General features: G+C 36.2%; 1 protein-coding gene, 2 long non-coding RNA genes and 2 pseudogenes across 25 annotated transcripts, besides 1 other annotated feature; 2 read left to right on the forward strand and 3 right to left on the reverse strand.

The window, feature by feature from the left end:
• On the reverse strand, positions 61,559-61,854 carry RN7SL120P (RNA, 7SL, cytoplasmic 120, pseudogene; annotated as a pseudogene).
• CNTN6 (contactin 6) lies at positions 89,003-400,196 on the forward strand. 23 transcript variants are annotated; one of them, XM_047447972.1, is made up of 26 exons: positions 89,003-89,099; positions 103,586-103,692; positions 122,684-122,920; positions 124,188-124,356; positions 143,906-144,042; positions 216,666-216,792; positions 223,797-223,972; positions 274,392-274,487; positions 291,580-291,783; positions 293,868-293,970; positions 317,629-317,813; positions 321,794-321,930; positions 323,436-323,565; positions 325,764-325,914; positions 348,303-348,430; positions 368,278-368,453; positions 368,817-368,934; positions 369,583-369,741; positions 369,903-370,052; positions 372,984-373,054; positions 378,921-379,155; positions 379,272-379,387; positions 381,590-381,776; positions 397,412-397,524; positions 398,297-398,465; positions 399,297-400,196. In XM_047447972.1, exons 5-26 carry the CDS (start codon positions 143,988-143,990, stop codon positions 399,395-399,397), a joined length of 3,087 nt encoding a protein of 1,028 aa, XP_047303928.1. In that variant the 5' UTR covers positions 89,003-89,099; positions 103,586-103,692; positions 122,684-122,920; positions 124,188-124,356; positions 143,906-143,987; the 3' UTR covers positions 399,398-400,196. The 23 variants fall into 23 exon arrangements, with proteins under 23 accessions (XP_047303928.1, NP_001336280.1, NP_001336279.1 ...); NM_001349351.2 differs by lacking the exon at positions 103,586-103,692 and having other exon boundaries at positions 89,003-89,108; positions 124,246-124,356; NM_001349350.2 differs by lacking the exon at positions 103,586-103,692 and having other exon boundaries at positions 124,246-124,356.
• On the forward strand, positions 159,609-173,238 carry LOC105376924 (uncharacterized). The gene is made up of 3 exons (XR_940543.2): positions 159,609-161,764; positions 169,183-169,297; positions 172,856-173,238. It is a non-coding gene; the product is annotated as an uncharacterized LOC105376924 (long non-coding RNA).
• Positions 178,223-190,368, reverse strand: LOC105376923 (uncharacterized). The gene is made up of 3 exons (XR_940541.4): positions 190,284-190,368; positions 178,985-179,080; positions 178,223-178,335 (listed from the first exon to the last, which is right to left on the reverse strand). It is a non-coding gene; the product is annotated as an uncharacterized LOC105376923 (long non-coding RNA).
• Positions 231,480-232,679: an enhancer, noted in NCBI's record as "BRD4-independent group 4 enhancer chr3:1277185-1278384 (GRCh37/hg19 assembly coordinates)". NCBI's record gives its function as "activates an origin of replication core promoter dependent on BRD2, P300/CBP, MED14 and CDK7 cofactors, and independent of BRD4, by STARR-seq in HCT116 cells {active_cell/tissue: HCT116}" and the evidence as "EXISTENCE:reporter gene assay evidence [ECO:0000049][PMID:35650434]".
• On the reverse strand, positions 390,152-390,427 carry CRB3P1 (crumbs cell polarity complex component 3 pseudogene 1; annotated as a pseudogene).

Raw genomic sequence — 576,716 nt, forward strand, 5'->3', positions numbered from 1 at the left:
TTAGGATAAGAATGTAAATGTGAGTCATCATTTGGTTATGACTTTATTTTTAGTTAATTCTTAACTAAAATTTTAACAAGTTTCAGAAAGACATTGCAGTCTGAGTTTGACCTACAGATCAATCCGATAAAGATCAAATTTGAGCAGGACTTTTTCTTTCCCCAATTTGTCTGTCTCTAGAATGGTTATCTATGTAATACAAGAGAATTCTTAGCTGCACTCACCCAATAAAATAAAAATTCTACATTACCAGCAGATAATTAATTTCTGTTTTAAGATTTCTGGGTGAATAATTCATTATTATGTTCAGCAACCCAAATAGTGACAAGTTAAAACTTTACTCAGTAAGGACAATAAAGGAGATAGTACCCATTCTTGTCTGTCACATTGGTCTAGTTGGAAATAGAAGAGCTGACATCAGAGGCCTTTATAGTCTCAGATAGTAGGTATTATACAAAATTCTGATCACTTCCATATAAGATTGAAATGGAAATAGTTGGAAAACAGCTGTTTTATCTTGTCAGATCCTTTAATGGGACTTAAGGTTCACACTAGCAGAACCCAAGAATATTTGCAAGAAATTGCTAAGTAATGAAAATTTATCCTGCAGTTCCAACCAGAAATGAAAGTATCATGTCAGTGCAATTCCCATCAGATGGTCTTTAGATAAAGAATCTGGGCTTTTAACTTCATTTAATGAAAAAAACCTTGGTAATCAGTCTTGTAGTGTAATGGAACTTTTATCTCACTGTGTAAGTAAATTATGGATGGAGTTATACACCCAGGAGGTGACCTACATAGTATACTCAAAAGGCAAAATTAAGAATGGTATTCGACCTTGAACCAAATTTCACACCTGTACTGAAAAATTAGGGGTAAGCTTGGTAAAGTGCTGAATGCAAACATCTCCCAGACAAGCCAAAGTATTTTATTCCCCAAACATTCCTCCTGGATGTGGATCCTTACTAAATCTCAACTTTAGGAGTTCTTCTCTTGGTTGGGCACAGTGGCTCAGGCCTGTAATCCCAACACTTTGGGAGACCAAGGCAGGAGGATCGCTTGAGCCCAGGAATTCAAGATGAGCCTGCACAATGTGACGAAACCCCATCTCTACTAAAAAAAAAAAAAATACAAAAAGTTAGCTGAGCATGGTGGTGCTTACCTGTGGTCCCAGCTACACTCAGTCCCAGGCTGAGTTGGGAGGATCACCTGAGCCATAGGAGGCAGAGGCTGCAGTGAGCCAAGATGACCCTACTACTGCACTCCAGCCTGGGCATCAGAGCAAAACCCTGCCAAAAAAAAAAAAAAAAAAAAAAAAAGACAATTTTTCTCTCTTTGTTTTCTTTGTTTTTTAGAGAATAAATCTGAAACTGCTTGAAATGTGTTAATCTGCACCTTTGGTTGAGACCATGACCTTCGGCATTAGAAAGACAATAGTTCAAACATCAGCTTAGATATTACTATATTTGTGACTCTGGATGATTTACATACAACTTTTGAACCTCAATTATCTTATATGCAAAATGGGACTAGAACTTGCCTGGCAGAGTTAATTTGGTAAATCAGTAAAATAATTTAAAAGAAATGATATTACTATGCTTAACACATTTTAAATACTCAAAAGTAGCTATAATTATTATGGATGTTATGTATTTCAAATGTGTAAAGTTTTAAGCAAGGTACTAAACCTATGGCCCCCTTTTCCTATAGTTAAAGTGGGGGTTATTTAAAGGAAAAGAAATCATTATATTGAAGATACCTGCACTGGTATGTCTGTCACAGCATTATTCACAATAGCAAAGATATAGAATCAACTTAAGTGTCCATCAACATGATTGGATAAAGAAAATGTGATATATATCTATATATATAGGCAATGTATAATATAGACATATATCTCATATATATATACCTTCAAATATATACATCTACATATGCCATCAAATATATACATATATATACCATCAAATATATACATATATATATATATACCATCAAATATATACATATATATATATAGACACACACACCATGGACATAAAAATGAATGAAATCATATCTTCTGCAGCAACATGGATGGAACTGGAGGCCATTATCTTAAGTAAAATAACTTAGAAACAAAGAGTTAAATACTGCATGTTCTTACTTGTAAGTGGGAGCTAAATACTGTGTACACATGGATATAGAGAGTAGAATAATAGACACTGGAGACTCAGGAAAGTGGGAGGAGGGGAGGGAGTGAGGAATGAGACATTACCTATTTGATACAATGTACTCTATTCAGGTAACGGTTACATTAACAGCCCAGATTTCACCAGTAGGCAATGTACTCATGTAACAAAACTGTACTTGCATCCATTAAATCTATAAAAATAAATAAGTCATAAAGTGAGGATATTATAACTATATTATAAAGTTGTTGTAAAAATTAAACAAGTTATTGCATGCCACGTGAGGGAAACAGTGCTTGCCATTTTGTAAGTGTTCCATAAATGTTAGCTTTTATTTCAAGTGAGAATATCAGATAGTGTTTAAGAAGAACACCAGCTGGCTGTGGAACCTTCCTGCCAGGAATTTAATACTAGCTTTCTCAGTTACTTAACCTCTCTGTGCTTCAGTTTCCTCATCTGTAAAATTTGTGTTTCAATAATAGCATTTCCCAAACAAACTACTTGGGAGGATTAAGTGGGCTAATACATATAATAAACTCAGAATAGCACCTGGCACATGTAAATGCATGATAAATGGTTTTGTGCTTTTGTATGTGAGTATATGCTATTTTTTCCAAAAAACAAAATAGAGAAAATTATAAAGACTCATATAACAAGCATCCATATGCTCAGTACTAAAAAGTAACAAGTGCTAACATGTTGTATCATTCTAACAATATAAAAATATTTCAATAGCCTTTTTATTCTGAAGTGAAATATTGAGAGTTTTTTCCTTTTTTTCTGTAACGCTGCCACACTGAATTTTAAAATGCAAAGTACTAGATATTAGTAAAGACCATGCGTCCTCGAAATCAGATTTCTTAAGTTTGAATTAGTAAAGACCATGTGTCCTTGAAATCAGATTTCTTAAGTTTGAATTCTAGTTCCACTACTTAGTACCTATGAAATCCTAGCTGTTTCCTAAACTTCTTTTATCATGCTTTCTCACCGGTAAAGTGCTGGTGATACGTTCTTTGCAGGTTTGTTACAAATGAAAATAAAAGTAGGAAAAATTCTCAGCACAGAGCTTTGCCATGTAGTAAGTGCTCATTTCACTGGAAAATAAATTCCTGAAATATTTTCATAAAGTCATAGGAGTAAAATGGGATTTGAAAAGCCAGCTAATCTACTCCCTTTTTAATGCAATTTTTACATCTTTAAATTTATGAAGATCTCACTGGTATATTTAATCTCCTTGAATAGTGATTTTTTTTGGACTATTGGTTTTAACATTTTCATAGGATGTAAAGTTATTTTAATTAGTTGCGATCAGAATTAAAAGATACTCTATTTCAATTTAAGCTCTACAAGGGCAGGGTTTTGCTTATTTCGTTATGTATATATGTATACGCACACACACACACACACACACACACACACACACACACACACACAATCTCAAGTGCCACATGGTAGATGCTCAAATATTTTCTGAGTGTTAAATGAATAAATGAATAAGAATAGGATTGATTCAAATGGTTATTTTTAACTACATAAATTTCAAATATTTGTTTGAATAAATATATAAATGTTGTATTTCCTTCTGACCTGAACCCCATCATATAGTCTATATGATTTACGCATATAGACTATAATAGCTAACATTTATTTAGCATTTACTACATGCTAAGTACTATCCTCAGCACTTTGCCAGTATTAGCTCATTTACTCCTCATCCCAGTCCTGTGAGGAGGCCATTATTAGCCTATTTTAAAAATGGAAGCTGAGATACAAAGAACTAAGTAATTCTCTCAGGACTAAATAGCCAATAAATGTGAAAGCATTTCACAAATTCAGCTGCAAACCTTGGCAGTAAAGCATTTGCTTCTGGCTAGAGTCCATGTCAGCCCCTGTTTGTATTTAACAGACAAAGAAGAAGATACTTTAACAATGAATCATTCTTGTGAGAAAAAAAAAAAAATGGTGGTGGTAGATTCAGTTCTAAAATCTCACCAGATGACACAATCTTCTACCTCGTGAAATACTGCAGAACTTAAAAAGAGAAAAGAAAAGAAGACCTCTTTCCTCCTACAGGGTAAGAGGATTGGAAAATCACTTGCACTTTTCTCTTTATCACTTCTGTTGACTTGGAATGCAAACTTTCAAAAAGTAACATGTGTGGTGTAGTGTGATTTTTAACTAAGGTTGGATTTCAGTTTCACTAAAGAGCCAGAAATAGATAGAACAGACCAACTAAGCCCTGCTTTGTTTTCCTAAAAATCTTTCCTTAAATATAAAACTGTCCCTGGACCTGCTACCATCTTTCTATGCTACACCAGAGTTCATTTCACCTTACTCTGGGCCACCTTTTAAAATGTCTATTAACGGTCTTGTTTTATTGACACATCTCTGCTGTCTACCTCGCTGGTTCAAGAAGTTCTCAAGAATGGATTGTTTTCTCAATCAGTTTTATCCTAGTGCTTAGCACAGCCCAGAACTTCTTGAGCATTCCACAAATATTAGTTTAACCAGTGAAAGAAGGATGACAATGGTTTAAGAAAAAGGGATACTGTCTATACTCCCAACAGGCACACTGTACTGTGGGCTGACAATCAGAGGAAAATGTGTTCTTCTTTAGCTATAGGTTTAAGCTCTTAAATGAATAACAAATCAAGACCTTCACCCACACTAAAGAAGGCAATTTCATTATTATTATTAAGATGCTTAACACATTGTTGATTGTTGACACTTGATTGAGGTATTCTTTACTTGAGATGGCCATTGAAGCCTCTAAGGTTGAAAACTGCTAAACTGTGAAGGGAAACACAAAAGATAAAGGTCTGCATTTTCTTTGATCTAGTCAGGGTGTCTGATTGCAATTTACTCTCTTTAAAAATTTTATTGGATTGAACCTTAACTGAGAAAAGAGCGATAGGAGAGAGACTAATATTTTAGACATTTTCATATTAATTTAGAGAAGTAAGGCAACAATAGGGCTGCACCCACAGACCTTTATTCAGTTTTGAATCTAAATTACTTGGGGATACCAATCCTTCTTCATTGTGCAGCTACATGCACCCACACAACATATACAGAAATACATATTCCCCCCTTTCTCTCTCTTTATTCCCAATTGTATGTTCCTTTAATATGCTGTACTTAGATTTTTATTCATATGTTGTTTCTTCTTTGCCAGAAAAGAATGCAGAGCCTCCCAAGGGTAAGAAATACTTTGTTTGCGTATCTGTCATATACATTCTCAGCACTTTCACCCACTTGGGTTTCCTGTCATAAGCTTTTCTTTAGATTGAGCAACTAAAGCTCAGATAAATCAGAAGAATTGCCTCAAAGATGCACAGATCATATGTTTTATTGTTGGACCCCATACGAGGGACTATCATAGGGTTTAGTGCTGGACCCCATACAAGGGACTATCATAGGGTTTGTTATCTGTGTGAAATGAGAGTACATATCTGTGTGAATTTGATCGGGTTACATGCATAGAATCAAGTTGTGTTTACCTATATGCCTATTAAACCCATTCCAGTGTAGGTTTCAATTGAGTATTGAGTAGTGAAATCTAAAGAAGATGCATGTGTTATTTTCTGGTGGAATAATTTTATTTTCCCTTTGTAGATTGGCAAAAAAAAATGATGAGAACAGCTTAAATTTTGTTTTGGGGAAAATCTTTTAACAAAAAGTTGTTGTCATGAATTTTGTTGCTTTATGTATCTATATATCTATATCTATATCTATATCTATTACTTCTTCAAGGTCCTTTAGGGACTCAACCATTTTTCAATAACAGATTTTTAGCAGTAAAGTTGCATATATTCCCTATATCATCCCTTCCATGAAAGGAAGTGGATCCTAAACAACTTGGGTTGTAGGAATGATAAATCCCTAATGTTTATGTGACTCAGCAGGTAGGGGATAAAGGCTTAATTTTTGAAGGTATATTAAGGTAAGTAATTAGGGAACCATTATGTGCTAGAACAGTATATCTCCAAAGACAATCTACTTCTACTTAGCTTTACTGACCTGCCCAGTAAATTCCACAGAAGCTGATGGCGTAATCCAAATCCAGCCTATTCCAAGAAACACATTTAGATATAATTTTAGTTAGAGTCATTGTTGAGTTTGAAAGAGATGAACACATTTCCCTTCATCTTGAAATGTTCCCTTTTGGAAAATCTAATTCTCCCCAAGAAAATGATTGGATACCTAAATCATCTTTGAAAAGTAAAATCTTTCCCTAGATCTTATCTCATCTTTTAAAGCTCATGTGTTTGTCTCTGACAATGCTATAAATGCATTTTCAAGAGAGGAATTTGTCCTACTCTTTAAATTACTTTTATGAATAGTCAAAGTGATTTTCCTTTAGTGTTCAAACTTCCTGCAGATGATTAGTCCACACTTCCAGAAACCAAAATATATAAAGACTTCTTCCTAAATTAGTCATATAACTTTATATTGGGCAATAAGTGAATACTGTGCAATTTTGCTTTGTCAGTAATCTGACAAATACTGAAAAATACTGATGTATATCAAGATTCAACTTCTGAGTGCCCAGTGGCTTTCTAAACTGATCAGTTAAAAAGTTTTGTCAGACGCCTGTAGTCCCAGCCACTCTGGAGGCTGAGGCAGGAGAAGGGAGTGAACCCGGGAGGCGGAGCTTGCAATGAGCTGAGATGGCGCCACTGCACTCCAGCCTGGGCCACAGAGGGAGACTCCGTCTCAAAAATAAAAAAATTAAAAAAAATTTTTAAAAAAGTTTTGTCATCCAATGACAACAAGTTTAAAAATATTTTAAGAGAAGTATGAATAAGTAAATACTGTATCAGATTGATTATAAATTATAGAAAAGTTAAAATAGGTCAGATTTTTCATTCTTCGTTTTCATAGTTTGAGATTCTTAGATTATTAAAATAGAAAGGAACTGGTTTTCTAAAGGAACTGGATTCAAAGTCACTTCTATCTTATGAACCCATTGTATACATGACATCTGATGAAGAAGACCAATATGAAAAGCAGGGGAGAGTCTCTGGTTGAATCAGAAAGCTCCTGGCCACCACAAAACTTGTAACTTGCTCCTTGTCCTGGTGGCTCAAGAAGTTTGTGAGGTATAGTTTGAAAACTACTGATCTAGTCAAACAGTACTTTATAGAGGGATAAAAAAAAAATTCTGGAGATGTGGCATGAACTGAATTATTTACGATCACACATAGAAGTGAAGGCAAAATTTAAAATGGAAATCAGCACACCTTTAAAACAGCCTTCTCCATGGAAACATCCCTGAGAAATTTTCACCCTTACTGATCATTTTGTCTTCCCATCTTCTCAGCAAACACATCATTTATTGGCTATGTCCACAGTAACAATGTAATTTGTGAAATGTTTCAGGTCAGTGAAGTAATCTGGGAGAATTGAAAATGCTTTGAGGGTAGAACTACATAGCACAGCTTTTTGAGTCCCATAGAGTGCTTTTGGTCTATATAAACAAACAATGGATAAAAGGAAGATAAGACCAACAATACAGTATTATACAGTATTGCTTTGGAGGCAATATATAGCACAGAACACTTTTATACAGAACGTGACAAGTGTTTCAAAGGAAAGGATTTCATGCAAAAGTAAACTTGATAAAGTCTGCACTAAACAAAGTTAAACAGTAATGATTGCCTCCTCTGAGTTTTGAATATGCTAATGTATATTAAGAATCTGCAATAATGGGAATTTTTCGAATTTTCCATAGAGCCTTAAAAATATGATAGATATTGCATGCCTCAAGTTCATGGTCTGCAGAATATATTTAGTAAAATTTAAGAAAGGAACAAGACTAGAAGTCAGAAGTTTGATGTTTTGAACTCAAACCCTGTGCCACAAAAACTTTGGAAAGCAACTTCTCTGATCATCAGTCTCTTCATCCATAAAATAGCATTGCCTATCTGAGAGTTAAATATCAAAGAAGATTAATATAAAAGGCTTTGCAAAAAGTTAAGCTCCACTGAAACATAAAGCATGTTTATTGTGTTGTAAGTTTACAAATATAACTTTACTGATTGACTTGAATAGAGGCACAAACAGCATCCCTTCAACAACATTTTCAGAATAAAACAATGATATTTCTAGACAATAGTGTCTCAAATAAAAAACCAAAGTTTTATTCAAATAACTTGCAATTATGATAGATATTTTTCAATTTTATTTAGTAGCCAGGAATTTGAATGTTAATTACTTTATCGTGAACTTATTTCTTCCATGAAGAAGCTAATTGAAAAATTACCAAATTCTGTATTTTTGTAAACATAACAAAAAGATACATTGAGTAAATATTTTAAATCTACTCAAGTTACTTGAAGATTTTTCTTTATGAGAGGTTACAAAAATTAAACAAATTCACATTTCTAACAAAGAACAACATATTCTCTCTACAAATATATACATTGTATAATGTAATACTAAGTCTAAAAAGATTTGCAAGGCATGGTGGCTCACACCTGTAATCCCAGCACTTTGGGAGGGCAAGGTAGGAGGATTGCTTGAGGCCAGGAGTTCAAGACCAGCCTGGGAAACACAACGAGACCCTGTATCTGCCAAAAAAAAAAAAAAAATTGACCAGCCATAATGGCAATGGCCTGGGGTTCCAGCTACTCAGGAGGCTGAGGTGGGAGGATTGCTTGAACCCCAGAGTTTGAGGCTGCAGTGAGCTATGATCACGCCACTGCACTCCAGCGTGGAAAAAACAGTAAGACCCTGTCTCAAAAAAAAAAAAAAAAAAAAAAAAAAAACCCTAGGAAGATAAATTTAAGCTACTGGTTATTTTTAAAATAATTAGTCACAATATTTTTCTAAGGAAATAAAGCTCTTTTGAAACAACTAATATTCTGATTTACTCTAATTTGCCTTGCCCATGTCATCAAAACACTTTTGTTATAGAAGGACTACAAAAGGCTCTCATAACTAATAGTCTTATTAGAAATGTTTTAATGCATAGAAGTAGTCATTTAAAGGAAAATGAAGACTTTTATGCCAAAAGAATGTTGAATTGATATAAATGGAAAAAGTAGAACAAGGTTTCCCTGTATTTACATTTGGATAAAATCAAAGAAGAATATAAGTTCCATGAGGGCATGCATTCTATCTACTTAGTTTACTACTGAATCTCAGAGCCCAGAAAAATATTTGAAATATGCAAGGTGCTTTACACAAATACTTGTTCATAAGATCCAGGATTGACAGTGCCCTGGTGCCTGACGGTGGCAAACAAATATCCTTTCTGGAAAAAGATAACATTGTCCAAGTTTTCAAATTATTTCTACAAACCCTATTTCAATATTTCCTACACATAATAAAATACATCCAGGCAGATAAATAAATTGCAACACAAGCGACAGGAGACACAGAAGCACAGGTACTACAGATAACTGGAAATAAAAAAATAACAGATAAATTTGCAAATTTGTAATGAACTCTCAACTCAGAATTATATAGTCAATTAAAATATTGTTCAATAACCAGGTTAAATAAATAAAATGTAATATAGCAGGTCTAAAAAATAACCAAATAAAATCCTATAATAGATAAAATAATCTAAACCATTTAATAGATGTTATAGTGGAAAAGCTAGATTTACTGAAACAGTATTTGGTTAAAACAAGTAATATGCTGAGAGATATGTTAGAAGAAACTATCCAGAATTAAGACAGTCAAAAGGACACAATATAGAAATCTGAGTAGAAAACAATAAGAGAGGATGAGAAGGTCTAATAGAAGAGTCATGAATGGAAAGAATAAGAAGAATTAGGCAAAGCAATATTCAATAAATGTTATGATCTGAATGTGTCCCTCCAAAATTCATGTTACAACCTAAGACCCAATGTGGTAATATTAAGAGGTGGGGTCCTTTGGAAAGTGATTAAGTCATGGTGGCTCTGCTCTCGTAAACGGTATTAGTGCCCTGGTCAAAGGGCTTGAGGATACAGCGTCTGTCCCTTCCACCATGTGAGGATGGGATGCTGGGGTAAGTCACCATCTATGGAGTAGAGAGTGAGATCTTACCAGATAATGAATCTGCTGGCGCTTAGTTCTCGGTCTTCCCAGTCTCCAGAACTGTGAGAAATAAATTTCTATTATTTATAAATTACCTGGTCTAGGGTATTTTGTTACAGCAGCATGGACAGACTAAGACAATGAGGTTGATCCTTGCCCAAAAGAAGTAGAATGCATAAATCCACAGGATCAATAGGCCTAACAAATATGGAGCAGTATAAATGGAAGTTAGCACCTAGTCATATTGTAGCAAAATGTCAGAAAAACAAATAGAAACGTAAAATTATAAATGCACTAAGAAAAAAAAAAGAAAATAACAGGATGCCTTCAAAGGAGCCCCAATTAGAATGGCAATAAACTTCTTTAAAATAATAATAAAAAACAGAAAACAGGCCCGACACGATGGCTCACACCTGTAATCCCATCATTTTGGGAGGCCAAGGTGGGCAGGCCACTTGAGGTCAGGAGTTCAAGACCATCCTGGCCTATGCAGTGAAGCCCTGTCTTTACCAAACATATACAACATTAGCCAGGTGTGATGGCATACCTTTGTAATTCCAGCTACTCAGGAGGCTGAGAGAGGAGAATCACTTGAACCCTGGAGGCACTGGTTACAGTGAGCTGAGATTGTGCCACTGCATTCCAGCCTGGGTGACAAAAAAACCAAAGCAACAACAACCAAAAAAACAGAAAACACTGGAATAATATCAATGCACTGCAAAAAAACAGAATTAGATAATATTCAATGAAAATATTATTCAGTAATATTGTTTAATAATTTTATTATTTAATAATAATAATTGTTTAATAATCAACGTGAAATAAAGACATCTTTCAAAATCAAAAATTGAGAGAATTTACCAGCAAAACCCCCTGAGTCAGGTTACATTTTCCAATTATTGTTTTTTAAAAGTGTGACTGGCACTGCACCTGCTCAGAAATAGGATCTATGTTGTCTCCCCTGGAATCTGAATGGGCTCTGTGACTCCTCTTATAAATAAGTATGGAAGAGGTAATACTTTGAGACTTCTACAATAAGGTCACAAAGATTATTCTCTTCTCTCTGTCTCTGTCTCTCTTTCTTGCTTTCTTGAATTTTGCCTTTGGAACTCATGCATGCTGTGAGGAACTCCAACCCAGGCCACATGTGGGAGAGCACACAGAGAAAATAACAGGAAAAGAAACTGAAGTTCCCCATCAATAGACAGCATCAATTCCAGACAAGTAAGAAAACAAGACTTCAAAGATTCCAGTCCACAGCCTTTTAACTCTTCCAACCAAGGCTCCAAACCTGTGGAGTAAAGATTAATTATCCCCCTATACCCTATCTACATTTCCAACACACATAAACTATGAGAGACAATATAAACAACTTAGTGTTGAGACTTGTAATGTAATCACAGTACCTGAAACTAATTTTGGTACCAAGAGTGGGGTCCTATGTAACAAAGACTTTAAAAAGCCACAATGACAATGAATGGGACAGATGGAAGTTGAAAGGGCTTTGAACAGGCTGAGAGTGGAAGCCTGATGGAGACGATCAGTGAGAGATTATTTAAAAAAATAATAAAGGAGGAAAATTTGACACTTGAAGAAAGGGAATCCTTGTTAACATACTGGCAAAAAGTTTACCGACACTACACTCACAGTAAAGTAGTAAGTAGAAAATGTACTTAGTGAAATGGATAATTTATTTAAGGAGATTTCTGGGTAGAGTGTAGAAATGCTTCCTGGCTTCTTTTTGCTGCTTATAATAAAATGCTAGACAAGAGAAATAAACAGGAAGGCCTGTTAAGTAGAGAGGATCCAAGACTTGCATTCAAAAATAAAACCGTCTCTCTTTCCAACATCCAAGATTCTCAAAAAAGAAAGTATTTCAGAGCAAAGCAATATTCTTTATAAAGACTGCAAGTATATGAAATGGTGCCTATGAGAATTGTAGAGTGAAACATAAGTTCCTTTATGGATCTTAAAGACATGCTATATTTTTTAGAATTTCATTTAAAAAATAAATCTCAAATTCAAAGTTAATAAAACATAAGGGTTGACTTTTACTGTTAGAATAATATTTTTCCAATGCCCCCAAATTGGATTGACCAATAATTTTCTATTCATGCAATATAGCATTTAGCTTCTTGCAATATGCTGGGGTCTTCATTGACCACTTAATAACCAGGAAGCCAAATTAATAATCTACAGCATAAAATGAATATAATTTCTCAAATCAAGAGTACTGTATTTCATTAAATCCGGCCATTGATAGATATATCTTTTATATAAAACTAAAAAAACTGACAAATAAACTATGACACAATACTCCCTTATTTTATAAAATCTTATTACTAAAATTTGTATTTATACTCATTACATTCAATTATTTAAGGTTTTTTAGGTTTTTTTCTTATAAATAATTTCCGTGTGGTATGTAAAAAGATAAATACTTTTGAAATGGTTAAAGTACTTCTAAAACATCTTAAAATTAACTTCTAATTATCTTGATTCCCTTTATATCTCAGAGCTGTTGATGTCATTGTTTTCCCACACCATAGTTTCTTTTGTGCCATCCAAGACATTATTGGTGCAGCATTTCTAAAAGATTCCTCCACTGTTGTCTGTAGGATTTTCTTCTAAGCTCTGACATCTCATCCATTCTGCAAATTTTACTGCTTTCCTGATTTTACCAGATGATAACAATAGAAGGTTTTCAGGAAATATCTAAAACACATAGTTCTCAAGTGATTCTTAGGCGATTTAGTATTTTAAATGTCAAAAGGTCACAGGTATCCAGTGATGCCACAAATAATAATGACAAAATTTATATGTGTGCAAGCCACTACTTCATGGATGCCTTCTGGCCAAAAATAATTTTAAGATGTTCTGATTGTGAGCTATCTCTAGATTAAGATGTTAAATTATGACAAAATATGCATGCTAGAATCAATAAAGGATGATATTTTGGGTAAAACTATATGTCACTTAATAGCATGTGTTGTCCTAGGCCTAGAGTACTTTATTTTTATTTTTTTATTTTTATTTTATTTTATTTTATTACATTATATTTTATTTTTTTTTGAGACGGAGTCTCGCCCTGTCGCCCAGGCTGGAGTGCAGTGGCGCGATCTCGGCTCCCTGCGAGCTCCGCCTCCCGGGTTCACATCATTCTCCCGCCTCAGCCTCCCGAGTAGCTGGGACCACAGGCGCCCGCCACCACGCCCGGCTAATTTTTTGTATTTTTAGTAGAGACGGGGTTTCACCGTGTTAGCCAGGATGGTCTCGATCTCCTGACCTCGTGATCCGCCCGCCTCGGCCTCCCAAAGTGCTGGGATTACAGGCGTGAGCCACCGCGCCCGGCCAGTCTAGAGTACTTTAATAAGCTCACTTAGATTTTTTGTGGATCCAAGAGTGACATCCAGTAGGATATAAATGAATTAGATTTTCCCTTTCCCAAAGGCAACCTGAAAGTTATATTAGAGACCCTATAAAGTGAAGAATTGGACCCTGCCTACCTACAGTGGTTTAATTTAATCAGAATCACAAGCCCAAGCTAGTTGGTTATTTATTTCTGCTGCCTAAGCTCTAGATAATATAAATGAAATTTTATATGGTGCCAGTGCTCCTCTGATCAACATAGCTTTGAGTAGCAATCTGTTTGGTGTGAGAAAATTAGTAAAATTTTGATAAATATCAGGGCTCTGCAAGTTGAATCTGATGGTATCAAGCAAGTCTAATAATAGGATGGGGTATTACCATTCATAGGTTTTCAAGACTTTCATAAGCTCATTTGTATTTCCACAGTTCCAAATTTCCTGGAGAATAAACACAAGAGTTACAACTTGATGACAGATCCCTATGCATTCCAAATGGCCACAAACAAGTACTCTATTCATGGAAATTTTGCTAACCCTGGATATTTACACTGGTTTTAAACCAAGTTCAGTGTTCCAAATAACAAGTGCTCCAGAATTATGAGAGTCAAACATTCTGTTTAAAAAATTTGTTTAGCTAGTATTTGGGCATAAAAGTACTTTTTTTGCTAAGAGATATAGAATGTATTTGTACTGATAGCTCACTATTTATGAAATGTATCATTTATATCTGCTATCTGCTATTTAGGCCCATCTATATGTATATGATTATTTGCAATCTGCAAATAGTTATAATTAAATGTAGCCAAGCAAAAGCATGATACCTGCAAATTTCTCTCCAAACTGAGTATAATTGCTGCTGATCAACTAGTTATCAAATGTCTTTTTTCTGCTTGCTTTATATCAGTAATTTTAATATGAACGTATTGATATTTAAAGCATCATCAGAGTAGTATGTTTCTTTCTGTTAAACTTTGCTATGTGTTTTAGTGTTTGGATAGAATCAGTGAGTGAAATTTTGCAGGCGTGTGTTTAACATGAGAGGAGGCAAGATAAAGTATACTGCTTTGACCAGGTCTGCAAGTAATGTATTAATAGTATTTACATTCCTGACCTCAAAAATCAGTTCATGTAAATTTCTATCTTGTTCAACATATTGGCAAAGGCAAGACTGCCAGAAAGACAATTTAAAATGCCAATGTGGTACAAAGTAAGAGGGATGTCCAGGAGAGTTTGGAGTGAGTGAGGCTTTCAAATCTGGGCCCGTGGCGGAAAATGGGGGAAAAAAGTGCATGTTCTCTGGCTTTGTTACCAAAGTAGGAGGGTAGCATTCAGATGTTGCTCTGTCCAATAGCAGGGTACAGTGGTAAACGCTCTGAGCTTAAGATTTAGAGGACTCAGAGAGAGAGGTTAAGAGGCTGGCCCAAGGTAACTAACATAAAAGAAGCAGGATTTGCAGTTTATTCTTATGTTTTGTTTTGTTTTTTACTCTATAAAAACAACCACTATTATAGGTAATCTTGTGTATCAGAAATATATATATATATATATATATATATAATTAAATCTCCATAGATAGCTCTTCTATGGTCTTGAATTCACTTGAATGTGCATGACATCATCCATAAAACTTAGTGGTTTAAACTAATAAGCATTTGTGATTGCTTTGACATCTATGTGTCAGCTGAGTGGTTCTGCTGATCTGAGCCAGGTTTGGCCCATCTTGGCTGGGCTTCCTCATGCATCTGTGCTCAGCTGGCAGGTGAACAGGGCAGTGGGTGTCCCTTTATGGACCTCACCCATGTCTGGCACTTGGCTGGCAGTCACCTGGCACAACAGTACACAATAGGCCCTGTGTCTTTCATTGTCCAGCAGAGTATACTGAGCTCGTTTTTATGTTTATGGCAAGTATTGAGAGTGAGAGGCAATGTGCAGGCCCTTGGAACTGGCATCTTTCACGTCCATCACAATCTTTTAGACAAAGCAATTCATGCAACCAATCCCGATTCAGGGGGTAGAAAAAACATACTCTCATCATGATGGGAAGAGCTATAAAGTCACATTGCAAATGGCTTGAATACAAAAAGGACATATTTTTAATTATTCTATCAAAGCTTGAATAAGAATGCTTTAGAAATCTCAGATAAAATATTTCAAAAGAGGTCACAGTTTAGCTGAAAGTAAGAGTTAAACAAATGTTATAAATGCAACAATTAAAAAAGGTGAATGTTTTGGCTCATGTGGAGATAAAGGAGTAGAGTACTAATAGTGTAAATAATTGAAGTTTCATGAAAGCAATTTTATGTAGAAGTACTTACTTTAATTTATATGACGTGTTAATGGTTGAAAAAGTGAGATGAAGAAATTACACTTATTTAGTGAACTGATTAATTCTAAAATATTATTGTAACATAGTTTATCTTCTGCTTGCAAAATTTCTATATTTGGCTACTGAGCCTAAAGTATTCCAATGTAGATTCATGTGAAAGGTTCTACATATCAGACAAACCCAATTAAGAATGTGATAGGGATATAGCATCACAGAGCAGTTTATTACAAGGTTTTTTAAAAGAAAGTAATTGTTAATGTAACTATTTGTTTTATTTTTCTTCTAATATCCAAGTACATAAGAAAATAACAAAAAAGACTGATTGCATCAATACAAAAATAAAAACAGATGGTCATGAACTTTTACTTACAATTATTCAATAACCTTAGAAAAATATAAAGATCATTCTCCTGCTTTGAAAGAATATGAAAGGTCATCTGGTTGATCTTTCTGACTTTAGATGGAATATTCTTCTCTTAACACACAGTTCTATATTTAGCAACAACATTTTTAGACCAGTGTACACAAAACAACAAGAGATTAGTCATTTCAAAAAATGAGGTTAAAAAAACCTTGATTTTATACTGCAATTAGTATGTCCCTGCCCCCACCTTGAACTTATTCTGTACCTCCATTCTGCATCTCCATTCTTTCGAGTGCATTGTAGCCTCTGATTATGTTACCCAGGGACAAGACACTTAACCTCACTGGAATCGTTTTCTACTTTGATGAGCAGGAGACTTATATACTGTTAAAGTTGGATGCTGTATTACATGTGATTACACTAAAAACCAGAACACTGTAAATGTTAAGTGTGGATTTTGCAGACACATTGGTCTTTAAATCCTTTTTCTGTACTTTCTAGTTAAATCTCATTGGTCAATATTTGAGCTTTATTAGACTTGATGTCTACATATGAGGCAAGCAGATAATCACATTAACTCCCTTAGTTCCCATGACAAGTAACTAAGAAAATGCATTAAATGAGTCCCTTGCACATTTCCAATGTGTGGCAAGTGCTTCCATGGTAGTCATAAAATGAATAAAAAAATGGTTAGACACATCAGTTTTTCCTAACTTATTTGATATAGATGATAAGCTAACGATTATTAACAAAAGAAGATAAAAGACTGCGGTACCAAGCTCTGAGCTGAATAGAGCATCGGTCACTGGATTACTCCAATCACCTTCAGGTTGCGTAAGCTTAGGACCACAACAGATGCACATTGGACTCGATATTATTCAATCACCACAAACAGAAACACCCACAATCTCTTTGGAAGAAAATTTTTGATTAATTCATTTAGTGTTTTATTTAATATTATAATTACTTAATTGTTAATGACTTTCCTGCTCTACCTAAAAAGTTTCCATTTAAAGGTTTTCTTTCTCATTTATTAAGAATATTCTAAAATCTCTTTTTTTTCTTATCTCTCAATTTTCTCCAAACAACAAAATTGTCCAGTATATCCATTTTTCCATAGCTATCTTTAGCTATTTTAACTCTGAACACATCAGTTGAACTGTGGAATAATTTACATTTGTTCAACAATAAACAAACATATAGAAAGCTGATAGATCAATGTTTCCCTAGGCTTACAGTGCAATTATTTAATCTCTACATGGTATAAAGTCACCCATATTTATTTTTCTCCTGTTCATATATTTTTATGTCCAGGACAGTAATTTCCTTACAGGAGAGTTCCTAATGTTTTTGTTTGTTTGCTTTTATCAAAGCAAAAATAAAACATGGAGCCCTAAATTGTTTTCAGGAGTCAACAGGCTTTGTTGGGGCGAGTATGTATGCATACCAGAGGAAGTAATGAAATCATTTACTCTATTCACTTTCCTCACAAGAAACCTGCCAAGAAAACGCGAGTAAAGACACAGATCGATTTTTAAACCTGGAAAGGACCTAAGAACTTCTCTAGGTCAATCTTTTTATTACATCATTGAAGAAACTGAGGCATAGAGTAAGCCACTGTGCAAGGACGCAAAACTATGGAAAAATCTGGATAGGAATATAGGCTTTTCTTCTTCCTAATTCAGCATGCTGTTCTCTACATCATGGTAAGAGGACGGAAGGGAGATCTATAGAAAACTTTGGTCCCTATGTGGTTCTGCAACCAAGCATCTGGTGATAGACCTGGGGCTGCTATGGGCAAAAGCCATCCGTGGAAAAAATGATAGACACAGAGTGGATGAGAGTGAGAATACCTGGAGCTTGCCAGGCACCTCTGTAGTTGCTCAAGGACTCCATCTGACTATGACAACCTACAGAATGTAATGGATGTACCACTTCACTCACTCTTTCCAAATCGCATGAAAGTTCATCTTTTGACCAAATCTAACCTGTCACCGTAGAGTGAATAGGATTCTGGGAAATAGAGTAAAGTTTAGCTATTCTCTCCCAGTAAAACCACCCCAGCTGGTAACCTCTGATCCATTCTAAATGTAAAATTCTTCAGGCATCACTCTGCTAAATTTATTATTTTAGAACAGCAAAGTTCTAAGGTGAATAGAGTGAAATACAACTTTTTGAAACCTTTTTAAATTTCTACATTGTAATATTATTGTGAGCCTTGATGAACCTCAGTTTCTTTCTTCAATATCTGTCATCAACCAAACCTTTAAAAAAACATGTAATACTCCTTCCTGTCAAAATGTTCATAAAACAGCTATTTGGATCTCTCTTTCTCTCTCTCTCTGTCTCTCTCTCTCCTTGTGTGTCTCTCTCTCTTTCTCTCTTGTTCCATCTCTCCCTCTCTTCATCTCTTTCCATTACTCTCTCCATAGCTAGCTAGCTAGTTAGCTAGTTAGGATAGATAGATGATAGATAGATAGATAGATAGATAGATAGATAGATAGATAGATAGATAGATAGATAGATAGATAATTGAGAGAAAGATAGATGGAGAAATAGTTTTAAACAGCTTCATTACATAAAAGAATATTAAAGTTCTGAAACTAGATTTTTTTTTTTTTGTAAATTTCAAAAGAATGTAGACTTCTCTTTTTCTTTAGTCAAATTTTTGGTGCTTTCCTGGAAGCTAAAACAGCACTGGTGCTGAAAGGGTGGCCATTGCGATCATACTGTCTTCCCCATACATTTTCTCAAGTGTGTTGAACCTTCCCACAGATGAAATGAACTCTTAAAGGGCAAGCACTGTTTGTAGTGCTACCAAGAGGAAAGGTTCCTTCTATAAAACAGTACCATTTATCAGACCCACTCAACACTAAGATAAAGGATAGGGATATGGAAGCAATTGTCCTGGTCATCTGAGGAAATAACCAATGGATACTTTAGGCTAAAGCATGTTTGGCCTGAACTACCCAATAATGACCTCCTAGCTCCATGTGGATATGTTTGAATGTCCACTTAAGTTTATGTCTCTCTTCACTTTTTCCTCTGTTTGTCCAAATACAATATCAAGATCATCCCCAGGTGATTTTTTTATTATACTCTGCTTGGGTCTTTCAGGGAGTACACTCCTAGGTAGAACCAAGTTGCCTCTGTCCGGGCAACGGAAGCCTCTGCTTCCAATTATTTCTGCCCTGCAGGCACTTCTTATAAAGGAGCTTTCTTTGCCAAGTTCTAGTTATTATTTCCTGAGGCCTTTTTTTCCCTTTCCAAGATACCTCTTGAGAGCAAACTTCTGATAGAACTGCAACTTTGTGACACTAGATAGTACAAGAATCATTATTTTGGCTTTTTCACTTTCTGACTTTTTACACACCTATAATTACATGCTTTGCAGTCTTTCCATTCAGATAAAAGCAGTATTCTTTAAGACTTTTTTTTCCTTTCCTTTATTTCTGTGGTTATGATTGGAAAGAGAGGCTTCCAGGAACCTCCTTGAAAGTACCAACATATTTCATTCATTTTTAAAGTTCTCTTTAATTTATTTTTTTTCTTTCAACTAGTTATAATCTGAATATTATTATAACCATAATATGGTGGCAAAACTGTCACCCTCTTTGCACGTTCACAGCTGCACTTAAAGAGACACTTATGATACCATGGATAGAATCACACGTTGTTCTTACTCGTGTGTCTAAACAAAGTTAGAAATATTGCTGAAAATCGTCAAAGGGACGTAGGTTCTGGATATGCCAACATTTTGCATGATTCTGAAAATACTTTATAGTTGTGTCTTTCAGGCGAATCAATCAGAACTTTAGTCGTAATCACAACATAATCAGCGAATCCAGTATTTCCCTTTGGGTCATATAGAAGGAACATGTATCTGATCAGTATACCAATAAAAATCGGATTAGTTCTGAGATTCTCCTTATGATTGAGAATCTACTTCATCTCAAAACTGCTTTACAGGTCTGACCTGCTACAGTTCAGGTTAATAGCACACATGTGTGACTTAAAATTACTTAATTGAAGCTACAGATGTGTTTAATTTAGATTCCATAGTAACGTGTGTGTGCATGTGTTGGCATGCACACATTTGTGCAATCAAAAAGACCATCTAATTACAAAATAAAGTAAAAATTGAGGATTTTAATTATGCATAAATATATTACAGATAGTTGTACGGCTTCAAGTCAATTGAAAAGACCATTGGGACGTTAATAATTAAAGTGTGGATTTAGAAGCTTTATTCACTGCTTATGCTACTTAAATATAATTTTCTTTTAACTTTAAATAAAGGGAAAATTGATTCTGATTAAACAACAAAATGGAACCATTGATGTTAACTAATGCCATCTATTGCAAGCCAGATTTTTCTAGCGTAATCTTTTTTTTTGGAAGACAATATGAGATGGAGATCACAGGGAAAACTTGACGAAGCTTGCAAGATAATATTCCAATTAGAAATACAGAAACATCTTGTTTGAAAAAACATTAGCACACAGAAGCCTTCATATTCTTCAAACACACTTATATACCTTTACTCAATTCAGAAAAATAAAACTGTAAGCTTGAGCAATATGTATAGACATCACCCTTGTGTTACATTTTTAACCTTGCAAATTCTATTTGCGTTGGAATTCAGTTTTCCATTTGTAAATTGGAATCACTGAGTCAGTTAGCTTACTTGCTATAGATATCCAAGGATACCAAGCTACAATATACATCTGAAGACTTACTAAAACACAAGCAACCTTAGTGAGCAGGATATCAGTGGGATATAATATAGTGGGTTTTGGAACCACATTCACCAGCATTCAGAGCCTGTCTCTGTTATGATTTAGCTAAGTCACCAATTCTGAGTCTCAGTGCCCATGTCTATAAAATAAAGATAACCATATTTAAGGTTTTGTAACAATTCAGCGAGGTCACCTAGGTTACAGACTTTTTACTGAAACTGGCATATAGAAGTTAATGTTATGGTTCATACTATCATATATTTCAACCTTCTGTTACCAATGAGGTAATATGTGACTTATCTCGAACCACGCTATTCTAGCATGTTTGGGAAAGAAAACGGGTTTTCTTATTCTCTTTTCCTGCAGTGACTAAAAGAAAAAAGTATTGTAATTTTTGAGAAACATCTCTGTGAAAAATATGTGATCTAGAAGATGTCTCTGGGTACATGGATCAATGAGCCATGAAAAAAATGGGAAAATAAAATTGTCAATTTTTTGATAATTCAATCTGTTTGGGTAGGACCTTTCCTGCTAATAGCTTCCCAGTGGGTAATTCTTTATCGGCTTTTTGTCTTATAGTTAAAATGGCACAAGTGGTCCCAGTGGCTGTTGGCAGAATAATCTGACATTTTATGTTATTGGTTTCAAATTCCCACCAAAAACACCTCCCCATGACCAGAAGATTTAGTATAGTCCATAGACAGCCAATTTCCAAATTTTTGGCTCAACGTAGAAGGGTTTTGTCCCATTAAAAAATATCCCCCATCTATTCCTTGATTGATAGGATTCAACTGCTCCACTTATTTTGCCATTTGACCAGACTTAAATCTAATAGATACGGATCATAACTAACAGCCAGCCTGCCAACAAATGATTCAAGAATGCTGTATGGATAATTTTTTTCTTTAGTAAAATCAAAATCAACTAAGCCACCTGCTGAATGATATTGCTGGAAGCATTATAAACACCATGACCAAGAAATTCAACTGCAACCTCTTCTATGACAATCACTAACAATGTTCCTCATAGCTTGAAGCTGAACTGAACAGAAGCAGAATGTATAAAACAGGCATGTTTTAGTCATTGATACCTAGATGGGAGGATCTCACTTTCTTGTTCTATAAATACAGCAATGCTACTTGGCTGTAGGTAAATAATAAAGTAAACAAAATTATGTTCTTCATACCCAGAGCCTTGAGTTCAAGTGCTGGCTATGCTCCTCATTAGCCAGTTGTGGGATCTTAAGTATGGGACCACAGTATGTTGGGATTGCAAAATGAGAAAAGTCAGAATAAATTACTTTTAAGTTTCTTTTATTCTAAGTTTTAAAGATTGTCCTTTTCTACCCCCAGTGCAGGAACACAGAAGTCTCAAATTTCCACTTACAACATTATAATAAACTTACTTATTCCTTTATTTTCTTTGTTTAATTTGGTTATTCAAAAAACTTGCATTGGATATCTGTTATATGTCAGGCACAGGGCAAAATTCTGAGGATGAAACAACAGTCCACATTATTAGGAAACAAATCATAGCAATGAGTCAAGCTGTGATCCTCTGTGATATTTCTTGCTTCATTCAGGTCACTGCTTTCACTTATCTAAAGTGGCAATTATTTGGCTACGCAATTCATGCTATTGCAGGTTGCAGGTTGCCCTTGGTTCCTTATGAAATACAATTCTTGACAGTAGTTATGGCGAGGAGTTGGTTCTTTTTATTATTTCAAAAACATTTACCTTTTTTTTTTTTTTTTTGAGACAGAGTCTCTCTTTTACCCAGGCCGGAGTGCAGTGGCGTGATCTCAGCTACTGCAACCTCAACCTCCCCAGTTCAAGCCATTCTCTTACCTCAGCCTCACGAGTAGCTGAGACTACAGGCAAAACCCACCACGCCTGGCTAATTTTTGTGATTTTTGTAGAGACAGGATTTCGCCATTTGGCCAGGCTTGTCTGGAGCTCCTGACATCAAGTAATCCACCTGCCTTTGCCTCCCAAAGTGCTGAGATTACAGGTGTGAACCACTGCGCCTGTCCAGGTTTTACTTTTATTAAAGAAGCACAAACTGAATCAAAAAAGTAAAGTTTAAGGTGAAATTAAATTAATTCTCTGATGTTTCAATTATATTATAGGCTGATAAAAATTTCAGAATGTGGCCAGGTGCGGTGACTTACACCTGTAATCCCAGCACTTTGGGAGTCCAAGGTGGGCAGATCACGAGGTCAGGAGTTTGAGACCAGCCTGACCAACATGGAGAAGCCCCATCTCTACTAAAAATACAAAAATTAGCCAGGTATGGTGGTGCACACCTGTAATCCCAGCTACTCAAGAGGATGAGGGAGAATCGCTTGAACCCAGGAGGTGGAGGTTGCGGTGAACCGAGATCGCACCACTGCACTCCAGCCTGGACGACAGAGGGAGACTCCGTCTCAAATAAATAAATAAAAAAAAAAATAAATAAAAATAAAATTCAGAATGTTAGGTAAAAATGATTTTGATTTAAAAAAGGAAATATGTTAACAATTAGTTAATAAATTGTAGTTTATTTGGTAGAAGATATATTAAGACATGGGATCCAAAATGTAATTAGACTATGATTGAATAAGGTAATATTTAACCTCCCTTTAAACTTAAAATGACAAGATTCTTCATAACTTTGAGTTGCTTCTTTAGGTTTCAGAGTTTAAAATTCAAACTTCCACTTTTGGACCCATATGGGATCTCAAGTTTGATACATGATACCCAGAGCCGATTTTCTTTCTTCTCTTTCTTTCTTTTCTTTTTTCTTTCTTTCTCCTTCCTTCCTTCCTTCCTTCCTTCCTTCCTTCCTTCCTTCCTTCCTTCCTCCCTCCCTCCCTGCCTCCCTCCCTCTCTCTCTTTCTTTCTCTTTCTTTCTTTCTTTCAAATAGGCTGGATGGACAAGAGTTATGAAAATTCTGGATTTTTTAAAATAGTTTGTTTTTGAAATAAAAATGTCAAAAGACAAAAAATATACAGTCAAGACCTATAGGTATTGTATTATTGTTTGTTTGTTTTTTAGTATTCAGTTGGAAGGCAGGAATTCCTGAAGATATACTAAACTTCCTTCTGAAATATTCGGAAGAAAATAAAAAGATATAACTGTAGAAAACATAAACTCAAACATGACATTATCTGAATTCTGCACTATTATATTAATTGCAAAATGTTCCCTATACTCCATCATTTCTGTGCATTGTCCTCAATTTATATACAAGGAAACTGAGACTTAAGGACCAGAAATAATCCAAAAGAAATGAACGTCAGTGTGGCTTAGTGAAGACTCATATTTTTTAACCTTGAGAAGAATAGAAGCTAGAACAGGAAGAACTCAAAGAACAGTTGTGGTCATCACAATCAAACTCATTGTTCCCAGAAATATATTTGACAAAACTTGAGAGTAGTATTTATTCTGGTTTTATTATATCAAATTGCTTTTTTCTCAAAGACTTTATAACATGATGTGTATTGGAATTACAAGTAAGAATAGTTCTGAATATATATTTGTTTATTCACCCATTTTTGCATTCAACACCTATTTCTTGAATACATTCCTGTCTCAAGAATCTAAAAATTTAAGATACAGAGGGAAACCAGATAACATAGTTGTTTCCCTCAAAGAGTTTACAGGGTGGTGGAGAAGACAAATGTTAGACATATAAGCCCAGTGAAGTGTGATACACACTATAATCACATAATATGTAAGCATATTACATAATAGAATTAAGTGATTGTAGAAAGTTCCTAAAAGAAGTGGTATTTAAGCTAAGTTCTGAAGGACAAATATGCATTAATTAGAAACCAAAAGGTAATGATTGAGTGTGATTGATGACATTGAACTCAATGAAATATTAATGTGTTCAAGTGCCAACAGCTACATTTGCTACAGTATAAAGATATGATTAACACTTGACCTACTTTATTTACTGAACTCTTGAACTTCTTAAAGTCAATCCAAAGTGGTCCTTTAACATAATTGTTTTCAAACCTTACAGGGAATTGTTGCCATTTCCAGATGTCAGTGATTTTCAGAAAGTGCTTCATGTTGAAATGAAAATCTACTCAATTACATACTAAATCACATTTCACGAGAAAACACATTACATAACTAAATGAAAATAATTATGTACCCTTCAATGAGACTATGAATTTTCTTAACAATATTAAGTTTTTAAAAAACATTTTGATGATACAAAAATTACATTCTTAAATATAAGTAAGTAAAGGTAGTCAGAATACCATGGAAAATAGTCTTCTCTATTTAAAATTCTTGTAATATGAATTGAACACATTAGATTTTATAATGGACTCTAGTAATTAAAAAATTGATCTAACTATAAACATATCGATTTCCTAATAAAAATATAAACCTAAAGCCCCATTATATCATATAAATATGAAATAACTTCTAGTAATATGGTAGACTGAGTTGGTGTAGAATGACTTCTCCCCTGACCCACAACTACCCAATAACAGTAGATAGAAATTCTGGATAACATGTAACACAAGCAGATTAATAGTGTCATCATCCATCTGCAAAGAGGAGGGAATGGAGAAGGTAGGGGGAAAGAAACCTTCAAGATGTCAGCTACAAAAATATTTTTTCCAAGTGGCAAAATGTTACCAATGTTCTAGCTTCTCACATAGTTGGGGGTAAGGTTGAGGGTGGACGTGGTGGGGAGGAAACCATTAAAAATGAGCTTATAGCTAAAATCACAACCAAAGTTGTGATCTACTCTGAGGCATAATTAACAGGATCAAGAAGTAGGAGAATCAACATATAGAAAAATACAAACATGATACTTTTTTATATGTGTCAGAAGTTACTAAAAATCAAGAAAGTTTTATGACTAGTAATTATTTATTTTTAATTTTATTTTTATTATACTTTAAGTTCAGGGATACATGTGCAGAATGTGCAGGTTTGTTACATAGGAATACATGTGCCACGGTGGTTGGCTGCACCCACCAACCCGTCATCTAGGTTTTAAGCCTCGCATGCATTAGGCGTTTGTCCCAGTGCTGTTCCACCCCGTGCCCCACATCTCCCAACAGGCCCCTTTGTGTGATGTTCCCCTTCCTGTGTCCATGTGTTCTCATTGTTCAACTCCCACTTACGTGTCAGAACATGCGGTGTTTAGTTTTCTGTTCCTGTGTTAGTTGGCTGAGAATGATGGTTTCCAGCTTCATCCATGTCCCTGCAAAGGACATGAACTCATTCTTTTTTATGGCTGCAAAGTATTCCATGGTGTTTATGTCCCACATTTTCTTTATCCGTTCTGTCATTGATGGGCATTTGGTTTGGTTCCAGGTCTTTGCTATTGTAAATAGTGTTGCAGTAAACATACATGTGCATGTGTCTTTATAGTAGAACGATTAATAATCCTTTGGGTATACACCCAGTAATGGGATTGCTGGGTCAAACGGTATTTCTGGTTCTAGGTCCTTGAGGAATCATCACACTGTCTTCCACAATGGTTGAACTAATTTACACTCCCACCAAGAGTGTAAAAACGTTCCTATTTCTCCACATCCTCTCCAGCATGTGTTTCCTGACTTTTTAATGACCACCGTTCTAACAGGTGTGAGATGGTATCTCATTGTGGTTTTGATTTGCATTTCTCTAATGACCAGTGATGACGAACTTTTTTTCATATGTTTGTTGGCCGCATAAATGTCTTCTTTTGAGAAGTGTCTGTTCAAATCCTTGGCCCACTTTTTGATGGGGTTGTTTGTTTCTTTCTTGTAAATGTGTTTGAGTTCCTTGTAGATTCTGGATATTAGCCCTTTGTCAGATGGATAGATTGCAAAATATTTCTCCCATTCTGTAGGTTGCCTGTTCACTCTGATGACAGCTTCTTTTGCTGTGCAGAAGCTTTTTAGTTTGATTAGATCCCATTTGTCAATCTTGGCTTTTGTTGCCATTGCTTTTGGTGTTTTAGTTATGAAGTCTTTGTCCATGCCTATGTCCTGAATGATATCACCTAGGTTTTCTTCTAGGGTTTTCATGGTTTTAGGTCTTACATTTAAGCCTTCAATCCATCTTGAGTTAATTTTTGTATAAGAGGTAAGGAAGAGGTCCGGTTTCAGTTTTCTGTATATGGCTAGCCAGATTTTACAACACCATTGATTAAATAGGGAATCCTTTCCCCATTGCTTGTTTTTGTCAGGTTTGTCAAAGATCAGATGGTTGTAGATGTGTGGTGTTATTTCTGAGGCCTCTGTTCTGTTCCATTGGTCTATATATCTGTTTTGGTACCAGTGCCTTGCTGTTTTGGTTACTGTAGCCTTGTAGGATAGTTTGAAGTCAGGTAACATGATGCCTCCAGCTTTGTTCTTTTTGCTTAGGATTGTCTTGGCTATGTGGGCTCTTTTTTGATTCCATGTGAAATTTAAAGTAGTTTTTTTTTATTCTGTGAAGAAAGTTAATAGTAGCTTGATGGGGATAGCATTGAATCTATACATTACTTTGGGCAGTATGGACATTTTCACAATAGCAATTCTTTCTATCCATGAGCATAAGATGTTTTTCCATTTGTTTGTATCCTCTCTTATTTCCTTGAGCAGTGGTTTATAGTTCTCCTTGAAGAGATCCTTCACATCTCTTCTAAGTTGTATTCCTAGGTATTTGTAGCAATTATGAATGGGAGTTAATTCATGATTTGGTCTCTGTTTGTGTATTATTGGTGTATAGGAATGCTTGTGATGTTTGCACATTGATTTTGTCTCCTGAGACTTTGCTGAAGTTGCTTATCAGCTTCAGGAGTTTTGGGATTGAGGTGATGGGTTTTTCTAAATATATAGTCATGTCATCTGCAAACAGAGACAATTTGACTTCCTCTCTTCCAATTTGAATGCCCTTTATTTCTTTCTCTTGCCTGGTTGCCCTGGCAAGCACTTCCAATGCTATGTTGAATAGGAGTGGTGAGAGAGGGCATTCTTTTCTTGTGCTGGTTTTCAAAGGGAATGCTTCCAGCTTTTGCCCAATCAGTATGAAATTGGCTCTTTGTCATAAGTAGCTCTTATTATTTTGATATAAGTTCCATCAATACCTAGTTTATTGAGTTTTTAGTTGTTGAGTTTGATCAAAGGCCTTTTCTGCATGTATTGAGATAATCATGTAGTTTTTATTATTGGTTCTGTCTATGTGATGGGATATGTTTATTAATTTGCATATGTTGAACCACCCTGCATCCCAGGGATGAAGGCAGCTTGATCGTGGTGGATAAGCTTTTTGATGTGCTGCTGGATTCTGTTTGCCAGTATTTTATTAAGAATTTTCGCATGGATATTCATCAGGGATATTGGCCTGAAATTCTTTTTTTTGTTACACCTCTGTCAGGTTCTGGTATCAGCATGATGCTGGCCTCATAAAATGAGGTAGGGAGGAATCCCTTTCTTTCTACTGTTATAGTTTCAGAAGGAATGGTACCAGCACCTCCTTGTACCTGTGGTAAAATTCGGCTGTGAATCCATCTGGTCCTGGGCTTTTTTTTGGTTGGTAGGTTATTAATTACTGCCTCAATTTCAGAACTTGTTATTGGTATATTCAGGGATTCAGCTTCTTCCTTGTTTAGTCTTGAGAGGGCGTATGTGTCCAGGAATTTATCCATTTCTTCTAGATTTTCTAGTTTATTTGCATAGAGGTGTTTCTATTATTCTGTGATGGTAGTTTGTATTTCTGTAGGATCAGTGGTGATATCCCCTTTATCATTTTTTTATTGTCTATTTGATTCTTCTCTTTTTTCTTCTTTATTAGTCTGGCTAGCAGTCTATTTTGTTAATCTTTTCAAAAAACCAGCTCCTGGATTCATTTATTTTTTGAAGGATTTTTTGTGTCTCTATCTCCTTCAGCTCTGCTCTGATCTTAGTTATTTCTTGTCTACTGCTAGCTTTTGAATTTGTTTGCTCTTGCTTCTCTAGTTCTTTTAATTGTGATGTTAGGGTGTCGATTTTAGATCCTTCCCACTTTCTGATGTGGGCATTTAGTACTCTAAATTTCCCTCTAAACACTGCTTTAACTGTGCCCCAGAGATTCTGGTACCTTGTGTCTTAGTTCTCATCGATTTCAAAGAACTTATTTATTCTAAATTAATTTTGTTGTTTACCCGGTAGTCATTCAGGAGCAGGTTGTTCAGTTTTCATGTAGTTGTGAGGTTTTGAGCGAGTAGATGCAGTTTCTTCATAGTGTCATTGGTCTTTATATTTTGGTATGTCTTTGCAGTGGCTGACACCAGTTTTTCCTTTCCATATTTAGTGCTCCCTTCAGGAGCTCTTGGAAGGCAGGCCTGGTGGTGACAAAATCCCGCAGCATCTGCTTGTCTGTAAAAGATTTTATTTCTCCTTCACTTAAAAGCTTAGTTTGGCTGGATATGAAATTCTTGGTTGAAAATTATTTTCTTTAAGAATGTTGAATATTGGCCTCCTCTCTCTTGTGGCTTGTGGGGTTTCTGCAGAGATTTGCTGTTAGTCTGATGGGCTTCTTTTTATAGGTAACCTGACCTTTTTCTCTGGCTCTCCTTAACATTTTTTCCTTCATTTCAACCTTGGTGAATCTGACAATTATGTGTCTTGCTGTTGCTCTTCTCAAGGAGTATCTTAGTGGTGTTCTCTGTATTTCCTGAATTTGAATGTTGGCCTATCTTGCTAGGTTGGGGAAGTTCTCCTCAATAATATCCTGAAGTGTGTTTTCCAACTTGGTTCCATTCTCTCCGTCACTTTCAGGTGCACCAGTGAATCGTAGGTTTGGTCTTTTCACATAGTCCCACATTTCTTGAAGGTTTTGTTCATTCCTTTTCATTCTTTTTTCTCTAATCTTGTCTTCACGCTTTATTTCATTAAGTTGGTCTTCAATTTCTGATATCCTTTCTTCTGCTTGATCAGTTTGGCTATTGATCGTATGTATGCCTCATGAAATTCTTGTGCTGTGATTTTCAGCTCCATCAGGTTATTTGTATTTTTCTCTGAACTGGTTTTTCTAGTTAGCAGTTCCTGTAATCTTTTTTCAAGGTTCTTAGCTTCCTTGCATTGGGTTAGAACATGCTACTTTGGAGGAGTTTGTTATTACCCACCTTTTGAAGCCTACTTCTGTCAATTCGTCCAACTCATTCTCCATCCAGTTTTGTGCCCTTGCTGGCGAGGAGTTGTGATCCTTTGGAGGAAAAAAAGACACTCTGGCTTTTGGAACTTTCTGCATATTTGTGCTGGTTTTTCCTCATTTTCATGGATTTATCTAGCTTTGTTCTTTGATGATGATGACCTTTGGGTGGGGTTTTTGCATGGATGTCCTTTTTGTTGATGTTGATGTTATTGCTTTATGTATGTTAGTTTTCCTTCCAACAGGCCCCTCTTCTGCAGGTCAGCTGGAGTTTGCTGGAGGTCCACCCCAGACCCTATTTGCCTGGGTATCAGCAGCGGAGGCTGCAAAATAGCAAAGATTACTGCCTGCTTCTTCTGGAAGCTTCACCCCAGAGGGGCACCAGCCTGTTGGCAGCCAGAGCTCTCCTGTATGATGTTTCTGTTGACCCCTTCTGGGAGTTTTCTCCCAGTCAGGAGGCATGGGGGTCAGGGACCCATTTGAGGAGCCAGTCTGTCCCTTAGCAGAGCTCGAGTGCTCTGCTGGGAGATTTGCTGCTCTCTTCAGAGCTGGCAGGCAGGAATGCTTAAGTCTGCTAAAGCTGTGCCCATAGCCGCCCCTTCCTCCAGGTGCTCTGTCCCAGGAAGATGGGGGTTTTATCTATAAGCCCCTGACTGGGGATACTGCCTTTCTTTCAGAGATGCCCTGCTCAGAGAGGAGGAATCTAGGGAGGCTGTCAAGTTCCAGTGGCTTTGCAGCACTGTGCTGGGTTCCACCCAGTCTGAACTTCCTGGTTGCTTTGTTTACACTGTGAGGGAAAAACTGCCTACTCAAGCCTCAGTAATGGCAGATACCCCTCTCCCCACCAAGCTTGAGCATCCCAGGTGGACTTCAGACTGCTGTGCTGGCAGCGAGAATATCAAGCCAGTGGATCTTAGCTTGTGGGGCTCCATGAGTGTGGGACCCCCTGCCTGACCAAGACCGCTTGGCTCCCTAGCTTCAGCCCCCTTTCCAGGGGAGTGAACGGTTGGTTTTGTCTCGCTGGGGTTCCAGGAGCCACTCGGGTATGAAAAAAACTTTTGCAGCTAGCTTAGTGTTGCACAAACAGTGCCCAGTTTTGTGCTTGAAACCCAGGACTCTGGTAGTGTAGGCACCCTAGGGAATCTTCTGGTCTGTGGGTTGCAAAAACCGTGGGAAAAGCATAGTATCTGGGCCAGATTGCACCATTCCTTATGGCACAATCCCTCACAGCTTCCCTTGGATAGGAGAGGGAGTTCCTTGGCCCCTTGCACTTTCTGGATGAGGTGACACCCCCACCCTGCTTTTACTCACCATCCATGGGCTACACCCACTGTCTAACCAGTCCCAGTGAGATGAACCAGGTACCTCAGTTGGAAATGCAGTAATCACCTGCCTTCTGCATTGGTCTCACTGGGAGCTGCAGACTGAAGTTGTTCCTATTTGACCATCTTGCCAGATTCTCCCCCATGACTAGCAATTGTAGTATCATAAAATATTAGCTTGAAATGAGCAAGTTAATACACTTGGTATGCTGCCCTTACTTTAAGAAAATGATAAAGAAGTAAATTGACAAGGTGATTTTGTTTTTCAGTTTTGATCTTACCCAGTGCCACCTCTCAAAATATGTATACATGTACTTATTTTATTGTTTTGATTGATTGTGAAGAATCAGTTTTTAACCAAAATAATATGATTTTATTAAATGACACTTTCTCACAAAAGCCATTTGAAGCAATGCAGAATGGGATTTTTCTCTGAACATGTCAAGTTCTGGGAGAACATTTTTAGTGTAATAGGAGAAAACTATATTTTATCTATTCAATTCTGTCATGCAAATTGGAAAAGAACTTCTGAAGGAATTACATAGGACTTCAAAATATAATACTTTCAGCAAGTTAATTGCATGAATTAATAACAACATTTTCAGACAATCAAATCAGCCCACTCCACTATGATATAAGCACGAAAAGCATGGCTCCAGTTTTGTCATTTGTGTGACCAACATATAACACTGATTAAAGCTTGTCTTGGACAAATGAATTTCAGTTATTCAAATGAACAGATATAACAGCAATGTATATTAATTTGAAAATGTAATTTCACAAGAAAATATAACGAATATTTTTCAAAAAACTACAAGTGAGAGCTTTTCTATGAGAAACCCAGTTAGCTTTATTATTAGATAGTAGCTGTTGGTAATCACACTGTTTACACAGCTGAGGAAGGCCATGGATTCAGTGCTTTGCTATTAATAACATTAATAGTTGCACTAAGCCCTCGTCAAATGTCAGACCTTTCTCAGGCTTCCCTGTGATGCAAAAGTGAAGATGTGATAATAAAAATGTTAATGCTGGTGATCATTGTGAATAAGTCCATATATCTTCAGAATGATGATTTTGCGCATATATGCTTTGGTTTGAATTTCCTCTGAAGCAGATCCTGAGACAAGAAGTTAAGAGCAAATAATTTCTCTGACAGGTGCAAATGACATTGGTAAAATTATAGGAAAGTGTTACAGGGAAGAGAAGCAGCAAAAAGTGTGATAACAAGCCAGGAACCGTATGAATATCTGTAGCTCTGTTCTACAGGAAGACTCTTAACCATGATGAAAAGCACAGACCTCAGAATTACTTCACAAGCAGGCCAAGGAAGCCAGATAATTATACATACATTTCCTAGAACCATTGATTGAGACCTTCTCTCAGAGGTTATTAATACCCTGGCACTTCCATCCTACAATAAAACATGGATAAACAGCTTTCTATGGCTCTGTAAAATGCCTTAGGCTCAAATATGTATTTACTGGCAATTGGAACTTGGTGGAAACACACCAAAATAGTGAGTTCTGAGGAACATGGGTGGGGCACTGAGAACATCTGCTGCAACTGACAAATGATTTAGCTAATTAAACAATGCATTTTAATGAGTTATCTATGATTAATTCCAAATAAAAGTAGCATCGTATGAAATCAGCTCACAATTGTTTACACATTCTTTTGCTGATTAGCAACATCTTAATGATATAGTGTTGAAAAGAATGCTTTTATATATATTGAAATTCTGCATATTAGAATTGATAATAGTAAGCCATCCTGCACTTTTTAATTTATATACGACTACTCTTGGGCTCCAAGGAACCAAAACTCCAACTGAAGGAGCTTAAACCATAAGAAGATTAACTATTTTGTATAAGAAGTCCTAACACGTGATGGATACCGAAATGGTTGGCTCAGCAACTATAACAATATGAGCTAAGATTCATGAGATTCATTGCCTCTTTAGCAGGTGGACTTTGGCCCTTAGGACAGACATACCCATGATTACAAGGTAGGTTTTGGAGACCCAAAACTTACGACTGAAGCAATGCACAATAGAAGAAAGGTTTATTTCTATCTAGGTATCTCTTTAGGAATGAAGAAGTTTTGTTCAACATCACCAAGCACAACATTTGTTTATATTCATTTTACATAATTTACTTTTAATACTGATATAACTAATATATGACACAATTTGCCATTTTGAAGTGTACAATTAAAAAATTGTTGGTATATTCACAAGATTGTGCAACCACCTAATTCCAGAACATTTTCATCATCCCACAAAAAAACACAATACCCATTAGCATTTACTTCTAATCTACTCACCCGTCCTCTGTAACTACTATCTACATTATGAGTCTATGGGTTTGTTTATTTTGGGAATTTCATAGAAATGAAGTCATATAATACGTGGCCTTTTGTTTCTGTCTTCTGTCACTTAGCGTAATGTTTTCAAGGTTCATTCATGTTGTAGCATGCATCGGTGTTTCATTCCTTTTTACGACAAAGTAATATTTTATTGTAGTAGTAATAGCAGTAGGGAGAAGATGAGAAGGATGAATTATAATAGTAATAGTAGTAAGTAGTAGCAACAGCAGTAGTAATAGCATTCAAGACCACAGTTAGTTTATTCATTCATCTGTTTATGAACATTTGGGTTGTTTCCATATTTATCTATTATAAATTATGCTACTGAACATTTTTGTAAAGTTTGTATGTGAACATACGTTTTTAGTTCTCTTGCATATGCATATGCAGAATTCAAATTCTTTATTATATGGTAACTCTGTGCTTAAGTTTTGAGGAACTGCCAAGCTGTTTTCCACTGTGGCTGCACCATGGTACATTCTCACCAGCAATAAATGAGAATTATTCCATTTTCTCCATATCCTTGGCAGAATTTGTTATTGTCTGTTTTTCTTTGAATATAGCTATTCCATATGGATATGAAATGGTGTGACATTGTGGTTTTGATTTGCATTTCCCTAATTACTAGTGATGTTGAGCAACTTTTCCTATATTTATTGAACATGTACATATGAATTTTAGTGAAATTTCTATTAATTGCTTCCCCATATTTTAATTGGGTTATCTTTTTATTGTTGATTTGCAAGTGCTCTTTATATATTCTAGATACAAAACATTTATCAGATATATGATTTGCAATTATTTTCTCCCATTCAAGCATTCTATTTTAACTTTCCTAACAGTATTATTTGAAACACAAAAGCTTTAGATATTGGTAAAATCCTATTAATGTACATTTTTCTTTTGTTGTTCATGCTATAGGTGTCAAATCTAAGAAACCACTGCCAAACTCAGGGTCATGAAGATTTAACCCTGTGGTTTTTTTTTTCCCTAAGAGTTCAATACCTCCAATGCCTCCATTGTGGTCCATTTTGTGTTCATTTTTGTGTATGGTACAAGGTAGGGGTTTAATATCACTCTTGGATGTAAATATCCAGTATTCCAGCACAATTCTTTGCAAGGCTATTTTTTTCCACAATGAATGTTCTAGCCAGGGATGTCCATTTGGTTTCTGTGGGCCACTTTGGAAGAAGTATTGTCTTGGACCACACATAAAATACACTAATGCGAGTCCAGGCGCGGTGGCTCACGCCTGTTATCCCAGCACTTTGGGAGGCCGAGGCGGGCGGATCACGAGCTCAGGAGATCGAGACCATCCTGGCTAACACGGTGAAGCCCCGTCTCTACTAAAAATACAAAAAATTAGCCGGGCGTGGTGGCGGCGCCTGTAGTCCCAGCTACTCGGGAGGCTGAGGCGGGAGAATGGCGGGAACCCGGGGGGCGGAGCTTGCGGTGAGCAGAGATGGCGCCACCGCCCTCCAGCCTGGGCGACAGAGCCAGACTCCGTCTCAAAAAAATCAATCAATAAATAACAAATACACTAATGCTAACAATAGCTGATGAGCTAGAGAAAAAAAAATGCAAAAAACCCACCTCACCATGTTTTAAGAAATTATACGAATTTGTGTTGTGCGTATTCAAAGCCGCCCTGGGCCACATGAAGCCAGTGGGCCGTGGGTTGGACCAGCTTGGTCTAGACACCCAAGTTGAAAATCTATTGGCCAAAGAGGTGTAAGTTTATTTTTGGACTCTCGATTCTATTCCATTGATCCGTATGTCTACCATTTTGCCAGTGCTGAACTTTCTTGACTATTACAGGTTTGTAGTCCATTTTACATTCAGAAGGTGTAAGCCCTCCATTTTTTTTTCTTTCAAAATTGTTTTGGCTATTTGGGGAACTTGCATTATCTTATGAATTTTACAGCCATCTTGATAATTTCTGCAAAAAAAAAAAAGGCAGGTAAAATTTTAACAGGTATTGTTTTGAATCTGCAGATCTATTTGGATCTATTGGAGAGTATTGCCTTCTTAACACGTTAAATCTTCCATTAGATAACTACAAGAGGCTTTTCCACTTATTTAAGACTTCCTTAACTTTGGTCAACAATGTTTTGTACTTTCATTGTAAGACTTGGACTTCTTTTGCTAAGTTGATTTCTAACTTTTTTTATGCTACCGTAAATATAATTATTTTAAATTTCATTTTCAGATTGTTCATTGCTATGATTTAATGCAACAGAATTATGCATAGTGATCTTGTATCCATAACCTTGCTGAACTCTCATTTATTAACTCTAATAGTTTCTTTTTGGAGGATTGCTTTATCTTACCATCTGCAAATATAAGTAATTTTAACGTTTTCTTTCCAATTTGGTTGCCTTTCCTCTATTTTCCTTGCCTAATAGTCCTGTCTAGAACCTCCAGCACAATGATGTATAGAAGCAGTGAGAGTGGACTTCTTTGTGTTATTTTTGCTTTGGGGGGTTAATTATCTGGTTTTTTTTACAGTTTAGGATGATATAAGATTGTGGTTTTCTATAAATAACTTATCAGATTGAGGAAATCACCTTCCATTATAAGTTTGTTGAGTGTTTTTACCATGGAATTATTTTTTTTTTCTGCAATCATCTGCTCATTTGGCTTACTGGCTAATCTATTACCTCAGCATAGTGTATTACATTGATTGGTTTTTGTATGTTGAATGAACCTTGCATTCCAGGATAAATTTTGCTCTGTCATTGTGCAAAATCATTTACATATGCTGCTGCTGGATTCAGTTGCTGTTATTCTGCTGAGGATTTTTGTGTCCATATTTGTAAGAGATATTGGACCGTAGTGCTCTTGTAATGTTTTTGTCTGGTTTAGGTGTCAGAGTAATTACGGCCTCAGAAAATGAGTTATAAATTGTTTCTCCTCTTCTAAACTTTCAAAAGGGTAGTGAAGGACTGGTCTTAATTCTATAAAAGATTGATAGAATTATCCAGTGAATATCCCTTAGTCTTGAGCTATTCTTTGAGAAAAGTTTCGATTACTAAACCAATTTCTTACTTGTAGGTTTATAAATATTTTCTATTTTTCTGCAGTCGGTTTTATTAGTTTATGTCTTTCCAGGAATTTCTTTTTAATATCACTTGTTGGCATACAAGTTTTTATAGTATTTCCTTATAATCACTTTTTATATAAGGTCATTATTAATGTTCCCTCTTTGATTCTGATTTTAGTAATTTGAATTTTCTCTCTGTTTTCATGGTCTGTCATGGTAAAGTTTATCAGATTTGCTAATCTTTTCAAAAAATCAACTTTTGATTTTGTTGATTATCTCTATTATTTTTTCTACTGTTCATTTTATTCACCTCTGGCCTTATCTTTATTATTTCCTTCTATCCACCAGCTTTGGGTTTGGTTTTCTCTTCTTTTTCTAGTTCCTCAAGGGGTAAAGTTAAGTTATCGTTTTGTAATCTTTATTCTTTATTTTTGAAGGTGTTTACACCTTGTACTCTCTGCCTGCCTTGCTTCTCCTACATTACAGCATGTTATGTTTTCATTTTCATTAATATCCAAGTATTTTCTAATTTTCCTTATGATTTTTTCTTTGACTTATTAGTTGTTTAAGAATGTGTTGTTTAATTTACATGTAGTTTTAAAACTTCCAACTTTCCATCTGTTACTGATTTCTATCTTTATTGTAGTTGGAAAAGATACTTTGTAAGCTATCAGTTTTTAAAAATTTATTGAGGCTTGTTTGTGACCTAACAAATCTGTTCTGGAAAATGTTCTACATGCACTTCAAAAGAATGTGTATCCTGAAGTTTTTAGGTGAAGTGTGGTCTATATGTCTGTAAAGTGTGGTTGGTTTATAGTGTCATTCAAATCTATTTTTATATTGAACTTCCATTTAGATATCCTATGCATTATTAAACATTGATTATTACGTCTTCAATTACTACTATAGAACTATTTCTACCTTTCATTCTGACAATGTTTGCTTCATAGATTTTGATGCACTTTTGCTTGATGCACATATTTGTTTTTTTTTAATTTTATTATTATTATACTTTAAGTTTTAGGGTACATGCACACAATGTGCAGGTTTGTTACATATGTATACATGTGCCATGTTGGTGTGCTGCACCCATTAACTCGTCATTTAGCATTAGGTATTTCTCCCAATGCTATCCCTCCCCCCTCCCCCGACCCCACAACAGTGCCCGGAGTGTGATGTTCCCCCTCCTGTGTCCATGTGTTCTCATTTTTCAATTCCCATCTATGAGTGGCACATATTTGTTAATATTTTTATTTCTTCTTGGTGATTTGACCCTTTTATTAACAGATAATATCCTTCCTTGTCTTTTGTAACAATTTTGACTTAGAGTCTATTTTGTCTGATATTAGCATAGCCACAATAGCTCTTTTTTAGTATATATATGCACACACACACACACACACATACATATAAAATCTTTTTCTGTACTTTTACATACAACCTAGTTATCACTTTGGATCTAAAGCGAGTCTGTTGTAGACAAAATATATTTGGATTTTTTCCCATTCTGCAAATCATTATCTTTAGATTGAGGTTTTGGTCTATTTACATTTAAAAATGTTACTGATAGAGAGGAAGTTATTTTTGATGTTTTGTTATTTGTTTCTTTATGTCTTAAATAATTTTGTTTTTGTTCTTATCAGTCTTCATTTCTTTTATTATTGCATTCTTTGTGCTTAGTTTATTTTTATATCCTCCTAATTTCCTTTTATGTATATTATTGTATTGGTCAGGGTTCTCTAGAAGTACAAAACTAAGAGTACATATATTAGGTATATATATGTGTATATATACTATATATAATTATATATGTATCTAATATAATATATATTTTATATAGAGTGTATATATATAATTATATATAATGTCCTTTCATCTCAACATGAAGATTCTCTTTTAGCATTGGTTATAGGGTAAATTTTGTGGTAATGTACTTCTTCATGTTATTAAGGTGAAATGTCACAATCTCTCCCATATATATATATATATATTTCCCATATATATATATATATATATTTCCCATATATATATATATATATTTCCCATATATATATATATTTCCCATATATATATATATATTTCCCATATATATATATATATTTCCCATATATATATATATATATATATGAGTTTATATATGTATATGAGTTTATTAAGTATTAACTCACATGATCACAAGGTCCCACAATAGGCTATCTGCAAGCTGAAGAGCAAGGAGAGCCAGCCAGCCCAAGTCCCAAAACTGAAGAACTTGGAGTCTGATGTTCAGGGGCAGGAAGCATCCAGCACAGTCTAAAGATGTAGGCTGGGAGGCTAGGTCAGTCTAGTCTTTTCTGCCTGCTTTATATTCTAGCCATGCTGGCAGCTGATGAGATGGTGACCACCCAGATTAAGGGTAGGTCTGACTTTCTCAACCCACTGACTCAAATGTTAATCTCCTTTGGCAGCACCCTCACAGACACACCCAGGATAAATACTTTGCACCCTTCAATCCAATCAAGTTGACAGTATTAACCATCACAATTATTAACATATTTTTGTGTTTATCATTGAGAGTATACTTAACATTCTAAATTTATAACAATCTAGTTTAAGTTGATACTAATATAACTTTAATAGCATAAAAACTATGCTTTTATAGTTTCATTCTCTCTTCTTTATGTTGTTGTTGCCATGTTGTCACAAATTACTTATTTATACATTGTGTACCCGAAAATACAGCTGTATATTTTTAAAAGTTTATTTTATTTTATAGCTTGTAAGATAAGCTTTATTAGCAGTTGCAAACTGATAATACCATAATACTGACTTTTTAAATTGCCTATGTATTTAGTACAATCAGAGATCTTTAATTATTTATATGGCTTTTAGTTAGTCTAATATCTTTTCATTTCAACGTGAAGATTCCCTTTTAGCATTGGTTTTAAGGTAAATTTTGTGGTAATTACTTTTTCATGTTATTAAGGTGAGATATCACAATCTCTCTCTTATCTTTGAAGGATGATTTTGTGGGTATAGAATTTTTGGTTGACAGTTGTTGTTTCCTAGCACTTTTAATGTAACATCCCACTGTTTTCTTGCTTATATGGATTCTGATAAATAATTAGCTGTTAATCTTATTGAAGAATCCTTGTATGCAATGAATGTATTTTTCTTAGTGCTTTTAATATTTTCTCTTTTTCTTTGGATTTCAAAATTTCATAATATGTCTTCATATGAGTCTCTGAGTTTATCCTATATGGAGGTATTGAGGATTTTGGATTTATAGAATCATGTCTTTCATTAAATTTAGGAAGTTGTTAGCTATTTCTTCAAATATAGTTTCTGACCCTTTCTTTCTATATTCCACCTTCCACCTCCACCCACACCTGGGAAATTCTATAATAAATATATTGATTCACTTGATGGTTTTCACGGGCCCCTCCATTCTCTGACTCTTTCCTTTGTCTGCCTGAATCTATGGTTGAATGCCTCTAGTAAATTTCTCATTTTACTTATTGCACTTTTCAGCTCCAAAATTTCTGCTTTGTTTCTTTTTATAATTTCTCTTCATTGATATTCTCATTTTGTTATACACAATTTTTCTGATGTCCTTTAATTCTTTATCTATATTTTCTAATATTGTCTATGTTTTCCTTTCCTTGGCCTTGTGATTTTTCTGTTAAAACTTGGACATTGGAATATTATGATGTGGTGGTCCTGGAAATAAAATCTCCCCCTTTATCAGGGGTTTGCATTTTTCAATATTATTAAGGCTGTTATCCTCCATTTATTTAGTGACTTCTCGAAACTTTATGCAAAGACGGTTTCTTGTTGAGTGTGATCCCTACAGTCTGTGGTTTCTTGTTTGTATTTACTTAGTGTTTTAAAAGAGATTCATTTAAATTCCAGAAGCCAAGAACAAATATACAGAAGAATAAAAAAAAAACCCTCCTCCAGTCTTTGCATCTTGGGTCTATGTAGGACACTTTCTCAATATTTAGCCAGGCTTGCACTGAAGTTTTAGCTTAAGATGAAAACTTATGACCTTCTCAGATTTTTCTCTGAGCATGCATCTTATCCTAAACAAGGTTTCTAATATAGATTTTTTAAATTCCCTTCACACACAAGTCTTTTTGGATGTCCTAATTTTTTGAAGATACTCTCCCAGCTTTTGATCCTGGGTCTTACACAGTCTATTATATGTTTTGACTGTAATCATTTGGCCCAGAAATCTTGGTTGGTTAGTTTGCTTTGCAGTGTTTTTGAGCAATGCCCGTCACTTTTCCAGCCTATGTTTAGAGGTAGGTAAAACAAATAATAGTGTCCTTAATCAACCTCCCCGCTATCATTCAGGCAGGTTAGAATAGAAATACACAATAATCTGTACATAAGGTCTTTGCTCTTTCCAGAGCAAGAGATCAGGATTCCAAACTGGGAACCCAAGGTTTCCTCTTCGATTTGTGCTGTGCCAGAGAGTGGTGGCAAAAATACAAGTAAAAATGTCATAAAGCTTTCCTATCATTTTGGAGTTACATTTCTTGATTCATTGTTTGCCTAACTGCTGTAAACCTTTGACTCTCTCCCAGAGTTTTGACAAACTTGGTTCTGACACTTTCTGCTTGGTTTCCAATGTTTTAGCTGGGGTACAGTAGCTTGAAGCCATCATTTTGCTGATGCCACTGCTTTGGCTATGAGTGCATTGTCTTGGTTCAGAGAAATCAGAATGTATGTCTCAGAGCTTGGAATAAGGCCATCCACTCCAAAAGGACAATGTTTTAAAGAGAAATGTAGCTGGAACTCCCTGTGTCACCATTACTTAGTTTTATGTTCAGGAAACTTTGTCTAGAAAAAAAAAAATTAGACCACCTAGGTTAAGATGTCTCAATTGTATTTTCCAAAAAACTTTCCCTAAGAAAGCTAAAACTACATATAAATACTTTTTTTTTTTCTTCAGGGAATTCTTGAATATAAGGGTATCTTAGATAACTATTTGCTCACCTTAACAACCTGCATGCTTATCAAACAATAAATTACTTATCAAGGATTACTTAAAGACCTTTGCCTTACTATGTCCATCAAGCTTAAGTTGTTATCTTAAATGTTGTCCTACCTCAATAATTTATTTTCCCTGAAAGACCTTCCTTAACACGTGTAAATTCAGACCCCAAGTTCTGTAAATACCCAGCTTATTGCTTCTCCTTCTGAAAAACTGGCAAAACTCTGTCAGGCTGGTGTCTCCTTTATTGCATGTTTTTTAAAAAATGTTAATTTTGATTTATGAACAGATTGGTGATATTTTGAAGAATTCTATATTAAGTGAGCAACAGTGTACATTACAATGTCTAATAGTTACAGTAGAAGTTATTGAAACTTCGAAACATTAAAAAGTGTGTTTGAGTTCTGTACCTGCCTGTAGATTTTAACATCTGCTTAACTTGGAGTATTATAATAATCTAATCCTGAGGACTTCATAATTTCTAATGTAATATTACAGTTTACATATATTGATGGTTTTAAAATAATTTACAAAAGTTATGTTTTTTTGATAATAATTCTGTTCCACAAAAAAATCGTGCGTATCATTTTTCCCAACCTTTGAAAACCTTGTTGCTAGATTATATTATGAAAAACTAGCAAATAAGTAATTGCGACCACTTAGCAAGTGTTACCATCTGAGTTGCCACAAGTATCAAGTAAACTTCTTCGAGAGTATAATATAGATTGTAAAGCAGCACGTTTGTATCCACAGATAGAATTATCTGCCCACCAAAGATAGTGAAGTGATTAGTGTCACCTCTTGCATCGTGAATAGTTGGATGGATAGAGTTGGTTGAGATTGCTGAGGTGCTTATTATTAACGGCTTAACTCTTAAGTATTTTCTCTCTTTAAAATTTCCCATTAAACTACCGCACCCACTGGTTAATTTCAGTATTAGTTAGCTTTAAGTTTCAAGTTAATAGAGGAAAAAATTTTATGCGCTTTCTCCTCCTATACTGGAAGAGGAACATGAAACCGAAACGCAAATTCTGGGTTTAATGAATCTAAGATAAATCAGTATCTTCAAATGGCAATATAAAAAGATGGAGAGCTGAAGACATAATAATAGACTAAGCAGAAAACCAACAATTGTGAAATTTTCTTCCTTGGTGAAGAAAATATTAACAAAGTATACACTGACTTACTCCGGGAAGGTTAACGTTTTGAGGCACAGGTTGATAAAAATACTGTAATTTAAGTTGGTGTTGGATATGATGAAAACAGACACTGTTTAAAAGTCTGATTATAGAACAAGAAGAACTCAAGACTGCAAGTTCCATTATTCATGGGCAGGTGGATAAATCTTCCACATTTCAAGAGATAGAAGATTTAATCTTTGAAATAATTCAATTAGCTACTCCCAACTTCAGGATCCAAAGAAGTCAGACACTGCTTTCTGAATTATGAGACTTGAGTTCTCATTTTCTTCCTAACTTTTAGAAAAATGACAGAGAGACTTTTCCTTCAAGGAAGAATATAGGTGTATCCTTCTCTGGCTAAACAGGACAACTCCAGGTAAGAGACACATAGATAATTGACATTTGGGAGCAACAAATAAAGTTCAAACAAATTGCCAAAGCTGGCCAGAATTTGAGGAAACACTCCAAGGTGGGAAATGACCAAATAAACACACTTTTTAAAAAAGAAAAGCTTTACAAAAAATCTCAGGATGAACAAGGCTTTACAAAGAGTAGAACACTTCAAAACTGTATAATCTGTACCCCTTGGGAAAACCCAAAATAAGAGCAGAGGAAGCTATACAAAAGCTATAAAAATTGCAATTAGAGATCAAGATAAGAATTTTAGAAACTCGACAAATGAGTAGATAAAATTAGAAACATCTGTGAAATTTTGCAGGATATAAATCAGGAATTCTTTTGAAAATTAGGGGGATAAAAATCAAGAAAATAGTAGAGAACATATAAGAAAATTGAGTGAGTTAGGCAGAACAATATCCCTCTAGGAGATGTCTCAGAAAGAGACAACAGAGGAAATACTGGGGAAGAAATTAAGAAGGAAATAATACAAGAGAAAACAATCTCAGAACTATAAGAAATAAGTCTCCACATTAGAAGGGCTCACCAAGTGTCCAAGAAAATGAATGTAAAAGGATTCACTCTGAGGCATGTAGTCATACATTTTCTTCAAAATACTGCTTATAAAACACATATCCTGAAATCCTCCAGATACTGATAATAAAAAAGTTTCATACAAAGAATAGGAAATCAGCATGACATGAGGCTCTTTATCTGCCACACCAAATGAAAGTTAGAAGACAATGGATAAAATGCCTTCAGAATTCAGACAGAAATGATTTTCCTCTTTAAAATGTATTTACTCAAATAATATGACTGAATCTGGATTTCAGTATGAAGGTAGAGTAACAATGTTTTCAGATATTCACTGTCTCAAACATTTTCCTTCCATGCACCCTTTAAATAAAAATTGAATATAGGATACACCCCAAAAATAATGAGAAAAGAAAGAAAGGGGAAGGATAGGATTCAAAGAACAGAGGATCTGTTGCAAGAAAGAGATCAAGAGAATTCCCAAGATGAGGTCAAAGGAAATATTGTGAAAAGAGCCTGACAACAGGTTTAAATAAAAGCAACTGGTATATTTTGGAGCAGTATGAAAGTAACCCCAGAAAGGATATCTACAGAGGAAAAAATAAAATTGACAGATTTTCTGACAGGTCTGTCTATATGAACATTTTATTGGGAGGACTTTTCGGATTTTTTGGATAGTATAAAAATTTGGCAAAAGATCCAAAGACTATTAAACAATAAAAATGAATAATGTTTAACTATAAGGAAACCAACAGGGGAAGTGAAAAATATGAAAGTATAATTGTAGTAAACTATGACTCAATAGTGAACAATATCTATTATGATGTCATAATAATTAAAACACTGATTATGGCATTAAGCAAAGATTGTGATATAACTACATTTTGAAATATAAAGGTCGGGAAAGTAGACAGTAAGAAAGCTTAAATCCTCACTTGCCAAAGTAGAAAATTTAATGAATAATGTCAATGTACATCTATCCACCAACATAAGCATGTTATTTGGAACTATAGAAGCAAGATCCAAAAGTTTCTCCTTCCATGATTGGCGTGATGGGAGCAGGAACCCTGGTGTTTATTCTATGCACTTAGCACTATTGAATGCTCAAAATGTTTTCCTTGTTTTCCTTTGATAAAATATTAATTAATTAAAAATTGTTTGGCACCAGTACATGTGCTTGGCCATTGTGAGAAGTGCTAAGAAAAAACTTTGTTCTGAATTAAGAAATTGGGTTAAAAGCAAGATGCCCAAAGAGTTTGGCTTTAAATCTTGAGTTCTATTCCACATATCTGTATCTGCTTGAACATTTATTTACTCTCTTTACTTCATATGCAAATATCAGATAATTTTACTACTTACCTTGTGGACTTGTTGATTCTTCTCACTTCTTTGTTAAGGTAGCAAGATAATGATGTAAAATGCTGGGCACAGGAATAGCAACTGTTTAATGAATGAATGACTGATGATGATGAAGACTATAGGGAAAATGGTGATGAGACAATCATAAATCCAACAAAACATTCATTATTTCCCAAGCATCCTCAAAAATTCCCAAACTATACAGTAACCTACTTTATTCTCTATTCTTTTATAAAACTGTATCTGATAGTATCATCTTTATTGTCATCAAAATGGCTGATAAAGTGAGAAGCATTTTCATAAAGACATACAAATTTGGATTATCCTAATAGTAATTAATACCAAAGTTATTTGGATGTGTATTTTTTCATCATTTTTCTTAATTTTGACACCATTTTTTGTTGACATTTTTAATCCAAGTCAATATTTTTCATTCACTTTGACTATTCAACGTTTTTAATATGCATCTCTATTTAAACTTGAAGAAGTCTCCACACATGTAAGATATACACAAGTGGGAAGGTGGGGAAAAGAAAGATGCCCCCAGTGGGTGGATTGTTTGATAAGGAGTGGGTTAGAAGAAGGCAGATAAATTATCTATTACTATGATTTTTTAATAAAACATTAAAGAAGGGTGTAAAGATTGAAAGCTAATTGTTTTTTGCCTAGTGAGATTCTGTCCTTGCCATTTTGACTAATGTTTCCTCAAACATTAGTTTCAGAAATCATACCATGATTTGAGGCTATTAATTCCCAGGAAAAGAGCATATGACATTTTGCTGCTGAATCTTGTTTTTAATTACTAATTACTTAAGGAGATATGAGAAGCATATAGTGGCTTTTAATTTCTTTTCCAGTTTACAATTTAAAAAATTAGTTTAAATTATTTACAGAGAAGATAGTGTCACATTAGTACACTAAATTGAAATAGAATTGTATTCCACTGCCTTGGCTTCAAATGACTTAGTGTGCTTGAAATGATTACCTGTATATGGATGGCTAAATAGAGAAATATTAGGTGTTTAGTATGTTGTGAACTTCTTCCTGGCCTATTTATTGCCTAAGTGGCACTTAAGAAAATTAGACAAAATTTTGCACTAAGCCTGATGCATAATCAATCTATTCAATAATTCCCACTATGCCTTGACCTTCATAAGGTCACTCCACTGTTGACAAGTCTTGTCTGTAACTTAAAATTACAGACAGCTGGGTAAGCCCATCGAGTGTCATGGACACATCTATTTGGGCACTTCTTCAATACTTTGACTTTGAAAAACTTTCAATTCACCAACTGGTATCAGTGGTCTAAAGAGGGTCACTTCTTGATTATTTGACAGCTCCTGGAAATCTCTGTGTTTTTTTTTTGCTTCTCTCTAAGAATAATTATAGATATAAAGGCTTGGAATTCATTTTAAACCTGTGATAGTGTGACTACAGTTCAACATAAAGATTGATAATGTAGTGTCTGTTATGACTCATATCTTAGCCAGTTTTTGTTCCCCAATGTCAGTTTTCATGTTATACACATTTCCTTTTAGTTGAGTATGAAAAGTAGAGCTAGCAACATATATTTGGAGTTTTTGAGTTTGTAGGCATCATTACAATTGTAATAATTTTATACTCACTGAGAGGGCCACAGTTATGTTTTAGGTATATTGTAATTGCCTATGATTCCTAGCTTTGGTTGGCACTGCTATTTGGACATTAGTTGTTGATCATCAACCTATTCACAAATTGTTATTCAACATAATGGAATATTCTGAACAAGAAATTTTGCAATGATTGTGAAAAGTTCATACATTTTGGCTGTGTTGACCATGGGCTTCAGACTTGTTTCCAAGAAGCATCAAAATAATTAAAACTAAATTTCAGGCACAATAAATAGCCATGTCAACTTCCATATCTACATGATAAAGTGAGAACGGTTTGGGAGTATACAGCTGGGTGCATAAACTTACAAGGGAGTTTCTTTGAAGAAAACAATATTTTTCTCTTACAAGAATTAATTCAAATGCTGCTGGTTTGTGGTGCTAAAAAAATGTTTCTAGCTACAGTGTTTTAAATTCCCCTGAAGAAAACAAAATGTTTTATGAATATTAGGATTCAGTTTTAGACTTTCTTACATTTGGAAACAGGGCTACTTGTTGGAGGGGTTCTCATTTTACTTCACAGTGAGTGAGTGGCTCCAGCTGACTTCTTGGGTGCTTTGTTGAATTGGTGGAATAGGTAATAGTGGTGAATGACTAAACATAGCAGACATAACCATTAGTAACTCATAGTGACTTGGAAGACACCTCAAGGGAAACAGCGTTCAGCCCTTTCATCTTTTGTAGCTAGGCCTTCGGTCTTTCAGTTGCAAGAAACTTAAATTCAACTCAAACTAACTCAAAGAAAAGAGAAATTAATTGACCCATATAGTCAAGGAGGGATTTAGGAGTATTTACCGAATAGAATTTTTAAAAAACAAACAGCAGATGAATTAAATATTTAGAACCCACAGTTTAACCGTGCTGGGATTTTCTTTGACCTTCTCTTGCTTCTGTTTCTTGCTGTGTGTTGGCTCAATTTCCTTCTAGTGATCATAAGCTTTAAAACAACCACATTTTAGCAACTTCAGTGGGAAAGCACATGATATTTGTAAATACTTATGGATTAATATCAAGCAGAGAGTTGGATTTATCCATCCTTTGAGCCAACCACTATTGTCTGGGAAATAGGTTATAATATTTGCTAACTCCTATTGCTCATCGCTATGACCAGAGGGCTAGTGCAAACTACAGGTGGAAGAATATAAAAGACATTCTTTTGTAAAAACAGGAAAAAAATAACACTGCCTAGCACGTCCACTGCACCACTTCTTGTGCAAACACCTGTATAACATCCTTACAGGTACTCCTCAGCATTAACTGGGTAAAATGTAGGATATGATGAAAAGTTTATTAGACCTGGCATCTATCTCATCTCTGTTTCTAGCCAGTTTTGTGGTGATGAAAAAGACATTTTGCAGCTCTGAACTTTATTTCTTCATCCATAAATTTGTTGCTCTATCATTTTCAATCTCTGTGAATAGGAATTACTGACTGACAATCTCATTCTGTTGTTGTAGAACTCAGATCAAGCTCCATTGAGCTAAATGTTGTCTTTCTTGCATTATAATACAGAAATTAAGAGTGAACTCTTATATCAGATAACCCTTAGTTTGAATCCTAGTATGTGGTACTCAGCAATTCACTCAAACTCTCTATGTCTCAGTTTCTTCATTGAAAGGATTTAATTAGAAGATGTATATAAAGTGTTGGCAAAATGCCTAGCACATATAAACACTGGATAAATATTAGTCATTGCTCTTATTAGTATTATTGTTTTCATTATTATTTTTAACTTACAACAACTGGAGTTTGGCTTGTCAAGAGTCGTGCAGAATTAAAGAGTCTGTCTTTCATGGGGACAAATCTTTCTTTCCCTCCTGCTTCACCATAGTTTACAATTCTTTAGAGAAGAGGCGCTTTGGATACTTCCCCACATAATACAGACGATATCTTTCATTTCTAATTGCCCAGGATCAAAGACTAGTTCCACATTAACTAAACGGCCTTACCATTTTAATGTGTTTTGAATCATTTACAATCCAGAGATATGGAAACATAGCAAAATTTTAGAGTAATGGTAAAAAGCACCTGGGAACATGGTGTAGGATGGTGTAGGAGCAGGTAATTGAGCACAGACAGTTCATTTAAATGCCTAGATCATGTAAAATTATTTACTTGGAACTGGCCCAAGTAATTTGCAATAAATGACCTTATTTTTTGCATGTTGAAAACTGCTTTTTTTTTTTGCTTGAGACAAAATCTCCCTCTGTCGCCCAGGGTGGGGTGGAGTGGCACGATTTCGGCTCACTGCAACCTCCACCTCCTGAGTTCAAAGGATTCTCCTGCCTCAGCCTCCTGAGTAGCTGGAATTACAGACACCTGCCGCCATTCCCACCTTTTTTTTTTTTTGTTTTTTTGTTTTTTTGTTTTTTTTTTTGGTATTTTTACTAGAGATGAGATTTCACCATGTTGGCCAGGCTGGTCTCAAACTCCTGACCTCAAGTGATCCACCTGCCTTGGCTTCCCAAAGTGCTGGGACTACAGACGCGAGGCACCACGCCCAGCTAAAAACTGCTTTTGATCATTAATTTTTTGACATGTGCTATTATCTGGAAGAAAGTAATAACAGGTGAAAAAATAATTGTTACTTTAAATGATGTCTTAGGGACAGCCAAGACATACCATTAGCTAGGGCAAAAATTTATTCAAACTACTTCAGAATTATGTAGACAGTTTTTTTGTTTGTTTGTTTGTTTGTTTTTTAATGGGATGGGCATTTTTGATCAAATGTGCAAAATAGCTTAGCGTCATTTTTTATGATTTTTAATTTTCTGTCTTAAACTTATATACTTTTTTGAACAGTGGTATTTTAAATTAATATTAATGTGGAAAATTCAGAGCATTCTTGTTTCATCATCTTGACAACCAGGTTAGACTGGTAAGGTGGGAATTATAATGATTATCTTCATTTTACTAAAACAATTTTCCCAAGGTTACACAGCTAGTCTATGGCCAACACAGACTTGCAGACATACGTATTATAACCAAAAGAAAGTGTTCTTATTAATGGAAAATAGGGTAAGGTATTTGTTCTGTTTTTCTAATGTTGCTTTAGATTCTTTAGACAAATCATCTGTGCTAAGGTTGCTTATAAAAGCATCTGAAGATCAATGGAATTAAGTTGAGACAATTCTGAAATGAAAATTCAAGTGATGAAATTCCCCAGAGTTCAATTATTTGAGTTAAAAGTGTTTGTAATAACAGATCTTGGTACATAGTTGGCACATTTCTCCGTTGTGTTTTTCCTCTTTCTATCACCTTTCAGTTTCTATTACAACACTCTTAGGGAGTTTACTAATAAATTAATTATTGGAAAGCATATATTGCCTGAAGGTTTATGTACCAGTAGCCATTAGCCACAATATGCCTAGAATAGATATGTCATTTCCCGGTTGAAATATCGATCCAGGAGAACAAATGAACAAATTATCAATTTGGACATGCCAAGAAAAAAAAATTGAATATGTAGCCATGTTTATTTGAGACATTTTACTCCATAAAGCATGTTTAATAAAAAGAATGAGTTCATGCAAGAATTGCAAACAGCCAGTCAGAGCCATGTGATGGTACTGGAAGTTGTTTTACAAATGTATGTTCCAGTTCAGGAGCATCCTCTCTTAGTAAAAACTTCCTTTTAATAGCAGCATCTTAGGCACTTGATCCACAGAAGGAAGTAATTAAATTTAATACATGCAACACTCATTTTGAGGACACCCTCGATTTAAAGTAGCGGGGGGCATAATTAAGTCTAATAGAAATCATGGCTTGAGAATGAAGATACACTATCAAGCAAACACAGACCAAGTCTACACAGAACCAATTACCTGGTTAATTAGGGCTACAAGCTGTGTTTATTTCATGTTATTCAACCAAAGCAAAGCTTGAGGGTTGATATTGTTTGTTTATTTATTTAGTTGGAATTACATTTATAATTGGAATTAAATGAATATAAACCACAATATTAGATGAGCTTAATGCTCATATATAGCCACCCAAAAAGAAAAACAAAGAAGTGGAATCATTAACTAAGTGTTTTTAACTGAAAGAGTAGATTTGGAAGCATATATATACATAGCCTAAACCATCAGAAAAAAAAAACTATATTCCCCTTTCCACTCTTTATCATAAGTATAACTTCAATTAAAGGAAATAACTTTGATTTATAGTTAGACCACAACATAGTATCTGTTGTCCTGTCTGTTATAGATCAAGTCAGCTTGGTGTAATGGAAACAACTCTGGCTTAGGAGTTAAGAGTTCGTGGTTTTTATCATTTCAATTCATTTATACTTCTGTTTGTCAGACATACGTTGACCCTACAGTGTGGTAGTCAGCAGAGGGAAAGATGGGGAAAATAACTAAACCAACAAGATCTAATTCTTACCATTGAGGAGCTTGTAGAATACTGTTAGAAGTAAACATTTGAGAATAATTATGGTAAGATGTATTTAATAGTAGAATGGATGTTTGTAGAAAGAGTTGTAAGACATAAAGGAGGAAGAACTGAAAAATAAAACAGGAATCAGTTACTCTGTATTTTCCCGGACCTTAAAGGGTGATAACCAAAGGCCCAGGGAAGGGCAATGGAGGTAGAGTCAGCAGCACATGCAAGGACATGAACAGAGGCCCAAGACATTCCTTTGAGATTCCAGATTATATGGGGGATCTGTAGTAAAATGGGCGTGGGACTAGGAAGCTCTGATTGTTCAGAGCAGATGAAACCTGAGGTGAAAAAGGAAAAGGGAGGCCAGATGCTGGGTACATTTATGGGATATATGTAAGGTTTGACTTTACCTTTTGGAAAACAATCTTTGAAGCCAAGAAGTTCTTTATGTTTTGCCTATATTGTTACCTGAACCCTGAGACCTTATACTTCCTTTTATCCAAACAGTGTCTGGTATACTGTGTGTTGAATGAATATGAGTGAAGAAATAATTGGTAACAATTAGTATTCAATTTTATATCATAATTTTTAATTTATGATTTTAAGGATCATGCCCTTAGTAAATTAGACACACAGTGGTCTTCCTGGAATGCGTTTATGCCTAGATACAACACCAGAAGCACAATGTAAATTGACGATAATAAAGAACTGACACATGTGTCAAGAAACAGCAACGTAAGCAGTTGTGCCTCAGAGAAAGGCATAGAGAGTTTTAGCAAAAAGCTGTGCATTGGGTAAAAATCATGGAAAAAAAGCCAAAGAAAAGTTAACTCAGGCTCTCCAATAATCTGATTGTGAGGTTTCACTCACATCATTCCTCTAAGTTTTATTAATTAATTATATAAGTTTTTTGAGCACTTACTGTGCTCAAGGACATTAGGGCATGAAGCAACAATGGACACTGTTCTCGTCCTAATTTGGCTTGCATTTAATGGGCTAAAGTCAGCAAGGACTCTTTGAGAGCAAGCAACAGACACCACCGTGAGTTCTCACCAGCCAAAACGGACTTAATTAGAAGCACCCAGAGTAGCTTACAGATGGAAAGAAAGATGGAAATCCAGGCCTTGGAAAGACCAGAGATCAACAAAATAGAAAATTACGTAGTAGGAATTAATAGAATATGGAATATATATACAATGGACCATGGGGTGCAGTGGGGGAGCAATTTTGCAAAGGAGAATGGAATTATCACTAACAGAAAAGATAGGGTATATTGAATAGGCAAAATAGAACGTTTGTACAAAAAAAATCTTTTTCTTTAGATAATTTCTGAGGCGTTTTCTGGTTGTAAAAGTTCTGGAAGTTGGCAAAGGATCATGGTTTGGTGTTTCCTACTTTTTTAAATCATATTTTTCTTTCTTTAGAATGCAACCCTGCCTTTTGTGAATAGAATTTCATAAGTGAAGGAAGCTGGCTTTCATCTCAAAGTGAAACTAAAAAAAAAAAAATAGTAAAAAGTTTTCCTTTCAAAAGAAGAGGCTGTGATTGTCTTTAAAGTAGTTCTATAAATAAGCATTCTGCAGTCTGTGACACACTTTAGAGAAAGAGCAAAGTTCAGTTCTATAGCTCATTTAAAAATATCCTTCTTGAGTTGAGATGGTCCCACAGAGATTTATTTTCATGGATTTATAAGCTCTGAGAAACTGCAGTTTAAACATAGGCTGGCTGAAAAATGCTTAATTACTCAGTTTGGTCACTGAAGCAACAACATTAGCCCTCTAGTCAAAGAAAATGACAGTGTTATCAAAACTAACCTGCAAAGCTTTATTAAAACTATCTTTGGCGATAATCTCTTTTAAGAATGCATTGTTTTTAATTAGACCTTGGCTTTGAAAGCAAGAAGGGTCAATGAAAAAAAATTTAATCATGTCCAAGCTACTGTGCTACATCTTTACAAAATTCAATTATTTCTATCCAGTGTGGCACAAGAAACATTTGGCAACTGATTAAAACAATTCTTAAAGCAAATTACAGCACTGTCAGAAAACAAGAAATCAGAATGTCAAAATACAAGGACATTTCTATGCAAAATGTGTTGCAAGTGTCTTTGACAGAGTATTTCTGTCTGCTTGTTTTATTACTTTCATTAATTTGGTCCACATCAAGTAAAAAGAAAAAAAAATACTTCCATGTGTTAGCTATTTGAAATAAAAATTCTCAAATGAATAATATTCCCAAAGATAACCAAAGTAGCCATGTGGGGAAATTTTATGCTTTAATTTTATCCAAGCTTACTCAGCACTGTAAAAATCTATGTTGAGGTTTCTAGCTGTAGGGATCCCAAAATAACTGCTTTTTTTTTTTTTTTTGGCAGTAAATCCACATCTATGCAATTTCAGCTACTACTAATATGTAGATGCCATTAGACGTAGATGTTATGTATTATTTCAGGGCAGAATAAAACATAACAATATGTAATTTATAATATATTTGATGTGCATTTTAAAAAGTGAAGTTTTTTAAAGTTTAGAATGAATAACAAGTTTGTTTTTCTTAATTATGCTTTAAGTTCTGGGATACGTGTGCAGAACATGTAGGTTTGTTATATAGGTATACACGTGCCATGGTGGTTTGCTGCACCCATCAATCCGTCATCTACATTAGGTATTTCTCCTAATGCTATCCCTCCCCCTGACAGGCCCCAGTGTGTGATGTTCCCCTCCCCGTGTCCATGTGTTCTCATTGTTCAACTCCCACTTATGAGTGAGAACATGTGGTGTTTGGTTTTCTGTTCCTGTGTTAGTTTGCTGAGAATGATGGTTTCCAGCTTCATCTATGTCCCTGTAAAGGACATGAACTCATCATTTTTTATGTCTGCATAGTATTCCATGGTGTATGTGTGCCACATTTTCTTTATCCAGTCTATCATTGATGGGCATTTGGGTTGGTTCCAAGTCTTTGCTATTGTGAATAGTGCTGCAATAAACATATGTGTGCATGTGTCTTTCTAGCAGAATATTTTATAATCCTTTGGGTGTATACCCAGTAAAGAGATTGCTGGGTCAAATGGTATTTCTAGTTCTAGGTCCTTGAAGACTTGCCACACTGTCTTCCACAATGGTTGAGCTAATTTACACTCCCACCACATCCTCTCCAGGATCTGTTTTTTCCTGACTTTTTAGTAGTCGCCATTCTAACTGGTATTTCATTGTGATTTTGATTTGCATTTCTCCAATGACCAGTGATGATGAGCTTTTTTTCATATGTTTGTTGGCCACATAAATGTATTCTTTTGAGAAGTGTCTGTTTATATCCTTGGCTTGCTTTTTGATGGGATTGTTTGTTTTTTTCTTGTAAGTTTCTTGTAGATCTGGATATTAGCCCTTTGTCAGATGGATGGATAGGTTGCAAAAATTTTCTCCCATTCTGTAGGTTGCCTGTTCACTCTGATGATAGTTTCTTTTGCTGTGCAGATGCTCTTTAGTTTAATTAGATCCCATTTGCCAGTTTTGGTTTTTGTTGTCACTGCCTTTGGTGTTTTAGTCATGAAGTCTTTGCCCATGCCTATGTCCTGAATGGTATTGCCTAGGTTGTCCTCTAGGGTTTTTATGGTTTTAGGTCTCATGTTTAAGTCTTTAATCCATCTTGAGTTAATTTTTGTGTAAGGTGTAAGGAAGTGGTCCGGTTTCAGTTTTCTGCATATGGCTAGCCAGTTTTCCCAACACCATTTATTAAATTGGGAATCCTTTCCCTATTGCTTGTTTTTGTCAGATTTATCAAAGATTAGATGGTTGTCAATGTGTGGCATTATTTCTGAGACCTCTGTTCTGTTCCATTTGTCTATATATCTGTTTTGCTAACAGTACCATGCTGTTTTGGTTACTGTAGCATTGTAGCATCCTTTGAAGTCAGGTAGCGTGATGCCTCCAGCTTCGTTCTTTATGCGTAGGATTGTCTTGGCTATGCGGGCTCTTTTTTGGCTGCCTGTGAAATTTAAAGTAGTTTTTTCTAATTCTGTGAAGAAAGTCAATGGTAGCTTGATGGGGATAGCATTGAATCTATAAATTACTTTGAGTAGTATGGACATTTTCACGATATTGATTTTTCTTATGAGGATGGAATGTTTTTCCATTTGTTTGTGTCCTATTTCCTCAAGCAGTGGTTTGTAGTTCTCCTTGAAGAGGTCCTTCACATCACTTGTGAGTTGTATTCCTAGCATTTTATTCTCTCTGTAGCAATTGTGAATGGGAGTTCACTCATGATTTGTCCCTCTGTTTGTCTATTATTGTATAAGAATCACAAGTATAAGAATGCTTGTGATTTTTGCACATTGATTTTTGTCTCCTGAGACTTTGCTGAAGTTGCTTATCAGCTTCAGGAGATTTTGATCTGAGACAATGGGGTTTTCTAAATATGCAAATATGTCATCTGCAAACAGAGACAATTTGACTTCCTCTTTTCCTATTTGGATACCCTTTGTTTCTTTCTCTTGCCTGATTGCCCTGGCCAGAACTTCCAATACTGTGTTGAATAGGAGTGATGAAAGAAGGCATCCTTGTCTTGTGCCAGTTTTCAAAGGGAATGCTTCCAGCTTTTGCCCATTCAGCATAATATTGGCTGTGGGTTTGTCATAAATAACTCACATTATTTTGAGATACATTCCATCAACACTTCATTTATTGAGAGTTTTTAGCATGAAGAGGTGTTGAATTTTATCGAAGGCCTTTTCTGCATCTGTTGAGATAATCAGATGATTTTTGTCATTTTTTTTTTTACGTGATGGATTACATTTGTTGATTTGTGTATGAGAACCAGCCTTACATCCCAGAGATGAAGCAGACTTGATCATGGTGGATAAGCTTTTTGATGTGTTGCTGGATTCGGTTGCCAGTATTTTACTGAGGATTTTTGCATCGATGTTCATCAAGGATATTCGTCTGAAATTTTACTTTTTGTTGTGTCTCTGCCAGGTTTTGGTATCAGAAAGATGCTGGCTTCATAAAATGAGTTAGGGAGGAGTCCCTCTTTTTCTGTTGTTTGAAATAGTTTCAGAACGAATGGTACCAGCTCCTCCTGGTAGAATTTGGCTGTTGATCTGTCTGGTCCTGGGCTTTTTTTGATTGGTAGGCTATTGATTACTGCCTCAATTTCAGAATTTGTTATTGGTCTATTCAGGGATTTGACTTCGTCCTGGTTTAGTCTTGGGAGGGTGTATGTGTGCAGGAAGTTATCCATTTCTTCTAGATTTTCTAGTTTATTTGCATGGAGGTGTTTATAGTATTCTCTGATGGTAGTTTGTATTTCTGTGGGATCGGTGGTGATATCCCCTTTATCATTTTTTATTGTGTCTATTTTATTCTGCTCTCTTCTCTTCTTTGTTAGTCTGGCTAGTGGTCTATTTTGTTAATGTTTTCAAAAAACAGCTCCTGGATTCATTGATTTTTGAAGGGTTTTTCATGTCTCTATCTCCTTCAGTTCTGCTCTGATCTTAGTTATTTCTTGTCTTCTGTCAGTTTTCGAATTTGTTTGCTCTTCCTTCTCTAGTTCTTTTAATTGTGATGTTAGGGTGTCAATTTTAGATCTTTCCCTCTTTTTCCTGTGGGCATTTAATGCTATAAATTTCCCTCTAAACACTGTTTTAGCTGTGTCCTAGAGATTCTGGTATATTGTGTCTTTGTTCCCATTGGTTTCAGTGAACTTCTTTATTTCTGACTTAATTTTGTTATTTACCCTGTAGTCATTCAGGAGCAGGTAGTTCGGATTTGAGTGAGTTTCTGAATCCTGAGTTCTAATTTGATTGCACTGTCTGAGAAACTGTTTGTTATGATTTCCATTCTTTTGCATTTGCTGAGGAAGTTTTTACTTCCAATTATGTAGTCAATTTTAGAATAAGTGCAATGTGTGTTGAGAAGAATGTATATAATGCTGATTTGGGGTGGAGAGTTCTGTAGATATCTATTAGATCTGCTTGGCTGAGAGCTGAGTTCAAGTCCTAAATATTCTTGTTAATTTTCTGTCTCATTGATCTGTCTAATATTAAAAGTGGGGTGTTAAAGTCTCCCACTATTATTGTGTGGGAGTCAAAGTTTCTTTGTAGGTCTCTAAGAACTTGCTTTATGAATCTGGGTGCTCCTGTATTGGGTGCATATATATTTAGGACAGTTAGCTCTTCTTGCTGCATTGATCCCTTTACCATTATGTAATGCCCTTGTCTCTTTTGATCTTTGTTGGTTAAAGTCTGTTTTATCAGAGACTACAATTGCAACCCCAGCTCTTTTTCGCTTTCCATTTGCTTGGTAAATATTCCTCCATCCCTTTATTTTGAGCGTATGTGTGTCTTTGCACATGAGATGGGTCTCCTGAATACAGCACAGAGATGTGTCTTGACTCTTTATCAAGTTTACCCGTCTGTGTCTTATAATAGGGGCATTTAGCCCCTTTATATTTAAGGTTAGTATTGTTATGTGTGAATTTGACCCTGTCATTTTGATGCTAGCTGGTTATTTTGCCCTTTAGTTGATGCAGTTTCTTCATGGTGTTGACGGTCTTTACAATTTGATATGTTTTTGCAGTGGCTGGTACCAATTTTCCTTTCCATATTTAGCACTTCCTTCAGGAGCTCTTGTAAGGCAGGCCTGGTGGTGACAAAATACCTCAGCATTTGCTTGTCTGTAAAAGATTTTATTTCTTCTTTGCTTATGAAGCTTAGTTTGGATGGATATGAAATTCTGGGTTGGAAATTCTTTTCTTTAAGAATATTGAGTATTGGCACCCACTTTCTTCTGGCTTGTAGGGTTTCTCCAGAGAGATCAACTGTTAGTCTGATGGCCTTCCCTTTATGGGTAACCCAGCCTTTCTCTCTGACTACCCTTAACATTTTTTCCTTCATTTCAACCTTGGTGAATCTGACGATTATGTGTCTTGGGGTTGCTCTTCTCGAGGAGTATCTTTGTGGTGTTCTCTGTATTTCCTGAATTTGAATGTTGGCTTGTCTTGCCAGGTTGGGGAAGTTCTCCTGGACAATATTTTGAAGAGTGTTTTCCAACTTGGTTCCATTCTCCTGATCATTTTCAGGTACACCAATCAAATGTAGGTTTGCTCTTTTTACATAGTCCCATATTTCTTGGAGGCTTTGTTCATTCCTTTTCATCCTTTATTCTCTAATATTGTCTTCACACTGTATTTAATTAAGTTGATTTTCAATCTCTGATATCCATTCTTCTGCTTGATCGATTCAGCTATTGATATTTGTCTATGCTTCACAAAGTTCTCGTGCTGTGTTTTTCAGCTCCATCAGGTCATTTATGTTCTTCTCTAAACTGGTTATTCTAGTTAGCAATTCATCTAACCCTTTTTCAAGGTTCTTAGCTTTCTTGCATTGCATTAGAACATGCTCCTTTATCTTGGAGGAGTTTATTACCCACCTTCTGAAGCCTACTTCTGTCAATTCATCAAACTCATTCTCCATACAGTTTTTTTCCGTAGCTGGCGAGAAGTTGTGATCTTTTGGAGGAGAAGAGGTGTTCTGGTTTTTGGAATTTTCAGCCTTTTTGCACTAGTTTTTTCTCATCTTCATGGATTTATCTACCTTTGGTCTTTGATGTTGGTGACCTTTGGATGGGGTTTTTGTGTGGATGTCCTTTTTGTTGATGTTGATGCTATTCCTTTCTGTTTGTTAGTTTTCTTTCTAACATTCAGGCCCCTCTGCTGCAGATCTGCTGGTGGTCCTCTTCTTCAGACTTCTGTGCTGGCAGTGAGAATTTCAAGCCAGTGGATCTTACCTTTCTGGGCTCCATGGGGGTGGGATCTGCTGAGCTAGACAACTTGGCTCCCTGGTTCAGCCCCCTTTCCAGGGGAGTGAACAGTTCTGTCTCGCTGGCATTCCAGGTGCCACTGGGGTATGAAAAAAAGGAAAACTCCTGCAGCTAGCTCGGTGTCTGCCCAAATGGCAGCCCAGTTTTGTGCTTGAAACCCAGGGTCCTGTTGATGTAGGCACCCAAGGGAATTTCTTGGTCTGTGGGTTGTGAAGACCATGGGGAAAGCATAGTATCTGGGCCAGAATGCACCTTTCTTCACAGCACAGTCCCTCATGGCTTCCCTTGGCTAGGGGAGGGAGTTCTCCAACCCTTGTGTTTCCCAGGTGAGGTGGCGCCCCACCCTACTTTGGCTCACCCGTGGGCTACACCCACTGTTTAACCAGTCCCAATGAGATGAGTACCTCAGTTGGAAATGCAGAAATCACCCACCTTCTGCATTGGTCTCACTGGGAGCTGCAGACCGGAGCTGTTCCTACTCGGCCACCTTGCCAGCCACCCTGAAAAGTGAACTTTTAAGTTACATAGGTCTGAGCCATGTGTTCTAAAATATATTGTTGTTTTGACTTCAATTTAAGTGAGATTTGTGCTTTTTAATAGAAGGTTGCACATTTTTCTTCTCTTTTAAAGCTTAACAGAAATTCAAAGGCACACATTATAGAAAAGTGAAGCTCTAGGTTGATAATAAAATAAGATAAACCACAAAAAAATCTGCCTTTTATTAACATAGTTCTTGTCCCATGTCAAAATTCAAGCACTAGAGTTTTGTATTCAGCCTTATTGAGTCAGTTAGCTAACTCTATGCTTTGCTTCTATGTGGCTGCTTGTTTTAGTGAGGCAGAGCCTTGACTATAGTAGTTATCCAACACATTTGTTGAAGTATATTGAGATAAAGAGCTATAAGAACATTTGAGCCTATTTGAATTGCTTGGCAAAGAACTATATATTCAATGTTCACAAATTTTATGGAATTGGGTCTTCTTAAATAGAGAAAGAATTTGAATCATGGAGGAGTTTCTAATTATGCCTACTATATTGGCAACTATAATGTTGTATAAGTCAGATCTCTTTTAAGTAATAAAACCTCAGCTGAAACTGGTTCAAGAGATAGACAATAGATAGATAGACAGATGGACAGATAGAGTTTTTTAGCTCAGGAAATAATGTTTCATAAGTAGTTTGGATTTGATTTAGGAATTCAAATAATGTAATCTGGATTTATTCTCTTTCAGACACATATGTGCATGGGCACACCCACACAGACTTACACACACTTCTGCTTTCTTGGTTGTTGACTTCATTCTCCAGTAGCTCACTCCCTCTACGTAGTTGACTCCAAATTTCTAGGCTTACACTCTCATATCTTAGCAAGTGGTCCTGGTAGAAAAGTGATCATCCCTAATTGAATAGACATAAAAATGTCCCAGACTTGAGAATCATTCCTTAAAGTCAGCTGCTCTCTCTGTGGGCACAGAGATGAACTGGACTGGCTCTCATCATAGGTCTGTGTTTGTGTCTGGGGTATAGGCTCCAGGGACATAGATCAGTCCCGTGTCTGGGATATAAGTTCCAGGGATATAGGTTGGTCCCTCCTGAAAGTGAATGAAAATAGAGACAGATGGCTCACCACATGAAATATCATTGTGTTAATTCCAGATGAACTGTTAAAAACTATTAAAATAAGTAAATACAGTCAATGTTCACAACTGGTATGAAACATAGTAGTGAAAAAACATAAGGGAAAATTATATACTGTAACATCACACTTGGCTTATGGTCTTCATTAATATCTCTTAACTTCAACATGAACCTCACACAATGATTTAGTGTCCTCAACTCCAATGATCTCCATTCATTAGAAAACAGAAGTCAGTGTTTGTGGCTTAAACTACGGTAGGTACTGAAGACAAGTCTTGGCATACATATGGGATGGAGGTAGCTTAGTGCTGTAGGTTTGAAACCATGTGGAGCTAAACAGTCTCAAAATTCCACACCCACATTGCCAACTCTATCTGCATATACCTTAGTATGACAAATTCAATTATTCCAACAGTAAACTAATTCAGTATGTCTCAAGCTGAACTGATTCTTTCCTGCCAAATCAGTTATCTTCTAACTTTCTATTAAACTCCTCATGATTCTTCATTGGAAGCTTCCCCATAATGGGTTCTACAACATATTTTGTTTTTTAAAAATTAATTTAAATTTTGAGTATATAATTAATTCACTTTTAACAGTAAAAGGTTTTTCTCTCTTCTTTATCTGTTAGCTCCCTGTATGATAGTGTACACAAACACTACTATAAATTTCTTATAGGTTATCTTTTTAAAGATACATATGTATACACAAAAATGCATACTTAGGTTAGTCTAAAATAAGTTATGTTCCAGGATCTACCTTATTTTTAAAAATACATATTTTTTCAAGAGACAGAGACTCACTGTGTTGCCCAAATGAAATGCAGTGGCTATTCACAGGCTTGATCCCACTACTGATCAGCCTGGGTGTTTGGATCTGCTCCACTTCTGACCTAGGCTAATTCACACCCCTAGGCAAGCTGGTGGTCCCCCACTCCAAGAGGTCACTATATTGATACCAAACTTATTGTGGATAACCTAATTAGTATAGCAAACTGCAGCCCAGAGCTCTAGGGCTCAAAAAATCCTCCCGCCCCAGACTCCCAAGTAGCAGGGACTCTAAGCACCTGCCACAGTGCCTGGCTGGGCTCTACTTTTTATCCCTTTACAATATATCTTATAGCTTGTTTTTATATCAATTTAAAATAAACAATCTCATTTTAAAATGGATGCCTAATATGACCTGATATCCTTGCATATAATATATGTACCAGTCCTTTTTTGATGAGCATAAATTTCCAACTTTTTGCTGTTCCAAGCAATGCTGCAATAAGTAACACTGTACATATATTACATATATATTTTATTATTGAGTTTTAAAATCTCTTTGTATATAATGGAAATTAAGCTCTTGTCTATAAATTCTAAAGTTTTTTTATTCAAGTATGTAATAGCCATGCTCACAGAGAGGAAGAATCAACATTGTTAAAATGGCCATACTGCCCAAAGCAATTTATAGATTCAATGCTATTCCTATTAAATTACTGTTGATATTCTTCATAGAACTAGAAAACACTATTTTAAAATTCATGTGGAACAACAACAACAAAATATCCAAAAAACCAAGGCAACCCTAAACAAAAAACAAAGCTGGAGGCATCACAGTACCCGACTTCAAACTACAGTAACCAAACAGCATGGTACTGGTACAAAAACAAACACATAGACCAATGGAACAGAAGAGATAACACAGAAATAAGGCCACACACCTACAGCTATCTGATCTTCGACAAAGCTGTCAAAAACAAGCAATGGAAGAAGGATTCTCATTTCAATAAATGGTGCTGGGATAACTGCCTAGCCACATGCGGAAGATCGAAACTGACCCTTTCCTTATACCACATACAAAAATTAACTCAAGATGGATTAAATACTTAAATATAAAACCCAAAAGTATAAAAACCCTGGAATACAACCAAGGCAATACCATTCTGGACATAGGAATGGGCGAAGATTTCATGATAAAAACACCAAAAGCAATTGCAACGAAAGCAAAAATTGACAAATAGGATCTACTTAAACTAAGGAACTTCTGCACAGCAAAGGAAACTCTTGACAGAGTGAACAGATAACTTATATATTGGGAGAAAATATTTGCAAACTGTGCATCTGACTAAAGTTTAATATCCAGCATCGATAAGAAACTTAATGAAATTTACCAGAAAAAAATAAGCAACCCCATTGAAAAGTGAGCAAATGAAATGAAGATGCTTTTCAAAACAAGACATGTGTGTGGCCAAAAATCAAATGCAAAAAAGCTCAACATCACTGATCATTAGAGAAATGCAAATCGAAACCACAGTAAGATACCATTTCACACCAGTAGGAATGGCTATTAATAAAAAGTCAAAAAAGTAACAGATGCTGGTAAGGTTGCAGAGAAAAAGGAATGCTTATACACTGTTGGTGGGATTGTAAATTAGTTCAACCATTGTGGAAGACAGTGTGATGATTCCTCAAAAACCTAAAAACAGAAATACCATTCAACCTAGCAATCCCCTTACTGGATACATACCCAAAAGAATCTAACTCATTCTATTGTAAAGACACATGCACACTTATGTTCATTGCAGCACTATTCACAATAGCAAAGACATGGAATCAACTTAAATGCCCATCAAGGTACACTGGATAAAGAAAATGTGGTATATATACACCATGGAATACTATGTAGCCATAAAAAAAGGACATCATGTCCTTTGCAGAAATATGGATGGAGCTGGAGGCATTACCCTTAGCAAATTAATACAGAAAAAGAACCAAATACTGCATGTTCTCACTTATAAGTGGGAGCTAAATGATGAGAACACGTGGACACATGGAGTGGAACAACACACACTGGCACCTATTGGACATTGGAGGGTGGGAGAAGGGAGAGCATCAGGAAAAATAACTAATGGGCACTAGGCTTAATACTTGCATGATGAAATAATCTGTACAACAAACCCCCTTGACACAAGTTTACCTATATAACAAACCTAAACATGTACCCCTGAACTTAAAATAAAAATTAAATTAAAAAAATAAAAACTAAAGTGTGTGGGTTCTAAATTCAGAAAAATCATATTTCCGAGTTTTGGACCTACATATTGAAGCTGTGTGAACCAAGACTAACTTCCATGTAATGTGCAACTTATGAAAGTATCTATAGGACTCTATTTCCTCATCTATGTAATGGGGTTAGTAAGACTCAGTTGCTATGAGAAATAAATGAGGTGATGCCTTCAAGCCACTGATTATTTTCATTGACATAATATTTGAATTTGCATCATTGGGTAGACTGAACCTCTTTTATAACATTGGATATATACTCTGCTTTATAAGATAACCTCACCATGTAAGATAATTGCCATGCATAATGTTCAAAGGATCAATATAGACCACTCACATGGCTTGAGGATGAAGACATGTCAGCGTTTGAACCAATTTGTTAAGCAACAACTACTAGAAAACAGATGCCTCAAAAAAATCCCAATTGAATATTAAGAATTTTGTCAGTCTTCAAGAAAAAAAAAAGGTACTGTATACCTTCACAGTCAAAATACTGGAGATTTAAGGTGACTGGAATACTGCCAATTCTTTTGTTTGAAATTGATTTGCCCTTTGAAGTGTTTTGGCAGAATTTTGGCCTCATTCTCCCTTTTCCCAACAAATGCACCTATCCGGCTACCATAAAGAAGTTACAGAAATGTTTTGCTTTATATAATCAAGGGAACTAGCTAAACTTGAAGAATCTGCCTGAAAACCCATAATCCAGGGTGACTATCTCTATGTTTTATCAAATTGGTTTAAAAAGTGCAGGATCTTTACTTCTGGTAACTTCAGGTGATGCTCTGTGCACATGCTCACTGCCTTATCTTGAGAGAACAAGAACCAGGGAATAATGTTTCCTGATTTCCTGCTTGAAATCCCTTAGGTGAACATTATCTCCCATCTCCCTATTTACTTGTAAACAAAGCATAACAAAATAAAATCCAGAAGATTGAGAGTGTTGGTTCTTTCAGAAACTTCCCTTTTGGTGAAAATCATTAGTCAGTGAAAAATAGCTCTTCACCTAGGAGACAAATAAATTAGAAAAGGCCAATATGTTTGTGAGAATTTCAGGGAAAGTATAAATGGAAGAACCAGATTCACAAGGAAAAAATATTTCTTCAATTCAGAGAGGACACTAGAACAAAACAAAACAACTTGATTTAATACAATCAGAGGGAGAAAAACATTTAAAATGTGTTGTGTGTAGGTATGTAATGCCCTAACGGAGACAGATATTTATTACGTATCATTTATTCAAAATTTTAGTGTGCCTGTGTGTTGTTGTGTATTTGTTGTACAAGTTTCTGAGTAATACTTCCACCAGTTTCAGTTCAGCAACCTTTGGAATTTGTTGAGAAAAGCCAGGAACTGTACTGTAGGGTCAGAATGGCTGACTTCTCTCCATGCTTTCACTCGGGTAACGAGGCAAGCTGTCATAACTATGGTTTCTGGTGTACAGGGGAGGTTTTGACTCCAATGTCATAAATCTCAGCAGTAGAAATAATCAAATAGGTAAGTTCTTTTTGTAGGGCATGTCAGTACATGTCCTCTGCCCAATTTCTAAAGTATAATGTATCTCTTGGGTTTTCAAAGTCAGGCACAAAATCCTCAGTTTAGAATGTACACAGTGACCCTCACCATTACTGAATGAATTGCTTCATGCTGTACTGTCCAGAAATATCAGAGAGTAGGTCTCTGTGTTTAACAAACACAGCACTGACTCTGTTTGGTTCTTGCATTTGACTAGGTTAGCAGTTGTCAACTCGGGGTGAATTTGCCCCCGCCTCCCCAGGGGACATCTGGCAATGTCTGATCATGTGTTTAATTATCACACCTGTAACCCAGTGGGTAGAGGCCAGGGACCCTCCTCCACCACCCAAATGTCAATGGTGCCAAAGTTGAGAAACCTTGGGTTAGTTTTTGGGTTGAGCACAAATTCAGATAAAAACATAACTCAGCTCCTTAAATAAAAATTTGATAAAGGAAATGTAACAATGAATATACTGAAATTTCATTTTGAAGTCCCTGAGATTTTGTCATATAAAAACATGTGGGCACAGTTTCTTACCCCTTTAATTCTAATTCTCTTCTGATAAGTGGATTTTGCCAAGTGAAAGAAGACTGAAACTTATCTTCTCTAGGAGAAAAAAATAACTTGGTTGTTTGCATTGCAGTAGCTCAATTATGAATAATCTATAATTTTCCAACCCTTGAGAAATGGCTTTTAGCTATTTTTCTTTTTTTTCTCTAAGAAAATGTAAGATTAAAATGGTTTTTACCTATGCAGGTATACCTTGCCTTAAGCAAGTTCTATATATACGAAAACACAAATTTATAAAGAATATTAATCTGAGCCAAGTGTTTGCTTTAGAAAAAGAATTTGTTGCTTTAAAAAAGACAGTGTGGGAAGTTTCCTGCAAATTTTTAAATCATGGCACATTTACAGATAGTTTGACCCATTTTCTGCTTTGGGAAACACATAAATATTAATTGAAAAATTAAAAATATAAAATTAGCGAATCAATTAGCCATCTTAAAAATATCTGCTAATTTTCTAACAGAAATCGCTTCATTTGGCTGAGTAAATACAATAGTTGAAGTGTAGGCTTTACATAAGTATTGTATCTATTAAACAGGTTCCAATAATGTTCTTTTCTTTTCTCTACACTGCTATCATTCTTCTGTGAAGAATGGTACCTTAATCTTATATTGAGGTAATCATTCTTATGTGAAAAACTGCCAAAATTAAGACTTTTTGTTTTTCTTATCAGTCTAAGTTTTCAGGGGTGTTAACACAACTGAACAGGCTTACATCTAATGCAGTATTGCATCATGGATATGTCAAATACATATTGAAAATCACAAGAAAAAATAGAATAACAGCATTAAATATAATCCAACCCAAATCCCTAGCAACTATTTTCAAAATTTCTGCAAAATGCACACTTTATTCACTTATTCATTCATCCCTTCTAGCAACAATTATATATCTAGTACCTGTGGGATTTTAGTACCCAGGAGAGGCACTCTAGCACCTGCATCTTTGGTTATGGCTATTCAGTTTTTAAACCACATAGGCAAGGTCCTTCCCTAAGTTTACAGTATAGAGGTAAAGAGGATGAGTGAAACTCAGTCTGCTCAGTGGACAGCTGATGAAGGGCAGGGCCATGAAACTGTACAGAAGCAGCAAAACTAGCTTTGTCCAGAGAGTCAGGGACAACCTCTTAGAGAAATAACTTAGGAAGAAAATCTTTTAGGAGATCCAAGAAAAAGAGATGACAAATGAGAAGATAACCTCCTTAAGTGCCCATGGAAATTTGAAGTTCACTTCAAACCATTCATTACATTGTTATTTAATAAACTCAGATATAGTGGTGGGAGCATTTATTTGTAATAGAATCCAAAAGCTAGACTAGAATATATAGAAGATTTTTTTTAATAATCAGTACCTAAAAGTGTATCAGTGATATAATCTCCAGAGTAGATTCACCCTTTTTTTTTTTTTTTTTTTTTTTTTTTTTTTTTTTTTTTTTTTTTACTGACAGGAGTCTATCTTTGACCAGGGTATAGATTCAAAGAGTAAATCCATAATCGATGAGCTGCGTACCCGTGGAGAATTCATGAGTCTACTCTGAGTCTCAGTTTTGTCATTCTTAAAATAGGCATAATATCTACCTTTAGAATTTTGTCCTGAGAATTCAAGGTAACTCCATAATTTCTAGCTCATGGCAGGTACACATCAAGTGGTAGTTTAATTTTTCTCCTAACTAAAAGAAATTGGTCATCAAATATAAAAACATAGTTCCCAGACAAAAATTACTTTTTAAAGATAAATGATAAATCTACATATATATAATACATATATTATCTGTGAAAAGCATTATAAAATAATTTCTTAATTTCGTATAAGAGAAATAATTTAAAAAGAACATTTGATAAGATGGACTGGCAAACCTGAAAGAGATTTTTATTATTGGAATATAAAAAAATTATATAAAATTGTTAAACATGACAAAAATGGAAGATGAGTAATAAGCAAAGACTAAAGTAATATGTACACAAAACTGTATGATATGGAAGATAATCAATTCATATTTAAACTATTACATTTTATAGTAGGCTGAATTATGAGCCCCAAAAATATCTCTGTCCTGATTTTCAGAACCTGTCAATATGTCAACTTGTGCAATAAAAGGGACTTTGCAGATGTAATTAAGTAAAAGATCTTAAGATGAGGAGATTATCCTAAACTATCTGGGTGAACCCAATGTAACCAAGCGTTAGGATTTTTATAAGAAGGTGGTGGGAAGATGAGACTTAGTAATAGGAGGTGTCACTTTAGAAGCAAGAGGTTAGTGTGACGCAAGAAAGGGCCTGAGAGCCAGGGAATGGAGGAAGCTGGAAAAGGCAAGAACGTGAACTCTCCCTCTGAGCCTCCAGTGCAATGTAGCTTGGCCAACACCTAGATTTTGGACTTCTGACTGCCAGATCGGTAGGGTAATAAATTTTTATTAGTTTACCCACTACGTTTGTGGTAATTTGTTACAGCAGCAATTAAAAAAAAACTAATACAAGTCTAAACATGCCCAGGTGTTCAGAAAATCATGTGAAGGAAGACGGCTGACAATGGCTGACACAATAAATGAATTGAACAGAGAATGTCAGAAACCAAAATGTATTATAGATGTATATTTTCTGTTGCAAAAGTAAGCAAAAACATATTTATTTATTTATTTATTTATTTATTTTTGAGACGGAGTCTCGCTCTGTCGCCCAGGCTGGAGTGCGGTGGTGCGATCTCGGCTCACTGCAAGCTCTGCCTCCTGGGTTCACGCCATTCTCCTGTCTCAGCCTCCCGAGTAGCTGGAACTACAGGTGCCCGCCACCGCACCTGGCTAACTTTTTGTATTTTTTTAGTAGAGACGGGGTTTCACTGTGTTAACCAGGATGGTCTCGATCTCCTGACCTTGTGATCCACCCGCCTCGGCCTCCCAAAGTGCTGGGATTACAGGCCTGAGCCACCACGCCCAGCCACAAAAACTTTTTATATATTTAGAATTACACAGTTTCGAACCATATTAAATCCATTTTATAGCAGTATGAAATGAGACGAGGATAATGTGTATTGAAATACCCTGCGACATTTGTAGAATAATATGGAAGTAGCCTAGAGATACCTCGTTCCTCAGTGAGATGCATTGCCATTTTTGTTTATTAACAAAATCCTCCTGGTCACCATTTCAGCTCACCCAGAAGTTAAACTCCTTATTCTGTATGTTTGTTCATTTGTAATTAATGATAAGTGTTTTTTAGTGTTAGCGTCTTCGTAGTTAGCACGAAGGAGCTTTACAGAAGCCTCAACTTGTTTCTCGAATTTTAGTAAAGTTGATTTCACCATAGAGCAACTCCTCTTTGTGTATTTACATATCTCTATTACTGTAATTTTAATTTACTGAGCAAGAGTCAACATCTATATCATTATGTGTGATTAGACAAAGAAGATCTATTAACGTTTTCCTAAACTTATACTGCTTTCCCCCCATGGTTGACCCTACCATATGAAAAAGAGACTCGTGGTTGAAATGGTACGTTGGATGAAAACAATGAATGACAATAAAGTTGGAGAGAGGGGAGAAACAGCTGCTGGAAAATCTCTCTTATCCAATGTCCAGAATGCTGATTGTTTTGGGGAGGAAGTAAATTTGTATTGGCTTAGGGGAAATCAGTTTGTGGACAATACTGGTTTGGGGAAACTTTGTTACATTTCTAATTTCCTGACCTGGGTCGTTACAATCAAACAAAATTTTATTCTTTTCACTTGCACTCCAGATGGAAGAAAATGTAAACAGCTGTCCAAGCGGTGATGGAGCCTTTTCTTCCACATTCTTGCATGTCATTATGTTAGAGATTTACTTTTTCAGCAAATTGAAACCTCTAAACCAAGCAATCAAATTTTTCCCCCTCTCCCTCTCTTTGTATTCCAACTGTCATCAATTGCTTACTTTCAGAAATAGTTTTCTAAAGATGAAGCTCTGTTGAATATGCATGGTCATTATCATATTTACTCTCATCAGTACCATATAGCATTATGTTGTTTACAATAATTAGCTGCTGGAGGCAATCCTGTAAACACAGCCATGTGACAGCCCAAATGGAGAGAATCAAGTCATTGTTAAGAAAGAGAATAGGTATGCGCCGGTTGGACTCCTATGCTGTGGTTATTGGTGGTGATTGCAATGTATGGGTCCAGTCCAAAAAGAAATCTCTTACTCAATACTTCTCTAGTTGCTGGGCACATATGAAAGAAATGAAGACATGAGGGAATTCAGATGGTTAAATAAAGCTAACAAGACAGATTTTTCTTTTTAAAATTTTGTTTAAGTCTGTGGGCTAACCATATTCACTTAGGAAGCAATACATACAGTAAAAATGCAAAATTAATATATTTAACTTAAACAAATTTAGATTTATGCATAGGGTATGCCCCTATTTAGGGTACACCCCTATTACTCATATTAAGCAGACAGTTGATGCAATCACACAGAAAACAATCAATGCAAGCTATCAAAATCTATGAAAGTATGTATAAAGTTTATTTCAGGGTTTCCTGACCATTAGAAAGAATTAAAATTCACTGTTTAAGCGAGCCTCAAGTAGATAGTGATAAAATTATCACTATTCTCAGGGAAGAAATTGAAGAAAATTGAGGGCAATAAAGAAATATTACTAATATAGAATTAGAGGAGCAGATATATATGTGTGTGTGTATATATATATATATATATATATATATACACACACACACACACACAAAGCTTTATGTGTTACTTAATGGGAGTTTTATAAGCTTTTCAAGGATTATTTTAATTTTATGGAATTGCTGCTTTCCTTGAACTGCCTCGAAAAATGTTACTCCACAATCTATTAACTAATTCAACACACATTTATTGAGTACCTCCTAGATTGAAGGCACTACTCCATGGAGAAAACATGAATAATCAGACACTTTTGCTTTTAGGAGCTGACAGTCTCAATGGTACTGATACATCAAAGTAAAATGTGATGCAATTTCATAGCAGAATCAACAGTGTGCTAACCAAGCATGAAGAAGTATGGAAAGTGATGTGAGAGGAAAAACTCTTTATAATTTGTTCATTAAAATATATTGCAGTTTTAGAGTTCCATTGTGTTTACCAAATTATCAAGAGAATACAGAAAATTCCAATAAATAGAGAAGAAGTGGGTAAAATGTAGGTCTTTACTAGCTTATTTTAAGATAGAGTAAATGTATATTAGTGCATATACTTTTGTGTTTTGCTTTTTCTTTTAGTGAGAGAGGGCATAATTTTCAAAGCTGTGTTGTGGCTAGATAGGGAATACACAATTTAGATAGTGAAACAATCAAGCCCATTCTAAGTGCCAAAAGTTTAATCCCTTAATGAGAATCTAAAAAAGTTTTTTTTTTAAGTGTCTCTGAGAAATACTAATGGTAACTTTAAAAATGTATATATTTATATGCTTACTTTTATTAGCGATTCTTAGTAAGCTCCCCCATACCAATAATCTCATATTACTGAGCAATCACTCCATGTAGTTAGAGCAAAAGTCTTCTGCTGTTGTACGGAAAAATTGATCTTTAGGCTGTGTAGTGGATGTTGTTGTTGATTGGCACAGATCTTTTCTGGGTCTGCACTTGTCCATCAACTGCTGTGAGTATTATCTCAATGGTTGTCTTTTCTCGGCCAAGCCAGAGCCCCTACGGCTAGGAAGGTATGCTGCTCTCTACCTACCCTCTTCCAAAGCCCAGAGCCAAGACTGACTGTTTTTCTTGCCATAAAATGGAATCAACTTTCTGGCACTATCCATACTCTGGAGCTTCCCACTGGACAGGCTGAAGTTAGGTTATAGCTACTTAGCTTTTTCCCCCTGGCTTATCCTGCTTTTTTTACTCCCCTTATCCAGAGAGCACGTGTCCAGTACATTACTGGAAAAAAGAATTCTCATCTCAGACTCTCTTCTAGGGAGCCTGAACTAAGTTAATATCCCTACATTCCCAGTACCTAACCCAGTGCCTGACATATGTCAAATTCAGTTAGTGATAATTGAATGAATGCTGAATGACGTTTGCATTCATGGTATTAGCCATTTGGCAATACTCAGGACTCTCAGTTTATTGCAGGATGTATGTCTTGATAGACCTCTCTACACTACAACATTCAAAAGGGAAATCATTTTAGTGACCACTTACAGATTCATGAAGTACAACATTGAAAATCCACTGACATTTTTGTTCTTTGCTTTTTTTTTCTGGTTCCTCTCTACTTAAGGAAGTCAATTTTAGAGGTGATCCACTTATCTGATACTAGATTCAGCCAAGTTGCAGAAGCAACAACCAACACAACTAAGAACAAATAAAATGAAAATAAAAATAAAAAAATCTGGAGTTTAAAAACCAAGCGTGTTGTAGTCAATAAAGTGTTAAAATTTTTTAAAAGTTTTCAAAAATACATGCTGTAAATAAACTGAGGATAGACTAGCTGCACAGCCTCAATAAAAATATTGAAGACATTATGAAATGGTACACTTGCATGATGATTTATAATTTACACATGGGTATTAATTTGAAACTACCCCAAAAAATACAGCCTACTTACATAGCTTCAGAATTTAACCCTTCTCCCATTTTTCCCCCAAAAGTGTCCAATTATCTCCTGTCAGACCTGACAGTGAGTTATCTTGTTAAAGAGCTTGCAATTCCATTATAGACAAGCTCCAAATATTGATTTGTGCCTTTTATTTCCTTGGTCTTTGACATCATTGTAGGACTAAAAATGTTCAAATCTGTTGCTGCATGACAGAAAGAAAATGGTCAAGAGATCTCAGATACATCAAAAAATAGTTTACTGAATTTATACTTCACAAGACACTGTTTTTGTAGTGTAGGCCTACGTGGGTCCAAAGGAGAACCAAGTACAAAAGTGTGAGCAGGGAACAGCTTTGGAACACACTCAGTAAAGGTACCTGGAAGGGGCTTGTCAGGGAAGCCTCCATGGAGTGGCCTCAGAGAGGCACACTGACATCATGGCAGCCAACAGAGAAGGAAATATTGTCTTAAACAGAATTCACAATGCCTATTTTGTAGGCATGCAAATTATTAAATATTTAATGTGAGCTCTTGGGGTAAAGCAAACAAATATATAAACAAAAACTCTTTGTCTCTTTACCCTTTGAAATCTATGTCACCATAAATAGCTAGAAAAATGCTCATTGAACAAATAAATGAATGAGTGAATGAATGAACGATAAATTCAGAATAATTACTTTGTATTTATTTGGCACTAGATGAGGGAATAAAATATGTTCCTTGAACTCCAGTTTTCATAATCAGTTTGTTCACCTGTAATTGATGATTTTCACTTGATTTTAGGAATTTTTGGTGTGATAATAGGTGGATTTGAAAATGTCAGGTTTTATCATTAAATAAATAGTATTCTAATAGAGAAAGTAGAAATTGAATAATTATCTAATAAATTCCAACAGTGAGAACTACTAAGTTGGATAACCACCCTGAAGTAATTTGTATTTTTCTTTCAGAGTAAATTCTTTTAACATATGTTTAATTTCTTTAAATGACTCCACTCAACCTAAGATAATAAGAATAGCAGTGGCTTTTTAGAGCATTCAGATTTCAAATACATTTTCTGGTAATAATGTTTCTACCAAATAAAAGAGGATTAACTCTGTAGAGTATTTTAAAGTTGTGTTCTTACCGTATAATCACATAGACATTTATAGTTAATGCTACATTTCTTCCATTTGCAGATTTAACTAACACTTTCATGAACATTGTTCCATTTTTTTTGTTCCAGTAGTTTATCTTTACAATAAACAGGTAACTATAAGCAAAGTGCTATCCTGAGTTCTGTGAATCCTTCTAGAAAATTATGGAATCTGAGACAATGTAATGGGAACCCCCAGATTTATAGCCTGTGGGTCAGGACCCAATGGGAATTGGTTACTGACATATTAAGTGAGAGCAGTCTTGTGGGACTGAGACCTTAACCTGTGGGCCTGTGCTATCTAAAGACAGTGTCAGAATGGAATTGAATTATTGGATATTCAGGTAGTGTCAGAGAGCTGGAGAAGACACAGCATATTTGATGTCAGGAGGAAAAGATCCTTTTATCAACTGAGTCAAATTTTGAGCTACACTATAAAAGAAAAATGTCGAAATTGAAAAAATTTTAAATACAATTAAATGTGTACAGATAGACACAAAAACACTGAGTGGAATAACTTGGAGATAAATTTGAAAAAATATCCCTTAATTAAGATAAAAAACAGTCAAGGAGAGACAGAGAGTAAGAAAAGATATAACAAATTTCATTGGATCAATCCGATGAATTAAACACAAATTTATTATAATCTTTTAGAGACAAAAAGCAGACTAAGAGTGGGGGAAGGTGTCATCAAATAAAAAAAATTACCAGCACTTGAAAGACACAAATGTGTGTAGGAATACAGAGAATCTAAACTGATAAGTGAGAGGAATTTTTAAAAATAACATACCTAAACATACCATCATAAGATCTCAAAACACCAACAGAATGTGCTAAAACTTCCAGAAAAAAGAAATCTACAAAATATTGAGAATCAGGCTGGCATCACATATCACATCATTAAAACTAGTCTCTAGGAAATAATGCTTTCAAAGTTTGTCAGGAAATTATTTTGACTATAAATCCTATTTCAGTCAAATAACCAATGCCAAAATAAATATTTTTCAGACAAGAAGACTCACGGGATATTTGCAGGTATGTGCCAGAAAAACTTAGAGTGAAAACCAAGAGAAAGGAAGATTTGAGATACAAGAAACAATGACAATAACTTAGAAGTGCAATGAAAATAAGCCTCAGGATGATGCCCAAAAAGGGACCAATTTAGAAAAGGAAATTCTAAGAATCTAAGTTGAATGTCTTCAGAAAATGAAATGGAGTCAATTAGAAGTAATAATGAATAATAAATTAGAAAATGCTAATTAATATTTGAAAAATATTTTCCTTCTCTGGACAAGAAAAATATAAAATAAATGAGAAAATTACAAAAATACAAGGCATCCAAGTTTCAAATAAAAAGTAAAATAAAATGTACTATGATCCTAAGCAACTGATGAGTTCAGAAAATAAACAATTTATCTGGACGTGACTCAAGAAATAGTTTTTATTAAATGTCTTAGAAGTAGTGGACACTGAAACCACAGGAAAGAAAAGTGAATCCAAAATAGTTTAAATGTTGCTAATGGTTTTCAGTATTTCAAATCAATTGGTAGAAAACCCACAGAAGTCTTAATTATGTTTACTGGACCAAAAACAATGTTATCACAACTGACAAATGTAAAGGAAACTAGAGGCTGGTGGACAAAGTTGAAGGAAGAGTAGGAATACTATTTTTTTTTGTTTTTTTACATAGTGGAGTGTGTAGAAATAGTTTCTAAATGTGATGAAATAGTGAGATGTTTAGGTGTAGTATTTGCAGATTTAAAGGTAACCAACAGGATAAAAATAATAAAGCTCAAGATATAGGGAGAAAAGTTATCTGATAAATCCTTGTGTTAGTAGAAGCCGGAAGATGCTGTCTAAAGTTACTTAAGCAAATAGAACTACAAATAAGTATTTGTAAACTAAACATAGCATTTTGAATATAAAATTTGAAATAACTGAAACCCCATAAAGTTAAAAGTACTTGCATCTGGGAAGGATAGCTCAGCATGAGGAGGGGCAGAATGCAATCATTGGTAAAACACAAAGCAAATCTTTGCTTTTCTTCCACATTCAAAAGTGCCAAAATCACCTATTTTAAGAGTAAAACTAAATAATAAAAAATGCAACAATTTTATTTCCATTTCTTTGTTTCTCATAACATTTGTTAATAGTTCTTGAGAACCTCTTCCAACCCTTTCAGCCTCCTGTCTTGTGTCAGCTGATTCTGTGCAGTCTTTGACCAGATTCACACAACTGCCATCTGACAGCATTTGCCTCCAGTCCTGCATTGTGCCCTTTGTTTTCTGCCTCAGGGCTTCTGTGTCCTCACAGCTGTGAAATACCCATGACTACCTGTTTAACATACACATATACACACAGCAGATGGCACATGTATACATAGGAAACAAACCTGCATGTTATGCACATGTACCCTAAAACTGAAAGTATAATTTTAAAAAATAATTTAAAAATTTTTTTTTAAAAAAAAGAAGTGTGAAGGAGTTAATGACCTTCTGGGACAAATCTAACAAAAAGGGAGTCAGAAGCTGGGGGAAAGATGCTTCTGAGACTTACTTAAGTTTCAAGTGGTGCAATGGGACAGAGCAACAAGTCATCATAGCAATAGAATAGACAATGACACATCCTTGTATTGACTCTTCTTTCTTGTCTCCGCCATCCCTCACGCTTCTTGAGTTCATATTCTGGATTTAACCACCCACATGGAAGCCACTATCTCTGGTTCTGCTTTGAAGAAAACCAAGGCTAAGACCCAAAGACCATAAGCATAATTGGCAGTAAGGCCTGAGTGACAGCAAAATGCCTTTACTGTAGGAATCAGTGGCGACTAATAGATTATGATATTCCTTTGGATGTAAAACATTGCCAGTCTACTAAGGGGTTACTGGACTTGTGATATTAAAAACAAAAGTTTAAAAGAGAGCTAAGGAGCAGAAGGCTGATATCAAAGATCACAATGAAAAATCCACGGTGTTTTTGAGTTGTAAATTTCCATATGTCACTTCTAACCCAGGGCTACTTGGCTACCTGATTCGAGGTGGACCAGGAAGAGCCTGTAATGACACTACAATTGTACATAGTAAAAATGCCTCTGATTCTTCCTTAGAGAGAACTGTGGCCATTTACCACCATACTTGTACTCTGGAAGGAGGAATATCCAGAATTTGGAGAATTTTTGAGAATTGTCGGATATAAGTCTGAACTGACGCCTGTCAAGCTATGATAGTCCACTAGTTAATGTGGACTTTGGAATCCAGATTGAAAAAAAAAAAAGGCTGACCCAAGTCTGTGTGTGCACTGTATATATGGACCAATTATTTGGTTATTTCCCCAATTCCTTAATATAAAATTGGATAGATATGCCTAATTGTCAGCCAGCAAAACCTTCAAATTGGCTTCCTACCATACAGAGTAAGAGTTGCTATGATAGAAAAGCCAACTGAAAGATTCCTAAATATCCTTTCCTTTCCCTACCCCCAGGCAAAAATATGAAATCTGAAGAAATAACACATCCCCTGAGGAAATGTGCAAATTAGCACCACCAGAAAAGATTTAAAAATTGTAATGTTAGTACTCCATTGTATCTCTGTTTGATTGAGCTGCAACAACAAAAACAATAACAACACCAAGTGGGTTGGGCAGTTGGTGAACTACATATACCATTAAGGGTGTAGCCCCAAATGTATCTGCTATGCTACCTGTGTTCTCTTTGCTAGAACATGTCAACACAGCCTTTGAAACTTAGAATGTAACTATTGGTCTAATGATTGTGTTTTTTGCAACTCACATCAGAAGAAGAGAACAAAAGCAGATTGTCTCTTCATGTGAATGACAGTAGTACATTTTCAGCGTCTTGTTACAGGGCTGTTTACATTCTCCTACCTTGTTTTCATATTATAGTCCAGGGCACCTTGATTATCTTTGAATTATTCAGAATATTACTCTGTTGCACTATACTGAAGATTATCCTAATTGACCTGGTCAGCAAGAAAGACAAGTAATTTAGATGTCCTATTAAGATAAACATGCCATATGGTGGGACATAAATCCACAAAAGCCCTGGAACTGTTATATTAAAAATACCTTTGGATTTCCAAATATCTATGGCATCCTAAGACATCCCTTCTAAGATTAAGAAAAACACCTTATTTCATCTTATAATTCTTATTATTAAGGGCAAGTCCTATTACTTGGTGGGCTTTTGGATTTTTGAGCCAATATCTATTGTACCTATAAATACTGACCAACTGAAGAGGGAAGAAAATACCTCAAGCCTATGTAACAATTCACTTGGTGTGAAATGTTTCTGTGAGCCAAAAGTGGGCTGATGTCTCATTGTTTTTCATCTCAGAGGTGGTTCTAAACAAAGTGGCAAATAGAAATCTTTCTGGAAGGTGGAGCTGTGAGCTGTGCATTCGTTGTTCTCTTTTTAGGCATGGTAAAGTGACCAGAGTTACAAATACACATCAACTCTTGACCAGTGGTGAATGGTTTGTCTGGTTAGTAAAGAGTCTGGTAAGGACAAGAATGGAAGTTAAAAACAAGGAACAAATCTTGATGATGATTTGCTCATTTCTTTGTGTCTCATGTTAGTGTCCACCAGAGGGCACCCACTGCAAAGAGGCGGTCAACCACCTAGCTGTTGACCAGTAGAGAACAACCTGTTTGGTGAATGTCAGTTTTCTTTCTTTGGCCACAGGAGTGCTAGTGCAATGAGCCCATGAATTGAGTGTCCATGGCCTCAGGAATAGTAGTGAAGCATGGATTCAACAGCATGGGCTCCCTCAAAGCAGAGAAGATGACGTACTGCCACTGCTGATTGCCTAGTCCACTGGCAACAGAGACCAATCATGACTACTTAATATGACATCATTCCTCAAGGAGTCCAGCCACACTCTTGATGATTATAATAGACATTATCCACTCTAAAGGGAACAGTGATTTATTCTTATCAGTACTGAAAACTACTCAGGGTATAGATTATTTTTTTTCTCTGCCAGCAACACCATCTGAGAACAGAATGCCTAATCTATCATTATGGTGAGATATATGTGTGTGTGTGGTGTGTGTGTGTGTGTATATATGTATATATGTCATATATGTATATATGTCATGTATATGTATATATGTCATGTATACGTATATATGTCATGTATACGTATATATGTCATGTGTACGTATATATGTCATGTATACGTATATATGTCATATATGTGTATGTGTGTGTCATATATGTGTATATGTGTCATATATGTGTATATGTGTCATATATGTGTGTATATGTGTCATATATATGTATAAGTGTCATATATGTGTACATATGTCATATATGTATATATGTCATATGTGTATATGTGTCGTATATGTATATATGTCATATATATGTATATGTGTCGTATATGTATATATGTCATATGTATATGTGTCATATATGTATATATGTCATATATGTATATGTGTCGTATATGTATATGTCATATATGTGTATATATGTCATATGTGTCATATATGTATATATGTCATATGTGTCATATATGTGTGTATACGATATATATGTCATATATGTGTGTATGATATATATGTCATATATATCATATATATACATATATATAAAAAACTAAGATCAAGGGACCCATTTTGTAGCAAAGGATGAATGACGATGGATGAATGACAATGGAATTTTCAACGGTTTTATCATGTACCCTGTCACTCAGAGGCAGCCAGTCAAAAATAATGATGGAATAAACTGTTCAAGATTCAACTAAGTTGAGAGTTCCAGGAACATACCCTGCAGAGTTAATGCTCAGTCCTCTAGAATATGAAATATGCTCTAAGCCTGCATTTAATATATATGGTTCTGTGCATAGTGGGTGGAAGACATGGATCCAGGAAATGACAGGTAATGGTAACATTAGTCTTTCCATTTGCAGAATTTTGGCCTCCCATCCCCATGAGTCCTACCTCTTCTCTTTAACTATCTTATTCCAATAGACCCAAAGAAAAAGAAAAAAGTTAATATATGAGTAGATATAATTAACCCATAATGCCATAAGAAGCCTATTTGCTGCTACACAGTGGCATCTGGAAGAAGTATGTTTGCAGTGCTGGCAATTCAGTGGAGTATCTCCTAAGATTTACTGTACAGTAATAATTGTGAAAGGGCAAATACAGCAATATAGTTTCACTAGGGCAAAGTATGCAATATTATCATCTCTTCAAGGAAAAATGTCTGGATTACTCAAATAGATAAGCAACCTGGAAAAGTAAAATTAGTAGTGAAGCATGAAGAAAGTCTAGATTTGGAAGTAAAGAAATGAAATGATGGATATGAATTACGGCTTAAGACAAGTTCAGTAAGCTTGTGAATTTTTTTCTCTAAGTCTGTTACCCTTAAGTCATTGCAGGGAATTTGGCTGACACAATTCAGAATCTGACTTTGTTACTGATTGGACTTAAAGAAGGTCATGAGTAGATCTGAGTGGTTCAAAGGAGGAACTATATTCTATGCCTTGTTTTTCTGCATCATTTCAAATATTCTCATCCTGACCAAACATTCAAGCTAATGCTTCATTCAGCCTAACATAAATATTACCTGACAGTGATCCATTTCTCACAATTCTCATTTCCCATCCAGCAGTTTCTCTGATACTGAGTACTCACACAAAGCTGACTCTTACTCATATAGGTATGTACTCTAGATGTGTAGAAGAGTTAATATCCCACAGGACAAACTTTGACCAATATGTGGGGTGGCCACACAGTCTCACTGGCTCAGGATTGATTTCAGCTATACCAGTTTTTTCAGTTACTATTATTAATACTTTCTCCTTTCACTCTGGTTATTGTCCTGTTTTACATAATGGGGTATATGGTCACCTTGTTACTAAGGTATCGGAGCCAATAGATAGATGCTTCTTCCATGCTTAATTCAGGTGGAAAGCCCTGAGAGGCATTTGATACACTTTAAAGATGTCTCTATACTATTGAACACGTATTCCTATATGGTGTTGAAAAACTCAATACATCCTTTTATTGGCTTTTCCTTGCTCCATTTTTAACTCACACTGTGATTACTGTTTTCTGAGATCACGTTTTGAAATGAGTGGCTAACGTGACAAAAGGCAAAAACTCTTTGACTGAAGCTCCGCTCTTGGGAGAACCCAGACTAAGTCAGCTTGGTTTCAATAAGTGATAATATTGTATCGACTAGTTATGGTTCCATAGAAAATCATTTCAAAATTCAGTGGCTTAAGACAAGAAGAATTGATTTCTCTCCCATGTATACAAGATGGATGAGGGTAAGGTCATCTAGGCTGTGCTTAGTTGGGCAGCTCTGATGTTTACTGAGATCTTTGGATCAACAGGAATAGCTCTGTTCCAAGTACTTTTCATCCTCCATGGATTGCAGTTTAGCCAAAGTGAGTTTTTCTATGGTAATAGCAGAGGTAACAAGAAGGTAAGAAGAAACACAAACGACAATTAAAGCCTAGGCTTATAGCCAGCACGTTGTGACTTCTAGTCACATGTTATTGGTCAAAGCAAGTCACATGTTTAAGCCCCAAATCAAGGGGCAGAGAAGTATACTCCATCTATGATCAGGCAATGGCAAGAGTGTATGTGCAGGGAAAGGTGAGGAATTGAGACTAATAAATCAATCTACCATATGATTATAAAAGAAATATCAGTATATTTCCTGTGAAAGAAAAGCCTATGACGTATTTCTGGTAATGATGCTAGTAGGCCAATAGGTAAATTCTATTTAATGGGAACTAATGACTCTCATGTTTTCTATGTCTAAACATCAAAGAAACACAACACAACAATTTTTACACTTCATAAATTACAAACAAACAAAAATGGAGGAGACAGAAAAGTTATTTAAGAGACTACACTCTTGATGCATAGTAAGATTTTAGAGGGTATGGCTTCTGACCTCTTCATTATGCCTGGGAAATAAGATACAGTAATAATTATTACATGTGGAACATCTCTCAATCTTCAGAGTTGAAAAAAATTAGAGTAGAAGAGGAATAGCATTAATGAAATACATTTATTTTCACTGGGGCCCAAGCAATGTATTCTATAATTTAGAAAGATCACAATGGGCTTTATGGTAAAAAATACCTCTAAAATAATAAGCCTTGCAGAGCAATTGGCACTCATTAAAATTCAGTGTTGGAAGCAGCAGGTGGCAGGCAGTTTCATGGAACAATTTTGCAGTGTCCTTCCAGGGTTGAAGCAAAACAATTCATGTCATAAGATACCAGGTCTTACCCAGTCCCCATTTTAAGTTGCCGTAAGTAACAGTTCCTCTATTTTTATATGAATAGATTCAAGGATCTTAAATTGAATGTATTACAATAGCTTTCTAAAATATACATTTTCCTACCATGTGGTAGAAGGTGAATATATGCATTTCACTTACTATTTTCCCTTTGAAAAGGAATACGTTTCACGGCAAAATGTTGTTACTTGTTTTTCCAGAGGGAAGTGAAATTTGAATATCTGTAAAATTACACATATGTGGTATAAGTGAAAAAAATTGTTTTGGGGGCAAAAGACTAAGGAAATTGTTATCACCCTCCCTTCAATGCACTTTTTCCTGAGGGAAAGTAAACGTTGATATGTGCAGTGGATTTCTCTTCATGACACTCTAATCCCTACCACTCCCTCACCAAAAAGGAAAAGAAAAGGCAAGAGAAAAAAAAATGATTTCCATTTCCTGGGACCATTTAATATTTTCTATTCTTTACCAAAGCACCGTGGAGGTTTGAGACAAATAATTACATTCAGACCATTTTCATGAAAACAAGCAGTTCTTTGAAGAATGTCGGACTTAACTATCTAATTAATTGTTAAATCTTGGCAGTTATAGCCTAAAACGTTACATATTTAAGAGAAACTTTTTACTATACCTTCAACACTAGAAATAACCATAAAATTATAGCACTTATTTTCGCCTTCTATTTGATATACCAATGGACATAGCAGGGGACTCTTGACAAGAGGTTTAGAATACAAATGCTGGGGTTAGGTGGACTTGGATTCACATCCCCGTTTATCTTTTTACCGTTGTGTGATCTTGGCAAAAACCTCAATTGCTAGTCAAAGGTGATAGGAATATCTGCCTCATAGGGTTGTTACCAGGACTAAGTGAGATTTTGGATTTGGTGTCTAGCTCACAGGAAGCACTCAGAAGATTATAGAAGATTATTCATATTTTGGTAATATTAGAAGTGTCTGTGGTGAATAGAAGAAAAGTATGTTATAGAAAATATTTTTTTAAACAATGGTTATTTAGAAAAGTTGTACATACCAATGGGCATAACAAACAAACCAAAGCAATAAATAACACCGAGACAATATTACTCATGTTGGTATATGACAGATCTTTAAAATAATTGTGCATGTTCAATAAATTATTATGTGTTAATCTTTGCTTTTAATTTATTTGGAGAAAAAACTGTCATTACAGGTTTCTTCACAACAAGGCAATTATTTAAGAGCAATAGTCAATAATATTTTCCTGTAGGAGGCAGAAGTAGATCAGGGTTTTGTGGAGCCTGAAGTTTATAGCATTTTGAATGCCCACTTCAAGAGTTGGCAGTGAAGAGCAACCCAAGTATTTCACTGGAAAGTATCAGGAAAAGTACAGACATTGGATTTTTCCCCCTCTTTGGTAAGGAGAGAAGAGGAAATAGCAGCTATAGGAAGAGGCTCCCCTTGGGGCCTTGAGGGATTAAAAAAAAAAAAAAAAAAAAAAAGGCAGTGCTTCCTGGTTCACTGAAGTGGATTTTACTGGCAAAGAAACTTTGCCACAGCATTCCTTCAGAGAAATTCTACTTGTGAGCTTCTGCCTAATGTCGGCGTCCGCCAAGTGATGCAATTCCACTGGAATGTGTGCAACTGAACTGTTGGGATCAATGCCTTTGCAAACCTCAGAAGGAAAACATATATTCAGTACAAATGTTAGCTGCTACACTAAATACAAATGGGACAAGCTACCCTATAAAAAGACAACGCCAATTTTTTTTCAGTCAAGCTGAATGATGTTTATAAGAAAGGCATCTAAAACAGTGAGAAAAAGTGTTAATATTCTAGTATATACAGGAAAACAAAAACCAGAAAGAAAGGAGAAATGCTGAAAATAATTCATGTCAAGGAGATGTAAACATATTTAAAAGGATTCTTAAGATGTTATATAATCATAAAAACAAAATCCACTAGAGATATTTATATATGTAGTGTGTATATGTGTGTGTGTGTTTGTGTGTGTGTGTGTAGCCTTTATCGATGAAACAGTTTAGCAGCAGAATATATAGTACAAAGCTTCTTGAAAGATAATTGCTCCATTTGAAAAATATTTCTGGGAAATATTTAAGATACCGCTCACAGAACTTGACATGTCAAGTAGACAAAATGTGAGAAAGAGTATAGCGATTTGAATAATAAAACAATATTAGTCTAGATTCTTGAGTCAAGCTGCTTAGGTTTTATTCTTCCCCCACTGTCACCCAGTTGGATGTTCTTGGGCAATTTAGTTAAACTTTTTATGTTCCAATTTTCTTGTTGGTTAGATTTTGCAAATAATATCAAACCCATCAGGTTGTTATAAGGATTGAATAAATTGCTAATGCCAATGTAATGCTGAAGACACTACCTGACACATAATTTGAGTTATAGAAGTTGCCTATCAATATGTTCATCATCGTCTTCATCATTGTCCAGAAAAAATATAAATGAATAAAACTAACTCAGATCTATAAGAAACTAAAATGTCTAAACATAAATTGAGATTAGAGAGGTGATTGTTTCACTAAAATCAATAATAATAATAATGTACACAACAATATTTTGGTAGAATGATAGACTTATTGATTTTATTTTTTCAAAGCCTTTAAGAGAATCTACAGTCTGTCATCATTTAATTCATTAAAAATCAACTTTATTGAGGTATACTTTACATGAAATGACATATACCCATTTGTCTAGGTTGATAAGATTTGTCCAATACATATACCCTTGTAATCACTGCCACAATCAAAAACAGAATGTTTTTATTACCCGAAACATTCCCTGTTGCCCATTTGCAATTTATCTCTTTCTCCTTATCCCTAAACAAACATTCTGTTTTCTGTCAGTATAGAATTGCTTTTTTTTTTTTGATATCTTTCTCTTAGCATAATAGCTGTGGAATTAATCCAAGTTGTGAATATCAGTAATTTCTGGCTTTTTATTGCTAACTTGTATTACAATTATGCATTCACCACAATTTGTTTATCCATTAACCTGTTGATGGACATCAGTGTTGTTTCCAACTTTTGGCTGTTATAAAAAAAATTTGCTATAAAATTTCCTTGCAAAAATTTCTGTGGACATATGCTTTCATTTCTTTTGGGTGAATACATAAGAGCGGGGTTTCTCAGTAATATTACTTTAAGAGTGCCAGCTTGTTTTACGAAGTAATTGTAGCACTTTATATTTCTACCAGCAAGGTATGAGTTCCAATTGTCCCACATACTCAAAATCTTTTGGAATTTTCAATGTTTTTATTTTATTTTATTTTATTATTATTATCATTATTATTTTGAGATGGTGCTCACTCTGTTGTCCAGGCTGGTGCACAGTGGCACAAACACGGCTTACCACAGCCTCCATCTCCCGGGCTCAGGTGATGCTCCCACCTTAACCTCCTGACTAGCTAGGACTACAGGCACCTGTCACCACGCCTGGCTAATTTTTTGTATTTGTTGTAGAGATGGGGTTTCACCATGTTGCCCAGGTTGGTCTCAAGCTCCTGGGCTTCAGCTGTCTGCCCACCGTGTCCTCCCAAAATGCTAGCATTACAGCTGTGAGCCACCAGTCCCAGACTGAATTTTCAGTGGTTTTCATTTGAGCCTGTTTGATTAGTGTCTAGTAGCTGTGTCTTGCGGTTTTGATTGGCATTTTTAAAATAATGATGTTGAGCATCATTTTAATGGGCTTAAATGTCATTTGGATATCTTTGCTAAAAATGTTCATTTTTTTTTCATTTTCTAATGGGTTGCTTATTTTTTTGTTATTGAGGTGTAAAAATTTCTTAATGATATATTTCAAAAATCAGTCTTTTTAAATTTAATGAAGTCCAATATTTCTATTTATTCTTTATGTTCTGTGTTTTTATGTGTGTGTATGCACATGAGTTTTAAGAAATCTTTGCTTAATCCTAGGACTCATACATTTTCTTTCAGAAGTTTTTTTTTTTTTCAACTTTTATTTTAAGTTCGGGGTACATGTGCAGGATACGCAGGTTTTACGTAGGTAAACGAGTGCCATGGTGGTTTACTGCACAGATCATCACATCACCTGGGTATTAAGCCCAACATTCATTAGCTATTCTTCCTGATACTCTCCCTCCTCCCACCCGCCACGATGGGTACCAAGATGTGTGTTGTTCCCCCTCCATGTGTCCATGTGTTCTCATCATGCAGCTCCCACTTATAAGTGAGAATATGTGGTGTTTGGTTTTCTTCCAGAAAATTTAATGCTGTACCTTTAAGTGTGTGACCTATTTCACGTTAGCTTTTTGTGTGTGGTACGAGGTAAGGATTAAGGTTAACTTTTTTACAAATGAATATTCATTTGTTCAAGCACCATTTCTTGAATTATGATGCCTTTATCATTGAATTACCTGATAACTCTGTCTAAAATCCATTCACCTAAAATCGGCACATATCCATTAGCACAATATCCATTGAATTACCTGATACCTTTGTCTAAAATCCACTGTATATGTGCTGATCTGTTTTTGAACACTTAATTATGTTTTGTTGACCTATCCTGCCAACATCACACCGTCTTTATCGCTCTATTACTAGTAGTAAATTGTAAAAATCACAGGATATGTCTGCCAACTTTGTTTATCATTCGATTTTACTTTCTTGGTTAATTTTATTGCTACATAAATTTTAGCCTCATTTGATGATTGCTACAAGAAAATCTCCTGATATTTTCACTGAGATTATTTTAAAGCTAAAAACCTATTGGGAGATAATTGACTTCTTAAAAATATTGAGTGTTTTTGACCCATGAATGTGGCATATTTCTTTACTTATTTAGGTCTTAATTAATTTTCCTTAGTAATTCTGTGTAGCCTGTAGTGTACAGACCTTGTTTTAGATCCTTGATACCCACACCTCCTCCCCCAGTGTTTAAAAATTAATAAAATGAGAAGATATCAGCAAAGGGATCTGAGAAGGAGCAGGTAGTAAACGAGAAGAAAATTTAAGAAATTAAGCAAAAGCAATGCTTAAAGGAGGAGTACTTGGTAAACTGTATTACTTGTGAGTGATACATCAAGTAAAATTAGGACTAAGTTGACCATTGCATTATTCTATGCGTAATTTAATATTGACTATGACCAGAAACACTTATGTGGAACAGTGGGGACAAAAGACTAATCAAAGCAGATTCAAGATAAAATGAGAAAAGATGAATGGAGACAGTAAGTACAGAGAATTCCTTCAAGGTGTTTTACTATAAACAGAAGCAAGGAAATGCAGTAGTAGACAGAGGAAGACGGTATGTTAAAGGGGTGCTGATTTTTAAAATGGGCCAACTAGCAGCAAATCTCTTTGTTGTGATGCTACAGAAGGTAGGGAGAGTTGATGATTCCACAGAGAGAGACAAGTGGGTAGAATGGTCCCTTGAGTAGAAGACTATCTAAAGCACAGGTGGATGGCTTGGTCTAAGGAGGGAGCACGGTTCACCTCAAGTAACAAGATGAAGGGAGAGTCTGTGGTCACAGGGGCCAAGTATGTGACTAGATGTAGTGACAGGAGCTTATTGAAGTTTTCTTCTGGTTCTTATTCCTTTTTGGGTAAAATAGAAAGCAAAGCAATCAGCTGTCCTTGAATATGAGTCAGACTGTTGGAGATTTGAGTAAAGGGATATTCTTTAAGCTTGAATGAATTTCTTTCCACAAAAAAAAAATAAAGCCTACTACATAATGATTATTTTTCTTAAAACTCTGCAGAAAAAGTCATCTTGGCATTTTTACAAATAAAATATATTTTTATTCCTACAGAGCAAGAAATACTTCTATTTTTTTTAAAAAAAAAAAAAAGAGGCAATAAAAACAGATATTCTTTCTATAAAATTATTAGTCTAGTTTGCCTTCTTATGAATTGGGAGAAACAATAGGGTAGCCCATTTTGAGTTTACCTTGTGTTAGGAAGCATCATCTCCTTTCTAAAGCCTCTTATAATGTTGGTTAGACCCTGTGAAGAAATCCATAGGACATAGTCATAAAATGTAGTCATAGAAACCTTCTTGCTCATCAGATGAAAGTAAACTGAGGCCAAGAAATATCTTTTGACTTATTTCCATTTGATTTGGGGATTTCATTTTCTCAGTATCCACTTACTTTAAGATGCTAAGAGTATAATTTCTTTGTATGCCAACATGAAAATAAGTCCAAACTATCATTCTTTTCTCATGTTATAGTTATGTTTGTATGCACTAGAGTCTCAGTGTGCATGTATGTGTAATTCCTATTCCTTAGTTTTCATCCTTCAAGCAGTTAGTCCCTTCAAAACCCGATGACAAGACCCAAACATATTAAAAAGTTTAGTTGGAGGGCCCAGGGTGAAACACAAAAACAATTCTTCTTCTTACAGAGCTCTTAGGCAAACACATAGACACTTGTTCTCTGCCTCTGGAATTACAAATATGTTACTCGGAAAGCAGCAATACTCTTTTGGACTTGTTTGACTTCACTTTCTTTACCTGTCTTTAAGAAGCCTCATACACACATTTAAAAAATACAACTTATAAAGGTTTTAGTGATAGTGCATACAATCATTTGATTTTATTTCCCTTTTCTCTTCACCTTCACTAATAGGAGTTACTGGCATGCTTCAAAAAGCTTACATTTGAATACTGTCTAAATCAGTGCAGACCCTTGACCAGCTTAATCTTTGCTTGCAAATGACAATGCAGTGAAACCAGAGGAAGAAAAAAATTACTTCCTTTCCTGTTGGAAACCTAATAAGTAGTTAGTCTGACCCAGTTTTCAATAAGAGAGATTTTCTGATGACCCGACAGGAGTGACTATCTCCAGTCAAAGAAAGAGGAGGGTGAATTTAATCTTTCATGGCCCTGGAATGGCAGCTGCTCTCAGCTCTCTCTGATTCTGTGAAGGTTGATGAAGATAGAGCTGGCTTTCAATGTAGAAAGAATTTTCCTTTTGAATATTCCAAACGAGAGCTTTGCACATGTGCCTCAAGAACTGATTGTCTGGCTCCGACAGGAATGCAGCAGGAGAGGAGCGTATTTCATGCTTAAGACCAGAGAAGAGCCACGCAATACTCAGTGGATAAAAGGCTTGCAGTCCCAGCTGGGAAAAAGAGTCCCATTATCTCCCAGCTGCATAGACATTCCATACGGCTTGGTTCTGCCTGGACGCACAGCATGCCTGGCTGAGAGCTTGAAACAGAGTTCTGCAGAAAAACTGTAAAGATCCCGAGACATTTCCCTGGTAAGATCTGTAAGTACAAAATTGTGCTGTGTCTGCTGCAATGAGAATATTGCTGGGCAAGCTGCAGCTTTTCTTCCTTTCAATGTCTTTGTATTAGCATAACAGGTAAAAGCTGGGGTTGGGGGAGAAGTCACTGCTTTATTGATGCTGTGTTTCTATGATGCTGATGTTTAAAATGCATTTATTCCTTGTGTGGGAGAAATGTATTGAATCTGTATTCCGGGAGGTTAGGATCAAACCAGGGAAAGAAAGACTACAGGTATATTTCTCAGTGTTTCACTAGTCTTTGCTGCAGTAAAACTAATGGGCAAGACGGGATGACAGTGCTAATTCTGGGACTTTCAGATGGCTACACGCCCTTTCTGTAACGGCAGATGGGAAAATGTGATCGCTAAATGTTTTTTGTCTTTTTTTTTTTTTTAATCAAAGGGATGAGGGGTGGGGTTTGCAGTTCTCACCGGATGATTTAAAAGAATGGTTATAAAGTTTCCTAGGGGAGAATTTGGTAAGGGGAGCAAAGCAAGACTGGAGGTCATATGGGCTCACCAAATTTTGTCTGGCATTTTGCTTTATACCCAGCTTCTAGATAACAGCCTCTGGAGTTTCCTTTACCATTTACACCAGTTAAGTTGTCAGTATTAAGGTTCTTATAATACTTTATGAAAACTTTCAGAAGTTGATGACTTGGGAACAAAACTTTTAAGAGCTCTGAGATTAGCCACGTATAACCCATTATGTTAATGGGATACTGTAACATTGGGGTTTGGGGGGAAAATTGGAATTCATAGTTTTTGCTTCTCCAAATGAAAACTACTTATGTTTAAATAATCAGCATCCTGACTATGTCCTCTGAGAAACATTCACAGAATGACTAAATAGAAGTTATACTGAGAAAAAATAGAGTGAACAGTAGAATCACACAGAATCAATTTGGAAAATGAGGTATTCATAATTTTATCTACAGTGGCAATGTTTTCTGAAGATGTCTGTAAAAGAAGAAGCATATGCTGAATATTGAATTGCTTGTTTTGAGCAATTTTCATTTATCTGATGGGTTTATCATCTTTTTATTTTTGTTGTTGAAGGTTTCACCAATTTATGTGCATTGTATTTTATAAGGAAAGAAATGTTTAAGCAGACTCTTTTTCCCTCCTCCTTCACACACATGTGTAAACATACGCATGTTCACAAAACAAACATAAACATACAAAAATACTTACACAATTTGTGTAAAAAAAAAGAAATACAGAAGCATTTCATCTTTGATGTTTCAGTGGGGTTTCTTTTTCTTTTTTTAAGCAATAATCATGGCTGTGCAGTCCAAAGATTTCAAATATATAAATGTGGAAACTTTTATATAAAGCTTTATGTGAGGTTATATAAATGCATAACTTATCACATCTTAGCAAAAAAGTCAATCATTTATAAATGACTTCATTGCATTACTTCCTTTGAATATTTGTAGTGAAGGACCAGAATTTTTTTTTAGAATTTTTATGTAGCTTTCCTTAATGAAAACAAATTCACTTGTTTACTTAGAAAAGGATCACATATTTTCTCTGAGTTTAGAACCCCCTCTAAAAAAAATCAATTATGTTGTGAAAAGGATGTGTGGTATATTAAATTGATTGCATACTTCTGGGTTTTTTTTTTAGTAAGTAAAAATGCTCAGTAGTATAATAGTAAATTTGTACCTTTTAAATTCTTTTATGTGAGGAGAAGGAATACAAAATATTTGCTTATTTATTCACTGTTTATTTTAATAACATATTAATTGGAATGCAGAAGTATAAGTTCTACCTATTAAAAATGACTCAAACTATACATAAAAGTTCAAAAGGGAAAACCCATCACCTGTAAATAACAATCATGAAATTTGGCGACTATCATTGGAGACATACTGGTGCCTAAATTCAGATAAGATGAGAGATAAATACTTTTGTAAGAATGGTTTCTTACTATACACCTTTTAAAAAATAAATAATAAATATTTAGATAATATAGTCAATAATAGATACTCTTCTGTAAGAATGAGATCTTATCCTACACTTAAAAAAAAACAGAAATATTGGCCGCGCGCGGTGGTTCACACCTATAATCCCAGCACTTTGGGAGGCCGAGGCGGGCGGATCACGAGGTCAAGAGATTGAGACCATCCTGGCCAACATGGTGAAACCCCATTTCTACTAAAAATACAAAAATTAGCTGGGCGTTTTGGCGTGTGCCTGTAGTCACAGCTACTCAGGAAGCTGAGGCAGGAGAATCACTTGACCCCGGGAGGCGGAGCTTGCAGTGAGCAGAGATCGCGCCATTGCCCTCCAGCCTGGGTGACAGAGTGAAACTCCATCTCAAACAAACAAACAAACAAACAGAAAACAGAAAACAGAAACATTGAGTTTAATTTTTGATTTTAGATTTTAATTAAACTGAAAAAAGAGAAGTTGAAACAACATTGAAGAAATTGTTAAATTTCATGTATAGATTTCTCTCCAATGGAGATATTATGTCCAGAATAATACCCTTACAGTTAAGACCAAAAATTTTGAAAATAGAAATAGTTTGAAGATTTTTTTGGATGCACGTTTAAATAGTAAACAAACTTTTATAACCCTTGTTATGATAGTTAAATGCATTTGCAATGTGACTTGTCATCAACTCCACCCATACCACCTCAATTTAAACTACATCAGTTTTACATTACTGAGTACATACATTCTGGCTGAATTCCCATGGTCTCAGTTTAAACTTATTTCAAATTTGTAAGGAATTATCCTTTATCAACAGGCTTTTACTACCCAATTCACCATTTCTGTGTTCTTTATTTTCAATTATTTTTTGGGTTGTTAGATTTCAGTAAGTAGTACCTCTCCACCAAAGAAATAGTCATAGGTGCTATATTTTCTATGAGTTTGCATCTTGAACATGTATTTCTTTTGCCTTAGACATGCAAGATACGTTATCTTTCTTGGATCAAGCTTAATTTTTTCTTTTGGAAATGTGTAAATGTTTAAACATTTTTGGAGACCCTTCCTGTACTGAAAGTTGTTTTGCAACATTTTTAGGTCTGTCTGCAATTTCCGTCATTGAATGTGACTTGCTTTTTTTCTGATAAATGCCTACATGATTCTTTTGTTGTGTGTGTGTGTGTGAGTGTGTGTATGGGTGTTTGCTTTTACAGAATATTCCTGGATTTGTTCCATTTTCATTAACTTTTTTTGAGGTTTGCCCCATTAATTTAAGATTCTTTTATTTTAGGATTTGTTGTACTATTTCTTTTTTGTCCCTTAACTGGGCGTGGCCAAATTGTGGTTATCTTGCTTCTTTCTTTTCTTCAGGATCACCAATTTTGTACATGTTGTATCTCATTTGTCTACTTTCCACATCTTTCATATCCAAATTTCTTTTCAATTTTAATTGACAAATTGGTTATCTTCTTTATTTGAGAACCACTTGTTCTCTTGTTTGCCACTTGAATGAATAGTATAGCTTGCAATAAACCTATTAAGGCACAACCTTCTGTATTGTGATCTTGTAAATACATGTTTCCTTCTCTTAACACTCTAGCAATTTCCTCAGCTGGCAGGTTTTTGGGCAATCTGTATCCTCCTGAAAGTAAGAGAAAAAGAAAGTACTGATCGGTTTTCTCTGATGTCCCCCAAAGGTCCATGATTTTTAGTATTTGGCTACAGTGGAAATGGGCTTCAAGTCGTGTTTTGGGGTTTTGTCCACTAACATTTTCACTGAAGACGGAGGGTTTTTGCTTCGTTTTTTATCTGCACCACGACCACTGCCACCTTTTATATTTCTCTTTATTGTTTCTGTGGGACAATAGAGGACATTTAAAAATCTCTTTATTTAAGGAGTTTTAAATAGCAATCTTTCAGTTTGGAGGAATTCTTTGAATGAAAATTTTATTAGAATGTTGTTATTCTCAGTATTCATATTGAAAAGAGCTGTTCTAGTTAAGACTGAGTTCATCTGCATGATGTGTTGTAGTATTAAACATTTATTACGGTAAAGGCGTAACACAGGACATAGTAGAGGAAAAACAGAGCCATTGGGCATGCCTTCTGATAATGTCCCCTATTAGTTTATATTGATGAAGTCTGTGGCCTACTTAACTATTTTGCAATGAGTCCTAAGGTAATTTACAGAAACGTTACATCATAGTAACATGAATCAAAATCTGTAGACTCAAATCCTTTTTGAAAGTATACTGAGTAGAAAACTTATATGTATTAGGTTTACAATTAAATGAATAAATGAATGAATAAATAACTGAATTTCCCTATATTTCAAATCCTTAAAAGAGGCAATAAAAGAACATGATGTGTCGTATGAAGTATTATAAAAAACGAATGATCTTACTAAAAAGCAAATAGCAATTTCTCAGTGTCAATAAAATGATAGTGAGAGCAAGATTCAGGAGGCAAGCTCTTGAGCTGAAGTGCCGCCCATTGTAGATTTCCTTCCCTATATCTAGCACAGAATAGCTCTGTGGTCTTAGGCAAGTTTCTTAGCCTCTTTGTACTTCAGTTTCCCCATTCATAGTGGAGATAATATTAGTATTGACTTTACAGTATTTTCAAGAGAATTCAGCAGGTAAATATGTAAAAAATCTTGGAAGAAAGCCTGGCAATTAAGAAGCACTCTATGTGTTAGTTGTTTAGTTATTGTTATATTATTATTGCTATTATAACATTTATATATGAGCCTTAGGATCAATTGGGTAAAAATAATATAAAACAATGAAAAGACTAAAATTATAATTATCATCTAATCAATTGTATTGGGTATTTAATAGAGAATTAAATTTGGAGTGTAAATCATAAGTGGATATTAAAATAGAGCTCAGGAAAAATGGTGAGAAGATATAGAGATGCTGGTCTCTGGATCCAACTAGATTAAAAATAGAAATGGTATTTCTGTATACACCAAGCAATTGGACATGATCAAGAAAAAGGGTATATTTGCGGGGGGGGGAGGGATAGCATTGGGAGATATACCTAATGCTAGATGACGAGTTAGTGGGTGCAGTGCACCAGCATGTCACATGTATACATATGTAACTAACCTGCACATTGTGCACATGTACCCTAAAACTTAAAGTATAATAATACTAATAATAAAATAAAAATAAAAAAAAGAGAAAGGGTATATTTGATTTTTTGATTATAAAAGCAATGAACAGAAAAGCACGAGAACAAATAAGCCAGAATTTCTTTCTTCAAAGAAAAACATCACAAATACTTGTACATTTCTTTCCTGTTGTTTTATGTTGTTGTTGTTCTTTTTTTATGATAATGCCTTAATCAAGTAATGTATGCACCTGGAAACAACAACAATAAAATTTGAAATTATAGAGAAAACAATAAAATAAAAAATAAAGACCTTTCCATGATTTCCTGTCTTATTTCACAGAGATATTTTCTATAGTTTATTTTATTGTAATGTTTTCCTTCTGGCCACCATTATACATTTGAATAATATATTTGACTTCTATTGCAGAATCTATAAACTCAACATCATGTCTGCTGACTCCATTTTTTTAAAGATGGGCAGTTTTTCCTATTTTCACACTTTCACAAGACAATTTTAGGTGTTACATAAGTCTTTGAATTCTTTTGGCAGTAATGCACACACACACACACACACACACACACACACACATATATATATATATATATATATATATATAGTGGGAAATTTTAAGTATTCAGGTAAGGATTAAATTTAATAATGACCAATTCCCACCCCCAGAATTACCAAATGCTAAATTTTATTGGAGATTTAACATCTTCAGTATTCATAAAATGAAAATACTAATACAATATATAATAAGGGCCTACGTTGTAACTCTACCTAGTCCATTCCTCATTCTACATTACCATGAATTGTATATTTACATATAATTGTTATATATGTATGCCTATATAAAATATTATTTTAAAATATTATGGAAATAGTATATTGAAAGCAAACTTATTTAACTTGTGTAACTCATTCCATATTAGACTATTTAGACTCATTCTTATAAATAAACACATTTCGCCGGGCTCAGTGGCTCACGCCTGTAATCCCAGCACTTTGGGAGGCCGAGGCGGGCGGATCACGAGGTCAGGAGATCGAGACCATCCTGGCTAACACGGTGAAACCCCGTCTCTACCAAAAATACAAAAAATTAGCAGGGTGTGGTGGCGGGCGCCTGTAGTCCCAGCTACTGGGGAGGCTGAGGCGGGAGAATGGCGGGAACCCGGGGGGCGGAGCTTGCAGTGAGCCGAGATTGAGCCATTACACTCCAGCCTGGGTGACAGAGCCAGACTCTGTCTCAAAAAATTAATTAATTAATTTAAATAAATAAATACAGTTCTAGGATATATTTCACCTTATGTGTTTTATATTCTTATTATTCATTCCCTTATTGAGGGATATTTAATTTATTGAAAATATTCACTATTGCAGTGTTCTATTATCACATACATTGAAAACTTATACACATTAAGTGAGATTTTCATTAAGAATATCAAGTCCGTGCTGCATGTCAACAATTTCATGTTTGTTATTTCTGGTCTCAGAATTCCTATGTTTCAACAAATGTACTTAATTCATCCGCACCTACTATGATGTTGATGAAGTTGGACTTATTTCTTACTTCTTACTTCATATTCAACCAAAGTGTTTTTTAGTAAACAGTCTTTTATTGGTTTGAGGAAATATTCTTTATTCATTTTTTCAACTTTTATTAGTTAAAAATGGTATACTCCCTTTATCGTATTTTAGTAAATAACTATTTTAACATAAAATGTACTTTTATATTTTCAAATAAAGACTAAAGATAGTGTATATATCTTCTTCATAAACAGGACAATGACTTGTTTAAATTTACTCTGAGATATTTCTCCCAGTGCTCATATTTGCACTATTTATTTTTAAACTGCCCCCAATATTTTTGTCAAGGTTTTTTTAGACTTATGACGTGATTTCCTGAGTTCTTTATTTACCATATTCTTGCTATTTATGTGCATCTCCTAGATTCTCTTCTTGTGCTCTGAAGACCATTTTAAGGTCATTCAAAAATTGTTTTAAACTCCCTTAAAATTTATTTGTTGAAAATCGCTTATGTTAGTCACATTCTAAAATAATACTGTAGTTCATCAGAGCACTCTATGTGGAAGATACTTTTCTCTCAACAATTTTTGCATATTCTGTTCCATGATCTTCTGGAATATAATTTTGCTCATGAGGGGACTGTTTATGATGTAATTATCACACTTTTGAATAAATATTCGTCTTTTCACTCGGACAGATTTTAAGAATTTCTCTTTGTCATTGATTTCTTCAAGTTCACTGCAATGTATGTAGTTGTGGAGTTGTTTCAAATTTATCTCATTTAGGCCTCTGCAAGCTCCTAAATCTTTCTTCCATTCTGAAAAATTCTCAGCTATTATATATTTCAATCTTGCGTCTTTTAAATCCCTTTATTTTCTCCTTCAGGAATGCTCATTCATTATTTCTAGGCTTCTGTCTTTGATTTCTTTGCATTTCTTTCATTTTCTAGTGTTGCAGTCAGTGTAATTTCTACCAATCTGTATTTTATACTTTTATTTTTTAAAAAACAGTTTTAATTTCTATAATTTATATTGCTCTTTTAAAAATTATCCTGCTATTCTGCTTGTTCTTAATAGTTTCTCTCCCATTCTTAAGCTCTCAAAAAAATTTCAGTAAGTTTATTTTAGATTGTGATTGTTTTACTATTTTAATTTTTAGAGTCAAATTTCTTTATTACTTATGTCTGCTGGATTTCCCTCATGGTGGTTCATTCTTCCTGGTGCTCATAATTTTTTTATGACAAATTCACCTTCAACAGATGTTGTTTTCTATGGGAGACCAACCTTGTTTGAGTTGTGTATGCTTTTGCATAGCATCGCATTGCTATTGATTCTACAGTGGCTCTACAAATATCTCTGGTTCTGGACTATTTTATATGTGAATTTTTTGGCTTCAAATTATATTACCATATAGACAGAATGAATTTGGGCCCTACAACCAAGCATAGTACACATTCTGGGTTCTGATTGCCTTTTTCGGATTCTTTTTTCTACCAGATCACCAAGTTTCCATAAGGTCAGCTATGTAATGCAAAGGACCCCTTTTTGGGAGGTTATTCCAACTTTACAATCTCCTTGCCAGTCTGAGTTTCTCTCCATTTGGTGCCTCTGAGGGCTTACCTCTTTAACATTTAACCTCGGCTATGTGTACTTCTTAAAGAGTTTTATACTTACATAGCATTTACATGTGTTTGTAGTGGAAAAGAAATCCCTCTTCACGTTGCATGGTGCCGTGTACTTCCCTATACTTCCATGTTGGCTGGACTTGTTCCCATCCGCTTTCCATCATTTAGAAAGTCATCAAACTCTCACTTGCTGGTATTTTATTTTTATCAGGTACTCTTATGGTTTCATGGAGTTATTTTGTAATAGGCAATGGAACATTTGCTAATTTTTTTCTGGAAACATTGTCAAGTCTCAGGTATATAATCTAATAAGAAATGGTTAATGTCAATTGTATATGTCTTTCCATTGGCTCCACAAACATTACTGTAACAAATTAAAGTGCTTGTTTTAGTCCAATGACAGAATATGTTAGGGAGCTCTAGAATTTAGTTAGAAAAGCAAGCCAGTGGATGTTATTAGTTTATATATTCTTTGGGAGTGGCAGCTCTATTAATTCCTTAAGTTTAATGGTATGCAAATTCTTAAAATCTAGAGGCAATTATTCAAAAACTTTGTTAGCACAGCAATTCCTAGTGACACAGTACAAGCTGAATGCTAAACGGACCATATTTTTAAGATGATTTCTGCTGAATAAAAGTGAGAATATTGGATGGGTCCTTTTAAAATCCTTTTTTAAAAGTCTTCTTTTAAGGCGGGAAGGAGAGATCAAATAAGATATTTGGTGAAGTTTCTAGTAATTTATCATTCATGCATGTAAGAGGCCAACATGAATGAGCTCTCAAAAGAATGTAGACATTTTATTTTCAATGCCTTTTTTGCATATTGTTTCAAGGTTTATTTGGTTTCCCATATTTGTATGTCTAATGTGGTTGTGTAAGGAGCTCTATATGGAGACCGCTGAGCTATCTTTCTAAATAGCAGGAGTGCAATATACTTGCTGGAATAGAGCTTTTAGTGAAAGAACATGATTTTCCTCTCTGGCATCTATCAGGGTCTCCCAATCACTAAAGCACAGTAAATGAAAGAGAAACTCAGAAATCAGGTGTGCCGCTAATTTTCTATCAACAGAGTTAAGAATAAATTAAGAACAGTCCTGCCGGGCGCGGTGGCTCCCGCCTGTAATCCCAGCACTTTGGGAGGCCGAGGTGGGCGGATCACCAGGTCAGGAGATCGAGACCATCCTGGCTAACACGGTGAAACCCCGTCTCTACTAAAAATACAAAAATGAGCCGGGCGTGGTGGCGGCGCCTGTAGTCCCAGCTACTCGGGAGGCTGAGGCAGGAGAATGGCGGGAACCCGGGGGGCGGAGCTTGCAGTGAGCAGAGATGGCGCCACCGCCCTCCAGCCTGGGCGACAGGGCGAGACTCCGTCTCAAAAAATAAATAAATACATAAATAAGAAATAGACATGCATTAAAATAATAGGTAGGCTATATAATACACAGAAAACATTTATACAAAATTAATGTCCAGGCCGGGAGCTGTGGCTCACGCCTGTAATCCCAGCACTTTTGGAGGCCGAGGCGGGCGGATCACGAGATCAGGAGATCGAGACCATCCTGGCTAACACGGTGAAACCCCGTCTCTACCAAAAATACAAGAAATTAGCCGGGCGTGGTGGCGGCGCCTGTGGTCCCAGCTACTCGGGAGGCTGAGGCAGGAGAATGGCGGGAACCCGGGAGGCGGAGCTTGCAGTGAGCCAAGATGGCGCCACCGCACTCCAGCCTGGGCGACAGAGCCAGACTCCGTCTCAAAAAATAAAAATAAAAAAAAAAGAAAGTCCTTAAAGTTGTGCTGAGATGAAAAAGTTTCTGTTATTCTAGACTTGATAGAACACACTTGTTTAAAGTGGAACATGAAGGTGTTTTCTAGGCATTTAATGTCGTTAGTCAATTCCTAAACATGCTCAGTTGTGAATCTGTGTTGCTGACAGGTAGAATTTTGACAGCCCTATATATAAATTTACCACAAAAGTATATGCTGAAAATGGTTCTATTAGAATTAGCCGGTGCTTATAAAATATAATTTTTTCAGAGTTGCCGACTTTCCTTTTTTGTTGTCCCTTTGTGCAGACTGTGCCTATGCGGTTTGTAGAAAAGAGAAGGAAGTTTTCTATCTGCTTTCTTTAGGGCACTTAGGTGGCAAAAGTATTATTTTTACTGACTTCACTCTTATTCTGTCTTTTGTCATGCAGATGTACGGAGTGATTTTGCAATAAACAGAAACAACTTTCTCATAGAAAAAGAGAGACTGGAGTTTAAAGGAAAATAATCTATTCGTTATGCGTAGTTCAACATAGGAAGCCAAACAGCAGTTTTTAAGAAATTACACACACAAGACACAATGCCTGAGCCAATTGCTTTTACCATTAGGGGGCTCCTTTTACTTATGAGGCAAAAGTCATTTTTCCAAAGAAACATGGAACAAAAATTCATTTTCTGCCAGTGAAGTTTCAAGATTCACATATATCTTTAGGTATCCAAAAATAATGTTAGTCTTTGAGTATTAGCCCCCGGATGTTATTTTCTTTTATGATTTTTTTTCTACATGAAACGGTCTTCAATTCGTACAAAAATTCTAGTTAATTCTGATAAATAATTTAACGTACTAAATTACCAATATTAATAATATTTTTATTCAACAATATATATTAGTAATAATTCCACAAATATTGGCTGAATACTTACTATGTAATAGATGCTATTTCAGGCACTAGTGATGCAACTATGAACAAGACAGAGAAGAGTTCTGCTCCTGTAAAATTCACATCTGATGCGTATTCTTGAATTCAATGAAGTATACAACTCTACCAGGTGGAAAGGGGGGCTAACATTGTTAATTTTCGGTCTCACCTGACAAATGAGCATTAGAAGCCATTAAATTATTTAATTCCAAGATGATTATTTTAGTAAAGTAAACTTGCATAGTGAGATGCACCAAAAAGACTAAATAAAAAGAAACATATATTTACTAAGAATAATAATTATTCCTCTGTTTTTATAGAGAGTGAGATATTCTGGGTTTTTCAGAGGATTAACAAAAATAGGATCTCACATTATACACATGTTTATGGAATTTCCTAATCACAGACCCAACTCTTTCCCTGAAAGGTATTCATTTTCGTCAAGTGAATAGTACCAGTGGATTTACTAAGAAGGTAAAATTTGTTCAAAATTTGCAAACTACACTAAATTATTGAATAACCTTGGTAAATTAGTACGTATATAACAAGTGAAGGAAAATTAATAACCAACAGAATATCATTTAATACATTTTTCCAGTTATAAAATCATATATGTTTATTATTACAAAATTTGGAGAAGACAAAATATGCATAGATTGTTATTCTATTACTCTGCATGTGGCATCCTTTCAGTCATCTTGTATATGTGTGTACGTGTGTGCGTGTGTGTGCATTTAAAATACAAAATTGAAATTAATGCATATGTTCTGCTTTATAGCTTGTTTTTATTAATTAACATCTTATAAACATTCTCAAGTATCATTAAATATTCTCCTAATGCTGAAGGATTTTTCACCAGATGGGTGTTCCCTTTTTACTCAAACCAATAACCTATTGTTAGATATTTATCTTTTACACAATTTATTGAACAATGCTATGGTACATATCCTTGTACCTGAATCTTTTAATATGTGTCTGATTATTTCTTAAAAACAAATTCCTAGTAGTACAATTTGCATGTCAAATTGTGGGTTTTTAAAAATGTGAGTGTGTATATTACTAAATTGTCCTTTAGGAAGACAACTCCCTCTGTACTTGCAGGCAGGTGAGTGCTCTTTGTGACCATCCTTGTTAATACTAAATATTATTAATTGTAAATACTCTCCGATTGGATTACAAAACAAATACACAGATAACAGTATTTCAGTATTGCTCTATATTACATTTTTTGGAAAATGCATGCCTGAATGAATATTTCATGAGTGTTTGAACCATTCATATCTGCTCATTTTGCTGAAGTCAGCCTCTGTCCTTTGTTTATTCTTTTGATATTTTACATTTTTTCTTATGCTCAGGAAGTTCATCAGATATCGGTGAGATAACTTGTAATTTTCACTTTTCTTCAAGTTTATAAGACATTTAACTTATTACATTTTAAGTGTGAAACCTTGAAAAATGTTTTATAAATTATTTGAACCTCAGTTTTCAAATGTACACAGTGCAGCCGGTAATACCTGACCTGGCTTTCACAAACTCAGAATGGTCAGATAAAAACTGAAATAGTTAATGTTTCTAAATGTATTTTTATAGCTACAAGTGATATAAAGTTATTGTTCTAGTCTTATTAAAGATAAATCAGTGTTTGTCCCTAATTGCACATCTGGTCATAAGCAAGTCTACAACTTAAAGTTTCCTAAATATAGGTCCAGTGTTATCAACTTTTTACCTCCGGCACCTAGCATTGTCTGGCCTGTGGTGTGTGATCATTAAGTGCCTGCTTAATGAATGTAGATTCTAAGTATACTAGAGAAACATAAATTAAATACATCTGTGCTCATTCCAAGTATGCTATTACAGTGTCATCTAAATCTAATGGTGAACAAAATAGCACATATTAAGATGATATTAATGTTAAACTTCAATTTATGCCTCTGCCCTTGGTAACCATGATAATCCACTCCATGATGAAGCAGTCAGGAAATGTAAGTAGTTATTTATTTCATCACTACAAATTGTATTTGAGACCTGTGTTTTGGAGGTAATCTATATTGTGGGCTCTTCAGGAATTTGGTATGTTAGGAAAATTCAGGACTGCATAAGGGGAACAGGAATAGGTTTGAGGGTAAAAGGAAATTGTAATCATCCCTGAATTAAAAAATAATTTATATGTTACAGACAGGTAAAGTATACACAAGGTGTGTGATATTTTCTTCTTCAAAAACCCTCCCCAAATGTGAGATATATAACTTGCTTTTCCAGATAGTCAGAACAAGAAAGAACTTCTTATTTTTGTTTTAGCTTGCATTTACGTTGCCATAACACATTATGTTAATATTTGATGTTATTTGACTTTGGCAGAACATAATGAAATAAGGTGTTTGACTTTGCCAAAGAGAGTTTTTGGAACAAACCTGTGTTTGATTTAGATCTGAGGCCAGGTGTTCAAGACGAGCCTAGGCAACAAAGTGAGACCCCTGTCTGTAATACACACACACACACACACACACGCACAATCTCTCTCTCTCTCAAACTTTGGCATATTTAGTAATAAATATTAAAGCCATGAAACAAACATATTTTACTTATAGCTTAGAATAATCACCTTTATAAATTTCTTAAGTGATTTGTAGTACACTGTGGACTTGACTGTTACTTTTATATCAGGTTATAAGTAATGTTGGCTAGACGTCTATCCAATGAACTTTCCCTTTCACTTCACATATTCTCTGGGCTCATGGTTAGCCAGAACAATTTAGAAGCCAAAAACATAACCAAAATTATCACATGTATTTTTACTGCATGGTGGGATTATTTTGTTTTATTGACATATATCATTTTGGTCAATAATAATAATAACAATAAAACAGCGTTGAGTTACTCAAATATTAGTTGGGGCTCTTCAGAGAAATAGAACGAATAGTGCCACATTATCTATCTATCTATCTCTCTAAATATATGAATTTTCCCTTTCTCCATTTTCTGTTTTATTAAGGGTCTCAATGGATTACATGATACCTACATTGGAAATGGTAATCTACTTTACTGAGTCCCCTGACTCAAATGCTAGTTTTATCTGGAAACACCCTCACAGACACGTCCAAAATATTATTTAATATGGGCAAACCATAGCCTAGTCAAGTTGACACATAAATGTAATGATCACAATGATACTAGTAAGAGAAATTCAGTTGACCTTGCTGATAAATAGGTATTTTTCACACAAAAGCCAGAAAATGATCATAAAATATGTCATATGGTTTAAAATTATAATTGTTGAGTACCCATTTCAAAATATGATTGTTCATTTGAAGAATAAATTTTAAGTTGGTTCAATTCTATAGATAATTATGACATGACTGAATATTTATTCATGGCAAATCCAAGAGCATTCATTTGCAATTGCCATTCATGTAGATGTCAAAGATGCCACTTTTTATTGCACATATTGTGAGAGGGTAAAACAAATAACCTTTCCTCCTTAAAATTAGATTGCTCATTAAATGTGTCATTAATCATATTTTAGACTCCAAAAGATCAAAGTAAAATGGCTCTGAATTTTAAATTTTCCAGGGTGACAAAAGCTGAACAGTTTATTAATGTTTGACCATGCTCCAGGTGTGGTGGCTAATTTCTGAAGATGATGTTCCTCTCCTTTCAATTGCCTTTCAGCTCTCATGGTAGGTGCTAATGTGTATAATTAGCATGATTTCAGAGTTGTGACCTGAACGACAGACCAATATCTATAAGGGTTGTGGTCCAGCCAGGTTAGAATAATACCAAATTGATATGCAATTAATTGAGCTTGCAAAGAGGTTACTGAAAGGAGTTAGGTCTAAATTGCAGTTTCAAAATAAATCACCCGAAATTATTTAAGAGTATAACTGGGACTCCCCAAAAGTTACCTCCATCTGAAAGGTTTAGATTTGGAATCTCCAGTTGTGATGATAAATATAATTATAATTAAGGCTCTGGGTGTTAATGTCAGTGTTATGCAGAAAATTACCCTAGACATAGATAGCTCCCAGCATCTACATCCCGTTTTCAATTTTATTTCTAATAAAAAAATTTAATCCATTTGAGGTGACAAAATTCCTTAGAGAATAAATGTTTTTTAACCTTGGGTAGTAGAATAAAATATAGAGACAATGACATATATCAAACTCATGGTATTAGAAGTTGTGTATCCCTTATCCAAAATGCTTGAGACCAAAAATGTTTTAGAGTTTGAAATTTTCTGAATTTTGGAATATTCGCATATATATAATGAGATATCTTGGGGATTGGGACCCAAGTGTAAAAACAAAATTCATTTGTATTTTATATAAGCTTTATACATATAACCTGAATGCATTTCTATATGGTATTTTTAATAATTTTGAGCAGGAAACAAAGTTTTGACTACATTTTGACTGTGATGTGTCACATGAGGTCAGGTGTGGAATTTTTCAGTTTGGAGTCCTGTTGGTGCTCAAAAAATTGTAGATCTTGAAGCGTTTCAGATTTTGGATATTGAGCTCTTGAGTGCTCAAACTGTAATATCATTGAGCTGTTTAGAATTAAGTTTGTATTAATTAGAATAGTTTCTACATGTTTGGTGTAAAAAGTGCTTGTTATATTTAAGGCTCTAAGGAGTCTTTGCCAGATTTGATTTGTATTTGCACTTTTAATTTTGTAAATAAATAACTGATTTTAGACTTACCCGTTTAAGTTGAAAAGTACTGTATATAAAAATTAACTAACTTTTTAGAAAAAGTTTTGAAATATTTAAAAGAAGTTAAGATTTACTATTTTGTAAGGGTAAATACAAGAATTAAATTCTTAGGTTTTTCTTGTTAAGGACCTACTGTTGATTTGTCAGACTGTTTAGACACTTTAAGAGAACATAATAATTCAATTTTAGAATTACCATTTAAAATATTTAAAGCAATTGTAGTAAAGTAAGTCAAAAGTCCTGATTGTTTATGTGTGTTTAGTCTGTTCAACATGAAATAATTGAATTTTAATTGTGGCAAAAGAGAAGAAAGTTTTTCTTGTTTTAATAAGATTATAAAAAGAATAACAGACATATAAATGAGGCTAAAAATTTTAAGGGGGAAACAGCGTTTGCATTTGAAATTATAATAAATTTGATATTATGATCCCCGATGAGCACTGGGGCTCTAAGGGGATTCAAGGGACTTGCCCGAGACTACAGAGCAGGAATTCACATACAGATTTTCATATACGAATGCAGTGGCTGTGGTTTCCACATTCATTCTCAAAAACTCAATGTACCTTTTTGGAGATGCATGCAAAATTGTAGAGGAAAAGAAAGTAATATTTAGAATATAGTTTCTAATCTTTTATTGTTAATCTTCTTGTTTACAATTTACCAAGGCAAAAAAGAAACACTTTTAAAATGTCAAAATAATATAAATATTATCTACCATTGTTTTTCTATTCCCAGTTTAATAGACAAGTTTCTCTGTGTGGCAATAATTTTTAACTCTAAACAGAGCCAGTAGCTCCTCTATTACTTTGGACTTTTTAAAAGATATAGTTATTTTGAGTTTGCATTCACACATATTCTAACTTAGAACACACAAAAATTTACATTATTTATTTTCTCTTAACATATTTGCAAAGATTTAGTTATATCTGCAAAAATGATATATTTTTTATTCTTCTATTTTTACCCAAGTTGTTGATGATCTTCTGAGATCCATCTGAACAGAAAAGGAAGAGACACATACTTCTATTTATATACACACTCATATTTTGTGTGTGTATACAACCTTATTAGCTTCTTGACAAAGAAACTAAAGAGATTTAATTTTTAAATGCTTCTTCCCATACTCTATCCTTTTATTATAATTTTTAAGTCTTTAATTATTTTTACATATCTCTTCTATATACAGGTCTTTATAGCTGGGTCCCTACTGCTGACTCAGTTTTGAACTACCCATCGATCTTATCTTAAAATTGTTGTCTAGTTAGTGGAGCATTTATTTATCAGCTTTTCCATTTGCTTGAATATTTTACATGGCCAAATATATATCTGACCAATGTCCTTCTTTAGGAACAGTGCTTTATGTTTTTCACATCTGATATTTACATCAGGTGCATTCAAAAGGCAGTGAACCAAGTCCTATAAAAACAGATAGAAGAATCACTTTTAAGTATTAATGTCAGAAGAAGAGAATTGCTTTTTGATTTAGGAAATGTAAATAGTCAATCTTATTAAAAGATTGACTTTAAAACATATCCAACTCTGCTAAACAATGGAAGAATCTAATCTTTTTTTGATTGAAGAAACCACATAAAACAGGTATACCATCATGGGGAAGGTAGGTACTTTCTGTATTACTGTCAAAAGACAAAAATTGCCTCTTGACTTAGGATTCCATAAACTTTTATGGAGGTGTGCATGGCTGGAAGACATCAATACCATGCATTGTTCCTTGGATGGTGGGCTAGGCACATATTCTAACCTTTGAACATTTCTAAAATAGTATCTTTCAAAGCTGGCAAATTTGGGGAAAAAGAAATTCCTTATACAGACGAAGCTTGAAGGAAGGTGATGTATGTTGTAATGGGTTTGCTAAGATTTTCACTTAATATTCAGCAGCCCTGAGAAGTTTTCTTATCTTCTACTCTAAGTCAGTACTTTGAAAAAAAAAATATGAGGAGCAGGTTTGACAATGTTGTCAGGATTGTGATTGAGATGAAGCTAGAACGATGTGCAGTTGAAGTCCTCCCAGGTCCTGATTCAAATCTACATCTGATTTCATGACCTCTGCTGCATTCCTCTGTCATGAGAAGAGCAGGGACTCTTAGTCCGATGACAGAATCAACCTTACCCTTTGGTTAATTAGAAGGGGCAGTAGTAAAGAACTCGAATTTTAGAGCCAGGCACACCTGGATTTGAATACTTGTCAGATGAACCACTTACTACATGATTGGCCAGAGACATACACTTTGATTTCACTGGCCTCATTTTTCCTATGTGTAAAATTGAGAAATAATAGTTGTCCCACCTCATATGATTGTATGGAGGATTAAGTGAGATTATTGAATCTAAAAGTCTTAGCACAATGTCTGACATACAGCAACTAGTAGTGAATTTCAGCCAGTGTAGCATTATTGAAATTATTATGAATAAGGGACTATTGTAGATGTTATGCGGAAAGCAGTAGTCCCCTGGGGCCATATAGTGAACCCCAGTGCTATTTAGCTCATTTCTATTGTCTACGCATTATATACAGTTCAAATTAGTAACAATCACAACAAGAACAACCATCAATTGATATAGTTTCAGGCACTTTCTTTAGTACTTTAGGCTAACGTATTTAATTCTCATAAAAACCTCAAAGGATATGTGGTATCATTCCCCATCTTATAGAAAAGTAAAATGAGATTCAGAGATGTAAAGTAAATCGGTTAAATAGAAAAAACAGTTGTTAGATTGTAGAGTCAGAATTCAAAACCAGGCAGGCTTTTGCCAAAATTAACGCATTTTACCACCACATTCTTAATTCCCAAACAGAGCACCAAGCACCCTAGGATGCAACAGTGAACTCAGAGAAGGATCATAGGATGTAATTAAATATTCTGGTGAAACAGTGATGCTCAACATCTGTCAATTACTGAGTGTGAGGTAGTTTCATTTCAACACATATCTTATTATATTTCTTTCAATATCATATATTTATTAAAGCTGGGTTTCCAGCGGATGTTGTGGTAAAAAGGAAATACTGTGTGAAATCAGTGTAGAACAGGAAATGAGGCTGGGCAATCTTATTCCAAGTTTTGAAAAGTTGTGCCGTGCCCAGTGGTAGTATGCTTGTTGTAAGTAGAAGTGGGTACTTAAGAATAAAATAAGAATGCTATTTTTCCTCTAATATATACATATTATATTTTTAAAGCATCCTGTAAGTCACTTGAATATAACTTCTTTGAGCCAAAATACTTAAAAATGGAACTATTATGTAGTTATTTTGCCCTAGGGGTGCCATAAAAATGATTGATCCACTAAGGAGATCATGATACGAATAAGCTGGGGAACCTCTGAACTATATTATTCAGTTTATCAGGGAAATATGTAAAACTTAAGGATCAGTTCATCAAACCTCATTAACCACCTGTTACTTCTCAAGTACTTAGAGATTCCTTTCTAAAAGAGCTCACAGCATAGTAAGAAAGATAGACACTGTGTTAGTCAGGGTCCTCCAGAGAGACAGAATCAGTTAAGTATGTGTATAGCTATTATGACAGAAGTTTATTAGAAAAATTGAGACTCTCGATTATGCAGACTGAAAAGTCCCAGGACAGGCCTTTTGCAAGATGGAGCCCTTGGGATGCTGGTAGCCTGGCTCAGTCTAAGTTCAAATGCCCCCAAACCAGGGAAGCCCATGGTTTAACTCAGTCCAAAGCCAAAAACCTGAGAACCTGGAGTGCTTCTGTGTAACTCCAAAAGCTGGAGTTTCAATGTCGGAGGCAGGAGACTAGTGTAGCCCAGCTCTGGAGGCAGAGACCAATTCACCTTTTCTGTTTTTGTTCCATCCAGGCCCCCAGCTGATAGGATTGTGCCCACCCACTTTGAGGACAGATCTTCCCCTTAGTTCACTCAGACTCACATGCTAATTTCTTCTGGAAATGTCCTTGCAGACACGCCCAAAAATAATGCTTCACTAGTTCCCTAGGTATTATTTAATCCGATCAGATTGATCCCTAAAATTAACCATCACAGACACAACGTGCATACTGAAATATAGTGTGTGAACCAAATTTCCAAGGGGCCAGACTCCCAGGCAGGTCACATAAATATTCAAAAGGCCATAGCATTAAGAAGTGAGAGGAAGTTGTATTGGGGAGAAAAGCAAACATAAGAAATTTTCCAGAAGAGATGAATGAAAGAGGTCCAAATGCATGCTATTTATAGAATAATGAGTATGGTAATAATGGAGCCCCCACTAATTACACTATCACTTATTAAATACTTGTTACGTTCCAGGCAATGCATTAGGCACTGGGTTGTAGAGATGAAAGTCAGAGTGACTTTCCTCAGGCTCTGACGTCTCTTGAGGAGTCTGACAAGAAAAAAGTACATTCAGGCAAATGATAAGAGATGAGACTGGAAAGCATGGCTGTGGTAGAAGTAATATATTGCCTGTAACTTCTAAAGAGGCCAGGGACTTTTAGAATAATTAACACAAGGTCTAATTACTTTGGATTAACTAGTAACCAAATGCATTCACAAATATTGATGTTATTCAAATTTGCTTCATCTTACTAAAAAAGATGCTGTATTTGTGTATTCTTCTGCCAAATAAATGAGAGGCATATGTATATTTTTCCAGAATCATGACTTATTCAGTTTATGGACTAATTATTGGTTGAGAAGATAAGTAAATAACAAATTATCATATGAAAAATGTGAGACTGGGAGTAATTAATGCAATAAAATAGATTGCTCAATATGCGAACAACTTCATTGTAAATTCTAGGAAAAGGGCCTGATTTCAGAAGAAAGATAAAGTCATCAAAAGTCTTAAGGATTAAATTAAAAGATAATTTTAAACATTTACTGCTGTAGTATTTAAATTTAATGATTCTGGCAATGAGACTATTGAATATATGCTGTGTTATATGTTTAAGGGGATGGACTCAGGTAGTTAGGATGTGATTATTACTGTCCTACGCCCTCTAGTTAAATCCTGATAGAATTCTAGTTTTAACTGAAGACCTCTATTTAATCATAGGCTGCATCAAGTTGCAGACACAATTCATGAATACTCATATATAATGGCATCATGCTACTAAAACACATTAGTTAAATACTCTCACTCACTCAAATGGTAGAGGAGAATCATCTTTCTAAGATATCTCTCCATGACTACAGTATGGGCACAGAGCAAGGACAATCCTGTCTCCTACATGGTCACCATTCCTTTATTTATTCATTCAGTAGAGATTTTCGTGCACAGAGGCAGCTACTGTGATAGCACAAGTATTACAGAATTCAAAAGAGAAAGAGATGATTTCCAGCTCGGCAATCAGGGAAGTCTTTAAGAAGTAGGTGGCATTCAACTAAAGAATACACTCTTCGGTTCTGTGTGGCTTGATGAGTATACACCATTATAATCGCAGACTTTGGCAGAACGGGAGGGTTGAAATAAGATAAAAGAAAGGAGAAGAGCAGTGGCAAAGGCAGAATGACTGGTAACATTAATTGAAGAATTCTTTATTTGTATTCACCAGTGTGGGCCTCTTTCCTATTTAGCCATCACTTGAATGCACGTTGTCATTAGCTTGCTTTACTCATCCTATGAATCAAGCCTTGGAGATGTTGAGAACCCAGTTTCTGTGTGTGGCAGAAAAGTAAAGAGATGAATAGAAGTAATGACATAGAATAGCATCCTCTTGCTTTTTCCACTATTAATTCTATTCTGCCAGCAGATATTTAGCAGCTTTTTTGTGTTAAGTCCTATGTGGATACAAATTTAAGAAATGACACATTTTCTTTCTCAAGGGGATCACAGGTCAATAGGAACACAGGGATCTGTCAAAGATCATGATAAATGTAATAAATAAGAGAACATAAATGTGGACATAGTAAAATGGTAGACCAGAAAAGGCAAAAGATAATTATTGATGATGGTCAAGGAAGAATACTTCGCAAAAGTGGTATTTTTAGTCTCAAGACATTGAGCAAAGACATTTTTTTTGCTCTGGTCATCCCATAAAATGACTCTCAATAATGAATAGAACAAGAAACAAAAAACTAAATTTCATTTTCAATGAAACATAGGAGAAAAAAGTCACACTAAAGTGCTTTCAAAGGAGGACAACTGGAAGAAGCAAGTGAATTACTGTGCAGACTCCCCTAGAAGGCTCAGAAGCTGGGCATCTTAGGAGGCAGTGGTAGAAATGCTTAAACCTAAAATAGAGGGCTCATCTGAAAGTCTGTCACTTAGACCTTCTTTTTCTCTCAACCTACGGGAGGTTGGAAAATATTTGTAGGTAAATTGAGCTGCAGGAGCAGCACAATTTCAGTTTTAAGACCAAAAAAATAGCAGAAAGCTGGGAGTTTATATGATCCTTCTGTGTATAAGGTGAAAGACACATAAATATAAATAAATGTAACATATGCACATAGGCTCTTAAATACCCATGTTTAGAAATTCCCCAGTAAAAACCAGAGTTAGCCTTGATAACCTAAGAAGAAAGCCCACAAGTCAACAAGCCACAATGATGAGCACAGATAAATGAATGTATTGCTAGGGTTATCACATTTGAGGAGTCCTCAGTAAAAGAAGGTAAGACCCCAACTAAGTAATTACTGGCATTATGAAGAAAGATTAAGAACAGTTCCAAAACATCACCATTTTCTTCATAGAGATTTTAAAGCCTTTTTCAATCATAAAAGGGAAGCTTAAACAATAAACAAAAGGGCCGGGTACGGTGGCTCATGCCTGTAATCCCAGCACTTTGGGAGGCCAAGGCAAGCGGATCACAAGGTCAGGAATTTGAGACCAGCCTGGCCAATATGGTGAAATCCCGTGTCTACTAAAAATCCAAAAAAAAATTAGCCGGGCATGAAGGTGCATGCCTGTAATCCCAACTACTCAGGAGGCTGAGGCAGGAGAATTGCTTGAACCCGGGAGGCAGAGGTTACAGTGAGCTGAGATAGTGCCACTGCACTCCCACATGGGCAACAGGGTGATACTCTGTCTCAAAATAAATAAATAAATAAACAAACAAAAGAACACCAACAGAGAATAAGAAAGAATTTGAGGACGTTTCAGTTATGATAGCCAGACTCACAACAAACAAAAAAGGCAACAAAACAACACTTATTACAAGAATTGTAAGATAAAATTGAATAAATTATCCAGAAAGGAGACTGGAAATAAAAATAAGTTGATGATAGTAGCAGTAACGTCAGAATGCTAAAGAATTTTTAATCCTAAATAAAATGATCCATATCTTGGAACCATAGTGATACAGAGGACACCTTCAGCAAATATGAGAGTAAAATAAAAATCCTTTTTGTATTCCAAAATTATGTAAAATTTATTCCCTGTAATCAGAAATCTGAAGACATGCTCCAAAAATCAGGAATACACAAAGGAAGCTAAAGACAAGGAGTGTAAAACAGGAGAGTCAACAAGGAGAAGGATTAAGGGAAGTCCATTAATAATAGCAGTTTAGCAGGCCTGGAGAAAAACAAATGTGTATTGTAGTAGTGTAGGAAAGGGCTTCAAAGAAATAACTCTAGCAAAATCGAAGGAATGAGTGGATTATCTGACAGGAACTATCATGAGGAAAATTGTATCAAGACGATTTTATAGAGTACTTGAATAGCAAAAACAAACAAACAAACAAAACCTCTTCTGTAGATGCCAAAACAATAAAAGCAATGAAACTTACAAATAAATTATTAACTCTTAAATAAAAAAGCAAAAGTTGTTTACAATGAAAATGTGATCATACTATTTGAATCTTCAGTGGACAACATTTGTATAGGCTTAAGCATGAAAGTACTGAATATGGAATATGGATGGAAAGAAAACCTGATATAGAATTATATTGGAAAACTGAGTGGAGAATAGAGATACAAGAGGGTCGTATTGTTACCTGTTAAAATTGGATGCCAATGGAGAATGCCAAGTCATCAAATCTTTTTTTTTTTTTTTTTTTTTTTTGAGACAGGGTCTTGCTCTGTCGCCCAGGCTGGAGTGCAGTGGCATAATCTCAGCTCACTGCAACCTCTGCTTCCCAGGTTCAAGCGATTCTCATAACTCAGTCTCCCGAGTAGCTGGGATTACAGGCGCCTGCCACCACGCATGGCTAATTTTTGTATTTTTAGTAGAGACAAGGTTTCGCCATGTTGGCTGGGCTGGTCTTGAACTCCTGACCTCAAGTGATCCACCTCCCTCAGTCTCGCAAATTTCCCTCTGTGGCTTCACAGGCATGAGCCACAGCACCCAGCCGGGGAATGCCAAGTCATGAATCAAAGTATCACCGTGTCATAGACATTATTTAGAGATATGGAGGTAAATGCCAGGGAGAATAACTGGAAAATAGAGTGGATGCTTACAGGGAATGGCCTAGGGAAGAGATTTATATTGCCTTTGTTGTTCTCAGGTTTATTTGGCTTCTTAAACACACGTGTGCATTACTTTTATATAAATATAAATAATTGCTTAAAATTAGAAAAATGAATCTCTGACAAAGATTTGGAGTACCATTTGGTGTTTACCAGGTGGACCAAGGACAGAAGAACATGGTAGCCAGAGAGGTAAGAAAGGTTAAAAACAAAAATCAGAAACAGTAAGTCCTGTTCAGGGAACTGCAGGTGGTTTGATATGGCTGAATAATTAGGAGGCAGAAAAGCAATGTGTTATAGTGGTTATGGGTTCAGGCTCTGGACCCTATCTTTCTAGTTTTGTTTGATCGGTATGTGACTTACTGTGTGACCTTACTAAGTTCTTTAACATCTCTAAGCTTTTGTATCAATTTCTATATGTGAAAATTGGGAACTTTAATTTGTACTGCAGGAAATGAACCTACAACCTGTTAGTATGCATTTAAGTTCACCTGCAGATACTACTGGAGAGTTCCAAGCTTCTCTCCTTCAAGTTCCTGCATTGCTCCCTGCATCTTTGAGGTTCCCCAGAACTTGCTAACCAATGCATAGGGCAAACCAGAAATGCTGACTGGAAGTAGCAACAAGTGATTTAATGTTCCCAGAGGTATTCCTGAACTGATGAAGTAAAAGAGTAGGTTGATAAATATACCAGGTTCTCCATCCCTTTATACAGCAATTCTAAAGTGTATATTATATAGAACCTCAGTGGGTCTACAGAGAAACTGAGCTTCAGTTCTTTGCAGTGTGATTCACACCATTCTGCACATTTTACTGAATTTTCTCCCTTCCCTGTCTCACTTTCTCCACACTCTGATTTGTGCTTCTGGTAATCACTTCCCAAATAAGCCCTTGCCTCAAGGCCCGCTGTTGAAGAAAGGCAATCTAAACAAATACCTATGCCATGTTTTCAAGAGGATTAAATTATATGCTCCGTACTTAGTAAGGCTAAATATGTAACTCTGCTGCGGTGGTTGTTAAATGCCAGCATACGAGGAAAGTTCATTTATGCCTGTATTATCAGTTAAGTTATTATCCTAAAGGTGAAGAGAAGCCTTTCACAAAATGAGTTCAATCCACAGGACTCGGTGACTCACTGAACACGTGTGGTGAGGAGCGGGGCTAGGGAAAGATAGTGCTCTGAATGACTCACAGCTTTCTAACCTGTATATGACCTGTACGGAATAGTAATGCTCACAAGCAAGAAGCATAATAGAACAATTACAGTTTTATTTCTAAACAAAGCCTAAAGTCCTGGTTTCATAAATGAAGAAAATAATGCTGTCTAGGTAAACAATTTGGCCAAGATTCACAATTCACTGATCCAAAGTCCTAAGTCCCCCAATAATGTCCTTTTTCTGTAAGTTTTTTCAACTATCATTCATCTTTATTATTCTTGTCTCTTGAGGTCATGATTGGTGCACAGGTGGTCAATATAGGTAACATAATTGCTGAAAGAATTAATAAAGATTTATTTCCTAAATCGATCCAATTCATGTTGTTTTCTTCTATTCAAGTACTGGTCACTTGGTCTTTCATATAGTCATGTCTCTCTAATTCATAATTTAATGGAAATTATTTTGGCAACTCCAGCAGACATCTGAGAGATAAGCATAGCTTTTGTATTGTTAGTGTTTTCTGCCAGACTGAAGACCTTGGTGTTAATAAGATGGCTGCTTTCCAATACCTCTTAAAAAAAAAAAAAACAAACAAAACAAAACAAAAAAACACCATTTTCCTCTCTCCTTTTTCTTTTATTTACAAATGTAATCTCTGATCCATGAATTCATAAGGTGAGAACGGTGAGTGGCTAGCTTTTTATGGGACCATACATAAAGGGCTAAATTCAGTGATCCATCTCCCATCTTTCTAACTACTTAGGGAAGGAATTTGAAAAGAAGTCAATGTGGCAGATTTGAAGGAGAGGCTGTTGGAAAGTGTGCCACAGGCTTTTTTACATTCTGTCTTCGAGACAATTTGAGTCTGCATTTTTTAAGTGAAACTATTAGTAACGTAGTGATTTCAGGTTTTTTTTTTTTAAGTTGGTAGATGTAGGTCATAATAGGACTATAATTTTATTTATTTATTGATGGTCTGATTTTAAGCCCTTAGAATATTAATGTCTAGGAACATTTGAGAAAGAATAACAGAAAAATCGTGTGTGTGTGTGTGTGTGTGTGTGTGTGTGGAGAATGTCTCTTTGGCCCAGATAAACTCTTCGAGCTTTGACATCTTAAAAACTCTATGATTACCATATTTTTATACATAGTCAGATACATATAGGTTCATAGTCCTGAGAACTGGTTAAACTGAGTTGTCTTATTGCCAGGGTCTGAGGAAATTTGAAAGAGAGCATCATAGAAGACAGTGTGTTGAACACTGTTAGGCTAGTAACAAAAGAATGAGAGCCACAAGACTAAAAGAGAATTCCACTTGTGCGTAAACAGAACTTCAGTTACTAGATAAGCATGGCTTTTTCCTCATTTTTCTACCCTTTCCTTTATTCACTTTCCATCACCCCCCTTAGTTCCCTCCAAAATATGAAATTGTCATTGACTTTATTAAGATATAACTCACATATAACAAAATGCACACATTTTATGGGTCCAGTTAAATGAATTTGAAAAACGTGTATGCCCATATAAATCCCTGTTCCTCCCTATCAAAATACAGAATACTTATATCACCCAAGAAAGTACTTTCACACTTTTTTGAAGTCAATCCTACCACATTTCTTGCCTACAATGACTGATCTGATTTTGATCACCACAAATTAGTGTTTTTCTGATTCTAGAACGTTATATAAATGGAAGCATGTAGTACGGTGCTTTATGTTGGACATTTAGTTCAGCACATTGTCAGTTTCATCCATGTATTTACACAAATCACTACCTTTTTCCTTTTTATTGCTGAGTAGTATTCCATATGCCACAATTTGTTTATCCATTCACCTATTGATGGATGTTTGGTTTTTTTCAAGTTTGGGCTTATTATGAATCAAATTCCTATTAACATTTAAGAGCAATTCTTTGGGTAGATACATGTTTTCATTTGTCTTACATTCTACTTTAGAGAGGAATTGATGGGTTATATGTGATGTTTATCTTAGTAAATGTTTTTGAAAGTGGTTGTGTCATTTTACATTCCTGCCAGCAATATACGAAAGGTTTAGCTGTTCTACCTCGTCATCAGTGTTTGGCATGGTCAGTCTTTTTAGTTTTAGTCATTATTCTGGGTATGAAGTGCTATATCTCATTGTAGCTTTAATTTGCATTTCCCTAATGACTTATCTTTTTATGTACCTATTGACTCTACATATTTTACTTTGTAAAGTGTTTATGAAAATATTTTGCCTATTTGCTTCTTTTTAATATTATTGTTTTATATATTTTAGACACAACCTTCTATCAGATATATGTATTTTGAATATTTTCTCTCAGCCTCTGAAGAGCAGGTAGTCTTAATTTTTATAAAGTCAAATTTATCTATATTTTTATGGTTGGTCATTTTTGAGTCCTAAGAAATCTTTGCTTATCCCAAGGTCACAAATATTTTCTCCTATGTTTCCTTCCAGAATTGTATAGTTTTAGTTTTTATGTTTACTCTGTGATCTATTTAAAATTGATTTTTGTGGATAGTGTAGAGTTTCATACAGATATCTTGTTTTTCTGATGTCATTTTTTGGAAAGATCATATTCCTGGCTAAATTACTTTCTTTATTACAAACTTGGAAAAGCCTTTTTAAAGCCTCTTAGCTTTTATCTAATGGTAGAGTACATAAAGTCTTCTAAAGTTTGTTTGGAGATTAGCATTATTCCTTTGAATATTTTCTACATTTCTGATTTTATTTAAAATATGAACATAGTAGATAGGACACATACTACATAATGATCATTGTTTAATAATATAGAAAGTAAATTAATATAGCCAAGTCACTGAGTTGGGAAGAAAGTGTGTGCAGTTACTGGCCTCTTTATTTTCTATGTAACTCCCTTTCCTTTTTCTGTGTCTTCATATGTATGTAAATATTTCTTGAGAGGTATGTAGTACTGAGCTACTCTATTGGAACACAGAGTTAAACAAATTGACAGGATCATTATTGATAGGAGCTTCAGGGAAAACATTGTTAGAACTAATCATTACAAGTTTTTTGAAATTGAATCTCTTATTTATAAAAAAGCACAGAAACATCAGTATTCCATAGCTCCTTTATAAGGTCTTTGTGTTATGAAGCTCATGTTGCAAGATGGATATTGAGTAGTTTGCCATATTAATTTTGATTTGTATTTATTTGTAAATATGATTTCATCACATTAAAACAAGAGCTACAATAACAGAACTTTAAGTAAGAGTTAAAAATATTCACCACCAATCTATTTCTCCTACCTTACTGATTTCACTTGCCTGTATTCTTTTGCTAATCTTTGTATATAGTCAGAATGTTTATATAAGGATAACCATACTACAGAAATGGTTTGCCTTTCTGATTTTTTTTGAAACATATAAGATTACAAATATTTTTCATGTTGCTACACAGCCTTCATATTTATCCATTTTAATGACTACGAAGTAGTCTAGTAAGTGATGGATAGTAAGACCATCATTTACCTATTTTATTACTATTGTTGAGTTTAGGTAGGCCACACATTTTTGCTTAGAGCTGACTCCAAACATGAGAAAACACATGTGTATTGCCTTTTCCTTCTTTGTATAATTTATATTTAGAATATCAGCATAATTAAGTGCTTGAGAATAAAGAAGCTAGATTTTTGTATTGAAATCCCACCTTTGCCATTTTCCAGCTATTTCACTTTGGGCAGGTGTTCTGATCTCTCTAGACCTCAGTTTTCTTATTTGTAAAATAGGGATAATAACAGTGCCTGCCTCATATATTTTTCATGAAGATTAAATGAATTATTTTTTTGCAAATCAATTACAGCAGTAAAATGAATGTAAAAACTATATAAATGTCTTCTTAAAGTTCTGGTTAATGGAACTAGTATATTAATTTAATTTATATTGTCCCTGAATGTATGTGCATATCCAGATATACCACAGTATGACCCCAACCTTGCAGGAAATATACATTTACAAGAAAAAAGAAAGAGAGAGAGAGGAAAAGAGGAAGAGAGAAATAAATAAAGGAAAAAAAGGAAAGAAAGAAGGGAGGGCGAGAGAGAGGGAAGGAGGGAAGGAGGAAGGAAGGAAGGAAGGGAGGAATGAAGGAGGAAAGAAGGGGTTCTCAACCAGCGGTGATTTAAAAACACAGTTTATTGAAGTATAATTCCCATGACATAAAAGTAACCGTTGTAAAGTGGACAATTCGGTTGCATTTAATACAGGCACGATGTTGCACAACCACCACTATCCTCTTGGAAAACATTTGCATCAATCCAAAGAAAGAAGCTCTTACCAATTAGTAAATTTCTCCCCATTTTCTCCCTTTCACTTTCCAGGCCGCAACAACTACCAATCTGTCCTCTGCCTATGTAGATTTATCAGTTCTGGATATTTTGTATAAATGGATTCATGCAATATATGACCTTTGTGTCCAGCTTCTTTCACTTAGTATAATATTTTCAAGGTTTATCTACGTTTCGGCGTGTGTCAGAACCTCATTGCTCTTTATGGCTGAATAATATTCCATTTTATGTACATATCACAATTTGTTTGTTAGTTGAGCATTTGGGCTGTTTCCACCATTTGGCTATTTTGAATGTGCTACTATAAGCATGTGTGTACAGGTACTTGTTTGAGTGCCAGTTTTCAGTTATTTAGGGTATATACCTGGGACTGAAATGATAGGGTTACAAGGTGGTTCTATGTGGAGTTTTTTGGAAACCACAAAACGTTTCCAGTACCACACTGTTTTGATTATCATACATTCATATTTAGCTTTAAAACTGGGAAGTATAAGTCCTTCAAGTTTGTTCTTTTTCCAAGTTATTTTGGCTATTCAGGCCCTTGCAATTACATAGAAATTTGAAAATCAGCTTTTCCATAACCGTTTTCTAAAAAAGCCATTGGAATTTTAACAGGGATTGCCTTGAATCTGCAATCACATGAGTAGTTAACACTGACATCTTAACCACATTAAGCCTCCTAATCCATGAACATAAGATATCTTTCTATTTATTAGATCTTCTTTAATTAATGTCAGCAATATTTTCTAGTTCTCAGTGTACAAGTCTTTCACTTTCTCTGTTACATTTATTCATGGGTATTTTATCCTTCAGAATGCTATTATACGTTGATGTTTTTTTCTTAATGTGCTTTTCAGATAATTGCTGGCATATAGGAACATAACTAATTTTTGTCCTTATTTTTTATTTGTTTTTTAATTTAGTTTATAAAACTAATTTTTATATTTTGATCTTCTACCTACAACTTTGCTGAATTTGTCCTTTAGTAGCTTTTTGGAAGACTGAGATTTTTATATGTAAGATTATGCAATCTGCAAATGGACATGGTTTTGTTATTTATTTTCTTCCCAATTTAGATACCTTTTATTCAGTTTTCTTGCCTACTTGCTCTGGTTAGAACTTCCAGTACAGTGTTGAACAGCAATGGTGAAGGAGACTATTCAAGTCTTGTTCCCGATCAGAGTGGGACAGATGTCAGTCTTTTACCATTGAGTATGATGTTAGTTGCAGGTTTCCCTCCAATGTCCTTTATTTTGAGAAAGTTTCTTTGTAGTCCTAGTTTTCTGAATGTTTTTATCATGAAAGTGTTTTGGACTGTGTTAAATGATTTTCTGTGCATTAATTGATATGATCATATGAGGTTTTCTCTCCCCTTCATTCTATTAAGATGGGGTATTCCTCTGATTGTTTCCTTATGTTGAACCACCCCTACATTCCTGGGACAAATCCCGATTGGCCATAATGTATAATTCTTTTAATATTCTGTTGGACTAGAGGTGATTTTGGCTCCCAGTTTATATTAGCAATGTCAAGATATTTTTGATTGTCATAACTGGAGGAGGGTGCTACTGGCATCTGGTGCATGAAGACAAGGATGCTCCTGGATGTTCTACAACAGAGAGGAAAGCGTTCCTTTGTCTCACAACAAAGGATTAGCCAGGCCAACGCGCCAACACCACCCAGATTGAGAAACCCTGAATTATACCAACCCTGCTACTATTCTTGGTATACCCCACCCTTATCTCTCTAGCCTGTCATTCTGTCTTTTCCCCTCCATCTCCTCCAAACACATAACTTTGTGTTTCAGTACTCCAACCACACTGAACCTCACTTAATTTCTTCTCTTAGTCAAGTTACCTTTGGCCTATTATCTTCCACACCTGTACTTTTTCTAATCCGAACATCCTGTCCCATAAGAATGATATAATCGAGTTTGGGGACTCAGGGTTGGGGGAGATTGGGAGGGACCTGAGAGATAAAAGAACACATATTGGGTATAGTGTACACTGGTCTAGTGATAGGTGCTCTAAAATCTCAGACATCCCTGCTAAAGAACTTATACATGTAACAAAAAACCACCTGTATCCTAAACATTATTGAAATTTTTTTTAAGAGAAAGAACATCCCTTCCGCTTCTTCACTCCCCAACATCATCACCTGGTTTTACTTATTATGATTCAATTTTCGGCCACTTCCTCCATGAAGATTTTCTGACTTTCCTTAGACCAAATGAGTTACTTGTGCTGCATTTTTCCCAAACACCAGCATTGCCCATGCCATAGCACTTATCAGAGTTTATTAAAATCACGTGTTAATTTCTACAAGGTCTGGGAGGGTCGTATTATTGCTCCTATTTGCTCACTATTGTATCTTCAAGACCCAGATCAGTGCCAGTCACAAAGTAGTCATTTTGTTATTCTTGTTTTTAAGTTATAGAATGAATACAAGAATAAATGAATAAATCAGCCTAAATTTTTCTGTATCTGGAACATTCAGGAAATGTGATAGTTAAGAAATATGTTAATGTTTTATGTGTGTACACCTCAGATATGCCTGAGAAACAGAAATAACCAATGGAAATATTTTTATTTTAGTTATCTAAATCTTTACTTATCTGTCTTGGCCCTAATTGACTAAAACTATATCTGATTTTTTAAAAATTCTCAAATGTTTGATTCAGTATCTGTGCAGACTGAGACACAGACCCAAAGCTTTACAGTGTGAATTTTTAAAACTAAATCTTGAATAAATTATCAGATACATAAGCAAAATTTGGAAGGGAAATTTGGGACAAAAGAAAGCAGTTCATTTTAGCCTTTTACATCAATGGGCTTGGAACATGACTTCCAAGGAATTGCTGGTGTTCCCTGGCAGTGCCCAATTTCTGAAGAAAGAAGCAAAATGTAATCTGCACACAGTCAAATGCCAGAGGCAATGTGAGTATTATGCAGGTTCAAACCAGGTCAGAATAAAAATGACTACTAACCAGCCATTCAGCTTGTAAAATGATAGAAGAACTAGTTCTTGCTTATTGCCCTTAACAAATATTAAAAAATAAGTCAGAGTGTCAGCTACTAGATGCACCAAGTTTTAGTGCTGCTTTATGGGCTAGAAGTGTTTCAAGTAAGAGTTGGCTGTGATGTGAATTTCTGTAAATTAAAGCTTAGCTTTCCACTTAATCTAATCAAAGTACCGGTAATATATTCTAATGATGATATGACAACCACAGACATATTGAGATAGTATCATTTTAGGAGAAAAGATTTGAGACAAAAGCCAACTCCATGTTATGATGGTGAACTAGATAATGTTCTGCTTTTCGGGCACTGTAGTTTTCAGTTTGCTTTTAGTTTCAGTTTGGCTTTAGTTTGGATTTATATTTCACAGGATTTTTCAAATTGTATTCTCTCTTTCCACCGTTAACTATACCCCAAAACACGCTAGAATCGTAGGAATTCTCCTAGGCCTAAGAATCTTCTCAAGCAATATTATTTACCCCAGAGTATTTTTGTCTTTCCCATATGATTGTCTAAATATTTAAATCAATGACTGATTTTGAGAAAGTTGCTGGTTTTATTAGCTTATTTTCCTTGAAGGCTTTCTAAGCCTCCATTCCTCACTGGAAAATGGAAAGGTATACCGAAAGTTGAATCAGTATGTGATTTTCAAAAACATGTATATACATGTATTCAAATGTGTCCTAATTATAAATGTTTATTAAAATAAATATGATTCTACTGGTTAAGATAAACCAGATTCTCTAATTTCCCTCCTTTGTCTTGCCATGTAGAATGGTGAGAGTCCATTTGGCTCAGAGAATGTTCAGTTTGACCTTTTCCAGTCAGTTTATCTAAAGCAGCAGCAATGATTTCCAATCTCATTATACCCCAGGTCACTGTCTTATTATCACATTTATTCCCCTCTTCATACTTATCACAATCTTTGTTAATTGTAACTCTGCCTATTTTCCTACTGTCTGTCACCACCATCTTTAGAATAAGAGCTCCATCATGGCAGTGAGCATGTTTGCCTTGTTCAATTTTGTATCACTGACATGAAGAGCTCTTAGCACACTCATCAATCAATATTTGTTAAATGAGCTTTTCTTGGCTGCAGACACCACATTTTATTGACTGGAAACAATGTCTTGAGCCAAGCCTGAAGAGAAGAGAAAGTCATAATCTTTACATTCAGAGTTACTTCCTGTGTCCCTTCAACGTGATTCTTCCAACATCACCAAGGAACTTCCTACATGATTGAAGAAAAGATAGAAAGAAAGTCATCTGGAGAGTTAACACATTTCCCATTGGTGCTGAATATTATCTCCTAATATTCTGAAGATGTCATCACCAGGTCAATGGAATCTCAATATCCTAAGTTATATATAGACATCTGCATACATATGTACATTATATACAAATACAATATTATTTAATACAAATTATATAAAAGTATACAAATTATATAAAAGTAAATTTAGTTTTTATATATTTTATATGTGCTATATATAATTTATACATGCTTCTGTAAAAGTGTTTACTATTTCATTTACGAGCAAAATAGAAAAGTTGAAAATGCCTGTTTTTCCCTACTAAGGGATGTGGAAATAGGGTTGCTTCAAAGACACATTCTAGCACAGTTTAATAATAATTACTCAATCACCACAGACAGGAAAAAGTTAATTTATTTGGAAACTCAACTTTATATAAATGTTACTAGTATATACCAATGACAGTATTACATAATGGACAAAAGGATAAATATTTAATAAGTTTGATACTTCAGGTACAGTAAGTAAAAATCCATTTTTAATTACATAAATTCTTTAAGTTTAAAGTTACCTAGTCAAATTTATCTGTACTGATAGCTGCTGTCAGAATTACATGTAAACGCATAGACCTCTCTAAGTGATTATGTTGTATTCTTCTATAACAATGAGATTCAGTAAAAGCCGTAAATGATAACACTAGCCAATAATTTGATTCAACCAACACAACCAGAAGAAGCCTGTGAAGTCAATAAACCAGTTCCATGTCTTATATACAAAAATAATAGGTTGATTGAATTTTTACTTTCTGAATCTGTTACTTTGATACTTATTCTAGACATTAAATATATTTTGTTGATTGAATTTTTGCACACTGAGAAAATACAATCTAAATATAGCTGGAGGGTCTTTTCTATTTTTTTCCAAATTTTTCAGGCCTTTCATTCGGCCAAAGCAACAATTGATGTGGTATTTTCTAATATCTGATACAGCTTTTCAATTTTGTGTGTGTGTATATATACATGAAACACAGATTGTTCAAGGGGAACAGAAGCCTATGAGATATAGAAACCAAAGGATATGCCTTTTAAATTGAGTGAGCACAGTCTTTAGGGCCTACAGTTTCAAAGTTTTGTATTAGGGAATGGCTGACCACAGAAATTTTTCTAAATTAAGTGCATACCAACTAGAATTACACAATTGGCTTCCGTTTTGCTACTTGAAGCTCCCACCTTGAGCTGGTTTCACTCACTTATTGTTGAATTATAGAGACAGTTGTAACTAAATTTGACTCTTTTACCTCATCCTTTTGAAATTGTGATCTTTCTTCCATCTCCAAATATAATTTTGCAGACCATGACCTTCAACATTACTTCTGCATCATAAATGTGATTTTGGCATCTTGTTGCAGAATGCCTACTCTGAGGCCTTAATTCTCACATCTGATGATACCCTGAGGATGACATGTGAGGCCAAGAGGGAGTGAAGCCTCATCCCCACTTTGTGCTTCTTTATTAACCAGGTAACAGTTATAGTGTTCTTTGTCATCTGGTCAACATCACTAATTTATCCTGTGCACAATTGGAGGATCACCTAGTCCAACTGCCTCCCCACTCCACAATTTGTCAAAGAGCTAACACTCAATGAAGCAAAGTACATTCCAAAAATCACACAGAAAATTAGGCATGGTACCTGCACCAACACTTAAGTATATAAATCAACGATTATCTAGAGAAGCCTGGAGTGATGGGATCATTGAGTTTAGAAACTAAGAACATAGCTGTGCTGGTTTTAGAGAAATAAAGTCACTATTCACCTATTCTATTTTCCTTTTCCTTTTGAGTGCCAACATCCTCCTGCAGATGCATATATTTATTTACAGAGCAACATGCTTGTGTTAGCTGTTTGTTTCTAAAGTTTTTAAAAAAATGACATTAGAACTTCCAATTTTCTCTTTAGCAACCCAAACACATTTAAATTATAAATTGAAATATATTGCACTTTTAATAGTTCAAGCTTTCTGAGTACTATTCAGTTCCATAAAACCATTTTGGATAGGTAACTTTTTTATTTCTTATCTTCTCTAATCTTCACTTCAATATTGGAACAACTAGATATATGCCTTCTTTTGTTTGCATAATTTTTCTTTTTAGTGTTTATGTAAATACATAGAAGGTAAAAATTAGTGAACTATATTCAAGGAAGGGTGTTAGAATACTAATGTAGCTAATGCTGTGCTTGGGAACTACTTAGGGAGAAATAGATTGGTTTAAAAAGGAAGTTATAGAATTTAATCAATCTTGAGAGACCAGCAGCATGCTATTGTGGAACTATAACTTTAGAGAACATCTATATGACAGTATGATCACCAAAAACTTCAGCATATGCTGCCAAGATAATGTGCATATTTTAAGTGCAAGTTAGAGGGCTCCACCTTCCCTTTTTGCCTGTGGTCTCCTGATTATAGCACTCAAAGTATTGCATCTGGGTAATCCTCCATTCCCAGGCGACTTGAGAAATTTGATCCCGTTGGTGTGACCAAAATTTCCAAGTGAAATACAGAAATTGTACCGTCTTCATGCATATAGGCACAGGCTGGGGAAAGGTTTGGGATGACTTTTGGCTTTGCCCTTTCCTGTTTTGTGACCTACAGTAAATTACCCAACTTTCTGCACAGTCACTTTGCATTTTTTCGTAAAATGTGAATAATAATGCCTTTCTCACACTTATTTTGGAGATTAAACATAAATATGAATGTGCAATGAATTCTAATATGCAAAGTGCTATATTTATTAAATATAAGATGTTTTCTGTAACTCCAGCAAGTTTCCAGTGTCAATGTTGGTATATCCAACACTTCCTACATGACATCTGCTGGAGGCACATGTCTATAACTGAAAGTTAAATGTATGTGACTTCTACATGAATTTAAGTATGAATTTCTATATATTTATCAATAGTTATTGATTTCACGTCTCAAGTCATGCTTTTGAAAACTATTTACATCAAGACTCTATTCATTTGTATAAAATAGTTTGTTTTTTAAAAACAGTTTTTCAAGACTTTTATAAAATAATATCCTTTTGAATAGATACATACATATACAGGTAAATCTAGATATATTTTTAATGTTGAGTTTAAGAAGTAGTTTAAAAAGCAAATCTTTAATTTTTAGTGTGATTTATCTATTAAAAGTCCTGTCTTCTCTATATTCTCTCTACTTAATGAAAAAGCCGATTGCAAAACAAGAAGATTGATTAGGGGTAATAAGCTTGGTATTCTAGTAATAAAAATCCTTGCCAAAGTCCAATCTTTACACAGGACATTGACTTTATTTCAAGGCCAATTTCTAACCCTATATCTAAAACATGGCAGGGGTTTAATCATTGTAGCAGATGCTGTCTATGCCCTTAGTGAATCTCCTACCCTCACTCCCTTCACCCCTAGGATTTGCCACTGTAACCCTGAAAGATAACACGGTGAAAACCTAACTAAGTATCCCTGACTGAAGGCTATTTTCTGGCCTAGGAAGCGTGCTTTCCTCCAAGCAAGAAAAAGCAGAAGTGCCTGAGAGTTAATGCTCCCCAGAGCAACTCTCAAGCAATTATAGATGGGGAATTGATAAATAAATACCCATCTTTCTAGCCCCGTTGTTGAGTTCCTGAGCATTGTTCTGCACCACCTTCCAGTGGTCCCCAGAGGAACTGAGATCCAGTTGATGACACTGGCAAATGGCTTGATAACAAACCTTCACTGGCTTCATTCTCTTTCTGAGTAACCCACTATCCTAGCAATGTTTCTTGGGATCCCAACTAAACTTGCATTCAAATCCTTGATTCAGAATCTATTTTGGGGGGGATCTCAAATGAAGACAACAATGTTTGATCAGTACATCAATTGACATGTATGAAAAAATGTGCACATATGCAGACAAGAAAGCTTCTGCCTGTCTGTGTCAAAATAGGAATGATTTGTCTTTCTTTAACCTGGTTTATAGCAACTATTAGAAATGGAATTCAACTAAGTGTTGCAAGAAGTCCATCATTTATAAATTAAGATGGAACTTACTTACTGTACTTTGTCTCCAGAGATTCTTTGAGTGTAAATAACATAGACAAAATCATGGAATATTAAGAATGGCAAAGGAACTGAGAACTCTTTCTCACAGCTATCAGGTTGTTCCAGCGAAATAACAGGCAGACCCTGGAGATGTTCCATAAAGCTGGCTGCTGCTAAGGTCTGCTCTGATACCTGCTATGTGATAAAAGTTCCTGACACTTAGCAGGAGTTGATGTCCTGGTATTCCACCTGCAAATGGTAGGTCTGCAGGGCACACCAAGCACGATGATATTCATCCTGGAAATGTAGTGCTGAGCTCAGAAGTAAGTAGGGTGTTAATTATCCATGACTAGTCACATAAAATCATGTCTTATACTCAGTTCTGGCCTGGAATGCAGGGTACACAAAGGGAGGTACTCATTGATACCAGCAGGAGCTATATGCAAGCTTCCAAAGGAACAATTAGTCCTTCAGTGCCTCATTCAAAGGCTGCTTAGGGGGTTGCTCTCCTTGACCTTGAGTTAATGGGAGTATGAGTGTTCAATGAATGGAGATTAGCCCCAGAAGACAGGGAAGCAAATTAAACCCCTATTTTGATTTGAATTGGGAGTGAATAAAGTGTTCACTGCTCACTAAACTCAAGTGAAGTTAACATGCAGGAATGAATGGAGACTAACTTCTCTGTGTGGCAAGGAAGACCTCAAGGCAGTTAGCACCTGGGAACCTCCAGGGATAGAGCTGAGACAGAGGTGGTCATTCATCATTCTCTGGGGTGATAAGAGTTTTTCAGTAAATGCTGTATCAATGTAGATAAATCTTCCTAGAACCAATAAAAATGCCCTTTGCCTTTTCTATCTTCTGTTACAAGTAATTGCTATTCACCTTGTTATGAATATCTTGAAAGTAGTCACAGAGTACTTGGAGTGCCTGCGGGATGGAAAGTTTGAAGGAAAAATGTAGCCGTATATCATTGGCATTCATGAGAAAATTCAGATTAGATGTTTGAAAGGCAGGTCCCCAGGAGGCAATAGAGAAATCAGGAACAATATTGTGCCAAAAATACCACTCTGGCCAGGACATCAGGGAGTTTATGTCAGGTAGAGTGAAGGAAAGCAATTTGGAAAGAAAAGATATATGTGCTTTTCTATATGCATTTAGTTTATTTATATGCGTACATCCTCTGAAAAACTAGTATGTTCTGGGAATCGACAAGCAGATTGGGCCTGACACTTCTAAAATATGTAACTGTGTTTATGTTTCTTTTACTCTAAAAACTCTGAATAACATCTTGTAATATGATCAATACTTTTTCAAACTCATGTCTTTTAAAAATCTGTTTGCAACCAATAAGCCAAAAATGGGATGTGCTCAAATATCATTTTACATTTGGGAGGTCAAGTTTATGCCATTGGACTTTACGTGCAGATTACAAAATATTTTTTCTTTCTAAAGACACACCTACTCTGGTGTCCTAAAAATCAGTTATCTCATTGATGACACACCAGAGATATATGTTTTTTAAAATGTGGGCTGGGTATGGTGGTTGAAGCCTGTGATCCCAGCTCTTTGAGAAGCTGAGGCAGGAGGATCATTTGAGACAAGGAGTTTGAGAATAGCCTGGGCAACATAGAAAGACCCTGTTTGGGGCAGGAGGATCATTTGAACCCAGGGGTTCAAGGTTGCAGTGAGCTGTGATCCCACTACTGCATTCCAGCCTGGATAACAGAGGGAAACTCTGTCTAAAAAATAAATAAATAAATAAATAAATAAATAAATAACGTGAAGATGTTGTGGATGATATCATCCTTGCTGGGGGTCACTTTACTGCACAAAGAATTTCACTTCTTTCCCTCTTCTAGAGTGTTTGAATAACAGTCACTTGACGACAGTTAGTTCAGCTTAAGCCTACTTACTTTTCTTCATTCCCTTTATTTAAAAAAGTCTTATGTGTCTGCTTTCAAGGAGACTCTCCTGAATTCTATCAAGATAACAAGAAGAACAATAACTCAAAATTATTATTGCTTCTGAGAGGCTTTTTCTATAATATACCTGAAATACATTTAAGGCACTCATAAGTAGCAACCAATCACCCACTCATTCATTGAATAAATATAAGTTAGTGCATCATGTATACAAGGACACATACACAAGATCCTGAAAAATACACCAAGCAATATGCCGAAAAAGGAGACGTGCCGCAAATATTTTGTTTATTCATTAAAGATAAATTGATTAGAAGTTGAAAGGAAAGTGGAAGTACTTTTAAATGAAGGTTTAATGAAAATTTCGTAGAATAAGGTCATCGAATCTTGACAATGATAAAAATTAGAGAATTCCAAGGAGATGGACCAACATAAACAAAGATAAGACATTCTTCAAATAACTTGATCTTTTCAATTTGGTTGTTTTGTACTTACTTTTGTAGTAATAATAATAATAATAGCAGCTAGTATGTATTGAGAGTGCAGACTGCCTATAAAATATTGTTCTAAGCAGGTTATATGAGTAAACTTATCCTCACCTTAAATGTGGAAAGTAGCTACCATTATTAGCCCCATTTTACTGATGAGGAAACTAAGGCACAGAAGAGTTAAGTAACTCACACAAATCCTTCACCTAGTGAGAGCCACAGGTCAGATTTAAACACTGGCAGCCTGGCTGTATAGCATGGACTCAGCTGTGACTGCCCCCTCTTGAGGCGCTCATGGAGCCAGTCAGTGACTTTATTTTCTTTTCCATTTTCCTACAGACATGGGTAGACTGACAAAGTCAATGCTGTCTTGGATATGTGAGCTCAGGGCCATGCAAGATAAACTCCTAGATTAGGTTGGTAGCTATGCTCTAGAATTAGGACTTCTGATTACATCATGCAGGGAAAAAGGATTACTGTTAGGGAAACATGTGTTCTCATATTCTTCTTTCCTTCCTCGGATCCTCTAAGTCTAATCAGTAGCCATCAAGACTGAAGCAAAGGCAGTATCTGGAGCAACAGCCTGCTGTGGATCTCACTACAGCCCTTCCCTTCCTGGATGTTTTCTCAAAAGTACCTTCACAATCAATCGGCCTCCTGTGCTGTAAGCCAGTTAATCTTTTTTTTCAGACTAATTCCAAATACATATATCCAGGTAGCTAACAATAATACTGTGCTTCCTGTAAATAATATGGAAAGACCACTCACTGTGAAGTCAAAAGATCTGGGTACAAGGCCCCGATCGACCATATAACGTCTATGTGCTTTTGATCCGTTACTTGAAGTAGTGTTATATTACTTGGAAGTCGGCCTCCTCCTTTTGGCCACAGCATCTCGACTTTTATACTTGTCGTTACTGAGTTGCCTGCTCTCCCATCTCAATTTGGAAATCTGAGACCAGAGTTGTTGCTCCATTTACTCAACTAATGTTGCTGGTGATAGATAGTAGGGCTGTCACGGAGTCCTTTGGATTCCTGGCCCAGTGTTCTTTCCACTGAGCTAGTCTCCTACAGTGTGCTCTGTGGAACCTAAGCCCTTGGGGAAGCTCTGCAGAAGGTACTTTTTCTTCCCTCTAAATGTGATTTTAGCATCCTGACATAATCCCCTCCACACTGCTAGTAGCCCGTGATACTCTTGCCTAGACCTGGATACAAATTAAGATCACAGTTTTGTCCCAAGTCACCTACATTCAGAGGGTCCAAAATGTAAAATGATGCTTTTAAAAGAATATGAAGAATTTATCCTCTGTGGTTACAGGAAAGTTAGCTAATCTCCCTGAACCTGAGTTTTGTTTTTTTTGTTTTTTGTTTTGTTTTGTTTTGTTTTGTTTTCCGGGTAGTTTAAAAAATCAAATGAGACAATTTATTTAAGAAAGCATCTTTCACATTATAAATCAGTTTACAAAAGCAGGGTACTATTTATATAAACATGAATTCCAGATATTGGAAGGTGGCAATGTCTGCTGTTAGTAAGAATGCAGGAAGCACACAAGCAGTGTGGAAAAATCTTAGATAATATTTTAGTCCCCTGCCCTTGGAGAAATGTATCATGAGGTCAGTGGGTGAATTTCTTTGCCTGCAAATTGTATCTCCTTTGGATACAATTTGCAAAGGGCTGAGGAATGAGGTTGGACCCCCATGCCCCATAGCACAAAGTATTTCTGCTCAGCAGTCATGTATTTTGCAAAAATAACCCACCCACAACGAAGTATTGCCTGATTTAAGGTTCTGCAATTTCTAAAAGCCAGGGCACTTAAGATACTGAGATGAAATAACATTCCCTGTTCCCAAATGAATAATGCATTTTCTCACTCTTTTTTATTTTTATTATTTCAAAATTCTTGCCTCTCTTTTGCAGAGAAATTTCCCAGAGTTTTACAGCATCACTGTTGACAGGCAACCACATTTTCCTCCCAAGGCGACTCCTATTTCTGTGAGGTCAAGATTGACAATGGGAGCACATATCAGGGGATGGGTTGATGGAAGAGAAGGCAAAAGGTCCAATTGTCCAGGGGCTGGGTGGGGACCGTGAACCTTAGCCAACAGAAACAGAATGGAATCAGTGTACATCCTGCTGTCAGTGCTCTGTGATTATTTTCCCCTTTCCTTCTCCTAATGGATAAGCTTGGAAGAAAGTGCATTCTTTCTCAGGAGAGAGCTCAGAACTGCAGGGTTTTACTGTATTTATTGTGCTACATATACATATACACACACACATACATAAATACACTGTATATACACTACATATATATATTAGTTTCAATAATTCTTTCCTAGGTAGGTCAGAAAATTCACATTGCTATGCATTATTAAAAAGAAGTTATGAGGCCAGGTGCAGTGGCTCACGCCTGTAATCCCAGCATTTTGGGAGGCCGCAGGCGAGTGGATCACCTGAGGTCAGTAGTTCAAGACCTGCCTGACCAACACAGTGAAACGAGTCTCTACTAAAAATACAAAAATTAGCTGGGCACGGTGGTGAGCGCCTGTAATCCCAGCTACTCGGGAGGCTAAGGCAGGAAAATCACTTGAACCTGGGAGGCGGAGGTTGCCGTGAGCCGAGATTGCGCCACTGCACTCCAGCCTGGGTGACAGAACCAAACTCTGTCTCAAAATAGAAGAAGTTATGCCATCGTGTGTGGTTAGAGAGTCACTGATTGGCATGAAAGCAATTAAAACCCACCCAATTTTCCTGACCACTTTTATAAGACAGAGAAAATTTAATAAGTTAATCCCTTATGGATATCTTGGGCTCTTTGAAATTTAGAGAGCTCTATTACATCCTTTATTAATTGACCCTAAAAAAATTAGGAGCAGTCTGTGTGGTAGGTAGTATGGTCACAAGATTTACAGTGGGCAACCCAAGAACAGAGATTCTAAGACTTACTCAAACTACATTGTTAGCTATTGACACGATTAGGACTCTAAGACCTCTGTTATTCTTGTCCATGGCTCTTTCCCCTTGATTAGACTTTCCCAAAGTGTGTTCTGTGAAGCGTTCACTGTTGGAAAAGCACTACAGAAAACCGAATCCCATGATCATGGAAGTTTGGGAAACAGTGCAGGCTATACCCCTGTCTTCAAGTTCTGTAATGTACACTGGCCCTGGAGAGATACAGAAATCCTGCAGGAAAGGAACTGTTTTGCCTTATTTAGCCTTGCATTTTGCATATTATTTAGCTGCATGGTGCTTTTTTTAAGCCCCATAAACACACTGTAGGAAGCCTTACCCTGTGCCATCTAGCTTTATAACAACTCAGGGTGGGAGTCCTCAATTTGCACCTCTAATAAGTAGAAATGTTTCTCTTTCAAATGTTCAGATTTGAGCAAAATCTCCCAGAGTAAGCTTTCGGCAAAATTGTAAAGTCTGTAAGATTGGCCATCGGGATGAAAAACATGGACTCAGGATTCTGATGATACTGGTCAAATGAGGGATTTTTCTGCCACTTATCATCTGTGTGCACTTTGTCCAGTTACTTAGTTCCTCCCAGTTTCAGTCTCTTCACCTGTAAAATGAAAGCAATAATTGTATACCTCTTATTTGACTGCCGTGAAGATGAAATGAGGCAGTGCATGTAACTCCTGGCATAGAATCTCGCTTCTGTTGGGTATTTGAAAAATTCTATTATTACTATTATTCTCATTATCTTCCTTTTCAGCCTACCTCCTGGCACCCCATTCTGTCTCTTCCTCCTCCTATTTTTCTATCTTGTCACACAATCTTAAAGGACTCTGCTTCCAGCTATCTTGCTTACCTGGTATAGTGTAGAGATGGTATACACGATGCCTTCCAAGACTGGGCAGGTAATATGAAAGAGTGAAGGGAACTAGGTGTGAGACAATAGGGGGTGTCCCCCAAACTATGGCAAACACTTGTGTTAAAGGGCCAGTCACTCCGGATATTTGTTGTTGTTAATGCCTTTTTGTTGTACTTTTACCGCATGGAAATATGGACTAGTGATGCCAAATTTTCAGATAATTAATGAGAAGTCAAATGTTTATTTTTATATGTAATTTTCCAATTTTTAAACACTCTTTTTAAGAATCTGTTAGACTACCAGTTGATGACCCCTGGATCAGGGGATTTTTAGCATCCTGTTCCTATATAGTAATAAAGAGCTGCAAATTTAGAAGTGTTTAAGAGGTCATCTAGTTGAACTTCCTACTTGATCAGAAATATTATTTATAATATACTAGAAAAGGTGTCATTTATCTATTCCTAGTCAGAGAGAACTAAGCATCTCATGGAAAAAAACATTACACTTTGTATGTACAAACTCACTGAATTCTCTTATGAACCTCATGAGGTAGATGCTACTTTTTCCATTGTAATTATCATGTCATCCAGGCTCAGAAAACTAATTTACTTCTTCTAAAGTCACAAAGCTATTAAGTGTCTGGTAGATTTTAAGAATGGAATTCCAGACTGTTTAGGTTTCAAAGCCAGTGCACTTAACCACTGGCTAAACAATTCTACTTGTTAAAATGCTCAGGGCTGATATTAAGCTGAAATTTGCTGCCCTGAAATGTCCACTATTTGGTCCCAGTTTTGCTCTCCTGAGACACAAATAATAAGTTTAATCTTTCTTCCACAAGACAGCCCTTCAAATATTTGAAGATGACTCTCCTCTGCCTGCTAAATCCTCTCTTCCCCAGGCTAAACATACTCATTTCTTTTCACTGACCCTCATAAGTCATGGCTTTCAGCCACTTCATCATCCTTGCACTGCTCCCCAGGAGAGTATTTCAATTTGTCAAAGTTCCTCTTAAACCGTGATGCTCGGAAGAGAACACAATCCCTCTGTGTAGTTACACAAGTGCAGGTCAGGATGGAACTAGCACCTCCCTGGTTTTGGCCACCATGCTTTTATTAATGCAACCTAAGTCATGCCAGATTTTTAGCAACTATGTAAAAAGAAAAGCAAACATTGAATATTGGTCCAACTTCACACTATAGAATTTTATTCTCTGCTTTTTTTTTTTCCAAACTTGAATTGAAGGAAAGCCACTTTTACTCACTCTACTCCTACCCAATATATTTAAGCAGGTCATTTTTAAAACTCAAATACATTACTTAGTATATATTCTTATTAAATACCATCTTTATTTATTTACTGTTTTGGCCGATACTGATCTGTTTTGTTTTTTCTTTAATTTGACAATTATAGCAAAACAGAAGAGAAAGAAACATTTTCTGTAGTGTGACCACTTTTTCTTAAATACATTAAAAAAGGGTTTTTTCCTCTACCACTCTAATATTGCTCACAGATAAATCTATTTATATTTTCCCAAAAACAAAATTTTAGAAAGTGCTTTGCACACATTTCTGTTTTAATAGGACCTTGCTATATTATTGCTTTGTTTAGTTTTTTAAAAAATTTGGAATATATGAAGAAGCAAAAACACTGAAAAAATCTGCTGCTTGCCATTTTACTTACATATATGTATTATATATCTATATAATTATATGTTATATCTATTTGTATGTATGCATCTACCTTTTCATTCTTTTCATTCCAGATATTTCCGATTTCTGCTATCTGATATACTCACTATCTCTTCTAGCTTTCTGTGATTCTGAGGTTAATCAAATATTCAGTAGGATTGGGCTGAGAACTTACCACTAGAAACTTCTCTCTAGGCCAACCTTTAGCCCAGGGGTGGGAAAACTATGGCCATGAATTAATTATTCTTCACCTGTTTTTTGCAAATAAAGTTTTTATTAAAAAAACTGCCACTTCCATTTGTTTATGTCTTGAGTAAGACTAGTTTTGCATTCTAATAGTACAGTTTAGTAATGGCAACAGTGACCAGGCTGGAAGTATTTGCTATCTAGTCCTTTATGGTCTTTTACAGAAAAGATTTCCCAATCTCTGCTTTAGTCATTAGTAAGTAGTCCCTGCATTCTGTTATTGAATTCATTGCTGAGAATTGAAACTAGCATAAATTCCTATCCCTGTACTAAACCGCACTGAAAGCAAAAATAATTTAGCTACTTGCTTCAGGAAATTCTTGCTTCTAGAGGACAAAACTTACTTTTCAAGACCAACATCATCATCTGTATCAAGAGCCTGACCTTCTTGTACTCATCAAATTAAAACTATTATGCCCTAATCTCTACCCACATTTAATCAGCTCCTCATCTTGCAAGAACAACCTTAAAATCACCTAACCCAGGTCACGAAGCCCTAAAAATATTGTTTTAAAAAAAAACTTCAGCTGAATTAAATTGAAAGGAGTTTAATTGAACAATGAACAATTCATCAATCAGGCAACCCCTGATTCTGGGGCAAACCCCAGAATCACAGCAGATTTGGAGAGACTCCAGGGATACCTCATCATCAGAACAAATTTGTAGAAAATAAAAGGGAAGTGACTTACAGAAATAGAAAGCGAGGTACAGAAGCAGCTGGATTGGTTACAGATTGGCATTTGCCTTACTTGAGCACAGTTTGAACACTCAGCAGCGTATGACTGGTTGAAACATGGCTGCTGGGATTGGCCAAGACTCAGCTATTGTTTCAGGCACATGTTCCTAAGTTAGATTTTCAATCTTGTCTACCTATTAAGTCAGGTTACTGTTGGTCCTCAAGGACTCAAATATAGAAATATGTATTTCTTCAGGCCATTTCTAGTTTATATTAACAATATCACCCACTTATTTCTCCTTCTGAGAAAGTATTACAACTATGCCAAGTTGTATTCTCCCTGACTGTGGAAAGTCTAGCAAACTTAGATTTGTCCAATGAATAAGTATTTCTTGTCACCTTTTTAGGAACGGAAAGTCAACACTACAAATCCTCAAAGCTATAGCAGCGTCACTCATCCACATTCTTGTATTCTGATTTATATAAATACAAAGAGCATTTCTATAAGATATAATTACCTGCATATTGCAGATAGAAAAACAGGTGCACACAGAGGCTGGAGCTATGCTTTGGTGATGTGTGCAGTGCCCCAGATCAAGAGGTCACATAGTAGGGGGGGACCCTCAATCAGGGATCTGCCTTCAAGTCCCAGGTCTCGTTCTAGGTCATGGACTAAATTTTATTTAGTTAACTATCACCTATATATGTAAATAATGGCAACTACTTATCTCCTCTAGGCCTCAGTTTCCTCAGCTATGAAAATAGAAAGCTGACTTCTATTATCTATATAGTTTCTTTCAATTGTGAAATTCACTGAAAGTATGATTTTTCAGCAGTCTTAAAACTAATTTCTTCACACTAGTATCTTTCAGCAAGACTTCATGGCCTCAAGCAAAAGGCATATGAGAGATACTCTCTTGATGACTGAGTTAAGTTCTACAGCTTGGTTTCTCTGATTAAAAAAAAATTGTAGAAATGATTCTGACTATTTCCATAACAAACATATTTGCATTTATTTCATGCTGTTAACAACTTAACATGTAATCATGGCTCCTCTAGGAAAAGCAGTACTGCTTCTTCTATGATCACATTAAACACGCTGTGTTACGTCTTTCTACTAATCTATCATCTATTATGGCTGCCTATTTTGAGAGCTTGGCATAACAATTATCATAAGTGATAGCATTATATTCTGAAAACAAAGAATTTGATGGCACAATTTATCTTGCTACTTGGCCTAACTTAATGGTGGTGGGGTTTCCTAGTCTGTACTATATTTTTCTCAGATCACAAATAGTTCACTTTTTAATTTATTATTGATTTAGCTTAAAAGTAAATAACTCCGTGAATGCTAAAGTTGGAAATCTGTTATAAAAATTATTAAAAATCTTCTCTTCCTTCTGGCCATGGATGTTTATCACACTGAAATCAAACTGTGGAGCTACCTGAACAAAGTGAATTTGAGATTTTTAATTTATCTGGTGTAATTAACTGGTCAACTAAAAACAAAAGGGCAATTAGTGCTGCACACATTTGTTCTGATGATGAACATGGCAACTGAAAATGGATCTTGATCTTCACTATGAAATCCTTTAGTATCAAAGCAATGTTGCTGTAAATAAGGGGAGAACGAAGCCCGTGAGGAGTCACGCACTTGCAACAATGATGTCCTGATAAACTAAATCCACACCAGTAAGACAACTAGAGAGAGAAGTTGGCCAATATTTCAAAGTAATATTCCTCCTTGACCATTCTACTGCCCTGTACTTGAACAGCAATAACCAAAGCCTTTTAGTAGTAGTTTCTACTTTTCCTGCTACCAATGTGAGAAAATCATTTCATGTACTGCAAAAGAGGTAAGAAAAAGGTATAATTTGTAATTGACCTGAGGATTTCCATAAACAGTATGTATTAATGCACATAATTCTCCAGCGTCCAAGTCCATGTAACCTAGATGTATTTATAGAAATTAAAAAGCACAATGTTGACAGAATTGGACAAGAATAATTTTCTATTTTCCCCCACCATAGAGTAAGATGTTTTAAATTATTTTAGACATTCTCTGTAGCTTCTAAGTTAGGTTGGGAAGTACCAACCCTTCATGAGCACCTTTCAGAAGCTTATTACAGAGCTATGCATGCACATCTACTCTGCCTTTTTATTCAAGAAATTGACCCTAGTTCTCACTGGAAAAAATAAAGTTGGAAAACTCCTCTGTAAAAGATAGATAAGAGAATAACAGAGGTACCATCTCTGTTTAGGATAACTCTCATTGTCTCTCAAGCCTGCCGGACAAACCAAGGTTTAACATGGCAGCCACCTTCCAGAATTTTCCTGATGCCTGAGGTCCAGCCATTATTTGACTTACACATTTATTCCTGGTTTACTGGCAATTGTGCACATTTATAGACTGACGAATAGTTTTAGAGCCAGGAGATGGAGTGAGTGACAATTTTCCATTCCTAAAAAAAAAAAAAAAACATGATTATTCTGAACCAAACAAAGAAACTCTTAATGTTGTTTGGGTTAAGCATAATTAGCACTGTGTATAACCTCACTGTCACAGCAATAATTGCTGAGTTCTTTCATCTGCCTTCTGGGATCAGAAGCAAGTCAGTGATACATGGTGAGAAGAGGTCGTATAAAGGCAGGGCTCACAGTCTGCAGCTACTTCAAAATACAGGACTGCATCTTTTTCTACTACATAGATGGTATTCTTGTTGAGTACGTATACACTGAATTAGAAAAATACAGTTGGATAATCCTTTAACAGAAATCTTCACAGCCAAATATATTTTAGAGTTTAGAATTCATTAAACGAGAGATCAGCAAAAGAAAATTCCAGAAGCTCGAAAGCCAGAAAGGGTCAGATAATAAATATTTTCAGCTTTGCAAGCCATATGGTCTCTGGAGCAACTATTCAGCCCTGCCTTTGTAGCACTAAAACAGCCATAGACAATACATCAATAAACAGGCATGTTGGGTTGCAGTGAAATTTTATTTACCAAAAAAAGGCAAAGAGCCAGATTTGGTCAGCAGGCTATGGTTTCCTGACCCTTGTTTTAGCCTTTAGAAAGGCAATGGGGTACGAATTCGTATGTATTTCTATATATTTATAAATTTGTGTGTACAAATTTATATGTATTTTTATTTGCATGCATATACATATTATAGACAGATATGTACATTAAAGATACATATAAATTTGTGTGTGTGTGTGTATATATATATATATATATATATATATATATATATGTATATGCCCAATGAACAATACACTTATCATCAACCAACATCTCTGTTTCAGCAGAAAAATACATCAATATTTATAATAAGCTGGGTAAAAAGATCTAAGCAACCACACATTGCTTGGTGTGTATTGCCTGGGGACAGTTCTCTGCCACCAAATAAATTTTGCTACCAAGCTTTCATGTAATTTTCAACTTTCAGAGATTCTTTTTAATTGCAAGAAAAGTGATTATAGACCTGTACATACTCTTTCCTTGAAGTGTTTGAAATTATTACTTTTGTACTGAGCAATTTCATGCAAGAAAAAGTAAATACACGTTAGTTTATGAACCAAGATACTCACTGCTCTGGGCCAAATTATCATTTAAAAGACCTCATCTAAAACAAAATGCTGGTGATACATTTTTGAGACTCTTTTTAGGTTCTAGAAGTTTCTTTAAGTTAGATTTATATACTGGTTTTCCTTTATTACACCATTTTGCCTCAAGTGACCTGTAGGATTCTAGGAACCTAGAATTAATTCCTGTGGCTATTTTGCATGTCAGTGACTAGCAGAAATTTTACTCACTGAATATTTCTACTCGATTCTGCTGTGAGTAAATAACTACACTTTTCTTAACTACATTGTTGTCATTGAGCCAGAGTATTCTCCTTCCTCAGGCAATTTAAACTTTCACAAATGAAACTTTTACAAATGGCAACCCATGCATAAATATTAGCTATTTAGGCTAGCAGTATAGAGGAATGCCAAATAAAACATCTTTCGGGCTTTGGCCTCATTATAGTATGCTGATAAGCAATCAGATGATAAAGGGCAACATTTGCTATGAAATTATACACTGGATGGAATCAAACCATCTTAGAATATTAGAGCTGGAAGAAACTTGAAGGTGACTTCTAGGTCAAACCCTTCAATTTTCAAAGGAGGAAACTGACAATCAATGTGATTGTACATGAATCACTCAATGTTACTCAGCTGGTTAAGAGAAAGAGACAATAGTAGAAGCAAAATCTCTAGATTCCCAATGTAGCCTTTTTCTCTGTACCACCAGGTTGTTCAGCTGTCAAATGCAAACCTAGCTCATGCTTGCTGAATAGCTATGAGCTCTGCATTAGACACCACGCCGAGTATTACGAGTAAGTGTTACACATGGTGTTTATCGTCAAGGTAAAATGCAAAACCCTTGGCTTTTGGAGTCTTTGGTAAGTGCAAGCCTTAAGAGAAATACATTGAGTCAGTGTGCTCTAGAATCTTTAAGAGAAACTTCATATAAATTTGAGATAAACGATACAGGGGACTGGGCACTGTGGCTCACACCTGTAACCCCAGCACTTTGGGAGGCCAAGATGGACGGATCACTGGACATCAGGAGTTCAACACCACCCTGGCCAACATGGTGAAACCCTGTCTTTACTAAAAATACAAAATTAGCCAGGTGTAGTGGAGTGTGCCTGTAAGCCCAGCTACTCGGGAGGCTGAGGCAGGAGAATCACTTGATCCCAAAAGGCAGAGGTTGGAGTGAGCCAAGATCGTGCCATTGTACTCCAGCCTGGACAACAAGAGCAAAACTCCATCTCATTAAAAAATAATAATAATAAAAAATAAAAAATAAAAAAAGAATGAAGGGGCTTGGGGCTTGTCGGATTACTTAGGTAGAAGGAGACAAAAACAAAATACAAACAGGACTAGGCAAAAATTTGTCTTCTTGGCTCAGGTAAGATGTTTCATGATTCTACGGTACTGGGTATGATTCTAGGTTCTTTGGATGATGGAATGAATCACAGTAACACTCAGATACAGAAAAAGCAGAACTCTGCTTCTTACAGCTCCAAATGAGGCAAAGGGCACACAGGAAATTGTACCCAGGAACAGAACTACAGCAAGCGGGGACTGTTGGAGGTAGCTTGCGAATGGAAAATGGCATAGAGATGGCTAGGCTTTGCAGGCCTCCGGAGGATTGGGTATTTTAAATAATTTTCTAGCCCAAGGAAGTAGGGGCTGTTTTTGGGTGTTAGAGATTTGGAGATCTGTGGTATTTGGGTCTATGTGTATTATAACCCAGGATTATTAAAGCCTAATAAGGGATATATTTGGGGTTGAGTCTTAGCAAACTGTCCATGAAGGGGAACTGAAAGTTTTTAGCTGTAGCTGCAAACTTTCGTCAAGATAACAGTTGTGAGATATACCAGATCAACGGGTTTATTATCTCTTGATGACTTAATGGAGAGATTATACACTTTTTCTGATAATATTGACAGAGGTCCTGGCTTCGACTGCCATTGGTTTCAATTAAGCAATATGCTGAATTTTTTACAAAATATTATAGCCAAAGAAATAGATAACTGATTGATAATGACCTGGTCATATGCTTGTCCCTGGAGCAAGAAGGTGGAGGCAAATAACTCCCCAGCTGTATTGTCTGATGGTACATAGGGAGATGGTTCCTCAAAAGAAAGTCACAGACCTTTTATCACAAGAAGGAGACAGAATTATTGGGTAAAAAAATAATGAATATCCGTTAAATAAGTGTACCATGTAATTTACGTTATAAGCTGAGGCTTTTTTGAGAAAAAGAGTCTATTGATAATTCTGCCATGACAATTGGATACATGGAAACTGTCCAGTGAAAACAAAGATTTATGGCCATGCTACCATTGTATAGGTTTTTAGGGAGATACAGACCCTAAGGAGGAATTCTATGCAAATTAAATGACATCTATATAGAGATAATACATAATGCACGTGCACAGGAAGTAGATCTTTGTCACTAGATTGGAAATATTTAGTAGTAGTCTCCTTGGAAAAGGAAGATTAGAAACCTATTGTGCATAGTCTTGAATATCATTCCAAAGACTTTGGATGTTTGTGAAATTGAAAGTGATTAAAGTCTCCATTGCATAAACTGGCATAATTGGACCAATCTTTGTTTTAGGAAGAAAATTTTGGTGGTAATATTTAAATGAGTAGAAAGGACAAGAGATTTAAGGCAGGAAGACTATTCAGAGATCCAATTTTTTTTTAATCTTCAAAGCCACTACTCTATTTAAAACCTTCATTATTCCTTTCTTGTACTACAAAAGTAGCCTTTAATTACTCTGTATAATTCCAGTTTTTACTCCATCTCTTTCATTCTCCACGGTAGCCAGAGATATAACATAAATTTTGATTCTGTTCTGCTCAACATTCTCAATTATGATCTGAAAGTACAGCATTCATATGCATTAACATGACCTAAATGTCTTGTATATTTCAGCCTCTTTCCCTTTCTCCAACCTTGTCTCATGCCGCAGTTCTTCTGAATATCAAACCGGACTTTCTCATATCTTTGAACAGGCAACTCAAGGCTTGCTATAGGACCTGAGCCCACTGTCTCTCTTTTGTTTAGGAAGCTAGTCTCATCCTTCCTTCATACCTATTGTAATCCCTACAGCTCTGCTGTTTTCATCCCATGTACACACACTCTTTGCCTGGCAAAGAGCTACTCATATTTCAAGCCTCAGCTAAAAAATGCTAACTGAATTCCACCCTATAAATCTCATACATATTACATTTTTCTTTAATATTATCATATTTACTACACAAATATTTTCCTGTGTGCGTAAGGTTTTTTTTGTTTTGTTTCTCTGTTTTTGTTAAATGTCTCACAAGAGAACAGTGCCTCAAAGGTAGAAATGAAGGATTTTAGGCTCACCATTAACACCATAGTGCCCATTGTCTTGCAAAGAATGTGATTATATAAAGAAACAAACAAATAAATAAATGCTTATGAAAATATAATTAATGAATGAATAGATATAACATATGATCTAATTTATGTAAGGCATTAAAGGCTGTGGTATCAAAAGGAATGGAAAGATGATGTCAGATATGAGAACATTTGAGAAAAACATTGACTCAATACCTATGTTGACCCCTGAATATTGTTTATTTTTCCTGTGATTTTTATCCTTTGATTAAATTTGGAAAGCATTTAACTTAAATTTTATTTAAACGTTAAGTATAATCAATGTTTTTGGTTTAAGATGAAGTAACTCATGACAGAAAGAAATGATTTTTACAATTTAAAAATACATCAAGAAATAAAAATTTTATTATTTATTATCATCACACTTAAACTCCATACACTTCCAATAAATATTTAAGGTTGCAAGAAAATATGTTTCCACTATGTTAAAGTTTCCAAAGGATCTTATCACTTGATATATAATAGTTTTATCAAATGTAACCTACTACATCTCTTGATAGAAAAGCTGCAAAATTATACCATAAAAAGGCCATAGAAATAATAAAGGCAATAATAGTGGCTGTTTTTGTAAACAATCAACCATAGTCTGTTACAATCATACAGTTCATAATAACTGAGCTTAATTGTCAAGATTAATTGTTGAGCTTACCTACATGAGTTGTTACAGAACATGGACATAGATAAGTTTATTCTGAGCTTATTCTAAATTTTTATGAGTTTAGGAGTTTTTATGAACCTCTTATTAGATTTCTCTTTTGGGCTAAAGGCCAAACTAACATTTTATCTTGATTTCATTTATCACTGCATAGCTTAAATGTCAAAATAAATTAGAGAAAATTATGATGCAACCCCCTTAGGAAAAGCAAGTCTCGTACCTGAAAGATAACACTGCTAGAAATTGATTTCTTGCAGAAATTTTGCAGCACAATATTAATTTTTCTCTTGTGATATTAGGACAAATAATGTTTTCTAATATTTGAGGTGTGAATTGAAATTAAGAAAATATGAGCTGACATTACTGGAACTCGCAGAACAAATGTATGTGTAGAAAGCATCCATTTAGGTTGCTTTATTTTGGATAATAATATTAATATTAAATTGAATTAATATGCAACAAAAATATGCTTATTAAAATATTCGTGTTTGTACGTTTTTCATTTCATGACAATTTTGTCTTTTTCAGACTCTTGAGATACTGACTGGAAGATAGACTGTTTTGTTCCACCTGATTGTATGGGAGAAATTTTTGACCTTAGAAAGTGGAAATGAGGTTGCTATGGAAACTGGTAATTCTGCTGCCACTCATAAACTCTTCTGCAGGTAAAGTGTTCTATTATTATAAGTTTTGATTGATAAATATATTGGCATTGTATTTCTTTCTATGGGTGAAGCAATTTTCAAAATGCACAATTTGTATGTTATTTGAATGACTAAGTGATAATGTTTTGAAGGTAACTTCTATGACTCAGACAGGGAAAGTTTAATCCTTAAAAATGTATCAAATGCCAGTTTTAAATGGAAACTAACATTATTACATTTATAAATTGGCAAATATGACATTTTTATACAATGTAATTATGTAATATTTAATTATATAATATACTATGACATTTTAATAAAAGAATGTAATTAAATATTTTTATCACCAATAAACAGTGAATAATTATTCTTATTTTCATTATAGTGAAGTCTTTAAAAAATTAAAATTAAAATACATATTTCTCTCATGTTTAGAAATTGATATGGCAAAAAAATCAAAGCTATATTCATTTAGAAGAAAAGATGATATAGAATGTTACCTCAGAACTAGAAATAACCTTAGATATATTTTCTTTTTAATTATTTTAAAAGAATAGACAAGAACATGTTCTTTTATTCAACTTGAACATATTAATATCTGTGTATCAGTTAACTTTTGCTTTGTAATAAGCCACGCCAAATGTGAGTGTAATAAAATATCAAATAATCATGTATTTAGTTGACAAATCTGTGGGTTAACAACTTACGATGGGCTCAAATGGGTCTTCTTTTGGTTTTTGCCTGGGTGCACTGCAACTTCGATGAGCTGAGTCATCTGAGACATGACTAGTCTAGAACATTCGTAACTGAGACAACTGTGCTGCCATGGCTGTGGTCCAAATGTTACCCTCTGTGAGTCTGGGTTCTTTTACATGGTGGCTGCTCAGGGTTCCAAGAAAACAAAAGACAGAAGAATGCAGCATTTCTTGATGCCAACGCTTGGAACTGCTACATTGCCATTTCTGTGAGTTATTTTGACAATTATAAGTCACAAGACAAGTTCAGCTTTAATAGATGTGGAATGACACTACATCTCTTGATAGAAAAGCTGCAAAATTATACCATAAAAAGGCCATAGAAATAATAAAGGCAATAATCGTGGCTGTTTTTGTAAACAACCAACCATAGTCTGTTACAATCATAGAGTTCATAATTACTGAGCTTAATTGTCAAGATTAATTGTTGAGCTTACCTACATGAGTTGTTACAGAGCATGGACATTGATTAGATCATATGATTATCAAAGAAGCCTCTCTTCTACCATACCATGCTTCTTCCCCCCGACTATGTGTTGATAGGTACTAGTGAAGTTTCACGTACTTATAACAAAGCAGTAATACATTGACAGACATGCAGGAATAAACATAATTTAAAAGGCAGAAACACAGTAATTGTAAAGGACATATATTTTATAGCAATCCTGAGAAATAGATATGCTGATCTTAAAATGAATGAGAATGCTAAAATATGCAGAAATCAAACAGGAGAATCAGAAAACCATACAAATAAAAGCAATTTTACCACTAGCAAAGCTAGCAGCTAGAAGTGCCATAGTTATATTTACTCAAAGTGATTACAGTATTTTGATTGGTGACACCTCTAAGTCTCTGTAACAAAGATTTGGGGTTAAATAATAGTGTATTCTTTTTTTGGTAATAGATTAAGAAAAGACAGAGAAAACTCATCAAGGTGCCCCCAAATCATATATGTGTGAATAAGAATTATATTCCTACCCTTAAGTTTCATCTTCCTGTCAAAATTCAACATTAACATTTTGCCCTTTAAATATGTATATTGAATTAGCATAGGATCTCTAAAAGACCTTTTGTGTTAAATTAAAATGAATTATTAGTCTCAGAACACGTATCAAATCTGAGAAATACTCCAGCTCTTATATTAACTTTTATTTATACAAACTGGATGTGATTCAACATGTCCTGTTGCTTTATTCTGATGGGAGAAATCATCATATACCCTTGGTGCACAATTTCATTGTGAAAGAACAGATTGGATCTATTAAGTAGCCATAGCTACTTAAATGAGATAATCTAAGCTAAACATTGCTCCAGAGGTAAGGATGTTGATAATGACATACACAAGACAACACTGCTTTAAATCTGTTTGTTTTGTTAGACGTTTCATGGTGTGTCTCCCTATTCGCAGATACTATTTTAGTTTAGAAAATTAGATTGTCTGATGATAGAGTTCTGTGACTATGCATAGTGATAATATCTTGTTTTTCCAAAACATACTTTTTATTCATTCTGAAATGCCAGCAAATCTTTCACAATTACTTACTTTTTCCTTGCTATTTGAATTATTATAATTTTTCTAACAGGTTGATACTTTAAATCTCCCTAGACTCTAAATTAAAACTTAAAATTTTTTGACAACCTCTCCCCTCATTTTCTAAAAATTAACTACAACTTCTAGTGCTTTTACTATAGTCATGGCCTCATAGGCCTTTACAATGAAACTTAATCCATACAGTCATACATGATTGATTCTGGGACACTTTTAAAGTTTTGAGTACTTAAAAGTTTAATTGTTCTATTTTAGTATTTTTAAAATATTAGAAGAAAATGAAGGCCCATTTAATTAGGAAATACAGTTAATAATTATATACTTTTTAACTGTTTCATTGATATGCATGACAGGCTAAATAATGGCCCCAAAAGATATCTAGGTCCTAATACCTGGAACCTGTGAGTGCTACTTGATACAGTAAAGTGGATTTTGCAGATGTGATTAAGTTAAAGATCTTCAGATGGGGAGATTAAAATAGCCCTGGACTATCCAGATTGTAAGAAGGAGGCAGAGTTAGACCTGACAGAGGGGAAGGCAATGAGGCAGCAGAGCAGAGGGAGACGTGAAGATGCTGCACTGCTAGACTTCAGGACTGAGGAAGGGATCATGAGCCATGGGGTGTGATGAAGGAAGCTCTAGATGCTGGGAAAGGCAGGGGGACAGATTCTCCCCTCTATCTGTGGACTGAGCATGGCTCTGCCTGCACCTTTTTTCAGCCCCGTGAATCCCATTTTGGACTTCTGACCTCCAGGACTCTAAGAAAATAAATATGTACTGTTTTAAGCCATAACATTTTTGGTAACTTTTATAGAAGTCATAAGAAACTGAAGTTTCTTCCTCACTATGCTTTAAGCTTCCAGATGGCAGGGACTATATCTTGCTGGTACTTGGTAGGGATTCAGTAAATATTTGTTAAATGAATGAATTAATTAATTACCAAAAGTTAATGTTGTTTGTTCTATTTATGTTATCACAGTAGAATAAATTTAGTCATATAATATCCTCTGGGGAACTGTTAGTCTGGTTCATTCCTTTATGGTTGCCAGTGTGTATTAAAGTTACAGTCATAAGTTTCTAGAAATAGAATTGTAATAACGTTTTAAAAGTTTTAAATCATGCCGTATTTGAAACTCTGTGAGGGCAGGAAATTTCATCTGGTTTATGCTTTACTGATTCTCCATCCCCTAATACACAGATTCTAAATATTTGCTAAATGAATAAAAGAAAGCAGCTTCATTCACTTCAACAAATATAGAAATATATTAGAAACTATGATGTGCCAGGCAAGGAGCTTGATGTTGACCTTCAACAATAGGTCCATAGTCCCTGCCCTCTTCAACCTGACAGTCTAAACAGGGAAACCAGCAAGTAAGTCCACTTAAACTGAGATTCTGCCCCTTGTGACAAAAAAGTTCTTGACTAATACAGCTTTAAAAATTTGGTTTTGAGGTTGAGTTAGTAACAGAACTCTGCTGGGATAAATGCTTATTCACTAATGAAAATGAGGAAAAGAGCAAATAAAAGAATTTTAAGAAGTCACAATAATTCCTGGAAGGAAAAAAAAATCAAGAGGTTTAATATAGACTAAGAACGTTTATTCTCAGCCCTGAGTTACTGAAAAATCTACATTTCTTAAAGTAGAAAAAATATGTTAATGAGATAATTTGGATAACCAAATTAATAAACGGAGAAAAACTTATAACTGTAAGTCTACTTTTTGTCTTTGTAGACAATGCACAGATTGTTTTCATGAGGAAATATTTTATTTATTTATATATTTGTTTGTTTGTTTGTTTGTTTGTTTTTTGAGATGGCGTCTCCCTGTGTTGCCCAGGCTGGAGTGCAGTGGCGTGATATCAGCTCACTGCAACCTCCACCTCCTGGGTTCATACAATTCTCCTGCCTCAGCCTCTTGAGTAGCTCAGATTACAGGCACGCACCACCATGCTGGGCTAATTTTTTGTATTTTAGTAGAGACAGGGTTTCACCATGTTGCCCAGGCTGGTCTCAAACTCCTGAGCTCAGGCAATCCACCCACCTCAGCCTCCCAAAGTGCTAGGATTACAGGCATGAGACATCACAACCGGTCCAGAAATATTTTATTTTTTAATAAATACTGAACAATGTCAGTAATGGGTAGAAGCTGAAAAACCACGTAGGGTCAAATTTTGTTGACCCTAGAATGTCACCTGCCTAAGAAACCCAAGATTAACTGATGTGATTAACTGTCACATTTTCCCACAGTGAAAAATTCTCAGAATGCACAAGATGATTCTATTTTATTAAATCTTTCACCTTACCATGGCTTTTATGTACAATTTGAAAAATATTAGACAGATTTCAAAATTTAGTTCCAATCTTTAAAAATTTGATAATTATTAAAAATGTTTAATAAAGACTTGATGATAATAGGTTGAATCGTGTGCTATATCTGTTCTTATGAGTTAACCAGGGTTAGAGATAGCACAATTTTATCTGCGGACTATTAGAAGATCTGCAGTCCTTAAGAAGAGTGTCAGTGAGTGTCAATGGCTGCTATTATAACTCAAACATAATAAACAATAGCAGAATAGTAGTTACAAGGAGTGTGATTTTCCTGATACTAAATATTCATATCATCTTAAGAATTTCTGCCTAATGTATTCTCTTTTAACATTCTTATTTTAACTAAGTACTACTATTTAAATGGTAGTTTATAAAACATTCACTTGGTTCATAAATATAACCACTTTTTTGTCATTTGTGTTTGTTTTGCCATGGGTTAAGGACTTTTATATGTATTTTATGAAATTACGGACTGAATACCTATTTGGTTAGTCCTGAAGAAGTACCAGTTATTCAGTATGAGACTTGGTTTTATCATGAAGAAGTGCAATAATTCAAGAAAGTCAACATAGAGCTAGTCACATGTATTGGCAGACTAGAATCAAAGCCCTCCTTGAGGGATTCTAATTATTGTGTTATGCCAACAGGGCCTAATGAGCTGGTTTCTCCTACTGTATTAATTACTCTTGAAGAATAAACTGAGACTCAAAATTATAATAAGTCTTTGCAGCCATCATTTTTATGTAATGTTTGCTGACAAATGTGGTTATATTATTTTCAAAACTTCTCCCAAAGTAGTTGACTTTTAACACTAAAATAAAGTTGTTTTTAGGGCTGATACCCATAAAGAAAGAAAAAATCTATTTTGTCAGTATTTTTACATAGCTTACTTCTTTATAAATAACACAGCCTGAAAGTGAATCTGGGAGAAACTGTCACTCTTTCTAAATACTCACAGTCAGGCACCTAGGAAAAAGGGACATTGGAAAGTATTTATGATTGCTTGAATTTCACTCTATTTCAAACATAGCCTTTTATTGAATTGAGAGGCAGAGCAAACGAACTACCTGAGAGAGAAAACCAGAAGAATGAAAATATTCACTATGACCAAGATTTCTTCAAAGACAACGATGTATCACACAGCAAATCCATGAAAATTGGCAGGTGTAATAAACCTGCTTTGCTCAAGGATCCCAGAAGCACATACTGGATATTCCTTTGGGTCAGAGTGTGAATGAATATTGAGTACGTCACAACCCACACTCTGCCTACGGTCTTGTTTGGATTTATTGTTAGCATAATAGCACCTTTAAGAATGGAACACCAGGCTGTATTTTTAAGCCAAGTGACATCTTCGCAATTTCTAATAGAAATGGTCCAATTTAGAAATGCTGAAAACACCATTTTCATGCAATGCTTACTGATAAAGGTGGTTATATGATTATCAAACCTTCTTCCAAAGTAATTGATTCTTAAACCTTAAATGAAATTGTTAGGACTGATAAGAATGTAGGAAAAAAAATTATGTTTTGTCAGCACTGGGGGGAAATGATTGGTATGCAGACTGGCATACTATAGGAAATGTAGGCTCTTAGTTGAATGGAATGTGAGTAATTGTGTTTTCACCATGAAGTCTTTGAAGGAGAGGGTCAAGTATGCTATGGAAGTAATAACACCAGGTCATATTTTCACTTTAAGGGTACTCAAAAATAGCTATGCTATGACTTGAAAATAGCATGGAAGGATTCATAATATTTTTCTTTTCTTTTCTTTCTTTTTTTTTTTTGAGGTGGAGTTTTGCTCTTGTTGCCCAGGCTACAGTGCAGTGGCACAATCTTGGCTCACTGCAACCTCTGCCTCCCAGGTTCAAGCAATTCTCCTGCCTCAGCCTCCCAAGTAGCTGGGATTACGGGCATGCACCACCACACCTGGCTAACTTTGTATTTTTAGTAGAGACGGGGTTTCTCCATGTTGGTCAGACTGGTCTCGAACTCCCGACCTCTGGTGTTCCGCCCGCCTCAGCCTCCCTAAGTGCTGGGATTACAGGCGTGAGCCACCGCGCCCGGCCCAGGATTGATAACATTTTTCTTCCCCCGATTTAAACAACTCCAGATGCTTAAAATCAAACTCCTTGCCATTCCATCAAGTCACGAAACAATCTGGCTTCTTCTGCCTACCTCTTTCATCTCTACTTTTACTTAACTTCCCTTTGCTCATTGCATTAGAGTCACATTTTTTTCTTATGCTCATCAAAATACCAAGATTGTTCTCTGCTTAGGGTCTTTGCATGTGCTGTTCAGTCGTGTGAAACACTCTTCACATCTTTCTATGACTGGCTCTTTCCATTATACCCATCTCCAATCAGTCACCTCCATAGTCTGACGTTCCCTTAGGACCTTGTCTGGGTAAGTAGTAGCTTATCCCACTATTGGTCCTAGTCACTCTTGTCAACCTTTTTTACTGTTTTCAATGAGCTCGTCGCTATCTGGAATTAACTTATTTATACATTGTTTACCAGTGCACTTTCTGCCTATACCTAGAGGAATATAAGTTTTATGTAGTTAAAATATTGTGAGTCGTATAAGTGGCTGCATCACTGATGCCTAGTACAGTGCCTGACGCATGGTACGCACTCAATAAATATTTAAAATAAATGAGCACGTTATTGACCTCTCAAAATAAGACCCCAAGACTGCTTAGGGATAAACCAATATTCCCAAACACCTTTAGCAATTGAACTGGTTCTTGTTAGAATCTACTTTTAGGCATAAATGTTTTAGTCACAATATATCTTTTGGGCTTAGGATTTTTTTTTTAATTTTTAAAAACTATGCTGTATACTGAAAGTAGAAAGCTATTCCTAATTTTTGAAACGAATACAGTTTGCTTAGACACACTTGACCTAGGCAGGGGTAACTTCAGTGTGGTTTGTTCAGGGAGTAGAACATTTAACATACAGCCAGTGCTGTTTCAGTATTACTGGGTAGCAAATACACGTTGACTTTGTGTCACAAATAATTTAAATATTTAAACTTGTGGGCTGTATTTTATCTCAAGATGTATTTTTTTATTCCTTTTTAGTTCTGTCATTACCAGTCAAGTTGATCCACCATTGCCTCTCCCCCCAAGACATTTGTACCAGCCTCCTACAGTTTCTCTCTATTTTGAGGCATCCTCTGTGTCCTTTCCAAGACTTAGCTTATTGACACAGATGCCTATGCAGAGAAAACTTCATAAAGCACGGCTGATTTTGTCATTACTCTATGTCAAGACCTTTACAGATCCCATCTCCTATAAAGTTCAAACTGTCTAATCAAGCATTCAAATTCAATTTCCTTCAACAAATATTGGAAGTTCTCCAATTAATTCAATTCTACCTGTGTCATGAGCCATGCCTTCCCTTACTCTCCTTCATGTATCCTTTATTCAAGTCAGACTGTGCTACTTGTAAGATCTCTGCACTTTTTAAAAATCCCCAAGTCTCTCCTTATATCATTGTGATATTCTGCATTGTTCTTCTTCAGATCCATTTCCATTTATTAAAGGCAAATCCAATCTTTAACACACTTATTCGAATGCTATGTTCATTCTGATTAATCCTCCCAGTAACATATTCTTCCATTTTCTCCTGAAACCTTGATTCTGTGAAGAAGAATTTTGTCATTTCCACACTCTTTGCTTAGAATCAGGTCATTTCTCTCAAATATATGCTCATTCTGAGAAATATATAGTATTTACACTTGTTGAATTTGTAACTGTAGAATTCTTAGTCTTAAAGGGAAAATAAAAACTCAACTCAAATATTTGACTCGTTATACCTCATAACTAGTGCATTCGAGTTTATAAAGCACTTTATGAATAGTGTTTCATCTGATCTTGATAGTGGGCAAAGGAAGAAACGATATTTGAGTCTCAGACTTTCTTTCTTTCTTTCTTTTTCTTTTCTTTCTTTCTTTCTCTTTCTTTCTTTCTTGCTCTTGCTCTTTCCCTTCCTTCCTTCCTTCCTTTCCCTCCCTCCCTTCCTTCCTTCCTTCCTTCTTCTTTCTTTTTCTTTCTTTTTTTCCAGTCTCGCTCTGTTGCCAAGGCTGAAGTGCAATGGCGCTATCAAAGCTCACTTACTGCTGGCTTGACCTCCTAGGCTTAAACAATCCTCCTACCTCAGCCTCCTGAGTAGCTGGGACTATAAGCATGCACCATCGTGCCTGGCTAATTTTTTATTTTTTGTAGAGACTGCCTCTCACTGTGTTGCTCAGGCTGGTCTTGACTTCTTGGCCCAAGCAATCCTCCTACCTTGGCCTCCCAAAGTGCTGGGATTACAGGCATGAGTCACTGCACCTTGCCTCTTTTTTTTTTTATTTTTAATTTTAATTTTTCTGTGTACATAGTAGGTGTATATATTTATGGGGTACATGAGATATTTTGATATAGGCATGCAATGCATAATCGCAATAGGGAAACTGGGGTATCCAGTCCCTTAAGCATTTATCCTTTGTGTCACAAACAATCTAATTATACTCTTTTATTTATTTATTTATTTATTTATTTAATTTATTTATTTATTTATGTACTTATTGTCTCTGTTGCCCAGGCTGGAGTGCGGTGGCACGATTCTGGCTCACTGCAACCTCTGCCTCCCAGGTTCAAGCGTTTCTCCTGCCTCAGCCTTCCAAGTAGCTAGGATTACAGGCATGTGCCACCACACCTGGCTAATTTTGTATATTTAGTAGAGACGGGGCTTCACCACGTTAGCTAGCCTGATCTTGAACTCCTGACCTCAGGTGATCTGCCCGCCTTGGTCTCCCAAAGTGCTGGGATTACAGATATAAGCCACCACGCCTGGCCCTGTTATTTTCAAATGTGCAATTAAGTTATTATTGACTAGAGTCACCCTGTTGTGCTATCAAATACTAGCTTTTATTTTTTCTAACTTTTATTTTGTACTCATTAACCATCCCCACCTGTCCCCCTCCCGCCGTCCCAGTTTCCTTCCTAGCCTCTAGTAACCATCCTTCTACTCTCTATCTCCATGAGTTCAATTGTTTTCATTTTTACATCCCATAAGTAAGTGAGAACATGTGAAGTTTGTCTTTCTGTGCCTGACTTAGCTTAATGACCTCCAGTTCCATCCATGTTGTTTCAAATGGCAGAATCTGGTTCTTTTTTATGACTGAATAGTACTCCATTTTGCATACGCACCACATTTTCTTTATCAATTTATCTGTTGATGGATACTTAGATTGTTTCCAAATTTTGGCTATTGTGAATAGTGCTGCAACAAACATGGGCATGCAGATATATCTTCGATATATTGATTTCCTTTATTTTGGGTATATGCCCACCAGTGGGATTGCTGGATCATATGGGGGCCCTAGTTTTAGTCTTAGTTACTGGATCATATGGTAACTCTAGTTTTAGTTTTAGAGGAAGCCCAAAACTGTTGTTGATAGTGGTTGTACTAATTTACATTCTCACCAATGGTGTATGATGGTTCCCTTTACTTCACATCCTTACCAGCATTTGTTATTGCCAGTCTTTTGGATATAAGCCATTTCAACTGGGGTGACATGATATCTCATTGTAGTTTTGATTCACATTTCTCTGATGATCAGTGACATTGAGCACTTTTTCATATGCCTGTTTGCTATTTTTATGTCTTCTTTTGAGAAATAGCTATTCAAATCATTTGCCCATTTTTTAATCGCATTATTAGATTTTTCCCTATGGAGTTGTTTGAGCTCCTTATATATTCTGGTTATTAGTCCCTTGTCAGATGGGTAGTTTACAAATACTTCCTTCCATTCTGTTGGTTGTCTCTTCACTTCATTGATTGTTTCCTTTTCTATATAGAAGCTTTTAAACTTGATATGATCCCATTTAAAGATTGTTTCTTGACACAGACTCAATTTTTTTTGGCAGCGGGCAGGATTTTCCTCTGTCACTCAGGCTGGAGTGCAGTGGCAAGATCATAGCTCACTGCACCCTCAAATTTGTGAGCTTGAACTATCTTCCCACCTCCACCTCCTGACTAGCTGAAACTACAGGCTCATACCACAATGCCTGGCTAATTTTATATATATATACATATATATACACACATATATATGTGTGTATATATGTGTATATATATACACACATATATATACACACACATATATATACACACACATATATATACATACATATATATACACACATATATATACACATATATACACACATATATATACACATATATATACACACACATATATATATATACACACACACATATATATATATACACACACACACACACATATATATATATATAGACAAGGTCTTGCTAATTCTTAAACTCCTGGCCTCAAGTGATCCTTTTGCTTAAGACTCCCAAGTAACAGACTCAAATTTATGAAACAGTTAACCTTTAAAATCTGAAACCAATTTAAAGGGGGAAATCACCCAGGGCCTTGTAAGTCATACTAAGGAACTGGATTGTGTTCAAATTACCGCCTAATTACCATAGTGGGGGCTTATTCATGGAGGATATGTGCCAATCCTCCCAGTGGATGCCTACAACCATGAACAGTCCCAAGCCCTATACGCATTATGTTTCTTCAGTCTGATAACAGAGCCAGCTACTAAGTGATTAAAGGTGGGTAGCATACACAGCGGGGGTGCACTGGACAAAGGGATGATTTCCTTTCTGGGTGGGACAGACTGGAATGGAGCAGGATGGTGTGGGATGACTGGAGATTTCATCACACTACCCAGAATGCAATTTAAAACTTATGACTTGTTTATTTCCAAAATTTAGCGTTTAATATTTTTGGACCTTGGTTGAGCATGGTAGCTGAAACTGGGGAAACTGAAACCACAGAAAGTAAAACTGTGGATAAGGCGGGACTATTATATATAGAATTTTTTTTTATTTTGGCAAATATACTGTCATTAATTTTATTTCTTTTTATCTTATAAAAATAAATACCTTAATATATTTATCTAGTATAAATTGACAGAACAATTAATCTATATAAAAATAATCTGGTTCTCAAACTTAACTTCACATTGGAATCACTTGAGGACATTTAAAAAATACTGTTACTACAATCCCACTTAGAAATTTAGAGTTAATTTATCTGTGTTCAATGTAATCATTCGTTTGTTTTTCTTTTTCCCCCCCTCAAGACAAAGTCTTGCTCTGTCCCCCAGGCTGGAGTACAGTGGCGCGGTCTCAGCTCACTGCAACTTCTGCCTCCCAGGTTCAAGCAATTCTCCTGCCTCAGCCTCCTGAATAGATGGGATTACAGGCATGCGCCACCACACCTGGCTAATTTTTGTATTTTTAGTAGGGACAAGGTTTCATCATGTTGGCCAGGCTGGTCTTGAACTCCTGACCTCGTGATCCATCTGCCTTAGCCTCCCAAAGTGCTGGGATTACAGACATCAGCCACCACGCCCGGCCAATCATTCAGTTTTTAATTTTTATTAAAATCCAAAATATCTCAGTAAGTATAATGTGCATAAATTGTGTCAGTTCAATGAATTTTCATAAATTCAACCTACCCATGTAAGCAGCACACAAATCAAGATGCAACCATGGCTGGATCCCAGAAGCCCTTTCCAATCACAGCTGAGACACAGAAGGGTAGCCATTATCTGACTTCTCATCACACAATTTACTTTTACTGTATATATATATATATATATATATACACACTACCTATATGGTCATTTAGTGTGTATTCTTTCATTTCTGGCTTGTTTCATTCAATATCGGGTTTGTGAGATTCATCCAAGTTGTTGTGTATAATGGCAAGTTTGCTTACTCTCATTGCTGGGTAGTACATTATTCCATTGTATGAATCTTTTACAGCCTGCCTTTCCATTCTACTCATGATGGACCTTGGTGTTTTTAAAAGGACCTAAGTGCTTTTAAAAGCTAAGCAAATGATTCTAGTATGCTGTTTCTGAGGTTGAGTATCACCAATGTAGTCATAAATGTACGTAAAAAAAAAAAAAAAGAAAAATTAATTTGATATCCCATTAGGCTTCCATAGAATTTGTGGTAGTGTTTTTAAATTTGCATAATTCTCATTTTTATTTATCTCTAGTTGAAAATTACCGACATATTTAGCCAGGGTGTGCTGGAGCTGACTCGTAGCAGCTCATGAAAGCTGAGTGTTAGTTTCAGGAATTTTGTAAGCAAGTCGTTTAAACACAGCTATTATTAAAAATTAAATAGACATCCAATTAAAATAATTATATTCAAAATTTCATAAATATTTAAAATTCATTACTTCCAAATTATTTTAGAATATTTTCCTATTACTTATGGTCTTGAGGTTGTTCATATCTATTGTATTTGTATGGTGGAAATATCATATCATGGAAACTACTGTGCATTTCTTCCCAAATTATGTCATGTTATTATCTGGAAATCACTCATGGGTAGTATTTACACCACAGCAACTGGCAAAAGCTACAAAGCAGGTCCTCACTTAGTGTTGATGCTGAAAGAGTTTCAGTAATGGATATAATTTGTATGACAGTGAGAAATAGTCTAAGATTATATTGCATATAATGATATATGATTATATATATATGATATATATATATATATAATGATAGCAAATGCTTACTGGGAATAAAGTTAGCAGCAGATTGGGATACAATTCCAATTGTCAGGTCATGGTTGAACTGCAACTGAAGCTTAGCTAGAGACATAAATATTCAATAAAACTTAGCAAAAGCCTTCTATGAAAATCAATTGACTTATGGAATTTGTAATTAATTATGATATTATATATTTTATTATTTTTAATTGTGGGCTACACATCACATCCATTGCATTAGTAAATTTGATAATAAACATGTGTATATACATATATATACATTTATATGCACACAAATATATGTATCCACATTCTTTTCAGAGACATGGTTGTTAAATAACTGCTAGCATGCTGCTCTGTTGAGCTATGTTTTATTTTTTAGCCATTTTTATTAGTGGAAGTATGCCATGTTTTGCAGATTTATTCGGTACAAAAAACAAGGTAGAGAAGTAAGTACCAAGACCCCATGGTGCCCTTAGGAATATATATATATATATGTATACACACACACACACACACACACACACACACACAAACATATATATGTTCTGTACATGTATATGTGTGTAGATATATATTTTCTATACATGTTACATTACACTAAATGATATTGTAATTGTTTTGTCTATTTTAGCACTAATTTAGATTTTGATATTTTATTTTTCATACAGAATTAGTACTAAATTGAAGAACAAAGATAACATATTTGGACTCAGTTAAAAAAAAATCTCAATCTGAAGATACCTAATAGTTTACCAGAAAACAGATGAAGAGTTTCTTTCCTCCCTCATAAAAAATCAAACTTGGTTTACCGAACCTTGCAGCTAACAACAGGTGCTGTCTGCTCACTTTGCCAGAAGCTCACAATAGAACAGATTGGGTACACACAGAACTAAAAACAACATTTGAGTAAGGAACAAAACCCTCCCAAATATTCTGACCAGCTCTATAATCAGTTCTTAATATTGAGCCTGGAAACAATAATGATTTCTTTAATGTCAAAATGGGCAAAGAACCTTGTTTGTATTGTTTTGTTTTGTTTTACCTGTATTTGTGCACATGGGAATTTCAGAAAGCACTTATAATCAAACACAAAAGTGCTACATTTGGGGTTGTACAGCTCAGAAGGGAGGGGAAAAAAAACCCCTTCTTCTTCGTAAAAGTCTTACAGAGAATCACCAATCACAGAGGGAGAAGTGTGTTCTAATATCAAATCTGTGTGGCTGCACCATCCCTTCTTAATTGCCAATTGTCTTTTCCACTTTGTCCTCTTTCTGTAACATTGCTAAACTGAATCTGAGGCCAGGGCTTTAACTTGATATATCTAAGTTCATGGCCATACATTTATTTTACTTACTCAAACACTTAGTCTCTCAAATAGAATTGATGATTTGTCAAATGATTTGTTGTTGCATAATGACATAGCTGTGGAAGCCGGATCTTGCTTTATGTTTGAGAACACATTTCCAGAGTCCAAAAGCACGTGAGGATTGATGGCACAGATGGGCTTGAAGAACTGGTTTCAGAAGTGCCATCTTCTACTCAACTGCCAGTTTTTCTGTTTATCATCTAGCTAGACATTCTGACCCTTTGTATCCTCCCATTGCTTATATTTTTACAACGTCAAAATCACTCCAAATGAGAAATGTGGGAACAGAAAAGCAAAGCAAAGAGTATTCAGACCACAGAAAATCATCTGTGCCTAGGGACTGGCCTGGCAGCCTCTTGTTTTCTGTTTGTCCCTTGAAGACAATGGAATTGTAATCCTTGTACCAGGAGATCACACCATCCTTTCCAGTTCTGATTACCCAATGATTCTAAGATGAGAAGCGTTACACAGTTTTACAATTTCTTAATAGTTCTGATGAAAGAATATATGAGGACAACGCAGCTTGTTTTAGCTAAAAGGCAATTTGGGACTCTTCTGTGAATTTTATTTATCCATCTTATGCTATTCCCTTGGGTAATTATGAGTGAATTGCTCTGTGCTGTGTTTCATCAAACTTTTTCTGACTGTTATTTTGAAATTATTATCAAGAGCATCACTGAAGGAACATAGTCACAAATGGATAATGCTTATTAAACTGCAGTGTTATATTTGAATGCCACTATTCTATGGCTAAGGTTGTGCTATGCCCTCATGTGCCAGCCTTGAAAGCTCATTAATTTGTTTGGTTCTGCCAGTCAGGCTGGAGTGCAGTGACGCGATCATAGCTCACTACAGCCTCGAACCCCTGGGCTCAAGAGATCCTCCTGCCTCAGCCTCCCAAGTAGCTGGGACTGCAGGCACATGCCACCACACCTGGCTAATTTTTTAAATTATTACTACTTTACAGATGAGGTTTTGCTATGCTGCCCAGGATGATCTGGAACTACTGGCTTCAAGTGTCTTCCCACCTCAGCTTCCCTAGTTGCTGGGATTACAGGCATGAGCTACTGTGCCCAGCAAAGCTCATTGATTAGTCTGCCTGTCTGTCAATGCGGTCAATCAGTTAATTCAGTGAGATACTCAGACACTCCAAACAAACTATTAATCTGAGGAGACAACCTGAAACACATGATTAGCAGCTGATGTCGTAAGAACATAAACACTTAGCCAATCTGTAATCAATGGATTCATCTCAATTTAAACTACTGCTTCTTTTAGTGGTAAACATTGAAGAGCAGGGGAAATCTGCACCAGGAAACAACAAGTTTCACTAGACTGACAACCTTGGCTGAGCTAGAACTATGTTTTCAGAATTTCTCTTCCCTATCCAGATCTGGATTAGAGATGAACAAAAAGGAAATTTGTGTGAGATTTGGAAGGTGGAAATGATGCTACTCTGTGAAAGCTGCATGTAAGTTTGTCTGGTGAGAAAGAGACACAGGTTAACAGAGAGCTCGTCCTCTGTTTCCTTCTTCATATCCAGGTTTTGGCCCAACTGGTGGCACTACTGACCAACATTGACCTTAGGTCCACTCCAGTTTTAGAGGCAACAGTTCACAAACGCTTCCCCTTCACATGCCCATTCTGGCAGCTGAACTTGCTGGCTTCCTTGCAAGATCTGACTTGACCACCTGCTCCAGTGCCCAAGAGGGCTTGTTAGCAGTATCACTGTGATATTTCCCCTCTCACTTTTGTACCATCATCTTCTCTTACAATTACATAAGGTCTTCCTCCTAAAATGAATCCTCTATTTTACATGATTCACAGTAGTTTTGCTTTCCTGATTGAACCTTAACTAGTATCTGTACAGTTCAAATTTGTCATACATGACAGGGGAATGATATCCAAATCACTATACTTTGGTTTTTCCTATGATAGCTGGTGAATATGGAGGCTTTGGAGGGGCTATAGTTTTCATGTAGAATGTGATTAGGATACTGAAGAAATTCTTGACATATATTAGGACTCAGAAGCCTATGCAACTTGGCATAGGTATTTTTTGTCTCTTCCTCTGTATTGTGAAGCCTCCCTGTGCCATTTAGTTTTTAGGCAGCAGTTCCTGCTTACCATCCAAACCCCTTTTGAACCTTACAGAATCCCCAAAAGTCAGCCTTGGCCTTAAGTCCCACAGTACTGTGCTTTACCTAGGGAGCATGTTAATTCATGCATAAAAATTAAGGACTCAAGGTACATTATATCACTGTACATCTGAGTGGATTTTTTTGTGGCTTAACCTTGATTTTTAGTGCTATAACCCAAATAAAGAAAAATGCAAGCATGCATTGGAGGGTATTGGGCTGTAATAAGGTAATAAAGACTGTTTCAGTGGTATCATATATAGTGCTTTACAGAATATAGGGTATTTTCACACCTCACCTCATTTACAGTTCATGATCTCTCATGACATTATTAGAGGGTCAGAGATGTTACATGCTTGTCCATGGTTATTTGTGTGGCTTGGAGGAACCAGAAACCAACCAAGTGTTCATATCCTAGTGTTCATTTCACTGAAAGATCTGGCTTTTTAATGAAGCCGTTGGCTCTTCCCATTCCCATTCTCATTACCGCTCATCTAGGCTGTTGCGGAAGACTCTGCAATCCTCTTTTCTCCTATTATCAGCCCCACTCTTCCTCCCATTACACCAATAGGAAATCATAATAGTTTTATGTTTCTCATTTTGCAAATGAGTTTCAATGGTCCATCTGCTTGGATCAAACGCTTCAAGTGCTGTCCCTTTGCTGCAGAACCAGATAGATTCTTCTCAACCTTGTATTGAAGCTCTAGCAGGATTCCAATGAGCTTTTTCAAACTTTTTTCCTACCTTTCTTCTATAAAGACACTTTGTGCTGGCCAAACTGAGTGCATCACCCCCACTACACACACACACTCACTTCTACAAGGACTTATAATAATAATAATCACAACAGCTACCTGCATTGACCATTTAGTAGCTGCTGAGTATCTCACTAGTTCTTTATCTATATTACCCAGGCAATAACCATGAGATGTGCATTACTATTGTTTCCATTTGTAATGAAGAAATCAAAGCTGAAGAGGTTAAGTGACTTACTCAAGATAACATGGCAGGTCAGTAACAGAAGTTGTATTTTAGCACGGACTGAATTTTAAAATGGCACTCTCAAACTCTCTGTGCCACTGCCTTTCTTCGAGCACTCCCCATTTCTTACAGTGCCTGATCCCTCTGAACACACATTTTCATTTCTTCCTTCCCTTCAAGGGCCACTCCAAAATCAGTAAGTCTTCCATCATCTCCACATTACCACTTACCCACAGAAAGTCTCCCTCTCTTGAATTCCTACATCTCTGAGAAGATGCATGAGGAAAGAGAAGTATAACTTATGAGTCGGTAACATTCAGTGCTCATTTCTCAGTGCGTTGCTTGGATCCTGGCATGCAGGGGCAGCTCATTGGCATCAACTGTTCTAAGTACTGGCTAAACAAGAGACAAGCTCTGAGGCATATAGTCACAAATATGGGCAGTAAGGAGTTATCGTGGGAGTGGTGAATGTGGAGGGGCTCTGAGTGGGAAATAGTTCAACCTCATTTTATAGATCCCACATCTAGGATACAAATCAGTTAAGCCACTTGCCCAATGTCATTCAGATAACACAAGAGTACCCGGGAGTGCTGAGATCTGAACCCAAGTACACATATATTCTTCCTGCATTTTGCCAAACACAAGGCAATTTCTAGGCTTAGTGGAGTTAATGATGAGCAAAAAAAAGGCACATCCTAGAAGCTTCTGGTCAAATGGCAGAGATGCTAAGATACAGATTAAAATTTTTTTTAAGAAAATACAAGTTTTTAAAATTGTTTTAAAGGAATCAAACTACACATCTCATCCAGATGACAGATGCTACTGGGGAAGGAAGCACAGCACTTATCTATCAGTAGGGCTAGGGAGCTCTTAAGCTGATTAAGGACACAGGCTCCGCAATTAAAGACACCTGTGGCACATATACACCACAGAATACTATGCAGTCATAAAAAAGAATGAGTTCATGTCCTTTGCAGGGACATGGATGAAGCTGGAAGCCATCATTCTTAGCAGACTAATACAGGAAGAGAAAAACCAAACACTGCATGTTCTCACTCATAAGTGGGAGTTGAGCTATGAGAACACATGGACACGGGAAAGGGAACATCACACACCAGGGCCTATTGGGGAGTTGGGAGCAAGGGGAGGGAGAGCACTAGGAGAAATACCTAATGCTTGTGGGGCTTAAAACCTAGATGATGGATTAATAGGTGCAGCAAACCACCATGACACATGTATACCTGTGTAACAAACCTGCACGTTCTGCACATGTATCCCAGAACTTAAAATTAAAAAAAAAAAAAAGAAACAGTGGTTGTGAGAGAACAGTGCAGTAGAGTGGTAGGGATGAAAGACAAATTATAAATGGTGGAGGAGTGGGGAGAATAAAACAAAAACAAACAAACAAACAAACAAAAACACCTTGGTTCATACCTGGCACCTTACTACTTGTGTGGCAGGGCAAGCTACTGAACCCCTCTCTGTCTTACATACTGCATGACAAATGATACACATTCAAGTCACACTAGTTTTCATTTTTTCCTATCAGTTGCCAATTTCTTGTACTAGAGATCTTTACGGGAGGTCTTACCTAGGTGTTACCTTCCTTTTCACCTAGATGACGTATCTGAAATGTTGCCCAGATGGGGATCCATATCCAATGTATCTTTTTACTCTGTCTCCGAAGTACCTAACATGGCTTTGGTAAATATCTTTTGTTTAGCTAGCAAGCACATATTAAAATAATGAAGTGCCCCGTGAGTCACAATGATCATCACAAACAGCCATACGACATTTCCTATGCACTTTTACACTCTTTTAATCTCCCAGGTGATTAGATATATAGCTTAAACATACCGTAAGTCCCTCAGGTGGGCAAATTGTATTGGCCCCATTTTACAGATGGGGAAAATGAGGGAAGGGTAAGAAGCTTGCCCCAAGGTACAGAGTGAGCCAGTGGTGGAACTGGGATTTGAATGCAGGCTGTCTCGCTCCTGAATCTAACTTCTTAGCTGCTAGATTCAACCGCTGTTCAACAGAGTGAAGGGATGCTAACACCCAACATATATTGAGCACTCATATGTGCTTTCAAATAATTCCATGAGTTAGGATCTCAAAATAATTTGACGACATAGGAAATGTCATTCTTTTTTTCATTTCATTTATTTATTTTGAGATGAAGTCTCACTCTGTCACTCAGGCTGGAGTGCAGTGGCACAATCTCACTGCAACCTCCGCCTCCTGGGTTCAAGCACTTCTACTTCCCTCAGCCTCCCAAGTAGTTGGTACTAGAGGTGCACGCCACCACGCCTGGGTAGTTTTTGTATTTTTAGTAGAGAGGGAGGTTCCCCATGTTGGCCAGGTTGGTCTCGATCTCCTGACCTCAGGTGATCTGCCCACCTCGGCCTCCCAAAGTGCTGGGACTACAGGCGTGACACATCGCGCCCGGCCTGGAAATGTTATTAACCCTGTGTTTTAGGTTGGGCTCCTCCAGAAGCCGACTTTCAGAAAAAAATATGAATGAAAGTAATTTATTTAAAAGATAATCCCCAAAAGCCCCAGTAAATGGTAAGTGAGACAGGGTGAGAAAGGATGAGGTTTGTTATTGAGCAGTGCACATCTAGTATGACTGAGACTCTGTATACAGGAGGTAGTGTAGAACACACCTCAGTGTCTTATCAGAATGTGACTAAGGGACCAGGAAGCTGGGACACTTGCCCGTCACTGCCCTTTCATCACTGGCATCAACTGTTCTAAGCACTGACTAAACAAGAGACGAGCTCTGAGACGTATAGTCACAAATATGTGCAATAAGGAGTTATCTTGGGAGTGTTGAATGTTGAGGGGCTCTGGGTGGGAAATATTTTAACCTCATTTTACAGATCCCAGGTCTGGGATAAATATCAGTTAAGCCACCTGCCCAATGTCACTCAGGTAACACAAGAGTACCTGGGGGTGCTGAGATCTGAACTCAAGCACACATATATTCTTCCTGCATTTTGCATGTTCTCTCTAAGCACAGAGCAATTTCTAGGCTTAGTGGAGTTAATGATGAGCAAAAAAAGGGACATTCTAGAAGCATCTGGTCTAACAACAGTGATGCTAATATATAGGTTAATTTTTTTTAAGAAAATACAAGTTTTGAAAACTGTTTTAACGGAATCAAACTATATTGCTGATATAGAGAATAACTCAGGTGGACGTGAGTGGGAAGGGTGTTTAAAAAGGCGTATTCCTGGCAAGGGAAAGCCAAAGTCACTCATCCGTGGAGACAAAGCAGGCCAGAATGACTGATGGGGATGCAGTGAGTGGCAGAGGAAGGATGGTATGAAATGAGGAAGAAGGAAGGGAAAAGGCAGACATACTAGTCTCAGAGGCCCTAGTCATGCTTTAGGATTTAATTCTAAAAGCAATGAGAATTTATCAAAGAGCATGCAATTGGCAGAGGATTTGTTCTTCTATTTAGCCTAAGAGGCCTCCAGATTAAATGTTCTTTCTAAATACTTAAAAAAGGTGACATAGTCTAAAAGGGAGACAGCAAACCAGCTAGAGGCTGTGGTCAGGTGTGGGGAAGGAGGGGACATTCAGCCTCCTTGTTGTATTCAACCGCCTTCCTCAGCTCTGTCTTCTCTTTTCTGATTCTGTCCACATTCCACTTTAATCCTCAATGCTTGTGAGATGATCCAGAGTTTGACTGCATATTTAGCTTTTCAGGGATACTGCAGATAATGATGAGAATTATTCATCTTTCTTCAGCATAAACCGTATTTAACGAGGGGCTAGAAAAATAATATAAAGAGGCTTTATGGTCAAGTTTCAGAGCTGAGTTAGGAAAGTAATTCCAAGTAGTAGAGTTTCAGCATATTTTATTTCCTCCTTTTACTTCTCTAAATTTTCCAAATGGATTTATACTATTTTTAAAATAAAAATGGTCAAGCCTTTAAACATTTGTGCCAATTATGTAGATAGCCTGCAAAGCTGAGACACTTCTCACTATGCTAATCAGATAACTGGCTCAGGCTTTCTATTTTATTTGATAAACTTTGGTCATTCTGAATTTCCAAATATCACCAAAAATTCTGACTTTGATAAATAATCAAATATTTAGCTCTATTGTGTATTTTCTTACAATTTTCAAGTGATATGGGTGGCCCATATTATATTCACCTTAAATTTTATTAGAAAAAGAATACTTTCGCCGGTTGCGGTGGCTCATGCCTGTAATCCCAGCACTTTGTGAGGCCGAGGCGGGCGGATCACTTGAGGTCAGGAGTTCAAGACCAGCCTGGCCAACATTGTGAAGCCCTGTCTCTACCAAAAATACAAAAAAATTAGCCGGATGTGGTGGTGCAAGCCTGTAGCCCCAGCTACCTAGGAGGCTGAGACAAGAGAATTGCTTGAACCCGTGAGGCAGAGGTTGCAGTGAGCTGAGATCATGCCACTGCACACCAGCCTGGATGACAGAGTAAGGCTCCATCTCAAAAAAAAAAAAAAAAAAAAAAAAAAAGCAATACTTTTAATATGCTTACTCACACTATTCAAAGATCTTTAATTATAATCATTTAAAAACTGTGAGGTAGAAAGGACAATAAGTGTTATTCTCCCCAATATACAGACCAAAATATGGGTAACGTAAGCTAAAGACCCACAGTTAGTAGCAGAACCCGTTGAAAATCGAGTGTCTATTTAAATAACAAACCTGGGTGTCTATTTGGGGATAAAACACCCAATCTCTACAGCCCTTTGATTTCAAAAGAACTGATATCCCAGGAAGATAGAGAACTTAACATAAATAAGAATAACCAAAGTGAAGCTTAAACATTTGTACAAACCTTGACAATTTCATTTTTTGTATTGTTTGTATTACCCAAGTCTTATCACAGGGGACACTGAGAACCAAATTAAGTGTGTCAAAAATCAAAAGGAAAGATACATAAGCCATCTCCTCTGAATTTTTTCCTCCTTCCCTTGTTTCTTCCTTATAAACACTGCTGGGTACTTAACTTTTAAAAACATGGGCTTTGAGGAAGGACATAGCTGGGTACCAATCCCATCTCTGCTCTTTAAGAAGTTGGGTTACCTCTGACAAGTTACAAACCTTGCTTAGCATCTATCTCTTTACCTTTATATTAGCCACAATACCCACTCCATAGAGTGGGTTTTATATATTACTATTTGTACAGACTTGCAAGAATGCAAAGTGCGTAGAAAGTGCTCGATAAACAGTAACTAGTGGTGACTGGGGTAGGGGTAGTGCCAATAGTTGCTTTAAGAACAGTTGAACTAGCAGCAATGGCCAATGCCATTGGCAACCAAATTGTGCTCATAACTCTATGGACCAGATCTTAAGACTCCAACACTGGGAAATTTGCTGTCATTCTTTGATCCCTGGGCTTAAATGTCTACTTCTTAATGCTATGAGCTAAATATTCAATGTTAAAATGGACAGGGGGTCATGCTCCATCTCATTTATCATAAGTGAATAACTGGGTTATTTTGACCATAGATCAAACTCCAAAAATTTAAGCAAAGAAATAATATGTGTAGGTTCCAGAAAGAGATGGGGAAAATGTGAAAATACAGCTAAAATAACCCACAATTTAAATTTTGGCTACAGAGTTAATGTCCTATTTGTAAACCAGAATTTTATAATCTCAACACTGCTGAGCAGATAACTAATCATATTTTGAACCAAATAATTATTTGCTGTGTGAGCCTGTAGATGTTTAGCAGCATTCCTGCCTGTACTTATAAATGCCACTTGTGCCACCAACCCCCGGTTGTGACAACCAAAAACTGGCTTGACTCCCAAATCCACTGGAGCAAAAGTACCTTCGATTGAGAACCACTGCTCTATACTCTTTTTTTTTAGGCAGAGTCTCACTCTGTTGCCCAGGCTGGAGTACAGTTGTGTGAACAAATTCATTGCAGCCTCGACCTCTTGTGCTCAAGTGAGCTTCCCACCTCAGCCTCCCAAGTCCCTGGGACTACAGGTGCATGCCACCATGCCTGGCTAGTTTTTTAATTTTTTGCAGAGACAGAGAGTCCCCATGTTGCCTAGGCTGGTCTTGAACTCCTGGGTTCAAGCCATCCTCCTGCCTCAGCCTCCCAAAGTGCTCGCATTACAGGCGTGAGCTACCACACTCGGCCTGCTGTATACTCTTGACTTTAGAATGCTCATAATTCTAAAGAACCATGTTGCATCGTGCCTTCTCATAAAGCCTCAGCCTTCAATTTCACACCATCCAAACCCATTGAAGCTCTTGAGTCCCTTGACATGGTAACTCCTATCCCTCTCCCATCAGACCATCTCCTCATGGAGGTGACAGACAATTCAGGAAAATCTCCCATTAAATCCACTCCCCTAAAGCCCTCTTGGAAGAGTAACTATATGAACTTTATACTTCTCTCCCTCCCAACTTTGTACCTACTTTCTCAGAGGTGCTTAAAAAATATCACTTCTCTGAACCCCAGTTCTCTCTTTTATCAGTTTCATGTCTTCAAAAATAGCAGGATTATATTGCCCTCTGCAGATGCTACTGGTGATAAAGAATAAAAATTGAAACTGACTTTTTATGTAACAGCAGTGTATCACAAAGGAGGAAAACAAGAAAGAAGGGAATTAACAATGATTAAACACCTACCATGTGCCAGCCTCTGCACTAAGTACCTATAATATTACTTCATTTAATCTGTATAGTGAAACTTTCGAGTAAAGTTTTCTGAGATCAAAAGAAAGTGCATTTCTGACATTATCTTTTAAATAAATGGTCATTTCAGATTGTTCCGCCCACTTTAGTGTACCATTTCCCAAAAGCATCCAAGAATCCTTGTGAAAAGTGAAGACAGTCTGCAATAACTCTCTGTGTGTGTGTGTGTGTGTGTGTGTGTGTGTGTGTGTGTATCACAACTTAACCCATAGTTTTGGAATGTCAGTCATCTCACCAAAATCCGGAATGAACTATGTCCCAGTGGATCACATATTCTTGAAAGGGCAGTCAGATTTCTGATAAGCAACTCATATACACGAGAGCAAAGGCAAGGTTCTATCTATAGCCCTGTCATGAGGCAAGCTGTCTCTTTTTGAAAATGATTTAGAGGCAGCTGGCCTCTGGTCTGCTAGTCTGTTGGTGTCTCACTTGGCTATTCAACATCAGAGGCAGGAATCTCTGCCCATTTTCACATAATGCACATGTCTTCCTACTGGAAGATCTTTCTCCAGGAGTGGAGGGTTCAGGTCAAGGTCTCTGCTCACAAAATAAAGACAGAACTCAGCACTATTTATATCACACCAGAACTGACTCAGCGCCATTGCCCATTTAACTCACTTGTCTTGCTATTTGGAGATGTTCTCTCTCTTCTGGCTTTTCTGCCATCTGTGACATCTCTCCAGGCATACCGTAAGGAGAGGACATTTTGAAGGATCACTCTATTTGTTTCATCCTAGAAAAGTTTATATCAGTCCAATTCTGCTGCTAACTGGACTTCGTCTCTGGCTTCTTCATTTGGAAATCTACCTCTTATGCTAAGTGCCCTTATATCACCTGGCGGTTTGCAAAGAGGTGAGTGTGAATGCTCCAGTAAAAACAGCTGCCTTTACTAAGCTTTACAGCATGTGCTCGATATTGAGCTAAGTGCTTTACGTGAATTATTTCATTTAATCCTCAGAAAATCCTCTAAAGGACAGGAAGTATTATAATCTCCATTTAGATAAAGGCAACTAATTAAGATAAGTTAACAGCTGCCAAATTTCATACAACTAGTACATGACGAAGTTGGGATGTGAACCCGGACCCATCCAATCCCAATGCCCAAGGATGTTCCACTTTATCACACCACCTCCCTGTGAGCTTCTGTTGAGATTATTTTTTTACTGCCTGATCCACAATATTATTGTCATCTTTATTTGGCTTGGCGGTTGACAAAATGAATGCATTTCTAGAATCTTCAATGACGTGAAAATTGGATTACAAACAAAACCATCTCTGGAACTGCCTGTTTCCTGTATTTTCCTTTTGGGGAAAAAAAAAAAAAACTAAAATAATGAGCTAGACGAGAATTCTGATCTCAGATATGCCACTACATGCTCCTGCACACCAGAGCAATGATGTACCTCTCGAGACTTCTGTTTCTTTATTTGTAAACTGGTGGGGTTGGAATTATGAATTTTAAATTCCTTTCTATCTCCAATACACTGTGATTTTCTGATGCAGTGGGTATTACTGCCTCACAAAGGGCTTACAAAATACACTGGAGAAAACACCAGTAATAGAAAACTCTACATTCATTGCTACTTAACTTTGTGCTCATTCAAATATCTTCATAGTGTCTCTCTCCAGAGACTCCAAGCACTTACTTAATTTAATATAGCCCTTTATAAAATGGGTCTTCTCTGCAAATCTCAGCTTGAGGCATTTCTCTGGTACCCACACAATACATTCGCTTTTACAGAGGCTTTATTTTTTCCCCTAAGAATTTCCTGTTCATTTAGCTACAGCCAGAGGTAAAGCTAACAAATTTGTACATCTCTTCAGAGGCACCCAATTTACTAAATGTCTTTTAATTGGCATAGGAGCTCATAGAATGTCCTCTGAGAGGTCACGTTAAGAGTTATTTTGTTAAATACAAAGGTATAGAGGAGGTATTTTCAGATGGAATCTGAAACTCAAACGGAAATTTTTTAGCAGCATCTCATGGAACTTCTCAGTTTTCTTATCACAAATGTTCTCCTGTCAGATCTTCTGTCGTAAATATGACCCTGTAGACTGAACAATGGAAATGACAGCCACTGAATCCATCTCTCTTTCTCTTTTCTGCATTTAAAATTCAAGATTATAATTGTAGTACAAAGTATGATTAGTAACTATCAGTGTGAACTTTGGAGTCCACACTAATCTCCTAAAATTTCAGTCATCCATTCAACAATACTCATGGCTTCACCCACATGCTCACTTCTGTGTCCCTTAAATCAGTGGCTGACACATAGGAAGAACCCAATGAATAATAATGCTAAATTGATATGCCAAGCACTGTGCTACAGGTAAAGCACTGAACAAAGCTGACATTGCCCCAATCCTTAAAAAGTTTATAGTCCGGAAATAATTGTTTATTCTTATATGCATGCGCCCACACACGCGTGTGCACACACAGACACACTCCCAAGCACATCTATAATCAGTGTATTAAAACAAATATCTTGGCAGAGTGTGGTGGGCCATTCCTGTAATTCCAGCATTTTTGGAGGCCAAGGTGGGTGATCTCTTGAACCCAGGAGTTTGAGACCAGCTTGGGCAACATGGTGAGACCCCATCTACAAAAAACACAAAATTTGGCCAGGCATGGTGGTGTGCCTGTAGTCACAGACACTCAGGGAGCTGAGGAAGGAGGATTGCTTGAGGGTGGGAGGCCCAGACTACGGTGAGTACCACTGCACTCCAGCCTGGGCAAGAGAGTGAGACTTTGTCTCAAAAAAAAAAAAAAAAAAAAAAGACATATCTTTAAGAGCATGTAAAAGGAAAATTCCACTTGATCTAAGGAGTTCAAATAACACTACCATAAAAAATTGACTTTCTAACTAAAATGTGAATAAAATTTTACCAATGATTAGATACAGTGGAGAAGAGGCATTTAGGGTATAGGCAAAAACAAACAAACAAAAGAACAAAGTGAGGTATGGGAGAAAACACAGTCTACTCAAGGCTAACAGCAGGTTAGCCAATTGCAGATAGCAACTGGGAGCACAGCAGATGAGGCAGCAGGGAGAGGCAGGGACCAAACTATATAGGACTTTGTAGGTCCTTTTACAAATTACTAAGGATACTCTACTATATTGTAAAACAATATGAAGTTATTAAAGACTTTCTAGCTGCAAGAGGGCAGTAGAGCAGGAGAGGCAAACAACAAAGACATTATCTGATTTGTATATGCAAAAGACCCCATTGGCTACTCTTTGGTGAATATATTGTGAGAGTGGAAAGAATGAGAATTAAAAGGCAGTCATAGAAATCAAAGCCAAAATAGCAATAGTGTGATGCGGGACTCTTGCTGTAGCAACAGAACTATTTGAATAGATTTAGGATGTAATTGAAGGGTTAAAAGTGAGACTTGGTATTGCATTTTATATAGATACAATGGAGAAGAAGGAATTTGTCAAGGAGGACTCTTAGGTGTCTAACCTCAGCAATTGGTTCACTGGTTGTGGCATTTTCTGAAATAAAAAAGGAGAGAACTAAATCTGGGGTGAGATTGTAAGTGCTTCCTTCTACATTTTGATTTGAAAAGCTCTGAGTTTATTGTCCCTGTAGAAATATTGAGTACAAACAGTGGATGTTTGTGGAATAAAAAGAAGGAAAAGGAGTCAGAGTTGTGATGAATTTGGGAATCACCACAACATGTATAACAAAATATAGTAGAAATATTGGGAGGCCGGGGCGGGCGGATCAACTAAGGTCGGGAGTTTGAGACCAGCCTGACCAACATGGAGAAACCCTGTTTCTACTAAAAATACAAAATTAGCTGGATATGGTGGTGAATGCCTGTAATCCCAGCTACTCGGGAGGCTGAGGCACGAGAATCACTTGAACCTGGGATGCAGAAGTTGCTGTGGGCCAAGATCGTGCACCGCACCTGGGCAACAAGAGTGAAACTCTGCCTCAGAAAAAAGCCCCAGATCAAACTTGAGGCTGTTTGATTCAACCTGGTTAGCCGAAGAGAGTGGCTGGTAGAGAATGACTAGCATGCAACGGTGATGGAGAAATATTAGCCACAAAGATACGAGGCAAACTAGGGAGTATGGAATCACAAAAAGCAAAGAAAAAGCAAGTTTTCAGGTGAGGGAAAAATTTATAACTCTTGATTATTCAAGTATATAGAGAAGTTAAAAATATCTACAGGTATCATAACAAGCATGTCACCTACAACTTTAGTTGAACTATGTCTGTTTATTTAAGAGATAAGTAAAATTGAATTTACTAAGTGGAAAGTGTGGAAATAGAAGCAATAGATACAGACAACAATTCATAGATAGATGTTTAGCTGTGAAGGGTTTTAAAATGTTTATGCTAATAAAGTATTAATGAGTCAAAATGTACTACACATGATCTCTAAATATCACTCCACAGATTATTTCTTCATTACAAGCAGAGTAAAAGGCCTCCTCAATGCTAAGAGGTGCACTTTCTACTACAACCAAGTGATCAAATTTTGCATCACTCATAATGAGACCAACTGAAATAATACACCTCTGGATGACAAAAGAAAGCATAGAATATTACTCATGTCCTTTTCTTGCCATAATGTTTAATCTTAATCTAATCCTGAGGAAACAATCACAAAGTTCCAACTGGGAACCCTTCTCCATGGCCTGGGATCTTCAAGAACGTCAACGTGATAAAAGTAAAAAATGTGAGGAAAATGTTCTAATTAAAAGAAGCGAGAGATTGCATAGTAAACACAATGTTGGTTTGATATTTTAAAACTCAGATATAAAAAATTTTGGGGGGTTTGTTGAATAAACTTGAACATAGATTATAATGAAGTATTGTGTCTACCTTAATTTTCTCAAGTGTGATGTTGTTATGATTATTGAAAGAGAATAGTCTTTTTCTCAGAAAATAATGCTGTGGAATTTAGGGATGAAATGTGATACTCTGCAACTTCTTTCAAAGCAGTTAAAAGTAAGAAATTTAAATTGTATTTTTGTCTTCATTTATTGCATTTATAGATCTCTTAATTTCCTTGTCAAGATTCAAGATTCTATCTAGCATCACCTTTTTTCTGCCTGAAGAAATTTTTAAAATATATTTCAAGTTCAGCTCTGCTGACAATGTAATCTCTGAATTTTTGTTTACCTAAGAAAACCTTTATTTCTCCATAATTTTTGAAAGATACTTTCACTGGGTATAGAACTGTGGGCAGACAGATTTTTTTCTTTCAGCACTTTAAAGACATCACTATGTTTTCTTCTTACATGCATGATTTCTGAAGGGAAATATTCTTTACTTTTTTTATTTTTCGGTATATATGTATAAATTTTTTTTCTTTATTGGTAAGATTTTCTGTATGTCTTGATACTTCTATTTGAATATGACTTCTGTCTTGACTGGTGTTCACTGAGTTTCTTAAACTCCCCCTGCCCTTTCCATTTTTTTTTTTTTTTTCTTTGAGACAGAGTCTCACTCTGTCACCTAGGCTGGAGTACAGTGGTGCAATCTCCGCTCACTGCAACCTCTGCCTCCCGGATTCAAGCAATTCTCCTGCCTCAGCCTCCCTAATAGCTGGGATTACAGGCACCAACCACCACGCCTGATTAATTTTTGTATTTTTAGTAGAGGCAGGGTTTCACCATGTTGGCCAGGCTGGTCTTGAACTCCTAACCTCAAATGATCCACCCACCTCAGCCTCCCAAAGTGCTGGGATTACAGGCATGAGCCACCACGCCCGGCCTCCCCTGCACTTTTCTTACTTTATTCTTCCAGGATTCCAATTACACTCAGCTCTTAGATGCTCTGTTCTGCTTTATTCACTCTTTCTCTCTTTGTGTTTTAGTTTAGGAATTCCTTAATGACATCTTCAAGTCTACCAAATCTTTCCTTTGATATGTCAAGTCTACTGATAAGATGAAGGTTTCTTCATCACTGCTACTATGTTTTCCATTCCTAGATTTCTACTTGATTTTTACCATCTATCTATTGAAATTAGCCTGCTGATGATGCATATTGTCTGTGTTTTCCAGTAGAGCTTCAATATATGAATTAGAGTTATTTCAAATTCTCTATGTGATAGTTCCAATACCTATGTCATATCTGATTCTGGTTCTGTTGATTGCTTTGTCTCTTGGTAGTTTCCTTCCCCCCACTGTTTTCTCATATGCTTAATAACTTTTTGCTGAAGCTCGACATTTTGTCCAAAAGAGTGGAGACTAAATAGTTTCTAAACCTAAGAATAGGCATGTTTTTACTTCTGATAGGTCGTTAGTGTGGAAGTTTGAGCAATGTAGTCAGTAGTTGTGCTGGGTTTGGGTTTGTTATGCTTGCACTCTACCACTGGCTTCCACTTCCTTTGGTTATACTTGTGTTTAGAGTGAGGACTGGTTTGCCAGAGAGTAGTCTGTTTCACTCCCATCTTTAGGGTAATCTCTTCACACTGCAACTCTCTGTTAGTCCATTTGCATTGCATTCCTATGTAAAAGGAAATCCTGAGGCTGTGCAATTTATAAAGAAAAGAAGCCTATTTTGGCTCGTGGTTCTGCAGGCTGTACAAGAAGCACGGTGCCAACATCTTCTGGTGAGAGTCTCAGGACACTTCCACTCATAGGGGAAGGCAAAATGGGAGCAGGAGCATCACATGGCAAAAGAGGGAGCAAGAATGACAGGGGGAAGGTATCAGGCTCGTTTTAAACAACCAAATCTTGCATAAACTCATTGAGTGAGAACTTACTCATTACCACAAGGACAGCACAAGCCATTCATGAGGGATCTGCCCTCAGGACCCAAACTATTCCCACTAGGCCCACTTCCAACACTAAAGGTTATATTTCAGCATGAGATTTGGAGATGACAAAACATCCAAACTATATCAATCTCGGAGTCTCTACCCACACACTTTTGTAACTCTCAAAGCTCTTAATCACTGTTAGATGTCACTGGAGGCTTTTCAGCCCGGGAGCGTGGTGGTAAGAGGAGCATTGCTGTTCTAATTAAGCCTTGGTTTTAGGCGAATTATGTCCTTAGGTTTCAGAAAGGTGGCTGCCTCCGTGTTCCAGTGTTTCCCACAGCTGTAATTCTGGGAAGGGAGTAGAGTTTTATTTTTAATGCTTCTTATCTCTAGCTGCAATGGCTGTTCCCTAGTTCCCTAAGACACTTCCTCCTGCAGTTTAAAGCTTTTCTCCCAAGGAGAATTAGGGGAGGGTGGGATACAAGCAGGACTTCTTGTCTTTCCTGCAGTGGCTGCTGTTCTCCTCCCCATGTTTTGTACAATGAGGATTCTACCACAGTCATTTTTTTGTGTGTGCATGAGCTTCTGGTGGGGCCCAAGGAAAGAGCCTATTCTGGGTGCAAATTTCCCTGTTATCTTGCCCCAAGGTTTTCTACAGTGAGAATCTACAAGCCAGTTAAAATTTGTTTTATGCCTGCAGCCAACTGAACCACATTCCTTCTTTACTAATTTGTTACCAGGTGAGCAAATGCTAGCTTACCCTCTCTCCCCATAGGCACATATCTTTTTTTAGGTTTTAAGTTAGTTGGTATTCCTGCAATCACAGCTCTCTGACTAGTTCAAGAAAAGTTATGAATTTGCAATTTGTCCAATTCTTTTTTAATGCTGAGAGTGGGCATAATACTTTTTTATTCCAGCTTTGTTCATCCCAAGCAAAAGTTGGAGGTCTCTGAAACTTAATTTCAAATAGTTCAGCAAAAAAAATGAAAAGAAAGAGAAAGAGTAAATGAAAGAGAAGGAGAAAGAGAGAGAGAGACAGTGAGAGAAAGATACATAAAGAAAGAGCACAAATGTGGCAACATATCAAGAATTAATGAATCAAGATGAAGTGGGGATGGGTATTCATAATACTTTCCATTTCTGTGTTGACACACAGGCAGTGCTCAATTAATTACCTTGAATGTAATTAAGACATAATTTGCTGAATGACAGTATTATTCTTGTTATTAGTTCCCACCAAAATAGATGAATCAATTTTTTTCCCTTTCTAGTTTGACATTGTTACCCTAAGATACTAATCCTGCTGACTCTATTTTTAAAATCCAGGTTTACTAAATATTTTATCTACTTATCTGTCAGCAATGTTTCAACTAGAATAGAAATGCTTTTGCATAAATTCATCACTCATTGAGGGATCAGCTAATTGGAAAGAGCATTAGATATGGAATTTTGAAAAACAGGCTTAAATGCAAGCTTATTCATTTCACCAATATTTATGGAGATCTTACAGTGTTCTATTGATTGTATGAGAGGTTTGGGAGTGAATAGTAGCTCTGCTGCCTCTCAGTCCCTTGCACCTGCACACATTTATATGGTTTGAGCCTTGGTCTCCACCTCTGTGAAGTATGGATAACAACGCCTCCCTCATTTGTGAGAGTTAAAATCCCTGTTATATGATAAAGTGCTTTGTGAATCATAAACAAATGATCCAAAAGCATATTATTCTAATTCTCTTTTAGTTTCTTCCTCACTTGTTCTTATTTTTTTTACTTTTTTTTCTTTGCATTTTTGTAATGTCCTTGGCCTTGGTTTCTTACTTTATTTTATTATGACTGCTTACACTGTTGTAGTCATTTACAACTTCATGTTAATCAAAATTGTGAATTTCGGCAAAGGCAACAGTCCCTGCCTAGTGTATGACCTTTTTTCCCCTTTGATCTTGGCATCTGAAAGCTTTTTATACATTCTAATTCTCTTCCATTTTAATAGCTCTGTGAAGCAGTACTATTTTCTTTGACTGATAAGATCATTGAAGGTGACCTGATTTTCTCTAGAGATGCACAATGAATAAAACACATTCTCCACTACACAACTCACTTACTCACATCCCATGAAGGGGGAAAAATCCTGAGGTTGCTCTCTCTCTATAAAGGTCACAGAAAAAGGAGATGACTTCTCAGATATTGTGATTATGCATGTATCATCAAATTATGCAAGCTGCTTATTATTCCAAATCTTAGGGGTTTTTTTGTTATTTCATCCTGTTTTACATAAAACTGAGTAGCAAAAGTGGCAAAACAAATATAGCATTTGTCTTTGTTTGTGTATTTTTAATGAGCCGAATAACACAAACACCTTAATTTTGAGGGTGCATCTTGTTGAGACACAATATTATAGATACCTGTTTGTACTTGTGTGTATGTGTGTCTCCAGGTATTACATTTATGCAGTTTTCAGTTGGAAAGGTGACCTCTTTCTACGGAGTATGTGCCCTGCACATAGGGTTTATCCCTTGTGACTGGTTTGTGTGTTAAGGATTCATGGCTTAAACAGCTAGGTTATTCATGGGTGTGGAAAATTGATATTTGAGAGCATTTTATTCTGCTCAGTCAGGCTGATTCTTTATAAGGAATCAAAACAGTGATAACATTTACCAAAAACTACTGAATAGAATATTCAATGTGTATCTATGCCACACATTGTTTCTTTCCATACACTCCATCATAAAATACCTCCTCTGCCTATCATCGCTCTGACAACGTCACTGCCAAACCCCTATCCTCATACACTCATCACAGAACATCTCTTCATTTTGTTCAGAAACTGTGCTTTTTTTTCTTAATCGTTCTGCTTTTCAAAGCTTTATTCTTTCTAGGCATTCAATATATATTGAATAATTTCAAGGTATTTTTATATTCATTCATTCTACTAATATTTTCTTAACTATTTTCAGCTACTCTTCTAAACATCTTGTTCAGGAATTGTGGAAGAATCTACTCACTGTTTTGTCCCAATATCCAAGGGAGAAAAATAAAACTAGCTCAACATCCCTGTGCATGAACTTTTAGTAACTTTATTTCCCCACTAGAACTGGAATCTGATGATGAGCATCTTTGTTCTCCAGATTTCAAGGAGGTACTCCAGGTAGCTGACTTTCCACAGAGCCCTAGAAAGTAAATCATGGAGGTGAGGATACTGTTCTCTGAAATTAATATAGAACTATAGTTACTTGGTAGTTTATCTTGAGCAAGTCTTGTTAATTCTACTGTAATTCAAAATGGTAGTATCATCCTAGGAAAGGATGACAAACATGTAGTTATAGTGAGTATTCTCTTGGTTTAAATCACAGCATTAATCGGCATTCTGTATTAAGAAAAAGGCAATCATTTGCCCACATTCTCCTTTTCCTTAGTTTTTTTTTTTTAATTTTTAGCTTCAGAAATGTAACTCATATACAAAGTACGCCTATAGTTATACCATGTATCACACATTTCATATGAGTAAAAGAACAGAAAATTGATGAAACATGCCTGAATGCTTGTGATATAAAATTATATTTCAGTTCCAGCTATAAAAGTGTAATACAATTGAAATGTTTATCATGCATCTATGAATATTTTTTCTTGCATGCATAATGGTGTTGCATGAACAATTTAATTTCTTTTTTGAAAAAAGTCATCCTAGAGAGGTCTATTCTATACCTTTTCGACAGATTCATCTAAAGACCAGCTCTATAAATGTCCAGATTGAATGCATAAAATGTATTGTCTCAAGTGATTATTGTTTAAAAAAATTTAACTGTATTGTTAACTTACTGAAAAGCACTGGCATAATTCCGCAGGCATGGCCTCTTTTCTTCTTATCTTCATGTGTGTGCTAATGTTGTGATCTTTTTAAAATGCCAAGATGAACTGTCCGGTATACGAAGATAAAAGATTTTAAAGGCAACGCATAATGCCACTGAATTCCTATTGAAATTTACAGTTTTCAAAGAAATAGTATTCATTCTAACATCAAAATTATTGTCAGAAAAATATAAACATAGTAAAATAAAAGGCACCTGTGAATCCGAAGCTATCATGGTTCAAACTCTTCTATGAAAACACAATGGCACTCAAAGACTTACTATGGCTTAATATCTATTATTAATCAATTAGTATTTTTCATTGTATGAAAAATTTATAACTAAAATTTTAAATTTAAAAAGAAATGGATTGATTAGAGGCCAGGTAATCAGGCTCTTGGCCATGACCATATTTTTTTTTTTCAGTATTAGTTAAGTACCAAAGTATTTCACAAAGTCCAGTATTCAATTGATTGCACAATACACAACTAGATTTCATATTTTTGTAATCCTTGGCATTACTTATTTTCTGCACATTCTGGACACATTCCTACATTTTTATTTAAATGGCTTTTACATCTTATAAAAAGAGTACTTTTTGGATTCAAATCCCTTATTCCATTTCTGGCAACCTTCCAAGAGAACTCTAGTCTGAATCATTGCATTGATTTTCTGTTGCTGTATAATAATATTACCACAATCATAGTGGCTTCAAAAAAAAACACATTTATTATGTCACCTTTTCTGTGAGTCAGTAGTCTGGGCACAGCTCATCTGAGTTTTTGCTTCAAGTTCTCATCCGAAAGCTACAACCAAGGGGTCACTCATGACTGGGTTGTCATGCGATGACTCGACTAGGGAAGGGCCTGCTTTCAAACTCATTTGGTTGTTGGTAGAACTCAGTTACTGATTGTTGGATTGAGGGCCTCCATTCCTAGCTGGCTAGCGGCTGAAGGCCATTTTCAGTTCCTTGCAATTAGGGCCTTTCCTACACAGATGCTTGCTTCATTACAGTGTGCAATTTGAGTAGGTAGTAGAGATACTCTCTCACAAGATGGAAGGTATAATCTTATGTACCTGGTCATGGAAGTGATATCTGTCCCATTTTCTGTGTTTTATTGGTTAGAAATAAGGCACAGGTTCCACCTACACTCAAAAACAAGGGATGTAACAGGGATATGAATGCCACGAGGCTGGATCACTGGGGGTCATCCTAGGATCTTCCCAGCACACTTTTTTTGTTTTACATTTGGTAGTTTGGTAATTTTTCCAAATGAATACTATAAAAGTGTAATAGAAGAAGTAGTATATGTCATTGAATGTAGTTCTAACCCAGAAATTACAGTGAAGGTAACGCTCATATGATAGGATGGGCAGTTTCATTATTATTTGTCTTGCCTGTTACCAAGCATTCTAATGATGTTTCATTGAGAAGACTGTTCTTTGAGATTAGTATGTATCATAAAAATGCCTCTCTTTAACTAAATTGTGGATATTTGTCTATGAAGTTCAGGTATTTGTTTTCATAATAGGCTGTATTTGAAGGACACAAAAATTTATATAAAAATACTAAACAAACTGAAGCCCAAATTTGTTACTAGTTCTAGTGCACCACCATGACATATTGATTACACTGAAATACAATAATGACTCTCAATATGGACATCTGAAAATTAATAATAACTATTTGATTGTCCTAGGAAATGATCTGGATAGCTAAATATAGTCTGACTGAAACTTACGTAGCCCAGGCATTAAGTACATATTTGAATGGGCAAATCTTATGAAATAATGCATTATTTACTAGAACATTTTCCCTACTGGTATTTTCTACTAGAAGTCCAAATTAGGGAATCATATGAGGATATAAAATTAATTCAAATATATAAAAATATTTTGGCTGTGTTTACAGCATTAGGAACAAGCTGTACTCATTCTAGCATTACGTTAATGTACACTTGGTAGGCATTAGAGGAATAAACAGTTCTAACTACAAGAAACAGTAAAAAATAAGATATATATACTCATAAGTCTTCTCATTCTGTTAAGAGCAGTTAGTAAAGAATTATTTCTAAAATTTGTGAAATAATTATTGCTCATAAAATTTTTAGCTAATAAGAAACTTCAGATGGTTCAGAAGGTAATAGAATATGTCCTATTTGGTTCAGGAAACTTAAAATTCCTTCTCCTTAAAAGTGTTGGATTAAGGCGTTTCATAATTTTTGAAAAATTTTGTATTTATTGGCAGTGGTTTTTACACTTAGAGATTCTTATTTCTTCCACAGTGAAATTGTTTATTTAAAAAAGATGTTTCTAAAATATGTGAAGAGAAAAAATAGTGCAAAATATTCACTTTGATACCAAGAAGAGCTTTGATTATACAGATACTCTAAAAAGGTATTAAGAACCTCCAGGGGTTCCATTTCCACAGTTTGATAACCACTGCATTAGCACAAATCCTTGGAAGTATGAAACACTTTGTCTGTGTTTGGTATAAAGGCCACTGAATGTGCTAATCTATGTGACCTTGGCATGTAGTCAGCATCTGTTAATAGATTTCAGGATATAAATGAGATAGTGCATGTAATGTACTTACAACAATTAATGACACAATAAATATTATGTGTTAGAAAAGCTACATGTAGCATAGTAATTGAGAGTACGGACTGAAGACTGCATTGGTTCAAATCCTTGCTGTGCCCCTCTGTAAGCTTGAATAAATTATTTAATCCCTGTACCTCACTTTTCCCCTTTGTAACATTGAGTTATTAGTAATAACAACTTGTGAGTATTATATAAATGAAAAACACAGTGCGTTGATCACATTAAACACTATGTAATTTAAAAGATCATTGTAAATTATTTAGTTCCTAGAGACAGATGTATTCTTAATACATTTTAGGCCTTTGTTACTTTCAGTCATTTAACAAATATCAATTAATTCACCTACTACATCCAAAACAATTCACCAAACAGTATGAAGAATACAAAAGGGAATATAAATGTGATTTTTGTGATGGAAGTGTTTATTGTTTAATATAGAATATAATATATTCACATATAAGTAGCATATGGAAGAAAACGAAAGACAGCACAAGAAATTAAATTCTCAGAGAAGAGAAAAAAAGTAACTTCTATGTATTTATGAAAGTCATTTTAAGAAGTATTCAGAAGGTTGTTAGAATTGAGTCACAGAGATGGCTGATGTTACCAAGGGTTACTTATCATTGGAAAAGAGATTCATAGGTACATGTTTAAATATGGAAATCTTTCATATCTTCAGACGTTATCGTCAGCTCAAACCCGATTTTCACAGATGGCTTCACACACTGCAACTACTCTCTCATAATTACTTATGAGAGAAAATGACCTGTTTCCCTTTGGCCATTTTGAGAAACTTTCAGGAAAAAAAAAAATCTTTAATTTAGAATAACTTAAATATTGGGCCTTACAGATTGACTGGCAAAGTCAAATCCAAATGCAAGTTATTTCACTACTCTGCATCCCACTTAGGTGTTTTTCTTTCGTGAATTATTTCCTGGGAGTTAGGGCTCTTTCATCTTTTATTTGCAAAGTGAAAAGCAAAATTGACTCATCTTAACTTCTAATTTAGCTTTCTGAATCGGAAAGACAACCTGAAAGTGGCTGTGGGGAGGAGCGCTGCTTGGTCTAGCTGGCTGGAGACCTTTTACAGTGTGGATGGAGCCCCTTTCTCAATGGTTAAGTGGCTGCCACACTCAGTAGCCTTTCTGAAGTCGCTTGGTCCCATTCTTTTTATTTTTTTCTTTTTTTAATAAAGGGGTTAAAAGAAAAAAAAAAAGAGGTAAGATAAACTGCCCTTGACAGTATGATTCCTTTCCCTTCCCTCTGCCCAAATACAGATAGAAAGGAAGTCTTTCCATCTATATAAAGGCCTATTTCATGTTACCAAAGAGGAAAAGAGAAGTTGAGAAATGCAGCCAATTAGGAGAAATGAGAGCAAAACAGGTAGTACCTCCGTGTGTCCTAGCAAATGGCCCAACACGAGGATTTTTACCTATTTTATCCACATAGAATGGCTTGCGAAAAGCCTTTGTTGTTGTTGTTTTTACAATTCATAGACTTCCCACTGATAAATTCCAATGGTCGATTTTCCCCTTAAAGTGAAAACCTTCCTTTGGGAGGCAAGCAACTCAAAAAAAACTGCCTGATGCGTAATGAAGTATGTTTTTTGTAACCCACACCAGTTCTATCCATACATACTTTTTTTTTTTCTTTCTGACACCTTCACCTCCTGCCTTACGTTCCTTTGAGCTATGGAAGCCAATGAGGATGAAATAATTAAAGTTTGTGCCTGCTGTACAAAAATCATTCTCCATAGGCTCTGTTTTTATTTGATCTTTTGTAGAAAACATAGCGTCTTTATGTACACAGTTATAGGCCCATGGTGTCAGGCTACAAAGGCTTCATTTCCTGCTATCCAGAGTCCTGGTGTTATTCTCCAAGCATAAATTCTGTAGTTTCCCTCCTCTAGCCCAGCAGGTGTCTGGGTTTCATTTTTGGTTGTTACAGTTTTCATAGGGAGGCTGGGGTGGTCTGAAGTGTCACAGCAGGGATCCAGCATTGCCCCTACCCAAAATTTGCTACATAATTTGTGAGGCCAAGGGAAAAATGCAAACGCAGGACCTCTTGTTCATAAATCATTAAGTGGGTGTTTTTAAACACAGTGTGCTGTGAAGCCACACAGGTCAGATGCCCAAGAAGCTGGCTCTGCCCCTACTGTGCCAGTGCCTCCTGGGCACATGGATGGCAGGGACCCTGTGTGTTGCCCTTCTGTGAAACAAGAAGTCTGTATGGTTGGTTGGGCACCGTATGGTTGGTTGGGCAGTCTGTTCTTTCCTGTGCACTTCCTGTACCTCCTATGGTGGTCCACACCTCGAAAGCCCCACACTGCACCACCTTCCTTGGAGGACAACTCTATTAAATTCTGCACACCCGCTACCCCTGCCAAATCTTACTCTTTTTTTTCTATTTAAATGCCATTTATTCACACCCCCTGCAAATACATACATGCAAAATCCTTCATAATGACCCAATGATGCAAGCAAATAGTCAAGCAATGCTTAATAGCAATTGAAAAACCATATCCCCACCTCAAGGGTAGAGAGGACTGAAGTCTTTATGAACTCAATGGCTAGTCTGCATCCCCAGAACTGGAGGGGAATGCTTGCATTTCTTCATTTAAGACTTCTCCCCTCCTCCTTTCCAGAATGAACTGAAAGAATTCTTACAAGGCACCACCTCTTATAACCCTGTCCCCCAAAAGGAGATTTTTATATTCAAAAACATTGTACATTCATGTATTAAGGCTTTTAGAATTAGCAAGGACTTTAACTCTTTGGAATTTGCAGAAGTTGATAATGCAATTATATTTTTTAAAAGTTTACATTGTAATTGCTTTAGAAAAAAAATTAGTGATACTGCATATACGGAATTAGCCAAGCCTGTGTACACTTGCTGTTTCTGTGGTCTCCATGGACTGGAATTTGGTTAAAAAGGCAAGTTTATCAATTGAGGTTTTTAAAAATGCCTGCTCTTTCAACAAACCCAACAATAAATAATGAAAAATAATTAACACTGTAATATCAAAAGTGAATATTGCCAAGGACAAAGATAAATGATAGCCAAAAATACAGTGAAAAATCTCAATTTAAATATAGGAAAAGAGAACTTGGCTTCTAGAGAACAGCAGGTTTCCTCCCAAGCCTATGCTGAGTAATATGATATGAAATTGTTACCACTGCTTTTCTATTAGAAATCTTCCAATTCAGTTTTCTTTATTGACCCAATTCCCTGGTGTTTAGGGCTAGGCTGCTTTTTTCTGTACACATGTGTGATTGCTTATCCGTCTAGCCTAGGCTTGAGTTATTTTATTTGATTGGTAACACAGACCTGGCAGAAGCTTCACCTTTGGCATGCAGATGTCCACAGGTGATGTGAAAAGAGATTGAAAAAGGCATTTGCTGATAAAAACAAAACAAAACAAAACAAAACAAAAAAAACAAGCTCAGCATGATTTGATTGCCATCTAGCTACAAAGTGTAGCTAGAATTGATACAGTAGGCCAGAAATTATAATTATATCCGCCTTACAATTTCAGAACAGCCATGTGACCCAAGTTTATAATTGTTGGTGCCATAAGAGACAAAATAGCTGAGTAAACCACTCCTACAATGTTTTTGAATATAAAAATCTCCTTTTGGGGGAAAGGGTTATAAGAGGTGGTGCCTTGTAAGAAGTCTTTCAGTTCATTCTGGAAAGGAGGAGGGGAGAAGTCTTAAATGAAGAAATGCATTTATACAAAACATTATACATTGTACATTCATGTATTAAGGCTTTTAGAATTAGCAAGGACTTTAACTCTTTGGAATTTGCAGAAGTTGATAACGCAATTATATTTTTTAAAAGTTTGTCCAATTCCTTCCTGAATCCTTTAAAGTGCTTACCACATTCACTTGTACATCCTGAATAGACTTAGTATTTGTTTAATAAAGGGATATATGAAATAATTTTGGACTGTTAGAGCCAGAACTTTAGATTATATATACCTTGACTGGTATTACATTGCCTCCTTCATGTCGACTCCATTTCATTATCTGTGGATGCTTGCATTTAGTACTAACTGCAATGAGAAGCCTTTGAGGCCACATCTGAACCCAATGGGAAAGAATCCTGTGATTGAATAGTAATGTCTGCCAAACCCAAGGAAGAGAAAAAAATGCCACCATCTCTACTATAAAGTGACTCTCCTCCACCAGAATGTGTTCCATCCCCTCTTTTTACAGGCAAACAAATTGGGGATCAGAGTGGCAAAGCATTCTATTGCATATCACAAAATTAGTAGCAAAATGATGATATGAATTTAGGTTCTCAGACTCTGGTTGTATTAGTCAGCTCAGTCTGCCATAACAAAATACCACAGACTGGCTGTCTTAAAGAACAGACATTTACTTCTCACAGTCCTGGCAGCTGGAAGTTTGAGACCAGGGTGCCAACGCAGTGAATCTGGTAAGGGCTCTCATTGATTTGCAGACGGCAGCCTTCTCACTGCATCCTCACATGGCCTTTCCTGTGTGTTTGCACAGGAGAAAGGGAGAGAGAAAGAGAGGGGAGTGGGAGAAAGGTCTCTGATGTCTCTTTTTATAAGCGCACTATCCCATTCATGAGGAATTCACCCTCATGACCTCATCTAAACCTAGTTACTCCTAAAGTCCCCACCTCCAAATACCGTCACATCGGGGGTTAGGAATTCAACAAATACATTTTAAGAGCACATAACCATTCGGTCTATAACGTTAGTCACATGCACTTTATATGTCACAATGTCTCTTCTCCTATTAGGCTGACTCTAGTTCTCTTTTTACTGAAACCGCCTTGCTTTTTGTATCATCGTTTTAGGCTTGGAGAATTCTAAACAGCCTCTAGGAAATATACATGGTTGAGTTGTTTGACAGGTTATGAACACATTGTGATCAAATGCAGTGACTGTTTATAAAATGGGTGCCTTGCAGAGGAGAGTTTAAGCAAAGTTTAAGAATTGGGAAAATCCTTAATCACATCTCTACAGAAAGAAAAAAAGCTGTAAGAGAAAGCAGAATGGTACAGGAAATACTCCTCAGAGAACAGCGGTGAGGGAGGGATAATATGAACTACCTATAAAATATGCTCTTGACCAACCATATATCACCTTCAGCCTGTTCTTTTTGACGCGTGACTCACTATCTAGGGATCCCCTTCTGTTGGCTCACTTGGCAGCCTCTGAGATTAGTTTTCCCAAAGCAATTTATTACCCAGGTGGTGGGTACATGTTACATAAGTCCAAAAGTCATTTCTCACCACTTTTCTTGTCTTCCTTTTATTATTCTTTTAAAATATATGCTACTTCTACTTCATTATTTTCAACCATCTCAGAGCATGTTGAAAGTATTGACATGTACTTTCAGCATGAGGAAAGGAAGTTACTGCAGATAACATAAGAAGAAATATGTGTTTAGTCTCTGTCCCTGGTTCTAATACTGAGCTCCTAAAACTCTTACAATTTCCTTAGTGATGAGTGCTATGAGCATCTTTTGTCCTAGTATTTGTTTTTTGTCCCTGGTTCCTGACACAGAACTCTGGAGCTCCTGATTCCAGAGCTTGGAATTTCCTGGATCATAGGAGTGTCATTTGTTCTAATGATGTGACTCATGGTGGGCTCCTGGATAGCTTCAGAATGGGAGCTGGCCACTGGAAAGCCCAAGCTGTTAGTAGAAGCTTGGAACTTTCAGTCCCGTCTCCCATCCTCCAGGAAGGGGAGATTAGGTTAATAATTAATAATGTCTATGTGATGAAGCCTCAACACCAGTCCCTAGCCTATGAGGTTTGGAAAGTTTCTGGGTTACAAATGCATCCATGTGCCAGGTGGGTGGTGCACCCCAACTCCACAGGGACAGAATCTCCTGCACATAGGACCCTTCTGGATCTCTCCCTAGGTACCTTTTCAGCCAGCTGTTTATTCGTATCTTTGTAAAAACCTGTAAATGTGACTAAGGTTACAGCAAATTATCTCATCCTAGAGGGAACTGTTGAAACTCCTAATTTGTAGCCAAGTTGAGCAGAAGTGTGGACACCCTGGGTACCCAATACTTGCAACTGGCACCTGAAATGGAGGGTGTTCTTGTGGGATTGAACTCCTAACCTGTGGGGGCTACACTTACTCTAGGTAGTTTAGTGTCAGAATTGAATTAAATTGTAGGACACATCCAATTGGCATTTGCAGAGAACTGGAGAATTACTTGCTGTAAAAGAAAACCCCATACATGTAATGTCAAAAGTGTTGTGAGTAGAATAACAGCTTTCTTTTACTCTAAATTATAATTTTTTGAAAAATCACTGTTACAGTTCACATTCTGATCACAATAATAGGTAAGCAGAGCCTCATTTTGACACCTACCTACTTTATTGCGGTGCCGTGCTCTAGTATTTAGTCTGTATCTCAAATAACTCTTCAATCTGCCTCGTCCTTTTGATCCTTTTAGGTCAGTCCTTCATTATCTCCTGTTAGAAGTCTCCTAATTTTCTAATGGATAAGCTCATCTAGTGGATAACAATGGGATAATATTCAAAATTCTTACATGGCCAGAAAGCCTTCATTGATTCTTTTCTGTAGGGTACCACCAATTCTCACTTTTCTGAAGTGCTTATCTTTCCCAAGGCACTAGGATTTTAATTTCTCTACATCTTTTTTACTTGCTAGTGCCTCTTCCTAGAATTTCTTCCCTTACCGTGTATTTCTAGCAAGCTACTACTAATCTTTCAAAACTTAAAATTAATATCTTCTGGCCAGGAAGCTATTTCCTGTCTAGCATTCTGGTTGCAGGAAACTGGAGCCCACATGGACCATACTATACATTATTTGCAGCATTTGTAGGCAAAGGTGCCTCATTTGCTGCAAATGTATAATGGACCCTGTGCTCATTGAGCTCCATCTTCAGTCTACAGAGTCCAGAACTGCTTTCAGAAGTTCTGTTCTTCTGGAGGTAAATAAATGGAACCTAAGTCCAAAATTATTTATACATTGTCACAGATGCACACCTGCTGCTAGGCCTCACATGTGCACCCCAACAACAAAGATAGCAATGACAACCACACACACACACACACCCCTGTTGTGCTCATATATGTATAAATACACTCATTGTACAGAAAGCCTTAAAACTGCCCTTGAATATGAAAATAAGATATTTCTCTTTTATTTTTGTCCTCCCTTATCCAGCTTAGAATTAGTCTACCTTCAATGCATCCATTATTGCTTCCTCAACTTAGCTCACCCACACAGCAATTAAACTCCACGTATTTGAACAACTCAAAAATTCCATGTGTGCAAGAGGCTAAGTGCATAAGAATCCTAGGGCCTAGATGACAAGAATTACTAAAGAAACGTAGCCCACTCCTTCTCACTCTTTTGCAGTTTTGTATGTTATATGTACATTAGTATGTTACATGTACATTAATTTGCCTGAAGTTGCTGTGTTGGCTTAATGGAACACCATTGCCACCTGCTAGCCATATTGAGCTATTAAAGTCCTGCAATTAACCAAATTAAGCGCAGGTTAACACAATCAGGTTTTGCTGTGCTATTGTTTTAAATAACTTTTACGTATTTAAATTTAGAGTGCACAGTGTGACACAGCTTGCCATTTAATGACTCAGCATGCATACAGTAACCTCAGCTAACCAGCATTAAGTGGAAGTATTATGTCTTGGCACTGAAGAATATAGACTGACATCAAAAATAAGAGTTTCAAGGCTCAGTTCCACCATTTGTTAGTTATATGATCTTTGATAAGTCACTTAACCTGTCTAGACTCACATTATTTAAAAAGGTAAAAATAGAATAATAGTAGTGCCTTCTTCATAGGGTTGATATAACCATTAATGAAATAAGAAATTTGAAATGCTTACGTGATAACTACCATATGGTCACAATCAATGGATGTTCCTGCATATTATTTCTCTAGCGTTATTACACCTTTCTTCTGATTGCCAAATATGTAAATTCAACTGTTTCTCTGGGCCTCCATTTTCTCATGAACTCTATGGTTTAATTTATAAATATGTTCCAATGTAGTTTCATTTGTTTTATAAAATACAGTCCACTACAGGTAGTGCTCCATTTGTTCAACCTTATTTGTATATGATGCAGTCCACTCTGTGAACATCAGATTTCAATCATCATTGCCTTCCCACTGCACTCACTTTTATAAAGTCAAAGCATAATTTATAGTAAATAAAATACAGTGATCTTAAGTGTTCAGATCAATACGTTTTAAGAATTGTATATACCATGAAACTGCCATCCAAAACAAGATATGAAACGTTTTCTTGTATGTAGGAAATGCCTCATGGCTTTTATCTATGTTTTTTTTCCCCAAAGCATGTGTTATCCTTATGCAGGCCCTATGCTAATCTCTGCATCATGTCCATTTTAGTTCACGCAACCAAAGTAGACATGACACATTGCAATTCTGATCACCTCTCTTTTTCTCACAAATCCAGTAGAAATTATAAAGAAGAAAAAGCAACAATTAATCCAGAAATGCTATTTAGTCAATTGAAGATCAACACATTCTAGGTGAGCGCTGCCCCAAGAATGTTTAAAGGGAGAAATCTTTTAAAATAAAATGCAACTATAACATTATTGATATTTTTAAAGGGAGACAACAGGATATCTCTTAGAGAAATGGAAGTACCTGTACAGGGCATCATGTTCTCAGACTCCTCACTTCAGAATCTGATTCTTAGCTCTGTGGACTTGGGAGACTGGGTTTTCTTAGCATTCTCAGAGTGGATCAGATCTTTATGGAGAAAAACTTGCAAAGAAAATTTAGAAAACATTTACATATAAATCAGAAAAATGATATATTTACTTACATTAATATATTAATATGCTAATAATGTATTATTGTAATCTGCTGTTTTCTTTTTTCATTTACCATATACTTACATCTCTTATCTAGGATTCCCTGTTCTCAACCTTTAGTTCATTATCACCCTCCTCTCCTCACAAAGGAGACTTTTGAGACCACTGCCAATGAAATTTTGATACTGCATTTGTATTGTTTATCTGTATATATCTGTTTATGTATTTCTGTGCCTTATACATGGAAAGTAACATTTTCTTTCATTTCTCCCAATACCCCAGAGCCAATTTTCACCTCCTTGGGGGTGATGTCAACTCCATTGAGAACATGTATCTTATTCCTTTTTTCCTGCTACCTGGCAGCATGAGATGTTATATTAATCCTGTCTTTTTATTTTCTGTACTTTTGATGCTTTGACATCTAGGGACTTGCTGACTCTGGAAAGACTGCCCTTTCCAAAGTTAGGCAATTCTTAGAGATTAAAAAAAAAGACTCCCCTTCCAGCATCCTTTTCATATGCCTTTAATAGGCAAATCAAACAATCTACTACCCACATCCCAACCATCTCCTTTACTGATCCTTTACACTCCACGCCAGGTTCAGCTTGTCCTAATTATTCCGGGGCCAGGTTCCAGACAACTAAAGACAGCCTCTGCACCCCAGAATCTGAAGAGATGATCCAACTAGCCATTTCTAAGCCTTCTTACATTGTATTCTTTTCCATGGAAACCTCTATACAGGCTCTTGCCTATGTTTTTCTCCACTTTCTCTGCCTCTAAACTGAGCCTGGTGATTCCTCTGAAACCCTGCATGGTGGGTCCTGCCCCCTCCTCTTGGGACCTGTGAATAATAAACCATCTTTTCAATGGTAATCTTCTCCTGATTTCTTGGGTTCATGATACCTGAATAGTAATAAAACCTAAATTTAAAAATACCTATGTATCAGGGAGTTGGTTGGCCAGTATGGAATATGAATAATCTTGAGAGATATTTGTTAGAGTTTTGATGAAGACTTGTAAATTCCCCCTGTTCCTTAGAAAGAGTGCTGTGAAAACACTACCAAACTCTTGTTCTTTTTACTTTTACTTTTCTTTTCTGGGTCTATACAGACATCTTTATAGTTAATTGACTTTTTAGTAAAGAGTAACTGATTAAACTCATAGCCTTTGTTTAGGCTCCACCTGATTCTGCCTTCTTAGTTTACCTTTTGAATGAAACTGAGTGTCTCCAAACATTTTCAGGCATATATTTATAGTCAACTCTTGTGGCTATTTTGACAGGTGGTTGACCTCATTCATTATGTATTGAATCTTACTATTCTCACCTTTAGTATAATCTTATTTCTACATTTTTGGGACACATCACTGAAACCTTCTGTGTTCCATACGAGACCTGTACCAGATATCTCTGCAGCCAAAGAGAAGTTTTTTTTTTATTTTTATTTTTTCATGAGCTAACACAAGGCTTGCACAAAACTCAGCAGCAAGTAATTCCTTTCTTGTCCAGTATGAAAAAGTGCTGTCTTTGTCATAAAGCAAAAAGAGACAATGAAAGGTTAGGTTCTTATTGCCCCATCTCATTATTGTTAATGCAAAACTAGACTAATTTGCTTGTGGTTATGGAAATACCTCCTTTAACCTTGGTGACTGAATCAGAAAGAATTTGTTTTGGAGATGGGCATTGCTTAACAGCATTTGGCATTTGCTCAGGCTGAGCATTCATCGTGAGAGTAAGAGCCTTCTTTCCTTCTTTAGTGTAGTAATCTCTGCAGAAATATCACATGAAATATGGTGCAGAAAACCTTCAGCATAGTGGCTGGGATAGAGGCAGTGTGCTTTGAGTAAGGCTCTTCAGTTGGGGCCTGCATTTTCTCTGGAGCCAAGATACTTCTGACCTCAGCAAATGGCTTAACTGCTCTGATAAAAAGTGGATGATAATGATAACACTTCCTTCTTTTCAGATCCATAAGAAGAAGAGATTTTTTTGTTTTTGTTTTTGTTTTTGTTTCATCTCCTGCTGTATGCTTGGTCTCTAAAAGTGACTGGCAGAGGGAAGACAATAAATATTTGTTGTTGAATGAATGAAGTGTTATGATGAGGGTTAACTGACATTATAATGCAAAGCTCTTGGACCAAGACCTGACTTATCATAGGCCCTCGAAAGATATTCCTTCCAAAAACAATGACAGCAAAAACAAAATAAATGCTTCATACTCAATAAAGTGTCTGGTGATGGGTTTATAGGAAATTTAGTAATTTTAATATTAAAAACTACCATTTACATCATCTGATTATTTATTCGCCAAATATGTATCAAGCAATCACTAAATACCATGCATTATTGCAGGTCTTGGAGATTTAGAGGTAAACAAAAATAGCCACAAGTAAAAGCTGTCCACCTATAAAACTTTCTGCCCAGCCTAGCGCAGGTTAGAGTTCCCATATGTCTATCAGTGATCAATAGCTGTGGGAGAAGAAACCTGTAGAACACTGAAAAAAATAAAGCATTCAGATCATTAACTTTTTTATTAATCTTTTGCCATTTGTGGATCTGTCAGCTTCTCTAAAACTCTTGAGATACAAAAGCATTATCTCTGAGACAAGAGATAATTCCCAAGCTCTCCTCTTGATTGCCCACGTTTGCCTGAGAGAATTTCTCAACCAGTTGTTTCAGGTTATAGACATAATTGGCTATTAGTCATTGCAGTGCCATTGTTCATTGACATACCTCTCAGCATCATCTCTCACCCATCTGCAAAGCAAGGTCCTGGTTTCTGATTAATCTTTGGCTGGTCATTGAGGATACTGAAGCAGCTCCTGGTTAATTAGACCATTTTGTCTCTAACCTCATCCATTCTCTGGATGTAATAATAGGGATAGAGGTGGCAGCAATTGTAAGCACAGCCCTGAAAACTTGCTAATCGGCCTTTGTGATTTGCCAGGGGTGCCATTGTTTAAATTGTTAAAGCCAAATTGTTGTGAGAGGCAGTAAGTGGGCATTTTTATCTCCAAGTCAATTACACACATTTAGTGAAACCTAAGGAGCTCATAAATTAAAAGTAAATAAGTAAATAGGAAAGCAGCATCTACAACACTTAGTGATGTAAGTCACACACATACACACCACATACAGGGTGATAAAATAGCAAAATGTGCACTTATGTGGAGAGGAAGCCCACGTAGTGATAAGGGGTGAGGGCTCCTGAGTTTACCAGCTGTGTGAACTTGGGCAAGTAACCGCTCTCTGAACCTTCTTATCTGTTAAATGGAAGTAATATTAAAGCCTACAGGGACATCAAAAGGATTAAATTACATTAATATTTTATGTTATTTCATTAAATAAGATTTTATAAACTATCTCAAAGTCTGCTCTATTACGTGTGCTAATTATCTGGTAGTTACTATTATTCTAGAAAAGCATCCTATCCCCCCTAACTCATGCAAAGAAACAATGAACGTTTCCAATACTTCACATTAAAAAAATTACTTTGACAGTATCCACAGGAAATCAGGTAAAAAGCAAAGACAGACAAGCTTAGCTCTTTCCACTGGACTTTGTGAGATGTGTCTAGTTGTACTAGAGTTCAGGCGAGCATTCTAAGAGATGCTGGAGGGCAGAAAATGAAGTGAACTTCATTCTATGAAGCACTTGAGACTTGTCTTTCCCAGTATTTCCCCATCATCTCTCAAAGAACTGCCTATTAATAAAAAACAAACAAAAAAAACTTATTCCTTGGTATGCTACCAAAAAAAATATTCTTCATTCAAGTAAGTTTGGAAACCACTGAGTATTACATTTCCCTGTGAAGAATCATAATCATTATTTTGGTGTTAAAAGGCCTGAGAAATCAGGAAAAGCTCTAATAAAAGGAATAAAAAGAATAGCTTTGAATCCTTTAACCTAATTTTTCAAAAATACCCCACACAACATGTGTTACCACACAAATTGCATTTTGAAAAAATGCTGGCCAGGCACAGTGGCTCATGCCTGTAATCTCAGGGCTTTGGGTGGCCAAGGCAGGTGGATCACCTGAGGTTAGGGATTCGAGACCAACCTGACCAACATGGTGAAACCCGATCTCTACTAAAAATACAAAATTAGCCAGTCATGGGGGTGCATGCTTGTAATCCCTGCTATTCAGGAGGCTGAGGCAGGAGAATTGCTTGAGCCCGGGAGATGGAGTTTGCAGTGAGCCAAGGTTGCAACATTGCACTCCAGCCTGGGCAACAAGAACGAAACTGTCTCAAACAAAAAAAAAAAAGAAAGAAAGAAAAGAAAAAATGCTGAGCTACAACATAGTAGGTTGAAGAGTGTCCTCCAAAGCATCCGCACCCACTCAGAAACTAAGAGTGCGATCTTATTTAGAAACAGAGTCTTCGCATATGTAATTTGTTAAAAATCTTGTAATTTGTTAAAACCTGGATTTTGACTGGGCCTTAAATTCAGTGGCTGATGTCTCTATGAGAAAAGAATAGGACACACAGATTCAGAGAAGATGGTGACGTGAAGATGGAGACAGAGATTGAAATCATGCATCTACAAGTCAAACAATGCCAAGGATTGCTGGCAACCACCAAAAGAAACCAGAACGTCATGGGATGGTTTTTCCTTCAGAGCCTCCAGAAGGAACCAACCCTGCTGACACCTCGGTTTCAGGCTGTAGACTTCTAGACTCCTGAACCATGAGAGACAATATATGCTTTTTTTTTTTTTTTTTTCCTGAGACAAGGTCTCCCTCTGTCACTCAGTCTGGAGAGCAGTGACACCATCACAGCTCTCTGCTGCCTCAGCCACCTCAGGTCCAGGTGATTCTCTCACCTCAGCCTCCCTAGTAGCTGGGACTACAGGTGTATGCCACCATGCCCAGCTAATTTTTGTAATTTTTATAGAGACAGGGTCTCACCATGTTGCCAAAGCTGGTCTCAAACTCCTAGGCTCAAGCAGTCCCCCCACCTTGGCCCCCCAAAGTGCTGGAATTACAGGTGTGAGCCACCACACCCAGCCAAATTTGTTGTTTTAAGCCACCTAGTTTGCCAAAATTGGTTGCAGCAGCACTAGGAAACTAATTCATATTTAGTATTTTTAAATGGCTATTTGAAATGTAAAAAAAAATGCCATGAAATATATTGCAATTAAAAACTTTGTTCTCTCTGCTGCCTATTTGTTTTGGTTCCATTTTTTGGCAATTTGAGGTAGAGGAATTGGAACACAGACGGGAGGAGATAAGAAGCACTCTCTGCTAAGTGAGTGATTAAGAGCTCACTCATGGCTCAAAAGGAAACTCTCCATTATATTTTCTATTATCACTTGTGTTCTTGTCAATATAAGTACTTGCCACTTGTGAATCATTTTGGCGTTTGCAAAAACTTTCTTAAACAGTCAATTTCTTCCATTCTACCACCAAAAGAAACAAATAAAATAAACAATAGACAAATGCAATAGCAATGTTTACTAAAATTAAGTTTTTCACTCTGCTTAGCTTTGAAATCTGTATGGAAAATTAAGATAAAGGCCTACATTTTCATAGATAAAGCGGTAGAAAACTTTGTTTTTAGACATATATATATGTCTTTTTTTTAGACATATATATATATTTTTTAAGATGAAGTCTCGCTCTGTTGCTGAGGCTGTCACTGCAATGTTCACCTCCTGGGTTTAAGTGACTCTCCTGCTTCAGTCTCATGAGTAGGTGGGATTACAAGTGTGTGCCACCACGCCTGGCTAATTTTTGTACCGTTAGTAGAGATGGGGTTTCACCATGTTGACCAGACTGGTCTCGAACTCCTTGCCTCAAGATATCTGCCCTCCTCAGCTTCCCAAACTGCCAGGACTACAGGCGTAAGCCACCGTGCCTGGCTCAGCATGTATTTTTAATTCAGCTCTTTGGAGAGCTGCATCTACTGAGCACTGCGTGGGCTTAGTCTCACTGTGTAGTTGAATCTTGGTGGATGGAGGCCATCTGTGGTACCTCTAAAGCTACAGTAAGAACAGCCAATGCCATGGCATCAAAGGAAGCCAGAGGCATTTGGACCTTTTGGGGTCTGGCAGGCAAATAAAGAAAAGACTAGATTTGGCCTGAGTCTAGTTTCTTCTCATCTGGACACTAGCTCATAGCTCATAACTGGGCTCTCTTTTTTAAGCTCCATAAATGCAAGCATGACATGCATATGTGTATACAGAATTTGGACATGTTTTCCAAATTGTAAATGTGATCACAGCCTTAAGTAAAATTTATGTCTCCCAAAGCCCTCAGGATTAGTTCCTCATTCTTTAAGGAGGCTCAAAATAACTTCATGTCACTTTGGTTATCTCTCTAGCCCCATTTCTTGTCAACTTTTTCCTTAAGAAGAATAACTTGACTTCTCTAAATACTCCTTTATTTCTCTCAGGGCATATGCATTTACTTACCCTATACTCTTTCTTCTTTCTTTCCCTTTGTTTCTTTCGTTCTTTTTTTCTTTTTTTTTTTTTCCCAAGGTCTGATTTTATCGCCCAGGCTGGAGTACTGTGACACAATCTAGGCTCACTGCAACCTCTGCCTCCTGGGCTCAAGCCATCCTCCCACCTCAGCCTCCTGAGTAGAGTAGCTGGGACTACAGGCACCACTGTGCCCAGCTAACATTTTGTGTGTGTGTGTGTGTGTGTGTGTGTGTGTGTGTGTGTGTGTGTGTATTTTTTGTAGAGACAGGGTTTCACTATGCTGCCCAGGCTGGTCTCAAACTCCTGAGTTCAAGTGAACCACTCACCTTGGCCTCCCAAAGTGCTGGGATTACAGGAGTAAGCCGCCATGCTCAGCCCCTATTCTCTTTCTAAAAGAATCCATTTGCTCTTTTTTTCCCTATGATTGGGTTAGCATCATGGCTTCCAATGTTTGACTGAATGGTTTTAAATTCTACCCTCCATGAAACGGGAAAATTAGCTTTTTTTTCTCATGGAGTTTTGTTGAGATTTGAATCAGATAATAAATGCCAAGTTACTACATATAACAGAGAGTTGTCAAAAATATCATCACTCTCATTTTTCATATCCCAGCTTAACTATCATTGGAACTGAAAAACACTCCCTGAACCTCACAAGATTCGATTAGATAAAATTAGCTGTAACTATTAGAACAACCCCAACATCAATTCCCTTATATCCAGTAGTTCCACTTCTAGAAAAGTTTGCTAAGAAAGTAATTCTAAATTTAGGAAAAACTTTTATTATTGCATTATTTATAATAGAAAACAAAAATATGGAGCTACCCAAACATTTTCACTTCATTTAGACTTATCAGTCTTGTGATGGATTGTTAGGGACCTTCTGAATCATATTATTCCATTAAAAATAAAAATTCACAAGGACAAATTAATAGCATAGAAATTCCTATGTTATATTGTTAACCGAATAACAGCAGGGATTAAAAATTGATGGGATAGTATAGAAAAAAAAATCCTGGAATTACAGGTGCAAATATCTTAACAGAATTATTTTGTAATGTAATAATTGGGTATTTTTTCTCTATTTTTCTGAGTCTTGCAAATATTCCATAATAAGCATCCATTACATTTATAACGGCATAAAATAATAACCTTAATCTTTAAAAAATGCTAGTGGAGTAAATGAAACTTTTCCTGCATTTTCTTGCCAGTTCATGTCGCTGGGGAGTGTCACTTATTTCTCTTGTCTGTTTCCCTATGGTGAAAAACATAGAAACATGTTGATAAAGAACACAAAGAAAGAATGCATGACTAGGAATGAGGAGAAGGAAAAGCTTCATGCATACTCAGCTGTAACATGTTTGGGCCGGGCGCGGTGGCTCACGCCTGTAATCCCAGCACTTCGGAAGGCCGAGGCGGGCGGATCACGAGCTCAGGATATCAAGACCATCCTGGCTAACACGGTGAAACCGCGTCTCTACTAAAAATACAAGAAATCAGCCGGGCGTGGTGGCGGGCGCCTGTAGTCCCAGCTACTCGGGAGGCTGAGGCGGGAGAATGGCGGGAACCCCGGGGGGCGGAGCTTGCAGTGAGCCAAGATGGCGCCACCGCCCTCCAGCCTGGGCGACAGAGCCAGACTCCGTCTCAAAAAATAAATAAATAAATAAATAAATAAATAAATAAATAAATAAATACAAATAAAATAAAATAAAATTTTTACAAAGTCAATGTAACAACTCAGGGAAACTATTTGTCTTCAAACATTGAAGTAAGAAAGACAGGAACCCAAATTCAGAACCAGCTGAACCTTGAAGGAATAAACAGTAAATGTCAAGGGCTTTTCTCACACAGGGAATGAACCGGTTTTCCTGCTCATAAAAGAAAACAAAAATATTGAGTATGAGTCTGAAAAATATGAACTTCCTCATGTTTGTCATCTCCATAAACTATCCCTGTCATTTTATCTTTTTACTGAGAGGAAGATAATTTAGCAAAATGAAGCACGGGCTGCTATTTCATTTTCTTATTACATATTTGAATTCAGTCTAGTATAATTATGGTGTTTATGAAGTTTAAACTGATGTAGCAAGAGAGTAATAGGAAGAATAAGTGATCATCCACTCTCAACATGATAAGGAGCATTTCTTGATAAGAAAGTTGACTTTACCAAGTACAGGAAATATGTAAGAGGTTTTATCAGACAATAATTTTAATTTATGAGATGCTTTCATTGTGTTCCACTAAGAAAATATACATTTATTTCTAAATAAGTTAGTTTTAAAGCAAAGTGAGAACAACAGTAGCAAAAATGTCTCACAGTTACAGACACAGGCAAAACAAAAACAAAAATACCTGCCCCCATCTGTGAGAAAAGAGCTCACAAAGAACCAGGAAATTATAAATGAGCAGATTTGCCCTTGGCTGTAGGCAAGATCCCTGAGACAGTAATAAGAAATGAGGTTACCAAACATCCAGAGAGATATGAGCTGATAAAACTTAATCAGGCTAGTTTCACAAAGGGCAAATCTTTTCTGACGAATTTGGTGGCATTTTTGCATGGCACATGGGGCAGGAGAAGTACGTGACAGGAATGCGGGATAGAATTCAACTGAAGAAGGTAGAAAGCCATGGATGATACACATGAAAATGAGGTACGGTCTTAGCTTTCCGAAGAAGAGCACTTGGGAGACGTTTAGCCCAAATGCGTTGATTTCATGAAGATATTTATGTTGACAATAAACATGAAGCGTGGTTGATGGACTGGCATGCTTAGCAGTGAAACCACGGTAGCAAAATTATGTCTGTTATCATCAAATAATGCACGCTTGGGGTGCGTATGTATGTTTGCCATTCCAGATTTTTTTTAGAGTATTCTCATCAGTTATTTGCAGTCATGCACTGCATAATAACATTTTGGTCAATGACCGACTCCCCCCTATGAGATGGTGGTAACTTAGGATTATAATACCTTTTCTATGTATAGATATGTTTCGATACACAAATACTCCCCATTGTGTTACAGTTGTCTGCAGTACTCAGTACAGTAACATGCTGGCTGTGCAGGTTTGTAGCCTAGAAGCAATAGGCTGTGTACCATACAGCCTAGGTGTGTAGCAGGCTATACTGTCTAGGTTTGTGTAAGTGCACTCTGTGATATTCCCACAATGACAAAATTGCCTAATGACACATTTCGCAGAATGCATTTCCATGGTTAAGCCACTCATGACTGTATTTACTTTTTCCAAATGTTTATGTTATTAGTATATATAGAGAGAGCCAATGACATTTCAGAGAGACACACTCTTATCTCAAAGAGGAACCAATGGGCCACACTGCAATATCTCAATGATAATAATAGGTTTTACAGCATTTCTAGCATCTTTACTCTGAGACATTTTTAAAAAACGCTTTTAGTTGTTTTGTGTACTTGACAGTAGGCTGTTATTTTTCAAAGGTTAATGTTGAAGTGTTCTAAAATTGGGAAAGTAATAGGGTCAAATACCCAGAAGTTCAAAAGAAAGAATCTGAGTTTCCTGCTTAGTTGGTCCCTCAGCGTCAATGTACAAATAGGCTTGTCTCTTTCATCTTAAAAAGATAAATAATCCAAACTGAAATACATACATACAAACAATTTCTCTACCTCCTGCTGTTGTTTCTGCTCACCTCTCCCTTCTCTTTGCTGTCTGACTTCTTTATAGAGCAACCTGTACACCATTCCATAGTTTTATTTCAGTTCCCAGTTTATCTCAAGCTTGGCCTTTATGTCTCAATTCATCTTGATTTGAGAGTGAAATTTCTCCCAAAGAAGAAACAAGGACTTTCTGATGATCAACATTAGTGCCTTATTGCTGTTGCTCTTGTTTTTCACGGTTACTCTCTAACATATATAACTCTTAACATGTGTAACTAATATAACTCTTAATTACATCCTCCTTGTTAAAAACTCTCCTGTTTTGGCCTCCCATATGATGGATGGGGTAGGCAGAATAATGGCCCCCAAGATGTCAATATTCTAATCCCTGGAACATGTGAATCTGTTAGATTACAAGACAAAGGGAAATTACGGTTAAAAATGGAATTGAGGTTGCTAATAAAGAGATTATTTTGGATTAGCTGGGGAGGCCTTTGAAGTAGAAGAGGGAGGTAGAAAAAGGGCCAGAGGAAAATGTAACTATGGAGGAATAGTAGAGTAATTTAATGTGAGAAGGACTCAACATGCTGTTCCTGATTTTAAAGATAGAGAAAGGTGTCCACAATCCGAGGAACGTGGGCAGTCTCTAGAAGTCGTATAAGGCAAGGAAACAGATTTCACTCCAGAGCCTCTAGGAAATGCAGCCCTGATGACATCTTGATTTGAGCTCACTGAGACCCATTTTGGAATTCAAACCTACAGAACTATAAGATAGTAAAATTGTGTTGTTTTACACCATTGAGTTTGAGGTAATTTGTTACGGCAACAATAGAAAAATAGTACAATGGTGTTCTGGCAAAATAGTCTCAACTTCTCATGCAGATCTTCCTCAGAACATTGGGCTGTTTTCTTTCTTTTGTCAATTCCCTAGATGTTGACAGTCCTTGGTTTTCATCCTTAGCTTTCTTTTTATTCAGTTCCATGCTGTTGCTGCCTTTTACAAAGCAATGCCATCAAACTCAGTCTCTTTCCCCAACCAGATTCCTGCTTGTAGCTACCTATCTACATCTACAAGTCCCTCACAAAATCCAAATTTAACATGCTTTATGATAGTTTTTAAAAAGGCAAAATCATCAATTTCAAAGAAATGTAAATGAACACATGAAAGATTTTCTTTAACTCACTGATCAATGAAGGGACCAGTAAAATGTTGCAACTTGTTCAAAGAAGAATCCAAAGTACCACACATGTGTAGGTGATAAGGAATGCTAAAATAAATGTATAAATAGATGCAGAACAGGCTTACCATGGGTAAATTGGATGGTATGTGAATTATATTTTAAGAAAGCTGTTACAAAAGCAAACAAGCAAAAAGTTTGGCTTATTCATTAGGGAAAAATAGGAAAAAAATCACCTGCATTTCATTGGACACAGTTTATTTGCATTTCAATGACCAAAAGTCATTTGCATTCTTAATAGTTTTCTCCTCTTTACATTGTTGCAAAGTAGTTAAGAGTCATTGAAAGGCAGGGTTAATCTTATAATCTGCAATCTGCAAGAGTACCTAATTGCAGGGTACTCTGCAATCTTTCCATGTCCATATTGAAATTTTCGCAAGTTTTCCTGATATGTCCTATCACATATCTCTAATCCAAATACTTTCTCATTCTCCTGAAGATCATTTCACACATACATCCCTCTTAAACCTCCCATACTTCCCCTCCTATCATCTGTCTCAGCTGATGATCTTCCTACTTCCCAAGGAAATAAGAGAAAAAAACAGAAGATAATTTTAACTTGCTTTCCACCCCACATGCATCAGTGTATTTTCCATCTGTCTCCACTTACTCTGCCTTCCCTCCTGTTACTGTGGATGGAAGCTTTCTTTCTAAGGCCAACCACTGCACTGTGAACTCAGTGCCTCCCTGTCACCACCAGGGTGTCACTCAAGGTATTGTCTTCTCCCTCTCCTGTATCATCATGTTCTTATGCAACTGCATCATGCCCAGAATCATGTCAATATAATGTAGTATCCCATCTCAACCAAATGCACCATTGACCCCATGTCTTTCTGTAGTACAAACCTATTTCTCTAGACCCTTTTATGAGAAACTCCTTAGAATTTTTTCTTTTTCAAATTCACTGTCTTCAATTCCTCTCTTTACATACTCCATATCCTCACTCCATTCAGGATGTACACTCCACTCAGCAACTCTTGCTAGGTCCTTAGTAACCTCTTCCACATTGCTAAATGCAGTGGAATGTTTTTTACTCATCTTATTTGCCTAGCTTCCCTATTTGTCAAAGCTGACCATTCAGCTTCTTTAATTTTAGATTCTAGTCCATCACTCTCATAGGACACTCCTACAACATTGGCTATTGTTCCTCAGTCCCTTTACTGGTTCCTCCTCACCAGTGTGATCTTTAGTTGTTGCTGTGTCTTCAGGATGGGTTTGGGGTCTTTGTTTGTTTGTTTTGCTTTGTATACACTCAATCCGATGATCTTCAAATGCATATACCTTCAGTTCATAATTATCTCCAGAACTCCAGATTCATCTATTGGATGCCACCTTAGATATTTCAGTAGAAAGTCTAACAGAAACCTCAAACTCAACATTTATAAAACCAAAGTCTTTGTCCTCCTCCCAACCCCCAGCACAAGCCAGCTGTTCTACTTGAGTGTTTTCTCTCCCCAGAAAATGGAAAACCTATCCCTCCATTTCCTTAGGCTGAATACCTGATACTCATTCATGATTTCCAAATTTTTCTCCAACATATTACAAATCTCATTGCTTTAATATACAAAAAAAGATCTAGAATCCAATTATTATACATCTATACCACAAATACTTTGGTCCCAGCCACCATTATTTTCCCTTAAATTATATCAATGCTTTCAGTCTCAGGGGTTTGACGCTTGCTGTTCCTCTGCCTAGAAATTTTTCTCAGTGCATGTTTTATTATCCACTTTTCTTTTGATCTCTGTTCAGATGTCACCAGACCAGTGATGCCTTCCTTCACTGCCTTTTATAAAATAACACCTGACTTCAGCATTTCTAGCTCCCTTACCCTTTATTTCTCTCCATAGCACTCACAACAATCTCATATAACTTCTGTTTGTTTGTTCATTTATCTTATGCCTCCCTCAATTAGAATACAAACGCTGTCACAGACTCAAAGTTATCTGTTTTGTTCATTGCTGTATTTTCAGGCTCTAAGATGGTTCTCGCACATAGTAATCCCACAAATAAATGATTGTTCAGTAAATGAATAAAAAATAAATTAAATTTATATCTCCTCTCTCATCTTCTTTCATTCTCACTGCTCCTCATCTTTCTCTTCTCCTCTTCCTTTAACAGCTAAGGACTTCAACATACATGCATTCTTCCATTCATCCCTAATAGCTAACTCAGAGTAATCTCTAATGCTGTCTTTGCCTCTTTCCTCACATCAAATCATTTATAATATTTTGTTGGTATTGTGCCTACATACTCCAAAAAAGCTCTCACATCATTCTTGTCCTCTTTATTCCTACTGACAATGCCCAATTATCTCAGTGGTTTCAAACGTTTGATAAATAATCTCCTTGATCTGTGGTTTCTCTTTCCCTATCCTTCCTCCCGTGAGTCATGGATCTAAACATATCATAATCTTGCTTAAAACTGAAAACACTTCCATGTTTTCTAACTGTTTACAGGTCAAATTCAAACCTCTGTCATATCATTTAAGGTCCTTCAAAACTGTTCTAAATCTGCCATTCCATCTTTTTATTTCATGACTCTCCTACCTTCCAGACTAGTTATATTCTTTTGAATGACAGGTATTTTCATATCTTTATTCAAGCTTTTCTTCTTCTTAAAACTTCCTTACTGTAACTCCTGTTTCAATGCCATTCTTATTTTCATTCTTTTACACATAGTTCAAATGTTGCCTCTTTTGGCATTCTTCCAAAACCTCTAGGTAGAATTAATTGCTTCCTTCTCTGGGCTCCTTTAAAATTATATTTATACTTTTGGTGTAGTACTTATCCTGTAATATTGTAGTTCGTTAATTGTTTTCTTATTGGCTTCCCTTTCTGGAGTATAAATCATAGTGATTTACGGTATGAGTTCTGGAGTCAGTTTGCCTAGACTCAAAATTGAGCCTCACCACCCTTTAGCTATTTGATATTGAACAAGTTATTTCCATTCTCTAAACCTCATTTTCTCATCTTTAAAATGGAAATATTAAAATCTGCCTCGCAGAGTTCTTGAAAGGACCAAATAAGATAATTCATATTACAAGTTTAACTTGATTCCTGGCACTTACTATGCTCCCAAATTATTATTTGAGTGTCAGCTTCTTGAATGTAATCCACTTATTTATTTTTGCATTGTCAGTGCATAAAGAAGGTTCAACACAGAGTTAGAGCTAATAAAAGTTGGTCGAGTTTACTTATGTTGGATTTATCACTGTGTGCTGGCAATATCTAGATAAGCAATGATGTAGAATTTTATTTTGGTCTGGCTTTAACCTAAAGAGATCAACAGAATGTGAAATATATGCTAATGAACTCTTCTTATTATAATTTACTTTATGATCTGCATGCCACTTCCAATATGGCATATACATTTTAGGCAGGTTTAATGCTTAATCTCAAATCACAAGGTCACCATAGATGTCTGACTGGACTGAAATACTTCATATTTCATATTTGAATACTGGATCTTCAACTTTATACCATGTGTATACCATTAGTTCATTCTGCTAGAGTAACATAAAGATAACCAGAATGATTCCATTATGTGAAAAGCAGCTTTCACATTAAGAATTGTCTTCTCAAATGTCTACTGCATGTAAGAAATAACAAGCATGGCCACTGTCAGGTGACTGTGCAGCTTCTCTTCTTCACATCTTTGGTGTTACCTAGAGTAAGAGGCCACTGAGTGTCCAGTCCTTAGACACAGTCTAGCTTTGCATCTTGTGAAGTGAGTGCTGATTTCAAGTATGGCTTGAATCTAACTGATGCTTGATGTTCAAGCGTTATTGAACATATACTTTTGAAATAATTCCAAATACATTTGTTGAAAGTATTATTATCAAATGATTATTACAATGAAAATTTATTTTTATTACAATTTAAAAGACAACAATTCAAAAATCAGTCTCCCATCCCAGCCCTTAAATACTGAGCAACATCAGTGTCTCCAGTTGTTGGTTGGACAGGTAAAACTGTGAGCCCCAGCACCATCAAAATCAGTATCTTTATACCTGAATTAGTATTTTTTCCTAATACAAGCATTCCTCTTTTCTTTATTCCTCTATTTTGAAAAACAACAAATATCTGAGCAATCTTTAATGTTTCCTTTTCCTTTAATCATGCTCCCACATTCAGTTAACTGGCAAATCACCTTTTACCTTTGCTTTCAATTCTTGCTCCCACCACCTTAGTAAGATGTATCTCTCTACTTAGACTAGTATAAGAATTTCATAACTATTTTTAAAACTCTAGCTTTATCATCTTTATTTTTGAACATAGCTGACAAAGTTTACTTTTTTCCTTTTTTCTTTCTCCTATGAAGTAAGTCTGACATATCTTCACTGCATAAAACCCTTCAAAAGATAAACATCAACAGGCAGTGGGATCTCAGTTCAGAGCTTGATCTTTTGACTTAAAGCTCCGGTCTGCCTCTAGTTCTTAAGTAGGACACTTGACCTCTCTAGAATTACTTTTCTGTTTTATTTTTTTTCTGTAAATTAGGTAAACATTTCTCTAAGTATTTTTTCTATTTTAAAATTTTGTGACTTGACAGGAAGTTTAAAGAAAATTGGTAAAAGATAAATACGTGTGGTAAGGGGAGGGAGAAGGAAGAAAGAAGGGAAGTGAAGGGAAGGGAAGGAAAGGGAAGGAAAAAGGAAAGAAAAAAAAAAGGCTTAACTCTTTATAGAACCTGCATTCCAAGAAAGATATTAAGTGAGTTTAGTCTAGCTTAAGCTCTACAGGTTAAAGAGTATGAGTTTGAAAAACTAAGGTAGAAGCTTGGTAATAGAAGAAAAATAAAGCCAGGGAGGGTAGAGCTTTTATAGTACTGAAAGTATGCAGAACTCAAGTGGATGTATAATTTGTGTCACTCTGGACTTGGAGTCAAACCTGGATTTGAATGCCAGCTCTGGACTATTAATAGGGATGTGATTTTGAGCTAATTATTTAATGTCTTTAAGTTTTAGTCAGGTTCAACTACATCATTTGCAGACCCCAGTACAAAAGGAACATGTGAGCCCCTTGTTCAAAAGGCAGAAAAAAATTGCCATTAAAGGCATTAAAATATAAAATGTTTTCTTACTTCCCTGGTATCTTTCTTGATCTGGAATGATGTTTTTTATTTGCTTTTTAATGGCACTTTCCTTTTGGGCATGGGAATACTTTCTCAGCGACCCTCACATGACCTGGGGGCCTTGCCCCACCATTCAGTGTAAATGTGACTCACTGCTGACCCACTGACTTCCAGGTTCTCCCTTTCATCAGCTGCCTAACCAATATGCAGTGCCCCAGCTCATAGCCCCAACTCACACTAATGGAAAATCCTCAAAGGCTTTGCAACATTTGTGCAAATTAGACTTCTGCGGTAGAAGATATTCTGGAGGTTCCAGGAGCCACGGTGGGGAAATATATTGGGAGCAACAAAATTCTAACACAGAAAGATCTCAGGTACTTTATATCTGGGTGTGATCTTGGAGCTCTCTAGTCTTATCCCTGGGTGAAACCTGAAATTTACCCAGGCTCATACAATGTGATTCAGGTAGAACCAAAAATAATATGACTTTTAGTTCTGTGTTCTTTTAGATACAGGCTTTCTAATGTATGTGAGTTTCCCTTGTGATTTCCTCTAAAAGCCCAGGTTGTCTGCACTTTTGTAGTTCTGGAGAGGAAAAGCAGCCAAACACTGGTCTCTTTCTATGGTTTATTTAAAGCTATCTTTCTCAAGGCTGTTTTAGTTGTAAGAAACAGAAACCATACAATTAGTGGTTCATGTAACCTAGAGGCAGATCTCACTAGAAATTGAAACCAAAGATCTAAAAATTCAGGGAATAAAGCCTCTCTCCTCTAAATTACTCATTCTCTCCATCATTCTGTTCCCCCCCACCCTCTCTCTCTATCATCTACTTATCTCAATTTCTGCCTTTGTGTAGACTGGTGTTCTCTACCTCCTCATGAGTTTTATGGACGATGGATATTATAAAAGTTATGAACATCCTCATCTCTGCTCAAGCAACCAGCAGAGACTAGCATCTCTTAATATTATATCTAAATTCTTGGGAGAGAGAAACACCAGAGCCCAAGAAGAACATATTCACTTCTCATCCAGTCAGCCATGGCCCAAGGAATGGCCTAAAGCAGATTGAACATGCCTTTAAGGATCTCCACAGTTTAAGAGCTACTTCTCCATGAAATGGTTCATGGGCCATTCAGAAATGCCAGAATGTCACTGCATTCGAATAAAAAGTTCTCAGTATTTAGGGAATAATAATGAACGTTAGATACCAGTAGGTTAGATGTAATATTGCAGTCAGATCATGGAATTAACTTTTTAATTCCATAGAAGATAATGGAGGAAGAAAGGTAGGGCAGAACCCTTTATGCATTTTCAACAATATTGTACAATTTTCATATAATTATTACTTAGAAACATTTATTTTTCAGTGTCTACCTATTCCAAAGTTCTTGCCTTACTGCCAAATAAAACTTGTTTTTTTTTTTTTTTTTTGAGATAAGGTCTTGAACTTCTGGGCTCAAGCAATCTGCCCGTCTTGGCCTCCCAAAGTGTGGGGATTACAGGTGTGAGCCACCATGCCCAGCCTCTCTAATAAAACATTTTGTAGAGAGTACCATTATAATCATTGGTGATTACAATGTATAGTAGTATGTATACACATATAGTTTTTATATGTGTGTGTATATATATACACATACATGTGTGTGTATATATATACATGTGTGTATATATATACATATGTGTGTGTATATATATACACACACACATATATATGTGTATACACATACACATACAGTAGTATGTGTCTTCAATACAATTACTCACTGATTGTAGCAGTGGCTCAAAAATACCAACACCATTCTTTTTCCCAAATACATTCTTAAAGCACAAGTATTTGAAAATGCATTTTGATTTCTTGTTTTTGATATCATATTGTCACATGTTTTCAGCTGTTCCTATACAGAAAACCAACATTGTTCTTGCTTTCTGATTGTATAGACAAAACAATAAAGACTTGCTGTTATTTCATCATTTCATTACAGTATGAGAAAAATCTAACAATTTACCAAAAGATATTAAACAATTAGTTGAAACTAGACTTTTTACTTATCAAGTGGTATAAATTCAAGCTCCTAAAAAGTTGATAACAAATATAAATGAAAAAAAGGAATGATATCAACTGACTGATGATAATTCAACAAGACCTAACTTCTGTGTCTTTCAAAATGACCTAAAGTTACTTAGAAAAATGTCTTTAAGTTTCTCATCTATCAAATGGGAACAGAAATGTGCATCTCACAAAAGGCATCACAGGGATTTAATTTGGAAACTGCTGTATGTATATATTTTTTGAAAACCACTAATCATTCTCACAAGTATAAGATATTATTAAGCCAAGTTATACCCCCAATTTGGACTACATGAAGTTTAAACCAGACTTTTCTCTGAGTGAAAGTAAAGGAAAGCAAATGAATTAGCATTTGTTGTGTGCTTGTTTTGTGCCTGGCATAATGTATGTTGCTTAATATGCATTATTTCAACCAGGTTTTCTTTTTTTGTGTAGGAGGTAGGGGGTTGGAAACTTTAAAGAGATTTTATGGAGATCTGCAAAAAAGTCATTCATATTCCCACCATCAAAAATTAAGTTACCATCTCAGCGTATTTATTTCCCATCTCTTTTCTTCATTTTTTAAAAAATCTGATGTTTCTTTAATATAACGCATTTTTATTTTAATCATTCAAACTATGAAATATTATGCAAAGAAAATAAAAAACCTATCTCCAATAAAACTTTCTCTAAAAATAAAAATTATTAATATTGGGTAAAATTATAGCCATCTTTCTATATATATAAATACAGAAAAGATATACTGTATTCATGTATAGATAGATAATAGCATAGAAGAATACAAATATTTTATAAAAATGAGATCATACCATAGACGTTACTTTTAACGTCAAGATTAAATTTTATTTTAGAAAACAGAATAAAACAAAGTAAAAATGATAAATAATTTGAACTTCTAATAAATGATTTGAGACAAAAAAATTTTTTAAATGATTTCTCTAAGGTTAAAAGATACAATGAATGATACAAAGAGGTCAGAGTGCCTTTGTTTGTAAATACAATAATATTATATGTATATATGTGTACATGTATGTATCTATAGACTTTTTGCTGTGAAAGATGATACTAGCGCTCATACTAGCTAATTATATTCCCTCATTCACTTCTCATTTTTCTATTTTGTTGTTTATCTTATCGAGGTTGTAGCATTTATATTCTGTTCTATAACTAAAACTAGCAGAGTTCTTAAGTGTAAGTTTGTGTTTGAAAGTATTCTGTGTGTATCCCATTATTCCTCTTTCATTCTCAAGATCTGCATATTGATTCATATTTAATTGAATGGATTTCATTGTTAAGTGATCTCTTTAAGAATAATCATCTGTTATTTTTCATATTAGCTTTTTTATATTAGTTTTTTTAATGTTCAAATTGTTCAAATGTGTTTGTTGGATGTCTTTTTTTTTTTTTTTTTTTTTTTTGAGACGGAGTTTTGCTCTTGTTGCCCAGGCTGGAGTGCAATGGCGTAATCTCAGCTCACTGCAACCTCTGCCTCCTGAGTTCAAGCGATTCTCCTGCCTCAGCCTCCCTAGTAGCTGGGATTACAGGCGCCCACCACCACGCCCAGCTAATTTTTTATATTTTTAGTAGAGATGGGGTTTCACTATGTTGGCCAGGCTGGTCTCAAACTCCTAACCTCAGGCGATCCACCCACCTCCACCTCCCAAAGTGCTGGGATTACATGTGTGAGCCACTGTGCCCGGCTCAGATGCCATTATATTTGAAAGATATATTGGTGATAATACTAAAGTCATCCTTCCATTTGGAATATTTACAGACTTTTCTTCATTGACTTCTGGTATAAAATGGTACTGTTTAAAATCCCAGCTTATTCTGAGTTTTCTTTTTTACTCTGTGTATGTATGTGTGTGTGATGGGGTCTTGCTCTATCACCCAGGCTATAGTACAGCAGTGTGATCATAGTTCACTGCAGCCTCAAATCCCTGGGCTCAAGTGATTCTCTCACTTCGTCTCCCAAGTAGCTGGGACTACAAGCACCCACCACTGCTAATTTTTCTTTTCTTTTTGTTTTTGGTAGAGACAGGGTCTCCCTATAGTACCCAGGCTCGGTCTCAAACTCTTAGCCTCAAGTGATCCTTCTGTCTTGATCTCTCAAAGTGCAGGGATTACAGGCATGAGCCCCTGTGCCCATCCTTTCACTTTTACTTAGCTTGCTATTTCTGTCCAGTCTTCTTAAAGAAGCTTCCTCTTGATGTTCTTCAAATATTAGTCACTTAATCAGCAAACGCTTTGGTGTTGAGTATTCACTCTTTCAAATATTTCTGGAACATGTTCTTTCCATTTATAGTAACTTTTCTTAATGGTATTTACTGAGACATGTGTTTGATTCTATAACTCGGTGACATCAAGGATCTTAATGTTGAATCATCTTTATCTATGTTTCTAATCCATTACCTTCTCCTCATTGTTTTATTATCTGTGCTTTTTTCACATTATGTGAGATAATTACAATCATCTCAAAACATTATAGCAGTAATGTGACTTTCAGTGGGTATCTGTTTTGTTGCTTGCCTATTCCAATTGATTTATTTGTTATTTATTGATGTTGCCTGGGTTACAGTTTGCATCCTTAGGTTCATGGTCTCCAAATTTATCTGGTTCTATTGTCTGTGTATTTTTTTCATATTGACATTGTTATATTATTTTTAAAAACTCATGCTCTTATTCTATAGCATAAAACTGTTTTGAGGAATTCCCCAGGTTTTCTTGAGTTATGTTTTCTTTTAGATTGAGTATTTTCCCTGTCTTGGTCATGCCATGTTTTACTCTTTTATTGCTGCAATATATTTGCATAGTTACTATTCCATTTCTTTTCATATTGTTCATGCTTGAGAAACTGTGTACAGAAAATTCATTTTACTTAATGGGGAAATATATTTTTTGAATTTTATTTTTATTATATCTGGGAACAATTTTTTTTCTCCTTCTTAGCTCCAGTTTGGAGACAGGATTTATGGCGAGTACCCACATTTTGTAGCCTGAGAGAATGATGGGGCCAAGGAAAGTTCAGCCTTTTTAGGATACCTGGGTGCTTCTCTCTATCCTAAGATTTCTTTTTCAATGAATTGTAGCCAGATTATTATTGGAAGAGACTTCAGTATACTTCATTGGAAGATGTAGCACTTTTCTAATGGGCTTCAGAGGCTTCACCCCTGAGTGCATGGGCATGACATTATTAATTGGTTAAACAGAGTCAGCTTTACTATCCATATTTCCCCACTTTACTTTTTTTTTTTTCCTAGAAGCCCTTTTCATTGCTCTTCAGCCAGAAAGAGGTAAAAGAAAAAGATAAGACCTTTCCATCTGTGTACATACAAATCTGCTTATCTCCAGATTTAGAAGTTATAATGAGAATTCTCAGAATGCTGTTATTTCACCAGTAAATCCTATAGGGTGTGAGGACGACATTAGGAAATCAAGAACTCCTTCCCTTCTCTGAGCCTGACCAGACTGCTTTTACTCCACAGTTGTTTTTGGTTTTTTTCTTTAAGTAATTTTGTCAGGATATGTTCCTTTTCTTTTCAGGCATTGTTAATTTCTGTTTGTCTGTTATTTGTACTTACAACGTCTCACACATTTCATTAGGCACTGATACTGATATAAGAAAACTCACTCAAACATCTTCAATCCACTTGCTCGATCATCATTTACAGGAACACTAAAATATATGACATAGCATCCTCCTTTAACAGCTGAGAAATCAGAGAACAAGAGTGGTGAAGTAAATTGTCCAGCACTGGGGAGCCAGTAATTGACCAGGCTAGAATTAAAACCTCTATCTATCTACACTTCTAGGTCACTGAGGAAAGGTGCCTAAATTACAATTTTAAGATGAGGTTAATAAAAGAACTTATTTTACCCAATTGCAAATATTTTAGAAGACTAATATGATGGAAGCAGATCTGAGTGGATGGTGAAAACAATGGAGAGGGAATCAGGAAGCCAAAGTTTAATTTCTTGCTCTCTCTTAAGACAGATGTTAAATTTGGAAAAGATGATTCAACTTCCTGGGTTTCAATTTCCTTCTCTTTAATAATAATGATGGATGATGATGATGATGCTGATGATTGTCATAATTTGATGACTATATATCTACTCATTGTGAGGCACAATGTGACATATTTTATAAACAATATATTATTAAATCTCAAAACAACCATCTGATATACACATTGCATCTATTTTAATAACAAGGACACAGAAGATTGCTTAAATCCCCTGAGGCCCATTTGATTCCAGAGCACACGTTCTTAACCAGTAGCTCTATGGTCTTTCCAACCAAGAAGTCTGACCTGAGTGGTCTGTAAAAGATCTTCCAGCTTTGAGGTTCTCTAGTGCTGTGGTTGGTATAGAAGGAAATGACTATGGGTTAACATAGGAGAAGCAAGCTCACACATCACTCAAGTACAATTATTAGAGTTACAGACTGGACTTCAAATTAAGTCCTAACATGATCAGGTTTACGCTTGATGTTGTGCATTGCACTGGAGGGGAGAAAACATAATTTCTTTTATTTCCCTTTTTAGGTTTTTAGTTGAGACACCCTCCTACAAACAAAAATCAAATTAACAAAAGAAAAGCAGAAATGTATTAACACATGCTGGACCCATCATGCCGAGAGACATCAATTCAAAAGTATTTTTCTCAAGGCAGTGGCTTGGGGTGATGTTTCAATAATATTTTATCAAAATGCCATAAATTCTGCATAGTAACAAGGCAAAGGAAAGAACAGTTTTAGTCCTTTAAAAGGTGAGAAAATGTGAGAGGATAGTGAAATCTGTTCTCAGATTCCTCTGGTGCCTGCTGGTGCCTTCTCTGGGCTGATAACAAGTGCTGTCTCCAGTAAGGAAGCATGGATGTCCTGCCATCAAGCAAACAGAGGCTGAGGCCGGGTATTCTCCTGCCTTTTCAGTGCCTTTAACTCAACAATCCTCAATATTTGGGGAAGAAATATTTTGGTTTCTTTCAAGACATTAAAAAATAAAAACCACAGAATTTCACCTTACACATGAGTACTAAGCTCTTCCTCATCCTCTTCCCCTTCCCTTTCTTTCATAGCAATTTAGTCCAAATGCCATGAATTGGAGCTGAGTGAGGTAGGCATCCATGTGCATGTGGAAGAGGAGAGCCACAGCAGTCCAGCCTGAGGTGCTGGAACCTGAGAGAGGCGAGAGAGGCATCCATGCAGGGCAGGGGTTAGGACAGTGGTGACTTGGTGTGAGTGGCAGAGCCCAAGTAAGGTGAGAAGGCCATACCTGTGGTGGGGTGGCCTGGCAGAGGGTATCAGAGCCTGAGGAAGGGGAAGAGGGTTCCATTGTTAGGGGAGGGTGTTGAAGGCAGAAGCCTGGAGTCTGGTGTTGGAGCCAAGGAGAAGGAGGGTGGTTTCTGGGGGAAAGAGAGCTCCCGTGTGATCTGAAAGATGTGAGAAAGCGAGAAAGCTATCCATGTAGGAATATGTCTGTGTACCAAGTGTCAGAGCCCGAGTGGGGTGAAGGAGGACATCCACACTGGAGGCAGACCCTAAACAGGGTCAGAATCTGAGTGAGGTGAGGAGGGAGGAATCACCCAGCTAGTGGTGTCAGGGCAGGTATAGGAGTAAAACTGGGAGTGGACATCAGGACCTGAGCAGGGGGAAGAGGACGCTGACAGTGATACGAGACTAGTCACATACAGGGGAAGTGAGCAAATGCATAAATATGTCAAAGATAATGGGCACCAGGGTTCTCACAGCCTAAATGGGAGTTGCAAATATAAACAGAGGACAACTGTAAATCACCATAAATGAACACATCACACACGTATAAAATCTACGCACACACACAAATTTGCTGAGAGGCTCTGGGCAAGAGCACCTCAAAAAAAAATGAGTACGGTGAGCATCCTCATGATGGCTTCTAAATACCAATCTCTAATAAAGGAAGCCAGGTTGTTTTGTTTTGTTTTGTTTTTGTTTTTAACAACAACAACAAAAATGGCTACTTTGCTGGCAGAGCAGGTGAAATACAAGATGATCCTGGAACTCTCTCTTGTATCAGAAAGGAAGAATTCAAAGAAGGGTAAGGACATGCCAAAGGCAAGCCATTTGAAAGCATCGAATAAATAGCAAATGTATTATAACTCATTTACCAAAATAAGAAACCTTGGATTCACACCGATAAAACAGATCATCCTCATAGAAATATATGAATAAAAAGTTTAAATGTCCAGTGAGGCATATTTGCATTGTCTAAAATCCCTAGCCACAAAACACTAATTATAAAGAAAAAAAAGATACTTACTTTTATACTGGAGAAGTCTGACAGGTACCACCTTAGTCAAATGATTATTTAACTTCAAGAGCAATGGGACAGATAGAAGTCTTAACCTTCTACCTGACAGAACGCAGCATAAAGAGCACAGCATCCTGAATCGAATTGTAATGAAAGTGGTTTATTACCTCCAATGGTGTATCCAGTGAAGGAGGAGAGGATAGAGGGAAAGAGGGCAAGACAATGGGATCAGTGTACTTGCTGGCTGGGAGAAGCCTTTTTTATAGTGATTTTTAAAGCCAATTTTTACTGCTTTTATTATTATTTTTGAACATCTTTATAGACCCTTTTATTATATGTGCCCTTGGCATATAGCTCCTACCAATACAGGGAAGAGTCTGTGACTTGCCATTGATACCTGACTATTCAGACAAGCCCAAATGAGGTGAAACTTTACCACATAACTGCCTTGTGATCTAAGGTGTTAAAGTCAGGGAAATCAAGGAAAGACTGTGGAATTGTTGCAGATTGAAATAGACTAAAGAGACATAATTAAGAGAGGCCATGCATGGTGGATCATGCCTGTAATCCCAGCACATTGGGAGGCTGAGGTGAATGGAATGCTTGAGCCCAGAATTTTAAGACAAGCCTGGCAACATGGTGAAACACCATCTCTACAAGAAAACAAAAATTAACCTGGCATGGTGGCAAAAATTAACCCAGGAGGGCTAGGTGGGAGGTTCACCTGAGCCCAGGAGGTTGAGGCTGCAGTGAGCTGTGATTGTGCCACTGCAATTCAGCCTGTGCAACAGAATGACAATCTGTCTCAAAAAATAAAAAGAAAATAAAAAAGAAAAAAAATATCAACTGGATTCTTTTGGTGTAAAAGATTTTATTGGGGGCCAGACACAGTGGCTTAATCCTGTAATCCCAGCACTTTGGGAGGCTGAGGTGGGAGAATGGCTTGAGGTCAGGAGTTTGAGACCAGCTTGAGCAACAGAAGGTGACTCCATATAGCCAGGCATGGTGGCAGGCACCTGTAGTTCTAACTACTTGGGAGGCTGAGATGGGAGGATCACTTGAGCCCAGGAGTTAGAGGCTTCTGTGAGCTATGATCACACTACTGCACTCCAGCTTGGGTGACAGAGTGAGACACTGTCTCTACAACAAAAATGAAACAACAAAAAATAGAATTTTATTAGAAAAAATGGGAAATGGGACCTGAAGATTAGCTGCTTAGAGCTGAATCAATGTTAATTTCTTGATATTGTTGGTTTTGGGGGTGTTATGCCCTTTGTTTGTTGGAAATATAAACTAATTTATTTGGGTAATAGGGGATTGGTTTACAAGAGAAAAAAATTCTTTGTCCATTTTTGTAATACTTTTTGTGAATTTGAGATTGTTTTAAAATAAAATAATTTTAAATATGTATATTGAATTGATATTTAATATAGACTTGCATTCAAAACAGGGCCACTTTTTTTTCATGTGATTTATTCTTTTCTTTTCCCAGGTGATGGTCTTTTAAGCCGTCCTATTTTTACTCAGGAGCCACATGATGTCATTTTTCCTTTGGATTTATCAAAATCTGAGGTCATCCTGAATTGTGCTGCTAATGGTTACCCTTCGCCTCATTATAGGTAAAATCCTACCTGTGGGCACCACACTATTTTGTTCTTCCTCACTGAACCAAAACATACACAAAATAAAGTGTTTTATAAAATGTCCTAATTTGTAGTGTACAGCTCAAGGAATTTCTCTACGGGTATGCAGCCATGTGACAATCACTCAGATAAAGATATAGGCATTTCCAGTACCCCAGGGTATTCCCTCATGCCGCTTTCCAGGCAATAATTAACCCCCTACCCACCAGCTCCAGGTAACCGTACTTATGTCTCTGTCTTATTGATTAGGTCTGCTTAGAACATTTATTCTTGAGATTGGTGCCATGCATTGCCTTATTGTGGTCAGAAATGAGAGAGAGAGAGAAGAGAGATAGGGGAGAGAGAGAAGAGAAAGACAGGAAGCAAGTAACACAGGAAGCCAGGAAGAAAAGAAAGATAAAAGGAAAGAAAAAAATGAAGAGAAAGGAAAAAAAAAGATTTGTTTCCTCAATTTGAAAGACTAAAATGTAAGCTCATTTTGCATTTCCCACCCCTGCCTCAATGCGGAACTGCAGCCTCAGTTGCTGCATATGCAATGATTATGAAAATGTTCTATAAGGAATGAATCCAGATGGATATCTAGATTTATTTCATCAGATAAAATTATGTGACTTCACTGGTGGGTCACATCACCCAAAAATACTGATTTTAGAAAAATATGTTGAAGACAGCTATGTACCCTCTAAGGCAGAAAGGGAATTTTTATTCTGGGCAAATAAGAAAAAAAAACCTATATTTGTTTCTCACATATTATTTGTGGAATTCTAGGGAGAAAGGGTCAGTAAGTTTTTGTTCTTATTTATCAAGTTGTAGCAAAGGCAGAATTTGCTTCATATTGTGGGTGGAATTTACAAATTTAAAAATATATGCATACGTAAATATTCATAGGTAAATACTACAGATATTTAGTTAGTAGAAACTTCATATGTAGTGTTAATACAGGAAAAGAAAATACATATTAAACTTTTGTAGCTTTGGGTTTTAAAACCTTTTTTTAAGTCTTGTTTTACAGATGTGAAGTTGATATGACACACACAAAGAGTAACAACTTCAGTGTATTTTGGCAAAATAAGCTGGTTTAGCCTGATTTTATTTTGCAGTAAAAATACACTCTTGATGTGCATAGTTATTTAGATCCTAAAATTGTCTAGATTAATGAGTTAAATGACTTAAATGCACTTAATTAGCTAAATGACTTCAAAGCTAAAGGCAATTCTACCTTATCTTGAATTTTTTTGAGCTAACTTCAGTGTCTTCTTTTTACAACAAAGGAGCTGAAAAACCATGTCTTCTCATTCCACAGACTAAAGCTTCCTTGTCTTTATCATACCCAAACCAGTGAAACTCATCTGTCAGGGGAAGATCCTTCACTTTGCAAATTTGGGACACTCAATTCAGAGTTTGTTGATTTGTTAGTTTTTCTTAAATGATGAGCTGTCCTATTAGTTTAATATATGGTTAAATATATGAAAATTTGATTAATACATTTAGTGAGATCACCTAATACTTAAAGTAGTAATTTTATGTTTGAGAGCTAACTAGGTTGATCCTAGGGGTTAGTAGAGAAAGAATATAAGAATTCCTATAACATTTTTTGAAAGTTTGCTGAATATAAGACAGACACATAAATACATAAATTACATATTTATATAAAAAATCTATTGGCTTTTAACAGTTAGAAGGATATAAAATAGGTTCTCAAGATAATTTGCTAATTAGTTTTATCTGTGAAAAAATAGAATGAAGGCAACAGTTTTCAATGTTGTTAAATGGCTTTTATTTCTAAGATCCTTGTAAGCTAAAAGGCTAAAGACAAGTAATTTATGTGCTTATTTCCAGCCCCCATAACCTGGTTTGGCTCATTTCTTTTTTTTTTAACTTTTAAGTTCAGGGGTACATATGCAGGTTTGTTATATAGATAAACTTGTGACATGGGGGTTTGTTGTACAAATTATTTCATCATCCAGGCACTAACCCTGGTGCTTATTAGTTATTTTTCCTGATCCTCTCTCTCCTCCCATCCTCCATCCTCCAGCAGGCCCCAGTCGTTGTTCCCCTTACTCATAGACAAGAAACTATGGAAAGAGAGTGAGAAAAGAATTAAGTTTTTAATGCTTAAATGTCAGACTCAGGCCCAACTTTATTGATAATAAAGCAAAGGACAGAGGTATTTCAGATAACGTGCATTACCAACAAAATGTAAAAGTTCAGTTTTAATATGACCCTTTCTAACTTAAATTTTATTTTTTAAAAAGCCTCACAACTATATTCACCTTAGATGGTGTGTGTGTGCATGTGTGTCTTAGAAGGAAAGCCTTCACAATTCACAGATTCTAACGTTATTTGAGGTTACCTGGGTATAGTGTAAAGCAACATAAAAGAATCCTTGACTTAAAGTTATCATTTCTAGTCACAGCTCTATCAATCCATTGGTGACTTTGGAATAATCATTTTTCTCTCCTGGCGTCATCTTCCTTATTCATAAAATGAGGCTGGGTTTGATTTTAAGATGTGTTTTCTTTCTTTTAGTAAATTCCATACAGCAAATGAAATCTCAGGGAAAATAAGCAATATTAAAAGCAAACTTTTTGAAAGAGCTTAAGCTTGCCCATGAAAAAGGATTACCCTTTATTCTTTCAAAGATCACATAACACATGAGAATATGAAGTCCAGCCCTGAAGCCCTGCAAAGGGAAGAGAAATGGGCTACCCAAAGATGGTGCTTTGGAAGGATTGCTTATACCTGGAAAGTCTAGGAAAATCATGTAGCAATGAACTTAGTTCTACCTCAGAATATATATTTGATTTGGAAAAATGAAATAACATACACATAAATTATTTCTAAATAGAATATACTCTCTATCAGAAAAAAGGATTTCTGACAATCTTCTCTCTACCTGGTCACCAGAGGAGACTCCTTTCTGTAATTTAGTCTACTCTACCCTAGTCATGAACACAACCTTAAGTCTAGAGAAGCTCTAGGCCTCTAAGAAAAAACTATAATAGTAGTGACTCTGCCCTTCTGTTCTTTTTATTCATTTCCCGCAACTTTATCCTTTTAACAATCCTGTGAGATAAGCAGAATATACATTATTGCACACATCGTATAATTTGTGAAATGACTTCTGGAGAAATCAGAAGGCTTGTTCAAGTATATGCAGCAAAGGAACGTCAAAGCTAGGACTAGGATTCTTTCCACAGGGGTCACAGACTCAAATTCAGTGTACATCACAATCACCCAGAGAGACTTAAAATTTAGATTTTGGTGTTCTCTGTCAGAGGTCTGGGGATGGGCTCAGAAATAAGCCAGGCAGAGAGAGACAAATATCATCTGATCTCACTCATATATGGAATCTAAAAAAAGTTGATTTCATAGAATCAACTCATAGAAGTAGAGTGTAGAATGGAGGTTACCAGAGGCTGAGTCAGGGAGGGGCAGGAAGGGAAAGGGGACAGGTGGGTCAAAGGGTGAGAAGTGACCTTTAGACAGGAGGAATAAGTTCTGGGATTCATTTGGACAGTAGAGGGATTATACTCAATGATAATGTATTGTATATTTCAAAGGAGCTGGAAGAGAAGATTTTGAATGCTCTCACCACAGACAAATGATAGATTTTTGAGGTAATGAATATGCTCATTACTCTGATTTGATCATTACAAAATGCATACATGTATGAAAACATCACATTACTCCCTATAAATATGTGCAATCATTATTTGTCAATTAAAAATAAATAAAACTCAAAAAAAAAGAAACACATTCTTTCAGCAAATATACCATGTAATTCTAAAGCACAGCCTAATTTTGAAAAACACCAACAGGCACAAGCGCGCACACATGCACACACACACACAAACACACACATATTACGGAAGGACAGCCAACAAACACAGCCCACAACCATTATTCTTTTTTTGTTTTTGTTTTTGAGACAGTCTTGCTCTGTCAGCCAGGTTGGAGTTCAGTGATGCAATTTTGACTCACTGCAACCTCTGTCTCCCAGACTCAAGCAATTCTCCTGCCTCAGCCTCCCGAGTAGCTGGGATTACAGGCGTGTGCCACTATGCCCGGCTAATTTTTGTATTTTTTTAATAGAGACTGGGTTTCACCATGCTGGCCAGGCTGGTCTTGAACTCCCGACCTCAGGTAATCAGCCTGCCTCGGCCTTCCAAAGTGCTGGGATTACAGGCGTGAACCACCGCACCTAGCCCAGCCATTATTCTTGACACAGGACTGAACTACTTAAAAGTGAAGGATGTTTCCCAACAAAGGGTCGAGATTTTAGTTCACATCCATTATGTTTTCTGGAACTAATATGATATTAATTCAGATGCTAAAAGCAATCATTTAAAACACATTTCCTAGGTTGCATCATAGGAAGACACTTGTCAGTATGCAATTCTATCAGAAATGTGTGCATGACAATCATTTGAATTCATTAATACTGTTTCTCCATTGATTTAGACATATTAATTAGGACAAAGCCCACACCAGGAGTTGAACCCCTGATCTATATGTACAGTTTAATAATCATTGTACCGTAGTGATCAGAATGATTATGGGGATACTGTGAAAAATTCATTTGCTGCCGCTAAGCCAACAACTTTGAATTTGTGTTGAAAAACAATTACTGAGCTTAATTAGGAGCATGTAATGATGACAGCGGTTATTTCAGTGATTGATTCCAAAATTAAAAGGAGCTGGCAAACTAAATATGGTATATCCTATGCTTTGAAAACGATAGGGAACATGGAAGTCTAAAGAGCAAATTATCAAAAACTATATTAGAGTGCTGGCAAGGAGAATATTGGTGTCTTGAGACAGGCCTAAAGAAAGAAAAGTTTTGAAGGGTTTTATTATTGTTTTTTTTTTTTTTCACTTTTTTCTTACCCTAATATTGAAAACGAGCAGTCTCTACAAATTCCTCTAGAAAAAAATGATCGCAGAAAATCTAGGCAAATGAAATGTACTCTTTAACTGCTGTCTTTCAACTTCCAGGTGTGCAGGAAATGGCTAAATAATTTCAAAGTTAACAGAGTTGGTTCAAAACCTTTGATTGATTTGACATCTGATCCATCACATCTCATCTTTAACATGGTAGAGGATTACCTAAATTCATATTTCTTTTCTACTTTGGTAGGCATTTGTCAGATTCTCCCCATGGGATGTTTGAAGACGCGCCCGAAGAAGTCAATGACATTTGAATTAATTCTGTATTTTTAGTAGAGGCGGGGTTTTGCCATGTTGCCCAGGCTCGTCTCAAACTCCTGGCCTCAAGCTATCTGCCCACCACGGCCTCCCAAAGTGCTGGGATTACAGGCATGAGTTTCTGCACCCAACCTCTTTGAATTAATTATGTAAAATGTCATTTTTTAAAAAATTAACCACTCCCACCAAAATATTTTTAATATGATTTTGGTATAAAGGGGAGAATCATAGCAAAGCTGGCATAAACCCTAAAAAACACAGTTTGGAAACTGGCTATATTCCATAGGAAAAGATCATTCACTTGTTTTCCTAGATGACTGTGATGGGGTTCAGGACATACCACCTCAAAATATGGCACCTTGGCATTTGAGAAAATAGCAGAAGCAGGAAGATCATTCTCACCTTCCCCTCACTCTTCTTCTCTGAAGCAGGTCATAAAACCTTTATTCCAGAGGTATCATTTCTATATCCAGAGGAAAGAAACACCCTTTTCCTCCTCAAAGACACAGAGAAATCAAGAAGAATTGGAACAAAAGGCCTTGCTAACTTCCCGCCAGTTTCTTACCATTAGATCATACCCTCTTTTTACAATCATACTTCTGCAGGACTGTCTACTCTTCATCAAAACTAGCATTAAAAACACACAGGTTTTCCTGTTTTTTAGGATTTTTTTTCTGAAGGCTTTCATGTCATGGAATATTTATATTAAATAAAATTATATGTTTTTCTGTTATTAATCTTCCTTTCCTTTTAGAGACCTCAGCCATGAACTTAGCAATGAGTGAGAAAAGATATTTTTCTACATGCACAACTGTTTGTCATTATTCAATAGTTTTAAGTGTTTATTTTAAAAAATGGTCTATGTGACTATACACAGCCTGTGCCCTAGGAATGTATCTCATTAGATATATACGATTCATGCTTCAAAATATTTGGGGATTTTGATGGAGTTGGGAGTTTCAAGGTAGGAAAAGTGAGTCTGGTTAGAGATAATAATCAGGTATTCATTTGTCTTAAAAATGACCAAATAAAATTTCTAAAACTAGTTATGAATCTTTGAAAGTAAATATAACTCTAAGACTCTTCAGCTAGTTAATTCATGTACTAAAGAATTGTTGACTAATAGCTAAGCCAAGAGAATTTTTGCTTCTCAAAATAAAAACCTCTCAAACAGCATTTGCTTTGCTAAAGTATAATTTTAGTTTGGCATTTCTAAGTACCATTGAAATATTTTCAACATGATTAATTTTCCAAGTAACATACTAACAGAGGTAATCATGTTCTAAAGTAGTCAGGTTATTATTGTTTTGTTATCAGCCCTGAATTGGCGTTGTAAAATTATGCTTGCCGCTTTCAATATACGCTTCTTGAATTCCTATCTTTAAATCATTTTGACATTCAATTTTGTGCTACCAGTTGTGGATGTTCAGGTAAGGTATATGTTATTTGAAAAGTCACTAAAGGAATAGGTTGGCCAGTATTATTGACTGACTGTCTAATTTTTATTTCTCATGTTGAGAGTTCTGTTTCCTCTTTGTATACATTTGGGTGAATGTAACTTATAAAGAGTACATCTTTCAAATAATCTAGTTACTGATCTCACCAAACCCACCAAGACAGCTACCTTTGGTAAAACTGGTAGGATTACCTCCACATGTAATCATGTTTTTTGGTGTTTTTTATAGTTGCAGGAATTAGAACTACATGTTTTTTAAGACAAAGATTGATTGACTCTGTATATTATAAGCACTTTATTTTTTTTTTCCTTGAAGGTGGAAGCAAAATGGCACAGACATTGATTTTACTATGAGTTATCACTACAGGTTGGATGGAGGCAGTCTTGCAATCAATAGCCCCCACACAGATCAAGATATTGGCATGTACCAGTGCCTGGCCACCAATCTTCTGGGGACAATTCTGAGTCGGAAGGCAAAGCTCCAATTTGCATGTGAGTTTGGGGTAAATTTTGTAATCTTTGTCTCTGAAAATATAATATTCTTCTGATACACACATTTTAAAAATCTAGCTTTGCCAATGATATATTTGAGAATGAATATGACTTTATGGGCTTTTGACAATGTTCATTTTGTGAATCTAGATTCTTGGGTATAATAGAAACCTGCTTCTAAAAAAAGAATAAAAAAAACAGGGAAAAGATCAATGTTATTATATTTTGTGAATTATTTTTAGAAACATTTCTAAAAGTTTCAGACATAAATATTAAGATAAAGATGTATGATATAGCATTCTTTTTCTTTTTCTTTTGCATTGGATATTAATGCAATGTGGAGAGCACAGGAAGAAAAAGCTGAGGGCAGAGAGGTCATCTGGGGGAGGTGGGCGTTCTCCCAAGAAAAGCGATCATGCACCCGTAGTTTGATGTAGGTGGAAATAAAGTGGTTGCCAAAGGCAGGCTTTATATTAACTGTAACAATGTCCAGCTGCATCACATAAATGTCATCCAAGTAATTACCCTGGTGACATTTGGGGACATTAGCAGATGAACAATAGACATACTGCGTCTAATATCCTTTATATATAGTGTTTCCAGGGACTGAAATGTTTCATACTGGATTCAGCAAAAGCCTTGCTTGAGAGTAATTATATCTGTTGATGTGGATAAAGTAGAAGGCTTGCATTTCTCCCTTTGCACCAACCATTATGTCCCAGAGGATCTAGCCAAGGAACCAAAAAGTGAGCTGCTATACCTGCAGGGCTCATAGAAATGTCTATACTGTCTGTTACTTTGAAAAAGTAATTGTTCTGAAATTTTATTAACAAATACATGACCAAAACTCACCTTGTGAAACTACTTCAGTCATCAGTAGATACATGAATTAATAACTGGGTCTGTTTCTCATTGCAAGTCTTGTGTTCCAAAGATTATTCTACACCAGAGATCCCTTGATCTACACAGAGTTCTCTTTATGTTGACCATTTTGGGGATGGCCTTGCTTCTGATTTTACATACACCACATACACATACACACATGCACACACATATACATATATACAGATATACACACATAAATATGTTGCTAACTGTATCCAAATGTATTTGTATCTATGGAAGTAAGAAGTGAACGTGGAAGTTTATTAACCTAAATAGAAGGTGGGAAAGGGCCAGTGGCTACTTTCGAACATAGGATAAAAATATTTATAACACTTGATTTCTTCATTTCAGCTAAGACTATCACCTGGAAAAATAATAGGGAACAAAATAACATAAAAACTTATGTTATAGAAATAAAGAATTGTTCCAGACTTTGAACGATTCTGCCACAGTAATTGTTTATTTCTCCTGCTTGGATAGGAGATGACCCTACAACATACACATGATATGAATCAGATTCCATAATCATAAATTTGACTCTTTGGTAAAGGAAACTCCATACAGCATATTTATTTGCTATACCCTCGAGTTTCTCTACAGTTATGATTCTATCTACTCTCGAAAACAGTTGAATGTCTACATCTCAAATCAATGCACTCTTTGATATAACCATAGATTTCTTCTCCTTTGTTCTGTACTTTTTAACAAAAATATGTTTTAAAATGTCCTACATTATTATATCATACCTTCTTTCTGCTTTAAAAATTTCTTGCAACGAGAAGTTTCTCTAGTTAAAACTTATTTTGTTTATGCCATATCAGAATAAAAGTCTCAATTAAGAAGAAATTATATGCTTTCATCTGGCTAAATGGGACAAATCAATTTTTCTGTCCTTATTGACTTTCCCATCTTATCATAAAATTTTCCATTTTGGGGCAGAAGGTGTATGACTGTTGATCTTGAAAAGCATTTCTATTACCTTTAATGCAGAAAGTAAGATGGCCTATATCCATTAACTAATCTTTCTTCTGCAAAGTTAAAGGATCTTAGGCTCTAAGAGCTTGCAAAAGCAAGGACCACAACATGGTGGTGGTGTCATGTCTGAAATATTTCTCATTGTATCCGGGGAGACATGTGCGAGAGTGTGGAAACAGAGAGTAAAGGGTATAAATGCCAGTCCCCAACCAAATGGAAAGTTCCTAAAGTGCATGAACTGTACCTTCATCTTAATTATAATTCCTCACAACCTCCTTCATAAATTTTTAACAATATCAATTGTGATAGAAAAGGCCTTTGGTAGGATAACCACAGCAGATAAATGCTGAGATTTTGGGAAACAGAGAGGTGTGAGTTCAAATTCTTTTTGTCAAATATCTAGTGGTATGAAATTAGGTCTTTTCTTAACAACGTTAAGCTTCTGTTAAGAAATCTATACGATGAGGATACAGCAGTAGCCACCACATAGGACAGTGACATGGAGTCACTGAGAAAATGAAGGTCAAGTCCCTGATCCATTATGGACCCTAGGGAAATGACAGCTCTAATTCTTTCTTTCACTATTATTACCTATCTCAACTTAGACAGACATCTATATATTTCAAACCACTTGAGTTTCTTATGGAAACTCTCCTAGTTTAGTTTACATTTGAAAACTTCCTAAAGGCTAGTTTCTTGTTCTTTTCTTTTCATGTCAAATATAATACATGTGCTTTGACATATATTATTTCACTTGAATTGGACAACAGCTGTAGGAGGCAGTTGCTATCATTGCCCCCATTTTACAGATTAGAAGCCTGAGGCTCACTGATATTGGGGCTTTCTTAAAGTATGTTGTTAGAGAAAAGTTGGAACTTGTGTATAGACAAAGAAGACTTCAGACTCTAAAACTCATGCACTTCATGTCACAGTATTGAGTCCTTCTCAAACACTGACCACACAGTTCATGTGGGCCTTCTTTCTTTGTTTCACTTGCTGGCACAGTAATTGTCTAAATAATAAACTGTATCTTCAGGACAGAATGGGTCAAATAAGCCTGGTAGTAGAGGCTGGTGATTCCTTGTCCACATCCGCTTTTGCAAGTGATGTGCCAACCCCCAGCTATGAATACCCACAGATATCCCTTTTTGCATTTCATGCCCCAAACCTCTCCATGGGATCAGGCTGAAACCAGACAACAGCTGCAACACCTTAATTAGCTTCTTCACTTGCTGTTTCCTTCTTCCCTCCCTGCCTTTCTCCTAAGAGGATATCCTCAATAAATCATATGCACTTGAATCCTTGCCTCAGGCTCTGCTTCTAAGGAATCCAAAGCGAGACAGAGATTAAACATTTAATATGAGATTGCCGATCTACTTACTGACAGAAAAAAGCGGGTGCAGAAGCCCCACTCCCATGAACTCCCATAGATAAGAACAAGCTATGCATCAGAATAAAAATGGATCAACTCCCTTGCTTCCTGTCCGTTGGCAGTCCATTGTAAAATGTCACTTTGACCTTCAGAATGAATGGCCTTATGAACAACCTTTCAGAATCTACCCTGTCCATGGCAGAAACGCTGCAGGGACATACCTCTAGATAATTGATGGCTTTTGTTTGTCACTTTTATCCTGGTATTCAGTAATCCAAAAGCACACTTTGAGTTTATTTTAGACACAGACTGTAACACTCTGCTTCATTATGAATCGTCTCATCATGAAACCATCCTGAAATGTGGCCTGTATATAAAAACTACCTGTTGTGAAACATACTCCTAAATCAAATCTGTCTTTAACCAACTATGTAACTTAGACAAGTCATTCAGTTCTCTGGATTTAGCTAAAGTATATTTTGAATTATTTGATTACAAAAGTCTCTTTCAGCTATTGTCATATAATCTGTCCTTCCAAATACTCAGGTAGATCCTATTTTAAGTATCTCTTTCTTCCCCAACCCAAACTCTACCCTAAAACAAATTCAGCAGGAGTCTAGTCACCAAAGGCTTCTGTTATCATCCTGGCATTCTTGAATGATAAAACTAGTTTGACTTCCAAAATCACTTGTAGCTGCTTTCAATTTCTTTTATTTATCAAAGCTTTTGGTGGTAAAGGTTGAACTTAGACCTCTTCCTTTTGTATGTATGTATGTTAATGAATTACTCTGTACTTGTGTGAGAGAACATTGCATCTGTCATTGCTGTTTAAAATGTCATCCTTGAGAAAATGAGATAGGTGTTTTGAAAGAAACCCATGATATCACTCAGATGTAATTTTTAAATGCCCTTATAATATATAACTCTACCAATGAAAAGATAAACATTTATGATAAAAGGTAGTCATGAATGGGGCTTTTTGATCCTACATTATTTAATGTGTAATCACAGCTAGCATTTCAAATAAGTTTGCTCCATTATTGCAAAAGGAAAGGCAGCTGGGCTGGAGCCTCCTAATTGACCCTTCATTTATTCATCCTCCAAGCAACCGGAGAACACCTAATTTATACCCATCAAGTACTACACTAGGTCCTAAAGATTAAATGGTAGATAAGAAACAGCTACTTCCTGTCTCAACAGAACAGACAGGGGAAACCTTTAATAAAATTAAAAATAAGAAAAGGAAAATAAAGGAAAGTGCTAACGCCTACAAAGTATTATGTGGCAGGCATTGTTCCAAACTCTTTATGTAAATTAGCTCCATTGATCCTCACAATAACCCTCTGAGAGTATCATGATCTTCACTTTCAGATAAGCAGATTGAGGCACAGAAGAATGAACTAGCCTGCCTAAAATCACACACCGTATGTGGGAGAGTCTGTTTTCAAATCCAGACAGAGTGAAGAGTCCTACCACCTACTGCACTGTCCCAAAACATCAAGTGAAGTGAGAAAGGTGAAATTGACCTATAACAGAGTGGAGCTCAAAGTGAGAAGTAGTGAAGTTTGTCTGAATTGGAGAAAAGGCAAGGGAAGCCTTTCAAAGGAAATGGGGCTTGCATTGAACCTTGACATGTTAGTTTGTATTCTGGACAGAGAAAGTGGTAGAGAAAGTACAGGTCGGAAGAACAGTAAGAGGAAATGCAGATGTGTGAACAATCTTCAAGTATCGAAGAAAGTGTGGGGAGGTGGGCAAAAGACCTGAGAACTGAAATGCAGAAAGCTAGGGATCAGAAATGACTGGTTTTCTAGGTTGAGACTGAAAACTAATTTGGAGCCACTTATAAGTAGTCCTTTATATCCGGGCCTAATCTGCAAACAATAGGATAATTTAGAGATATTATGAGATGCCAAAGAAACATGCAAAAATCCATCATAGTACAATATTCCACACTCAGTATGACACTGTGTACGGTGTTAATTTATGGTTAAATGCCAGTATTGCCCATTTCATATAGGGTTACTATGAGGACCAAATATATTATGTGGAAAGCAGAGGGCAAGGGCAACTGATAGACTGGTATGAGTTGAAGATGGTGAGCTAGGCAGGGGTCTGGCCATACAAATACTAAGAGGCCAAGTTTTGTATTTTACTGCTTATCCTAAGAGCAATGGAACCGTTCTGAATAATGTTAAGGATGTTGAAGTTGTTTATAAAATGTAGTTTGAAGCCAGGCGCGGTGGCTCACGCCTGTAATCCCAGCACTTTGGGAGGCCGAGGCGGGCGGATCACAAGGTCAGGAGTTTGAGACCAGCCTGGCCAACATAGTGAAACCACGTCTCTATAAAAAATACAAAAAATTAGCCGGGTGTGGTGGTGTGCACCTGTAATCCCAGCTACTCGGGAGGCTGAGGCAGGAGAATCGCGTGAACCCGGGAGGCAGAGGTTGCAGTGAGCTGAGATCGTGCCAGTACACTCCAGTCTGGGCAACAGAACGAGACTCTGTCTCAAAAAAAAAAAAAAAAAAAAAAAAGTAGTTTGAAATACCACATACTATTTCCTTAAATATGTTAGTCTGACATATTAATGATATTATTAATATTATCAAAACCATAGCACACATACTTAGGGGGCATCCCAAACCTCAGTTTTTATCATATACAATGGAGTGAACGAATTCTTGCACCACATCACAGGATTGATTTTAAATGGTTCAAGGTTAAAATGCAGTAAGAATGCATTTTAAAGGGCTATAAACATGTAGGCATTTACAATCATCATAGTTTTTTCCAGAGGAATGCAAAGGGTTTTACACCTGCCATGCCATTCATCTTTATTCTATACCTGTAAGCTATTCTTAACCATGTTTTACAGGTGAAGACATTAAAAGGCAGGACAACTATGTTACTTGCCCAAGGTCAACTAACCTACAGCAGACCCAGAATTTCTAACATTTCCTTCTTGAAACAACTTTTTAAATTTATATTTATTTTGTAGACAGAGGAAGTAAATCAGAATTCTCATGAATTTAATGCCATATTCAAAGAAAAACAAAAAAGGTAAAGTCGTAACATAAAGGTCTTTGACTCCTTGCAGAAGGATTCTAAGATATTTGTGTATTTAAAGGTGATAAATATTTTTATTTCTATCTTTTGACCAGGGTCTTATAAGCAAGAACAAAAACCCTCACATTTAGAAATAAATTTTAAGAGTTTCCAAATTTCTTTAAAATTCTTTCATATATAAGAAATATAAAAGCAGTTATATGTGCTCCCGATGATATGGTGATAAAGTGCATTTATATCAGAAAAAGAAATTAAGACCCAGCAGAAGAAGCTTTAAAAATAACACTTAAAAATGCTTTTGGAAATTGTAAAGTCTCCGATAATTGCGAAGTGCGTATTAAGTGGGTAATGCATACCTAATTATAAATGAAAATGCTAAATGGCTTTTAACCTTTTTTCTACATCAGAAAAGAACTAACTGAACAAAAGCCATGAAGAAATATTTTTTCTTTAATTTCTTAAATTAAAAAAGTTGGTAAATTAGTATTGATTTTTTCAGTATCATTTGCAAATAGCATAAGCAATGTTACAATGGATTTAATATTCTCAATTTGTCTTAATGAAATAACAGCATAACCACCAATTGTTATCATATCAAGGAGAAAACTTTGTCTTTGCTTTTAAAAATAATTCAGATCTTAAACAAATAGACTGTAAGCAGTTGCGTGGTTAAATTATAGCAAGCCACTGTTATATTTATATTTAAAATCAACAGGGAAGTAGATTATTCAATGCTTTAGCCTCATTTTTTCCCACACTATCGCTGCTGGAAATCTATTTATGTGTCTTATCAGAAATGGTACTTTTTCAAAATTCAGGCCTTCTCCCACTGCCTACTTCTACTTATATTCAGCAGGAGCTAGTCTTTTTAGTTCATTTGAATAAAATTGTGCAGGCTAAGAGTTGGGATGGGAGAGGAAAATATAAGAAAGTAGGGGATCCATTCTATCAAAACTGGGAGTTTCTGATTTACAAAACTGAGACAGATGCACAAGCTGAAATGCTTGTTTATTACTCATGTTATTTGACAAACTGTTTCAAGGAATTTATGAACATAGCACATAGAGATTTTGCTTCTAAGATTTATAAAATTGGTTCAAATTACAGTGACATTTTTTGCATTAAAGGATCAAATATTTCTATTGTTTATTTATATATAAATAAATATATAATACATATAAAGAGCATTTATAAGTAATAATGTGTATATAATTATCTGAATTTATATCCAATATTGTCTAAAAAGTAAATCAGATTCAGGTGTTTAAATAGCAAATACAGGAGAGAAGATGGCGGATAAGCAGCAAGACTAGCTTGCAGCTCCTGCTGGGAGGGATAGAGCAGCATGTGGAGACTCACATCATACTTTGCCCCAGAAACTACCCCAGGAACATACCAGGAAAGCCGAGAGAATCCACAAACCCTTTGAAAGAACTGGATCACCGCTGCAGGCTCCCTGAGATGCAGAAAAACTGTGAGTCGGCTTGCTTTCTCAATAGGGAGGCTGGTGGTCTGGGGCAGGTTCTCAGCCCTGGTCACTAGCTGTCTGGAAATAGACTCAGTGCTGCTGGGGGCGGGTGGGGCATGGTGGGAGTGAGACTGGCCTTTAGGACTCACGCTGTGTGGGGGTGGGGTGAGGCCTGTGACTGCGTTTTCCCTCACTTCCCTGGTGAACTGTATGACTCAGCAGAGGCAGCCATAATCCCCCTGGGAATATAACTCCATCGGACTGGGAACTGTACCCCCATCCCTCACAGCAGCTGCAGCAAGCCCCACCCAAGGAGAGGCTGAGCTCAGACACACCTTATCCCTATCCCAGTCTGGTGGTCTTTCTCTATGTGTCCTGGTAGCCAAAGACAAAAGTCATAATGTCTTGAAAGCTCTATCGCCCTGCCCACCACCTGAGAAACCTGAATACTTTTGCATCCTCCGTATAGGACCACAGCTGATGCACTCCCGAAGCGCCATCTCCTGACTGGAGGCCAACCAACACAAAACCAGCGCTAAACAAAAACGCAACCAAGGACCCTCACAGAGTTCACTTCACTCCCCTACTACCTCCACCAGAGCAGGTGGTGGTATCCACAGCTGCAAGACCTAAAGATGGATCACATTACAGGACTCTGCAGACACTCCTCAGTATCAATCAGAGCCTGGTAGCTCCACTGGGTGCCAGATCCAGAAAAGCAAAGCAATCACTACAGTTCAGTTCTCAGGAAGCCCCATTCCTAGGGGAAGCGGGAGAACACCGAAACAAGGGAGCACCCCATGGGACAAAAGACTCTGAAGAGCAGCCCTTGAATCCCAGATATTCCCTCTGACATAATGTACCCGAATGAGAAGAAACCAGAGAGACAATAATGATAATATGACAAAATAAGGTTCTTCAACTCCCCCAAAAGATTATGCCAGCTCACCTGCAATGGATCCAAGCCAAGATGAAACTTCTGAATTGCCAGGAAAATAATTCAGAAGGTTAATTATTAAGCTAATCAAGAAGGCACCAGAGACCAGGCGCGGTGGCTCACGCCTGTAATCCCAGCACTTTGGGAGGCTGAGGCGGGTGGATCACAAGGTCAGGAGATCAAGACCATCCTGGCTAACATGGTGAAACCCTGTCTCTACTAAAAAATACATAAAATTAGCCAAGCGTGGTGGTGGGCGCCTGTAGTGCCAGCTACTTGGAAGGCTGAGGTAGGAGAATGGCGTGAACCTGGGAGGCAGAGCTTGCAGTGAGCTGTGATCACGCCACTGCACTCCAGCCTGGGCAACAGTGCGAGACTCTGTTTCAAAAAGAAAAAAAAAGAAGCCACCAAAAAAAGGTGAAGTCCAGCTTAAAGAAATTAAAAACATTATACAGAAAATTAAAGGAAAATTCTTCAGTGAAATAGATAGTATAAATAAAAAACAATCACAAGTTCTGGAAATCTAGGACACAGAGTAATGTAAAATGCATTGGAAAGTCTAAGCAATAGAATCAAACAAGCAGAAGAAAGAACTTCAGAGCTCTAAGACAAGGCTTTCAAATTAACCCAGTCCATCAAAGACAAACAATAATAATAATAATAATTCTTAAAAAATGAGCAAAGCTTCCAAGAAGTTTGAGACTACATTAAATACCCAAACCTAAGAATAATTGGTGTTCCCGAGGAAGAAGAGAAATCTAACAATTTGGAAAATATGTCTGAGAGAATAATCCAGGAAAACTTCCTCAGCTTTGCTAGAGATCTAGACATCCAAATACAAGAAGCTCAAAGAACATATGGGAAATTCATCACAAAAAGATAATCACCTAGGCATATAGTCATTAGGTTATCTAAAGTTGAGACAAAGGAAAGACTCTTAATAGCTATGAGACAAAAGCATCAGGTAACCTATAAAGGAAAACCTATCAGATTAACAGAAGATTTCTTAGCAGGAACCCTACAAGCTAAAAGGGATTGGGATTCTATTTTTAGCCTCCTTAAACAAAACAACTATTAGTCAAGAATTTTGTATCCAGTTAAAGTAAGCTTCATAAATGAAGGAAAGACACAGTCTTTTCCAGACAAATAAATGCTGGGAGAATTTGCCACTACCAAGCCAACACAAGAACAGCTAAAAAGAGCTCTAAATCTGAAACAAATCTTCAAAATACACAAAAATAGAACCTCCTTGAAGCACACATCTCACAGAACCTATATAACAATAACACAATGTTTAAAAAAAAAGAAAAGAAAACAGAAAACAAAACAAAAAAAAACCACAAGGTATTCAGGCAACAAAATAGCACGGTGAATAGAATAGTACCTCACATCTCAATACTAACATAGAAAGTGAATGGCCTAAATGCTTCACTTAAAAAATACGGAATGGCAGAATAAACGAGAATTCTCCAATAAAGTCTCTGCTGTCTTCACGAGACTCAACTAACACAGAAGAACTCAAATTTACTTATAGTAAAGGGGTGGAAAAAGATATTCCGTGCAAATGGACACCAAAAGCAAGCAGGAGTAGCTATTCTTCTATCAGACAAAACATACTTCAAAGCAACAGCAGTTTAAACAAACAAAGAGGGACATTATATAATGATAAAAGGATTAGTCCAACAGGAAAATATCACAGTTCTAAATATATATGCACCTAACACTGGTGCTCCCAAATTTATAAAACAATTACTACTATACCTAAGAAATGAGATAGATGGCAACACAATAATAGTGGAGGACTTTAACACTCCACTGACAGCACTAGACAAGTCATCAAGACAGAAAGTCAACAAAGAAACAATGGACTTAAACTATATTCTAGAACAAATGAACTTAACAGATATTTACAGAAAATTCTATCCAACAACTGCAGAATACACATTCTATTCATCAGCACATGGAACATTCTCCAACATAGACCATACGATAGGCCACAAAATAAGTCTCAGGAAATTTAAGAAAATCGAAATTATATCAAGTACTCTCTCAGACCACAGTGAAATAAAATTGGAAATCAACTCCAAAAGGATCCTTCAAAACCAGGCAAATACATGGAAATTAAATAATCTGCTCCTGAATGATCAAACAAAAAGCTGCCTCTTTGAAAAGATAAATAAAATTGATAGACTGTTAGTGAGATTAACCAAGAAAAGAAGAGAGAAGATCCAAATAAACTCTATTAGAAATGAAGCGGGAGATATTACAACTGATATCACAGAAATACAAAAGATTATTGAAGGCTACTATGAACACCTTCACATGCATAAACTAGAAAACCTAGAGGAGATGGATAAATTCCTGGAAATATACAACTCTCCTAGATTAAACCAGTAAGATATAGAACTGGAACAAGATAGGGATGCCCACTTTCACTCCTTCTATTCAACATAGTACTGGAAGTCCTAGCCAGAGCATTCAGAAAAGAGAAAGAAATAAAGCGTGTCCAAATTGATAAAAAAGAAGTCAAACTGTCTCTGTTTGCTGACGTTACGATTGTATACCTAAAAAGCCCTAAAGATTCATCCAAAAATCTTCTGGAACTGGTAAATGAATTCACCAAAGTTTCCAGATACAAAATTAAAGTACACAAATCGGTAGCTCTGCTGCCTACCAACAGTGACCAAGCTGAAAATCAAATCAAGAACTCCACCCCTTTCACAATATCTGCAAAAACAAACAAACAAACACTTAGGAATATATCTAATCAAGGATGTGAAAGACCTCTACAAGGAAAACTATGAAACACTGCTGAAAGAAATCATAGATGACACAAACAAATAGAAACACATCCCATGCTCATGGTTGGGGAGAATCAATATTGTGAAAATGACCACACTGCCAAAAGCAATCTACAAAGTCAGTGCAATTCCCATCAAGATAGCACCATCATTCTTCTCAGAACTAGCAAAAACAATCCTAAAATTTACATGGAACCAAAAAAGAGCCCACACAGCCAAAGCAAGACTAAGCAAAAAGAACACACTGGGAGGCATCACGTTACCTGACTTCACCTTTTTCTCTGAGGCCATAGTCACCAAAGCAACATGGTACTGTTACAAAAATAGGCACATAGACCAATGGAACAGAATAGAGAACCCAGAAATAAAGCCAAAAACTTGCAGTCAACTGATCCTCAACAAAGCAAACAAAAATATGCAGTGTGGAAAGGACATCCTATTCAACAAATGGTGCTGGGATCATTGAAAAGCCCAGTGTAGAAGAATGAAACTGGATCCTCATCTCTCACCTTAAAAAAAATCAACTCAAGATATATCAAAGACTAAATATAAGACCTGAAACCATAAAGATAATGGAAAATAACATTGGAACAACACTTCCAGACATTGGCTTAGGCAAAGATTTCATGACCAAGAACACAAAGCAAACACAACAAAAACAAAGATAAATACATGGGACTTAATTAAACTAAAAAGCTTCTGCACAGCCAAAGAAATAATCATGAGAGTTTACAGACAACCCACAGAGTGGGAAAAGATCTTCACAATCTATTTATCCAACGAATGACTGATATCGAGAATCTACAAGGAACTCAAACAAATCAGCAAGAAAAAAACAAACAATCCCATTAAAAAGTGGGCTAAGGACATGAATAGACAATTCTCAAAGAAGATATACAAATGGCAAGCAAGCACAAATGGGAAAATGCTTAACATTGCCAATTATCAGAAAAATGTAAATCAAAACCACAATGCAATACGACCTCCCTCCTGCAAGAATTGCCATAATCAAAAACTCAAAAAATAATAGACATTGGCATGGATGTGGTGAAAAGGGAACAGTTTTACACTGTTGGTGGGAATGTAAACTAGTACAATCACTATGGAAAACAGTGTTGGAGATTCCTTAAAGGACTAAAAGTAGATCTACCGTTTGATCCAGCAATCCCACTACTTGGTGTCTACCCAGAGGAAAAGAAGTTATTATACTAAAAAAAAAAAAAGAAAAAAAAGAAAAAAATTTCATGTGTGTCCGTGTGAAGAGACCACCAAACAGACTTTGTGTGAGCAACATGGCTGTTTATTTCACATGGGTGAAATAAACCCATGCACCTTCACGTGGGTGCAGGCGGGCTGAGTCTGAAAAGAGAGTCAGTGAAGGGAGATAGGGGTGGGGCTGTTTTATAGGATTTGGGAAGGTGATGGAAAATTACAGTCAAAGGGGGTTGTTCTCTGGTGGGCATGGGTGGATCTCACAAAGTACATTCTCAAGGGTGGGGAGAATTACAAAGAACCTTCTTAAGGGTGGGGGAGACTACAAAGTACCTTCTTAAGGGTGGGGGAGATTACAAAGTACATTGATCAGTTAGGATGGGGCAGGAACAAATCACAATGGTGGAATGTCATCAGTTAAGGCTGTTTTTACTTCTTTTGTGGATCTTCAGTTACTTCAGGCCATCTGGATGTATACGTGCAAGTTACAGGGGATGCGATGGCCTGGCCTGGGCTCAGAGGCCTGACATTCCTGCCTTCTTATATTAATAAGACAAATAAAACAAAATAGTGTTGAAGTGTTGGGGTGGTGAAAATTTTTGGGGGTGGTATGGAGAGAGAACGGGCGATGTTTCTCAGGGCTGCTTCAAGCGGGATTAGGGGCAGTGTGGGAACCTAGAGTGGGAGAGACTAAGCTGAAGGGAGGTCTTGTGGTGAGGGGTGATATTGTGCGGATGTTAGAAGAAACATTTGTCGTATAGAATGATTGGTGATGGCCTGGATATGGTTTTGGATGAATTGAGAAGCTAAACGGAAGATACAAGGTCCGAATTAAAAGGAGGAGAAAAATGGGTATTAAAGGACTAAGAATTGGGAGGACCCAGGACATCCAATTAGAGAGTGCCCAAGGGGGTTCAGCATAATTACTTGCTTGGTTGGCAAGTTTTTGGGCTCTATCCTTGAGTTTTTTTATGTTGTCATACACCAGGCCAGATTGATTTAGGTAAAAACAACACTCCTCATTTAAGAATATGCAGAGTCCTCCTTTTTCAGCAGTAAGTCAGTCAAGGCCTCGGCGGTTTTGGAGGACAACTGCAGCTAAAGAGTCAACTTGGGCCTGGAGGACTGATAAAGTTTGTGATTTTGAAGGCCTCTAAAAGTATTAAAGCAGCAGCAGCCGCTGCACGCAGACATGAGGGCTAGGCTAAAACAGTAAGGTCAAGTTGTTTGGACAGAAAGGCTACAGGGTGTGGTCCTGGCTCTTGTGTAAGAATTCCGACCATGCTAACCATGCCTAGGAAGGAAAGGAGTTGTTGTTTTGTAGAAGGTGCTGGGGTTTGAGAGATCAGTCGGACACGATTGGCAGGGAAAGCACGTGTGTTTTTATGAGAATTATGCTGAGATAGGTAACAGATGAGGAAGAAATTTGGGCTTGATTGAAGTAATGGGGGCTGTCTGTGAAGCTTTGCAGCAGTACAGCCTTGGTAATTTGCTGAGCCTAATGGGTGTCAGGGTCAGTCTAAGTGAAAGCAAAGAGAGGCTGGGACGAGGGGTGCAGGGGAATAGTGAAAAAAGCATCTTTAAGATGGAGAACAGAATAGTGAGTTGTGGAGGAATGGATTGAGGACAAAAGAGTGTAGGGGTTGGGCACCACAGGGTGGATGGCAAAACAATTTGGTTGATAAGGCGCAGATCCTGAACTAATCTGTAAGACTTGTCCGGTTTTTGGACAGGTAAAATGGGGGAATTGTAAGGAGAGTTTATAGGTTTTAGAAGCCCATGCTGTAGCAGGCAAGTGATAACAGGCTTTAATCCTTTGAAAGCGTGCTGTGGGATGGGATATGGGCGTTGAGCGGGGTAAGGGTGATTAGATTTTAACGGGATGGTAATGGGCATGTGATCAGTTGCCAGGGAAGGAGTAGAGATGTCCCATACTTGTGGGTTAAGGTGGGGGGATATGAGAGGAAGACGCGAAGGAGGCTTTGGGTTGGGGAGAAGGGCGGCAATGAGACACAGCTGTAATCCAGGAATAGTCAGGGAAGCAGATAATTTGGTTAAAATATCTCGGCCTAATAAGGGAACTGGGCAGGTGGGGATAACTAAAAAAGAGTCCATAAAAGAGTGCTGTCCAAGTTGGTACCAGAGTGGGGGAGTTTTCAGGGGTTTTGAAGCCTGGCCGTCAATACCCACAACAGTTATGGAGGCAAGGGAAACAGGCCCTTGAAAAGAAGGTAATGTGGAGTGGGTAGCCTCCGTATTGATTAAGAAGGGGACGGACTTACCTTCCACTGTGAGAGTTACCCAAAGCTCGGCGTCCGTGATGGTCTACGGGGCTTCCAAGGCAATCAGGCAGCGTCAGTCTTCAGCTGCTAAGCCGAGAAGATCTGGGAAGGAGTCAGTCAGAGAGCCTTGGGCCAGAGTTCCAGGGGCTCTGGGAGTGGCTGCCAGGTGAGTTGAACAGTCCGATTTTCAGTGGGTTCCTGCACAGATGGGACGCGGCTTACGAGGAATCCTGAGCTGCGGGCATTCCTTGGCCTGGTGGCCAGATTTCTGGCACTTGTAGCAAGCTCCTGGGGAAGGAGGTTCTGGGGGAACGCCTGGCTGCTGCGGTTCAGGTGTTTGGAAGTTCTTGTGTGCTGGAGATGTGGCTGGGGTTTGTGTCACAGTGGAGGCAAGGAATTGCAACTTTTTTCTATTATTGTACACCTTGAAGACGAGGTTAATTAAATCCTGTTGTGGGGTTTGAGGGCCGGAATTTAATTTTTGGAGTTTTATTTAATGTCGGGAGCAGATTGCGTAATAAAATGTATTTTGAGAATAAGACGGCCTTTTGACCTTTTAGGGTCTAGGGCTGTAAAGTGGCTCAGGGTTGCTGCCGAGCGAGCCATGAACTGGGCTGGATTTTTATATTTGATGAAAAAGAGCCTAAACGCTATCTGATTTGGGATAAAGAAAAAGAAGCATTAACCTTGACTATGCCTTTGGCTCCAGCCACCTTTTAAAGAGTAAATTGCTCGGCAGGTGGGGAAGAGCTAGTCACAGAACGAAACTGTAAGCCAGACCGGGTGTGAGGAGGGGAGGCTGAGGAAGTATTGGGACTTAGCTGGGTCTGGCAATGAGCAGCTTGGGGAGGACGGGAAAGGTCAGATGGGTCTGTAGAAAAGGAAGACTGGGAAGACTCAGCGATGCTTGGGGTTGGGACCAAGGGGACAGGCGGGAGGGAAAGAAGGAGGATCTGGGAGGAATCGCATTGGGAACAGAGGCTAGGGAGGGAACGAAGTGTGAAAAATGCCTGGACGTAAGGCACCTCAGACCATTTGCCCATTTTTCGACAAAAATTATTTAGGTCTTGTAGGATGGAGAAATCGAACGTGCCGTTTTCTGGCCATTTAGAGCCATTGTCAAGTTTGTACTGGGGCCAAGCGGTGTTGCAGAAGAAAATAAGGTGTTTAGGTTTTAGGTCAGGTGTGTGTTGAAGAGGTTTTAAGTTCTTGAGCACACAGGCTAAGGGAGAAGAAGGAGGAATGGAGGGTGGAAGGTGGCCCATAGTGAAGGAAGCAAACCCAGAGAAAAGAGAGCGTAGAGACACGGAGGGAAGGGGTTTGGGGGTTCTTGCCTCCTAGAAAAGTGGGACTTGCCGCTGAGGGTGAAGGAGAAGGGGTTGAGGGGTACTTGGCCCTGCCCCAGGAAAGCGGGACTTGCCGCTGAGGGTGAAGGAGAAGGGGTTGAGGGGTACTTGGCCCTGCCCCAGGAAAGCGGGACTTGCCGCTGAGGGTGAAGGAGAAGGGGTTGAGGGGTACTTGGCCCTGCCCCAGGAAAGTGGAGAAGAGGTAGAGAGGTAGGAACAAAGAGCAGGAGGACGGGGGATTGATCTCCCAAGGGATGTCCCCCGATCCGAGTCACAGCACCAAATTTCATGCGTGTCTGTGTGAAGAGACCGCCAAACAGGCTTTGTGTGAGCAATAAAGCTGTTTATTTCACCTGGGTGCAGGTGGGCTGAGTCCGAAAAGAGAGTCAGCGAAGGGAGATAGGGGTGGGGCTGTTTTATAGGATTTGGGAAGGTGATGGAAAATTACAGTCAAAGGGGGTTGTTCTCTGGTGGGCAGGGGTGGATCTCACAAAGTACATTCTCAAGGGTGGGGAGAATTACAAAGAACCTTCTTAAGGGTGGGGGAGACTACAAAGTACCTTCTTAAGGGTGGGGGAGATTACAAAGTACATTGATCAGTTAGGATGGGGCAGGAACAAATCACAATGGTGGAATGTCATCAGTTAAGGCTGTTTTTACTTCTTTTGTGGATCTTCAGTTACTTCAGGCCATCTGGATGTATACGTGCAAGTTACAGGGGATGCGATGGCCTGGTCTGGGCTCAGAGGCCTGACAAAAAATCTTTGCACACACGTGTTTATATTAGCACAATTTGCAATAGCAAAATATGGAAACCAACCCAAATGCCCATCAATCAACAAGTAGGGTAAAGAAAATGTGATATATATATATATATATATATATATATATATATATATACACACACACATATATATATAACATATATATATATATATACACACACATATATATATAACATATATATATATATATATATATATATATATATATATATATAGCATGGAATACTACTCAGCCATAAAAAGGAATGAAATAATGGCATTCACAGCAACCTAGATGGAATTGGAGACTATTATTGTAAGTGAAGTAACTCAGGAATGGAAAATCAAACATCATACGTTCTTATTCATATGTGGGAGCTAAGCTATGTGTACACAAAGCATAAGAATGATACAATGGATTTTGGGGATTGGGGGAAAGGGTGGGGGTTGGTGAGGGATAAAAGATTACATATTGGGTACAGTGTACGTGGCTCAGGTGACGGGTACGCCAAAATCTCAGAAATCACCACTAAAAAGCTTATTCATGTAACCAAACACCACCTGTTTCCCAAAAACCTATTGAAATAAAAAAAGGAATATAAATAAATAAATAACATTATTGGAACAATAAGAAAGCCAAAAACAAACAAATAAACAGCAAATACAAATAATAAAGAGTTTTGATGGAAATCCATTGAAATGTTAATTATGTTTTAAAGCAGGAGTGTCCAATCTTTTGGCTTCCCTGGGCTACAGTGGAAGAAGAATTGTCTTGGGCCACATATAAAATACACAAATTTTTAGCTGATGAGCTAAAAAAAAAATTGCAAAAAAATCTCATAACGTTTTAAGAAAATGTATGAATTTTTGTTGGGCCACATTCAAAGCCATCCTGGGTTGCATGCAGCCTGAGGGCTGTAGGTTGGACAAGCTTGTTTTAAGGTATTAATTTATGCTCTTCTTTTCCCTAGAAGTATAATATATACAGAAAAGTACAAAAAACATGAGCAGATAGATCAATGAAGTATTGTTAAGCCAGATCCAGGAATAGATATTTCCAACACCCCCAGAAGGTCCGCCCATTATATCCCCTTCTAGTTATGACATCCTCCTTCTGCCTCAAAGATGAGCCATATCTTGACTTGTGAATTTGTAATTATTATTGCTTTTTAATTTTATATGAATAAAATCATGCAATATATAATATATTGCTTCAAGTCTGGCTTATTAGCCAACTATGTTTCTGAGATCCTTTTATATTGTTGTAGGTAGCTGTAGTTCATTTTTCTGATCACATATAATATTTTATTGTATGAATATAATGCAGTTTATGTGGAACTTTTACTGTTATTGGAAAATTGTATTATTTCTAAGTGCATTCTTCTATGATTATTCTTGCACATATCTTTTGGGAGATCTGTGTAAATATTTCTCTGTTGTATATACCAGAAATCAGAATTATCGGGAAATTGGGCATGCATATGACAATTTTAAAAGATAACACCAAATTGTTGTCTATAGTGATTTTATTAATTTGTACTCTTTCCAGTAATGTTTTTTTCTATATTCTTGACAATATTTGATATGATCAGTCTTTTTAAAAATTTTAGCCTTTTGCAGGGGGATAGTAAAAAGTATCTCATTTTGGTTTAGCTTCTGTTTCCTGATCACTAATGAAATTGGGCACTTTTTAAAATTATTATTGGCTATTTGGAAACCTCCCTCCCTCCCCTTGGTTTCTAGGAATAACTTAATTCATTTTTCCATATTTTAATTGTGTTGTCTTTGTTTTCATTAGTGATTGATTCTAGAGAAGAGCACAATGTTGCTTTTTTGTGTAGGAAACCGCTTCTACTGTGTCGCTTGCCTTTTCACTCTCTTAATCATGTCTTTTGATAAACAGAAAAATTTAAATTTAACATAGTTCAATCTATTGGTCTTTTTCTTTTTGAGATGTTTTTTGTAAAAAGTTTAAGAACTGTTTTCCTTCCTTGCGATCATATTTTCCTGTTATCTTCTATAGTGTATTTTGTCCTTCGTATTTAAATTATAATGCACCTGCATTTTATTTATTTATTCATTTATTTTCATGGTGTAAAATTGGTTCAATATACAATTTTTTTCTATAGGGATCCAATTGAGCCAGAACATATATGAAAGATGCAGTCCTTTCTTTGCTGTTCTACAGTGCCATTCCTAAAGGGAATTAAATCTGCATGCCTGCTTGAGCCTGCTATTGACCTCTTTTTTCTCTCTTCCTTTGTTGTATTTGTAAATGCCATATTCTAGTAATTACTGCAGTCTTACAATAAGTCTTAATATCTGATAGCTATTAAAATAGACTATATGGTTTAAAAAAAAAAGAGGCTTGAATTGTAAGTGAAACCAAAGGAGAATAAAATCCAAAGAGAACCAGAGGAGAATAAAAATTCATGCCATGAGATCCAATCCATTATGAAAATTGAGCTTTAAAAAGCTTTAGAATTAGTGACCAAGGCAAAGAGCGGTACATATCTTTCATTGGATAAAAATATAACAACTGTTTCTGTGAGTATAATCACCCTGAGTATAAAAAGCCCGAGGGAAGCTTCTCCTGTGAACCTGCATCAAGAGCAGTGGGTGATTCCGTGGATTATAGTCCCCTCACAGACATGCAATGCTGGCTTTTTTATGGTAGCTTCCTATAGCATATCTCAAAAATAATAGCTACCATGTATTAGGTATCTATTAAGCCTTTTACATAACATTTGTTAAAAAAAAAATTCCCAAACTATGTGCCTGGTTTGCTACCACTATAGCCAATGTCACTGGGCATCTCACTATTCTCTGACTGTAGCTGTTACAAGAGCATCAATAGATTCTCTAAAATGCAGACAATAGAAAGGAGTTGCTAAATTTGTCAAATTTTAAGTGAATCTACTGCTTATTTTGTTGGTATGTTGGGTGGCTCTTCTTGGTGGAAGGCTCACAACCTGTAACTGACTCCAGAGCTTCTGCTTACCAATTTCAGAAAACTAGGTTTCGAGTATTTCCTTTGAGCATTCCTTCATGTGCTTTTATGAGGCTAACTCTCCTTCCCTATTTCCAAGATGGATACTTTGGGAAGGTAACATATTCTAGTTCTCAAATTGATGTAAGTACATTTATGTTACTTTCTTCTCTATTTTTGTAGCAGTGAGGGAATAATGGGAATTTATACAAATAAACCACATGAGTATTTCAAGTTCTGTGATGTTGATCACATTCTCTGTGATGTATGCTTTAGTTGTATCTTCCTCAAAGTAAGTACCAACCTTCCTACAGTTATTTCTAATTAAACAGGATAATCTAGTTTAATCCTCAAAACTACCATGTAAAATAGAAGCTACTATTATAATTTCAATTTTATATATAAGGAAAATTAAGTTCAGAGAAGTGAAGTAATGTGCCCAAGGACATCAAGAAATAGTGAAGTTGGGCCTGTAATCTCAGCACTTTAGGAGGCCAAGGTGGGTGGATTGCGTGAGTTCAGGAGTTTGAGACTAGGTTGGCCAACATGGTGAAACTCTGTCTCCACTAAAAATACAAAAATTAGCCAGGTGTGGTGGTGGGCGCCTGTAATCCCAGCTACTTGGGAGGCTGATGCAGGAGGATCGCTTGAACCCGAGAGGCGGAGGTTGCAGTGAGCTGAGATCGTGCCATTGCACTCCAGCCTGGGCGACATGAGTGAAACTCCATTGCACTCCAGCCTGGACAACAAGAGAGAAACTCCATCTCAAAAAAAAAAGAATAAATAAATAGTGAAGCTAGGATTTGATGCCAGACATTCTGACATCTTAACCGCTTCCTTAATCATTCAACTAATGCTTGTCAAATTTAATGTGCACAGGAATCACTTGGAGATCTTATTAAATGCAAATTCTGATTCAGTAGGTCTAAAGTGAGGCCCAAGATTCTACATGTTTAACAAGATCACAGGTAACACTGATGGTGCTGCCCTGGACAGATATCAGACGGTGGGTAGCAAACAGTCTCAAAATGAACCTTAGGTTAATGTCTAAAGACAATCAAATAGCATTACCATAGGGGTCAACACAAGGTGATAGAAGGAATAGCTCTATTATGATGTAAAGAAATCTTAGGGAAAAACAAATGGTAATTGGTATTTCCCACCACTAAGATGGTCATTCAACTATCCATTTATGCATCCAAACAATGCATATTTATTAAGCACCTACCATATGTGTCAAACATAAGTGCAAGCAGTAAGTAAAATAAGGTCTATTTTCTGTATTTATACATCTGCCAAAGTATAAATGCAGACTCACTTTTTAAAAAAGGAATTATATGAATGCCATTGGAATAAAGCACCAGGAAAAAAATGTGCTTGAGCATTAACCAAAGTAATAGGTTTTCAAACTGTATTTCCTTGCCAGAAATACTATCCTCCTAGGCAGTGTTTCTACTCATGACAGAAAATGCAAATAAGGAAGAGTCTCCATCTATAGACGTGATTTAACAAGTCAATTGCAGGTGTTTTTCCTCCTTTTTGAGAATTGTGCGGTTGAGAGATCTACTTTCACATACATATTAATGAGTTGTTTTGCATAAATCAATTCTATTTTTATGAATGGAGATTATATAACCCTCCTGTAATTCTTCCAGAAATCCCATCCAAACAAGCTACTAGAGTTCTTAGTAGGGTATGTCCCTTGAGCACAAAGGATTTTATTTTAATTATTTCATCCATTTTTAAGCAAAAGTAATCAAATATAAACAACTGTGCTGGAGGCTGCACCCTCTGCCAGCTGCCTCTCAGCCTTCTGAAAGGCTCTGTTTTTGTGTTGTTTCTGTTTTGTTTTTTTGTTGTTTTTTGTTTTTTGTTTTTGTACTTTTCTCAGTACTCATTTAGAAAGCAATCCTATTGTTTTTATTTAAAAAGGTGTAAAATGTAGCTGATTCAAACTTTAAAATTTATGATATTCCTCTTTGGCAAGTCTAGCTGACTATGGGCCCTGAATATTATTATTGCTATAAATATTAAAATTAATAAAAGCTTATATGTGTCCAGTAAGCCAAAATATGGGAAAACATTTCCTGAGCTTGCTTAAATTTTCACAGCAAGTGAATGGCAGAGCCAGGACTTTAAACCTCGGTCTAATGGACAACAGAAATCAGGCTTCAAACACAACACTGGCATTTCAAAGCATGTCCCAGGTGGCAGATGTCCTAAAGAAGCATCTCACTTCTACCTGTGGTTCCAGTTAGCTCACTCTATCCTCCACCTTCTTTCCATAGTTAACAGGGGAAAATGTCAGAGTCTGTGATGCACTGGATAAAATTGTCCTCCCCTGAGCTCCACGTTTTCACAGCTGGAGTGAAGAAGGTGTCTTGGCAAGATTCCCACAAACACACACTCAAAACACACATCCTCACTCCCATATTTGCCTTGACATCACCATCTCTGCTTTTACGAGGTCTTGACTCCTGTGTACATAAGGCAGCAAGCCTGGAATTCTTAGGTCACCCCTCATTGCCCAAACCTTCATCTACATAGAGCTCTGAATGTTCCCGTATCTGAACCCACTTCCCAATCCTCCGCAGCTTGTGAAATTCTTCCTTGGGCCTCCTAAAACCAAAATCAATAATTAGCAAAATCTTTGCACACTTAAAGTTTTCCCTGAAAGTCCCCCTGACTGTGTTGCTTCAACTGACATTTGGCTTCCATCTGAAGATGCTTCTCCTCTCTGGCTGAACTGCTGATTCTTTTCTCCAATACCCCTCTTACCACAGGTCTGTCAGTAGGGATAGAGTCGTCCCATCTCCTCCGTGCCATTTCCAGATGATCCCTCCTCCCTCATATCTAATTCCTTTGCCATTAAAATCATGCCATTAGCCCGCACTACTCATAACTTCTCTTTGTTGCAATCATATTCTCATCCCCTAAACTCCAACATTTCTTGAAGATTTTACCTATTAGCTCACTGTCATTCTCTGCATAATACTCCTGTCGAATATCTTGGCCATTTCAGCCTTTGGTGAATTTGGTATTCAGTACTCAATATCCTGATTTGCCAGTTTCTTGACTTCTTTCGTTCTGTTGCCCTTGTTTATCGACCCATCTTAGCCAATAGCCACGCTGCTAAGATGACTCTTTTAAGACTTTGTCAATGTCTAAAGTTGCCAGTTCCACCCATAATCTGATTTTCAACCTTCCCAAATTTGACTGTCTGACTCACTCTCTCCAGTCCATGGACTCCAGCAATACTTTGACTCTGCTAGATCCTATAATTCACGAATCCTAACAACTACTCCTGTCCTTCTCCTGCTTCGTCTTGTCATTCCCTCTATACTGAGACAAAGGCAAAAAACACTTCTTCTCATTAACTTTTAACTCACTTGCTCATCACTTGCACATCAATGATTCACTTTCACTTTCCCCCTTATTTCATTCATCTGGTGAAATCTAAGCCATGATGAAATCCAAACCAAAATTTTAATCTAGTGAAAAATCCAACTATGACACCTGCTTTCACTTTCCAATTAATGACCACCGACATCAGTGGTCCATTCAGTGGGCCATTAATGTTGCCTGACATTAAGTCACCATGAAGCTCAAAGATGTTACTGTATTGCCGGCATCTTCAGTCTAGAAAGGCCCTCTGTAGGTGGAAAAAAGTATGAGCTAGTATTTTTCTCCTATAAAAGTCAACTAAATCATCCTCACATACCTCAAACAACATTTTCCTGACCCTTTAATATAATTTATGTTATAAACTGCTTGATACTTAGTTCTGATTCAGGTCTGACTCATTGCCTAGTCCCTGAGCCAGGATGGACTTTGGCTGTACTTGAGATGTCAAGGTAATCTGGCACTCTGACTAACTAGATGTGTTTCAGTTGCTTACCTCTAGAGTTATTTCCCCAAAATAATTCCAATGAAACGTTAAAACACACAACAAAGGCAGCCTCTTTCTTTTTCCAATCCCATCTATCACATACCATTGGATTTCTGTTTTGCTACAAAGTCCTGAAGGTTTTGGCCTTTTATTTTTATCTCACAACCTAGGCCCACTTCTTAAACATTGCCTAGCTTGCCTTTCCCTTTTAAAATCTGCCAACAATCACTTTCTCTGTTGAAATTATCTCTTCCTACATCCAACTGTGGGAAGAACAGCCTTTTCATTGTGCTGTTCTCTGAGGACAAGAATAGAAGCACATTTTTTAATTCTTATTTTTGTGTGACTTTTTTCTGCTTAGTAGTTACCAGTTTTTACTACAATTGTGATTCCTGACAATATATAACATTTAGAAAATAAGGAAAAGCTATTAATAATATCACCTGAGCCAGAGACAACCACTGTTAACATTAGTAGATTCTTCTAAAATTTTTTCTTATACAAATCATAAACACAGATGGATGAATATTTGTTAATTGTGGATAACTATTTCACTTTACGGAAATAATACAACAAACACTTTAAAACATTTTCCCTACTAGTCATTTTAGAGGATATTTTAACAAAAATAATAAAATACGGAGAACAATTAAGATTTCAGAATTTTCAAAGTTTGCATATTCATGATCTGTTTTTTAAAATTCAGGTCTCCTGACTAAGATGCTTATTTTACTGCAGAGAAATAAGCTTTTGTGGATACCACACTCAAGGGGAAAGACAGGCTTATTCTCGAAGCAAATAGAGGGTCCTTCCTGCCAATATGACCTAGAGAAACAGACAAATAGTGAGAAGATGCATCTCCGAGAACCTTCAGGCTGGGCCACTGTAAATCCGGTTGGATTTGACTCAACCCAGGGCATAAGTAATGTTCTCAGGGCATTTCCTTAACGAAGACTCCCTATTGAAAGAAGGTATAGCATGAACAATGTCGGGAAGTCAGAATGCTTAATTTCTGCATTTTCTTCCTCTGAACTGCTAAGATTGTATTTAGAGACAGGTAGAGTCCTATGTGCGTGTTCTAATCTAGTTAATTTACTTCAATCATCCTCTTTTATTTTGCCAGCAGGCAAAGCCCCTTCAGAATACCTAATTATTATTCCAGACTCCTGTCTTAGTTTTCATCAGAGGACTTGTATATTTCATTAGCTTCAGTCCTTGTACCACCTCTCCTTACCAAGCCCAGCATTGTGACACCATGTCCTTTACCCTTGTGTTTTTGAAAGCAAAAGAAGAAACGCATACATTTTTATTATTCATTCTTTTATCTCACTAGTCTTGTTCTGCGAAAATTTGAGATCTCAATAGATAGTGAAACAGTCTTTCACCCTTTTCCATGGAATAAATAGTTATTGGTGTTTATATACTCTATAATTATTATATGTTGATAAATGGTTATGTAATAGCTGCATACAGGGAGGAAAAGTCCTTGCAGGTAATTTTGTCTGCTAATTACATATAAATTGGTTAAGCAGTCATGCGTATTGATGACATCGTTTTCAACTGATTTGACTTCTCAAAATTACTAAACTTCTACCTGGTCATCTAAGGCAGGACAATTTTTCCCCAGGATGAGGGGTTGGAGGGCAGTGGTTTCAGCAGGTATTAGATTCTCATAAGGAGTGCACAACCTAGATCCCTCGTATGCGCAGTTCACAATAGGGTTCACACTCCTATAAGGATCTAACACCGCTGTTGATCTGACAGGAGGCAGAATTCAGGCGGTAACACTCTCTCACCTGCCACTCACCTCACCTCCTGCTGTGCAGTCAGATTTCTAACTGTCTATGGCCCAGCACTGCAGCCCAGTGGTTGGGGACTGCTGATCTAAGGAATAATCTCAGTCTTTGTCTCTCTTTATCCAAAACAACCATAAGTCTATTATATAAAAATAATGTATGTATGTATACATTTTGCATGTGCTTACATGTCTCTGCGCACACACATAAATTTATATAAATGGGATTGTTCTAGTAACCGACATTTTTCTTTAAAATTTTTAAGTTATAAAAAATTTCAAACATACAGAAATGTCTATAAAAATATTATAAACAGATTTTTATTTAAATGTGTGTTAATGTTTTTGCATTTTTGCTTCAGATCTTTTTTAAAGACATAAAATATACCAATACTGCCAATTTTCATCTCGTGCTTTCTTTCCCTCCCTTCCCAGAAGTAACCGCTTTCCTGAAGTTGGTGATAATTTTTTGAAGTATGGCTTGAAATTTTTATTGTCTTTGTTTATAATATTTATATAAATGTCATCAGAGTACAATTTCTTTGGCACCTTTTTCACTCTACATTCAGTTTTTGAAATTCAGCCATATTTCTACGTGTTTACTTATTTTAAATGTTGTGTAGTATTTCATTGGATTAATGAAAGAAGTTTACTTCGTTTCAACGAAGGAATGAGAATAAAATTTAATCCTGTTTTTTCAGGAACAATACACTATAAAGGTATTTTTATTTATATCCATCAATTTCACTTATTTTTATTGAGCTATTATCATGTGTCAGACTCTATCATGTGTGGAAGTTACAGTGCTGATAAAACAAACACATCCTTGCCTGCCATGAGTCTACGAAAGCAGTAGGAGAGGGATCACATAAATATGTACAGCATAAAAAATGTAATAAATAGTCTGAGGAGACTCTGAGAGACTAAAATGAAAAAGTTATTTATTGGAGGCTCAAGAAAGCAGGATTCAAGATGGATGAAATTTCCAATGAAGGAAAATTAAGGTTCATCAAAATTAGTTATCTGTTAGAGTTTTTTGTATCTAATGCCACAGTAATGTGCTGAAACAAAGCATGAAAAAAACCCATGATGTCCAGCAGTAAACATTTATTTTTGGTCACGAATTTTTGGTTTACTCGGTGGTTCCTCTGGTCTTCTTGGGGTTCAGTTTTACATTGGTGGTCACATATGCAGTTACGTTAATCTTGCTGGGCTAATTCATTACGTATTGTTGGCCCAGGCTGGGGCAACTGCAGTGATTTATTTCTTCTGCACATGGCCTCTCATGCTCCAGCCTGCTACTCCAGGCTTTTACCATGGTAGCTGGGTGGGGATCCAAGAGCAAGGGGATAGAAGGCTACACAGCTACTTGAGGCATATGCTCAGAACCAATATATTGTCACTTCTGCTGCATTTTGTTTGCAAAGTCAGACCAGATTGAGGAATGGTGAAAGAGACTATGCCTCTGATGGAAGATGCTGCAAAGTCATTGCAATAGGGTACAGGAAGGTGAAAAATTAGGACTAAGTTGTAATCACTCTCCCATGGTGATATGAGGAATGGGGTAAGAATATTCCATAGACGGAAACACCACGTTTAAAGCCTATGAAATTGGAAGGGGCTACGTAAGACATTTGAAAATGGAAAAAAAAAAAGAAAGAAAGAAAGAAAGAAAGGAATTGTGGAGCCTATTGAGGAAAAAAGGGAATGGTGTCAGTAAAAGCTGGAGAAATTGGCAGGGACCATATTATGCTGGCATTATTGCTAACACTCAGGATTTTGAATTGTATCCTAGGAACAGTAGAGCTCCATACAATTTTAAGAAATGTATTATTTAATTGATGACGTTACCTAATTTATTACATGATTTAATCGATTATATATAATCTAAGTTTAAAATTATTTTTATTATTTCTTAGAGTCAAGGTCTCACTCTATTGCCCAGCTTGAGTGCAGTGGCACCATCACAACCTACTGCAGCTTCAAACTCCTGGGCTCAAGCAATCGTTTTGCTTCAGCCTCCTGAGTAGTAGCTGGGTCCACAAGCTTGCACCACCATGACTGGCTAATTTTTTATTTTATTTTATTTTAGTTTTAGTTTTATTGTTTTTTGAGACAGAGTCTCGCTCTGTCATCCAGGCTTGAGTACAGTGGAGAGATCAAGACTAACCACAATGGGGATCCACCTAAGCTCAAGAAATCCACTCAGCTCAGTCTCCCAAGCAGCTGGGAATACAGGCGTGTGCCACCATATCCGGCTAATTTTTAAGATTTTTTTGTAGAGACAAGGTCTCCCTATGTTGCCCACGCTAGTTTTGAACTCCTGGGTTCAAATGATCCTTCTGTCGTGGTCTCCTAAAGTGCTGCGATTACAGGCATGAGCCACCAAGCCTATTATAGAATGTAATTTTTAATTAAAGTTATTTGCTTTATCTGTATTAAAATATCTTAAGAATTATAATTTTCTAAGTTATGAAATAATCTGGGAGCCTATTGAGTCATTAAGATGTTAGACGTGAAAGTGTGGGTGAGAGGTAGCAATGGAGACTAAGAAAACTGAGATATGATTGAGAAATTTTGGATGTTAAACCAATAATATTTGCTATGAGGTGGGATGTGGGTTTTGAGAAAGAGGATAGTATCAAATATCGCCAAATGGATAATTGATATTTATTATTTACTTTGATGAGGAAGACTTGAAGAACTACTTTGAATAAAGAATTAAGAGTTCAATTTCAGAGATGTCCTGAGGTTGGATATAAGGGTCTGGATTGCCAACAGAAAGTCTGTGCTAACCATATGAATTTGAGAATTATCTACATATAAATGTTACTTGAAGCCTTGGGAGTAGTTGAAGTCACCAGGAGTAAATTTTTCAATCAAGAAGAAAAGAAGACAAAAAATAAATCCCAAATAATTCCAATTATTAGACATCAGGGAATATAAATAGATATGTTCATGGTTTTAAATGGCTACATATCATCTGATTATATGTCTTTACCATAATTATTCTAAATAAATGTCTCTTATTGGACTTTGTTAGGCTTCATTAGACAGTAATAAAATAACTATCTATTATATACTTCTTTACTCATTTGCCAATTATATCCGAACAGTAGATACTGGGAAGTTGAATTGCTGGGAAAAGTAGGTTATACATTTTAAATGTGAATGCATCTTGATTAACAACCTTTGAAAAATGGTTATGCCAAATGATACTTTCAACAGCACCACCCGAATATGCTATTACATCAATCCCTCTTGATATTATGTATTGCTTAATATGTACCCTTAGCAATCTGATGGGTGACAAATTCTTGTTGTTTTCATTTGGATGTCTAGGTTTATTTGTAAAATCAAACTTTTCTTATCTGTTTATTGGCAATTTAAAATTATTTTGTAAATTTCCTAAATTGGGTCTTTGCCTAGTTTTCTGTTGAAGGATTCAAATTCATTTCCAGGAATTATTTTAAATATGTTAATATTTTTCTTTTACAAATTATGTGAAATGTTCCTATTTTTATTTTAACTTGGCTAGTTGTGTTTTTATGATACAGAAATTTTAGCAAAGAAATTGTTTTGTAATTCAATTTCTCTCTCATTTTCTTTATAATGCTTTTTGTGGCACATGCAGAAACATTATTTAAGCCCTATGATTGTAAAAACTATTTTTGGTCAGCACTCTTATAATTTCATTAATTCCTTCGAGGCCTTCGATTCACCTTGAATTTTTTGTAATGAGCCTGAGGTAAACACCCAACCTTGCTTCCCCACCCCTGCCCTATGAAATTTCCCCAATTCCATTTAATAAGTAGTTCAGTGTTGACAGAGCCCATTTTCTACTTCAAATCCAAGAGGTTTTCTGCTGTGGAGGCAGTACAATATAGTAGTTAAGAGTAAAGTTCCCAATTACTCTAAATAATTTTCCCTTCACACCCCTCCCGGCAGGGTAGAACACTAGCTGGTGAGAGCGAGCTATTCTACAAAGCTCAAAGCTACACCGAAGGGTCATATTTCTCCTCTAGAGAAAGCCCATTTAACAACAAAAGACAAACTTTTAAAATGGCAGCACTGCCTAGATACTAATGGTTTCTGATGCCTTATTCTTCCTGTAAATAGGTCAGATATAAAGGTTTAGAAGTCAGCATTAAGACCAAATGCAGCATCTAAACTAGAGAAAGTGAGTGAGGAACTGCCTTGAAGTCCATTCTATCAATTTCATTTTAACCTGATTTATTTGGCTATATGTTTGCCCCCTCTGCATTTCCTATATCAGCTCCATCACAAATCAGTCCCCTCCAAGTTGTATTGGAAAAGCAATATATGTGATTGAGATATTGTTAACAACAAAGCCAATTCTGGTCCCAGAGCTGTTAGATTGTGATTGATAAAACTTAATATTTTGAAGGGAGGAAGAAAAAAAACCTATTATTCCAGTTCTTTTATTTGTAGTGTGGGTGAAGTTCCTTTTATCTCCTCTACTTTCATTGTAGCAGTATGACTGAAATTCCAATAAATTATTGAATGCAATATCCAGATGTCCAGATGATTTTTTGGTGCTGCTGCTACTTCTTAGTGAGCAAGACAAAAGATAGTTGAGGTTCTGCAAAAAGTGTCAAAGCTTAGCAATAAAATAAGATTTCATTGAACAGAAACTAATGGAATCACTCAATTTATTTCCCTTTCACTGTTGTAATGCAGGGAAATCTTGCTTCATACGAGTCACAAAGCTTGAGTGTGCAGTGGCCTGGCTCTGGCATTGCATGGTTTGTGTGTGAGGGATTGGAATACCTTTAATAAAAAAGCGTGGGGTGAAGCAGCTTAGTCTTTCAAATAAAAGAAGTTTCAGTGTCTGGGCATCATGGCTGTTTAAAAGTCAACTTTTTCAACTTTTTCTCCTCGTGTCACCTTTTTAATATTCTTGGGGTCCCTGAAGACCTATATCTCCAGTTCATCTTGGCATACTTAGGTTCAGGTTTTATCTGCTCCATGGGGACAGCTACCTTTTTCTTAGAGTGCTTCCATTTTCTTTTCTCAGATGCACTTTGTAGCTGTGTCATAGATTAGCCAAGCATGCCTGATTGAGATATTAATCTGAAGGAGTGTTGGTTAAGAGACAGACCAGTGGTCAGCAAACCTTTTCTGTAAAGAGCCAGATAGTAAATATGTTTGATTTTCCGGCCAATGTCTCTGCTGTTATTGGGTGAAAGCAGCCACCCATAAACCCATTAATGTGGCTGTGTTCCAATAAAACTTTATTCACAAAACAGACAGTGAGTAGGATTTAGCTCATGGGTTGCAGTCTGCAGAGCACTGGAGTTCACTCAGAATACTTTATAGATGTGTCCTACCAATGATGACTGTTAACATTTATTAAGCATTTGCTAAAAATTCTCCTTAGATAATCTCATTTCTCATATTATTTACTAAAACTAAAGTGTGGGTACTATTTATAACCATGTTTATAGATAAATAACTGAAGAAGACAGAACAAGTAATTTACTAGTACATGGTAGAAGGGCATTTGAACTCAGGCTCACTCTAGGGCCCAAGCTTCTAACCACTCTGCCATAATGCTTTTCTCATTAATTAATAGAAATGCAAATGCTGTGAAAATCCATTTTGTTAAGATATTTTTGTCTAAGTAAGTTTTTTTTGTTTTTAATTAATGACGTGTCACATATGTTTCAGCTTACTATTCACAGGACACTAGATTACTATTATTATTTAAATGTAATTATTTAATTTCTATTTTGGGAAGATTAACCATGAATTTACTGGCAGTGGAAAAACACAAAGGACTAAATACAAGATGCATAAAGTCAGCATGAAGAGATGAAAACAGACAGGGATGTGAACTTACATGAGTTGAGTCTTTAAATTCTGGCTCTGTCCTTTACAATGTATGACTTTGCATGTTACATTCTGAGCCTTAATTTTCTCATTCATGAAACTAGAAAAACACTAGCTCTATATCTACATCAAAATTATTTTGAGAATCTATTAAATTACCTAATGTAGACATGCTTGTATAGATGTATCCATGTATAATAATATTTGCAGTATACTATATGTAATTATATACATACACACACATACATACAAACACACAATAGTATATATTAGTCATTTTTATTTAGAGGAATAAAGAAATTCTGTGTTTAAATGATATGTTAAAACTGCTTTGAATTTGGATCAAAATTTAGAGTAGATTTTCACAGGTTCTGAGGCATAAAGAGTTCTTAAGGGTCATGTAGGCCATGCCTCTGTCTTCAGGAAGAGATATCCTTAAGCCAATGCAGATGAGATCCTGTCTATTTCTTTTAGAGAAACAATTTAGTGAAAGTGCCTATAAACCATTTGCTGATAGAAAGACAACCTCTTGAATACAAATTGACTCCCTGATTGCAAGTGACTTTGTGATGACAAGCAAGAGAACTTTTCACAAACACAGAATATCAAAAACATTTTTTGTTTGTTTGTTTTCGGGAGTCAATTGCCTGTGTGCCTGTGGCTTCCGGATGGGGGTTCCGATTCAAAACATCCAGAGGCTCCATCAGTACTTACTATGCAACATAACACCTCTTAGTGTCTAGAGGTGAGTCTTAATATTTTATACCATTAACTGTGTAGTCCCAAAGATAGATTCAGGGCAGATGTTTGATGTTTGGTTTGCTGAGTACCATAGCGAGTTTCTCTGCCTATCTTTGACATTTTTGTAGCAGTAACCACATCACCCTTCTTAATCACTGGTGCTTTAGATAATAATTCCCTCAAATAAAACAAAAACTGAGGTGATTTTATAACACATTATGATATGGTTTGGCTGTGTCCCTGCCCAAATCTCATCTTGAATTGCAGTTCTCATAATCTCCACCTGTTGGGGGAGGGATCCTGTGGGAGGTAATTGAATCATGGGGGCGGTTACCCTCATGCTGTTCTCTTGATAATGAGTTCTCACGAGATCTGATAATTTAAAGGGGCTTTTCTCCTTTTGCTTGGTACCTCTACCTGATGCCGCCGTGTAAAGAAGGACGTGTATGCTTCCCCTTCTGCCATGACTGTAAGTTTCCTGAGGCCTCCCCAGACATGCTGAACTGTGAGCCAATTAAACCTCTTTCCTTTATAAATTACCCAGTGTCAGGTATGTCTGTATTAGCAGTGTGTGAACAAAGTAATACACATTATATTCTCTCCTTTTTGAAGAAAAAATTAAGAAACTGGCTGTTCAAACTTAATGTGAAGTATCAGAGAACTCTATGTGCGATGGGGAAAAAAAAATTAGAGAAACATTGGTTTGCCACCAGTGGAAACTAACCAGTCTTGTCTGTTTAGTTCATTGTTGCATTTTCAGCTGCTAGAGCAGTACGGGGCACATTTTAGTTACTTAATAAATTTGGCAGATGAGACTTCCTTTAAATGTCTACAGCACAATCTCTTTGGCTTTCTGTGAAAGCAGATCTCATGGCGAAGACATGGACTATGTAGTGTATTTAGGTGGTATTCTCAGAAGTATGGTGAAGGAGTAGGTAAATAGATAGCAAAAGGAGAAAACCCAAAAACTGATGAAGAATAAGGTAATTAATTGGTTGTCATTGTGGGCAATTGTGGCTCAGTACAGCTGAGTGCCCCCTACAGCTATCAAGCACATCTCATTATTAGCCCAGCATAGGCCAAGGAAACTGGGACATTTACTCATTACCTTCTGTACCTCATTGGTTAAGGATCAGTCCTCAGGACTTCAATTTCTGGTAACCTGGCCTGCTTTCTATGTAGACAAGTATGTGTCTGTGGAATAAAAAATAATTTCTCAGAGCATTCTCAGGCAGAGCAACCCAAATGGAGGCAGCAAACCCTCTAACGTAACTGTCCCCCAATGTGACAGGTAACTTCCTAAATGGGTTGAACAGATATATGGGATATGGGGCACCTACAGTGGCTGCTACAATCATACTTTAAAAGAACTATAACACTTTTGGTTTCCCATGTGACAGTCATAATGTGAGAAAATTCAAGAAATTAGCTTGATATTTACATTTTATCACATAATTTTAATTTAAAAGGTCACATGTAATAAGACAAGAGGAGGTGTAAAAGTTCAGAGATAGCAGTTCCGGAATTTCACATTTTTTCCCGTATACTTGGCCCTAGTATTTCTATGAGTAAATAGGTTAGTTTTTAGTTGTTCTTGGTAAATTACTGGATATGCGACTGGACTGCACTTATGCTATCCTTCAAATAAATGAAAAACCCAATTGAGACAACTGGACAGTGATCTCCTGGATTAATTATTATACTGAAGATGATAATTACAGTTTCTGCCTGTCTTATAAATAAGCAGTCCTCAGTTGCCAAATGGGCAACCTCTTTTCTGCAGTTACAGATGTGCGGCATTAAACATCTCAAAAATCCGAAGTAAGAGTCACAAGAGGACTTCATGGTAGGCTCAGGGGCAGAGAAGCTTATGCAGTGTTGTGGCTAGGATAAGCCAAAGCAATATGCAGTCTGAGATGTTATGGGGGCATGAACTATAAGTAAAAACAAGGAGACTGATCAGCTGGGAAGACAGTGGAGCAGATATTCATGCAAAGCAGAGTTAACAGAGACTGGGACACCTGTAGATAAAGGAACCTAGAGAGGGAGGAAGAGAATAATTGGCAGGTGTGGCAAGTGTCCTTCCTGTTCCCAGATATGCCTCCTGCACTTTGTTGGTCTAAGATTTCTCTTGATCCTTTTTAACTCCACCCCCGCTTTAGTTTATACTACTTTAAGTGAATTTCATTTCCTGGCATGTAAAGAGACCTGGCGCAAACAATGAACACACAATAATCATTGTAGCAGAAATTGAAATGAACTAGAAAATCAACCAGTTGGTCGTTTAGGCCTTATGGCATTGTGCTAAAGACTATAGGTCATACTTTTTGGGATTTGAATCTTTGTTCTATTAATTAGTAACCAGTTCAGTGACCTTTTGGCAAGTTTTTTGAACATTTCTGGGATTTAGCATTTCATGTGTAAAATATATGTAATAATAATAAATATTTACTGTACAATATGCTTGTATAGTACCCACATATATAGTATAAATTTTATGAAGATTAAATGTAAATATAAATAAATCCAAGAAGATAATTGGTATAATAAAAAGAAAAATAACTAAAAAATAAATAAATGTAATAATTAAATCTACATATCGTTTAAATCAACTCCAAGTCTTTGTAAGAGTTATAAGTTATTTAGGGCCATTTGACATGTAGTTTTTAAACAAGTTACTTATTTCATTTAAGTCTCACAACAGTCAAATAATATACCTATTTTCAGAACATTTTATAGATCCATTCACCCATTCCTCTTTTCAGCAAATGTTCTTGAGTGCCCTTTGTGTATTAGACACTGAGCATATTCAGAGAAATTGAAAAAAAATGAAAAGTACCATTTTAAATGTCTCACAGCTTATAAATCCAAGCACTTCATTCAAGCACAGATTTATCTGACTCCAAAGCCCAAACATTTTCCTTCAACTATGTGAACACTCTTTTTATGTGAAATAAGCAAGCTTTCCATCTGTTTGAGGGTTTTTCTGTCTCCCCTGGGCCCCAGTCTCTTATAACCTAATTTTGGAAGTGACAAGCCATAATTTGACCAGACTCAGTTGGTTGTGCAGACTAATGCTGACACAATGCGGCAATACACAAAGTGGTGGATATTGGAAGCGAGTTCATTCGGGGCCGTTTTGCAGCCTAGCTACCACATGTTTCCAGGTCGATCCTAGCCTCTTCTCTAAGAAACCTTTAATCAGACAAATTTGGTCTTTTGCTCTCTTCAATTCCTAAAGGAAATATTGTAGACTATGTTTGTAGTATTTTGTATGCATTCACTCGCTTTAGAGGTATAATTATTTCTTAATTTATTAAACATGTTCTTGTTGAATACCTGCTTTTTGCAAACACTGAACTCGCGGGAAAACAAGGTCCCTGTTTTCGTGAAGCTTATGGTCTATTTAGAGCACACTGAAATAAAGTAAATCAATAATCATTGCTGACAGTGACTGGGCCTTTGGGGAAAAATACAGAGTGATAGGGAACTGCTACGTTAGATTGGTTAGCCAAGGGAGGGTTCACTATGTGGTAGTAGCAAGTAGGCTGAGATCTAAATGTCAAAAAGAATCTAGAATGCAAAGATCTGGGGGTAAGTTTTCAAGCAGAAGAAACAAGAAGACCAAGGGCCATCGGGGGAAGAAACTCATTATGTTCCGAAAAACAGGAAAATAAAATGGCAGCTGTATTTGGAATGTTCTGAACACAGGTGAAAGGATGGGGTAAACAGGGCCATATCATATGGGGCTTTAAGTAATTTAGTAAACTATTTAAAGTCATCTTTATTTCTCTGGGTTGACTGATCATTAATCAAATATTTTTTGAGTACCTACTGTGGGCCAGCACTTACTGGTACTGCAAAGGTAAACCTGTACACATTTTGTGGAAAGGCGCTGATACAAACAAACGGTGGCAGCCAAGTAGGGTTATTTTTTGAAAAGATTTTATAAATACATGAGTTAGTGAACAAACTCTACATTTAAATTACTGTTATAGCAAATTATAATGCAATGCAAGCAGTTCACCTCTTTGTAAACTTATTGAATCAGCCAACATGTCCTGAACCACCTGTCTTTGAGGAGCAGCCACATAGAGAGAGGTTGAGTGGTTGATGTCATTTGGGACTAAAAGTTCCAGTTTCAGCTTTGACTGTAACCTATAACTTAAACCAGCTTCATCTGTATTTTTAAAATTATTTTTAAATTTTATTTTTAATTAACTAATAATAATTGTATAGATTTATAGGGTAAAATGTGGTATTTTGATGTATCTTTAGATTATGGAATGGTTAAATCAAGCTAATTAAATTTGTCACCCCACATACTTGTCATTTTTTGTGGTAAAAACATTTAAAATCTACTCTTCTAGAAATTTTGGAGTATACAATACATTATTATTTATTATTTTTACCACTCTGTGCAATAGATCACTAAAGCTTTTTCTTCCTGTTTCACTGAAACTTCGCACTGTTTGACTAACATTTCCCCATTTCCTATGCACCCCTCTCCCCCAGCCTCTGGTAACCACCATTCTACTCTCTACTTACATGAATTTAACTTTTTTGATTCCTTGTATGAGTGAGATCATTTGGTATTTGTCATTCTGTTGCTGGCTTATTTTACTTAGCATAATGTCCTCCAGGTTCATCCATGTTGCCACAAATGACCGAATTTCCTTTTTTTTTTTTTTTTTTTGGCTGGATAGGGATAGTATTTTATTGTGTATATATGCCACATTTTTGTTATCTATTCACCTGATGATGGACACTTAACTTGCTTCCATGTCATTGCATTCACCAGAATGCAGATATCTCTTTGGCATACTGATTTCAATTTCTTTGGATATATACAAGAAGTGGGATTGCTAGATCATGTGGTAATTCTATCATTAGTTGTCTCAGCTAGCACTCTCTGCCTCTTCACCTCTAAATGAAACCTAGTCACTGTTCTCTGGAAAAATCAGTGTCCAGGTAATTCCAGTGTAACCCAATGAACAGACATTTCCATGACTACTTCTGGCTCCAACTTTTGCTGAAGTCCCATTCTCTGCTCTGGGTCTTACAGTTTTCCCTCCTTCTCCATCCTGGTTCTTACTCAAGAGTAGAAATGTTTTCTTAATTCTGTCCCTCACACAACACACTTGATAAACACATGTCTATAGATTTTTGTTTGTAACAAAATGTTTGTAGACATTTAGGGGAGGAGTATTGGCAAAAGAAAACACAAATTACTATAAGCAGAAAAGACTATTTCTAAGAGTCCTTCAGCATTCTATATCTTGATTTTCTTTTTGTTTCTGTTCTCTCCCCTCCACCAAATCCTTCATCATGGCAAATGCAGTCAGACCACTTTGGTTGTCTCAAAGATGTCTTGTCTCCTGATATGCCATGTCCTCTGGAGCTCAGATGGCCCGTTTTCCTCAACAAGGTTTTTCAGCTTTAGCCTGAAACACAAAAAACCTTTGTGTTTTTTGAAATATCAATGTACTGTCTGTACTATGTTTTATTTTTCCCAAATTGCTTTGATTTTTTAATGAGTAAATTTGTTTGAAAAAACATATTTATTACCACTGTATCTAGAAAGCCAGTGTCATTCATCACAAATAGAACAAAACTTTAAAAGGCAATACATAGTTATATAAAGTTAAAGGTGTTTTTTTTTTTGCATAACACCTAAGTGCGTCACCCATACAACCAGTGATATCTCTCCCACACATTGGTAATGTCTCTTCTGCTTATCTCTCAGGGTTACTATCAACATTAAAAATGATGACAGAAATGAAAATGCTTTGGAAAAAAGTGAGATTTTATTTAATAGTCTCTCTTTCCCTCCCTCCCTTTATCTAAACCATAATGCATGCAAGGGTCCTTATCACTGAACCTAATTCTCCTTAGTGCTGAGCTGGAGAAAGCTACAAAGAAAATGCCGATTGCAGCTGTGATTCCAAAGACCTTGCTTGGACTAAGAAAATTCAACGGAAAAATGTCAGTATTTACCATCAACCCTGCAGTCACTCTCCCGAATTCCAGTTGTGGAAGTTCTTGCAAACCGAAACCAGTAGGATAAAAATCTCTGGTAAACTCAGAGCTTATGTCCATGGGAAGTCTTTAAAAAAATGTTCTTGCTTCACGCTTCTTGTATAAACAGGAGCATTAAGACCTTTACCCAGGAGCTCTGTCCCATTACCTCCAAAACTCGGCCTTTTGTATTTTACATAGGTTGCAAATTTTGCAATCTAACTTTCTGATTAAACCATCACAATGAATAAAAGGGCTTATTAAGGGCTCTGTCTATGAAGGACCATAGCAGGTATAATGGTTCGCATAAACCACTCTTTCCAAGTGACCTCGGGCCTCACTCCATTGAAATCACTCTCCTTTACTCTAATGAGAGTCACACATGTGAATCAAGAGGGAGCTATAAATGCAGTTGTTCTTGGAAGGGCACAGGTGCACCTAATTTGCCACCAAAACCAACACCTTCAGCCCCCTTTGCTGATGACCTGGCCCAGGAGTGAATTACAAGTGAGCTTCTGGCCAGACTCCCTCAGACCTCTGGGAAGCCAGTGGTCAGCCTGGCCCTTTTTTTTTTTTTTTTTTTTTTTTGGAGACAGAGTCTCTCTCTGTAACCTGCGACCCCCAGGTTCAAGCAATTCTTCTGCCTCAGCCTCCCAGGTAGCTGGGACTACAGGCACACACTGCCACGCCCCACTAATTTTTTGGATAGCCTGAACTTTCTTGTTACCTACCACCTGCTAAGACTTAAGTACAAGGTCAGGATGTACTTCCCCCAGTGACAGGGCAGACTCTGTTTGCTTGCTCTTGGATAAAAAGAAACTGTTTGCAGCCCTCTTTTTCCTCTCCTTCCTCACTTTTTTTCCCTCTCCCACCATTGAGCAGGGAAAGTGGTATCCTGAATAGCTGAAAATGAATCAGAGCTGGGTAGTAGTCCCTATTCAATAAAAGGCCTCCTTTTATTTTTTTAGTTATGTGGTCTTGAGCACATTGCTTAACCTTTCTGAGCACTGGTGTGTATATTTATGAAATGGGAGTCATATGGGGTACCTACAACTCATTTTGTTTATAAAGTTCAGGAATTGGGAAGGTCTCAGTAATTAAGAGGTCCCCGGCTCCTGTACCAGGAAGCCCCTCTCACGGTACACCTCTATAGCTCTTAGCTGTTGCCATCAAATATTTAACCAAAATCTAATAAACACTTGATATTGGAGAAAAATTGGAATGCTGATATCCAAGTAGGAAGTAAGAAGGTCTTTTAAGAGTTTATAGTGTCGAATCCATTTACGGTCCAAGTTAAAATTTCTCTTTGGGAAAGATAAAATAATATTTATAAAAATTAACAAGTGGAGAGAAAGTGAGTTGTTTTTTGGCGTCCTGGGAATAATGAATTCAACAAGCTGATCTTTGGATGAGTCACTTTAGTGTCTGCAATGGCAATGGAATATACACGTTTCTTTTGCCATTCAGGGCTTCCTCAGCAGAAACCTCACATTTCTTTCTGAAAAAAAAAACACGTCCCTTGATGACACCACTGATGACACCTTGATGACTTTCCCACATGAGGATGATTTACCTGAAGATTTGGCCTTTTCTGGATACTCCCCTTTTTGCCTTTGAACAATATTTATATCACATATTAATCCCAAGAAGCACAAATTGCCCCAAAGAAATCTCTTTAGAGATTATTGACTACAAAGGTTTTGGCACTGTCCTCCCTGCAGAACAAAAGGTGAGAAAATGAACATTTGCCAAAAGGCAAAGCCCAAGACTATGAGAAGCAGGGCAGCCTAGGATTTTTCTGGCTATTGTATGTCCACCCAAGAGGTCACTGCTGCCTCCAGCTGGGCTGTGTAGCTTCCTAGGCAGTGAGGGTCACTAACCATCAGTCTAACAACTTGTGTCAAGTTGGAGAAACATTCTCTGGCATAAAATAGAGAGTGGGCTGGGCGCGGTGGCTCACGCTTGTAATCCCAGCACTTTGGGAGGCCGAGGCGGGCGGATCACGAGGTCAGGAGATCGAGACCATCCTGGTTAATGTGGTGAAACCCCGTCTCTACTAAAAATATAAAAAATTAGCCAGGCGCGGTGGCAGGTGCCTGTAGTCCCAGCTACTTGGGAGGCTGAGGCAGGAGAATGGCGTGAACCCGGGAGGAGGAGCTTGCAGTGAGCCGAGATTGAGCCACTGCACTCCAGCCTGGGCGACAGAGCGAGACTCCGTCTCAAAAAAAAAAAAAAAAAATACAGTGTGATGTGGCAGTTCTTGGAATAAAATTCACATATTTTTGACTTTAGGTCTCCTTTTTGTTTTTTTCCATTCATTCATGAGCATTTAAGCTGCCACCGAATAGGCACAGAAGTAAGTCCTGACTCAGTCTTCAAGAAAATATGTCTCGTTACATCATCCGACACTGAGATGAAAGCTGAAAAAAAAGCCAGTTTAAAAGTTCAAGCTGGGATTGGTGGCACACACCTGTAATCCTAGCTACTCAGAAGGCTAAGGCAGGAGGATTGCATGAGCCCAGAGATTTGAGGTTACAGTGAGCTATGATCAAGCCACTGCACTCCAGCCGAGGCAAGAGAGTGAGACCCTGTCTCAAAAGTTATAAAATAAATAAAATAAAAATAAAAATTCAAAACATCCTAATTTTGTTGATGTGCCCTCGTATCATCAGTAATGTGATTAAAGTCCCTCACATCATATATTTTGTACTTAACATCTTCTACACACTTTAATTGTATTATGTCATTTTTTTTCCTCTGAGGCAGGTACTATTGTTAGCTAGCTTATTTTAAAAGTGAAGAAAACTGAGGTAGAAAGATACTAAATAATCTGCCCTAAATCAATAGCTAGTGCATGCACGGCCAAGCTAGCATTTGAATATAGATAGTCTGACCCTAAACTTGCATTTTTGATCATTTTGTTCCATCACTAAGCCTTTTAAGGAATTCGTTAGTGGGTTATTTAATCTATTTTGCATGCTACCTACATCACCTTCCTTTCAGGAACACCAAAGGCCAGTTGCCTTTTACTAGTTAAGTAATCTGGCATCTCAATGTATCCTATGCAGTTCCATAATTGTGTTCTGTTTCTCTCATCTACTTTTAAATGTAGGGAATATGCCAGCTTAGTAAGAAGCGAGTTTGAGTCTAGCCCACATCTAGCACTTGTATATTTATTTTTGTCATAAGTGTCACTGTTCTTACCACCATTTGTCAGGCAAATGTGTCTATTATAGAAAATCAAATCCAGTCTGACATGTATATTATCATAGACCAATTACCTAATTGATATTTCATATTGGTTTACTTGTTTAATTTATGAAATGTTTACCTCCCTGAAAACTTAAGTGCTGGGCTGTTAGGGAAAAACATGCATTATGTGCTCCTTACTATTATCCTATCTATTTTTTCATAAAAAAAAATGCTTCTCAGTGAATTCATTATATTCCCAGAAAAACAAGAAACAACGCATTTTTTTCTCTACTTATATATAAATTTTTACGAAAATTCTTTTACACCCCCAAAAGTGAGGAATTTTAACTTGGACTGTAAATGGATTTGACACCAGGAGCTCTTAAAATAACTTCTTACTTCCTACTTGGATATTAGCATTCCAAATGTATGACCAGTTCTAAGATTTAGCTATTGCCTCTTTTACAGCGTTTGACAATAACATTGTGCTTGATTAGGTTATGTCGTGTTGTGTTACTGAGTTATGCTAGGAAACATAATAATATCATGAACACCATGACTGAGTATATAGCATCCAGAAAACGATGGTGGAAAATGAAACTGGTTTCAGTAGAGATATTTCTCTGTGCCAATTAATAAAGGCATGGGAAAATTAGTTACTATAGAACTAAAACAAAATCACTCAAGAAATAGGAAATAGCAACATGAACAATTTTGGTATTATTCATAACTGGTCCTCTTCAAAGAAGAGAAGCATGGAGAGATACAAATTTAGAATAACCTCACTATAATGTTTTGAGATTCTTAAGAGTATTTTAATACTGAAAGTTGCATATATCATATCTGGGAGTTCTGTGAGACTTATGCAGATTTGGGGATTTGTTTTCTTGGTGTCTTTCACCATTTCTCTTTTGCTGGGCAGAGTACTGGCATTTCTTTGCCCCGCAAAATGTTTTTGCCGTAGGCCAAAACAAAATACATACCTTCAACATGGGAACCGCATCGTGAAGGTGAACAAGTGCTCCAACATCTTGTTTACTCCAGAACCAGCTTTCAGTGCTAAAACTTCTTCAGAAGGATTCTCAAAGGGGGGAAATAGTATTTGGTTGACGGAAACCAGAAAGCAGGGTAAAATAAATCATAGAGTTTAAAATTAGACCTAACGTCTTTGAAGTGACCAATAATTGAAATTGCTTCTGAGGTGTGAAAAGAGAGAAAAGGTCTGTCTGGGTGACTTTCTAGATAGAGAGGCAGTATGGTCTGGTGGTTAAGCGAATGCACTCTCGAGCCACAATATTTGTTTCTTTACTTTGTCTTTGTTTGTTTGTTTGTTCTTGCTTTTTGAGACAAAGTCTGACTCTGTCACCCAGGCTAGAGTGTGGAGTGCAGTTGTGCGATCTTGGCTCACTGCAACCTCTGCTTCCTGAATAGCTGGGACCACAGGTACATGCCACCACATTAGACTATTTTTTATATTTTTAGTAGAGACAGGGTTTCACCATGTTGCCCGGGCTGGTGTCCAACTCCTGGTCTCATGTGATCCGCCCACCTTGGTGTCCCAAATTGCTGGGATTACAGGCTGGAGCCATGGCGCCTTGTCTAGAAACACAGCATCTGGAATTAAATTTTATTTCCTTTACTTATTACCTGTTTGAACCCATACAGATCAATCAATTTCTGGTGTGACAGCAGGAGCAGAGAGAGCTGAACATCTTGGCAGATGAAAGCAGCGGGACATTTTCCTCCTGCTCCTGAAAGAGAGGATTGTAGTAGGGAAGTTATAGAAGAGAGAAGGCAGACGCAAGTAAGAGGAGTAACTAAAGGGCCTTTAGGAGCCATATACCCAATATTTCATTCTAAGGTGTTCGAGCTGCATATGAATATATCAGTAAGGCTGACACAGGCTCAAAATCTGGTAGTGGTGATGCACCACACCTCTGTTGTATGTGCTGGTGGGCGGTGCATAGCTCTCTATGTTGGTCAAAATAAGGGGCTACATTCTATGTTCACATGCAGATACAGGGAGAGATGTAAGGGTGGAGATAAATCGAGAAATATAAAGAGAGGTACAAATAAGGATTCAGAGGATTCAGGACATCAGAAACAGAGCCACTTCTAGAAACTACAAATTCTTGGGGGAGAGAAAGCACCTTTACCCCTCCGCTAGCAATTTGTACAACTTTTTGGAAAAGCATTAGGCTTTTGATGGTTTGACCATGGAGTATTAGTTTATGTTAATTTTGTAAATTATAAGTGGCAAGGAGACCCCAGGTAACATCTGGAGAGCAGTGTTTTAGTGTGAACCGTGGAACCAGAGGGATATGGTTTTAATGTATCCCCACCCAAATCCCACATTAAATTGTAGTTGCCATAATCCCCACATGTCATGGGAGGGACCCAGTGGGAGGTAATTGAATCATGGGGGCAGGTTTTACCCATGCTGTTCTCCTGTTAGTGAATAAGTCTCACAAGATCTAATGGTTTTATAAAGGGCAGTTCCCCTGCATACACTGTCTTGCCTGCCGCCATGTAAGACATGCCTTTGCTCCTCCTTCACCTTCCACCATGATTATAGGGCCTCCTGAGCCATGTGGAGCTGTGAGTCCATTAAAACTCTTTTTCTTTATGAATTATCCAGTCTCAGGTATTTCTTCATAGCAGTATGAAAATTGACTAATACTCAAACTCTCTTTTTCAACCTTATCTGGACACATAGAAATTGGGTCAACTTTGGTCAGTGGCCAGTCATCTGTGAACCTCAATTTCCTCCTTCGCTAAATGAAAGTGACAATGGTACAGGTGATTGTGAGGATTACAGGTGGTTCTGAGGATTCAATGAGTGTACTTATCAGAGCATCTGACATATAATGGCTATTCTCCATATATTAAAAAATGAAAGAACAAAGAAAAAATTTAAAACATTGCAATGAAATAATTCATACATAGTAAATGGGAAAAAATATATATCATTATTCAGATTTTTAACAACTCAGCTGAGTGTACTATGTCCTACTGTAAGCATGCCCATTTTTCTGGTGAATATTTTCCCTATCTCCAGCTTTTCAGGTGCTGTCTTCTTGGTCCTGATCAATGGACCCTGGGTACCCATAGCCTTCCTTCAAGCTTATGAGACTTGGCAAACCACTGGCCTCCTTCTGTGTCAGGGGCTGGCACTGTCAAGTGCATCGTCTGATTGTGATCCTCAGGCCTTGGCAGCAAATGTACAGTTTTCTTGCTTTAATTAGGCTGAGATTCATTCCTACACGTGGCAGCTGCAAAGATATATTCTCTTACAATTAGATGTTACAATACTTGTATTGCCTGAACCTTAATTTTAAGTACATTTTGGTGGCCCTTGTCCCTCCCTTGCACCTTGGTTGCTCCAAGAGAGAGCATATGGCCCAGTAATTCTTTAAAGCTCATTTTATGGGCCATTCTCAGGCACTTCCTGCTGGCCTTTGGAACAGAGCCTTATTCGTGACTGCATTTTTGCTTATACTCCTGCCAAATGCTTCCTCCAAAACCAGCAATCAAACCACAGGACATGATAAGCCATGGCCATCAGAATGGCTTAATGAGAGCAACCTCAACAATCAAGGTCATTAACAGCAACCAGCACTGCAGGATTTGTATCCCGTGCACAAGGGCAGCCTGGGCAGGTCACCTTTGTGGTCTATGAGAATATCTCCAAATATTATAGAATTTGAGACCATCTCAGAGAACGATCTCATTCTAAGCAATTTTCTTTTAAGCAAAAATGGATAGGACAAAAATAGAAACTGGTGGTTCTCTCTGGCCTCTCCTTGTAGAAGAATAAATCTAGAGTTTTTAAAGGTCTTACAGAGCAAAGAAAATATTCGCTGGATGCTTGTATGGCTACCTAATTCAGTCACCCTTGCCTCAGAAAATGATCTGAATTAAATCTTGTTTCCAGCTAGCAGAAGGGTATTTGAAATACAGATTGGATCTGTACAATAGACCTTGTTCAAAGCATATCCACATGAGATGGTACATAGTTTAAATAAGGCAGACTTATATCTTGTCTATGATCTGTGTGCTATTAAACAGTTTTAAAACGTGAATTATTAATTAAAACCTGTGAACTACTAACATTTTGGAATGACTGTTTTGATAGCTAACAGGACTTGTGTGACTTTTGAGAGGCGTTGATTTCCTTTCATGTCAGCTAATAGAAATCCCATTGTAATCATAAAAGGCACAGAGAAATTATGTCACAAGCGGATGCTATTTAAGTGGAAGTGAACACAGAATATATTAAAGTATCAGTGTTCTTATCAGCAGTGTCTTATAATGACTTCTGATTAACACTGAAAAGATGATTGATGTTCCTAGGATTGTGGAGCACTGACAATGTGACACTGAGAGAATTCAATCCAAAGCTTGTTAATTTCATAGAATCATTCAATTTCTCATTACTCCTTTTTGACAGTGTTTGTTTTTGTGACCATTACAATATAGTCACAATTTAATGGGGCCTTTCAAAAACAATAGTAAGAAAAAAACCTTAAAATTGTCACCTATGATGATTATTACTAGAAACAGAAACAATGATTTCAATATATTAATTTTTTTTGTTTTAAAATAAAGCTTATTAGGCTGATTTTTATTCAGGAGTCATATTTAAACTGATACAAGCCAAAGTCATAGAGGACTCCCAAGTCAAGGCAATAGTTCACATCAACAGCGCCAACATATGTAGGCTGATTTAGTTTTTTCATGGCCAAAGAAGAAAGGAAGCATATTTGATGTAAATTCCTGTATGAGAAACATGGTAGGCATGCCAGGTCCTAAATTAGTATAAAGCTAATGACTGCTGATTGAGAGCAGGTGGAGAACGGGAAGGGGGTGTAGTTGAGGATCAGTAGAGTTTATCTTAATACTTTTGTTATTAAATACTTTTGTTATTAAAAGTATAGAAAATATAAGACTTTCTCAATTTACATATCAGATCTGGTGAATCTATCTTATTGAACTCATACTTTACATGGATTGAAAAGCAATGTTTACAAAAAGAACACTGATATGGGAAGTAATGTAGTTAGCAGAGATAAACTGCGGATGTTTCAAATAAAATCATCTACCTCCAAAAATTTTACTGGAACTAGCATGTGATATTTAACTTGTATTTTTAGATTAGTGTATCTGAACTTTGTATCAGTCAGAGGAAAATGTATGGTTGGCCCTAACCACTCAGAATGTCATAATCATAGTAATTACCACTACCCAGTAGTAGTAATTACCAATATTCTAGGCTTCAGTCAAGACACTTTAAATTCATCATTTTATTTAATCCCCATAACAACCCTGCTAAACATAGGTGTGTTTATTGGATCTTTTATCTTCCCAAATGACCACCCAACGCCCCCACCCAAATCAGTTTGATTGAAAAATTTGAAACCAGCACCAAAAACTTTCTCATCTAACCCAGCAAAAACTCTGCAGTCCATCTTTTACAAGCACATATAAGTTTTGTTTTAATTTCTCTTTCCTTACAAAGGCCGATCCTTCCATGTGGGTTCTCATTATCACCCTTCAGGCTTTACAAGGACCTTATTTTATCTGTGTCCTGAATCGTCAGTCTCTTTCCTTACTTGATCATTGATTTCAGCATAGTGGCCTCACCCTCCAAACCTTTTGGTATTCTTCCTAAATCTCATCTCTTACTCATAGCCAACTCTAAAGAGTTCTCATGACTGTGATCTCCATGTCCTTATCTGCTATCTACTATCCACTTCTCGATTCATATTGGCTTTTTCCCCAAACTCTACTGAAACTTTTCTTGGCAAGATCACATATGACCAACATTGTTTTGTCTTTTATGTTCACGTATTATTCACCTCTAGCTTTTTACACACACCCTCTCTCTCATATCTGTGGTTCTCTACCTCTAAATATGGAGATTTTCAAGGTTAACTCCTAGACAACTGTCCACCAATTTGCTCGTGCCAAAAGTTTAAGAGTCACCCCATCAGGTTTACATTCATACCTATGACTTCAAATATGGTGTATATGCTTATAAATCCCATTCTTAGCCCTAAGCTTGTTTTCCTGCCACTAGATGGTGCCATTTGGGGGTGATGGGAGACAGTGACAGATCATCAGGCATTAGGTTATCACAAGGAGTGTGCAACTTGGATCCCTCACATGCGCGGTTCACAATAGGGTTTGTGTTCCTATGAGAATCTAATGCCACTGCTGATCTAACAGGGGGCAGAGCTCAGGAGGTAATGTGATTGACAGGGAGTGGCTGTAAATAAAATGAAGCTTTGTTCGCTTGCCTGCCACTCATCTCCTGCTGCGTGGTTTTGGGATTGGAGATCCCTGTTTTATAGTATTTGTAATATTGTCGCTTAGATAGCTCATGGATAATACAAATTTAATAGATCCAAAATGAAATTCTTGAATTCCTCTAAACAATACCAATAATTTGTTCCAATTAGACCATAGTAAGGTTGTTAAAAAATAAGCAAAACTAAAAAAACTACAATGTGTAATCTTTAGAAGACTTTAAAAGATAAAGACAGATGTAAGTAAAGATGGGTAATCTCTACTTTCACATCTCCCATCCATTCCTCTAAGATAACCAATGTGTATTTTTTTAAAAATTCATTCTGTAACTTTATGCCAATCTAACAGGATGCTTATATTAGTTTTTTACTGTTGTTTTCTTCCACAGTAGGATAATGGTGTATCAATATTTAGTGACTTTTTAAAGAACATGACACTAAGAATGTTCCGAGTCAAACCATTTAGATTTGACGTATTCTTTCTAATTTTCAATGACATGACTTTCTATGCATGTTCCAGGTATGATTCAACGATGTGCGCTGCTGTATTATTAGATTATTTCCAATCCATTTTATTTGTATTTTAAATTTAAACCAAATGTATTGTACGTACATAGCTCACGATATGCTGCTTGCTACTGTGCTTGCTCTGAAACCTTGCCCATTATGCACTAACAACACTGGCTTCTATTCAGTACAACAAAACGTCCCTACATTTTTTATATCCAGAAATTTAGTACGGTTTTTTCATTCTGGAAGCAGTTCTTTCCCTCTGCCTTACCATCATTGCATGGCTGTCTCTTTCTCATCTGTCAGATCAGTGCTCTCTTCTTATCTTTTACAGGGTATCTTAGGGTAAAAAGTTAAACTGATGCGACAGAGACCCCAAAACAAATGCCTCAAACAAGATAGAAATTTACTTATATGTAATATAATGATCTAAAGTTGACGTTCCAGATTAGCTATGTTTCTGCTCCAGCTAGTCACTCAAATACCCGGGTGAATGGTGGCTCTTTTGCATTCAGCAAGTGGCTTTCAAGACCTCCCATATCATTGGCAATTTGGCAATTTAGGTGGGTGTGGTGGTAGGTGGATCAGGAACATCAAAATTTGTGGAGATTTCCTCTCAAACATAGTAAGTGAAAGTTTCATTCATCATTTTTGCTTGCCATATTTAGCTGCAAAGAAATCTGGGAAATGTGATCTCTGGTTAGACAAGCATGTTTGATAACAAGTCTATTATTATGGGAGAAGGAAGAATAGATCTTGGTAGACAATTTCAGTCTACACTCAAGGACACTTACCACAATTTGTAAATGATGTATTCATTTTAAAAACAATCTTCTGGTCTTCCCATTAGATAGTAAGCACAATAAAGGTAAAATACCTGCCTGTTTTATTGTTTTATTCACAAATAAACCTTCTCCCCTGAATACTACTTCTGTCTTTTAGTAGGTTTTCTTTTTTTTTTTTTTTTTTTTTTTTTTTTTTTGAGACCGATTCTGGCTCTGTCTCTCAGGCTGGAGTACAGTGGCGCAATCTCGGCTCATTGCAACCTCTGCCTCCTGGGTTCAAGCAATTCTCATGCCTCAGCCTCCTGACATAGCTGGAATTACAGGCGTGTGCCACCATGCCTGGCTAATTTTTGTAATTTTAGTAGAGATGGGGTTTTGCCATATTGGCCAAGCTGGTCTCAAACTCCTGGCCACAAGCAACTTGCCTGACTCAGCCTCCCAAAGTGCTGGGATTACAGGAGTGAGCCACCACACCCAGATTAGTAGGTTAATTCATTAAATAACTAATTGAATGAATGAAAGGATTTTACAGGTAAAGAAACTGAGGCTCAAAGAAGTTAAACAATTTAGGAGAATGGGTGACCATTCTTCAGGAAGGTGGAAAGATTTATACCTCAGATGGCTTAACAAGATAGCTAGTAAGCACTCTTTCAACTCTGAATTTCTGTGATTCTGTTATGCAGGAAATCACCACATTCCAAATAAGATCATGAGCCTGCTTTGTAAAGGAATAAATCAAGAGAAAATTGAAAATACACTTTTTGTCTCATTGGTTCTGTCACACAGAACTCTTTCCCTCACACCATTACATCCTAAATTCTCATAGATGCCAGTCACACTTTAAAATGGCAACCATTAATCTAAGATGTTGGAAGACTGCAGCAAACTTGTGACATACCTTTCTAAAATCACACCTTCCTTGGACAGACAAAGTAAATATGTGTTGGGCTTCACAGATTTCCTGCTAGGCTACACTGTCTGGAAGAATAAAAGCAAACAGATAGTGAGTATTGTCTTTATCACATACTGTGTTTAATTAAAAAGAAAGAAAGAAACACAAGATTTTGCAAGATAATAATAAGTGCAGTTAAATTGATTGTCAACTAAGTCTTCTGGTCAGCAAAGTATGAGATTAATTCCCCTTAATAATAAAAACATTCTTGAGATTCTTCTTTAAAATATTTATTCTGCAAAGTAACTAATTATAAATCTGCTTTTCTTTGTTTTCCAAGATATTGAAGACTTTGAAACTAAAACAAGAAGCACAGTATCTGTCCGAGAAGGTCAAGGTGTGGTGCTTCTCTGTGGCCCACCGCCACATTTTGGAGGTATGATGGGGTGATTTGGGTCATATCATCAATGCGGTCACTTGGAGAGTGATGTGAGCACATCAGGTCTTAGGCTCAGTGATCACCTTTTATCAAATCAAAGAAATTGTGACTCTCGTCAAGTGCATCTACTGCATACAAATAGTTCTATATCTAAACATTTTCTTTTAAAAATATTCGTTCAAGCAGCCACACAGCAAATATGTTTTTAAGGAGATACATCATGGCATTGTACGTAGTGTGAGTGCCAGGGCTTTTTAGAGAAACTGACCGCAGCTGTAATTCGGTGCTGTGACAGGCAAACTTCATGACAAGGGGACAATTTATTTACCCCACTTTGAGGCTTGGTTTTCTCATCTATAAAATAGAGACATTAACTGTTTGTTTGTTTGTTTGTTCAGTTTTGTTGTAAATGTTAAATGAGCTAATAAATGTAAATTGAGTAGTGTAATAACTAATACTTTAGTAAGTAAAGAAAGTTAAGATTGTTACTACGTTTTTATTTTTGGGCTCTATGGAGAAGCAAATTCCAACTAACACTCCTCTTGGCAATGTCACATTAATTACCGGAAGGGATAGATCACCATTAACTGGAAGCAAATTCTGTATAGCACCAAATCAGAATGTCTCCTGGCAATGGTAAAAATCAAGCAATAAATGCCAGCCTCTACTTTGGAAGACTCTGGCTTGGTCAGTGGACTGGCCCGTTGTCAGGGATCCAAACTACTTACTGATTCTCATCCTCTTGGGAATGGATTTTCTCAAATTTCACATGATGTGGTAAATTTAGTCGTGATTCTCAACTCACAGTGAACCTGAAGGAGGCAGTGTGAAAACATCCATGGAGTCATTTGGTACAAACCAATATCACACTATATTATAGAAAGCTTAATAACAGCAAGGACTTACACAGCACAGACCCAAGGACTTTAACATGTATTAGATTCTTAAATTTTCACAAAAACTTATAAGAGATATATGAGTATAATTATTGTTTTACAGGCTCAGTACACTATAGAGAAATAGAAAGATGTTAATTAACTGGTCCAAGGTCACGCAGCTGGCAGGCAATGAAGCCAATATTCAAATCCAGGAAGTCTGGTTCCCAGACCCTCAGCTCTTAACTATCACTGCAGTTGTTATAATTGATTTCCACTCTGGAATGGGAGAACTTTTAAAATACAAAGGACAGATGTTTAAAAATAAAATTTAAGCAATTTACTTTTAATGTTAAACCAAATCTTATTTATGAGCCTTGAGAAACTTGAAAGCGTTTTTCCATTATTATTTTTACACAACCTCATGAATTGCCATGACCAAAAGAAAAGAAAGCTAATTCAAAGTTAACAATATCTTATTCGGTATTATTAGAGAGTATTATGGCATTATATTCACCTGATATGATAGGGAAGAGTTGCAATGCTTTTAATGCTATATTGAGATAAAATAATATTGTTTCAGAACACACAATAATTGCTGAGGCTCTTTTGGTGCTTATTTTTTAACGGTATAGAAGATTATTTTCCGGCACCATAATCTAAGATGACAAAATATGCAAAATGGTATCAGTTTGTCCTGTCAGTCTATGTCATTTTATGCTCTTACGATGTTATTCAAATATTCTTGACACTACTGAAAATTGTTTTCAACTTTGTTTAATCGGGAATAAAAGAAATGTAAAATATTTGTAAATGAATCAGTTCCATATGTAAAAAAATTTAAAAAATTAAAAGGCAGCCAGACAGGAGACGCTTGTCCTTGTTACCTTGTCACCTATCACCATTAAAGGATATGTGGATCTTTTAGTGTGTGAGGCCCTCATTGTAACAGCGCCCGTGGGGTCGATGCCATAAAATTAAGTCACACATTTACAAAAACTGCCTTAAATTAAGACCTTTGTAACTGAATAATCTTGCTGCATGGGAGTAATGGCAAACTTGTGTAATACCAATTTTTTTTTTTTTTTTTTTTTTTGTGATAGCATCTCGCTCTGTCTCCCAGGCTGGAGTGCAGTGGCTCGATCTTGGCTCACTGCAACCTCTGCCTCCTGGGTTCAAGCGATTCTCCTACCTCAGCCTACTGAGTAGCTGGGATTACATTTGCACACAACCACACCCAGCTAATTTCTGTATTTTTAGTAGAGACGGGTTTTCGCCATGTTGGCCAGGCTGGTCTCAAACTCCTAACCTCAGGTGATCTGCCCACCTCGGCCTCCCAAAGTGCTGGGATTACAGGCATGAGTCACCGCACCTGGTCCGAGATTTAATTTATGTTACAAGTAGCATCTCATCATGATTCCAAGCATATTTGTCGGCTGAATCATGTTTCTTGCTGTTAAGGTCCCTGTTTCCTTGATAACTGGCTGTTAAGGGACACTCTCAACTTGTAGAGGCTGCTGAATTTCTTGCCATGAGCATTTGTCCAATGTCAAAGCCAGGAACAGAGAATCTGTCTCACATTTAGTCCCTCGAACATTTCAAATTTCTTTAGTCAGGAAGAGCCCCATCTCTTGTGAGGGCTCACCTGATACAGATCATGCCCACAAAAGCTGAAGTCAGTTTCTTTAAATCAACCTGTGCCATCTAATCTTATCTAATCATGGATATGATCTCTCATCCTGCTACAAGTCGCACTCACACTCAGATGAAGAGAATTATACAAGGGCACGGGTCGTTGAAGGTCATCTTGGGATTTTGCCCTACAATATGTTTCTCAAATATTATTTCTTCTATTTCCAATCTCCCTAAAGGCTCCATATTTCCTACCACACATGGCTCTCACAGAGAAACGTCCTAGAAATATATTCATGGGGGCAGACGGAGTTAACAGAGCACTGTAAAGTAAATGTCGGCGTGGCCAAATTATTTTTTAAATCTCGTGTGTAAGTATTAAACAAAGCTTCTCATAAAGAAAAGTAGCACAGACTCCACAGAGATAGAAGGCCATAAAAGTTGACTTTTTTTTTTTTTTTTTTGAGACGGAGTCTCCTTCTGTTGCCTAAGCTGGAGTGCAGTGGCCCCATCTCTGCTCACCACTACCTCCGCCTCCCAGATTCAAGGGATTCTCCTGCCTCAGCTTCCCGAGTAGCTGGAACCACAGGCACGTGCCACCATGAACACCTAATTTTTGTATTTTTAGTAGAGGCGGGGTTTCACTTCTGACCTCGTGATCTGCCCGCCTCGGCCTCCCAAAGTGCTGGGATTACAGGCGTGAGCCATCGGGCGCAGCAAAGGCTGAAATTTTACATCAAATTTTTGATAACTTAGTTCTGTTGTCTTTTTCAACATAAACAGTCAGCAAGAATGAGTCTCACAGGGAGTTCGGCAGCAAGGGAGAAATCATGTTAAACTTGATATTATCAGAATATCCTGAATTCTTTATGCTTTCTTTTTAGTGTATTCACATAAATTATACAAAACTTTTTTTTAATAAGGCAGGCCTATCAAATATATTTTAGTGTGATATATATAGGTATACACACACACACACACACACACACACATAACTTTATAGGAGAGTAAGAAAAAGTATCGACATGGCTAAATTTTATAAATTTACCCAGCAAAGAATGGCTCCATGTTTTAAAAACAAAACAGAAAAGTGTCTAGATGGTTTTTCCATGTAAATGATTGGTCACAACCCCATGAAACAGAGTAATCAACAGAAACCAAATAAACAGGTACTTTTATAGAGCTGTCCTTTCTTCTGCGTAAACGAAAGGAGGGCTGACTCCAGCATAGGCCTTCTGTGGATGCTTTCCACCCAGTTTTGAAGCACAGATGCAAATGTCCTGCTCCTCTAGAAAGGAAGGGTTTTACACGGAAAGGTTATTCTAGCAGAGAAGGCATCACAGTGCAAAAGAAAAATAACCTAAGCAATAATGCCAGGACACAGTTCAAGACGCTCTATTTTATCATTTCAAAATGTGGAAGCAGAATAGGCACCATTCTCTGTAATCTGAGTGGAGGAGTATATTTCTCTTTTAATCCTATTCCCCAATCAGAGATGGGTTTTGTGATTGTAACTGAATCTCTGTCCTTAGGACTAGACTCAGTCCTTGTTCCCATATTTCCAAAAAATCTTATCTGTAAAATATTTCCGAGAAATGTAGGTTTCACGAAGTTTTGTAAGGACAGCACAGAGAGGACTGCAATGCACATCTGATTACAAAACTTCACTAAGATTCCTGTTAAACGTCTCCTTCATTCCTCCTAAACGCTCTCTCACTGGTAGGCTGTGACTTCCCACATCTTTCCAACAATCTCCAACAATTCCCTCGAGTATCTATTATAATTCTTCCCTATTTGGACACCTATCTCAGAAGAATTCAGTACTCCTTTAGCTTCTCAGTGCTTGGCAGAACGAAATTTACTAGTTGGCCAAACAAAAATATTTTATTTCTTTCACTATGTCCCTGCAGGGTTCTAAGGTCATCCCTCAGTTCATGCAACAGAAAGAGACAACACAAAACTCTTTTTTTTTGAGAGGGAGTCTCGCCCTGTTGCCCAGGCTGGAGTGCAGAGGTGCCATATTGGCTCACTGCAATCTCCACCTCCCTGGTTCAAGCGATTCTCCTGCCTCAGCCTCCTGTGTAGCTGGGACTACAGGTGCATGCCACCACACCCAGCTAATTTTTTATATTTTTAGTAGAGACAGGGTGGGTCTCCAACTCCTGGCCTCATGTGATCCGCCTGCCTCGGCTTCCCAAAGTCCTGGGATCACCGGTGTGAGCCACTGCTCCCAGCCCACAAAACTTATTTAGTATTTATTTTATTTATTTTTGGGGAGCAGGATGTTACCGTGCCTTTGGCTGAACTTTGAGCTGTATGCAGAGAGGTCTTTCCACCATGGATTCTCACTCACCTCCAAAGTGAGCTTTTGTTAAATTTCAGTCACTCGTCACAAAAAATGTCGGCACAAACTATCTGCAACAGAGCTGAAGGCAGAATTTCCTTTAAATTTTGGAACAGATATAACGCCCTTGAAACCAAAACTGAAGAAGGAATATGAAAACAAGCAATCAATAAACTTCCATGGACCCAGTGAGTTAGTCCAGCCTCATAGGAAATCTTATTTAAAAATGACAGAATGAAGCAACGATACATGTTATCTACAATAATTAAACCCCCCCTTCACTATGTAGTAATAGTTTCACTTTATCCAAAGTAAAGAACACTCTTTCCCTTCATTGGTTGGATATGAAACTCTCGGCGGGGCTCAGTGGCTCACACCTGTAATCCCAGCACTTTGGGAGGCCAAGGTGGGCAGATCACCTGAGGTCAGGAGTTCGAGACCAGCCTGGCCAACATGGTGAAACCCCGTCTGTCCTAAAAATACAAAAATTAGCCGGGTGTGGTGGCAGGCGCCTGTAATCCCAGCTACTCTGGGGCTGAGGCAGGAGAATCACTTGACTCTGGGAGGCGGAGGTTGCAGTGAGCCAAGATCATGCCTTTGCACTCCAGCCTGGGGGACAAGAGTGAGATTTCATCTCAAAAAGCAAACAAACAAACAAACAAAAAAGAAACTAAGTCCCGAGCTCATAAAAATTATAGGTTTAAAATTTGATTTAGAGGAAATGTTCCATTCTCTCCTCAGATGCAACTTTCAGGTTGGTAGAACAGTTGAATTGATGCCAAAAGTTTGGATCATCTGTGTCTGTAGCAGGAAGATAGCACGACTGTCTGAGCCCACTGTTTGTATTTGCATCAGTAAAGATGTTGACAATTCCACTTAAATTAAAAGTCATTCCAAGCAAAGGCTCACAATTGTGTTATCAAATAAAGAGGAAAATTATGTAGAGAAAAAAGTGCTAAAACTTAACATCCCCTTCCTCCAGTTGGTGTGCTTGCTGTTTCTGGCGTAAATGAAAGTGCTTTTGTCTTAGTGGGTAGGTCAAATTGGCAGTGGATATGTTACTCTGAGGCTCTCTGAAAGTGTAAAAGGCAGACAGGCCCAATAGTTGCCTCTTGGTATAATAATAATAGTAACGATAATAACCGTATTATTGAACTTGTACACTGGGTATTCACTCAACAAATATTTATTATGTAGTTACTAAGTGCCACTCGTTTTTCTGCATTTTAGTGATAAAGTGGAAAAGAGAGACAAAGTTTTTAGCTCCATGAATCTTATAATAAAGAAATATAAAGCATGACAGGTGGTAATAAAAGCCAGAAGAAAAATAAAAGGAGATAGGAAATAGTAGATGTTGCTATTGTATATTCTAAGGTAAAAGAAGGTTTCACTGCTATTTGAGCAGAGAACTAAAGAAGTGAGGGAGTGAGACACATTAAGTAAAGGCAGTTCAGGTGGAGGAAATAGCATGTCAAAGAACCTGTGGGGAAACCACGTCTAGCATGTTGGGAGAACGGCACTGAGGTCAGCATAGGTGAATTAAAATGAACAGACAGGAGAGTAAATGAGGACACACAGCCTTACTTTCAGACATTTTAGGGACTTTGCCTTCTCCTGGGAGTAAGATGAAAATTCACTGGTTTATATTCAGAAGAGTGACATGCTTTCTCTGACTTTCATTTGTAAAAATTTACTCTGGATAGTAGACCACAGAGGGGCAAGAACATAAGCAGTTAAAAAGTGATTGTGTTAATTCAGGTGAGAGAGAATGGTGACTTGGACCAGGTGGATTGCTGTAGACAGATAGATAATTACCAGTCTTCAGTATGTATTTATAAGGTATAAGTAAAATAATTTCCTGAAAGATTGAATGTGGGTTATAAGAGAAGGAGAAAAGTAAAAGATAACTCCAAGGATTTGGGACCGAGCAACTGGAAAATGGAGTATCATTTATTGGGGTGGAGTTGATGAAGGGATAGCAGGTTTAAGGATGGAGTAAATCAGGAATTTGTTTTAGGAGATGTTAATGTTCAGATGCCAGTTAGATACAAGGGTGAAAGTTTCTAGCAGGCAGCTGGATTATATGTTTAGGGCAAAAGCTCTGGTTTGAAGAGCTAAATTTGGAACTCACCTTATATAAGTAATATTTAATACTACATAATTGGATAAGATAATGAATACTTACTATGTACTAGGCACTAAACTTAGCATTTGCAATACTTCAACGCATTTAACATTTTCCGGGAAGATATCTCAATTTTACAAATTGAGTATTGTGTTAAAATTGTTAGTGTTAGCTAACAACTATAGTTAACTAAACTCAACTAACTATAACATAGCTTGGCCAAGATCTTGTCTCTGGAATTCGAAAGATCCTGTCTAAACATCAGTGCATTTATTCCACTCCCTAATTTTCTCTGGCATAATCTGGTCCAGAAGAGACACTTAAAAGTTTTTAAATAATACAAGGAGATAACAAGAGTTCTTTACTCTACTGGAGACTATGTAAACAACACACAGAGAGGTCTACTGATTTGCCTAAAATTAGTGTACAGTGTTAGAACCAGGAAGCTCATGGCTCTTCCCACTCTTCATAGCTGGCCAAAGTCAGCTCTCTAGAAAGTTTATTTCTTTAAGTCCCATGCTGCACATTCCTTCCCTCCACTTTCAGACTCCATTCACTCTTAGAAAGACTATTTTCCTTGCTTTCCAGCACATCAAACAGAACTCTCCTGTTGCAGCCTGTTACCATGTGTAGAAGTCAGGATTTTCCAACACTGGTACACTTTGTGGCAGTAGGGCCAGATGTTGGGGAGATAGGAAGTAATTCTTTTTTTCTCTTTTTATTATCATACTTTAAGTTCTGGGCCACATGTGAAGAAAGTGCAGGTTTGTTACATAGGTGTACACGTGCCATGGTGGTTTGCTGCACCCATCAACCGGCCATCTACATTAGGTTTTTCTCCTAATGCTATCCCTCCCTTAGCCCCCCAACCCCCAGTAGGCCCCAGTGTGTGATGGGCCCCTCCCTGTGTCCATGTGTTCTCATTGTTCAACTCTCACTTATGAGTGAAAACCTGCGGTGTTTGGTTTTCTGTTCTTGTGTTAGTTTGCTGAAAATGATGGTTTCGAGCTTCATCCATGTCCCTGCAAAGGACATGAACTCATCCTTTTTTATGGCTGCATAGTATTCCATGGTGTATATGTGCCACATTTTAAAGAAAATGTGACAGTCTATCATTGATAGATAGATAGACATAATATCCAGTCTATCATTGATGGGCATTTGTGGTGGTTCCAAGTCTTTGCTATTTCAATATTAACCTTAAATGTAAACAGGCTAAATGTCCCAATTAAAAGACACAGACTGGCAAATTGGATAAAGAGTCAAGGCTCCTCCGTGTGCTGTATTCAGTATCTCACATGGAGACCCATCTCACATGCAAAGACACATAGGAGACCCACCTCATGTGCAAAGACACACATAGGCTCAAAATAAAGGGAAGGAGGAATATTTACCAAGCAAAAGGAAAGCAGAAAAAAGCAGGGGTTGCAATCCTAGTCACTGATAAAACAGACTTTAAACCAACAAAGATCAAAAGAGACAAAGAAGGTCATTACATAATGGTAAAGGGATCAATGCAACAGGAAGAGCTAACTATCCTAAATATATATGCACCCAATACAGGAGCACCCAGATTCATAAAGCACGTTCTTAGAGTCTTACAAAGAAACTTAGACTCCCACACAATAATAGTGGGAGACTTTAACACCCCACTGTCAATATTAGATCAACAAGACAGAAAATTAACAACGATATTCAGGACTTGAACTCAGCTCTGCACCAAGCAGATCTAATAGACATCTACGGGAGTAATTCTTTATTGGAAGAACTGCTCTGCACGTTGTTAAGATGTTTAGTAATATCCCTGGCTTTTACTTACTAGATGCCAATCGCACTGCCTCCTCCAATTGTGGGAAAATTTGTCTCCAGATATTGCCAGATAACTTCTAGAGGGCAAAACTATCCTTAGTTGAAAACCACTGGTACAGCCCATCTCTTACATTCACTGTATTAAGTTCACCCATAAAAGATGGAAATTGGGAAGAAAAAGAGAAGTCTAGTCCTCATATATTTGTATCCTATGACTTGCTTGGTCTCCCTAAGAATTGGAGGTTTCCTAGCAATTCACTCAGAAGCTGGCTATGAGATAAGAGTCGGTAGGACTGGCTTTGCAAAGTACAAGTCAAAAAGAGCCCACTGACAAAATAAGATGTGGTAAAGAAGCCAGCCAAAACCCACCAAAACCAAGATGGTGAAAAAAGCTATCTCTAATCATCCACACTGCTCATTATATGCTAATTATAATGCATTAAGGTGCTAAAAGACACTCCCACCAGCGCCATGACAGTTTACAAATGCCATGGCAACTTCTAGAAGCTACCCAATATGGTCTAAAAGTGTGAGGAACCTTCAGTCCTGGGAATTCTCCTCCTCTTTCCCAGAAAACTAATGAATGTTCCTCCCCATGTTTAGCATATGAGCAAGGAATAACCACGAAAATAGCCAGCTCTGAAGTAGCCACTGTTACTTATTCCTCTACTTTCCTCATAAACTTGCTTTCACTTTACAGTGTTGGCTCGGTCTTGAATCCCTTCCTGTGAGAAGCCAGTAACTCATGTGGCCTCCCAGGCTGAACCCCAGTTTTGGGGTTTGCCTTGAGACAGCTGTGTTTTCGTTCCTTCTCCAAGTAGGTTTGGCCAATGTACAACCAGTTCTATAGTTATTTGGAACTTAGCAATATTAGGAACCCATGAGACCTTTATTTAACTGTCATTCATAGGCCGTAAAGAACCACCATCTCCTTGATTCCAAACAGTAGATGTGTAAATCAGAAGGGATCCAATAAAATCCAGGTGATCAAGCAGTAATTGTGGAACGAATGGGAATTCAAATAGGAGTGGATTTTAAAGTGTTAGGCACGTTTCTGGATTACATCGTAAACTTCCTCAGCCTAATATCAATGACTTCAGTCCAGAAAAGGAATTATTCTTCTTGGATTAGGTTTTTGCCACTGAGCTAGCATAACCATGATTGACCACCCAAGAGTCAGTCACATTTAACCCTGGAGCACTACACAAGGTTTGCAGTAAAGTACACACATTCTGGAATATTCCAAAGGGGGGATTTACCCAGTAAATCTGAACACTATACTTCAAGTTCTTTATTCTACTCATTTATTTTCTGCCTCAGGAAACATGCTATCAATTTTGAGATCTGTTCTAAAGTGCCAATAGAAGTTGTCAGTATCAATGTTTATCATGATGCTTCTCTTTCACATGAGATATTTTTCCTCTAATAAAAATTACATGCTATATAATGGGTATAATTGCATATATCTTTCTTGTTTGTATTTTAAATATTACAGTACAAGATATAGGGCTGTAAAAGATGTCAAAACATAATCACACTCTGGGGAAAAGAGGATTTGTTGTATGCTTGAGAGAGCAGCAGATAGAGTCTTCAATTGCTTACTGCAGATCTGCCATTTCTAATAATAATAAAATTGTAGAGGACGAAGTCATTGTGAAACTACAAAAAAATGCTTCAGGAAGGACCAATTATCATTCAGCTCTAATGCTACTGCTGACTCATCACAGGGAAAATGCATCACAACCGTTAATAACCGATAAATGTCATAGATGGTGGAGAAAATATTTAAAAATTCAATGGTTTCAACCTAAATGGCTCATGAATTATACATTTAATTAAGAAAAGCCAAATGGGAAGGTTTTTAAACTTCCAGTTTGGAAGGTTTTTTTTTTCTTTCCCCATTGAAAGATACACAGATTAAGCACAGCAGTGGCTGATGCTGGAACAAAATAGATAAAAGCCCCCAGTGCAGGCTGGCTCTTCAGATGACTGGGAGGAGCCAGCCCATGGGGAGAAGGGAGCAGGGCAGGGTGAGAAATACTATGACAGCAAAGACTTGCAGCTTTACATCTTCACCAATTCAGAGGGCACAAAAGGGCACCTGGATTGTACTCCCAGAGCTGCTGCTAGCTCTATTCCCCTCTGCTTCTTCACTTGTAAAAATGAAGTGGTTGGGCTGGCAAGTCTCGCAAATCCTTGCCATCCCAGACGTTTTATGAATGTATAAACTAAGAGACAGCCTTTTCTCCAGACTCCAACACACCACTCAAACGCAAATATACAAGGTGGTCCACCATTCAAAATCCAGGCGTTTCCCTTCCCAGTGTGATGATGCAGAGGAGACTGAGTTTTATCTTTTGTTTTGTTTTGTTTTTTTGGGTTTTTTTTTTTTTTTTGAGACAGAGTCTCGCTCTGTGGCCCAGGCTGGAGGGCAGGGGCGCGATCTCAGCTCACTGCAAACTCCAACTCCCGGGTTCCCGCCATTCTCCTGCCTCAGTCTCCCCAGCAGCTGGGACTACAGGTGCCCAACACCACGCCCAGCTAATGTTTTGTGTTTTTGGTAGAGACGGGGTTTCACCGTGTTAGCCAGGATGGTCTCGATCTCCTGACCTCGTGATCCGCCCGCCTCGGCCTCCCAAAGTGCTGGGATTGCAGGCGTGAGCCAATGCGCCCGGCGAGTTTTATCATTTTTATCAATGATTTCCAAAGGGTAGCTCCAGACCCCCCAGTGTCATTGTCACCTAGGAGCTTGTTAGCAATGCAGATTTCCTGGCTCCTCCCCAGACTTACTGAATCACAGAGTCTGAGGGTGGAGCCCAGCGGCTTGTGGTTTAGCAAGTCTACCAAGGGGTTCTGATGCATGGTGAAGTTTTAGAACCTCTGCTTCAGAGAGGCCCATTTAAGAGGGAAAATTCAAGTTTTTATATCTGTTCTACTCCCTGCTAATATTAGCAATAAGTACTTTACAGTAATTTCACATGGCAGTTTAACTTATTTATCTATGAAGTTCTTAAGAAATTGGACGCAGGACAGGAAATGTTAATGGGGGAGGGAATGGACAGTGAGGAACATTTGTCTTAGAATGTGAGTAAGGTTGGTTACTTGTGGAGCTTGGGAGTTTTGAAGGAAGGCTAAAGGTGAGGAGGACGAGCTAAGGAGAGGACATGAACATAGAAAAAGAGGATCAATTGTAAAGACATTGAAAAGTAGAAAGCTATTGTTATGGGAAAGGGGTTCAGATCCGGACTCCATGAGAGGGTTCTTGGATCTTGTACAAGAAAGAATTCAGGGCGTGCCCATAGATTAAAATGAAAGCAAGTTTATTAGGAAAGTAAAGGAATAACAGAATGGCTACTCCATAGACATAGCAGCCCTGAGGGCTGCTGGTTTTCCATTTTTATGGTTATTTCTTAATTATGTGCAAAATAATCATTATATACCTCCTGGTTTTAGACCATATAGGGTAACTTTCTGATGCTACCATGGCATTTATAAATTGTCGTGGCGCTAATGGGAGTGTAGCAGTGAGGACAGCCAGAGGTCACTCTCATTGTTATCTTGGTGTTGGTGGGTTTTAGCTGGCTTCTTTACTGAATCTGTTTTATCAGTAAGGTCTTTACGATCTGTATCTTGTGCTGACCTCCTATCTCATCCTGTGACTTAAAATGCCTTAACTTTCTGCAAATACAGCCCAGTAGGTTTCAGCCTCATTTTACACAGCCCGTATTCAAGATGGAGTTGCTCTGGTTCAAAGGCCTCTGACAGTATTATTAGGGAAAGAGCAAAGATCTGGCATCTGAAGGATCTAGGTTCAAGCCCTGCTCCTCCCACATGTTATGAATACAATTTTGGGAAATTACCTTTATACTGTTAGTTCTTGCACCCTTAGCCTCATAAAGCAGTTGCTGGCATGATGAAATAAGTTTTTTTCTGAATTTATTATTAATCTTTATGTAATCTTCCCTATTTCTGGATTAGATTCTTCCAGCAGCTTCTAAATATCTCACTATTAAAGAAGGACACACCACATGTAGGAATAGATTGGCAAGTTCTAGCAGCTAAGGTAAAAATGAATTCACCAGGGGAGAGAGGAAAATTACAGTCTCAGGTCCCAAGATTACAGGTTGAAGAATACAAAGATTTCTTGGGCACTAGTGGCAAACTGTAATTTTTGTTAAGTGAAAGGGGTGACATTGGATTTCAGAGAGCTAAAGCGTATTTCTCTCCACAAATAGGCATTGAATAAGGATCCGTAAGCTGAGACATGGCCCTGGGAATTTGCTCAAGATTGTCTTTGTTTCACAAAAAGGTTCAAAAGATGAGGAGTCAATGACAACAGGGGAATCTGAACTACATTCTTTCCTTCCTCTTTATATTGAAGAAAAATTTACTCTCTAGATGACTCTGATTTCAAACAAAAACCTTTGAGCATCTCTTTGGTGGAGACAGCAACAGGCTTAGAAGTGAGGCAGCAAAGGACGTCAGTAAAGAAACTGAAGCAAGAGACCACATGGTATGATGAAAGACTCCAATAGAGACTTGCAAAAGAAAATAAAGACTCAATACATGAGAACAGCACGAGCATCTCAAAGCATTTTTCAAAAATTAAAAGCAAATTGCATTTATGCATACTTGATCCAAAAGTATAGACTCTTAGGGAGATCAAAGGAATGTTGAGGCTGAAGGAAACCATTCGTAGAAGCTTAGGTTTAACCCCCATCCATCGTCAAAACAATTTTTTTTTGCTACATCCCGAGTAGTGTTCATCCATACTCTGCTTGATCATGTCTAATGATAAAGAACTCACTACCTAGTAGATCATCCACTGCTATCCTTCTCAAATTTAGACTGTTCTTCATTATATTAAATCTAACAGCATTCTGTCACCTCCAGCAGCCACGAGTCCTACTTTTGCCTTCTGGACATTGATAGAGAGGGTTTTATTTAACTTTTTATGCGTGTGGCAGCTCTTCAATGTAAACAGACAGCTGTAATATGCTTCCAGAATCTTTTTTTCCAGAGGCAAAATCAAAGTTTTATCACTATGTTTTGTGACTGGCTTTTGCTACATTTTATTTTTTATCTCTTGATAAACTTGATATTTTTAATTCCTCTTTCAATAATGGGTGCTCCGAACAAAATATTTCAGTCAATTGCATGCGTCATTTGGAGGGTGTCGAAAACACAGATCCCATGATACCTGGCTCAGATAGAATAAATAAAACTAAATTGCTAAGAATTGAGTTAGCTATTTGTATTTTAACAAGCTTCTTTAGTGATTCTAATGTACATCAGGTGTGGGAATCAGTGCCTGCATAAAACATAAAACATCCATTTGAACGGTTCAGAGTAAGAATAAGAAATGTTATCCACCCTGTTTTTACAAGTTGCAGCTCATTCTAGTGTTTAGCCTTTCTGACACTCTTCTTATCCTGTTGATTCTTTCTTCCATTTACACAAAAAATGCATAGCAATTTAAAATTATAATACGACAGAAACACATTACAAAGAGAGTAAAAGCCTTTTGTATTTCCCTCCACTCACTCTGAGAAAACCACTGTATACATCTCCAGGTTTTTAAATGTAAGAATTTGCATAAACATATCACACACACACACACACAAAGTTCCCACACTCATAACATGCTTTTTACCTAACAATGCTGCTTAGGTTTTTTTTCCCACATGACACTACTTTTATGGTTTAATGACACTTTTTGCATTTTCTCACTTCATGCGCAAGTAGCATTTACTGTGCTCCTGCTGTTCCTGGTCTCATCTTTACTTTATTTCTTCTCCATTCCTGGGAACGATATCAGGGTTCTGTCTGCAGAGACAAATTTCTTTTTACTGACATCATTTATAAATTGTTGTGAGAAATTAATTATTTTGCTCCTCCCCACTATTAATAGATTAACTTTTTCCTTCTTTCTCTTTCCTTCCTTCCACATTTTCTTTCTCCTTTTTTCCTTTATTTCTTCCTTCCTAAAATCTCATTCCTTTAAGTATGGTTCATGCTTCATGCATTTTTTTTTTCTCGATGGAAGGGATGACAAAATGACAATATTCCCTCATTCCCATTTTCAAGAGTTTGTCTCTATAGATCAGATTTAAGTCCAAAATAGCTGTCAGTTTGTTTTGCCACCTTTTACTTTTGGGAATTTAAATTTAGTAAGGTTAGTGAAGAATGTTTCAGGTGGTCTCTTCCCAGCTGAGGAAGCCTACCGGAACATATCAGAAATAATTAGCTTCTTTTGTCTCTGCCATGTCTTGCTTCCGTGCCAGTTTTTAATGTAAGTACAGTTGGCAAATAGCAACTCAGCTCTCTGTTTGGACAAGAGGCTCCAAGATGCATAAACTACTCCCCTGTGAACTATAATTCAAAAGTGTATGAGGGTCCATCCAACTGAAGACTTTTTTTGAGTTAGTTGCAGTATATTCCCCTTCTCCACCCTGAGTACCTATATACTCCACCTATTTTGGGGATCTCCTTTGGACCAGCTATATTCTTCTACTTCCCTAGACATAGTTCTACTCTACCTAGTTTCCGCAGTACACCTAATGTCTTAGCTTCAGGAAGAATTATATTCACCAAGCTTTAATACATATGAATATTTGCTTTTGCTCAAAGATTTCTGGCTAAAACGAAAGAAATTGACAGCACATGATTTTTGTGAGGTTATGGGACAACTGGAACTCTCAAATATTGCTGGTGGAAGTATAAACTGATACAACCACTTTAAAAAATTCTTTTGTCATTTCTTATAAAGTTACACTTACATCTACATTATGGCTTACTCCTAGGAATCTAACCAAGAAAAATAAAAATGTATACAGACAGTCTTAGACAAGGATGCTTATTTCCACCTAATACATAATGACCTCAATCTGGAAATAATCCAAATGCTCATCAACAGGAAGGTGTCCAATCAAATTATGGTATATTCATAAAATGAAATACTATCCACAATATAATGGAAGAAAGGGCTTATAGTCATGAAAACAATAGGTGAACCTTAAAATTATGTTAAATGAAAGAATTCAGACATAAAATAGTACATTCTGTTTGTTTTATGATGACATACAAATGACAGCAGAAATAATCTATGATGATAGAAATCCAGTAGTGGTTGCAGCAGTAGAAAAAAACAGGGGAGGATTTCTGAAGACCTGGAAATCTTCCTCATTTTACTTGGGGAAGGATGGTTACAGGGGGTATATAATGGTCACAAGTGATTAAACGGAACACAAGTTCTGTGCATTTTAACATATGCTCATTATGTCATTTATACAGTTACCCACAAGATTTCCAGAGATGGACTGATTGATGTTCAGTAAAAACAATGTGTGCCCTGTTTCATGTTTATGCTCTTGATAGTTACTCGGAGAAATGCTTGTCGACTCCTCCGTCACTTGGATAGCTCTAGTTTATCGTGCCGGTTTCAAAATGGAATTCCTTCTTAGAAGTCTTTTCTGATGACACATCATTCTAGGCTCCTTCTCTGGGCTCCCTATAATGCCTTTGTCAAAGCATATGTTATCCTTCATTGAGATTACTCACATTATTGGCAATTAGCAGTAACTGGTGTGACCTTTATAGGGCACAGGTTTTGTTTGGTTTTACACTAAGACCTAAAACTGTCACAGAATAGCTGCTTAAAATTATGTAATAATCAGGCCAGTGCAGTGGCTCATGCCTGTAATCCTAGCACTTTGGGAGGCTAAGGCAGGAGAATGACTTGAGCTCAGGAGTTGGAGACCAGCTGGGGCAACATAGTGAGACCCCATCTCTTTAAAAATAAAAAAGAAATTATGTAATGATCAAATGAGTGAACTTCAAGGTCTGTGGTAGACTTCTTGAACTGAAATTTTTAAGTTAAATTTTTAACAAGTACCTGTAAGTATGTTTAATTCTTCTGATAATGCACTGAGAAACACTGCTTTGAAGCAGCATAAGTTTTTCCTAAGGAATTCAGTGTACATTTGGAACAGTTATTATTTTATACGTCTTATGGTATTTCTTAATAAACTCATCCACTTATTTCCATAACATCCTATTGTTATATCCTTAATCCCAAAAAGTCAATGATGGGGAAAGTGCCCACATAATTTATCGTCCAATCTGAGCTATATTTCAATATAAGGGAATATTACAATTACACCAGATGACAGCTATCAACTGAGCAAATAGAGGCACAATTTTCTCCTAATTATGGGGAAGTAAGACAAAGAATTTTCAGATATGAATGAATGCAGTAAGGACAGTATGGTTTTGTTTTGTTTTGTTTTGTTTCTTGTTTTTCAGATTTATCTTATGCATGGACCTTCAATGATAACCCCTTATACGTCCAAGAGGACAATAGGCGATTTGTATCTCAAGAGACGGGAAACTTGTACATTGCCAAAGTGGAACCATCAGATGTGGGCAACTACACTTGCTTTATAACTAACAAAGAGGCCCAGAGAAGTGTTCAAGGTCCACCCACTCCATTAGTGCAGCGCACTGATGGTAAGATAATGAGTTATCTTGGGAATGTACTTTATCTTTGGCCCTTAAAGCCTGGGAAGATTCGTAAAGCTTTCTGCTTCCTTCTTGTTTGGTGGAGCCAAATTACGAGTTTAGGTTCAATTCACAAATATGTAAACCAGAAATATAACAGAAAATTATCTAATTCACCCACATGGTGCAGTAGACATGGTTCTGGGTATACCAAGCCATCTCCTTTCTGGCATTGAAACAGCTTGTCTTTTTTTTGCTTAAAGACTGTTTTGTAAAAACAAAAACGATGTTCCGGGGAGTTGGCGTGTGTGTATGTGTGCACGTGTGGGTGCTGCCAAACATATAACTGAATCAATATATTTTTAATGAACATATGTTGCAGCTACTTTTTAATGGCCCCTTTTTTCCATATTTGCCCTTTTTTTGTTGTTCACCCTTTATTTACGTGGCTGGCAAAATGGAGGGAAAAGTTCATATCCAAGGAAAGCAAAGCAAACCAACATTAATTATGAGCATTCCAGAGAAGAATGAAACACAAGATTTATACTAATTATATTCCTCCAAGGAACATAATTCACACTAGTCTCTGACGAGCTTTGTAGCTTAGTCAAGTCATGGCTGGTACAAGATTTAGAGAGCCAGAAAGTTTAAGGAAGTCATTGAAGTGGAGAAATTCTCTAGTTGTTTTTTTAATTAAATGTTCACAGTGGGATTCATACAGGTAGAAAATTTGTTGGTGCATTTTATGATTGTATTCAGGACTTGAAATGCAATACCTCGTGGAGTTTTTCTCCCCTCTGAAGAGTTGAAGAAAAGCAAGAATATAATGCTAATGAAGCATAACAGAATTGTGGAACAAGTCCCATAGAAGGAGTTCTTATAATAGAGCTTTTATAATCACTAACCACCCAAATGTATTTGCAAGGTCTTCACTAAGATTTCAGCAACCATTAGACTTATTCCTAAGTCCAATTTATCTCCTTCAATGAATACTACTATTTATGACCAGAAGAATTCATGAGCCAACAATATACTTGGAGATTCTACCATGTTTTTCCTTTTTTTGTTTCCTGTCTACTCTGAGTTTCTGCTTCTTGCCTTCTTAATTCCTTCCTTCTTCTATCCCCTCTATTCCCTTGAATACATTTACAGGAAAAATAGAGCAGAAGTATTATATATAATATAAAAATCAAACCTATTTTAAAAGTGAGCAGGTAGGAAATATCAGATGTCAAGAAAGTGAAAAAGAATAAAACCTACCAACTTAGTTGAATGAAGTAGTACTCACTACCTTCTCACCATAACCTCTTTGAATGTTTATAATGATCAAGTCTTAAAAATTAAGTATTTTTATTTCATATATATTTTGTAATTTTTACTTTTTCTGCAATTATATTGACCACCAACAATGTATTTATTTTAGAAATGTATTACTCTGTCGTTTGGTACATAGATTAAAAATGATCAAAGTATTTAAATAATCTTGAGATGTCACTGATTAAATTAATTAAGTTAATGAGAATAGCCTACAGATATATTTCTGTTACAACTCCTCTGGTAGGCAGTGTATTTACAATAGGTTATACCATCATCTTATCTTGGCACATATCCCCAATTCCTTGGATTGAAAGTTTTAAAACTTAAAACAAATTCGTATAGGTATACAGCAAACTTAGCGGCAAAACCTTATTGTACTAATATGTGAATATTTACATTTTTATCTCAATTAATGTGATGCCTTTATATGTTCTGCTGCAGAACTACTGTTATTTTGGACTAAGACCTACTGCAGTGGACTTCTACCAGTGTTAGCTGAAAACATCCCGTTGTTGTTGTTTTTTTCTTTTTTTTTTTTTTTATTAATCAGATCTGGCTCTCTGAGTTCCCTGAAAGGTAGATAAATGTGGATGTCACTAGAAAAGTGTCTTTTTTGAAAACACAGAAGCATTTTAGAATCTATATGTATCCAATTCTTAACTGAAAACCCTAACTCTTATTAAGAAGAAATAATCAGGTTTTGGTTAATGAAGCATTTACTTCATAGAAAACTTCTATTCTCCAGAAATGCTGCTAGCTCTTTTGATATTTAACAGGTGTGATGGGGGAATATGAACCAAAGATTGAAGTGCGTTTTCCTGAAACTATACAAGCTGCAAAGGATTCATCTGTAAAACTGGAATGTTTTGCCCTTGGAAAGTAAGGTTTTTGTTTTTGTTTTTGTTTTCCTGGTTGCATTAATTTTTTTTTATTAAAAACCTTTTTGTTATTCATATATTGCTCTAAGGTAAATTACCAAGTAGATTTCAAATGCTGGGCAACAGTGGAACTTTCTGATTTGAATTTAAACAAACATGTCTAATACTGAGACAATGACCAGGCCTGTAACTGAAAATGATCAGGGCTGCAATTCTTCCCTACAGGTGCTGATATTTCCTTAGTTTAAGCATAATGAGACCCATTTAGGCAGCACATTGCAAGGGAATAAGTGCACTCGTATAAGATGATGGGCAAGTCACTAAACCTTCCACATATCCTTCACTCCATCTTGTCCTACATCCAGAAATACATTGCCTGGAGTATTTCCTTGCTTAATTAACCAACAATTCTGATAAATAAAAAACCACTGCTTGTTTCCAAAATAAGACTAATTAAAGTCCATTGTTCATAGTGGGTAATTAGAATTGAGCCCAACCTTCCCTGATAGTGGAGGCATTTTGTTTTACTCAGATAAGTATTTATTAGGAACAGGTTTGGAATACTTTTAAGCCAGGAAAATACCTACATTTTTGCATGGGATATCTAGAACCCCTCTTTGCTTTTTGGAGGTATACAAATTTCATTTTTGTGCCTATAAACACCAGAAAAAAAGAAGGAGACAGATAGACTAGACTGTCATTTTCAAATGTTAATATGCATGTGAGTTACCTGGGGACATGGTTAAATTCATATTCTGACTCTAGAGGTCTAGGGTGATGTTTGATTCCTCCATTTCTAAAAAGCTCCCATATATTAGTCATGCTTCTTGTAAACAGAACATACTTTGAATAGTAAAAGACTTGACTGACTCAGAGGTAAGCTCGGAGGGCTTACCTCTAAATCCAAAGTCTATTCCTAATGTGGCCCTCACATTTAGAAATAGTGACTTAGTCTCCAAATTCTAGAAAACATCCTTAAATGTCTCAGTCATATTATTAAGTTAAACATACTCAGCAATCCAAATAATGGTGGTTACTAAATCTTAGTTTGTTTTCTATAGATGGAGTTTTGCATATCTTTGAATGAAATTTCTCAGAATAGTCATTTCTCATGGATTTAAGAGACCGTATTTTATTTTCATAGAGTATGGGTCTCATAGCATTTATCAAATAAATAATTATTGATTGATTAAATGATTCTTAAGAAAGTGACAAATAGGGGCTTTACATCAGTTTTTAATTGTCTGCCTTTTAAGACATAATGAACTTTCACCATTTTCAGGCTTTTTCAGAAGTTAAGGTTTATAAAAATATTAAATGTCATCAAATTCTTTGATAATTAGATAATTAATTTTAAAAGAAAACCAATGAAAGAGAGTATCTGAAAAGAATATTAATAGCTTATTTAATCATATTTGGCATCAGGAAATATAGATTCCTGAAATTAAAAAATGGTCTTCCACAATAAAATAATTGAAAATGTTGAGGCTATTTCTCAAGAATCTAATGAAAATAATTTCATTTGCTAAGCACCTATAACTAAGCATTTATGATACAATATATATAATTGTCATAATCTTGCAGGGCAAGTTACGTTTTCATTACATATGAGAAACTGAAGCTCAGATTGGAGAAGTAACCTGTTCAATCTTATGTTTCTATTCAGAGGAAGCAAGCAATTCAAACCCAGGCCCACCTGATTTTAAATTCTGAATTTAGGAACTTCTAAGTAAATAGTAAGAGAACTGCTTTTGAAATCCTGGGAGACAGATTCAATTCCCAATTTTCTGAAGAGTTATTTGATTGTTAGCAAACGTGCTTATAATCTCTATGAATTACCATATTTTCATCTGAAAGGAGTTATGATGATTCCACCTTGTATGTTTGTTGTGAAGATTAGAATGGATAATACATGTTAAAACATTAAGACTTGGCATTTATGTAATAAATGCTCACTGAATTATTCTAAAACCAAAATCCAAATTTCATTCTACTTTTTTTTTTGAGACGGAGTCTTGCTCTGTTGCTCAGGCTGGAGTGCAGTGGCTTGATCTCAGCTCACTGCAAGCTCTGCCACCCGGGTTCCCGCCATTCTCCTGCCTCAGCCTCCCAAGTAGCTGGGACTACAGGTGCCCGCCACCACGCTAAGCTAATTGTAATTTTTTTTTGGTATTTTTAGTAGAGATGGGGTTTCAGCACGTTAGCCAGGATGGTCTCGATCTGCTGACCTCGTGATCCGCCCGACTCAGCCTTCCTAAGTGCTGGGATGACAGGCGTGAGCCACTGCGCCGACCGCATTCTGCTTTTATATAAGCAATGTTTGAATTAGTGAGGATGCCCAAGGGAGAGTAGGTGTCTCAGAGGGGGTATGAATTCTCATCTTTCCCAGCCCAGTCCTGTTCTCTCTGTCTCAGGATTGATGACAGTATAAGAGAGAAAGGAGCAATTAGGGTCAGTTCAGGAAGGAAGGAAGGAAGGAAGGAAGGAAGGAAGGAAGGAAGGAAAAAGAAAAGAAAGAGAAAGAAAGAAAGAAAGATAAAGAAAGAGAGAGAAAGAAAGAGAAAGAAAAAGAAAGAAAGAAAGAAAGAAAGAAAGAAAGAAAGAAAGAAAGAAAGAGAGAAAGAAAGGAAGAAAAGGAGAGATAACATGATCAATATAGTCTTTGAACTGCTCACATACCAGTTTCTTAAATTTATTTATTTTTATATTATTCAAACCTATAGAAAAGTTGAAAGAGTAACACACGGACATCATATACTCTATCTGAATTGACCAAGTGTAAACCTGTGCTACATTCCCTTTCTCTCTCTCTCTCCCCCTCTCTCTCTTTCTTTCTCCACACACAAATATATTTAACCAGATACATGGTAAGATCTAATCAGGAAAAATGAAGCTTGGGATATATGAGGTATGTGGAATAATTTAAAAATAAATAAAGCAGTGTCTTATTTTCTATTAACTCCATGGTGATGGAAATAATCAACGTATTATTAAATTGCAAAAGGTAAAATTTATAATACAGGAGTCCCTAAACTTTTTTTTTTTTTTTTTTTTTTTTTTTTTTGAGACGGAGTCTAACTCTGTCGCCCAGGCTGGAGTGCAATGGCACGATCTCGGCTCACTGCAACCTCCGCGTCCCCGGTTCAAGTGATTCTCCTGCCTCAGCCTCCAGAGTAGCTGGAATTACAGGCACCTGCCACCACACCCAGCTAATTTTTGTATTTATAGTAGAGGCGGAGTTTCACTGTGTTGGCCAGGCTTGTCTCTAACTCCTGACCTCCTGCTCCACCCATCTTGGCCTCCCAAAGTGCTGGTATTACAAGCGTGAGCCACTGTGCCCGGCTCCTAAACTTTTGACAAAAATTAAACTAGCAATATTTGACCCAGAAAAATTTGAGTTGGAAAATTAATAGTTTAAAAAACTCTCAAAATGTAAAATCTGATGTGTATGTACAAAAGAAACCCCCTGATAAATAAATCATGTTGGTTAAGTTTATGCAGGAAATAACCGTTGAACATGAAATAATGTTAAATGGGAATAGGAAAATAATATAAATTACCAAACCATACCTCATAGAAAATTGTCAAGGAAATTCTTGATTTAATAGAGTACACTCCCTAAATTGTTATCTAACAAAATTAATCAATGTTGAGATTATGTTTATTAAATGAAGGCATTAATATAGAATTGAAATACCTTGTGGTAAAAATGGAAAGTCTGAAGCATCTGCTCGGTCAAAGCGGTAGCGTTAAGATGCCCTGTATAACAATCTTACATTTTGTGTAGTTGGAGTGCAGATACATTTCTCATTTCTTCAAAACAACGAAATGTATGTGAAAATACTTTGACTACTTTGGAAAACTTACAAATGTGAGTTACTACCAAAAAGAATTTTATATATGCTTGCCAATAGTTTTCAGAAAACAAATTAAATTATCTTTGACACATTGCAAACATACTGAAAATGCCTTTGAGTCCATTATAAATTAAGGTATTTAGCAAATGCCATATTGTCTTCTAAATATATAAAATTAACAAGCATAAAAGGCGACACACTCACTAGAAGATTAATTATGTTATAGGTATATAATTAACAATCTGAAAATAAAAAGTCAAACGTCTTATCTTCAAAATTATAAATCTGTATTTGTAAGTTTGTTGCCAAGTGTTTTTATAAAGTCTATTGTTTATTATAAATCATATTCTCTAACATCTCTTCATAAAAATATTGCTGTGCAGCATTTGGTTTTAGTCATTTTTTTCCCCAAATGTGGGGACTCCCTTTTACTAATCCTTCTAAATCTTCCTGTCTACTTTGTGATGTACTTTACTCTTTTGTAAGATGTTGCATAACCTCAAAACTGAGAAAAGCTAGTTGACTTGAGGAATAAAATCAAATATTTTTTTCTTATTACATTACTATTCATTGACTGCTATTTAAGCTATAGACTACACATTTATTAGACTAAGATGTATATATTTTAATAGATGGGGGAAAGAGAGAGAGAAGAGGGAGGAAGGAAATCAATAGGTGGGTAGAAGGAAAAAGAAATGAAAATATAGAAAGACCAGCTCCAGTGCCAGATCTTATTACATTTTTTATTTTTAGGTCATAAGAGAGCTTCTGATATAAAAATTGGCTTTTGTTAAATGTTTGTTTAATGTACCCCATACATGTGCTCACATAACTAGGAAATATCACCCCCTATCACTGGGAATATTTTTTCTCTTGAGGTTGTAGATTATTTTTGTTATTTATTTATCTTGCTTTGTTTTCTCTGAAATTCCTGAGTCTATGGTTTGGTGTTTGTCATTATTTTTGAAAACTATTCAGGCATGATTACTTCAAACATTTATTTGTTTGTTTTTTTCTCCTTTTAGTATTTGTTTTACATTATCTTTTATGCCATTTGTAATCTCCCTTCTGTCCAAGTTCTTAATCTTTTTAAAATTTTTATTTTTATCTTTGCATCTCAGTTTGGGAGGTTCTATTGATACTGCTTGTCATTCATTTACTTCCCCCCTTAGCTATGTTCAGTCTACTGGTGAGCCCATCAAAGCCATCCCTCATTTGTGTTATAACTTATTTTATTTCCAGCATTTCCTTTTGATCCTTTCTTAGAGTTTTCTTCTCTGTGCTTACATTATCCATTTGTTCTTGTATGCTGTTCACTTTTTTATTATAGCACTTAATATATTAATTATAGTAATTCAAAATTACAGTCTGATAACTGTTCAATTTTAAATCCTCAGCCTGATAGTCCTAAAAGTTTCATTGTATTTGAGTCTAGTTATCATGGTTGTTTTGTCTCTTCAGACTGTTTTTTAGCAGGCTTTGCACTTTTTTTTGAATCCTGGTCATTATTATATCAGATTAAAGGAACTTCAATAACTAAACTTTTAGCGTGAGGTTTTATGTTTTTCTAGCTAGGGTTAGACTGTAATTACTGTTGGCTCTAGCTGTGGTATCAGAGGTTAAATTTTAGCTAGTACCTTTGCTTTTATCTCCACTCTTGCCCTTGGGTTTCCCTAGAGACTCTTTCCTAAATAGCATCTAAAGCTTGCCGTTATTTCAGCTGTAATTCTCTGCACTGTAATTATATAGGAGCCCTAAATAAGTCCTCGCTTGCTAATTCTATCATCTCAGTTATTTGTGGGTCTGTTTCTATTGGCTGCTTTTTCTCCTAGTCACAGTTCTCATTTTTTTGCTTGTTTGGATATCTAGTAATTTAAGATTGAATAGTAGACACCATAAATGTCTTGTTGTTGAATGCTAAATTGTGGTGTATTTATTAAAAAGCTTTTTGAACTTTATTTTGATAGGCAGTTGTTATACTACTGTGAATCCTCGAGTTTTCTGTGGTTATTAAGGCTGGTTTACTACTAAAATGAAATCCCCAACTGAATGCTTCAAATGTTCACCAAGTTTTTCTTCTCTGGCATAGTGGAGCTCTCATGTCTTCCAGGCCTATTTGAGCTCTGAAAATTATTCTTTGCCCAGCCTCATGTGACACTCCTATGCAGATCTTCAGAGCACATTATTTGAGTAATGCCATTCTTTCTAACACTGTGCTCTGCAATTCCAGCCACTTCAGCCTCTCCAAATCTTATCTTTGTCTTCTCAGCTTAGTGACACAGTACTTTACTACTTATGTCTCCCCTACCTACTCCCTGATCTGGATGGAAAGCATCTCTACACAGAAAATAAGGGCTACCAAAACCTTACTTCATTTATTTCCCCTCTTTCAGGATCATACTTTTGTGTTGCCAATTGTTCAAGTTCCAGAAAGAGGTTTTTTTTTTCCATATATTTGTCTAGTTTTTCACTGTTTTTGAAATACTAATTACGGAGGTAAATACAGTGAGGCTTAGATAAATTAAGTGACTTAACCAATGTAAGTTGCATAAGTTGCATATCTGGGATTCAAATCTACATCTCATAGATTCTGACTTCAAAACTCATGCTTATAACACTTTCATATTTATATTGAATTAACTTCTAAGTATCTGACTTACTTAATCCTCCATGTGCAGATGTAGTATGACCCTCAATTATGTAAATATTTTACAAGAAAAAGGCTTGAAAGAATTCAGCAAAATGTTAAAAAATGCTTTATCTAGGGAATGGAATTATAGATATATTTCCCATTTATATTATCTATAATAACTAATATTCCAGCAACAAGTAAGTTTTAATTTTATATATTAAAAATAACCCTTGGCCGGGCGCAGTGGCTCACGCCTGTAATCCCAGCACTTTGGGAGGCCGAGGTGGGTGGATCACGAGGTCAGGAGTTCAAGACCAGCCTGGCCAAGAAGGTGAAACCCCCTTATCTACAAAAAATACAAAAAATTAGCCGGGTGCAGTGGCAGACACCTGTAATCCCAGCTCGGGAGGCTGAGGCAGGAGAATTGCTTGAACTCAGAGGGTGGAAGTTGCAGTGAGCTGAGATCGTGCTGCTGCACTCCAGCCTAAAGACAGAATGAGACTCTGTCAAAAAAAAAAAAAAAAACAAAATTCAAAAGATAAACTTGTAAAAATTCAAGCTGTGTTTTAATGAGAAGAAAAAAGTGTTTTCAAAAACATCAAAAATCAGGTTTATACACCTTATTATTTTATAGATGATGATGGCAATGTACACCATTTCTAAAAGTCTGGTATACCTGATTAGGTAGCACTCAGAAAACATAGCTTCTGTCACGGATACCATCATGCAGACAGAATGTATAAAAAGTGAGGTCTAGAGAAGAACAGGTGAAGTGTTTACTCATATAATCTAACAATCTTAAACCACTATAAGCTAGTGTGAGTATAGAATAATTAAGACAAAGCTTCAAGTAATTGTCTTAACTTTAATTGCTATGACTTTGGGGATATGTAACTGACTTCCTTTGTTGGAGTTTCAGAGCTGACATGATCACAGCTTTCAACTCTCAGCTTTGTCTCATTTGTTTAACATGGTGGACTCTTAATTATGAAAGCTGCAAATTAATTGTATTGTGAAATACCCTGAGAAGCTCCTTGTATAGGTGCTATGCAAATGTAGTATGATTGACTGATAGATATGTACGTCTCCTTTGAAAAAAATATGGGCTCTTGCTGAGTGAAGAAATTAAACTGATATCCCCCATAACTCTATTCTACTGCTTTTATAAACAACCAAACATATTTTCCTTTTTTTAAAAAAATCTTAATTTAGTACCTTTTCTGTCAGTGTTCTGGAATGTAAATAACATTAGTAGCAGCACTGAACGTTCCTGTGTGTTCTGAAGCCTTCACACAGAGGACTATATTTATGTGTACATGTATAACTTATTTTTTTTTCTAATTTATGAAGCTAAAGATACCCAGCTTGGCTATTAATGTCAAGCAACAAATCTGAAGTCTCACCATGATGTTGTTAGGTGTTCCAGAATTTTCAGGTGACAGAGGAGCTATTTCTTATAGTGTTTGCTTTTCGTCTTACTAATGTGGACATCATTGCAGATTATACTGCAGAAAGATTTTTCAAGTCACTTAAGATGAAAATAACATTTTTAAATCAAGCTAGGCACACTGAAATTTTTCAGTTCCTTAGCGATTATTTTTGGTTTATTGAATTAATCACTCAGGTATCTTAATGATTTTGAAACTGGATGTCTAAAAAATTGTTTACCTTTTGTTTCCCCTCATTGAGTTGAGCAGATAGAGAACAGAATCTCTTCCTAGGCATAGTTTACCCCATTCACTCCAGAAATGTATACTGAAACCTAATCTTTAGATTCTTGCTAATGGCTTTTTCTATAACACGATATTATCAATAACTTTTTTTTAACATGACGTGGTATTGCTTGGCATAAAATAATCAAGTAAACTCTATAGAACACTCACCTCTGTTGACCATGCTCACAAATCTGAGAACTAAAAAATCTTCAAGCCAATTATTCAGAAATTGAAAGATAACATTAAACCCACTACACTCTCACATAAACAAGCGCTCAACCTAGCAATAAATAATTTATCAGTGAATTTACTAGCATTTGAAGGCAAATGGTATGCTGAAAAGTGTGGACTTTAAGTTCAAATAGAGCAGGATTGGAGTCTTAACTTCACTTGTCAATAGCTGGATGACTTTGGTCAGTTTTCTTATCTGTATAAGGAAGGCAAAAATGATAGAGAGAGAATAAATAGATACAGCAGAATGTTTGTAAGGACTGGAAATACTATTAAGCTCACTTACTAAATTTCCTGACCCATAATAGGCATTAAATAGTAACTACTTTATTAATCCTGGGAATTGTCAAAGCTGCTTTGACTGAGGAGGTAAAAAGGAACATGTAAGAAGGAGCGAAGTGGTTTCTGTATTATATTTTTGTGTTAAGGGACTTCCCCAGAAGAATAGATTTATCATTTTAAATTCTGTTCAATCTTTCTAAGAGTTACTGACGTTTCCTCACTCACTCATTTGACAAATTGAGCACAAATTATTCATTCACTTAGCAAATATGTATTGAATACCTCATTCCATCATTAATTCCTTCATTTCTTCATTTAGGTAGTCAGTCAGGAGGGATTCTCCAAAGGACAGACACTTGGCCCTGGGAGATAAAGAAGATTACATAAAGGCCCCGGGGAGGTTGCAGGCTAATGAAAATAAGATTGATGTAACAATGTGCAATCACACATTCTCTTGGGATCAGCTCTTTCCTTCCAGACTTTCAGTGAAGGAAGAGTCAAGGATCCTCACTTTGGGAGCTTTACTGATTATCTTTTTCCCACGCTGCCCTTTATCAAATAGAGACTGGAGAGGGTCACTGTCATTTCTTTAGCAGAGCTAATTTTAGGCTATTATTTAAGGGTTTCTTGTATTTCTGAGAAATGGAAAATTATTTCTTCCTTTTTTCCCCTCTGTTCATAAATACATTTTTTAACTAATGGATTTTAAAGAATAGTTTTAGAACAGAAATATTGAACGGATAGTACAGAGAGGTCCAATATAACCCCCCCACACACAATTTCCCTTGTTACTAACATCTTACGTTATTATGATGCATTTGTTACAATTAACCAGCCAATACTGATGTCTGATTATTATAAAGTCCATATTTTATTCAAATTTATTTGGTATTTATGCCCTTCTATTCCAAGATTCCATCCAGAATACCATATTACATCGAGTTTTCTTGTCTCATTAGTCTTCTCTTGTCTGTAGCAGAATCTCAGACATTTCTTGTGTTTGATGTCCCTGACAGTTTTGAGGGGTGGTGGTCAGTTTATTGTAGGCTGCCCCTCTGTTAGAATGTGTCTGTATTTGTCATAATTAGACTGGGGTTACAAGTTTTGGAGAGGAAGAACATAAAGGTAAGGAACAATTTTCATTACATATCAAGGTTAACTTTATCATAATGATTTATGACAGATGATGCTGGCCTTGATTACCTGGCTGAAATACTTTTTATCAGGGTTCTCCACTGTAAAATTACTCTTTTCTCCCACTCCATACTGACTCTTTGGAAATGGGTGACTATGTGTAGTCCACATTTGATGAATAGAGTGTTGTGCTTCACCTTCTGCAGAATAATGAGACTATAGAATTCTTCTACCTGTGAAATGTGTCACTTCTTCCTCATTTATTAATATTTAATAATTTACTTCTGTCAGTACTGACTCACATATAATTATTTTAGACTTTGGGTTGTAATTCTGTGCTACTTTGTTTATTTTGCTGCTCAAATTGTTTTAGCTTTTGCCATTGGGAGACTTTTAAGTTGGATCTTGTGCCCTTTGTTATGCACTCATCAATGTATGGGGTGTTTTGTGTGTGTGTGTGTGTGTGTGTGTGTGTGTGTGTGCACCTGTTAGCACTTTCTTATTTACTGGCATTAAAGATGTTCCAGGTTCATCTTGTATGTTTCATGCCCTAGTCATAGAAGCAGTCATGTCTCCAAGGATAGGGTCTTGTTATTGAAGAATGACATCAGAAACCAATATCTGGGTACTAGGTGTGCTTGTTGCTGCTGGAGTGTCATTTATTTAGGCGCTCTCAGATGACAGAGAAAAGAAGTATGTGTGTCTATACTAATTATTATGTACATATATCTATAAGTATTTCTACATACAGCTATTTGTATTATGTTAAATTAAACATATGATCTTGTTGTTGTCTCCGACTCTAATCCATTACCACATGGATCACTCTGCTCTCCTCCACTTACTGATCAGTACCTTTCCACTCCACACAGTGCTGTCCCATTTTGCAATACCACCAGTAATAAATTAGAATTTTGATTTCTCTTAATCTACACCAGCATTTGATATTGTGTGTGTTTTTGTTTTGTTTTGTTTTTTAGCCATTCTTACAGGTGTATAGTGGTATTTCCTTGTTGTTTTAATTGGTAATTCTCTAACGGCAAAGGATGTGAACATCTTTTAATGTGATTATTTGCTATCTATTTATCTTCTTTAGTAAGACGTCTGCTTATATCTTTTCTACATTTTTAATTGGTATGTTTATTTTCTTATTGATGAGCTTTAAGAATTCTTTGCATATTTTGAACATAAGCCTTTTATCAGATATGCGTTTTGCCAATATTTTCTCCCAGTCTGTGACTTGTCTTTGCATTTCCTTAACAATGTCCTTAACAAAGCACAAGGTTTTTATTTTAATGATGTGCAGGTTATCAATTTTTTTTCCAATAAACGGTGTTTTTGGCATTAAATACAAAAACTCATCACTATATCCAAGGTTACCTAGATATTCTCCTCTGTCATCTTCTAGAGCTATTATAGCTTTATGTTTTGCATTTTCATTGATGGTCCATTTTGCATTAATTTTTGTGAAAGATATGACTTCTGGGTCTATTCATTTTATAACATATGGACTTCCAATCGTTCCAGTATCTGTTAAAAAGACAAATTTTTCTCCACTGTATTGCGTTTGCTCCTTTGTCAAAGATATGCTGACTGTATTTGTATAGGTCTATTACCGGGATCTCTTTTGTTCCATTGCTCTGTCTATTCTTTTGCCATTACCACATTGCCTCAATTACTGTAGCTTTACGGTAAATCCTGAAGTCAGGTAATGTCAGTACTCCAACTTTATTCTTCTTCTTCAGCATTGTGTTGGCTATTTTGTTTTGTTTTGCTTTCCTTGTCTTTCCATACAAACTTAGAATCATTTTGTCTATATCCATGAAATAGCAATTGGGGTTTTGATTGGGATTGACTTAAATCTATTGATCAAGTTGGGAAGACTTGACACACTGACAGTGTTGAGTCTTTTCATCCATGAACACAGACTATTTCTCCGCTTATTTCGATCTCTTTTAATTGATTTTATGAGATTGTATAGTTTTCTGCATGTAAATTCTGAAATACTATTTTATATAAACCCTAGAATTTCATGTTTTAGTGCTAATATAAATGGCATTGTATGTTAATTGTGGAATTCAAATTCCATTTGTTAACTACTGGTATAAACAAAAGTTAACTGACTTTGATATATTAACATTGTATCTTGTTGCCTTGCTATAAGCACTTATTAGTGCTGGAGTTATTTTTTGTTAATTCTTGGGGATTTTTCATTGCTGCCTGGGAACAAGTATTATTTCCTTCTTTTCAATCTATATACATTTTTTTTGCCTTTTCTTGTATTATTGCACCAGCTAGGATTTCCAATACAATGATGACAGTGAGTGATAAGAGTAAACATGCTTGCCTTTTTCCGCTATCCAAAATGAAAGCATCCAATTTCTCACCATTAAGTAGGATGCTAGTGCTACATTTTTTGGCAGACATTTTTATCAAGTTGGGGAGCTTCCTCTCCATTCCTAGTTCATTGAGAATTTTTATTTTGGATAGGTGTTGCATTTTTCCAAATGCTTTTTTTGGCACCAGTTGATATGATCATGTGATTTTTCTTCTATTCATTAGTGGATTTCATGAATTAATTTTCTAATATTGAACCATCAGTCCTGCATACCCAAGACAAGTCCTATTTTGTTGTGGTGCATAAGTCTTTTTAATTGTTGCTGGACACAATTTGCTAATATTTGTTGAGGATTTTTCCATTTGTATTAATGAAAGATACTGGTCTGCAGTTTTACTTTCTTGAAATGTCTTTATCTTATTTTGGCATTATGGTAATTTGGCCTCATAGAGTGAATTTAAAAATATTCTCTCTGCTTCCATTTTCTAGAAGAGATTATGTACATAAAGAAGAAATGTATGTACATCAAGAAAAAATAGAGGCCAGGCGCAGTGGCTCATGCCTGTAATCCCAGGACTTTGGGAGGCTGAGGCGGGCAGATCGCCTGAGGTCAGGAGTTTGAGACTAGCCTGCCCAATATGGAGAAACCCCATCTCTACTAAAAATACAAAATCAGCTGGGTGTGGTGGTGCACACCTGTAATCCCAGCTACTCAGGTGGCTGAAGCAGGAGAATCGCTTGAACCCGGGAGGCAGAAGTTGCTGTGAGCTGAGATTGTGCCATTGCAGTTCCCAAAGGACAAAAACGAGCAGGAGAACCAGAGTTCTAGAAGTGAATTTGAAATGAGAGCTGAGGGCAGGCAAGGAAACAAGCAAGGAGATTAGGAAGAGTTACTTCCTTTGCTTAAAGCAAAACAAATACATACTTAGGTTTTTATATATACATAGGTGTATGTATATATAAAATGTCTTTATATATACATAGGTGTATATATAAAATGTCTTTATATATATAGGTGTTGTATATATAAAATGTCTTTATATGTACATATATGTGTATATATACACATATATATTTGTATATGTGTATATATACATACATATTTATATATACATATACGTATATGTACATATAAAATGTATATATACATATATGTACATATAAAATGTCTTTATATGTACATATATGTACATATAAAATGTCTTTATATGTACATATATGTACATATAAAATGTCTTTATATGTACATATATGTACATATAAAATGTCTTTATATGTACATATATGTACATATAAAATGTCTTTATATGTACATATATGTACATATAAAATGTCTTTATATGTACATATATGTACATATAAATGTCTATGTGTATATAAAATATCTTTATATACACATATATGTATATATAAAGTTTGAAAAAGTCAGATATACTCATTTAAGAAAATTCTGAAAATATAGGCAAGAAAAAAGGAGACAATAAAATCCTTTTTATACTTAATTTCTCCCCCAAAGGATAACTACTCTTATTTCAGTATACATATATCCTTCCTGTCTTTATTCTACTTTTAACATAATTAGTATAATACACTGCATATTTGTTTGTAAATTTTTTTAATTCTTAAAAATATACCATGAACATATATGCAAGTCATTAAACAGTCCTCTGCACCCTCATTTGTAATGACAATGAGATATTTCAATATATATTTATAGCCAATCTCCTATTGGTGGACATTTAGTTTCCATCAATTTTGTTTCCAATTTTTTGTAATCATGAATAATAATGTAATGAATATTCTTGTGGCTGTATTTTGCTTACGTTCATGTAAACTTCCTAAGTATATTTTTAGAAAATTAGGATTATTGGTAAATGGAACACTATGTAAAATACTACGATTTCTAAATATCTTGCCAGTTTCTCAAGAAAGATTATAGAGGGGCCACTGTCAAAGACCAGGGACCTGCCCTAAAAGTTGGCCTCTTTTAATCTTAAAGACACACTCCGAATCTAATGTCAAACATTCCTTTCCATATAGTTTTTGAAAATTTTTTTTTCAAGGAGCATAGAGTGGATTGTTACAGTGCTGTTTCTAAAATTAAACTAATTTAAAGGTTCTTAAAAATCATCCAAGAAGAATATATATATATGTATATGTATATTTCTGGAAGCAACTCATCATCCTTTCCATCCCAGTCTATCACCACCTCTCTCAGGAGACCCACAGTTCTTACTTTTAAGTAATTGGCAGTTTACAGTAGAGAAGGATTTCAAATCTAAGTTGGAACTGGGCTCAGGAAAAATAATAAGTTGTTTGTTTCCTATTTTCCAGCTGACCTTGGAGCCCATCTCTAAGCTTCTACTCAAATTTGGAGGCATCTCAATATGTTTTAAAAAGATAGTCTCCGTGATTTCACCTTTTGCCTCTTATACAAAAAAAAAAAAAAAAGCATCTATTGACTGGTTGCAAGACACATTAGTTCCTTAGGTGAAGAATGTATTGCTAAGCACATGTTATACACCCTAATAAGGTTTGCTCTCATTTTGTACCTGGTTAATTCATGCAGGGGGAGCAAAGCATGGTGATTTAGAGCTCCATGTCTGTGGAAAGACAGACTTTGGTTCAAATCCTTTTTTTTTTTTTTTTAATTTACTGTATGATGTTGGGCATATTACCCAAACTATCCTAATCCCAATTTGTTCATCTACAAAATGTGAACAACTGTAATCGTATGTTTGATAGTGCTATAGCATGATTTAAAGAAAATACTTAGCATGGAGCTAACATATAATATGTGCTCAATTCATGTTAAATAATGATAAAATGATAAACTGTTAATATGCCATTTCAGTCTCTTTACTTCTTTATATGAAAATTTATGATTCCAAACTGAGACAAGATCAAACGGAATAAATTTGAGGTAACACAAGGCCCACCTACCTATACCAAATTATCATTTTCTCTCCTAAGAGCAGCAGAGGTATTTATCGAGGCTTAGTATTATTTATTAATAAAAAATTATAGACAAGCTGTTAGTGAACTGCTAAGTGCAGTATCATATTCAGCTCTACCACATCTTGAAATAGTGGGCTTCAATTCATGTTTCATGTGCAGATTAGTATTCATATTATTTACATTAAAAGGAGTAGAAATTGGTAGTAAAATTCTTAGAGAATCTTTGGACAATGGTCCTTTCATGTCTCTGTTCATAATCTTGGTATTAAGGCAATTTACTAAGCCTTATTTATGCTTCAAACATTGTATTTTAGAATGTACTCTCATGGATATTTCCTCATTTGCTCTTCCTGTGTACTCATTCTTATTTCTAGTTAATGTAAAGAGAACACTGAGTCTCAGAGAGGTTAGGTAACTTGTATTCAGCTCTATAAAATTTGCCTGCGTCCTTTTTTTTCCCCCAACTGCAGGTGCCATTCTGTTACCACTGCTATTATAAACAAACCATTTGTGGCTTTTCAAAGATGTCCTCCCCAAGGGAAAGCTGATATAGGCATCATCTTATTCCCATTGGGCTGCCATCACAAAATACTGTAGACTTGTAAACAACAGGAATTGGCTTGTGAACAACAGAAATTTGTTGTTCACAAGTTCTGGAGGCTGGGAAGTCCATGATCAAGGCAACAGCAGACTTAGTGTTTGGTGAGATGTCTGGTGAGGGCTGATCTCTGGTTCATCTAGCTGTGTCCTCGCATGGTGGAAGAGAAAAACAAGCTCCCTCCGATCTATTTTATAAGAACACTAATCCCACTATGAAGGCTCTATCTTCATGTCATAGTCCCACCTCCTAATACTATCACCTTAGGGGTTAGGTTTCCAACCTATAAATTTGGGGAGGACACAAACATTCATTTCCTAGTAGGGACTGACTGCAAGGACAGAATCATGACTCCATTTACACCACTCAGAGTAAAATAAAAATGTTTTCTCTTTTTCCGTAACAGTGAGATTGCTTTTCTACAGAACTCATGAATTTATCCATATTGTATTGCCATAGGACAATCTTACATTCCAAGCTCTTTGTATGAATATTTCAAATTGGGGAAATGAAAGCAGCTAGCTGAACAGTCTGAAAATGTAGCAAAGGCATTCTTTGCTGGTTTTGTTATTCTGCTTCACTCTCTTTGATTAAAACTGGCCCACTGACAGGATTTCCTGAAATGAGGTTCAAGTTAATAATCCCAAATACAAGCATCTTAAGAAACTCATTCTCTGTACCAGTCTTTAGTTAAAAACTTAGTATGGCTTGGATTTAAGCTGTAGATAATGAGGTTTAAGAAATCCAGGGGAGAAATACAAGCTTTCTCAAATAGCACTAGTAATAAAAATTCTATTTATGGGCTAAAGGTATAGAATTGAGGCACAGTGTGCTTCTACTAGTGTATGTAGAGCTTTAATTTAACTCGAAATCAGGATGAACTAGGTCAGATGGTTAAGAAGTGTATTCTCTGTCTTCAGATAAAATTAATAGGATGCTCCCTTTGTAAAAGCATAAAGACATGACAGGATGAAGTAAAAGTCCATATTTATGGCAATGCGTATTCCAGAAGCACGAAACCACAGCAGAGGAAAAGAAAAAAGAAAAACTTTGCTTTTATCATCTAGTAGTATTTCACAATTGTGAAGAATCACATTTCAGGCAACCTTCATTTAGAAAATAGGAACAAAATAAGAAAAGGCTTTTGCAATGCTCCTTTTGAAATACAAGGTTCAAGAATCCCTCATCTATGGTCTGAGGAATCTTTGAATAAGAGAATTGCTTCATATTGGTTTTCTTTATTGAGATTTGCATCCAAGCTCAATTTTTGTAAAAAGAGAGAGGGGAGAAGTGTAAAATTGGAGTTTAAAGGGAAATGTTGCCAGAAACGACTGATATCTGTAGTTAAAATGATAATGGCACCATTTGTTTTGACTCTGTAACATCAGTTTCAAGAGATTTAACGATAATCTCCATTCTGAAGACCCCTTCAAAGATCCACCTTCCTCCATGGTGTTCTTTATCTGATTAATATATTAACTTTTCATTTTAAAGAGATCATTTATCTTGAAGCAAAACGAACTCCTAGTAAATACTGCATTGCTAGTATCAACATGGACAAACTACACAGAGTCTAAAAAGAATGCTGAAGCCACAGTAGGAGAAACAGTCTATTAGTGCTTTTAATTTAGTGGGTGGCAACTCAAAGGAATTAGAAGGTAGATCACAATAAATTAGCGTGCTCTGGAACTCTAAGTGGAGGAGAACTGGCAGGTAATAATTTAGTTGAAATTACCCATCTAAAGGTGAGTATCATTCCAAAAAGTTAATTAGCATTGTTAGCAGCTGCAAGCTGGGTATTTAGCTCAGATGGCATATGGAAGCCATCTGTCACAATGCCTGGTACATAGTAAGCACTCAGTTAATGATTATTAATATTATTTTAAAATATCTAATTTTCCTATACCATTTCCTTCAGTTTGGAGAGCACTGTCTGATTGCTTTCTTCCCTACTGAAATGGTACTAGATGATTAACCACGTTAAAGAAAAAGGTCCTCCACACCCACACATCCATGTCTCACCTGAAAGATTCCTGCCCTTGTCATGATGAAGTGAACATGACTACTATGATCAAGGTTGTATCTCCATAGCAGCTAGGACATTAAATGGTGAGATGCAGGAAATTTACACACACTCATGCTTGTGTAGCCGTTTCATTCATAGTGTGGAGATCTGATTTCAGTGTATAAATGATTCGTAAATCAGTTTGTATCAAATGCGTAGTCATATGGATCCCTTAACAGAGAGTAAAAGACAAATACATGTGAATTAGGATTCCTGGTTTTGAAATGATAGTAATCACATTATAATAATCTTAAAATATTTTTATTAATTGAACACTCAAACATATTGTTTAATAGGTGCTAGGCAGTATGGTAAGCATGTGACATGAATTATCTTAATCCTCAAAATAAGCCTATGAATTGTGTACTATTACTAATTACCATGCTATAAATGAGAGGCGTATTAATCTATTCTTGCACTGCTATAAAGAAATAACAGGGACTGGGCAATTTATAAAGAAAAGAGGTTTAATTGGCTCACAGTTCTGCAGGCTGTACAGGAAGCATAACAGCTTCTGCTTCTGGGGAGGCCTCAGGAAACTTACAATCATGGTAGAAAGTGAAGGGGAAGCAGGCATGTCCTACATGGCTGGAGCAGAAGGAAGAGAGAGAGAGGGAAGGTGCTACACACCTTTAAACAACCATATCTCACAATAACTCACTCACTATCATGAGAACAGCACCACGGAGATAGTGCTAAACCATTAATGAATGATCCACCCCCATAATCCAGTCACCTCCCACCAGATCCCCACCTTCAATACTGGGGATTACATTTTTACATGAGATTTGGGCAGGGACACAGATCCAAACTATGTAAAGAAGATTCTTGCTTATAAATGTGCAACAAAATTTAGCTAAGGATGAGAGCCACATTTCTCTCTTTACTACATACATAGTATTATACTAGTAAACCTTATTGTAATTGTTATTATTATTATTAACACAGAATGGTATCTCTTGGAAAAATACGCTTACATTAAAACATTAAAGCTCGCTACTAAAATAATTTTGTTTTTCATTGATTCCAGTTTTTCCCACCCACTGTCCATTTAGGATGGCTTCAGAAAAGAGAAATGGTGTCAAATCTGAAGCAGTTTATTTAGTGTCTTCATAAAAAATTCTGGGATGAAGTGGGAATTGCTCATTAAAATGCATACATATTTTTAAATAACCTGTGTTTTGCATTTATTCTTTCTGCCTCTGTACCTTACATTACCAATGATAAGCAAGAGGAACATGGCATTCAGATTTAGCAGTTATATAACTGAGCTGAAAAAAATCTCAACATTTAATTAGGAACTGTGAAATTGTATAAACCTGCTTCACTTTTCTCCCATTAAAAACTTTGTTAACACAGACTATTGCCGCAAAATGCATTTGATTAGACTTTTCTTATTTAAAAGGTTTTTATCATTATTTTTTGATAATTTGTTGTTTTTTCTTGCTGTGAGGATTCTAAAATATCTAGAGCACACACTATAATAGCCAGGAGGAATCCACCATATCATGTAATTCAATCACACAGATAGAAACTAACCTAGCTAGCATTTGAACTGAGGCATTCAGAATCTATTTGTCAGGTCTGTTCTGGATGAATACAGCAGGAAAATGACTCAAAATGGGCTTAAGAAAAAAATAATATATTGGCTAACTGAAACGTTCAAAAAGGTTGATGCTTGTTTGTTTTTCGGGGGGTGGGCATCAAGCATGCCTTGAGTTAGGTGTGTGAACAATTCCAAGTTTCTTTCCTCTGTGTTAGTTTCGGATTTCAGAGATGCTTTCTCTATTTGGTGGAAAATTATTGACTAGAATCTTGGCGTTTATACCTCACTGTCTCAAAAAACCTCAGTGGAAAGAGATCTCCTCTTCAAGAGCCATTCTGCAAGCAGTCCTGGAACTGAATCTAATTGTCTCTGGTTGGTTTGTCTTCATCCCCGTGTTTGTCTAGTCAAGGTGGCTATGCCCTACAAGCCTCTTATGGCAAGACCTGAATTATGTGCTCTCACCTAATGCCAGAGGTGTGGTCAGCCCAACTGAAATGAGATGGGGAGGATTGGGCTTTGTAAGGAAAATAAAAATGCAGGTTAAAAAAAAAAAAAAAAGCAAACACATGTCCTCTGCAGATTTAGAATCCAGGACATTAATTCTTGTAACCATCTTCAAAATGGAACAATATAACTTTTAAAGCCCAGTACTGTACCCTGAATCTTATAACCTTCTCCTTAATTGAATGTTTTATCAGACTTACAACTCCAAACACAATTGAGAAAGAAGAAAAAAAGGAAAGAAAGAGAGAAGGAAAGAAAGAAAGAAAGAAGAGAGAGAAAGAAAGAAAAAGAAAGAAAATTCTAGAGGAGTTTCTTTCTTAGTGAGATTTTCTTGTCTCTTTTAAGTCTCATGTCTCTTGCGTTTCTTGCCTTTTGCTATCATTCTGGTGTGATTGTAGCTCTGCAGAGCAATAAGTTCTCAACATATGTTCACAATTCATGGTTTTTCACAATGGTTCTACTACTAATTTTTTTTTTTGTCTTATATGCCATTCATGTTCAATTCTCTAGACTTCCATTTGGATGTGTGTCTAAAGCCTATATAAAAATACTATAATAAGAAATACTTAAGGTTTCCTACAGTTGGTATTTTAACTAAAGTAGCACATGATTAGAGCCCGCTGGGAATTCTAATTAATTGAATTTTTAAGAGGCAGAACCTGAAAGTATAATTTTTTGCAAGTGATTTATTAGATGAGTTTTTAGAAAGAACCCAAAGGAAAAGAGGGAAGTGGGGCAGGGAAGAGATAGTAGCCAAGCTCGGTATACTGTCAAGCAAAGTTCCACAGAAGGTAAATTTGATTCAATCCTATAGCTCTGGAGAGAATACAGGTCATACCTAGAGTTGTCTCACAACTAGGAGCACGGGAGCTGGAGAAGTTATACCCTAGAAGCCAGTCATTTATTGGTTAATGGCTGCTCCTGGGGGTATGTAAATTCCTAGGTACTTTCAGTTCTCTCTTTGTGAAGATAAATTAGCTATAACAGCTTGAGGACAGTGTCCAAAAAGAGATAACATGTACTGGCTCTTAAGGGTACAAAGTACATAGGAATCTGGGGCGGAAGAGGGATTAGAAGGGACGTGAGTCCAGCACTGACATTTTCTGCTACATTACTCGTCTAAGAAAGGTGTATCTAAATAGGAGACTCCATTTCTTGTATCAAAGGGAAAAAATGCTTGTCCAGTAAGACTTTAATGTTGTCACTGAGTTATTTTTCTTTGGACAAGGTGGAATTCTCTTTACACCCACACAATTGGGCCACTTAAAATGGAGATCCACTTTTGTAAAGTAACAAATACCTAGGCTTCAAGGGAATGATCTAATTAGGTTTGTGCAAAAGTAATCCTACTTTTGCCATGACTTTTAATGGCAAAAGCCGCGATTACTTTTGCACCAACCTAACACAACAGCTGTGAAGTCAGTATTCCTTTGAATTATACTCATAGCTTCTACTTCAAGAAAACCTGAAAATGAATCCCAGCTCCGCCTCTTTAGCTTTAGAAAAGTAAGTGAAATTATATGTACGTATTGTACAGATACATAGTACTTGGTACTCTGTATTGTACAGGTACTGTGAGTCTGCATAATATATGCATATAAGGTAGCTATTTGTTGTAATATTATTACAATTATCATAATTGTCAAAATGTTCAGTTACTTAGGTATTTAGTTATGTTAAAAAATGACTTCTGTCTTCACAATCAATATAAATAACTAAGAGCAGAGGGAAAAATACACAATTTTTACTTATATTTTGTCTGAATGTTTTAGATTAAAAGCCTTTTCAATTGGATACTTTGCATGTATTTGTTATAAATCTCAGAGATTTGCTGTCATAAAAAGATAAAGGATCATGAATTCAGACAAATATTAGAGCTCTATTTTTCCTTTGTAAAACAATTTTCTCAGAAAATTTTTATTACACTGGTAATGCATGCTCATTGCAGGAAAATAATGAAAACCAGAAATAAACAGAGAGCAGAAAATAAAATAAAATAAAATAAAATAAAATAAAATAAAATAAAAGACATTTATATCACAACTACCCATAGATAAAAACTTCACATGCAATACATACAACATATGCATTTTTAATTGAATAATACCTCATATCCTATAAAATTCACTAGACATTGTGAATATCTATGTGAATAAAGTTCCTTCTAGAATTTCGTTCTTATTGGTTAGTATGCCATAAAATGAATGAAAAAGAACATCAGTTATCTGAGGTTAATTGTTGCCATGAATATACCAATTTACTGAAATGTCAACTTAAATTTGTGGCAAGTGGCAAGGCTTTTTAAAAGGACAAAAACTTAGTATATGATAATAATTATTTTTTACTTAAGGCAATTCAAAATTCAAGTTTTCACTGTAATTGTATGTTAATTCTGAGAATAATTGAATCAAACATTGATTTAGGGCACATTTTCTGACAAATATGTTTGAGTGCATATGATTTTTATCCTTGTGCTTTATCCTTGATGTACATAGGAGGATAATAATTTTTTCCAATAAAAATGTCTAAGGCTTCATAAGTGTTCTTGCTTGAAGCTTCTACTGAGACATCCCAACTTTCTGCAGTTGTTTACTGCTCAAACTCTCCAAATCTTTATTTGCCAAGCACTTTGCATGTAGTTGGATGAGCCTCCCACATTCCTTCTGCTGACTTGAAGAAATTCTGCCTCTTCTTCAAGGTTTACCAATTGACTTTGCAAAATGACTTACTACCATTATTATTAATTTGAAATATAATTAGAATAGAATTATTCAAATCATCTAAAAATCTATAAGGGAATGAAGAATGACTTGACAAGAGGAAAGGAGAGATATTAATGTGAACAGACTGGGGATTCATTTTACAATTCATTAGTTTAGTAGTGAATATTTTCCTTCTGGAACTTTGCTTGCAGCCTGCCCGTTCTTATTTTATGCCTTCTAAACCATTAATTTCTAAATTCATCCCTTATTGTTAAACACTTAGTTTCATTTATTATAACATGTATTTTTGCTCCTTTGAAAGATACCCATATTAGACTAAAAATAATAGATATGAGAAAGTAGACGAAATTAATATTAATAAAGTAACTTTATTTACAAGTTCTTTATAACAGGGGACAGGCTGCGGTGTAAATCCATCTTTGTTTTACTTTTTTTTAAATCGTATATAAATGAGTACTTTTTTTGAGGATCATAGAGCCTATTTACCAGTTCATATGGGTCTGTTTTATAGTGCTGTTTTCCCTGGATAATTTACCTCACCCATCCCATGTCTTCAGTTACCTATTAGTACCAGTTTAGATCTGGAATACTTTATATTTTTGCCTTAGAAACTATAAATATATATATAAAGCCTGCCTAGTCTTAAATGTCATGTTCTCACAAAGAATTTCCTTGACCACTATAATAAATTGACATAATCTTGTTACTATCTCTGCACTCTATTTCTTTTGTTTCGGTTATTGCAGTTTGCAAGTGTACTTGTTTTTATTATTTGTTTATGGTATGTTTTCCCACTAGTCTGTAAGCAACATAAGGGCAGAGGACATGTCTATTTTATTCACCACTATTTTCCCTGAACATAGCACAGTGACTTGCATACGGCAGGCACTTAATAAAGTGTTAAATAAATGACTGATTGAGTGAATGGCGAATGATTGCATGATCTGAAAACTAGTCATAATACAACAGATTGATAGAATATTTTTCTTGAGAGTTATTTGTATGGATGCTCTTCTTTTATTTTGCTGTCATAAAGATTAAACCGTCTTCTATTCTAATGAGGTGTAACTGTTTAGTCCAGTCCCCGATATTAGTTGGAGAAGGTTGGACGGGAGCCCGTTGCCAGGGAAAGTCAAGTACAGCAAATCCCAAGCTATCCTTGAAATCCCGAACTTCCAACAAGAAGATGAAGGCTTTTATGAGTGCATTGCAAGCAACCTTCGAGGAAGAAACCTTGCAAAGGGTCAACTCATTTTTTATGGTGAGCTAATTGGATTTCAAATATATATAAAATATTTGGTAATGCCCTTCATAATAAATTGTGGAAGTCATTAGCATGTTGTGAAAAAGTGTCACGGGAGAAATAAGGAAGGCATATTTCCGGGTTTAGATGCTTAACACAATGATTAGCAGATGGGAATGACCACCTTTAAAATATGGTTTTAATTTTAGCATGGTCTATGAATGCTATTGTTTATTATATTTGCCTTCAAAATATCAGCAGTGTCATGTTAAAGCCATAAAAGTTTATAATAAAAGGAAGCATGAACTCCATATATTTCCCATTAAACGTTCTGCAGCAGATTATAGCAATCTTGATTCTAATTCTAAGTAGAATTAATAAATGAAAAAAATTGATAGGAAAAATATAATACTGCATGGTGGTTTATAATATTTGTTCCTAGTTTTCATATTTTGTCTACTCATAAGTAGGTAATATAAAAAGAAGGCAATTACATTATTTAAAATTATGTTTGTCTCAGTTACAAAAATCTCTCGTAAACTTAAGAGAGACGATGAATGCATATATTATCTAAAAGCTGTCTTTGTGTCTTCTTTAATCCAGGATTGAAATTTTCTCTTACTTAACATTAAGTAAACAATACAATATATCTCAGAATTTGCAAAATGCTGTATACTATTAAAAGATCCTTAACTTCTTTGATAAACTTAATGTATCTGTATTAGATAATTTTTAAAAAGTATTGATATATGGCCAAAATACTTTCCTATGTGACATGTTTATAATCAATGATAAAGTAATTAGAGAAAATATGTGTGTATGTGTGTGTGTATGTGTGTGTGTGTGTAATAACTAGAAAAATCCAGGATACTGTAATTATCCCATAGGAATGTTGATTGAGTGCCCGTGGGGAGAACATATTGTGTGTCTGTAATATTATTTTCCATTTTCTTTAGAATTTCCAACTTTAACCTGCAATGAATACTACTATTTTATATATAGAATATAATTTTCTACTCATTATTCTCCTACAGTTTTAGCAAACCTAGCCAAGAAAAACAATATTTTTTTTCAGTAGTACCTACACTTTAAAGGAAAGTCTTTGGAATTTAGTATCCTTTGTAAATAAAATAGGATACAAATGGGAGTTTTAGTAGAATGAAGATATTGAATGCTTTGGCTAGTTTTAAAGAAATATTTTCCATTTTATATATAATAGACAAAGATATAATCAAGGGATGAACCAGAACACAAAGGTATCTGTAAACTGGAAATCAATAATAAAGTACCTTTCTGTATACTGATAAAGCAAATGTTAGCTTACATAGCAATTTTACAAACATTCACTTATAGAATTCTTAATCTTAAGAAGTAGAAATCTTAAGATTAATATTAAGAGGTAGAAACAATGTTCAGTGATACTATAGGCAAAAATATCTTAAGTTAATTGTGCAGGATCTCACAGATAGTGATTGTCAGATTCAAGATCAGAACCTTGAAATGTCTTCTGAAACTGCCATAGCATTTCAACATGGTGGTCTAAGCTCATTGTACTATATCTCACCACAACCAAATTAGCCATTTAATTAGCCTGAAATGGTCCTTGTAGGGGAATAATGGATACTTAGTCAATAACATAATCATTATGTTTCTTAGTCACATATTAATTCACTTTCTGAAGTGCTTTCAAAAGAAAAGAGGATTACTGACTCAGTTACCTCAGAGTTGAATAATAACTGAGAAATTCAAGAAAAGAATCTCTCAGTCTGTTATATTGCTGTGTTTAAGTTATAATTCAGAACCAAGTAATATTGTATATCCATCTATATCGTAATTTTATAATCTCTAAAAGAAATCTCTAAAGTATTATTCATCATAGAAAATAGAACATGTTCAGAGGAGTTAAGTGGCTTTTCATAACCAGTCAATATGGCAGAAAAAAATCTAAAACTCAAACCTGTATGGTAGACCCAAAATCCTAAGCCTCTTCTCCCATGAATTTCCTACCTAGTTTTAAATTTAAAACTTTGCTCTCCAGAATTTTAATCATCCAAAGAATGTTCACGTTGAATAAATAAATGTGTTCTGTAGCCGCAATTATTGCATTAAGCATAAAATCAGATATATCTGAAACCTTTGTAAGTTATGTGAAATTACATATGAGCATGCATTTATTTTCCCAGGTCAGACATATATTAGGACAATTTCTAAACAAATACTTATGAATTATATAATTTTGTTAATAATACCCAGAAACATGATTCAATTTCACCAATAGATCTAGTTCTTCTAAGTTTTGCCTTGATTTGTCCCTCAAGGCTGCAGGAAGCACATTCTGTAACTGGAAGTTGTCCTGATTCCTGCAAGAGGTAATCCTAGGCTTAGTTCCCACCACCCAGAGACATCATGATTTCTTTTACTCGTTTGTAGTCTCATTGAAGGGTCTTCTGTCTTGGTGAAGGCAGGTTGTGCAGTAGAAAAACTCTAGAAGTCAGACAGACTTGCGTTTTATATTGTGCACAATTTCGAATCCTCTCGGCCCTGCTTCTTACTTCAGCCACTGCTACGGTGGCCAGTTCAGCACTGTGCGTTGTAGATGTAACCTGAAGGAGTGTTGTCTCAGGTGCAAAACTACCAAGCACATCTTGTTTTCTGTTCTGGGTTTTCTTTGGCTCCTTCGTGAGCCTACTCAGCATTTAAGCATGCCCAGTTTGGATGTGCCAGTAGTTTACACCTGCACTACCCTTAGATGACCATGGATGGGAACTAAATGATCCCCCTTCATTTCCCTGGGTAGACAGCTCTAAAGACTGCTTAGAAGTTGACATAAGATGGAGAACAATGGATCGTGTTGGTGGTCAACTCAATAACTCAGCCTTGCATTGACTTTTTTTTCCTTCCCGGTGACTACCTTTTTTTCCTGATGCTTTTCCCTTGGGCTAACATTCTCAAATGAACATGTGGAACTCAAGCCCTTTACTTAGGTTCTGCTTTTAGGGTTCAAATTTTGGCTTCCCTGTTTTCTACCATGTCATCTTGAACAGGTTACCTAACATCGCTGCGAGAATCCACTGAAAGATTGTAGAGGGAATTAAGTGCAATTACAAATATAAAGCATCTGGCTTGCCACAGCCTGAGAGTCCAAGGGAAGCGTCATATACTTCTGTATATCCAAGGACAGAACTAAATAAAGGAGAGGGATTAATTGGCACCTCCAGGCAGTTTCCAGTCAGTTTATGAAAGAGATATTCATGTGAAAACATTTAATTTCCAACCCGCCTGTTTCCATGAATGATGGTAAAAATAATACAATCTTACTTTCACGTCAATTATGCCAGTTTCTTGTTGTCTCACTACTATGAAGAACTTTCTCAAATTAAAGAAAATTTGGAAAACTCACACCCAGAATTAAAGTAAGATACTGAACCTGTATAAAACTCCAAATGTTCACCATTCCTTGTCAAGAATTTTATCTAGGAAAAAAGAATACTGGATTATCTTTCTACCAAAATGCCAGGAAGCTCATGTTTGATTTATGCTTCAAGGTATTGAGTTGTAATTGTGTCTGAAACAGATACAGATTTATTACTTTTAGTTTAGAGCAAATATAATCAGTGAACTTTCAGATTTATTCCACAGGTTCAGATTTGATATACATTTTCTAACTTGACCTATGTTCTAATATTTAGCATGGATTTATTCCCTGGCCCTGTTCTACATTTTGCCCTTTTCCCACAGCTCCCAAGTTGTTATACAGGTGGAGCAAAATGACAGATGACAAACATTTAACTTGAGCCAAATGCCCAATGATATTTGCAACAGGATTTCTGTCAACCCGCATTGAAGCTCCTGCATGTCCCCTCCCTCAAATCGTGTGTGTGCAATCCAACTGGACCCAGTTAGCCTTGTCCTTCTGATCTCTACAGCCCTTGTAATGTAGCATAATGTCTTGGATAACTGCCTTTTACCAAACAGTGGCACTTGCCTTTTTGAAACAGCTCCTCCAGAATGGGAACAGAAAATCCAAAATACACACCTCTCTATCTATGACAACTTGCTCTGGGAATGTAAAGCTAGTGGAAAGCCAAACCCTTGGTATACATGGTTAAAAAATGGTGAACGACTCAACCCAGAGGTAAGCAACTATGTTGATATTAAAAGTTTACCTACTCTACTAGGTAAATTTTGTTACTAACAGTACTAGTAACTAACAGAAACAGCTAATGTTAATGGAGTCTTTGGTATGTTCCAGGAAAGGATGCATACACTGATTTATTTAATCCTTAAATAAACTTACAAAGTAACCCATCTTTCAAAAGAGAAAAATAAGTGTAGACAAGACAAATAACTTTCACAAAATCACTGTTAGCCAGTAATAGATTCACATTTAAATATCATCATCATCATCACCGTCATCATCGACACGGATAACACTTACTGAACTCTCATATGAGCCAAGCCCTGTGTTAAATATTTTTCCGTGCATTATCTTATTGCACCCTCATGAAAACATTATAAGAGAGATACAAGTATTATTCCTTTATGTAAATGAAGAAAATGAGTTTCAAAGAGGTTAGGCTACTTGTTTAAGGTCACACAGCAGCTAGTAAATGTTAGAATTAGCATTTTAAACTTTTATTTTGGTCTGATATCAGGACCCAATCTCTTAGTCACTACCCAGTATTTTGCTTTTATGAACACTGACGACTGTCTTTAAACCCCTAGGAAAGTAAATAACTAAGGCAGTTATCCACATTTCTCCATTTAAAGCATACTTTCTTCTACAATACCTAGAAAATGAAAGATTTGTTTTTTACCTATTAAATTATCCAGATAATTGTGTCAATTCTCCATTTTACTTTGCACATGTAGGCATAGCCAGAGACACAAAGAACATCTGTTGTTTGGAAGCTGAATATAATGCTGTTCTTTGTTTCAGCATCAGTGAAATTTTCTTCCTGCATGCCTTTTGCATATAGCATTCTGTTTCCTCCAGCCTATTTTCCTTTTCCCTAGAGGATGGTAATACATGCCTTGAAATATTTAGTCTTAAGTTATATTTGTACTATTAATTATGTCACTATGTGCACTCAAAATTGTATTTCTATACCCCACATGGGGTTCTGTAACAGATTTTGGCTGTTTAGGCACACTTTATAGTAGTTTGTAGAAAGGAAGGATTTAGCTACTCCAACTCAAGACTCAATTAGAAAATTATCACATCATCACATTTCAAATGTTTTTGAAACTTTTGGAAAATGGAAAGCCAAGGCAGTGTTCTAGTCATGATATACATGTCTAACATTATTGTTAACCGTGTTTTCCTGGAATAATTAGGACGGTGGAGTATTCCAAATTACTATGTATACCAAATAACAGAAAGTTAACATACATTTTGTGCAAAGTATGTCAATTGTCAAAGAAATGAGATAACATAAAACACACTAGTAACCACTAAAATTATCCTAAACATATTTTCGTTTTTTAAACTTAAAAATGCTGCTCAGAATCTAGTAGTGTATTAATACACCAAATTATCAGATCTCATAGATATACACAAATGTTGTTTAATAACATATCCTGGTTAAGAGAATGCTATATTAACGTACAAGCATCTTTATATGCCTTTTCCTTTATTAGGAGAGAATTCAAATAGAAAATGGGACACTCATCATAACGATGCTGAATGTGTCAGATTCTGGTGTGTACCAATGTGCTGCAGAAAACAAATATCAGATAATTTATGCAAATGCTGAATTGAGAGTTTTAGGTAAGTCGTTTATTTACAACCAACAAATTCAAAATGACGTTTTAACAAGCTATAATTATGCATAATCCCAACCCAATTTTTTTTGTAAATTAGAAATTGCTGTCCCATCAAATAATGGGAAATGTCTAAATTAACTTTTTACAAAATTCAAGGTGGTAATTATTATTCTGCTTGGGCAATGCACTGGGGCTTCAGAAAAAAACCCACCATTGGGTGCATCCAAACCGGAGGAAGCTCTTCCAAAGCTGATTCTAGCATGAATTTTTGAGTATAACTCAAAGAATATCTTTAGGAATATTTTCAGCTGCAAATTAAAAAGTAATAAAAAAATCACAATTCACAGTAACTAAAAGAAACAGTAATTTATTTTATCTCTTAGCAAGAGGGGCATTGGCTGCCGGGCATGGCACCTCAACTTGACAAAATCCTTTACACCTTCCCTTCAGCATCAAAGCCTCATGGTTACAAGATGGCTGCTCTAGTTATAGAAATCAAGTCTATGCTCAAGGCAGAAGAGCGAGGTTACAGAAATAATCACATTTATCTCTTTTATTAGAAAAGCAGAATTTCCCTTAGCTTCCATAGTAAACTTTTTATGTCATTAACTAGAGTTCTGTCACATGACCATCCAGACATCAAGAGGAGGTAGAAAAATAAGTCCCTATAGTGAAAAGTGCTGAGATTAAAGCAATTTGAGAATGATATTTTGGGAAGTCCAACCAGTGGTGTCTGCCACAATAAATGACGCGTTGATAGTTTTCAACCCAAGGGTTTCTTAGTGGTAGGAAGAACAGAGGAGATAAAAGAGAGGAAGGATCAAACAACAAGACACAAAGTTTTATGAGCTTATGGGTGATGAGCACTCATTCATTTGCTCATTCTTTCTATCGCTACTGTTTGATTGAACATTTATTATGTACTGAGCTGTATCAAGATGAAGTGATCTTTATCTTCACTCAACCTATAATTTCAAGGAGAAAAAAGTGTCAGATTTAAAATATGGCAATTCTTATGGCTAAGAATTGAGGAGTTGCTATCGTTGCACATGACAAGTTGAACATAACCTACATTGAGGACATTCCCTTTAATCTAAGATCAGAAGTAAAAACATGCATCAGTAAGGTGAAGGGTAGAGAAGCAACATCTGAAAAGCCCAGAAGCAAGAGAGCATGGCATACCCGAAAGAACTTCAGTTCACTTGAGCTTTAGATTAGAAATGGAGACTGGACACATGGATTCCAACATTCATGAAGTTGGAAAGATTCAGAGGCACCCTGATAGCCTAATAATTTCTTGTCCTTCTGAACTGGCATTTGTTCAACATATATTTAGTGGGGAAAAAACCGACATAGTGATACAGCATTTCTGATTTATTTCAATAGTATTTTATTGCTAATAGCAATAAAATATTTCTGATTTATTTCAGTTGCTAACCACAATACAATACCACTGAAATAAATCAGATTGGTATATATACATATATAAATCACATATATATGTATATATGTGTATATACGTATATATGTATATGTGTGTGTGTTTCTTCAACATCATATGTTCCATTGCTTATATACATATATAATAAATCAGAAACACACATACATATATACATGTATGCATATACATGTATATATATGGATACACATGTATGTGCATACATGTATATGTGTGTGTGTGTTTCTGATTTATCATATGTATGTATATGACATGTATGATCATTGTTTTGGCTGGAATAGACTTTCCTGGTCAGAATTAAAATTCCTTCTTCGGCCTCTTTTGAAACCATCTTCATCCTCTTTGTTGTAAATGCTATTAGAAAAGTGACTTTGTCTAACTTGCCTCCTCTCTACCACTTGCTTTTATTATTGCAATGACCACCAACAAAACAAAAATAAGTTGCATTTATTGAGCCTATACTTTGCGCCAGGCACTATACTATAATTCCCTGCAACTGTTACATCATTTAATCTCCACACTAACTCTCTAAGGTAATATCTTTTGTCATCTTCATTTTACAAACAAAACATAAACTCTAAAATGTTAAGTCAGTATTTGGTCCAAGAACACCTTGAGCAAAGTAACCTGAAAAGAGGATACAGCTATAAATATTAGATTCTGTCTAGCATAGCAAGTCACCCCTGGAGTCACTACATGTTAACTGAGTAATTAAACAATTTTGTCTTTGATTTTGTTTTTAGCCTCAGCTCCAGATTTCTCCAAAAGTCCAGTTAAAAAAAAGTCTTTTGTTCAAGTTGGTGGGGATATTGTTATCGGATGCAAACCAAATGCTTTTCCCAGGGCAGCTATCTCTTGGAAAAGAGGAACGGAGACCCTTAGACAAAGCAAAAGGTAAACAAATCTTTATTTTTAAAAATATTTTTGTTTGTAATATAACATCTTCCAAATTTTTAGGTTTTAGTAGGCCTTTCAAAATTTCCTCTTTTATGATAAAGTCTCATTGGCATACCTAGAGACGCCAGCATTCTTCTCATCATAGTAAAATTGTAAAAAACAAAAGGATCTTATAAAATAAAGACCTGTTTGTATAAGTTAGCTGCAATATTTTCAGTGCATGCACTTGTAATAGATTTTTAAAAATCTTTTAAGACCTTTTTCTACATTCAGTTTGAAGGCTTCCTCCTGAACCAGCCTGCTGAGAAATCAGTGCGAATAACATTTCACAAAGGAGAGAGACACTCATTGGCACACACCTGGTGTTGTGGTTTTTAAATAGTCACACAGGTGTTCACCCCATGACAAAATGAATTCACCACATGAAGAAATGTAGAGAGGTTCCTGTAGAGAAAGAAGAGAGGTTTCCTACCATAATGGATACAGTTGAGAAACCCTAGGTCAGCACTGGCATGTTTTCTAGGAGACTTTGACAAAAGAAAACAAACAAACAAAAAAAAAGACGGGTGTTTTTCTCTACTTGTAATATCTTTTATTCTATTGTACCGTAGAGCCTTGTATACATGAGGTGACTAGACCACAGATGCTGCTCTCTTTTAATGACTCACATGTGTTACTCTATAATCAGATATGCAATTAAATCCTAATGTGAACGAGCCATTGTGCTGAAGATATGAAAATAGTCCCTTTCGTTCAATGAGCTCTTCTTCAGCATCATATGTTCCATGACTTATATGCATACCAGGATGGGCAGGTAAAAGGCCAGGTGAAAGAAAGGACAACTAAAGTGTGTTAAAAAATGACAGTTGTTACTCTTGGAAGAAATGACTGTGACGGACTAGAAAGTGAGTTCCCTACCTAAAAAGGATAGTCACAACTCCAAATTCTGTCAACTGGTTGCCTTGCGGGAAATGAGAACTAGGTTTGTAGAACTTCCAATGTTTCAGAGAAAGCTAGAAGTCTGCATTCTGGTATTGAATCTCCCATGCCAGAAAAAAGTAGCCATAGGATGAATGAAGGGACATCATTTTATCACTTCTAATCCCAAGATTTCATTTGTGGCCGAGGAAAAAAGAGGTGAAAACAAACAAAAGCAGGGGTCTCTGTGGTTTGTGTAGAGTCCCTTTGTGGTTATAACTGCTGCCTTGAAGATCCATTCCATTTACACAATGAAGTGTACATCAGAGAGCCCCTTTCTAGGGCATTCTTTCTTTCCTTATTCTCTGCATTTCTTTACATCCCTGGACTAAAGCTTTTCCCAGGACAGGAATTATGTCACATTTATCTTTGTATGTCCTGTGCCTTGGCACAGAACCAAAACTTAATAAATATCTGTGGAATAAATGAATGAATCAAAAAGGGTGAACATGTAAAGCGTTACCAGCTTTACAGAAAGGCTGTTCTTGGGGAAATCCCTCAAGACATAGGAACAGGTGCTTCAGAACTAAGGTGAAAGAAAAGGTGAAAGGAAACCTGTTGTCCTGACTCAGGTTGGGTCTCTTCTTCTGTGTGCATTGCCTAGGAGATTTGCTCCCAACAGATTTAGATGTGAATTCTTTTTAAATGTTTCCTCATGCATTCCTAAAATCTAATCAAGGTTTGAATACACTGCTGTGGAACAGAAAAACATAAGAGATCCTGCAGTATCAAACACAGCACCTTGTACTGAGGGTCTGGACAAATTGATTAACTGTGCCTCATTTAATAAAGTAACTCACCCAAGGAGCAGAATGATGGCATTTACCTTCCACAAGCTTTAAAGGTCCAAACACGAAGTATGTGGGAACAAGAAAGAAAATTAGGAGGAGAATTTGAGTAAAGCTAAGATAATGAGAGAGAGAAAAAAAAAAGCTAAGATAATAAGAAAAAAAAGCAGGAGGGAAACTGCTTTTTAAAACAGCTCTTCAGGTTTTTGTTTTATTTTGTTTTGTCCCATACAGAATAAATTTGGGGTCATTTTCACCTCACCACAGTTACTAATAATCATATCAGCTCAGCATTGTCTCTCTGTGATTAAGGGAATGAACCCTGTGAGTTCTATTTATACATTATTCTTTCATTCTATCTTTTCATTGCTTCAGGGTTTCACTGCAGGTCTTAACAAAAGAAAACATACATACAAACAAGCAAATTATCTCCTTACTGTGCATTCTTAAAAGTTGAAAATAATTGAGCTCTAGCAGAATGTAGTAATTACAGTCACTACATCTCCACCCGGTAGAGATTACACTGAGCAGTAATTTTCAAAAGGTCACACAGTTAACTCCATGAGTCTATGTCCCTGCACACTTTCTAGCTTGTCCTTTCTTCTGTTGCCATCTGATCGACTGGCTTTATTAAGTGCATGGCTTCAAGCTGTTTGTTGAGAAATACAGCATCTATGCTTCTGTTTGTGTCAGACTATTGCCTTTTTTATAGTCTTATCGTGGGACTTCCAAACAGATTGAGGTAAAAAATTAGAGTAGTGATAAGAAAGAGAGAAAGAAAGGAAGGAAAAAAGGAAGGAAGGAAGGAAGGAAGGAAGGAAGGAAGGAGGGAGGGAAGGAAGGAAGAGAAAGAGGGGGAAAGAAAGAAAGAGAGAGAGGAAGCAGGAAGGGCAAGAAGGGTCACTGCTGTTTACTATAGACGTGGTGTGATATAGTAAAAAGATTTCAGCCCCCACCCTGTTGAGAGCCTGACTTTGGCAAAGTCATTTGTCTTCTATAGAACTTCATATGTAAAATGAATTAGAGGTACTTCATTTTCCTAAAAAAGGAGAGAAAGTCAAATGGTTTCTTCAAGCCTGTTCAGGCCCAAGGTTGATTATTTCTTCTACATCTTTGGTCTGAACCATTACGTGGTAGCCAAATTCTTTTTTCCCTGATCAGAACCCCCTCTTCTTTTTCAAAAGAGTATTGACAGAACAGATCCTAAATCCTAGCAAAGTAGCTACATTTAGCTTTCAAATTGTCATGGCTTTAAGAAGACAATATTAACGAAAGCTTTGGAGAAGACAACATCAAAATAGCAGTTAATTTCACAAAATATGTTTTCTTACATTTGAATACATAAAAAAGTTTATTTGATTGAGTATGTATGTGTGTATTTGTGTGGGTGGGGTGTGGGTAGATGGGTACCTAGGAATTGGCATCAGATTTCCAAAGCAAACAAAATTAAATATATTAGGAGCCAGGGACAGAGTATTGCACATAAAGGTTGACTGGGCAATTTATTTTTAGATTTGATTACAAATGCAAGGGTTATTGCATGTGTACATACACTGTTCAATGCTATATTTGAAAGGAGCACTAGAGATAATGTATCCCATTTTCCGAATTTACAGTGCCAGATCCTAAACTCAAACACAGAACGCTGAGCCCAGTACACATTTTTTAATGCCACACCAGACTGATTATTTCACTCAAATAGCAATATATACATAACTTCTACCATCTCATACCTCTGTTAAAACATGACACAGTTGTATATATATGAAGAATAAAAAAGTCAGATATAGGAAAAAAGTTCAAAATTTTACAATGATTCCAAGTAGAAATGGTTTCTAGTTCTTGACCTTGGAAATACCTATGTGAGGAAATGTACATTTTTAGTTTCTGTTGTAAAACTTCTATATGGTACTGTCTACTTTGAAATTTCATTGTCACTAACTCTTGCAGCCAATAAAGTATAACTACCTAGAGATGGTTGAGAGGGCTCTAAAGAAACCTATTCAAAGTAATCAGACTGAAGTGCTGACTTATAAAAAAATGGTGGCAGTATATATATTTTGACAATTTCTTCTAGTCTTACATGAATTGAAACAGCTTCCATCACACAGCTAATAAGTGAAGAAGCTTAGACTTGGTGCCAAGTCTTCCATCTCTGTATTCACGTCTTTTCCTCTCTATGGATAATGGAGTACACGCTCAGCTCTTCAGTTTTTGAAAGGCTGTTGTCACATGATTCAACGTAATTTGATGTGTTGATAATTCAGATTAAGTTACATTTCTCAATACAGTGAACATGTTTCTTATTAGCCTATGTGCCATAATTGAAGTCTTGGCTGTTTTAAGAGTTCTGTTCCTAAAGCAAGGATCTGTATTTATAGCAGCCTGTCAGAGGAGAAAAGTGTTTCTCGAACCAAAAATAGGTAGATGGCATTACAGAGTCCGAAGACTGCCTGGTTTCCTGCTGGGAATGAATGGTCATGCAACATCTGTCTCATTCTTTTTAGACCCACCAGTGGTTTAGAAATAGCACTTATATTGAAGAGAAGCAAAAGGCATATTCCTGCAGGAGAACCAGGAAGCACTGGGAATTAGAAAACACGGGTTGTGGTCTCAGATCTATCACTGATAAGTGGCGTGACTTGAGTAGAAATGCTAGACTCCTCTTTTTATTTTTTTTTTTTTTTTGAGGCCACTATTTCCTGGATTTATCTTAAGATGAAATAATATGAAAACAACTTTAGGAAATATTAAACACTATATTCATGCAGTGTCTGCTTGCACAGAGATTACATTTTAGAAATCAATAGAGAACCTTAGCCCAAGGGGTTGAAATTGAAAGTTCTATCTTAGTTATAACTTTATATATGTTTTAATGATTTGCTTGGGTGACCAGGTGACTGAGCCAAACACGGCAATTGCTGTGAACTGTCAAAACAGCTAAAATGATTTGGTTGGATGGATTCAGAGTTTACAGAGAGCCCTATCAGCTAGGCTGTAAGCTCCATGAAGGCACCGAGCACCATTCTTTAATTCACCATTATAGGCCTAGCATCCACCACAAACCTGGAATATAGCACACATTCAGTAAATATTTTCTGTGTTGCTAAATTAATAAAAGTTAAAATTTAATTTGTTTAACTAATTTTAGAGATTTTGCAGCTAAGCCAAAAATTTTAATAATTAATAGACCGATGGTATGATTATTCATTTATTAATTTCTTCATTCATTCTGCAAATATTTGCTGAACACCTATTATAACCTAACTGGGTGCTGGGGATAAAGTGTTAAGCCAGATAGCCACATAACATATAACATTCTTCTTGCCCTTTCTTATGATAATGTTTTTCTTTAAAGTGATTTGAAGTCAAAGATCTGGGTTAAAGTCCCAACTCTATTTCTTAGCTGATAACTTCTAGCAAGTCCTTTAACTTCACAGGTTCTCAGCTGGTTCATTTCAGAGAAAATGGTACTTGTCTCTCTGATGAGGTTATAAGAGACTCAGATTTTATGTCCGGAATGACAGGTGAGCTGTACACACACTGCTACATTGGATGTATTTGTTGCTGTCATCGTAACTTGTATGCATATCCCAGTTGTGCATGCTTTTACCTCTGGCAGCCAAGGAACAACCACGGAAAATCAGGATGAATTACAGATTAAGTTTATCTCTGCAAGGCATTCTCAGGCAACTGAGGGAATCAATTCCACATCTGCTAAGTTTGATTAATCACTTCTTTTTTTCCTTGTGGATCTACTTAGCAAGTGAACTGACAGAAATCAAAGTCCTAGATTTGTCCCCTTATGCCCAGTGACTGCTGTCTACCTATTCAGGAATCACCTCCTGAATTTAATAGGAAGTGTTAACCCACTGGAGAGACAGTTCAATGTTGTTCTCTGACAGGCAGCATTAAATACAATTCCTGAATTACCTGGGGTTTGGTCATAGCGGACATACAAGCTATCAACAATAAAAACAAAGAGATGGAGAAAAGAAATGTTGTCCTATTATTGGAAGAATACCATTATACAATTGAATCTGGTTGGGTGCAGTGGCTCATGCCTGTAATCCCAGCACTTTGGGAGGCCAAGGTAGAAGGACTGCTTGAGTTCAGGAGTTCGAGACCAGCCTGGGCAACATAGTGAGACCCTGTCTCTGCAAAAAAATTTTAAAAAGGAATGGGGTGGAACATGGTGGCACACCCCTGTGGTGCCAGCTAATGGATGGGGGTGGGAACGGGTGTTGAGGTGGGAGAATAACTTGAGCCCAGGATGTTGAGGCTGCAGTGAGCCATGATTGTGCCACTGCACTCCAGCCTGGGTAACAGAGGGAGACCCTGTTTCAAACAAACAAACAAACAACAACAACAAAAAAATCCCTGAATCTTTGGTAATTGACAGCATTTTCTCTCATTTTCCTTAAAAAAAAAGCCTACTGCACTTTGCCCAGATTTCTTAAAATCAAATAAATAAAATAAAATAAAATACAGCTAAATGTCAGAAAAAGTCTCATTAATAATGATGATAACCACTTTAAGCACCTTCTACATGCTAGATGGTGTACCAGGCACTTTACATATCTCAAAACATTAAAGCACATTTTTTTTTCATATTCAGATATATTTCTGAGGATCACAATTGTCACCGATTATATGATTAAATTTGTATCATTTTTACCCTAGTAATCTCAAAAAGTTAAACACAAAGGCATTTTTAAATTTACAGAGAATCAAACTGACTCAATTACAGAGATTCTACCCCTTAGCAATTGGTTTCAGAAAGTGATTATATTCCCCAGAATTGAAATGAGCGGACAGCTGGACTCTCTGGAAACCAATTCCGTTACCTTTATCTACTTACTCCAAGTATATATATTTGCAGACAGGTGTTATCAAATCATGGATTCTGTGTGATTTATCCTACAATAATGCTACTGTTAAAACCTGTGTGGCCCTGGACACTTGGCAAATGCATGTACCTTGTGGGAAAGAGTGAACCCATTAGGTGAATTGGAGTCTTATTCAATTATTGAACAAGCGGTGCTTCTTCAATATTTTTGCCTTCAAACCTCAAATTTAGAGCAGACCCACTGCACTTCCACCTGCCTGGCTCCGCAATGCCCAGACACCTTCCTCTTGGACACTATATTCCATTGTGGGAAAACTACACAAGGAAGGTATAAAGATCGTAGGGAAAGTGGAAAGTGGAAGAAGGAAGCCAAAGTAAGAGAGAAGGAAATGGTAGAGAAAGAAAGATGAGAGAAAGGACCAGGGAATTCCCTGTGACAAGATAGAAGTGCTACTTATTGAGCAAGTCACTGGATCTTTCTTTTCTTCATGGGTAAAATGGTCCCCTTGGGAAGACCTGTTTGAAAGCCGTTAGCATAATGCCTGACACAGACAAGGAACAGAAAAAAATTAGTTTGTCTTTATTCTTCTCATTGCTAAGTTATGTGGACAAAGCAGTTCTTCTAGTTACACAGCCATTGCCCAATACTTAGCTATCATTACATTTTCTTCTTGGAGGTTTTTCCAATCATCTGATCTTGTGGAGGCACCAGCTAATGGGAGTCTGGCTGCCTGAATGCAAGACAGCCAATTATATGATTCTTCCTCCCTGTCTGACACTTCTCTACATATTTTACAATATCTACCTTCTAAATTATTACTGTTCCTTTTGCTTTTGCCTTTACCCCCAAGTGCTCAGTCTTAATAAAATATCTCCGTCGCACATGCCTTTTCAAGACAACATTAACCATTATATAGCAACTGCAAAGCAGGCTTCTCTACCCCTTCCTCCTCTTTGCAGAGCTTCCTAATGGAACAAGCAAATAAACTTAATTTTATTTTGTATCTCCAACTACTTAATATAATAGTGCTTAGTACGTCAGGTAGCATGAGTATCAAACAGGCAAATGAACCATATGTTCCCCTGTTTAAGGAAGAATGACAGTCTGCATAATGCCAGGCTTATTACAATCTCCCTTCTGTGCTGCCTCTTTGTAATAAAATTTTAAATTGTTCATACTCAACTCCTGAGAGCCTTGTTAAGGTGAGCCTTTCCAAGGGAATACATGTTGGAGATGTCAAGAGCCATCTGATAGTCTTGCCTGTTTCACATGAAGATGTAACAAGCTAAAATCCTGTGTGTGCCCCTGTCAGTCTTGTTTTCATTTTCCCCTCTTGCCATCCAATTCCCCTTTCTTTATCCCCACTGACCTCCACTGATCTGGGGCACTCACCTTTCACACAGTGCCTGCAGAACCACCCAGATGCCATGGTCTGAAAAAGCTCCGGTTCATTAAAGTTATAAAGCCTGCCTTTAAATCCAGCCTGCCTAACTCAATGTACGCTGTTTTACCCTGCTGCCTTGTGTTGGCCTATTACTGCTGTAGTCCCTCTCCCATGTTTTCGTGACAGGTAAAGCCACCCTTGGTGGCTTTCAACCAAGGGTAAATAGGAGAAAACAAAGAAGTTTCACAAAATAAATAGCATCTTATAAATTATTAAACTGTGTCTTACAACAGAAAATGGGTAGGCTTCCTTGTAGAGTGGCTGTGAATTCATGGGCTGCGATATCAGTCAGTTTCAAATTTGATCATGCACCATAAGAATCTTGTGAAAAATGCAGATCCCAGAGCCATGCCCATGATTTTGATTTAGTAGGTGTGGAATAGGTTAAGGAACCTGAATTTGTGTAAGTTCACTCCCTCTGCCTTCAAGAGAGGCTGAAGTTGTTGAATACCACCTAGAGGAGCACTGGTTTGGTGCACACATATCTACTTAGATAGAAATGTGCTTCATTTTATCTCTGTTCCACCCCAGAACTTTGATTCCTATCCTAGCAGTTCAGCCATTCATTCTATCTCACTGTTGAAGAGATATAAATCCTTAGTTCTCCCCTTTTTGAAAATGTGAATATAATTGGCTCTAGAATGGTGTCCACTTATTTTACCTCTTGCTTCTAATTTCTGAGTGACACTTGTATCTTCAAAATTTTACATAAATATTCAACAGCAATAATTTTATAGACAGAAAAGGTCAATTATTCATGTAATTTATACAAATGACCTTTTGTTCTTGGTTTGATTTTTGAGAAAAGAAGTGGTTACTTGATAAATTTTAAAGTATAATGTCCTTTTTTGTTTACTTAAAAAGAAAATGGTTGATGACAGATCTTTGTCACACCCACACCTTCTAATGCCAGTGAGTGTATTTAAAAAAATAAATAAAAATAAATAATTAGAAAAAGCATTGCTGTCTATGACAATCCAGTAGAAGAAATAAAAGCTGGAGTAATAGTATAGAAATCAGTCTCATTAAAACCTTCCAAACAAGCAGTGAAGCTGTCAGAGCACTCTTTTTTTTTTAAGCCACTGACTAGAATTTTTCAATTTTTTCTTTTTTTCATAGTAGAACTTTTTAAATTTTTTTTCAAATGAAATGTATGCAAGAAAACCTTTCATTCCACAGATAAAATTGAACTAATCTGGCTAATGTCCCGGAGGGAGAACCAGAACCCCACTCAATGCCCTCCTCAATCCCTCTCACCCTAAATCTCCATGGTGTGCCCTAGAAATCCCCTAGCTCTCCAAGGAGCATAGTTTGAGGACTACTAATTTGTAGTGACAAATCTGATTCTCAAGTGTGACTTGCCAAACGATTCATTTATTTATAAGTATAGTGGCAAACCAATTTGACGGGCGTTGTGAAAGATTCTGGGTTTATAACTTGAATGAGCTCAGAGTCTCCTGGGGAAGGCAGACAAGCCCACAGCTCCGGTGCAGTGGGGCATGTGTCACCACTAACATGTGAAGAGAGTGAGGGCAATTCACTAACTTGGCTTACAGGAGTCTAGAAAGGTTTCAACAGGTTGCAGGTAACTGAACTGGCAGTTGAAGAGTGAGTGGGAATTTTTCCTGGAAGAGAAAAGTGGGAGGTACAGGCTTATTACGAGACTGTCTTACTGTATATTTGGTATCCAGACTTGGTGTCATTTCAGAATTTTGGGTACAGATTTCCCTTCCTCAATACAAGACACACTTCTCCCGTGAGTCCTCTAAATGCAAGTAAAGGGTACTCAAATCATTTTGCAAGGCATCCAAGAATTGACTCTTTGACTACTCAAGGAATGCTTGGATATACCTAATAACATATATTTTAATTCTATCTCCAATTAAATTAACCAAATACACCCATAAATCTATCCTCCCCATATTTAACCATGAGTTTCATTATATAAGAATAATAATGATGATGATATATCCATTTATATGCTATCCATCAAGGGCAGATAGTGTGTTAAGATGTTTGATACATCATTTCGTTAAATTTTTACAACATACCTATGAGAGGCATTTATTCATATTTTTAGATGAGTAAAACTAAGGCTTAGAGAAGTTCAGCATCATACCGCGATCAGTAAGTGATAGAAAAACATTCAGTTCTGAGAAGCTCTGACTCAAAGCCTTGTATAATCTTAAACACAACACTGCAGGATTTTAATGAGATTTCTGGTGTCTATATGTGGAATTCAAGGCAGTCCTTCATAATATACACATTTTTTTGTTTCTTCAGAGTTATACTAAAAAAATCTTCTGAAAATAGTGATATGCAAGGTAAAACTCTATCTTTATGTCACTAAAAGGTATAGAATAAGTCAACATGTTGTCCAAATACTGATAGATGGAGTCTTATTTATTCACATCAATACAAAAATATCAGTTCTTTCAGTGGCACAGCATCGTGAATACACAATGTTCGGAAGACTGATTGGATTTTTAACGTAACATACAATGTAATTTTTGATGGCATGGAGAGGTAGATATGTAAATTCAGTAAGCAGGTTAAAGTCGCTAAGCCCCACAAAGGAATTAAAATAGGTATAAGACTGTGTATTATAACTAAGAAGAAAGAGTTAAAGTTAGCAGACAAAGAGTCACACCCAGGTTGGTCCCCTATTCTCAGCCACTTTTGTAAACCTAATTTTGTAGACTCTGAGGAATGCTATAATTCAGTAGCCAAAGGGAATCCAGGATTGGAAATTCCACTAGCATCCATCACTTTCAAAACCATGTTCTATCTTGATACTCAAGTTTTCAGATACTCATGTCCTGAAATCATCAGATTACAGGGAGCTGGAGTGAAAGGGTTAATAATCATTAGCGTTCCAGCCCTGTTCTCTCACCTTTTTATATGTGAGGGAAGCCGAGAACCTTAAGTTTCAAGTTGGTGGTTTAAGGTCATCTGACTTGAATCTCATCTGTCTATCCCAAAGCTTTCAGCAGAAACAACTTTACATTTATAAAACTTCAAAGCCCTGAGGAAATCACACAATAGGTTCATAGTCATAAATGTAATAATAGCATAGGCAGAATGTCCTCACAATGTTCAGACTTCTCCATTCTGTTCTGCATAACTCTCTCCTCTATTGTATTTTCAATGTGTTCTCCTCTAGTAACTTTGGGAGCATAGTTTGTTGGTTTTTTTTTTTTAATTTATTTCTTTAAAGTCCTGCATTCACACATTTTTGTGTCCTTTGCCAACTTCATACTTTCTAGTCTTTTCTTTTGATTTACTTGGGCTATAAGGCATGTTAGCATATGAATCTATGTTAATTCTCTTTTGTGTTTTCTCAGGCATCCCAAAATGCTGCAGCGAATGGAGACACTTTATCTTTCCCTTCTTCTACTGAAGAGCTAAATATTTCTCTTTGGCCTATTTCACTGGATTAATTTAGTTAGGCTTTCCATCTGATGCTGTTTTGTTAATGTTAAATTGTATTTCCTTAACATTTTATGGGAGTCAGCATAGCAGCACACTCTGGCATGCCATCAGAATAAAGACACATCATGGCACCAAATAATTACGCTATTTAGCAACTGCTCTTACCTACCATCTCCTAATTTGTGCCATAATTCAGTCACCGTGAATCTGTGTTTGTGTTGCGTCAGCCACTACAAAGATCACACTTAAATTTTTTGTGTATATTAAACAAGGTGACACATTATGATAAATTTAGAGGTCTGAATATTTGATGCTTCCTTTCTGCTTTGGAGTTTAAGACAGTTGAACCAAAGACTTAAGATGGAATCATTTGTTCACTCCAGTAATTACGCACTAGTTGTAAATACAATTACAGACACTAAGAATTCTGAAAAAGTAGAAACGGGCACCAGTAACGTTCTCATTTAAATTAAAATGTATTTGAGTCTATTTCTAATATCTAGGTAACCCCTCTGAACAACTATTTGCTAATAAAACCCTTTCAGTTAACTACCTAAAGACCCTGAATCATCCTTGAAAAATCAGTTAATGGGAAGTATATCCTTAGCTATTTAATAGTTAAAAATATGTATTTCTCGATTTTGTTGAAGAGTTGCCAAAAAAAAGTAACATAAAAGTACTCAGGTCTATTTCTTTTGTTTGTTTGTTTGTTTGTTTGTGGTGGAGTCTCCCTCTTTCACCCAGGCTTGAGTGTAGTGGCACGATCTCGGCTCACTGCAACCTCCGCCTTCCGGGTTCAAGCAATTCTTATTCATCAGCCTCTGGAATAGCTGGGATTACAGGCGAGCGCCACCACACCCGGCTAATTTTTGTATTTTTAGTAGGGAAGGGGTTTCACCATGTTGTTCAGGCTGGTCTCGAACTCCTGACCTAGTTATCTGCCCACCTCAGCCTCCCAAAGCGTTGGGATTAAAGGTGTGAGCCACCCTGCCTGGCCTGTCTGTTTCTTTTATAAGCACTTGCTTTCCAGCAAAACATAGCAAATTGGATTTATTTGTTACCTGTTTATGATGTCACTTCATGTAGGTTTTCATTTTTGTTTCCTTTCCTTTCCCTCTTCCTACGGCCCATAAATATTTAATTACACTCTGCCTAATATAACTCAATACAGCTGCCCAAAGGAACACTATTATTTGCCTGGAGCTAGGACAGAGGCTAAAAAAAATACTAGAGATCTTATTGCGACAATTCTGTGAATCAGATGAATATTTAGGAACCACCAAACGGGGTCTATATTGTTATAATAATTAAAAACATTTTACTCTGGCTTGTATTATACCCTTTAGTTTCATGATCAGAACTGAAAAAAAATAATGATTAAGATTTGTTTTATACACCAAGTCTTATCCTAGTGATTTGAATGTAGAGTTGACCGTTGGACAACGGGGATTGAACTGTGCAGGTCTATTTATACTTGAGTTTTTTTCATTAAAAGTTATACTGACTGTGCCTGCCTCTCCTGCCTCTCCTTTCACCTCCTCCACCTCTTTCACCTTTGCCACTCCTAAGAGAGTGAGACCGGACACCTCCTCTTCCTCCTTCTCCTCAGCCTACTCAGTGTCAAGATGATGAAGAACTTTATTATGATCCTCTTCCACATAATAAATAGTAAATATGTTTTCTCTTCCTTATGATTTTCTTAGTAACATGATATCTTCTCTAGCTGACTTTATTGTAAAAATACATTGTATAATGCATATAACATACAAAACTTGTTCATGGACTGTTTATGTTATCAGTAAGGCTGCTGGTCAGTTGGAGACTATTAGTAGTTAATTTTAGGAAGTCAAAAGTTACAGGTGGAATTTCAACTCTGTGAGAATGTTGGCACCCCAACCCCTGCATTGTTCAAAGGCCAACTCCATTTCTTTGCATCAACTTTTGTACTGCTTTAAGGGGCATCAGCAAACTAACAGAAAGTCACTTCAATGATCAAATAACCACATTGTTTATAAGTATAAAGTTTATACTCCTTATTTATACTTATAAATAATGTGGTTGTTTGACTAAATCGCTTTCTGTTAGGGGACTGAATTGATTGATAATATTGACAAATATACATCTGGCTCTAGAAACAAAAGGCTGAATATTTAACAGCAAATGCAATCAGAAAAATGCATATTTATTAAGTACCTGCTAACTGTTGGGCTTCTTGGAGAATATAAACAAATAAAGAATATTAGCTACTACCTTGGGACACCCATTATGCTCTAGGCTCTCTCTCTCTATATATATATAGCATAATGTATTTAATTCTCAAAACAAGATGATGATGTTATTACTACTCATATCCCCATTCTATATAAAGTTGGCATAGAAATCAAGCAACTGCTCCTAAATTAACATGGCCAAAAACAGAAACTCAGGCACATATTCAAAGTGATCTGACTTTAGAGTCCATGGTCTTATAATCCCTGTATCACCTGCCTCAAACAAACCTTAGCTTTTACAGCATATTTGGAGAGCAAAAACTTATCTAAAAAGAAAATTAAAAGTACAAGACAGTAAAATGATTTAGATAATGACTCAGTAGAAAAAACACTGACTCCGTATCAGAAGACCTGTATCGGGGCTGCGGTTAAGTTAGTTATTGAATCTCCCTGCATCTCAGTTTTTTGATGTGGGGAGAAAGCATATCGTGAACTCTAGTGACTGGAGAAGGATGTGATAGAGAAAGCTGTATATCTTGGTGGGGTTCCGCAGGAAACAGTGCTCAGTTCTGCTTCTCAGGGAGGTCCACCTGCAGGGCAGCAATGGATGATTGTATCTTACTGCACACCTGCTGCCTCACTTCAAGCCATAGTCACATCATTGGTAGCTTGACATCGTAGGTTGTCAGCTACATAGGTTGCTTCCAGACAGGCTGTATAGAGAAACCACTTGGGAACAGTCTGTGGAAGGAAAGAAAAAGGGATTAATTTACCTGACTGCCCCTTTGCTGGTGGAGCTGCTTTACCTGAACCTTTGACAGTCAGTGGAACTGAGAGAACCTAAAAGATTTCATAAGGTGTGTCTGAAACACTGGGAATCAAAGAAGGTTTTGGAGGGTGAATGGGATTCAGATAAGCAGATTGGAGAGTGAAACCTCTGCTAGATACGAGGAGAAGAGAGTTTAGGCTTTTGTCTGGCAGGTTCTGTGAAGGAGGGTACTCAAAGAAAGATTTGCAAATTATAAACATTTGTTTCCTCTTTGGGACTCACACAACTCTTCCCTGAAAATAAATATTTGTGTTCTTTCCCCAAAGTCAGACAAAATAAAAGAGATGAATATAATATTTAACAGTCCTTTCTATAAATTTTCCTGAATTTTTTGATATGTGTTTCCTCTTGTTCAGAACTGATTAACAATTGTCTGTGCCTGTGCTTTGCTGAAAGTGTGATCTACGTTACTTGGTACAGTGGCCAGATTTAGGTTTGTTTCCTCTGGTCCCTCGATCATGTCTCTCTTGAGACAGTACTTCATTTTCACTTCATCTCTGTCTCTTTTGCTTTTTTTCATTTTTACTACATTGATGATCTTATAAGGACTGATAAATTAGGTTTTCATCAATCCACTGATTAAATCTTTGAATTTTGCCTGGACAGGGGTATCAGATGTTCTCTGTGTTTAACTACTTATGTACAATTACTTTTTTTTTTTTTTTGAGACAGGGTCTCACTTAGTCCACCAGGCTGTAGTGCGGTGGCACGATCTTGGCCTACTGCAACCTCCACCTCCCGGGCTCAAGTGATTCTCCCGCCTCAGCCTCCTGAGTAGCTGAAATTACAGGCACGAACCACCATACCCGCTAATTTTTGTATTTTCAGTACAGACGGGGTTTCACCATATTGGCCAGTCTGGTCTCGAACTCCTGACCTCAAGTGATTCACCCACCCTGGCCTCCCAGTGTGCTGGGATTACAGGCATGAACCACCATGCCCAGCCATACAATTACTTATAATTAAAGTTACTGACATAAAATGATGGAAAGGACAACCTTTATTTTGATTTAAATGAGCAAACTTTGTAATTTACTTGTTTGTAGATTGACTTTTTATGTGGTTTGTTAAAATAAGAAATTTTTAAAAGATAGCTTATTAAATGACAGTGACATTAGCATAGATATTACACATTAACTATAATAATTGGGTGCAAAAATCATTAAAATGCAATATTAATATTTAATCTAAAACAGATTCCGGTGGGACATTTTACCACAATATCAGTATTTGATCTAAAATAGATTCCAGTGGGAGATTTTACCTAAAACTTAAATTGTGAACAGGAAGAATTTATACCCACATTTCTATTTCTTATCTAACTCATTTTAATAAAATCAATTTTACATTTTCCAAATATCAGTAAAATTAGAGAATCAATTAAAATTTCATGGTCTACAGCATTATCTTTAGACAGAACTGGAAGCAATACTCCAGTTAATAATCTAACTATAAAAATAGCAGTATTGCTCTAGTTTCAGCAATAAGAAATTATAATTGCCCGATGACCTGATTTTTTTTTTTTTTAGTTTAAGAAATTTAGCTATTTCTAATCCTCTTTGTCCTCAAACTTTGTACAAAGTTATGGTTGATACCAAACAAAAAATCTGGAGCATTTCTTATTTTCCATTCACACCTTGGAATCTACATGTACAGATCTGTTTTCTGTATGTAAATAAATTAAGGATTGGGTAGATATTAGATTTGTTATAGTGACAAAAAAGGATGTGAATGTTAATCTCTATTGTATTGAAATAGTTTAGTTAATTATGAACAGGTATTAGTTCATACAATGCAGGTGCTATCGTTTGGATATGGATTGTCCCCACTAAAACTCATATTGAAATTTTATCTTCCATGTGGCAGTTTTGGGAGGTGGAGCCTGTTTGGGCCTTGGGGACAGATCCCTCCTTAATGCATTAATGCCCTCCCTCTGGGTTGAGTGAGTTCTTGCTCTCTTGAGAATAGATTTGTTCCTGCTCTCTTGGGAATAGATTTGTTCCTGCTAGACAGCGTTTTAAAAGAGTCTGGCTTCCTCAGTCTCTCTCTCTTACTTCCCCTCTTGCCATGTGACCTCTTTGTACACACCAGTTTCTTTCTGCTTTTTGCCATGAGTTGAAGCAGCCTGAGAACCTCACCAGCTGCAGCTGCCCAACCGTGAGCCTTCCAGCCACCAGAATCATGAGCCAAATAAACCATTTTTCTTTATAAATTACTGAGTCTCAGGGAGTCTGATAGAGCAACACTAAATGGACTAAGACACCGGAAAAACGAGGGTAAAATATTCCGCATTAGTCTCGATGTAGTTCCTTAAAGTAACACAAAATCTGATGCACATGCTGCGGGTAAAGAAGCCCTCCAAGTGGATGTGATGTGATCCTTCTCCTTCCTGGTGTTCTGTTCATAATGACCCATCAAATAGAAGGTAATAGGTACAAAGTCAGGCAAATGGGTAGGACATCTGTTACTTTTGTTTTCTGTGTAGGACTACCTACCTTCCCTGACAGTGGGAAGATTAAAATGTCGCATGTTCAGCTGCTCTTTAAAAATCTGCCTTCAACTTATCAGTTAAACTTGAAATATTTATACGTTATTGGCTTAGTTTTGTACATGCTCTATATTCTAAAGCCACTATAAAATCTACCCAGTGTCACTTAACTGTCAGACACAGCTTGTTCTTCTGAATTTTGACTCATAATGCATTAGAGGAATTGCATGGTACAATACAAACGCTATTAATTTTTCTATTAGTTGAATAGTCATACTATATCTACACATATAAATGCCTTTAAATTCTAATTTTACAGAACATTTTAAATGCAAATGCTATAATCAGTGATTTAATTATCTAAACAGAATATTGAGGTTTGGTAATTTGGGGAAAATTTTTCTATTTAATTGTGTGAACAGTTAAAATATTCTAATTAAGTGGATATTAGAGAATAAAGACATGAGAGAAATGGCGTTATCACTAAACTTATTGAGGAAATAAGGAGGAAACATACCAACACCGTAAGTCAAATGTCAGAATTTGGTGATGCCAAAACCAAGGAGAGTCTGGGGACTGATAACCAGAGCTTAGTTAAAGCCACATAACATGCTTCTGAGTCCAGCCATAGGCAAGAATTTTAAGAAGACATTAGGCATGAGCAACAAACAGAGTGAGAATCAGAAATAGTAACTGGAGTCTTGGAAGAGAGAAAATGTCAAATATTAGTATCAGCTAAGAATAAGAATTAGATTAATATCTAGCATTTAATTAACTTTTACAGCAATCACATTATTATTCCTAAAATAAAAATTAGAGCATTGTAGATCAAAAAGATTAAGTAGCTAAGAACACAGACAAGAGGTTGCATGAATTCACGGAAGGGTTTTAAGCAGTGAAACTTAATGCTGAGGACAGTTTTGCTGGCATTAGACTCCTTTCGAAAAGCCCAGATATAGTTCTCAGGCCTCTTTGTTCAAAATGCAGTGTGATAAAACAATTTCTTCTTTCCTTGTTTATTCCTCATGGAGTTATAGATATGCCTACATTCTTAGGCAGGATGAGAAATCAGTTCATTGAAAGCCTACCTATTGACTGCTAATGGAGTCCGGTACAGTGCTAAGCATTTTGAACGATTTATATCAATTAATCCTCATGACTCTGTGACACAGGTAATATTAGTATTTCTATGCTATAGACAAAAAAAAAAAAAAAAAAAGGACTTGGGCCATTAGTTAACTTGGCCCAGTAACACAAAAATCAAATGTTGGGATTCAGATTCGATCATAAGTAGTTTGTCCTCAAAGCCCAAGTTTTTATCCACTCTGCTAATTACACCATAATTGCACAGGATGGCACAAGAAAAGAGGAAAAACAATCCTTAGTATTAGCATGACCATTATTAGTACCTCACGTGTTAAGATATCTATGGTTAAAACTCTCTTCCAGAGCAGGGGAACGGATATTAAGCCTGTCTTTAAGATGCCACATAAACTAAGAATCTTGAGAAAATGCACATACATGTACATAAATGTTGCATCACATTTTAGAGAGTTATTAGACTCTGAAGGTCAGATTTTAAATCTTCAATATTAAAGGTCATTCTATGCAAATAAAATTATACATACATATATACACACATATGTACATGCACATATAGCTTAAATTTATGCTGCTTTTAGTAACTCTGCTATTAGTAAACTATATTTTGGAAGTGAACTAAAACGGAACTTGCTAAAATAAGTGTTTTCTGGTCTGAAGAAAGATATGGTTAGAATCTGAGCCCTCCGCCATCTAGTGGGTACCTTGAGTCACTTATTGCTTCTCTTTATGCCTGTTTCCTGATTTATAAAATAGGGGTGCAAACAATACCTAGCCCAGAAGTTTGTCTTAAGCATTCGATGAGTTGACATTTATTACACACTTACTAGAGGGCCTGTGCAGAACCAGCTCCCTATAATATGTCATAGCCTCCATAAATTTATAACAATGAGTTTTAATATGGAAAAGAGCACCTTTAACATCTAACACTTTTTATTTTCGCATCCCCATTGTAACACCTAACATACCGTTTCAAACACAGTAGACATTTAGAAAGTATTTGCTGATTAAGAAGGAAAAAATATCTTAACATTGCTCCAGTTTCAATCATGTATTTAAACTGCTGTTGAATTTTTGGAAGTCTCCCATCATTTCATGGTGCTCACAAATTTCCACACATATTTTTATGACTCATTATATATTAGTAGTATAACTTCAACCTTAAATCCTCATATAATAATATACATATAATATGTAATCATGGTATTACCTTCTGCTTTTTTCCCTGTAACTATATGCTTTGTACTAATCATTCATGCAAATCTCTACTTTTATTATCAGAATATTTTTCCTGCTTTTTACAGATAGCCAAGCTTATCTATTCTTCTGGCTGTGTGTGTTTTTTTTTAAATGCCAGAGAAGCATATATGCAAATGAAGGTAGAATATTTTAATGTCGTTCATTGATATGTTATTACCAATCCTTGAGATAAAGTATCTTTTTTGCATATTGTAAAAGAAGAATAGAAAAAAATCAGTCTCTCTCTATGAATGTTACCAAAACCATCAATTAAAATGTTCCAGTTAATTCTTACATGTGCATTTTGCCTTATCTGAAAATGCCAATTGCTCAGTGCCATTTGATCTTCACTGAGTGTTCCTTCTTTTGGCTTTTTTAAAATCATTTCTGCTAAGACGTGTTTAGATATGTTAAAAAACTGGAAATTCTTTTATAGTTTTTGTTTAATTTTTTCTTAATAAAATTAAGACAATGATCAGGTTGTTTAATTCTGTTTATATTGTCATGAGATTAATTTTTTTACCATATTTTAATATCTCATTAATTAAAGGAGAAATCTAAGTGATACATTCAAATATCTGTACTGTTTGTTATGCCATAAAATCTTTAGTTATGATTAAATCTTTGAATGTCTATATCCTAGATCAACAGAGAGAACTTTTAAAGTTTATTTTAATAAATCATAAATCAATTTGGTTACTAGTTTGGCTATTTTTATAAAACATTTAAAATGTATGTTATTATTCTTTTATAAATTATTTTCATAAGATCATAAGTAAGATGTAGTCTTACTTTGAAGTAAAGAAAAAATTTTCAGATTAAAGTTTAATAGTAAATAGATCAGTACTTCTCAAACTTAATTGTACATGCTAGTCACTGTATGTACTACAGTGCATAGGGTGTCTTGTGAAAATGCAGTTTGATTCATTAGGTCTGGGATAAGACCACATTTTGAGGAGTAAACACATGGAATATCTTTAGGGCATCTAGTGATGACTCTGCTGAAACTTCTTGGACCATATAATTAACATGCAGAATTATTTTACTAAACGTAAGGCAAAGTAATGGTTCTGGAAAAAGCCTGAGTACTAGGATAATTAGATATAACTTCATTCTCTCCTACTTAGCTAGTTAGTCTAGGGCAGATTTTAACTTTTCTTAGTTTGCTCTCTCAGTACCTTAAACAGTAGTAAGTACTTAAGAAATATTGATGTGTTGATTAGGATTTCATAGAAATAATCAGCCTCAATGATGGCAATTTCAACTCGATTTAGCAAACATTGAAGACCTACTGAGCCTGAAAGGGGTAGTATACTCAGGGTACCACTGCACACTTGAATTATTCCTTTCTGGAAGTTATGTGAAAAATTATATGAAATATAGACATTGGCATTGACTTAGTGGCTGGAAAACTTTCTTGGTGGCCTTTAGATATCAGCAGACCTATCATTTCTGTCATGTGTTTTTTATTGGCCAATAGTTCAGGTTTCTGTGTTGCTCAATATTCCTAGTTATTCCTAAATGTTAGGGGTAGATGCACCCAAAAGCTTCTCACATTTACCTCTTATAATTCAAATCAGATAAAGAATTATATTTGGCCTGAGTTTGGTGCATAATAGAATAGTTTTGTTACTCTGTCAATAATGGCATAATTCAATTGTTAATGTAAATTGGGATCTAGTACACTAGACATCTCAGAAATTAAATAAGACATTAAATGTCTGCTATGGGAGAATACTCTAAGATAATGACTTTAAAAAATCTGATTATATGCCATGGAACATTCTAAATTCAGATGTGGCTCCTTCCACTCACTGATAACAGAATTTGGAATCTGTTATTAATAATAAATCCAACGTCAGAAGCTGGCTTCCTGCAAATTGTCGTTGGCTGGTATTCTCTGTGTTTCAAATTGAGTAATTAATTATATTAGCTACATTTTGTGTTATACATATATTAGAAACAACGATATGTTTGCAATGCAGCAAATACTATTTTGTTATTGTTAATGGATATGGCATGCATGCCAATTGTCTAGCCTTTCTTGCCTTTAAAACTGTTGTTAAAAATTAGTATGTTGTCACACATTTTGATACAATCTTGACTACCTACTAATGTTTTTAAAAGGTTGGTAACTACATTTGTAAGATATAAAATATGGTAGCCTAAAATTGGACGAATATTTTTGTTTTTACATTTTTTCAGTCTCCTCTTATTACATTTGATGGTGAATTTTTCAGGGAACAAATCTCAGGGTTTTTTTTTTTTTTCTGATTTCAGTGGCATTGTGCTTTAGACTATGCTAGAGTTTCAGAGAAAATTTAATATGGATTATTTTATGAAAGATGGGAACTTCTTTGGCAGATGAACCTCCTTTTTGTACTCTCTCTTTTAGGAATATTAATATTAATTCATAATTAACCCATGAAGCCTTATTCTTTCTACTTCTTCCTTCCTCTTTTTGATGGGATAGCCACATAATAAGCATGGCCCTCTGGCCATGGAACCATATAGATAGTTTCTTCAACTCATCAGCACTGGCAAATACTGTCGTGGTTCAACACCCCATTCTGTGGCCACAGAAAATGCTGACAGACCACGTTTAAAAAGACACAGACTAATTGTGAAAATTAGCTTGCATTTCTCCTAAGCCAAGTTCAATTTTTGCCAGTGAGTTGACTTTGGAAAATACAGAGTAAATAGTTGCATTTCTTATTCATCAAGCAACTTGACATTATACTACCAAGCACTGCTTTTATTTTTAATATGCTTTGAAATCGACAATGATAATTCAAGTTATAGAATGATAATTATCAATATCGTGTCAGAATAAAAGCAAATGCCATTTACTGTAATATGTAGACTCAGAGATAGCTCACAATGAAGAACAGAATAATAGGAAAGGAAAAAATTCATATTATCACATACACCCATGATTTTAGTAAAGTTTTAAAATAAAAATAAGCACTTATGATTTACCAGTGTTGAAGAGCCTTACTTCTATTAATGATGTATTTTCTTTTTAGAATATTTCTCTTGGAGGATGGCAGCCTCAAGATATATAATATTACCAGGTCAGATGCTGGATCATATACATGCATAGCCACAAATCAGTTTGGCACTGCAAAGAACACTGGCAGCCTCATTGTAAAAGGTATCATATTATCTTCATTTGTGCTTGATGAACATTGTAAATATGCAGGCATATTATGACTTGTGTTATGGTGTCAAACCTGTACCATATTGTGTATGTAAAATTGTTGATTTCACAAGTTATCTAAGAGATCCATTCCCGTACTCATTAATAACATGCACACTTTGCCAGTGGGATACCATGGTAGATGTGAATACTTTGGCAATTGAAAATGCTGTCAGAGTGTCATTCGAGTTAAAACCTACACCTAAATTATTTGGCTTTTTACATAAGCCTTAATGTTAGGGGCCATGGACGTTTTGATAAAGTCACTGGATAACATTTTTTTGGTCAAATATCTTTCAGAATCTTTATTTTTATTTGAAATATTTACATGTATATAAGGCTACCAAATACATAACTGGCTAATTTGTTTATATAACTCCAGGTACAAAACTAATGAAATGCAGGGTCACAACCTTTAGTAAGCAGTTCTTTTCAAAGAGAAAAAATTAAAATCTGTGTGAATCATTATTATATTTTCATCACAGTAAGCAGATAAACTCATACAATTTATAGAGATAAATTCTATACTTTACTTTTAAGATTTCTAAATCAGTATCAATCCAAATGTTCCTACATTTATCACCAAGGACATAATTAATATTAGAAGTATCTATTCCCTTTCCTTGCTGCTTTATTTTGTTGAATCTCAGCTCATAAAACTAGTGTGTTTACTGGAAGCTGTATCACTTCTATCATTTCATTGCCTCCTGGATGATAAAAATGGCTCTCTTGATAAAGCAGTTTAAGCAGCTAATTAAGCCCAAATGATTAAAATCAGCATTTGGTGCTTTCTCATCTTTTCCATTAAAATAAATATATTCAATAAAAAGTAGTTAGCTGCTACACTTCAACCATCCTTTAAAATATCTCAAGGAAAATAAACACCCACCTTTGAGCCTGGAAGATATTTCTGCCAACTTGTCTCAAGCGTATTACATTATGACGACAATTGTCTGAAGTATTCTGGGGAAATGTGACTGATAAAACTTGGTGTGTCAAAATCCAACCAGTATGGCATATTTTGAAAAACTTCTCTTCCTTAAGATTGTATTGTCATCAATTTTTAAGACAGAGATGGACTTAAGTGTTTCAAGATAGATGTTATGGCTATATTTAGGAACAGACTATTTCTCCAGCAAATTTTTGGCAATACTCAGACACTGAAAAATGTGAATGCTTTATATTTGGAAAAGTAACAAGTTCATTAACGGGAAAAAAAGATATTTATTATATCATTTCAAATTAAGAAGGTGTAGGTAGTATGCAAATTTTATTACAGCAGAAGATTAAAATGTGGTGAAGGATAAAAAGGCATTTTGCAGTTAAATCTTCTAGGTATGGAAAAATCCAGAGGGCATTAAAACGTGAAATAGAAGGGATAGAAAACATCAGCAGTAGCAATGTAGTTTTTAAAAGAAAGTTTCTTTAGAATACTGGTGATCTGGGAGGAGGGCCAATGGTTTTGCTGTTAAAATACAATGATGGGGATTCCTTCACTCTGGAGGATAAGAAAAACACAAGTTAATGGTAGATTGAACTGAATGAATAGGCACTCTTCCTCCAGTGTTTCTTAAACTTTGACATCATAATATTCACAGTCCACTAATAACTGATGAAAGAAAAATAAAAGGTGACGGCTAACAAAAATACTAACTGAGAAACTCGGAAGCCACTGGACTGCATTCTGGATGTAACATTTGCATATTTCAGATGTGTAATATAGCCATGTTTTCTGCAAGTTAGGTTCCTAGTACTTATGATAGAAATAAGTTTATCTACACTTTCAAGTATTCCATAAATCTAACCATAATCCCCAGCTACTCTGCTCTTTCCATAGGTAAAACAATAATTAATCAAGATAGCTCAGTTAACAAAAAAAAAAAAAAAAGCCTGACTTACATTTTTGTTTGTTCATTTCTAGTGCTCTTTGCTGAGGTTGTTGAAACAAAATTATCCCACTAGGCATTCCTTGTTACCTTAATCAGTTCCACTCTTTCTTCTTCTGTACCACTTTTTATCTTCTTACGAACTGTATAACTGACTTACTTATTATGGTTTTTTTTCTTGTCTTTTCTTCCCTTCTAGAACAGAAGCATAAAGAGGGCAGGGATTTTTGTTTTAATCAATGATGAATCATAAATCCTAGAACATTGCTGGGAACTGTATGTGCCCAGTAAATATTTATTGATTTAATAAAATGTTATTATCTTATGCAGCTTAGTTCATAGGGATATTTTTCATACTGGCTTCCTTGCTCTAAAATCGGACAGTTTTCAATTTTTCAGGGTCTGAGCTTCTTAGGACACTTTGCAAAAAAAGAACATCAAAGAAAAAAACCAACCTTTTTACATGCATTCACTTTCTAATTGTAGGGTTTGTAATCTTTTATTTCTGACAGACATCGATCACCTCACTCTCCTAAGGGGGTACAAGCCTGAACCTACATCGAAATCCAAAAATTCGTGAAGAGAATTCATTGTTTTGGTATTTCTAGCACAGTACAGGAGAATAACTCACATATACAAAAAGGGTACATGATAACATAACTGATGTCACTATGCCTGATTATCAAGTTACTTTCATGCATTTACACCTAATAATGGGAAGGAAATTTTGCTATATTTTAACCTTCATGACACATCCACATCCCATTTTAAGTGGACTTTGGGGTCTTTTGCTTCTTTGTCATTAACAAGAACTATCCTATGCAATATAAACATGTACATACTTAACCACACAAATACATATAAATAAAATAAACACAAAATGTGTGTACAGTATGAAGAAAAACAGCCTTAGAAAGTTGCTTTATTATTTATCTGTAATGTTTAATCTTTATGAAATTGTGTGACTGTCATACAAGCACAGTTCTAAGTCTATTATTACCATGTCCTCTTAACTAGACTGTTATCTCTAATTCCCTTTCATATAAAAATGTTGAAGACATCACTGCCAAGGAATTATTATTTTACAACCTACAAATTTGAAGCCTAGCATAGGAAAAAATTATAATAGTGTACATCAATTCAACCATTTTCTTGACTATTGGGTGTATAGTCATCTGGTTGTTTCTTAAGATGGCTTAATAGTTGTGTATATATGTATGTGTATTTTCTCATCAGTAATATTCATATGATTGCTGTTACAGAATCAAATATAATTTTGTTTCTCAAGCCAAAATCAGTGTATAGTGACCTTAAGAGTAATAGAGTGTTAAGGAGCAAATGAGAAATCTCAGTAAAGCTGATAAAACAATCATCTCCCTTTGAATTTACTTATCAGCCTCTGTCATGCAAGAAATGTTGTTGTTAGATAACATGGAAAAGATAATAGTTACAAGAGTGAGATATTTTCCAGCTTAGTTTTTAGCTGATATGGCTTATCTCTGTTAAGAGGATTCTGAAGTTATCTGCACTGTATGTTGGAAATTTCTATTTCACTAATACAGCAGGATAAGGCGATTTTCCATTCAAACATTGTGAGTGCAATTAGCAGCAGCTTTTCCAGCGCCTCAGAAGATGCCCAGTATAATTTAAGGACATGTTTCAGAGGCACAAACAAGGAATCAAGAGGAAAGAGAGTTTACGTGTTTTCATTTTGGAGGACTGAGATTAAAATTACAATGTGTACATACACTAAGAGGTATATGAAAATCACATAAAAGGAGAAATTATTTGATCTGGCATTTGGAAAATTATTAAAAAGCAGAGTAACAGCAGGCTATAAAAATGATCTTGTTTGCAGGCAACATTTGTTTTTGTTTCCCCACTGGAGAAGTTTTGGATGTTCAATTATAGGCCTCATTGCTTCAGTGTTATTTTCAACTGAAATGTCGGAACTTGGAAAAGCATATCTAATGTGCAAATTAAGTTTATTGCTGCTCATTTAGTTGTTTATTCTTCGTGATAGAAGTCTTTATTATACCAGCATTACAGAGTGGCCTATCCATTTTCTCCAGCAGAATGATACGGGTCTAAGTTTACTAAGAGAAATGCCCAAGATATGTAGATAATTGGAGGCTTCGTGGCTCTAGAAGGCAGTTTGAAGGATTTGAGGTATCAAGCTCAGCTTTATTGACAAGCCCAGTTTGATTGAGCAGACCAAAAGTACACTTTCAGAGAAATGACAAGATGTATTGGAATACATTTGTCATATCGTAGTACTTGAAAACACCAGAGAAGTCTCCAGCAGCACTAAAATCTCCCCAAAAATGTTCAGTTCCACACGCCACTTTCCTACACAGAATGACTGAAAGCATTTCAACAGAATGAACATTTGATTTAAAAATTAGTGATGGTAAAAATTACTTTCAAGGTGAGAAAATATATAAGGAGTTATTATACTGGTCAGATGAAAAAATTTCCTGTTCCAATATTGAAAGTGATGCTGCGTGAATTATTGAAACGTGAATACTACAATCTCTTCAAGTAAAAATGTAAAAACAAGCAAAAACACGCATCAATTTAAGCAAGCCCACTAAGATCAATGTTGTCTTGGTCTTCATGAAAATTTAGTTCACAATCTTTTTTAAAATGCAGCATATGTCACTCAGATTAAATTACCACATATGACATATAGCTGTGTTTTTTCTTAATGTATATTTTACAAAATATAATGTAAAGGATAGATGTTAATACAGCATAGGTTTTACCACTTTTTTCAAGATATTTTTACTGCATAGTTTAAACCTATTATTGGTCAAAGTTTTGTTTAATTTTGATAAAAATAGGGGGTGTATAGCTAGTGGTTTATGCCAGTTGAAGGAGACCAGACACAGAAGAGTATAGAACTCTTACTAAAGTGGTCAATACACAGCCTCTGGAATTATATTAACCTGCCATTACTAACTAACGTGGAACTTGACGACTTAGTTTTTATGGTTATTCATCTTGTTTTCTTTATTATTATTATTCATTACTATTTGTTAAATACATTCTCTGTCCTAGGCACCATGATAGGTTCTTTGTGTATATCATCTCATTTCAACTTTCAGAGTAATGCTTTGAAGCAGATATTATTATCTCAATTTTATACAAGGGAGATTGAGGAATAGGTTGCTAAAACCACTTGCCCAAGGTCCCTGCATTAGTAAGTGGCAGAACTTTAGCTTTCCTTCTTTTCCATCTTCCAACAAATGTACATATTAAAAAATGCATGAGACAATTTTACATCGCATTGTTCAAAGTCTAGCAGGAATAAAAGTATAGTAACATGCAGATATTAGTACTTCCTCCTAAATACCGCAGCCTTCATTCATTAGAGTGCAATTTTATATGTACATTTTTATATGTAAAAATTCATTTGAGTGCAATATTTATGTGCATTTACATTTTATTATATGTAAATTTTACATAAATGCACATTTATGTAAATGCACATTTATGTAAAATTTACATATAATAAAATACATAAATTTTAATGTATATTCACTAAATTTTGAAAATGGCATTTGTAACCCAAAACACACAAGATATAGAACATCATTATCATCCAACATCTAGAACTTTTTTTATGTCACTTAATCCTTGTTCCTACTACACTCCTAGAAGCAGCTACTGTAATAATTTTCTCACCATAGATTTCATTCAAATGCTACCTTATATTGTGTATTCTTTTGTGTTTGGTGTCATTCATACAGTATAAACCACTAGCTATCCATCTCCTATTTTTATTAAAATAAAAAAACACTTCAACCGATACGTTTATTCTGCAGGTAACTAAATGCATATATACATGTATGTATATATAAATCTCAAACTATTAAGTCTTTTTGATCTTTAGTTTCCTGCCCAAACCTGCAAACACTTGTGCTCACTTGTTTCTTGAGTTTTTAGTTAAGAATTGGAAATTTAGTAAATTTACCTTGACTCTATTCTGACCGTAAAAGAAGCAATTAGGCTACTCTTCTTCTTAGGCATTCTCTCTCTAAATTAGCTCAGTGGTCACTTATGCTCTAGGGCCATTTTTTTTTTTTTTAGGAATAAACTATGTCATTAAGATGGAAAAGACTTCCCCAGAAGCAAGCTATGTTTTCAGTCTCTGGATCCTGAATACTCAAGCAAGTAGTTACCAAATGCTTTCAAGTCCAAAAGAGGAATGGGGTTGAAGGGCGTGGAAGGGGAAAAAATAATCACATGAATCAAACTTAGCCTTATCCTCTTTTTTTGGGTTTTATTTTCTCATTTTGACTCCCTCATCCCAACATGAAACGTTCAGAAGAAAATATCATTTGTATTAACACCTATTGACAGGCACAATAAAAATTTCTACTTTCATCTTCTACAAAACTACAGGCTGGGTGTGGTGGCTCATGCCTGTAATCCCAGCACTTTGAAAGGCTGAGGTGGGAGGATTGCTTGAGACCAGGAGTTCAAGACCATGGCAAGACCTTATCTCTACTAAAAATAAGAAAAATTAGTAAGGCATGGTGGCATATGCCTGTTGTCCCAGCTACTTGGGAAGCTGAGATGGAAGGATCACTTGAGCTCAGAAATTCAAGATTGCAGTGAGCTATGATCATGCCACTGTACTCCAGCCTAGGCAATACAGCAAGATCCTGTCCCCCAAAACAAAAAAGGTACAGAAGTCTTCTATTGTATAATTCGCTACAGCCAGCATGAAGTTACTATTGGAGAATAGTCTGAATGAACACTATCTATTTATAAGAAATATAAATATGATGCCATAAATATGTAGTCACTGCCTATTATGTACTAATAGCTTTGAAACAGAGTAGTTGTCATATCTAATTTATTACACAGAATCTACAGAGCATGTTCTGTTTAAATAGATGTCAGGCCCTGCTTTGACTATTTGTTAATATAAAAGATCTGTGTTTACATTTTACAATATTATTTGCTAGGGAAATAGGGTAACATTGCATGTTTTCTCATTTAGACATCTCAACTTTTAGACAATGCTTTCTCTAGACTGGTTTTTCACTTGTTTCTTTTAATCTGGGGTTCTCAGTAGTCTTTTAATATTTATTCCAAACCATTTAAATGTTGAAGTAGTAAATAAATGAGTAATGGTACCTGAAGGTAAATTGGAATATATTGACCATGATTACTTTATGCATTGAAATTAAATTTTACTCTGTGGTGAAATATGATAAATGCTGCATGTAGATTTTAATCTGTAGATACACGTGTGAGCAGATAATCATGCACTTGTCTAAGAGGATATAAAACATTTTAGACTTACGGATTGTATTTGCAAAAAGGAAAAGCTTATTAACTAAAGACTAAAAACAACTCCTTTATTTCTGGCTTGCTACACCTGGAGAAATGAAGACCCCATCACACCGATTTCCTTGTTCGTTTGCCTGCTTTTCTCTGTCCAAGGTTTATTTCAGAGTATTAGCTTTGATTTTCCTGTGTTTGCTTTCCCTTCTTTTGTTCGTTTGCTTAGTTTTCTACGGACTTGCCAACAATTCATTTCCCAAATCTATCTCAATAGTCTCCCTTCAATATCAGCCTGCCCTGTGTGTTGACGCTCCATTGCCTAACTCCATGCCTTTCTGTTTCTTAACATACTCCTTCACTTTGGTTGATTAAACCTTCCAGTGGATTTTTGAGAAATAATCCAAGAGATATACAATTTTTTTAATCTTTCATGTTTGAAAGTGTCTTTATTCTGTGTTTACATTTTATTAGTGGTTTAGTTTGAAGTAGAATTCTAGACTGGAAGCCATTATTTCTCAGAAATTTTGAGCCGTTACTGTGCTCTGAAAGCCTAAACTTTGTTGATTTCTAATCTGTTGTTTGTGACACCTTTTCCCTCTTGTTCTCTAGAATTCTGTTTTCTCCAATGTTTGACAATTTCAAGATAATGTGTCATGTTTTAAATCTGTTATCAACTATTACACTGGGCATTTGGCAGGCTTTGTCGCTGTAGAAACTCATACTTCTTGGTCCTAAAATATCTTTCTGAATAATTTAATATTTTATTCCATTCCTTCTCCTAAAAGCCCTGTTATTTAAATGTTATATTTTCTAAACTGGTAGTCTAGTTTATGGTTATATTCATCTATATGTATGTATATAAACATACATGTATATTCTATACACATTCTATATATTCTATATACATGTATGTATACACGTATTTTTTTTCTTTTTTTCTCTCTTAGTCTTCATTTTATAGCTGTACCTACCCTTTGTATCTCATCCAGTTTTATGTTTCTAAATATTATCTATAAGTTAATTCCCAAACTCAAATCAAGCTAATTCCAGCTCAGATATTTCTCTTCAATCCCCAAATTCAACAGCCTATTTTATCATCTTCACTTACAAATTTACTATATCCTAACCTTGAACTCCTGATTCTTACTCCCCAAACTTGTTTCTACTGTCTTCTTTCTCCACTATATTAATGACAGTCTGCACTGACAGTTGTTTAGACCAAATCCTTGAGATTATTTTTAATTTTTTTCTTTCATTTAAACCCCATATTCAATTGCCCCAAAATGGTTTCAGCTTCAAGGTACATACAGAATCTAACCACTTCTCTCCGCTTCAATGACCAAACTTTAAGCCATGCCATCTCTTTCCCAGAGTATTGCTATAGCACAGAATGGCTCAACCAGGATGATTTTGTCTCCCAGGGGACATTGGCAAAATATGCAAATATTTTTGGTTTTCACAACTGAAGGGTCTCACCCGACCCCATCCGCTGCCTTGCACCACACACACGCTAAACCCACACCTTGACACACACAAGAAAAAATTATTTGGACCAACTGTTGATAAATGTTAAGCTTGGAAACCCAGTAATAGCTTCAAAAGCATTTGTCCTAATTCTTTGTTTCCCTTCTAGAAGCTACAATGTTGCTATTAAAATATAGGCAAGATTTTGTCACTCTTAGGACTGAAATCTTCTAATGGTTCTTCAGTTTGGTTTTGTTCCTTTTGTTCAGCATTCCTACTGATGTATAATTTGGAATAAGGTAAGGGTGCAATACTAATTAAATGGTTTTCAATAGATGATTGAATAAACAATTAGTACATTTCTATGTTAGGAATCTCTACTTCTGTCCAAAATTATACTTATTTCTTTCTCTAACTGACAGCAATTATCATACTCTTCAAGCTATTATCTAAAAACCTACTGATAAATGGCCTAAATATTTTTACCAATACACTTAATCTATTATGAAACATTAATAATAAAGGAGAATAATCTGTCTTAACTAGTTGAAGTAAGCTTATCACACCAACCTCCCACTGATGTTCACCACAAATATTGTTAAAATATTTAAAAATGAACAAAAACAGTTTTTTCAAGGAATTGTGACAACAGCCAAGGTGTTTGCAACATGAGGTGCAGAAGCCTGGAGAAAACAAAAGCACAGAGAGGTTAGCCCCACATTCCCTGCTGTTTTTCTTCTCAGAAATTTGTCAATTCCTAAGCAGTATAAATCAGGAATGAAGAAACCAATCAGAAAGTAGAAAACATCTCAGCAGAAATTTTGGTAGACTTACAGTGAAAGGGAGACACAAATAGAGGTTCAGAATAAACCAAATAGAATGAAGTCTGCTAAGCAGCTCAACCTTGAGTCAGGACATCTGAAGGACTATGTCCTAGTAAGAAACAAAACAAAATAAAATAAAATTGACCAGGACTTAAAATGACTAAGATCCAGACTCAATTCATATCAGTTTCGGACCAGCTTCTGGCTCTTTTTATAATTGCATGCTTGAAAAAGTAAATCTTCCCGGTACAAATATAACACTATAAAATCACTTACATTTTTGATCCACAACGTCTAGCATTCAATAAAACGTTACTAGGAATAACTGGAGCTATGACCAAATGACCAAAACTCAGAGAAAAAAACAGATAATAGTAACAGGTCACAGCGATAGAAATATTGAAGTTCTCAGACAAGGGCTTTAAAATAATTTTGATTAATATATTAAAAGATAGATGACAAGATGGAGAATTTCAGAAAGGAAATGGCATCTGTTAAAACTCCAATGGAAGTTCTAGAACTGACAATTGCAAGTGCTAACATTAAGAACAGAATACATTGATTTAACACAAGGATAGCTATAACAGAAAGAGGATTAGTAAAGGGGAGGATGCGTGAATAGAAAATGTCTAAACTGCAGCATGGAGAGAGAATAAAATGGGAAAGACAGAAAGTATCATAAGGAAAATATGGAATATAGTGAATAACTTTTAACATATATAAAATTGTTCCAAAAGGAGCAGAGAGGACAGAAAGAAAATTAGGCATGAGCAATATTTGAAGAAATATTTGCCAGATACTTTTTAAAAACTGAAAATGATAAGTATCCAATTCAAGAAATTATGTGAGTCCCAATTCAGACAAATGCAAAGGAAAGCCTAGCTAAGCACACAGTAGCAAAACTAAAGGGAAAAAAATCAGATAAAAAAGATACATTAAGTCAAAAAAACAAGACTAGCAGTTGATATAACAAAGAAAAAAGGAACCCAGAAGAAAATGAAATGACATTTTTAATGCGCTAAAGACAATACCAATAAGAATTCTATCCCTATTTAAAAATCCCCCCAAATAAAGACAAAATAAAGATGCTTTCAAACAAACAAAACCTGAGAGAATCCCCATCACTTAAAAAAATAAAAATTTCATATATTTAAGGGGTACAACACCTTAAATGTTTGACCTACTTATGTGCAATAAAGTGGTTACTATACTAAGCAACTTAACTTATGCATTTCCTCACATAGCTGCCTCTTTTGTGTGTGTCTCTGCGATGAGAACACCTGAAATCTAAACTCTTGGAAAGTTCTCAGTATACAATACAGTATTTATGATACAGTATACAGATATATATATACACAGATAACTGTATCATTGTGCTGTGCATTCTATCTCTAGACTTATTTGTTCTACATAACAATAACTTTGTACCTTTGACCAGAATCTTCCCATTTTCCTCACTTTTGTGCTCTCAGTGACCACCATTCTAGTATCTATTTGTATGTATTTGACTTTTTTTGATGCCACCTATAATTTAGATCATACAGGATTTTTCTTTCTGTGCCTGGCTTACTTCACCTAGCATAGTTCTTCCAGATTCTTCTATATTGTTGCAAATGGTAGTATCTCCTTCTTTTATAGAGCTGAATAATATCCCATTGTGTACACATGTCACAATTTATTTATCCATTCATCCACTGATGGACACTAGGTGATCTCCATATCTTAACTATCATGAATACTGCTGCAATGAACATGTGAGTGCAGATATTCCTTTGACTATTGATTTTATTTTCTTTGGATATATATCCACAAGAGGGATTGCTGGGTTGTATGGTATCTCTATTTTTAATTTTAGGGAACCCTCCATACTGTTTTCCATAATAGCTGTACCAATAAATATTCCCACCAACAGTATGTAAGAGCTCCCTTTTTCCACACCCTAGATAACAGTCATCTCTTGTCTTTTTGACAGTAGCCATCCTAACAGGTGTGATGTGACATCTCATCATGGTTTAGATTTGCATTTGCCTGATGATTTATGATGTTGAGCACATTTTCACATACCTATTGGCTATTTGTATGTCTTCTTTGGAAAACTGTCTATTTAATTCAGTTTCTACAGTTGGAAGGAAAACCATGTATATAGAGGAAGTAATAAAGAGCAACGGAAAGGACTAATATCTTAATATGTAGCGTAATTTGAGATTCTGAGGAATTCATTAGAAAAAAGACCAATTTTTAAAGGTATTTATTTCTAGACATTGCAAGTTAACTAGCAAGAGAAAATATGAGAGAATTTTGTCACCTATTTGAAGTGCTATTTATATACTAGTTTACTTAATATTGATTTCTTAGCAACATTTTCTATAATGTCATAGATAAATAAAGGAAGAGCCCCATGTTTGTACAGGAGGAAGAGTTTGATAATTTTTCTTACACTTTTGTCTATCCTTTGAGAGGAGTTTATAACTTCAGCAACACCTTAGCAGTTATTATTCTGAAAAGTGACATTGATAAGGGTTTCAACTGAGTTGAAGGAAAAAAAAAACAAAACAAACAAACAATATTTTCTGTATGGTCAGGAAAGATGAATTATACATTTAACTGCCATCCCCTTGCTTCTAAAAATGTAGTTAGAGATCATGAAAGGTAAGAGTGTATTTATTTGGCCATTGATATAGAGAAGCAGTCCCATTTTTAAGTGTTTAAAGAAATCACAATAAATGGTCCTGACATAAGTTTTGATGTAATTAGTCTTCATGTCTGCTGGGGTCCCCGTAACTAAAATGCATTCTGGAAACATCATTGGCTATTATGAAATGTGAATTTCAGTAAGGCTATTCATCAAAAGCGTCACATCATATATTCTATTACTCTTCTTAAGAATAGGACTGCTAGATGAAGCTGTTTTTATATAATAACTTTTAGCTCACTGACAGAGATTGAAAATGGTAAATATTAAAATTCTGTGGTTTTACAAACTCTTCATGAATGATTGTCATTTATATTTAGGGCAATCTTCAAAAAGTGGCTAGTTCTTATGATTTCAGAAAGTGAATGAGAAATGTTCCTCCCTATTCTGTATGTAAATATTCACTCTCCCCCAACATGTTCTTCCTTTTATTATTGAAAATTGCAAGCACACACAGAAGTAGAGGTGATAGTATAAGAAACTCTCATGTATACATCACTCAGAGTCAATAGAAGGCAACTCTTATCAATCTTGTTTAATCTATACACTAACCTACTTCCACAACTCCAATTATCTGGAGGCAAATCCCAAACCTCAATAATTTCACCCACAAATATATCAGAATGTATCTTTAAAAGATTAAGGAATCTTCTTTTTAATATAACATAAAACCAGTTTTCTTATGGTAACAAATTATTATTTCTAAATTATTTAGAATTCAAATTTCCATAATAGTCTCATAAATATGTAAGCTTATATGTGTATGCATGTTAAATAAAAACACATATATTTTATATGTGAATATATGACATATTTATGTTGTGTTTAATCCTCTTCAATCATGAAAGCAACATTTCCGGACATTGTTTCTCAGAAGTCCTTATATACCAAGATATACTTCCATTTCTATGTACGAACACTGTATGTATCAAGAAATGTTACATGGATTAAAAATATTCCATACTCTACCAAATGTAGGAAACCTTGAATTAAATAAAATTTTAAAAATAAATAAACTTACTTTTAATGACAAAAACCGCAATTACTTTTGCACCAATCCAATAAATAAGAATTCCTTTCATTTAGGAATTCTCAGAGCTTTTAATATGTTAAAATGTTTAAGAAATGATAAAAGTGGAGATAATATACAGAATTAATTACAGTTAACCTTGGGACTCCATCTTTCTTTCTTGAAGTATTACTAACCAGGAACACTTACTGGATATAAATTTTTCCTAAATCCACAGTATTAGAGAATTTCAGACAATATATTTTATATTTGAATGTTTCTTAAATAGAAATTTCAGGTTCAAGTTTTAAAAACTAAGGGAACATTTGTCAAAGCATGGTCTCTGGAATAACTATATCAAAATCAAGTGGAGAAGCCTGATGAAAGGACGTATTCAAGGTCTAGACACACTGAATCAGTATTTCTGGTGCAATATGAGGAGCTCACGTTTTGAATGCATGCTCAGGAAACTCTTACACATGTTAAAATTTTAAAACCACTAGATCAGACTTCCTACAAATGGCTAAGGAATATGCAAGAAGAATAGCATGACATGAAATGAAAGCGAATAAGTAACCCTTTGTTTTGTTTGAAAAGACTTAAAGAATCTCAAATTTTTACAAACGATAGAGTCTAGCGTAGTCAACAACTTTCCTCCTTTTTAATTTGTTATAATTCAGGCCCTAAAGATCTCACCGATCCATAAATACCGAGAAGTGTTTCAGTGTCGATGAGCCTCGAGTAACTGCAGCTACTCTACTGGCACATATGCACTCTTAGGAAGTGAGTAGAATATAGGATCTGAGTGGTTTGAAGAAATCTCTCAGATGCTTGAGTTTCTTAAGAATTTAAGGTGTATTTGATGAGGAATTAATGGACTGAAGCCCCTCTTCTTTCCACAAAGTAGCATGAACAGTTTTGCATATTTCAACTGTGCAAGCACCAATCTTCCAGTCCCTGCAAGTGTGATTTTTGTCTCTGTGGGGTACTCATGTTAGTGCTGGGGCTGAGGCTGCACATGGCTGTAGAATGAACTCTTTGAGAGAGCAATCAATGGCCTCATGGCTATTAGACAGCCATCTGCACAGGATGAGGACAGGTCTGCCTGTGGTGGGTGGAGAGGATACAGCAGTTAAAATGTTCTTGTCCAAGCACCTCTTCACCCACACAGGAGGCTACTCCCAGGAGGAACTATGCATCCCCTTTTTCTGGATAATAAGCATGCTTATGTAGAGCTACTTCTTTTCAAATACAGTCTATTTTTCACACTGCAGATAATGGTATGTCATCATATCACTCCTCTGCTTCATACTTCCAAAGTTTTTAACTTTTTCAGCAAAAAATGCATTTCTAAAATTTTTAATTGATGAATAGTAATTTTGTTTTATGTATTTGTGGGATATAATGTGATATTTTGATACATGTTTACATTGTGTAATGATTAAATCAAGCTAGTTAACACAGCCATCACTTCACATCCTATCATTTTTTTGTGATGAGAATTAAAATCCTCATTGGGTAATTTTGAAATATGTATTACATTAACTGTAGTCACCATGCTGTGCCGTAGGTCTCTAAAACTTATTCCTCCCATCTGAAACTTAGTACGCTGTGAACAACATCTCCTCATTCCCCATCCCTCCCTCCCACCAGCCTCTGATAACCACCATGCTACTCTTTACTATGCTACTCTCTACTATGTAAGAATATATTTCTTAGCGTGACATCCAGAGCTGGTTTCATGGACATACAATCCAGTCACACAGAGCCCTGTGCTGAGGAAGTCCCCATGTTTGAAATATTCTGCTGTGACTGTCTTGAAATTCTTAATCATTTTACCTCTCAATTTGTGTTTTGTACATACTAAACACAAATTGAGAGGTAAAATGATTAAGAATTTATTTGTAACCTGTGTGTGCATGAGCTGCTGCTGCTGCTGCTTCACCATACCCACATGCATATGTGGCAGCTCCTGCACACACAAGTTCAGGCTTAAAGACCCAGCAGTCGGCATGCGTGCACAGCAGTTGGTGTGGTGTGCAGGTGTGCACATGCTTGCCTGGGTAGTCATAGTCCTGGAGTCCTGAGGGCATGGGCACATCAGAACCTGGGCCTCTTAAAGGGATGGAGATAATGGTGGTAGCAGCCATAGAAACGGCAGTGGATGGCAGCAAAGGCTGCAGGAAGCGACTTCAAAAGTAGTCAACAGGAGGATCCAAGGTGGGAGGCCAGCTTGCCCATACCTCGCCGGAGGCTGTCTCTGTGGGATTTGCAAAAATATTAACTCTCCATCCTGAGCACCAGAACAGAAATTGTTAGTGCTCAGGCAATAAACTTTGTCAATAAATTATTGCAAAAGGAAGGCATACACATGGACATTGCAATAAAATCCACAGGCTTAGAAATAGAAATTAAACTTAAAGATTATTCCAGTCAATGATAAGAACATTATTTTTATATGATGCTTTGGGGAAACCAATAATTGATGAGTTTTGCTTTGTAATTGAAGATACAAAAATGGAATGGTAAAACAGGCATTTTGAACTATACGAAAATCATGAAGTCCCTTTCAATTTCTTGTACAACCTCCACAAGTTACAGTGTATGTCAGAGGAAACATTAAGATTCCATTGCATACATTTATATTTAAAATTAAATTCAGGCTTTCATAAAACAGATTTGTATAAAGAGTTAAATCTTTTTAGAAAAATATTGGTGAAGAGAATCATCAGCTCTAGATATTTCAACATTTATATTTCAGTGTATAATTCATCAGAAACTTCTGAATGTTACTACAGTCTATAAAACAGTCTTAATGGTTTCATAAAAGTTGCATCAGAGAAAGATACTTTGCAAAATAAAAACTTATCAAAAAGTATTTGTGATCTTGCATTTGCCAGGAGTGACTGATGTCACTGAAGTTATATCAATTGAAAATGAAGTTGCTAAAAATATAAATTCTGTTGATCTAGTAAACAATTGACCAGAAAAGTAATGGAGAAAATTATATAATCAATCAAGATATAACCTCAATAAAGTATTATTTATTATATCGTATAAAATTATGACACCAAAATCATGTATTTTGTAATTTGTAAGTGTATGTCATCACTCATCTATGAATCATACCCTAATTTTATTTTATAAGTTATAAATTATTTTAAAGCGAAAAGCTTTGTATTTAATACCTTTAATGACACTTTTTCCTCTTTTTCAAAAAAGACACCCCACGCTTTCATTTTGCACTTGGACCCACAAATTATGTAGCTGACCTTAATGACGTTTGTGGCTTATATCCTGACCAAGGCTATCCTCCAGCTTCATCTTCTTCGCTTTCACTCCTCTATTACTCTGTGTTTAATCCTTTCATTTTCAGCACATGGTTGCACGGAGTCTGCCGATCACAGTTCTTTTTCACACAGTTTCTCTGTGAACGCTCTTGCCTGCGCAGGAAATCTAGTTTCCTCTCTCTACCTGCTACCTTTACCCAGCTCACTACTACTTGCCTTTTACTTCTCAGCGAAAACAGTTCTTTCTCCATAAACTGATCCCCTCAGGATTTGCCAAACATTTCAAACAAGTCACTTCTAGTATATGGTGCTTATCACACATTACTGTATAGTAACTAATATGATTGGATTCATGCTAGCTTCCTTTTGTAGACGTTCATCTCTGTGAAGCAACACTCCTTATCTTTTTGACTTGCTGCGGGTTTTTTTTTTTTTTTTTCCTCATTTTCTTCCCTATCTTGACTCCAGTACTTAGCATAGGATTGGACATACATTACATGCTCAATAAATATTAGTTACAAATGAGTTAACTAGTGAAAAATGTAACCATTATAAGTGATGAAATAAACATTTCTTATTCATAAAGCTTTCATCATTATTACTGTACAACAATGAGCTATGTAGATAGGGAATAATTTGTCCAACTTTGCCACTATGTGGTGTCATAAATGGAAGGACTTGCTGTCATTTTTAATGTCTGAAAATTACTTTAATTGCATGATCTAAAACTTTAAATCTGGGCAGTTTTGCTCTGTCAACACATCCAGTTAGCCAACTTATCCTCCTATAAATGTAAATAAGACATTTGTGATTTTTTTTTTCAGAGTAACTACAAAAGGAAAATATTTTCTCTAGTTCTAAAAAATTTTCTTGGATCCCTGGATATCTTTTTTTTTTTTAAGGTTCAATCACACTTTATTCATTTATGTTTTTAAGTTTTTTAGGTCATACATTTCCTCAATTCTTCATACATTTTATTTCAGTCAATTAAATTACAAAACAATACAAGCTTTTTAAATTCAAAGTCTAAAGTATATAAAGTAATAATGATTCCCTCTCTTTCTCTTACCCTTCAACTTCACCTTGCTAATGTAACAAACTTAATAATTTAATGTGTATCTTTTTTTATTTTCTACTAGTTTATTCTTTGATTAGAATCCAATAAGATCCAAAAAAAAGAAAGAACCCAATAAGATCCATACATGGCAGTTGGCCAAGTTTTTTTTTAATCTATTGGTTTCTCCTCCATCTCTCTTCTTTTTCTTTCTTTTTTTTTAATTTTATTATTAGTATACTTTAAGTTTTAGGGTACATGTGCACAACGTGGGAATTGAACAATGAGAACACATGGACACAGGAAGGGGAACATCACACACCGGGGACTATTGTGGAGTGTGGGGAGCGGGGAGGGATAGCATTAAGAGATATACCTAATGCTAAATGACGAGTTAATGGGTGCAGCACACCAACATGGATCCCTGGATATCTTTTACCCTTATTTTGGTTGCAAATCTGTGAAGAAGCCTTGGAATTAAGAATGGGCATAGTCCACAAAATCATTCTTTAAATTTCTCCTTAGACAAAATTAGAATATAAAGTGCATGCATCTGGTTAGGTGCAGTGATTAACGCCTGTAATCTCAGCACTTGGGAGGCCAAGTCAGGTGGATCACTTGATGTCAGGAGTTTGAGACCACCTGGCCAACATGGTGAAACTCTGTCTCTGCAAAAATACAAAAATTTACCTGGCATGGTGGTGCGTGCCTGTAATGCCAGCTACTCAGGAGGCTGAGGCAGGAGAATCTCTTGAATCTGGGAGGCGGAGGTTGCAATGAGCTAAGATGGCATCACTGCACTCTAGCCTGGGTGACGGAGCGAGACTCCATCTCAAAAATAATAATAACAAAAGTAAAAAAAAGTACATGCATCTAATATAAATATGGAAAGTATTTTAAATAATAAAAAATGAAGACATATTTGATACAGAATGAGTTTGATTTTCTCTATTATATTCATATTCAGAACTATAGCGTGTGTTTTTATTTTTTCATGGCTCTTTTGTCAGTATGTACCTTAAAACCCCAAATTATTACTTCCTACTTTCTACTTCTAAATATTTATGAATGAAGAAAACAATTAAAAATGTTTAAATGGTCAAATAATAACTAAACATTCTATTGGTAAAATGCAGTTACACATTAATCATTGTGAACATATAAATGCAATCTCAATGTTAGTTTGGTTTCTTGAGCAGAATGAAGAAGGTAGAAGAAAGTGAAGATTTTAGTCCATTTCTTAGAGAGCTAAACTTTATCTTATAAATTACCCATGGAGAAATAGATTCTCCATGGGTCATTTCACTATTTTTAAACTTCTTCATGTATAATTTTTTTTTTACAATAACTTGCCTAAAACCTTTATTCTTAAATGTAAATCTTTCAAAACAATTTATTCTTGGTAAGATGGTACATATCTAAATCCAAATATTTGTCCAGGGCCCCTTCATAGATATTGAGTTGCTCTTTGATGAATTCTCAACTCTCTGGAATCAGAACTTTATTATAAACGAAGTAGTCATAACGATCTACATTGTGAGTCTCTTTTAATCTGAACAAATATAGGACTCTCAAGTACAACTGGCACACCCTGGGATTGTCCTTTGAAATTTTGGTCAATGAAATGCTAGGTCTTGTAAAAGAAAGATTGACATAGAGAACATTTCTAGAGGGAAGGTTTTTATGATGGATGCATAATTTTAACACTGGAAAATCTGAATTATTAAAGGGAAAACTTCCATCTTCCCTATTCATGTTGCATCTTTAACAAAAAGAAAATTAGAGCTACGTCAAAGACAGAATAATTATGTTGCATTCACCCTCTTAAATATAAACGTATGTCTAAATCTCTATAGAAACTATGGTGGTCATAATCTTAGAAACATGGTTTGTCTCATGGTATATGAAGTTAACAGAGAGCATTTAGAGCTGTTACCAGTGTGTCAATTGTAATGTTATGACTAAAATGTTAGAATAAAATATAACAAAAACAATGCAGTGCATCCTGTATATATGGAATGCCATTTTTTGAGGTCTACAGTTTTCTGTAAACTATTTTCATATAAGGTGTGAATATATTTTTAATTTTAGTATAAGTAATAAGCTACAATAATAAATACAAGACATTTAAAAACAGGCAAAGGAATATTTCATACTGGACATTGTAGAACTCCAGGTTGCATTTATATAATTTCAAATGAATGATAAAGTATTCAGAAATATGTATTTTATAACCATAGGCTAGCATTTCATAAGCTTTAAAAAATAATTTTTTTTCTCAACAGAGAGAACTGTCATTACCGTCCCACCTTCCAAAATGGATGTTACAGTTGGCGAGAGTATAGTGCTACCATGCCAGGTGTCCCATGACCCCTCCATTGAAGTGGTATTTGTATGGTTTTTCAATGGAGATGTCATAGACTTAAAAAAAGGAGTGGCTCATTTTGAAAGGATTGGAGGAGTAAGTTACTGAAATTGTTAAGTGCTTAATAAAATGAATCAAGTCTTTTACATGAATCACCATTTTTCATAGTTACTCTCTCCATCTTTATTTGCATGGATAATCACTGACTGTTTTTGAAGCTACATTTGTTTTTGTTTTGGTTTATTTTGTTTCGTGTCTTCCGTAGAAATACTTGTTTTCTAGATGTAATTATAATAAGGGGGATAATAAAAGGGTTTAGATACAAGAAATGACAATGATACTAGTATATCTTTTAATTTCAGAGTTGTTTTATGTTTCGTATTTATCCAGCTGTAACAATAAAGTAGGACTTGTTATATGGGCTTACGTTTTTATCCATTTCTCCCTTTCTGTCTGCAGGAATCTGTTGGGGATTTGATGATAAGGAATATTCAGTTACATCATTCAGGAAAATATCTCTGCACAGTACAAACAACCCTAGAAAGTTTATCTGCAGTAGCCGATATCATTGTTAGAGGTAAGCATAAATGGTGAAAAAGTGATCACATTGTTTCTTCACAGTTACAGTGTTCATATCTAAATTGTAGACCTCTGAGAAACCACACCATGTTATGGAAGTGAGATGTAATCAGATAGAGTTTTATTTTTTAAACCCCAGGACTCCATGGTATGGGTAGTGTGAATACAGACATGGAACTGTGTGAATACAGACATGGAACTGTGTAGGATTTGACTATCATGAACGGTCACGCTTGGCAAGCGGTGTCAGTAACTAAAACTTAGACATACCTTCTGTTTATAATAAATCATTCTTGTCAATCCAGAGTCAAATCCACATGCTCCTGTAGTTCTTCATATTAGCTGCAATTACTTGAGTTAGATTTTAAGAGGAATTAAAGATGATGGTTCTCAATCTTTGAGTATAGGTTGATATGCAATCATCCTATGCCTGATATTTTCTAATCTCCAGAGGAAGCACTACTACATTAATGTCATTTACCATGTAAAGGGAATTAATAGAACTTTATCGCTAATAATGTGCTATAAATACATTATGGTCAATATTTTACTTCCTAAGCACAACAGGTAAAAATAAACCATCCTAGTACCAAATTAATGAATGTAAGTATCTCCAATGGAGTCATGATAAAACATTTTTTTCAAGGTCCACCAGGTCCTCCTGAGGATGTGCAAGTGGAAGACATTTCCAGTACTACTTCTCAACTAAGTTGGAGAGCAGGCCCAGATAATAACAGTCCCATTCAAATATTTACTATTCAGACTCGGACACCATTTTCTGTGGGTTGGCAGGCTGTTGCTACAGGTGAGTGACAAAAGTGTTTTGGGTCACTTTAAAAATAATATTTTAGTCCAATAATTTTAATAAATGCAATTACATTTTAAATTAATAATTATATAATTTTGTACAATTATTTGTTTTTGAGTAGTCCCAACCTAGGTGCCTTAGTGTCTCATTCTTTTTAGTTCCAGAAATTCTCAATGGTAAGACATACAATGCAACAGTGGTTGGTTTGAGTCCTTGGGTGGAATATGAATTTCGTGTTGTTGCCGGCAACAGCATTGGGATTGGAGAACCAAGTGAACCATCAGAATTGTTAAGAACTAAAGCATCAGGTAAAGAATCAATGTGTTCTAAAAGTGTGGAAGATTTCGTATGATACAGTTCTTAAAACAAAACAAGTATTTTTATGTGTCTTCTAATACTTTTGGCTCAAAATTGTTTGGCAGTAAACGAGTGGCTCTCATTTTCTTTTATTTTTACATACACAAGGCAAGGTGTATTTTCTCCAAATAGTAGGTTCAATAAGAAATGATTACCTTTAAGCCAACATGTCAAAATCAGAGTTCTTAGGAAACTGTGTTTGCATCGCATCTATTTTCTAGTCAAAATTCATTAGAGAATCTGTAGATTTGTATATGCAAATGAGTTACTGCTTGTTTCATTAAAATGTTGTAGCCAGGAATTAACTGAGACTCTGTTGGTGCAGTCAGCCATATATTTTCATCTATTTCTCAACTCTGAACTAGTTGTAGCTTCACTGAGCAGTAGTATAAATTTTTTTCCATGCAAATGAGGTAAATCCTAAGCTCATTTAACAGGGGCACTAATTGAGCATTAATTGGTTCACTGAACAGCAGAACGCAAGAACCTGGATCAGATACCATGCCTTCTTAAGCTCTTTTCAATGGATCCTCTTTGTTCCACTCAAACTTTTACATCCAGGGTGACATTTAATCTGCTAGCTGTATATAGCCCACAAAGTTCACATTCTTATTCGATCACATAAACAAAGGATCACTTGTCATGGCTAGCTTAATTTAACAAACACAAATTACCTTATTAAAGTGTGCACAATTGTCAGAAGTCAATAAATCAATCCTTAAACTAAAGATAATGTTATATGTTTATCATAGAATTGGGGCTAGAAAAAGGACATACTTGACAGTGATATCATCCAATTAAATCACGCTAGAAGCTTACAGCTGAGAGGAAATCCCTTTGTTTTACAGAAGAGGAAAATGAACACCAGGATATTAGCTGGTTGTTTGTGACAGAGCTAGGTTTTGAATCCAAACCTCCTGATTTTTACACCCAGCATTCTCCATAAAAGAGGATCTTAATGTAGATGAGCAATAGATTAGCCAAAGAAAGTGTGTAAATATAGAAATTCCCCGGCCCTCCTATATACCCCCTGGATCAGAATCTTCAGGTGTTGTCCATGACTCTGGATATGAGCTTTAGTTTCAGGTTGTTTGTTTACAGTTGATTTATATTTTGGTAGCTTTGGACAGGGTTGACAGAAACTCTTACATTTTCATAGCAAAGTTTGTGTGCCACCTTCTAACCATTAATACTCTCTTGTTTCAGTAGCAGAATGAGACTGGTGATATTCATACCCACTGAGTCAAACTCTACTAACTGAAAACCTACTGAGTCTCTCGTCTCTCCCTCTCTGTCTCTGACATCATCAAAGACTAACAACTTGTTCTCAATATGGTTTTAGGCTTAAGTACAATTAATTTAAAATTGAATAGGGAAAGGAATTTTCTATTTCTCAGAACATTGGAAACTTTGTAGAAAGTAAATCAAAATATAATTCAAAATACTTTTCCTTACACAGCTAAACTATGCAAAGATCCTGAGATAGTGTGCAGTTAGTCACTCTAAGCTGTCAAGCACTATAAATTCAGCAACTCTGTAAAATCCACTCTGATTCACATCGCTTTTGATCAAAGGCATTGGAAGTCTTAGAAAATAAGGTTTAGGTTCACATAACTTCTTTCTAAAAAATTATGAAGCTTAAAGCTGACAAAGTTAAGGGTAAATTTAAATACGAAAAGGTATATCTGAAAGGTGCAATTTTGAAAAAGAACAATCAGATTATCATATGACTATTTTCTGGTCATGTTTATAGAGCTAAACATCAGTATGAAATGGAAATAAATAAAATAAGCAATCTAGATTTATTTAGGTGGTCTATATGGTGGGGAAAAATTTGAAATGAGGAATTAAAACTTACATATTTTAATCCCTGCCTACCAATCCCCAGACATATCCAAGTGCCTCCTCAACCAACCACCTCTCCTATTGTTCAGACATGGTCCAGTATAGACAATTTCATGTAATTCCACATTTAAAAAGTATACCCTGCTGATTTAGCGATTATCACAGATTTAGGATACTTTTGTCATTACGTCAAGAAAAATAATGCTTTTAAACACTTACGCATGTGTAAAGTAAAACCTCATTCTCGTGAGGCACTACAATACCATATACACACTCAGCATTTCCTCAGTTTTACAGTTTCTATGATCTATTATTCATTGTGTTAGTCCTTACAAGGATACAGAGTTGAAGGGCATAGTTTTTTAAAACTCATCAAAATTACTGGTTTCTGAATCCTCTACCACAGAGCCTTAGATCCCAAGAAATAAATAGAAAGAACCTCTCCCAGTCGCATTCTTGACAGGAGAAAAACCTGACTTTGCAAGTGAAAAGTTAGAAGAAAATCCCTCTTCTTCTCTCCCGAGAGATTTGAGATTGTAACGAGGAGTTTTAAAACAAGAATATTTATTTACATATTTTTCAGTATTTAATTTTAACTGGTAAAATATCCTGATGACTAATAAAAGGAAAAATTAGTTTAGTTTGTTTATTGAAAAAAAATAATTAATATACTGCCTCAGTAACTTGTTTACAGCTCAACTGTATAATTAGGCACTAAATCAGCAGTGTCACTGTCACCATCTGAATGGAACATCATTTTGCCAATTAGTAGATGATGCATAATGATGTCAAATACCCGATGTTACTCAATTTTTAATTAATTTTGGAGCCAGGGTGCTCATGTATCAAACACAACTGTGTCCTCTCTCTTAGAAATTTGGATATGTGTAAACATAATTTACGTTCATTAAAAATGCAAGACTCTCTCACAGTATGCCTGTGTGAGATTTTGAAAAGTGAAATTCAAAAACAAAATTCTTCCTGATGAAGACGTACTTTAATAATTGCCATCCCACATTTCTCTTGGTTATTTTTAGTCCCTGTTGTGGCACCAGTAAACATCCATGGAGGTGGAGGAAGTCGGTCTGAACTCGTCATTACGTGGGAGGTAATTTTCTGTCCAACTGAGTTATTTTGAAGAAAAGAGATTTAACTGGCCAGAAAGAAACTGAAAAACAAAAAGATTTATTTGATCACTATTGAGAGCGTAAAAAAATATGGTATAAAAATACATCATCCTGATGATGAATTATTTAGAGGAGGTATTAGGAACTTTTCTCATGGTGAGACAGTATGACGAACTCAGCACAATTTTCTCCCAAATACACGAAAAACAACTTCAGTATCTATTGAGCGTGTGTCAGTAGCATTTTCGTTATCGCTTGATGAATTAGGCATTGTTTGATTTGTTACCTGTGGCACTGTTGTATTGTGAATAAGTTGAGCCCAGTAGACTGTAGGCAAAAAATAGTTCTTGTCCTAACCCTGCTGTTCACCTCTGATCAACTCATTCTTCCCTGCATCTAGATGAAAGCTTAGGCACATGGAGTAGATTTTGTGGTCATTCTTATTACCCATTAACATACAGGCTCATTTTTTTACCTTATTAAAAATTTCAGTCTGGTGTGTACACTTCAAACTGGAGTATAAACGTTAGAATTTAGACTTTCAACCAATTTAAAGTTTCTCATTTTCAGTATCTCAGTGCCTCAGCCTAAGAATTCTATAGCGTGAAAGGGAATACGTGGTCAGTTCAACTTCTCTCCATTCTGCTCTTTAATTTATCTTTCCCCATTCACAGTGTTACCTCTGGATTCTCCAGAGCTGTAGAAGGTTGGTGTTGGTAGGGGAGGAGAAAGGAAAAGGTCTGGATTGCTGGTACATTTCTCGTTTGACTTTGGTGTGCTCTAGTTATGGCAAATTATCAGACGCTGCCATTTCATAGGGTAGGGTTTCTGCGTTTTTTAATTTATTTTTTATCTGGGAGATGGCCACTGGATGATCCCCCACCAAGGACTCCCAACTGCAATTCCTTGGTGCAGACCCAACTGGCTGCTGAAGGGTATCAGTTCCTGGATTTTGGTGGTCCATTTCCAGACTCTTCCAGTGAATATTCTCTCTCTTGTAGGTGGTCTTTGTGGATAGAGTCCCCTTGAAGGCTGTCCATGGATGACCCACTTGCATGGGTTTCACATTTGTCCTCAGCAGACACATACCCTGCTCCATGTTTAGCGGAAGTGCAATGCATACCCACTTAGCATCTCTCTTCACTCTGCCACCGTGGGCTGTCTGGATCTCTTCCCCACTTTAAATTTCTCAGACATTTGTCAGTTAAATGAACCTGCGTCCCTTATGTTCCAGGAAATGCAAACCAGGTGTTTCTTGCTGTAGCCTACTTCACATAGCTAGGCTATGAGAGATAACTGGGAACCAGAGACGTTATTCTTTATGGTTATAAATGACAGTGTCAGAAACTAGATGCAATTGCCCTGAAAGTCACCCTTTCCTCTGGATATCTTGTTTCATGTGGACATTATAGGCCTAGCACAGTGCTTGGAAAGTGGTCCACCCTCCATGAACACTTGTTGAATGGAAGGTAGTGTTTTCAGAGAGTTGGAACTCTCAGAGGCCAGACAGAGGGGGAAACCCTATTTTTTCAAGCATTTACAGGATTTCAGGTGCCACACAGAGCATTTCATATCATTCAGTCCCCACAATAATGCTATAAGGTGGTTATACCACTTTCAAGTAAGAAAACTGAGACTTAGAAAAGTGACATCATTGGGCAGAGAAGCATTTGAACACAGGGTTCTCTCTTTCTGTTCTTTTACTGTATCCTGTATTACAATCCCAATTGTCTTCATGCACTGTGATGGCTGAGGGTGGGCCTGAGTCCTTGAGTATATCTACCTTAAGTAGTAAGTTAACCATATTATACCTACTACTCCAAACATATTTCCCATAAAACACTGACTTTCAAATGAGTCTACAAGAGAATTGTTTGTGAGTAGTTTATTTAGGTTTCTATATTCATCAAAGGCCAAATAAGCATTATCATCATAGTGTACAGGAAGTTTTGCCTGACTTAATAACTTATTTTGTTCTCCTCCTTGGTAAGAAATTCCTACAGGCTGTTGTTGCAATTGCTTGTACACAGTCTATAATGAGGGCCCAAATGCTATGCATTCATTCTTAAATAGAGATGAGCATGAATTACCAAAGAATACTGTCTTTCCACGATTTATAATGTTCTTTTTTCTTTAAGGCAAAGGTACACAAACCATGACCTATGAGACAAATTTGTCTAGTTTCCTGTTTTGATAAATAAATCCACCCATAGCTACATCCATTAATGTATTGATGCTTTCTTGCTGTTGCATGAGACCATATATCCCACAATGCTTAAAATATTTACTATCTGGTAGCAACAATAGACGCTAGCGTCTGCTAGAGTGACGAGAGGAAGGGCGAGGGTTGAAAAACTAGCTATATTAATGGGTACTGTGCTCACTACCTGGGTGACGGGATCCATCATACCCCAAACCTCAGCATCACACAGTATATCCATGCAACAAACTTGCACATGTACCCCCGAATCTAAAATAAAAGTTGAATTTTTTTTTTAAGTTTACTCTCTGGCCCTCTACAGAAAAAGCATACTAACCCCTATTTTTAAAAATTAAACTAAATTAAAGCCACTTCCTCTGTGTTTATTTTTTCTTCCTGAGGAGGAGGTGGGGGGTGGATATCTGATATGCAGATACTTGCAGAAAGTAAATTAGTGAAATCGGTTTCCCATTTATCACTCATATTTGACATTATGTACAAGCAGATACTGAGCCAACTTCTTCTGGTGCCCAGCTTCTTTATGGAATAAGTTATGTATATTTAGGAGAAGATTCATACATTAGGATGAATCTGAGCCACCAGAATGCAGGTAGTAATTCCTTCAATTTAATGAACTCTATTAGGTAGCTTCTCTGTTCCTATCAGTGGAATACAAAAATGGATGAGAAAAGGTCTGAATGCTCAGAAGCGTAGAGGACAGAATGGTCTTAACCCAGCCTGGAAGGAGGTCAGGAAAGACACCATCAGAACTGAGTATATCTGAACTACGTTTTGAAAAGTGACTTGGAAGTAGAGAGGCCACCCCAGGTCAATGTCACTCCTGTTGTAGTTGAAATAGTACCTGTTGGACTTTGAAAGGCACTGCGCGACACAAGACTGTTCTAAGTTCAGTCACAATCTGCCATTACGTTTCATAAGTGACAACTTTAATGATTATCCTTCATTTAGGCTCCCTGTGGTATAATCTGCCTGAACTGAACTAAATATCTTTCCCGTGTTTTCCCCAGAGCCACACAATAAATGTAGATTTTTTGTTTATTTGTTTTGATTTGGTTTGTTTCCAAAAACCTAGACATAATATCAAATTTTTAGAATATAGCAATGGGTAATTCCTTTTTAAGGGCATGTTTATACATTATTTTATCATAATGTGTATACTCCCAAATACTTCCAGGTTTGAGGTGCTTGTGGTGAATGTCTCATAAATATTACTATAAAATTAGGTACACAGGATAAAGCACTATAGAGTAAGAGATACATACCTACACTGAGGGTTGGCACGCTTTTTATTTAAAGGGCCAGACAGTAAAAATATTCAGTCTCGTGGGCCACATGACCTCTTTTCTAATGTCTCAGTCTGCTTTTGTAGCTCAAAAGAGCCACATACCACTTACAAACATATAGGTGTGGGTGTGTCTCAAAACCTTTATTTTCAAAACCAGGCTGCATGCCAGATGTGGCTAGAAGTACATAGTTTTGCTGATTCTTAGTCTGTACTAAAGATTTGGTTCTTACAGACACTGTGGTTGAGAATTACATTATTAGTTTATCAATTTTCATAGATTTTACTCCCAGGAGAATTTCACAATTTCTTTATTTTACTGAACACTGTCTCCACTTAAAGAAAACTCTTTTTCTGGCCTTGTTAAATAACTATATATATTTTTTAATCATTTGACTCTCTGTTGATGTAAGAATAAAGGGAAGTATCTAAATAAGTCTCTTTTTTCCCCTCTAATCTGCATATGTTGGACTCAGGTCTTTCTTGAGAGAGCACCATGAGAAACACTAATTGTACTTGACTAACAAAAACAAAACTCCCCTATTTATGTAGATGAACTGACTAAGCATCGTGATTAAATCCGAGATGAAAGAAACTTCAGAAATGAATCAAATGCTCTAGCAAGTAGCATCGATTCTTATAAATCTCTTCCATGCCATTCAAAATTAACTGGTTTACTTCTAGTCTCCCTATGAAAAAGAAGAGAAGTGTTAATATGAGGAAATACTTTGTTGTTTCCCCAGATGTCCGGAGCAGCACTTTTCTTCCTCTTTTCACTTTCTGTATTTGTTAGACTGTTCCACATGGCAAGAAATAGAGACCAGCTCAGGTCATCTCGGGTAATGGGGGTTTATTTTAAAGCTACATGGGAAGTAATGAGGACAGGAAAAAAGTCTCAGCAAGCAGGCAGGAAGGTCAGATGAAGAACCGGAACATGGTTCATCACTGCTCTGGGCACTCGGGCACAGGAGCTCTAGGCAACCATCAACAACCCCTCTGCTGATCCAGCCCCGGCTTGAATAGTCTCTCATGCTTATGCCTCAGTTCCTCCCATTTCCTTTACTTCCAGTTTTCTACCTGGCTGCCAGCTAATTTGGATGCCCTCTCTCTAATTTACAGCATCTGTTTTCTCTTAGCTTCTATTGCCTCACTGTTCCTGCTACTCCATGTTCTCTACTTTTTGCCTGCTCTGTGTATATCTATCATTGTTTTGCCACCCACCATGTTTCATATGCAAACTCTGTGAGAGGAATTGACCAGGTCTGTTAGTCACCGTAGAGTACAGAGATTCTGCCCTCATAGATACTCACCAAGACGGTGCCTGTGGTTCTGGCGCTCGTGAATTGGTGCTCGCATGGGTTCCAAGTGGCAAGTAGATAGTGTGATTGATAGAATAAATGGACTCCCATGAATAAAGAGAACCTCTGAAATGGAGTTGTGGACATGAGGGACTAGAAGCACTGTGTCCTGTCAGGTGTTGCCTTTATTAGTCTGTCAGAATATTTATTAAAAAAAAAAAAGCAAAGCATTTTCCTTGGGAAAAACCAAATAAATTCCATTGATTTTTCAATACAAGTTTCTTGCCATCAGGAGATATGTTGGTCTAAATTCAAGTACAGATTCATTTTAATTTGCTAAGTTTATGTGATTGTTTACAATTTTTAGTATCTGCAGAGTACAGGGGGAATATTACCAATTTCTATTTTGCTATTTTAGTAATTTTAGATTTGAAATGTATTTTATAGAATCTGATCTTTGTGAGAGTTAACAGTTTATTCTTTCATGTGAGGAAAAATGCACACATGTCACTACCAATGAAGATGTATGCCTAAAAAAATGATGGGAGGTCTTTTATACTTTTTTAAAGAAATATTCTGTGTCTTAAAGCATATGTTATTTCACAGTAATTCCATTACACATGTCTTACAAAAACTTGTTTAAAATGTTGTGAAAGGAAAACATATCTAGTCTTGAAATAAATAGTTAAGAAGTTAATTTGTGCTGAGTTTAAAAATTCATATCAAACCACATTTGAGTGTGTATCATAAAATCTTTTAAACTGTTTTATTATTATAATTTATGAATGATCAAAGAAAAATATATAAATATGTAAAGCTTGTTTTATATTTCTATCTGAAAACTTAAACTATTTATCTGAGTATCTTTAACTGGGATCATTTTTCTAATTGGCATTCCAAATAAAAGTGTTTTTTAATACATCATTAAACAGAATAAATATCCATATTTGTCTCTATGGAAGAAATGTGAAATAATCAATAAACATTATAGTAGCTTAATAAAATATTTTTGCAAATACTCAGTGATTGATCACATTCTGCCCAAGTCAATTCCAGAAGAACTGCAGAATGGGGAGGGATTTGGATATATCATCATGTTCCGGCCAGTGGGCTCGACAACCTGGTCCAAGGAGAAAGTGTCATCTGTGGAATCATCAAGGTTTGTCTACAGAAATGAAAGCATCATCCCACTGTCTCCCTTTGAAGTCAAAGTGGGTGTGTATAATAATGAAGGAGAAGGATCCCTGAGTACTGTGACCATTGTCTACTCTGGGGAAGATGGTAAGTTGTCCTCAACTCTGGTTTTCTTTGAGACTCTATGCATAGTTTGTGTTCCCTTGTTCCATTTTCAATGAACCACTCTGCTAAAGATGGTTATGTCTTTCTCTGGATGGTAGAACCTCAACTGGCCCCAAGGGGAACTTCTCTCCAGAGTTTTTCTGCTTCTGAAATGGAGGTTTCATGGAATGCTATTGCCTGGAATAGAAACACTGGAAGAGTGCTGGGCTATGAGGTAATCCACATTAATTTCACTTTTGCTTATGAATGTGCCAATGGACTTCGCAATAGCTCCTATTCAACAGTCCTATCCTACTAGCCTGTTGTTAGCATATGATAATGTGTGTCTAAAGCTAAAGCAGAGAATGAAGTTGAGACAGGGTAGGTGAGCCCCCACATTGAGAGGCTTAGCCTGGGATGTTTCTTGTCCTCGCTCAAGACAGAATTCGAGAGTGAGCCAGTGGTAAAAAAACAAAAACAAAAACAAAAACAAAAAAAAACAGCTTTATTGAGGCAGCAGTGTTACAGTTTTGAAATTGCTTCTGCAGAGCAGGGCTACCCCATAGGCAGTGTGCTAAGAGCAGCAGCTTGGAAGCAGTTCTACACTCATATTTATACCCACTTCTAATTACATGCAAATTAATGGGTGAGTTAGTTATTCAGAAATTTCTAGAAAAAGGGTGGTAACCTCCAGGCCATTGCCATAGAAAGGGATGGTAACTTCCAGGTGTTGCCATGGCAGTGGTAAACTGATACGGAACTGGTGGTTGTGTCTTATGGAGAGGTGCTTTAGCCTCTTCCCTGTTTCAGTCAGTCTTCAATCTGGTCCACAGTAAAGTCCTGCCTCCTCCCTCAAAGTAAGGGAAATCTTTCTAGGTAATTCAAAGCAAACAAATTAACACATAGTAGCCATTTTTAAAGGCATACAGATTCAGTAAGTAAGATGAGTAAGCTCTAAAGATCTGCTGTACAACTGTGCACACAGAGTCAACAATTATGCATTGTACCCTTAAAATTTTTCAAGAGGACAGATCTCATATTAAGTGTTCTTACCACAACATCATTTTTCAAAAGTGATCAGGTGATTATATGATTAATTATTCAAATTGCAGTCATTTTTTTTTCCCTTGGTAAGAGGTGAAGTCTGCTCCTCAATCATCTTACACCATGGAAGAATTTCATTGAGAAACCTGCTTTGTGAATTGCAGTATAACTTGGAAAGATGTAATCATCTCAGAAAAGGCAGTTAAGTAATGAAAAAAAATACCTAGATTGTCTTGAATCTGCTATTTTTAGTCTATGAAGAATAAGGCAAATTACATTTGTAGGCCTTCATCTCACAAAGTAAAGAGACAAGAACATTTTAAGGGAAAGTTGTTCATCACTCAATCTTTTTCAACTTGCAAATTCAGTGATTCACAAAATGGGTAACATAATTTATTTAACTTTGGATTTAGAATAAATGTATAATCCTAAACATTCTTAATTTTGCCTATATATATATATATATATATACACACACACACACGTATACATATACATACTATATATACACACATATATATACATATATACACATATATATACATATATATACACATATATATATATATATATATATATACACACACACACACACATATATATATATATATATAACCATAATCCTCTGATTCCAACAGAAAGTTCTACTCTCAGGACAGGTGTCTTTTCCACTCCATGCCAAGAATGCCTTACCTCTTATCTGAACCCTAGTTACTTCTCAAATTTCATCCCTAGTCGCCTCTTCTCTCTGAGCTCTACTCCCATCAATTCCTGATGTATTTTGTCAAATTCTTGTAGCATATTTTTTCTATACCACTTCTTTGCAATGCATTCTGTGACTTATTTTCACATACACTGTGGATTCTAACCTCTTAGCTAGATGATAAGGGGCTTGAAAATAGGTACTTAATTTATTCTCTTTTTTTTTCAATGTACCTAAAACAATGCTAATGCAAAGGTAGGGTTCAGTATAAATTGAATTATTAATTAACCTGTGATTCAAATAACTCTGAAAAGAAATGCCAATAGCAAGACATTATAATGAAAGTCTTTGACTGATTATATACAAATGTGTTTTTGTCTGACTTGTTATACATCATTTGCTAAAGCTGGTAACCTTTAGATAGCTCATAAAATACTTTATTTTGGTAATCTAAAAAATCACGTTCTCTAATTTCCATTGTGAATTTGCATTCATGACTTTTTTCCTCATAAATATTAGAGAATAACAATTTTGTTGTTGTATAACCATTTTAATTAGAAAACGTTTTTGTCATCTATACTTCTGTCTTCTTCCCATATTCCTTGTGGTTGTGGTTGATAGTTGTTGGTAAAAAATGATTGATAGTTATTGGGGAACAATAAATTGCTTGTTTTGGTTTTTAATTATCAGGTCTTATACTGGACAGATGACTCCAAAGAATCCATGATAGGTAAAATTAGAGTCAGTGGAAATGTCACAACCAAAAACATCACGGGGCTGAAAGCTAATACCATCTACTTTGCTTCCGTAAGAGCTTACAACACTGCTGGGACAGGGCCCTCAAGCCCCCCAGTCAATGTTACCACCAAAAAGTCTCGTAAGTATGCATACACTCCAGGAAACAAGATTCATCTGTGAAGAGCAACCTATTCCTTTGCTTGATGTTCATTTCATTCCCACACCTCATTTCTTTACTAATTGGTTACTTTGGTTAGTTGGTTTGTCCCTTAAATATGGATACTTGTTGAAACCTTTTGGTAACAATCAAGGTAATTGTTTTCATATTTCTGGAATTCCAAAAGAGGAATATTCCAAGTATATCGATGAAAGACAGAAGAGCATAATGTTTAAGACTGGCCCTGACGCCCTCCTTCTAAATGCATTCAAAAACTGACCTCCTATCCTTGGAACGTTAGGTGGTATTTATCTTTGAGTCTCAGTTGCCTACCTATAAAATGAGGAAAAAGTCATATTTATGTTTTCATAGGTTTTGTTCAAGATTGAAAGAGATTATTAATAATAAGTGTCCAGTACACACCTTAATATATGCTCAGTAAATGGTTTTTTTGTTTTGTCATTTGAGTCCGAGTATATTCACATGTGATCCTACAACTGTCAGACACCTAGATCTTTCCTTTTAGGATACCTTATTACTACAGCTTACTTGGAAGTCCCTGAAATCTAAGAATGAACTCTTCTGTTTTGTCTTATATCCCCTGATAATCAGCCAGGTGATTTCACAGAATCAGAATCTGCTACATAAAAGATGAATGTTTTTCATCTTTTGGTGATTGTTGCTGCCTTTATTTTCTGACTGAGTCTGGTAATGCACAAATATTCCATAATACGAGGCACAGCAATAAATTGGGAAAGGTCTGATCATCCGACTTAGTTGTTCCTGTAAGATGATTTTTTTGTGGTTGAATAATATTTACATATTCCTTATATATTATTAATGAACACAAATTATTCATAAAATCAGACTTTTTAAAACACATTTTTTTGCTCTCTGAATCCTGATGAATGAAAGATAACAAATATAGTTGCTGAATTTTGAGAAAGACTAAGACAAATTCAGTGCCACTTACAAAAATCTAGTTTACCTATACATGCCGTAGTCTAATTACACCACCATATTTGGAAAGAAGAGATGGTTAAGAAGAGTTTGAAAATAAAGTTATATTAAAGTTATTCCCCTTATGCGTATATATGCGTATATTTGTCATGTCCAAAAGAAGTTAGTTAGGAACCATCTCAGAGAATAGGCCCTTGATTAAATAGATTATCCAGTTATTTCCACACAACCAGATCAACTGTCAGATATTCATGTTCCAATTCTGGGTACATCATTGACTCACAACTTGAAATAGGACAAGGCATTCCATTTTTTTGCTTTCATGTTCTTATCTATTTATTAAATAGAAATTATCTCTGTCCTCACTCCTTCCCAAATTACCCATGAAGCACAAACAAGGTACTGATTCTGGAAGCATCTTAGAAAATACAAAGTGCTGTGGAACTGCAAAAGCCTGTGGAGCAAAAATTTTTGAACCAAATTTCCTCCAGTCCACCCAGTTTTAGACAGGCTGGGCTGTGAGTTATTTTCAAGAATGGATTAGTTAACAATGAAGTTCTATTCCTTTTCCTGTTTTACTCAATGTTGACTAAATCAATGAAGTTGTTGCCAGATAACTTGGATGTATGATTTGCTTCTTTGGTCTTCCTGGAGTGGTTTAGCTTCTTTCAGCTAATCTGCAAATCCGAATGAAAATCTCCAATCAATCAGCAGTTTTCAGATTACCTAGACATTTAGTTCTAGTTGACTGAGAGATGCCAAACTCACAGAAACTCTTGTGTGTAGGGGGAGGAGCCAAGATGGCCGAATAGGAACAGCTCCGGTCTACAGCTCCCAGTGAAGACGCGTGATTTCTGCATTTCCATCTGAGGTACCCGGTTCATCTCACTAGGGGGTGCCAGACAGTGGGCGCAGGTCAGTGGGTGAGCGCACCGTGCGCAAGCCGAAGCAGGGCGAGGCATTGCCTCACTTGGGAAGCGCAAGGGGTCAGGGAGTTCCCTTTCCAAGTCAAAGAAAGGGGTGACGGACGCACCTGGAAAATTGGGTCACTCCCACCCGAATATTGCGCTTTTCGGACCAGCTTAAAAAACGGCGCACCACGAGATTATATCCTGCACCCGGCTCGGAGGGTCCTACGCCCACGGAATCTCGCTGATTGCTAGCACAGCAGTCTGAGATCAAACTGCAAGGCGGCAGCGAGGCTGGGGGAGGGGCGCCCGCCATTGGCCAGGCTTGATTAGGTAAACAAAGCAGCCAGGAAGCTCCAACTGGGTGGAGCCCACCACAGCTCAAGGAGGCCTGCCTGCAACTGTAGGCTCCACCTCTCGGGGCAGGGCACAGACAAACAAAAAGACAGCAGTAACGTCTGCAGAGTTAAATGTCCCTGTCTGACAGCTTTGAAGAGAGCACTGGTTCTCCCAGCATGCAGCTGGAGATCTGAGAACTGGCACACTGCCTCCTCAAGTGGGTCCCTGACCCCTGACCCCCGAGCAGCCTAACTGGGAGGCACCCCCCAGCAGGGGCACACTGACACCTCACACGGCAGGGTATGCCAACAGACCTGAAGCTGAGGGTCCTGTCTGTTAGAAGGAAAACTAACAAACAGAAAGGACATCCACACCAAAAACCCATCTGTACATCACCATCATCAAAGACCAAAAGTAGATAAAAACCACAAAGATGGGGAAAAAACAGAACAGAAAAACTGGAAACTCTAAAACGCAGAGCGCCTCTCCTCCTCCAAGGGAACGCAGTTCCTCACCAGCAACGGAACAAAGCTGGACGGAGAATGACTTTGACGAGCTGAGAGAAGAAGGCTTCAGACGATCAAATTACTCTGAGCTACGGGAGGACATTCAAACCAAAGGCAAAGAAGTTGAAAACTTTGAAAAAAATTTAGAAGAATGTATAACTAGAATAACCAATATAGAGAAGTGCTTAAAGGAGCTGATGGAGCTGAAAACCAAGGCTCGAGAACTACGTGAAGAATGCAGAAGCCTCAGGAGCCGATGTGATCAACTGGAAGAAAGGGTATCAGCAATGGAAGATGAAATGAATGAAATGAAGCAAGAAGGGAAGTTTAGAGAAAAAAGAATAAAAAGAAACGAGCAAAGCCTCCAAGAAATATGGGACTATGTGAAAAGACCAAATCTACGTCTGATTGGTGTACCTGAAAGTGATGGGGAGAATGGAACCAAGTTGGAAAACACTCTGCAGGATATTATCCAGGAGAACTTCCCCAATCTAGCAAGGCAGGCCAACATTCAGATTCAGGAAATACAGAGAACGCCACAAAGATACTCCTCGAGAAGAGCAACTCCAAGACACATAATTGTCAGATTCACCAAAGTTGAAATGAAGGAAAAAATGTTAACGGCAGCCAGAGAGAAAGGTCGGGTTACCCTCAAAGGGAAGCCCATCAGACTAACAGCAGATCTCTCGGCAGAATCTCTACAAGCCAGAAGAGAGTGGGGGCCAATATTCAACATTCTTAAAGAAAACAATTTCAACCCAGAATTTCATATCCAGCCAAACTAAGCTTCATAAGTGAAGGAGAAATAAAATACTTTACAGACAAGCAAATGCTGAGAGATTTTGTCACCACCAGGCCTGCCCTAAAAGTGCTCCTGAAGGAAGCACTAAACATGGAAAGGAACAACCGGTACCAGCCGCTGCAAAATCATGCCAAAATGTAAAGACCATCAAGACTAGGAAGAAACTGCATCAACTAACGAGCAAAATCACCAGCTAACATCATAATATGACAGGATCAAATTCACACATAACAATATTAACTTTAAATGTAAATGGACTAAATGCTCTAATTAAAAGACACAGACTGGCAAATTGGATAAACAGTCAAGACCCATCAGTGTGCTGTATTCAGGAAACCCATCTCACGTGCAGAGACACACATAGGCTCAAAAGGATGGAGGAAGATCTACTGAGCCAATGGAAAACAAAAAAAGGCAGGGGTTGCAATCCTAGTCTCTGATAAAACAGACTTTAAACCAACAAAGATCAAAAGAGACAAAGAAGGCCATTACATAATGGTAAAGGGATCAATTCAACAAGAAGAGCTAACTATCCTAAATATCTATGCACCCAATACAGGAGCACCCAGATTCATAAAGCAAGTCCTGAGTGACCTACAAAGAGACTTAGACTCCCACACATTAATAATGGGAGACTTTAACAACCCACTGTCAACATTAGACAGATCAATGAGACAGAAAGTCAACAAGGATACCCAGGAATTGAACTCAGCTCTGCACCAAGTGGACCTAATAGACATCTACAGAACTCTCCACCACAAATCAACAGAATATAGATTTTTTTCAGCACCACACCACACCTATTCCAAAATTGACCACATACTTGGAAGTAAAGCTCTCCTCAGCAAATGTAAAAGGACAGAGATTATAACAAACTATCTCTCAGGCCACAGTGCAATCAAACTAGAACTCAAGATTAAGAATCTCACTCAAAACCGCTCAACTACATGGAAACTGAACAACCTGCTCCTGAATGACTACTGGATACATAACGAAATGAAGGCAGAAATAAAGATGTTCTTTGAAACCAATGAGAACAAAGACACAACATACCAGAATCTCTGGGATGCATTCAAAGCAGTGTGTAGAGGGAAATTTATAGCACTAAATGCCCACAAGAGAAAGCAGGAAAGATCCAAAATTGACACCCTAACATCACAATTAAAAGAACTAGAAAAGCAAGAGCAAACACATTCAAAAGCTGGCAGAAAGAAAGAAATAACTAAAATCAGAGCACAACTGAAGGAAATAGAGACACAAAAAACCCTTAAAAAATTAATGAATCCAGGAGCTGGTTTTTTGAAAGGATCAACAAAATTGATAGACCGCTAGCAAGACTAATAAAGAAAAAGAGAAGAATCAAATAGACACAATAAAAAATGATAAAGGGGATATCACCACCAATCCCACAGAAATACAAACTACCATCAGAGAATACTACAAACACCTCTATGCAAAGAAACTAGAAAATCTAGAAGAAATGGATAAATTCCTCGACACATACACTCTCCCAAGACTAAACCAGGAAGAAGTTGAATCTCTGAATAGACCAATAACAGGAGCTGAAATTGTGGCAATAATCAATAGTTTACCAACCAAAAAGTCCAGGACCAGATGGATTCACAGCCGAATTCTACCAGAGGTACAAGGAGGAACTGGTACCATTCCTTCTGAAACTATTCCAATCAATAGAAAAAGAGGGAATCCTCCCTAACTCATTTTAGGAGGCCAGCATCATTCTGATACCAAAGCCGGGCAGAGACACAACCAAAAAAGAGAATTTTAGACCAATATCCTTGATGAACATTGATGCAAAAATCCTCAATAAAATACTGGCAAAACGAATCCAGCAGCACATCAAAAAGCTTATCCACCATGATCAAGTGGGCTTCATCCCTGGGATGCAAGGCTGGTTCAATATACACAAATCAATAAATGTAATCCAGCATATAAACAGAGCCAAAGACAAAAACCACATAATTATCTCAATAGATGCAGAAAAAGCCTTTGACAAAATTCAACAACCCTTCATGCTAAAAACTCTCAATAAATTAGGTATTGATGGGACATATTTCAAAATAATAAGAGCTATCTATGACAAACCCACAGCCAATATCATACTGAATGGGCAAAAACTGGAAGCATTCCCTTTGAAAACTGGCACAAGACAGGGATGCCCTCTCTCACCACTCCTATTCAACATAGTGTTGGAAGTTCTGGCCAGGGCAATTAGGCAGGAGAAGGAAATAAAGGGTATTCAATTAGGAAAAGAGGAAGTCCAATTGTCCCTGTTTGCAGATGAGATGATTGTATATCTAGAAAACCCCATTGTCTCAGCCCAAAATCTCCTTAAGCTGATAAGCAACTTCAGCAAAGTCTCAGGATACAAAATCAATGTACAAAAATCACAAGCATTCTTATACACCAACAACAGACAAACAGAGAGCCAAATCATGAGTGAACTCCCATTCACAATTGCTTCAAAGAGAATAAAATACCTAGGAATCCAACTTACAAGGGATGTGAAGGACCTCTTCAAGGAGAACTGCAAACCACTGCTCAATGAGATAAAAGAGGATACAAACAAATGGAAGAACATTCCATGCTCATGGGTAGGAAGAATCAATATCATGAAAATGGCCATACTGCCCAAGGTAATTTATAGATTTAATGCCATCCCCACCAAGCCACCAATGACTTTCTTCACAGAATTGGAAAAAACTACTTTAAAGTTCATATGGAACCAAAAAAGAGCCCGCATCGCCAAGTCAATTCTAAGCCAAAAGAACAAAGCTGGAGGCATCACACTACCTGACTTCAAACTATACTACAAGGCTACAGTAACCAAAACAGCATGGTACTGGTACCAAAACAGAGATCTAGATCAATGGAACAGAACAGAGCCCTCAGAAATAACGCCGCATATCTACAGCTATCTGATCTTTGACAAACCTGAGAAAAACAAGCAATGGGGAAAGGATTCCCTATTTAATAAATGGTGCTGGGAAAACTGGCTACCCATATGTAGAAAGCTGAAACTGGATCCCTTCCTTACACCTTATACAAAAATCAATTCAAGATGGATTAAAGACTTAAATGTTAGACCTAAAACCATAAAAACCCTAAAAGAAAACCTAGGCATTACCATTCAGGACATAGGCATGGGCAAGGACTTCATGTCTAAAACACCAAAAGCAATGGCAACAAAAGACAAAATTGACAAATGGGATCTAATTAAACTAAAGAGCTTCTGCACAGCAAAAGAAACTACCATCAGAGTGAACAGGCAACCTACAAAATGGGAGAAAATTTTCGCAACCTACTCATCTGACAAAGGGCTAATATCAAGAATCTACAATGAACTCAAACAAATTTACAAGAAAAAAACAAACAACCCCATCAACAAGTGGGTGAAGGACATGAACAGACACTTCTCAAAAGAAGACATTTATGCAGCCAAAAAACACATGAAAAAATGCTCATCATCACTGGCCATCAGAGAAATGCAAATCAAAACCACAATGAGATACCATCTCACACCACTTAGAATGGCGATCATTAAAAAGTCAGGAAACAACAGGTGCTGGAGAGGATGTGGAGAAATAGGAACACTTTTACACTGTTGGTGGGACTGTAAACTAGTTCAACCATTGTGGAAGTCAGTGTGGCGATTCCTCAGGGATCTAGAACTAGAAATACCATTTGACCCAGCCATCCCATTACTGGGTATATACCCAAAGGACTATAAATCATGCTGCTATAAAGACACATGCACACGTATGTTTATTGCGGCACTATTCACAATAGCAAAGACTTGGAACCAACCCAAATGTCCAACAATGATAGACTGGATTAAGAAAATATGGCACATATACACCATGGAATACTATGCAGCCATAAAAAATGATGAGTTCATGTCCTTTGTAGGGACATGGATGAAATTGGAAATCATCATTCTCAGTAAACTATCGCAAGAACAAAAAACCAAACACTGCATATTCTCACTCATAGGTGGGAATTGAACAATGAGATCACATGGACACAGGAAGGGGAATATCACACTCTGGGGACTGTGGTGAGGTGGGGGGAGGGGGGAGGGATAGCATTGGGAGATATACCTAATGCTAGATGACGAGTTAGTGGGTGCAGCGCACCAGCATGGCACATGTATACATATGTAACTAACCTGCACGTTGTGCACATGTACCCTAAAACTTAAAGAAGTAAAAAAAAAAAAAAAAAAAGAAACTCTTGTGTGTAATTCAGTTTCTATCTCAAGCAAAATCAAGAGTGATTAGAAATGTGTAAGAAACAAACATTAAAAAAAAAAACACATTGTATCATGGTAGACTGACAGACATTTTAGTGCAGTTATTGAGCCAAGACTCAGGTCAACTTTTATTATACATAATCCCATCAACCAGTTTAAGGTGGATTGAAACTTGAACACTGAACTAATCATTTACCTCAGGAAGAGAGAGATATATCCATATGACATATATAATACCTATACATGTTTTAAAATTCTTATTGAGATTTTCTGTATGATATATACATATATATATTCACATCTCACTACTAATTTTATATAAATATATAAAAGTGAGTAGCCCCACACTCCCTTGACCTCAAGGGCAGTCTTTGAAGCACCTTCTTCCCTGCTATTCTTAAGCACTGGGTGGATCTGATTGCCCAGATAGGGCACTGCCTTTCCCCAAGGTCACACAGCAATGAAGGGGGACAGATGGAGGAGAGGGGGCCTAGATGTGCAGGCAGCCCCACACGGTCTCATTGGAGTACTGAGAGGCCCAGGCCTCAGCTACATAGGAGAACTGCTCCTTGCTGCTGGGCCAGTAGGTGCCCTCCGTCTGCCTCATCTCCGGAAGCTTCCGCACCAATAGTGCCAGCCCCACTGCCAGGAACAAGACAGCCAGGAATCAGAGGACCAAGATGATAGCAGTGACGGCCCCCCGAAACAGGGCTCCACTGGAGCTGGAGCTGGTGGGTGTAGGCCAAACAATGCTACTCTCATTTGCAGAAGGGGTTGATATTTGCGCCCAGGGTCGTTCCCAGGGACGACAGCAGCGGCAGGCCCAGCGCCAGGAGTAGCCCCAGGCCGAGCTGGGTGACGGGTTGACAGTGCCGAGGAAGGGGCTTCTGGCGCGCGCCCCTCCTACAGCATACAGGGCGGGCCATGGGCACCTGCAACGGGGCACCTGACCCAGGTGTCTTTGAAGTCGCTCTGTATATATTCTATATATATATATCAGAACATCTCAGTAATAATTTTTTCTGTCATCTGAATTTGCTAGTTTCATTGTCCATGAAACCTAAATTAAAAGTGTTAGTTTGTGCTAAATTATTCTATGTTTTTAAGCAGAAACAAATCCTTGTTTTTGACACTAAATTTTTTCAGTTGACCCAATTGATCCTACAAATGGGTTGGACAGAAATTCACATCAAATGCTAAAGATTATTGGTTTGTCTGATGGTTAACGTATGATCAATTTGTCAAAGAGTAGGAGATAAAAATTTTCGAAAACAGTTAAATTAACCATGAGTAATTTCACCCAAGACACAACGTTAGAATACCTCTGCTAAGGAAAAAGTGAAATAATAATCAGAAATTCTAAACTGAAGATTAGCGTTCCTTTAAGTATTCAGCTTTCTTAACTAAATCAAACAAGAAAAACCTCTGTAATTCCTAGATATCTAGTTTCAATAGCTCTTAAATTTGACTCTTACCAGCCTGTATGCTTCAGTGACCCTATAAAAATAGCCAACAAGCACCTGAGAATAAGAAGAATATACAAGTCTCCATCCCTTTGCATTTAAATACCTATCCAACCTCTCATTTTATTACTTTGACATTCTACATCACAGACATTGTGAAAGCAGAAGAGTAACTTTTCTATTATTCTATTAATGGCCTTAAACTCAGTGTTTTAAAACAATATAAGTTGCTTATCACACATTTTTGGAGGTCAGGAGTTAGACAGGGGTTTCACTGGGTAGAAATCCAGATGTGCTCAAGGGCTGCACTAGCTTTGGAAGCTCCAAAGGATAATTTGTTTCCTGTTTTCTGGCTTTTGGAGACCACCCATATCCCTGGCTTGTGACCCTCCTTAGGTTTGTGACCCCTTCCTCCATGTTCAATGCCAGCAACAGTAGGGTACCTTCACATCTCTGCCTCTGACCCTCTGCTTCTGTCATCACAACTCCTCTAACTCTCACTTTCTTGCTTCCCTCTTTCCCTTGTACGGACCCTCCTGATGACATTGGAGCCACCTGAATCATCCAAGATTATTTCCTCATCTCCAGACTCTTAATCACATTTGCAAACTCCTTTTCCATATAAAGTAATGTGTCCACAGGTACTGGAGATTAGGATGTGATCATGTTTTGGGGGATCCTTATTTTGCTTACCACAGTTTCAAATTATTGAGCACTTCTATGTCCCCAGCCCTGTATTAACTTTATCATACTAAATCTCACTTAATTATTACAATAAGTCAAGGAGTTTGGTATTTTAATTTCTAGATAGGAGGACACAAATGCTTAGAAAGGTTTTGTCATGGCCTCTGTTAGACTGATGAGCATGAAATCTCTTCATCCCACTACCACTGTGCTCCTTTATCACCTTCCTCCCTAACCATCCCAATAATTTCTCTCCCTGACTGTCAAATCCTCCATCTAAACCTCAAACTGCTTTGAAATTTTTCCTCCTAAAATGCCGTCATACTTCTCTTCTCTTCATCAAATGTCATTGTCTCCTCTATTCCAGAGAATGTAGACTAAGAAAAAGGCAAGCAAGATCTTTCACAATGTGTCTCAAAGCTCCTTTCTATAACATTCCTCTTCTAGCCCTGACATCTCAAACTTACTGATCTTCTAAAGTTTAACATTCACTTACCTGGCTTCATGAAATCTCTCAGCTTGTAGTACCCCTGCCAGGCCTATATATGGTCAAATGGTCTTTTTTCTGCTCTATAGCTTCCCCCAAAATTTCCCCTTTAATGTATTTGCGTTTTTCTAAGAATTCCAATAACTTTGGCCCATTGTGAAACAGTGTTGGAAAAAGTTGGAATGGGACTTCAGAGAGAATTGTGGATATGGATCCCTGCTCAGCCATGTACTATCTGTGTGCCAGATCTAATTATTTGATAACTCTGAATGCATTTTCTCATCTGAAAAATAGAGATGAAGATACTTACCTCTAGCGATTTCTCTGAGAACCAAAGGATATAATGTACACCAAGGTGACCCAGAGGCTGTCATACATCAAGGCTCAGTGCCTGGTAACATGTGTTATTATACTCCTCCTTTAGAGGCAATTTACTTTCTTTGCATTTTTTAAAGTAAGAAACCACAGCTACTTTCTTTCACTTTATAAGTTTGTTGCAGAATTTTCTTTTCTTTAAGGGTCGTAGAAGGACATCCAAAGCATGCATGAAAAACAGCTTTACTGAAACATTGATGATAACCATGATTCCAGGTGCTATTCCTGTATGTAACTTTGACTCTCCATGTCCTTGAGATGACATCAAGATTACCTCTCAATAGTGGTGACTGAAAAAATTCTGCATTCAGCACTGTCACTGTCTAGATTTGTAATCTGATATTTGATCTTCCATTGGAAAGTCTGAAAAAGCAGAGCTCACATTTACCAAAATCTCTGCCTGTTCTAATTGGCTAAGCTAAAGAGAAGACAGAGGTATTTTCTTTGTTTGTTTGTTTTCTCACATGATCATCCAGTCATCTACTCAAGAGATAGTGCCTCCCATGAGCCATGCCTAGAGTTAGATGCTGAGGGCCTAAGAGCAATTAAACCAAGCAAGATCTTTGCCAACCGGCAATTTCTCTTTTAGAGAAGAGGCAACCTAAAACAAGAAAAAAAGACAAATGAATAAAATAATCATAAATTATGAAAAGAACAGTGAAGAAAATAAATGAGAAACTAAGATGTACATAAGGAGCATCTATATGGGATAGGCTATGTATTTTGATACAAAATTAAAGATAAAGAGGAGTTAAAGGACAAAAGAACTTCCAGACAGAAGGAACAGCATATGCCAAACTTCTTAAGTATTATTGTTGCTGTTGATGATGATGATACTAGTATTATTAAACAAATATCAGTGATTCATCTGCAAGTACCAAAGCCTAGTGGAAATGATGGATTTCCAAAAGAAACAGAGGTACTGCAAATATACTGTGATCCACACAGACATTACTTAAATGGAATTTAGATTTACAAGGAAAGAAAGAAAAATATTTATGTCAATTCCAAGCAGAAAAGAAAAGTGAAACAAACAAAACACTACTTATGTGGAAAGAAGTATTCAGACGCAATAACTAAAAGTGTTTGCAAATGTTGGCTCAATTTGGCCCTTGACGTTGACTGACTAGCACTTTGTACTCGATTCTTTCTTGCTGCAAATATGCAATCAATCCATATTTAAACATAAAGGAAGCATTAAGCTTTTATTTTATCTTGCACTTATGTTCTTTCTCTTCTGCCCAAATGTCAACCCCATGCTGTTACTTAGAGGTGTAACATAAGAAGTTGTTTTTGAATTGAGTTCACAGTGTGAACTACAGTTGAAAAGAAATGCCATCTACAGAAAAATTGATTACAGGGAAACCATTAGAATTCTGAGGGGCTAGTTTAATGTTGCTCTGTCATTTGATTAATAGAAAATGATTTAGTCTTTGGAAATTGCCTGGAAAGATTTTAAAAGTTAGAAAAGTGCTTGTTTGCTGAGTTTACCATTGACAGACTTGGTACAAATATCATGACATGTGTTTTGTGCTATCCATGTGGCAGTGTTTTGGTTTCTCAAGATGATAGAAATTTTAATTTTATCATAGATATTTGCAATCCAGTTTAATCAACTATATCAAACCAGAACTGTTAACAGTACTCACATTAAGGTGATGGCCTTCTAAAGCAGCTTTCAGAAGTTTTATTTGTCAATATCAGACATAAAGGATTGACACTGGAGAAACATCCATTGATAAAAATAAGAAAGGATGTAGACTAAGAGATATTCTAAGATAATTAGCTGAGACTCTCCCATTTTATCTCCCTTTCTAAAAACATATCAAGCATCCAAGTAAGAGCAATATTATTAAGGGGAAAACTTGAATGTACACTAATTGTATCTAAGAAGTGAATCATTTGCAAACTTCAGAGTTGGATTATTAGCAACAAACCACTTCGAACACAACTGAAAAATTGATTATGTCATAACACCACAGTGGAGAACTGCTACTCTTGGAAGAGAATTAACAGTTACAGGGCTTTTTAATATATACCACTAACCAAATGAGGAATATTTCATATTTTATTTCATATCTCATAAATTAGGAGTTATTCGTTTCATTTTATAATGGGAAAATCCGGCTCTTGGAAGAGATTGGATACAAATTCAAGTCTCTCTGACATCAAAGCCCAACTCTTCTCATCTCCCAGAGAGCAAGAGAAGTAAAACATTCTAAATAATCTGTATAATTGGCTATTCATACCAAGGTACTCACTCCGAATGCAACTCTTCTCGTTTTATGCCCACAGAAAGTTGTGCTTCTGCTTTGGTAGATGAGGACACAAATGCAAACATGTCAATGACAAAGTCATTGCCAACATTGCAAACTGCTCCTTTACATAGCTGGAAGAAATCAATTCTGTCTCCTAGCCAGTTGATTTTTTCAATGGATTTATAGTGTTGAAAACAATACTTTTTCCTAAAACAAACAAAACATCCGGAAATACATAAAACATTCAGAATCCACACTGCCAATGACACTGAAGTGGTGAATTTGTATTTTCTCTGTATTGATTATATAATGGTAATGTTAGTGCTGAATTTTAAAGAACAGAGATAAAAAGAAAGGTATCAAGAGTAGACTAGATATTAAAATTGCAATATCCTGTGAGAATTTTGATATTATATCTTTTATAGCTGAGAAAAAGATTTTAAAAGGCACTGGAGGATAAGTTGAGGAAGGATAGTTACAAAATAATTCTTGCTGCCATTCAGACCTTTAGAAATAAATATGTTGATAAGCATTATAAATGACAAGTACGTTGTACATTGACAAGCAAAGTAATGGATGCTTAGTAAGCTAAAAGCTTTCAGGCCTTTAATTATGGGTTTATATTGTCAAGAAATGTACCAGGACATGGTCAATCCAATTGGCCTGTCCATCTTATAAATAGGTATGGATTGCTATGAGTCTGACCACGGCAATTGGTCTTGATCATAGGACAACATAATGAATGGATTGGCTGTATTGTGTCACCTATGGATCTGCCCAGAGCCCAGTGCATAATCAATACAGCCTGAGAAGATCACCACAGGGCCCTGAACAGTTTTCCTTAGCCACCTTATTGTACAGTCATTTATTCAACGTGTATGAATTGGATGTCTCCTATGTGCCAGGCACTGTGCTAGGGGTTAGTAATACAGAGTTGAGTAAGGCACTTGCCCTCAAGAAATTTAAACAAACACATAACCAAGAATAAATGTAAACCAATGTGATAAACCTATAATAAAATATGAACTAAGCCTCATGTAAGCATACAGGGAAACATTTCTCTATCACATCCCAACTGGACTGTAAGTGATTGAGTGAACAATAGTGATATCCCAGTGGAAGTGGGGTGGAAAGAGAATGTATGGTAATATATTTGAGACACCTGGATTCAGCAATATGTGAATCTTCCAGTGACACACAGGAGATTAAACAGCAGTTGACTCAAAACTATGAAAGAAATAGTTTCCACTTCTACCAGTGTTATAATGAATTAAATATTATGCTCACTCAGCCTCACAAATTCAAAAGAGATGCCAAAAACATCTTGTTGGGCAGTTTTATCTTTACTTCCACTTTCCAGATGAATTATTTTATATCTCTCCAGTTTCAATCTCAAAAATAGTCATGTGGACTCAGATAAGCAGCAAGTTGTTCTGCAGAAACACTAGACTGAAAGCGCTAGACCAAGATTCGTCAGCTGCATGCTTTTGGATAAGTGACTTCCCAACCTGGATTCTCGTTTTCTTGTATGTAAAATTCTCTAGTTGGACTATATCCATTACTTTAGAAGCCAGATTCTAAATCTTTCATCTCTTATCTCCCACCATCTCTCACGCAGACAACATTAATTTCAGAAAACTAAAAGTCGCAGTTTGGATTTAAAGTTGATGTCCTTTGGGATGATCAATCAGTTTGTGATGATTTTCCCCTTTTCTGGCTTCCCAAAAGCTCCATTTATTTTAAACGGCATGCATCTTTCACATTGTCCAGACACAGTTGATTAAGCTAAGATAGACATACGACCAAATGAAGTCAATCATCAGCTTTCTCAGGGGAACTCAAACTTGGACTATCTCTGAACAGAGGAGGTTTTAAGTTTCAGGTGTGGTGAACAGTCATGATTTCTGCCGTGTGCAGTGAGAATGACAAAGAGGTACTCTCTGGCAAGATGAGTATACAGCAGACCCTGCTTCAATAAGCAGAGTGAAGACTGTGGCTTTGTGACATTTTTTTCTCTCCTCAGACTCTGCTGCAATCTGCCATGACTTATAAGAAATATCCTTGATAATTTACTACAAATATTTTGCTTAAAATATCTTGAGTTAGTTGTGTTACAGTTAGAAAGCTAACTAATACAATGTTAAAAAGTAAAGAATTTTAGGAATGAACATCTATGTGTTGATATATATAAAATGTTTGCAACTTGAATTTGCCAAACATGCTCATTGATTGATGGCCAAATGGAATCCTAGATAAAGAGACCCTCTGTCTGTTTATATATGATAAAGTAAACAAACTCAACAGCAATGATTAATAAATTAATACTGGACATGCAGCAAGCCATTATTAATTCATAAGTCTGTCACAAAGGCATTCCCAAATGACCAGATTTGAATAAATTTGCTTACTGTGATTAGAATTAATATATTTCAAATGACACTGAAGACATTTTAGCTCCTTCTATGCAAATCATCGAAGACTTATTTTTTCTTTTCATGTTGATGCATCATACTTTGACCATGAGCTAATTAACATTCATTTGGATCTTTGATTATCTCTTTAAAGCTCCAAGCCAACCACCAGCAAACATTGCCTGGAAGCTGACAAACTCTAAATTATGCTTGAACTGGGAGCATGTAAAAACCATGGAAAATGAGTCTGAAGTTTTGGGGTACAAGGTGAGTTTTTAGTTTTTCCTTTAATCATATCAATTAAGTTACTAAGGAATGAAACATGTGACACCCAAATGGAAAACAAATTGGATGCATATGGAAACACTGGAATCTTTTTCAAAATTATTTTGAAAATACCATTGCTGCTTTCTAATTTTCCATTGAAAATGTTTTACATTCCAAGGTCCAGTAATGTATTAGGGAACATCAATAAATCAAATTCCATAGGATGTAACATTTTTTCTTCAAGTGGCATCCCTTGCTATCATAAGATGATGGCTTATGTGCATAGTAGATGTGATGACAATGAGATCAAAAAATATATCTAAATAGAGATTTTAGAACTTAGGCTGCAGTATGATGTGATCTTTTAACAACATAAAAGGCATCTAACAAGAGTACAATCAAGTACCCAGAGCAACTCATTTCCATCAGTGACAATGGACATCATCTCTTGGCAGACATATATTCAACATTTGAAATGGGTCCAAACTCAACAGTGACTTTCCACAGCAAGCTCCAATGATAATAGCCTCAAGCTATTTAACTAATAGGGATAAATCTACTCTCCTTCCAGAGGCATTGGCCAAAAAAAAAAACACCTCTTTTTCTTAACAGGAGCAATGGAATATAAGGAAAAGACATCACTTGGATATTTCCATCTGAGGAGTACAACATTTATGATGATGTATCTTATGTCTTACAGTGTTCCAGAACAGTTGTGTGAACCTTAGAAAAGCAACATGTCCATGTTAACTTGATACCTCATTTTATTCAGATTCTGTACCGGCAAAACAGACAGAGTAAAACTCATATTTTGGAAACAAACAATACATCAGCTGAGCTTCTGGTTCCATTTGAAGAAGACTACTTAATTGAAATAAGAACAGTCAGTGATGGTGGAGATGGAAGCAGCAGTGAGGAAATTAGGATTCCAAAAATGTCAAGTAAGTTGAGTCACCATTGCTGTAGTAGATTCTGAACCTAGACAGCTGCAGCATGAAATTCAGCTCCATGAAACCTTCCAGTTATGGCTTAAATGTTGGGTGATAAGATAAATTTTCAATTGTGAGCAAAAGGTGATGAGCCATTTTTTTAAGTTATTCTCCAAAATTATAACATACACTATAAATGGTTTTATGCTTCCTCATTTGAAAACCAAAAAGAGAACAGGAAAAAAAATCTTTGTGTCATTAGAGCATAATTGTATCACTCATTCTATTATCACAAAAATCAGAAAGATTTTTCATAGATTCTTTCGGGTCTTTTACAACAGGAATGGCAAATATGAAGCACAGGTAAATATACACCCTTTCCCATGTTCATGGCAGACATCACTAATCAAGTGTGGCTTTCATAAGGAGCTGAGTCACAACTTTCAAGTCCTCCTCAAAACAATTTTCTAAGCCAACCAACACCAGTCAGTCAGAGTTAGCAGGCAATAATAATGTATCATTTTTGCATTAGAAAAATCACTTACTCATCTGCCTGAAGCTGTGATTGAGTGCAAGTCATTAGCATCCAATGTTGGCCAATCCTTTAGGCAGACTTTGCCAATTTAGGGATTTTCCTTTTGCATTTTTATACTTAAATCAGATGTCCTTGGACAAAGACACGGTAAGGCACTTTCTAAAATTAAATATAATGTGAATGAGACAAGTATAATAAAATATGTTACTAGAAGAGAAATGATAGTATGAAATTGGGGTTTTGAAAAATTAATCTAACAGGCAATACTTTATCTCAAAATATTTTTGTCTTATTTTTATATTTTGCAGGTTTGAGTTCCAGAGGAATTCAATTCTTAGAACCTAGCACCCATTTTCTTTCCATTGTCATTGTGATTTTTCACTGTTTTGCTATTCAGCCACTTATCTGATGAATAAAACCATAAATCTTTGAGAGTTTTTTGAAAGCAAATCATTCTGTATATATGCTCTCCAGCCTCTGACACAAGATGCGTTCTTAATACAGACTTGTTTGCAAAGAAAAAAAAAAGTATATTATTAAAATCCTGTAAATATCTATGGTATATTAATAAAACAATTTTAAACACTTTTGAATTTTAAAATCCGCACATGATTACATGAATTCCTAGGTGCCACATTAACCTGGGGAGTTGTAACTGCTGTGTCTTTTAAGTTACTTATATGGAGAAAATAAATAACTCCCCTCAATGATGCTGATGATGAATACAAACTTGGCTCCTAGTTACCATAACTCACATGTACATTTTTATGTATTCCAGACAATCACTTCAGTATTTAAAATTTCCACCCTACTTCAAAATAAAATACAATTATTTGTTTATAGTTGGGATTCTTTAAAAATACAAACTATTCCAAAGCATGGGGTGCTTTTATCTCTGAATCAAGTTGGAATAAGAAATCTTTTTACTCAAGAATATTTCAATATACATGATGTTCTTCTCAGCCCACTTTTCAGAAGATTCAGTCACAATAAAGGCAGAAAAAGTATTTTATGGCAAAGAAAAATAAATGATGGGAAATGAGCACCCACCTAAAATAATCTTCTAACAACTCTGGTATATATTAAGCAATTGCTCATGGCAAAGTTGAACATTTGAACTGCTGCATGAACAAATCTCAGGTAATTATGACAAGTTGATTGCAATGTATGTGGCCTTATTTTTATAATAAAACAATGTGGAAACAGAATTATTTGATCAAGTTTTCTACACTTTGGTCAAAATATTATTTTTTGCCAATCTTCTCTGCAGCTATGAAAACAATTCTACATGAACCAGGGTTTAGAAAGATTGTGTGGGTTGACTTTTCTCTAGGGTGAGCCTGTTTCAGTCAGTGACCTCACTTCTTAGGATTGTGTAGTCTGGAGAAAGCAGTCTGGGAGAAGGTGAGATTAGTGACCTGGCCCATAGAATGCTATGTAACCACCCCCCTTCCTCCACAAACAGCCTTGAGAGGTCAGTTCCTGCTGTCAGCCTTCTCTGGCTCCCAGCCAGTCAGGTTTGTTGTCCTTTAGAGCTAAATGTGAGAAATGCTCACGTGACTTTTATCTTCTTAACATGGTGCAACCTCTTAATTATGTTGAGAATATTTGAGCTATTCTCACAACCCTCAAATCATACAATCCTCAATATGGGATTTTGTCATTTGCATGTCTGAGGTATTTTAGAACTCTTTAAAATACCCCATGTAGTCAGCAGCAGATGAACAATGGCTTTCATAGTTCAGAACTTGCTCCTTGCCTGAACAGTGTGTCAAGCACACAATGCAAATTAATGAGCCTTATTCTCCCCATTGCCATATGATCTGACTGTGCTTTTGTAGAGCAAAACAAATAAGCAACAACAAATACTATTTGGCACACCCGTGTTAACAGCTGCCTGGCCAAGATACATCTGAATTGACCAGAGATACCAGTGCTGGCACATGGTCTTAATGGTTTCCTTAATTTGGTAAGAGACAAGATTTGTGTCCTCCTCCCCAAAGAAGACATTGAGGGTTAAAAATACTGTGAGGTTTTTGTTTCTACTAATTAAGTGAATCAGATATACAGTCATTTGTGTGTGAGTTCAAAAGCTAAGTTAGTTTTTATCAATAATTCTTATATGTTTGCAGAGTACTATTTAGTTCATGATTTCTGGAATATTAAATGTCTGTATTCACTGTCTAACATATCTAACATATTATTTATCTTTTCATCAGTTCACTAAATTTTTCAGAATATACTTTGGCATTAATAATAAGCAGCATGGGCTTTGGTGCGATAGGAATCTCTCCTCTTAGTGAAAACTTGGACATATTTCTTTTAACATCTCCATTTCACTAATATCAGAACAATAGAGTGTTATGTACATAAGGTATTTGGCATGGTGCAAGGAACATTGTAAGTTGTCAATAAATGGAGCTGCTGTTATCTGCTGCTATGAATTAAATCCCAAATGACATAAGTTATTACGTTTACATATCCAATATATTATGAAAATAGTTTCAACCTGTGTTTATGTCAAAATCCAAACCAGCTTCAAGAAAAATGAATTGATCACCTACTCTCCATACTACATGGCACTCAAGGATGAAAACAGTGGTGATTCTAATAACCTGTTTCAGGGAAATGTTCTACATGATGTGTATACTCCTCTGACATTCAAGAAGGATTTCCAGTGCATCCCTGTATTGACTGAGTAGACTGCTGTTATAAACATGATATGTCATTTCCATACTTCCTACAAAAAAGGGAGATAATGTGATTGTACCTGGAAATGGCTGGAGAAGGAACCAGAAATAAGGTTTAGGAGACTCAACACAGTGGAAATACCACTTTAAAGCTATGGACTGCCTAGATCGTGTAGAGTTCAAACACAGCTTCATTTTTTTCTCTTTTGTTCACACTCTAATCCTCCATGCTCAGTGTCTCTTTTCTATCTATACAGCAGGGGGTGAGGAGGGCATGGCTGCTGTCTTTAAAAACAAATGCAGATGGTGAGGGATGACCTGGAACCTATATGGATTCTAAATGTAATAACATAATTATTACTTCTCATAAGTAAATCTAGTATTTTTATACTTCTATGTATGTCAGTCTTGAGATGCAACATGGAGTACACACTCCTGTATTAGTCCATTTTCATACTGCTATGAAGAAATACCTGAGATTGGGTAATTTATAAAGAAAAAGAGGTTTAATGGACTCACAGCACCACATGACTGGGAAGGCCTCATAATCATGGTGAAAGGTGAAGGAGGAGCAAAGACACATCATACATGGCAGCAGGCAAGAGAGTGTGTATAGGGAAACTACCCTTTATAATACCATCAGATCTCATGAGACTTATTCACTATCATGAGAACAGAAAAAAAAAAAACCACCCCCATGATTCAATTACCTCCCACCAGGTCCCTCCCATGACATGTGGGGATTAGGATTATGAGAGCTACAAGTCAAAATGAGATTTTGGTGGGAACACAGCCAAACCACATCAACTCCCTGTGTACAATTATTACTTAATGTGCTATAGAACTACATATTGAATTCAGGAGATATTTTGTTCTAGACAATCACATCTTTGTTGAGGTCAATACTTGCATTAGGATTCTCCAGAGAAACAGAGCCAATAGGGTGTGTGTGTGTGTGTGTGTGTGTGTGTGTGTTTGTGGAGAGAGAAAGAAATATATTACAAGGAACTGACTCATGTGATTATGGAGACTGAGAAGTCCAAATGCAAGAGAGCCTTTGATACAGTTCCAGACTGAGCTGAAGGCTAAGAACCAGGAGGGCCAATAGTGTAAATTCCAGTCGGAGTCCAAATCCAAAGGCAGGATGAAACTTACTTATAATCTAGCTCAAAGACAATCAGGCAAAGAAGAATAATTGTTTCTTACTCAGGCTTCTTGTCTATTCAGGCCTTCACCAGATTGGATGATGCCCACCTGCAATGAGGAGTACAATCTGCCCTACTCCATCTACCAATTAAATGTATTAATCTCATCCGCAAAATCCATCACAGACACAGCTAGAATGTGTAATCAAATATCTGGGCACCAAATGGCCCAGTGGAGCTGACACATAAAATTAACTATCACAGTATTCTTTGGGCTGATATTAAATAATTCAATTCTGCTTTCATCAGCTTTTGGAATGAAATTATTTAAATGCTCCTCTCAATTTATTCATTTGTAAAATCATATGTTGGGATGACAAGATCTCAGAGTTCTTTTAAAACTCTATAATTTTGTACTAATGTGCATAATGTGTGACTTCTTTGGGTATAAGACAGTATTTCAGAAACCTTCACAACCCACACATACTCTACAGTCCTTTCCCTTTTTTTCCCCTGTGTTTTTACCAGTCGTTCCGTGCCTTTTAAACTGGAGTTTACATTACTAAAATTGAGCATGCTTTTTCAAACTACAAAAGACCCTCAGAGTTTCTAACCCGTCTCTGCACTCCATTGAGAATCACTGGTGTATTGCAGTGGTTCCCAAGGGCAGGACTATAATGAAGTTTTCACTGTTCAGTGAAAAAAATAAGAAAAACATGTAGAGTTTGGTGAGCTATTCATAATGAATAATTTGTGAAATATGGCTTTCCTGCACTGTGAAATGCTCATTCTTTGGGGAAACAAAGTTGAGAATGGATCACAGTTTGTTTTACCTGCTCTGTTTTAAAATAATTTACTTGGGAAAAGAGTAGATTACTTTATATCAAGTTCAATTATTTTTATTATTAAAAATGTTTATCTTCTAAGGAAAATGAAAAGTTGAAAACCACTGGTGTTGTCATCTTTTTAATATTTCTTTAATCTCATAACCATTAAATTAGCAATTTGACTTTGTGTGTTGAACTGTAGTTTATATGCCAAAACACCAAGGTTCTGAGTTCTATAGAATTATTGTTTACTTATATAAATATTTATATTTACTTATAAATTTACTTATATGAATATTAATTTACTTATATAATTATATTAATTTACTTATTAATTTACTTATATAAATTACTTATATACATTTACTTATATAAATCTAGGAAATATGGCCTACCACTTATAACAAAACATGAATATAATTAGATTGCAAGAAAAATAGAATGTCAAAATCCTGACTTTTTTAATATCTTAAAATATGGAAATTATTTGCTTTCCACTTTTCTATGTTAAAAATTATTTCATGAAATTAAATATAGTTAGCTGTTAGGCTTTCTTTAATGTATTTACAAATGATTTTAGCAAAATAATTTTATTTTAGCAAAATAATTTTTATTGAAAGATACATTTATTTCTTCAGTTTTTTTCAAATATTATTGTTCTTAACAGTGCTTGGTGTGGTCCTGGGCAGAGAATGATGCTTAAAACATGTATTTGCTTTCTGGACTGATTTATACAGCCAACTGTTGGCAATTTGTTTTCCCTTGGTTTCCTTAATAAAATAAGGGCCAGGCAAGGTGGCTTATGCTTGTAAACTCCCAGTAGTTTGGGAGGCCAAGGCTGGTGGATCACCTGAGGTCAAGAGTTTGGGACCAGCCTGACCAACATGGTGAAACTCCATCTCTACTAAAAATACAAATTATTAGCCAGGCGTGGTGCACATGCCTGTAATCCCAACTACTCTGGAGGCTGAGGCAGGAGAATCGCTTGAACCCGGGAGGAGGAGGTTGCAGTGAGCTGAGATCGTGCCTAAACTCCGGATTTTGGTGGGTAAATAATATATCTCTGAAATAAATAAAATAAATAAAAATAAAATCCTTCGAATATTGTCATTTGAAAAAACATCAGAAATGCTGGTATGTTGCTATTTTAAAACACATACTTTAAAATCTAGTTAGATGTGCCTTAGAAGATCCTTATTTTGTTTGGAGTAAAGCTCTGGAGGAAAGCTCACGCGATGACTCTTTAAATAAAGATAGCAAGTTGCAGCTCAATGAGAGTGAAAAGAAATCTTGATGTAAAGTGTTTTGTTCCCTACACCCATTAAAGAGAAGGAGTAAGCTAGGCTAAAATGTTTGTGGGTATATCATGTTATTCCTGGAACTGAATGCTCTGTTGGATAGAATCCTATTCTTAAGCAGTGATTAATTAATGTTTATAAATCACTTCAAAGATGGAAAGCATTGTATAAAGTCTAATCATTTCTATTATAGTGATTTTTTTCCAAGAAGTATATTGACTTTTTGCAATAGCAGTTTGAAAAAGCATGCATTTGTGACTGAGGCCAGGTATCATGCCTGGAGGAAAATAGTAATTGGAAAGTTTGAAAGGTAATAATTCTGAGATACTGAAAATTTAGGTGAATTTATAATAGCAGACTATTATAAATTAGTCCAGTCTGCATGGACTAAATAATTTTAATTCAAACGTGAAGTAATCTACATCTATTCATGACAGTTTTCAGCCTGTGAAATAAATGTCATAGCAACAGACTGTGTTCCTGAAATGATATATACCTGTAACAAACCTCAGGTAATCTCAGGGGCTTTCATAGTAACAATAATGAGTTTAGGGAACTTTTATTACCTGTAACTGCAGTAGTTATAAAACCCCCCAAAACTAAAACTAACTTGGAACAGATTCATTTTAGCCTATTTTTGTTGACAGAAAGCGTAATTAGATATATTACTGGCCTTTTTTCCTTATCTGTGTAAAAGTGAAAATGTTGTAATTTAGGCATCAAAATTACTGTTGTATTTAGACTTGCAAACATACTGAGATATTTTCATCTTCTAAATTCTTAAAAGAATAGAGTCTATATATATATATATATATATATATATATATATATATATATATATATTTTTTTTTTTTTTTTTTTTTTTTTTTTTTTGAGACAGAGTCTTCCTCTGTCACCCAGGCTGGAGTTCAGTGGCATGGTCTCGGCTCACTGCAACCTGTGCCTCCCAGGATCAAGGAATTCTCCTGCCTCAGCCTCCCCAGTAGCTGAGATTACAGGCACGCACCACCACGCCCAGCTAATTTTTGTATTTTTTTAGTAGAGATGGGGTTTCACTATGCTAGCTAGGCTGGTCTCAAACTTCTGACCTCAGGTAATCTACTCATCTCAGCCTTCCAAGTGCTGGGATTACAGATGTGAGCCACCGCCCCTGGCCGAGTCTACAATTTTCTAAAAGAGATTCCTAAGTCCGAGGACATGGCTCAGGTTATTTTGAGTAATGTTTGGACTCACATAATATTTCAAACTAGATGACAGTTGAAAAAAGACTGTAACTAGTTAAGGAAAATCTGAAAACCCACAACTTGTTGGTGTCAATAGGTAGACAGTACTCGAGAGGCTGAGGCTGGAAGATGACTGGATCTCAGGAGTTCAAGGCTGCAGTGAGCTATGATCACGCCACTGCACGCCAGCCTGGGCAACAGAGCAAGACTATGTCTCAAAGAAAAAATTGACAGAATGGAAATTAATATTCATTTAATATCTGTTGATAACAACTAAGATACCAGATTTTTCTACCTGAAATTGATATTCTTCATCAGAAAACTTCATGCCTTGTATTATATCATGTTACATTAGGTTGCCTTACACCATATTTTATTATTTAATTATCATATGTCTCATTTTGTTTTAGAAAATGAATAATGAGTTCCAGAGGCGATGGACCTTATCTTTGCATTTCCCCTTGCATCCATCACACCCAGAAGAGTACCTGACATCCAGTAGTTGCTCAACACATATGTTTTCAATGAATATACAAACAAAAGAAAGTGTTGAGTGTGCATTACTTAATAAAATCTCATTGCCACTCCTGGAAAAGTGGCAAAGCTAACCTAAAGAATTTTGTCTTTTGTAAAGCTTTCATATTAAAATATTATATTGTTTTTGCCTTATTATTTTTAATAATTTATCATGGGGGATTTAACACACTTTTAAACATTTTTATCATCTTGTTATTATTGCTCTTTTTTGGGGTGTCTTTACTTGGGGGCTTTTATTAATTTTATTTTATTTTATTTTATTTTACTTTAAGTTCTGGGATACATGTGCTGAACGTGCAGGTTTGTTACATAGGTATACATGTGCCATGGTGGTTTGCTGCACCCATCAACCCATCATCTAGGTTTCAAGCCCCGCATGCATTAGGTATTTGTCCTAAGGCTCTCCCTCCCCTTGTCCCCCACCCCCAACAGGCCCTGGTGTGTGATGTTCCCCTCCCTGTGTCCATGTGTTCTCATTGTTCAGCTCCCACTTATGAGTGAGAACATGCGGTATTTGGTTTTCTGTCCCTGTGTTACTTTGCTAAGGCTGATTGTAAAACAGTATAATTGAATATGACATACAGTTGATGCAGCACTCTCTGCATATAAAATATTTTAATTTTTTAAAGCTTTCTAAGATTAAAATAAATTTTAAGGGTAATGCTTTTTTAACAGAAAATACCATGTAATTTTATGAGAGTTTCTTTTCCTTCCCCTCAAAGATTTTTAAAAGACAATTCTCAAAATTTGTATAAACATGGCTATTAGAATTGCATAACCAAGCCAGAGAGCAACATCCATGGTGTCACAGAAGCCATGAGGATCATTCCAAGGTCTAAGTTGCAATTATTTTCCCTGCAGCCGAATTAACTAAAGTCTATACCCTTGATCATACACATAACAAAATGTAATAATCTTGTCATGCTACAATATTAAATCCATATATTCAGCCAGGAAGATATTTTTAGTTGGCAGATATAACACAAACTTATGACTTCCCCTTTTTAGGTGCTACTTCTTTAGGTCATACTGTAAGATTCACTCAGTTTTATTTCCAAAAGCTCAAAATAACTGATGGATTTGCTGAAAATTTCAGAGAAAAAATAGTTCTTTGGCATTAAGGAAGTGGCAAACTTTCAGTACAAGGTCAAACAGGTTAGATGTCATCAGTGCCTCTTTACTTAAAGATGAAAACAGCTGTCAATGTTTAGATGTCAGATTTCATGTAAATCTCACTGTCCTTGAACCACTCTCAGTCTGCCTTCCTTCATGGCACTAAGCTGGTGAACTAGTGAGTAAGTCTTCTCTTCGAGAGGGAGCATTCTTCTCTTTACCATGCTCCTTTCCCAGCTTTCATAATCCATTTATGAACCTATCTGGCCCTTTTAGACATTTGAGTTTTGACCCTTGTTATATATGATGCAATGTACCTAGAAGACAATATTTTATGGAGTCATTGTTTTTTACACCATATTACCTTATGCTCATTTATATGAACACCTCATTTCAGCTGTCATGAACTATGAGCATTTAATGTAAGAAAGTTGAACATTTACATAACAAGAAAAATAAAATTATAATGATAAGGAATTCATCTTGTAAAAATATGTATTTCTTTTTACATTGGGGTCAGAAACATGGCAACTACTCATGGAATAGATACATTCACATTTATAATTGATCAAATCTGTCAAGAAAACATTACTTGTTTACCATGTTCTATGCATTGCACTTGACTCTACGAAAAAAAAAAAAAAAAAAAGCAGTGAAGAAGAGAAACATGCCACCGAGGTGAGGAGCAGGTAATAATTAAGCCAACTCTTCTCACTTCAAAACAACAATCACCTGTTATGATAAGTGCTGAGGAAAAACAAGGAAGATGCTCTGATAGAGGATAAAACATGGGGCCAGATGGGTACCCCAAACTGGATTGGCAGATGGCTATTCTTAGAGAAATATCATTTACAGAGAGACTTGAATGATGCAAAAGGTAGGCATGTTAAAAACGGAGAAAAAAGTATTCCAGACAGAAAAAGAAAAAAAGTCTGCAAATGCCTTGAGGAGAGGAAGAGCTTGGTATGTTCTAGTTACTCAAGGAAGTCTGGTGTGGATGGAAGATGGAGCTGAAAGGAGACTGAGGCATGAGTTCACAGAGCCAACTGGAACCTGGTGATCCTGAAAGTTCCAGGTCTTCAGAAGTAACTTGGATTTAGGTTTTAAACATTACTTATGTTTTAAGAAGATCACTCTGGTTACTGTGTGGTAAGTGGATTGCCATGTGTCAAGGAGAGAAACGAAGATTCTAATAGTAGTCCTTGTAATAGATCAGTGGTGGGTAGACTAGTTTGGTGGCAGGTAATAGACCTGTAGACTTGTCAAGAATTGCCCATTGATGAGATATAAGGAGAGTGAGGGATCCCTCTGAATATTTTAAAGCTACCTTTATTTTATCACATGGAGAATACCAGGGAATGATCATTCCTAGGAATACAGAAGATAGGGTGGTAGTCAAGATTCAGTTTGGGACATAAGTTAGAGATCTCTATGAGAGATCTGGGTGGAGTTGTTAAAGAGACAGATCTGGCAATTAGGGTCAAGGAGATCTGGGTTTCCCCAGAAGTTCTAGCTCTTTTATTAATGAGCAACACTGACCCTTGACTTGGAAGGTGACATTTGAGGTGACCTACTTCACTTTATGAGTCTCAAATTTTTCTTCCATATAATGCACTGCTTTGTTAGAGGAACACTTACATTATTATTAGTACTCAAGCAGTATAAATGTTGGACATTACTATTTTATGACAAGAACTCTCAAACTGCAAGATACTGAGTCAGTCATTGAAAGAGTTAAATTCAGATTACCATGCTGGCTTTATTAGGCTTAAGAGTGTTTTTGCCTTTAAGATGTTCAGAAAAAAGTTAACTATAATATACACAATGGAATACTACTCAGCCATAAAAAAGAAGGAACCCTTGTAATCTGTGACAACATGGATGAACCTGTAGGACGTCTTGTTAAATAAGCCAGGCACCAAAAGACAAATATTTCATGATCTCACTAATATGTGGAATCTTAAAAAGTTGATCTCATAGAAGCATAGAGCTGAATGGTGGTTATCAGAGGCTGGGGTGATTGTAGGGGAATGCACGTGAAGAGTTGGGAAGATGATGGTCCAAGGATACAAGCTTTCCATTAAATAGGATGAATAAGTTCAAGAGATCTGTTGTACCACAAGGTAACTACAATTAGCAGCATATTGTATTCTTAAAAATGCTAAGTGGGTATAAAGTGTTCTCTCCACAAAAATGATAGTTACGTGATGTAATGAATACGCTAATTAACTAGATTTAGTTGTTCCACAATGTATATATCATTTAAAACATCATGTTGTGCATGATAAATGAATCTAATTTTATATGTCAACTTACAAATTTTTTAAAGATCATAAAAAGGAATTAACTGGAAAACTCCATTCCAAAATTAAATTGGTCATTAAGATTGAATACTGATAATTAATTCAGAACAAAAAGATTGTTCAGGTGTGACCAAATTCTAAAATGAGAAATTAACAAGTTTTGTTTTTTATCCTTGACTTGATTCTAAAAACAGAGTTCTCAAACTGTAAACTCATAAGCTTAAAGTAAACTTACGATTTGCTGGTCCTTGGCATTTTTCTTTTGCACCTTTAGAATTTTGCTTATGCTCCTTTTTCTGCATGGAATGTTCTCTTTCCTTTTTCTGCCTGGAATATTCTCTTTCCCTTTTCTGTGTGAAATATTCTCTTTCCTTTGCCTGGGGAGCAGCATCTTCAGCTACCAGCTCCAGTGCCAGCCACTGCACTGCTGAGACTTTTGCTGCAGCCCACTCTCCTCAGACCACTCTCGCATTTTACTCAGTCCCTGGAGCTCCCTGTGTCCGTCTCAGTCATAGCATTTGGCATTTGGTTTCTCAACCGTTGGTTTCCTTTCCTGCTTCTCTCACTTGATGGTGAATTAATTGGGGATTGTAAATTCTTCAGCACTGATTATTATGCTGGGAACGTAGTAGGTTCCTGAGATGTATATAAGGTGATTATTATGCTGGGAACGTAGTAGGTTCTTGAGATGTATATAAGGTGATTATTATGCTGGGAACGTAGTAGGTTCTTGAGATGTATATAAGGTGATTATTATGCTGGGAACATAGTAGGTTCTTGAGATGTATATAAGGAAGACAAATAGGCAGAGAGGAAAAAAAAGAAATTCAATTTTTGTTTGTTTTTCAGCAAGTCTGACTGTATTTTGCCAATCACATATTTTAGAATAAAATGAATCAAAATACAAAAACATAGAATTGTAATACTAAATACTCTAGTTTGCCTGAAATTTTTTTCTAATATTTATAAAAAGCACACCTTGAAATATCTTGAAATAAGAAGAAAAAAACATATTATCAACACAAATCTTTTATTAGAACATTTCAGGCAAACTGATGAACAAACATTTTAAGATATTACGATAAGTGGCTCCATATGAATTATTTTCTGGGATTTGTAGTACATAAGACAACTCTGTTGGCTTTGTGACAGTTAAAGAAGCAAGTTTTTTTCTGTAAACTGATATTTCCAGGCAAACAAAATTCCAGCACTACTGCCTCCTTTGTCCAGAAGACAGGTTAATACCCAAAGGCAAATGATTTAGGCATTTTCATCACCAAGATCAATGTTTAATTTCTTCACCTAAATAGATTCCTCTTTACCCTTTTGACCTACCTACAGAGTCTTGTCATTCAGCACCCCTAGAATCACAGAGTTGGGAGGGTTCTTGATGGGGGGGTAATTCTAGCTCTTCCCAAGCTGCAGTCTCCAGACAGGATGAAATATGTGTCCTTCAAGGTACAGACATTCACCAGTTTATGAATAAATTGTATTGTCTTAAGAAATCTGTCATTTAGTTGTTGGGACACACGTTCACTTTGTTAATAGAAATACTGCTGAAAACAGTTTTTTCTGCAGCCTGTAAAAGCCTATTTATCTTATAATGGATTGACAGTGTAGCACTTCATGGTACTCAAGAACCCAATCTTAAAATGAAACCGCGATTCACCAACAAAGCATTTTCAGAGTTCTGGCTTTGCTTATGGGAAAAACATCTTCTTCCAACATACCAGCAACTTGACAGTAGCAACAAGGACTCCACGAGCAACAAGGACTCCATGACAGCATATATGGCGTCTCTCATGGTGTAGGACAGGAACCCCAGTAAGACAAGAGTGGAGAAGCAGAAACATAAGATCCAGGTTGTAGGAATTAAAGAACTGTAAGGAAAGAACCTTCCATCGTGAAACTCACTTTATCAGGTGATCAGCTTTCATCCACACGCCATGTTCCCACTCTTCTCAGGAACTTTCCAGTCTTATCTTCTTCTGTTACTTTCTCTTTTAATAACCTTTTAAAACCCATCTAGTATCACTTTACTATTAGCTTTTTGTGTTCTAGCCCAAGAAAATTTTATTCTCTCCTACTGATAAGCTGGGCCTCCATCTCACCACAGGGCCTTTGCACATGCTAGTACCTTTTCCTGCAATTTCTTTTTGCCCTCAACAATGTATTCTTGCTCCTTTCATCTGGTTAATTGCTATTCATTCTGATTAGGTAAAACTCTATATTTCTCCACTGCACCAACATTATTCTTCCCTAACACTTATCACAGCTATAGTTTATTTATTTCTGTTATTCTCCAATTAATTCCTATAATTTCCAAACAATCTACAAGATCCATGAGGATAGGAATCCTATTGTATTGGGTTGATCATTGATTGTATCCCCAGTACTTAACATAGTGCTGGCACCTGGGAATCTCTCAGTAAATGGGATTTATTTAGAAACAAGTGAGTCACAATTACAATAAATATCTAATTAAATAAACATAAAATTTTACATTATAAAATAAAAAGTTAATAACTTAATGACAATTACTTGTATCTTCTCTTAAAGACTCCTGTCCATAGGACTCAATTTAAAGCTTTAATTATGCTACTTTTTCCTCAAAACCAATAGACAGTTTTTCTCATGTTTTCTCATCATTCTTACAGCACTGAAAATAATAGGAAATCAGAAAAATTTCCATTAAATTCTACTTTGAATGCCTCCTTCACCTTACCTCCAATCTATACTTTTTTCATTAACCCAGTTGTATTAGTCTGTTCTCACACTGTTAATAAAGACATAACTGAGACTAGGTAATTTATACAGGGAAGAGATTTAATTGACTCACCGTTCAGTATGATTGGGGAGGCCTCAGGAAATTTACAGTCATGGTGGAAAGGGTAGCAAACATGTCCTTCTTCATATGGTGGCAGGAAGGAGAAGTGCTGGGCAAAGAAGGGGAAAGACCCTTATAAAACCATCAGATCTTGTGAGAACTCACTCACAATCACGAGAACACATGAGGGTAACCACCTTCATGATTCAATTACCTCCCACCAGGTCCCTCCCATGACAAGTGGGGATTACGGGAAATACAAGTTAAGATGAGATTTGGGTGGGGACACAGCGAACCCATATCACCAGTGGAATGAAGGTGGCAATATCTGGCATGCATAACTCTGCCTCCTGGTGATCCTTAGAATCCTTCTTCACACAATCATGCAGGCAACTACTACTAATTAATTTTACTGGCACCATGAAATGAAATTGATTTACAATTCCTTAAAGAGGTAAAATAAAAAGTCTCCTTTCTGTTTACAGCAATATAAACTTTTGGGGAATTGTGATGAGAACTTACTTTCTAATTATTGGCATTTCTCCAGCTCCACCCATACATTAAGAACAGCTTTAAATTGTTCCATAGTTTTGTTGTAAAAAGGTAATCTTGGAATATCCAGGTGGACCCAATGTAGTCACAAGGGTCTTAAACGTGAGAGACAGAAGATGAGTCAGAATGAGATGATGTGAGAAAGTCCACAGGGGCCACTGCTGGCCTTGAAGATGGAGGAAGGGGACACAGCCCAAGGAATGTGTACAGCCTCTAGCAGCTGGAAAAGGCTAGAAAATGCATTTTCTTCTAAAGCCTCCACAAGAGATGCAACCCTGCCAAAACCTATATTTTGGCCCCCTGAGATCCCTTTTATGTTTTTGTAAGCTGTTAAGTTTGTGACACAGCAGTAATAGGAAGCAAATACAGTGAGTTTAAGAAACTTGCCAAGTTCACACAGTGAATGGATGGTTAGAAATAAAACCGGGCAGTGTGTTTTACTTAGCTATCATTTTATTTAACTGTCAATGTAAAAACAAATACGTGCATGCACACACACACACAGATGTATATATAAACATAGCATAAATATACATATATATGTATATGCATACATAAATGTAATATGTGCATATATCCATGTATACACATATATATGCATGTGTCATTTCCAATGTTGTACTGCCTCACTAATTTTGGTAATTTGAAAATAATACATTTCTATGGTAATACAAGAGCAGAGATATACTCGGTATCAAAGTGGTACTAAATACTGTTTATACAGCCTGTTTCATGAGATGCTGAAGATGTACTGTAAACAGTAATACTTACACGAAATTAAAGTCTACCAGTGTTATCCTTGGGCTGCCAATTGATTGTGGTTCATGGATTTCATTTACTTTGTGTGAGTGCATCAATGTTCTTTTAAAGCGCAGGGAGAGTTTACAACTATAATTTTTACTAATGATTGCTGATAGGTTTTTCATGATTTAGATATCAGGAATCTTGAAATCAAAACTAATAGCAATAGACAAGAAGTGATAAACAGATACTTAGAAAGGTATAAGGAAACAAGAGAAGGGCGCTTCATTACAAGAATGAGCTTGGGGAGCAGGTGTGACCAGAGAGTGTAGAAGCTGTGCTAAAAGCCAGGCTTTGATGTAACTTGGAGGAAGTATTTAGAACAGTTAGAGAATAGCCACTTCCTAGAGCCAGAAAGAAGACAGATCAACTTGTAATTCCATTATTTTCCAGGTGGATGATACTGAAATGTATAGTTAACCTCTCTGAGCTTGATTCTTATCTCTTTAAAAAGCACATTAATATCTACCGCAGGAGGCTGTTGTGATGATTAAGTGAGCCAATGCATGTAAATCACCTAGGATTGGTAGATGTTCAGCAAATATTATTTCCTTTCTTCCTCCCTGCTGTCTCCATTGATTCTTTGCTACCATGCTTTAAGGTCATACATCCTGAAATTTGCTGCCATCAAAGGATATAATATAGTTGTTTGCCCACTTTTTAAATAAAGTAGGTTAAATGAATTTATTTTCTTTTATTATACCACCTCTTTGGGCCTTTCTTATTGAACTATGCATTATGATTCTTTGAGGAACATAACATTATATAATAGAAATCACTTCTCAATTTTATTTTTCAACAATTTTTTTCACAGGAAATTACATGAGAGAATTGACATGAGACTAGTTCAACAAAACTTATCACAAGAAGCTCAAACTTAAAGTAAAATCTTGGAATCAAGCATCAGAATACATGAGTCTATAGTTCTATCTTCACTGTTTTGTGGTTGAGTTGAGTTCAAAACAAATATGTAATGTTTTAAGAACTTTGTTCTACCTCCGTTGTCTCTTCTATGAAGAGTTTTGAGGATGAAACTGCAAGCAGTATGCAAAAGTACTATCCAGAGTTAAAAGCTCCATGCAAGCATGAGATTATTATTACGTTCTTTTATCATTTGACCCACTATTTGTTCCACAATGTGAAAGGAATATAGCTGATTGCTCCCAAAGACCTTGGTAGGTCAAAGTAAAGAAAAGTGCATATTATCAGGCCAGAGGCCACAAGGTGTGAGACTGGATGAAATGAACACAATACAATGATCTCTGTGAGAAAATAATTTATTTCAAAATAAATGCCCTAACTCTAGAGAGCTGGTAGAGTTTGGGACATGAGGTACACAGGCTCTTTTAACATTTTCATTGAATTTTCAAGCATTGTTATGTAGACCATAATAATGCACAAAATTCTTCAGAAGAATACCTGGTCTCATAACACCCTCCATCTTGTTGAGAAGCTACATATAGGTCTCTTCTTTTCTCTGAGATTCAGTATTGGAAATGTTTAGAGAGATGGTGGGAGGATTATAAATTAACAGATTTTTATAGTTAAAAACATTTCCAAAAATGTGGTCTGTGGAATATTTAAACCTAGAGAACTCTTCCCCCCAAAAAAATTATTCCACGATCAATGACATTTAGGATGCATGGCTCTATCCCCCCTCTAGGAGCTTCACAAGGCACTTGACCAATCTAAAAACTCCTGGAAGTCCTGAAGTAATGAAAAAGATTACCTTGTTCTAATGCAATATGTCCACAATTATTTAATCATGTTAAACATTATTTGCAAGAAACTTACAAAAATTTCACCAGATAATATTCCACCAAACCTGTGGGGGAAGTGCCCCATGAGATAATATCCCAGGTCCCCAAGTCCTCTACCATTCCTGGAGTGTATATGGTTCCCCAGGAGGGTGCAGGAAGGACTTGGTGCCTCTACTTCTACAGCCTTGAGACCTTCTTTTATAATAGTATTGGTCCGCCCCCATGGAGTCAGTTTGTGGCTGGAAGTACAGTTTGCACGATTAGTGTGCGGAACACAGTGTGGGCTGAACAGGCTGGAGGGAAAAGGCTGCTTCTTGGGGACCAATTTTTAGAAGAAAGTGCCTCCTCTGTCTCAGCCCTTACCAATTCTTCTTGCCAGCTGTGGTGTCTGTGTTTGCCCACTCCAGGGGGATTACACATTCATTTTATGTGGCACAAGAGGCTGAGAAGAAAAATTGCTGGCATATGAGACACCTGTGACATTTGGGGTAAACACAATTACATAAAGCCCTGGTTTATGGGCTTGTGTCATCACTATGGGAGGATCACCTTCTCCCTCCTCCAATGGATGGGAGACCTGGCTATAAGCAGCAGAAGGGGACTTTATAGGCTGTTAGACAGGCTTGACATGGGCTCTGGGGGTCTTCCAGTCAGGATTTGCCTACCCACGCAAAGTGCAAAAGAGAAATAAAGCATTTAACCAGAAAATTAAGACCCAACCAAGTCACAAGAAGTTGATTGTAGCAAAAGCAATGTACATTGGTTTTTTCTAATAACTGTTGACACATAAATCTTTAATTGCTAATAATGTATTGCTTATGCACTCTGCTATACCATATATATATATACATATATACATACATAATCTCATTTATGCCTCACAATAATGCTCCAAGGAAGGCATTTCTTATACTGGTTTTACAAATGAGAAGCTGAAGCTGAGAGTGAAGATACGGTTTGCCCAAGTTATTACATACAGGAAGATAGCAGACCAGAAATTCAGATCAGGTCGAGTCAACTACAAAACCCATGTTCTGGAACCACTAAGGTATGGACTCTTCCTGTTCTGCATATCTTCCTTGTGTTCCTCCAGATCGATTCTCCACCCTTCTCTGCCCCTCTTTTTGTCCTAGGAGGATGATCTGCATGGATTATTTTTATAAGTTCCATTTTCTCTGGCTTCTTGTTAAATGTGACCAATAGAGGTCACTGGCAGGGTTGGAGGGGGTTCCTTTAACTGACTCTATTCTACCATCATTGCTTTTCTCAATGCAGCTAATTCTATGTAATTTTCTCGCTCATAGTTCTGGTAACCACTTTCTTCTCTTTTCCCTTTGAACCAAGGGTTGTGTGTTAGATTGCTCACAGAGATAGCTGCAATTATTATTTTCATTGTTGTATAAATATTCTTTTGTAATGAGACTTTGTTTCTTCTCCAATATAGGAGTGGAGTCTATTTCCCCATCCCATTAATTAGTGGTGTTCTTATCCCTTGCTTTAACCAAGAGAATGTGACAAAAGTGACATTTTCCATACGTAAGTTCCAGAACCATGGCCTCAGGAGGCCTTACAATTTCTGCCTTTTCCTTTTTGAAACTTTAAGATCATCGTATAAGGAATCCCAGTTACACTCGAGTATGAATGACCACAAGATGGGACTGCCCCAGCTAACAGTAAAAACAAAACTTCAGTGATGTGAATGAGGCTACCTGGGACCTTTCAACCCATTCAATCTGCCAGATCACTGCACTTACATGTACAATCTCAGGCCAGGCTAGCAGGAGGGCTGCCCAGATGATCCTAGCCTAAATAACTAAATCACAGAATTGTGAGCAAATAAATGTTTTAAAACACTAAGATTGGGAGGTGAGGTTGTTATGCAATAGATGACTGATACAGTTGTTCAACTGTCTTATGCTTCCATAAGTTCATTTTGTTCATAAATCCCCCTCAAATTATCTGATTTCATGTCTACCACCTGGACCCTGGCTGATACCTCCACCATGACAGTCTGATAATTAATCGAAGACTTATTTGAAAAAGGATTACCATAGGATCCATCTCCCCATGCTCCTGAATCCATAGACGTGTTTCTCTAGGAAATCTTAATTAATAGTTATATATAATAGTTACTTGGTGTCTGGTGTGTTGCTTACATTATCACTGCAAAACTGGAATTAAGTATTATTATCATCCTATTTTACTTACAAAAAAGCAGAAATTTGGAGATAAAATACTTAATTAGGTGCAGTGCTAGTAAGTACCAGGCTCTGAGTTCAAACCTAGATCTTCACTTTACTCCAACACTTATGTTCTTTCCACTTCGTCAAACTGCCTCAGAAATTGAAATTTTAGTTCTAACAGCTAACCAACCATAGACCTCGAGCACAAACTCTGTCAACTTAGGAATCTCTGGATGTCCATTCCATAAAAGGTGTTTTGAAGCTGTAATTTCTTCTCTCAGGGAATAAAGGTCAGATTAGTAAAAGCATATTTTGACACCATCAAATGAATGTAACTTATTTGGCCTTCAAATGTAGAGATGTCAAATCATTGGTGTAGTTTCCTAATAGGTCATTGCCTAATGTTTGTGCAGTTTCATAGTAAATCTACTCTAGAAATCCATCTTGTAGACCCCCAGGAGTAAAAGTAGATGTTCACAAATAGAGGGGGAAGTAGCCTGTGATTCTTTTTCACTATACTTTCTATATTTAACATTTACGTTTCCTGTAAGAGGCTCCAGAGATAAAGAATTTATGTTAACATAGGTCTCTGAGGGAATATATCATCCGAAGTGACTCTAGCAGATTCCTGAGTATGACAGGAGCAATACTAACTTAAGGATTTGTGCTGAAGTAACAGGCAGCACAGAGCAGATGAAAATATATTCTTGTGACAGAGCACGGACCACATTGTTAAAGGCCAGTTATAGAGGCTATGATGATAATAGAAACTTTTTTTTCTTCCTTTGGAGAGATAGCATAGATATGGCACAGTACATCTTAGGTTTGGACGCTAGTTATGATGTCTTCTCATTGTGTGGCATGAGGCAAGTAACTTGTAACCTACAAATCTTGTTTTCTTTCACTATGAAAAGAAAGAATAACAATGACATCAACTTCATATGCTATTGTGAAGATTAAATGAGACAATGAGTGTAAAAACTTACTTGAATACCTAGTATATAAAATAAATTAAATTGTTCTTTATCATTGGTGTGCCTAACACAACAGGGGCTTTACACTTATTGCCCCATTTGGTACTTCCCCATTCCTCTATGGTGAATATATTGTCCATTTCTGTAACTGAGGCAAGTTACCTACCCAAGGCCTTGCTGCCAGTATAGGTCAAAATTAGAACTTGCTTTGTCCTCTGACTAAATAAAAATCGATCTTTTTCCTCCACATATTGTTTCCCTGCATCAGTCTGCCTCTCCCTGGATGGTGCATGCATGTGTGTATGTGTGTTTATGTGTGCGTGTTTAAGTTTGTGTGTGTGTCTGTGTCTGTGTGTGTGTGTGTGTGCCCAATCCCTTTCATAGAAAAAGCACAGCCATCATACCACGCACTTGGCTGGGGGTGGGGGGTGGGAAGGGGGCTTGTCCAACAGAGGGGATGCATTTGTCAAAATCCATCCTCTCCTATGTGCAGTGACCCCCCACACATTAAAATAAGAGAGCCACTGCAGGAAGCTGGTTCCATTCATAGCTTCAGAACAGAGGGAAGATAATTGGGCTATGTAGGGAGTGAGCCTATGGCCTTGGCCTCATTAGCAACATAGTTTAATCATCAGAGCCAAGCCACCACAGGTGGCTGTGCCCCATGCAAGTGTTGTGCATTTCATTTCCTGAAAACGTCAGTGTCTGAGAATATAAATATTACTTATAATCCTGGGATGATTGTGCAGGTACTAATGGAATGGTTTCATGGTATTGATTTTCAATAGCTCATTTGCTATAATCAGCTTAACTTCATCTGCTAGAAAACGAACTTCTAATTCCAGTCTGAAACATAGTACAAGCAAATGATTTTAGCCTAGTCTGCCACCACCTTGAATCCCTTATGGAAGTAGGCTGGGTATAAATCTTAAATAAATAAATCAACTTTAGCTTTTCCCAGATTTTCATGATCTTGCAAGATTGATTTTCTTCCCTTTAATCTGTTTTTAATAAAAGAGATATTTTCCTTTGAGACATGGTCCATAATCTTTTCCATGTGTATTATCATTCTCATAGACATCCTCTTTTCAATTTCAAGAGAAGCAAGGCCTCTTAGAGGAAGGTAGCTTTTGTGACTAGCCAAATCTGCACAAAGTTGGAGGAATTCTAGGAAGACGGATGGGCCTTTGGTGTAGGTTGGAAAGAACAATGTTTAAAAATACCCTGTCTCCTCCCTGAGAGGTATGATACCATGATTCTCTCTCTTTATCTAAAGGTATTAGTCTAAGGAATTAAAAGCCATTTTTCTATGAGAAGAAAAATGAACAAGATATGGGAAGGTGAACTAGCAGAGCAACATATAGAAATAATAATAAAAGGCCTTATTCAGAATGTAAAATACACTATACTAAAAGGTTTACCTTGATTATAGCACTCAATCATTCCAAGACTCTGAGATTGTAGCTATTATCATATCCATATCTTATAGAAGTTTATAGAGTTACATGAACTTCCTCAATGTCTTGCAGCTAGTGTGAAGGAGTCAGGACTCACACCATAGCACCCATATTCCAGAACCCACAGCTAACCACTGGATTCTATGCCTATGAGGATACATAATACTTACTGTTTCAAATAACTTTATAATAGTTTTCAGTTAAAATCTTGTCTCTAGGCTTTTGGGCAAAGAACTTTAAAAACTCTGAGCCTCCATTCCTCCAGCTTAAAAATGGAGACAGTAGGTAACTCTTACCACTGAGACAACGTATGTAAAACACATACACACGCATGCACATATATATACCCCCAAAATACTGGTGTTCTGATTCCCATTTTACAGATGTAGAAACAGGGACTCAAAGTTGTCAATGTGTTCAACGTTTTATAAAAGCAGATGAAAGAGTCAAGACTCAAACCTAAATCTATCTGACTGCAAAAGGTGTGGCATTACCTGGGCAGCCCATTGAGGAAGTGCTCGGAGCTCATTGAGTGGGTGAGGATCTTGGCAACCTGGCCAGGGAGGCAATGGGAGAATGACTGGATGCCTACATGTGACTGTGATAACCTGTGTATGGAATCATTTGAGAGAAGTATCAATTGTCCCAAAATGTCTACCGGAGCAGTGAGGGTGAGGTAAATAATTGAAATGTTTGTTCCTGAAGATGGGTACAGTATTAAGAGTTTCTAATGATTTCTTATAAGCTCCTGTAACTTTAGGATTTTTTGTTTGATGATGTACTTGAGGGGAATGTGACATCATCTGTGTGACGTGATCAATGCAGTAGATGAAATGAGTATTTAAATACCTGACTTAACCTGAAGCAGGATAATTGTTAAACCAGAGGTGAGAACACAGATTGAGAAGGTGACCATCTCAACCTTGGAAATTTGAACAAGTATTCCCAGAGGAAGAAACATTTGACTCAGGACTTAAAACGTGTAAGAGTTTTACAAAGAAGGTATTAAATAAGAGAAAGGGAAAAAAGAAAAATGATGTAGTACATTCTGGTCAGTCAACAAAACATACTTATCTAAAAGCTATGAAGATCCTTATAAATTAAAGGCACAGAAAGAAATGCTTTATATTGGTAAAACTCTATATTTTGGAGGGAATAACACTTTAATTTTCAAAGTGCTTTCATTTATATTAACTCATCTGATTCATACAACCCTGTATATAGAAGGAAATAATGTTTGGTAAGGGAATTGGGAAATTATTTAAATGAGTTGATCATCAAACAAATAAGTTCCAAAGCTGAACTAGGACCCAAAACCTTTACATCTTGATCTACTGCTCCAACTAGATGCAGTATAAACAGGGTGTTTACATGTTTAATACTAGGAGCAAGGGCAGTGCCATACTTTTGGAAATAGTAAGAAAGAAATAATGCGCTTGTAGATCTTTAATGCTAAGAAAAAGAATCTCCTATGGCATGAGATTGAGGACTTTTAGAAGCAAAGAGGTGAAAAGTGAGAAGTCTTTATTTCAGAAGCATCATATAACGAATGTTCATAGTCAAGAGATAAATAAATTATTCATTATTCTCTCTGAGAGAAAATCAAAGGACTGATTTTGAAATATTAGACATTTGTAGCAGTAGACATTTGTATCTAGTGTCCACTATGATAATCTTTCTAATTTATTTTCAACACTACACTCAGAAATATAGATTCCTGATTATCAGCAAGTAGCAAAATTTCTTCAGGTCCTGGCTGTTTCTTGTGTTGTATTGTTGGTTTCCAGATTTCTAAGTCAATCTGAAGGTTTTTTCTAAGTAACACGACTTGCATCGTAAGTACTTTTTTAGTAAAAAGTTGTAGTAAAGAGTTACTGGTCTTGCATTAGATATAACCACTTTATATTAGTTTTGGTTATCCCAAGCAAACTGCTTGACTTCTGCCTCTCTCTCTCTGTCTCTCTCTCTTTTATTTTTTTCTTTTTGAGACAGTCTCACTCTGTTACCCAGGCTGGAGAGCAGTGGTGTTATCTCAGTTCACGGTAGCCTAAACCTCACAGCCTCAAGCAATCCTCCCTCCTCAGTCTCCCGAGTAACTGGGATTACAGAAGCACACCACCGTGCTAGGCTAATTTTCAAAAAAATCTTTTGTAAAGACGGAGTTTCACTATGTTGCCCAGGCTGGTCTCAAACTCCTGGGCTCAAGCAATTCTCCTGCCTCAGCTTCCCAAAGCACTGGGATTACAGGCATGAGCCATTGCACCCAGGCTGTTTTCTCTATTTTATAGCTAACCCCAATACTAATAACAGCTAAAATTAATTGAGCACTTACTTTGTAGCATGTATTGTTTTAAACATTAATTCAAACATTACCTAATATAATCATCATGGTACTTTGATACTTTGTGATATTTTTTACCTCTGTGAATACCAAGAAAGAAGCAATTGTTTAAAAGCAGGAAAATCCCTGAAATTGAGGAGGCATATGTTCCAACCCCAGGTCAGCTACTTACCAGCTATATGACCTCTGGAAAAACATATACAGCAAGTCCTCACTTAACATTGTTGACATATTCTTGGAAACTGAAACTTTAAGTGAAATGACCTATAATGAAACCAGTTTTATCATAGGTTAATTGATATAAAAAAGGTAAGTTCTTATGGCATATTTCTGATCACAAACATATCACCAAACATCAAAATGAATACCCAAAACACTTCTAACATTAAACATTGAAATAAATGTGAGCTACACATATATTTAAGAAAGATTAAAGGCCAGGCATGATGGCCTATGCCTGTAATCCCAGCACTTTGGGAGGCCAAGGCAGGAGGATCACTTGAGGCCAGGAGTTCGAAATCAGCCTGGACAACCTAATAGTCCACTTCTCTGCAAAAATAAAAATAAAAAACAAATTACCCAGGCATGGTGGTGTGCACCTATAGTCCCAGCTACTCAGGAATCCAAGGCAGAAGAATTGCTTAAGCCCAGGAGGTCAAGACAGCAGTGAGCTATGATCATGCCACTGCACTCTAGCCTGGGCAACAGAGCAAGACTCTGTCTCAGTTAATAATTAATTAATCAGTAAGGTCATTATTTACCCACTTATTCATAACAGTTCATGGTCTCGGGTGGTCATAGCCTATCACAGCAGCTCAGGGAACCAGATGGGAACCAACCCTGAACAGGACCCTGGACAGCATGCCATCCCATTGGAGGGTACACTCACACACACCCGCACTCACTCAGACTGGGACCATTTGGACACAGCAATGAACTGAACATATGCATTTTGGGGTTGTAGGGGGAGACATGAGGGTCCTGATAAAACCCACATAGACATGAGGAGAGCATGCAAATTCCATAAACACAGTGGCCCTGGCGGGAATCAATTTTTTCATCATCAACGTTATAAGGAAATAACATTGAAAGAAACAAAGTTATTTGAGGACCTGCTTATCATAAATAGAATAAAATCAATTTCCTGAACTGGAAAATGCAGATAATAGTCTCTGATAAGTAGCTTAGGCAGGTAAAAATACCTAAAATAATAAAGCAGAACATACAGCTGTGTGTCTGGTATGTTTCGGAGGCCCAATGTTTTCCGTTGGGTTTATTTACCAGTACTTTAGTCCACTTGAATACTTAGTTTACATAATCCTGAAAATACAATTGAGAATTTTATTCTCTGCTTAATTACCAGGGTTGATGTTGTGGATCTAATGAAATAATGCATATGAAATGACTTGAATATTGCAAAGTACCATACACATGTAACTGTTGTTATGATTTTCCTTGCAACTTAGGTGGAAGCTATTTCCTATTTCAAAACTTTATGATCGGGGAAAAGTAATCCCAAAGGACCTAGAAATAAGTCGTATGCAGTCAAAACATGAGAAAATGGTTGTAATTTTACTCAGACACTATCAAGATGCAACAACCTGCATATGTGAGCAATGTTTCTTAGAAAGGCTCAGAACACTTTACCATTTTCTGTTGTGTTCACCACCTAGAAAAAAAAAAACGGTTACAGAAGAGATTTCTGCAATTTAAGGAAGAATTTCTAAGATTGTCAAGGTGATAAAACCCCAGCAAGGATTATTGAATTAAGTTCTTGAGACTCCTTCCCAGGAGAACTTCAAGATGAGAACAGGCATCTATCTGTCCTACATGGCTCAGACATTTAACTGCTGGAGGGCAAGTTAAAGGCTTCCTGCCGGACTAGATGAGTCGTCAAGGTCCCTTCTAGCTCATTCATTTCTTATTCACCAATTATATTCCAACTGACAACCTTCCAGTTTTTTAAAGGGACTCACCATATTTCTTAAATTACAACTCATTGCTAAACTTTAAAATCATTGCCATTGATTACACTTTATATAGGATACACAGAAAATAGATGTAATGATCTGTAGCTAGATTTGACCTACAGCTTGCGGGTTAATGTGTAGGGAGAGTGGGAAAGGTGACTCTATCTGATGATTCACTACATGTAGAAATTCCATGATATAAAACCTGAAGTGACAGAAACCATTGCCATCCCATGATAATAATTTTCTTGGGGTTTACTTTGTGGTTCAATGTCCAGGTCAGACATGATGACATTTTAGCAGGGATTTTTTTGTGTTTGGAATATTTTCTTTGTTGTTTTTTTTTTCTTACTTTCATAACTAATTTCCCTTGAAAGGGTATGACTTGGATCTGACTTGTTCTGAATTTTACGCTACAATAAAACATGTTAGGGAGAAACTTCTGTGTCTCTGACAGCCTGTCCTCTAAAACACATCTCAACATGTGAACTGATGAACCAAAATGCCACAACCTTGAGAAGAAATTAACTCAGAGTTATTCATCTTCGAAATCCATGTTTTAGGTGGTTTCCATGGTGACTCCCTGGCTAGCAGCATCTTTGTCTACCAGATGTCTTATTGTTCAACAGCTCATCTGTCTTCAGAGTTTAAGGTTTGAAAACTGAAGTCCAAGCAGAACACTTTCTCTAAATATCACAGAGAAGGGGGAAAAAGACAATAAAATCATTAGAATGTTTAACGGACATAAGATGGGAATGGCGAGCAGAGACATTGTTCTGCCATGGTCCAAATCAGTGCATGACAAATGATTTAGGTTTTCATTGGGTTCTGAGGGCATAAATATGTTATAATAATGAAAGAAGGCTTAATTATACTTAAAACAGAACTCCTACTCACTTGGCAAATTTTATCTCCCTATTGGCTCCACGATATATTAGTTCACATGGTAAGCCACTTACTTCTATCAAGTCCTGATTGTTGCAAGACAATCTGCAAGTTGATATATGAAAGTAACTTCAATTCAGAGGCTTTTTTTTTTTCTTGAAGAAATGAGAGTAAGTGGCTGCTAAAAAGATTGTACTTATATATTGGCTTCCACGTCTAAAGTTCTGAAAACATCCTGGAACAAAGTCACTCACTCTGTTATGTTTTAATTCGGTACCAATTATGACTGGCCATGCTTCAACATTGTATTCCAAAATGAGAAAACAAGCAACAGTAATGATAACCAAAAAGGTTGGAAGCAGTGTAGGGCCAGGTGTGAAGCTGAAGAAAAAGGCTGAAAACCAAAGCTCTGATCCTAGGGTTCCTGTTCAGTGAAGTGCCTGGTTTGTGTGAAGGCAAGCTGGAAAGAGCCATGCTAGGCTGGGCTCACTTGTCCACATTCCTCATGGAACAGCCAAGGAAACTAAGATCTAGTGAGATAAGTAAATTATTCAAGGTGACAAAAATTGGTTGTGTGACTGAAATCAGACTTAGGATCAGTGATTTCCCAGTTCACGTAGGTGGAAATAGGTGATAGAGGTTAAGTGATTCGTACAATATTACCCAGATCTCTAGAATGTAGTTTTCAAAACCATGCCCATAAACTGTAGTTCTGTTTTGCTTTTTAATGATCACCAGCATTGACTAGTAAACCTCTCTCCCAACCTACTCCACCCCAAATTGTCTTTTCCTTGTTCTTGGAGCCGACTTTGAGACTCAACCCCTTTCATGCTGAGCTAAATATCAAATATGTGAAAGATGATAACATCCACTAACTATGTTTAAAAGACAAGTTTCAATTTCATTGACTTTCTAGCCAATGCTACCTGTTAAGTCAATTGCACAAGAGGGATTTGCCAATCGTCTACCATGTATGTGTAGGGAGGGCATGGTGCAGAGCAAAACCATGTACAAAACAGTCATCGCCCCCTCAGAAAGTTGACACTGTAGCTGATAGAAAAATGAACTGTCCCATAACAAGATGGAATGGTATGCTGTCCCCATATTACAACCTCATGTGAAAAGATAACACAGTTTGCTAAGAGTTTTTCATGGACGATCAAACTAAGAAGAGATAAATTTCAGCTAGAGTAAGAAAGATAAGACGGTGGGAAACAATGAACGACATTAGATCCTGGAAGAGGAACTGCATTTGGAGGAAGAAAGGAGAGTGAGGAATATTTTTATCTATAAACTTGAGATTCTTACCTCATAGGGTTATGATGAGAATTAATTCGGAAAATTATATAAACCATTTAGCACCTTGCTTATCATGTTAAAAAATCATGTAAAAATAAATGTCATTTTTATTATTTAATGATCCATACAGAGTTGGGGTGGAAAGAATATTATAGAAAGAATCTAAAGTTCTTGGTTCTTAATCCAGTAGCAAACAGAGTAAAATAGGAATATCATCTAATATTGCAGGATTTATTTTATCATTGATGAAATGAAAGATTTAGCTAAAATGATCTCTGGGATCCATTTTCACTCATAAATTCTATGATTCTGGGACACCAAATAAATGTTTTATTCGTCTATATTTGCCCACAATATGCATTTTTTAGACCCACAGGGAATTTTTTCTGAATCGTGGACTCAGAACCAGTTAAGTGCATGACTGACACAACACATGAACTTTGAACAATTACATTCAAACATCAGGACAGTCTTTGTTAACATCGCCAACTCTCTTCCTTATTACCAGTAAGTTTTTTTTTTTATTCGCTGTGTAAGGGCGATTAATTCACATTTCTTATAAAGTTGTACAATACAAATTGCATAAGAAAATAAATGACTCTTTTCTATTACTTGGTGGAAAAAGTTGATTTATAGTCCCTGAGAGAAAGAACTAAGGAAGAGAGTTAAAATTCCACTTACTATATGAGATTTTTAAAGATCTAGCACTCATGCATGTTGTGAAAATACTAAGTATCTCAAATAATGTGTGAGATTCTCCTTAGAGGTAAGGTTTTATATTGTCAAGACATTTTTTCTTTTATTTTTTCTATTGAGTTACTGTCTTTATGCTTTACTTGTACCTCATACTATAAATTAAAAGATTAGTGTTCGGTGTCATTGCATTAATGAAGATTATTATTTACAACAATAGCTAGAAAGTGATTGGAGGTTTAAGTCCAGTAACTTGAGCAATTAAAACCCTTGTAGATTCCTATGAGGTTTAAAAAATACATGTTGTTAAGGGAAACCTATGTACTCAAGAAAGATAGTTATTGCTAGTGTACCTTCTTCAGGAAACCAAAAATGTCTCTCATCAAAAACGGCTTCTGGAAAAGACTGGAGTTTTATTAACATCTTAGTATAGATTTAAAGAAATGAATCTCTTCTCCTAACAACTAGATTTCAATCCTCTTTTCAGATTCTCTAATCATAAAAGCTAAACATCATAAAATAATTGAAGACTAAGTGATAATTATAATGAACACCCACCATTTTACCCACCTACTCTTTCTCTTTTTCTCATGCATTTCTCTTCTCTCTGTAAAAGTAAAAGCACTTTATTTTATTTATTTTATTTTATTTTTTTAAATTTTAATTTTATTTTATTTTAATTTTATTTTATTTATTTTATTTTGGAGACAAGAGTCTCGCTGTCGCCCAGGCTGGAGGGCGGTGGCGCCATCTCGGCTCACTGCAAGCTCCGCCCCCCGGGTTCCCGCCATTCTCCTGCCTCAGCCTCCCGAGTAGCTGGGACTACAGGCGCCGCCACCACGCCCGGCTGATTTTTTGTATTTTTAGTAGAGACGGGGTTTCACCGTGTTAGCCAGGATGGTCTCGATCTCCTGACCTCGTGATCCACCCGCCTCGGCCTCCCAAAGTGCTGGGATTACAGGCGTGAGCCACCGCGCCCGGCCTGGCACTTACTTTTCTCTGGGGAACTGCCCCTCTATGTTTCAGTGTATCCCTTTTGGAAATGTCAACTGCAGTGACTTGCCTCTTCATCCTAACTTCTGGCCAATCAGTGTGGGCTATTGACCTAGACATGAATGATGACACTTGTTTTCCCTGAAAGTTGGGTCTTGAGCAAAGTGACACACAATTAAAAATCTGGATGGAGAGTTATTTTGGGTTTTGAGACTGCCAAAGACTTCCTGCAATGAAGATCTGCACTCTGAACTTCTGAGCTGCTTTGGTTCCCATCTTTCCTGTGGCTGGGTCCCTCCCTCTCTCTGTTTTTCCTGTGAGCACAGATGACTACATTGGTGAATTCAATCAAACATTTAAAGAAGACATAATACCAGTTGTAACTGTATTCGGACAACAGAGTTTATGTGAACATTTCCCACCTCATTTGATAAGGTCATTATATCAGATATTAAAGGGGAGAGAAATACATATACTTTCTGCTATATATAAAAATAAATCTTTTTTTATATATAGTGTTGATAAACAGATATAAATATATGTACTATAATATAGATATAAAAGAAAAAACTACATACCAATATCACTCATGAACATAGATACAAATTTTTTTAATTATAAGCACGTAGTATCTACAGACATATATATCATAAATATATCTATGGAATATATGGAATAATGCACTATAACCAAACAAAAAATGCAAGATTGAATATTTTAAATTCAGTCAATGTAATCACCCCATTAACAAAAAAAAGAGAGAAAAACCATATTATTTGAATAGATGCTAAAAAAACATTTGATAAAATTCAACACATATTTATATTTGTGAGGCTAAGGAATGTCCTTGGATGCTAATCCACCATGTTGATTTCTGATTAACCTCTGTTCTGGGAATGCTTTTCAGCTTTCTACTTTATGTACTATTACCGTAAATCCTATGCTTCTGTCAAAGCAACCTTGACCATAAGACCACAAGTCCTTCCCTCAGGCAGATTCACATAACTTTCTTGCCTTTTCTTGGGGAGTTGACTTCAGTTGCCCTGCACGTTTCTTGTCTATGATATATAAGCCCTGGATCTTGGTGGTAAGCACATGGATCCATGAACTGGTCTCTCGGCTGCCCTAGACTATTGCTTCTGCTTGTAAATCTGTATTCAAGGTTTCTGAGAAACTGGGAATGTCGGGCTCTTTCTTTGTCCCCAAAGCTTCCTTGGCCTTTTGGGGGAAGGTTTGCATATGCTTGCTCACCATAGAACAATACTAAGTAAAAATGTTCAGCAAACAAAAAAATAGAACATCTTTAAGATATAGTGCATCTACCAATATCTTAAAGCCAACATCATACTTGATTCCGAGAATTCAAATGCTTTTCTAAAAGGATCGGGAACAACACAAAGGCGTTTTCTCAAACAATTTCTATTCAACGCTGTACTGGAGATCTTGCTGAATACAATATAAAAGAAAATAAATAAAAGGCATAAATAATGGATAGATCACAGCACTGTGTACCTTAATAAATGTAAAGGAATTCACAAAGACAATAACAGACCTAATAAGTGAATTTGACATGGGTACAGAACACAAGGTCAATGTAATACATACATACACACATGAACAATCAACAAATGGTTGGGAAATAAAATTGTTTAAACACCATTTACAGTGAAATCTAAAAAGAAACAAAAATTATAGGAATAAATCTAATGAAATGTGCAGAAGGCATTTTTAGTGAAAGACATTTATACTGAAAGCTACAAAACAGTACTGATAGAAGAACAAAACAAATACAGAATTGACCTGGCCATGAGTTAGAAGGTGCAATATTAAGATACCAATTCTCCTCAAATTGATTTACAGAATCAATAAGACCCAATAAAAATTCCAAAAGACTTTTTAAAAATAGAAATGAACAAGTTCATTGTAACAAGCATATGAAAAGAACAAGAAGACCTAGAATATCTAAGGCAATCTTGAAGAAGTACTGCAAACTCAAAGGACTTACTATAACTGATGTTACAACTCATTTTGGATCTATAAAAATTAGACATTATGCTGTTCATGAAAGGGTACACAAATAAATGAAGGCACATAATCAACAGTACTGAAACAGACACCTATATAAGGTAACTTGAATTTTGATGTAAGAATCAATGCATTTCTATGTCTAAATGAAAAGTTCTTTCAACAGTTGATGCCACAGCAACTTCTTTTGAGGGGAAAGAACTTGAATTTTACTTTACATCAGACATAAAAAATTAATTTTAGGTTAATCATAGTCCCAAACATGAAAGCTAAGTCTATAAAGCTTTTAGAAACAAACATGGAAGAATGCCTTTATAATTATAGTATAGGCATATATTATTTAAATATTTCTTTAAACAATAGCCAGCCAAGAGAATTTGACAAACTACACTTCAAAAAAATGAAATATTTGCTCATCAAAAGTTATAGTTAGTAATGCGAAAGGGTAAATCTCAAACTAGGAGAAAATGTTTGCAATATGTATCTTACAAAGGACTATTATCCAGGATACGAATGAATTACAAGAAGACAATAACTCAAGTTAAAAAGTTAAAAACACTTGTGAATACATACTTCACAGGAGATGATGAAAACCCAATAAACACTTCATATTATTCGTTTCAATGCTAATACATTTTAAAACCAAAATGTGACATCAATTTACATCCACTAGAATAGTTAATAGTAAAAAGTCTAACAATTGCAAGTGTTGAGGAAGATATGAGAAACTGCATGTCTTGGGTAAGAAAAGTGAAATGTAAAATGATACAATCATGTTACAAAACTGTTTGACAGTTTCTAACATAGTTAAATACCCAACACCTTATGATTCAACAATTCTACTTCTATTAATGGTTAGGTACCCAAGAAAATTGGAAGCATACATTCATAAAAGATTTACATTGTAGGCCGGGCATGGTGGCTCACGCTTGTAATCCCAGTACTTTGGGAGGCCAAGGTGGGTGGATCACTTGAGGCTAGGGGTTCAAGACCAGCCTGGGCAACATGGTAGAGACAACAGCTGTCTCTACTAAAAAATGCAAAAATGAGCCAGGTGTGGTGGTACGCGTCTGTAGTCCCAGATGCTTGGGAAGCTGAGGCAGGAGAATCACCTGAATCCAGGAGGCAGAGATTGCATTGAGCTGAGATCGCACCAGTGGACTCCAGCCTGAGCAACAGACTGAGACACCATCTCAAAAATAAATTATATAACATTGTCGATGAGAGTCTTATTCATAATAGCTCAACACTTGAAATATCCCAAATTTCCATCAATATAATAGATAAATTGTATATTCATTAAATGGAATACTCAGGAATAAAAAGAATACATTTCTCAACCACACAACATGAATCACTTTTTAAAATACTATTTTAAACAAAAGTAGCCAGACACAAACCGGTACATACACTAAGATTCCATATATATATATAACTTCAAAAACAGGCAAAATTAATCTACAGTAAAAGAATTAAAGCTACAGGTTACCTCTGTAGGTGGTTAAGATTGGCCAATAAGGAACATGAGAAAACATTGTGGGACGATGAGAATTTCTATATCTTAATTTTAACGATGGTAACAGGTGCATATATAAATACACACACACATATATAACTGAAGTGTATACTTAGTATCTGTATGTTTTACTATAGATCAACTAACCACATTAAACAAAAAAAGACAGAGAGACACAAAAGTATCTTTATTTCTAGATTTCATTTTCATCAATACAGTAAACCATAGAAAGACACTTTCTTGATAAATATCTTTATTAAAGAAGTGTAGCAAAACAAAGGGTAGGAAGTTGAAGTTAGGAGGATTTAATAATCAACTGGTATTTCTAGGTATGGCTTTTAAAGGGCTGACTTTTCTGGATATGACAAGCTGGCAAATGTTCTCAGAGTAGGCTTTCAAAAAAATAATGTTTTCCATTTTCGTAGAAATCAAGATTTAGTCCTTTGAGTAACTAAGATAATATAGTAGACTTGAAATGATTAATTTATAGAAGTCACTACCAGTTGTCATTATAATTATGATTTTTTATTATTAAAATAATTATTCTTTGAAAAGAATAATTTGCATATGCCACACAGAAAAATAATGTATTTTAGTAAATGGAGGACTTAAATATTTAGTCAATGCAACATTAGGTCTACTCACCAGATAATCAAGATATAGCAGTATGATTCTGACAAAAATATCTTTCTCTCAATATCTGGAATATTAATAAATAGCAGTAAGATCCAGTTTGATTTTTTTCACTCTCTCAATATCCTCGTAACTCAAGCAAAGCAAATTGTAGATAATTTGTTTTTGAAATCCAGATTTATTCACTGAGTGTAAAGATGGCAATTTCTGTTTTTTGTTAAAATGAAATATATTTTCCCTTCAACTTGTCATATAATTTACCCACTGTCCTCACTGCTTAGAATGAAAAGAGCTAGTATTTTACAATTTGAGAAATTGTTGTACTCAGAATATACACACACATACACACATGCAAATATACATATCCAGATTGCTTTGTGCTAGCACCAAAATCATCATGAAAATACCATTTTGAAACTTGAAACCCCAAAATCCTTTTGGACTTATGTTTTAGTTACTAGTCTGTTTACACAGTCATATGATGACTTTTCTCTTTTTTACAAGTCTGAAAAAGTTTCTTTGCAATCTAAGGGTCCAATATTACCTTATGTATCATTATAGTATGTATGCCTAAATATTTTTGCATTAAATAAGTAGAGCTCTCTTAAAGTTAATATATCTTTATGAATATTATAAGCAGAGTAGAAATCCATACAAGTATAGTATAATTGGTTTCCTGTATATGCGTTGGGCCTTTTTACCCAGTGACTCCAGGAGAAAGATCTGAGAAAATACAGAATGTAGCAGGACTTCTACGAAAGTTGAGTTACCAAAGTCAAAGTCAGATCAAAAGGAAATAAAGGACAGAACACTTCAGGGAGTAGAAAATATTCCCTGTTGGGTAAAATGTAAAGATTCCATATGGTGCTGGAAATGTGCCATGTCCTCGGCACCCCTTGTAAATGTTTTGTTAGTTCACTGGTGAGTCTGCCTGTTTCTCTCTGACTTGATTTCACAGCTTTGGTCACTGCTGTCCACAGTCAGGCAAACACAAAAGGAATCATTTAGCTGTTCTTCGGCACTGGAAATTTTCTTCATACTGAAAAAGGCAGCAGGGAATACCATTTGTCTTTCGCTTTATTCTGAGCTATGGTAACTAAGGCTCTGGGTCCCCTGGTTCCCATTGATCTGTGCAATACAGAATAGCAAAATTGGCTACTGACAGCCAGCTGGGGCAATCAGCACCAAGACATTCAGAGGGCTATATTTTTCTTCCATTTTAACTAGGTCCAGTAGCTACCTGCGTTGCAACAGCACCAGGGTATAAGGAAGGACTCCTTTTGAACACCATTGCAATCACGATATTGAGCATAGCCTCTATCCCAGAGAAGGCATTCAATGCAACTTTGTGAATGATTGAATACAATAGCCCACTATATTACTTTATAGCCATTACTCTTTATAATTATTACTCTAAGCCCAGAGTTGGGAGCTGCAGAGTTGAGAATATTGTTAATTCCTGACTTAAAATGAAATGTGTTTGGTATTGTCCCCATTGCCCTCAAATAAGGCCAAGCCCCCTTAGATTGACACACAAGATTGCAACCCTGATTTTTTTCTAACCTCACAATCAACATCCAAAGCCCACATGTGATGAGTAATTCAGGGGTCATAGTCTCTCTTAGGTCTGAGTCTTGTGCATCTTTTCACTCACCTGCGACAGCCCCACCCCCTTCCATGTGGAATGCCTACTCAGCTTTCAGATCTCAGACTCAACACCTCTGGCTCTGGGAAGACATGAGGCTTTGGGAAGTCCGGGCTGGCTTTCCCTTCTAAGTGCTCCCACAAAGCCCTGAGAGCCCCTTATTCTTCACGCAGTGCATGGCGATTGCATGTCTCAACCACCAGGCCACGTGTTTAGAGACGCCAGCCACACCCTTCCTTGTCTTCGTTACTGCTGCTGACAGCATGCTCTCAGTACACAACCTTTGCGAGAAAGAATAAATGAGTGAGTGGAGAAGCACTAGCCATTTTCAGGGTGAATTGGTGGTAATCAGATGCTGGAATTTGCTGGTGGAGTCACTCAGATGAGGAGAATGGCCAAAAATTTCCTTGAGGTACTCAATAGAAGTTTAAAAATGAAGAAATAACCCCAACATCGAGTCACAATAACTAAGTTGTATTTTAAGTGGTTGTATTTAACATATTAGCACACACAGAATATATAAGATATTTGGAAAAAAATATGAAAAGTCTCACTATAGATGCATGAAGACGTTGTGACCCAGGTCCCCCTGGTCCTCAGCTCCTTAATGCTTTGTTCCATGGGAGTGGTTTCCAGGGGATTCAGGAAAACACACCCTGTCCAGACAGAAATGAGAATACAGCCTCTGGGAGAAATAAGGCCCCAGCAACCACTCAACATTTTTCTTTCCATATCCCAGGCGCAAATAGGCACTGAGGGAAGAGTGAGCCTTTCTTCCTGCCCTTCTCCTCTTGCAACATTTTCTGGAGAGGGCAGGAAGACCTAGGTAGCCAGCCTGCGTCCAGGAAGGGAGCCTGGGGCACCTTGGTGTGATAGATGCTGAGGGGACAGGGCCACCAGAGGGAGCCTGAGAGTCCAGAGAAGACTAAGAGAATCATGTGACCCTTTGAGGGACTTGAAGGTAGGCTGTGGGGAGTGGAGGGTCTACAAAGAAGGATAAAGGGGCCCAGCTTTCCTAGGTGAGCCTTGAGGACCCTGGAGAGAAGCTGATGAGGTCTGAGATTACTGAAAATACTACAGGAGCATTGGGATCACTGGGGGAGGGTTCTGGGGAGTCTGGAGGATCTGGGGGACCTTGGGGGAAAGCGTATGGGGTTTGGGAGCATGGAATGAACTAGGGGAGCTAGGGGTGGTCATTGGTGGAGCTTGGACGTGCCTGGAGGAGCCTGGAGGGATGATCTGCCCCTCAATCAATAGAACCAGTTAAGAAGAGACCATCTCCCAACCCTGAATAGGCTCAGTGTCCGAAGGTAGGTTGTGTAGAAATGCATCCCCACAATCACAAGAATCAATGTGAAAGTAATATCAGGAGTTTTATTTCAGCTATTGGTGGGTCAATCTTTTTTCTCTGTGGAATTTTTTTTCTTCCAAAGTTTCCTGTTTTCTTCATAATTTAATTTCCTTCTTAGCTTTTTTTCCTCCTATATATATGATATTATGAAGTATATATTTGGTCTTCATCCTGTTTTGTGACATACAGCTGCTAAAACCTTTGAAATCTCTGGAATGAAGAGTGTCTTCTGCTTGCTAATGAGATGACTTGTGTCTGGAGGCCCCAGTATAGCTTCAGGAAGGGGGCTGGTCTCCAGAAATAAAAAGGCATGATTAGAGTATTGGACCAGTCGGCCCCACCCTCAAACCTCCCGGGAGGAGAGAGGGGCTGAAGGTTAAGTTCATCCCAAATGAATAATGATTTAATCAATCGTGTCTACATAATGAAGCCTCCATTAAAAAAAAAAAAAGAGGGACATATTTCGGAGGAACTTCCTGATAGCTGAACCTGTGGAGGTTCCTGGAGGACAGTGTGCCCAGAGAAGGCATGAAAGCCCTGCACCCCTTCCCCATACCTTGCCCATGCATTTCTTCCATTGGGGACGTTCATTTGTATCCCTTAAAATATCATTTATAATAAACAGGTAAACATAAATAAAGTGTTTCCTTCAGTTTTGTGATCTGCTCTAGCAAACTCATAGAACTCATAGAGAAAGGGTAGTAGAAACTTTGATCTGTAACCAGTCCATAACCCATCCATTAGAAGACCTGCACAGCTTGCAATGCCTGTCTCAAGTAGGAGGCACTCTTGTGGGACTGAGCTCTTGACCAACCTGTGGAATCTAACCCTACCTCCAGGTAGACATTGTAGAATTGAATTGAGTTAGAGGACACTCAGCTGGTGTTCATTGCAAAATAGATTGCTTGCTTGGAATTTTCCCCACCCGTGTAATGTCAGAAGCATTGTGTTGTGTTTGAGAGTATATCAGGAGAAACAGGATTTGTTTTTTTCTATATCCTCAGAGTATAAATATTGTTTATTCATTGGTTATTTTAAACTTATTCATGTTTTTTTATTCTTGGCCTCTCTTTTTTCCCCTAAAAGAATATTTTTCATTTTTTAATTTCTTCTCACCTCTCATTCCTTCTTCATAGATTCTTATTTCCTTGTGTTTTTCTTTATATTTTTCTTTCTGCACAATTATTTTCTTTATGTTCTTTTCAGTTTTTTAGCATTAACTTTTCAGTTTTTAATAATTTCTTATTTTCTTCTGTTTATTTTTTTATTTCTTCACAATTTCCTTCTTCTTTATGATTATTTGCTAAGTTTCCTTTAGCTTCTACCTCATCATAACTTCTATCTGGTCTTCTTTTCATATATTATTTTCTTCTTTATAATAATTCCCTTCTTGGGGGCTTCTGTTTATTATTTCTTTATTTATATTTCATATTTTGTTTCTTTCTTTATAATTTCTCTCTCTCCTCTATCTTCTTCATGGTTTGGAGTGTGATTCTTCTCTCTCCCCTTGATGGTGATGGACACTTGCTTTGGGACCAGGCAGTCCTACATCCATTCCCAGTTACGGCCCTGGTTAGCTGGATGTCCATGAACTAAATTTTGCTTTCTGAACCTTATTTTTGTGACTTAAAGGTACTTATGTAGTAACTGCAATATTGTTTTTATTTATAGAACAGTTTGCCAGGAAAGAAAATATTTCAAAGACAAATTTTCCACTAAAAAATAATACAGATAAAAAACACAAAATATGGGCAGACTTAGACTTGGAGAGGAGGTGCCTACACAGACTAAAAAGCTGATGCCTCTTCAATGTGATTTTCTTTAAATTTTATTTGTTTCACTTTGTGGCTGAGGGTAGAGTCTTGTTTCTCTTGCTCTTTGTTTCTTTTAGAAAACATCTATCTTTAAGCAAGACATTAGTTCCCAAAACCTGACTTTTCTCAGCAAATAATACATTGATATTATTCAGCTTCAAAATTTTGACTGTGACTTCAAGATTGACACATTTTTAATGTTGCCCCCAACAATATCGCCAACTAATTAAGCAAAAGTCCACTCTAAACGTAAGCATCGAATAGGTCAACCATTACAAGGAGAGCGTTTGCTTCTCTTAAAAGTTTCTTTCCACCTCTAGGTGCATTCTGTTTCACCAGCTATATAAGGATCAACAGTGTGGAAACCTGCATCAACTGGCATTGTATTTGTAATTTATTCTGATGATTGTTTAGTGTCCTTTATATTTACACAATTTGTGGAACCCAGTGTAAAATGAAAATGTGAGGCTCCTTGTTCAGAATTATTAATAATTTCAAGAAGGCAATTCTAGGGCATTAGGCAAGTGCAGGACTCTGCTGAGTCTAGGTCCTGTACAGTGGCAAAGGTCACACGTTTGTATCACCGGCCCTGTTGATGTTGAAGTTCTTAGCACGAAGCTGGCTGACCTGGTTCCAGGTACAGGAAGTGACACCCATGAGGAACTTTCAGATCCCCTTTATACTCTCAAAATTTTAGTTTTTCTTTTAACTTTAGAAAACTTGCCTGGATTTCAGTTATTCATCCATAGCTTGAATATGTCATTTTTCTTACTGCCCTTCTCTCCTCTCAACAACCACTAGTCATTCCCTGTAAAAAGTTTGGGAACATTCAACAGACTTTTACAGCAGAAAGTATATAATGTGGTGGCAGAGAAGCCCTCTTCTCAAAGTCAGTATATTTCAACCAGTGGCATACTTAGGATTTTGTTGTAAGTAGCTTAAAAATAACTTGCTTCATGTCTCAGCCATTACTTCCCACAGTTGAGCCCTCTGGCCAAATCTAAATCATGCAAAGGGCCAATTGTTAAAGTGAATGCCTGCTAAGTAGGATGGCTTGGAATCCAGGTTGAGGATGAAAGCAGCAACAGCAGGAAGGAAGAACAGTGGAGTAAGCCAAAAGAAAAAATTACTGCTGGCACACTTCTGTTCACCATACAATTCATCCCCCCGCACATGGCAATGGAGTTGGTGAACAAACAGGTGCATAAATTAAAATCATGCAATTAGCGGCCATGCTGCCCACCGCTGCTGCCCCAGAGCTGCAGTAATGCTGACACTAGTTAAACAACCAAAGCAACTGTCATTAGCTAAGTGTGTTCACTTCTAGAATATCCTTTTTATTAACGTGTTTAAATAGCTGGATGGCAGAGATTTGCTGTGAGTTCTATAACAGAAGCCAGTTAACAACCTTAAAGACCAAATTAATTGGAAAGACATATTTTAAAACCAACACAGAACATAAGCTAGGGTGCATAACCAGAAGCTACAATTGCTCAAGTTTTTTAGAAGAGGCCATTTACATTGTAACATCCCGCCAAAATAGTATGATTTTTTAAAATCACAGAAATTGCACAGAAACTAGATGTTTCAAGGTATTTATGTTAACATTTCAGGATAAGGAATGAGAGTCTTCTCTGGTGCTCATCATTTTCAGGATGAACAATTAGCATTGAATATGCAATGTGGTATTTCACTTCAATCTCCAGAATTCCTCTCAATGCTTCATTAGGCTAAAGAAATTCTTTTGATACTGCGCAATAAGAGTTTATATTTTATTCCCTATTTTTAAGCAAAGACAAAGAGATGTATTTAATATGTAAGATTTGGGAGAAGAAAAGTGAAAAATCATCAGTGATGTGAACTAACTTTAAGATCACACAAACTTGAAACTACTAGAGTATTGAAATAACACTTGAGCAGACTTAACTCTTCATCCAGAATCCCTGGGTATTGATAACTTTTATAGTGACATTTGAAGGCTTTTTGTAAGACACAATGAATTACAGGGAAAATGGAGATTTTATGAAATTATGTTCTACATGAATAGTCATAGTAGTTGAAATGTGAAGATGAAGGAATGAGGCTTAATTAGAGAAGTACCAAAGAAGATCAAGATGATTATCTCACAACATCCCTCAGGTTGTTGTCTGAAAGTAATGGTCTCCATGAACTATAAAGACAGGGTGTGTCGTGTTGAGAGACAAGACCCAGACCCAGGTTTTTTCCCCAGCTCACTAAATGTGTAAAATTAGATAAATTCTTTAACTTTTTTCAGCCTCTGTTTTGTAACCTCTCAAATGGGGATAATAATACATGTTTACCTCATAGTCTTATTTTAAGTGATTAAATAAAATAATTCAAATAGTGCTTAGCAGTGCCTAACACTACCTTTATGTATGTAACTTAATAGGTGATACAAATTTATCTCCCTTTACCAGTAGTTTTCCTTGACTACAAATTGAAATCTTCGGGGAAGTTGTAAAAAGCACTGATGCTTGAAGTCACACTTGGAGCTTCTAATTGAACATTCTTGGGTGTGGCCTGAGCATCAGGAATTTTGAAAGTTCCCCAGGTAGTTCTACTCTGCGGCCAAGGTTGGGAACCACGTTGCTTTAGACAGTAAATACATCATTAGTAACCACATTAATTTCCATTACTCAAGAAATTCACTGAACACCCTGGCATATTCTAAACATGACAACTTGACCATTTCTCCCTGAGGCTCATTTTCTCTTTGTTGCCCTTCTGGGGTTAAAAACAACAACAACAACCAAAGTCAATGAGACAATAATTTTAGCTTAGAACTTAAGGATCCTTTTCATGCTCTACTTAATAATAAATAGCAGAGGACTTCTTTGAACAACATCTTTAATGTAGTTGCTAAAACAATAAAATACACAACAGAGTACCCATCCTTTAAGGAGGCCAAATATATGATGCCCTCTCTTTTTTTTTTTTTTTTATCATACATGAGTATTTCTGAAACAAGTTGAGCTAAACTTTGTATCCTTTGATATCATGGGAAATAAGGAAGCAGTGCACATTCTCTAAAGAAAATGACAATGATTTCTCATTCATTCTCTCATTCTTCTGTTTCTGTTTTCATTTGCTTTAAAAACTTCTTTTTCTTTTAAGATCTGACTTTCCTTCCAGGTGAGGAAAAAAGAATTTCCAAGTGAGGCCAATTAGAGTTGCCCAGATGAAGCAAAGTCCCCAGGGATCAATCAGAATGCCTACACAGATGAGAAAGTAGGAATATGTCCTTTCTTTCTCCTTGTTAGAGTTTAGTTTCTGCCCTGAGGAATTCTAGTTATTTATTTTCTATCAGAAAAAAGAATGAGCTCTCCACAGCACTTAACTCTTTCCTACTTGATAGAAATATCCACCTTCACATTGTAACCTTGTGCTGTACCTCATTGACTTGTCCTTAGTTAATTATACAGAACATCTCATTCATTCAGATTATGCTAACTGGGAAATAAAATATGTTTACAAGAATTAGGCCAAAACATACAATTGCACTGGAAATGGTGTAAAAGAGATTTATCAGACGCCAGCTTTAACTAGGAGATTAGATTTATGAATACTTCCCAGATTGTGTACTAGGGAACATTACTGTTCATCAGGATATTAACAAGGAGTTTCGTGGTCAGATTAAATTGAGAAATGATAATTAACCATTTTCATTATAATGATGATAACCATTTTCATCATGCTCTTCTGAGCCTTGCAGCTCTGAATGTAGTCCGAGATTGGCTGCATTGGCATTACATAGTTACTTGTTATAAATGCACAATCTGTATTAATTCTGTAGTCCCACCCCCATACTACAGAATTAAAATGTTCATTTGAACAAAATCCTCAAGCGATTCCTATGCACATTATAGTTTAATAGACACTACCTTGGATGATCTCAATTCATATTAGTATGGCAGCAAAAAAAAGTTTTTTTAAGTTGAATTCATAAATTTTTAAAGTCTTTTTCACTTTGTTTATCCTATGATATAATGAAATTATTTGACCACAGAAATATAGCTATTCTGTTTTTGAAACAGTTACTAATATTTCATGGCCCAAAACTTTTTCACATAAGATAGGAAAAAGCTAAGTCAAATTATATTTCAAAGGTCCTGGTAATTCTCATATTCTGATATCCTAAAAAGATGGTAAAGAATATACTTACCTTCTCAGAAAAGAAATATTATTTAAAAACGCTGAGCATCCTCTATTGGTGATATTGTCAATTACCAGGTAGACTATAGTACTATACTGGTAAAGAGGCTTTTTCATGTGTAGTCTGTTTCCATCTAAAATGATGACCTCTGAAGATATGGTGTGTGTGTGTGTGTGTGTGTGTGTGTGTGTGTGTGTGTGTGTGTGTTGGCAGTCAGTGTTCAGCTTCTCTTGGCTGCATCCACTACAGAGGATGTCCTGAAATGGTCAGCCATGTCTCCCTCCAGCCTCACATTACTACTGTCTCCCTGCCCTTCTGTATTGACTGGAATTTGGCCAGAGTTCTACCAGAGTAGTGCCTGGATCTTCATCTAACTTTTAAGGAATCACCAGACTTAAATTTATCCTTGAATTAAAATTACTTAAATAACTGAAATATCCCCTCCATATCTTCCAAAGTCTACCCAAATTTAGGACATGGTGGGTGTTATTCCTTTCCTATACCCAGGCACACAGGTCTTTTCATATCCTGCTGGTATTAATTATTCCAATGCTCTTCTTGCTTTCAGAAATCCCTAGATGAAAGTAGACACCAACTCTGTTCCCATGTGTTGCACCCAAATTCAGGGTCCAAACACAAGCTGCACTGAGAACTCTTTTCTCAACCATTTGCTCCAACAAAGTGAGAATGGGTCTATTGTTTCTTGTCCTAGTGTATATCCCCCATGAAGAAACAAGATGTCATTGTCCCTTTTTGAAAGACAGAGAATAAAGTGTTCCTTCTTGAAAGAATGATTTCTTAGATCCATATGTTATCTTATAAAACCAATGCAAAGTGTGCTTTTCAACCAACCATTTTCTGAGACATCAATAAAAATAATTTTATGCTTTGTATGAATAAATCCAACAGGTTTTCAGTCTTATTTTAGTCTCTTGCCTTAAAAAGGAATAAAAAATGTATGTATTTCAGAAAGAAAATGTAGAATTTAGGCTGTTTTCTTCCATTTTCTTCCTTGAAAATAATCTACTTTGGATTTCTTTTGAAGACAAGTGGACATTTGGCATTTACAGCTTCATAGAATTGTAAAGTTATGTCTCTCTAGCAACAAAGCACAGTGCCATATTTCTGAATAAATACGTTCTTCCTTGAGTTAAAATTGCTTACAAAGAATCTGTAATAAATCAATCTTAGTCTTTAGATTTACTGTTTAAGGTCAAACTATGTCAATTGTGTTTTTAAATTCAGATTTCATTTTGAAGCAACATTTTATAATTATGTCTAATTTCTATTTGTGCTTATCTGTTTTGAAAAAATTTAGATTAGGTCAATCACAAGTCAAAAAAATGACTACCTTCTGGCTCCCTCTCAAAAATGTCCACTGTTCAAATAAAAAAAAATAACATTTTGCTCAGAAATTCTAATTTTTTAAGGGGTGAAAGTAAGATGTGTTTATTTATGGTATATTCATTCCAGAGTATTCTTAAGAATGCCCTTACTGGAAAGATGTTAGGTCTGAGAAATAAAGAGGAGCTTGAAAACTCACAAGAAAGCATTTTTTAAGCCAGCAGTGAAAGAACTTTTGATGTTTCAAGGTCATTTCACTGTGGGAGGAAATTGATAGCGTCTAATTAGAGTAGAAATGCTATAAAGTCTGTTCAGTAGAGATGTACTTGGCTAGCAGGATGAAGTCAGAGGAAGTATATAAAATTTTCTCTTATTGACTTACATTTTCCATGGTCCCCAAAACTTAAATGTATGTTAATATCACCTACAGTGTTTTTATCCTTGTTGAGATTAAAATATGAAACCTGGGAGTTTTCTCCTGCTTAGTTCCTTATTATGGGTATTCAAACAAATGCTGAGTTGTAGATTTAATTCCTTATGAATTGCCTCCACTTAACAAAATCCCAAAACATTTACTCAGAGGTTGCTATGCAAAAGCCACCGCAGATGCAAAAGATCCTAGAGATGCCTACAATTTGGACCTTGGATTTAGGTGATTATAATTATAGTTGCAAATAATTATGTGTCAATATTCCGTATTTTACCTGGAAAAAAAAATTCTGTTCAAAAGTTTTAAATGTATTTACACTCACTTTCCAAGGTAGGGGGTGATAGTATTCATGTTAGTCATATATTTATATTTCACACTATTTCTCTCTTCTGCTTTCATCGATTGATGAGAATGGGGAAAAATTATTATAAACTTAATGCCTCTGCAGTTTTTCTGTGTCACTAAATAATGAGAGTCTGAGAAAATATGTATTGTTTAGCAGGACATCTTCATGTGTTTTCCAACTTAAAAAATACAACATGCATGTTTTCAATTGTAAGTGGGAGCTAAATGATGAGAACACACAGACACATAGAGGGGAATTGGGGCCTATCAGATGGTGTAGGGTGGGAGGAAGGAGAGGATCAGGAAAAATAACTAATGAGTACTGACTAGGTTTAATTCTTAGGTGATGAAATATTCTGTACAACAAGCCCCCATGACACAAGTTTACCTATGTAACAAACCTGCACATGTACCTCTGAAATAAGTTAAATAACAAATAAATAAATAATAAAATAATTGTGATTAAAAAGAGACAATATGCTGTAAAATATTTATTTAATAAAATAGCTTTTTAATCTGTACAGAATTGAATAAAAAATAAATAAAAATATAACATACTTAATAACCTATTTCCAAATCTATTCTTATTAAACTATTAATAAGCTAGGGATTTTTCTGAAAAACAATACTTTTTTCTTAGAAGAATATAATGTTGGATTCCTTGCTTTAACTTTGTGATGCTTCATGGATCACCTATCTCAAATCTCTCATTCTACTTAATGACCCAGGTTTCTTGAATTGAGTGACTAGAGAAAGGAATTTATAGAAGATCTTTAAGATGCTTCATTTTTACCCCTAAAAGAAAAACAGTGAAACCAAGAGGACGGCGCTAGCTGTAGATAATTTAGGGTAATTCAACCCAGAGATGGAGCAAGTAATTATTTCTGTTCTTGTCTCATCCTGGTTGCCTTCTATTTATCCTAACAAAAAAGCCACAACAAGTTCCCTATAAAGAGTTCCTGTTGTCCATTTTATAAAGAGGAGGAGGATCAACTTTATTTATGAACATTACAATTTATCAGAGGGACTCTGGTTCTATGTAGGCAAATTCCAAATAACATTAAATTCAAATTCTTTTTATTCAAGTTCTATCAGATTTGCTGCCCATCTGTTAATCCCACTTGACTTCACAGTGCTGTTTATCTCCTAATAATGTTTTTATAGGATTGCCATTGCATACTATTTTTTTTGTGTGTGATAGGTACACATAGAAGTCACATTCATTGTCCTTCCTAGTAATATCTGCATAGATTCTGATTCCATGATCCTTTAAAATGAGCAAAGTGAGAGGTACCATTCCAGAAAGAAGAAACAAGTCACCTTGTAAAATGATCTGCATTTTTGTCATGTCAGGAGCCTGCACGTGTTGGGTTACTTCATGAAGCAATTGTTGCCTACAGTAGCATTTCAGTTCAAAAGCCTGTTCCGTTAAATGCCATTTCCCAGTTCAAATGGACTTGAACTGATTCAGCATACAAATGGTAACATACTCTTTAAAAATATAGTGCAGTGGTTAAACGTGAAGATTCTGGAGACAGGTCATCTGGGTTCAGAACCTGTACTTGCTGTGTGATCTTAGGCAAGCTACTTGATCACTGTTTCCTATATTTAAAATAGGGGGACAATAACACCAAGCTCATAAATCACTGTGAGAATTATGCAAGTTTATTATACATGCTTCTCATGTGCCTGATACACACTGAGCAGTCAATAAACGCTTGCTGCTTCTATTTGAAATCTTAAAGAGACCATATAACAAAACCTCACCTTTGGGCAAATGAGCAAACTGAGGCTCAAATGTTAAATAATTGACCTATGTGTTCTGTCCATTAGAGTCCACCTTTACTTTCTCCTTATTTAAAGAAAGTTGAATGCAAAGGCATTACTTGGAAAACCTGAGTTCAAGTTCCAGTTCCACCCTACATTTGTTCCATAACCTTGAGCAAGTTCCTTAATATTTCTATATGGCTCAGAATGGTTAAGTAATTTTTCCAAGGTCACACAGCTAGTGAGTAGTGGGACTTGGATTCAACTTGAGCAAGTCTAATTCTAAAATCAGATTTTTGTCCCTACTATAATGTCAAAGGTTGCTTTAGGTAATATGTACATATCACTTTTGGTCAACGAAGAAACTGAAGTTAAATGTCTAATGCACAGTTACAGCAAATTTAGACAGAGCTTGGACTACAACGGAAGTCACTAAGCTATCAATTAAATATTCTTCCCACTAGATCAGTGATTCTTAATCCTAGCTGCATATTAGTCTTACCTGGGTAACCCACTTCAAAAAGACACCTTTACCTGGGGCCCTATCTCAGACAAATTATTTTTTCAAAGTCTCACTGAATTAATTGTAAGGTGCTAATGTGAAGAACTGCTGACCTTGACTGAAAGAGTGCAAAGAGGATTATTTTGCCAAAACAGACTCACTACCAGGTTGCTTCCAAATTAACTAAACTCAGAACTGTCCTAACACAAACACAGGTGGGAGTGGCTCTAAGCCCTGTTATTTACCCTTCACTTTCTAACATTTTATCAAAGTCAGTCTCCAGTATAGATGAGTAGCTATGGGAAAATACTAGGAATAATCCTCCCAGGCCCTCTTATTTTTTTCCTGGTTTCTTATTTCTTAACTGGATTGTCTCCTCCTCTATGCTATTATATTCCACTGCTGGATTAGTCTTACTGACAGCTCTTACCTTGCTATTCTGCTTTCCAAGAGTTTCAGTGATTCCTCAGCACCCGCAGAGGAGGTGTAAATACACTTTATCTGGAGCTACCAAGACCTCTAGCATCTTTCCAAAGTGACGTTTCCAAACTTTTCCATGACTAATTCACCTTCATTTTACATGCCTTAAAGAGCATTGTAACTCCATAGGGCTTTCTGAAACTGCACTGTGCTGTCACCCTTTGTGCTTTTGCTATGTTATTCCTTTGTCTCTAATGTTTTGCCCTGTAACCCTACTTGTGAGTATCCTACTTATTGCATCATTAAGCCCAAGCAATTTTCTGCTTTCCCATCTTGACTATGACTGTTTATCCTTGAATGCACAAATCCTATCCAGACCATTGAAATGCCATTCCCCGCTTTGAGCTCAATGGTTCAAGACTAGCCTGTCCAAAATGACAAAACCCCGTCTCTACCAAAAAAAAAAAAAAAAAAAAGCAAAAATAGTCAGGCATTGGTGGCTCACTCCTGTAGTCCCAGCTACTCAGAAGCTGAGGCTGGAGACTCACTTGAGCCCAGGAGGCCTGTGTTGCAGTGAGCCAAGATCATACCACTGCACTCCAGCCTGGGTGACAAAGTGAGACCCTGAAAAAAAAAAAAGAGAGAGAAAGAAGAAAGAAAGAAAGAAAAAGAAAAAGAAAGAAAGGTAATTTTCTTGACTATTTCATCCATCCCTTTCTCTTCTCAACTCCTCACCAAAACTTTTTTTAATTTATTGAACTTCCATAGAAATTTTTTTAATTTTTAATTTACTTCATTACTTTGTCACTTATATTTAAAGGCAGAGATTATTTTGGATTTATCCTTATATTCCACACATCCCAAAGCCTAGTAAATAATACTATAGACACTTCTAGTTTGCCTTCTCCTATGAAAGAACAACAACAAAATACTAGATATAATCCTCTCAGGCCCTCATTATTTCTTTCTTGGTTTCTTATTTCTTATCTGGATTGTCTCCCCTTCTGTCTTATTATATCCCATTTCTAGATGAGTCTTACTAACAGCTCTCACGTAATTCTGCTCTTCTAGAGCTTCAGTGATTCCTCTATGCCTACAGATTAAAGGTCAGTGCCCTTTATCCAGAACTCCCTAGACTTGTATAATCTAGTCTTAAGTGACCGTCCCAAACTTATCTCTATCTTGTTTACCTCTACCTTCTAACATTTTATCAAATATTTAATCAAAATTTTATCTCTTCTAGTCTCAAGCCACACCCAACCTTCAGATGGAACATGTGGATCTGGCCTAAGCCCACCTGTGCACACCATTCTCTGGTCCATGGTGACTGCTTCCAGGCACATGACCTAAGCTGGTCATAGAATAAATTTTAGGAGTCTGCTTTAGGGTTTGAACCATTAAATGTGTAGATAGCAAGGTTCTGGTAATTATTCTGCAACTAAGAGAAAAAAAAAAAAAACTGTTTCAAATAAGACTAAGAGATAGAGAAAGAAAGGTTGAATCCCAGAGACACATCTAGGACCTCTCTGTCCAGGATAGCCTAAAACTAGACCTCTCTCTGAACCATCCAGTTATATAAATCCCACACATTTACTTTTATGTTTACATTAGGACTTCTGTACCTTGAAATCTATGAAATCACAAACACAAGACATTCACTCAATAACTGTTAGGTAACCAATCAGCCTTTCAACCGCATTAAAATATGCCAGGAGGAGGCTATATAGGATACCGCAACAACTCTCTGGTTTAATTTGACTAAGTTTTTATTTTTCAATTTTTGTTTTTTATCTCAGCGTAAGAGATGTAATATACTAAAGCTTATCTGATATGAGGCTACAAAATAAACACAAGGATAGAAAAAACCCTCATGTCCCTCTCTCTATTAACCTCATGCAGCAAGGGTCTGTGTTCATCATTAGTTTGACTTTGCAATGCAGAAAATAGACAGTCTCCTCCAATCCACTTAATTGTAAATCAGGATCTTCAGCTAAGGCTCAGAACAAAGATCAAAGATAAAAAAGGAAAAAGAGAAACCTTCATGTCCGGATCATGCTCTTATCTTCAGGACAACTTGAGTTTCTTTCAGGTATTTGTAAAAGCAAGAGAAAATCAATGAGAATTAAGGTCGGAGGAGACGACCAATAGGACTGTTACAGGTTTATCATGTTTTGGATGCAAAGTGGCTGGTGCTCATCCTGAGTCCATCATCTGTCTCAGGAAGACAGCAAACTATTGTGCTTGTGTTTTCAGAATTGCAGTGGAGATAATGCTGTTAACACAATGGGGCATTGCAAGAAACTCATAGGCACAAGGATTGATCACAGATATTGCTTATGGGATCTCAGAGGGTAAAGAATACCCTTGGATGAAGAGCTGCTTAAAAGATCATGGACAGTTACAGCAAATTTAGACAAAGCTTGGACTACAATGGAAATCCAAGAAGGTTGAAGAGTTCTATAGAACCATCCAGGAGGCACTAAACTCGAGATATATTTATTACACAGCAGAAAAAGTTGAAAAAGGAAAGGAGGAAGGTGGTAAAAGTGAAGTAGATGAAGAAATCTGGGTAGCCTAAAATAGTATATTTATATACTAAAATAATACATTAAGGCTGTTCTTTCCTTGTGTTGCTGGTGGAGATACAGACTTGGAATACATAAAGGAGCAAGTTACTATTATTATGTGGAACGATTAAGGTGGAGAACTTCAAATGCCACATCAATTATTATGTAAATCCTAATGATGCCAAGAAACTCACATTCAACTAAAGGGTCCTATGTGTGTGGCTGAGGTAAAATGTGGCCTTTTGAAGTTGTCAATAAAGGAACAAATAGATTGTTGTGACTATATAGGGTCTGATGAGCCACTTACCAGCAGCTTCCAAGAGGAAAATGTACAGGCCCAAAAAAATGTCACAGAACTGCCAAAAGGATAGGAAATCGATGACATAAATGATGAAATAACTCATTCTTCTACTTGCTCTTTATTGGTGTTAAATAATTGCTAAATTTTTATTTGAATGGAAAAACAGAAGGAAATTGGTGAGTGACAGCTCCTTCAAAGATGATCCTCTAAACCAGTGGTCCCCAACCTTTTTGGCACCAGGGACCAGTCTCATGGAAGACAGTTTTTCCATGGATGAGGGGTGGGGAGGATGGTTTGGGGATGATTCAAGCACATTACATTTATTGTGCACTTTATTTCTAGTATTATTACATTGTCATATATAATTAAATAATTATACAACTCATCATAATGTACAATCAGTGGGAGCCCTGAGCTTGTTTTCCTGCCACTAGAGGGTCCCATCTGGGATGACAGGAGACAGTGACAGGTCATTAGATTCTCATAAGGAGCATGCAACCTAGATCCCTCACCATGTGCAGTTCACAATAGGACACACACTCCTGTGAGAATCTATTGTCACTGCTGATCCGACATGAGGCAGATCTTGGGCCATAATGTGAACAACGGGAAGCAGCATCTGTATTGAACAGATGAAGCTTCACTTGCTCGCCCACTGCTCACCTCCTGGTGTGTGGCCTGGTTCCTAACAGGCCACAGACTGCCACCGGTCCATGGCCCTGGGGTTGGGAAGCTTTGCTTTAATTATGTCCAAAAAAGTGTATGTCCCTTAAACAATTTAGATCATCACCAATGGGAAAACAGTGGATACTTCTCATGGTAAACAGAGGAAACAGAAAAGGAAGTAAGCTAAGCAAGTCATGAGTGAAATTTACTAGGCTTTTGACCTGGGAGAGTAGTTATCTGAGGAAACTTAGTGTAGAATTGACTATAGTTTACCCTGGCATTTGGATAGCTATTGTTGGTGAAATATTCACACTCGTTCATGCAACTACTTTATGACATATGAACTCTTTGCCTGCTTTATTTTCCTTAGCATTTAACTTTAAAACAAAATTTTAAAAAAACCTAACATTGTGTGTGTGTCTAGATAGATAAGAGAGAGACATAGAGACATCAACACATAGATACAAATATACAGATATAGATGATATAGATACAGACACATCAAAATATCAGCCTATCTCAGAAAATAGGAAGGGGAAGAGGTTACTTATAATTTGACCAGAATTTAGAAGGCTAAGTAGTATGTGCCCTTGGAGTTAATAGTAGCAGTACCCAGGTTGAGAACCACAAGGAAAAGACAGCCCCATAAAAAAACAAGGACTCACTACTCTGCTCTCTCCCACTTTTCAAAGTGATTGCCATTTGCCCTTTATTGACACTCCTTTGTTATTTTCCCCAGAGAAAAATAACTATGCATTATTCTAGCAGGTGTACTAGTAACCCTCACTTCTCTCCATTCCCACACACCTGAAAGTTCCCCTTCCAGGGATGGGGAATCCCAGAGACATATCTAGGGCCTCTCTGTCCAGGTCCTAGACAGGGATCTGGGTCTGGATTAACATAGAAAGCCCTTCACATTTTACAATGTGGATGTGCATGGTTCTGAGAGGTGAAGCCAGCTGAGCTTCTGGGTCAGATGGGGAGCCTCAGAACTTTTGTGTCTAGCTAAAGGACTGTAAATATACCTATCAGCGCTCTGTGTCTAGCTAAAGGATTGTAAATGCACCAATCAGCATTCTGTAAAATCTGTGAAGGTCTGCGGCTCACTCCTGAAGTCAGCGAGACCACAAACCCACTGGGAGGAACAGACAACTCCGGACGCACCACCTTTAAGACCTGTAACACTCACTGCCAAGGTCTGTGGCTTCACTCCTGAAGTCAGCGAGACCATGAACCCACCGGAAGGAAGAAACTCTGGACACATCTGAACATCTGAAGGAACAAACTCTGGACACACCATCTTTAAGAACTGTAACACTCACCACGAGGGTCCACGGCTTCATTCTTGAAGTCAGTGAGACCAAGAACTTACTGGAAGGAACTAATTCCAGACACAGTTCTGCCATGACACTCTTCAGCCTGGTAGCCCAGGCAATTTTGCCATTGACTTTTCTAGGTTGTAAGACTTAGCTCTTCCTTGAAATAGAATGAATCTTCAAATTGTACCACATGTTAATATACTTAAAAATTAACAAGACAGAGAGGTGGTTAGTGGCTATAAGGTGTTCACTGTAAAATTCAACTTTGCTGAATTTCGAAACTTATCTATTAATAATAAAAACTGGGAAGTATTAGCAAGTGAGTATTTTGGTTTTTGTGGGGTTTTGTTCTTTTGCTTTGTTTCGTTTTGTTTTTACCAATTCTGTGTCATTCTTTATTTGAAATGCAACAAGAAAAACAGCAAGCTGTCAGTCATGCCATTAACAAATGGATGTTATAAAACCCATGCCTGTCTGGGTGCGTTTGCTCATGCCTATAATCCCAGCACTTTGGAAGGCTGAGGTGGGTGGATCACCAGAATTCAGGAGTTTGAGACCAGTCTGGCCGACATGCTGAAACCCCATCTTTACTAAAAATACAAAAAAATTAGCCAGGTGTGGTGGCAGGCGCCTGTAGTCCCAGCTCCTCTGGAGGCTGAGGCAGGAGGATGGATTGAACCCAGGTGGTGGAGGTTGCAGTAAGCAGAGATCGCGCCACTGCACACCAGCCTGGGCAACAGAGCTAGATTCTGTCTCAAAACAAAACAAATCAGAACAAAAAACAAAAACAAAAATAAAAATATTATTAAACAAATTAAAATATTTAATAATTATTGTACAAAGTTACATTTATGATTTATTCCTAGGATTATAATTATTATTACATTCCAAATACTGAGTCCTTTCTATGTGTCAGTTACCCTGTATGCATTATCTAATTTTATTCTACAGCCATTCTATGAAGTAGGTATTATAATTATGAACTGATTTACAAGTGAGTTAGCCAAGACTCTGGGCCATTAAATATCCTGCCCATTGTCCTCAGACAGAGGAGCCATGTGTCAAGCTCATGTCTTGAGCACAATTCCTTAGATACAGCGTTATAATAAACTCCTTTCAAGAGATGCAATGAGTGGACATTTTCTCTACATAACATGTGAATAAGACACATTGAGGAATGCCATTAGGACTTGCCCAAGTAAGGACAGAGAGGATACACTAGCAACATTTTAATCCCTGATTGTATTTGAAATCTGCCAAGTACAAAATAAACATCAAAGGCAGCTGTGGCAGCCAGATGTCTTCTTTGTTTCTTCTCATGTGAGCCTTCTCCCTGCTCAAGAAGCATGAAGCTAAGTGTGATCTAAAAGGCTATCTCTGCTGCCCATTCATTCTTTGGCCTTTGTACAAACACTGCCAGCAGTACATCACTTAGAACAGCACAGCACAGCAATGATTTCTATAACAGAAACATTAATCAATTAAAACCGGAAGTAAGCCAGCAAACACATTTTACTGAGCTCACCAGCAAGTCATCATCGCATAGATCATCAGATAGAAATGTTTCTTGACTAAAAAACAAAAAGAAAACTAAACTGTGAGTTGGTGACCAGGTACCAGGCCTTGTTTTGTCTACTTGTGTACTAGAATATTCTCTCCCTTTCTATTTCACTAGTCACATGATGACCACAAGTCATAGAGTAATATTTTTTAACTTACTGCATAAATGGTGGGGTTTATCACTTTAGTTTCTGTCACCTTAAAAAAAATATGGTTTCTTCAAAGAATTTAGATAATCACCAATGGGAAAAAAATGAATACTTCTCATGGTAAATGGAGGAAACAAAGAAGGAAGTAAGCCAAGCAAGGTGTCAGTGAAATTTATAGGCTTTTGACCTGGGAGAGTAGTTATCTTAGGAAATTTACTGTGAAATTGACTATAGTTTAACCTGGTATTTTGATAGCTCAAAGAAACCATATTGGATTATTTAAACTGGAATGATTTGCTCTATCCCTATTTTCTCAAAGGAAGTCAAATAAAAAGCATCCATATGGTTCTCATTTGCACTGCTATAAAAACTCATATTTAGGTGGCATGACACTGCAATATACCTGGTATAAAAAGCAGCATTTTTGAGCACTTTCTATTTGTCAGGCACTTTTCAGAACAGTTTTTTTTATATTAACTAACTTAACACATAGGTCACAGTGTGGTTAAGTAACTTGACCAAAGTCAGTAAGAGGTGGACCTACCTTCTCAGCCATTACGTTCTACTTCTTAAATATCACAATATGTTAAATGTTTATTCAGCAATTTAATAATTTTAAAAAATTATTACCAATTTCAAAAGCATGAGTATAATCCATTTGATATTAAGATAATATCAATAAGGACGTTTAAAAATATACTTGTGTAAGTCTAGCCTTTATATTAGAAAGACCACCCCCCCCCGCCCATGACCCTAGGAGTCTTTTTAGAAGTAAAGTAAGGGAGGAGAGATTTAATTTTAGTCACTCTCCTTTTTAGTGTGACAGAGAAACCTGAACGTTGTTACAATGGAGAATTGCCCTGTTGCCAATTGCGAATGTCTCCATTACTGAGTACTTAGGAGAAGACTATGGACTTGTTGATGAGATAAACATGCTCAAAATTTGACATGGGCATCCAGTTCTGATCAACAATAATACTTTCTCTTATTGCTCCCAGAATGCCTTACTCCAAATAGAAATAGGAACAATATCAGTAAACACTCGTTGCTGTCCTAAGCATCACTTTCTGCCTTGATGGCAGTGGGGCCAGCCAAAGAGTCACTGTCAGCTGATTGTGGGTGAGTGTTTAGACAGGATTCTTTAAGTGATGACCGTCACAAACACAACCCAAAATATCTATCAAAAAAAAAGGAAATTTATTGAATCACATAGCTGAAAATTCCAGAAGCCTCTTGTTTTAGACAATGCTAGATCCAGATACCAATAAAAATCAGTTATCATTAGAAATCTCCCTCAGCTCTACTTCCCTCTGTGTTTTATTTTCAGAACATTCTCCATGATATCAGAGAATGGTATCACACCCACATAAAATAATATTTTGACCAAAAGAAGACAGAGATGCCCGGCAGTAGGAAATAGCAGACTACAGTGTGCCATGATTTCTTGAACGATAACAGGCTTATTTTCGATGGGGTGGCTATCAGTGTTGGAGCCTTTACTCTTCCTGGAAAAAACTGCAGTTGCAAATGCCTTTTTCTCATCCTTCTGCTCTCACCTTATTCTTCTCTCATATCATTGGCACCAGTATATATACCTGGTCATCAAACCCAGAATTCCAATATCATCCTTCTTTCTCACTAAGACCTTTATTTCTTTTTCATTATTATTATACTTTAAGTTCTAGGGTACATGTACACAACGTGCAGGTTTGTTATGTATGTAGGCATGTGCCATGTTGGTGTGCTGCACCCATTAACTCGTCATTTACATTAGGTATAAATCCTAATGCTATCCCTCCCCCCTCCCCCTACCCCACAAGAGGCCCCAGTGTATGATGTTTCCCCCAAGAGTCCAAGTGTTCTCATTGTTCAATTCCCACCTATGAGTGAGAACATGCAGGGTTTGGTTTTCTGTCCTTGCAATGGTTTGCTGAGAATTATGGTTTCCAGCTTCATCCATGTCCCTACAAAGGACATGAACTCATTCTTTTTTATGGCTGCATAGTATTCCACGGTGTTTATGTGCCACATTTTCTTAATCCAGTCTATCATTGATGGACATTTGGGTTGGTTCCAAGTCTTTGCTATTGTGAATAGTGCCACAATAAACATATGTGTGCATGTGTCTTTATAGCAGCATGATTTATAATCCTTTGGGTATATACCCAGTAAAGGGATGGCTGGGTCAAATGATATTTCTAGTTCTAGATCCTTGAGGAGTCGCCACACTGTCTTCCACAATGGCTGAACTAGTTTACAGTCCCACCAACAGTGTAAAAGTGTTCCTATTTCTCCACATCCTCTCCAGCACCTGTTGTTTCCTGACTTTTTAATGATTGCCATTCTAACTGGTGTGAGATGGTATCTCATTGTGGTTTTGATTTGCATTTCTCTGATGGCCAGTGATGATGAGCATTTTTTCATGTGTCTGTTGGCTGCATAAATGTCTTGTTTTGAAAAGTGTCTGTTCATATCCTTCGCCCACTTTTTGATGGGGTCGTTTGATTTTTTCTTGTAAATTTGTTTAAGGTGTTTGTAGATTCTGGATATTAGCCCTTGGTCAGAGGGTAGATTACAAATATCTTCTCCCATTCTGTAGGTTGCCTGTTCACTCTGATGGTGGTTTCTTTTTCTGTGCAGAAGCTCTTTAGCTTAATTAGATCCCATTTGTCAGTTTTGGCTTTTGTTGTCATTGCTTTTGGTGTTTTAGACATGAAGTCCTTGCCCATGCCTATGTCCTGAATGGTATTGCCTAGGTTTTCTTCTAGGGTTTTTATGGTTTTAGGTCTAACATGTAAGTCTTTAATCTATCTTGAATTAATTTTTGTATAAGGTGTAAGGAAGGGATCCAGTTTCAGCTTTCTACATATGGCTAGCCAGTTTTCTCAGCACCATTTATTAACTAGGAAATCCTTTCCCCATTTCTTGTTTTTGTCAGGTTTGTCAAAGATCAGATGGTTGTAGATGTGTGGTATTATTTCTGAGGGCTCTGTTCTGTTCCATTGATCTATATCTCTGTTTTGGTACCAGTACCATGCTGTTTTGGTTACTATTGCCTTGTAGTATAGTTGGAAGTCAGGTAGCGTGATGCCTCCAGCTTTGTCCTTTTGGCTTAGAATTGACTTGGCAATGCAGGCTCTTTTTTGGTTCCATATGAACTTTAAAGTAGTTTTTTCCAATTCTGTGAAGAAAGTCACTGGTAGCTTGATGGTGATGGCATTGTATCTATACATTACCTTGGGCAGTATGGCCATTTTCACGATATTGATTCTTCCTATCCATGAGCATGGAATGTTCTTCCATTTGTTTGTGGCCTCTTTTATTTCATTGAGCAGTGGTATGTAGTTCTCCTTGAAGAGTTCCTTCACATCCTTTGTAAGTTGGATTCCGAGGTATTTTATTCTCTTTGAAGCAATTGTGAATGGGAGTTCACTCATGATTTGGCTCTCTGTTTATCTGTTATTGATGTATAGGAATGCTTGTGATTTTTGCACATTGATTTTGTATCCTGAGACTTTGCTGAAGTTGCTTATCAGCCTAAGGAGATTTTGGGCTGAGACGATGGGTTTTTCTGAATATATAATCACGTCATCTGCAAACAGGGACATTTTGACTTTCTCTTTTCCTAACTGAATACCCTTTATTTGTTTCTCTTGCCTGATTGCCCTGGCAAGAACTTCTAACACTATGTTGAATAGGAGTGGTGAGAGAGGGCATCCCTGTCTTGTGCCAGTTTTCAAAGGGAATGCTTCCAGTTTTTGCGCATTCAGTATGATATTGGCTGTGGGTTTGTCATGAATAGCTCTTATTTTTTTGAGATACGTCCCATCAATACCTAATTTATCGAGAGTTTTTAGCATGAAGGGCTGTTGAATTTTGTTGAAGGCCTTTTCTGCATCTATTGAGATAATCATGTGTTTTTGTCTTTGGTTCTGTTTATATGATGGATTACTTTACTTCTTAAATAGTTTTTTCAAATCAATCCAACTTATCCCTATTACTGTTTCTCTCCCTTGGATAATAACAGTGGTATTATAATTAGTCTTTCTGACTCCTATCTTGTCCCTTCAAATCCATTCTCCGTGTTGTTGCCACTATAATCAGTCTGAAACACAAATTCTGCCATGCCACTTCCCTGCTTTAAAATTATCAAGGGCTTACAATTGTTGTCAGAATAATATCCAAGCGATTTTACCTGCTGCGTGTGAATAGTATACACTTCTAGAATTTTGCTGCATCAAATGTTGCCATTAGCTATATGTAGCAATGTAGTTTTAACTTCAATTGAAATTAATTAAATAAAATTTAAACTTCATGTCTTCAGCTTCACTAGTCACATTTCAAATGCCCAATAGCCACAGGTGGCCAGAGGCTATGTATCACACAGTGCAAACATAGATCATTTCCATCTTCATAGAAAGTCTTAATAGTGCTGAGGTTCCATGGCCTCATATCTGTCCACTACCCAACTATTTTCTTAAAATAGTGCTGAACAACTGGTAGTTTTTGAGTGAGTCATACATATTCATGTCTCTGTAGCTTTGCTCCTTCTAGTACTGTTTGGATTGCTCTTCATGTATTGCTAGATAATAGCCACTGAACATTCTTTAAGAGTCAGCAAAAGTGTCACCTTCTCTAGAAGCCAACTCTGAAAAGTGGGCTTCAGCCAAGCGTTTTCAAGGTATTCTGTGCATTTGCTCACCTAACCATATCACAGAAATATTATCTGGTTTGTGCCTGACTTCCTAAGTGACAACAATGGAACAAACAAACAAAAATGTCTTGTTCTGTGTTGTTTTATCAGCACCAGGCAAAATCTGTGGCATGTAGCAAGTGCTCTGATATATGTTTTCTGAAATGTAATAAATCATGTAAAGAGGCAAATTAAGCATTTTAACCTCATTAAACAAACAAAATACCTACTTTAATTTTTGCAATTAATGTAAGCAGTAGCTATCCTTGATTTTGTACTTGTCTCTAGTCCTGGCCTAACCTCAATTCAACTCCAACATCATATGTCAGCCTCAGACCATATTCACCCTAGAGCTGTTTTCCTAATTTCTTTACTTACTTAACACAGGGCAAACCTAAGGAATGAGTTGAAGTAAGAGGATCTAGGTTGAACACCTTTTCCAAGAATAACAATACAGAAGGAAAGTTTACATTGTTGTAGGTTGCCTCAGTGTCATACATTCCTCAGAATATTTTTACCCACGAGAGATCATATTTCTTCTTTATATGAAGCACTGATGGATACAGTATCCATGAAAATAAGAGGGCCCACTTTTCTAGAGATATAACATGGTTCACTTAAAACATGTTTAGGGACGGGAAGCCCAGCATTTTCACTTGAAACTGTTCTCTTCTTTTTATGTTTAGATTTCCCACATACCTTAGCGTAGATGGAGGTTCCCCCACAAAAAGTATATATGGCTACTTCTCCTTCTTCTTCCTTTCCAGGAGAAACTGGGAGAGAAGTGGCATTCCAAAGGGACTCTGCAAGACTGTCCCATGAGCTTTGGTAGGTTTTGCATAATTTAGAACCTAATATCCCAGCAATTCAGTTAAACATTTTGCATGTCAGTCTAAATAGCATCTAAATCTTTTGTTCTTTGACATTTAACATCATTCTGTTCATTCCAGTAAAGGTTGTTGCCTTTTTTTTTCAATGACTTTCTGACCTGTCTTTAAAGTCAGCATTCCAATCAGTCTCCACTGACGTACAGAGAATAGTGACATATTGACTTTTACAAGAAATGAATCAAAAGGTGACAGAATATGAATCGATGGAACCTTAGCACTAAATTTTCCATATAAATGCAAGTGTCAACTAAACAAAGGGCTTGCCTCTTTGCATAGTCAATGCTAGGTGGTTTATCCACATAATACACACTTGAGTCAAAACTCTGCATAACCTTGGCCTGGTGCTCCAGTGGAATTGTGGGTCATAATTTTTTTAAATATAAAGTTGACTTTTACTTGAACACTTGATCGTTTAAATTAGTCCTACCCAGTTCTAATTTTAGCTATGAAATGATGAATGGAATGAAACCTCAGAAATTTCCAATACATTGCAAAATACAGATTACTTAAGTTACTTCATCTTTAAACTTCCTTGGAGCTTGCTTTCGTCTGCATTTACATGGGTATTCTGATGTTCCCATTATACTGCTAGTACTCCAGCCCATTAGACACTCATTCTTCCATTGTCAAATTCTATTTCGTGTTTCATTCTGCAGAGTCCCTTGACTGTTTCCGGTTTTCTCTAGGTCTTCTTTCCATAATCCAAGAGACCCACACCAATTAATAAGTCATTAATATTAATTATAATAATGCTAATGTTAGCAAGAGTTTATTGTACGTTTAGTTTATGTCAGTCACTATGCTTAGAAGTGTATCCAAATTATCTCAGGCAATCCTCAAAACAATTCCATACAGATAGTATTTTACTGCTATTTATCCACATTTTAGAGATAACAAAATTGAGACAAAGAGAGGCTATTTAAGTATCACATCCATGGTCACACATCTAGTAAATGTCAACGCTTTCTCATTCAAGCCCAGGACTGCCAAATTTCAAAATCCAAGCTCCTAAACAGATACTCCTATTCCCCATTCTGATGTATTCAAGTTTAATTTTTGAACTATAAAAAAATCTATTTCCATGTCACAGTGTTTAAGAATATATCAACAATGTACATTATGTCAATCTTATCATTTGAAAATTATTTTAAAATAAGACACAAATATTAGCTAATGCACATTTACTTTTCCCTTTCTGACCTTAATATATTTAGTTATAAATTCTAATCTCTATAAAACCATTACCATAACTAAGAAATATCAGCCAAACATTATATGAAAATAGTTTTTTTTTAAGACTGTCAGTTGATAACGGAAAAGAAAGGAGCAAGAGTGTTATTGAGAAGTTATATTACTGCACAAAGTAGAGGATTGCTTTGTGATAGATTCTCTTTGAATCTGAGAAGTCATTATTTCTAACAGTACATTTCAGATAACACATGCAATTAAAATGTCTTCTTTAATTATCACTAAAGAAAATTATTTCAAAGGACAGCAGCCTATAGAGGTACTTTGCCATGACAGACAAACTTAACAAAAAGGATGAAGAAAGAAGAACGCAATGGATAAGGAATGTAAACAAATTTATGAAAGAAATAAAATAAAGGGTGGCAAGTGAATTAGCAAGGTGGAATAAGTAACAACTAAAAGCCTACAGGATATTGACGTAGGAGTGGGAACTAAAAACGAAGGAAAACAGAATTAGTTTTGAGTGTTACATGGCGGATGAACCACATAATCCTCACCCACTCTGAGCAACACGGAAATGATGGTCTATCTTATCTCCATCTGGCAGGAGAGAGGAGGGATAGTTTCTAGAGATACAAAAAAAAAAAAAAAGATTTTTGACCTCAGGCCCGCAAGTACAGTGAACGTCTGGGGTAAAGTATGAGTTTAAAAAAGGGCGGAGATACAGAAGAGTCTCAATGCCAAATTGTAGAACCCTGCTCATAGGACTCTAGAAAAGGTTGACAAAACCATGCCCCCAAGCCCTCCTTTTTTTCTTTCTTTCTTTTCTTTTTTTTTTTTTGAGACAGGGTCTCACTCTGTTGCATAGACTGGAGTGTAGTGGCACAATTTTGGGTGACGGCAACCTCCGCCTCCCAGGCTCAAGCAATTCTCCTGCCTCAGCCTCCTGAGTAGCTGGGATTACAGGTGCACACCACCACACCCCGCTAATTTTTGCATTTTTAGTAGAGACGGGGTTCTACCATGTTGGTCAGGCTGGTCTCGAACTCCTGACCTCAAAAGATCCACCCGCCTCGGCCTCCCAAAATGCTGGGATTACAGGCGTGAGCCACCGCGCCCAGCCGCCGTCCTCTTACCATAAGCATTAAGGCAACAGAAAACTAGAAAAATGTTCTCTGGAAGAACTGAATAATTACAGGGAAACAATCTTTGCATACTCTCATTGAGAGTCCAGCTGATTGTGCAATGACTCAGCAGTGAAGTCCACAGAACCACAAATACCCCCTTTGCCCATCAGTCTTCAACCTTTTAACCAGGTTTTTATTCTTTCATTCTTACATATGTACAGACACGTAGACAGCTGATGAAAGCCTTCAATGTCGGGGAAAAACAACTACCAGAAAATGGAGGGCAAAAAAGATACAAAATAAGGTAAGGCTAACATTTTCAAAAACCTCAAATTTATGTCCTCAAACAAGTAAGAAAATGTATTGGGTTAAGAGGACAGTAAGAGAGAAAGAGAAAGAAAGAATAAGTCAAAGAAAAAAGATAGCTCTTATAACTTAAAATTGGATAATCAAAATAAAATTTGGGCAGCAAAGTGGAATAATAGTATAACAGTTGAGGAATATCCCAGAGTAGAATAAAAAGATAAATAAATGAAAGATACTGGAACAGTATGAGAAAATCAAAAGGTAATTACAAAAGATTTGATATTTAGATAACAGAAATTTTAGTAAAGGAAATAAAAGCAAAAGAATTATATATTTTTCTAAAAAGTGGAAATGTTCCAGATTGAAGGACTGATGGGATTAGCTGAAGATAAACCTGCATTATGAAATTTCAGAATTCTAGAGATTAAGAAAACTTCTAAATATTTTCTGCATGGACTGAATTGTGTCCCCCAAAATTCATATGTTGAAACCTTAACCCCCAATGTGACAATCTTTGGAATAAGGAAGTAATTAAAGTAAAACGAGGTCATAAGGGTGGGGCCTCAATCGGATAATATTGGTGTCTTTATAAGAATAGACATCAGAAAGCTTGCTCTTTCTCTTCTCCATGTGAAGAAACAGCAAGAAGGTGATGGTCTGCAAGACAGACAGCCCTCACTAGAAACCAAATCAGCTGGAACCTTAGTCTTGGACTTCCCAGCCTCCAGAACTGTAAGAAATCAAGAGCTATTGTTTAGGTCACTCAGTCTTTAGTATTTTGTAATTTTAGTCCCAGCACACTAATACACTTTCATAGAGGAAAAATAATCACATGCAAAGGATAGGGATCAAAATAACATCAGACTTTCCAACAGTAACTTTGGATGCCAGAATACAATACAGCAACATCTTTAAACATTGAGAGATAAGTGACTCTGAACCTATAATCATAACCAGATATGGGGTTATCGACTAGAATCCAGACTGGGGTTTTCCAGAGTAAGTGGACATGCAGCAAGCAATTAATCTCCATCAGTTTAAGTTTAGGGTATTTTGCCATAGCAAAGCTAATGTATTGAAAATTTATGTCAGATAATTGTATGTTCTAGTCACTTTAATATTTCTAGTCACTGTAATATTTCCATTTCTGACATAAGGTGTACCACCCAGTACCATCTCTCCCTATTTCTAACAAATATGTAGCACTCTCACATAAAGTATCTTAAAAGGCAACTTTAAATCAAATCATGTACTTTCATTCTACACTTTATTGGAGATCTAATATCTGGACATGCCCAACAATCCCTCAAAGTTCCTCAGATTTTCAGTTAATGCTTAATTTTTTATTGTATCCAAGGTATTCCCTTTTGGATAGGGATACAGTGATCCCAATCCGCCTTTGAATAGTTTATTTGTTTATGTATTTATTCATTTATTTTTGAGACAGAGTCTTGTTCTCCACCCAGGCTGGAGTGCAGAGGTGCAATCTCAGCGTCCTGGCTCAAGTGACCCTCCCACCGCAGCCTCCTACGTATCTGGCACTAGAGGTGCATACCACCATGCCTAGCTAAATTTTGTATTTTTTATTGAGATGAGGGTCTCACCATGTCACCTAGACTGGTCTCGAACTCCTGAGCTCAAGCAATCCCCCTGCCTAGGCCTCCCAAAGTGCTGGGAGTACAGACATGAGCCATCATGCCCAGCACCTCCCTCTCACATATTTGATACTTGATTAAGAAACTTGAACTCACTGTGCAGCTTAGCAGCTTATAATTTAGCTATTGCTTAGTTAACTGTAGTCTTGTTTGAATGATATACTATTTCGTCAGTACTCTCAACTATTTTAAGTTTGCTCAAGGAAGAGACAATAGGTTTTAATTTCTTTTCAGACATTAACACAATTTTAAACACAATAGGTAGGCACAAAATAGGCACTTACTAAAGGTTTGCTCAATAAATTATGTCTTCCGCAGGGTGCTGTGGCTCACGCTTGTAATCCTAACACTTTGGGAGGCCAAGGCAGGTAGATCACTTGAGGTCTGGAGTTGGAGACCAGCATGGCCAACATAGGGAAACCCTGTCTCTACTAAAAATACAAAAATCAGCCGGGTGTAGTGGAAGGCACCTGTAATCCCAGCTACTTGGGAGGCTTTGGCACGGGAATCGCTTGAACCTGGGAGGCGGAGGTTGCAGTGAGCCAATATCGTGCCACTGCACTCCAGCCTGGGCAGTAGAGAGAGACTCGGTCTCAAAAAAAAAAAAAAATAGATTATGTCATGTTCTCCACTAAGGACATGGGAGATCATGTTCATTTACCCAGAAAATACCATCAATGACTTCTGTGTTATAGATTATTAAATATTGTCAATATTTTGAGGAGGCTTCACCCTTTGTCCATGCATGAATCTGAATCATCTGACTTCACTGTCATCTGGTGTGACCTAGGAATGGAAACTAGTTTTAACACCAGCTCAGGCAGAATATAAATATGAAAGTAATTTCCTGAAAGAAAACTATTGCATCCTAAGGCTAAATGTTAATGACTTCATATTTTCCAGGTTTATGCATTATCTCAGCCACATTTCCCTGTTAATTTATATATTATATAATGGTAGAGTGAGAGTAAACACTGGAGAGCACTTAGTCCAGCAAAGTATTTTTTGCATGAGATGGAGTGACGTGCCCAGAGTCACATGACTTGATAATGATAACAGAAGCAGTGGGGCCAGTGTAATCAGATTCCAGTGCATGTACCTCCCAGTGACCTAAGAGTTGGATGATGTCATTTCTCTTGTTGAGGTTTTTTTTTTTTTTTTTGTATGTAGAGATCGAGCGCCATGTCTATCACAAAGCATATGAGCTGATGTTTCCTGGACTTAACGTATATAACACTAAATTTCAGGAAAATAATTTAGCAAGGTAGCTAAATGCTTCTGTATATAGGAAATGCTGGGTACTGCACAGCGTAATCAAGACATTTTGTTTCTAAATCTAATTCTGCAAAATTTCCCTTCCATTTCCCCTTCTAATTTTCTATTAGAATAAAGCAATAAGGTAAAATATATTAATCAAAGTCATCAGTTCAGGAGAACAGGAACCCCTAGAATTATTCAAACCATCGACTTGGATGAGGTAGTTCACATTATTAAATTAATTTGAAGAGTCATTAATTAACTTCCTTGCATTTTTAAATTTCATAGTAACATGTTCAAGGATGATAGAGCATTGAACTTCATTAGCTGATTGTTTGACTCAGTATTTATAGAAGACTGCTACTTATTCAGAAATTCAGTTATTTGTAACACTGTTTTTCTTACTGTTACATTTTAATGAATCTCATGTCTTATTGTCAGACTCACTCACATTCGATAAAGGGTAGTGGTAGGAGCTATCTTTTATTTCTATTAATCTCTTTCCCGAGGTTCATTAGCAGGGAATTCTTTCCTGTTAGATCAATGGCAAAATCACCGTCTGAAGTCATTTTGCCTTGAGCAATAATCTGAACATCTTTCTTGGAAATGATCCGCGTGCCCACTGGAAACTTTGAGAAGTAGTTTTTAATTGCATTTTTGTTAGATTCTGGTGCTGCCAAGCCCTGTTTTGATGCCTGAGACAGTATAGAAACAATTTGAAATCCACAACATGGGAAGATTGTGGTGCCAGTCAAGCTGACTGCACATTAGCACCAATGTTCTTTACATACAGGTTTAATAATCAGAAGAAGAATCCTAAGTGTTTAATAATTGAACATGTGTTTAATATTTAAGCAGCCAGATCTTTCCAGTTGTTAAACTAATATTGAAGTAGGGTGAAAGCATTCTACTTACTGGCAACTCTCCATCTTACAAATATCTTTTGAAGTTCAGTACAGTATAGGGTCTATCACTATACCGTCTGGCGGACAGTGTTACTTATCATAACCAGGACCAAAGACAATGCAGAAGCTTTCTTCTTGTCATTACAGCCATGTGTAAAACTTATATGTGCAAAAACTATAGTCATAATTAATGATTTTTTTTAATCTCACATTTTATGTTTTTTTCTTTCTTTGTGGCTATTGAATGCAGGAATAGCTATCCTGAAAATGAAAAAGAAAATAAGGCAATGTTTACATCAGGTTATGTGCTGGGAATTATTTCACTTCTAACTAATCTTCAAATTGCAAAGGAGATAATTATTTACTTAAATACTTGTTAGCCCAGAGTTTTCCTGTACTGTCCACAGTGACTTAACAATTTTCCTTAAGGATTGTTACATATTGACAACACTTGTAGCCTTAGACTTCACAGCAGTGGCTCCACCCCACCTTCCAATTGACCTTGTACATTCTTGTTGCAAAAGATATGTTCAGTTTACTGATCACAAGGTATTTTGTATTGGAGCAGTTAATTTCACCTACGTGAATATGAGCCAGAGGGTTTTAAAAATCTTATATTTCTTCCAACAATACCTGTTCTTGATATTTCTGCTCGAAATTCTGATTTTAAAATGATAATCGTGACTTTGAAATTCACTTTATTTGATTGCAGCCTTATCTTTTCCACCAAGGATTTTAGGTGACTGCCATGCAACTTAGTTCCAGATGGCCTTGAATTTTCCTAGTATAGCTTCTTTTAAAATTTGCATGAGGAAATTAAAATGACTGTTTTGTTCTTGATGGATACTTCAAGGCAATCTTTTAGCAAAATCTCATACTTTTGCACAAACTTTTAAAAACTTTTAAGTTCAGAGGTGTAAGTGCTGGTTTGTTACATAGGTAAACTTGTGTCGGGGGGGTATGTTGTACAAGGCTTAATATTTGGGTGATAAATTTAAACTTTAAAAACAATTAAAGGTATCCCTTATAGACTAGCAGTTAAGTGTGGCTGCTCATTAGAAATACTTAGTGAACTTTGGGAGGCCAAGGTGGATGGATCACCTGAGGTCAGGAGTTCAAGACCAGCCTAGGCAACATGGTGAAACCCCATCTCTACTAAATTCAAAAAGTAGCTGGGCACAGTGGCGCATGCCTGTAATCCCAGCTACTCCGGAGGCTGAGGGAGGAGAATCACTTGAGCCCAGGTGGCGGAGGTTGCAGTGAGCTGAGATTGCACCATTGCACTCCAACCTAGGCGACAGTGTAAGACTCCGTCTCAAAAAAAAATAATAATAATAATAAATACTTAGTGAATTAAAGATGCCTGGGCTCCACACCCAGAAAAGCTGATTCAGTGTCTGGGGTAAGGTCCCATCACATCCGTATTTTTCTCTTTCCCACTGATTCTACTGCCTAGCACTGTGAACTGTTACACAATAACTGATGGAGAAGAATTTCATCTTTAATTTTTCTGTTTTCTTAATCATGTGAAAAGGCAAATATAAAATAATGAAACAAACAGTTCATGAAAAGAATTGGACAGCAGAGATCTTGAGAAATCTTAGCCAATCAATACGGTCGGATAAGATTTATGAGGTACGAGGCCATGTTAGCCGTGACTATTCTCCTTCTCCTTGCATCATCTTACTAACTCTAAACACTGTGTGATATTTGACTTTGATTCTTTAATCCTTTTTAATGTTGTAATATTTCAGGACTCTTATATCAGGAAATGCTTACTTAAATTTTCTCCAAATCCCTCACGTCATATAATATTTGCTTCTTACATCTCTTGTGTTGTAGGATTTGGGAAAATTCTATTTTTCGCCACTGGACTTTAATTCTATGAAGTTGCACCTCATCTTTCCCTCCTAGAGATAACGTGCAGCTTACATGATGACTTATGAATCCATAAATGATGTTCATTTGTTTCTGCAAACTGAAAATATATTTACACTTTGGTACTTCTCTTAGGTAATCAGAATGAAAATTTCCTAGGGAAGAATTTTCATTTAAGTGGCTGGAGAAAATATTTTGCATCAGTGAAGATGTAGTGAAGAGCACTTGATAAAATACATTGTCACATTTATGTCTAAGGTTTTTCCTGTCTAATTAAAACAGCAGAGCAGGGGTGTTCACTTACTGTTTCAACTTGCCAAATGATTCTGAAAGTCTGTGACCTGTGAGTATATTCTTTCTTCTTTCTGCTGCGTGAATTGAAACCCTGTGTGCAGGGTAAGGAGTGAATCCCACTTAGATAGTGACTAGCGAGCAGCAGCAATAAACCTACACTAAGGCGTACCTTCAAACATACTTATTCTACTTCTTCTTTGCACTGTTAATACTGGCCTTTCCTGACTTCAGCCTGGATTATCCATTGCCTGACTGGGAAAGGCAGATTGTTAGAACATAAATGAAAGAAAGAGTCAGTGCTCAGTTTCTGAGCTCCAGAATAGGCCCTTGAAGCTCCTTTTGAGGGCAATCTTTGTGAAACAAAGCTTTTAATTTGCCAGACCCTGGCTCTCTAAAAAGAATGAACACATTTATATCTTTATAGATATAAACTGGAGTTTCTTCCACAATGTAGGAAAGCCTCCTGTTCTACAGAATCACCCCCTAAAATAATAAGATTTTTTGAAAGAATAAGATGGAACAGTAAAAACCTACGTAACTTTGTAATCAAAGAACTAATAAAAATAAAAATAATCCTAACGTAAGTAAATATTAATGTAGTGAAATTTCCACTGACCTTGGCACCTAACATGATAGTTGATCAAATTTTTATAATATAAAGTTCATACCTCTTTCTCCAAGATAAATTTCTTTGGAGACATTTACTTCCAATTGAGACCAGTTTTATCGAAATAAACAACATAGACCTCTGCATAAATCAATTTTTTTCTAAACAGAGAGAAATGTCTTTGCAGATTCATTTGCATGTGCAGTTTTAGCAGAGAAATTGTGGAAAGTTTAGTGGTTCTCGAAGCCACTAAACAGCCACAGTTGGCACAAATGGAAATCACTTATGCAGTATTTTCTCTTTCCTGAAGGTTTTCTTTTTTAATTCTGGAAAAGCCTGTCTCAGATTACTTCAAAATATTAACATACTGAGAAAGTCAAATACCAATTAATGCAATTTCCACATTTTGCTGATATTCTTTTCTTCTGTTTGTTAATTCTATGTATATGTATATAGCTATGTATATGTATTTATATTTATATATGTATGTATGTGTGTATATATGTATGTATATTTCCATATGTATGTGTATCTGTATGTATATATATTTACATGTGTGTATATGTATGTATGGTATATATACACACACACACACACACACACACACACACACCCACCCATGCAGTATACACGTATGTCAGCTCAGTTCTTGCAAGAAGCAGACACTTCATTCAAGAAATTTACTGGAGGGAATAGACCTGTGAAGGAGAAACGGAGAAAGAGAAGGAGTAAGCAGGGAGAGTCTTTATACCACAAGTTAGGTTTGACACCTGGGAAGGGGAAAGAAAAGAAGAATTGGGCAGAAAGAGTCTCAGACCACAGCTCAGGTTTGAAAACTTCTCTCCCAAGCCAATGACGAGATCCCCGAACAAGCTACCTATGCAGAATCCTTCACTGGGCAGGAATGGGCTGGCACTGGTGCCCTCACTCTCCTCAGTCACTGGCTGGCTGAAGTGCGTGGGAGTTGAGGCCTCCACATTCTCTGGAGTAGCAGCTTGAGCTCTTAGTCAACTGGGCTCTCCATAGCAAGCTGTCTTGAAATGTCTGAGTGGCTCATCCTGATGGCTCCATTAACAAATATCCACCCAACTCACCTCCAGCACACATACATGCTTGCACACATTTTTTTCTCCAAATTGGAAGGCCCTGATTTAGAAGGACATAAAGAGTATCCATAAATACCTTGGAAAGCAGACAGAAGGGACATTTCTTGCTGGACAAACTAAGAAAAGGAGGTATGTGAAGAGGGTGCTTATAAAGCATCTTGAATCTGGAGAAATCTTGGAGGAGTCTAGTCCAGACCATTCAACTGGTGCTTGAGCAAGTGACTGATTCCACAACCGGGGTCTGGGATGACAGTGGGAGCTGAACCTACTGCAAAATGTCAGTCAATCACAATGTTACTGAATTCTACACATTGTGCCAACCAAAAAGCTATATTAGCCACACTTTACTGTGTTTCTGGGGAGAGAATATCTGTAAAAGTTGCTTGTATGTTGATCTTTTAGCAGAAATGTTGCCCCCTTGCACCATCTTTACAAATAATACCAACACCAAAATATTAGATAACTTTCCTACCCAGTGCCCTAGGGCATTTGAAACAGACTGCTTAAGACGCTTAGGCTGGGTGGGGGTTGGGGAGGGTGGGAGCGGTGGGGGAGTGGTGGGAGGAGCATTGGTATGGAAGGAAAATCACACAATGCCCACTCCCCAAATACACCCTTAACCTTGATGAAATTAAACAGGAACACCTGTGATTCCTCTCTGTACTATTCCCCTGGAAAATGCTGAGTTAAACCCCCTATTTCCAGATATCTGTCGTACATGATGTTAGTGACTACTTGCTGTCACATAAGGAGAGAAGCAGCATTATTAGGAAGTAATAAAAGTACCTATGTTGATAATACATAAACTCCAAGAGAACACTGTGCTGTAGTAGTATTTATAAAACAATAGTTTCGTAAAGGCTCTGAGCATATTTTTTTACTAAATTCAAGCATCTGCCATATGATTAGCCCTCACTATATCTGACAGAAGTAATAAACGAATAACGTCTGGCCACGTACCATCTGCAGATAGCTTTGGTTTGGCCGGCATGGTCAGTCTTTAAGAAAATGAGTCACTATAAGGAGCACTAACAGTACTGGCCTAGCACTCTTACTAGTCGACCATGAATTGAAGTGGGTAGGGGTAAAGGTTCTGCCAGCCCCATTGAATCAGACATGCACATCTGAGCTGGTCTCTTGCACTCACAGATAACACAGATAAAAGGAAACATATCCCATGCTCATGGATGGGTAGAATCAATATAGTGAAAATGACCATACTGCCAAAAATAATCTACAAATTCAATTCCCTTCAAAATACCATCATCATTCTTCACAGAACTAGAAGAAACAATCCTAAAATTTATACGGAACAAAAAAAAAAAAAAAAAGAGCCTGCATAGCAAAAGCAAGACTAAGCAAAAAGAACAAATCTGGAGGTATCACATTATCCAACTTCATGCTAATATTATAAGGCTATAGACACCAAAACAGCATGGTACTGGTATAAAAATAGGCACATAGAACAATAGAAGCAGAATAGAGAATCCAGAAATAAAGCCAAATACTTACAGCCAACTGATCTTCGACAAAGTAAACAAAAACGTAGAGTGAGGAAAGGACACCCTAATCAACAAATGATGCTGGGATAATTGGCAAGCCACATGTAGGAGAATGAAACTGGATCCTCATCTCTCACCTTATACAAAAATCTACTCAAGATAGATCAAAGACTTAAATCCAAGACCTGAAACAAAACAAAACAAAACAAAAAAATCTAAAAGACAATGTCAGAAAAACTCTTCTAAACATTGGCTTAGGCAAAGAATTTATGACCAAGAACATAAAAACAAATGCAACAGAAACAAAAATAAATAGATGGGGCCTAATTAAACTAAAAAGCTTCTGCACAGTAAAAGAAATAATCGTCATGGTAAACAGATAACCCACAGAGTGGGAGAAAATATTTGCACTCAGTTTTGTTACCTGCCTTGTCCTTCTAGACATCTGTGTCTAAGAAATAATCAAAAAGTGTGTAATCCAAAAGAGGGTGTGTTCTTTTTCCCTTTTCCCAGCAGTCTGTCCTTGCTAATTATATTTAGAATGAGTTAAATATTAAAGATTGCATTCCCAGAGCACACAGCCTTGCAGAAATTGACCATAGACATTATGCATAGTGGGACTAGACGAAGATTTAAATTCTTCTGTACACTGAAAGGTAATTTTCTGCATACTGAAAATAATTTAGACATAGTAATTGAGACTGTATGGCATTCATCATTCTAAAAATCCTAAATTTAGTAGATAACTAAAAGTCAAATACTTTATGATCAAATACCTTTAAAATAATTTTGTTTTATTATAGAATTACATAGAAAGAAAAAATCTACAATCTATTTCATTTTTAAAAGAGAAGTTTAGTGTTTGTTATATATGTTGTCGTCTTTGTCATCAAAAACCAGTTGAAAAACAGGCTGGACGTTTGCAGACACTGAGATACCCAAAACCCAGTTAATACACAGCTGCCTTCCCAATCCTCAATTTAATTTTACCTTCATCCCCATTTTAGTATCAAATCCTGGGAATCTTCAGTTCAGACACCTCTGCAGGTGCCACACATAACTAACCTTTCAATAAGATTAACTGCCAGACTGTGACATTTGATGTGTGATAATGCAAGGCTTTGTGAATTTTAAATGATTCTGCAGATGAATTTGAGATACAGTAAAGCCTTCATTAGATATAATTTAAGGACCAACCACTAAACAATCTTAATTGCAGAAACTCTTAAAGATATAAGCATAAAAAAGTTAATTTGTGGAGGAGAGTCAAACATTTGGACATTTTTCACGGGGTATCCTAAATGACAAGACTTATACAGACAGAGGAACTTTAGTTGTCATCATCACTATGGAGCACTTTGTACAGAACACCTACTGAGAGAAGAAAAATGGTGCAATACTCTTCCTTTACCCACTGAAAAAGTAATAATAACAACAATGAAAGTAGCAAAGACTGATTGAAAATAGTTTATGCTAGGTACTATCCTAAGTGCTTTATGTATATTAATTCCATCCTCATAATTATCCAGTCACCTAGCTTCTTTTGAGTTTTCATATTAGAAAGGAAGCAACTGATGCTCAGAGAATGTAAATGTCTGAAATAAAGTGGAAGCCAGGCATGATGGCTCATATCTGTAATCCCAGTACTTTGGGAGACCAAGGCAGGAGGATCTGGATTGAGGCCAAGAGTTCAAGACCAGCCTGGGCAACATGGTGAAACCCTATCTCTACAAAAAATACAGAAATTAGCCAGGCATGGTGGTGTGCCCCTATAGTCCCTGCTACTCTGGAGGCTGAAGTGGGAGGATCAATTGAGCCTGGGACACGGAGGTTGCAATGAGCAAAGATCATGCCACTGCACTGCAGCCTGCGTGACAGGGTGAGACCCTGACTCAAAAAAATAACAAAACCTCAAAAACAAAAAACCAAGAAGTGGAACAGAAAGTCTCATTTAATCTGTTCCTTTGACTCCAGGGCCAATCTTTTAAAACCCTGAACAAATGTTCCCGAAATTTTCCTGATGTAAACTAAGAATCCCCCTGACATATTAATTCTGTAACTGTGAAGTAGGCCTGGGGATCTAAAGTATTTTAGGCAATGTTGAACGCATTGGCCAATGTTGCTATCTAGCTAATGAGTCTACTGCCAGGAAGATAATCCTAACACCCACTAGCACACCCAATCCACAAGGCTTTATGACCATCAATATAAGCAAGGCAAAATATAATAATTTCAAGATATGAACACATAAGTCATTTCTGGCTGACATTTGAGGGATGTTTACTTCATTAGGAACTAGTAAAGTTTATAACGGAACAAAGTATTTAAGAATACCTTTTCATATTTACAGAATTTTTATTTTGGATGTCCATTAGATATGCTAAAATTTATAATGTTTTTATATATACTTCACTTGATAACATCCTCACATCAATCCTATGTTTATGTCATTTAGTTCTCATTTTGCAGATGGGTGTAAAATACATTTGATTACTTTCAAATAGGAAGAAGAAATAATTCACTGACTGTCCCCTTGTTTTCACTTGCCCAACAGAATTCAGAAAACCAGACCAAATAAGAACAAATCATATGTATTATTTATTGCAAATAAAACTGGAAGGGAAAGTCAAGCAGCACACTTTGGTGTGGCAATTATGAAAATGCATCCTTGGGTTCCAAGATGGCCGAATAGGAACAGCTCCAGTCTAAAGCTCCCAGCGTGAGTGACACAGAAGACGGGTGATTTCTGCATTTCCAACTGAGGTACCGGGTTCATCTCACTGGGGCTTGTGGGACAGTGGGTGCAGGACAGTGGGTGCAGTGCACTGAGAGTGAGCCGAAGCAGGGTGAGGCATCGCCTCACACAGGAAGCACAAGGGGTCAGGGAATTCCGTTTCCTAGCCAAGCGAAGCTGTGACAGACAGCACCTGGAAGATCAGGGCACTCCCACCCTAATACCGCACTTTTCCAATCATCTTAGCAAACGGCACACCAGGAGATTATGTCGCATGCCTGGCTTGGAGGGTTCCCCACCCACGGAGCCTCGCTCGTTGCTAGCACAGCAGTCTCAGATTGAACTGCAAGGCGGCAGCAAGGCTGGGGGAGGGATGCCCGCCATTGCTGAGGCTTGAGTAGGTGAACAAAGCGGCTGGGAAGCTTGAACTGGGTGGACCTCACCACAGCTGAAGGAGGCCTGCCTGCCTCTGTAGACTGCACCTCTGGAGGCAGGGCATAGCCGAACAAAAGGCAGCAGAAACCTCTGCAGACTTAAATGTCCCTGTCTGACAGCTTTGAAGAGAGTAGTGGTTCTCCCAGCACCGAGTTTGAGATCTGAGAATGGACAGACTGCCTCCTCAAGTGGGTCCGTGACCCCCGAGTAGCCTAACTGGGAGGAACCCCCCAGTAGGGGCAGACTGACACCTTACACGGCTGGGTACCCCTCTGAGATGAAACTTCCAGAGGAATGATCAGGCAGCAACATTTGCTGTTCAGCAATATTCACTGTTCTGCAGCCTCCGCTGCTGATACCCAGGCAAACACGGTCTGGAATGGACCTCCAGCAAACTCCAACAGACCTGCAGCTGAGGGTCCTGACTGTTAGAAGGAAAACTAACAAACAGAAAGGACATCCACAACAAAACTCCATCTGTACGTCACCATCATCAAAGACCAACGGTAGATAAAACCACAAAGATGGGGAAAAAACAGAGCAGAAAAACTGAAAATTCTAAAAATCAGAGCGCCTCTCCTCCTCCAAAGGAATGCAGCTCCTCATCAGCAATGGAACAAAGCTGGATGGAGAATGACTTTGATGAGTTGAGAGAAGAAGGCTTCAGACTATCAAACTTCTCTGAGCTAAAGGAGAAAGTCTGAACTCATTGCAAAGAAGCTAAAAACCTTGAAAAAAAAATTAGATGAATGGCTCACTAGAATAACCAGTGTAGAGAAGTCCTTAAATGACCTGATGGAGCTGAAAACCATGGCATGAGAACTATGCGGCAAATGCACAAGCTTCAGTAGCTGATTTCATCAACTAGAATAGAGGGTATCAGTGATTGAAGATCAAATGAATGAAATGAAGTGAGAAGAGAAGTTCAGAGAAAAAAGAGTAAAAACAATCAAAGCCTCCAAGAAATATGGGACTAGGTGAAAAGACCAAATGTACGTCTGATTGGTGTACCTGAAAGTGACGGGGAGAGGAACCAAGTTGAAAAACACTCTGCAGGATATTATCCAGGAGAACTTCCCCAACCCAGAAAGGCAGGCCAAAATTCAAATTCAGGAAATACAGAGAACACCACAAAGATACTCCTCGGGAAGAACAACTCCAAGACACATAATTGTAAGATTCACCAAAGTTGAAATGAGGGAAAAAATGCTAAGGGCAGACAGAGAGAAAGGTCAGGTTACCCACAAAGGGAAGCCCATCAGACTAACAGCGGATCTCTCGGCAGAAACTCTACAAGCCAGAAGAGAGTGGGGGCCAATATTCAACATTCTTAAAGAAAAGAATTTTCAACCCAGAATTTCATATCCAGCCAAACTAAGCTTCATAAGTGAAGGAGAAATAAAATCCTTTACAGACAAGCAAATGCTGAGAGATTTTGTCACCACCAGGCCTACCCTAAAAGAGCTCCTGAAGGAAGCACTAAACATGGGAAGGAATGACTGGTACCAGCCACTGCAAAAACATGCCAAATTGTAAAGACCATTGAGGCTAGGAAGAAACTGCATCAACTAACGAGCAAAATAACCAGCTAACATCATAATGACAGGATCAAATTCACACATAACAATATTAAACTTAAATTTAAATGACCTAGATGCTCCAATTAAAAGACACAGACTGGCAAATTGGATAAAGAGTCAAGACCCATCAGTGTGCTGTATTCAGGAGACCCACCTCACATGCAGAGACACATATAGGCTCAAAATAAAGGGATGGAAGAAGATCTACTAAGCAAATGGAAAACAAAAGTAGGCAGGGGTTTCAATCCTAGTCTCTGATAAAACAGACTTTAAACTAACAAAGATCAAAAGAGACAAAGAAGGCCATTACATAATGGTAAAGGGATCAATTCAACAAGAAGAGCTAACTATCCTAACTATATATGCACCCAATACAGGAGCACCCAGATTCATAAAGCAAGTCCTTACAGACCTACAAAGAGACGTAGACTCCCACACAATAATAATGGGAGACTTTAACACCCCACTGTCAACATTAGACAGATCAACGAGACAGAAAGTTAACAAGGATATCCAGGAATTGAACTCAGCTCTGCACCAAGTGGACCTAATAGATAGTTACAGAAGTCTCCACCCCAAATCAACAGAATATACATTCTTCTCAGCACAACATCACACTTATTCCAAAATTGACCACATAGTTGGAAGTAAAGCACTCCTCAGTAATGTAAAAGAACAGAAATTATAACAAACTGTCTCTCAGACCACAGTGCAATCAAATTAGAACTCAGGATTAAGAAACCCACTCAAAACTGCTCAACTACATGGAAACTGAACAACCTGCTCCTGAATGACTACTGGGTACATACAGAAATGAAGGCAGAAATAAAGATGTTCTTGGAAACCAAGGAGAACAAAGACACAACATACCAGAATCTCTGAGACACATTTAAAGCAGTGTATAGAGGGAAATTTATAGCACTAAATGCCCACAAGGCAAAGCAAGAAAGATCTAAAATTGACACCCTAACATCACAATTAAAAGAACTAGAGAAGCAAGAGCAAACACATTCAAAAGCTAGCAGAAGGCAAGAAATAACTAAGATCAGAGCAGAACTGAAGGAGATAGAGACACAAAAAACCCTTCAAAAAAATCAATGAATCCAGGAGCCGGTTTTTTGAAAAGATGAACAAAACTGATAGACTGCTAGCAAAACTAATAAAGAATAAAAGAGAGAAGAATCAAATAGATGCAATAAAAAATGATCAAGGGGATATCACCACCGATCCCACAGAAACACAAACTACCATCAGAGAATACTATAAACACCTCTACACAAATAAACTAGAAAATCTAGAAGAAAGAGATAAATTCTTGGACACATGCACCTTCTCAAGACTAAACCACGAAGAAGTTGAATTTCTGAATAGACCAATAACAGGCTCTGAAATTGAGGCAATAATTAATAGCTTACCAACCAAAAAGAGTCCAGGACCAGATGGATTCACAGCCGAATTCTACCAGAGGTACAAGGAGGAGCTGGTACCATTCCTTCTGAAACTATTCCAATCAATAGAAAAAGAGGGAATCCTCCCTAACTCATTTTATGAGGCCAGCATCATCCTGATACCAAGGCCTGGCAGAGACACAACAAAAAAACAGAATTTTAAACCAATATCACTGATGAACATTGATGCAAAAATCCTCAATAAAATACTGGCACACCGAATCCAGCAACACATCAAAAAGCTTATCCACCATGATCAAGTGGGCTTCATCCCTGGGATGCAAGGCTGGTTCAGACTACACAAATCAATAAACATAATCCAGCATATAAACAGAACCAAAGGAAAAAAACACATGATTATCTCAATAGATGCAGAAAAGGCCTTCAACAAAATTCTACAGCCCTTCACACTAAAAACTCTCAATAAATTAGGTATTGATGGGATGTATCTCAAAATAATAGGAGCTATCTATGACAAACCCACAGCCAGTATCATACTGAATGGGTGAAAACTGGAAGCATTCCCTTTGAAAACTGGCACAAGACAGGGATGCCCTCTCTCACCACTCCTATTCAACATAGTGTTGGAAGTTCTGGCCAGGGCAATTAGGCAAGAGAAAGAAATACAGGGTATTCAATCAGGAAAAGAGGAAGTCAAATTGTCCCTCTTTGCAGATGACATGATTATATATCTAGAAAACCCCGTCGTCTCAGTCCAAAATCTCCTTAGGCTGATAAGCAACTTCAGCAAAATCTCAGGATACAAAATCAATGCGAAAAAATCACAAGCATTCTTATAAACCAATGACAGACAAACAGAGAGCCAAATCATGAGTGAACCCCCATTCACAATTGCTTCAAAGAGAATAAAATACCTAGGAATCCAACTTACAAGGGATGTGAAGGAACTCTTCAAGGAGAACTACAAACCACTGCTCAACGAAATAAAAGAGGACATAAACAAATGGAAGAACATTCCATGCTCATGGACAGGAAGAATCAATATTGTGAAAATGGCCATACTGCCCAAGGTAATGTATAGATACAATGCCATCACCATCAAGCTACCAGTGACTTTCTTCACAGAATTGGAAAAAACTACTTTAAAGTTCATACGGAACCAAAAAAGAGCCCGCATTGCCAAGTCAATCCTAAGCCTAAAGAATAAAGCTGGAGGCATCACGCTACCTGACTTCAAACTATACTACAAGGCTACAGTAACCAAAACAGCATGGTACTGGTACCAAAACAGAGATATAGACCAATGGAACAGAATAGAGCCCTCAGAAATAATACCACACATCTACAACCATCTGATCTTTGACAAACCTGACAAAAACAAGAAATGGGAAAAGGATTCCCTATTTAATAAATGGTGCTGGGAAAACTGGCTACCCATATGTAGAAAGCTGAAACTGGATCCCTTCCTTACACCTTATACAAAAATTAATTCAAGATGGATTAAAGACTTAAATGTCAGACCTAAAACCATAAAAACCCTAGAAGAAAACCTAGGCAATACCATTCAGAACATAGGCATGGGCAAGGACTTCATGTCTAAAACACCAAAAGCAATGGCAACAAAAGCCAAAATTGACAAATGGGATCTAATTAAACTAAAGAGCTTCTGCACAGCAAAAGTAACTACCATCAGAGTGAACAGGCAACCTACAGAATGGGAGAAAATTTTTGCAATCTACTCTTCTGACAAAGGGCTAATATCCAGAATCTACAAAGAACTCAAACAAATTTACAAGAAAAAAAAAACAACCACATCAACAAGTGGGCGAAGGATATGAACAGACACTTCTCAAAAGAAGACATTTATGCAGCCAACAGACACATGAAAAAATGCTCATCATCACTGGCCATCAGAGAAATGCAAATCAAAACCACAATGAGATACCGTCTCACACCAGTTAGAATGGCAATCATTAAAAAGTCAGGAAACAACAGGTGCTGGAGAGGATGTGGAGAAATAGGAACACTTTTACACTGTTGGTGGGACTGTAAACTAGTTCAACCATTATGGAAGTCAGTGTGGCGATTCCTCAGGGATCTAGAACTAGAAATACCATTTGACCCAGCCATCCCTTTACTGGGTATATACCCAAAGGAATATAAATCATGCTGCTATAAAGACACATGCACACGTATGTTCATTGCGGCACTATTCACAATAGCAAAAACTTGGAACCAACCCAAATGTCCATCAATGACTGACTGGATTAAGAAAATGTGGCACATATACACCATGGAATACTCTGCAGCCATAAAAAGATGAGTTCATGTCCTTTGTAGGGACATGGATGAAGCTGGAAACCATCATTCTCAGCAAACTATCGCAAGGACGGAAAACCAAACACCACATGTTCTCACTCATAGGTGGGAATTGAACAATGAGAACCCTTGGACACAGGATGGGGAACATCACATACCGGGGCCTGTTGTGGGGTTGGGGGAGGGGGGAGGGATAGCATTAGGAGATATATCTAATGTAAATGACGAGTTAATTGGTGCAGCATACCAACATGGCACATGTATAAATATGTAACAAACCTGCACGTTGTGCACATGTACCCTAGAACTTAAAGTATAATAAAAAGAAAAAAGAAAAAAAAGAAAATGCATCCTTGCTGATTATGGTAATCCACATTTGGTCCCTCCCACATTCACAGCCCACATCCTCTCACCATGCTTAGCAAAGCCTGGACCAAACAGCACATTAAGGGCCCACTAATACAAATAGTCAGGTATTGCCAGATTATTTTATGCAAAGCTTTAGAAATCTGTGTTTAAAAATTAACAAATAACAAAAACCTCCTTAGTTGAGAACCCCTGCTTTCAACAGTGTTAGCATCTCTGTTGAGAAGAATTAGCCATTACAAGGTATAAATATATATATATATTAAAATTAGATATATATATGTGATGTATATAATATACATATATATATTTGAGACAGTTTCAATCTATCCCCGAGGCTGTAGTGCACTGGCACAATCACAGCTCACTGCAGCCTCAACCTCTGGGCTCAAGTGATCCTCACAACTCAGCTTCCAGAATAGCTGGGACTATGGGTGCATGTCACCAGCCTGGCTAATTGTTTTCAAATTTTTTGTAGAGAAGAAGGTCTCACAATGTTGCCCAGGCTGGTCTCGAACTCCTGACCTCAAGCAATCATCCCACCTTGGCCTCCCAAAGTGCTGGGATTGCAGGTGTGAGCCACAGTGTCTGGCTTATATTTCTTATTTCATGAGAAAGAAACACTTAACATTGAAAAATTGGAAGGTAAATTTAAGTGTAAATATAAAATATGAGACTCATTCATGATCCCTCTACAAATAGGTAGCCCATGTTTATATTTTGGTGTATTTTGTTATTTTAGGCATAGAACATGATCTGTGCACAAAACTAAAAGAATAAAACATGGGAATTTGGGTTGATGTTGGTTTAATCCTTTTCAGTAGTGGAGAGAAGGATGTGTTTGATTGTTTACAGGTAGGAAAAGAAATATGTCAACCAAGTGTCCCTTTCTTTTAATTTGTGCCACAGAACAATGCATAGTTGTAATTAAAAATAAAAATTTTTATTGACATGTAATTCACATGCCATAAAAGTCACCATTTTTAAGTTTACAATTCAGGAAAAAAAATTTTTTAAACAGAAACAATAACTTGATTGTTTATTAACACCTTTTCATGTTGCTGTGTTCTACAATATCAGTTTTAATGATTTTATAGTTTTCCATTGACAGTATTAAAATAATTTAATTTGTCTTCTATAGATATTTAAGTTGTGTCATGTTTTCACTACTACATACAATATTTAAATCAATATCAGTGTAATGTTATCTTTCATGTCCATTTTTATTTCTATGTTATACATTCTACCACAGGGAATCTGTTTCAACAGGCATATACATTTTTAACCTAAAGAAAAAATAAGTTAAATTCTTAGGTTTTATTTTCAAAATTGCCAAAGGCTTTTGAGAAAAAGGAGAGTACTAAATAAATGATACACACACACATACACACACACACACATTGATAGATGATAGATAGATAGATAGATAGATAGATAGATAGATAGATAGACAGATAGACAGACAGACATAACTGAAACTGAACAGATCCTAAAACTGTGAACTGATGTCGCCCAAGCTGGTCTGGAACTCCTGTGCTCTATATACTATAGAGGGTAGGATCTTATAATATCCAGTACTACCTTGGGGCCAAGTATTTGATAAGACAGAGTATGAAGTCAGGAATATCTGAACGAATCTAAATTTTGGCTCTTCCACTAACTAGTTGCCTGATTTGGAACACATTCCAATTTTCTCATGTATAATATGTGCTATGGTTTGGATGTGGTTTGTGTCTGCCAAAACTTATGTTGAAATTTAATTGGCAGTATGCTGGTCTTGGGAGGTGGTGCCTTTCAGAAGTGATTAGGTCGTTAAAATAGATCAATGTATTTTCCACAAGACTGGTTAGTTCTTGCAGGAATGGAATAGTTCCAGAAAAAGTGGCTTGTTACTAAGCAGGTTGTTACACACTCCCCTTCTCCTGTAGCTCCTCCACCACATTGTGTGACAGCACAAGGTCCCTGCCAGAAGCTGAACACATGTTGTTCCATGCTTCTTAGCCTTCCCAGACTTCAGAATTGTGACCCACGTAAATATCTTTTCTTTAGAAATTACATGAACTCATGTATTCTCATGTATTCTGTTAGGGCAACACAAAGACAACATCAATATCAAACAAAGCCATTTCTGAAACACATTAAGTACTCTAAAAGTGATGCTTGGTTTTTTTACATTTTAGTAATAATAATCATTAGCACATTATTATTAATGTTATTTAACTATATGCTTTCCAAATATAAAGTTATATTCTGTAAGGATATATATACATATATATACACACATATATATATACACACACACACACACACACACACACATATATATATATATATATATATTTTTTTTTTTTTTTTTTTTTTTGTCAGTGTCTAGCTCTGTCGCCCAGGCTGGAGGGCAGTGGTGCGATCTCAGCTTCCTGTAACCTCCGCCTCCCAGGCTCAAGCAATCCTCCCACATCAGCCTCCCAGGTAGCTGGGACTACAGGTGTGCACCACGATGCCCAGCTAATTTTGTATTTTTTTGTAGAGACAGTTTTGCCATGTTGCCTAAGCTTGTCTGGAACTCCTGAGCTCAAGCAATCCCCCCGCCTCGGCCTCACAAAGTGCTGGGATTACAGGCCTGAGTCACTAAACCTGGCCTATAAGGATATTCTTATATGGTGTTTAGCATGAAGAAATTCTTGGAACAAATCCATCTACTTTGTTACATTATTTTCTATGGGCCAGTCTTTCAAGTTACTAATGTAATTTTTGTGAGTGAACTATTAGGGGGTGATTATTAGGAAATGAAAAAAAATTTAAATATGGCTTGATACCTTTAATATGATTCAAAAGACATAATTTCTAAAGCAGAAGCAGAAAGCCAAATGAGATAATAGATTATGATATGAAAATGCAACTTCATAAGATGAAAAGGAAGGTCCTTGTAAGAAGAAATACTTGCAAGAAAACTAAAAACATATAAACGGACTTAAGACACCATTGGAGTCAGGTTTGAACAGAGTTATTAATGCTGCAAACTAAGTCAATGATATAGAGACATATGGCAGCCAATAATATATTTAATTTTTTAATTGATGTTTATAATGAAATTGACCTTTAATTCAATTATCTTAGACTGTTCTTATCTCAGTTTGGTACTAGAGCTATAGTGACCTCATCAAATAAATTAATAAACATTCCATCTTCTTCTATATTCAGAAACAACTCATTAAGACAGGGTCCTGGAATTTTGGCAGTGATCGTTTGTGAAGCCATCTGAGCTTAATGATTTTTCAATAAAGGAATTTTAGAATATCACTGCAGTGTCTTCAACAGCTTGGGATCTGTTCAAGATTTTATTTATTTTGGATCTTAAAGTGGAATTTAATACTTTTTTTAGAAAGTTGTATATTTATCTTAGATGTTAAAATTTGTGGCTGTACAATTATTCATAATATTTTAAATTTTAAATCTATATATGTTTTATTTTCTTTCTGTTCTTTGTGTTCTTTTCTTTCTTTTTCCTTGTTTAGTCATGTCAGAGATTTGTCTATTATATAGTATGCATAACCATTTATTCTTTTTGTGTTATTATAAGCTATGACATTAGGTTTTGACTTTATTGTTTTAAAATGTTTTATTTAACCTTATTTTTTGCTTTCTTTTATATTGTTTTTCGATTGTTTCCCTATTGTTTTTCTTTTGATATTAGAAACTGACAATTTAATGCATTTTACGACTGAAAATTAAGTCTCAGACTTTCTTCTTTACTGTAAAATGTAGTCAGAACGACTATTACCACTCACAGGTGCTACTAATTTAGCCATATTCCTTACTTATCTAGTCTGTGTCTTCATTCAGCCTTAAATAAGTTGTGATTTCTCTCTTCAAGGATCATTTTATAATATCATTTTTTTCTATTTTCATATCTAATTTTAGCTATCCTTTTGTTGTTTTTTAATCTCACTGCAATTTGGTAAAAGAACATAATCAATGGTGGTGGTTTATTTGTAGCTGTTTTGTGCCACGTTGGAGTCTTTCAAATTTACTCAGGCTTTCCTTGTGGCCCAGTACACGCCTGACATTTTGTGAATGGGCCATGAATATTAAAAACATAATGCGTTGACTGGGCGAGCTGGCTCACGCCTGTAATCGCAGCGCTTTGGGAGGCCCAGGCAGGCAGATCACTTGCGGTCAGGAGCTAGACACCAGCCTGGCCTACCAAATGGTGAAACCCCGTCTCTATTAAAAATACAGAAATTAGCTGGACAGGGTGGTGGGCACCTGTAATCCCAGCTACTCAGGAGGCTGAGGCAGGAGAATCGCTTGAACCCGGGAGAAGGAGGTTGCATGAATCGAGATGGCACCACTGCACTGCAGCCTGGGTGGCAGAGTGAGACTCCTCCATTAAAAAAAAAAAAATACCCATAATGTGTTTTGTCTGTTGTATCTATCTATCTATCTGATTTACCTACCAACCAATAGCGCTAGCTCCATATTAGATAATATAATTTGTCATGTTATTCATATTTTCTGTCTTTGCATATTTCTGTCTAGTCAGGTTCCAAGTGGGGTGTACTGAAATATAGAACTGTAATTATGAATGCATGTTGTTCTCAATGTATTTATATAACTTGATGTTTTATATATTTGAGACTATGTTGAATGATCATAGTGACGTGCTGGATCAAGTTTATACTATTAATAGCTCACAAGAGCCAATTGTTTATTTTCAGGAATTTTATGAGCCAGTTGTTACACATAATAATTTTTAAAAATTAAATTATATTAATTTATGATTAAGTACAGTATAGTAAAAACAAAGGTAATACCAAAATCCATACTTCCTATTTTACTACATTTACAAAGAAAAAAAGATATTTTTACAATTCACAGGTCTGCCAGACACCAGCTTATTCAAATGATCAAGCACAGCATCACCAACAGTAGAACAAACTAACCTTAGGTGTCTCTCTAGTGGTGCAATGAGACTAACTGACAACGCCTTGGTAGAAGCATCTGTGTGTCTAAAATCAATCTTATCTAGAGAAAAGAGATAGATATGAACTGTTACACTATAGACTACCAGACAAACCTATCCTAAAAAATATGAGGTAGTAACTTCCTGTGGTTTTATTTTCCACCACCCTATTGACTAATGATGCTGAGCTCCCTTGTTTTGTGAGGTTACTGGCCATTCATATATCTTCTTTTTTGAACCATTTGTTTACATTATTTTCTCATTTTTAATGGGTTGTTCCTTTTCCTATTGCTGATTTGAAGGAGTTCCTTAGTCAGAGGTATGCGTACTTCTTTGTCAGATGAACCAGAGTGGAGTGCTTTGTTGGTTATATGTATTAGAAATATTTTTCCCCAGTCTGTGGCTTGCCTATCCATTTTTGTCATATGTCTTTCGATGAGAAGATCTTATGCTCCTAGAACATGCTCCCGCTGGTCCTTGATTCAGACTCAGTGTATAATTTCTGTGTCCCAGGCTCCAAACCAGCCCTTTCTCTACAAGGTTTGACTCCTTCCCACCCCCAAAGATAATGCTATTAGAACCCATGTTCTGGAAACTAGATGTTCTTGTTACAATTTCATTTAATCCTTTCAGTGTAAAGAAGTAGAAAATGTTTAAAGTTTAGAAATCGTGAATTTATGTTATCACTGCTAATTCTATTGCAATAACACAGAGATTTTCCTCCCCTTCCTTAATTCTATATTGGCATCTCTTTTCTCTCATTGAGAACATTGGCTCCAAAATACAACAGTATATTTATTCATTTATTCTATCATTTAATTCATACAAAATACTTTCAGAATTAATATATTCATTCTCTCTACCAACAAAAAACCTGCTGTATAAAGTTTAAACTTTCTTTCTAATTAATTTTGAGACTGAATTCTGATCAAGTATAACCTGAAACCTTCTTTTATTCTGGTGTTTGTATTATACATATATATTAATTTGTTTTTCATCGTATTCAATTTCAGGAGTTTCTTTTTTGCATTTGCCTTAAATTTATTTTGTTTTTGAATATGTGAAACATCTATGTGGTTCCCAAGTCAATACAATATAAAAAGGTAAACTGAGAGCCTCATTTGCCTTCTACATTCCTCCCACTGACCCATCTACAAGTACCTATTTAAATTAGTTTTTGTGTTGTTATTTGTGTTTCTTAATAAATTTTTTTAAGTGTGCATAGGTACATGCATAACACACATAAAATAAATCTGATTATGCATATGATAATCTGAAGCTCCTCTCTTTTTTCTATGGAAGGTTTACTCTATATACCTTTTTACACTGTAATCTTGCTTTGTTATTTGATATTATATAGTGGAAATCACTCTTTATCAGTTCATAAAGATCATATATACTCTTTATTTTTTAATGCCTACACAGTACTGTACTGTGTGGGTATACCATAGTTTACTCACCTTGAACGACATGTAGATTTTTCCAGTGTTTTATTACCAAAAATAGTGCTGCAATGAATAACCCTGTAGGAATGTTGCTTTGTTTCTGTGCATTTTTTAATACTGATAAATCTTTACTTTAAAAAATGGCCTTATCACTACTCTCAAGAGCCCACAATATTTCAAAAATTACCTCATTGATATACATACATTCAACATTGCCTATTAGAACAAATTAATTGGCATACTCCTTTGAAATCTGTCTAAAGTAAATAAAGATATATGATGTGAATAAAACTAGTCATCATACTAGAACGTGATTTGCTATTTACTTTGTTACATATGCAGACAAATTTTCATGTGAGAATATTATTCCAGCCACACCTAACTCTTGTTTTTATGATTTTTCTGGGAAAAATATGGTCCAAATTCTAACAGTATCTTTTTAAAAATATCTTTTAGACATGTTTAATGCTAATTTGCAGTTTCTTGTGTATAATTAATTACCAGGGGATCCATAAACATGGCTGTATACAGAAATCAAACAAAACCTTAAAAAAAAATACAAATTCCTGAGTCTCATTAAAGTATGCAGAATCGGACCACCTAGGTCTGTGGATTGAGCAGTTCATTTATACCACATTTGGTAACTCCTATGTGGTAAATATAGGGAAAGGGACTAGAAAATTAGATAAATTGTCACAGGCAGAGGTGGTCATAGAATCTTCCTAGACATGGTGACCTTTGGTTGGGTTTTGAAAGCAGAGAAATGAAGCAGGGGAATATGCTTCTTTTTAAATATGTCCACAAATTTTTCTACCTCTTCCCCATTCAAAAGTGGAGTCTAATTCACACTCCACTTACGTGGAGTTTTATTTAGCCACTTGCTTCTAGTGAGTAGAGTATGGAAGAATTAATGGAATTAGTCTTCCAACAGTAGATCGTAAAATGCCCTGCAGCCTTTCAGCCTTTTAGATTATTCACTAAAGGGAAAGTAGGCTGTCTTGTGGGATCCTGTGGAGAAACCAATATGATAGGAGCTGAAGACTTGTCAAGAGCCGGAGGAACTAAGGCTTCCTTTCTACAACTATGTTGGTGAGCCAGTGAGGAGGTGGAACCTTCAGCCCAGGCGAGCCTTTAAATAACTGAAGATGCAGATGACATCTGGACTGCAACATCATGAGAGACCTTGAGCCAGCTGTTCTCATGACTGGCCCACAAGAAAATAAGATTAAGACAATGTGATGTTTTAAGGTGCTAAGTATTTGGGTAATTTGTTATGCAGCAATAGAAAACTAATGCAGACAGTCAACAGGGTTTTCAGTATGTGGGGAGTTTGAGAGAATGGATGTCATGTAAGACAAAGGAAGAATATATTATATATAACTCCTATAATTATTCACAACATTTCTGACATCAAATGTATGGGTTTTCTACACCAAGTAATTCTCCAATTCCCTGCTGTCACCAAGTGGGTATCCTACAATTTAATTAAATTCTGACACTATCCAGAGTCAGTGCTGACACCAAAGGTAAAGAGATCAGTCCCACAAGACTGCCCTCCACTTCAGATGCCAGTCACAAATAGTGGGTCACCAGGTTACCCACACTTCTGTCTACCTTGCCTACAAATCAGAGGTTCCCATTACCTCCTCCTCGGGTTCAATAATTTGCTATAGTAGTAGCTCCCAGGAAGGTGGTTACTGGTTTATCATAAAGGATAGAAATTAACAGCCAGATGAAGAGCTCCATAGGGCAAGGTCTGGAAGGGTCCTGAGTTCAGGAGCTTCTGTCCAGTATGATTTGAGATGTGCTACCCTCTAGGCATGTGGATGTGTTCGTGAACTAGAAAACTCTCTGAACATTTTTATTTAGGAGTTTTATGGAGGTTTCATTACATAGGCACAATTGACTAAATCATCGGCCATTGGTGATTGAATTCAATCTCCAGCCTCTCTCTCATTCCCAAAGGTTAAGGATTAGGGCTGAAAATTCCAAGCTTCTCATCACTTGGTTGGTTCCTCTGGCAAACATTCCTCATCCTGAAGCAATCTAGGAGCCCCATCAAGAGTCATCTCATTAGCATGAACTCAAATATCACAATGTCGTAATATACAAACATAACACTTTAGTAAATGAGAATAGAGCATTAAAGTTAAATGACAACAAATATTGAACTAGTGACATAATATATGAAGTCTAACAGAGTCTAAAATTTTTTGACATTTGTGCTCTTTGATTATATAAGTACCTACATAATGTCTTCAATTTTGTCTCTTTAAATTTTTTTTTTATTTTATTAGCTTTTGGGTTACAAGTGTTTTTTTTTTTTTTTTTCTCCACAGATGAATTGTATAGTGGTGAAGTCTGAGAATTTAGTGCACCCTTCACCTGAGTAGTGTACGTTGTACCCAATACATAGTTTTGTATCCTTTGCCTCCCTCCCATCCTCTGTTTTCTGAGTCTCCATAGTCCATTATATCACTCTTTATGCCTTTGAATACCAATAGCTTAGCTCCCACTTATAAGTGAGAGCATATCATATTTGGCTTTTCATTCCTGAGTTACTTCATTTAGAATAATGGCCTCCAGATCTGCCCAAGTTGCTCCAAAAGACATTATTTCATTTTTTTATGGCTGAGTATTTCATGGTGTATATATACAAAATTTTCTTTATCTACTCATTAGTCAATGGGCACATAGGTTGGTTCCATATCTTTGCAATTGTGACTTGTGTTGCAATAAGCATACGCATGCAGGGGTCTTTTTGATATAATGATTTATTTTCCTTTGGGTAGATACCCAGTAGTGGGATTGCTGGAGCAAGTGGTAGATCTACTTTTAGTTCTTTAAGAAGTCTCCATACTGCTTTCCACTGAGGTTGTACTAATTTACATTCTCACCAGCCGTGTATAAGCATTCCCTTTTCACCACATCCAAGCCAACATATATTATTTTTTGACTTTTTAATAATGTCCGTTCTTGTAGGGGCAAGGTGGTATCTCATTGTGCTCATCAGCCTGACAGCTTGTGATATTGAGCATTGTCTCGTATGTTTTTGGCCATTTTTATATCTTATTTTGAGAAGTATCTGTTCATGTCATTTGCCTACTGTTTGATGGGAATATTTGTTTTTCTGTTGCTAATATATCTGAGTTCATTGCAGATTCTGGATATTAGTCCTTCGTCAGATGCATAGTTTGCAAATATTTTCTCTCATTCAGTGGGTTGTCTGTTTACTCTGATGATTATTTCTTTTGCTGTACAAAAGCTTTTTAGTTTAATTAGGTCCCACTTATTTATTTCTGTTTTTGTTGCATTTGCTTTCAGGGTTTAAGTCATTAATTCTTTGCCCAGGACAATATCCAGAAGAGTTTTTCTAGGTTATTTTCAATAATTTTTATGGCGTTAGGGCTTAGATTTAAGTGTTTTATCCTCCTAGAGTTGATTTTCTTATGAGGTGAGAGATAGGGATCCAGTTTCATTCTTCAGTTGGCTAGCCAAGTTTCCCAGTATCATTTATTAAATAGGGTGTCCTTTCCCGTTTGTAAAAGCTAATTGAAGGAGGATTTTTACTATGACTACAATCAAGAAAATCATTATGCAATTCTAATGATGATACGTTCAAGAAAGGTACCCATAGAAACAGAAACAACACTATTTTAAGGTATGAAAACAAACTAGGGTCAATATGGTTAAAGAGAAGCCAAAATTGAATGGAAGTTGATTTGGAATTTCTCATTTTGGAGGAAAGTATATGGTGTATTAAATATTTATTGTTTTATTAATTTAATATTTTCTTCCAAATGAAAATCTCAATATTTCATAGACTAATGTGCAGAAATGGTTATAGAACAAGTTTAAAACTCTATTTGATATTTTACTGAGATTAGGTACTATTCGTTTTGCAACTAAGTAAGATTAAATCATTTTTATTACTTTTTTAAGTAGAAGTCCAACTAAGCCACAAATATGCAACAACAAACATCTTAACTGCTTTTTCTTTAAATGAGATTGTGAAAACATTTCCCAATATACTTAAGGTTTTTTGGTTCCATTTTTGAAAGAGGGTTGTTTTTCTGACTAAAAAGGCTTTCAAAGATAATTATAAGCACTTATGCTCCCTTTTTCTTATTAGAGATCTTAGACGGGAGATTTAGGAGAAATTATCAGTAACAGCACTTGAAGTATCCTGAATTGAAACTCAGTTAGCTGAGAATTTTGACTAATTTATTCCCTGGTCCCACTTGCATGATGGATGGTTTTTTACAATATGTTGATATTTTTAAGGCAATGCCAGATAGTGGAATAATTATTATCAGATGAAAACCCACAATTGTGTTGTGATAAGATATTTGTCATGAAAATCATACAAATGCATGTTGAATATAAAATTGTCTTAAATGAGTTGAGTGATCATTTTATAAGAAAGATAGATTCATTTAATTGAGCCCTGCTTGGGGAAAGTCAATACAGAGATTGCCAATATAAGCAATTACATGTTAAATGGAATTTGTACAGAACATCGGAGCGTAGATTTTGCCTTTCAATGTTTTTGCATAATTGCAAATGATTACCTTCCAAAGAGACAACTTGAGCTGCAAGTCATGGAAAACGTCAGTGCTTCTTATTGCTAACAGGCTCAAGTGAGAGCTTTAAGTATTGGATGGTAACAATAGAATCAAAGGATAAAGAGAACAGTGAGAGACAATGTTCAGGTTTCTTGCCTGACATGGAATTACATTTAATGATTGAATGAATATGCTTGTTAAAGAAAAAGCTTCTTACCTCAATAACTTATTGCAATTTTTAAATTTCCTATCATGATATTCTTCTATGCCTTGAGTCACTTATATTACATCTTCTTCTACCTCTGTGCTTCATGAAAAAAGGGAGATAATTTAGTTCCTATGTTAGATGGCTACCAGAAAGTCAATGCATCTTGTAAAATCTAGAATAAATAAATTCCATATTTTTTAATTCATTGAGGGGCACAGATTAATATTCAAGAATTGTTTACATGGCTTCTTGTTTCATTCATTTAGTAAGTGTTGAGTATTTTGTAGTTGCTATGTACTAATTCCCATACTAGGTGCTAAGATGGAATTTATCCAAAAATGTTTGAAAAGCAAAATCTACAGTAAAATGTATTGAACTCTAAAAGTATGAATACAGCACACTCTCCATTTCCAGGGTGCCTTACAGAGCAAGAGAGGAGAACAACCCCCCCCCCCACAAAAAAAATCGATACTTTTTATCTTGTATAACAAGTCCTCTGATAGAAATGTTAACCACTCTACATCTACAGTACTAATTATACTTCTAATTTGTACTTGCAGATAAGAAGATAGAGTCTGAGTTTAAAAAAAAGGGAATATTCACTCTCTCCTGTAGTACTGAACATTTTACTCAAATGATTAAAGGAGGCTTTTTCTTTAAAAATTTCAAAATATCATTGTATTTCATTCCAATATGCAAATGCAGATTAAAACCTTTTCCAAGAGTATATTGTTCTTAAATTTCTGGAAAAGTTTTTGAGGGTCATGAGAGCTCAAGGGAACAACTAAAATGTAGAATCCTTTAAATAACAACAGATGTCTAAGTATTTTATCTCCTTTTACCACATGAACTATTTGCTGACTTCTGTCTGTGTATCTTCAACTAGTATTTGTAAAGCATGTAGCTGATTAGGTCAAAGGAACTTGAAGTTTTATTATTTATGCTGAACATAAATTGCAACATAAGTCTGGATAGGATGTGATTTACAACATTACCATAGTAACTACAGTTGATATTTTTATATTTAGGTTTGTTGTTGTATTGCCTATAATAGATTTAAAATCCCAATATGTTTTAATAGAAAACAGAAGTAAAGTATCTACATATCAAATCACAAGAGTTAATTGCCTGGTCTGAAGTCTATGGAATAGGGCTAGAAATGATTAGAAATATTTATGTGATCTTCCTTATAACTAGAGAGAAAATAGGCAGAAATAGGGATTCTAAATCAATAATTCTGAAAATGATACAAATAGACAGTTGTTCCCAAAGAAATATGTAGGTGACGTGAAATCTGGATGAGCATCATTCTGCTAAGTTTGGCCCTTTTCTAGTTGTCATAACCGCTGATGCAATTGGCATCCACACATCAAAGCATTCTCATATCTGTTCACCTCCAGTCTAAATGAAGCTCCAGTTTATTCTCATTGGCCTATGCAGCAGAAAAGGAGTGGATATGTGGCAATATTCCGATGTATTATGTCAGCATAAGCAGGTAATTTGGATGTAATCCCGAAAACTCACCCCTTAACTAAGAAGTTGTGGAGTAGATTTGTGTCTATTTGTTCAAATATGTTACTCACTGTCCAATCAGCCTCTTAATTTGGAGCATAAAGCCTATGATCTGTGGAGAATTAGAAATTGTTTGATTGTAGATACTGTACAGCAACAGCTCTATACTCTAGTTCTAAATACTATACTAAGGAAATTAGAGGTCCCGGAAAAACAAGTACAAGGCTATTCCTGGATTGTTATTTACTCCAATACATTATTGCAACTACCTAAGATTCTGGTACTAGAAAACTGGTAGGAAAAATTGTGATATATTCATATGATGGAATACTTATGCAAACATCACACTATGTATTTTTAAAATAGTTCATTACTTGGGAATATGTTCATTACATAATATTAAATGAAAGTGGAAAACACAATCTGATTTAAATTTGTAAAAATAAAACTGAATATGGAAATATGAGTATACATTTAAATTCAACACTTTTCTGAACAAACAATATATACCAGATTGTTATCTTTAGTTGATGTCATGACAGCTGATTTGTATTTTATTTTTGTAAATTGTGAGTGCTAGGTACTCTTTCTAAAGTGATCACATAATGTTTTAAACAAATTAATTATTAACAAAGTGGAGGTATATAGGGATGTTCGAGTAATTTATTCTACAGAAACATTCAAAAGTCCTGTATAATACCAAATAAGAAAGCATATCTGATATACATTGTCTAATGCTATAGAGACCACACAAGAGTAAACCATAATTATCCCAGGCAACATTTCTTTCCCTAGAAATTCAACAGCTGCTGGTTTTCCAGAGTCATATAAAAATGTATTCTTCGGTGATAAACAACAAATTAAAATTTAAATCACATCAGAAAAGCCAAAGTCAATTTGGCTGAACCCTTCCCTCATTAATTTGGTCACAGTTTGGGGGAAATAGCTCCTAAGAACATTTGAGAAGAAACTCCCAAATGCCCAACTCCTAAAGTGTTAAATCAGGATTGCAGTTGAATTAGAGGCACCATCCTTGATCTGCATTTCCTGACAAGTTTTATGGTGTGCTTAGATCATAAAATATTTAAATCTCCCCAGTGCCTGATAGGTTGCTAAGAGCAAAATAGTTGCTTTAAAGAAATATACACTGATGCATAGTGATTGCAATTTTCACTAAATGAAATCTATCTCAGCAGGTTGATTTTGTCACTACGTCTTATTCTCCTAGACTCTCTTATCTAATCAAAGTAAAGATCTGACCTTTCACACAGTACTAGATCCAATTAATGCTTTGTAGTTGCTACATCTCTATGGAGACCCTCGATTTCTACTTGTTTGTACTGATTCACTATAAGAGCTATAACTTACATTTTATAATTAAGAAATAAATAACAGGATCCTTGGTATTTATCCAAATGAGTTGAAAATATGTCTACACAGAAATCTGCACCTGAATGTTTATAGCAGCTTTATTCATAATTACCAAAACACAGAAGCAACTGAGATGTTATCCAATAGAGGAATGCATTTTTAAAAACTGTGGTACATCCACAAAATGAAATATTATTTAGCAATATGAAGAAATAAGCAATATGAAGAAAAAAGAAAAATAAGAATTTTTTTTCTTTTGCTAAGAAAGAGAAAACAATCTAAAAGGCCACATACTGTGTCATTCCTACTATTCTGGGAAACACACAACTATAGAGGCAGTAAAAAGATGACTACTTCTCAGGGGTTAGGGGCAGGTAGGAATGAATAGGTATAGAGCTCAGGATGTATTTAGAATAGTGAAACTATTCTATATGCTGTTATAATGGTAAATACATGTCATTGTACATTTGTATAAAACCATAGAATATAGAATACCAAGAGTGAACCCTAATGTAAACTATGGGTTTTAGTTAATAAATATTTATTAATATTGGCCCTTTAATTGGAACATGCACCATACTAATGCCAGATGTTAATAATAGGAGAAACTATGACAAATATGTGGGAGAATTATATGAAAAATCTTGTAATTTATGCTTGATTTTTCTGTAAACCTAAGACTACCCTAAAAAAGGACAATCTATGAAATAAATAAATAAAAGGAAAGGAAAGAAAAAGAATTGAGAAAAGACCCTTTTATGTCTATTGTGTTGTACAACAAGTAATTTAGGGCTGAAATAAACTATTGGTGTTTGTATATTTATCTTATTTTAATAATTTTTAACTCATATTCTGCTATTTTATTAAATAGTTATAGCATTTTTATATAACGACAATTGAATGTCTTTTTACACTTCAAATTTATTTTATCTTTCCCCTCTTTCATTCCATTCTTCCTCCTTCTCCCTCCTCCCTTCCTTTGTTCCTTCCTTCATTCTCTCTCTCTCTGTCTGCAATATTTTGTTTTGTTTTTCTATAATGATTTTGAAATGTCAATGACAGAAGTAATTTTCTTTGTCCAGTGCATTTTAGGAACATGAGGATGGGAAATATCTTGAGTTAAGGGATTGAGCTTTAGGTTCATCATGAGTATTACAATAATCTATATATTATTCCTAAATATTAGATGTATAAAGTACTGCATCAAAAACTGATAGTAAGGAGAATATCAGAAATATTATAAAGATTGATTTATACTGGTACATTAAAACACAAAGTACATTTTTATGTGGATGTTAAAGAAAATATTTTTATAGGAAAAAGGTGAACAATTATGGACTAGAAAAGTTGATATATAAGAAGATAGAATGTACTATCATAGGTTTCATAGTGACATTTTGTTAAGTAATATATAACTTAGTGATGAGTGCAAGAAAGGGAAACCAGTGGCTTGTAAGACCGAGGGTTGGATTTGAAAGTTCACACGTCGTCAAAAATACCTGATATATTAAATCCATCTGTGCTCTGAAAAATCAAACAAATAATAAAAGAGGGGAAAAGGAAGAATCTGACATCAAATTCAACATTTTAGGGAGTTCTGCAAATGGGTCTACATGAGAAACACGCTTCTGGAGAAAAAGAAAAAATTTTGAGAAGAAACCAAACAAACAAAAACCTTTAAATGGCTACCTTCTAAGGTGAAGAAATTCCAGATCCTATCTCAGGGAGAAATGGGTCAAAAAAAGGGGGAAAAAAGAGAGAGAGAGAGAGAGAGAGAAAGAGAGAGGGCCTCTAATGTGGTGCTGTTAAGAAAGTCCACTGTTGTTTATGTTCACTCACACTATTATTTTAGGGAAGCATCCTTCCATTCCTAATTGGATAAAAGATGTCTTTCAATAGAAATATCTTGTCTTCATCTGTTTTGTGTTGCTATAACAGAATACTGCAGACTGGGTAATTTATAAAGAAAATAAGTCTATTTCTAATAGCTATGAATGTTTTGAAGTTTAATTTCAAGGTGCTGGCATCTGGCGAGGGTCTTCTTGCCAAGTCATCCCATGGCAGAAGGAGGAAGGGCAATTGCCCACAAGACAGCAAGAGAGAGTCAAACTTGTATTTATAACACGCCCAATCTCTCCATAACTAACTCTCTCCAACAATGATGACATTAATCCCTTCATGAAGGCGGAGGCCTTATGATCTAACCACCACTTATTAGAGCCCTACCTCCCAAAACTGTTGCACTGGGGATTAAGTTTCCAACACATGAACTTTGAGATACACAATTCAAACCTTAGATATTTCCGTAATCACCAATCAAAGTCATAATAAAATGTTCCTTCATTATAAATCAAGATAATCTTTTTAAAAAATTTAATCTATGAGCATAATAAATTGTTATTAATACAATTTTGCTGAAGTTGAATCATCTTTGCACATCTGGAATTAATTAATTCCTGGTACATTTTTTAAAACATGCTGCCTATTTAAATTTTGTTTACTTTCTTTATATCTCTTATAAGTGAGGTATATCAGTGGCTTTCCTTTTTCTGCTACCTTATCAAATTTGAGATGTGGCTATGCTAATCTTATTAGATGAAAACAAGAGCTTACTCTCTTTTCTATGCCATTGATCAATTTAAATAACACGAGAATAACTCATTCCTCATAGATTTGATATATCTTGCCTGTCAAAACATTAAGTGACAAAATTCTCCACTCCTTGTGGTTAAGGAAGATATTTTCACATACTTACCATGATCATCCCTTCAAAAATCTCTTCTAGAATATTTTCGGAGAATTAAGATCCTGCTTACCAGCATCTTTCCTTCTTACACATCCTAACCACATCAGCCCTTTTAATGTCCATTATTTCCCAAAGTTGGATGACGGAAGGATCAAATTATTTTTGTCTCATAAATCATTTCCTAAGAACCGATAGTATAAAACTAATTTAAACTTGTACATTGAAGACTGGCAAGAAGGGTGACTGGTTATGTCATCAAAATACCAGTTACATTTTTAACAAAAGAATTCAATGCCTTCACTTCAAGAAATAAATGACTATAAAGTGATATTTGAGAATTTATAACATGTTTTAGGTGAAACGTAAAGGTAGAGAAAAAATGTTTGGTCGGGAGATGGCTAATCAGACATAGGTAGAGGGAAAGGCAGCCTTGCTTTCTAATATATTAAGAGTATTTCAGAAACAGGATTATTGAAGATTTCTTTATTTTATTTTTAAAACATACCACCAATATTTTTCATTTTGCTCAGCTAGCCTAATGCTGACTGTTTCTCCAGGATCTCTTCTGTTAGGTGAAAAATGGAATACATATGGGGTGAGGTTGGCGGGAAGGAATAATAGAAACCAAAGCAGAATGAAATGCAACAAAACCACAGAAACTGTCAATAAAAAATTGCACCAGATAAGTTAAAGCAGACAAAGAAGACTTCATTCAGGACTATTACAATGGGAAACAGAGATGGAATGCAACTCAGTTGAACCAAAAAGTGGGAAAGTGTTTAAGCACTGGAAGAGTTGTGTGTTTGCTAATTGATGCTTATTAAAGTTAGAGTCCTACTTTCCTACATACTAGGAGAAAGGGCTGAACAGAATAGGTAACCCAGAAATAAACCCAAATACTTAACAGCCAAGTGATTTTTGACAAAGGAAACAGAAACATAAACTGGGGGAAAGGACACCCTATTCAACAAACGGTGCTGGAATAATTTGCAAGCCATATGTAGGAGAATGAAACTGGATCCTCATCTCTGAACCTATATAAAAATCAACTCAAGATGGATCAAGCACTTAAGTGTAGGACCTGAAATTATAAAAATGTTAGAAGATAACATCAGAAAAACCCTTCTAGACATCGCCTCAGGCAAGGATTTCATGACCAATAACCCAAAAGCAAATGCAATAATAACAAAGATAAATAGCTGGGTCTTAATTAAACTAAAGAGATTTGCATGGCAAAAGGAACAGTCAGCAGAGTAAACAGACAACCCACAGAGTGGGAGAAAATCTTCACAATCTGTACATCTGACAAAAGACTAGCATCCAGAATCTACAGCAAATTCAAACAAATTAGCAAGAAGAAAAAGAAACAATCCCATCAAAAACTGGGCTAAGGACATGAACAGACAACTCTCAAAAGAAGATAAACAAATGATGAAGAAACATATGAAAAACTGCTCAACATCACTAATGGTCTGGGAATGCAAATCAAAACAACAATACGATACGACCTTACTCCTACAAGAAGGGCCATAATCAAAAAATCAAAAAATAATAGATGTTGACGTGGATGTGGTAAACAGGAAACACTTCTACACCGCTGGTGGGAATGTAAACTAGTACAACCACTATGGAAACAGTGTGGAGATTGCTTAAAGAACTACAAGTAGAACTACCATTTGATGCAGCAATCCCACTACTGGGTATCCACCCAGAGGAAAAGAGATAATTATATATATATATATTATATATATCACAGTTTCTTTATGCACACATTGATTGATGGGCATTTGTGTTGGTTCCAGAATTTTGTAATTGTGAATTGTGGTGCTATAAACATGCATGTGCAAGTATGTTTTTGACACTTCACAATTGTGAATTGTGCTGCTATAAACGTGTGTGCAAGTATATATATATATATATATAATTGAATACTACTCAGCTATAAAAAGAAATGAATTAATGGCATTCGCAGCAACCTAGATGAGATTGGAGACTATTATTCTAAGTGAAGTAACTCAGGAATGGAAAATCAAACATAGTATGTTCTCACCCATAAATGGGAGCTAAGCTATGAGAACGCAAAGGCATAAGATTACACAGTGGACTCTGGGGACTCAGGGGGAAGGGATGTGAAGAGGATGAGGGAAAAAAGACTATAAATCGGGTTCGGTGTATACTGCTCGGGTGATAGGTGCACTAAAATCTCACAAATCACCAGTAAAGAACTTGCTCATGTAACCAAATACCACCTGTTCCTCAAAAAACCTATGAAAATAAAAAAAATCTAAAGCCTACGGAAACACACACACACACACACACACACACACACACACACACACACACACAAAGAAAGGGCCCAGGTCCTTGGGAAAAGCATTCCTGGGTTATAAACCTGGCAGGTGGCTGGGAGAAGATTTACATCTCAAACGACCAGATAAATAATTTACAATGTAAAATTATCTAAACTAAATGCTCTAAGAAAAGAGAGGTCAGGAGCTTCAAGTCAGGAAGAAGCTTGTCTCAAATTTAGCCAAGCTTAGGGGAATATTAAGGCCTTTTGATCAAAACCACTTTATACTTCTTGTGACCTCTTCATCAAGTGCTGCTGGCTTACTTTCATAGAACTAGGGTTTGGGAGACATTTACTTTTCTGAATTTTAGTTTTATTTATTTAATCATCCACTCATTCATTTTCAGAAGACACTTTCAAATTGGGCAATGCTTAACAGAGACTTACAAAGGTCTCTAATTTTCTCAAGCTCCTACTTCTGAATACATTCAAAACTTCAGATGTAAGTTTATTAAATGGCCTTAGCCTAAAATCCACTTGGGAAATGGAATTTGTTTCTTTCTTTTTAACTAAGAACTCTTTAATAAGTCTGATCCCACAAAGAATTCTCTAGCTTGTTTCTTACAAAAGAGTAGAAGGAACATATTACTTTATATAGTAAAAGAAAGCATTTTGGCCCCAAAGATAGCAACTTTATTAACAGCAAACAGGTGTAGGAAAAAATAAAATAAATGCCCTACTACTGATGGCGTTCTCTATATGTCTGTTGAGAAGAGGACAACTGGAAGAGTGTGAATGACGGGGCTTTAGTTACTGAAATTTGATTATGGGGCAAGGTTCTGGAAAAATCTTGACTTGTGCTAGTGTATAATAATAATAATAATAGAGCAAACAAAGATAGAAACTGTACTTCATTGAAGGGGCTGTGAAATAGAATTTTTAAAGTGTTCAAAGAAAGGCTATTTGCAGAACTTTATTGATGTTGTCAAGTAAAAAGTTAGCAGAAAGAGAAGAAAATGAGAAGGAAAGCAACTTGTAAGCCACTCATGAAACCTGTTGTATTAGTTTCTGTTTCTCCTACACTTTCTGTGCTCCTGTCCCAAGCATTTTCTGTATTCTGAGCCCAATCCTCTCAATGAAAAGCAAAAAGAGATATAGATTCCAAAGACACTCATGCCAATAACAAGACTCTAATGTCATTGAACCTGAAGTTTTTCTCTTGACACTAGCATGAATATAGTTGACATTTCCTTAATAAAGAGCACTGCTTTCTTCGTAAAAATGTGTAAGTGGAATGCCAATGTGGTACATTTTTTGACTAAAATGAACAACAGGAAATTGGGATTTGAGAATTTATAAGAAAAGGTGTGGTAAATGTCACATCCCCAGATCACCCTGCATACGTTCTAGTTTACATGTTCTCTTTTTGCTGATGTCTAATCATAATGGCATGACATAGGGTGGTTGAGGGGGAATCCTGTCATGGTGACTTTGACATCCCCTGAGCCAGCGGAGCATTTTGTGGTGGTTGAACTTTTATTAAATTAATTGCTCAATGCAATTCGCATGGGGTCACTTGGGGTACAGACAAGGTCTTTATTACATAATTCAAGGTAGTCCTTAATAAGAAATCTTATTTTTGTACTCTTTATAATTAAGATTCTAGATGCATAAGAGAAAATTTTTGTTGTAGGGAACACTAAGACAATGTACTAAGGCTCTTTCTGTTCTGTATTAATCTATTTTGAAACAACATATCTTTCCTAAGCATGATAATTTCACTACAACCTATGGTTATAAATACTCATAAGTATTAATAATTCCTATGGTTATAAATGCTCATAACTATTAATATTTCCATAGATCAATCAAAATTCTTTTCCAAAGTCATCGTGATATTATTTAGCAGGATGAATTCTTTTCCCAAGGTTAATATTTAGACATGAAATTTTATTCCCTCATATTTATCAATCAGTTCTAGTGAGGAAAGGGAAAAGGCAAGGCTGGGATTATACATTTTTAAAGATACTCTAAATATGGCCAATAAAGAGTTGGTTCTTCCTATGGGTACACAGAACAACAATATGATAAGAAAAGTTGAAGAAACTTTTTCATCTTATATAGAGCATCCCAAGTGTTTCTGGAGAAAACAACACAGTCTGTCAAAGCATATGTTTGAAGCTTGGTTAAAAATGACATATACATTCTAATCCTGGGATGACAAATTGATGAAGAATTTTAGATGTCACTCAGTCTAAGTCTTATATTAAAAAATAAAATACTTTTATTGGTAATTATTGCTAGGAATGATAATTGGCATATTTAAGATTAGAAGATTACAACTCAAACCTCCTGGCTGTGATTGCAGCATATTTTCCATTACACCAGACTGCCTGTTGTGATTTACATTCAAAACAACTTTTCGAAGCAAATGATGGAAGCTTACAGATGACTGAAGAGATTAGTCCCTGTTTTATCAACTTCCCTTTCACTTCTCTAGCAAAATTGAGCTGGCATATAGGGGCTATTCAATAAATTTCCATTATTAAAATATTAGCATAATTTATTATTCACAAATGAGCTTCTCCTGTGAGCACAGAGTTACTCCAGTCTCGAACTAATCATAATGGGGCAGGAGGCTTCAGTACTAACAAAAAGCATGGATCAGAATTATACCCTATGAGCTCCTACTTTGGTTCTAACATCCTCTGAAATAATTCTCTCTGCTTTTTATTTTAATATTGTGTTTAAACTATTTTTAAAGCCTTTTATTTTCATGGATGCTTGTCTTACTAATACAGTGCATTAAACAGTTCCTTCCTTTCTCCTCAAATCCCTCAAATCAGGATTAACTTGTTGAATTAGAAATGCGTCACTTCCTCTGTGACTTGCAAAGTATCTGCCCCGATTACATTTGGTAAACAAAATGAATAAATCGGCATTTCAGTGGTGTTCTTGAATTTAATTCATCCTGGAACTAGCAAAATAAATAACTGTTTTGTAATATATTATATATAACATATACCCGCAGATGAAGAGTGTTTGGCATTAAGGTATAATACAACAGAAACAGTCACAGGAAAGATTGATTTAAAGATGTTGAAGAGAGTTCAATTCTAACTAACAACTGAAATCACAATTTTAAAAATTCAACTTAATGTTCCTTTTAACAGAGAATTTAAAACTGCTTTAATTAGGAACAAAGCTCGGTTAACTAAAATGTTAAATGTGTCAAGTGCTGTAAGTTTCAAGTGAAAATAGCACACAATTTGAATTTGCAGATATCACAGTAGGCTGCCTGTGTCTTTTCAGCTTCTTGAATGAAGGAACTCATCTTAACCCGAGAGGAACAAACCAGAAACCAGTTTGTTGTTCAAATACATTTTGGTATCAATTTATGATTGGAGACAGTAGAGCATAGTGGTTAAGAAAATGTGGCCTCTGGAATTAGACTACCTGGGTATGTCTCTGAAATCTGGAAGTTCAGGTCTTACTACAAGGTCAGAGATTACTCATCTATAGCAGGTGTTAACTGTAGATGGCTCATGGAACAAATCCTGCTCACTGCCTGTTCTTGTAGATAAAGATTTATTGGTACACAGTGGACACCTGCTCATTTATGTACTATGTGTGGCTGCTTTTACTCTACAATAACAGAATTCAGTAGTTTCAACAGAGACATTGACCCACAAAGCCTAAAATATTAATTACTTGCCCCTTTACAGAAAGAGTTTGCCTAATTCTGGGTATAACAGTAATTAGACATAGGTTTGCAAGCTGAGTAAATTCAATGGTTTTGCTGGGAAGGACTTCTGTAGATTTAATACTAAAAATGTGCAGAATTATGTTGAAAAAGGTTCATAAAAAGTAGATTATCCAAAATTCTACTTATTTATATTAAAGCTTTATTGAAGCATAATTTATATACCATAACATTCACCATGGTAAGCACATGATTTAATAATATACTGTGCCATCCAGTTTTAGAGTGTTTTCATTACACTGGAAAACTCCTTTGTACCTGTTTTTAGACAATCTAGTCTCAAACAACTACTCATCTCCTTTTGGTTTCTATAAATTTGACTCTTATAAACATTTCATGTAAGTGCAATCATATAACATATCAACTATTGCATCTGCCTTCTTTCATTTAGAATATTGTTTTTTAGGTCCATTCATGTTGAAACATTATCAGTATTTTGTTCTCTCCAATATTAAAATAGTATTTTGTTATATGGATATACCATATTTTATTTATTCACCAGTCATGGACATTTGTATTGTTTCTAGTTTGGAGCTTTTATGAATAATGCCACTACTGTGAACATTCAGTAACAAGTCTTTATGTGAACAATATATTTTTTCATTTATTTATTTTATACAGATTCTTAAAAATGTGTGATCTGCTAAATTTATGCGTATTTTTTTCAGAAATTGCCAAACTGTTTTCCAAAGTGACTGTATCACGTTACATTCCCAGGAACAGCAAGGTATGATGGTTCCAGTTTTTCTGCTTCCCCATCAACACTTGTTATTTCCTCTTTCTGATTTTAATATTCTAGTGGATGTAAATGATATCTTGTTTTCATTTGCATTTTTAAACAACAAATGACGTTTCATATGTTTATTACCACTCACATTGTTTTTGGTGAAATGTCTACTCAAAATCTTTGCCAACTTTAAAATTTGATACTTTGTATTTTTAAGTTATAGAATGGTTAGAGTTCCATAAATGCTAGATTCAAATATTTTATCAGATATCTAGGTTTATTTTTAACAACTCATTTCTTCAGGTCAGACACAGCCCAGAGTAGCAATATCCTTCTGATTTCTGATAGATGGAACACTGTGTAGATGATGTGTAGACTTTGAAGTCAGACAGCCCTAGGTCCATATTTTATTCCTGCTGTTACCACCTTGTAGACTCTGACTGAGTTGAATCTCAAAGTTTAATTTCCTTCTCTTTAAAATGGAATTAATAACACAAACATCGTGTGAGAAATTAATAAGCAAGTTCAAGTCAGCAACTTACCTCAAAATGAATAGATAAAACCCAATTCCTCCCCTCTAATACTTATATTATCTTCGGAAGAGAAAGATGTTTAAATAGAGAATGTCATCCTGCCAGGTTCTATTTTTGAGGTATTTACAGGATCTAGCAGATATTCAAAAGAAGGAAATTGAACCCATCTAGGTGGGGTGATCAGGAAGTTCTTGGTGGCATAATATGGATAGTAGGCATTGTTAAATACTGAGTGGAATGAGCCAGGAGGAGGAGAAATGCAAAGCTAACTCTGGTATGTGAGTGTCTTTCTTTACATTCCCTCTGTGTTTGATTACCAAATAAATTTTTTATGTGGAATTTATAAGTGAATTATTTTTTAGAGAGTGTTTGTTTTCTACCCACTGACAAAGAAGCGGCATTCATGTCAAGGCCGTCATGGCAAATGAGGGCTAAACTTATGAAGATTGGTCAGTTGCAGTAAGATTTGTGAATAATTTGATAATAAGATTCAGAATCGTTTCTGAAGGATTTGTAAATAATTGCTAGAAGGGTTAGGTTGTAATTATGCATTAAAAAGAAACCAGAGTAACCCAGTTTCCATTATTTTCTATTTCCTTGCAATGATATAGAGCTATAAAAATGGCTGGATTTTTTTGTGCAATCAGCAGAGAAAGTAAGAAAGCTAAGAAACACTGGAAGGCACGTTAACTTTTTTAGGCCAACTCACAACCCCCTAGTATTATTAATGAAACTTTAGCACAGCCTAGTTGTGCATGTGTTTTGTGTTAAATTGATAACAAAATGAAAGTGTGATAGGCAAAGCATTAGGGGAAATTCTGGGTGCCATTTGATATCCTTTTTTTAATTCTTATTAGGAGCCTGTCTTCAAAGTGTCTTTCAGTTTGGCTTAATGTGAAAAAGAGGAGAATACTTATTTTATATAATAATGTGACATTATACGAAATGAGAATAAAAGGATGGAGGGAGTTCAAATCTGGGAGAGGCTGAGAAGAGGAAGGGTAGCAAAAAGCCAGATGGAATGTGGAGAGAAGATAAATCAGGATATGGAATGTATGCACTCTTCTTTTCCAGGTAGTGGTCTTTCAGAAAGTCCAGAAGCAGTTCATATCCTGACATTACTTCCTCTCAGGAGAATTGGAAACTTATGTACAAAAACAGTGTTACCAGGAAGCCACAGACAATATAAAATGTGTAGGCTCTTCCAAGAAGATTTATCATCAATTACTATGAAATGCAAAAACAAACAATCACCTGTAAGGGGAACGCTGGAAAAAACTGTAAACTGTCAAGTGTGGAATTAAAAAAAAAAATCCAGGTAAGTCTCATTCATGAACCCTTCTCTCCCTCTTCAGCAGAAAATAATAGTATACATGAACAGAAGTAGTGCTATCTACGGGCAATTTTCAGATAAGTCAAAATTATTAGCATGATATGGGAAAGGGATGGGAGAGAGAAAGATAATCCAAAATAAAGCAAAGAAAAAATTTTAGTTAGTAATGGAAGCTAAAACAAAGAATTGGCTGTGGGAAAATATCTGTGAAGGTCTATAGGGACTGAGATTTCAACTCCCAGTATAGAATAAAGCACAGCTTTGATGGTTATCAGTTTAATTTGTTCTTGAATTAAAGTAGGCTTTTCTTTCACTTGTTTCCATGGATCCACTGAACTGGGTAGCTGCTAGCTAGAGTTTCAATAGGGATATACAGACACAACATTTAGATTCAAGTGAATAGGCCATATTATATAAAAAACATATTTGGCAGAAAAATCTTTATTTGAACCATAAAGAATGGATGAGTTTATGAGATAAATCAAAGCAACTATATAATAGGTGATTTGCATAGACACAGAAGTCATAACAAATGGCCTATGTTTCTTTCAAGATCTAGTTCAAAGACCTTCCCTTGATCTCCTGATCAAAATTAATCATCCTTCCTCTTCACTCTCACTGTTCTCTATTGTAACAATTATTTCATGTTCCCTTTATTATTATATACATGCTTTATCCTTGAAGACAAGAACTATGTCTATCAGAGTTTTGTTTGACCACTATACACACACATGCATCTTTCCCCTAGCATATGGGGTATAATATTGTGCAGGTATTGGCAGCATGAACTCTAATCACAGAGCAACACAAAATTTTGAACATGGCTCACCATGTAAATGTTAGATTAGATTAACTATACAAATCTGAGATAACTTACTTAGCCTTTTAAATTTTGTTTCTTGTTTTGCGAATTTGGATAATTCCTATTGAACCAGTTGCCACAGGGTGAATTGAGATATATTTGTCCCACCTCTTTCAGCTGCCATAGAAAGACAACTTGAATCATCTTACACAAGGAAGAAAAAAAAAAAAAAAAGCAGATGGAGAAGGTGGCTTTGGCTAGGGAAATGAAACTGGGAAAGCTCTCAGATCAAAGAAAGGATTCAAGGATTCCAGGACACTCCTGGGTTTTTAGGTATATTGTTTCCCCCAGAGAGATGGGGTCTAGCTCTGCAGCCCAAGCTGAAGTATAGTGACGCAATGGTAGCTCACCACAGCCTCGAACTCCTGGGCTTAAGCAATCCTCCTACCTCAGCCTCCCAAGTAGGTGAGAATACAGGTGCACACCTCCATGCTTGCTTATACTTTTTATTTTTAATTTAGAGACGGAGTCTTGCTATGTAGTCGAGTCTGGTCTTGAACTTCTGGCTTCAAGTGATCTTCCCTCTTCAACCTTCTAACGTGCTGGGATTACAGGTGTAAGCCACCACTCCCAGCTGAGTCTTCAGGTATTTCTGAACTCAACTCCAGCAGCACCATTTTCCTGAGCTCCTAATTTCCACATTTTAATAAATGTCAGCTTTATTTCCTCAGTCTTTGTATATGTGAAGGGAGGGGCTTTCAAAACAACAAAGAATTCATTCTCCCTGTGAACTCTAGCATTACAAATGCCAAGAAAGGACTTCAGGTTGTCTCACTGAGGCCCTGTGTCCACTCCTGGTTATAATCAGGAACTTACTAGAAAGAGGGAAGAAATGGATTCTTAGCGGATAAAAGGCAGTAACTAGAAAGTGCACCCCACACCAGATGCTTAGCACAATGATTACATATAGTGAAAGCTTAATGAGTGGTGTCTTTTTTAAAAATAATTTTCATGAACAACCAGTGAACTCTAGATAAACAATGATTTTACTATCTGCAGTGGCTTATGCAATACGAATTTGTTACATGTATATCTGCGGACAGGGTGAAAAAATAATGATCTGGATTATTATAGTGCACATCTTTCCTATATCAGTAAATTGCAATATCCATCCTAAGCATACAAGTTTAGCAATTGATTCTCTCTAGACTGCATAAAGACCCAGTCCACTTCTTTCCACTTCTGTGGATACAAACCCAGACTAAGGCACTGACATGCCTCAATGGATTGCTAGGCTTCTAAATAAATTCTCTGCTTTCACTTTTTTCCTTAGTGGCTGATTTCACCACAGTAACCACAGTGATCTTTTAAAAGCATATTCAACTCTTCTGTTTGAAATGAGTGTCTGCTCATTGCAATAAGAATTTAATCTAAATCTCTAACTAGGCTTAAAATTCTTCCGCCATCCAGCCTCTGCCTCCCACGGCACCCTCATCCCTTACTGCTCTATGTCCCTGTATGACTAGCCTTCCTTCTGTGTTTCAGGAACCCAACATACTCCCAGCTGAAGATGTTGACACTGTTTTTCCTTTCCAGAATGTTCTTCTTTCAGACTGTTATGAGGCTGCCTCTTTTGTGATCCTTCTTCAGATTGCTAATGAAATGCGTCGCCATAACCAGGAGCCTTCCCTAATATTTTTGGCTAATGTAACACACCCCGATCTCATTTCCCATTCCCTTCACTAGAATATAAACTCCCAGCAGGTAAGAATTATAGCTCTCTTGTCCACTACATTATCCCTAGGCTTAATATATAGGAGGGACTTAGTAATTATATGATGGTAATAGACCAAGGGTGATTAAAGTAGAAAAAAGAAAAGTTGCCAGCTCAAAACTCTCACATTAATAGATGTTAAAACTTGGAATTAAGAAACAGTCTCTGTAGGGCTTTGTTAGAGAGATGATTTGACACACTGTCATTGAGATGTGAGGGGTATTGCAGACCGGATAAGTAAGTGGTTACCTGATAAAGTCCTAAGGGAATGGAACCCAAATTAAATATTTTTGAGGAACAACAGAGAAATAAACATCAGATAGATTTAGGAACCTGCTCAGACTTCTTATCCTGTGATTTGTACAACCAGGAAACAGTATAAAGTAAAAGACCACTAGGCTCCTTAGAAAGACCACAGTACTAATATTTAAGGCAATCATGGTTCCTAATTTTCTGGAAATGTAGACATTGAAATGGCAGAATAACAGCAGGCTTAGTGTTGGAAGACCAGACAGAGGTAGTCATGACCTTGTTGGGTGACCTTGAACAAATCCCTCTTGTCACTGACCTCCAGTTTTCACCTCTGCAAAATGAGGGTTGGCTTAACGACATGTAGAGCCTTTCCTACCCTAATATATATGAGCCTATAGACTTCCTCACAGAAGCATTCTTCAAATATAAAAGAAAGGTTTACAGAGCCTTGGGAGTCTTCCTTAAAGTCTATAGGGAGTGAACACCAAGAAAAAGTATATCAATTGCCAGGCAGCTTCTCCCAGGTACAAACTAGGATGGATGTGGCAGTAACCATCCTGGGACTGTCCTCTTTATTTTGTCAGCTCAGTAGAGGATAAACGAGGAATGTTAAGATGAAGTCATGGGTGTGTGTGTGCTTGTGTTTTTATGCTTGTAGATTTTGTGTCTTTTATTATATTGGTTTGACCTTCTTTAAAAATTAACAACAACAAAAGGCAGTTTTATTTTAGGGCTTTTAAAAAATATTGTTCATAGTATCTTTGTCATAGCTCCCAAGAATCTCAACTACAGCTGAAGCTGCAAAATCTTTGTCTTGTTAGCTGCAGATATTACTATCTTAATGTGGGTTACAGATTCTACTACAAGCCTGAAAAGAACCAGAGATCCAGCGGAAGAGGTTACATGCTTAATTCTTAATTCTTGTATCTGTTATACTTTGAGTGCACCAAAGCAGTGAAAATTTTCCAGAGCAAACTCAGATATGCCCCAGATTTTGGAGGACAGGATCTATCCATCAAGAATTTCAGGTTAGATTCCAATAGCCAGTGACTGAGTCTCACAAGCAAAATGAGGAATTGCCTCTTTGAGAGAGAATTCCACAGAAGGGAGGCACCTCGTGTGGGATGAAATGAAGCTTGCTATTGGAAACAGGTCTTCATGAAGACTAGTCACTACAAAAGTTTTGGTGATATTAGAAACAGACACTTTAAAATTCCATCTTTATCAGAAATGTTTCTGCTTGCTATTTACAGGATGGAACTGAACTAGGAAAAGCCAAGGGTAATGGTCTTATCCTAATACAATTTGCAAACCTCACTGTTTTCACTGTTCTGTGGCCATTTCAAGACAGGTTTAAGGAAGTAGATATAAAATAAGTAGTAAGTATGATTCTCTGTGCAACAGGTTAGAAGATAAAAAATATATATATATTTGCTACTAAAGATTTAAACAGAGGTCCTCAATTTTTTAGCATTTAGACAGCAATTTTTTACAGATATGTATGAAATGTTCAACCCTCCATGTGAGAGGAAACTGGAATACTTTGCCCCAAAATCTACTTCTTTGGCATATTTCAAGACGGCTATTCAAAGGGGCTACAGACAGTAGAATAGCTCTGAAAAGCTGTCTTTTTGTGGGAGGGATTTTCATCTGTAGAGGAAATCTACATTAGTGAAGTAAAGAACAGATGCAAACAGGCTTTCTCTGAGACTCCCCTTATCTGCCTTGTCTAGATCTAGGAAAGATTAACTCACGGGAAAAGGAGACCTAATAGTCTGACACTTTTAAATGTCTGAGAGAGAAACTTTAACTACAGCCTACTGTTTATCCTTTCTCCTGGCAGCTCGAAGATTACCTGAGAGGTTTTCATCTGCATAACAAGACAGCCTTTGCTTGGCATGCCTTCCTCCCCTCACTCTTCCAGAACCTGTGATGCCACCTCCCCCTGGGAAACCCCAATCTCCTGTTCTTTCTGTAGCCTCAGGATGATAGAAACATTTTAACCACCTGGCTCCACCTCTGAGCCTCATACATAGCACATGGCTTCTGTGCTGACGCACATGATAAAATCTGTATTTTTTATACATTTTTTTCTTTTAATCTATCTATTGTCAATTCATCTCAATAGACTTAGACCTGAACCTTCAAAGAGAAAGTTTGAACTTTTCTAAACATGAAAATAATAAATAGGAACACACACACACACACACACACACACACACACACACCCCTTATTATCTGGACAGAGGAAAATAATACCAAAAGAAATCTCCTGCTAAAGAGAATGCAAGGAGGGTTAAAAGATCGTTATTGCATATTATAAATATAAAAATGTTGTAGAATCCCAAAATCCAGTTTTGCATACCCAATGCATAGTAAGCCAAACACTGACACATCAGCACTTAGGAGCAGAGACGTATTTGATTTTTCCAAAGCAAGAAAGTCGGAGAGACAAATATCACAAATTCAACCTGCCTTTGAACATAACTGGGAGCTTAGCTTTTATGAGTAAGGTAGGTATGCGGGAGGTGAGATCCCCAGATGATCAAAGATGTTTTCTTCCCTCAGCCTGATCAAACTCCTGGATGCCATCAAGGAGGTCTGCATGACCTAAGGATCATTTTTCTTTAAAAGAAAAACAAGTTCATTAATCTTGCGGGCAGCCCTCCGGGGTTAGTGTATGAAGTTAATCAATTACTAGTGACTCCCCTCTATAGAAATGACTATGAGCAATAAGCGTGTGTGGAGGGGGAAAAGGAAAAAGAGAAAGGAAGGTAAATAAAACAAACACCTTAAAATTTTTATAACGCAGGCTTGGTTACAAAAAGAGAAGAAATTCATTCTGATTCCAATAATCTAGAAATGTGGAAAGGTTCGATTTGAGTAAGGATATCACTTAGGAGTAAACCTTTCCTGAATGAGCACTGGGTTGTGAGTATATGCAAAAGGCTAGAAACAGCAGGTACTATTTGAAGAGAAGTAGGCAATCTCATGTGACAGAGGTATAGGTAAGTGAAAACGTGATTGAGAATATAGCTTGTTGTGGCCAACACTGGGGTTATGAATTTAACCTCATAAGAATATAAACCCCTCCCAGCACTTTGGGAGGCCGAGGCAGGTGGATCACCTGAGGTCAGGAGTTCGAGACCAGCCTGGCCAACATGGAGAAACCCTGTCTCTACTAAAAAAATACAAAAATTAGACAGGTGTGGTGGCACATGCCTGTAATTCCAGATACTCAGGAGGCTGAGGTGAGAGAATCTCTTGAACCTGGGAGGCAGAGGTTGTGGTGATCCGAGATCATGCCATTGCACTCCAGCCTGGGCAACAAGAGTGAAACTCTGTCTCAAAACACAAAACAAAACAAACAAACAAAAAAGAACACAAACCCTTTGTTATAGTATCAAGTATGGTACCATTCACCAACTCAAGGATGAGTATCAAGGATGAGTTCAAATCCTATACCTTTAATAAAGCCTTTCTAATTATTGTAGCTCACAATGATATCTCTCTACTATGACAATCTTTATTAGCTAATACAGATTTTCCCCTTAATTACAATCCATTTTGTCTCAATTTCTACCTGCTTCATTTGTGTTCATCATGTTTCTCACAAGAAACTTAGAACTCTTTGATGACTAATTTTATAGTATAAAATGGTCAGACACAGTTTTAGGTACTAAGCACTAAATAAACACATTACTGACTACTATAAAGTGAGGAGGAAAATCATAATCCAAAATCAAAACAATTACAGTCACAACCTCATGTGCTTTGCTTAATTCGCAGGACAGATATGGATCCTGTCCAGCGACAAGAAGGGAACTTGCATAAAGGGTTTACTTTATGTACACTTCAGTCATATTCACCCTGCTGTGTGGTCAAAAATTCATATTATCAGAGTGCCAACAATGCATCAAATGTGCTGTTAATTTCACTCACAGCAGAGGTTCTGCACTTTGATGAGAACCACTTAAATTTAATAGAGAAGCAAGCTGCCCTATGCCTGGTCTCAAACTGGAAAGTGACCCAAAAGCCAGGAGACAGATTTATGTGACATGCACAGAAGGTGATATGTGCCTCTTGGCCCACAGAGCAGATTTTTGGCCAGAGCTTGATGAGTAGATACGGCAGTCTGGAGACAGAACCTCCGTTGTGCTGTGCACGAGTAGGCAGGCTTGTTTCTTTCATGCATGGCCCAGAAAAAGGACAACCCTCATTTTAGAGAGCTGATAAAAGTGTAAAAAAAAAAATTTATCCAATAGAGCAGCTCTATGCAGACACCAAGGCAACCAGCAGTCCTGGAGGGAGGGTGCAGCCTGCCAAGACGATTGTCAGAAATGGTTGCCAGAGTCAGATGCTATGGATGTAGGAATACTGTCTGTAGCTTGGAGTTTGGAACCTACATTAAGTTCAAAGACGAGCGGCAATGACTGATTCAATTCCCAGGGGAACACCCAAGCTATGTTATCTATAATTTATTTGACTTTAAAGGCAATCTTTGATTTCGAGGACATACACAAGGAATGATGTTTCCTCTGTAAGAGAATCTGCCTTAGAGCGTGTGTGCTCTGGATCTCTCTAAAGATGAGCATGAAGATTGAAATGACAGAGGGTGCTCATCATGAACTGTCTTGATTAGGTAAATTCTGATTATATTTGAGTCAAGCCATGGGAGTATAAGCATAACTCTAAAGCAACAAGCCTAATTGGTTCAACAGAGTTATGAAAACTGGAGCAGAATTGTCAATCGCCGTACCTAACTAACGGAACAATAGAGCCACCCTACAAATAGTTGGGAAATTTAGAAAGTAATCTGTCAAAGTCTGCACAGCAGTTGTTGAAATGCTTGTCCCCAAATTGTAACCAGAGTGAGGATGGGTTAGGTAAGTGATGATGGCTGGAACTTTTGTCTCAGATCAAAACTTAAGACTATACTCACCTAGCTAATATCCTCCAGTAGTGTATTAGGCTGTTTTAAGGACAATCAGATTATTGATGTAAATGCAACTGAAAGGGATGTAATCTTTATTCATGTCTTGCAAAGTACATATTCTCTCTCTCTGTGTGTGTGTGTGTGTGTGTGTGTTTAGGGAGTGTAATTATTAAAGTAAACAATATAGCAACAAAATCATCCCAAGTTTTAGCATATATACACAACATATCAGTGTTAGATATATAGCAATTGCATAGTCTAATAATTACCCAATAGGATACCTTTACTCTAGGAGATGAAGTTTGAATAATTACATGCACAGCTTATGTCTGGCCACAACTTCAGTTGCTATAATCAGAAGTATCCTTAAAAGAATGAGGTCATACACAAATGTAATCAACACCTGCTATACTATGCTTTTATGACCCAAGCATGTCGGGACGTACATCAAACCTTAGATCATTAATGTGTTTTAGCAGTGATTAGTTAGCAGCAAGAATTAGGCACATTTATAGCTACCAATTATTCAGCGAGCTACTGTGCTATCATAGTAGAGTGTTTTTAGTCTACTCAAAAATTACAAAGTTTCATTTGTTATTTTATGTAGAAAGAAATTGATACCTAGAGAAGTTAAATAATTAGCCTAGTAAAATGCTATTGATAAACAGTGTTCCTGGGTGTTACATAATGCTCTAGGTGATATTAAGGATTCATCTTTTTTGTTCCTCTTTATTCTCTGATTCATATCTATGTTTCTTTGATTCACGTCTATGTTTCCTAGTGACATGGGAAGTGGGATGGAGTTTTTAGGACGAAGGAAATGCATACTGATGGAGAATGTGACAAAGGTACCAAAGATTGCATACATCTATGTTAAGATTCTGTCTAATAATGTAAATGAATGACTTACACAAGTATATGTTTTATAGTTTGTGATAGGTTTTATATATATTTCCTTACACAGTGACACTGTGAATTGCTGTAGTTTACATTTTGCAGATGTTGAAATTGCAGAGCTCAGAAAGGTTATGTGGCTTGCCTAAGGTCAAACAATGTAGTATATAGCAGAGCTGGGTCTTAAGCCCAGATTTTCTGAGTCAAAATCTAGTTCTTTCCATTACAGCATTCTTATAAATCCTCAGAACATAGCTGTTCCTCCAATGTGGGTCTTGGATATATGGTATCAAATCACTTCAGATGATAAATTTAGTTTGTTGCAAAACCATTACTAAGGTAAGTGTAAATATCTTATCAATCATCTTATTGTTTGTTGTTACTTTTTGGCATAAGTGAAATTGGATCTATAGGCATTTGGATTCAGACTGTCGATAACTTCCTTCAGAAGACATTGTAATTGATTCTTTCCTGCATCTTGTTATCAATGTTAATAATATATGCTACTCCAACATAATGTACCAGTTTACTGAGTTCAGTGGGATATTCCTGCATCATCAAACTTCAAAATTGGAGTATTGCTATGAGAAGCATTCATGCTATATTGTTAGCAAGTATAATATTTTATAAAGTTCTTGCTTATATATTTATAGAAACTGAGAGTTCTAACCAAATTATGACTGACACACCTTTTACTGTATCGGACCCAGTTGTCTTCTTTTCTGAGGCAAAACACATGTAAGGAGAATTTGGATGCAGCAGCATTGAAGAATAAGGTGTTTTTGTACTATGCATTAATGCAGACAGCGTGTAGGGTTGAATTCCATTATGAATGCAACTATTTATATCCAATATCCATTATCATTAATGGACAGATTTTCTTGTGACTCCAGTGTGGAATCCATAAAAGATACAAATTTAATAGCAAACAAAGTCATCATGTTCAACCATGAAACAGCTGAGAAAGAAGGGGCTGAGGGTTGCATTTTCTATTCCAAGATACCTGTCTTTAGGATTCTAAAATACAGATAGTATATGCCTATCAGAATGCATGTGTGTACACTCCAAATTCTGTCTTATTGCTCAATCTGGTTTGTTCTATGATTTGGAATATGTCACTTTACCTTTCTTTAGTGTCATTTTATCCCTTCATAGTGCTTACAATTTTCAAAAACACACTTCTGACTTAAATGAAATATATAGTCAAAGATAAACAATATAACAAATATTTCCAGTGCTGAGTCTTTTTTATAATGTAGAAATGTAACAACTTGATTCCTGCGTTTGAAAAAGTTTAAAAGAAAATGACATTTTCTCAATTGCAATATTGCTCAAAATAGAAAGATGGACAGAACTCTTGTGGTGATTTTCGTTCCAACTAACCATCCAGCTAGGGAAGGAGTCAGATATTATGCAAAAAAGGAGGAAAGACACTTATTTTGATCACTGATTTCTACTTTGAACAGTTAGTATTTTTAGTCATGCAAGATTTATCGGGAAATCTAAAAGTTCTTAAAAAGATGATACCACTATGTATAATCAAAATATTGTTGTGAAATAAAAATCTATTTTCTTCTTTTTTAAAAACCTTGAAAAGTTAAAAAAAATCGTATTAATTGAAAGAGAACAACAATCTACAGTGAAAGCCATTGTGGAGCTACTTTAACGATACACAATCTGTGAGCTATCTGAAGACTGTAAACACACTAATATTTCAAGAAGTATAGGATGAATCACCCATTTAGAAACATTGAAGAGAAGATGAAGAAGCTCGGAGTGAGTTGTGAAGCAATGAATAAGGATGTATTACACACCAGAAAGCCATCAATATTTGTTTATTATGTCAGGGTAAGGAATAAATCTGTGAGCTAATTTGTATTCTTCACAGTTAATTCCAGTGTTCCTGCTTGAGCATTTTTGTTTCAGAATGAGTGCTGCACAGCTGTTTAATGGTGCCATCAAGAATTCGGAAAGTCATGGTCCCTTGGAGATAGAAAGGCATTGTAAAGTATGATATCAAACCACAAATAATGAAGCACCATTACCTTACAACATCGTATACTTCTCCTTTGCGTTTTCTTTCTCTTCTCTCTCCCTGCCTCACTCTCTTCCTCTTAAGATAATTGGATTTGTTAACATTCCCTTCATTTAAAAAAAATACATCTACTCAGAAGACGAGCAAAACAACCATGAGTTTAAATGATCAAAAGATTTCTTTTGTTGCAACTGCAAGCTTTTTGGAAAAGATTTTTTTTAACTTAGTTTGCTTTAGTAATGACTTTGTCAATAAAATTAAACACAGAAATTAAACAATTTCATATGTAGAAAGACCTACGCTTACACATTGCTCTTAGGTAAGTCACTATATATATTATAGCTTAGGTTTATACATGTACCTATGTTAAAGTAGACGTTTTTTAAAAATTATTTATTTCACTTAGATACTAATTGCTATCCATCTTTTGTGTTCTGTAATGCCACATGCTTTGCCTTCTTTTCTGATTTTGCTACCCTACAGACAAGATTTACACTTGCTGCCTTACCTTACTTTAAAGGAAAATTGAAATCCTTAACTCTGCCTGAAATTACGAGACGAAAGTGACAAAACTGGACTTGTGCTCTCAAACTCTCATTAAATGAGGTTGAAGTTTGCTCAGTCCAGTGTCACAGAAAGTTCCAGATGAGAATTCTATTCTAGTGATTACAGTCCTGTACATGTATTTATTGTAGATGTAAAGGCTGAGATACCTACAGCCTTGTTTTTGTGATTGCTTTCCTTGCTGGTAAACTAAAGAATAAATTAGTGTCCGTCTACCAGTAGTTTCAAAGTCTTAGAAAACTGAAGAACAAATAATCTAAGAAATATTTGATGTCCTCTCCTACTAAAAAAAAAAAAAATCCCTCTTAACCAAATCAACTATAAGCAATTTCAAAATCACATGACTATATTGCTAGGCCAGTCATCAAGAGCTTGTCTTGTCTTCAAATATGAAATTCTATGTATGATACTCACATTTTTCTCCTACCAAATATTTTTAATGACAATTTCTTTCACTCTGATTGCTTTTATGTTCTTAGTGTTATATTAACATCAATAAATATTAAATGGCCTACTCTTGTAAGAAAAAAATATATGTTTTTCTCAAGTTGTATTTTAATCCACATATAAGGATATGCCTTTTCAAATATGTATACAGTATATATAATATGAGTGAGTCCACATATATTTGTACTTATAAAATATCAAACACTGGTTATTAATAAAAAATTTAACCAATTACATTGATATTTGTTCGCTTAATCTGAAACTTCTGTCCATTTGACAAGATCCAGATGATGCAATGAATATATTTTTAAATTTTTGCAGGTATATACATGACTAGTGCAACTGGTAGAATAAAGAAAATGTAAGCACATATAATAATTTCTATTATCTGGGTGCTAAATATTGCTATTTAAAGATATTGATGAAAGGGTCATATTTTTCAGGGTATATATTTTTCCCCAGTAGTAATATATTAAAACTATGTAAATCAACTCTTTGTTGTCTTTTTTGTTTTGAGGGGAGGTGGCAAAAGGAACACTTTTATAAATGCTCAGTTAAAAACAGAGCACATTCTATTTCATAAGTCTCTAAATTGTTCCAACAATGAAATAAAAATCTCAATTTTTATTTGTTTGTTCACTAAAGAATTATAAAGTCTTCAGAGGAGAACTGATTTCAGAATCATGGCTATGAATGTAAAGAAGGTCATAAAGGCTTTGTGTTGACTCTCACTTCTGGTTTTCCATTAATCATCTGGTTCTATAACATCTAGTTTGCAATACTATGAAGTTAATCCCTGATTCACTTTGAAGGGCTAAAGTTATGTCTTAGAAAATCGCACATCTGAGGCAAATGATGACATGTATAATTAAATGAGAAATAACATACTTCGTAGGAAATATTACATGTTGTAAACTTGTTTCGTACACAAAGGATTTAAAGAACTTCCTTTTTCCCAAAAACATTAATTTTAGAACTTTACATTCTAACCACACATGCTTAAAGAGAGGTTTTATACTGTCCTTGGTCCTGAGCAAAACCCTAGTATATTCTGTCAACCAACTGTACATACTAGGTAGCTTACGGATCAGTAGTCTAATTTTTCTCATTCAATAGCATTAGAGTTGACATGCTTGTGCAGTTTGGTTTATGTCTGCCTTCCTACAGCTACTCAGACATGGTTTTTTTCCTTCAAAGCTTCAGTTATGTATTGACCATAAAGCGTACCAAGCCTCAGAGAATAGGAAGAGTCCAATGTGTTATAAAGGCACAGCGCTTACATGTATGTAGTAACATCTCTACCAGGAAGCCAGTGTCTGAGAGTCAACATAATTCTTTCTCCTATTAACTCTGGCACCTGCTTGAGATCCAGAAAATAGAAAGATTGTTGTTCTTTTGTAGCTTTTTAGAGAAGGGGTCTGCAGTTCTTGTAGTTCTAAGTTTCCCAGTGCAACTCAACAATTTGTACTGACTTAGCTTGAAAGTCAAACAAAAAGGAAAGCATGCAAAACCTTTCAGTTATATCGAGAGAGGTAGAGACAGCCCCATAGTTGATTCCTGTTCAGGATACGTTGTGAAGGCCAACATGGTGTTTATGAAGTGACAGAGATGGAGAATTATTGGAAACAGTAGCAAACTACAAGTGAAAAACCTTGTACAATTATTCTTAACATATTATTTATATTCAGATGCAATTCTACGAATGATAAATAGATGCTTTTACTTAGTATAAGTTGACTTCCATCTGTGTTTCTTAACAAAAGAATAATGAAAAATTTGCAGGGAGCTTTACTGCAAATTCAATTAACATTTATATTACTATGTCACTCTTGATAATTTAAATTAGATAATTGTATTATTAATCATTGAATACCTACTCTGTTCTAGACACTATGCTAGGAACTGGAGAAACAATGCTATTTGTTGAATATGTCCACTAAAGTTGATGTGTTGGAAAGCTAATCCTCAATGCAATATTGTTGAGAGATGAGTCCTAATAAGAGGTGATTAGGACATGAGTATTCTGTCTCATAAATGGATTTATGTTCTTATTGCAGAGGTGCTTAGTTATTGTGAGAGTGAGTTTTGTTATAAAAGCAAGTTTGGGCCCCTTTTGCTCTCTCTCTCTTGCCATGAGGAGCCTTCTGACATGTTATGATGCCACAAGAAGTCCCTCTCCAGATGGCGTCAGATGCTGACACCTTGGAGGTTGGACTTTCAAACCTCCAGAACTGTGAGAAATAACTTAATTTTCTTTATAAATTAACCGTTCTTAGGTATTCTGTTATAGTAGCACAAAACAGACTAAGACAGAAAATTGATACTGAAAAGTGGGATTGTTACTACAACAAATTCCTGAAAATGTGGAAGTGGCTGTGGAACTGGGTAAACAATGGTAGAGGCTGGAAGAATCTGAAGGAGTGGACTATGAAAAGCCCAGTTTGCCATGAATGGAATGTTAAAGGCAGTGCTGGTGAGAGCTCAGAAGACAAAAAATGTACAGAAAGTTTGGAACTTCTTAGCGATTACTTAAGTGGTCATGATCAGAATGTTGGTAGAAATATGGTTGGTAATGGTTTCATGAGGTCTTAGATGGTAGCAAGGAACAATGTACTGGAAATTGAAATAGAGGCCATCCTTGTTAGAAAGTGGCAAAGAACTTGGCTAAAATACTTCCATGATCTAGGGATTTACGGATGGCAGAATTCAAGGGCAATGAACTAGGATATATAAAAGAAGAAGTATCTAAGCAGCAAAGCACTCAAGGTGCTTCATAGCTTCTTTTGGCTACTTACAGTAAATTTACAGAAAAGAAGAAAAGATTTAATGATGGAATTCATAATTAAAAGAGAAGCACAATGGAAAAATTTGGAAAACTTTCAGCCTGGCTATGTAAAGTAAAAAAAAAAAAAAAAAGAACATGTTTGGGAGAGAAGTCTAAGGGCATGGGCGAGCAACCCTTGGCTATGGACAGAATGGAGCTAGGTTCTATTTATCAAGACAATGTGACAATGACCCTGAAGGCATTTCAGACATCTCCAAGCCAAGCCAGCATCTTGAGTGCAAGGTTTCCAGAGAAGCACTCGCAAGACTTTAGTATTTGCTGCCCAAGTCTACCTAAGGACTTGGCTCCCAGGATTTGGGTGCAGTGTTTCTCACCAGCCACAGCTCAAGCAGACCCAGGTGAGGCTTATGACACAGTTCCAGGAGGTGGAAGTGGTAAGCCTTGGTGGTGTTGTTATGGTGCTAAAGAGAATAAACTTGTTACAAAAACTAGATTGGCCTCTTCTTTTTCCCTGTTGTCATGAAGGGCCTGCTGCCATGTTATGATGCAGGAAGAAGGCCCTCGTCAGAGGCCTGTGTCTTGATATTGGACTTCCCAGCCTCCAGAACTGTGAGAAATAAATTTCTCTTCTTTTTAAATCACCCAATCTCAGGTATTTTGTCACAACAACACAAAACTAGATACTTAACAATTGTTGAACTTGTGATCCAGCTAAAGATGTAAGATCAAATGTGATTCCAAGTTTTGTGATAAATGAAAGGAAAACACAAGTGGTGTTCACATTTTTATTATGAAAACATTCAAATGAATATAAACATAGAGAGAAGAGCATATTGAACTCCTAGATGTTCCTATAATCTAACTTCAACAGTTATCAATGGATGGCAGATTCTCACGTGCATTCTTTTTCAAACCTTAATTTCCCCCTTACTCCCTAAATAAAATACTAGATACAATAGCATTTCATCCACTAAAAATATGTTTGTCTACAAGTCCCTTTTTAAAAAGCACAGTGCCTATTAAACTATCATGCTTGAGAAAGATAATAGCATTATTTACTTAATATCAGCTAATAACATATCAGTGTTCATATTTCCCTGATTGCCTAAAACATTTTAGTTTACTCATTTTTGTTAAGTTATCCAAATCAGGTCAAAATAAACTCTTCATATGACATTTAATTGATTGATAGGCTTTTCTTATCACTTTATATGAAAATTTTAAACCTACAAAGACAAAAAAACCATACAAATTACACCAAACCCATATTTACCAACTAGGTTAAATCATATATTATTATACTTGTTCTACCACACATCTATTCGCCTATCTATTCCTCCACTCAAGCACTAATCTATCTTAATTTTTGAAGGTTTCCAAAACTATGTGACTGGAATTTAAGACGTGAGAAGAGTAATTAAAGATGGGTGCAGCTGGAGTAGACTGAGGCCAAATCATGAAAAGCCTGATTTTGGGGGGTTAAGAAGTCAGACTTTACCTTATGTTATTGTGTGGAAGACAGAAAACAAACTAGATAAACAAGTAAGAAAGGTATGTTGTATAGTGGACAAGGAGAAATGTTAAAAAGAGAATTGGAAGCAAGAACAGTTGGAAGGTAGCAAGATTTGCAATTTTAAGTGAGTGGCTAGTGTACATCCCACTAAGAAGATGACATTTGAATAAAGACTTGAAGAGAAGTGAGTGAGCAAGCAAGCCATGGGGATATCCAGGGAATGAAGATTCCAAGAGAGGGAAGGAAATAGTGAGTGCAGGCCCCAAAGCTATGATAAATTGACATTTTAAAAATCATTTTAATGAAGCATAATTATACAAACATTATAATGATTTTATAAGAGTAATAATGTAACAATAGAATAAAAAGTCACCCATAATTCTGCTACTGCTGGAAAACAAATTATTTTCATGTTCAATTTTTTAGACTTTTATTTTTCTCTGCATCCATGTTTACCTAAAATTATGCTTATGAAAAAAATTATTTACACATACATGCATATAGTTAATTTTGGATGTTAATATTTTTATTTCTTTATTTCTTTTTTTTTTTCTTTTGAGACAGAGTCTTGCTCTTTCACCCAGGCTGGAGTACAGTGGCATTAGCTCTGCACACTGCAACCTCTGCCTCCCAGGTTGAAGTGATTTTCCTGTCAGCCTCCCTAGTAGCTGGGACCACAGGTATGCACCAATACACTGTGCGTGTGTGTTTGTGTGTGTGTGTGTGTGTGTGTGTGTGTGTGTGTGTATAGTTTTTGTAGAGACGAGGTTTTGCCACATTAGCCAGGTTGGTTTCAAACTCCTGACCCCGTGATCCACCCGCCTCGGCCTCCCAAAGTGCTGGAATTACAGGTGTGAGCCACAGCTCCCAGCCTGGACATTAATTTTGTATAAATGTTTTCTGTGTATTATATAGCCTACCTATTATTTTAATGCATGTCTATTTCTTATTTATGTATTTATTTATTTTTTGAGACGGAGTCTGGCTCTGTCGCCCAGGCTGGAGGGCGGTGGCGCCATCTCTGCTCACCGCAAGCTCCGCCCCCCGGGTTCCCGCCATTCTCCTGCCTCAGCCTCCCGAGTAGCTGGGACTACAGGCGCCGCCACCATGCCCGGCTGATTTTTTGTATTTTTAGTAGAGACGGGGTTTCACCGTGTTAGCCAGGATGGTCTCGATCTCCTGACCTCGTGATCCACCCGCCTCGGCCTCCCAAAGTGCTGGGATTACAGGCGTGAGCCACCGCGCCCGGCCGCATGTCTACTTTTTCAACAAATAAAACACCATGAAATCTTTTACTTAGCAATCCTCCTGTTGTTAAATATTTAAGTAGTGCATCTTTATTTTTCTTAAAAACTATAGCAATAAATGTATTTGTAGTTAATTTCGTGTTTTTTTTTTTTTCTCGGAGTCTCGCTCTGTCGCCAGGCTGGAGTGCAGTGGCGTGATCTGGGCTCACCGCAAGCTCCACTTCCCAAGTTCAAGTGATTCTCCTGCTTCAGCCTCCCGAGTAGCTGGGACTACAGGTGTGCACCACCACGCCCAGCTAATTTTTGTGTTTTTAGTAGAGATGGGGTTTCACCGTGTTGGTCAGATGGTCTTGATCTTTTGACCTTGTGATCCGCCCGCCTCGGCCTCCCAAAGTGCTGGGATTACAGGTGTGAGCCACCGTGCCTGGTCGTTACTTACTTTTCTTAAAAAAAATAAATTTTATTGTAACTACCTATTGGGTACAATGTACACTACTAGGGTGACAGGTGCACTAAAATCTCAGACTTCACCACTATATAATTCATCCATGTAACCAAAAACCACTTGTACTCCAAAACCTATTGAATTTTTTTAATTTAATAAATTTTATTATGTATATTTAAGGTATGCAACATGATGTTATGGAATACATGTAGATAATAAAATGGTTATTACAGTAAAGCAAATTAACATATCCATAATCTTACATAGTTATCTATTTTTTTATTTTTGTGGCAAGGGCAGCTAAACTCTACTCATGTAGCTAGAGTCCCTTTCAAATCTTTATTTAAGAAAAAATTCAAAAATGAAATTATGGTATCAAAGGGTGAACATTTCAATGATTTTGCATTCCCAAAGGGTTACATTAAATTGTACTTCAAACTAACAGTATGTGGTTTTGCCAACTTCACAAATAGGAGTAATTAAGAATTAGAGGATGTATTTTGATCACTTAAATTATAAAATGGAATTGTATAGCGTTATTTTGCATTTTTTATTATTAGCAAATATTAATATTGTGCCATGTGTTTCTTTGATAGTTAGATCTGTTAATATGCCGATTGCAGGCTTTAGGTTTTTTTCGTAATTTTTTAAATTTTAAGCATTCTACAAATGTTATCTCTCAGGTCCTAGGTCTTAGGTTTTTCTCATAGTTTGACTTTATATTTTAAGCATTCTACAAATGTTGTTTCTCAGGAAAACTTACAGCCCACTGTTCTTTTGAAAATACATGCAAATCTCTGTAATATACACATGAAATTTTAAACAATTACTATTAAGTTATTCAAACGTTTCAATTTTTCTGATTATAAAATAAATGCTTTTTTAGTTTTTTTTTTTTAACTTTCTACTTGAAAACTAAAAGGCAATAAAATAAAAAAAATCAGTTCTATTTCTGTGTGAGAGGTAAATGGGACAGCCAGACTTATCTCCCCTCTTTTCCAGTGCCTTATCTCCTTCGTCTCTTTAATCAAATAAAAGTGCATATGCAGACTGGACAGTGGTGTTAGAGGACAATAATATTTTTACTAATATATAGGAAACAGGAAGAATAGTATTCTGTTAGTAGATAAAACAGAGCAGAGGGCATCCCTCCACAGCAGGCTAGGAATGTACTGCAGTGAAAATGGGGGCCGTTGCCTACGTGGCAAAACACTGAAAGTTCCCAAGATAAAAATCAGTGACTATTGAGCAAAGTGAGTTCTGGAGCAGTATTTAGGGAATTGCATTAAATGGCTCTCACCGGAAGAGCTGCATCTGCTCATCTTGTTTTATGTTTCCTCAAGGCATGGACACAACATCTATTTATTTATTTTCCACCACTCTTCCCCACAATGCAAACTCGATCAGAACAGGGACATCCTCCATTCTGTTCCAGTGCCTAAGACAGTGTCTGGCCCACAAGAGGTCCTCAAGATGTGCTGCGTCAATGATCCCAATCCAAAAATCTTCCCCACATCTTTCAAATGGTCAAAGTCCCTCTGCTCCTGGATCTGTATTTCAATGTACTACTCTTCGTGTTTCCAATTAAATTCCATAGGCCCTGGGTTCTTTCTGGTAATTCTTTCTACGGAGACTGTCATACCTCTATTTCCATGATGTTTCCTTGTTTATCTTTTCCAGATTCATCAAAGGCATTTAGTAGGTCATACAAGGAGGTTCATCAAGACTGTCAGCCAAGTGTAATTTTTATCCAAACATGTTATGTTTTAATAATTTAAAATTGTATTCTTGGCCTCTCTGGCTACATTAGAATGTGTCATATTTAATTGCTTACGCCTTTTGCTTCAGTAGAATGGGGCCTGGAGGACCTCTGTAAAATTCTTCAGTTACAAACATTTTCCCAACTACTTTAATGGGATGTACCTTTCTGGCCTCGTGCACTTTTTTGTTGTTGTTTTTAAACGCAACAAAGTGTCAGTTTCGCTTCTGGCCACACTATAACCATTCCCCAACACTGATCTAACTTCAAAAGCATGAAAAAGTGTGCTGTGCTTTTGAAGTTGGGCAGAGAATGCACATAAACATATCCTAAGAGAGTACCATTTCAAAAAAGCCATTTCCTATTAAGCAGTTTCAAATTTTCTTTTATTTCTCTTTTCATTAAAAAAAAAATTAGTCAATGTTCTCTTTCAGTTTTGCTTCTACCTAGTTTATCATATTGGTGAACTTTTGATCTTAAAGTTTTGTTTTTCTACATTTATTCCAACGTTTTGTTTTATACCACATTGCCAAAGCATTTCTGCTGCTGTATTCCTAAGAGTGGTTCTAAATGAGAAGCTCTCAATAATGTTTGTTTAACTGTTCAATCTTCATTTAGACTCTGGATAGCAGCCCTACTGGAGGCCTGGTATAGAGCAAGAGGGAATCATGCATCTGATTTAAGATTTTTAATAAAAAGTGAATGTTAAAAGTAATTTGCCAACAAGGGAAAATGGCAAAGAAAAGAGCAACCCAGTGAAATTCCTGTTATGGTGAATACAGAATTATGAGAGTGAACAGGCATAAAGGGAGTGGTGTATCTCACACTACATTAAATCTGCTAGGGACAGACACTCAAAAGAGGTTCAGAGAATATAGTACATGGAATCTTCATAGCAGAAACTGAGGTTGTGATATGAAATCATTCCAATACTGTGATAAATGGAAAGAGCCAACTAGACAATTGAAGCTCAACATCTTTTATAAATAATTGTTTAGTTTGGATTTTAGTCAATGAATATTAAACATCTTCTGTCTGAATTATTTTTCTTCTACATACTTTACCTCAGATCATTCTAACAATAATACTGGAATGTATGTAGTATTTCCCTTTTACATAAGAGAAATTGAAGCTCAGAAATTTTAAATAACTTGCAAACATTATACAGTTAGTAATTGTTCAAGTTGGAGTTTTATTACCAGATGGTCTGATTCTAAATGCAGTGTTCTTTTCATAACATACAACTTTCTCTGTTGGACCTACAGTGGCCAAAGTAAACGAAAAATAGCCAGATAGCCATTGTGTGCTTTATAGAAATACTCGTGCAGATCAGAATCACGATTAGCAGTGGTCATGAAGCAGATAAGGAAAGTCAACAAAATATTTTCTGACTTCAGAAAGGAAAAGTATGTCTCAAAACAGAATTTATAAATGCCACATATATTCTTATCTCGCCAGTTCTGTTCAGCTATTTCTGATTTAAACATTTTTCCCATCTTTCTGGTTTCAGATGAGACATTGAACAAAGTCAAATTAAATGAGAGCGAGTTTCTTTTATTGTAACAAGATTATGTACATATACATATGAATGCAGCTATGAGCACAGACTTTTTAAAGAATTTTGATATTCAAATCCTTCTCTTTCAAATATTTCATTCAAACCAGAATAAGGAAATATACCAGAAAACAATAGGAGAGAAAAATACCATTCTATTTGTAAGTTACATGTAATTACTCTCTTGTTTTGCTAAGTCATCTCTAGTCTGAGAAATGATTACTCTTATTAAGCATGTGGATGGAATATATTGATGAATATATAAAACACAAATAATGGAAATATGTATTTCTTTAATTTTTTATATGAGATACTTTAAGAGTTAAAATTTTATTTTACAAATACATCTGTATTTAGATCAGGCCAATACAAGGAGGTATAAATATTTTCTTTACTAAACTATTTGATGTTTATCCTATAATCTCATCATATTGCTTTTTTCTTTCTCTCTCTCTCCCTCCCTCCCTTGTTCTTATTTTTGAAAGGGCCACTATGAGCCAAAGAGAGAAGAAAATATTTGTTTTGTGCCTTGCATAATTTTTCATGCACTTTTTGGGTTATATTGTTGTATTGCTCTCACCAAGAGGAAGCAAAGACCTCCTTTTCCTGCTGTAAAAATTTCATACATTCAAAATGAATTGTATCTAAAAGTTCTCTCTTCCTAATCAAGTATACTTCTCCTTCACTGTTTTAACGAAATAGTTTTTTATCTGTAGTCATTAAATCCAGTGTATACTGAAAAATGCATTCTTGAATCTGATCCTTGCTCTTGTAGAATCTCTCTCTTTTGAGCAGCTACTTATACTCTAAATGATTATCTTCATGATGATTGAATTTTACAATAGATTACGAATAACTACTGGCATATGTTCTTTTTCATATTTGAGGATGACAACCATCATTGGATTCATTAGTAGAATGCATACTGTGTAGAAAGGAAATGTAAGAGGAAAGGAGTACACAAATGCTAGCGTCAAGACTGGTGTCAAGACTATTTGGGTTTCATATTTCTGTCACTTACTAGCTGTAGGAAAACCAGTGAAGCTCTCTGTGTCTTAATTTCATCAACTGTGAAATATACCCACCTTGGATCAATTTATGGAATAAATGACTTAATTTGACATAAAAGTGTTCTATAAATATTAACTATTTAATTATAATAATGCTAATACAATTATTGTCTTATTAATATTTGTTTTATTGGATTTTTTATTGATATACTGATTTTCCTATGAGTTGTGCAGCCTCCACTATTATCCTACATTTTACTAAATTCATAAAATCTGACAGCAGCTTGCTAGTGTTAATCATATTATCTGTTGCCCCTGGGATCTTATGAGACAATGGCCTTGACCTCATTAAAATGAGGTCATAAAACGAGATAGGTCCAAGTCAGTTGGTGACTGCTCTTACTGGAGTAATTATACTATATGATTCTTAGCTCGTCTTTGGTCTAAAAGGATAACAATGGTACTTGTTTGTACAGCACCAACACAGCATTATCCTGCAACTCGAATTTAAAGCTATCAATTGATAATAATTATTCCTTGAAACAGTAAAATGTTTAATTTCATTTACATTTCATTAGCGTCATTATCACTCATATCACTAATAGTGCAAAACTTTACTTTTTTGGTAACTTGAAAAAGTAATATTTTTAGGCATGGAAAATTGAAGGAATTACATTAATTCTTTAAATTAATTAATTTCTCTAGAGATATCTTCCTTTGATGCTCAAAGAAAATGAGCAATCATTTGTTTCCAGTGTGTGTTGTTTACTGGACCCCTTTCTGTTAGTGTTTTTAATAATTGGGAGTAAAGGATAGTCTAATTCACTGTATATTACTGAAGAAATCTCCTATATATCCAACTGTGAACTGTTGATAAGTCATGATATTGGCATAAAGAAGTAGGTAAGACTGCACATGTGTGATTTATACATGTATTTCTGTGTTTTCTCCTGCCATCTGTACAGTGGCAGAGAAGCTGAACCACATACCTCAGTTTATTTAATGACCATATTTAACTCCCACAGTGTTCCCAGCATGCAATAAAATTATATTAATGATTACAAGGAAAACATTAATAAAGAAGTAAATCAGAGAGCTTGTGGGTTCAGCCAAAATGAACTTCCTAGTTCATGCTGGCCCATGTGAATAGGGATCTGATTCAGGTTAAGTTTTCATTACCTTATTTCTCCATTTGGAAGGCTGTATGAATACTAATGAAAGCAAAGTGGTCTCAAGATGGGTAAACATGCAGAACCTAATAGTATGAGGTTTTCAGTAGTTCCACATGGAATTATAATAATACAATAAACACAGTGGTGAGGTATTAATAATAAATATGTAAATGATTTACTCTTAAAAATAGCTGTTCTTCAAAGGTGAGAAGCCCTTATTTAATTATTTGTGCTGAGTAGCTTGGAGAAATGCTGATTTCAGTGCTTATGTGTTCCTTGGGAATGAGGCAGGCAGGTTAAAATGAAAACAAGCCAAATAATCAAACAGCACAAGTATGTGGGTTGTTGAAGTTTTTTTGTTTGCCTGCATGCTGATTTACATGCCTGAGCAAAATGGAAAAAATAGAGCGTTCAGGCCTATTAGAACAGAGCCTTCCTTTTGCAAATAGACCATGATTAGAATACATAGTGATATGATGTTGGATATAGATTCTCTGAAATGAAATTAAGTCTCTTTGGGCCCATTCTTACTGCTGAATTTTATGGGAGGAAGTGGATTCTCTAGTGGGACTGTTAAGGCCTGCATTCTAAGGAAATAAATGCATATTTAATGAGTTGCAACCACATGTGAAGCCTCATGCTAGGCACTGTGGAAATAAAAAATAAAAGATGTAGTACTGATGCTGAAGGCATTGGACCAATTAGAGATATAAACTCATAACATGAAGTGCTAGAAATAATAGAGTCGTTGAAATTGGATTTGAATTTGAATCCGGGATCACCTGTCAGTTCAATGACGTGCGCAATTTACTAAAAAAACACTTTGAGTTTCACTTTCATATCTCTATAAGAGGACTAATGAAACCTAACTTGCAGGCTTAAAATGATTATAAACAATTATTTGCAAGAAGCCATGAGCCAGAAAATACACTGTGCATTTTTCACACAACCTGTGAATTGCTCCAAATTGCCACTATATTGTAATATAACTGACCTCTCAAAAAATTTCAGTAAAAAGCTAAACTGCTATGATGAAAACATCCTAAAGTACAGTGGCTCCAACAAGATAAAAGTTTTTCTCTAACATCACCATCTAGGGCAGGTAGGCAGACTCTGATCCAGGAAGTCATCTAGTGATCTCAGTGAGTGGGTCTGCTTTTGTTCTAGCTGCACTTAATTTCAGCCATATACAAGGAAAGAGATAAATATCAGGATGGTGCAAAAGTAACTGTGGTCTTTGCCATTACTTTTAATAAGTTTAAGGTACATGTTTTTAAAGAAAACAAGCTATAGGTTGGCTGCATTCATTTTGTCACATTTCATTAGTGAGGATTTACTCACGTGGTGAAAACTAGGGATATGAGAGCCTGCAAAGTGTGCTGTATAATCATATGCCCAGGAATTTAAAAAAATTGATTTGGAGAGAGCATTTGTTTGCCACATTTGTTCGCAGTTACATAGCAATAATGTAGTTAAATTTTGAAAGTTTATTTCTGCTGGTAGTTGAATCCCAAATTCATATCTCCAGATTATATTTATCTTCTAAGGTCCGTAGCAATAAATCCCTCTCCCTTACTTAAATCATCTTCTTGCAGGTCTCAGAGCCATTGCATACTTAACAAGTATACATCTTATCTCTTGATCTACTTTGTAAATCTGGTTCCTTTTCAGTGGTTTCCTACACCAATGGAGCATTTAGTTAGGCAAACCAGACACAGCAGCATTGCCTTTATCAGTCTCTACTCCCTCATCTCCCAAAGCCAGTTGAAAAACAAGCCCTGAAGCCTTTGCCTTCTAAACACAGCACAACTCTAGCTACCTCCCTGTCTTCCCACGGATCCACTCTAAACCATGGCACTATCCTCTCTTACCTGATCTAAGGTACTAGCTTCCCAAATCTTTTACTCACGTCCACCTTTGTGACTTGTCTAATCTCCACATCACAGCCAGAGATGATGTTGTGGATGGAGTTTTGTTCTGTTTTGTTTTACATTCTAAAAATCTGATATTATGCCCCTACTTAAAATTTCTCAATGACTTTCACATGCATGTTCTTAGTTGAAGACAAGTACAAAATGCTTCAATGTCACCTACAAACCCCTCGATGTTCTGGGCCTAACAATGTTCTGGCACCTCCTCCTACATATGCTGACTCATCTCATATTTTACTTTGACTTCTTCCATATGGACCGCTTGTTGATTTCCCCTAAGTCCCGCTCCATCTCCCAGCACAAGGTCTTTTCATACATGGTTTTCTCTGCACATGTTGTTCTTTCCCCCCATTTTCACTGAACTCTCTCCTGTTTACCAAATAGATTTCAGCTCAATAGTTAATATCTAAAGAAAGGTTTCCTCTAGGCTTTTTGATATCATTATATTTTCTTATATAGATTCCAGGTACAATAAACATGTTATTCTAATAACACAATAGCAATATTGCATTGATTTCTTTGATTATTTGTTTAGTTGTCTCTCTACCTACCAGACTGAGGTCTATGCATATACACTGACATATTTTTTTCACTGTAGATTACTAAAGCTTAATATGTCTAGATGGTTCATAATAAACATTCTATAGGTATTTTTAGAAGAACTATATTAAAATATTTTATTTCAAAATGAAAATATGTCTCATTTGTTTCAAACGAGTAGTAAAAAATAGTGAACATCATAAAAATTCAGAAGATAAAGAAATAATATCAAATTGAAAGGATAAAGACTGGCATCACCAATAATGCAATTTTTAAGGTATGTAATGAATGAGAAAAAGCTTTTTGAAAGACAAGAAGAATATATACAGAATTCGGATAACAAGAAAGGCAAGAGCCAATATGGAAAGTTTCTATATTACTGGTGCTCAAGGTGACAGTGGCTAGACCAGATTGATTAAAAGGGAGCATTTTTGTAGGAAAATTATGAACATGAAAAGTTGAGAATCAAATTACATCTATGTTAGTAAGGAAAATCTAGAAGATGGATTTAGTGAATGCAAAAACTTAGTTCACTTAGGGATCCAGAGAAGAAAGTTAAGGGGAAGTATAGATGAAGAAGGAAGAATATGAGATGAGAAGATACTGGGGCTGTTTACTGAGACATTTTGTGTCAATTTAGGTGATAAGGGTAGAAACAGAGAAAAAAGCAGCTGAAAAAGAATCATTTTTAAAAATGACTTTCTTTTCAGAATGACATCAAATCAAAGGTGTCTACAACACTATTAAAATGTGGAAGTTGAGCCCAGGAAATAGGCCAGGCATAGATTATGAGTCATCATCATAAAGAACTCAAATGAAAGAAATAAAAAGGACCTTTAAAAAAGAAAACAGAGAATGAGACAGCAGGAGGCTTAAACTGAACGGTTGAAAAGTTCTATATCAAGGATATCAGAGAAAGCATAAGACATAGCAAAGTTATATAAGAGCTGTATTAAGAGTATGGTAAAGTTGGTGAGGTACTTATGAGATCTCCCTTCAAGGAAGTGCAGTGTAGACATCTTTCAGCTGTCAGCTCCTTCAAGATTTGTCTCTGCTGCAGAAAGCTGGTCCAACCAAGGTCACACTATTCCAAGAGCAGCCTGAACACAGTGACTGAGAAAGGCAGAAGTATAAGCATCTGACATCTCAGTCAGATACAAGCCAATTCTGATGGCCAATACTCTTTCCAGAGTCTCTTGCACCCACACCTGGTTGGCCAATGCTATGTCAGACATTCATTACAGTTGGACTTCTGCCCAGTCCTGCTTCCTCCTTCTTCCTGTCATAGGTATTGATCCATTAAAAAACAAAACGAACAAACAAACAAAAACTTTGCATCCCAAAGCCCACCTCAGCATGGGCTTACTCAGAGACCCAACTGTGATAAGAGCTGGGAGAAAGAGCATACGAGCTTCAAGGATGTATTTCATAATAATCATTTAGGTATAAATAGAACATTACCAGTCTCAGATAACATTTACATGAGTTCTTTTTGATACCTCATGTCCCTTTTTCAAAGTTGTTGAGTCATTTCAGGAAATTGAGTCTTAGGGATTTAATTTCTTCCATGAATTGATTCTGCTTGTTGGATGTGTGAATCTGGAACTCAGAAGAGGAGTGATCAGGAATCATCCAGTTACTCTTCCTGAAAGCTATACCACTTTTGTGGCAGAACCAGGGCCACAAATAAGAACTTCTGTCTCTAAGCAGAAGTTCTTTTCATTTCATCCTGTTGTGGGAAGTCAGGGACACTGAACAGAGGGACCAACTGGAGCCACGGCAGAGGAACATCAATTGTGAAGATTTCATGGACATTTATCAGTTCCCAAATAATACTCTTATAATTTCTTACACCTGTCTTACTTTATTGTCTTAATCCTGTTATCTTTGTAGGCTGAGGATGTACATCACCTCAGGATCACTATTGTGTTAACTGTACAAATTGATTGTAAAACATGTGTGTTTGAACAATATGAAATCAGTGCACCTTGAAAAAGAACAGAATAACAGCTATTTTCAGGGAACAAGGGAAGACAACCATAAGGTCTGACTGCCTGTGGGGTTGGGCAAAATAGAGCCATATTTTTCTTCTTGCAGAGAGCCTATAAATGGACGAGCAAGTAGGGAAGATATCGCTAAATTCTTTTCCTAGCAAGGAATATTAATAATTAATACCCTGGGTAAAGAATGCATTCCTGGGGAGAGGTCTATAAACGGCCGCTCTGGGAGCGTCTGTCTTATGCGGCTGAGACAAGGACTGAAATATGCCTTGGTCTTCTGCAGTACCTCCAGGTTTACTAGGGTGGGGAAAAACCCCACCCTGGAAAATTTGAGGTCAGACCAGTTCTCTGATCTCAAGCCCTGTTTTCTGTTGTTTAAGATGTTTATCAAGACAATACGTGCACCGCTGAACATAAACTCTTATCAGTAATTCTGCTTTTGCCCTTTGCATGTGATCTTTATTCTCCTTTTTGCCCTTTGAAGCATGTGATCTTTGTGACCTACTCCCTGTTGTTGCACCCCCTCCCCTTTTGAAATCCTTAATAAAACTTGCTGGCTTTTAAGGCTCAGGTGGGCATCACGGGTCCTACTGATACGCGATGTCACTCTCAGTGGCCCAGCTGTAAAACTCCTCTGTTTGTGCTCTTTCTCTTTATTTCTCAGATTGGCTGACACTTATGGAATAGAAAGAACCTACGTTGAAATATTGGGGGCAGGTTCCCACGATATCATCCTGCTGCAAATAAAGAGGAAAGTTTATGTAAAATCCTGAACAGCGTCAGATGTTTGAGTAAAGAGAATGACAACTGGCATAACTGATATATTGCTAAAGCTTCTTAGAAAAACCTGAGTTTTAAATATAAAAGTTGTGAAGATATTGGTACACTCCAAGATTCCTGCAACATGCCTACACTGAAATTCACTTTTATATATAAATAGATAATTCATTTTACAGCATATAGATAAAATAAGGCACAATCTTTTTCAGAAATCATGTTCTTTCCATAACTTTGACTATTTAGCAGGATAGACAAACATTCAAATAGAATGTTTGTTCAATAAACAAAAGACTGTAAAAGGGAATGGCAATGGTTAATTTCCAGTAGATACAACAGCACAGTCTCTTATAGTGTCTAGGATTCCCTAGAACTTTATTGTTTCTAAATAAGTCTACCTCAAAGCATCTCATCAGGCGATTTCATAATGTATACTTGTAGACTTTAAAGAATCAGCCCAAATGAAATCAAGGTAATTCATGAATGTTATGTAATTAAAAGAAAGGCATTGAAAAAATATATAGGTTTCTTGGATTGGAGGCGATTTGTAGCTGAAGAGTAAATAAATATATATAAAATGTATCATTTGGAAATACATGATATTTTAACTTCAGGAGGGAGACTTTTATCATTTAGAATTATTTCTACTATATATAACAAAAACAATTCTACAAACTCAGACTGCTTTCAAGAATAAGGAAGGTTATCGTACCTAATACAAAACTGAAAGGTTGGCAATGACTCAGGTTTGGATAATTCAATGGCTAATGATGCTTTCTGTCTAAATACTCTGTCATAATTACTCTCAGCTTCATCGTAAGGCTGCTGTCTGTTGAATTTTAAGATGGCTGTCCACAGGAGCAACGTCGTTATTTTTTTAAAAATATCCAGTGGGAGACAGATAAGCCCTCAAAAAAAAATGAGTGATCACTCCCTCAATTTTCCCAAGGATTGTATAGCTAGTTTCTTTTTATATTAGTAGGATATATTAATTAATTTCATACTATGGATGCCTTCAAACATTCATTCTTTTATGACCGAACATGTCTAGGAAGGGCTGGCTAGTAAGCTAACAGAATCATATTAGGGCTATGATAGGAAAGAGGATAGGAGATACTGCATACCCCATGGGTAGGAAGCCAATGGTAACCAGTAGATATATTTATTGTATTGCACCTATCAAAATTCCACTGCAAGATACTCCCTTCTTTACTTTTAAATCTGGAAAGATTGATCTTGGTTTATCACTAGTACATTTAAAGATGGGTGTTTTATATCATTTATCTTCCTTCACCCTGCTGGGTCTCAGTAACAATCCTTGAATATTATTTATCTTGGTTTGATTCACATTTTCTCAGCAGTTGCCTTCAACGTGGCTCTTGTTTCTTCACTTCTTATTTATTAAGCAGCAAATGTATGACATTGTTTGGTTTAGTTCTTTCCAATTCAATTCAACAATGTTTGCCTCAAACCATCCTTCTTCATTGAGCCATCTTTATCCTGTACTATTCTCTTCTTCTCACTTGGGTACATTAGCAATGACTGTATAATAGGATTCAATTTCTTTTATCTCCCATGCATTCAGAAGTCATCTGATATCATTTGCTTCCATCCATTTTGGGTCCGTTCAGAGATTATTTATCTTGATTTCTTTTTTCTCACTGAGAAATTATGGAGTTAATGCCACATGCTAGCCTTTTCTGTAGGACACTATTTCTGATCAAGATATTAGACATTTACACATGAACACTCTAGAGACTACTCAGCTTCAGTTGAGTCAGCTATGTATTTTCATCACATCATACAAATTCTACTAAAAATATACTCTAATGTTGAAAAATAGAAATAAAAAGAAGTGACCAAGGACATCCTTGGGGTAGATTACTTAAAGCACACACTTTAAAAAATATTTTTTTTCCTGGATAAAATTCTCTATATGTGATTGCAGGCAATATTTTGCAGAATCTGCCTCTTACTCCTCCAAGAAGAAAACAAGATTGAATATTTTATGAGGTTCTGACAAAGTATTTACACCTCATTGGTAACTGTTGCCTTCAATATAAAGCATCTGCAAGTACAAGGTCTGGATTTGCCCTCAGCACAAGCATTGAAATTTGCCTGCCCAGAAGATATGCTACAAGACATCCTTTCCAATTCCAGTTAAAGTTTAACATTGAAAAGTCTATAGGTAAAGTGGCTGAAAGCTTTATAATTGCATGATGGACAAATTATATTCATTTAATAGCTAATGTACATAGTTCTTTGCTAATTTATACCAAAACCAGTCACAACTCTAGCTCATCACTGCATTCGGTAATTTACATTTCAAAGAGACTATCTGGTACTATTTCAAAGAGTTTATGTTTTTCTGATTAAAAAAAAAACAATTGCTTAAATCTTTTTCTCTCCTGGTGTTCTACTTAAAATTCAGTTATGTATTTAAATCATTTTTATAACTCAGTGTTTTTCAATAGTAACTCCCATTAGAACTTCTGAGAATATTCTACCAGGAGATTCTACCTTGTTGCTTGGCAGGAGATTCTACCAAGCAACATGGGTTTTTTGAAATGGATACACATATAGAAATAGATTCACACATATAAACTCTAAGATTTGTTTTTCAGGTTATGTAAACCATTTGGTTTTAGACATAAGAATTTTGGCAATTTTACTTCAGATTATATTATTGATGCCATCAAGGCCCATCTCCCTTAGAAATATAACAATTGGGGTGCTCACCTGGCTAGGCAGGTAAACAGTGGTCATAGTGACATCAGATAACCCGTTAGCCCTCATCAGAGTCTTTAAACAACTGGTGCAACACTGAAGTGGTAACCTTTTCTGGTTCATAGAATCTTTGAGAATAACCCTGATTTCATGACATTTCAGAGCACGTCATAAGGACAGAATATATCTCCCTCAGAGAGTGATACAAAGAATACAAAAATAAAAACATTTAAATATGCAATTGCAAAATATTGTCCATACTCTCTTCCCATCTTCCCAGTTGTATTTTCTTCCCTTCACCATAACATTATGTCAAAAAAGAAAAAAGAAAAGGAAGGGAAAAAAGGCAATAGAGAAGGTCATTTCTGGTTCTTTTAGGGAAATTTATCATTTTTTAACAATCAGTGGTCTACACTGCCAATTAGGTGATATTGTCCAGATTCCAGAGTATTTCAAGAGGGTTTGCAATGTTGCCCAAATTCAAAACTGTCATTGATATATTCTCTGTGCTTTAGAGGGTCTATATTCAAATAGAATACAATATGAAAGAGCCTTCTGGAACTGTGCCATTTAGCGGTGCTGGTTCTAAAACCTAGGTACATTCTCACATTGTCTAGTATTCATAAATCCCTAGTTAATTGGGTGTCATATATTAGAGAACAAAAAGCCTGACTCTCATTAAGAAGTCAAATAAAATGTGGAGTATGGAAGAAAGAACTCTTTAGCAGTAGAATACCTACACACAGCCTGAGTGAACCTGGAGGTTTGTAGCAAAAAGAAAAATAAGGACCCTTTAGTGAAAGTTTTCCTACAGAGCTAAATTTGTTGAATTTAAAGAAATGTTTTTTAATTTTCCAATTAGGTCTTGGCAATTTTTTAAAATGAGCAAAACTATGACAACAAACTCATTTAAAAATATTATTTGAGATACTATGAGATACAGTAGTTTGGAAACTACTGTTATAAGACAGTAAGATTAAAAAAAATTGATTATCATCTTTCATGTATATACCAGCTCACTCAACTTCATAACCATTCCTGGTTTGAAGGGAGGAAAGACCAGTGGAAATACATTTGACATGTTTTTGTGCCCATTATGGTTTATTGCAATTCTATTTTGATGTTAGTCCCTCACATGTTTACTACCAGACTTCTAACAAAGACAAATAGTAATAATCAATAGTGATGACATTAAAGCATTTCATTCAAATATTTCAAAGCACGTTAGAGCCATAGAATCTGCTTTATATACTAAGACAGTTTTAAAAGTTTCATAAAATAATGTTTTGTGGAGGTGAATGGCAATTATTCTAATTCTGAAATTCACAATTGTAATTCTTGTTTTATATTAAGTGACTTACAAAGTGTACCATAAAATATAATCATGATGTTATTTTCAGTGTTATAATAGTCAATTATGTGTTACATTATTTTTATTGTTTTACTCGTGTACATGCAGGATTCTTGGAAGGATTTTTGAGTTCCTCAAAGGCAGAGTTTGTTATATTTCTTTTGATCAACGAAAAAACCCATTTCAGGGTTGTTTGCATAATTGGAGCTAAGGAAATACTTCTTATATTCTGTTTAATAATATGTTTAACTTTGAGAGGTAAATATTTTAAAAATATTTGGAAGCATTAACCTAGATATTATAGACAAATTTTTAAAAAGTTTTTGTAAGTGTATATTTCTATCCCAAAGACTGAAATAGAGTGGCAGAGGGTCGTGAAGAGAGAAATTAGGTTCAATATAACTTTCTGTTTATGTACGTTGAGCATGGAAATCAAAATTTTACTGCTACATTTTAAAGCAATAAACTGTGCTATTCTTATTAATATACTTCAAAACTGGTTTAATAATAGTATGACTATGTGATAGCTAAATAAATAAAATAAGGTGCCACAGTAACTAATAAGCACAGCAGTTTTTACAACATGTAGTGTCTTAAACTGTAATATAATTAAGAAAATTTACTTTAACTGTCTTAATTTCTTCTTACTTCAAATACTTTCACACAATCCAGACTATCCACCGAATGACATTTAATTTTTTTTTCATATTATGAGTTTTTTACTCTTTAACCATTACAGAATTTGCTCTTGCTCTTCAACCATCTGGAAACCTTAAAATCCAAGCTTTTGAAAGAACTCAATGCTAGTGCTTTTAAAAAATGGATTGATTTCTTCCATGCTTTCTTTGTTCTCTTCTATAATTAACTCTAAGAATTTTTAAAGCATTTATATTAAATTTTCATATCTGATTTTGAAGCTACAATATGTATTTTCATAAACATACTGATATTATGCCTTTGAACCACTTCCCCACATTTGGAAATAATTGACAGAAATAATCCCATGACTAACTGCTATTTTATAGGTTTGTGTAGTTACATGGTGTATATTTTATCTGACTGTGGCCAATTTTATTTATATAGGTGCAAAAGTGTTATTCATTAACGCACATAAGCCTCCTTGGTCTATGGTCAGTAAATCTAAAGCCCTGTAAAATATCCATATGATGAGTCTGCAAGACGTTATTTATCTTTTCTTTCTTTTTATGTTTTCTAAGTCATCTTCTCTGAGAACAAAAAACCACCTATTTCTACTAGTTTTTGTCTTCAGTATTTACAAGAGTTTTTCCCCTTCCTCCAAGATCTCCCAAATTTGTCAGTGCCCTAGTATGCCGGGAAGTCATATTTAATGCCTGAGAGGCTTTCTAAGAATTGTTTCCACATGTGAAATACAGACCCTATTCCTTAATGGTGAGCTTGTCAGACCAGATTAGTTGAGATTTATATTAAAATGTGACATTTCTGATTGAGTTCACAGTTACAAATTCAGTTTGTCCTATATTACATCCTGGTAGGAGTATGCATTTTTATCAAACACAGAAATAAGTGCATTGCCATAAATGTAAAGAAAGCCAGTGAAGGCATCCTGTATATATTCTAGCCAACATATCGAGGAATTTTATGGACACAGTCAATTCATATCTGCCATTTTGTGCAGATAACCTGTCTTTTCAAAACAATGGGGGGCACTTTCAGTGCTTATTTACTTTTTATTAGCAAATAAACTGTGCTTTTAAAATGTAAAAGTCATGAATTTCTTAAATTCATATCTTTAGTTCTTTGATCACTTCTAAATCAGCACTCTTCATTCTATGATTTATCAGCTCCTGGAAATGTATAGCCTTTTACTAATGAGACAAATTTTTCTGTAGACTTTTAACTTTGTTACTTTTCTTTTCTCTTGTGAATTGCATTTTTGTAGAAAATTGTTAATTGTCTTTTTAAATTTTTGTGCACTGATAATTGAAACATTTCCTAATTTGATAATTTACTTATAGCATAAATATTATATCTGCATCTTCTTATTGAATTCAAACCTACAACTCAATTTCGGCTACCTACTAAGCCTGTTATCTAAATAGGTTTTCTTCCTTTATAGGGAGGTAAGCTATCCATCTTACTTTAGAAAAAAAAAAAAATTAATGCTTTCAGCTTGAGTGGATGTGGAAAACTATTGTTGTACTTTAATTAAGCAAATGCATTGGGGGGAATTTTGAATAAAAATAAGAAAATCCATTAGAGATAATTGGAAATAAGGTATAATTTTAGTGGTACAAAAATAAAGATTGCTCTATAAATACACCAATACATAATGGGATTTCTTGGCTGATTCAGTATTTACAAGTCATAAATTCACTTGCAAAGATATTAGGCAATACAGAAACTGCAAGTTAAAATGATGAATTCTCTGTCAGATGAAAATCAATCCAAAGTAAATAAAACACATCTCAAAAATTATAAAACTAAAACAATTCAAATTATAAATTAAATTTTAAAAATTATTAATTTAGGATTTTTTAAGAAAACTATTATGTTCAGTGAGCTGTTCTTTGTAACTCTTTCTATAAAATGTAGTGGCCCAAAACAATGACTTTCCCTTTGGAAAGTGATTGCTTTAGTCGTAAGGAATAATTTTAATATTTAGAGATTTTTTAAAGTGTTGCTATTTTAGTCCAATTTGGATTGCTGTAAAGGAACACTTGAGGCTAGGTAATTTATAAAGAAAAGAAGTTTTTTTGGCTCTTGGTTCTGCAGGCTGAACAAGAAGGATGGCATCACTATCTGCTTCTGGTAAGGACCTCAAGAAGGTTCTATTCATGGCAGAAGGTGAAGGAGGAACGGAAGTGTCACAAAGCGAGTGAGTGAGGAGCGGAGGAAGGTGTCAAGCTCTTTTGAACAACCAGCTGTCTCTTGAACTAATAAAGCAATAAGCACCAAGTCTGTTCATAAGAGATCTGCCCTCACAAACCAAACACCTCCTACCAGGACCCACCTCCAAGTGGGAATCAAATTTCAACATGAGATTTGGAGGGGATAAATATCAAAACCATATCAATTGGCTTCTTAAATTGGTGAGGTTGCATTAAATTGGAATTAGACCTGCTTTTTAAAGAGCTTCATAAAATGTTTCTTTCAGATCAGTACGTGCTGACTTATTTTGACCTTTACAGGAGGAGTAAGGATTCACCGAATTTTTACTTTTTACAGGAGACTTTAGAGACCATTTAACTGATGGTCTTTATACAGTTGCAGTCACTATGGGCCACACAGATTAAATGATTTCAGTCACACAATCAATAGCAATAGTCTGGTGCTCTAGTTGTTTTAAACACTGATTTGGTAACAAATCAGTTACCAAAATGTTAGCTAAAAGGGTAGCCTCTTTTTTAAACTGAAAAAGTATATATAAATATGAAAGATAAAAATAATAGAAAAGTAGAAGACAGTCAAGGGGTTTGTATATATCTAATTGAGCCAAATCTCTTATACAGCAGGTCCTCAAATAACATTTTGTTCAACATCATTTCTTTATGATGTTGATGGGAAGATAAAATTGGTTCCTGGCCAGAGCCACTGTCTGTGTGGAGTTTGCACGTTCTGCCCATGACTGTGTGGGTTTTCTCTGGGTTCTCCAGTTTTCTCCCACATCCCAAAGCTGTGCACGTTAGATGAATTGGTGTGTCTACATTTTCCCAGCGTGAGTGTGGGCATGGGTAAGTGTACCCTGCAATGGGATGGAATCCTGTCCAAGGTTGGTTTCCACCCTTCACCCTGAGCTGTCAGGATTCTCCAGCTGGGAATCAAATTTCAACATGAGATTTGGAGGTGATAAATACTGAAACGATACCAATTGGTTTCTTACCCCTGAGGTTGGACTGAACCTTAATGAACTGAACTGAATCCTGAACTGTAATAATTGGGTATATAATTATCATACTTGTTTTATTAATCTTTCTTAAATGTATTATAGCTCACATTTATCTCAATGTTTAATATTAGAAGAGTTTTAGTCTTTATTTAGAAGTTTGATGATGATTTTGTGACGAGACATATGCCATAGAAACTTAACTCTCACTTATATCAATCAGCCTATTATAACATTGGTTTCATCATAGGTCATTTCACTTAAACTTGCAGTTGCCAAGCACCTATTGACGATATTAACTCAGGACTTACTGTATACATGTTTGGGTTCATTTATGTCTATGTGTCCATCAAGAATAAATCCCATACATTATTATTATTTAAACTATTACTTTCAAACTCCTCCTCCATCTATTTATATGTCATCTATCATTCTCCTAATAATACATTAGCTTTTCTACATACCACTTACCAACCCTCATATTTCTTAATTCTCAATTTATAGCTCATTATCAGGTATTCTGGTCATAATTGGATTTGGCTAGTAGCTTATTAATCTTTTCAAAAATAATTCGGTAATAACCTATTATATACACAATGTGGGGGATACATTATTGATCAGGGTAGATGGAATTCCTTTCCTGGGAGCACTTGCCATCTAGAGTAGGGGAAGAGCACTCTATGAACCGATGCTAGTGCTTAAACTGTTAGTTGTTTATTACTGCATAACAAGTTATGTCAAAATTTAGAAGGTGTAAACAACAAATATTTATTATTTCCCAGCTTTTCTAGGTCAGGAACCTGGTTATAGTTTAGCAGGGTCTTCTTTCTCAAAATTTTACAAGGCTGAAATCAAAATGTTGGCCAGGGCTGTGGTCTCATCTGAAGGATCACCTAGGAGAGTATCTACCTTTCTTTAATTTCACTCACATGGTTTTGGCAGGATTCAGATTATTGTTGGTTGTTAGACTGAGGATCTCATCTTTATCACTAGCAATGGGATGAAGGTCTCCATCAGTTCCTTATTATGTGGACCTCTCCATAGGGAAAAAATTACAACAGTGTTTCTAACTTTCATCATAGTAAGCAAGCAAGGGAGAATGAGGAGGGAAATAAGATGGAAGCCAGGGTTCATTCATGACTCAATCTTGGAAGAGACATCCCATCCATTTTGTGATATTCTGCTCACTAGAAGAAATTCACAACACCTGATTCACACTCAAGGAGAGATTACACCAGGGCATGAATCAGGAATTATTGGTAGTTACCTCAGAAGCTATCTACCACAAGCTTGTATTATATAAAAATATCAGTATGTGACCAATTGGAAATGAAAATCAAAAGACAACATTGTGTCAAGAAATTTTATTTATTTGCTTTTTTGAGACAGCGTCTCACTCTGTCACCCAGACTGGAGTGCAGTGGCACGATCATGGCTCACTGTAGGCTTGACCTCCTGGGCTCAGGTAATCCTCCCACCTCAGCCTCTCGATTAGCTGGGACTACAGGTACATGCCACCTTGCCCGGCTATTTTTTGTATTTTTTCGTAGAGACATGGTTTCACCATGTTGCCCAGACCAGTCTCATACTCCTGTGCTCAAACGATCTGCCCACCCAAAGCAAAGTGCTAGGATTACAGGTATGAGCCACCACGCCAGGCCTGTGGCAAGAATTTTAAAGGGATTCAGATTTTACTCTGTGTTTGTGTCCAAGTTAATAAATTAGAGAGTCTGCCACAGTCTCATAGATCTGGTAGGAAGAAAAGGGACTCTCGGCACATAGACTAAAGACAGTTTATGACTTGTAGCAATAAGAGTAGGCAGAGTATTTTTCCATTGATTCACGGATCTGATTCTCAGATAATACGAAGGCTACTGAATTGCAGTTACACATGCAGTGAACTGCACTACAAAAGAGGGATCCTGAATTTAGGCTTCCGGATCTTTTTAATGAACAATAAGCATCCCTGCCCTTTCCTCCAAAGGGAGATACTATCTTTATGTTCAGATTGTAGAAAATTTATGTTTCCAGAAGGAGAAGATAAATTATCTTCTAAGGCTGTGCACTGTACAAACATCTTTGAAAATACAGTTTGGAATAAAGGGCTTTAAGTGACTCTGTCACCCATAAGACATGCAGTAACATGAGAGTTCCGTGGGTAATTATCTATCAACATACTGGGTCTTCACCACAGACAGTATGAGAAGCACTGAACTAGAGGTTTTAAACTATTTTTTAAAGACAAATCTCACAATCACTCTAAAATCACTGAGGTTTATACTACTAAGAGATAGTACTAGACAAGAAAACTTTGACTTATATATGTTTTATTCTTTTTTAATATTTGAGTCCGAGGTAAGAGTGTGTAATAAAGATTCTGCTACAATGTTGAAAAGAACTACGTAGAACCTGAGTTGAGTGGGAGAAAGATTAGCCATGCTTCTTAAGCTTGGCTCCAGCCAAATTCTTGCAATTTCATCAAGATAAACCACAAATTGGAATAAGAACAACAATCCTTGAGGGAGTGCTCTGAAGAGCTTGCATCATGATGTATGTTTACACCTTGGAAGACCCATGAAATATCACCTATTAACTTTATAGCTTATTTCACAGAAGAGACAACTTTTGCAATGTTAAACATGAAACACTGATTGAAATGGGAAGACCATGCAAAATCAACTGTGTAAGAGAAGAAAGAGGCATTGTGGTTAGCTTCTAGAAATAACAGAAATCAAGTTAGTAAATTCTAGAAAAAGTATATGGGCCACAAGAAAGTCATGGAGAAGTGAAAAATACAATAAGAAAACACGAAAAACTGTGAAATCATTTGCATGTTTTTAGTCAAAAGAGTGAGAAAGGCAAAGAATATGGTGGAAATCTAACCAAATAAAGTTAAATATAAGTTAAGGTTGCACTGTGCAGACTCTACCTCGTAAGAATGGAAATATATTGGGGGAAAAGGTCGTGCAAATTAAATAATAATTAAAAGCACTTCTGAATATAGTCTAATTTGCTCCATCTTAAGTGAAAGTCTTGAGAGGAATTTTAAAGAGAGTTATACTTGAGAGAAACAATGATGTCTTGAAGGAGAGGATTTTGAGTTAGATACACAAGGATGAACTTTAGGTACTCAAGAGGGATTTGGGGGATCCCTGTTACTCTTCCCCCTGACATTGTCAAGTTAGAATAGATAATAAAGAAATAAGTTAGATCTTCATAGTCTCCTCTCTGTTCTTTGGTGCTATACAGTAAGCCAGATATAAGGAAAAGTTGAAAATCTTGACTTTGATTCTCTCTGTAAACTGGACTGAGATTGGTGCAGAGGTCGAGGTGTCTTGCTACATAGAGTGCCCTCCTTGTTTGTAACACCTCCCAAGAGTCATGAATGTTGACCCCTTTCACGTGTGTGTGTCTATATGTCTATATGTGCATATACAAATCCATGTAAAAATTACAAAAATATAGATAAAACAATGATCTGACTTGCAAATTTCCATCCCAATATAATTTCTGTTTCCAGATGTGCATATGATCAGTCTGGTATGTATTTCTTCAGATTTCTACAAAGATATTTATGTGGTCATACATGTAGACGTAGAAATGAGATCATATAAAACAGAGTTCAGAAAACTACAGCCTGTGGACCAAATCTTGTCAACGGCATGCTTTACTGCCTGTGAACCAAGGAAGATTTTTATATTTTTTAATGGTTACATTTTAAATAATTATATAAGAACCTACATAACAACTTCAATGTTCTCTCCTGCCCTGCAAAGCCTTAGATATTTACCATCTGGCCCTTCAATGAACAGTCTGCCAATCCTTGACATAGAATAAACCTTTTCCTAAAATATCTTTATCTACATTTAAAAACATGTCTTGGAAATCTTTCTGTGAAGCTATCTTATTCATTTTAGCTGAAAGATGATAGTCCATTGCATGAATTATTGTTGCATAAGCCATTCATCTATTGCTAGATACAAAAATATTGTTCCATTTTTTAATATTACAAATAATTCTGAAATATCCACTCTTTATAGTTGCCTTTGAGTGCACACAGGCAAGTATTTGCACATGAATGTCTTCATTAATTTTATAAACACATACATTCTCCACAAATTTGAGGGCATTTCCCACTTCTAAGAATTTTACCAAAGTCAGACACTCTTGGCTTATAACTTTATGACAATTATTAAATCTCAGGGAGAAATGTAACTATCATGTGGACAGCAGTCTTACATCAGCAATTATAATACACTTTTGCATCGGCAGTGCTGTAAAGAATGAACCGTTATAACCAGTAAAGTGTTTGGTGAGCACAGAAGTAAAGCAAGAAGTATCACTTATATAAACTTAATGCTTAAAAGCGTCAGGCTAGTTCAGTCGGGTGTATCTATCACTAAAATAGGGATAGTCCTGATAATGGACCATCATATGATAGACTGAGTATTCGTTATCCCATACACTTGGGATGAGAAGTATTTCAGATGTCAGATTAAAACAATTATAATATTTACATTCCAATACCATTTGACATGGTTTGGTTCTGTTTCTCTACCCAAATCTCATGTTGAATTGTAATCCCCAATGTAGGTGGAGGGACCTGGGAGATGATTGGATCATGGATGGGTGGAGAGGATTAGATCATGGGGGCAGATTTCCCCCTGGCTGTTCTCATGATAGTGAGTTCTCATGAGATCTGGTTGTTTTAATGAGATCTGGTTGTTTTAAAGTGTGTAGCACTTCCCCCTTCACTCTCTGTCTCCTGCTCTGCTATGGTAAACTGTGCTTACTTCCCATTCACCTTCTGCCATGATTGTAAGTTTCCTGAGGCCTCCCAGCCACTCTTCCTGTATAGCCTGTGGAACTGTGAGTCAATTAACCCTCTTTTCCTTATAAATTACCCAGTCTCAGGTAGTTCTTTAGAGCCATGTGAGAACGGACTAATACACCATTCAAAATCCAAAATACTCCCATGAGCATTTCCTTTGAGTGCCTTGTCAGCCCTCCAAAAGTCAGATTTCAGAGCATTTCAGATATCAAATTTTTACATTAGGGATACTCAACTTGTTTTGGCTACTCCTTCTTTTCAATAGACTCTGTAAGATTCTTATTTAAAATATGCAACTCTACCTCTGTATACTGGCACAGTATAGGAACACTCATCATTTCCTGAAAGTGAAAATAAATATACTGACCTGTCTTTGCTTTTGAGATTGATATTCAGTGGCGCATGATTAGAGGAGCGTGTATTATAGGAGAATAGATGAAATTTAATTAACTAAATTCATGGGATTACTATGTAATAATAATGAAGTCATATTACATGTACTGTTGAAAACACTTATTCTAGCCAATTTCAAGTACTATAGTTAATTTGTAGGGAGTACAGAGTGAATCAACTAGAGAAATATGCAAAAGAATAACATATTTAAAAAGACGAAGTATGATTTTGAAACAATATGATTAAAACAGCACATTTATTTACCTGCTCACAAAGGTTTTATCTATATAATGTCAGAGCATATATTTTAAGAACATACACTAACCATATTCCAGTAATTTCATGGCTATCATAAAAAAGAAAGATTGAACACTCTAGGCTGTCCTAAAGCAGTCATTTTCAAATTTAAATATGCATCAGTATCCTTGGAGAGCCTCTTAAGACAGATTGCTGGAACCCACACCTAGAGTTTCTGATTTGGTTGGTGTGATGGCTTTTTGGTGTGTGAACTTGGCTAGGCTACACTAAGTTCCTCATAATTCCTTCTTGTAGGTTTCTACATAGAGTGGGCTACCAGAGATAGCCTCTTAAGAGTTGGAAGAAGGAAGGAAAGCAGCAGCCACTTCGTACCATACACAAACCACCTTTTCCCAGTGATTCAGTGAAGCGCTGATATTAGTACTGCTGTGAAAGGATCTGGCAGGTGTAATTAACATCCTAATTAGTTGACTTTAAGGAGGTCATTTGGCACCATTGTAGAAAGCCCCCACTAGGACAATGCTTAGTGGAGGCTTGGAGAGTGAGGCTTCCCCCAAGATGCCAGACCTGCAGAGCCACAAGTGTGCAACAACTCTAGCCTGGAAGAGCTACAGAACCTAACTCCAACCGCTGAGAGCTGCCGTGCAGCCTGCACCCAGCAAAGTGATGATGGTGGGCTGCCCCAGGCCTTAGGGGACCAACCTCCACCCCAGTGTGTCCAGATAGTCATGCATAGAGTCAAAGAAGATTTTTCTCAAGCCTCAAGATTTCATATTGTTTGCCCTATTGAGTTTTGAACTTACTCAGGGCCTTTTACTACTTTCCTCTTATCTATTTCTGCTTTTTGGAATTGGAATATCTATTTAATGCTTGTCCCACCATTGTATTTTGGAAGCACATAAGATGTTTGATTTCACAGGCTCACAGCTTAGAGAGCAATTTGCCTCAGAATGAATCATACCTTGAGCCTCACCCAAATCTGATTTACATAACGTTTAGATGAGACTTTGGACTTAGACTTTAAAGTTGATGCTGGAAAAATTAAGACTTTGAAGGCTGTTGAAATGGAATAAATGTATTTTGTATGTGAGAAAAACATGAATTTCGGAAGCCCAGGGATGAATTGCTACAGTTTGAATGTAGTGTCCCCTCCAAAATTTATGGTGAAACTTAATTCCCATTGCAGTGATATTAAGAGAGGGTCTTTAATGAGTTGACTATGTCATGATGACTCTGCTCTCATGAATGGATTAATGCTTTATAAAAGAGGCTTTGGAGAGTGTTTGCTCCTTTTTGTTCTTATGCTCCTCTGCCATGTGAAGATGGAGCAGACACACAACATGCCTGTGCTTAATCTTGGACATCTCAGCCTCCAGAACTCTGATGAAGTTTATGTTCTTTATGAATTAAAAATAAATAAATAAATTAGGGAGATAATCTTGGGTGGACCTGACTTAATCAGGTGGAAGGCCTTAAAAGAGTACCTAGAATTTCCATCCTGAGAGAGGGATTGAAAAAGAAGGGGAGGGGAGAGGAAGAAGGGAGAGGAGGGGAAAGTAGGAGTGCAGAGAAAGAGGAGAGGAGAGGAGAGGAGAGGAGAGAAGAGAAAAACAGAAGACAGAGAGGAAGAGAGACTCCCACTACGGACAACAGCTTCATCCCGTGCTCATGGGGTTTTAGCCTGCCAGCTTCTTATAATAGATTCATCTCTCTCTCTCCACTGCTGGTCTGGAATTACATTTTGAAAATCACTATACTAAAGGATTGAACATGAGCCAATGTGTATGAATTACCTAGGGAAAAATATTAAACATAAGATAGAGGTATCAAACAACCTGGAATTTTCAGTAATGAGTAATCTGCCTTGTGTAGAAGTATAGTTTAGTTCTCTCTATTACAAATGTTCAAGCTGAGTTTGGATAATAATGGCACACACCGAGTACTTACCATGTGCCTGGCAATCTTCACAACACACACATATATACACTACCCAAGTATTTTTTTTATTATGGCACTCAGAGAGTATACATAATTTGCTCAAGGTCACAGCAGAGGTGGTAAAACTTGGATGACAATGAGACAGTCTGGCTGAAAGCCCATGTTCTCCTGAATAACAGCAATACTGCCAATGTACAGAGATGCCATCAGATACAGAAGAAACAGCCAGCTTGAATAATTCTTTCATTTTACTCTTTTTTTCCCCACTCTCAGAATTGACTCCTTTGATTATTTGTTTGTGTAAACAGTCTTAGTTTTATAAACATGAACACTAAGCCCCCTGGTGACTTGGATAAAATGTTCATATTTTAATTTTTGTAATAATACAGATTATAATTTTTTCTATCACGGGATGACTCAAGTGAATTTAGACCTCAGTTCCTTTTTTCATATTGATATTTGTGTTTTTCTGAAAACTTCAAAGTGTGCATACAGCTCTGCTTAAAGAAGTCTTTATTATATGGTACATGTTTGCAGATTAAAGGTTCCAGAAGAGAAAAGGTTTTCAGGGCCCAAAATGTTATCAGTGAACTATATCATCTTTATCATTAATCATCATCTGCTATGTCATGCTTGCTCTCCATCTGGTTGGGTATCAGGTGTGATGTTGAATAGTTTCAGTACATTAATTCCCAACTAGTGACTACTGGTGGCAGGCAGATCAGGTTATTCTGTGAGTATTTATTGACTCTGTTAATTGTTTGACAAATCATTGTTGACTACCATACACAGAATGGCAGATGGCCAGTAAAGTGTTAAATAAAATTTTCTGTACTTTTGTGATCTCTCGATAGATCTTATATTTAAAAAAATTAAAAAGAAGAAGCATTCTTTATTTAAGAGGATGAATGAATTATGATATAAAATCAAGGTATGAATAATTTTAGTATGAAAATTAAGCCTGATTTAAAATAGAGTAATGAAGATCAAATTAAACTTAAATGCTCACACAATTAAGGGTTGTTTTCAGGATCTTTTGAGCTTCCCTGATAATAAGTTTATTAGAAAGTGTTCTAGTAATCAATATTATAACAGTAGAAGAGTGAACCTGGGAAAGAATCCAGAGAGAGTGGAATAGTCCGTGGCACAAATGCTTTTTGGATGGAAAAATGAAAGTGAGACAAGGGTGAATTTATGTTCTTTTCCAGTGTTTTTACACATATGAAATTTCAAAATAGCCTGAGTAAGAGAAATTCAGTAATGGAACATGTTTAATTATTTTCACCTTTAAAACTTCAGAAAAATAAATTTAAATTTCAAAAATTTGCTGATGGAGAAATTTGAAAAACAAATTTAGGAAATATAATGTAGAATGATCTGAATACTGGGAAACCAGTCCTAAGAAATGACAATGAACTGTATAAGAAATTCACAACTACATCTAGAACGGATTTCCCTCTTTCCTTCATTTCATCTTGTGTCTCATTCACCACTGCCTTCCTATATTAACTTGCCTAATGCAAGCTGATTTAATAAATAAACCTCAAAAGTTCAGTGACAACACAACTGAAGCTTATTTCTTGCTAAGATAACACTTCTGGTGCAAATGTTTCTAGTCTGAATGTGAATTTCTTCCATCTAAAGGTTTAGAGATTCATTTTTTTTTTAATCATGGAATTCTCCCATTGTCTAGCATTCCAGAGTCTTCTGTGCTGAGATCAAAGAAGGTGAAAAAAGGAGACAGTGAAGAAGATATTCACACTTCTTAACCTCCTCATACTAGAAGTGACATATGTTACTTTCACTGACATTCTGACAGCAAAAAATAGGCATATGCCCTCACTTAAATGCAAGGGAGTCTGGCACATGTAGTTTCTGTCTGGGCAGCCAGTTCCCAGCCACCACACTATTCTGTGGAGGAACGGCATACATTTTCCTGAATGGTTAACTCTCTCTGACAAATTATTTCACAGATGTTGTGTTTATATTTGTGGAATAAATAGGTTAGGGTGACATTTAATTGGACTACCCTCTGGGAGAGGAAATGATCACCAAGGTGAGAGGTCATCAGTGAAAGTTATGGAGTTTTCTCTCTTGGATAAATGGCAACAGGTAGAAGCAGGTGCCAGCTGCTGTCCTGCTTCATCACGCTTTAAGTCTCCTTCTTCTGAATTTTTTTTCTGAAGTCTAATGATCAAATTACAAAGTTCATGAGGATAGCGTTCAACTGCATGGGATACTTGCTATTTCAAAACTCAAAATACTCATCCATTCCATGAAGCTTTTCTAGACTTACTGAATCTCTTCTAATATTTCCTTATATTTAGCTTCTGAAATACCTCATCAGAATGGCATCTTCTTGATTTGTGATTCAGCTGTAATTAGCAGTGCCCCCTTCTAAATTATCCTTAAGACTTTTAATTGTCTTCTAATTCTTTCTCCCACCACAGTCTCTCTGTCAAACACATCAACAAATATATCATCAAACATCATCTACATACTATAGGGAAAAGTCCTAAAGAGGTCTTGCAGTGACTTAAGTTATGTTTAAAATGTTTGCTATGTTAAAATATATCAAATGCTTATTAGTCCAAATAATAATGCTAGGATCAATGGGTGGGGATTGGAGAGAAGTAGATCTTAGTGCAATATGAGCAGACACTTATAGAGAGTCAATGAGGTATAATAGGAAGTACACTGAACTTGGAATGCAAACACTTTTGTTTGTATGTCTGCAACAACATGTATTGTACTGGCTGTTGTGGTATCAGAGAGATCAGTTACCCTCTTTAAATCTTAATTTCCTGATGCATAAAATGAGGATTATTAAAAACAATCTTTTCCTTCTACTATACGATCACATGACTATCAAAGGTAATGTCAGTGAGACCCTTTTCTAAACCGTAATGTGCTGCTCAAATGTGAAATTATCACCTATTAGAACTTTATCTTAATGGAACAAGGTTTCTCGCCAAGTAAGAGATTCTCTTTCACTTGAGTCACGGTGGCCATTCACACTGGGCCTTCCATATTAGCTGGAGGTTAGGATGAGTGCTCTCAAGGGTCTCCTCAAACTGGGAGATCATCTGGTTTTATTCCTGTGAAACTCTTCATTTTGCAGGTAAGGAAATCAGAGAGGTAAGGTAACTTTCCCCAATGTAATTGCTAGAGCCAGAACTCTCTTATCATAAATGACATCATTTTTTTTTTTCTGGAATCATGTGGGCTTCGATCTTAGCTTTATCTTGGCTTCCTTTAGCCCTTTCTGTCATCTTATTTTGATTGCTGTTTTCTTGCCTACTGACCCAAGAGCACATGCTTTGACTTCATACACAATAATTCCTCCACACTTTGAAGAGATCTAAGTAATATATCTATCAATATCCTGATGGCTCAACTGGTTTTTAGAAGATATAAATCATTCAAATGACTGTTTCACTTGATACTCAAGTTCAGTATGTGTTCTAAGCTTAAGTTAAACTTGGTATGGTCATCTAGGAATTGTACTAGCATTGATACAGTATAACAACAGTACTAGCTACATGAAAGACTAAAACATTACAGAATGATTTTACAATGATCCACAATGTCTGACTATATAAATTGAAATAAAGAAAAATGTCATTACCCCTGTAGCATCTATAAATATTAATATATTTAAATTTTTAAAGACTGGTATTTTCTAATGTCTAAGGAAATATTTTTCAATGAAATAAGCTTTCAGTAGATATTTACTTTGACTGGTTTCTACTATGTAAAATAATAGAAGAGAAGATGGTTTCCCCATTCAAATTTAGCAGTCTAATATGATGGCAATGGAGTGGGAGAACAACAATAGACGTAATCAATTACCAATGACTTGGTCTCTAAGTTTGTCTCAATAAATATATACCTTAGCATGAATCAAGTTACTTTATTTTAAAAATCTGCATCAGAGAAATGAAATTACATGATTTTCTTTAGTATTTGTTGGTCATCTTCACTGAGATTATCAAATCTGTTAAATTGGAAATATTTTCTTTCTCTGCAATCTCACCATTAAAATACTCCGGTTCTCAAACTCCCAATTTGGAAAAATTAATTTCATATTATTCTAAATTTAGAGAGGACAATATTATGTAATTTTAATAGAACAAAAAGGCAAACATATACAGTGAAATTATGATGTATTGATCTGTTTTACCAACAAATCATACTTGCTAATATTGAGAAAAAATATAATTAGAAAATTCTATTCCTTGCATATTGGAAATAATATTTTATGTCTGTAGCCTTTATAGCACTCTGTTTACTATTCCATTGAAAACTTTATCTGGGCATTGGAAAATGCAGGAAAAGACTGTTGATAGACTCGTGTATCAATACTAGGCAACCTTTTTAAATGGTTTATTACATTTCTGACACTTGTGATTAACAAGTATATGAAAGATATTGCTATTTACAAATTTCATAACTGGATAATGTTTCTTAAAGCTGAAGCTTTATTAGAGTCACATGCTTGAAAATAACTTCATGAAATCTCAGCATTTTCTCCATCCATTGATGGCTTAGCATATAGTGTGGTCCTTAAATATTAGTTATTATTATCCCAGAAATGGATGAGCTGAGTTAGATGTATGTAACAAGTCACAAGAGACCACGTTTGTTCTTTTCTTGAGTCTTTACTCAATATATTGCAAGCTACATAAGGAATTTACTATCCTCATGGAGAAATTTTAACTTTTAAAATATTCTCTTTTTGTTCTTCATTCTTTAAAATGCAAATGTTGGCTGTCACAAAACAAAGCAGTTTATCACTTTCTCTCAGAGAAAATATTCCTGTTTATCTGCACAGATGTGGGATTAATGACTAGTACTTTTGAGTTTTGCCCACTTAAGCTGTCTGATGCCCACAACAGCTGAAGTGCTCAGGTTCTTGCAGCCAATATGTAGGCAATTCTACACCCACTCCATGACATCAAGCCTAGAATTGTTATCAGACTCTGAATTGAAGAAACTTTTGCTTCTCCAGTTTTTCATACAGAATATTAGAAAATTATTGTTGGAATTAGTTTTCGAATATTTTACTCACATTGCAAATAGTATGCTAGACTTTGGGAACACAAATAAAATATAATTCTTAATTTTAAGGCAATTAAAATCAGAGAGAGATATATAAACACATTACTATTTATTTGTAATGTATTACTTACTATAGTGTCACATTTTATCATCAATAACTTGATTACACAGATGGAGAGCATCGTATCATGAGAGGTGAGTAGGAAGTTTTCAGTTAAAAGTTGCAGTTTCGGCCAGGCGCAGTGGCTCACGCCTGTAATCCCAGCACTTTGGGAGGCTGAGGCAAGTGGATCATCTGAGGTCAGGAGTTCGAGACCAGCCTGTTCAACATGGCGAAACCCATCTCTACTAAAAGTACAAAAAATAGCTGGGCATGGTGGCGCATGCCTGTAGTCCCAGCTACTCAGGAGGCTGAGGCAGGAGAATTCACTTGAACCCAGGAGGTGGAGGTTGCAGTGAGCCAAGATCATGCCACTGCACTCCAGCCTGAGAGACAGGTTCAAAAAAAAAAAAAAGTTGCAGTTTAAAGAGTAAGGTTGAATTTGAAGATGAAGAGAATGGAACGAAAGAAAGGGAGAGATATGAAGAGATAGAAAGGGACACTTTAAATATATAGGAGTCCAGGCAACATACAAATTATAATAGGATTTATGGGACACTGGGTAGCAAGATTAGCAAGCCAGATAGCAGAAGCAAACAGTACTAGGTGATTAAATAATTTTCTGATAAGTTCTAAAACTTTTAAGAAAGCCAAAATTCTAAAACTGATAAGAAAGCATTGGAAGGTCACACTCTCCAAGCTTAATTGAAAGCATTGGAAGTTCTCACTCTCACCACCCAACCTATTGGGACAATATCCCTCTTTGGAACTCTGGCAGCTACATTAGTATTACATATTTAATTAATTTATTATTTATACATGAACTTCCTTGTCATATCTTAAAAATTCCTTTGTCTTAAACTGCAAATTAAGCCTTATTGCTTTACTTTTCACATACATAAACTCTTTGAGGGCAGGGTTCCAATATAATAATATAATGTACGCCCTATATTGCATACATGGCTCACACATAGTCGCTATTTAATAGTACTTTGTTTGTTAAACTACATACTTTGTGTGGATATTTGTTTTGATTTGTTACCCCCAAGTAATCTTGAATTTTGTTTCCTCCAAAAAAGACAAAATTCTAACACCCAGTACCTCAGCATGTGGCCTTATTTGAAGACAGAGTCTTTAAAGGGGTTAAACAAATTAAAATAAAGTCATTAGGGTGGGTCCTAATCCAATATGACCAATATCTTCATAAAAAGAAGAAATGTAGATACATCAAGGGAAGATGGAAGAAGATGACCATCTACAAGCCAATGTCTCATAGAGCAGATTCTTCCTAGCAGCCCTCAAAAGGAACCAACCCCACCAACACCTTGATTTCAGATGCCAGCCTCCATATCTGCTAGACAATAAATTTCTGTTGTTGAAGCCACCCAGTCTGTGGAGCTTTTCATGGCAAAAGCCCTAGCAAACTAATACATCCTCTAAAATGACTTCACAATCCTATTGAAATCTTTCAAGCATACATTTTTTTATAAGTCACTTAGGACTCAAAGTTTGTCAAATCCCCTTAATTCCTGATCTCACCAAATAATTGCTCAATCTCTGCTTCTATTGGCATGAGAAGACCTGACTTTACTGATACATAGGGAAAGTGTCACGATATACTTTACCATTTCAAATGCAGCTCATGCTCATGAAAGAAGTTTTATAAATACCCTCAAAGGTTATTTGTCAAATTGCCAGTTGTCAGTCATCTCTCAATTACCCATGTATGAATTATTCAGAGCTGGTTTAACTTCAGGCTGATTTCTTTTTGCCTCCAAGCACACATCTGATCTCACTCTCTGTTCCAGCAATTGCTATGTGCTTAGGGAATGCAGACTAATGTTAATATTAGCCCGAGCAAACAATTAAAAGGCTAAATCTGTGTCTAAAAGAAATTAATGCACTCCCCCAAACAAACATGTATCATCTTTGTATTATCAGATGTTTTGGATTATTTAATACCACGGCTCGTTTCCTTGATAATTGAGTCTAATAAGCCCTATGCTTACACTATTTATAATTTTGGGTTATAAAGCCTTAATCATCAGTCAGATGATTTTTATTTCAGTTTTCTACAGTGTTCAGGACAGCATTACAGTGCCTGCTAATATAGGTTGACAACATGATATGGTTTGGCTGTGTCTCCACCCAAATCTCATCTTGAACTGTAGTTCCCATAATCCCCACATGTCATGGGAGAGACCTGGTGGGAGGTAATTGAATCGTGAGGGTGCTTATCCCCGTGCTGGTATTCTTCTGATAGTGAATGAGTTCCCGTGAGATCTGATGGTTTAATAATGGGCTTTTCCCCCTTTTGCTCCACACTTCTCCTTGCTGCCGCCATATGAAGAAGGACGTGTTTGCTTTCCTTTCCACCATGATTGTAAGTTTCCTGAGGCCTCTCCAGCCATGTGGAACTGTGAGTCGATTAAACTTCTTTCCTTTATAAATTACAGTCTCAGGTATGTTTTTATCAGCACCATGAGGACAGGCTGACACACAACACAAGACTGAATTCTATCCTGCAATCTTAACTACTTACATTAGAAGACCTTATTGTATTCTACTCTCAGCTCTGAACAACTCCTGTCTCTTTGGTGACTGCCCATCCTTGACGCACAAGTGAGTCCAAGTTGCCATTTCATGCAACATTATCCACCATCTTCCCAGCCCTTATTTCTGGTCTGGGGATAGATAACAGATTCAAGATAGATGACTCTAATTTCTTTCCTAAGATTTTTGGAATTTGGGTTCAGTGAATGAATCCATCTCTTCAGGTGCTTAGATCTTATTATGTAAATTCAGAATCTGTGGATGGCAAAGTTGTCTGGCTTTTGAACTGAGAAGCAGACAGTGTAGGTCAACAAATAAGAGAAAAAGGTGAGGTTTCCAGGCTCTGATTGGTTTTTTCCAGGTGCCCTGTTGCAATTCTGGCCCTGAGTGTTGTGAAACTTCTCCATATCCTTATAAATTCTACCTGTTTGATAAAATGAAGCCTGGTTATGGTTGTGTTTCCCACAACTAACAAAGCAATCATCCGGCCAAATCCCCTTAGTTTAAAAATGAGACCATTGGAGTACAGGAAAGCTAAGTTGTGGGTCCACATTCACAGATAATTTGTATTAGGACTAGGAAAAAGGCATGTAACTCCAAATTCCCAGGCAATAGGTTGTTTTGAGATAACTGTTCAATGCAGTTGTCAATCCTCGAAAATAGTAGAATTAGAGCTTAATAACTGGTAAATTTATCTCTTACTAAAAATAACTGTCATGTACTGAATGGTTGTCTAGTATGCACTATTTACATTCTAGGCCCTTGAGATATAGCAATGGACAAAACAGATGAGGTCGCTGATCTCATGAAGCTTATATTGTGAAAATTATACTCCATCATCCGGATGGTTGAGATCCTTTAAATTTTCCTATAAGCATGACTACATTTGCACAAAAGCATCTCTTGTGTGGAGTCTTCCCTGAGATAAAGTTTATGAATATGCAAAATGGCTGGCTGCAGCCACCGGTACAGTTTGTTCCCCATGGAATGCTGAGAAGCCAGCTGGTCCTCAGAATACAACAGGAAAGGGAAATATAACATAAGGTATTGTAGGGCGTATTTACACAGTTTGTGCCCCATGGCTCAGTCCTGTCCAATATGTCAGCAGACTGAGAAAGCTTAAGGAATTCTATCTCCTCAGAGAAAACAGTGGTTGTAAATATATACTAGGCTTCTTGCACTTTTTTTTTTTTTTTTTTTTTACTTTGGTCATGAGTCTATCACTAATTGCTGTAGACCCCCTGGCATCAATCAACTGACATTTATGCCCTAGTATTTAGGATTCTCAGTATTTCAAAATTGTAAAACTACATTTGCAAGCACAATCATTTTAACTCCTTAACCTCACGTTTAAGATTGTCCATGGTCGGGCTGCAAGGTACCTCATATGTATTACAAGAATTTAGTAACTGGTAACTGAAAGAATGAATTATTTCACTGTTTTCCTCCAACTCCACATACTCAGGTCAAGCCAAAATATTTACTCTTCCTGCATACTTCCACCACCACCCACCCCCATGGTTCTTTTCCATCTAGGCCTTTGATTCTGCAATTCAATGTCCTGAGAGTACCTGCCTCCTATCTCTGAGATGTGACAGCCTCTTCACCAGCTGCTGCTCTACCTGTCTTCACTGATGGTAGGACTTGTTTAAAGAAGCTGAATAATTCACACATGTGCTTGCCTTACATTCGTTATTCACTACAGTACATAGCTATGTGACCTTATTCTGACCAATGGGCTATGAAGGGAAATTTGCTAAGAAAGAATTTTCCTTCACGATAAAATTAAAGTGTGCAAAAGAAAGCCCCTTCCTTCCTGTTTTGTCTGTAGAAAATAATTACAGTGAGAGGTGAATTTGCCGAAGTCAGCTTGCCACTCTGACTGGGAGGCTGAAACCATCTCTGGGAAACCCAGTCAGAGTCCCACCATTATTTGGCTACTTGACTGATCCAGGATCCAGGTGCGAGCTGTGTCCAGACTTCTTGTTACAAGGGGAAAATGAATCTCCATTCTAAAACCACCTTCAACTGGGTATTTTGGCACTTGCACCAAACCCAGTGTACCCTTTTATGTTTAGCCCTCTATATCCTGTATTAAAGTTATTTCCTTATAACTTACATTTATATCGTACATTATAAATTACTAAAGTGTTGTTCTCCCGATGGTTAAAAAAAAGAACAAAGTGAAGCTAGAAGCTATGTACTGTTTGAAGGCACACAGGTGGCAAAGAGGAAGGCAAACTTTAAGCTCATAGCATCCTTGAGGTACGGCTTCTCTTGAATAATTAGCCAGATGCTGGTGATTTTTACCAATCCTACATTTTCATGGGTTCCTCTTTTGCAATTAGCCTTTCTTCCAGAATTTATGTCAGTGTTTGTTCATTAATGACTTCATAATTCGTATTACAACTATGCCTGCCCGTGACTTCCCTGTGGAGTTAATTCCATAAACAGCCCACATATTAAGACAGTATAGTATTCCTCAGATACATAAGAAGCAGGATAGCTTAGTAGTTACACCTGGTATGTAGTAACTCACAGTAGTAGCTGTGAGTTAAAGTGTTGGATTCATACCCTGGCTCCACTTTAATTCGCTGTGGGCCAAAGAAAAGGTAACGGTAGAAGATACGTTTGAATCAGCTCTTTCTTTCTCTAAAGCCCACTATAACACTCATTGCTTATATTGTTGCAAAAACCATTTCATAATTGATGTTTTTCTAACCCCAGAATCTGGCACACATGGCACAGTATCTTAGATATAGTTGATATTCAAAATGTGTTCAAATGAATGAAATTTGTTAAGTGAAAGTCACCTAACCTTTCTTTTACTGATATTAGTACTTACTAATCCAAGTTGCCTCAAGAGAATATACAAAGGCAAATAATAAATACTGAATTCTTTATTTTTAGCAATCTGGCCTTGTTATAATTCTCACCTCTCTCTCCCAAATCATAGGAATCATGGTTAAGGTAAAATATCTTTTGTAGCCCCCAAAATGTTACAGCACAAGAGGTTTGAGTTTTTAGTAATATAAAAATGCATAATTGCCCACAGCATAATTTCTTTCAGGCCTTAATCCCATGGGCTCAATCTAAGGAGTTTTAAGTTTTTGGTTTTTGTTTTTGTTTTTTCACTGTGTTAACCTGTTAAAGCTCATCTTAGCAGGTTTCTTTGCTCTGTCTCTTCATATGCTTTTGAGTGTGTGGGGCCACAGTTACTTTCAGAGTCTTATTTGCTCAAGAAGACATAAGAATCCAGTTCCTTCAAGAAAAAAGCAAATTAAAAAGTTATTAAAGCATGTATCGCCACTTGACAAGCCCCTCTGGATCCATTTGAGCTTATGACCATGGTGAGTCTTCAGAAAGGGTTTTATTTCACAAACCACTGAGCCCTTCCGAGCCACATGCTGTTTGATAATTAGGGGCTATAGTATCTGTGATAGAAACCCAGTACTGAAGAAAACAGTGAAAGAGACTAATATAGACAACCAGCTGTTGATTTTCTGCCACTGTACTGGTTGACTTAAACTATGTTGCCATCCAAATTTATGTTGAGCCAAAACCCTTTTATTCACAGTAATGTGATGGCAAACAGAATATTGTGACATCCAGGCTATACTGCCATATCAATAGCCAACATCTGTGTGGTCTTTGCAATTTACGATGTACTTTTACATCATTTATCCTATTTAAACCTCACAATATCCTTGTGAACTAGGAAAGTGTGACCTCCTTTTGGAGGTGAAACAGATATACAGATTACATGACTCGTAAAAGGTCTAATGGTGGATCTGGAACTATCTGGCTTCTACTTCCTTCTTCATTGTCATCCTCATCATCTATGCTTCAGGATTTGGGTATCTGTAGAAACTTCAGGTGGATTTTTCCTATTTTCTTATGTGAGCTGTGCTGAAGTTTCTACCTTTGCCTATAGCAGAGTCATTTGAATAACACCACACAGCGCTCCTCCTCTAACTACCTTTGATTGAACACCATTGGTGCTTTGACCCATTGTACATGGGGGTCAGCCCAAGTTAATTGGCAATTCCAAACCACCATTCTCTGTTGAGCTAATAGGAACAAAAGGATCTTATGGCACTAATTTCTAAGAGATACTTCAAAACAAGGCAACCTGGCTGTTTTAGAAATTTCTCCCTTGGTAACTGCCTTCTCACCATATTTCATTAGCTTTAAATTTGCAGACTATGAAAGATGAAGTTTTACCAACTGAAAACACATCTAGGAAATTTTTCCATGCTCATGGGTAGGAAGAATCAATATCGTGAAAATGGCCATACTGCCCAAGGTAATTTACAGATTCAATGCCATCCCCATCAAGCTACCAATGCCTTTCTTCACAGAATTGGAAAAAACTACTTTAAAGTTCATATGGAACCAAAAAAGAGCCCGCATTGCCAAGTCAATCCTAAGCCAAAAGAACAAAGCTGGAGGCATCACACTACCTGACTTCAAACTATACTACAAGGCTACAGTAACCAAAACAGCATGGTACTGGTACCAAAACAGCATGGTATTGGTACCAAAACAGAGATATAGATCAATGGAACAGAACAGAGCCCTCAGAAATAACGCCGCATATCTACAACTATCTGATCTTTGACAAACCTGACAAAAACAAGCAATGGTGAAAGGATTCCCTATTTAATAAATGGTGCTGGGACAACTGGCTAGCCATATGTAGAAAGCTGAAACTGGATCCCTTCCTGACACCTTACACAAAAATCAATTCAAGATGGATTAAAGACTTAAACGTTAGACCTAAAACCATAAAAACCCTAGAAGAAAACCTAGGCATTACCATTCAGGACATAGGCACGGGCAAGGACTTCATGTCTAAAACACCAAAAGCAATGGCAACAAAAGACAAAATTGACAAATGGGATCTAATTAAACTAAAGAGCTTCTGCACAGCAAAAGAAACTACCATCAGAGTGAACAGGCAACCTACAAAATGGGAGAAAATTTTCACAACCTACTCATCTGACAAAGGGCTAATATCCAGAATCTACAATGAACTCAAACAAATTTACAAGAAAAAAACAAACAACCCCATCAAAAAGTGGGCGAAGGACATGAACAGACACTTCTCAAAAGAAGACATTTATGCAGCCAGAAAACACATGAAAAAATGCTCACCATCACTGGCCATCAGAGAAATGCAAATCAAAACCACGATGAGATACCATCTCACACCAGTTAGAATGGCAATCATTAAAAAGTCAGGAAACAACAGGTGCTGGAGAGGATGTGGAGAAATAGGAACACTTTTACACTGTTGGTGGGACTGTAAACTAGTTCAACCCTTGTGGAAGTCAGTGTGGCGATTCCTCAGGGATCTAGAACTAGAAATACTATTTGATCCAGCCATCCCATTACTGGGTATATACCCAAAGGACTATAAATCATGCTGCTATAAAGACACATGCACACGTATGTTTATTGCGGCACTATTCACAATAGCAAAGACTTGGAACCAACCCAAATGTCCATCAATGATAGACTGGATTAAGAAAATGTGGCACATATACACCATGGAATACTATGCAGCCATAAAAATTGATGAGTTCATGTCCTTTGTAGGGACATGGATGAAATTGGAAACCATCATTCTCAGTAAACTATCGCAAGAACAAAAAACCAAACGCCGCATATTCTCACTCATAGGTGGGAATTGAACAATGAGATCACATGGACACAGGAAGGGGAACATCACACTCTGGGCACTGTTGTGGGGTGGGGGGGTGGGGAGGGATAGCACTGGGAGATATACCTAATGCTAGATGACGAGTTAGTGGGTGCAGCACACCAGCATGGCACATGTATACGTATGTAACTAACCTGCACAATGTGCACATGTACCCTAAAACTTAAAGTATAACAATAAAAAAATAAATAAATAAAAAAGAAAAATACAAAAAAAAAATACAATAATAATGCTAAAAAAAAAAAAAAGAAATCACCTCTCTAATAGTTCATTTAGGAAAGTTCTCAGTTTTATTAATCTTTGTGTTGCCTTTGAAGCCAAACCTGTTGTATTGCAGATCCTGCTTCCTGGCAGTCGGAACACGTGTTTATAATCATTACTTCCATTCCTTGAAGGCAACCTTTGGACTTTATTGATTGCTTTATCTTAGTTAATACTCACCTGACATCCCTGAGTTGTCCTTTATGACATTGGCAGACAATTTTAGCATCATTGTCTTTAATATAACACGTTCAAAAAATGAAGAATGTGTGATTATTTTAATGAAAATATGAGTACTGGTATTTTTAGTATTTCTGATGTTTCCTTTATGTTCATAAGGAGTATAGAGAGATTGCTGTTTTTACACTGTTACCTTCCATCACTTCTTGAAAAGGCAAAGACAAGGTAAGTATCATACGTAATACTGAGAAATATATTTCAAAGTAAATATTTTTCCTTAATTCTATCCCTGTTGTTTCTTCTCTTGGTTTCCTTCCTTTCTTGTTTTCTATCTTTCTCCCTCTAATTCTTCCTGGTATTATCTTGTTTTCTATCTTTCTCCCTCTAATTCTTACTGGCATTGGCTCTGATGCTGTACAGAAATCTAAAAAATATGGCACTAATTTCAGAGAAAACGTGGTGCAATTAAAAATCTTTGTTCCAAGTTTAAATTAAGATTATAAACCAAAATGTGGCAGAAATGATCTAAAAACCAAGAATATTTCTCTTACAATATACGTGCTTCATTAATACTTCACAAATCTAGGGTCTTTTTTTAGCCAGTTTTTCTCAGGGATTTCTTAAGCTTGGAATGTATGCTTTGGAAGAAATTATGAAAGGTTACTAAAGATACCTGGGACAGCTGTAAAAGGAAGGCCTCAGCCCATAAAATTAAAGTGAAATAATGAGTGTAGAATCAGTCTCATGTGTGTTGCTGCTAGAGATACAGTCACAATGACCTTCTCTCAATTTCTGGAACATGTCTAGCATGTTCTCATTTGTCAAGCCTTACTACTTTCTAGCCTTATACCTGCTATTTTCCTTTCTGCTATCTTTGTGTAAATTACTGTTTCTCAAACATCAAGGCTCAACTCAAATGTCATCTCCTCAGAGAAGCCTTTCTTTGGTCACTCTAATGTAGATACCTTTGTTATTCTCGATCACTATATTTTATAAGTCATTCATTGCAATTATTTTTATTTTTACTTGATTTTGTCTTTCCCAATGTTGGGAATCAGAAACTGATACCCCCAAATATGGTGCTTTGACAGGTGCTTTGACATGGTGAACTGAAGAAGCCTCAAGTTCTCTCTGACCTCCTCCCAGGCCCCATCTCTCCCAGAGCACAGCATGAAGTTGTTCTCTGACATTCCCTTATCTGCCTAAAGCCTGGACGCACCAAAGAAGAAAACAATTAGCCCTGGTCCCTTCCCTGAATTTTCATTGCCTGAACTCATACTACAGGAAGACAGACCGAAGTCCGTCAGTGCACCTGGACAGACTTTGTCACAGGCCAGTGTCTGTTCTGCAAACCCACAGATTTTGTGCCAAACCATTCTATGTTCTTCAAGCCCATTGAATTTTCTGAAAAATCATTTACTGCCCCCACCCCCCGAAATCATCCACATCTCCCCATCTCCCTTTCCCCTAAGAAGGGTGTATAGCCATCTGTGTCCCATTGTGGTGGGGTAATTACTCTGTGATCCTCTTCTGTGTACATTAACATTTGCATGCCTTTTCTCCTAATAATCTGACAGTGAAGGGAGGTTTTTCCTTGGCCCCTACACCCTCAAAATGCAATTTTCATGAGGCTAGAGACACTGTTTATATTGTTTCCATTTTATTCTAGCAACCAAAGTGGAAACAAGCACATGGCAGGAACCCAATAAATATTTGTTGAATAAATGAGTGAAGTATTTCCTCACAATTATTCTGAATCATTGGCATTACTGGTAGGGAGTTGGGCTGGGGAATACAAAGAGATGTAAAATGCTGGAGCTGTTCTCATGTCTGCTTTAAACTTGGGAGGTTTTTTTAAAAATAAAATTTTAAAATTTTATATTTTGCTTAAACATTGATTTGTTGGGTTTTGCTTAAGTATTGGTTTAATTTTTGGTATTATTGGTCTACTGAGGTATAATTAACCAATAATAAACTGCTTCATATATAAAGTGTATAAACTGACAAATTTTGACATATGTATGCAGATATCATCACTACAATTAAGATCATGAACATAACAATCACACCCTGTGAAAATTTCCCCTGCCACACTCTCTTACTCCCTCTTTCCTGCCCTCCCACGCAGCTAGGAAAACATTGCTATGTTTTTCTATCACTAAAGATTAGGTTTCTTTTCTGAAATTGTATATGAATGGAATTATTAAGTATGTAGTTGTTTGGGGCCTGACTTTTTACCCTCAATATAATTACTTTTTAATCTATCCATGTTATTGTATGTGTCAATAGTTTATTCAGGTTTGTTGCTGAGTAACATCCTGATTAATGAATATACCACAATTTGTTTATCCATTCACTGTTGATGGGCTTTTGGGTACCAGTTGAAACTACAACAAATAAAACTGCTATAAACATTCATCTACATGTTTTTGCATGAGCATACTTTTATTTACATTGGGTAAAAACCTAGCAGTATAATGGCTAAGTCATATGGGAGACATATGTTTAAATTTTTAAGAAATTGAGAAATCGTCTTCCAAGCAGTTGTACCAGTTTACATTCCTATCAACGTGGTATGAGAATTCCAGTTCTTTTACATTTTTGAAAACACTTATCATGGTCAACTTTTTCAATTAGCCATTGAGGTAGAAATGTACAGGTATCTCATTGTGGCTTTAATTTGTATCTCTCTAATGATTAGTGATGTTGAAAATATTTTATGTACTTACTTGCCATCTGTATACTTTCTTTGGTGATGTGTCTATTCCAGCTTTTCTCCATTTTTTGGCATTATTTCTCTTTTTGTTACTGACTGACTTGTAAAAGTTCCTGATATACTATATCTATGAGTGTTGTCAGATATACGTTGTGCAAATATGTTTTCTCAGCCTGTGGCTTGCCTTTTTATATTTATAACAGTGTCTTTTGAAATGCAAAGGTTTTAAATTTTAATGAAGTCAAATATATTGTTTCCAATTTATATGTCTTTCTATTTGTGTTATGTTTAAGAAATCTTTGCCAAACCCAAGAAACTAAGATGTTTCCCTGTTTTCTTCTGGAAATTATATAGTTTTAGCTGGCATATTTAGAACTATAGTACAGTTGGTTTATTTGAAGTAAGTTTTTGTATATGGTATAGTTTTAATTTTGTACATGATGTAATGTTAATTTTTTACATGGTTAACTGACTGATTGCAAATGGCTATTTAATTGTTCTAGAAGTAGTTGTTGAAATGATTACAATTTTTCCATTGATTTTCTTTAGCATATGTATCAAAAAATTGATCATATATGCTCGGCTGTATTTCTGAACTCTATTCTGTTCTATTCATCCATTTGTCTTTACATCAATGTTACACTGCCTTGATTACTATAGTTTTCAATATGTCAAAAGTTAGTAGTGTAAGTTTTACTTTGTTTTGTTTTCAGCATTGTTAGCCTTTTAATTTGCATATGGATTTTATAATCACTCTGTTAATTTCTACAAATAATCATGTTAGGATATGGCGTGAGATTTAATCAAATCAGTAATAAATTTGGGGAGTAGTAAAATTGTTGACAATATTGATTAATGTGATATGTGAACATTTATTCAGATCTTATTTAATTTCTCTGAGCAAGATTTGGAGGCTTACATTGCACAAGTCTTTCAAAATTTTTATCAAATTTTTCCCTATTTACATTTCTGATACTAGTAAATGGCATTTCACCATTAAGTATAGCATTAACTAGCAGTTAATCACTTTTATTGGCCTTTTCAAAGAATCAATCTTTAGTCTTATTGATTTTTCTCTATTTTTAATGTTTTATTTTTTGTTAATTTATATTCCTTTTTCCTATTTTAGGTATAATTTGTTCTTCTTTTTTAGTTTCTTAAGATGATACTTTGGGTCATTTATTTGAAACTTCTTTTCTTTTATAACATAAGGGTTTAGAACTATAAAATTTTCTTTAAATACTGGTTTAGTGTATTCCACAAATTTTGATATGTTGCTTTTTCATTTTTATCCAAATCACAATAAATTCTAATTTTTTTTGAGATGGAGTCTTGCTCTGTTGCCCAGTGCAGTGGCAAGATCATGGCTCATTGCAGCCTCAAACTCCTGGGCTCAAGTGATCTTCCCACCTCAACCTCCAAAGTGTCAAGGACTACAGGCATGCCACCATGCTGTGCTAATTTTCTAAAAATGTAGTTGGAGTGATGGGGTCTCACCATGTTGTCCAGATTGGTCTCAAACTTCTGGACTTAAGCAATCTTCCTGCCTTGGCCTCCTAAAGTGCTGAGATTACAGATGCAAACCACGGCCTGGCCTTAATATTTCTTTGACCCATGAGATAGTAGAAATGATAATTTTTTGGCTCCATGAATTTGGAGATTTTGAAAATAGCTTGATTGGTTTCTAATTTAATTTAAATATTGTCTTTGAACATATTTTGTATTATCTGAATCAGATCAAATGTGCTGGAGACTTGTCCTTTATTGAGAATGTGGTCTGTCCTAGTGTACTTCAAAATAATGTATATTCTACTGTTTGTTGGGTAGAATTTTCTAGTAATTTCAAATAGGTCAATTAGTTCAAATTGGTTGATAGCACTGTTCAATATGCTTTCTAACTTTTTGTCTACTTGTTTTATAACTTATTAATAGAAAGGCATACACATTTTCAACTATAACAGCACATTTGTCCATTTCTTCTGTTTGGTCAGTTTTTGTCATGAATGTTGAAGCTCTGTCACTAGATACATAAATATTTGGTTTGTTCTCTCATCTTACTGAATTGATCTTTCATCATCATCCAATAACCCTTTTTATTTCAGGTAGTGTTCACTGTTCTGAAATCTATTTCATCTAATATCAATATAGGTCCTCCTGTTTGGTGTGGGTTAATGTGGGACTAATCTGTTTTTCATCCATTTATCGTTAAGCTTTTTGTATACTGGAGATGTGTTTAAAATAGTATTTCTACTTTCAGCCAAGGTATATTTACCCTTTCTACCACAAACAACTAGAAAACTGGACAAAACATATCAAACAGTTGTTTCCAACACAGAACATCATGCAGTGCAGAGCAGTAACTCCTGAAATAGTGGAAACAAGTGAAGTGAGTTCTTCAATTAAAGCAGCTTACTGCATGGAGACTGCTTCCAGGCAGCAGTGGAGAAGCAGAGAACTAATGCAGAACTCAATGGACACACTCTGAGCTGCAGAAATGGAGTTGAAAGTGAAAGGTTGATGAACTTGTGGAAATAGAATTAGACCATTAGACCAGAAAAAAAAACTAAAAAATAAGCAGAATATTATTGAACTCTGGGATAACTTTAAGTGACCTAAAAAATAGGCAACTGTAGTTCCTGAAGGAGAACGAGGAGAGTGAGAACAAAACAGAACAAATTTTAAAGATATAATGTCTCATTTTTTCAAAATTTGAAGGAAACTAGAAATAAACAGATCTGAAAATTCATATACATCCCAAGCACAAGATACATAAAAAAACTACATTAAGCCACATTGAAATCAAATTTCTGGAAGCAGCTGATAAAGACACTATGCTAACAGCAGTCAGAAAAAGAAAAGACACATTACATACTGAGGAGTAAGATAAGAATGGCAGAAGAGTTCTCATAAGAAACAAAGTGAGCCAGAAGACAGCGGAATAGCATCTCCAAACTACAGAAAGAATAATCTGTCAACCTAGTATTCATAGCGGCAATATCTTTCACTAATGAAGACAAAATAAAGACTCTTCAAGCATAATCATTCAAGAAGCATTTATCACCAGGAGACCTACCCTTGAGGAAATGTTAAAGAAACTCCTACAGGCAGAAGGGAAAAGATTCCATATGAAAATCTAGATCTTCACCAAGGAATGGAAAACCATGCAAACAGGAAATTGGTGTATAAATATATGAGGGTTTTTTTCCCTATTTTTAAAGTCTATTAAAAATTTGACTATGTAAAACAAATATAATAACAATGTATATGCTAGTTTATAACACATGTAGAAATAAAATATAAAAATAATAGCACAAAGGATGGAAAAGGAAGCATAACATTATCGTTTGTTTTTAAAATTATATCCTTGAAATGGTATAATATTACCTATAGATAGACTTATTACATTATAGGTATGTCCTATAAACTCTAAAACAGCTACTAAAAAGGAATCATTGGTCTACCAAAGAGATAAAATGAAATTATAAAATCATAATTAATCCAAAAGAAGGCAGTAAACGAGTAAAAGTAGATTAATAATATGTCACAAATAGAAAAATAGATTGTAAGATGATATATTGTAACCCAACTGTGTTAATAATCATAGCAAATGTAAATGGTCAAAGTACCTCTATTATAAAGACAGAGACTGTCAGAGCAGATTAAAAAACAAAACAAGCAAGATTCAAGTACAGTAATGTGTCATTTAATAATAGAGGTACATTTTGAGAAATGCATCACTAAGCAATTAAGTCATCGTGCAAACATCATAGAGTGTACACTCATTTCGCAGTATCCACAGGAGATTGGTTCCAGGATTTCCCACAGATACCAAAATCCATGGATTCTCAAATCCCTTATATTAAATGTCACAGGATTCATATATAAACTATGTATATTCCCCTGTATACTTTAAATTATCTATAGATTACTTATAATACCTAATACAATGTAAATTCTATGTAAATAGTTGTTATATTGTATTTTAAATTGATATTGTTTTTATTGTTGTTTTCATTTAGCTTTCCAAATATTTTTTATCCGTGTTTGGTTGAATCTATGGATGCAGAACCTACGGATATTACAGGGCTGGCTCTACTTGCACAAACCTAGGTGATATAGCCTATGACATTTCTATATATGACAAGGCTATATGGTATAGCCTTTTGCTCCTGGGCTACAAACTTGTACAGCATGTTATTCTACTGAATACAGTAGGCAATCGTAACACAAAGGTGATCATTTATGTATCTAAATATAGAAAAAGGACAGTAAAAATGCAGGATTATAATCTTATGAGACTGCCATTCTATACATGGTCAGTCATTGACTGAAACATTGTTACGCAGCACATGACTGTGTATGCTGCTTATAGCTATGTAGCCAAGGTATTCCTTTTACATCTTTAAATGTCCAAACAAAATTATTAACTGTAGAAAAATAAAGCACCAAAAAACCTAGATTTGAATTGTGCACCTTGCTCAAAACAAAACTAATGAATTAAAACTTTGAGGATAAGATTTGAGCACAATTTTGCAAAATTAGCTTGAAGTAGTAGGCATGGGATAAAGAAAGTTTCTAATCCCCACCTACTTCTCTATCTCTAGCTCATTATTTCTTCTGAATTTACCCTACAGTCTTGTTAATTCACACTCAACTCTTCAATTTTCCCTTTACCTCTCTTTACCATTCCTTTGTGCCTTTGCATATACTGTTCTATCTGCCTGAAACCCCCTTTCTACACTTCTGTATCTAGGTAAGTTGTGCTCATTTTTCAAGACTTGGTTCAAATCTTCTCTTTGAAGACTTTCTGATTTCTCCAAGTTATGTGATTATATTTACACTTACATAATGATACATGGCTTGAAACAAAGCATTCTCTTTTAACCCTTGATACAGCCCCTGAGTCAGGCATTACTTTTTTTTTTTACGATGAAAAAAACTTGGGACGAGAAATTAGATGAATTGTAAAAAATCTTATGTACAACATATGACAGAATCAAGACTTGAATAGCAGCCTTATCACTCATTGTAGTGTATCACGGTAGGTTCACAATAAGGGACAGGATATATGTTGTCACAGTGTTCTTTCTCAGTGAAGTGCTTATATATTCAATAAGCTAATGGAAATACTCTCTGAGCTTCTTACAAGGCTTATGGTAGGTATGTAAACAATGCTTGCTTCAGTCTCCATTAAATCACTTTAAATGAGATACTGTGAGTATACACAATAATGCTATTCAAATGCTTTTGTGAGCAAATGAGATTTTCTGCTTAAATTCTTCTATCATCTTTTTCCTATTTTCAGAAAGAAAATGGGGACAATTGCAATAATGGAAATGCAAGTGACTGGATTAGTCAATAGCATTGTTGAACTAAGTTAACAAACACCTTAGCTTTTCATGAACAATGATATAGCTAAACTGATTAACATAGAATGATATCAGAATTAGCTCATCACATTCATTTTTCTTCTTATCAGGAGTGACACTGTTGTAGCAGAGCAGTTGTTTTCTAGCTGGTATCTGTCATCATATATAAGATTATAACTGTGACATTGATTTTTTCCCATTATAATAGAGTGGATGTACCCTGCTTAGGTTTGAATGTAGGGCATTCTATGAACCTCAGAAAAAAACAGCTGGTAAGGAAAGGGAGGAACAAATAGGCCAGAACTAAGAGATATACATTGGCTACGGAACTGGCTTTTCCAAAGATTCTGATGAGCAGAGCAAGTCACAAATTCCAGTTGGCAGACTTAGGTATGATTTTTCCTGTTGTAGACTTTCAAGAGGAAATGATGAGATTGTAGAAGCATGTCAAAAAAGATTGTAGGCACCGATGATGCTCATCAAGTAAATGGCAACACCTTCATTTGGTTCACATTCCCATTAACCACTCTGTGATGGCCAAGTGTTTGGACTGGATGTAAACAGGATTCTACCCAACAATTAGAAACATGGAGAGAGTCTCCAATGTAGATCTGACAAGCAGTTCATCTCTAGATATATAATAGACTTCAAATTAAGAGCATAACTTCTTGAAGTTTGAGCTCTTCATGTTTAAGGTTTGGTCCTAACTGGGTTTAATGGAGCAGAAACTGCTAAATGAAGGACTTAAGTACTTACTTAATAAGTAAGTATATAGTAGATATATATATATAGAGAGAGAGAGAGTAGATATACTATATAGTTATATATAGTATATATATACATATATACACACACATATATATATATGATATAGTAGAGATAGGTAGCAGGCAATAATTGGTCATGCTATTTAATTATTTATATTTTTGGTGAAAAGTAATGTAAGTTCTTGTCCTAAGTAAAGAGAGTCTCTGTGTAGCTTTCATCTTTCAAACCAACTGACAATAAAAAAGAGAAAGTGAAAAAGAAAAAATAAATAAGATTTGTCATAAACTAGAAAATAGAAATAATGCTGAATCACAATAAAGAAAAGCCTAAAAATGCTTTGAAAATTAAAACTAGACGTGGGAAAACATGATCATGTTTATAAATATTTCAGAACAACTCTTCAGAGTTGTCCAAAAGTATATTTTGCATCCTGAGGAGGAAAATAAATTCCTCTCTTTGAACTAGTAGATGATCTACTAGTTGTGTAAGTTGTGTTGCTAGAGCCTTCCTAATCTCTGCCCTCCACAATATCATAACAAGGGAGTGGCAGGGCCAAATGAGGAAATGCACAGAAAAGCCATAGGGCAGGAGTCAGAATGTCATTGTGACAGTGCCAATTAAACCTGGATGGGATTCAGTTTACATCACGAGAAGGACTCATGACAAATCAGGTTCCACTCTGAGCAAGGCCAGAATACAGACACGTCATGGAGCAGGTTATTTCTTATAATGTGTTCTGAAGCAACGGACTAACATCCTAGAGGCTGGCTGATCCACCCCACACTCCCAACTACTTCCTGACACTATTCTTCAAAGATTATCTGGTCTGGAAAAAAAGTACTCCTATTTAAAAATGAGTAACCACAGCAACAAACGCTATGGGAGCTACAGAATCATCTACATCAGAATTAAGAGGGATGAAAAACAGCCAGGAGAAAAATAATTCAAGCCATAAAAGCTATACAGCAAAGCAAATTTAAATTATGAGTTTTACATAAGTGCCACTGGAAATACAAAAAAAATTGAAAAGTCTAATTTCAATGTTTCAAGTTCAAACAAGATATGAAAAACAACAAAATTATAAAGTGAAAAATAAGCTGAAAGGCCTTAGTGAAGAAATGGAAGAGATAAACACTAACATTGTGAAAGCAAAAGTCACATTTAAAGGAATAAAATGAAAATCAGTCACTCCTTAAAGCACAGCAAGGGTGAATAAGATCAGCTTCCGAAAACTGAGTGGAATGAAATTGAAAAGACGTGCTTAACACGTTTGAGAAAAAGAATAGATATAGAAGAGAAAGGAAAGTCACATACAAATGGTTTAACTCCCTGAAAGGGATAAATTGAACAGAAAATAATCAGTTACATGTATACAGTAAACAAGAATAGGGGTGAAACCAACCAAAATATGTGGTGGAGGCCAGGGTCAGGAATGGGGGAGATAAACAGACATTGTATAGACACCATATCAATCAGGGAACAATCAGAGAAGTAGAGTCGTTGAGCCACATTTATTATATTGATTGGACCTTCTACAATTGTGGAAGCTAAGTCATGTATGTAAGACTGTTGCTTCTGTGTTTCTTGCTAGAACCTGAAATATCCACAGGGAAGGCAGTTGGGAGGAAAGCCAAACATGATGTAGGAAGCAGGACAAAGGGGGAACCTCTGAGAATGGATTGGAGCCTACACTGGCCTCTCACCACCTCCAGTCCTCCGGCTTTGATAAGGCAGGGGTGGCCTGCAGGAGAAACTGATTTTCTTCATCTCAGGGCTGAGCACACACCTGGCCCAGGATTTAGAGGAGCTGAAGGAGGGAATGTGGCACAAACTTAAGGAGCTAAACTTCAGCTTCTGTCCCACAGCAAAAAGGTGAGATGGAAAAGATGCAACAGCTCAGGAGAGCTACAGTGTCTAATGCCCTGCACCAAACTACTGTGTGTAAAAATATACGTATATATGGCTACTGCTTCACTGTAAAATGTCTGTGGTGTCCCATGCTAACCAGATACTACGTAGGGCACAGGGATCTGGAAAATACTGTTCCAGGTTGGTTAACGTGATACAATATAAATCCACCACAACCTATTGGAGTCCTAATTGCCATATATAAATAGGTATCTTTGAAAGCTGATGAATCAAGAATTCCAAGTATCAAAACATTTTTTCAAAAGTTAAATTTTATAAAGATATCCAGATGAAGTTACAAAATGTAAAGAAAATCTTTCCAAACATTAGGAAGAGGAAAAACTGTTCCTTCTTTTCTCTCTGTATTTCTTTCTCTCCGTCTCTGTCTCTCAAAGACACACATACATGCACACACATGCACACACGCACACACACACACACACAAATCTTTAATCATGGCAATAAAATATATTGGGAAGAGGAGAGCTATAAAATCAGATTTGCCAGGGTTAGATTCCTGGCTCTCATTCTCATTATTTATGTGACTTTAGGAAAATTAATACATATAAACTCAGTTTATACACTCCTAAAATGGTAATAATAGTACCTTCTTCAGGATGAGAGAGTAAGTTAATACATGCATGATGCCAGATAACTTTGGATCATTCTCCTAAATTGTTGGAAACTTTTGCCAAAATTACTAAGTTGTGCAATTTGGGGAGTAGCACAGACAAGCCCTACAGCAACTGGGTGAGACAGTCATTGCTGAATCTCTGTAGCAGGAATTATTATGACGTTGGAGCCTTTTTACTGAACTCTGTGTCAGATGAGCTCCCAACAATTTCCAGATCATCAAGAAAAGTCCAGTTTTCAAAAAGATATGGCAAGAAATCTCACAGTCAAGAATCTGAGAATTGTGCTCAAGCCAGTGTCATAAATATTTCTCAGAAGTAGAAAAGCAGAGAGAAAGAATGTTTCCCTCCAGAACCACGAGATGATCTCCCGCTTCCTCCGTGGAAAATAGTCCTCTTCAACCTGTATTTCATTGCTGAGTTTTTGTTTTGATTTTGAAGCCACAGATTAATCATGCAATTTTGGCAGCAAATGAACGACTAGTATGCTCACCACAACACAGGACTTGAATGTAGCAAGTACGTGAGCTAGTTGCAGTTAAGTTTTAGGCTCTAGAAAATGCATTTGAATCTGAGGAGAAAAAAATAAGTATATATGTGGCTTTAAATTCAACCATTCCTTGGAAGACTTTCTACAATGTTGGCAGCATTTATGAAATAGTTATATTTATTTCTTTTTGGAATACATATTTTTTCTCTTATAAACAACTATATATAATGTAAGGGCAATCATAATTTACCATAGAAAGCCACATCATGCAATAAACCATCTGAGCACTCTTTTGGCCTCTGTTATAATTTACTGTATTCAAAGCTGTTGGTGAATTGTGTGGGTGGTAACGTTATGAGTTTTTCAATATCTCACTAAGTATATTTAGAATGCTTAATTGAAGCTTAACCTTTATTTTGTTCAATACATGTTGTTTCTAGCTAATAGTTTTGGGGGAAATAATCCCCTAGGTCAAAGTCTTATATTTAGCTGCTTCTGTTTTCTTTTAAAGCTAGAAAAATGAAGGGTGTGAATGAATTGATATAACAGGAAATCAACAGGGTAAAGAATAATTTTGATGATTTCTTCTTGGCATTGCAATTATATCCAGTACACTTGATGATGAAATAAACAAATAGTTCAAACAAAGCCATTAATTTTCTTCCTATCTACACAATTTTAATTAGAAACATTTAATTAGACTTGGCTAAAATTTCTCAACAAGATTGCAGAATGCATGCTTATGCTACTTGTACACCAGGAAATGTATTTTTCAGCATTTACTAAGTACAACAAATAGCTGCCATGATTGTAGGTATTTCATGGAAAACATTCTTGTCAAAATTATCTTTTATCCCAAAAAGCTTTCACTGGAAAACAAAGTTCCCTCAGAGTTTATTAGTTATTAAGCTTTGATATTTTAATTGTTATAATAAATAAGATGCCTTTTTAATATATTAACTGCATTTTATATTATGTCATTTTTATGGCAAGCAATAAATGTGTTTGATGTTCTTGATACTATTTCACCACTGAATTTTTTAAACTTTCATTATCATGAGCATTTCTGACATGAATTAAAATGACATGCAAATCTGTAAGCTCATTTCACTGAAGCAAAAATGCTAAATTGTTGAATTCATAGAGCCTTTTAATCTTTAGGGGCAAATATTGTTTTCAACTAAATTTGATAGAACTCAACCAATTGTTTTAAGTAGTTCTCTTTTATTTCTCTCATTCTACAACCATTTGTGTGTAGAAAATATGCAAACACAGTTGTTTTTCAACTTAAAAAATAATAAACATTATTTCCACTAGCATGTTAAATTATTTGAAGGCACTGTACTAGGCTTTCTAGTTAAAGAAACTTATATTACCTAATTACACCCAAGAGGTAAGGTCCTTATATGACTCACCAAATATTTACTAATAAATTGTTAAATATAGTTATTTTGAGATGTCTATGTTTCTAATTGCATTTAATAATAAATAAAAATTTAAATGTTATCTTTAATAATCACATATCAGTACTATATTCTTATTCTCAGCATCTTGGGAAAGACGTTTAAGTTTAACTAGAGTGACACTTATTTTGGCATTTAAGAGTAGAGCTTATTAATATTTAAATCTATGCAATTAGATTTCAATTTTTTTCAAACGTTTTTTGTTATTAGGACACATTCAAATTTTTAATTTTTTCTAAATTTATAAAAGTATCTACATGGTTGTTTAAAATGTACTTCAGAAATCTATAGCAATGGGAATAAATCCCATATAATTGCCCCAAAAGATACAAAATGTTAAATAGTTTGATGCATATTTTAACAGATTTTTACCCTACATATGTTTAATTTTTCAATAAAATAGTGAAACTACTTGTACATATTCACTTGCAACTGGTTCTTTCTATTCAATAATGTATTTTAATCATGAATGAATTCAATATATAATGGATTTAAAGAAAAAATACATGGTTAGTCTGAACGCTGCCTGAGAATTACATGGTTATTCTAAAACTGAAAAAGTCAGCTTTGTTCTCTTTTTTTACTTCTTCAATTT

The sequence above is a fragment of the Homo sapiens genome, chromosome 3 (genome assembly GCF_000001405.40).
Source record: "Homo sapiens chromosome 3, GRCh38.p14 Primary Assembly".
NCBI lineage: Eukaryota > Metazoa > Chordata > Mammalia > Primates > Hominidae > Homo > Homo sapiens.

Bases quoted from the DNA above. Each gene is read 5' to 3' on its own strand.
- CNTN6 (XM_011533590.3), top strand. From the start codon at position 143,988: ATGAGGTTGCTATGGAAACTGGTAATTCTGCTGCCACTCATAAACTCT. The intron at 348,431-368,277 runs GTATCATATTAT...TTTTCTCAACAG, and splicing joins TGGCAGCCTCATTGTAAAAG to AGAGAACTGTCATTACCGTC. The intron at 379,156-379,271 runs GTAAGTTGTCCT...TCTGGATGGTAG, and splicing joins TGTCTACTCTGGGGAAGATG to AACCTCAACTGGCCCCAAGG.